This window comes from Bos mutus, chromosome 15 (genome assembly GCF_027580195.1).
Source record: "Bos mutus isolate GX-2022 chromosome 15, NWIPB_WYAK_1.1, whole genome shotgun sequence".
In the NCBI taxonomy this organism is placed as follows: domain Eukaryota; kingdom Metazoa; phylum Chordata; class Mammalia; order Artiodactyla; family Bovidae; genus Bos; species Bos mutus.
Genome location: NC_091631.1, coordinates 45,003,082 through 45,574,324, shown reverse-complemented (window position 1 = coordinate 45,574,324; position 571,243 = coordinate 45,003,082). Strand labels below are relative to the sequence as shown.

The window sequence follows — 571,243 nt, the reverse complement described above, 5'->3', positions numbered from 1 at the left end:
TTTATATTCTATTGAATTCTGTACACTCTTCCTTCCTCCCCAAACTCCATTAAGTGGTCCACAAACTGTTTTCTTAAATAGAGAGTTAAGCTTCCCCACACTCCACCCCAGACTCTTTTGTTTGGGGTTAAGCTTTATACGGTTCTTTCAGTGTATTTTCTGGTTGGTTTCCAGCCCTTAATTACCTTGTCGCTGTCTCAGGAGGATTTTTAGTTTGTTGGTATGATTCTCAAAGTGACATTCAGAAGAGGAACTGTTGTTTTCTGTGAGGTCTGGGCAGTGTAAATCCAGGAGAATGATGGCCACATTTGCTTTAGATGGTGTGTCTGTCCAATTATATTTACAGCTATATCTCACTTATAAAGAGCTATGGTCAATTAAATTCTCATAAGTGTTTTTCAGGAAAGCTGTTGCAGAGTTATCTTGGAGTTATACAGGGTATCTTAGGGGAAAAAAAATTTCTGTATTTATTGCTATTAAAATTTATTAGTTTATTATCCCATGCTATTAATACTTGTATTGAATCCAGATCTAATTATCCAACATCTCTTTTCTTTAGCTTTGTCTCATCTTTAGGCTTGACAATCACTTGATCCAAATATAGACTTTTTTAATGGATAGGGAAAAAACAAAAAAGAGTTCTTTGGCATGATTTGAGAGACCTTATTCTAGTTTGACTAATTAGGCTTCTTTGGTATTATATTGGTATTGTGATTATATTTGGTATTGTGATTATAGCTCAATCGCAAATAAATACTCAAACATATTTCCAAATTTTCCATATTTGTATCATAACACGTTCTGAAATTTTAAAACAAAGGTATATGGGACTTCCCTGGAGGTCTGGTGAAGACTCTGTGCTTCCACTGCAGGGGGCATGGGTTCCATCTCAGTGATAGTCAGGGAACTAAGATCCCACGTGCCTTGAGGTTCAGGCAAAAAATTAATCAATCAATCAATAAAACAAAGGGTATATGTGAGAGGAATTAGACTTATAATGATCCAGATAAGAGAGGTTTACATTTACATAAAAACAGATTTTCAACAATATATTTCAAACCATTCCAGAGTGAAATGAATTACCTTTTGTTATGTTCAGGCAGTTGTTATGCAAAGCGTTACTGGGATGTTGTAGAAAAAAAATCTTCTATAAGTTAGAACTTTGGTATGGATTGTTGATGAAGTGCCAATCAGAGACTTCCCTGGTGGTCCAGTGGTTAAGACTCCATCCTCCCAATACAGGGCGCCTGGGTTTGAGCCCTCATCAGGGAACTAAGATCCCACATGCCACAACTAAGACCCAGTGGAGCCAAATAAACAAATATTAAAAAACTTTTTTCCAACCATCTTTGAGATTCAATGATTTTATTGAAAGTCTCACCCAAATACATAGAGTGATTGAAATGTTTTCAGTCTGATAATCCTATCAACCACTACACTACAACCATCACCACCACTGTAGCACGAACTGGCTTAATTTTACATAATTTTGTCTCATGTTTGTGCTGATTCCTAATTATCACAATGTTCTTTTTAAAATATTTTCCAACCTCATTTTAAATAGTCACCTTGAAAATTTTACATGAGATTTTAAGAAGAATGTGCTTGCCTCTAGTTTGCACAAGCCACTTCCCCTGTGTCCCCTCTAGTGAAAACAGGAGCATTTGGTTTTTTCAGTCTTCCGACATTTCCTTTGATTTTTGGCAGTAGACCTCAGTCACTTTCACCAGTACCTTTAGTTCCCTAAGGTACATCTGGCTTTGTTCTAAGAGTTTTTAATTCATTTAAAATAAGTTATCCCTTCCTCCTTTCTGCCATTTTGGCTTCAATCCCTTTTTGCTGTTTTTATTTTTTGTTGGTGGTGGTATTGTTTATTTATTTCTTTATTTTTACCTTTTTCCAACTTGATGATTATCTTCCCTTATAGTTGAAGGTGAAGCCAGAGCAGACAGAAGCCAGAGCACTCTTTGTATCCTGTGAGACCATGCACATTTCGTGCTTGAAGCCCTTTAGTTGCATTTCACTGGATAATAAAATAATTAAAACCCAGACTCCTCTCCATGGTCTAGCAAGCCCTGCCCTGAACTCTGCCTGTCTCTTCACACTCAGGTCTACCATTCCCTGTCTTGTCCACAGTGTTCCAGTTACACTTGACTTTTTAAATATGTACCTCAAACTTATCAAGCTCTTTCCCATAATAGAGCCTTTGCATGAGCTGTCCCCTCTACCCAGAATGCTCTTCATCCTGTAGCTGGTTTCTTATCATGCCACGCTTGCCTCAGATGACTTCTTGAGTAACACTCCCTGGACACACTGTCTAAATTGGCTTCCTACCCATCACCTCCACCTGAAGCTACTCTACTCTCATGACCCTGTTCCTTATTCCTCCCATCTTCTCTCACTCTCCAAATTTATCTTATTTTAAATTTATGTACTTGCTTATTTTCTGTTTTCAACTCAAAATTCTATGAAACCAACCTTGTTTGTCCTTTTTGCTGTGGGATCCCTATGCCTAGATTGGTACCAGGAGGATATTCTGGGAATCCTGAATGAATGAATGAATAAGTGGATGGAGGAATGAGAGGATAGTGCAAAAAGAGTGAAGAGCAGAAGCCATACTCAATAGAGGGAACAGATAAATAGTCAAAGGAATGGGAGAAGGTGCAGAAAGATACAGTGTCACACTAGGCAAGGGAAGAGAGAATCTCTATTAATAGACTTGGGAGACACTCCTCCATAGAGGGGTCTTCAGCTAACTGTGCTCAGAGATTGGGGAGGTGGAGTGGGGTGGATCGAGCCTGAGGTTCTCAGAGATTTTGAGATGGAGGGAAGGAATAATTCTGATAGGGGAAAGAAAAATGACATCTGAGATATGCATGGAGAAGTTAGTCCTCCTGAGGAAAGAAACCCATTTCACTAAGATTATGGGGGAAGAGTTAATAACAGTAGTGGTGGTGATCCTGTGAGTAAAGATAAATTATGAGATTTTTTAAATTAAAAAAATTATTATTTTTTAATATTTATTATATTTTAGTTGCAGCACACAGGATCTTTGTTGCCGCATGTGGGATCTTTATTTGTAGCATGTGGGATCTAGTTTCCTGACCAGGAATCGAACCTGGGTCCCCTGCCCTGGAAAGGTGAAGTGTTAATCGCTGGACCACCAGGGAAGTCCTGAGATCTTAAGAGATATGCACACACACACACACACACACACACACATATATGCACATAAATCTTGATAAAACAGGAGACCCTAATGCTGGGAGGGATTGGGGGCAGGAAGAGAAGGGGATGACAGATGATGAGATGGCTGGATGGCATCGCCAACTTGATGGACATGAGTTTGGGTAAGCTCTGGGAGTTGGTGATGGACAGGGAGGCCTGGTGTGCTGAGATTCATGGGGTCGCAAAGAGTTGGACATGACTGAGCGACTGAACTAAACTGAACTGAGGGGGTGGGGAGGGACTGGGGAACTGGGGACAAAAGAACTGGTGTGGAATCACCGTGGGAGCCTTCTTGACCCAGAGACGCCAAGGGAAGCATTTTGAGATCTACATATACCTGAACTTAGAGTCAAGATGCGGAAATCAGAGCCAAGTGTAGGCAGGTCAAGTGACCTGCTTCTGCTATTCTAAGTGGATTTTGAAAAATAGTGCACACCCCATGGGATGAGAGGGAGAAACCTGTTTATTTTAAACTGTGGCCACAGAGCACATGTGGGACTGAGAGATATCAAGCTTCCTCAAATCTTTCCCTTATCCAGCCTGCCAGCTGCGTGGGTACTGTCACCAGCCAAGGGATGTTTGGGATTAGAACAGGAAACAGTGACATGGTGACCAGACTGTGCAATCTCTTTCTGGAACTGCACATGGCAGAGAATCTGGCAGGTAAGGTGGGGCCTGAACTATTTTTTTCTTTTTAAGTAGAATTGAATTTCATCTGAATGATTAGGGAAGCCAGAACTTTCCTGATGCCCAGCAGGACCCCTACCCCTACCACTCATAATACACCCGATGTACAAAAAAAGATCCCCTGGAGGAGGGCATGGCAACCCACTCCAGTATTCTTGCCTGAAGAATCCCATGGACAGAGGAGCCTGGCGGGGCTACACTCCATGGGGTCACAAAGAGTCAGACACTACTGAAGCAATTAGCATGCATGCACACACTGCTTTTACCAATCTCCAGGAAACTCATGGTTGCACATCAGTGAGAAAGCTGTCAATAATTAGTTATGGTAATCCAAACATCTGAATGGGAAAAAAGAAAATATAATTGGTGATTAGGTACTTCACCTCAGAAGAAAAGTTGTATTTTCTTTTCTGTTGGTTTTTTTCTTTTTAAGTACTATGTTCCAACTTAAAAAAAGTATCTTTTTATTTTATTTTTGGTTATGTTGAGGTTTCCTTGCTGTGTGCAGACTTTTTTTTCTCTAGTTGCAGCTGTACAGGGCCACTCTCTAATTGCAGTGCACGGCCTTCGTATTGCAGTGGCTTCTCTTATTGCAGAGCACTGGCTCTGTAGTTGTGGCACACGGGTTTAGTTGGCCAATGGCATGTGGAATCTTCTCAGACCAGGGACTGAATCCATGTCCCCTACAATGGCAGGTGGATTCTCTCTCTCTTTTTAGTTTATTTATTATTAACTGAAAGATAATTGCTTTACAATATTGTGTTGGTTTCTGGCATACACCAACAGGAATCAGCCATAAGTATACATTTCTCACCTCCCTCTTGAACTTCCTTCCCACCTCCCACCCTATCCCACCCCTCAAGGTTGTCACAGAGCACCGATTTGAGCTCCCTGCAAATTCCCACTAGCTATCTATTTTACATATGGTAATATGTATATGTATTATAATATGTATGTATATGTAATGTGTATATATAATATGTATATGTAAATATAATATGTATTTGACATATGGTATATGTTTCCAAGATACTCTCTCCATCTGTCCCACCCTTTCCTTCCCCCACTGTGTCCACAAGTTAGCAGGCAGATTCTTAGCCACTGAACTACCAGGGAAGTCCTTATAAGGTATTTTCAATTATTTCTGTTAGCCTGGCATAATTTTTTATGCATTTCTGGCAGGCATGTGGCTGGAAATCTCAAACTAAGTAGGAAAGAAAAATCTCTTGGGGAAATAAGTATCATCGCCACCTTTGCTGCTTTTCTAAATACTACTGTTGTTCTGATATTTGGGACAGAACTCATCAGAAACACTATTGAAAAACAAGAGAAAGAAACCACAAAATGAGGCCCAGGTCTGGGACACAGGCCTGTTGCTTGCCTAGTTGTACTCTGAATAGTTCTGACATTTTCATTTAACCTCTCTGAACTGATTGTCTCTAATTGTCCGCCTCCCAGATTTACTGTGAGCACACATGAACGCATGTGTGTGGATGTGTTCTGGATCTTGTAAAGTCCTATAAAACCAAGAGGTATTAGGCTCCTATTTAGATGATTTCTTTAATCCTTACAGAGATGTGCTCAGCTGTTAACTTCAGCAGCAGGATGAGAAATAATCTGCTTTTCATGATTATCACCACTCTGGTTATCATTATCATCATCAGCATTAGTATCTCATCATCATGGTATTTGAAGGCATGCTTTGGCCCGGAGCCATGCTATTGTAATTCATATGGATTAATTCATTTAATCCTCACAACAATCTTAAAAAGTAGGTACTGTTATAATTCTCTCTCTTTTTTGGGAGAAATAAAAACAAGAGGAATTGACTTGCTCACTCAACTTGTAGATGGTAGAACTGTGACCCAAACATAAGGTTCTTTGTCTCCAAAACTTTAAGGACTTAACTTGTCCTATGAGAAATTGACCATCAAAAGGCACTTCTATGTACAGATCAGTCAGAAAGGTAATGACTCATCGTGCGATGGAAAGTTCTTAGATAAATGTTGTGTGTGTCTATGTGTGTGAGAAAAAGTAGGAACTCACTCAAATTCTGGGTGAATGAGAAACCTGTGCTGGGAAATGGGAGATGAGAAACATAAATACCAATGTCTTTTTGGTAAAGACATTTTGAATTTCCCAGGGAAATTAGGAAGAAGTTTTATCTTTGAATCTGCAGAAACTAGCAAAGTACTTGGTAAGTACTAAAGATACAATCTAGAGTGAGGATAAGACATCAGTGGTGAGAACAGGTGGGTTCACAAATAATTGTGATACAAAGGATATTAAGAGTAAAGTACAGAGGATCAGGGACTCCCCCCGGAAGTCCTATGGTTAAGACTCCAAGCTTCCACTACAGGGGGCAAGGGTTTGATCCCTGGTCGAGGAAGTTCTGCAAGCCACAGTGTGAGGCCAAAAGAAGAAAAAAGGTAACATATAGAGATGCAAGGTAGTTTACATTTCAAGCAGTAAAAGGAACAAGAAGGGGGTACATTTGAAACCCTCCTAAAGCAAAGATAGGACCTCAACAGGAGGTAATTGGAAAGCAAGACATTCTTGACGGGAAAACAAAATGGAGGAAAAGCTCAGAGGCAGGAGAGTTTGAGATCTGAGATGAGGAAAGTGAACAATTTAGTTTATGTGAACACTGGACACATTTAGAGAAATGATGGTGGGTAATGCTGGAACAGTACGTTAAGTAAATAGTCTTTAATGCCCTTTTAAACAGTCTGATTTGATAGGTAATTGGGAGTCACTGGAGATTTCAAAGTATATGAGTAAGGTGATAGGAAATGAGTTTAGGCAAATTAATCTGGCAGAATAGGAGACACAGAGTGGAGAAAATGGGCAAAATGACTGCAGTAGATGTAGTGAGAGGGAAGGAGGGGCTGAAGTAAGAGGGGGGAAGAGGGAGCGAGGGGGGAGAGGTCTGATCCTGGAGAAAATGTGAAGGTAAAAGGCATTGGATTTGGCAAATGACCAGATGTGAGGTTGGGCTTCCCTGGTGGCTCAGACAGTAAAGAATCTGCCTCCAATGGAGGAGACCAGGGTCCCATCCTGGGTTGGGAAGATCCCCTGGAGAAGGGAACGGCTATTCACTCCAGTATTCTTGCCTGAAGAACCCCATGGACAGAGGAGCCTGGTGAGCTAAAGTGAGCAACTAACACACACAGATATGGGGCAAGGGAGGAAAAGTCATTCTAGTTATGGTCAATGGGGAAATTATATATATATATATATATTTTTTTTTTTTTTTTTTTTAACTGAGCCACATCTTAGTCGTGGCATGTAGGATCTAGTTCCTTGACCAAGGATCAAACCCTGGTCCTTGCATTGGGATCATGAAGTCTTAGCCACTGGACCACCAGAGGAAATGGTGGGGAAATTTTTTATGTCATTAGAAGTTATAGAGAAGATAACAGGAGTGATTTAGGGGAGATTCCTGGCCAGGGAATTTTCAACATGCCTCAGAGCAATTAAGCCCTTGTGTCACAACTACTGAGCCTGGGCTCTAGAGCCCAAGAGCTGCAACGGCTGAAGCCTGTGCGCCTAGAGCCTGTGCTTTGCAACAGAGAAGCCACCACAGTGAGAAGGCCTGGCACTGCAACCAGAGAGTAGCCCCTGCTTGTCACAACTAGAGAAAAGCCTGGGCAAAACAATGAAGACCCAGTGCAGCCATTAATAAATTATATATATATAATGGATTTGTGATGAATGCAGTTCCAGTGACTTCAAGGCTTTCTCCAATAAAAATAAGCAACTATTCCCAAAGGCTGGGAGTGACAAGATGGAACAGAAGTTGAAAGTGTTGAGGCATTCTAGAGTGGTAGTAAGTATGTTTGTGAAATGGCTAATTATATGCCAAGTCAAACAGATGGATAGAAAAGGACGATAAGGAATCATAGAAGGGGACTTCCCCGGTGGTCCAGTCATTAAGAATCCAACTTGCAATGCAGCAGACTCAGATTCGAGCCCTGGTCTGGGAACTAAGATCCCACTTGCCACAGGGCAACTAAGCCTGTGCACCACAGCTACTAAGACCTAACACAGCCAAATAAATAAACATTAAAAGAGAATTATAGAGTGACTTGTGATGACAGTAAGAATAAGAAGCAATTTTAGGGATTGCAAGCAGCTGAGAGAAAAGGAAGAGCAGGAGATAATTGTCAGAGAAGATATACTGGGGGTTGGACTCTTTGGAATGGAGCTACACTGAGGGATAAACAAGTCTGTATGGTGGGCATCCTGTTAAGCGACCAGGGTACATTGTAGATAGAGGACATTGGAGTTAAGGTGATCAGGATAATGGGTTTTTTTAATTTACAAATTTGAATTATTTTTCCAACAAGCAAACATTACTGCAAAGCAAAAAAAAAAAAAAAATCAAAACAAATAGTCATGGCATTCAAAGAAATGAAACAGAGGAAGAGATTTCAAGTTCATATGCAGGTCAGTAAATCAACAATTCTTGACTAAATTCACTAAATGGTCAGCTGGACTGGATTGAAAACTGGTGGATGTTTGCAGATCTCTGGAATTTAAAAGAAAGAAAACGTGTGAGGCCAAAATATAAGAAGAGTTATCAGCATGGATTATTGACATTCGTGAAGGCAACGGTGGTATAAAAAAGAGAACAGCCTTTCTCAGATGGAGAGGAAGATGGATGATTTCTAGGGAAGTCAGCAGAGAACTTTGAAGAAGCTACAAGAATAGTGACCTGTATGAGCCCCATAAAGGAGCAGCTGAGTTGAGTCATTTGTATAAAACTGTGGTCTCATTATGGCAACTGGGAGCCTGGATAGTGAATGCTTCTCTTCCAGGGGAATAGAAGTAAGTGGAGCACACAGCCTCCTTCCAAAGGATTCTGGGAAGATTAGTACTGATAAGAGCTGAGGGAGAAAGTAAGAAAAGATTCAGTGAAGAAATGAAAGACATAACAGTCAAAATTGGGGGGAAGTTTGTTCCTAAAAGTACAAATAAAAACATAGTCTATGAATTCTAATAACAACATAGTCCTCCTGCATACACTGGAACTTATGGTACCCAAATACAACCCCAAAATAAGCATCTGTGCCTTGCCAGCAATCCCTGAGGGCCTTAAAGGCCACGAGGGTGGAGTCAGATCTCAGAGGGAGGAGAAGATGCCTTTTGTTTTTATGAGGGAGGGAAGAGACACACCCTTGGTCCTGTTTTTGTGTATAGGAGAGATGGCTGAAGTGATCAGTGCAAAGCAATAAAAATAAACAATAGAATGGGAAAGACTAGAGACCTCTTCAAGAAAATCAGAGATACCAAGGGAACATTTCAGACAAAGATGAGCTCAATGAAGGACAGAAATGGCTTGGACCTAACAGAAGCAGAGGATACTAAGAAGAGGTGGCAAGAATACACAGAACTATACAAAAACGATCTTCATGACCCAGATAACCATGATGGTGTGATCACTCACCTAGAGCCAGACATCCTGGAATGCAGTCAGGTGGGCCTTAGGAAGCATCACTATGAACAAAGCTAGTAGAGGTGATGAATTCCAGCCGAGCTATTTCAAATCCTAAAAGATGCTGTTAAAGTACTGCACTCAATATGCCAGCAAATTTGGAAAATTCAGCAGTGGCCACAGGACTGGAAAAGGTCAGTTTTAATTCCATTCCCAAAGAAAGATAATGCCAAGGAATGTTCAAACTACCACACAATTGCACTCATCTCACAGGCTAGTGAAGTAGTGCTCAAAATTCTCCAAGCCAGACTTCAACAGTACATGAATCATGAACTTCCAGATGTTCAAGCTGGATTTAGAAAAGGCAGAGGAACCAGAGGTCAAATTGCCAACATCTGTTGGATCATCAAAAAAGCAAGAGAGTTCCAGAAAAACATCTACTTCTGCTTTATTGACTATGCCAAAGCCTTTGACTGTGTGGATCACAACAAACTGTGGAAAATTCTTCAAGAAATGGGCATACCAGACCACCTTACCTGCCTCCTGTACGCAGGTCAAGAAGCAGCAGTTAGAAATGGACGTGGAACAACAGAGTGGTTCCAAATCGGGAAAGGAGTCTGTCAAGAATATTGTCATCCTGGTTATTTAATTTATATGCAGAGTACATCATGTGAAATACCAGGCTGGATAAAGCACAAGCTGGAATCAAGATTGCCAGGAGAAATATCAATCACCTCAGATATGCAGATGACACCACTCTTACGGCAGAAAGTGAAGAGGAACTGAGGAGACTCTTGGTAAAAGTAAAAGAGGAGAATGAAAAAGCTGGCTTAAAGCTCAACATCAGAAAACTAAGATCATGGCATCCAGTCCAATCACTTCATGGCAAATAGATGGGGAAACAGTGACAGACTTTATTTTGGGGGGCTCCAAAATCACTGCAGATGGTGACTGCAGCCATGAAATTAAAAGATGCTTGCTCCTTAGAAGAAAAGCTACGACCAACCTAGAAAATATATTAAAAAGCAGAGACATTACTTTGTCAACAAAGACACATCTAGTCAAAGCTATAGTTTTTCCAGTAGTCATGTATGCATGTGAGAGTGGACTATATAGAAAGTCAGTTCAGTTCAGTCACTCAGTCGTGTCCGACTCTTTGCAACCCCATGAATTGCAGCACGCCAGGTCTCCCTGTCCATCACCAACTCCCGGAGTTCACTCAGACTCACATCCATCGAGTCAGTGATGCCATCCAGCCATCTCATCCTCTGTCATCCCCTTCTCCTCCTGCCCCCAATCCCTCCCAGCATCAGAGTCTTTTCCAATGAGTCAACTCTTCGCATGAGGTGGCCAAAGTACTGGAGTTTCAGCTTTAGCATCATTCCTTCCGAAGAACACCCGGGACTGATCTCCTTCAGAATGGACTGGTTGGAGCTCTTTGCAGTCCAAGGGACTCTCAAGAGTCTTCTCCAACACCACAATTCAAAAGCATCAATTCTTTGGCACTCAGCTTTCTTCACAGTCCAACTCTCACATCCATACACGACCACAGGAAAAACCATAGCCTTGACTAGACGGACCTTTGTTGGCAAAGTAATGTTTCTGCTTTTGAATATGCTATCTAGGTTGGTCATAACTTTCCTTCCAAGGGATAAGCATCTTTTAATTTCATGGCTGCAATCACCATCTGCAGTGATTTTGGAGCCCAGAAAAATAAAGTCTGACACTGTTTCCACTGTTTCCCCATCTATTTCCCATGAAGTGATGGGACCGGATGCCATGATCTTCATTTTCTGAATGTTGAGCTTTAACTTTTTCACTCTCCTCTTTCAATTTCATCAAGAGGGTTTTTAGTTCCTCTTCACTTTCTGCCATAAGGGTGGTGTCATCTGCATATCTGAGGTTATTGATACTTCTCCTGGCAATCTTGATCCCAGCTTGTGCTTCTTCCAGCCCAGCGTTTCTCATGATGTTCTCTGCGTATAAGTTAAATAAGCAGGGTGACAATATACAGCCTTGACGTACTCCTTTTCCTATTTGGAACCAGTCTGTTGTTCCATGTCCAGTTCTAACTGTTGCTTCCTGACCTGCATACAAATTTCTCAAGTGGCGGTCAGGTGGTCTGGTATTCCCATCTCTTGAAGAATTTTCCACAGTTTATTGTGATCCACACAGTCAAAGGCTTTGGCATAGCCAAGAAAGCAGATCTTTCTGGAACTCTCTTGCTTTTTTGATGATCCAGAGGATGTTGGCAATTTGACCTCTGGTTCCTCTGCCTTTTCTAAAACCAGCTTGAACATCAGGAAGTTCATGGTTCACATATTGCTGAAGCCTGGCTTGGAAAATTTTGAGCATTACTTTATTGCCTTTCTTTGGGATTGGAATGAAAACTGACCTTTTCCAGTCCTGTGGCCACCGCTGAGTTTTCCAAATTTGCTGGCATATTGAGTGCAGCACTTTCACAGCATCATCTTTCAGGATTTGAAATAGCTCAACTGGGATTCCATCACCTCCACTAGCTTTGTTCATAGTGATGCTTTCTAAGGCCCACTTAACTTCACATTCCAGGATGTCTGGCTCTAGGTGAGTGATCACACCATCATGATTATCTTGGCCGTGAAGATCTTTTTTGTACAGTTCTTCTGTGTATTCTTGCCACCTCTTCTTAATATCTTCTGCTTCTGTTAGGTGCATACCATTTCTGCCCTTTATCGAGCCCATCTTTGCATGAAATATTCCCTTGGTATCTCTGATTTTCTTGAAGAGATCTCTAGTCTTTCCCATTCTGTTGTTTTCTTCTATTTCTTTGCATTGATCGCTGAGGAAGGCCTTCTTATCTCTTCTTGCTATTCTTTGGAACTCTGCATTCAGATGCTTATACTTTTCCTTTTCTCCTTTGCTTTTCACTTCTCTTCTTTTCACAGCTATTTGTAAGGCCTCCCCAGACAGCCATTTTGCTTTTTTGCATTTCTTTTCCACGGGGATGGTCTTGATCCCTGTCTCCTGTACAATGTCACGAACCTCGGTCCATAGTTCATCAGGCACTCTATCTATCAGATCTAGTCCCTTAAATCTATTTCTCACACCCACTGTATAATCATAAGGGATTTGATTTAGGTCATACCTGAATGGTCTAGTGGTTTTCCCTACTTTCTTCAATTTAAGTCTGAGTTTGGCAATAAGGAGTTCATGATCTGAGCCACAGTCAGCTCCCGATCTTGTTTTTGCTGATTGTATACAGCTTCTCCATCTTTGGCTGCAAAGAACATAATCAATCTGATTTCAGTGTTGACCATCTGGTGATGTCCATGTGTAGAGTCTTCTCTTATGTTGTTGGAAGAGGGTGTTTGCTATGACCAGTGCGTTCCCTTGGCAAAACTCTATTAGCCTTTGCCCTGCTTCATTCTGTATTCCAAGGCCAAATTTGCCTGTTACTCCAGGTGTTTCTTGACTTCCTACTTTTGCATTCCAGTCCCCTATAATGAAAAGGACATCTTTTTTGGGTGTTAGTTCTAAAAGGTCTTGTAGGTCTTCATAGCACCGTTCAACTTCAGCCTCTTCAGCGTTACTGCTTGGGGCATATAGACTTGGATTACTGTGATATGAATGATTTGCCTTGGAAATGAACAGAGATCATTCTGTCATTTTTGAGATTGCATCCAAGTACTGCATTTTGGACTCTTTTGTTGACCATGATGGCTACTCCATTTCTTCTAAGAGATTCCTGCCGCAGTAGTAGATATAATGGTCATCTGAGTTAAATTCACCCATTCCAGTCCATTTTAGTTTGCTGATTCCTAGAATGTCGACATCCAAGGAGTGGTGGCTGTGTGGGCGCAGGAGGGCTGAGAGGAGCCACTCCACGTTCAAGGTCAGGAGGGGCAGCAGTGAGGAGATACCCCTCGTCCAAGGTAAGGAGCAGCGGCTGCGCTTTAGCTGGAGCAGCCGTGAAGAGATACCTCACATCCAAGCTGAGAGAAACCCAACTAAGATGGTAAGTGTTGCGAGAGGGCATCAGAGGGCAGACACACGGAAACCATAGTCACAGAAAACTAGTCAATCTAATCACATGGACCACAGCCTTGTCTAACTCAATGAAACTAAGCCATGCCTGTGGGGCCACCCAAGATGGGCGGGTCATGGTGGAGAGGTCTGACAGAATGTGGTCCACTGGAGAAGGGAATGGCAAACCACTCTGTATTTTTGCCTTGAGAACCCCATGAACAGTATGAAAAGGCAAAATGATAGGATACTGAAAGAGGAACTCCCCAGGTCGGTAGGTGCCCAATATGCTACAGGAGATCAGTGGAGAAATAACTCCAGAAAGAATGAAGGGATGGAGCCAAAGCAAAAACCATACCCGGTTGTGGATGTGACTGATGATAGAAGCAAGGTCCGATGCTGTAAACAGCAATATTGCATAGGAACCTGGAATATTAGGTCCATGAATCAAGGCAAGTTGGAAGTGGTCAAACAGGAGATGGCAAGAGTGAACGTCAACTATATAGAAAGCTGAGTGCCAAAGAATTGATGCTTTTGAACTGTGGTATTGGAGAAGAGTCTTGAGAGTCCCTTGGAGTGTAAGGAGATCAAACCAGTCAATCCTAAAGGAAATCAATCCTGAATATTCATTGGAAAGACTGATACTGAAGCTGAAACTTCAATAGTTTGGTCACCTAATTTGAAGAACTGGCTCATTGGAAAAGACCCTGATTCTGGGAAAGAATGAAGGCAGGAAGAAAAGGGGATGACAGAGGATGAGATGGTTGGATGGCATCACTGACTCAATGGACATGAGTTTGAGCAAGTTCCGGGAGCTCGTGATGGACACGGAGGCCTGGCATGCTGCAGTCCATGGGGTCGCAAAGAGTCGAACACAACTGAGTGACTGAACTGACTGAACTGAAGTGGAAACTAGGAGTAAGGAAACTATTTCTTCTTTAAATCTCATCACTGGGACTTCCCTAGTGAGCCACTAGTGATCCCGTGGCTAAGACTCCAAGCTGCCAATGCAGGGGGCCTGGGTTCAATCCCTGGTCAGGAAGCTAGATCCCACATACCACAACTAAGAGTTCAAATGCCACAACTAAAGATTCCATGTGCTACAACTAAGACCCTGTGCAGCCAAATAAAAAAAATTAAATAAAATCAGTCTCATCACCAACCATCTACTGTTTGGGTCTTAATCTTCAGGACCAGATGGAAAGGTGAGAGGAGGATTTCAATTCTTTCTGATATCCTTTTTTAAAATTTAAATTTATTTATTTTTAATTGGAGGATAATTATAACATTATGTTGGTTTCTGCCCTGTATCACCATTGAATCAGCCATAGGTATACACATGTCACTTTTCTCTTGAACTTCCCTCCCACCTCCCACTCCATTTTCATTTCCTTTTATATCTCATTTTCATTTTCCTTTGTTTTTCTTTCTTTCCCCCCTTTTCTTTCTTTCCTTCCCTTTTCTTTCTTTCCTTCCCTTTTCTTTCTTTCTCTCTGCTGGCTGCAAGGAGGCAGAGCCACAGCTGCGACTCTTTGCCAGCTGACAGGATCTGTTGATGTTGCTTCATTCGTGGAATTGAGAAGCGCCGACTCCCACTCCTCAGCTTCCAGGCTCAGCTGACCCGACAGCCCCCAGTGGAATGAAGGGCAGCACGTCCATGGCTTTCCTAGAAGTTCCTGTCCCAGCAACACAGAGTTCATTCCAACCCAGTGAGGTAAGATGAGCGTTTGTGACAGCTGCCGAATGGGGAGCTTTATTTAGACTCTCATCCAAAGTTACCCCTGCTCTCAATCTGACTCTGCTCCCAGCTAGACGAGGCTGGCGCTAAAGACTCCACTTGGGCTAGAGCTGCCTGTACAGGTAGAGTTCACAACAGCACCAAAGCCTCCACTAATTAGGGGACAGCCTGACAATACCTCGCCTGACACTTGACCCAGGCACCCGCTGGCCATCAGTCTTTGCCCAGCTTCTCCATTCTGCCCCTCGGGGTGGTGTCATTGCTCCTCTTTGAACTAATAGAAAGAGACATATCAAGGAAGCCAAGGTTCAAAAGTAGACCTCTACTCAGAGACAGAGAAGAGTGATTCAGAAATGTTTGTTGTTTTCAGATAGACCAGAACAGGAAGAAAGGGAATACAAATTCCAAGAGTCTGAGATCAGATATAATATAAAAGCATTTGAATCTAAGATCATTTTTTAAAAAAGTAACTTAACCCTTCCTGAGTGAAAACAACCATATCCTAGAATGGCTTCTTTAAATAAACTTATTTTTCTGCCTTTTTTTTTTTTTTTAACACTGAGTTGCTTATAGGTATCTTTAGAGATACCTATAAACCAGGAATATTTGGAAGACAAAATACTCAGTGGCAGATCTTAAATCTTTTTAAAGTTCTTGAGAAAAATAAGTTCTTGGTAGTGAGCTGGAAAGAGTAGAAAGCCCTAATTTATCAATTTCTGTAAATACTCCTACTAGGACTAATTTCTTTTTCAAAATTAGTGTATTTATTTGGCTGCTTCGGGTCTTAGTTGTGGCACCCTGGATCTTCTGCTGGCGCCAGGGCTCAGGAGTTGTAGCACGCAGACTCTCTCATTTGGGGGCTTGGGCTTAGTTGCCCTGCAGCATGTGGCATCTTAGTTCTCTGACCAGGGATCGAAACCATGTGCCCTGCATTGGAAGGTGGATTCTCTACCACTGGACCACTAGCGAAGTCCTCAGGACTAACTTCAAGCTACTGATGTGACATCCCTGAGCATGGAATTGGGAAGAAATAGACACATGGGTCTTGTGAACCAGTTCAAACCAACAGCAGGATAGCAGTGCTCTTAATTCTAATCTGGGCTTCCCAGCCAACCTCTGGCCAGGGGCTAATGAAGATCAGGCTCAGAGAGGGAAAAGGTACTTCCTTTTGTGTGCTTAGACACTCATCTGTTTGGGAAACACTTCACATCGCAGGGCACAGGAAATCTTTGGAGTAGAGGAGATGATTGCCTTCCCACTCCCATAGTTCTTATTCCAGTCTCAGAGCGGCTGGTCTGCGTTAGTCCCTGATTTGCAGTCACAACATTATAAAGGGAGACACTGCTTCCCCTGAAAGAGTTTCTATGGCAACCTCACCCAGCAGGCAAAGAACAGCACTCTAAGCTTCAGCTGGAAGGTTAGGAGATAAAAATAAATTCTGATTAATCTAGGACCTGTGTATGACTAAGGTTCAGGAATTACCTGAAAACATAAAACCACTGGTCGGAGTGAAATCTGCATGTTTTCCTTTCCTTTCTTAAGAAAACTAAAACCCACAAACAAATGAACTGATGCTTTTTCTTTATCATTATGGCTCCTTGAAAAGCAGAGCCCTTTCTCTGAGGCAGGATTTCGCTGATAGCTTTTCTCTCTGAATTTCTTATTCCCTGTACGTCAGGTGGCAAAGGAAGCTATAAACTGAGAGCTGATACGACCCAATAGGAAACTAGTGACCACAATTCCTATTTCAGAGTTGATCACCACAGCCCAGAGACCTAAAATGAAACTCCGTATATCATGAGTCAGTGAAATCTCTAGATTTCTTAAATCTCTTACCTTCAGAAACACCTTCCCTGACAACCTTACAAATGAACAGTGAGGCTCAAATGAGGTCATAGATGTGAAACGATTTTGAGAAAAATGAGAAGGTTCTGTGCAAATGTAGGTTGTGATGATGGCTATTATTATTATGCCTTGGGTTTGGGTGAGGGGGCCGCTGAGGGAGCAGGAAGAGCTCATGCTACGGGGGCAGGAGGGGGCTAAGTCCTCATCAGCCAGGGATCAAATGACTGAGCCAGACAATCAGTGCTCATAAGGCTGAATGTTCATCCCTGCAACACCCGAACCACAGACTCTGTGTTCTCATTTCAAAATGATTTCCTTCTAGTGTCTCTCCACCCACCCTCACAGAGGTGTTCCCTCCTCCCATTCTGACTCCCCAAACCCAGATCTGAGCCAGCCTGTCTGACCCTGTTATTCTCTCCATGTTTGGATGTACGTGAACACACAGCCCCCTTCTACTAAAACTGTAGCCCACATCCTTGCTCAAGGCATATTATTTTTCTCCTGTTAGTTCCTGAAATTTGGCCTACTTACCTCTGTTCTCTTTGGGCTTCCCAGGTGGCTCAGTGGTAAAGAATCTGCCTACCAATGCAAGAGATGCGGGTTCAATCTCTGGGTCAGGAAGATCCCCTGGAGAAGGAAATGGCCACCCATTCCTGTATTCTTGCCTGGGAAATCTCTTGGACAGAGGAGCCTGGCTGGCTACAGTCCTGTGGGGATCAACAAGAGTCGGACACAACTTAGTGACTGAACAACAACCTCTGTTCTCTTTAGCAGCTGCTTTCTTTTGGGGCTTTCTTTCCATACCTGCCTCTATCTTCAGCATTAGGAAGAGACTCTCCGAAGTCAGTTTAGCCTGCTTCAGAAGACTAAGGGGCCTTTGAAAATTTGAGGAGATAAGTCATTTTTTTAAATGTATTTTTATTTTTTAGTTTCCCTATTTTTTAAAACAAAAGGTTTTATTTTGAAGCAATTATAGATTCACAAGGAGTTGTAAAAATAGTACAAATAGGGAACTTCCTGGTTGCCCAATGGTTAGGATTCTGGGCTTTCACTGCCGAGGGCACAGGTTCAATCCCTGGTCAGGGAACTAAGATCCCAAAAGCTGAGTAGTGCAGCTAAAAAGAAAAATAAATAGTATAAATAATCTTGTGCCAGTCTTCAGCCAGCTTCCCACGGTGACATCTTTTATAGCTGTAGTATGATATCGAAACCGGAAAGTTCACATCAGTACATAGTGTTAACTAGACTACAGATCTCATTCACTGTTTACTGTTTAAAAAAATCTACATTCATTTCTGTGGTTGTGTGTGTATATAGTTCTGTGCAATTTTATCCCATGTAAAGATTTGTAGAACCATCCCTACAGTTAAGATCCAGAACTCTTCCATCACCACGAAAGGACACCCTTATGCTGCATCTTCATATGAATGCCCACCCCCTCACCACTTCAGTCCTATCCCTGTCTCCTAGCAACTGTTAATCTGTTCTCCATTTCTATTTCTTTTTTTGGTCATTTTTAGAATGTTCTATTAAGGTAACGTTTTGATGTTGACTTTTTTCAGTAAGTATCAGTTCAGTTCAGTTCAGTTGCTGAGTCGTGTCCGACTCTTTGTGACCCCAAGAACAGCAGCACGCCAGGCCTCCCCGTCCATCAACAACTCCCGGAGTCCACCCAAACCCATGTCCATCGAGTCGGTGATACCATCCAACCATCTCATCCTCTGTTGTCCCCTTCTCCTGCCCTCAATCTTTCCCAGCATCAGGGTCTTTTCAAATGAATCAGCTCTTCGCATCAGGTGGCCAAAGTATTGGAGTTTCAGCTTCAACACCAGTCCTACCAATGAACACCCATAAGGTCCATGAATTCTGTTCAGGCTGTTTTATGTATCAAATTTCTTTTTATTAATAAGTACTTTCCAACGATATGGATACATGAGAGTTTGTTCTATCATTTATTCAAAGAAAACTTTCCGGTTGTTACCAGTATTTTGTTCTCATAAATAAAGTTGTTATTAACATTTGTGCATAGATTTTTGTGTGAACCTAAAAAGCAAGAGAGTTCCAGAAAAACATCTACTTCTGCTTTATTGACTGTGCCAAAGCCTTTGACTGTGTGGATCACAGTAAACTGTGGAAAATTCTGAAAGAGATGGGAATACCAGACCACCTGACCTGCCTCTTGAGAAATCTGTATGCAGGTCAGGAAGCAACAGTTAGAATTGGACATGGAACAATAGACTGGTTCCAAATAGGAAAAGGAGTATGTCAAGGCTGTATATTGTCACCCTGCTTATTGAACTTATATGCAGAGTACATCATGAGAAACGCTGGGCTGGAAGAAGCACAAGCTGGAATCAAGATTGCCAGGAGAAATATCAATCACCTCAGATATGCAAATGACACCACCCTTATGGCAGAAAGTGAAGAGGAACTAAAAACCCTCTTGATGAAAGTGAAAGAGGAGAGTGAAAAAGTTGGCTTAAAGCTCAACATTCAGAAAACGAAGATCATGGTATCTGATCCCATCACTTCATGGGAAATAGATGGGGAAATAGTGGAAAGAGTGTGAGACTTCATTTTTTGGGACTCCAAAATCACTGCAGATGGTGATTGCAGCCATGAAATTAAAAGACGCTTACTCCTTGGAAGGAAAGTTATGTCCAACCTAGATAGCATATTCAAAAACAGAGACATTACTTTGCCAACAAAGGTCCGTCTAGTCAAGGCTATGGTTTTTCCTGTGGTCATGTATGGATGTGAGAGTTGGACTGTGAAGAAGGCTGAGCGCTGAAGAATTGATGCTTTTTTTTTTTTAAAAAAAAACAAAACACTTTGTTCTTGCAGTTGCCTCCACAGGCTGCCATTCTGGACAGGACGAACGACATTTGATCCTGAAGAGCTTAGAATTGGCATGCAGGCGCGCGCTCTCTGTCCCCACTCCCTACTTGTAGGTTGTGTGACCTGGAAAGCCCATGGACGGTGACAGCAGAATTCCCTGTTTCCACATTCAGCTGACCAGGACTCTCGTCAGCGCTGCCATTGCCGGTCACCGAATTGATGCTTTTGATCCGTGGTGTTGGAGAAGACTCTTGAGAGTCCCTTGGACTGGAAGAGATCCAACCAGTCCATTCTGAAGGAAATCAGCCCTGGGATTTCTTTGGAAGGAATGATGCTAAAGCTGAAGCTCCAGTACTTTGGCCACCTCATGCGAAGAGTTGACTCATTAGAAAAGACTCTGATGCTGGGAGGGATTGGGGACAGGAGGAGAAGGGGAGGACAGAGGATGAGATGGCTGGATGGCATCACCGACTCGATGGATGTGAGTTTGACTGAACTCCGGGAGTTGGTGATGGACAGGGAGGCCTGGCGTGCTGCGATTCATGGAGTCGCAAAGAGTCGGACACGAGTGAGCGACTGAACTGAACTGAAGTGAAGTTTTTATTTCTCTGGGATAAATGCCCAAGAGTCATATGACCCAGAAATTGCTGGATCATATGGTAGTTGCATGTTCACTCTTATAAGAAACTGCCAAATGTTTTCCCAGAGTGGCTGTAACAATTTCACTCCCACCAGCAATCTATGAGTGATCGATTTTTCTACATCCCAGCCAACTTTGATGTTGCCACTATTTTTTTTTTTAATTTTGACTGTCCTTAAAAATGTTTTTTAACCTAGAGGGATGGGATGGGGTGGGGAGTGGGAGGGAGGCTCAAGAGGGAGCGAGCGGACGTATGCACACCTACGGCTGATTCACATTTTTGTATGACAGAAACTAAACAATAAAGCAATTATCCTTCAGTTAAAAACAAATGTTCTTTAAATTGTGTTGTGATATCTTATGATTTTGTTCGTTGTTGTGATGTTGAACATCTTTTCATGTGCTTATTTGCCACCTATATCTTCTTCTTGGTAAAATATCTGCTCATATCTTCTGTGAATTTTATAATTGTTCTTTTTAAAAATTGTTTGTTTTTTAGAGTTTCTTCTATGATCTAGATATAAAGCCTTTGTCAGATATGTGATTTATAAATATTTCCTCCTGATTTGTAGTTTTCACTTTCATCCTCTTAAATATTTTTCACCAGGCAGAAGTTTTTAATTCTGATGAAGTCCACTTTATCATTTTTTTCCTTTTATGTATTGTGCTTTTGGTATCATATCTAATTAAGTCTTCATCTAGCTCAAAGATTGTCTCCTGTGGTTTCTTGTAAAAGTATTCTAGTTTCACATTACATTTAATTTATTTTTAAAATTTCATGTATTTAGTTTTATTTCTTTAATATTGTAGTTTTATATTTATTCATTTATTTGGCCATGCTGCACAGCATGTGGGATCTTAGTACTCTGACCAGGGATGAAAACCACGCCTGCTACAGTAGAAGTATGGAGGTGGAGTCTTAACCACTGGACAGCCAGGGGAGTCCCCCACATTACATTTAAATCTGTGATACATTTTGATATATTTCATTGTTTACATAATATTAAAATTAATTTATAATTATATAAAATTTATGTTATATCTTATATATAATATTTAAATTAATTTGTAATTATTTGTATATAATGTAAAATTGATTTATATAATTAACTTACAATTATATAAAATTAAATATGTACATTTAATTTTTGTATATAATATGAGGTTTATGTCAAGGTTCATTTTTTTGCCTGCGTATGTCTAACTGTTCCATCACCATTTGTCTGAAAGACTATCCCTCCTCCACTGAAGTACTTTTGCATTTTGTCAAATATTAGTTGGGCATGTTTGTGTCGGTCTGTTTCTGAATTCTTCATTCTGTTCCACTGATCTATATAATTATTCATTCACCAGTACCACACCATCTTGATTACACTATCTACAAAATAAATTTATTACAGGCACAGTGATTCTTCCTACTTTATTTTTTTCCAAAATTATTTAAGCTGTTCTACTCCTTTGCTTTTTTCATACAAATTGTATATGAAGCTTGTCCATGTCTACAAAATTTCTTGCTTGAATTTTGACAGAAATTGCTTTCTTGCTTGATTGATTTTGAAGAATAGCTTTATTGCTTTGCCAGGCTAAGGGGACCACAGAGGGCTAATGCCCTGAAAACTGTGTGTCCCCAGGAAGTGCTTTAAGTGAAAGTGAAAGTGGCTCAGTCGTGTCCGACTCTTTGCGACCCCATGGGCTATACAGTCCATGGAATTCTCCAGGCCAGAATACTGGAGTGGGTAGCCTTTCCCTTCTCCAGGGCATCTTCCCAAACCAGGGGCTGAACCCAGGTCTCCCGCATTGCAGGCGGATTCTTTACCAGCTGAGCCAAAAGGGAAGCCCAAGAATACTGGAGTGGGTAGCCTATCCCTTCTCCAGTTGATTTTCCTGACCCAGGAATTGAACCAGGCTCTCCTGCATTGGCAGGCAGATTCTTTACCACTGAACCACTTGGGAAGCCCCTTCTCCAATTGGTATACCTCTTATTTCCTTTTGTTGCCTTATTGCTTTGACCAGGACCTCCACTACTATGTTGAATAGGAGAATGAGAGTGGACACCATTCCTGCATTCCTAATCTTAGGAGGAAAGCATTCAGTCTTTCACTGTTAAATAGGATGTTAACTTCTGATTTTTATAGATGAGATTTGCTAAATTGAGGAAGTTTCCTTTGTCCCTAATCTGCTGAGAGTTTTATCATGAATGGATGTTGAATTTTGTCAAATGTCTTTTCTATATTAATTGATTTTTAAATATTGTTCAGCCTAGCTGAATTATTCCAGTCCTTACCCCATTGGTCATGGTATATAATTCTTTTAATATATTGCTGGATTTGGTGCTTTTTTAAAAAATAAATCTTATTTTTAGCAGAGTTTTACATTTTCGTATTCATTTATTTGGTTAATCAGATCTTAGTTGCAGCACGCGGGATCTTCGTTGTGTCATGTAGTGCGTGGACTCTAGCTGTGGCCTGCAGGCTCTGGGTGGGCAGGCTCAGTAAGTGGGTGTGCAGGCTTAGTTGCTCCGCTGCACGTGGGATCTTAGCTCCCTGATGAGGGATCGAACTTGCAGCCCTTGCATTGCAAGACAGATTCTTAACCACTGGACCACCAGGGAAGTCACTGCTAGAAGCTTTAAAAAGTATGTTTGCATCTAAGTTCATGAGAAATATAAGCCTGAAGTTTTATGGTTTTTAGAAAAATTGTATTTATCTGGTTTGGGTATTAGAATAACATTAGCCTCATAAAATGAGCTGGGTAATGCTTTCCCCTCTTGTAGTTTCTGAAAAAGATTTTGTAGAACTTATGCTAATTTTTTTTTCAAATGTTTGGTAGAATTCTCCAGTGAAACTATCTGGGCCTGAAGAGTTCCTTCTTGGAAGTTTTCAATGTTTTTAATAAATACAGATGATGTCACTTCTCTAATAATGTTCAGATGATCTGTTTTATATTAGGTGAGGTCTTTAATGTTTTTTAAGTCTGAAATCTGGATTTCCTAGAAAAAGCAGAACTGGAGACACAAGTTTATGGGCTATTATTTGGTTAGGATGAAATACCAGAAAGTGGGAGAGAGGGAAAGGGGAGTTGAGAAGGGAGGAGGATGAAGCAACACAAGAGCATGTTACTGACTCGATCATTAACTGACATAGAGCAGGACTAGATGTTTGATTTCACTGGATCTCCCAAGCTATACATAACTCTATTTCAGGAAAGTTTCTGTGGGGGCTTCCCTGATAACTCAGTTGGTAAAAAATTCGCCTGCAATGCAGGAGACCTGAGTTTGATCCCTGGGTTGGGAAGATCCCTTGGAAAAGGGAAAGGCTACCCACTCCAGTATTCTGGCCTAGAATTCCATGGGCTGTATAGTCCATGGAGGCACAAAGAGTCAGACACAACTGAGCAACTTTCACTTTCTCTGGGGAAGGAAGAGAGAATTTATCCACTGGTTAAGAGTTTATCAAGGGGTTACTTTCTCCTGTGCACTGAGGAGCTCATGTGTAAGTGCCCAACTGGTCCAGTGGTTTCTCACCTCCATGTCAACAGCGAATCTCCTGGACAAGAGCTAAGTGGTACCAGCTCAGGCCTAAAGCAAAGCACTGTCTCACTGTGCTGCCCAAAGCTGGTCTGTTTAGTAGAGGTGGTTGTTACAGTGAGTAGACCTAGAACAGGTGATCCAAGGCCTCCAAGATGCTGAAGCTGAGAGCCTATTCAAAGGTGCAGAAGAGGTGCATGGGGCCAGTGAAAAGCAAGAGCAAAGGGTTTAAAAATAAGCCAATCATTGGTTAAGTTTCAAGAAATCTCAAAAATAGTCTCTTAAATTTTGTACTTAATCTTCACTTGAAATATAAGTAGAGTTAAGCCTGACTTTCTCATATAATCATTCTCTCTCTGGTGCAATTTACCTTCATCTTTTGTATCCAGGAATGGAGTTTACCAATCTTCCACTTTCCTCAGCAAGAACCCCTTCCTGCCTGAGTGAGTCCATGTTTTCTTTCCGTAGAAAAGGTCCCATGGATGTCACGGAAGCTCTGTCATGAAAGTGCCACACGTGGAGGAAGTAGAGAGGCTTCCAGACCCAGATGGATCATCTAGAGTCTTAAGTTCCTCAAGACAAATGCCTTCATTCCTGTCTTACATATAAAAAGGGAGCTTAAGCCATTCCCTGAGACAAAATATTTCCACAGTCCTCAGCCCAGAAGCCATCGTTTTTTCCCCTCTGGGCTGTCCAACTGGATCTTAGTTCCCCAACCAGGGATTGAACTGATGCTGCCAGCAGCGAAAGTGCAGAGTCCCAACCACTGGACTGCCAGGGAATTCTCAGAAACAAGAGAAAGATTTTCTCACCTCTAAATATCTTAAGAGTCAATGGATTATGCCTCTGTTTTCAGGCAGGACAAATCTCTACAATCCTAAACCAAAAAGAGTTTATTAAATTTTTAATTAAATTGTATTATTTTACCAAAGTAATAAATATACATAATTTTAAAGCCAAATAGTACCACAAAGCTTATAATAATAAGAGTCTTCCCTGCTTTCCCCCCCTCTCCATTCTTAAGTTCCAGTCTCTCAGGGCAACCACTCAAATCTCCTTTAGCAGTTTCTTCTGAAGTTCTCCTCTATATAACAAAACAATATGGCTGTGCTGCTATAACTTTAGGTCTGAATTGTTGACATACATATATTTAAACATATGCGGCTTCCCAGGTGGCGCAGAGGTAAACAATCTGCCTGTCAATGCAAGAGATGCAAGAGACATGGGTTCCATCCCTGGGTCAGGAAGATCCCCTGGAGAAGGAAATGGCAACGCACTCCAGTATTCTTGCCTAGGAAATCCCATGGACAGAGGAACCTGGTGGGCAACAGTCCATGAGTGCAAAGAATCAAACACTACTGATTACAATAACACACATATAAACACACACACACGTATACATACATAAATTTCCTATTACAGTCGATGAGGGTTCAACACATTCCACTAAAGGAGATTTGAGTGGTTGCCCTGAGATTTCCCCTTCTCTGTCCTCTTTCTCTGGTTCCAGGAATAATATTCCAGACATACAGTAATTGCTGGAGAACATGCAGAACAATCATTGATTGCTTGGCCATACCAGTGCATATCAGGTATATATCATGTTGTTTGTTTGTCTAAATTAGGAAGAAGCCTAAGACAGTAGAAGAATGCTCAAATTCTGGACGCAGACTGCCTGGGTTCAAAGTCTACTTCTGCTATTGGTCGCTGTGCAACCTCAGGTAAATTGCTTCACTACTCTGCGCCTTTATTAGGGATCATAATAGTGACTACTTTGTAAAATTTTTGTGGAGGTTAAATGAGTAAATGCAGATAAAGCACTTAGATCAAAGCTCTACTAAGCCATATACCTGTTTGCTATTAGCATTATTTTATGATTATATTGTCACTAATATATTGACCCTCACGCTGAGTCAAGAGAATGTGATGAATTTGTTTACTTCTTTATGACCCTGCACTGAATCTTTCCATTCTTCAAAAGAACTATTGGACTTCCCTGGTGATTCAGTGGTTACGACTGTGCTTCCACTGTAGGGGACATGGGTTCTATCCTTGGTCAGGGAAATTCTGCATGCCTCACAGTGCAGCAAAAAAAAAAACAAACCCCATCTATTCCCCTCAAATACTGTCTCTGTATGGCTTTCCAGGTGATTCAGCAGTAAAGAATCCATCTGCTGATGCAGAGGACTCAGGTTTGAGGAAGATCCCCTGGAGGAGGTAATGGCAACCCACTTGTATTCTTGCCTGGACAACTCCCAAGGACAGAGGAGCCTGGTGGGCCACAGTCTATAGGGTCACAAAAGAGTTAGACGTGACTGAGCACACACATATACACTGTTTCTATATAGTCAAATAATCAAGTATTATTCCAGTTCCATCTTTCTTTTTTTCTCCTCCTGGTGGATTCCTACTGGAATCCTTTCTATCCTGGTTTAATCCTAACTGGGCCCCTTTTCAATTTGGGCTAGCAGTCCTCTAAGCTTGCAGTACAACTGCAGGCCTAGAACTTCCCTTTGCAAATCTACCATGTTGTATATCTTAACCCCTAATAAAATATCTTCTTTCTTGGTTTAATCCAGGATTTCTCAGCCTCTGCACTATTGACACATGGGGCCAGATAATCTTTGTTGTAGAAGACTATCTTGCCATTATAAGATATCTAGCAACTTTCACTTTTCACTTTCATGCATTGGAGAAGGAAATGGCAACCCACTCCAGCGTTCTTGCCTGGAGAATCCCAGGGACGGGGGTAACCCTAGTGGGCTGCCATCTATGGGGTCGCACAGAGTCGGACATGACTGAAGCGACTTAGCAGCAGCAGCAGCAGCAGCAACATCCATGGCCTCTACCCACAAGATGGGTGTAGCTGTGTCCCCTTCCACTTGCAACAACCCAGATTGTCTCCAGATATCACTCAATGTCCCTGGAGGGCAAAAATTTTCTCCGGTTAAGAACTTCATGCAACTGACTCACATCTGATAATAACTTTCTGAGAAGGGTTGCATAGGATATAAATTTTTGAGGCCTTGCATGAAATCCTCTTCAACCCAACCTTATGCTTGATTGCTAATTTTACTAAGTGTAAAAGTGTAGGTTGAAATCACGCACCCACGTCCTCCTCCTTGGCTTTTCAAGCTATCACTCGACTATTTTTTAGCTTTCAGGGTTGTTGTTAAGTGTGATGCTATTCAGAATCATTTTGAAATTTTGGCAATTATTTTATATTTGCTGCATAACACAGCATCTGTAACTTAATGATTTAAAGCAGCAAATATTTTATTACTTTTCACAATTGCATGGATTGACTGGGGCTCATCTGTTTCACTTGGGGCCTCACATGTGGTCTCCCTCTCAGTCAGAGGGCAGATTGGGTTGGAATAGCCAGTCTGGTTTCATCCATACATCTGCCTTGGCCAGATGGCAGGAAGACGACTCAGCTAGGACATGGCGGGGAGTGGGGCTGAGCTCTTGTTCTCCATGTAGTCTCAGGACCTTCCTCTCTGCCAATGACCTATCCACATGGTTTCCCCAGAGGAGTACTGAGAATTTTTATGTGGCAGCTCTGGTCTTCCAAAAGCAGAAGCTGGCAGGTATGCTGTAGGCTTAGGCCAAAAGCTGGCCCAGCATCATGTCTGATCCACCCTATCGGTCAGAGTGAGTCACGGACACAGCAGACCTCCATGTGGGAAAGGGCATGAATACCAAGAAGCATGGTTCCCTGGGGTCTGTCTTTGGAGGCTAACTTACTGGTTAGGATTCAGTGCTCTCACCACTGAGGCCAAGGTTCGATTCTTGGTCAGGAAAATACATTTGAGCTTCCCAGGTGGTGCTAGTGGTAGAGAATTTGCCTGCCAATGCAGGAGACGCAAGAGACATGGGTTCAATCCCCAGGTGGGGAACACCCATTGAAGTAGGAAATGGCAACCAGCCCCAGTATTCTTCTCTGGAAAATCCCATGAACAGATGACCCTGGCGGGCTACAGTCCATGGGGTCACAGGACTGAGCGAGTGAGCACATCCTAGACCTTCTACGATCGAGGGAGGGAGTCACCTGACTTCTCACACAGGCGGAGGGGACCCAAGGGACTAACTGCCTATTATACAGACCTTCAGCCGAATCCTCTAATTTGTACTCCCACCCCTCTTCCTATCTTAATATCTAGTGCCAGCAATTTCTGAGCCTTTTCAAGTATTCTTCAGCACAAATCAGCTTGACTCTCATCCACTCTACCCTGTGCAAACACTTAGGTTTTGGCTTTTCTAGCTCGATGAACTCAGCTTCCGTTCCTCTGTTTGCATTCTGTTTTCCAAAACTTGGCTGGTACCGCTTATCTATTGGTTTCTCCTCTCTGTGTCCTTACAGGTTTCAAACATTTATTTTTATTTTACGGGAACCCAGGAGACAGTGTAGATGAACTCATGTTTAATCCACTATACATTACTCAAAGACTTTTTTCTTTTCTAAAGCTCAGAAGATGATACTTGTAAATTTCCTAAGCAAGATCAAATAACCTCATCAATGATAAATTCTGACATCTAAGCTGATGGAATGCAAGACCCAGTGGTTCTCAACCTGGTTGTATATAAGAATCATCTTTGTGTGTGTGTGCATGTGTGCGTGTGTGTGTGTGTGTTAGTCACTCAGTCATGTCTGACTCTTTGCCCCGGTGGACCGTATGTAACCCGCCAGGCTCCTCTGTCCTTGGTATTTCCCAGGCAAGAATACTAGAGTGGGTTGCCATTTCTTCCTCCAGGGGGCCTTCCCGACCCGGAGATTGAACCCAGGTCTCATGTATTGGCAGGTGGAATCTTTACCACTGAGCAACCAGGGAAGCCCTTCCTAGACCCTACCCTAGATCAGAATATTCAGAATCTCTGAAATGGGCACAAACAGTAAATAATAGATTTTTCCAATGTGGAGCCAGGGCTGAGAATCAGTAATGTGGCAGCTGGGGATGCAGTGGTGCTGGGGCAGCAGTGTTGATTCCAAAGTCTGATGGCACAAAATACATCCCCCAACCCCTTTCTCTCTCACGCGCACACACACTTTCTCATCGGCTTCTTATGCATGGTGGTCCATGCTTAGCTTTAGGAGTGAAGCCTTTGGGAATGCTGGAACCTGCCCTGACTTTCACTTTTCTGTTCTATTCCAACCATTACTGACCTCACAAACACGAGGGTATTTATGCAAACATGCATCCAGAACCCTGATTTCGGTTACCTGTAGGATAAGAAGTCTCAGTTCCACCTGTCCTCCTCTATTTACTTCACTCTGTGCTAAAGGAAGCCTCAGAATGTTGCAATTAGTAGCTAAACAAGCAGGCTGTGGAGGGAAAGAAAAAATTTAAACTAGATATTGCTCCCAGTTTCTGGACTTTAGAAATTTGATCTTCCCCAGTCTTTGCAAAGATGTTTTTAATTTGATAATGCATTTAAGATCCTTTGGAAAGTGTAATGTGCCTGGAACTGTTTTTTAAAAATCTATAGTGTGTAATTTTGCAAGGACTCACAACAAGGTCACAAATTCAGAATCGAGTCAACGAGTCTGGTAAAATCTTTGTAATTAAGTCTAAGAAAGAAAATTTGATAAAACAATCATTTAACTAGACACAGAGACCAGATGATGGGATGTCCACAGTCATATGATTAAATTTCATTGCCTTAATTACTTAATTAATAGTTTATCTTTTAATTATAATATTTATTCTGATTTAATATGATTAATTTTTAAGATTTTAGCATTCTTTGCTCAGTCTAAAGATCACATCAGCTGTTTTTACAGTTCCCTTTTTTTTTTTTTGGCCTCATAGTATAACATGCAGGGTCCTAATTTCTCAACCAGAGACTGAACCCTTTCCCTGCCAATGGAAGCCCGCGTCTTAACCACTGGACCACCAGGAAAGTCCCCTATAGTTCTCATTACTTACATGCTGGTTTTCTCAAATTTTAAGATTCCCTGAACCAAATATAGTCTTAGTGTTGGACAGCTCTTCCCCAATGGCTCAGTTGGTAAAAAATCCACCTGCAATGCAGGAGACACAGGAGATGGCAGTTTGATTCCTGGGTCGGGAAGATCCCCTGGAGGAGGAAATGGCAACCCACTCCAGTATTCTTGCCTGAAACATCCCATGGAGAGAGGAGCCTGGAGGACTTCAGTCCATGGGATCGCAAAGAGTCAAACACGGCCGAGTGACTAAGCACACACACTGTGCTGTGAGGTGGTGTTTGGATAGAGGGCATGAATGTCTTCTCTCCACCTGCACATGTGTTAGACACCATCCTCCTACTGAGACATCAGGTTCCTTCCGCATTGTACATTCGGTCCTGTGTGATGCATGTGCTTTCCCTGCGTGAAAAACTGGTTGTGTTGTTCTGAGTTGTGTAAGTGTGTGTGTGAGTGCATGTTCAGCAAGTATGCATTTGCTCATCTGGAAAATAGTGATTCAACACCCACTCTGTGCTCCCAATGCCTCCAAGTGATGGGAATAAAGCAGTGAAAAAAATAGTAAAATTTCCTTTCATCACTGAGCTTATATTCTAATGAGGTCTTGGGGTTGGTGTGTGTTTGTAACGATATGTTGGCAGGATAGCCCTTTGCCTGTCTACTTTGGGATTCTTGACATAACAAGCAGACTACTAGGGTATGAACTGGAGTGAAAACTGAAGACTTTCTTAGAGAAACAGCAAAAATACTTTTGATTTGGCTTGTCAGACACCCAGACATATGGTCTTAAAGAGAAATGTTCCCTTAAGTTTCATCCATGATGTCAACTTTCTAAAATAACAATCAGGGACTTCCCTGGTAGTCCAGTGGTTAAGACTCTGTACTTCCACTGCACCAGAATTGACCCCTGATCAGGGAACTAAGATCTTGGGGGAAAAAAAGAAACAACATTCAAAAATCAAACCCGAATTTTGAAGACTATTACCTACTGGTAGGGCTTAGCCTATCACTTCTTGCTGCTCCCTTATGAGGTCAAGATCAGTGAGAGTTAAATACATTGTAGATGTGCTGTCCCCTTGTCCCTAACATCTAGGACCCCACCCCAATTCTGATCCTGTCCCTTTTTACAGACCTACAGTGGACAGCAGTCTGGGCTGACCAGGCCCTCTGTGGTTTGATGACCATTCCCTTCTGGGAACAGGCTATGAATGAAGGAACACAGATTGTCTCTTGAAATACTTTTCTAGCCTCTTTTGAAGATGTCCAAAGGGGAAATGGGTTCCAGTTGGGCTGTTCTTTAATAGGAAAATCAATTTAAAAAAAAGGACCTTTTTTGAATTCCCTGATAATCCAGTGGTTAGGACTTTGCCCTTACACCGCAGTTGTCATGGGTTCAATCCCTGGTTGGGGAACTAAGATCCTGCATGACACTCAGCATAGCCAAAAAAAATTTTAATATAATGCAACAGTTTTGTTTTTTTTTTTAAACAAGAGAAAAACCTTGACTTTCCAGTCTGAGTGGGTAGCAGGAAGTGTATGTTCTGTCTCCGTCTTACTCAGAACCCAGGGACCTGGCAGCCAAGCTTCCTGAAGACAGACGGGCAGGCTAGTGTGAATATGTGCTCCTTCCTGATGCCTAGTATTCTTTTTATAAATGAATTCTTCTCATGAGAAAATATCAGTGCAAATGAGCATTAAGTATTTCACAGCCCACAAATGGATTTTACTGGCTTGCTTTTGCTGAATAGCAGCTGGAGAGTGAATCAGACAGAACCAGTCTTCGTGACTGTTCTCTTAAAAACAGAAATCATTAATGAGTCCATATTGCTACTGAAAACTCCTAGCTCAGTGCTTTTAGATCCAGGTCACCTGTTCTGTTTTCTGCTGCCAAGGCACTGTATTGTCAGTCTCAAAACTTCAGTTAAAACTTCTACCAACCTCCCAAACTGGGAATTGAATTGGCAGGCCATTCCTTTGCTACATTGCATAAGGTTCCTTATAGAGGCCAGAATTAAAATACTTGCCAGTAACTAATGCATTTGGAATTGGAACCATGGCAGAGCGATTTCTAGCAGCAATACTAGTGAACTAGTCTTGTACTTGTTGACAATCAAGTACACATTGTATCTTATGCAGGTTGTACTGTAACTCTGAGAGATAGATATTATTACCCCCTTTTTACAGATAAAGCAACTGAAACTTAGTTTAAGTGACTCTTTCATTGCTAGCATCTGCTTGAGTTTGGACTTAAAAGTTTTTTGTGTGTATGTGGTTTGGAAAACCCCACAAAACATAAATTTACCATCTTAACCATTTCTAAGAGCACAGTTCAGTAAATGTTAAGTGTATTCGCACTGCTATGCAGCACATCTCCAGAATATTTTCATCTTGCAAAACTGAAATTCTTTACCCATTAAACAAGAATATCCCTGTTGCTCCTTCCCCAGCCCATGGTAACCCAATATTCGACTTTCCTTTTCTATGGATTTTACTCCTTTAGATTGCTCGTGTAAGTGGAATCATACAGTATCTGATTTCTGTGACTGGCTCATTTCCCTGAACATGATGTTTTCAAGGTTCATCCATGTTGTGTTGTTTTTTTTTTCAGTCACTAAGTTGTGATCAACTCTTGCAACTCCATGGACTATATAGCTTGCCAGGCTCTTCTGTCCATGGGATTTTCCAGGCAAGAATACTGAAGTGGGTCACTATTTCCATGTGATAGCATGTGTTAAAGACTTTCTTCCCTTTTAAGGCATAATGATATTCCATTTTATGTATATAAGTAAATAGTTTGTTTATCTCTTCATCCATTAATGAACACTTGCGTTGCTTCTACTTCTTGCCTATGATGAATAATACTGCGATGAACATGAGTGTATAGAAATATCTCTCCAATACCCTGCTTCCAATTCTTCTGGGTATATACCCAGAAGTGGAATTTCTGAATCATGTAATTTTTTGAGGAGCCACCACACTGCTTTCTATAGTGGTTGCACCATTGAATAATTCCACCAACTCTGCATGAGTGTGTCAATTGTCACACACCCTTGCCAACGCTATTTTCTCTGTTTTTGATAGTAGCCATCCTAATAGGCGTGAGGTGATTGAAGTCTTTTCTTGCAACTGCAAATTCAGTGTGGTGACACCACAACAAAGCAACTATACCACATCACACCAACCACAACTGCCTAGGAAAACAGAGGAGAAGCCATCACAGAAATACGTGGCCCTGCACCTCATGGCCCTTCTGTTCCTGGTGAGGATGGTTCATACAGTAACAGACAGTATCTAGAGTACAACTCTGCTTTGTACTGAATTTTATAGTACAGAACTGTACTGTAACTCCCCCTCTGCTCACAATTCCCATCTTAAAGCCCTAATCCCCCACATGATGGTTTTAGAGGTGAGGTCAGTGGGAGGTAATAGGTTTAGATGAGGTAATGAGGTTGGGGCCCTCAGGATGAGATGAGGGTCCTTATAAGAAAAGACCCCACAGACTTCCCTTGTGGTCCAGAGGTTAAGAATCTGCCTTCTAATGCAAGGGATGAGTGCTTGATCCCTGGTCGGGGAACTAAGTTCCTACATGACCCAGGCCAACTAAACCTGCATGCCACAAACTAAGACCCCATGCAGCCAAAAATAAATATTTTTAAAAGAAGAGACCCCAGAACTCTTCTCACACAGATAAGAGGTCATTGTGCCCTCACAGTGAGGAGGTGACCATCACCAACCCAGGCAGAAAGCTCTCACCAGAAATCAACAATGCTGGAATTTTCATCTTGGACTTCTAGGCTCTAGAACTGTGAGAATATAAATGTCTTGTTTAAGCTGCTCAGCCTATGGTATTTTCTGGTAGCCCAAGCCGACTAAGTCTTGCCCATTGCTTTCCTCCTCAGCTTTACCCAGTGTCCACTTCTGCCAGTGATGGTGAATTCAGCCTGCTCTGTAGTCACAAAGCTGCCAGGTTCCAAAACTTTATTGAACAACAGAGGTTCCGGAAAAATGCTATCATCAGTGATAAATTATCTTAGATGGATAAAAGCCGGATGTTGGGTGGGGGGGACATCCCGAGGTACACAATTTCTTTTTTATTTTTTTGTCATTATTGAATTGTTATGACAGTGTTTCTGTTTTATATTTTGGCTTTTTAGCTGTGAGGCATGTGGTATCTTAGCTTCCTGACCAGGGGTTGAACCCTCACCCCCTGCATTGGAAGGCCAATGTCTTAACCACTGGACACCAGGGAAGACCTGATATGAGTCTTTAGAACAGGGCTTGGAAGTAAAGTTTCCTGAGAATTTGAGAGGTAAACGTGGATGGCTCCCATGTCGTTCTGCTTGGAAATAGAGGGCTTGAACATTTCATGCATCTCCACCCAGTGAATCTCTGATCTCTCCTCTCCATTCTTTCCCAGAATAGATTCTATAACAGCTTCCAAGACGTGAAGGAGAATTTAGACTGGCTTCATCATAAGAATAAAGTCTTTGAATTTAGCCTTGGCCCATATCCTTGGCAGAAAATAATTCCTGTATTTGCCATGCAGGCAGAGAAAAAAGGGTGATGGGCAGCTAGCTGTTCTCAGAGCATCCTTGGAAGCTTTCCCCATTAAGATTCGTGAAAGAGGAAGGAAATATCTTGTTTCTCTGGCTTGTATTGATTTCCTGGTCATGCCTGATATCTGCCTGTGGACAGACTTAATGGCTGCAGATAAATGAAGCTCGTTCAGCTAGCAGAAGGGAGAATGGGAAAAAAAAAAAAAAAATGCCAGCAAATGCTTGGTTTGTATGGCTCGAATTGACTTAGCAGCAGCAAACAAAAGTAATGGCTTCCCAGGTGGCGCAGTGGTAAAGAATCTGCCGGCAACGCAGGAGACACAGGTTCAGTCCCTGGATGGGGAAGATCCCTTTGAGGAGGAAATGGCAACCCACTCCAGTGTTCTTGCCTGGAAAATCTCATGGACAGAGGAGCCTGGTGGGCTACAGTCCATAAAGTCTCAAAGAGTCAGACACGACTGAGCGACTAAGCACGCATGAGCACAAACAAAAGTAAATGTGGCTTTTTAGGCCACAATTTACGTGACCCAGTCAGACTAGGTCCTGGAAGGAATTTAAATCATGGTGCTGGACTCCACATCAGAAATGAGAGGTTCAGGATCCTGTATGGTGAGGCACAGAAGTGGGATTCAGCTTCTGTAGTGACGTGGAGCTGGAGGTGAGGGGACATGCCATAGAGCTGCTTTGCCACCTGGCTCTCTTAGATGAGCTCCCCCTATACTCCATGGGGCTCCCCTTAATACTAGGATGCTGGGCTTGGTGCAGAGGGCCAACAGAAACTGTTTGGACTGTATTCTGACCACGATTCTTCACTGTCTTCCTAATGCTAAGTCTTTACTGCGTAATGAATGTCCGTGCCACTCAATCATTGCATAGTATGCACTAGCTTGCATTGTTTTTTCTGTATTCTGTCTGCCAATGAGATTGCAAGCCCTTTGCATGCAGAGACCAGGTCTCAAACTCTTGCCATCTCTAGGATTCTCCCCATAGCATCACATGCATGAGCAGGGCTAGGCGTGATCTGTTTAAAACAGCAGGAAAGGACAGAGGGGATGGGCATGGATCTGACACTAGCCCTTCCTAGGATGGGGGAGACTTAGCTGAAGCTGAAGGAGCAGGTACTGTCTGGTAAGCAGATCATGGTATAGAATTAACAGGACGGCACATATGATGGGGAGCAATTCTGTACAGCAGTTTCCATCAGGAAGACTCAACAGGAGCAATGGGGGAGTGCTCCTTGGACAGACAGAACACAGTGGTAGAGAATCTGGGAGTGAGGCACACTCAGGGTCTCAGCAGACAGAAGGCAGAAGCAGGGCATTTTCTCATCAGATGGCAGAAGCCTAGCCACCACCTGGGCGTCAAGGACAGGGTCTCAATCATTGAGGATCAAAGGATGGATCTAAAGGAACAAGGAGAGGGTGTGGAGAAAAGGGAACCCTCCAACACTGTTCGCAGGAATGGAAATTGATGCAGCCACAATGGAGGGTAGTTATGGAAGTTTCTTAAAAGACTAAAAGTAGAGTGATCATATGACCCCGTAATCCCACTCTTAGGCATATACTCAGAGAAAACTGTAATTCAAAAAGATACATGTACCTCAATGTTCACAGCAGCACTATTTACAATAGTCAAGACATGGAAGCCACCTGCATGCCCATTGATAGATGAATGAATAAAGAAGACATGGTATATACCTACAGTGGAATTTTACTCAATCATAAAAAAAGAATGAAATCATGGGGCAGCATGGATGGACCCAGATATGACCCTACTAAGTGCAGTAAGCAGATAAATATCATATGGTACCACTTACATGTGGAATCTAAAGTAAGGATACAAATGAACTTATCTATAAAACAGGAACAGACTCACAAACATAGAAAACAAATTTATGGTAACCAAAGGAAGGAGAAAAGTCAACGAGAGGGATAAATTAGGAGTTTGGGATTAACAGATCCATGCTACTATATATTAAATAGACAAACAACAAGATACTTACTTAGTAACTTGTAATACCTTACAATGGAAAACATCTGAAAAATAATATATATGTATATATAAATGTAACTAAATCACTTTATTATACACTGAAACATTGTAAATCAACTATACTTCAGCCAAAAGAGAAAAGAACAAGGTAAAGTCTTGGATGCAACCTACCAGTATAGGGTATTTATGGGTGTGTGAACTCAGAATTTAACACCCTAGGCTTGTGCCCCATTACAAGCTGTGTTACCTTGGAACATTTACTAAAATTCTAGATGCTTTCTCATTTGATGTATGGGAATGACAGCAGGGTGTATACCTCACTGAGTCATAGACATTAAATGATATAATCCACATGAACGTGCCATATAAGGACAGTACCTGGCATATAGAAGCATTAAATAAATGTTGGCCGCTAGTGTTGGTTTCATTACAATCAATGTTACTATTATAAGATTGAGTCACATAAAAGTGCTGATATTTGAATGTTTTTATCTATAAAAGGACAATTTCTTTTTCTTTCTGCCATACCACTTGGCTTGTGCAATCTTCATTCCAGGTCCTCAGCAGTGAGGGCATGGAGTCCTAACTCCTGAACTACCAGGGAAGTGCAAGGACAATTTCTCATAATAAACCTCATACTAGTCAGTTTACACAGACAGATAACCAGGAATAAGAGTGACAGTATTATGTCATTTATTCTATGATGCTATTATGATACTTTAAGCAAGTCACATGGATTAGATCCATCAGAGAGTTAACCTGGTCTGGTTCCTGCCCAGCTGGGATCTGCTGTCTAAATCAGACATTGATCTCTAGTCAAGAGAACCAATAGTGATGAGGATTATATTAGATAATGCATTAAAGTATACTTAGTTATGGACAGAAAGAAGGAGAAATACATCTTGTGGGACAGTTGGAGTACCATGGTAGATTCCTGTTAAAAATGGGAGAGGTCCATCTTCATCATCATCTTCATCATGGTAACAATAGACAATATTTACTGAGGGTTTATTTTTTCCAGATGTGTATATAAGTACTTTGCATTTATCAATTCACAATCTCATACAATAACTGAGAAAGAGAATATGATGGCTCCCATTTTACAGATGAGAAAACTGAGGCACAGAGGGGTCACACTGCCAATGAGGGGCAACCGAGGATTTGAGTCCCACTTCAGAATGATTCCTTCATTTGAAGTGCTCAGCAGAAGAGATGATTTTAAACACACACACACACAAACACATTTGAAGAAGGAGCAGAGAGATGAAAGGGATATACAGGCAATTCCAGGCATGTGGCCTTTGACCTAAGAGATCTCTTGTGGTACGCTAGTTTTCAATTTATGGATACTTTATATGGCATCACTAACGAGCCTAAATAAGGACTCCAGAGGACAGGAAAGGAGTCAGAAGCCCTGCAAAGGTCTCAACTGGAAACCCAAGCACAGGGCTCCTCAGACCCACTTTGCAGTCACCTCCAGGAAGCATGCTTTGCTGCGACAGGTCCATGGGCCACTGGGCTGAGCTGTTCTTTGGGGAGAGGGTGGAGAGCTGGGCGCTTCCCGGTCCCAAGCGTAATGGATACAGGAAGGAAAATTAGAGAACAGGGATGAGGGACGTGATTGAGGTGGGGAACAGGACCCTTTTTAAAGTCTTTATTGAATTTGTCACAATATTGCTTGTTTTGTGTTTTGGTTTTTGGCTGCAAAGCATGTGGAATCCCAGCTCCTCCACCAGGGATGGAACCTACACTCCCTGCATTGAAATGTGAAGGCGTAACTGCTGGACCACCAGGGAAGTTCCCACATCATTTTATCTTTCTGGGCCCATTTCTTCTTTTGTGAAATGTAAGGCTTTTTGTTTGTTTGTTTAGCGCCTCCGAAGCCTTTTGTGACTCTATCATCCTGTGATTCTGTAGCTTTGATAGAGTGGGCTGGTTACACTCCGGTGCCAATCATATCATGGGCTGTCCTGTGTCCCAGCCATGACTGTGGTCCTCTTTACTCCCCATGCCTTCATAAAGGCTGCCTAAGGTTAATCATGCTGAGTACTAGTCACTGCGATCCTATGCTGGGTTAGAGCATGGGCTCACTAAGTCATGTCAGTTGTGTCCGACTCTTTTGTGACCCACCAGGCTCCTCTGTCCATGGAATTCTTCAGGTAAGAATACTGGAGTGGGTTGCCATTTCCTTCTCCAGGGGATCTTCCAGACCCCGGAATTCCAGCCTTAAAACAGCCCTGAGAGACAGATGTTACCTTGACTTTACGGACAGGGAATTCTGAGGCTCAGTAAGTGACTCTGCCAAGACTACATAGCTAGCAATGTACTTTGGAAATCAATCCTGAATATTTATTAGAAGGACTGATGCTGAAGCTGAAGCTCCAATACTTTGGCCACCTGATGCGAAGAGCCGAATGATTAGAAAAGACTCTAATGCTGGGAAAGATTGAAGGCAGGAGGAGAAGGGGATGACAGAGGACGAGAGGGTTGGATGGCATCATCAACTCGATGGACATGAGTTTGAGCAAGCTCCCGGAGTTGGTGATGGACAGGGAAGCCTGGTGTGCTGCAGTCCATGGGGTCTCAGAGAGTCGGACATAACTGAGTGACTGAACAATAACAACCATGTACTTTTGGGAATTCAAATTGAGGCTTGCCTTGAAAATTTTGGTGTTTGTTTTTTTTTTTTTCCCCTGAAATCCAGTGATCTTTATTTCTGTGAGGCCCCACCAGGGTTGTCATGCGAGCACAACTGGGGCACTGCAGCTCAAGGTGGGAGATTTCTTCTCTCCCAGCTCAGAGCTTAGGGCCTCCACCCACCCCTCAGGGAGAGGGGCTTTGGCTACCCCTCACCAGCCTGGGGGAGCTCAGTTGTTTATTAACAGCTTCTGTGTTTTCTGTGGGTTTCTCCTGGCCCCCAGGCCAGCACCGATTTTCTTTGGGAATGGTGGTGATGGCAAAGCAGTGTCTGAAGTGGAAGGAAAGCATAGGTTTGGCCCTGTAAACCACAGAGACCCCTGGAAGCGACTCAGACAGCACTAACCCTGAGGCTGAGCTCTTTCTCAACTGCTGCCTGGAGTGGGCATTAAATAAAGCTTTGTATGCAAAGAAGTTACAAAGAATCACAACAGGTTACTTTTTTTTTTTTAAACAACATAGCATCTGCATGTCACAGCACTTGCTGTAACAGAAGAACGATCGTTATTAGCTCTGCTCTTCCAGTAGCCTTTTCTACTTGGAGGCCCCCTGCCCACTTCCCCGGGAGGCTGGCTGGAAAGCTCAGTCAGGGGGTGCAGGCACTTGCCCCACTGGGCAGAGCTGACATTCAGCCAAGCGGGGGGGAGAGTTCAAGCTGGTACCCTCTGAAATCTTGAAATCACTCACTCATTCATTCATTCATTTAAAAATGGCTCCTTGCTCCTATTCTCTCAGGGTCTGTACTAGGCACTAGAAAAGCTGGTGATGTACAAAGAGAGGCACAGTCCGTGCTTTCAGAAAACCAATATTATAGCGGGGAGATAGAAAGAAGTCAAGTAGACAAATAAATACATGTAACAATTAATACATATTATAAGGACATATATGTCTTGTAATTATAGTACATACTATAACAAAGAAATACATATTAATATTATACATGTAATTTGTTAGAGAAAATAAATTATAAGATGAGGCAAGAGGTGACAGAAATGCGATTAAGTAGGGTGTCAGGAGAGGTCTCCCTGAGGAAATGACAACTGGACAGACTTGGATGTAGTCGAGGAACGGCTGAGGAAACTCTCCCCCATGCCGGGAAGAGTGGTCCAGGAGAGGAACAGGAAGAACACGGCCTGCAGGTGGGGATGGGAACAGCAAGTTCGAAGAACAACAGGAAGCCAAGCTCGGAACAATTAAGGAATGAAGTTGGAGACACATTATGGACTATGGGAAGGATTTGGGATTTTGTTTTAAATATGATGGGAGACTACTGGAACATGTGGAGAAGAGAAAGGAAATACGTGATAAGGTTTGTGTTGAAAATAGTCTCTGTGGTTATTTAGATTGCAAGAGGTCTGGGGAAAAGCTGGGAGACTGATTGTAACAGTCCAGGCAAGAAGTAATGGAGGCTTGGATGAGATGATGGTGGTCAAGGTGGACAGAAGTCACAGGAGTCAGAATTTTAAAAAACGATAGAAACTGTAACATTTGCTGGTAGATTGGCTGTAGGATATGAGAAAAGAGAGGTCAAGGATGACCCTGAGTTTCTTAGACTGAGTGAATGGGTAGTATATTCTACTAGGATTGGGAACATTTGGGGGAACAGCTGGTTTGGGGAGGGGAGCAGAATAGAGGTCAGGTTGGGGTGTGTTAGGACTGAGATCCCTGTTAGACATTCAACTAGCTATTCTATTCTAACGTTGGCTGTTTAGAGGGGAGACTACAATGGAGATTTAAGCTTGGGAATTATCAGTGCATCAGAGGTTTTAAAGCTGGAGGGCTGGATTATATCATTCAGGATATAGATAGATACAAGAATAGATACAGACAGAGAGAGGTCCAAGGACTGAGCCTCAGGCACTCTGATGCTCAGGAGGTGTATGAAGCTGACTATATGGGAGAGAAGACTGAAAAGAAGTAGCCAGTAGAGCAGGAGGAGATGAAGGAGTATCGTTTCCAGGAGGAAGGGCTCCGCTGTGTCAAGTGCTACTGCAATAGCATAAAGAACTGAGACATCATTGCTGGATCTGGCAGCCTACCTAAGGGTATTTTCAGAGGATGGTGAGGGAAAAAGCCAGATTGAACAGAGTTTAAGAGAGGAATTCTTCTTGATGGTGGTGATATTTTTAGTGAGTTGTTAGAGAGGGTTTTTTATTTTTAAATCTATCTTTCTCTAGTTCTAGGGCTTGAAAAGTAGTAGGCTGAGTAATGCCCACCCAAGGAGATCAAACCCGAAGCTCTGAAACTTGTGTTACTTTATTTGGAAAAAGAGTGAATACTATTTTATATGGTAACGTGACTAAATTGGGCTTCTCCAGTAGCTCAGCGGGTTAAGACTCTGCCTGCGATTCAGGAGACACAGGAGATGGAGGTTTGATCTCTGGGTCAGGAAGATCCCCTGGAGAAGGAATGACAACCCGCTCTAGTATTCTTGCCTGGGAAATTCCATGGGAGAGGAGCTTGGTGGGCGACAGTCCATGGAGTCGCAGGGTCAGACACGACTAAACACATGTGACTAAATTAAGTAGCTCATAATAAGGAGATTATCAGGATGATCCGAGTGGGTCTTTGTAAGATGGAAGTTTTAAACTTACAGTGTGGAATTATGGTCTCCATAACTAAGAGGTGATGGATTTCTGTTGTTTTAAGCCATCAAGTTTGTGATAAGTCCCATTTGTCGGTTTACGTAAGGTGGTTTCCCAGTGCTGCTTGCTTTCTGCTCAAAGTCGACTTTGATCAGCGATTCTCAGTCATCTGCCCGATTTGTCTGCATGTGGATCTGGCCTGACTGGAAATGGCAAGCACGCCAGTCTCCCTCTCTACCTCCCCACCGCCAGCTGACAGTGACCACTCTAATCTCTCTGAATGTGCTGACTTTTCAGTGTATTGTGGGGAGGCAGCTGAGGCAGTAGGTGGAGAACAGGGCTAGGAGTCAGAACCCCATATAGCACAGCAGTTAAGAGAACAGGTTCTGCGGTCACCCTGTCAGGATTCAGATACTGGCTCCACCACTCACTTCTGGGGGTCTGTGGACAGTTATTTAATCTCTCTGGTTAAGGTCAGCTATTTACCAATTTGCCTTAACTCTATTCTTTGCTAGCATTAAATGAATGTTCACTGTCACTCAGCTTTATTTCCTTCAGAAAAAAAATAAAGAATTGGACTAGACTAGATGAATGCCTTGGAGAAGGCAATGGCAACCTACTCCAGTACTCTTGCCTGGAAAATCCCACGGATGGAGGAGCCGGTAGGCTGCAGTCCATGGGGTCGATAAGAGTCAGACACGACTGAGCGACTTCACTTTCACTTTTCACTTTTATGCACTGGAGAAGGAAATGGCAACCCACTCCAGTGTTCTTGCCTGGAGAATCCCAGGGACTGAGGAGCCTGGTGGGCTGCCGTCTATGGGGTCTCACAGAGTCGGGCACGACTGAAGCGACTTAGCAGCAGCAGCAGCAGCAGCAGATGAATGCCTAGGTGGCGCTAGTGGTAAAGAACTTGCTTGCCAATGCAGGAGATATAAGAGACTCGGGTTCCATCCCTGGGTCAGGAAGATCCCCTGGAGTAGGTAATAGTAACCCACTCCAGTATTCTTGCCTGGAAACGTCCAGATAGTGGATCCCAGCGGGCTCCAGTCCATGGGGCCTCAAAGAGTCAGAACAAATGAGCGACTAAGCAGATGACGTGAGATGATTGCTACGCCTTTCAAACCCAGGATTCCATAGTTCCAGTAGGAAGCAAGGAAATTTTGCTTCACTTGTTTGGTTCAAACTGTTTCCTCCTTTTCCTTGAAGCTTTTGCTAATCTACATCCCCAAAGACAGACTTCATCCCTCCTCCTGGGCCTTGTACAGTGGTGAACCCATTAAGTAATGGACTAGACCTTGGACTATATAACCAGATCTGTCTAGGTTCTTTCTCTGCCACATGCTTATTACACACACTTGGACAAGTTACTGAGTTCTCTAAGTCTCAGCTTCCTGATCTGTAAACTGGGATTAGTAATTGCACAACCCTCTTCCCAGGTGGCGCTAGTGGTAAAGAACCCACCTGCCAATGCAGGAAACATAAGAGACCTGGGTTCTACATCTGGGTCAGGAAGATCCTCTGGAGGAGGGCATGGCAACCTACTCCAGCATTCTTGCCTGGAGAATCCCACGGACAAAGAAGCCTGACGGACTACAGTCCATAGGGTTGTAGAGAGTCAAGACATGACTGAAGTGACTTAGCATGCTCATATTGTGATGACTTTAATCATCATCAAAACCACAATGAGATCACCTCATACCTATCAGAATGTATATTATTAAAAAGACAAGAAATAACAAGTGCTGGCAAGGATGTGGAGAAAAGGGAACACAATACAACTTTATTTAACCATAAAAAAACCTACCATTTGCAACAACATGGATGAAACTTGAGGACATTACGCTAAGTGAAATAAGTCCAACAAAGACACATGCCACGTGATACCAGTTATGGCGTGGATGTGGCATGCGTGCTCAGTCATGTCCAACTCTTTGCAATCCCATGGACTGTAGCCTGCCAGGTTCCTCAGCCCATGGAATTCTTCAGGCAAGAATACTGGAGCAGGTTGTCATTTCCTCCTACAGGGAATCTTCTTGACCCAGGGATCAAACATGAGTCTTTTGCATCTTCTGCATTCTCAGGCAGATCCTTTACCACTGAGCCACCTGGGAAGCCTATGGTCAAAGAGAAAAAAACTTCCAATTACAAGAGGACTAAGTTCTGGGGGGTCTAATACACAGCATGGTGACTGTAGTTAATAAGACTGTATTGTATACTTGAAAGTTGCTAACAGAATAGATCCTAAAAGTTCTCAACACACACACACACTAGATAACTCTGTTAGATGATGGGTGTGCTAACTAATTTATTGTGGTAATCCTTTTGTAATATATACATATATTGAATCTTTACCTTGTATACCTTAAATTTATGCAATGTTATATGTCAATTATATTTCAATAGGACTGGGGAAAAGAATTACTGTGATGACTGAGATAATACACATATTGACAAAATGCCTTGCATCTAATAAACATTCAGTGATGTTAATTATTGATTTCTTTTTGTTTATTGATGAATAACTTATATTTGATGAAGTACACAAATCTTTTATAGCTTAGTAAAATTTTACACCTATATATACCTGAGTATACAGCCTTGATCAAGATGCAGAATATTTCTAGTACAACAGATGGCTCATTTTCATCCCCTTCCTCTCAATATTACTCTGCTCCCCCAAATAACCAATATTCTGACTTTCACCCTAATGGATTAGTTTTCCTGTTCTTGAACATCACATAAATGTAATCATATAGTATATGCTCTTTGAGGTTTAGCTTCTTTCAGTCAACATTATATTTAGTGAGATTCATCCTTGTTGCTATAGGTAGCAGTTATTTTATTCTTCTTTGCTGTGTAATATTCCAATTATTGCATATGTTGTACACATATTATGCTATATTTATATTTTGTACTCTTGCTGGATGGGGCTTCCCAGGTGGCACTAGTGGTAAAAAAAAAAAAAAGTTGCCTGCCAATACAGAAACATAAGAGATGCAAGTTCGATCCCTGCATTGGGAAGATCCTCTGGAGAAGGGCGTGGCAACCCACTCCAATATTCTTGCCTTAGAATCTCATGGACAGAGGAGGCTGGTGGGCTACAGTCCATAGGGTCGCAAAGAGTCATACATGACTGACTCAACTTAGCACCATGCATTAATGGATATTGAGTTCTGTTTTTTGCTACATAAATAACCTGCTATGAATATGTCTGTGCAACTCTTTGGTGCATGTAAGCACTCACTTCTGTTGGTTTATACCCAGAGGTGGAAGTGCTAGGTCACGGGATGTTTGTCAGTTTAGCTTTAGTGGATGGACCAAGCAGTTCTCTAAGTGGTTGTTGAGTTCACATTCCCCACAGCAGTGTGTAAGGTTTCCGGATGCTCCACAGACTCTTCATCTTGGTTTTCTAAGTCCTTTTCATTTTGGTCATTCTTACTGGGATATAATAGTATCTCACCGACCTTTTAAAAGTTATTTATTTTTGACTGCTCTGGTCTTTGTTGCTGCAAGCAGGCTTTTGTCTAGCTGTGGTGAGTGCGAGCTCCTCTCTAGTTGTGGTTCTCGGGCTTCTCCTGTCTGAAGCGTGGGCTCTAGCGAGTGTGGGCTTCAATGGTTGGGGCATGTGGCTTAGTTGCCCTGCGGTATGTGGGATCTTCCCGGACCAGGGATCAAACTCATGTCTCCTGCACTGGCAGGCAGATTCTTAACCACTGGACCACCAGGGAAGTCCTCATTGACCTTTTAAAGCGCACTTTTGTGATGACTAGTAAGTACTTTTTCATACTTTTTGTATTTGCATCCTTGTTCATCCTTGTTCAGGTCTTATATCCCTCAAAATGTTAGCTATTATTTTTTATCATCATTATTGTGCTTTTTCATTATCTGCATATCTAACTACTCTCCCAATATATTATAAACTTTTTGATATCAAGGTCTATGTGTTATTCACTATGAATTCTTTGGGCCTAGCAAAGTCCTCCCACTGGACATGTGCTGATTAAATTAATAAATGGCCATGACTCAATCTACCATGGGCTTCCCTTGCAGCTCAGCTGTTAAAGAATCCACCTGCATGCCAGAGACCTGGGTTCGATCCCTGGGTTGGAAAGATCCCGTGGAGAAGGGAACGGCTACCCACTCCAGTATTCTGGCCGGTAGAATTCCATGGACTGGAGTCGCAAAGAGTCAGACACTTTTCACTTTCACTTTCAATCTATCATGATAAAATATCGCCATCTGGTGTCACTAGAGTTAATTACAAGTTGAGGATGCAAAGTCTGTGGGCTAGATGGATTCATTAGGCTTCCTATTTGAGCTTTCTGGAGAAGGCAATGGCACCCCACTCCAGTAGTCTTGCCTGGAAAATCCATGGACAGAGGAGCCTGGTAGGCTGCAGTCCATGGGGTCGCTAAGAGTCGGACATGGCTGAACGACTTCACTTTCACTTTTCTCTTTCATGCGTTGGAGAAGGAAATGGCAACCCGCTCCAGTATTCTTGCCTGGAGAATCCCAGGGATGGCGGAGCCTGGTGGGCTGCCGTCTATGGGGTCGCACAGAGTCGGACACGACTGAAGTGACTTAACATTAACATTTGAGCTTTCCCTTGTATGTGTTTGGTCAGTCATGTCCGACTCTTTGTGACCTCCTGGACTATATATCACGCCAGACTCTTCTGTCTATAGAATTTTCCAGGCAAGAACACTGGAGTGGGTTGCTGTTTCCTACTCCAGGGAATCTTCCCCACCTAGGGATTGAACCCGAGTCTCTTACATCTCCTGTATTGGCAGGTGGATTCTTTACCACTGCACCACCTGGAGCTTTCTCTTACATAGAATTTTTTTGGATGACCTTTTACATTGCCTCTGCATATTTGATTTAAAATTTTTTTTCTGGAACTTCCCTGGCAGTCCAGTGGTGTATACTCCACTCTCCCACTGCAAGGGGTATGGGTTTGATCCTTGGTCAGGGAACTAAGATTCCACATGCCATGTGGCTCAGCCAATGAATAAATAAAAAATAATATAATAAAATAATTAATTAATTTTTTCTGCATTTAATTTCTTCAAGGCTATTCAGATCTTGAAGGCCTTTTTCACTTTTTCAGTGATTACATTTTTAAAAGCTGAGTTGCATATCCATAAACAAGTCAATCAGAGAAGGCAATGGCACCCCACTCCAGTACTCTTGCCTGGAAAATCCCATGGGCAGAGGAGCCTGGTAGGCCGAAGTCCATGGGGTCGCTAAGAGTCAGACATGACTGAGCGACTTCCCTTTCACTTTTCACTTTCATGCATTGGAGAAGGAAATGGCAACCCACTCCAGTGTTCTTGCCTGGAGAATCCCAGGGACGGGGGAGCCTGGTAGGCTGCTGTCTATGGGGTCACACAGAGTCAGACATGACTGAAGTGACTTAGCAGCAGCAAACAAGTCAATCAGTTCTTACCATATTCTAGCCCTGTGACAGGTGCTAGCATATACCCAAAGTATATTCAAGAGACGAGGAGTTCATAGGCATAAAATGGAGATATTAAAAATCAGAGTGAAGTATTGTTAATAAATGTTTAAAAAACAGGTATTCATTCATTATTAACAGATACTTACTGAGCACTTACTATGTGCTCGGCACTGTTATAAATACTGAGAACTCAAGGTGTGCGCTCCAAAACCTGACTGCTCTAAGAAAACCTATAGTGAAAAAATATTTTTCAAGGATTTGGGTTTAGATATGTTTTCCCTTGAATGTAAATGCCTGCAGAGAGTGGGCCACGTGAGGCCTCCAGCCTTTATTAGGGTTCCACATAGAACATCTTTTAACCTAAAATGGTCCTAGATAAAAACACTTTTCCAAAAAGCCTACTGAGGTGGAGGGCAGGTGTTCTCAATTCTGGTACTCCTCAATCACCCACTGCCAAGAAGAGTGGTTGCAATGAACTGTCAGGCTTATAAACGTGGTGGTGTCCCTGGGCCCTCAGACACGGCCACACTGTTGGACAGCTTAGGCCTGGGGGTGACCTCCTTCTGAGAAAGGCCAGTGGGGGTGTCTTAGACTAGCTCCATTCTAAGCACATGGGATGCATATTCTCTCATACCTTTCTTATAGTACTTCTTTTTTAAAAATAATTTTATTTATTTTTGGCTGTGCTGGGTCTTCGTTGCTGCTTGGCTTTTCTCTAGTTGCAGCAAGAGTGGGCTACCTGTGGTGTGTGGGCTTCTCGCTGCAGTACTTTCTCTTGCTGTGGAGCATGGGCTCTAGGGTGCACGGGCTTTAGCAGTTGTGGCTTCTGGGCTCTAGAGCACAGATTCAGTAGTTGTGGCGCTGGACTCAGTTGCTCCGTGGCACATGGGATCCTCCCAAACAGGGATTGAACCCATGTCTGTTGCATTGGCAGGTGAATTCTTTACCACTGAGCCACCAGGGAAGCACTCTCCTGGTACTTCTTGTGAGAAGATATTTTCCATAATTTCTTCACTTTGGACTGTCTAGAGGTGAGATTCAGATGTGGGCTTTGGGATGAAGGTACAACATGAGGTTCAGCCACATTAACTTGAGTTTTGTGATGGTGTTTGGAGCCAAGTCCTCAATTAACTGTCTTACTTTCTTCTCTGCTTCTGTCTCTCTTCAGGAACTTGCGGTATGCAGTAACTGGTCAAAGGAAATATTCTTGGTCCTCTTCCCCAAATAAGATCTTCATGAAACTGGTGTGTCCGAGACTATGTTTCCATCTTTTTATCCTCGATTATACTAGTTCCTGTATAGTTGTTGTTTAGTTTCTAAGTCATGTCTGACTCTTTGGGACCCCATGGGCTGTAGCCGACCAGGCTCCTCTATCCATGGGATTTCCCAGGCAAGAATACTGGAGTGGGTTGCCATTTCCTTCTCAGAGGGATCTTACTGAGCCAGGGATAGAACTCAGGTCTCCTGCATTAGCAGGCAGGTTCTTTACCTCTGAGCCACCAGGGAAGCCCTCCCATATAGCGGGTATGACTAAATCAGTCAGCTTTCACACATTCTCCTACACTTTTTCAGATACGACAGTACTAGTCAGTAACCACTTATTGACTTCCTACTATGTATCAGGAATTATGCTGTTGAGCAAATGAAACCAAGAGAAAAGTTACTTAGCAGATGATGATACACAGTTCAATGATGAAAGAGCCGTGTAAGAAGTTTATGAAGGGAATAGAAGTACAAACTTCTGGGAGGGTGTGAACCACGAGTTTTCAAAATAGAAAGGAACCAGCAGGTGAGTGGGCCATGGACAGAATTGGGAATGGACAGAGGAGTTGAATGAGAGTAGGGCTTGCATCCTAGGGCATTCGTATTCCACCCTGAACATGCTGGGGAGCTGCTGAGCAAATTTTATGCTGATTTAATATTTTGAATGTTTTCCAGCAATCATGTAGAAGACGAGTTATGGAGGGGAAACAGTGGAAGCAATTAAGTCTGTTAGAATGCCATAGTAATGCACATGATGAGGCCTGCCTGCACCACTGCAGTGGGGATGGGGGCAAGAGGACAGGAGAGGAAGGCACAGATGTGGGTCACTAAGGATAACTGAGGATCAGCATTACTGATGGGACACAGAGAGGAGGCAAGATGAAAGAACCTGAGACGAATCACAGGTTTCTGAGTTAGGTGGATGGTGGCTGGTCAAGTTCAGGCAGAAGAATAGATTTGGAGGGCTTCCCTGGTGGTCTAGTGGTTAAGAATCTGCCTTGCAATGCAGGGGACACTGGTTCAATTCCTGGTCCAGGAAGATCCCACTGCTGCAGCACCACTAAGCCTGTTGAAGCCCGCAGCACCCTAGAGCCTGTGTTCTGCAACAAGACAATCTGCTGCAATGAGAAGCCCATGCACAGCAATGAAAAGTAGCCTCCGCTCGCCGCAGATTTGGGGATGCTGGCTTTAGTGAGGACACAATGCCCTACATTAGCTTATCATTTCTGAGAGCTCATGGGTTTCTGGTGTAATAAGAAAAAAGGCCCATGGCATCACGTTGAGTGGATCATGGTAGGCACCACGATCACAGTCACTGTGACAGTGCTCAGGCCAGAGTGCCAGAGGAGAAGAGACTGCCTCCCAGCCTGACTTCTTATGAGGGTTCCAGGTGCAAAGAAGTAGTGGCTCAAAAGCAGCCCAGATTTTGCACATCCACCTCTTGAAATCTGGGGGGGGACAGAATTGAAATTTTGAAGGCAGTGGGGAGATTTAAAAAGTCTGGGATCCCAGACATTTCCCTATTTCTTTCCACTTAACCTCTAGCTTTGCACATCTGGAGTCCCTGTGAAGGGAACGAACCTCCAGAAGGAAGAGTCGGCCTCTAGTGGTAATTCCTTAAACTGCAGAGTAACTTGCTCTCGGAGATTTAGATTGATTTGCAAGGCCCTGGGCAGCTCAGAGTTTGGACTTTGGTCCAAACTGATGGTGTCACACATAGCACTCACTACCCTCAGGTTCCTTCTTCTGTTTAGACAGTCTTTTAGACTCTCCCTGTATATTTGTGTGACTTGGTCCACGGGATCTTTTATTAAGTCTTTCTTCAAGTGTTACCTTCTCTGTGGATCCTTCCTCCATGGCTTTCTCCCCTATCCCTGGAACTCTCCCTCTACCTTCCCTGATTAATGTTTCTTCTTGGCATTTGTCATCTGTTAGTACGCTCCATAAATTAGTACTTTATTTTGTTTACTATTAGTCTTTCTTCACCATAACATAAATTCCATGAAGGTAGGGATGTTTGGCTTTTTCTTTAACTGCCATTCCCTAATCTAGAATGGCATCTGCTACATGATAAATATGTACTTTTAAAATACTTTCTGGGGACTCCCCTGGCAGTCCAGTGGTTAAGAAACCGTGATGCCACTACAGGGTGCGCAGTTTCGATCTCTGGTTGGGGAACTAAGATCCTGAGAGCTACATAACATGGACAAAATTAAAAAATAAATAAATAAAACTTTGTATGAAAGAAAGGGTAAGGAAACTCATCATGAAGCTCAGAACTACATGTTCTGAACGTTTAGATTATATTTTCTCTAAACATGTCCAGCTTCAACAGTTTATGGTTCACTGACTGTGTGGCCTTCTAATGAGTGGGCCCCCCTGGTAAACTCTAGGCAGCTTTTCATTGAGAAAATTCATCACAAGAATTTTGTTGGTCAGTTTAGTTACAGAACTTTCTACAAGTAGCAATTATGTACAATTACTTCCCTGTTCATGTAATAGTCTTCTCCATCATGAGAATAACTGAGTGAGCTGGTTTTTGTTTTTTGTTAAATTTAGACAGAATGGAAGAAGACTGCAGATAGCTGTTCTTTTCAACAGTTTTCTCCTGACCCCAGGCAATGGCTACTCTTCCGCTATGTCCTCAGAAGATCAAAGCCTGGTTGAAAAGTCTAAACCCTCAGTCCATTCTTAAAATCAATCAGTCAATCAATAGAGGCACTTCCCTGGTGGTCCAGTGGCTAAGATTACACTCTCCTAATGCAGGTTCAATCCCTGGTCAGGGAACTAGATTCTGCATGCCACAATGAAAATTGAAGATCCCACATACTGCCATTAAGACCAGGTGCAGCCAAAAAAAAAAAAAAAAAAAGACTTTCAGGATATTGAAATAAAAAATTAATAGATATCTAAGGGAAAGTGAGGGTTGCATCAGTTTAATGCAATCCATTCTGACAAAATGAGTTGAGTTTAGGTTTGAAGCTATAGGGGCCTCAAATGATTGGAGAAGGTTTAAGAAAAACTATCAAGCTCTGTCCAATCATCTTAAAGCTTGCAGCTCATGTAAGCTCAACAATCTGAGCTACATTGTCATTCAACTCACTCTGACAATATACTGATAGATCCTCAAATCTCAGAAGTTCTTCTAGCTGTTGTTAACCAACTCACTCTCTCAGTTCCCAAACTCAAACTTTCCTGCCCTTTCTGGGCCTATTTCTCTGCTTTCCCATCCCTCCTGCCAGTTTATAGCAGAACTTGCCACAGGAGAAGATGGAAACCATTTGGCAATGGATTCCCTTCACTTTACTTTCCCATGTCTATAAGCTGATCAGATTTTGTACTCACCTGAACATGTTTTACTCTTTGTCACAGAATACTTTTCCCATCCACTGTCCTTTCGATCCCATGCTCTTAAAGATTTGCTTCTCCAACTATCCTTTTTTTTTAAAAAAAAAAAAATTTGTTTAAACCAGTTTATGGTATTTTAATATTTATCTATTTGGCTGTGCGAGTCTTAGTTGCAACATGTGGGATCTAGTTCAACATGTGTGAAGCCAGGCCCCCTGCTTTGGGAGCAGTCTTAGCCACTGGACCACCAGAGAGGTCCTTATCCCTCTTTTTGTCATTTTAATGTCTCAGTCTCCCTTTGCTCCTTCTCCTCAGTGTCTACAACTTGATAATATGTATAAATACACCTTCAAACACAGAGTCTAGAAATTAGCAGGTGGTTAATAAATGTTACTTTAACTTCTCTAATGCTTCAAGTCTCCCTTATCCTGAGAAATGCTGACATCCTTTCTTGACACTCAATGTCCCCAAACTGCCACACTCTTTTTCTTTCCTTTTCAAGCTTCTTATAGCATCCTGTATTTCCTTTCTTCACTCCTACCTGCTTATCCAATTTTCACCACACATTTCATAATCAATCAAATGCATTTAGTCTTCATCAACTTGACTTCTTGATGGCATTTGTCAACACTGAGCACTTTCTAACATTTTCTCCTCTTTGGGGTGTTTTTTTTTTTTTTTTTCCTGAGCCCACTCTTTAACTCTTCTTCTTCACTTTTCTTTGTTGGATAATCTGCCTCCAATTCTTCCTTAAATGTTGAAAAGCCCAGATTTCTGTCGTTAGCAAATTTTTATTTTTCCATGCAGTGGAGAAGAGGCTGAATATTCCTCGGTTATTCCTAAATTAATGGCCAAATGCTATTATCATTTTAATTTCTTAACTTTGTTAGCAAATCATTTCCAACAATCTAGTAATTTTCTAAGTTGTCAATTGATTTAGACTAGGTAGCTGAGATGGTAAAGAATCTGCCTGCAATGCAGGAGAACCAGGTTTGATCCCTGGGTTGGGAAGATCTCCTGGAGAAAGGAATGGCAACCCATTCCAGCATTCTTGCCTGGAGAATCCCACGGATAGAGGAGCCTGGCGGGCTACAGTTCATGGGGTCGCAAAGAGTCAGACACAGCTGAACAACTAAGCCAGAGCACGAGGGACTTCCTTGGCAGTCCAGTGGTTAGGACTCTGTGCTTCTGCTACAAGGGACATGGGTTTGATCCCTGGTCAGGGACCTAAGATCCTGCATGTCCCATGGCATAGCCATAAATAAATAAATAAGGCTACATAAGGCTACTTTATATTTTCCTGCAAATAATCTTCAAAATCTTGCCTCTTCTTCCTCACAAACTTTTATTTAGTAAGGTGTTCGAGAATGCCAGGATTCAACTGTTTCCAGAATCTTGAAGGACCCCTCAGGAATGGCAGGGCGCCCTGGCCTCCAGCATCCCATTTTCAGCTGTGCTGCCTGCTGCTCCTTCCAGGCTCTGGTACTGGCCCTGCTGCTATCAACTGTGGACCATGGTTCAGCTCATGTTCAGATTTAGGAGACAGTGTGTCCTTCTAGGAACCCTCAGAAAATAGTCATTTAAGGTGACCAGAGATGTAGTGTCAGCGTATGAAACTTTGCAGTGGGATCAGTGATAAAAACGCTCTTTGATTTTCCAATACCCTGGAACATATCTCAATCTTTCCTTTATGTGCAATTCTCTAGACAAGATTTTCACCTACTGCAGTAATGCAGACAAGTCAGCAAATTAAAAATCAACTTGCTTTTACCTCCAGAATTTTATCAACTTCCATAAATGTTATATAATCTAGGAGACATCACTTTTTTGGTGTTATGGCAATTCATCCAGACAAAGTGCAGGTAGATGTTAGATCAATGGCTCAGAAAAGCCTGCATAGCAGGACAGTCTCCTTTGCAAAGTCCAGACTCAGATCTTACCATGATTCCACCTATAGCTGTGCTAACCATGCCAAGGCTTCTCTATCCTCATAGATAACTATCCTATCCTCCCAGATCTCTCTGTGTGAATGATCTTCAGAAGTCTTGGGAACATGAAGTCCTGAAGACTGGTATGGGTGGAAAGCCCTAGAAACCAGGGATCTTGGCTGTCAGTGCTCCTTTTTAGAAATTTCATATGTGCATGCTTCTAGGAGGACAACGGTCAACCGGAGTTAAAGCCAGTCAGCTGGAACACCATCACTGACCAGAACGAGAATCCCCTTTGCTGAGCTCTTGAGCTTGAGGCTCTGTCATCTCACTACCCATGCTCTTCGGGTGAACACTGGCACACAAGAGCTCAAGAAACAGAGCAGAAGAAACCAGGCACAGAAGACAGTCTCCCTTTTCATGCTTTAATCCCATACCCTGTGCTCCATGGACGGAGGGAATGGTTTCCCCAGTCCTGGCCATGCTCAGTCAGAGCAGATGAGGTTCGTAACTATTCAGCCTCAGCTCCACAGAACCTCTACCAGACAACAGAGACCCTTGGGCCATGAGATCCTACGCTTTAGTTCTTACATGAAAATGAAATCATGTAAGAAAAAGCCAACAATGCAGACATGAAAGCCATTTACTCCTGGTAAATTCTTCAGGGTCCCAGGTCTCCCTAATGTCAGAGGGTGAGGGAGGGAGGATGAGGGTGGGGAGTCAGAATAGTCTGGATGGCCTTGGTCAGCAGCAACAGCTCTTTCTTAATTTTCCCGTAATTTGAGCTTAGATCTTCTCCAGTTTCCTTCATGTAAATAAAGTGAGCCCGTCCACCATGATTCTACAATCGTTAAGAGTGCCTCTGTCAGCTGATACCATTTCAAAAATCCCCTCACAAACCCATGTGATGAGGATAGGGTGGGTGGGCTTGTATATATGTGGAAATGTAAATGATTTCACCATGATTTTAATCAGGCTTTACTGAATCCCTCAGCACCCAAATGCTACATCCCACTTGTGGCAGAATAAGTGCCAGGGACAAAACCAGGAAACTGGGAGGCCCAGGCACAAGCCTTCTCACAGGAGAAACCCACGAGGAAAGAGGCTGCTGCCTGGGCCCCCCTTTCAGGCAGTGTCTGGCACCTGGTGTCATTTTAACCTTGGAGAGGAGAGCAGCCTGACGAGGTCTACATGAAGCCACCTTCATGTTTCTGCCCATCAAATGCTACTCACACCTCTCCCCAGAGTCAAAGGAAAGTGCATGGTGAGGAAGTGAACCAGTGAGAGGTTTTTACAGGCAATCTATGGGGTCAGGCGCGGTTCTCCTGCCCTGACTTCAGGGCTGTGTGCTTTAATGTTAGAGCCCAGGGAGGACGGCATCGTAAAGGCTGGTCCCTCACCAACCCTGAGGATTGGTCCTGGGCCACTTCAAAGCTGAGACTGTTGTCTTCAGGATGGGGGCAAGTATAATAAGCCCAACCTCTTGTGTCTTCACTCCCCCTGCTTCACACCTGCCCGGTGGAGGCGGGAGCATTTTAGCCAAGGAGAGGCCTCATTTCAGGCAAACTTTGGGAAGAACATCTCCTCACGGTGTGGAGGAAGGCTGAGAGGTCCTGCCAGGAGCTAATTTAGCTGCGGGAAGGTGTCATCAGACTTGGGCAGGTCAGGCAGATGCCCTAGACAAGGTCGCCTCTAGCCGACAAGAGGGCCTCTCCCAGTCTGTCCCCAGGAGAGGGCTGAAGGCAGGTGTCCCTGCGTGCGGCCCTGGCTAGGAGGCCTTTTGTGAATGGGTCCTCTGGTGCCTGATTAAGTGGTAGCCTCTGCTGAAGCTCTTCCCGCATGTGGGGCACGTGAATGGCTTTTCGCCTGTGTGTGTCCGCTGGTGCCTGATGAGGTGGTCCCTCCGGCTGAAGCTCTTCCCACACTCGCTGCAGCGGCAGGGCCTCACCGAGGCGTGTCCCCGCAGGTGCTTGGCGAAGGCGGCGCTGTGGCTGAAGCAGCGCCCGCACTCGCTGCACAGGTACAGCTCCTCGGCCGCGTGTGTCTTCCGGTGGGCCAGGTACCTCCTGTGGTCGCTGAAGTCCTCGCCGCATTCCCCGCACAGGTAGGGCTTGCCTCCGAGGTGGATTCTTTGGTGGGTGGTGAGCACGGATTTCTGGCTGAAGCTTTTGCCACAGATGGTACAGAAGAAGGGCTTCTCGCCCGTGTGCGTCCTCTGGTGCCTGACGAGGTCGGAAGTCCAGCGGAAGTGCTTCCCGCAGTCCTCACACCCATAGGGCTTCTCCACGGGTGGGGTTCTCTCCGCCTGGACCAGAGGGGCGGCCTCACCCAGACTCCTCCGGTTTAGCGGGTATTTGTGAGGAGCGTTGGTCCTGTGTACCTTTTGGTGCCTGGCGAGATGGGAGCTCCGTGTGTAGCTCTTCCCACACTCCATGCATTTATAGGGCTTCTCTCCCGTGTGAGTTCTCAGGTGTCGAATGAGGTGTCGAGTTACAAGTGAAACTCTTTCCACACACAGGACAGTTATGATGTCTCCCTAACAGCAGGTGGACGGGCATGGTTTCCTGAAGGTTCGTTGAACTACTGACTTGAGACATCTTTGTGCCTAATCTTCTTTCATTAAGTCTACCGGGATCATCCTCAAAGACTATTTCCCAGTCTGGAGTTTGGTGAATTTCTGTATCTCCTGACACAGACCTGTGTGGATCCTCCAAACTCAGATCTTCTTGCCCAGGACACTCTTCTTCGTCGTCACTCCCGTCTCCTGTAGAAACAGAGAGGAGAAAGGAGGCGATTACAGATGTAGAAGGTGTGCCTTCTGCACAGTGGAGAGAGTTTTACATTGTTCTGAGAGGGCAAGACCGTATAGAGAGAATATCATGTTTCTCAACTGCAGAGGCTGGAAAAAAAGAAGTAACTGGTCAACTGAGTGCCTGTTGTATGCTGAGAACTTTCTTACATGTTATCTCATGCTGGCAACAGCCTTCATGTGGACAAACATTATCATCCTCCTTTCACAAATGTGGAGGGACTTCCCTGGTGGTCTAGTGGTTAAGAACCCACCTTTAAATGCAGGGGATGTGGGTTCAGTCCTTGGTTAGGAAACTAAGATCCCACATGAAGTGAGGCGACTAAACCTGTGCATCACAACTAGAGAAGTCTGTGTGCAGAACAAATGTGGAGACTAGGGATCAAGAGTTTGTGTAAAGGCTTAAAAAATGGTATAGCTGCAATTCCAAAAGTTTCCTTTTTTTCCTGTCACCATTTTGTATTACAGAGCCCTGAAACCAATGACAGGTGTGAAGAGGGGAGAAAAGAGAGAATGTTTGGCTTCAGAGGGAGACAGTGGTGTTGGCTGAGCCGTTACAAGAACCAGAGAGGGGCTCTCCAGAGGGCGAGGGAAACACTGACCAGAGGAACTGCCAGCCAGGGGGTGAGGGTGGGGCAGATCCCCTATCACTCCTCACCTGTATAGGTAAAACTCAGAATTTCTGGCTCTTCAGGCTCCTGAGGCTCTGGGACGTCTGGGACCAGAGGCTCTTCTTCTCTGACATGGGAGATCTCGTCTAGTCTGGGGATTGGAAAGGCTGCTCAAGAGAGGGAAACAGGACATCACGATTGGCTCAACAGTCCCCTGTGTCAAGAGCAGATCTTTTCTGTTCGGTAGACTGAAGAAAAATCCCATAGGCAGGCCATTCAAACCTTCCGTCTCTTTGGCTTGAGCCCGATGGGAACTGTATCTCTTGCCTTTCACTGGTAACTCAGTAATCACAAAACTGGCAGTGTTACCCTCTTTTCCTATATTCAAGTAAGTAGAATACTCCAAACTTTTATTGCTTGCTTCAAAACTGATATGCTTACCTATGCGCACTAAACTAAAACTCACACTAAAACTATAATATTACAGCTCTATTTTCTTGTTCGAGTTTCCAACTACTTTCTAGGCATTTTCTCTTCCCTTTAATTTTGAAAGCTATCATCTTCTTCAGCTGTCCTTTCATGTCACCGGTAGGGTCAGTGTAAGAGAAGTGTAGTATGTGCAACGAAAGTCTAAGACACCCTCAGTTTCCAACAAGAGGAAGATCTTTGTGCTCAGGACACTCTAGAAACACTTGAAATTCCTTACACAGGGAGACCACGATTCCACAGTCGTCTTCCAAGACGTATTCCCCATAGAACTCTTTCTGGGTTGGATCCAGATCGCTCCACTGGTCCTGGGAGAAGCATACGGCCACATCCTTGAAAGCGACCAAGCCCTGAAACAACACAAGGATTCCATTACAATGTGATGCTTCATGGAGCCTCATATCTAATTCCTGGAAGGAAGGTCTTTGATACAGGCACAGTCCATCCAAGAGACAGAGAAACTCAGATGGGACACCTGGTTCCTTTCAGGACACCTGTGTTTCATTTTCTGTTGCTGCTTCCCAAGTTTCTGCTCTTGCAACTGACCCTCTTCCTGTTCCCTCCAATCCAACCACTTTCCCTCAGCACCAGACTACACTGTTCTTCCCAAGAATATTATTTACAATATGAGAAAGGTCTTGGAAGTCATCATTCTAATGGAATCTGTATCTCTGCAAAAATTCATCTTTTCTAGGAAGTTCTTCCTAACTGCCCTTACCCAATCATGTACCACTTATACAGTCTACCTAGCATCAACAGGACTTCCCTCTTCAGCTCTACAATCTAAAAACAAGGATGAGCTCTATTCCTTTATTCTCCAGCCACTCAGCTTAGTTTCAGGGCTCCTGACCTGGTGAGCTCTTCTTGAATGCCATGGCCTGACTGAAAGAGAAGAGAACAGCAACCAAAATCAGAAACTGATTTTGCAGGCCAGTCACCCTTACAAATGACTATCAAGTTTATTTCTTTAAATCAAAAACAAATCCTCCTTTGACAACTTCAAAGTTGTACCAGAGTTTTCCCAAAACAACCCCATTTTGTTAGTCCCTCAGGTCAGTGGCAAATCAAGAAGCTCTGGAGCCTGCAGATCCAACTGAGATGTTCTCCGTGAGATGCAGCTCCTCCCCTTCCAGACATGCGCGGAACTCAGAGCTTAACCTGGCAATGGACAGTGGAAGCCTGTGTCCTGTCTGATCTGTTCAGCGTACGGTTAATGCTCAATGGTTCCTCGAGTTCCCTGCGATGCAGACGGAAATGAGGGCGCACCTGTGATAGAGCAGTGAGAAGGGCGACCATCTCGGAGTTTCCAGAGTTCCTCTCTTCAGGAAGGGCTGGGTTCTGGAGCACTGGAACCTCTAAGAAGACAGGAAGGGGAGATCAGTCATGTGCAAGGCAGCCCTATAACCAGCAAAGAGCTGAGCATTCCTCATGGTCTCTGGTGGGAAGGGTGGGGTCGAGACACTGGCCTAAGGGCAGTCTGAGTCACCCCAAAGCTGCTACCTATAACGTTATGGGAGTGCCAGGGGAATAACCAAGAGTTCTGCTGGCCACAGTGGCCCTGCTCTCGCAAGACTATGGCTAGTACTGCCTCCTTTCAACACCCTGCATCCTGTGGCTTCCTCCACTCATGCTCTACCAGCCTCCCCATCTGAGAGCAACACCCCCACCCCTCACTCAGCCATGACCCCCGCTTCCTGTGGGCTTCCCACCGCTCTCCTGCAGGGGCTGGAGCTCCGACTCCTGGCACAGGGTCTGCTCTTCTGACGCCCCCAGATCTGGGCTCTGTGTGGTCTCCTCACGGAGCTCCTCGGGGGTCAAGGTCTGTGCAGGGTCCTGCAGCTCACTAGGTGACCCGGGCTCTGCTCCTGGAGGCACTGTCTCCTCGGACAGGACTTCCTGGCCGTGAACATGGACAGTCACCTGGGAACAATTCCAACTTCCAGTCACCGCTGAGTCAGGATAAAGTCCTGGGTGTCACAGAGCTCACATCAGAAGAAGCTGCCATCAGAAAACTCCCAGGGGGGCCCAGGTAAAGGGGGGAAGTCCAGTCCCCCTGGTGTGTGCGAGGGGAAGCTCAGGTTACTGTCGCCAGAACAACGGGCGGGGGCGGGGAGGGGGGCGCGGGACATTCAGGTACCGCCCTGTTTTCTTTTTTCCCTCAACCCTGCCCATCACTGGGGCTCTGAGGTGCCATCCTTCCCATCACCCTCTGCTGTCTTAGGAGGGGCTTCTCTGACTGAGGGGCTGAGAACCTCTGAGGAAGTCAAAGAATTCTCTACCCCCACCCCCACCCCCACCAGGAAAATGAGGTTCAATACCGAAAGGGAAAAGGAAAGCGGTATCACCCTTGGTGATGAAGCCGCAAAGATGGCCTCCCCAGGCAGGTGTTTCAAGAACCAGGAAGTCACACACACACACACACAAACACACACTCCACTGTCCCATGGGGCATATGGATCTAGGTGCAACCCAAGGGCAGAGTCAGTTAAGTTTACGAGGTGATTTCTGTGAGCCCTAGCCATCCTTCCAGCCGGTAGACCCCCTCCGCATCACACAGATCAGGACTCCCCCTCCTCACCCACCGCCTTGGTCTCCTGGGCTGTTTCTGCAAACCCTCCACCAGGGTCACGGCCTCCTCGCCGCTCTCGGGCCGCTGGCCCCGCACCCAGCTCTGCAGCTCTCCGGGCAGGACAGTGAGGAACTGCTCGAGCACCAGCAGCTCCAGGATCTGCTCCTTCGTCCTGCGCTCTGGCCTCAGCCACTGACGACACAGTTCTCGGAGTCGGATGAGGGCTTCCCGCGGGCTGGCTGCTTCCTGGTAGCGGAAGCGCCGGAAGTTCTGGTGTGACGTCTCAAGCACAGGGTCATCCCTCTGTGAGACAGACTCCGGCCGACAGGGGAAGTCATCTTCCAGTTTCACCATGAGAATTCCCTCTTCTTCCCAAAGATCCTGGTCCTCCGGCTCCAAGGCAGTAGCCATTGTCTGGCTCTGAGGTGGCCTCAAACCATCGAGAGCTCACAACGTTCCCCCTCTATCAGCCTAGGCGCCTCCAGGAGTTTCCTCCCAAGGAACCTGGGGTAGAGAAGTGAAGACAGACAACAGGCTAAGCATGAAGGTAAGCACAGGAGTCACAGTTCTGAGCTCAGTCTTAATCCTGTACACATAACAGTCCCGAACTCAAGTTCCCTTTCCCCTAATCTCTGTAACATCCTCTGTACCTAGACCTAGTTGGAATAGGGTAATCCATGCCTGAAGGTATGTTCTCCCATTCCTTTTCCTAGGCAAGGATCACACCTCATACAAAAACAGAAAAAATACTGCATTTCTATTTCATAAAATCTGTTAACCTTAAAGGAAAACGGTAGGAGAAAGGACACTTAAAACTGCCTGCTAAAAATATGGTATTGATTACCACCTGTTTTACAAACACACACACATGCTGACATATACATGGGGATATATGTTCCAAGAAGCGACACATCAATAGGCCTGAAGTAGAGAAGACTTAATGGAGGTTCAGTGAACTGAATCACACTCTGTTAGCAATTTCTTCTGTAAAGTGTGGACTCTCAGAGATTTGAGGGGAGGACTGTATGAGGGAACAGTGAGGAAAGCCACAGAAACAGTGGCTGGCACACAGGCACCCCCTGAAGCAACCTTCCTCTTAAGATGTCTTTAACTGGGAGAACTACAGACCCTCAAACCTGAATGCTGAAAACTAAATTCATGATTCTAACTCCCAAATCCACCCCTCTTCCTGGTATCCTCTGTTGGTTGAGATCATCACTTTGTTAAGTAAACACTCAACTTTATAATCTTTGGATTCAATGTTGATTCTTCCCTGTTGCTTATAGCTCATTAAACCAGTTCTGCCTCTTAAGCCTCTAAGTCTGTTTCCTCCTGCTTGGGCCCTCACCTCTTGCCTGGACTATTGCCACGACTTCCTTATTGGGAGTTCTGTAGCTCTCAGCTATGAGCAGAGTGCAACACATTCACCAGTTGAGCTTTTGCAGAACACAGAATCACACATCATTCTTCTGGACACTCTGATTCAAGTCAGTCAAGACAACTGTATCTCTAAGAAATGCTACATATGGTTCTGATGTGCACCCTAGTTGAGAAACACCTAAGGCATCTATGATTAAGATTGAGAGTCCTGGAGTCAGACAGCCAGACTGTCAGGGTTTGAATCCTCACTCTACTGTTTATGAGGTGTGGGGCCCATGGTCAACTTTTATCCTCCTTCTGCCTGTTTTCCCATTTCCAGAATGGAGGTAAGGATGGAATCCATCTAACAGGGTTACTATGAGGAGTATCTGTGAAGTGCTTAGAAGAGCGATGGTGCCCCAATGTTAACTATTATCTTTCTGAATTATAGTTACAACGGCATCACCCAACATTTTAAAATAGTAACTTTGTAAGTAAGATCAGTTCCAAAATCCTTAGCATGGCACATGAAGCCCTTCACAACCAGCCTCTGTTTATGGTTCAGGGCTCGTATCCTCCCCTTTTCTCTGTGGCACCTGCTATAATGAATGCATTGCTCACCTCCCTACAGTAGGCTGTCTTTACAGACCTCCAAGTCCCTAAGAGTCTGTTCCTTATGTATGGAAAACTCCCACCCCTGATGCTGCACGTGTTCTCTTATTTCTTCTTCATTTCCGGGGTTTACAGTTCAGGTCTTAATCAGTTTTCTGGATTACTGCAGCTGCCTCTACACATGAGCTACCTGTCTCCAGGTTCATTAAAGTTACCATTCATCGTTATCACCAGAGTGAGTGCTCTTCACAAATCTGGTCCTGTCCCTTCCTTATTTAAGATACTCAATCACTCCTCTCTTGTCTTGTAACTGAAATACGAACTTCTAAGGATTATGTATTAGGTTGACCTTCATCTTGTTACTCCTTTGCCTTCCTCTCCTTTCAAACACACACACACACACACAGAGTGCATGTGAAGCACACAAAAGCTCTATGCTCTTTGTCCTTTCCACATGCAGTTCCTTCAGAATCTTGGCCCTTCATTAGGTTAAACTTGTCTTTCAAGACATAGATAAGGCTTCATGTTTTCTGAGATGCTTTCTTTGAACCCATTCCCTGGCCCTTAAGCATGGTTAGGAATCACTGCTTCCCTAGCTATCTGAGCACATCTGTATCTCAAATCTGCCATATCACCCAGCCATCGTGTATCTTTCCTGTGAAACTTCTTGAAGTAGGGAGCTATGCTGTAGTCAATCTCCAATACCCATAAGAAATGGCACAATAAATACATCTAGATGAGTAAGTCTCCACTTTGAAGTTTCCTTCCTACATTAACAGGATTAAAGTCTTTCCCACTGTAAGTTTCTATTCTCTTTTATTCACCAAATCTCGTTAAATCTATGTTCTAAATCAAATTCATCCATCTCATCTCCTTTGCCATTCCCTTAGTCAAAGCTTGATGACCCAGTAATCCCTATAACCACAGAGGCATGTGTGTGGGATGAAGTACCAGGTTCAAATCTCACCAGTGTCCTCCTGGTGGCTGCCCCCACCACCACTCTCCATGTGCAACCTGAGGGGTTCTTCATGTCCCCATCTTTTTCTGCTTCACTACAACTGCCCCTGGAGAAGGAAATGGCAACCCACTCCAGTGTTCTTGCCTGGAGGATCCCATGGACAGAGGGAGCCTGGTGGGATACAGTCCATGGGGTCGCAGAGTCAGACACGACTGAGCGACTAAGCATACATGCACAACTGCCCCAGGTTCACCTCAATGTCAGTAATCCATTCTTTTTAAACTTTTTGACCATACCACATGGCATGTGAAGTCTTAGTTCCATGATCAGGGATTGAACCCATATCCCTTGCATTGGAAGGGTAGAGTCCTAACCACTGGACCACCAGGGAAGTCCTAGCAGTTCATTCTTAACAGCTATAACATGCTGTCTAATGTCCAATGCTGCCCATTAATGACCAAATTATTCATTCTTAAAATCTGTATCTCAAAGCAGTTTTCATTCAGGCTCACTTCATTTTTCCATTACCTGAAAACATGTACTATGTAATTTCATGGTCTGTTCTAGAAAGTTCCATAATTAACAGATCTCCCTGGGCTAATTTTCCTACATATTAAATCTGCTCTACCTCATGGTGGTTTTTCTTCATGAGCAGTTTGTAATTTTTTTAATGCTTTTGCCCATTTCCTTTGGGAGACCTGAGAGCCCTAGGTTATAAAAGTGAGCCCTTTGAATGAAATTTCATTTGCTTCTACCCAAGTACTAGTGGTTTCAATGATCTTAATTTCTCAGAGTATTTCCTGAATCATGCTGACAGTGTGTTATTTAGGCCTAAGCCTCTGACCCAAGGCTATAAAGGTCTACACTTCCCTCGCCCTTCCTTCCGTGTGATCAGTAGACACACTTTCACAGTAGCTTTTCCAGGCTCCAGGCTGGCAGATGGTTCAACTCCATATTCCTCCCCTGTCCCTACCAGTCCCCCACTCTCATATCACATTGTTGGGAGTACAGGTATTAGAACCCCAAATACTAGAAGCCTTTATTTTGGTGTGAAATTTCCTTGGGCTGTGGTGGAGTCAAGAGTGACTCCCTCCTCCAGCTTTTATTTCTGGAACCTACACATTTGCCTTTAGCTTTGGGGAAGGGAGGTGGATGAGTGCCAGCATCCCCAAATGGACAGGAGCCATGTCCACATCAGCTCCACCTGCAATACTTCAGTAAGGTCTGTCTTTTTTTTTGATGTGGACTGTTACTTCTGTTTTATGTTTTGTGGGATCTTAGCTACCCGACCATGGTTTGAACCTGCACTCCCTGCACTGGAAGGTGAAGTCTTAACCACTGGACCACCAGGGAAGTCCCTGACTAAACTTCCTAACATATAAAATCAGCCAACAGCTCCACACTGTCCACAGGAAAAAATCTGAACTCCTTGTAATTTGACTCTCGAGGCCCTGCAAGACCTGGCCCCTGCCCCTGATGGGGCATGACTGCTACTCCATTGTACGTTGCTGCCTGCATGTACAGCTCTCTCCCTTTTCTGTGCTCTCACTGGGTTTTTGTTCCTGATGCTGTTGACACTCCTTGAAATACCCTTTCTACCCCCTTTACTTGGTCAATTCTACTCATCCTTCAGACCTGCTTTTCCTGGACACCTTCCCTGGTTCTCCCAGACTGTTTGCACAGGAACCTAGACCCTGTATCACAGCACACACATATATCTACTTTATGCGTAGTAAGAATCGCTCACACTCCTGTTTAATTCACCAGACCACGAAGCTCTGAGGACAGGGCTGGACAGCACCCAGCTCAAGGCTGTCAACAGGTTCCCAGGCAGACACCATGGTAAATCTTTCTCCAGAAGGACAGATCCAGTGTCTTATCAATTTTTATTCATTCATTTGTTCAGCAAACTATGTGCTAGACAGATGGATAAATAAGGAAAAAACACTTGTTATTTGGATTGTGAATAAAACAGAATATTGTCAGTGGTTCCTGAAGTGAGGAAACCACAACTCATCACAAGGAATCTTCAGGTTGCCCTGGGAGAATCCACATATAAGTCATAAGAACTGTGTGTTTGGAAAAGAAAAACAAAGTTATTTTCCTCTGAAGATTTGAATCAATTTTAATAATCACAAAACCAGACATAAAGTAATTTAATGCAACTACAACAATGACTGATGCTTTCAAACTGTGGTGAGGATCCCTTGGATAGCAAAGAGATCAAACTCGTCAATCCTTAAGGAAATCAACTCGAATATTCATTGGAAGGGCTGATGTTGTCGCTTCAATCCTTTGGTCACCTGATGCGAAGAGCCAACTCACTGGAAAAGACCCTGATGCTGGGAAAGAATGAAGGTAAAAGGAGAAGAGAGTGGCAGAGGATGAGATGGTTAGATAGAATCACCAACTCAATGGACATGAGTTTGAGCAAACTCCGGGAGACAGTGAAGGACAGGGAAGCCTGGCATGCTGCAGTCCACAGGGTCACAGAGTTGGACATGACTCACCAACTGAACAATGATGATTTATCAGGACAATGCCCCCCCACATCTGCAAGGCAGGGGAAGAAGATGGTATTGATACACAGGGTCTCCAGATTAATGAAGGGATTTCTATTATTAATATCTTAAAAGTCCAAGAACTTCCCCAGCAAAGCCGGCCAGGAACTCTCATGTTTTCATGTAGCACAGTCCACAAGATTCCCTATTACAGAGTCTATGTGTTACAACAGAGGGTGATGCTCTTACAGGGCTTTGCTTTCCCCAAAAAGAGAATATAGTAGCACCACATAAAATCTGATTTATTTGCTTGTTTTGTATTTATTTTGGCAAGCTAAGATGAGATGGAGGCAAAAGGTCAGCAACAGCAGGGACTTCCCTGGTGGTCCAGCAGCTGAGAGTCTGCTCTCCCAATGCAGAGGGCCTGGGTTCGATCCCTGGTGGGGGAACTAGGTCCCACATGCAGCAGCTAAAGATACTGCGTGTCACAACTAAGACCTGGCACAGCCAAATAAGTGAATAAATATTTTTAAAAAATCAGCCAACAGCAGAATAAGGGAAGCAGAGCTGTCCTTGTTGGGGCAGGAGATGGGAAGGGAGGAGGTGGGCAGTGCTGTGGGAAGAGTACCAGATTCAGTATCCAGAGATGTATGTCTGGGCCCACATCCCTAGGAACCTGGGGTTTCCTGAGACAATGGACACGAGTGCTTGTAAAGGATGAAACTCTCTGCAGACAACCACGCCCCTAATACACAGGATTCACTGAGGTCTGTGAGAGCTTACAAACTAGTGTGCTGTGCAAATGTTACATGTCAGTACTAGAGACAGAAAATGGACATTGTATTTTATCCTGCCCTTTATGGGATGGGCTACCCTGCGAGTCTGCCTAGGAATTCGTTGCCTTTGCTATTCTAATGCCTCCCCTCAGTGTCTGTCCTTGGAATGGCTCTACAGTGATAGCTAAAAACCCCAAACCAGGATGCTACAGAGAGACCTTGAGGCCAGGCCAAAAAAAGTGGAAGACCTGGTTTCAGAAGGCTTGAACATGATGTCTGCAGAGACGCTTCATGCGCCTTTGCCTGGGCAGGCCGCATGACCTAGTCTCTTCAGTGTTTCTAAGATGTCTGGGGCAAGACTGGGGAGGAGAGGTGGAGAGGCAAGACCTTTCTTCCGTCTTTGGCCCAGCTGTCTCTGTCCCTGAGCGAGTCCCATGCTAGTGAGCTTCCCAGGTGGCTCAGCCGGGATAGAATCCACCTGCTAATGCAGGAGACTCGAGACACGGGTTCAATCCCTGAGTCAGGAAGATCCCCTGGAGGAGGAAATGGCAACTCTAGTATTCTTGCCTGGAGAATCCCATAGACAGAGGAGCCAGGCTACAGTCCATGGGGTGGCAAAGAGTCAGACACGACTGAGCACACATGCATGCACACACACACACACACACACACACGCCCTAACTCAATCCTACTGACAAGAACAGAACACTACAGGTGGTGAAAAGATACCTGGGTCTCTAGCTTAAAACGTTACTACCATGTGGGTGGTCTGTAGTCCTACAGCATCTAATCTAAAGAATGATAGGATCTACTGGATCTATTTACTGGCAAATAATCTTCAGAAGAAAACAGTGATCAGAGGTTCAAATGATGACATTCAGCTGATACTTAAATCCCTCCCAGTCTGCCTTCTCTGTATGACACAGGTCCAGAGCCTGGAGATGTGAATGTCTGCTCACTGGGGCTAACCAGACCTTGCCACTGCTCCTCCTGTTGTTCTAGAAATCAGCCAATGAAGATTGTTCACTGCCCTTTACTACTCCTGCACTGTTCTTTAAAACTAAAGATTACCCACTAAGATCCTCCTCCTGGAAAGACTCTTCCGCTTTACTGTTAGTTATTCTTATGCTAATGCCCAACCACAGTCTACATATAATGGTTAGGGGCTCCGGAGCCTTAGTCTGGACCCCTCTCCTCATTTATTAGCCAGGGGATACTCCTTAAACCTCAGTCCAAATTTCAGAATGTTAGCTAACACTTCGCACCTCACATGGTTGTTGGAAGGATAAATCAAGTCACACACTGAATTGCTCAGCACAGAGCTTGGTATATGGCAGATGCTCCATATATTCTGTTCTCTTTCCTTCAAATTACTTTAAATCCTTTTGGGAAGAAAGCAAGATTTAAATGATAAGCAAAAGTCCTTTATTTCATCATAATTCCAAGAAAAAAATGTAAATGCACAGATTTAAAATCTTGGTCTGTTTACTATTACATCTAAAGTACAGTGTCTAGGAGTTTTCTGGGCTTCCCTGGTGTCTCAGACAGTAAAGAATCTGCCTGTGATGCAGGAGACCCAGCTTTGAATCCTGGCTCTGGAAGATCCCTGGAGAAGGAAAATGGCTCTCCAGTGGAAAATACCCACTCCAGTATTCTTACCTAGAGAATTCTATGGACAGAGGAGCCTGGTGGGCTGCAGTCCCTGAGGTTGCAGAGTTGGACATGACTGAGTGACTAATACAAGGGAGTTCCCTGGCAGTCCAGTGGTTAGTCCATTTGGTGCTCTCACTGCCATGGCGCAGGTTCAATCCCTGGTCAGGGGACCAAGATCCTGCAAACCACTCAGTGCAGCCAGAAAAAGAAAAAATAAAGTGTTAAACCAAGACGAGAGTCCTTGTTTTGAAAGCACTTACAAGCGAACATTAAACAAGGTCCTTGGGACACAGACAGGATGAAAACTTAAAGACAGGTTCTCCTGCCTAAGACCACGTTAGCAACGCTTCTACTTAAATCACAGTTCTGTCCCCTCCCTTGAACAGGAAGAGGCAACCTGAGGCAAATCCAGCCGTACAGGCATACCCCATTTTACTGCATTTCATCTTTATTATGCTTCAGAGATGATCTGCTTTTTTGTTTGTTTCAGTTTACAAATTACAGGTTTGTGGCAACCCTGCATGGAGCAAGCCATTTTTCCACCAGCATTAGCTCACTTGATGTAACTACATTTTGATAATCCTTGTAATATTTCAAACTTAATTATTTTTATATTTGTTATGGTGATCTGTGATTAGTGATCCTTGATGTTACTACTGCAATTGTTTTGGAGTGCCACAAACTGCACTCATATAAGATAGCAAACAATCAATAAATGTGTACTTTCTGACTGCTCCACTGACCAACTGTTCCCCCATCTCTCTTGTCCTACTCCCTTAGACACAATAATATTGAAATTAACAAAATTAATAACCCTACAGTGGGCCCTAAGTGTTCAAGTGACAGGAAGAGTCACATGTCTCTTGCTTTAAATAAAAAATGAGAAATGATTAAACTTGATGAGAAGGGCACATTCAAAGATAAGACAGGACAAAAACTATGCCTCCTGCACCAGTTAGCCAAACTGGAAAGCAAAGATAAACTTCTTGAACAAAATTAAAAATGTTACTCCAGGGAATTCATAAATATAAGGAAGTGGTGAAAGTTTTAGTGGTTTAGATAGACTATCAAACCAGCCCATCATTCAAAGGATCGTTGAATCCTTCCAGCCAAAGCTTCATCCAGAGTATGGCCCTAGCCCTCTTCAATTCTGTGAAAGCCAAGAGAGGTAAGGCAGCTGCAAAAGAGAAGTCTGAAGCTAGGAGATATTAGTTCATGAGGTTTAAGGAAAGAAGCCATCTCCATGAACATAAAGTGGAAGGAGAAGCTGCAAGTACTGATGAAGAAGCTGCAACAAGTTATCCAGCTGTAGCTAAGAAAATTCATGAAGGTGGCTGCACTAAACAGCGTATTTTCAATGTAAACAAAACAGCCTTTTACTAGAAGAAGTTGCCATCTGGGACTTTCATAGCTACAGCGTGTATATTCAGTCATGTCTGACTCTTTGCAACCCCATGGATTGTAGCTCATGAGGCTCCCCCGTCCATGGGATTGTCCAGGCAAGAATACCGGAGTGGGCTGCAGTTTCCTACTCCAGGGGATCTTTCCAACTCAGGGATTGAACCCACATCTCTTCCGTTTCCTGCACTGGCGGGCGGATTCTCTACCACTGCACCACTGGGAAGCCCTCATAGCTAAAGATAAGTCAATAATTAGCTTCAAAGGGCAGGCTGACTCTCTTGTTAAGGGTTAATACAGCTGGTGACTTTCAGTTTAAGCCACTGCTCATTTGCTATTCTGAAAATCCTAGGGCCCTTAAGAGTTACGTTAAATCAACTCTGCCTGTGCCCTATAAATGGAACAACAAGGCCTGGGTGACACCACATCTGTCACAACATGGTTTGTTGAATATCTTAAACTCACTGATGAAACCTATTTCTAAGGGAAAAAAGCCTTCTTTCAAAATATTACTTCTCATTGAAAATGCACTGGGTCACCCAAGAGCTTTGATGATGTACAAGATTAATGTTGTTTTCATGCCTGCTCACACAACAACCATCCCATAGCCCATGGATGAAAGACTAATTTTGACCTTCAAGTCTTATTATTTAATAGCAAGAGAACTAGAATCAGAAATGGAGCCTGAAGATGTGACTGAATGCTATAATCTCATGATAAAACCTTCATGAATAAGAAACCTCTTCTTATGGAAGCAAGTGTTTTCCTGGGATGGAACCCACTCCTGGGAAGGTGCTGTGAAAACTGTTGCAATGACAACTAAGGATTTAGAATCAGCAGGGTTTGAGAGAAATGACTTCAATTTTGAAAGAAGTTCTACTGTGGGTAAAATGCTATCAAACAGCACTGCCTGCCACAGAGAAACTGTTTATGAAAGGAAGTCAAATGAAGCAGTAAACTTCACTGTTGTCTTATTTTAAGAAACTGCCACAGACACCTCAACCTTCAGCCAACAGCAGCCTGATCAGTCACCAGCCATCATATCAAGGCAAGACCCTCCATCAGCTAAAAGATTATCATTTGCTGTAGAGTCAGATGATGGTTAGCATCTTTTTTTTTTTTTAAGCAATAAAGCCTTTTAAAATTAAGGTATATACATTTTTTTAGACATAATACTACTGCATACAATTGATTACAATACAGTGGAAACAGAATTTCTTGGGAAACCAAAAAAATTCATGTGTTTTTACTGTGGGATCTCCTTTATTGCAGCCATCTGGAGCTGAACCTGTATACCCAAGACGGCCTCTGCAAACCTAACCCAGAAGGCAAAAGAAATGAAAGGGAAAAACTTCAGACTTCTTGCCTTCTAACACATCATGATCAGTGTGCTTCAAACCATGTTTAAAAACTATTTAAGACAGTCTTGCCATTTAATTTTTTCTTCCTTCATTAGACTCAACATATAAAGACATATCTCCTGCCCCCAAATTTTGTAGCCTTTTGTGGTTAGGATCAAGGTCTAAAAATGTAATTGAGAGTAAATATAAACATGATAACTGTAAATAAAGCTATAATAATTGCAATAATTCACTTTAGTTTTAATTAAAGTGTTTCCTTGGAGAAGGCAATGGCACCCCACTCCAGTACTCTTGCCTGGAAAATCCCATGGGCGGAGGAGCCTGGTAGGCTGCAGTCCATGGGGTTGCAAAGAGTCAGACACAACTGAGTGACTTCACTTTCATTTTTCACTTTCATGCATTGCAGAAGGAAATAGCAACCCACTCCAGTGTTCTTGCCTGGAGAATCCCGGGGACAGGGGAGCCTGGTTGGCTGCTGTCTATGGGGTCGCACAGAGTCGGACACAACTGAAGTGACTTAGCAGCCAGTGTTCTTGCCTGGAGAATCCCAGGGACGGGGGAGCCTGGTGGGCTGCCGTCTATGGGGTCGCACAGAGTTGGACACGACTGCAGTGACTTAGCAACAGCAACAAAGTGTTTCCTTTAGGTAGTCAAAGCTATGGTTTTTCCAGTGGTCATGTATGGATGTGAGAGTTGGACTATAAAGAAAGCTGAGTGCCAAAGAACTGATGCTTTTGAACTGTGGTGTTGGAGAAGACTCTTGAGAGTCCCTTGGACTGCAAGGAGATCCAACCAGTCCATCCTAAAGGAAATCAGTCCTGAATATTCATTGAAAGGACTGATGCTGAAGCTGAAACTCCAATACTTTGGCCACCTGATGCAAAGAACTGACTCACTGGAAAAGACCCTGATGCTGGTAAAGATTGAAGGCGGAAGGAGAAGGGGATGACAGAGGATGAGATGGTTGGATGGCATCACCGACTCGATGGACATGAGTTTAAGCAAGCTGTGGAGTTGATGATGGACAGGGAAGCCTGGGGTGCTGCAGTCCATGGGGTCGCAAAGAGTAGGACACGACTGAGCAACTGAACTGAAATGATAGGTATGTCCACAGGCCTAGGAGGCACTCCTGTCCCACTGCTGACAGTTCTGCCTTCAGAGGTAGACAACCTGTGTTCTTCCTCCTGGAGATATATCATCTGGGACAAGTCACATCAACTCATCCTGAAAATGGGGATGATTTTCTACCTAAAGGTAGAGGAGCTGGATCATTTAGAGAAAGCTATCCAGCTTTTTGATGGTAACAGAGGAGGAGCTTTGAAGGGTACAAGGATATGTGGCCTCAGTACTTGAGCCATAATTTATTAGCTTAGCTTGAAGATAGTGAGAGGAATTTACTCAAGAGTTGAGAAGGGCCAGAGACCAAATACAGGTCGTGAGTCCACAATTAAACATCCTGCCACCATGAGCCTAGTGGTTAACCTCCAACATGAAGCTGGGCTTTTTAATCTTGCAGGTTTTTACTCAGAGGTGGTTAAAAGCCTAAATAAAGCAGGCCAATCTATATGCCTCAGTTTAAAACTGAACATCAAAAACTAATCTGAAGTAGGAAAAAGGTGACCACCCAACCTGACACCCACCCTGATGAGGGCAGCAGCTATTATCCGGCCAAGAGTTAAACTAGCCAAATGCATTTAATTCACTACAATGAATATGGTCAATGTCCATCACATAGAGGAACCATTATTTAATGAGAAAAAAAAAGGATAATATATTTTGTAAACGTAGTCTGACCTGAGGTGTAAATATGGATAATTCAGAATAGTTAATTCAAAAGTCATTCACTATGTTTTTAGTTTTTAATTAATATTCTGTCAAGATACTCCCTGCTCTGTATCTAGGTGACTTCCTCCTGGCTTTGCTTAAGGCTCCCCTCCATATGATGAGATGATGAAGGATGGGACCCACGCCTGCTGGACCAGAAGCATCGGAGTAGTACCAGGTTTCCACTCAGGCTACATCACGGCCCTAAAGTAGAAGTAATCACAGGATGCCATTCTTGTGCTGTTTAGTGTCTGTCTCCCACTGTGAGCCCCATCCCTGAAGGCAAGGGCCTCCTTATATGTTTTGATATTTCCAGTTCTTAACGTTTTGGCAAACTTGATTAAAAAAGATGCTCAATAAAAACTGTGATGAATTTAATTAAGTGGCTCACTTCTCTTCCTCCAACTTGAATATTCAGTTGTAGTTCAGAATCAGTGGGTACCAGGGCTTCTGGGGACAGTTACAGGAATTTGACATCAGCATTTATTTCAATCCCCTGCGGAGAATCAGGTGGCATAGTCATATACTAGTTTGTTACAAAGAATTAGTGGAGAGACGCTTCTTCAAGAGAGGAGAAAAGCAGGGGATGAAGTTCATTCAGCCCAGAAATATCTACTGAACATCAATTGTGTTTCCCACACAATTCAAGATGCTGGGCAAAGAAAGAGGAAAAAAAGCACAGGCCCTGATCCGAAAGAATTTAATGTAGTTAAAAAACAGCAGGGACTTCAGTATACTAGTAACTCACAGCAAAACTTGAGAATATGGGTATAAGCTATGTGATCAAAATTAAAGCTCCTATTAAGAGAATTAAGAAAATCAAGGGGAAAACTCAATATTTCACCATCAATTCAGCTTAAGATAATGTTGCACTTGGCTACAAAGGACATTTTCTTAATTTTACAAATGAAAGAACTCAGACCTAAGTGGTTATATTACCCACACAAGATCGTGTTACTAGTTTCAAGCACAGAGGTGCTCACACACAGCTATTTTGATGCTCAAACCACTGGGACGTGTGAAGAAGTTTGGCCAAAGGCAGTGGTTCTCATTCTGAGAAAGCCAGGTCAGCAGCACCAGCACCAGAGGACTTGTTAGAAATGCAAATGATCAAGCCCCAGCTCTGACTTACAGTAACTCTGGGGGTGGCTCCAGGAACCTGTGGGGCTTCCAGGGGATGACGATGCTTGCTAAGTCCGAGGACCAGTACCAAAAGCAAAGGAAGGAAATCTAGGATACGAGCAGAAGGCGTCCAACTTTTGCAGTGCTGCCCAAACGTAAAGGCAGAAAAGTGTCTAGGACCATTATATGTTTTACGCTTCTGCCAAATAATTGGAAAAATAATGTTGTAAACCTGTAACTTACCTCATCTGTATAGTTTATAATGCTCAAGAGTCCCTCATTTAGTAGAAAACCTTGATATACCCTTGAAATGACTGTCTACTGAAATAGTATATATAGAGTGCAAAAGTGGTACAGCAGGAGAAGAAAGGGGGAAAGACCAGGAATCCCAGGTGTTTGGTCCTAGGAAGAAAAGTTCCCGTCCTCCCTCCACCCCTGCCAACCTTCTTAAACGGGACAGTAAAAGCAGAAAGTTACCCAAGACAAACGCCTGCAAACCCTAACAGCTCCCCTGTCATATATCTCCCACTAACAAGCCTCCCATGGCTGCCCCACACTGTCTAAGTGGCTTTCTGGCTCAAGGCCCATAGAGCAGATTGGAAGAGAAGTTGGAGGGATGAGCGACTCCACTAGCTTTCCTTGTGGCTTCTGAGTGAGGCTGCCCTGGGTGTCACCAGCAGAATGTGGCCAGACAGAAAGCAACAGTAGTAAGTCTAGCCCCTAAGTAGACCCTGGATGTGCTAAGATGTGGGAGCACCCCAGGACCAAGGCAGACAGGGTTATCAAAGTGACCAGGAGAAAAGAACATCCGTGTCCAGAAAAATTAAAACCTGGCTAACTTTCCGAGAAAACGAAGCAAATCCATGGCAGACAAACTAACAAACTTTTAGTGAAACCAGACAAAAAGCCGGGCCCGGATACTCCCACTGAGGGTAGCGCTAGGTGGTGTCAAGAAGTGCCAAAACTGGCTGCTAGGGGTTGGAGGAGGGAAGTTGCAAATGAAGACAGCAGTCACTGGCTTGAGAGGAGGTTCGGGTCGGTCACAGTGAGCTGAAAAGGCACAGACCAGATGGTCTCCAAAGCCTCCGATGATCACGGGTAATAAAATCACGGGTGAGTGTATCTGCGTGTGTTGCAGCGGAGTTAGCGGTTGGCAAAGTGATGGGGCTCGCCAGGACAGGGAGCCTTCGGGAGGATTGCTCTAACCAGGTGAGAGACGGGGTGAGAAAAAGCCGCCGGAACTGAAGGGGCCTCGACCACTCCTCCCTCGGTTTCAGGGGTAAGGGGGCCGTTGGCGCGGAAGCAACGGGAGGTACGAACTAACTGCGTTTCTGCAGGCCTCAGGAGGGGGCGGAGGGCGGTGGCTGCAAAGAAAGAAGCATGGATCGCCATCCACATCCCTGGAGGTTCTTGCTTCAGCCGCCAAGACACACCGGGACCACCACGCCTCGGCCCCCTCCACGCACTGCCGCCACCCCTTCCCCAGGACAGTACGATTCCCCCGGGGTTCCAGGGGGGCGGGGTCTCCGACCCCTCCCTCTCCTCGCCGCTTAGCCCCGCTCAGCCCGCTCCGGCCCGGCCCGGCCCGGCCCAGCCCCCAGCACTCACGGCTCCAACAGCTCGGGCGGCTCCTCCCCTGCCCCGGCTTCTCCCCCACCCACTCCCGGCAGAGGCAGTGCCGCCGGATCCGAGCCGCGCGGGGCCCGGCGGGTCGGAACACGTGGGGCCTTTGCGCCCGGAACCGGAAACTGCCCTTCGCCCCGCCTCCTTGCCGCCCAGGGGCCTTTCTAGGCTCTGGGAGGATTGCTTGTTTCTCTGTGCCCCCTCGTTCTAGGAGGCCTCTTGTTCACCCGGACGCGAACCCGATTCAAGGGCGTCTGCCCAGCTCTCCTGCCCCGCTCTGCAGGGGGACGGGCTATGGGGTTGTAGGGGAGTGCATTTACACTCGTGCCCTTGCAGTAGGGGCCTCTTTTCTTTTTTATGTTTCGGCTGTTGTGTTCGTTTTAATTCTGATACCTGTATCTTTACCTGTTTTTCTTGTTTCCCCCCGCCCCCCCCCTTTCTTTGCATTATCAGGGAAGCATGGTAGAAAAGAGCAGTTTGGGGGTTGAATACTGCCTCTTGTAGCTGCCATCAGTTGTAGGGATTCGGACAAATCCACCTCTGAACCTCAGTGTCCATCTTCTTTAATGGGCCAGATAATACTGTTACTGTAAGGGCTAAATGGTATCTTGTATGTGAACTGATTGGAGCTTAGTAGAAGCTTGCTGGTCTGCTGCTTGGTGGCTTCAGTCGTGTCCAGCTCTTTACTATCCCCGTGAACTGTAGCCCTCAAGTCTCCTCTGTCAGTGGAATTTTCCAGGCAAGAATACTGGAGTGGGTTTCAGTTTCCTACTCCTTTGTGTGTACGCACATGTATGTGTCGGAGAAGGCAGTGGCACCCCACTCCAGTACTCTTGCCTGGAAAATCCCATGGACGGAGGAGCCTGGTGGGCTGCAGTCCATGGGGTCGCTAAGAGTCAGACACGACTGAGCGACTTCACTTTCACTTTTCACTTTTCACTTTCATGCATTGGAGAAGGAAATGGCAACCCACTCCCGTTTTCTTGCCTGGAGAATCCCAGGGACAGAGGAGCCTGGTAGGAGGCCATCTATGGGGTCGCACAGAGTCGGACACGACTGAAGAGACTTAGCAGCAGCAGCAGCAGCAGCACATGTATGTGTGTGTTCGTGTTGGAGTCATCAGTTTGCCATTTTCTCCTAGTGGTGGGGCCAGTGTGAGGAAAGCAGGAGAGACTCCCATCTTGAAGCCTGTCATCCATCTTAAAGCAAGATGTAAACTGGGCTCGAACCCTGCCCAAGAGTGAGGAAACCGTTGCCAATGAAAATCATATCTCCTGGAGACTTACCTTCCTACAGATGGCAAAGGCATATTATAGTTGAGGCCAGGCTGCCCATTTTAGATTAACCATGAAGACATGCCCCCTTGATGCAAAATCATTGTTTCCCTCCCTGCCCCCCCCCACAGTTTAACCTTAATTTTTTGTTCTCCTAGCACCTACTGTAAAACTCAGTCATATACAACAAAGAGGTTGCTAACATGTAACCAGTCATGTGGGGGCTGGGGGGTGTGGTATAAAACTGGGCCTCTCAGAAACATCAGGGTCCTTGTTGGGAACTGATTCCCGTTGGACCTGCTGGAGTAATAAACTGTATTCCACTGTCTTGAGTGTCCTCTGAGGTGTGTTTTGTGACTCCAGATTCTACAACATTAGCAAGGGGTCTTGGACATCTGTTTATTGTACATACATTTCACCCTTATTCCTTCTATCTTTCTGCATGACATTCCACAGTCTGAATAGCCATTCGCCTAGTGATAATATATGTTCTTTATAATTGTTATCATGGACAGTGTTGTGTCAGTCTGAGCATGAGTTGGAAAAGAATTTCCAGACACAGAGTATTTCAGAAAGGGGGTAAGTTTATTAAGAGCAGGGAGCAAAGATAATGAGGTCCCAACATATGCAGTGGGCGGACCTCGTGACCGACCAGAGAGAGCCAATGCTTTTCGTGGGTTAGTAGCCAATATTTATAGTTTCAACACGAAGAAAATCCTGCTGGGAAGGTGGCATTAGGTGATTGGTTAGGGTGGGTATTTTTGCCTAATATAAAATACCAGGGGCCAGGAAGCTGCCTGGTAGGGATCAGGGGTCTTTCGGCAACGGTCGCTATGGGGCTCATTCAATTCCAAAGATAACCTTGGTGCTGGGCCCTCCATCTGTGGCCTCAGTCTGGGACTCCCAGACAATACTGGAATAAACCTACTCTACATGCATTTATGCAACAATGTCACTAGCATTCTCACAAATGCTGAGAAATGTATACGCTTATTAGCTGTGTATGAGAATCTTTCCTTCCATATCCATGTGATTACTTTATGTTGCCAAATTTGTATATTTTGATCCATCTGTTGGATAAAAGTGACATCTCCTTGTTTTACTTTTCTGTAATTAATATTGTTAAAAAGCAAGAAGCCCCAAATAGGGTCATTTGCACCCCAGGATAGCAAACCAAGACTTAATCAAAGTTTCAACCGTTCCCAAAAATGTGACCTTTAAAACAGTCAATCTGAAATTACTTCATCAACACTAGTGAGGTCATCTGCATGATAAAGATCCTGCAGTACCTTCCCTTCAAAGAAGGCACCCTGGTCCGAAAGAACCCTTTTTCTTTTGTTTGCTCATACAGCTCAAACAATCTATATATATCTTCCTATATACTTAAAATCATCTCTGGGTTACCTATAACATGTAATCGGATGTAAGTACTTGGGAAATAGCTGTATGTACAATGTAAACGCTATGAAAATAGATACTTGGGTGCAGCAAATTCAAGTTTTGCTTTTTGGAAGTTTCTGGATTTTTTTTTTTTTTTTTGGCCATGTAGCATGTGGGATCTTAGTTTCTTGACCAGGGCTTGAAACCACACCCCCTGCTTTGGAAGCACAGAGTCTTGGACACTGGACCACCAGGGAAGTCCCATCTGGAATTTTTTTCTGAATATTTTTAATCTCTGTTGGTTAAATTCTTAGATACAAAAAACACAGATATAGAGGGCCAACAGCATGCTCCTCTGTCTATTAAAAAAACAACAAAGGAAACTTTGGGCCAACCCAGTACTTGCCCCAGGCCCCAGTTAGTGATTGCTTTTTTTCAAAGGTTCAAAGGGGCAGTGAGGGGCTTGTTCCTCTGCTGGTTTACCTGGTAACTAATGAATCCACTTGATGTCATTTCCCCCCAACCCCCTCCCTGCCTTGGGAATGAAGACTGCCACCAGGTCCTGCTCACTGGGCCTATACTTGGTGGGGGTGTTGCTCCAGCAACTGGCTTCAGATGTGTAAGATCCCCCATCCATTAAACTGTTAATGTCTCTGTTGTTGACTCCAGGCTCTTTCTTTGTTCTTAAAGCTGGGCAAGTGCAGGCCTTATAGACCTGTGGGGTGCAGCCCAACACTGAGTTAGATCTAGGATAAGGAGAAGTTTTGCACAAATAATGTAGCTAAAGGCAAAGGAGAAAAGGAAAGATATACCCATTTGAATGCAGAGTTCCAAAGAATAGCAAGGAAAGATAAAACCTTCCTCAGTGATCAATGCAAAGAAATAGAGGAAAACAATAGAATGGCAAAGACTAGAGATCACTTCAAGAAAATTCGAGATACCAAGGGAACATTTCATACAAAGATTGACACAATAAAGGACAGAAATGATATGGACCTAACAGAAGCAGAAGATATTAAGAAAAGGTGGCAAGAATACACAGAAGAACTATACAAAAAAGATCTTAATGACCCAGATAACCACGACGGTGTGATCACTCACCTAGAACCAGACATCCTGGAACGAGATGGCAAGTGGGCCTTAGGAAGCATCACTACCAACAAAGCTAGTGGAGGTGATGGAATTCCAGTGAGCTCTTTTAAATACTAAAAGGTGATGCTGTGAAAGTGTTGCACTCAATATGCCAGCAAATTTGGAAAACTCAGCAGTGGCTACAGGACTGGAAAACGTCAGTTTTCATTCCAATCCCAAAGAAAGGCAATGCCAAAGAATGTTCTAACTACCACACAATTGTACTTATCTCACACACTAGTAAAGTAATGCTCAAAATTCTCCAAGCCAGTCTTCAACAGTACATGAACCATGAATTTCCAGATGTTCAAGCTGGATTTAGAAAAGGCAGAGGAACCAGAGATCAAATTGCCAACATCCGTTGGATCATCAAAAAAGCAAGAGAGTTCCAGAAAAATATCTACTTCTGCTTTATTGACTCTGCCAAAGCCTTTGACTGTGTGGATCACAACAAACTGTGGAAAATTCTTGAAGAAATGGAAATATCAGACCACTTTACCTGTCTTCTGTCTCAAGAAGCAACAGTTAGAACTGGACATGGAACAACCAACTGGTTCCAAATTGGGAAAATAGTACATCAAGGCTGTATATTGTCACCCTGCTTATTTAACTTATATACAGAGTATATCATGTGAAATGCTGGGCTGGATGAAGAAAAAGCTGGAATCAAGATTGCCAGGAGAAATATCAATAACTTCAGATACACAGATGACACCACCCTTATGGCAGAAAGTGAAGATGAACTAAAGAGCCTCTTGATGAAACAGGAGAGTGAAAAAGCTGGCTTAAAACTCAACATTCAAAAAACTAACATTATGGCATGTGGTCCCATCACTTCATGGCAAATAGATGGGGAAACAATGGAAACGGTGACAGAGTTTATTTTGGGGGGCTCCAAAATCACTGCAGATGGTGACTGCAGCCATGAAATTAAAAGATGCTTGCTCTTTGAAAGAAAAACTATGACCAACCTAGACAACATATTAAAATGCAGAAACATTGCTTTGCCTACGAGGTCTATCTAGTCAAAGCTATAGTTTTTCCAGTGGTCAAGTATGAATGTGAAAATTGGACTATAAAGAGAGCTGAGCGCCAAAGAATTGATGCTTTTGAGCTGTAGCGTTGGAGAAGACTCTTGAGAGTCCCTTGGACTGCAAGGAGATCCAACCAGTCCATCCTAAAAGAAATCAGTCCTGAATATTCATTGAAAGAACTGATACTGAAGCTGAAACTCCAATACTTTGGCTACCTGATGCAAAGAACTGACTCATTGGAAAAGACCCTGATGCTGGGAAAGATTGAGGGCAGGAGGAGAAGAGGATGACAGAGGATGAGATGGTTGAATGGCATCACCGACTCAATGGACATGAGTTTGAGTAAGCTCCGGGAGTTGGTGAAGTACAGGGAAGCCTGGATTGCTGCAGTCTGTGGGGTCACAAAGAGTTGGACACAACTGAGTGACTGAACTGAACTGAACTGAATGTAGGATCATGAAGCCATCGGGCTTCCCTGGTGGCTCAGGGAAGAATCTGCCTGCAATGCAGGAGATGTAGTTTCAATCCCTGAATTGGGAAAAAACCCTGGAGAAAGTAATGGCTGCCCACTCCAGTATTCTTGCCTGGGAAATCCCATGGAAAGAGGAGCCTGATGAGCTACAGTCAACAGTCAACGGGATCGCAAAGAGTCAGACACCACTGAACGAATAACAACAACAACATGAAAGCTATCGTCTAATTGGTTAAAGGGAGGATTGCAAAGTCTTCTTTGGGAATGGTCATTGCTGTGATTTACATCATAATTATGGATACAGTTCTTTAAAAAACCCAAGATGATATAGCAAGCACTTTCATATGCATAAATCTGGGCGTTGGAAAATATTTTTTTTCAACATCGTATTAAAGATTGTGAGATGTTGAATAGTGAAGGATCCTGCTCAACCTCTAGCTCTGCATCTCCCCCAATTTGAATACTGAGCCCTGCTTTGAATAACTAATATACTGTGGAACACATCATGGAAACACTTGTTCATACTTAAGTGTGTACACTTTCAGTAGTGCTCAGACGCTTCAGTTGTGTTTGACTCTTTGCAACCCCATAAACTATAACCTGCCAGGCTTCTCTGTCCATGGGAATCTATAGGCAAGAATACTGGAATGGGTTGCCATGCCCTTCTCCAGGGGATCTTCCCGACTCAGGGATCGAACCCACGTCTCTTATGTCTCCTGCATCGGCAGACGGGTTCTTTACTGCTAGCACCACCTGGGAAGCCCATGTACATTTTCAGGAACAAATTAACTCAAGAGCTCATTGACAAGGATTTGGCTCGGATAGATCCAAGGAGTTCAACCTCGTCATTAGAGTTAAAGACAGTAGAAAAATAATTAATATTCAGGGATCTGAGTAGGAGGTTGTTTATGATATTGTTTGGGTGGGTCCTTGAGTAATTTCTTTCTCTCTTGGAGAAAGCAGGGATATGTACATTTGGGGATGACATTTAGTTCTTGAGCCCCAAGACACAGTAGGGTGAATGTGAAGCCTCAGGCTCTGGCATGTTGAGTCTGTGGCCAGGGCTCCTTTTCCTCAAGACAGTGCTCCAGCTCCTGCAGGTACTTGCAGGTAGAAAGCACTCTCCTTGGTGGTTGTGGGGGCTGCCATATTGGTGAAAGAATCTCAAGTCTAAGGCAGGGCCGCTTAGTCTTCTTGCAGTTCATTTCTTTAGTTTTTTCTTTTGTCTGCTCCCTGTAGCATGCAGGATTTTAGTTCCCCCACCAAGGATTGAACCTACACTTCCTGCAGTGGAAGTTCAGAGTCTTAACCCCTGGACCACCAGGAAAGTCCCTCATTTCATTCTTGATGCTCAGATGTTGAAGTGTCACCATTGGAAAGGCTTTTCCAACTGACATTTCCAACTCCTAGAATTGATTCTCTGGCAGAATACAAAAAAAATTTTTTTTTCAGCAAAAGCAGTACCAGCACAGTTTGGTACACAATACAAATACATCAATAAAGCATGGAAAATGCAAGAATCACATTGGTGTTTATTTTGAGTTTCGTGAATTGAAGCCTGAATGTACTCTCACATTTGTTTTTCTTTCCTTTATAGGATCTGTCAAGGTAGCTTCCCTGGTGGCTCAGAAGGTAAAGAGTCTGTCTGCAATCCAGGAGACTGGGGTTCAATCCCTGGGTTGGGAAGATCCCCTGGAGAAGGAAATGGCAATTCACTCCAGTATTTTCCATGCAAATCTCATTCATTATTTTCTCATTCCTTACTGAGGAGCCTGGTGGGCTACAGTCAACTGGGTCTCAAAGAGTCGGACACAACTGAGCGACTAACACACGAGGTGTTTTACATTACCTTACCCTCTTGTCTGGGCTTCTCTGGTGACTCAGTGGTAAAGAATCTTCCTGCCAATGCAGGAGACACAGGTTAGATCCCTGGGTCAGAAAGATCCCCTGGTGGAGGAAAAGGCAACTCACTCCTGCATTCTTGTCTGGAAAATCCCATGGACAGAGAAGCCTGATGGGTTATAGTCCACGGGATCACAGGAGTTCGACACAACTTGGTGAATCAACAGCAACAACAAATATGGACATCTTGTTCATATGTGCGTTTGGTAATGTAGGAGACTTTACTGAAGGCTTGAGAAGAAGACAGATGATCATTTTGGAAATGTGACCTCAAGTTGAATGTTACCATCTCCATTTTTTTTTTTTTCACCTCGCCAAGGGGCATGCAGGATCCTAGTACCCTGACCAGGCGTTGAACCCCCATGCCCACTGCAGTGGAAGTTTGGAGTCTCAATGACTGGACTCAGTCATTGGCAGGAAAGTCCCAAGCCATCTCCCTTCTTAAAATATGCTGGAGGCACCCCAACTTAGGAGAATTTTCACTAGTTTCTTCCCACAGAATTTTCTGCTGTATTCCATCTTTTTGGCTCTTTCCCCCTTCTTTCCTTTTTCTTCCTTTCCATCTAATTAATTAATTAATTTTTATTTTGACTGTGCCGAGTTTTCCTTGTGACGTGCGGGCTCTTCGTTGTGGCTCGTGGGGGTTCAATAGCTGTGGCATGCTGGGCTTCATTGCCCTGTAGCCTATGGGATCTTATTTCTCCAACCAGGGATCAAACTTGTGTCCTCTGCATCAAAAGGCGGATTCTTAACTGCTAGATGACCAGGGAAGTCCTTCCGCATCTCTTTTCCTTCTTTACTGTTTTCCTCTCTAGAGAAGCACTACATACTATGCTTATTTTCTCATTCAGGGCAATTTAAACCATTTGATTGGTGATAGGGCTCCTGATAATATTCATGCCCTTTGCCTTCAAATGACTCATTTCCTCTGCCCAGCCCCAAGACAGATCCTCTCTAAGAAAAGCAGGTAATAACATCTTTATCTCAATACACTTTGTTTTGCATTTGCAATTTTCAGTTCAATACTAAAAGAAGTATGCAATAATCCTTTCCCAAAAATCAAAATTTTAATGAACTTTAAATGACAGTCTTTTTTGCTATTGCAAAAGGGACATATATAATGCAGTAAGTTCCCTACATATGAACCTTGAAGTTGTGAACTTTCAAAGATGTGACTGTGTTCGCATGTCTAATCATGTAAGTTCGTCCATATGTCTGGAGTACATTGTCAAGTGTATGCATCTCTTTACATGTGGTTATGCTTTACTGTAAAGTACTGTATAGAGTCCTGGAGAAGGAAATGGTAAGCCACTCCAGTATTCTTGCCTGGAGGAGTCCATGGACAGAGGAGCCTGGCCGGTGACAGTCCGTGGGATTGCAAAGAGTCAGACATGACTGAGTGATTAAGACACACACACACGCAGACACATTGCATAGAGGACAATAGTGCAGTATCTTTATTTTAAGCCTAGGATATCTGGAAGCAAGTGTAAAATCAGCGGTGGTGTAAATAGTGCTACTGTACTTTTCAAGGTACTATATACTATAAGATTAAAAATGTTTATTTTTTCCATGTTGGTTTTTTATGTGTTACTTGTGTGAAAAGTTTTATATACCTATTACTGTACAGTACTGTAAAGCCGATTGTGTTAGTTGGGTAACTTTGTTGGACTTCACGAGCAAACTGGGCTTACTTACAAATGCATTCTTGAAACAGAACTTGTTTGTATATAGGGGACTTACTGTACTTAATATTACAAACTGTGACTCATCTGTGTCATCATTCTCTAGAAAACTTTTTCTGCCAGATGTCTTGCCTCAGAACAGGGTTAAACCAATGTTTGTCACTTGCCTTAGAGGATCTTACAGGCTAACTCTAACGTAAGATCTTAATGTAACCGGGAGGCTGAGCTTTGCAGCAAGAAAGACTCAGCAGTTACATTGGCTCTGAGACTTCTACTCATCTCCTAAACACATGGCTTACCTGGATTGAAGCATAGAAATGGGCATACTTCAACTGGAAATTTTCACCTTGATGCCCTCAGGATTTGGTACTACATGGGAATAAACACCTTTAGGTTTATCTAAAAATTTGTATTATATCAAGATAGAAGTTGCCATACTGAGGCATTATCAAACAAAAACCTGGTTCATTTCAAACAGTTTTGAAAGACCCCTAAATTGATCAAGAGACTTTAGGTGGGGAGACTTTCCTGGTGGTCCACTGGTTAAGATTCTACACTCCTGATGCAGGGGTCCTGGGTTCAATCCCTGGTCAAGGAACTGAGATCCCACGTGCCATAACTAAGAGTTCACATGCCACAACTAAAGATCCTTTGTGCCGCAATTAAGGCCTGGCACAGCTGAATAAATAAATAAATATTTTTAAAAATTGGAGGGACAATGGATACATGTATATGTATGGCCAAGTCCCCTTGCTGTCCACCTGAAACTATCACAACAGTTAATGAGCTATGTGAAAGTGTCAGTCACTCAGTTGTTGTTGAGGTCCTTTAATGGACCGGAACCTGGTGGTCCGCAGTCGTCAATAAGAAAGTAAAGGAGAGAAAGAGGCTGATATTCCTTGGTTTACGCAGAAAGCCAATAAAGCCCCTGCACAGGGCTTGCTCTGTTCACGGAGGCCTCAGGCACCCCCTCGATGGGGTGAAGGCACAGAGCGCCTTCTCTAGAGGGTCTTAGAAGCCCGGGCAGGAAAGTGAACTCAGAGAGCCTCTGCACTCCAGGGGATCAGCCTGAAAAAGAGAGAGAGAGAAAGAAAGAAAGACACGGGATCAGAGCTCTGATGGAGCAAAGGTGTTATAATCAACATGGTGTGGGTATATATACTGTCTTACAAAGTAGTTATTCTCAGCAAAGATAAAGATTAAAATTCCAGACTTACAAAACATAGGCAATCCATATTAAAGAGAGAGATTTGTAAACAATCACTTTTACCGTATGGTTCACAAGAAGGAAGAGGGTACTTATCACCATATAGAAACACTAATGAAGGAAATGCCTGGATTCCTCAGTCCCCGGAGAGGCTTGCCTCTCCTCTTAATTCCTGAATATTCAGGAATTAAAAAGGAGCAGAGAATTCCTGACAGATCCAAAACAGCACATAGGAAGCCTCCTGTTAAATGCTTGCTGACAAGTTGTGTCCAACTCTTTGCAACCCCATGGACTATAGCCCTCAAGACTCCTGTCCATGGGATTCTCCAGGCAAGAATACTGGAGCAGGAACTGTTCCCTTCTCCAGGGGATCTTCCCAACCCAGAGACCAAATCTGGGTCTCTGGCATTGCCAGCAGATTCTTTACTGTTTGAACCACCAGGGAAGCCTTAATGAGCTAGAGTCCCACATAAAATAAAAAGGTAAAAGAAAACAGATAATTCTGATTCTATTTAAGGTCCTTCATGACATACCCTTCCTTTACATGTACATACACACTAAGCACTCCTTCCTTACTCATAATTTGGCTTGTTCCTTTGCCAGATAAACCAAATTTTAATGGACTTAGAAAAGCACTTTTGAGTAGTGGAAAAGTACTTTTTCACCTTTATCAGATCAGATCAGATCAGTCACTCAGTCGTGTCCGACTCTTTGCGACCCCATGAATCGCAGCACACCAGGCCTCCCTGTCCATCACCAACTCCCAGAGTTCACCCAGACTCACGTCCATTGAGTCAGTGATGCCATCCAGCCATCTCATCCTCTGTCGTCCCCTTCTCCTCCTGCCCCCAATCCCTCCCAGCATCAGAGTCTTTCCCAATGAGTCAACTCTTTGCATGAGGTGGCCAAAGTACTGGAGTTTCAGCTTTAGCATCAGTCCTTCCAAAGAAATCCCAGGGCTGATCTCCTTCAGAATGGACTGGTTGGATCTCCTTGCAGTCCATGGGACTCTCAAGAGTCTTCTCCAACACCACACTTCAAAAGCATCAATTCTTTGGCACTCAGCCTTCTTCACAGTCCAACTCTCACATCCATACATGACCACAGGAAAAACCATAGCCTTGACTAGACAAAACTTTGTTGGCCAAGTAATGTCTCTGCTTTTCAATATGCTATCTAGGTTGGTCATAACTTTCCTTCCAAGGAGTAAGCGTCTTTTAATTTCATGGCTGCAGTCACCATTATAATTATCTGTCCATCATCCACACAGTTTTTTTTAATGAACACTATATAGAGTGGTATGGGGCTTCCCAGGTGGCAGAGTGCTATTGGCCAATGCAGTAAATGTGGGTTCCATCCCTCAGCTAGAAAGATCCCCTGGAGGAGGAAATGGTAACCTACTCCAGTATTCTTGCCTAGAATATCCCATAGATAGGGGAGCCTGGTGGGCTGCAGTCCATGGGGTTGCAGAGTCTGAAACCATGGAGCACACTTATCTACAAACACCCAGCTGTAGGCTCGTAAGAAGTAAATCACACTCTCATATTCTGAAAGAAAATTCTTAACTTATAAATATGTTTAAAAAAACTGATTTTATATACACGTGTATGTATTTTTATATGTAAAAATCATTGCTGTTGTATATTAGCAATGAGATACAACTTAAATAACAGAGCAGATGTTTTTCTAAAGAACCTTGTTCCAATCTAATTCAGATTCATTTAAGTAAACTAAAAAATATTCAAAATTAAATGAATAAAATTGCTTAGCAAGTGGGGAAATGTACTAAACTTTAATTCAAAGTTCCAAGACCAACTGAATCAGGGCCTAATACATAGAAAAATATAATAAATGTATTTTGGATAAAGATTTGTAGACACAAACTTATCACAGTGAAAAGGCTAGCAAATGCTAGGGATAACAAACTGGAAACCCTTGGAATACATTCCTATCAAAATTGTCTGTTGTAGCTAAGTATCTTTCTATACCAGGGCTTCCCTAGGGGCTCAGATGGTAAAGAATCTGCCTGAAATGCAGGAGACCTGGGTTCAACCCTTGGGTTGGGAAGATCCCCTGGAGAAGGGAATGGTTACCCACTCCAGTATTCTTGCCTGGAGAACCCCATGGACAGAGGAGCCTGGTGGGCTACAGTCCATGGGGTCACAAAGAGTCAGACATGACTGAGTGACCAACACAACACAACAATCTTTCTATGCCACGGAAAACATTCCTGTTTGTATATGCAAAATTTCATAGATTTTGAGCACTTTCCTTCTGTTCCACTAAAATTCAACAGAAAATAGTAAAATTATTTCTTATCTTATTCATGCTATTCTTTCATATGGTTCTTCTTTAAAATGGGTAAGATAAACTGCTCTGAAATGAATCAGCCAATTTCCAAAGTATGCAGGAAATTTAACATAAAGAGGTAGGTCACAGCTGATTGATAGTTTGCTTAATTCTATCTCTATATGAGAAAGCATGAATTCTCTGAGGGTTCAGGGTAGAAAAATACTTCCTTCACTCCCATCTCTTTTCTAAAGAGTTATTTTTTGTCTGTAATGTCACAAATGCCAGTTCTCTTCCATGAAACTATGAGAGTCAGAGATGTATTTGAATTTCTATTAATGGCTAGTATAGCTGGCCATGAGCCTAGTCCCTCTACACAGAGTAGCTAGAGGTTTATTGTCATTCCCCATACAGAAAACGGTGGCATTCTCTCCTAGCCAAAACAAAATTTCTAAGGGCTAAACATTTCAGAATTTAAGGAATTAGACCTATTTATTTCACAGGCACTTATTGAGAGCTTACTATGTTCCAAGTCCTGCTAGGGGATTAGGGAACCTCTTATTTAAAAAAAAAAAATTCTTTTTAAAATTTTTTGGCCACACTGAGAGGCATGTGGGGTCTTATTTCCCTAACCAAGGGTAGAACCCATGCCCTCTGCATTGGAAGCACCGAGTCTTAATCACTGGATCACCGGGGAAGTCCCCAGGGAGCTTATCATTTCGATAGGGAGAGAGCCCACATTCAATTACAACATAACCCAGTGAGTGAGTGAAAATGTAGAGTTGTGCACAGATTGTTTTGGGAACAATCAGAAGAGAAGATTTGCCCAGCCTGGGTAGGGATTAACGAAGTTTTTCCAGAAAGGAAGGTGCCTAAGCCGAGTCCTAGAGGGGTGCAATAGGAAGAGAGTTGGGTGTGGAGGGGAAATGCATTCCAGACAAGAACTCAATCAATGCTTGCAAAACAGAGCTGGAGCAGAGAATCCAGACTGAATTGAAGCTGGAGTCAGGCTTGTCCAGGCACTTCTGATAAGCTAACACAGGTGGGACAAGCCTCCTGTAAGTCCGTTTAAAAGATGGATTCATGAAGGTTTTTGCAGGGAGGACCTTGAATCAGGGAGTTTGCTAACACGGGACAAATGTGTGTGTGTGTAAAACATGATATCAGCCTTCCTCTCCAGCACACATGCACATTTACACTCTATAGAGAAAGGGGCTGCCAGTGGTGAATGAGCTCTTTCAAGATGCTCCAGTGACAAGGTCAGGACCTTGAGGGTAGCATCCAAATTCCTTAGTATGCCGTTCAAGGCCACTGATGATCTTGTCTTACTAACCTCATCTTCCAGCCTGAACTTCTGCCTTTTTTTTTTTTTTTTTGCTCTATGCTTATTGAATTATCCAGGTTCAGAGTTTGGCAAACCCTGGCCCTGTTTTTGTAAATAAAATTTTATAGGGCCATACTCATTCTTTTTCATATTGCCTTTGGCTGCTTCTGTGCTCCAGTGGCAGAGCTGAGTAATCACAACTGAGAACAGATGGCCCCCAAGCCTAGAATATTCACTGTCAGGCTCTTTACAGAAACAGTTTGTTAACCCTTGCTCTAATTTCCTGAATGTGCCAGCCTCTCTATCTTTTAAAAATATTTATTTGGCTGCACTGGGTCTTAGTTGCAGCATTCAGGATCTTCAGTTGCAGGATGCAAACTCTCAGTTGCGGCATGTGGGATTGAGTTCCCTGACCAAGGATGGAACCCGGGTTCTCTGCATTAGGAGTGCGGAGTCTTAGCCACTGGACCACCAGGGAAGGCCCAGCTTCTCTCTTGTCTCCAAATCACTGTTCATGCCATTCTTTTGCTTAGAATGCCCTTCCCCAATCTCTTCGTTATTTGACTAAATCCTGTCTGATTTAGGATCTCAGCTGAGGAACCACCTTCTGGGAAAACTTCTCTGACTTTCCATCTCTGGTCTAGTAAAGATGTTATTCTAATCTTCTTGTGCTTGCATAACACCCTGGGGCTTATCTATATCTGAACACTTAGAAAATTGTATTAACTGCTTCCTTTGCTTCCTCTGTAAACTCTAAGGCCCTTGAGGGCAGCAATATAGTATCTGTAGGACCTAAGCATAGAACTTGGGATGAAATAAGCCCTCAAAAGATGTTTTCTTAATGCTTATTTAAGTGGAAAGTTTGTTGATACCGTGTCCCCTGGTATCAACAAACTGATATTTGCATATGTTTCCAAAATGCTACCATCTCTATATTTCAAATGCTGGAGATGTGTTTTAACAGGGACTGTTTGCTGAATAATTTGTCAAGTCTGCTGCTGCTTCTAACTTTTCTTTTGTAAGTTTTTCTGCATGTAAAGCTTTCTGCTCCATCTTTCCTGATCAAGGCTATGGATTTCCTAGTATGTTTTGGATATTATCCTAGCTCTCCAGACTTCCCAGAGTACAAATATTTTTCTTAACCCATTTAATGCTCAATGGCTTGAGATGGAATTGAGTCATTTTTCTCCCAAGCTATGTTATTGCAATCAAGCATCTTTCAAATTTCTTAATCTTTTCATAGTCTCAAAAGAAGACTGAAAGTAGAAAAGTATTAATATATTTCTTTTCTGGATTTGAGCTAAGGGCAATATGTCCCAAGCTTTGGGGGGTTTTTGTTTGTTTTGTTTTGTTTGCTTATTCATATTTTTGAACTTTTTATCTTGTATAACTGATTCACAATGTTGTGATAGTTTAAGGTGAATAGCAAAGGGACTCAGCCATACATATATGTGTATCCATTCTTCCCCAAATCCCGTCGCACCCAGGCTGCCACATAACCTTGGGCAGAGTTCCTTGTGCTGTACAAGAGATCCTTGTTTGTTTATTCATTTTGTTTTTTAATTGTTGATAAAGACCAACTTCAATTTTTTTAAAGACTTCGATCATACTATCAAGCTGAGGATGTTCAGTTGTTTACAATCTTAAAGCAGGGGCACTCAGGATATAGACTATAAACTGCACAAGGGGAAGTGCATCAACAAATCACTATTTGGGGAATTCTCCTAAGCTGAGATGAGAACAGAAACTAGTTTGAAATTCATCCTAGGAATTGATGATTTTGGGTAAGATGTAGTGAATTTAGACCTTCATTTTACTTAGGAAGGTCCAAGTCTAACTCTTCATTCTGATTTTCTGCATGAGACTGAAATTCAGTTATTGGAATTTATAGCAAGGCTTCAAGGCATCAAGGCTACTGTATGCATTCATTCTAGAGAAGAGCAGACTTTTACTTCCAAAGAGTACTCTTTTCCTCTCTTTAGCAATACAATACTCACAGCACTAAGGATTCCCAGGGAAACACTTTGGTCCTGAGATGTGTCCTTGTCCACAAGTAGACTGAACGAAAAGGAGAGACTGCTTTAAAGGCAGTCTAATTGGAACAGAAAAGTTTCCTTCTTCTTCTGCACAAGGAAAATGAATCATTCTGGGATTTAAGGCAAGTGCTGTTATGCATCACTGAATTCTATTCATAAAGCTTTTAAGAAATGGCGAGACTTCTGTAGCACTTAGGGAATTGTATTGAAAATGATTAGTAGTAGATCAGTTCACACTGATCTAGATCAAGAGTTCCTGCTGAAAATAATGATTTGTTACTGTGGCATTTTTATTGATTCCTCTGGGACATCAGTCTCCATGGATGTGCTTCACAGACTCCCAGGAGAAAAAGGAAAGTGAAGTCACTCAGTCGTGTCCAACTCTTTGCGACCCCATAGACTGTAGCCTATTAGGCTCCTCCTTCCATGGGATTCTCCAGGCAAGAGTACTAGAGTGGGCTGCCATTTCCTTCTCCAGGGGATCTTCCTGACCCAGGGATTGAACCCAGGTCTCCCTCATTCCAGGCAGACGCTTTAACCTCTGAGCCACCAGGGCTCACTAAAAGTTTATTTGTAAGTCAAGCTGAGGAATTTGCAGTTTTCTAAATCCTAACTGGTACCAGTCATCCTTATACTCCTGAAGTAATTAATCAAAGTCTAGGAAGCAATGATGTTATGTGTTTTAGATCTTGAATTTCTCTATTTCTCCAAGAAGAGAGATCAATGGTCTCTTAGCAACTAAATGAGATCCTGTGATGAACTGAACTAATCAAGGGTATATGATTAATAATATGAAAAAATGGCCAGGTATTAAGAAATGCAAGAGTAAGAGAACTATATTTGATTTTCTTATGAACCATCTTATGGGGATAAGTGAAAAGACAAGACCTTAAATGATGTCTTGTGGACTCTGGGGAGAGGGAGAGGGTCATATTTGGGAGAATGGCAATGAAACATGTAAAATATCATGTAAAACGAGTTGCCAGTCCAGGTTCGATGCATGATGCTGATTGTTGGGGGGACGGCCCAGAGGGATGGTAAAGGGAGGAGGGAGGAGGGTTCGGGAAAATAGGGTTCATTTTGATATTTGGAAAACTAATACAATTATGTAAAGTTTAAAAATAAAATAAAATTGGAAAAAAAAAAAACCTTAAATTGTTGAGGGTCATATGGAGAGTTGATGGAAATAGCATGTATATTGCTGATTGTTGGGGGAGACTGTAAAAAGAGGAAAATAGGGTTGGAATTATAACCTAAAAAAAAAAAAACTTTAGCGAGGTATAATTTACATAGAATAGAGTGCAGTCATTTTAAATATGCCATTTAACGAATTTTGGCAGATGTAGATGCCTATTTGGGTTTCCAGGTGGCTCAGTGGTAAATAATCCTCTGTGATGCAGGAGAGGCGGGTTCAATCCCTGGGTCAGGAAGATCCCTTGGAGGAGGAAATGGCAACCCACTCCAGTATTCTTTCCTGGACAACCCCGTGGACAGAGGAGCCAGGTGGGCTGCAGTCCATGGGGTCACAATTTTGGTTTCTCTGATGGCTCAGATAGTAAAGAATCTGTCTGCAATTCAGGAGACCCAGGTTCAATCCCTGGGTTGGGAAGATCCCCTGGAGAAGGGAAAGGCAACTCACTCCAGTAGTCTTGCCTGGGAAATCCCATGGACAGAGGAAACTGGCGGGCTGCAGTTCTTGGGGTCACAAAGAGTGGGACACGACTGAGTGATTAACACTAGCATGTGCCTATTTAACTACCGCTTCTATTAAGTTTTAGAAACTTCAAAGCACTCCCAAAAGTATCACTGTGCCCATTTGTGGTTAGTCTAATTCAACACTCTGTCATACCACAATCACTTACCTGATTTCTATATCTATAGATTTCTTGACTGTTGTATGGTTTTATATTAATGAAATCATGTAGTATATATACTCTTTGGTGTTTGGATGCTTTCACTTAGCAAACTACCTTTGAGATTCGTCTATATTTTTGAATATAAAAAGTTCATTCCTTCTAATTGCTGAATAGTATTCCACTGCATGACTATATCTCACCTTTTGTGTGTGTGTTTGTGTGTATGTGTGTGTGTGTGTGTGTATGGTGAGGAGGTGGGGTATGGATTTTAGTTGTTTGACCAGGGGTTGAACCTGGGCCCTCAGTTATGAAAGTGCAAAATCCTAACCACTGGACCACCAGGGAATTTCATATATCACACCTTTTAAATTCACTTACTAGTTGATGAACTTTTGAGTTGTTTCAGTTTTGATTATTATAAATAAAGTTGTGGTGAACAGTCATGTTTATTTAATCTAATATGCGGAGTACATCATGTGAAATGCTGGACTGGATGAAGCACAAGCTGGAATCAAGATTGCCAAGAGAAATATCAATAATCTCAGATATGGAAATGACACTACCCTTATGGAAGAAAGCAAAGAGGAGCTAAAGAGCCTCTTGATGAAAGTGATAGAGGAGAGTGAAAAAGTTGGGTTAAAACTTAACATTCAAAAAATGAAGATCATAGCATCCGGTCCCATCATTTCATGGCAAGTAGATGGGGAAACAATGACAGACTTTATTTTCTTGGGCCCCAAAATCACTACAGATGGTGACTGCAGCCATGAAATTAAAAGACACTTGCTCCTTGGAAGAAAAGTTATAATCAACTTAGATAGCATATTAAAAAGCAGAGACATTACTTTGCCAACAAAGGTCCATCTAGTCAAAGCTATGGTTTTTCTAGTAGTCATGTATGTATTTCCAGTGAGACTTGAACCATAAAGAAAGCTGAGCACCGAAAAATTGATGCTTTTGAGCTGTGTTGTTGGAGAAGATTCTTGAGAGTCTCTTGGACTGCAGGGAGATCAAACCACTCAATCCTAAAGAAAATCAGTCCTGAATATTCATTGGCAGGACTGATGCTGAAGCTGAAGCTCCAATACTTTGGCCACCTGATGCGAAGAACTGACTCATTGGAAAAGACCCTGATGCTGGGAAAGATTGAAGGCAGGAGGAGAAGGGGACGACAGAGGATGGGATGGTTGGATGGCATCATTGACTCGATGGACATGAATTTGAGTAAGCTCCTGGAGTTGGTGATAGACAGGGAAGCCTGGCCTGCTGCAGTCCATGGGGTCATAAAGAGTCCTACAGGTCTGAATGACTGAACAGAACTGAACACACATGCAGGAATGTTTTGGTGAGTATATGTTTTTATTTACTTGAGGTTAATGATTAAGACAGAATTTCAAATTATGAGGTAAGTATATGTTTAATTTTTAAAGAAAAAGCCTACTGTTCTGCAATGAGTTTACACCATTTTACAGTTCCATCAACAAACATTTGAGAGTCCCAGTGGCTCCATATTTCACTAATATTTATTATTGTTTTTTTAAAGACATATTGGAGTATGGTTTTTCTTTTTATTAATTTAATTTGCATTTCTGTGATGACTAGTGATGTTGAACACATTTTCATATGCTTATTGACTGTTCATATACAATTTCTTATGGAGAATTAGTTTAAATCTTTTTCCTATTTAAAAATTAGATGAATTTTCCTCTTATTGTTCTCATATGAGCCTTAAATTCTAGATACAAGTCCATTGTCAGATGAAAAATTGAGACTATTTTTTCCAGTCTCTAGCTTACTGTTGATTTTCTTTCTTTTTTTTTCATGTGCTGTGAGGCATATGGGATCTTAGTTACCTTAGTTCAATCCAACTACAGGAATTCAACCTTTGGCCTCTGCAGATGAAGTGCAGAGTCTTAACCACTGGACCACCAGAGAAGTCCACTGTTGATTTTCTTTATATTTTGATATACAGAAGTTTTTAATTTTTGAGATCTAATTTATCATTTTTTTCTTATTATGGCTCATATTATTTTTCTTTGGATTTTTCAAAAACAACTTTGCCTACCCCAAGATTGCAAAGATTTTCTTCTATGTTTTCATTTAGATGTTGAAGTCTGTGGTCTATTTTGAGCTAATTTTAAACATTACTTGTGCTGAAGGTCTAATGGCAAATTTTTTCTCGAGCTTTGGTTTGTTTGAAATCTATTACATGTCCTTCATTTTGAAAAATATTTTTGCTGTGTAAAGAATTAAATAGTTCATTATGCCTCCCAAGTCATTTAAAGATATTTTTTTTTATTTAACCTGAAGAATTCATTTTTATTTGTGAGAAGAGAATTACAGTGTGAACGACACAGAAAATAACAGAGCCCGACTGATTTAAGTTACATGAATAATAAACATAAATCCAGAAAAAAGCATGAAAATAATATTTAAATACTGTTATTTGTAAATTACTCTCATAAAACACAATTATCTTGGCACATAAAAAAGGCAGTGGCCCTGAACAAAGATTTACAAATGTCCCCAAAAGGCTTTCTGTGCTTCATATCATTTTGCACAGGTAAAAATCATGGGCGCAAAAGCTTAGTCCAATAAAAGCATATTAAACCATAATGCTGTGCTTTACTTGGCCTTAATCATTTTGCAGCTAGAATGTTAACTTAATTCATTAATAAGCTAAATAATCCAAGGCACACAGATTGCATTTGGTTACAAGGTAGACAGAGAAGAAATAATAATCGAGTCCAAATGTATTGTGAGATGTGAGTTTTTCCAGCACAGTATCTTAGACATTGGATATATGATTTTATAGAAAAAGAGTACCATAATTAAAAATGCTTTTTTAATATAAAAGGAAAGTTGTCTATATATGGCAGAAACCATTCACAATACTGTAATTATCCTCCAATTAAATATAAGATACAATTTAAAAGGTTTAAAAAAAGGAAAGAAAGAATTATGCGGTATCGAGCCTTTGCACATCCAAAAGAATTAACCTGAAAATATTATCCACATCACTTGGGCTGAACGTCTTTTGAGCAGTATTTTTATCAAATGGGCTGAGAAGCAGGCAGGAAAGAGCTACTCGCCATTCAAGAGAGTTGATTGTCTTTTTATTTGCATGGTTATAGTGAGATATCAGCAATATTATGCATATGTATAATTTAATCTGTTTGCTTTAAATATTTTTATTATTGACTTTTGGCAATATAATTATGATATATATAGGTGAATTTTCTTTTGTTTGTTTTGCTTGGTATTTGCTGAGCTTTGTGAACCAGTGAATTTATATTTTTCATTCAATTTTGAAATTTTCTTGTCACTGTCTTTTTTTTTTTGTCCTCCAATTACATGTACATTAGATTGTTGGATATTGTCCCAAAGGCCACTGAGGGTCTATTCACTTTGTTTCTATCAATGACTTTTATCTGTCCTCTGACATATAGCTTGGATAGTTTCTACACTTAATCTTCAAATTTTATTTTTATTGTAAAGCGTTGTATTAGCAATTATACCAATCCAGTAAAATTTTGCTCCAGCTCTCTGTGCTCTTCAGTTACATTTGCCTCTTTTTTTGTATTTTTCATTTCCTTCTTCATTATGTTCACATTTAAAAAAATCTTAGAACATATTGTTGTTGTTGCTCAGTTGCTAAGTCATGTCAACTCTTTGCGACCCCATGGGCTGCAGCACCCCAGGCTTCCCGGTACTTCGCTCTCTCTTGGAGTTTGCTCAAACTCCTGTCCTTTGAGCCGGTGATGGCATCCAACCATCTCATCCTCTGTTGCCCCCTTCTCTTCCTGCTCTCAATCTTTCCCAGCATCAACGTCTTTTCCAATGAGTCAGCTCTTTGCATCAGGTGGTCAAACTGTTAGAGCTTCAGCTTTAGCATCAGTTCTTTCAATGAATATTCAGGGTTGATTTTCTTTAGGATTGACTGGTTTGATCTCTTTTTGTCCAAGGGACCCTCAAGAGTCTTCCTCAGCACCACAATTCAAAAGCATCAATTCTTCGGCATTTAGCCTTCTTTATGGTCCAACTCTCACATCCATACGTGACTACTGAAAAAAACATAGCTTTGACTTTATGGACCTTTGTTAGCAAAGTGATGTCTCTGCTTTTTAATATGCTGTCTAGGTTTGCCATGGGGGGCTTCCCTGATAGCTTGGTTGGTAAAGAATCCGCCTGCAATGCAGGAGACCCTGGTTTGATTCCTTGGTTGGGAAGATCTGCTGGAGAAGGGATCGGCTACCCACTCCAGTATTCTGGCCTAGAGAATTCGATGGACTGTATAGTTCATGGGGTCACAAAGAGTCGGACATGACTGAGCAGCTTTCAGTAGGTTTGTTGTAAGTTTTCTTCCAAGGAGCAAGCGTCTTTCATTTTGTGGCTGCAGTCACTGTCTGCAGTGATTCTGGAGACCAAGAAAGAAAATCTGTCGCTGTTTCCACATTTTCCCCATCTATTTGCCATGAAGTGATGGGATTGAATGCCATCATCTTAGATTTTTGAATGTTGAGTTTTAAGCCAGCTTTTTCATTCTCCTCTTTCACCCTCATCAAGAGGTTCTTTAGTTCCTCTTCACTTTCTGCCATTAGACTGGTATCATCTGTGTATCTGAGACTGTTGGTATTTCTCCTGACAATCTTGATTCCAGCTTGTGAGTCATCCAGCCTGGCTTTTCGCATGGTGTACTTTGCATGTAAGTTAAATAAACAAGGTGAGAGTATACAGCCTTGAGTATTTCTCTTATAGTTTTTCTTTGCCTGGGCTTGTGGAGCTTCAGCCTAGGCACACACATACAGCTTATTATTTTCAGCTATAAACTACAAAACACTCCTTTGCAGATTTCTGAAGATTTTTCTTTACATAGATACTTCCTTTTTTGTACTCTCTTCCTCAGCTGCTTCAGCCTCCTTCAACCCTGAACTTTGTCTCTTTACTTCAGTGATACTGCTATATCCTGCCTGGGTTTGCCCTCTGTACACTGGTTGCTAATAAACACCTCCAGGTGGAGAACCCTGGCTTTCTTATGGCTCCACTAATCAATTTCCCTTGTCTTATAGATCAAATATCCTTGATTTCTTATTGTCCAGTGTCTGAAAATTGTTGTTTCATATATTTTATCTAACTTTCCTTAAGTGTTTTTGATGGGATCATTAGTAGAGTTACTTTGTATGGTTATTTATTGAATTCTTCCAAAAATTAAAAAAATTTTTTTATTTGGCTACACTGGGTCTTAGTTGTGGCATGGCATGTGGGATCTAGTTCCCTGACCAGGGATGGAACCCAGGCCCCCTACTTTGGGAATACAGAATCTTAGCCACTGGACCACCAGGGAAATCCTGAATTCTTCCAAAATTTATTGAATGGAAACTGAAAGTGCAGTGATCTCCAAGAGATAATTTATTCAGAATTGGAGAGATTTGAGAGAGTTCAAAAGCAAGTAAGACAGCACTAGGAGGGGAGAAGATTGTGACTTTAGAGAAGGATGTTATGTAGCAGGAGTTAAAAAAAGAATCACATAACCTATTTATGTGTGCAGTTACTTTATTGCTGTTATTATTGATATTCTTTACTTGTCATTTCTCAGAGTATCCTTGATCAAATATTCTGCTTTCTTTTTTTTTTTTCTCTCTCTTATGGGAGTTTTATTATAATATCACTTACATTTGGATATCCATCCATTTGGACTTAATTTTCTCTGTGGTATAAGGCTGGAATTCAAATTCATTATTTTGCACGTGGATTTCTTGTTTTCCTAGCACCATTTGCTAAAACAACGTTCTTTCCCTTCAGTTGTCTTGGCACTTTTGTCAAAAATTAATGTAGTACAAATAGGTGGATTTGCTTCTAGACTCTTGATTCTATACCATTGATCTATGTATTTATGCTTAGGCCAGTTCCATGCCATCTTGGTCATTACAACTTTGTTATAATGTTTGAAATTGGAATACGTGAGTCCTCCAAGTTTGGTTTTCTTTTGTGAAGTTAAGGTAGTCTCTGTCACTGATCAGCCTCTCAATGTCTAAAAAGTATACAGTTAGAATATTAATAGGGATTACACTGAATGTCTGGATCAATTTGGGGAAAATTTCAATCATGACAATATTGTCTTCCAATCTATGAACACAGAATATCGTTCCATTTATTTATGTGGATGTGTGCTTGATTGCCTCAGTCATATCCAACTTAGCTTTCTTTGGCAACTGCACCTCACTTCCCTCTGCCTAATTAACTCCTTTTCCTCTTCTTTAAGAAAGCACAATTCTCTACCTTAATAAAACATTGATCTCTTGGCTATCTTGGATTTATTTTATTGTACACTTTCTTAAATAATATGTATTTTAGTTTCCTGAGATTTGGTTTCCACTTCATAATTTTAGTGAATTTATATATTATACCTAAGACTGTTCTTTTTAATAATTTTTATTTGATTTATTTTTGGCTGTGCTGAATCTTCATTGCTGTGCAGGCTTTTCTCTAGTTGTGGCGAGAGGGCGCCACTCTTCATTGTGGTGTGTGGGCTTCTCATTGCAGTTGCTTCTCTTGTTGCAGAGCATGGGCTCTGGAGCACGAGGGCTTCAGTAGTTGTGGCTCCCGGCTCTAGAGATCAGGCCCAGTAGTTGCAGCACATGGGCTTAGCTGCTCTACAGCACGTTGGATCTTCCCACATGAGGGCTTGAACCCATGTCTCCTGCACTGGCGGGTGAATTCTTCACCACTGAGCCACCAGCGAAACCCCCTTAAGGCATTCTTAAATTTTCTTATTACCTTTCAAACCCAAAAGGATTTTCTTAGTGCTCATTTAAAAAAAATCAATCTGTATTAATCAATACCACTGACTACTTCCTTTTTGGAGCTCTTCCCTCCTGTACACATTCTCATTTTCTTGGTTTCTTTCTTCCTCCTTCACCTTATCTTCTTAAGGGGAGAACCTCAGTTTTTCTTAACCTATTCTTTCTTTGGAGCAGTAAGTCCCCATAATGACCAAAACATATTCAGTTAGATAACTTAAGTGAGAATTCTTTTGATCCTTGTGTGGAATAAAGTAATGACACCCTATTGATCTCATATACATGTTTTGATTAGGCCATCCTTTTGGTTTGTAGTATTCAGCAAACTTCTCATCTATCTTTCAAATTTTGGATATTTAAATTAGATTTCTAGATCATATATCTTGATGTAATTTAGGTCCGTGAGCTGCAGTGGGAAGCAACTTAAAGTCCATTCACAATTGAATATTTATAAATATATCTGGGAGCTAAGGTGGTCCTTCAATGAATTATAGAAAAGCAGTCTATAAATTCTCAGAGAGAACTTACCATGTATAAGAAATCTAGTAAGGTAGGAGTACTTTATCAGTGGGAAAGTTTGAGAGGATACAGTGAGGTTCCAGGTACAGGATGGAATGATGCTTGTCCCCTGTCCCCACCCAGTCATTCTTCCTTTGCCCTCATCATGTTCTCTCCTTGAGTGCTTGTGTGCTGGGGAAATAGAGGACCAGGGTTAAATGGAAAACTTTGTTATGAGAGAACCAAATAGCCCTAGGAGTTGTTTCTCAGAATTGTTAGGGTTCTATGTTCTTTCAGTTCAGTTCAGTCCAGTTCAGTTGCTCAGTCGTGTCCGACTCTTTGCGACCCCATGGACTGTAGCACACTAAGCCTCCCTGTCCATCACCAACTCCCGGAGTTTACCTAAACTCATGTCCATTGAGTCAGTGATGCCATCCAACCATCTCATCCTCTGTCATCGCCTTTTCCTCCTGCCTTCCATCTTTCCCAGCATGAAGGTCTTTTCAAATGAGTCAGCTCTTTTCATCAGGTGCCAAAGTATTGGACTTTCAGCTTCAACATCAGTCCTTCTAATGAACACTCAGCACTGATCTCCTTCAGAATGGACTGGTTGGATCTCCTTGCAGTCCAAGGGACTCTCAAGAGTCTTCTCCAACACCACAGTTCAAAAGCATCAATTCTTCGGCACTCAGCTTTCTTTATTGTCCAACTCGCACATCCATACATGACTACTGGAAAAACCATAGCTTTCTAGGTTCTTTGAATGGTCTAGTAATCAAATTGATAGAAGAGAGAAAAATAACCAGAAGTTTAATAACATGTATACCTTCTGTATATATGGGAGAGATCCAGGACACTGAGTAGTGAAAGTCGCTCAGTCTTGTCCAACTCTTTACGACCCCATGGACTATACAGTCCATGGAATTCTCCAGGCTAAAATACTGGAGTGGGTAGTTGTTCCCTTCTCCAGGGGATCTTCCCAACCCAGGGATCAAACCCAGGTCTCCCACATTGCAGGCGGACTCTTGACCAGCTGAGCCACCAGGGAAGCCCAAGAATTCTGGAGTGGGTAGCCTATCCCTTCTCCAGCGGATCTTCCTGACCCAGGAATAGAACTGGGGTCTCCTGCATTGCAGGTGGATTCTTTACCAGCTAAGCTACTAGGGAAGCCTGTTAATTCACCAAAATGGCCAGAGCTACCACCGTAAACACCCTCTTCAGCTAAACACAAAAGATGTTGAGGGGAACCAGTTAAGGGAGGTTACCAGTGGCTCAGTGGTAAAGAATCTGCCAGCAGATCAAGAGACTGCTTGCAATGCAGGAGACTCGGGTTTGATCCCTGGGTAAGGAAGATCCCCTGGAGAATGAAATGGCAACCCACTACAGTATTCTTCCCTGGGAAATCCCAAAGACAAAGGAGCCTGGATGGCTACAGTCCATGGGGTTGTACAGAGTCAGAAAAGACTGTACTCAGTCAGAAAAGACTCAGTGAGTGAGCGTACACGAATGTAAGCCTTCCTGCCAGCTTTTGGACCCAGAACTGTCTTTCTCAAGGATGTGCCAGCCATCTTTTTGAAATGTAAACAGCAAGCAATATAGGGCTCTATCTATCTCACAGTTCCTGTGGGAGGGTAGAAGCCTAGCTTACTTGGGTGCTTAGCTCAAGTTGCAAAACTCTGTCCTGTCATAGAGATATGAGATGTTTGTTTTTCCTCTGGATAAAGCCAAGTAGCAAACACAGATGGTCACTCCAGTTACTGGATGAATCTAGGAAGAACTGTGTCTTACAAAGGGTGCTGGCAAATCCTCCTACTTTGAGACTAGTTACTGTTTATCTTGAAAATATATATGTAATGGATAGTGTTTGCCTAGTTATATGAAAGGTTGAGGTTTCTTTCTGTCTTTGCAAATTCTTAGCGGGTTGCCTGTGATATGCATCACATTCTGGTTTAATGCTTATTTTCTTTAATTGGAGTATACTTGCTTTAATACAATGTTGTGTTAGTTTCTGCTGTATGACAATATGAATCAGCTATATGTATAAATATATCCCCTCCCTCCCGAACCTCCCTGCTACTGCTAAGTCACTTCAATCACTTCGTGTCCGATTCTGTGTGACCCCATAGATGGCCTCCTACCAGGCTCTTCTGTCCCTGGGATTTTCCAGGCAAGAACCTCCCTACCACCCCCTTTAATGCTTATTTAATACTAAAAGTATTTTCTTTCTCTGTTGCCTTTGTGAGAGATTTTGTTTTTAATTGTACTTCCCCAACAATGGATAATGAAGGAGAAGTAAGATTTAAAATGTTCAGGCCAGAAGTAAGAGCAAGATTGAGTCTGTGAAAAAACTTCTTCCCATCATTGGTCATGTGAAAATGCAAGCAGATAGTTAACATTGATGCCCATTCAAGGCAGAAATTCTCCTCTGTCACATGTATTCTCCACAATGCAGCATATACTATTACAAAGGCACTGTAGAAGTTTATCTTAAGTTTGACAGAATCATATACATTTATCCATTACAAATACGTTGTGAAGCTAAAAGTGACTTCTCTAAAACATAAATAAATTAAAAACACATTTCAGTTAACCATATTAGAGAAAATCTAAATTAGTTTTCCATTTTCTTTATAGAAAATGATATTGCATAATCATTGAATGATTAAAGAGTGAAGTGAAGTCGCTCAGTCGTGTCAGACTCTTTGTGACCCCGTGGACGGTAGCCTACTAGGCTCCTCCGTCCATGGGATTTTCCATGCAAGAGTCCTGGAGTGGGTTGCTATTTTCTTCTCCAGGGGAATCTTCCTGACCCAGGAATCGAACCTGGGTCTCCTGCACTGTAGGCAGGTGCTTTACCATCTGAGCCACCAGAGAAGTCACCAAAATTTTCCATTTTCTTTATAGAAAATGATATTGCAAAATCATTGAATGATTAAAGAGTATGCAGCTAAAAATACAGCAACATCAGCTAAAGAGAGAAGCATCAGCTCATAAAATATTGTATTTTTCTGAATTATGTGATATTTATAATATTTTTGGTTTTTAAAATAGTAATTGGTTGTGAGTTTTACCCCCTCATTTAAAACGCATATTGGGAATTCCCTGGTGGTCCAGTAGTTAGGACTCCGTGCTTTCACTGCAGGGGGCAAGGGTTCGATCCCTGGTTGGGGAACTAAGATCTCGCAAGCAGCCTGGCAGGGCCAAAATAAAATAAAATATGTATTAATTTTTCTACCTAGTCTGTATTTGTAAGGTAGTATTCTTTTTCTTAAAGATAGACTCCCTCTATGTGCATTAGCTACCACAAGTTTAGTCCAATGGTTAAAAGATTAAACCATTGTCTTCCAGGAAGATGACTCATGTTAGAATTTCCTCTGAATGGGCAACCATCATTAAAAAAAAAGCTTGGTTTTTCCTAGCTCTCAAAATATGAAATGCCATCTTTTGTTTCAGAACTCAGGTGCTTCAGAACTGCTGTTAAATTTCTGGGTTTTGAAAATAACTACTAAATACAAAAATGAGAAGCAGTGTATAAAATCAGAAAGGAGTTCAAAATGTTCTCAGTGTCCTTTTAAAAGTCAGACTAAGCCTTCACTACATTTACAGATTCAGAGTGTTATTCTGATATGTCATTTTTTGCTCTGCAATGATTTCAGTGAGATTAAAAATTCTAGTACAAAATTTGTAGATGACCCAACTCTGATGGTATACATTTCTCAAAGTAAGAAAATAAAGATAAGGAAATTTTTTCATTATAAACATTGGTTAAAATAAAATAAGAAGTAATGATAATCAAAGTCAAGCAGTCTAAATGTCCATTGACAGATAAAGCGGTAAAGAAGTGCTACATATAAACAATGGAATAATACTCAGCCATAGAAAAGAATGAAAGTATACCATTGGCAGCAACATGGACGGACCTAGAGATTATAGGACTGAGCAAAGTAAGCCAGAAAAAGAAAGACAAATATCCTGTGATATTATTTATATGTAGAGTCTAAAAAAATGATACAAATGAACTTATTTATAAAAGCAGAAGCAGACTCACAGATATAATAAACAAATTTATGGTTTGCAATAGAATTGGAGGTAGGAATAAATTAGGAGTTTGGGATTAAAATATACACACTACTATGTATAAAATAGATAATCAACAAAGACCTATAGCACAAGGAACTATACTCAGTATCTTGTAATGGTCTGTAATCGAAAAAAATCTGAAAAAGAATAGATATATATCAGTGTGTATAGTTGAATCACTTTGATGTGTGCCTGAAACTAACACAACACAACATTACAAGTCAACTATATTTCAATAAAAATTTAAAAAGTGATAATCAAAGCACATTTGCACAGTGCTTACTGCATTCCAGGTACTATTCTAAGTGCTCTTTACAATCATTAAGTCTTTGTAATCTTTACAACAACCCCATGAGTTAATGTTACTATTATTATTGCATTTGTAAATGAAGACATTTTTGAAGAACGCTTCTTGGCTACATACTTTTGATGCTATATTGCTATTAGATAAATAAGTAAATTGGGCTTCAGTCCTGTGGCTCAGTGGTAAAGAATCCACCTGCCAATGCAGGAAACTCAGGGGACATAGGTTTGATCCCTGGGTCAGGAAGATACCCTGGAGAAGGAAATGGCAACCTTTTGCAGTATTCCTGCCTGGGAAATCCCATGGACAGAGGAGTGTGGTGGGCTACAGTCCATGGGGTAGCAAAGAGTCAGACACGACTGAACACATCACGGTCACAGACAGTCCTAATTTCCCAGAAAACCAAAGTCCAAGTAGGTAAATTTCTTTCCTTTTATTCACCTCGGAGGCAATGTTTAATCATTGTAATACCATGAACTGAATTATTGCCTGCCATACCAGTAAACAAAGGATGTTGCTGCCATCATATTATGGCTGCTCCAGATGGTGAGCCCTGAGGGAACTCAGGATAGAAAAAGGATTCTGCCACCTAGCAGTCAAATCCTGCAGCCACATCCCCACCCTCCGCAGTGACTGTGCACCCTGAGGAGACTCGGGATGAGAAAGCACAGGATGTTGGCCCCAGATAGCTTATTCAGATGAGCTTCTCACTAATGTGCCACTGTGGCAAACAGGTTATTCTAAGTTTAAGGCAATCCAGAGCCAGCAGACGCAAAAAAAAAAGTGTTTCAGTTCAGTTCAGTTGCTCAGTTGTGTCCGACTCTTTGTGACCCCATGAATCGCAGCATGCCAGGCCTCCCTGTTCACTCAAACTCCCGGAGTTCACTCAGACTCATGTCCATCGAGTCAGTGATGCCATCCAGCCATCTCATCCTCTGTCGTCCCCTTCTCCTCCTGCCCCCAATCCCTCCCAGCATCAGAGTCTTTTCCAATGAGTCAACTCTTTGCATGAGGTGGCCAAAGTACTGGAGTTTCAGCTTTAGCATCAGTCCTTCCAAAGAACACCCAGGGCTGATCTCCTTCAGAATGGACTGGTTGGATCTCCTTGCAGTCCAAGGGACTCTCAAGAGTCTTCTCCAACACCACACTTCAAAAGCATCAATTCTTCGGTGCTCAGCCTTCTTCACAGTCCAACTCTCACATCCATACATGACCACAGGAAAAACCATAGCCTTAACTAGACGGACCTTTGTTGGCAAAGTAATGTCTCTGCTTTTGAATATGCTATCTAGGTTGGTCATAACTTTCCTTCCAAGGAGTAAGCGTCTTTTAATTTCATGGCTGCAGTCACCATCTGCAGTGATTTTGGAGCCCAGAAAAATAAAGTCTGACACTGTTTCCACTGTTTCCCCATCTATTTCCCATGAAGTGATGGAACCAGATGCCATGATCTTCATTTTCTGAATGTTGAGCTTTAAGCCAAATTTTTCACTCTCCTCTTTCACTTTCATCAAGAGGCTTTTTAGTTCCTCTTCACTTTCTGCCATAAGGGTGGTGTCATCTGCATATCTGAGGTTATTGATATTTCTCCCGGCAATCTTGATTCCAGCTTGTGCTTCTTCCAGTCCAGCATTTCTCATGATGTACTCTGCATATAAGTTCAATAAGCAGGGTGACAATATACAGCCTTGACGTACTCCTTTTCCTATTGGGAACCAGTCTGTTGTTCCATGTCCAGTTCTAACTGTTGCTTCCTGACCTGCATACAGATTTCTCAAGAGGCAGGACAGGTGGTTTGGTATTCCCCCTTCCCTTAATTACCTAAATTAATTGAGATAGGGGCCTGGCCCAGAAAGAAGTAATTTTTTTTCTCTGAATGACCTATCTGTATGTCAGAAAAACATCTAATTATAAGCAACTGCTCTTATCATCCTGTGAATTACTCTCTTCCTCTTTGGAGTCCCAGGTCCCTATCCTAGTCCTTAGCCCAGGATAGGTTATAAGACTCAATTGTTCAACTCGTCGTTGGGTCTCATTGTCCTTGTGAGGTCCTTTACATAAGTAATTAAATTCTTTTTTCCTATTAATCTGTCTTATGTCAATTTAATTATTAGGCCAGTTGAAGAATCTAAAAGGGAAGAGGAAATATTTACCCTCCCCAACACTTGGTAATTCTGGTAAATTTTTTCCTGCTTTATTTCTTATTTGGTGAGCCAATTCTTCAAAGGTGTAGATTCTTGTGTAATTTGCAAGAAAATCCATTTTTCTTTTCCAAAAACTCTTGTTTGAGTATTTCTTTGACAGAGGAAAAACTGTTTTCATATTCCTAAGCATCTTCTTTTTTCCATCCTTCCTTTCTATATTGAGAACCTATTAGATGCTAGACACTTGAGCATTTGAACAGACACAAAATATAAGAAGACTGAAAAAAAATCACAAAGCACAAACATACAAGAAAGTCAAATACAATTTGGCATGGGACAAAAAGACAGTAAGTAAGAATGCTAGTTGGAAATAAACCTGAAATTTTGCAAGTCTAGCCTCTTTAATTATACATATAAGGAAACTGACTGCAGTGAGATAAAGCAAGTTCAGTCAATGTTGTAAGTGCTATAGTGGATGAACCTGGATAGGAACATGGTTTCTTGAGGCTTTTCAGAACTCTCTCTAAAATATGTCCCTCATACCTTTATTTATAGCACCTCCCTACAGGGTTCTACATGCAAGACACAAAGTCATTGTTGGCTGTCTAATTCACTAAGATACTTATTGGGATTATAGAAGTTAAGTGCTCTTATATGTCTTCAACTTTTTTTTATGTCTTCTTTTTTATGTGTCAAGTTTTTTATGTTAACTTTTTTATATGTCTTCAACTAATTTTTATGATGACCATGCATTAATTTAGGGTTCCCTGGTGTCTCAGATAGTAAGGAAGCTGCCTGCAATGCAGAAGACCCGGGTTTGATTCCTGGGTAGGGGAGATCCCCTGGAGAAGGGCATGACAACCCAGTATTCTTGCCTGGAGAATTCCATGGACAGAGAAGCCTGTTGGGCTACAGTCCATGGGTTCACAAAGAGTTGGACATGACTGAGTGGCTAACACACACACATGCATTAATTTATACTTAGCAAAAAGTTGTTAAAAGGAAAAAAACAGTAAGTCTTACTATGAAAATTGGCAAAGCATTAATAGAAATGAATCATGAAATTTCAGGGAAGGAAAGAGTGGCTGATTTGGGGAAACTGGAGAGGAATGAAAACTGGGGAGAGGAGATGTTTTGAGTGGATTTTTGTTCTGGCAGGAGAGGAATCACAAAGTGAGAACTTGGCAAGAAGAATTTTCAACTCTAGAAACTGCTGGGAATAGCTCCCCAGCAGCTGCAGACAGGCCCGCCTTAACCAAGCTTGTCCTAACTTATCCTGCAGCTATAGACATTTACAGTTCTTGAAACTCATTTTTTTTTTCAAATCTTCATCTTCAGGTCTTGCTTTAAGAGATCATACAAGATGTGATTGGGTTGGATTTCCTAGGAAATAAAGTTGAACAGGCAAATAGCTTTAGAAGAGCATTTTAAAACTTATGACATAAACATTTCTCCTAAAATACATGGTAGGCAATTAGTGGAGAAGGCAATGGCACCCCACTCCAGTACTCTTGTCTGGAAAATCCCATGGATGAGGAGCCTGGTAGGCTGCAGTCCATGGGGTTGTGAAGAGTTGGACACGACTGAGCAACTTCATTTTCACTTTTCACTTTCATGCATTGGAGAAGGAAATGAAAACCCACTCCTGTGTTCTTGCCTGGAGAATCCCAGGGATGGGGGAGCCTGGTGGGCTACCCGTCGGACATGACTGAAGTGACTTAGCAGCAGCAGGCAATTAGTAGGAGAGAAGAAGAGAGTACTAGGGCTGTTATGAAGAAGGTGATGGAATCAAGAAGATTATGGAAGGTAAAATGTGAGACTGCAGGCAGAAAAAAAACATTTTAATGGCTACACAGTCATAGTTGTTCAGTCGTTCAGTCATGTCCAACTCTATGTGACCCCATGGTCTACAGCTTTCCAGGCTTCCCTGTCCTTCACCATCTCCCAGAGTTTGCTCAAACTCATGTTCATTGAGTCAGTGATGCAGTCCAACCATCTCATCCTTTGTAGCCCTCTTCTCCTCCTGTCCTCAATCTTTCCTGGCATCAGAGTGTTTTCCAATGAGTCAGCTCTTTGCATCAAGTAGTCAAAGACCATGGTTTTAAACTTAAAATCAGGTGCAGCCCCTGTAAGCAAGATACCTTCAACATACTTAGATAACTGGGATCCCATTTCCTAGAGGTTTTTCCTCTAGAGAATGATTTTCAAATGACATAAGCAGTTTATATATGCAGTGGCTCAATTTAAAGAGCTTACAAGCCAATCCCAGCCAGTTCAAAGAAGACGGCTTGGTTCTAGAGGAGCCAGGGTAAAGTCTTTTTAAAGCTAGTCACTAGAGGACAGCCCTTCCAAAGGAAGAGACCAAAGGCTGAAAAACTGGCACAGTTTTATTTGAAGCAACCCTTCCGGAAGGAATTGAACTAGATTACTTTTTCATACCCTAAACAAACAAACAAAAAAACTCAATGGATTAAAGAGATAAATGTAAGACCGGAACCCATAAAACTCCTAGAAGAAAACATAGGCAATACACTCTTTGACATTTTTCATATTAATATTGTTCGGATCTATCTTCTTAGGCAAGGGAAACAAAAGCAAAAATAAACAAATGATACTGCATCAAACTAAAAATCTTTATACTGCTAAGGGAACTATTAACAAAAATGAAATGTCTGCTTACTGAATGGGAGAGGATGTTTGCAAACAATATAGCCAATACAAGGGTTAATATCTAAAATACACAAAGAACTCCTACAACTTAATAGAAAAAAATAATCTGATTAAAAAATGGGCATAAAGTGCTAGAGTTCAAAGGAGCTAGCACTTTAAGCCCAGTTCACAAAACCAGCAGCCATATCTACAAGCAGAGTTTGAAAGAAATGGATTTTTCAGGCAACCTCAGGAAGACACAACCACAGAGGCGCCTTTTAAAATCTCTAAACAGAGGGCATTATTACTCTCTCTGTTAGTCCCCTAATAGGACTACGCCCATTCACCTTATCCTTTACTCATTAGCATTTACATTAAAATAGGCTGGCTGATTGGCTTATCTGTTGTTTTTAAGAGGAAACAGGAGACTTTTACTCTCTCACCAAGCCTGGGTTTTTCCCTCTTTCTTAGCTCTATAGTTCTTCCAGGCTTTTTTGGAAGTTTAAGCCTACAGCATCACCTTCCCCTGGCACCCAAAGATCTAGGAGGAGCTTCAAGCTGTGACTAGACTTTGGATTCATCAGAAGATAACCCAACCTGGACCCTAGAGTCTCTGAAAACATCCATCGATGATGCTTCCCAGGCAATGCAGGTTGCCACTCAACTCTCTGAAATGTTAGCAACAAACCTCAGTAACACTCTCAACCCTAATCAAGTTGCCAATCTACAAATACCCATCTCAACTGACTGGGCAGTTACCTAGTGAGAAAACACCCCCATAGGCGGAGAGGGGTAAGAACGGTGTTGAAAAGGTACAGGATGCAAAAGCTGATTGAATCTCTCAGACTTCGCTATGCCAAAGGAATTCTCGTTCTGACTCTCAAAGAGAACTACAGCAGCAGGAAGACACTAAGATTCGATCAAGAGTAAACCTGTAATTATTGCAGTTTAAGAGAAATCCTTCTGATGATAATTATGAGAATTATTACAACACAACATACAGTAATTATGCCATGGAATCTTGAGTCATAAACCTTATTCTTGTACTGTTCTCTTGCTGGTAAATCATTATGAAAGCCTGGGAAAGATTGTACCAATATTTTGATAATATTTATTGTAAGTTTGTCTTTTTCACTTGCATCTCTTTCTAAATACAGTTTTAACTTATGAGGAATCTATATGTAGCTTGGAATTGAAATGACTTGAATACACACTAATTCCACTTTGATCTGACACCATGAAGTACTAATTAAGTCTCAGGTATTGCCTGTTTCTTAACCCTGATTGAAACTCAATATCAAGAATTTGAAACAAATTAACTTGGGAAGGAATGTAAAGATAACATTGGCTGGTTTGACCAGAGCATTATTAGTGTGTTAAATAGTAATAAAATTTTTTGATGTGCTGTTTCAGTTTTCAGTAGCAAATAGATGTGTTTATAGAAGATCTTAATAAAACTTGAGACTTATTTGAGTAACTTTAAGATAAATCCTTGTTCTTATCTTAGACTTGTTTTTGCTAGCTATGTATTAAATGAATAATACTTACCCCCATCACGTTCTCAGGATGTAAATATATCTGGTGTTCTAATTTTTTTTTTCTTTTTTTGGCATTCTAATATTTTGTGATACTGTCCTGTTGGGAATAAAGTTTACACATTTGAGGTAAGGTTAAAAAAAAAAAAAAAAAAAATGGCAGAGTACCTGAGCTGACATTTTTCAAAAAAGACATATCGATGGCCAACAGACATGTGAAAAAGTGAACAACATCCCTAATCCTTAATGTAAATAAAAACCACGATGAGATATCACTTAACTTCTGTCAGAGTGACTATATCAAAAACAACAAATATCAAGTGTTGGTGAGGGTGTGGAGGAAAGAGAACCCTCATGCATTGTTGGTGAGAATGTAAATTGCTACAGCTGCTATACAAAACAGTAGGGATGTTCCTCAAAAAATTAAAACTAGAACCACTATATGAACCAGCAAAAAACAGAACCAGCAATTCTACTTACGGGTGTTTTTTCAAAGGAAGCAAAAACACTAATTTGAAACAATACATGCACTCCTATAGAGCTTCCCAGGTGGTGCTAGTGTTAAAGAACCTACCGGCCAATGCAGGAGATGTAAGAAATGTGGCTTTGATCCCTGGCTTGGGAAGATTCCCAGGAGGAGGGCATGGCAACCCACTCCAGTATTCTTGCCGGGAAAATCCCATAGACAGAGGAGCCTGGTGGGCTACCGTCCATAGGTTTGCAAAGAGACAGATACAACTGAAGCAACTTAGCAGCGGCATGCACTCCTATGGTCATTGCAGCTTATTTACAATAGCCAAGATATAGAAGTAACTTAGGTGCCCATGAACAGATGAATGGATAAAAAAGATGTGGTATATATATGTACAATATGGAGTAGGAAATGGCAACCCACTCCAGTATTCTAGCTTGGAAAATCCCATGGACAGAGGAACCTGGAGGGCTGCAGACCATGGGGTCACAAAGAGTTGGACATGACTGAGCACACACACACACACACACACACATGCATATATTTATATACATACATAATATTACTCAGTCATAAAAAATGATAAAACCTTGCCATCTGTGACATATGGATGATCCTAGAGGGTTTTATGCTAAGTGAAACGTCAAACATAGTAAGACAGCTAGCATACGATTTCAGTTACAGGTGGAACCTCAAAAGAATACAAATTAGCAAACACAGCAAAACAGAAAAAGACTCATGGATAGAGGTATGGTTGTCAGAGAAAGAAGGTTGTGGAGGAAGAGTGAAATAGGTGAGAGAGATTAAGAGACACAAGTTCGAGGGAGGAGCTAAGATGGCGGAGGAATAGGATGGGGAGAACACTTTCTCCCCCACAAATTCATCAAAAGAACATTTAAACGCCGAGTAAATTCCACAAAACAACTTCTGAAAGCCGGCAGAGGACATCAGGCACCCAGAAAAGCAACCCAAGTCTTCGAAAGGAGAGAGAAGAAATACAGCTCCACTCACCAGAACACTGACACAAGCTTCCCTAACCAAGAAACCTTGACAAGCCACCTGTACAAACCTACACACAGCAAGGAAATGCCACAATAAAGAGAACTCCACAAACTGCCAGAATACAGAAAGGACACCCCAAACTCAGCAATTTAAACAAGATGAAGAGACAGAGGAATACCCAGCAGATAAAGGAACAGGATAAAAGCCCACCAAACCAAACAAAAGAGGAAGAGATAGGGAATCTACCTGATAAAGAATTCCGATTAATGATAGTGAAATTGATCCAAAATCTTGAAATCAAAATGGAATCACAGATAAATAGCTTGGAGACAAAGATTGAGAAGATGCAAGAAAGGTTTAACAAGGACCTAGAAGAAATAAAAGAGAGTCAATATAAAATGAATAATGCAATAAATGAAATTAAAAACACTCTGGAGGCAACAAATAGTAGAATAACAGAGGCAGAAGATAGGATTAGTGAATTAGAAGATAGAATGGTAGAAATAAATGAATCAGAGAGGATAAAAGAAAAACGAATTAAAAGAAATGAGGACAATCTCAGAGACCTCCAGGACAATATTAAACGCTACAACATTGAATCATAGGGGTCCCAGAAGAAGAAGACAAAAAGAAAGACCATGAGAAAATACTTGAGGAGATAATAGTTGAAAACTTCCTAAAATGGGGAAGGAAATAATCACCCAAGTCCAAGAAACCCAGAGAGTCCCAAACAGGATAAACCCAAGGCAAAAACACCCCAAGACACATATTAATCAAATTAACAAAGATCAAACACAAAGAACAAATATTAAAAGCAGCAAGGAAAAACAACAAATAACACACAAGGGAATTCCCATTAGGATAACAGCTGATCTTTCAATAGAAACTCTTCAAGCCAGGAGGGAATGGCAAGACATACTTAAAATGATGAAAGAAAATAACCTACAGCCCAGATTATTGTACCCAGCAAGGATCTCATTCAAGTATGAAGGAGAAATCAAAAGCTTCTCAGACAAGCAAAAGCTGAGAGAATTCTGCACCACCAAACCAGCTCTCCAACAAATACTAAAGGATATTCTCTAGACAGGAAACACAAAAACGGTGTACAAATTCAAATCCAAAACAATAAAGTAAATGGCAACAGGATCATACTTATCAGTAATTACCTTAAATGTAAATGGGTTGAATGCCCCAACCAAAAGACAAAGACTGGCTGAATGGATACAAAAACAAGACCCCTACATATGTTGTCTACAAGAGACCCACCTCAAAACAGGGGACACATACAGACTGAAAGTAAAGGGCTGGAAAAAGATTTTCCATGCAAATAGGGACCAAAAGAAAGCAGGAGTAGCAATACTTATATCAGATAAAATAGACTTTAAAACAAAGGCTGTGAAAAGAGACAAAAATGGTCACTACCTAATGATCAAAGGATCAATCCAAGAAGAAGATATAACAATTATAAATATATATGCACCCAACATGGGAGCCAAAATATGTAAGACAAATGCTAACAAGTATGAAAGGAGAAATTAACAATAACACAATAATAGTGGGAGACTTTAATACCCCACTCACACCTATGGATAGATCAACTAAACAGAAAATTAACAAGGAAACACAAACGTTAAATGATACAATAGACCAGTTAGACCTAATTGATATCTATAGGACATTTCATCCCAAAACAATGAATTTCACCTTTTTCTCAAGCGCACATGGAACCTTCTCCAGGATAGATCACATCCTGGGCCATAAATCTAGCCTTGGTAAATTCAAAAAAATAGAAATCATTCCAAGCATCTTTTCTGACCACAGTGCAGTAAGATTAGATCTCAATTACACGAGAAAAACTATTAAAAATTCCAACATATGGAGGATGAACAACACCCTGCTGAATAACCAACAAATCACAGAAGAAATCAAAAAAGAAATCAAAATTTGCATAGAAACTAATGAAAATGAAAACACAACAACTCAAAACCTGTGGGACACTTTAAAAGCAGTCCTAAGGGGAAAGTTCATAGCAATACAGGCATACCTAAAGAAACAAGAAAAAAGTGAAATAAATAACCTAAACCCTACACCTAAAGCAACTAGAAAAGGAAGAAATGAAGAACCCCAGGGTTAGTAGAAGGAAAGAAATCTTAAAAATTAGGGCAGAAATAAATGCAAAAGAAACAAAAGAGACAATAGCAAAAATCAACAAAGCCAAAAGCTGGTTCTTTGAAAGGATAAATAAAATTGACAAACCATTAGCCAGACTCATCAAGAAACAAAGGGAGAAAAATCAAATCAATAAAATTAGAAACGAAAATGGAGAGATCACAACAGACAACACAGAAATACAAAGGATCATAAGAGACTACTATCAACAATTATATGCCAATAAAATGGACAACGTGGAAGAAATGGACAAATTCTTAGAAAACTACAACTTTCCAAAACTGGACCAGGAAGAAACAGAAAATCTTAACAGACCCATCACAAGCACGGAAATTGAAACTGTAATCAAAAATCTTCCAGCAAACAAAAGCCCAGGTCCAGACAGCTTCACAGCTGAATTCTACCAAAAATTTAGAGAAGAGCTAACACCTATCCTGCTAAAACTCTTCCAGAAAATTGCAGAGGAAGGTAAACTTCCAAACTCATTCTATGAGGCCACCATCACCCTAAACCGAAAACCTGACAAAGATGCCACAAAAAAAGAAAACTACAGGCCAATATCACTGATGAACATAGATGCAAAAATCCTTAACAAAATTCTAACAATCAGAATCCAACAACACATTAAAAAGATCATACACCATGACCAAGTGGGCTTTATCCCAGGGATGCAAGGATTCTTCAATATCTGCAAATCAATCAATGTTATACACCACATTAACAAATTGAAAAACAAAAACCATATGATTATCTCAATAGATTCAGAGAAAGCCTTTGACAAAATTCAACATCCATTTATGATAAGAACTCTCCAGAAAGCAGGAATAGAAGGAACATACCTCAACATAATAAAAGCTATATATGACAAACCCACAGCAAACATTATCCTCAATGGTGAAAAATTGAAAGCATTTCCTCTAAAGTCAGGAACAAGACAAGGGTGCCCACTTTCACCATTACTATTCAACATAGTTTTGGAAGTTTTGGCCACAGCAATCAGAGCAGACAAAGAAATAAAAGGAATCCAAATTGGAAAAGAAGAAGTTAAACTCTCACTGTTTGCAGATGACATGATCCTTTACATAGAAAACCCTAAAGACTCCACCAGAAAATTACTAGAACTAATCAATGATTATAGTAGAGTTGCAGGATATAAAATCAACACACAGAAATCCCTTGCATTCCTATACACTAATAATGAGAAAACTGAAAGAGAAATTAAGGAAACAATTCCATTCACCATTGCAACAGACAGAATAAAATACTTAGGAATATATCTACCTAAAGAAACTAAAGACCTATATATAGAAAACTATAAAACACTGGTGAAAGAAATCAAAGAGGACACTAATAGATGGAGAAATATACCATGTTCATGGATTGGAAGAATCAATATAGTGAAAATGAGTATACTACCCAAAGCAATTTATAGATTCAATGCAATCCCTATCAAGCTACCAACGGTATTCTTCACAGAGCTAGAACAAATAATTTCACAATTTGTATGGAAATACAAAAACCTCGAATAGCCAAAGCGATCTTGAGAAAGAAGAATGGAACTGGAGGAATCAACCTACCTGACTTCAGGCTCTATTACAAAGCCACAGTTATCAAGACAGTATGGTACTGGCACAAAGACAGAAATATAGATCAATGGAACAAAATAGAAAGCCCAGAGATAAATCCACGCACATATGGACACCTTATCTTTGACAAAGGAGGCAAGAATATACAATGGATTAAAGACAATCTCTTTAACAAGTGGTGCTGGGAAAACTGGTCAACCACTTGTAAAAGAATGAAACTAGACCACTTTTTAACACCATACACAAAAATAAACTCAAAATGGATTAAAGATCTAAACGTAAGACCAGAAACTATAAAACTCCTAGAGGAGAACATAGGCAAAACACTCTCTGACATACATCACAGCAGGATCCTCTATGACCCACCTCCCAGAATATTGGAAATAAAAGCAAAAATAAACAAATGGGACTTAATTAAACTTAAAAGCTTCTGCACAACAAAGGAAACTATTAGCAAGGTGAAAAAGCAGCCTTCAGAATGGGAGAAAATAATAGCAAATGAAGCAACAGACAAACAACTAATCTCAAAAATATACAAGTAACTCCTACAGCTCAAGTCCAGAAAAATAAGTGACCCAATCAAAAAATGGGCCAAAGAACTAAATAGACATTTCTCCAAAGAAGACATACAGATGGCTAACAAACACATGAAAAGATGCTCAACATCACTCATTATCAGAGAAATGCAAATCAAAACCACTATGAGGTACCATTTCACGCCAGTCAGAATGGCTGCAATCCAAATGTCTACAAGCAATAAATGCTGGACAGGGTGTGGAGAAAAGGAAACTCTCTTACACTGTTGGTGGGAATGCAAACTAGTACAGCCACTATGGAGAACAGTGTGGAGATTCCTTAAAAAACTGGAAATAGAACTGCCTTATGATCCAGCAATCCCACTGCTGGGCATACACACTGAAGAAACCAGAAGGGAAAGAGACACGTGTACCCCAATGTTCATCGCAGCACTGTTTATAATAGCCAGGACATGGAAGCAACCTAGATGCCCATCAGCAGATGAATGGATAAGAAAGCTGTGGTACATATACACAATGGAGTATTACTCAGCCATTAAAAAGAATACATTTGAATCAGTTCTAATGAGATGGATGAAACTGGAACCTATTATACAGAGTGAAGTAAGCCAGAAAGAAAAACACCAATACAGTATACTAACGCATATATATGGAATTTAGAAAGATGGTAACAATAACCCTGTGTACGAGACAGCAAAAGAGACACCGATGTATAGATCAGTCTTATGGACTCTGTGGGAGAGGTAGAGGGTGGGGAGATTTGGGAGAATAGCATTGAAACATGTATAATATCATGTATGAAACGAGTCGCCAGTCCAGGTTCGATGCACGGTACTGGATGCTTGGGGCTGGTGCACTGGGACGACCCAGAGGGAGGGTAGGGGAGGGAGGAGGGAGGAGGGTTCAGGATGGGGAACGCGGGTATACCTGTGGCAGATTCATTTCGATATTTGGCAAAACTAATACAATATTGTAAAGTTTAAAAATAAAATAAAAATTAAAAAGAAAAGAGACACAAGTTCCCAGTTACAAAATAAATGAGTCATGGAGATAAAATGGGCTTCTTATTTGGCACTAGTGATAAGAACCCACCTGCTGGTGCAGGAGATATGAGAGACACGGGTTCGATCCCTGGGTTGGGAAGATCCCCTGGAGGAGAGCATGGCAACCCACTCCAGTATTCTTGCCTTGAGAATTCCATGGACAGAAGAGCCTGGGAGGCTACAGCCCATTGGATCACAAAGAGTCAGACACAACTGAAGTGACTTAGCATGCATAGCGTGCACGGAGGTAAAATATATAGTATGGAGAGTATAGTCAATAATATTTTATATCTTTGTATGGTGACAGATGGTGACTAGACTTATTATGGTGATCATAATATATGACTATATATCTTTTCAAGCAATCATAGTATATTTACACAGAAGATAGTCATAAACAATATCTTACAAATCAGGATCATACCTGAACACAAGTTCTCATACTGCAATGAAGTAAAATTAGAAGGAAATACTAGATAATAAAAAACAGATAACTGTAAATGTCCCCTGATTTTGGAAATTTTAAAATCACACTTTTAATAAAATCTGAGTGAAAAAAGAATTCATAAAGTATACCATTAGAAAATGCTTAGGGAATTCCCTGGTGGGGTCTGGTGGTTAGGACTTGGCACTTTCACTGTCAGGGCTAGAGTTCAGTCCCTGGTTGGGAAACCAAGATCCCGCAAGCTGTGTGTGCAGGGTGGCAAACGAAAAAAAGAGAGAGAGCGAAAGAGAAGAAAATGCTTGGAACTGAATGATAATGAAAATATTATGTATCTCTGGAAGAGGAGGAAAAAAAAACATCTCCTCTACTCTTCTAGTTACTTCTGGCTGATCTAAGAATTAAATTTGACATGAAACAGATTAATAGGAGAAAAACAAAGGTTGGAGCCTGGGATAGGACACCACAAACTTTTAATTAAAGTTACTTAAGAAATAGCTAGTGCAAGGGGGGCCCTTTTATCCTCCTCTCTGTCTTCCTGAAAGCAGGAAATAAGTCTCCCGTGTGAAAGGTACCCTCCTTGAGCACAGAGGTAGAGACATCATTATCACCAGAAACAGGCAATTCAGGGTTGAGAAGCTTATATAAACAAACCTTGTAATTTCTTTACTAATTTACTACCTGGTCTTAGACGTAAGTTTCTTTGTCCTGTCAATTTCTCTCAAATTTATTTTTTGTCTAATAATTATAAAACTGCCTGCTTTAGTCACTTTTGAGGTCAGCTGTGTCCAACATTTTTGTGATGCCATGGACTGTAGCCTGCCAGGCTCCTCTGTCCATGGGATTTCCCAGGCAAGAATACTGGAGTGTGCCATTTCCTTCTCCAGGGGATCTTCCCAGCCCAGGGACTGAACCTGCATCTCCTGAGTCTCCTGCATTGCAGGTGGATTCTTTACCACTGAGCCACCTGGAAACCCAGAGCCTGTATTCACAACAAGAGAAGCCACTGCAGTGAGAAGCCCATGTGCCACAATTAGAGATAGCTCTGGGTTGCCCCAACTAGAGAAAGCCTGAACCCAGGAATGAAGACACAATGCAGCCAAAAAATTTAAAAAAATAAATAAAAAGTTTGGTAAATAAGTGTGCTGGACCATGAAGTGACGATGGGACCCAGAGCAAACTCTGATTTCTAGGTCCCGCCAGGTTTCCCCACCACACTGAGTCCATATTTGCAAGTATCTTTGGTGATCACTCTGTCCGAGAACAGGCCCTTTATCTAAAGTCTTTTAGGTAGTTTAGGGGGAGGTAACATGGAGGACTTTCTGAATCTTCTATTTCTTAAAAACAATAGGCCTAAATTAATCTTCATGCCAAAGAGTCACATTTTGGGGTAGCAAATTTTGTTCCCCATACATATGAAAATATATGCAACATAGCTAAAGAAGTAGAATTAAAGGATTTTTTTTTTAAGCTTTAAATGTTTAGAATTGCTTCTTAGAAAAGCATATTGAAAACCAATGTGGCAAGCATCCAGTTTAATAAGTTATGGGGGGGAAAACAAAGAGTTCCTGGAGGCATGTTATCTTGTAAAGAGACTATCACCCAAATTCAGCAGAAGCAGTAGGACTGACTTATCTGATTGGCACTTTGGGGAGAAAAGACTGAACATGTTTGACCAGCCTTTCTGGAGTTTTCTTTTTCAGAATCTGCCGCCTCCTGAGAGGGTGCATAGGATCTCAGGCTAAATTATCACCATGTGTAAGCTTAGTTGAGCAAGTTCTACATCTGATGAGGTGTTCATCTCGTTGGCAGAACTGCTCATAACCAGAGTGTGTGACCTCTAATTCCTGGATGACATATATAGCAAAGTCAAAGCCATGTTCTCTTATTGACTCTATCAGCAGTAAAGGAGACAGCTCCATTTTCATCTGTCTCTTGTTTCTTACGCCATAGTTAGTTTAATTTATTTCTTCATTTGACAAGTACTGCTGAAACTATAATCCAGACTGGGACTTGAACCACAGTCTTTTAACTGAGATCACACTTAGTCTCAGGACTTGATGAAGCTCAGGTTCCTGATATCTAATAGCAGGAAGAATTCAGTGAGTGACAAAGTGGTAGGTAAGAAGTGGATTTATTTAGAGAGAACACACTCCACAGACAGAGTGTGAGCCGTCTCAGAAGGTGAGAGCGGCCCCAGGGTATGGGGTTGTCAGTTTTTATCGGGGTGGGTAATTTCATAGGCTAATGGGTGGGAGGAGTATTCCAGGTATTTGGGGGAAGGGGTGGAGATTTCTAGGAATTGGGCCCACTTTTTGACCTTTGTGGTTGCCCTTGGAACTGTCATGGCACCTGTAGGTGAGTCATTTAACGTGCTGATGAACATATCCTGAGGCTCAAGGTCTAGTGGAAGTCAACTGGCCCATCATCTTGGATCTGTTTGGTTCTAGTCAGTTTAGGCTGTGTCCTCGGGCCATGCTATTCTTTCAAAGGGTGTGTCCTACCCTCTTCCCTCCAGTTTGACTGTGATCCAGAATTATGGGCAGGGAATTTTTTATTTATTTTGGGGGGGGGATATATTTAGGCAAGGGACACACCTTTCCTTGGCATTTGCTTTGCTCTGCAGGTGGAGGTAGCCATTCAGCAGCCCACTTTCCCTGTCAGAGGAGAATTTCTGAGTTCAATAGTCATGTAAACTGCAATCTCTAAGGAAAATGGGTGTAGGATGGTGTGATATAGGCAATTTGTATGCTGACTTTTATTTTTCAGGTAATGAAATTTCACCTGGCTTGATTTCTAGCTTTTTCTCTCATGTTGCAATCAAGTCATATATCTAGGGTATGTGTGTGTGCTCAGTCAGTCATGTCTGATTCTTTGCGACCCCATGGACTGTATGTAGCCTGCCAGGCTCCTCTGTTCATGGGATTTCCCAGGCAAGAATACTGGCGTGGGTTGACATTTTCTTCTCCAGGGAATCTTCCTGCCCTGGGGATCGAACCCTTGTCTCTTGCTTCTCTTACATCGGCAGGTGGACTCTTTACCACTAGCAACACCTGGGAAGCCTCATATATTTAGGGTCCTTATATTAATTAATATTCTCTTCATTTGAAGGACCTGAGAAGATTCAAGATGACTCATGGATTCTTTTAATAAAGATCCAAAGGATAATGGACTCATTATCCTTTTAATGCAAAATGTTGAGGGGGCTGGACAGAAGATACCCACATGTAAATGGTTATGTAAGCCTCTCTCTTCACTGTATTCTATATCTTTTTCTTCTTTCCAAGTTTTTTAATGTTTTGTCTTTCTTTATTTGTGAGTAGCACATAACAGATCCCTCGAATGTCTCAGAAGTTCTTATGGTACTCCCAGATTGTGCTTTAACGGTGAATAATTCTTTTTCCATTAACTTGTCTTCTTTATTTCTATTTAAGACATTCCTTATCTGGCAAGGTGAGGTCATGCTATATATGGGGGTAAGCATTTAACATCCATTTTTTTACCAGAGAAGTTTTATTTGTTTTGCCTAGAGAATATTTCTGGAGAAGGCAATGGCACGCCACTACAGTACTCTTGCCTGGAAAACCCCATGGACGGAGGAGCCTGGTAGGCTGCAGTCCATGGGGTGGCTAAGTCGGACACGACTGAGCAACTTCACTTTCACTTTTCACTTTTCACTTTCATGCATTGGAGAAGGAAATGGCAACCCATTCCAGTGTTCTTGCCTGGAGAATCCCAGGGAAGAGGGAGCCTGGTGGGCTTCGGTCCATAGGGTCGCACAGAGTCGGACACGACTGAAGTGACTTAGCAGTAGCAGCAGAGAATATTTCTATGGTGTCCATTTGGGATCATGGTTAGATAGTTACAATTACAGTAGGAGTTCTTTTCCTTCTCTGCATTTTTTTTTTTTTTGGCTTCATGGTGCAGTTTGCAGAATCTTATTTTCCCAACCAGGAACTGAACTTGGGCCTTGGCAGTGAAAGTGCTGAGTCCTAACCACTAGACTGCCAGGAAATTCTTTTCTTCTCTTCATTTGTGATGTAGGCTGTATGAAATTTGGTATGATAGGTGTATGCTAGATATTTCAAAGACATGTTTTAAAAGAAGCAGCCTTGCCATCAGGATATTATAAGCTCCCAGACTCTTCTGGGCACTTTTTAATTCTTATTGGCAGGTATATTAGTCTGCTCAGGCTGCCATAACAGAAGACCACAAAATAGGTGGCTTAAATAACAGAAGTTTATTTTCTCATAGTTCTGGAGGCTTGAAGTCAAAGGTCAAAGTGCTGGCAGAGTTGGTCTCTGGTGATGCCTTCTTTCCTGGCTTGTGGATGGCCACTTTTTCCCGATCCCCCACTCTTTTTTTTTTTTTTTTTGGCCATGCTGCATGGTGTGTGGGATCTTAGTTCCCTGACCAGGGATCGAAACCAAGCACTCCTGCACTGGGAGTGTAGAGTCTTAACTACTGGACCACCAGGAAAGGCTCTCTTGGCCATTCTTATAAGACCTTTCCTCTCTGTTCATGCTTTGGAAATGTCTTCCTTTTCTGCCGACATGGTCATATTGGATTTGATCTCTTCCTGATGACCTCATTTAACCTTAATTACTTCCTTCAAGGCTTTATCTTCAAACAGTCACATTGAGGACCTCATCTTATAAATTTTTTGGGGGGGACACAAGTCAGTCCATAAAAGCAGGTGACATGTTTCACAAGCTGTCTGGGGCCCACGAGAAGGAAGGAGCACCAGATAAAACTCTTAAAGGAAATCAGTGAAAGTTTTAGTTTTCCTTATCTCTTGGCTCCACTCTTTTTTCTTTTTTATCGGCTGTGCTGTACAGCCTGCAGGATCTTAGTTCCCCAATCAGGGATGGAACCCCAGCCTCAGCAGTGAGAATGCGGAGTCCTAACCACTAGCCCCACCAGGGAATTCCTCCCCTTCTTTTCCTAGATTGGTGGTTTTTAAATGGTGGGAGGGACTAGGAATAAGTGGAGAAGAATTTAGAAAAGATGTTGCCGTAGAGATCGGCTTATTCTGTGTAAACTTTGGAGACTTCTGGTTTCTGTTAAGAGGGTGAAGCAACATGTGTTGTTGGCTTCCTCAAGGAACAACAATCTGGGAGGAACCAGGAAGCCAGAGGGAAGCATGGTTTCCAGAATCTAACAATTACCAGGGGACAACAAACTTCATGCACCAAAAACTCCAGGGAGACAAAAGGTTGTCTTTTTTTTCTTGTAAGAGTGGAATAGTTGCAACTTAGTTTCCAGGCAGGAAGAGGAGGCTTCATGAGGCTAGATTAGTGAGCACTGGGGTTGAGCTCCCTGCATCATACAGCAAATCACCACTGGTTGTCTATTTTACCTACAATAATGTATATATTTCAATGCTACTCTCTTAATTCGTCCCACCCTCTCCTACTCTCACTGTGTCCACAAGTCTGTTTTGTGTCTGCATCCCCTCTTCATCCTACGCTTTAAAAGGGCCAATCAGATAACTAACTCACTGTCTCCTTTTTGGTTGATTCCACCAGGAAAACTGAACCAACAAATTCCAGTGCCTTAGTAGCTAAAGTGTGATACGTGAATAACGTCAGATGTGATGGAAACTTACTGGAAATACAAAACACTGGACCCCATTCAAAACCAGTGAATTAGAACCTGCATTTTAAATGGGTTCTTTAGACAATTTGTATGCATGTTTTATTTTGACATCGGGGCCTAGGGCAGGTCATCCTAAAATATGACTCAATGGCATACTCATTTTTTTGAAATTAAGTTGCTTAAGAAGTGGCCCATACAAGAGGAACAATTTGACTCTCTCTGGAGAAGGCAATGGCACCCCACTCCAGTACTCTTGCCTGGAAAACCCCATGGATGGAGGGGCCTGGTAGGTCGCAGTCCGTGGGGTCGCTAAGAGTCGGACACGACTGAGCGACTTCACTTTCACTTTTCACTTTCGTGCATTGGAGAAGGAAATGGCAACCCACTCCAGTGTTCTTGCTTGGAGAATCCCAGGGATGGGGGAGCCTGGTGGGCTGCCGTCTATGGGATCGCACAGAGTCGGACACGACTGAAGTGACTTAGCAGCAGCAGCAGAATCAGGAAATAAATGTCCCATAGAATGGTACCCTCCCTGCACTGGGAGGTAATAAAGATTTTTATCACCAGAAATAGAAAATACAGGGCCATGAAGCCTGTATAAGTAAATCTTGTTACTTTTCTATTAATTTATTATCCAAGCCCAAATTTAGCTTACATTTCTTACTAAGTAAGCACCCAAACCTAAGTATCTTTGTCCTGGAAATTTCTTTCAAATTTATTTCTCTTTGTCTAAAAAAGTGTAAACGCTGCCTCCTTTGGCCACTTCTTAGATCCTATGTTTATGAGACCTCTGTGTGCGTGGATTAAATTTGTTTCTCTTTCTCTTGTTTTGTGCCAATTTTATTATCAGTGCAGCCATAAGAACTAACAGGGGTGGAGGGGGAAACTTCCCCTTCCCTGACATTGAGAAGCACTTTTATACATCTGGACCAAGACTCATGGTATAGAAAACACAACCGCCTTAATTTAGAATTGAAGAAACTGAAAAAAATAGGAATGTAGTGACTTGCATGAAGCTACTGATCTAGCTTATGGCTGGACCATGACTGGAACCCAGGGTAACTGATGGTTATTCAAGGGTTATTTCTAAACCACAACATAGTTTGTCATTTTCAGGCTTCCCGGAGTGAACGTCTGACCGGGTTTTCATTTCTGCATCAGTTTGTCATCAGCCTCAGCTGTTCCTGTCAGCTGCTCTTCTTTCAGTCAATCCCGGTTTGGGTTCACATGGAGAAGACAGCTGTGTGCTCCTCCTGCCAGTGCCTTTTTGGCATTGTTTGGTTGCCGTTCTCATGCATGAAGAGCAGAGAGCACAGACAGACTTTCTATCAAATATGCCTTATGAGCCATGTCCAAAGTACAGGTTTATATCACCTACGCCTTAATGATCTTCAAGGAAATGAGAATACTTGTATAGAACTGGCTCACTCATGATTTCCTTGTCACATCTGATATAGAAGACTTCTATTTTTCAATGTCTTAAACATCATTCCTTGTTAAACGGAATTCCAGTCTTCCATTCTGTGAATCTGATTCTGTTCCAAAACCGAATGCTTCTAGGTTGGAAGTTGGAAATATATTGCTATGTGAATTATTAAGCTTTTCAAATGCCAACTGTTTTAAAGTCTAAAGTCTTCATCACTAAATTCCTTTTACCCAGGACACAATCTGTAAACAATAAAACGTTCATTATTCACATTTGCGCAATACACTTCTGCCAACATTTTAATATTTGTGTCTAAGTTCGAAATCAATAGAAAGGGACATGGCTGGGACCCATGATTCCAAATTCTCAATTTTGTGACCAGCTGTCTTCAGCAGCTGCAGTCCCTCCCATGAGTCCCTAGAGGATATGGGCAAGAGAAGGAATGCTCTCTGTTACTGGCCTTGGAGCCCAATCTCAACGTATTTCTTTGATGGGCTGAGTTGGATGATGTGAGATATGCCAAGGCTTCTCTCATCCATTAGAGGAGGGACATTCATGACTAAAAGTAGCCTCAGTTCACACCTTAAGTTCACACTCTAATATTGATCCTTATATCTTACCACTTGCATGGCCTAAAGAAGCATAGAAGGGAATCAACAAACAAAAATCAGTTGCATATCTATTCATTAACAATGAACTATCCAAAAAGATAGTTGTTTTAAATTTTTATTTTCTTGGGCTCCAAAATCACTGTGGATGGTGACTGCAGCTAAGAAGTTAAAAGATGCTTGCTCCTTGGAAGAAATACTATGACAAACCTAGACATCATATTAAAAAGCAGAGACATCACTTTGCCGACAAAGATCTATATAGTCAAAGTTATGATTTTTCCAGTAGTCATGTATAGGTGTGAGAGATGGACCATAAAGAAGGCTGAGCACCAAGGAATTGATCCTTTCTAACTGTGCTATTGGAGAAGACTCTTGAGAGTCCCTTGGACAGCAAGGAGATCAAACCAGTCAGTCCTAAAGGAAATCAACCCTGAATATTCATTTCGAGGACTGATGCTGAAGCTAAAGCTCCAATATTTTCACTACCTGATGTGAAGAATTGACTCACTGGAAAAGACCCTGATGCTGGGAAAGATTGAGGCAAGAGGAGAAGGGGACGATAGAGGATGAGGCGAAGTTCCAATCACTCGGCCACCAGGGAGTTCCCTATATCAGCAATATCTTATGTGGGAATTATAGTAGAGGAAGGGCGATGCCTTTAGTGGTAGGAGACCCCAGGCTTTTCTTATTGCACCAACCACACACAGTGTGTGTGTGTGTGTGTGTGTGTGTGTGTAAATTTTAACTGGTTCACTTATGTCATCCAAAGCACCAAAACACCTAGGCCCTAATAGGTCTTGAATTTGAAATATGTCACAGACTACAATGTGAGCTGCTGCTGCTGCTAAGTCGCTTCAGTCGTGTCTGACTCTGTGCGACCCCACAGACGGCAGCTCACCAGGCTCCCCCGTCCCTGGGATTCTCCAGGCAGGAACACTAGCATGGGTTGCCATTTCCTTCTCCAATGCATGAAAGTGAAAAGTGAAAGTGAAGTCATGCAGTCAAGTCAGACTCTTAGCAACCCCATGGACTGCAGCCCACCAGGCTCCTCCGTCCACGGGATTTTCCAGGCAAGAGTATTGGAGTGGGTTGCCATTGCCTTCTCCAACAATGTGAGCAGTGACCCCTATATTGTGCAATACAGTAAACTTGTTAATTACTCCTGTGTCTGATTGCAGCTGTTTGTTGTTGTTCAGTCACTCAGTTGTGTCTGACTCTTTGTGACCTTATGCCCTGCAGCACACCTGGGTTCCCTGTCCTTCACTATCTCCCAGAGTTTGCTCAAACTCCTGTCCATTGAGCCGGTGATGTTATCCAACCATCTCATCATCTGTCACCCTCTTCTGCTCCTACCCTCAATCTTTCCCAATGACAGGGTCTTATCTGATAAATCAGCTCTTTGCATTAGGTGGCCAAAGTATTGGAGCTTCAGCTTCATCATCAATCCTTCCAATGAATATTCAGGGTTGATTTCCTTTAGGATTGACTGGTTTGCTCTCCTTGCTGTCCAAGAGACTCTCAAGAGTCTTCTTCAGCACCACAACTAGAAAGCATCAGTTGTTTGGTGCTCAGCCTTCTTTATGGTCCAACTCTTACATCCATACATGACTATTGGAAAAACCATAGCTTTGACTTAAATGGACCTTTGTTGGCAAATGATGTCTCTGCTCTTAACATGCTCTTTGGGTTTGTCATAGATTTTCTTCCAAGGAGCAAGCATCTTTTCATTTCGTGGCTGCAGTCACCATCTGCAGATTCTGGAGGCCAAGAAAAGATCTGTCACTGTTTCCATTTTTTCCCCTTCTATTTGCCATGAAGTGATGGGACCAGATGCCATGATCTTCGTTTTTTTGAATATCAAATTTTAAGCCAGCTTTTTCATTCTCCTCTTTCACCTTCATCAAGAGATTCTTTAGTTCCTCTTCACTTTCTGCCACTAGAGTGGTATTTCTGCATATCTGAGGTTATTGATACTTCTCCTGGCAATCTTGATTCCAGCTTGTGCTTCATCCAGCCCAGTGTTTCTCATGATGTACTCTGCATATAAGTTAAATAAACAGGGTGACAATATACAGCCTTGACATACTCCTTTCCCAATTTTGAACCAGTCCGTTTTTCCATGTCTGGTTCTAACTTGCTTCTTGACTTGCATACACGTTTCTCAGGAGACAGGTAAGGTGGTCTGGTATGGAGGTTGCTGCTGCTGCTGCTAAGTCACTTCAGTCGTGTCCGACTCTGTGCGACCCCCTGGACTGCAGCCTACCAGGCTCCTCCATCCATGGGATTTTCAAGGCAAGAGTACTGGAGTGGGGTGCCATTGCCTTCTCCGGTATGGAGGTTAGGTAGAAGTGGAAGGGAGGGCGGCATGTGTGTGTCTTGCACTCGCTCTTGTGGTTGGAATGTATGACTAACAAAACCTAGTTTTCAAATTTAACCCCAAGAGGATCAGGGACTCCTTTATAGTATTTAACTATGAGAAAAACAAGCACCCACACACAAAAAAAGTGATTAGGTATTTTAAAGGCGGAGCAAAAATTTCTAGCAGTAATGCTCAGCCTGGACAATTACTAGATTGAGAGAATGGTTTTCAGTTTGCCACTAAGGTGAATTTATAACAGAATCCTTTTGACTTTCATATATTTGATTATGTAGGGAACAAAATTTGCCACCTCAAAATGTGTCTGTTTGGCATGAGGATTATTTTAGGCTGATGATGATTTTTAAAAAACTGAAGACTCAAGGAGTCTTTCTTTTTACCTCCCCCTTAGCTGCCCAAAGAGTTTAGACAAAGAGCTTGTTCCCAGAATAGAGCTATCCCCAGAGACGTCTGTAAAGAACGTGGACCAGGTGTGGTGGGGGAACCGGGCAGGATCTGGAGACCAAAGTCCACTCTGGGTCCCATTATCTCTGCCTGGCTCAGCAAACATTTGTTTTTCCATGTCTTTGTGAATTACCTTCTCTCCTTTGAAGTCCCAAACCACTACCCTCAGCATCCTCTTTTGTCTTTAGCTGAAGATGGTATTTAAAATGAGGGCTTTGGTCTTTTTGCTAAGTTACTCAGTTTTCCTGGGTCTCTCCCAAGTACACGTGCATGTGTACTAAGTCACTTCAGTTGTGTTCCACTCTTTGTGACCCTATAGACTATAGCCTACCAGGCTCCTCTGTCCATGGGATTCTCCAGGCAAGAATTCTCCAAGCCAAGAGTTGCCATGCCCTCCTCCAGGGGATCTTCCCAACCCAGGGATAGAACCTAAGTCTCTTGCGTCTCTGCATTGGTAGGTGGGTTCTTTATGACTTGTGCCACCTGGGAAACCCCTCCCAAATATATGTTATTAAACTTTTGTTTGATTTTATACCCTTAGACCAACCGGAAGAACCTAGAAAGGCAGGAGAAAATCTCTTCCTCCCTGACAATTGACTATATTGAAATATTAGGGGTTACATTGATAAAGATAACAGTATCCAGGAAATATTTCTAGGGAATTTCCTAGAGGTCCAGTGGTTAGGACTCCACACTTCCGCTGCCAGAGGCCTGGGTTTGATCTCTGGTAAGAGAACTAAGATCCCACAAACTGTGCAGTATGTCCCAACAAAAAACAAACAAACAAAGCCAGAAAATATTTCTAATATATGTTAACTACTCTCAAACTCTGAAGGCATTCTTGAGATCCCATTTCCAAAAATTGTAATCTTTCTGACTCCTCTTTCTCTCACCCATATCTGGTAGGACAAGCATGCTCACACTGCCCTGAATGTTTCCTTTCCTGAATTTCCCTGGGATTATGTATAACAATATACATTGTTATATAATTATTATGTATAACAATATACATTGTTACATTGTTATATATAACAATATCCCCCTTCTTTGAATGCCTTGACAATTTTGTTTGGAAGCTGAATGTTGCCTTAAATTGTCATGGATTAGGTTTGTAGTTTTTTAGGCTGGGTTAGATTTTGTTCTGCCAGGCAGTTATGTTACTTGTGGACTGGGTTGATCCTTTTGGGTATTGTTTTAAAAATTGTCTTAAGAAAAAGCTTGGTTTGTTTTTGCAATAGGGATCATTTATCCCCCTTACTCTTAATAATACCCCGTTTATTAAAAGGTCTTTCCTGTCTGGCTGGTGGGAACAAAAACTGTTTCCATCCCTATGAGAGCACTGGGAATTATTTGCTTACTGATTTCTTGTGTATTTGTTCACACTTTCAGGTAAAAAATTTTTCTTGTGTGCTGAGATCTATCAGTTCAGTTAAGTTCAGTCACTTAGTCGTGTCCAACTCTTTGTGACCCCATGAATCGCAGCACGCCAGGCCTCCCTGTCCATCACAAACTCCCGGAGTTTACTCAGACTCACATCCATCGAGTCAGTGACGCCATCCAGCCACCTCATCCTCTGTCGTCCCCTTCTCCTCCTGCCCCAATCCCTCCCAGCATCAGAGTCTTTTCCAATGAGTCAACTCTTCGCATGAGGTGGCCAAAGTACTGGAGTTTCAGCTTTAGCATCAGTCCTTCCAAAGAACACCCAGGGCTGATCTCCTTTAGAATGGACTGGTTAGATCTCCTTGCAGTCCAAGATCTATAATTCAGCCCAAATCCCAAGGGGCTCCCTTTGCCTGTTTGCAGAGTTCTCTTTCTATGCAACTCTCCCATTTCTGGTCCTCTTCCCTGGAAATGTCAGTCAAGTCATCTGGCCTCCTGAACTCTGATCTCTGCTCACTTCAGAGGCACTGCTGGTCCCCGGCCCCATCTCTGTGCTGCAGCTTGCAACCAGCATTCAGCCTGCAAGTTGGGGCAATTGTAGGGCTCACTTTGTTTCCCTTCTCTCACTGATTACAATTCTGCACTGCTTGTTGTTTGATGGCTGAAAACTTACTGTATGTACTTTTGACATTATTTAGTTGCTTAAATCAACAGGTTAAATAAAATCTCCATTATGGTCAAAATCAAAAGTATTAATTCCATTAGTTTTAGAATGTATCATTCACAATATTTTCTTATGTATCATTTTAAAAAATAAAATATGAATTACTTAGGGGTTGAATTCATGTTTTGTTTATATCTTCAGTACCCCCCATAGAATTTTACACAGGGTCCTTAAAAGGGCAGCTAATATTTACTCAGTGATGCACTGATATAAGTGCTTTTAAGTTATCATACAATAACCCTACATCATAGAAACTGCTATGAAAATTCATTTTATTAATAAGGAAACTGAGGTGTGAAGAGATTAAATAACTTTCCCATGATCATACTGGCAGTAGATGTCAGAATGAATAAATTCAGAGACTGTGCTATACCAATTTAATAAGAATAAATACCTGACTGAATATGAGTTATGAGGAAAAATGATCTTCATGTACACAATGGTAATTAAACCTCATAAACTAAAGCTTTTTGTCCCACTCCCAGAGCCAGAAAAAGCCAGAGAGAAGATTTAGATCACAAGTGATTTAGGTGACTGAGAAAGGGAGCAACAAATCTGGTTTTTGATGCAATCGCTGGGAGCTCTTTGTCTTGTGTCTTCCTTGTTTCATTACCAGGGGCCCATGGCTCATACAAAGCAGAGCAGTTAAGTAGCTATCTAGAACTGCAGCAGAGTACTTCTCCATAGACACAATTAAACTCAGTTTTTGTAACTAATTTAATCATTTAATACCCATATGTTAATAGGTCTAGTTGAGAACCTATGATGTTCATCATAGGTTAAGAATAATGTTCATCATTATAATGGTAATCATATTAATAATACTGTTATATAATTAAAAAATCAGATAGCAACTACATTGTAAGGCAAGTTTCCTGGTGATATATATTTAAGGAAAATATTTATTTATCTGGCTGTGCTGGTCTTAGTTGGGGCACATGAGATGTTCAATCTTTGTTGCAGTATGCAGTATCTTTTTTTTTTTTTTTCCAGTTGCGGCATGCAATCTCTTAGCTGCAGCATGTGAGATCTAGTTCCCTCACCAGGCATTGAACCTGAGGCCCCTGGACTATAAGGGCAGCGTCTCAGCCACTGGGCCACCAGGGGAAGTCCATCCTGATGACATGTATCTCTTCTCAAAGTTCACTTTGGGCCATCCGTCAAAAGGCATTGTGACAATTTTCACCTTGTCCAATTTTCACCTTGGTTCCACTTCTGGGTTCATTCATTCCTATTTATCAGTATTTTTATAAACTTCTGCAAACAACTGTCCACTAGTATCAGATACACCTGAGCAACTAAACAACAGGGAAACTCTGTCTCTGTGGACTGGTTCTAACCAGCTCAAAATAATGTTGCTGAAGACACATTTTGCTGAGAAACGCTATAATCATTGAATGGTAGGATAGTTATTGGGTTTGGTTGTGTTGTGTTGTAGTTGTTGTTGATTGTGGATTCTGCCAGAAGAATGCAGTGTTGTCTTACCTATGCACCACCAGCAGCTGGCTGAGAGGAGAAACGCGGTAGATCTGGTTTCTTAACTGGTTGTTTCTAGGTTTGTGAGTGACTGGAGTCAGACTTTGTGATTCTGGGAAGTTGGTCATTCTTTCTGACACTTGCAGTCCAGTGGACGATGTTTTCTCAGGCTCCTGGAGTGTGGGCACAGTGAGGAGCCCTCCAGAGCAGAAACTGCTGCTGCTGCTAAGTCACTTCAGTCGTGTTCGACTCTGTGCGACCCCATAGACGGCAGCCCACCAGGCTTCCCCGTCCCTGGGATTCTCCAGGCAAGAACACTGGAGTGGGTTGCCATTTCCTTCTCCAATACATGAAAGTGAAAAGTGAAAGTGAAGTCGCTCAGTCGTGTCTGACCCTCAGCGAAACTACCCACCTCAAGGGGCTGCCTCACCTCAGTATCAGGGAGCTGCTGCCTTCTACCGGATAAACCTATAGGTGCAGGTTCTGGTTTCAGGAAGATACAGCAGCTGTGTAAAATGTTTTCTTTTTTGACGTATCCATTGCCCTCCCCCCACCCACGACCCGCCGCGCCCCACCACAGTCTCCCGGCCCCTCGCTCCCCGCCCCACACCAAGTTTGTTTCCTTGGAGAGAAACGCAGCCACATAATCAAGAGTGTACACAGAATTTAATATTTCTTAAATTGTTTGAATGGAATATTCTCTTTTAATCTCCCTGAGTGAACTGAAGTACAAGGAATGGGGAATCCAGCCTTTCTGGTACTAGCTTTAGCACCTGCAGAAGCTAGCACCTTGTCTTAGGGATTGGTTTATCAGTTTCTAGTAGGACAAAGAAAAGGATTTGTGGAACCTGGAATCAGTAGCAGTCCCATGCATGTGGTTGGGATTAAGAGGTGGCTCTCTGGAAGAAAAAAAAAAACCCGACTTAAGTGTGTCAATTTCCATTCCCTGGTGGTTCAGCAGTAAAAGAATCCACCTGCAATGCAGGAGATGCAGGAGACATGGGTTTGATCCCTGGGTGGGGAAGATCCCCTGGAGGAGGAAATGGCAACCCACTCCAGTATTCTTGCCTGGGAAAATCCCATGGACAGAGAAGCCTGGCAAGCCACAGTCCTTGGGATTGCAAAGAGTCAGACAGGACTGAGCGACTGAGCATGCACGCATGCACAAATACTCCTACCGTCGTTAATTTCAAATGACCAAGACTTAACAGTTGGCTCATCCCCGAAAATTTAATAGTCAGCTCTCCTGAGCTAATATGAGCTAATTCTAGCACACCACAGGGTAATCCACTTCTAAAGGGTAGAGACTACCAGCTAAACCTTTGAATCTAAGTTGAAAGTTTCAAAGATTTCCCAGGAGAAAATAGCAAGCAAAACAAACTCTTTTAAAAGGCAGTGGCTTTTAAAGAAAACTCTGTAACTTGATCTGAATGTGGGTTCAATCCCTGGGTCAGGGAGATCCCCTGGAGAAGGAAAAGGCAACCCACTCCAGCATTCTTGTCTGGAAAATCTCATGAACCCGAGGAGCTTGGTGGGCTACATAGTGTCCCAAAGAGTTGGACATGACTGAGCGACTGAACATGCACTGTAACTTGAGAGAAAAATGAAAGTTTACCTCTAAAGGCGCTTGCAAAGATAGCTATGTCGTAGGTTATATATATTCTGTACCTTGAGCAAATACATTAATAACTTATAACAGTTGGTTGTCAGAGGAATGAATAAGATAATTTTTCACTTTAAAAGATGGTTCCTAATTGAAAAAATGCTACAACAAGGGTAAGCATCAGTATTCATCAAAAGATACCAGAAGGAAAATTTTTAAAAAGCAAAATTCATTAGACAACTTTGCAGTTCCTAGGATTAAAATTTATTACTCTAAAAATTGATACATAAAGAGAAATAAAAAGTATTTTAAAAGAATTAGTGGATGGCTGTACATGATCATTTTGTTGAATCATGTTTGTTAAATATAAAACCAAATACATTACTCCATAAAAATGATTGAAAACAGATCAAAATAAAGGCCACAAACTGGGGGAAGATACTTGCAACATACATAATCAAAAGTATGAAGTATATAAGGAACTCTTCAGTTCAGTTCAGTCGCTCAGTTGTGTCTGACTCTGTGACCCCATGGGCTGCAGCACGTCAGGCCTCCCTGTCCATCACCAACTCCCAGAGTTAACTCAAACTCATGTCCATTGAGTCGGTGATGCCTCTTACTCATCAATAAAAAAGGAAAAAGAAATGAATATAAACTTCACAGGAAAGGAAGCACAAATGACTCATCAATGTATAAAAATAACGAATCCCATTGACAATCAGAAAAACACAAATTTAAACTACAATGTGATACTATTTATCCACCAACTTGACATAAAAAACAAACATGGCCTAGAATGTGGAGCAAAAGGGCCATGGATCCACTGCTTGTGGGGATATAAATATGTAAGTGTATATATAACCATTTTGGAAAGACAATTTGGTATTATCAACTAAACTTCAACATAATCATATTTTGTTTCACTTCGAGGTCTGTACCCTTTGAACTCTCTTACCAGGATATGTGCACAAGATTGCCAGAAGCAACATTGTAATACCAAGACAGGAAAAAAAAAACACACAAATGTCAAAATAAACTGTGATAAATTCATGTTTTGCAATAATCTTTATCACTTCATGGGAAATAGATGGGGAAATAGTGGAAACAGAGTCAGGCTTTATTTTTTTGGGCTCCAAAATCACTGCAGATGGTGATTGCAGCCATGAAATTAAAAGACGCTTACTCCTTGGAAGGAAAGTTATGACCAACCTAGACAGCATATTCAAAAGCAGAGACATTACTTTGCCCACTAAAGTCCGTCTAGTCAAGGCTATGGTTTTTCCAGTGGTCATGTATGGATGTGAGAGTTGGACTGTGAAGAAAGCTGAGCACCGAAGAATTGACGTTTTGAACTGTGGTGTTGGAGAAGACTCTTGAGAGTCCCTTGGACTGCAAGGAGATCCAACCAGTCCATTCTGAAGGAGATCAGCTCTGGGTGTTCTTTGGAAGGAATGATGCTAAAGCTGAAACTCCAGTACTTTGGCCACCTCATGCGAAGAGTTGACTCATTGGAAAAGACTCCGATGCTGGGAGGGGTTGGGGCAGGAGGAGAAGGGGACGACAGAGGATGAGATGGCTGGATGGCATCACTGACTTGATGGACGTGAGTCTGAGTGACCTCCGGGAGTTGGTGATGGACAGGGAGGCCTGGCATGCTGCAATTCATGGGGTCGCAAAGAGCTGGACATGACTGAGCAACTGAACTGAACTGAACTGAACTTAGTGCTGAAAATGAAAGAACTACTGTATTTCATCAACATGCCTCTATTTAAAGAACATATTGTTGACCAAAATAAGTAAATGACCAGTGAACTATACAATATAAATCTAGTTACAGAAGTTCAAAAACTGGCAAAAATCTTTAAAAATATATTGTTTATGGATACACATATGTGATAAAAAAATAATTTTAAAACAGCAAGGGAATGATAACCCTAAGTTTAGGATGGAAATTACCCTTGGAGAGAAATGTGTGGAAGAGAGAGGGACATGACAGGCTTCTGCGATGTTTGTAATATGCTGTTTTCTGGATTGGGGGCTTCTTGGAGAGGAATACTTTAAAAGCTTTAGCTGGTAAAGTAATATAAATGAATATATTAATTTTAATTATCCTGCCATGGACCTTCATAAGAACAAAATTACATAAATTCTAAAACTGCTCAGCAAAAGATATGGGTATTGAACAAGAGGCTACTGCATAGCACGGGGAACACCGCACAGTTTTGTGTGGCAGGCTGGATGGCGGGGGCGGGGTTTGAGGGGGAATGGATACATGCATGTCTGTGGCTGAGCCCCTTCTCTGTCCACTTGAAACTGTCACAACAGTGTTCATCAGTTATACCCCAGCACAAAATGAAAAGGTTTTTTTAAAAAAAGGTTTTGGGTATAGCACACATTGTTGCTTTTTAAAAATTTTTATAGGATTATAGTAGATTTATAATATTGTGTTAGTTGCAGGTGTGCAACAAAGTGATTCCGTTACACATACATTATTTCTTAAATCAGTCCTTTGTGTGTCTGATTCTTTTGTGACCCCATGGACTGTAGCCCCCAGGCTCCTCTGTCCATGGGATTTTCCAGACAAGAATACTGAAGTGGGTTGCCATGACCTCCTCCATGGGATCTTCTCCACCCATGAATCAAACCCAGGTCTGCTGCATTGCAGGCGGATTCTGCACCGCCTGAGCCACCAGGGAAGTCTTTGAATCACTCTCAGTTCAGTTCAGTTCCGTTCAGTTGTTCAGTCATGTCCAGCTCTTTGTGACCCCATGAATCACAGCATGCCAGGCCTCCCTGTCCATCACCAACTCCTGGAGTTCACTCAAACTCAGGTCCATCGAGTTGGTGATGCCATCCAGCCATCTCATCCTCTGTCATCCCCTTCTCCTCCTGCCCCCAATCCCTCCCAGCATCAGAGTCTTTTCCAATGAGTCAACTCTTCACATGAGGTGGCCAAAGTATTGGAGTTTCAGCTTTAGCATCAGTCCTTCCAATGAACACCCAGGACTGATCTCCTTTAGAATGGACTGGTTGGATCTCTTTGCAGTCCAAGGGATTCTCAAGAGTCTTTTCAAACACCACAGTTCAAAAGCATCAATTCTTCGGCACTCAGCCTTCTTCACAGTCCAACTCTCACATCCATACATGACCACTGGAAAAAACACAGCCTTGACTAAGACGGACCTTTGTTGGCAAAGTAATGTCTCTGCTTTTCAATATGCTATCTAGGTTGGTCATAACTTTCCTTCCAAGGAGTGTGTCTTTTAATTTCATGGCTGCAGTCACCATCTGCAGTTGATTTTGGAGCCCAAAATAATAAAGTCTGATACTGTTTCCACTGTTTCCCCATCTATTTCCCAGGAAGTGATGGGACCAGATGCCATGGTCTTAGTTTTCTGAATGTTGAGCTTTAAACCAGCTTTTCCACTCTCCTCTTTCACTTTCATCAAGAGGCTTTTGAGTTCCTCTTCATCAGTCTAGTAATTTCCAAATAATTTGTTGATTTTTTGGTTGGTGTGTGTGTTATCTGATACAGCTGAGACTAATCAAGTGGTGGCCTTCTTGCTGTGATTTGACATGGAGGATCAGTGTGCTCATCAATACTTACCCATCAAAGTGATGTTAATAGTTGTTGGATGATATGTAGTATTGAGAGAATCATTTCCTAGGCAGGTTGATAAGTCCAGGGGTCCCTAAGGAGAGAGGGGTCTGGAATTCTCAAGGAGAAAGAAAGGACAAACTTTTTTTCCCCTCTACATTCCTTAGGATTATATAACAATAATGTATCCTGCTTGAGGACAGTCTCTGGAAAAAACCTTCTGGTTAAGCCTGTTATCTTAAAATGTAAATTATGGGAGTAGGTCTAGTGAGGTCTTTACAATCTGCAGACATTCTTTTGATTCATCGTAATAACTCTCCATCGTAATTGGAGAGTATATAACTCCATTGCTAACACTAGCACAAGGGGGTTCTCGGAGAAGGCCCTGTCACCCCACTCCACTACTCTTGCCTGGAAAATCCCATGGATGGAGGAGCCTGGTAGGCTACAGTCCATGGGGTCGCTAAGAGTTGGGCACAACTGAGTGACTTCACTTTCACTTTTCACTTTCATGCATTGGGGAAGGAAATGGCAACCCACTCCAGTGTCCTTGCCTGGAGAATCCCAGGGACGGGGGAGCCTGGTGGGCTGCTGTCTACGGGGTCACACAGAGTCGGACACGACTGAAGCGACTTAGCAGCAGCAGCAGCAGAATATCTTTCCAATGCAGGGATCAAACCCGAGTCTCCTGCATTGGCAGTAGCAGCAGCAGCAGCAGCAGCAGCAAGGGGGTACTCTTTCTACCCGCTTCTGATGTCTATGTCAGAAGCTTTCTCTATCCGTTTTATACTTTAATAAAACTCTATTGCACAAAAGCTCTGAGTGATCAAGCCTTGTCTCTGGCCCCGGATTGAATTCTTCTCCTTTGGAGGCCAAGAATCCCGGTGTCTTTTCATGGTTCAGCAACAGCCTTTCAGTATCAATAGCTGGAGAAAGAAAGGGTCCATGGTGCTGAATTCTTTCTGTAAGGTAACGTATTCAATTAATTAATGCTGGGATATAATTGATGTAGAAAATTACATTAGTTTCATGTGTGCAACACAATGCACTTCCCATCCACAAGTTCCATATCTGAGGACTCAACTAAACTTGGACCTAAAATATTTGAAAAACAAAATTTCCAGAAAGCAAAACTTGAATTTGTTTTGCTTTGGCAACTATTTACATAACATTTATAATGTATTGGACTTCCCTGGTGGCTCAGACGGTAAGGCATCTGTCTACAATGCGGGAGACCCGGCTTTGATCCCTGGGTCGGGAAGATCCCTTGGAGAGGGAAATGGCAATCCACTCCAGTACTATTGTCTGGAAAATCCCATGGACAGAGGAGCTTGGTAGGCTACAGTCTATGGGGTCGCAAAGAGTCGGACATGACTGAGCGACTTCACTTTTACTTTATAATGTATTAGGTATTATAAGCAAAATAGAGATAATTTAAAGCATATGGGAGGAAGGTCTGAGGTTATATGCAACTACTACACTATTTTATATAAGGGACATGAGCATCTGAGGATTCTGGTATCCACAGGAGTCCTGGCACCAATCCTCCACAGATATTACAGGATGACTGTATTGTGAAATGACTACCACAAAAAGTATAGGTAGCATCCACCACCAAAGCACATAGCTACAATTCTTTTTTCTTGTGATAAGAATTTTAAGATTTATTCTCTTAGCAACTTTCAAATATATAATATTATTAACTATGGTCACCATGCTGCATATTATATCCCCAGGGTTTGATTATTTTATAACTGGAAGTTTGTACCTTTTGATCCCCTTCATTCCACTCACTCATTTCCCACTCCCTGCCTCTAGCAACGATTAATCTGTTCTCTGTACTTATGAATTCAGCTTTTGACTTTTATTTTAGATTCAGCATATGAGTGAGGTCATGTGGTATTTGCCTTTTTCTGTCTGACTTATTTAAATGCTTTAGAATGCCCTTAAGGTCCATCCATGTCGTAGTAAATGGCAAGCTTTCCTCCTTTTTCATGGCTGTCAGGGATAATAATGTCCCTATGTATGAATATATGTATGTGTGTACATATACACACGCACATATATATGTATGTTCTATTCATATATAAATAACCTTTTCTTTATGCATTCATTCGTCAACAGGCTCTTAGGTTGATTCCATGTCTTGACTAGTGTAAATAATGCTGCAACGAACATGGAGCTGTATATATCTTTTCCAGTTAATGCTTTCCTTTCCTTCAGATAAATAGTCAGAAGTGGAATTGTTAGATCATTTAGTTATACTTTTAGAACTAATATTTTAGGTAGTTCTATTTTTAATTTTTAAAGGATCCTGCCTACTGTTTTCCTTGCAATTTACATTCCCACTGACAGTGCTCAATTATTCCTTTCCCCCCACATCTTTGCCAACACTTGCTGTTTCTTTTTTATAAGAGCCATTCGAATGGGTGTGAGATGATATCTCATTGTGGTTTTTACTTGTAGTTCTCTAATGATTAGTGATGTGGAGCACCTTCACATGTGTCTGTTGACACAGGTCTTCTTTGGAAAAAATGTCTAGTGAGATCCTCTGCCCATTTTTAATCAGATTGTTTTATTTTGCCATTGAATTGAATGAGTTCTTCATACATTTTGGAAATTAACCCATTACCAGATATATGATTTGCAAATATTTCCTCTCATTTGGTAGTTACTTTTTCATTCTGTTGATGGTTTCCTTTGCCGTGCAGAAGCTTTTTAGTTTAAGATAGTCCTACTTGTTTATTTTTGCTTTTGTTGCCTCTGCCATTGGTGTTAAACCCCCCAAAAAATCTTTACAAGACTGATGTCAAGGAGCTCACTGTGCTATGCATGTGTGCTCAGTCATTTTAGTCATGTCCAACTCTTTGTGACCCTCTGGACTGTAGCCAGCAGGCTCTCTGTCCATGGGAATCTCCAGGCAAGAATACTAGAGTGGTTTGCCATGCTCTTTTCCAGGGGATCTTCCTGACCCAAGGCTCGAACCCGTATCTCCTCCTTCTTCTGCATTGCACTTCTTTCACAGCTGAGCTGCCTGGAAAGCCCCAAGGAGCTTACTACCTATGTTTCTTCTAGGATTTTAATGGCTTCAGGTCTTACATCCATGTCTTTAATCTATTTGAGTCAAGTTAAGTTAATGGTATGAGATAGTGTTTCAGTTTCATTCTCTTAGAAGACTGTCTGCCCAGTTTTCAAACACCAGCTGTCCTTTGCCCATTGTATATTCTTGGCTCCTTTGTCATAAATTAATTAACCAAACATGCATAAGGCTGTCCATTCTGGTCCATTGATCTATGTTCCGGTTTTTAATGTAAACATTATACTGTTTTGACTACTATAGCTCATTTTGAAATGAGGAATTATGATGCCTTCAACTTTGTTCTTTATTCTTAAAATTACTTTGGCTATTTGGGGTCTTTTGTGGTTTCATGTGAATTTTAGGATTGTTCTATTTTTGTGAAAAATGGCATGGGAATTTTAATAGAAATTGCATTGATTCAGTAGATTACTTCGGGTAGTATGGATATTTTAACACTACTAATTCTTCCAGTCCATGAAGACTTAAATGTTTTAGAAAAGGTATTTTAATGGTGCTGAATATAATACTTATTTTTCAAACCAGTAATATTTTAAATACTACATGAGTTTTAACCGTTAAAGGATGCTCACAAATGTTCTCATCTGGATACTAAACAGGCATTTTATATTAGACAGACAAACCTGAAAAGTAAGAGAAAAAGGAACCCATGTAAACAGAAATTCAGATAAAATATTAACTATGACAAAATGGGGCTTCCCGGGTGGTGCAGTGGTAAAGAATCTGCCTGCCAACGCAAGAGACGAAAGAGACACAGGTTTGATCCCTGGGTTGGGAAGACCCCCTGGGGAGGGGAATGGCAACCCCTTCTAGTATTCTTGCCTGGAACATTCCATGGATAGAGTAATCTGGTGGGCTACAGTCCCTGATGTTGCAGAGTCGGACATAACTGAGTAACTGAGCACAGACACACACATAACAAAATGGGTGACTTTAGACACAAATGATTACATGCTCAGCATTCCATGCTCACTATCCTACTTTGGCCTTTTATCCTTTCGGTAAATTCTGAATTTCTCAAGCCAATCTCTTTTTCTTTCAGTGCTATGTAGTGGAATTCCAGGGTTTAATCTTAGAAAAACTATATGTCCACCCAACTGCTGGTGAAAGAAGTCATGCCAGCATAAGGGAGACTATCTCCTCTTCTCTAGCAACTTCAAGAAGTACAGATGGTTTTCTACACCAAAAACTATCCTTGCAACAGTTATTTCTAACAAAGGAAACTTGAAAGACACCCAGGCTTCAAAAAATGTTGCTATACCCTGTAAAATTAAACCTTGATCTTTAAAACTTTTATTCTGTTTGATAGTCTTACTTGTTAATATATTAATACTGCATGGCTTTCACAATAATATATTAGTTTATCTTTCTGTCTTCTGCAAAATATAAATTATTATGAATTTTATTGGTTAATCTAGAAGAGTTAAAATGTATTAAATATTTTACATGTGCCCAGAACTGATCCAAGCCCCTAGAACATTAAACATTTAATCCTGAAAATAATTCTATAAGGTAGATATTATTATTTTCTTCACTTTACATTGATGGAACTGCTCATGAGTCTTTCCTTTTGTCCCTCTGAGTCTGGTACTTAGACCTCAGATGCTATTCTGTGGGGCTTTTTTTGTTTGTTATTCTGTTTTCTGATTCTTCATAGCCTTGGTATTCTCTGCTGCTGCTGCTGCTAAGTCGCTTCAGTTGTGTCTGACTCTGTGCGACCCCATAGACGGCAGCCTACCAGGTTCCCCATCCCTGGGATTCTCTAGGCAAGAATACTGGAGTGGGTTGCCATTTCCTTCTCCAATGCATGTCAAAGTGAAGTCGCTCAGTCATGTCCAACTCTTAGTGACCCCATGGACTGCAGCCTACCAGGCTCCTCCGTCCATGGGATTTTCCAGGCAAGAGTACTGGAGTGGGTGCCATTGGTATTCTCTACAACTTATATTAACTGTGAGAGAAAAATGGCAATCCCTTAGGTGTCTCTTGTCACACACGGCTTTTAGAGTAGGGGGTACCATCTAATTTCTTATGTAACCCAGGTCAAAAGTAGAACTGTTTACTAACTGTCACTATTAACACCCTGGGACCATAGGCGCTAACAGAGACCATCTATGCAAACCAGGACACAGCGACTCATGGGAGACTCTTGGGAGATCCCTCTAAAGCCTGAAGATTCTGATATGGCCGAGACAGGGTGACTTTCTTTTGCAGGAAAAACAAATGAAAAGAACTGACCACCACTGTTGTCTATTATTCTAAGCATGTCCCTGCCAGGAAGACAGAGGGCATGAAGAAACAAGGTAAAGAACTTGCAACTCTTGACTTGGTTTCTAGAGGTTGTACTTGCTTTCTCTCTAATGATTCTATCAAAGAAGAAATGACTGGAGTGACGTGAGGAAGTGGGGAGTGGATTTTCAGTAATAAATGGCTCCAAACTAAGTGAAAGAGTTGCAACAGAATGTGATCACTGGCTCATAATTTCTGCCCTGAGGAAAGTAGGAGGACAGCGGGAGAAGGGGTGGACATCACAGCCCCCTCTATGGAGTAGCCCCCAGTGCATGCTCAGCGCCAATGACTGTGGATAACTGACAGCGTCCCTTATCCCCTCCATGCATACTCATATTCAGCTGAGCCAGCCCTGGGACCTGGAATACCTGGATCACAGGGAACCCCATCTTTCCCAAGGAGTATAAGTTCTGTTGGGAATATTTGAATGTTAGTTTTCCCTGGATAAGAACCAGAGGGACAGAGAAATCCTTTAGACAGATATCTGCCTTACTTGTTCATCTCATTACACCTACAAGAAATAAAATATGATCCAGACCCAGGAGGAGGCATCATCATTATTTTGAGAGGCTCTATTCTAAGACAATGATTCCCAGACGCCAGAGTCACCCTCACTTGGCTTGCTTCCTCCGGGGCCAGTGTTCTTCTGTCTAATGTCCTCCTCCTATTTCCCCAAGTCTGCTATTAATAACAGATTGCAAGTTCTTCACCCTTCTTCCCTTTCTGAGGGTTACCACTTGAGCACAAGTCCCACGTCCTTCTTAGACTCTTATTTACCATCTGCTAGCATCTCAGTTCCCAAGTCTCTGTGATTTGCTTGTATCTGTCTTGGAAATCGCTTTTCTTTGTCTCCAATGCATGGCTCACATTCCTTCTCTCCTATAAACACTCCAGGCAAGAATCCTGAGGTGGTGCTCCCTAAGCTGGGCCTTACTTGCCCTCCTGAGGCTTCCAATTCATGGGCCCACTATCAGGAAGAGCAGTTCTGAAGTCCTCTGAATCACCGACCATCTCTGACATATTACACATGCACCATCCCTTCTCCTCTAGGGAAATCCAGTGACCTTTGAAATTTCCCTTTTGGATGAAGAGGTAGAGACGGGGCAAGGAGTTCATCAGAGACTCCATCCTTGTGATAGCACCTGCATGAAGTTTCCTCTCAGGATTGTCTCACTAAACTCACAGAATAAAGCCCAGTCCTGTTTTCTGATTGAAACAACTGTTCTCTGATATCATACCCTCCCAGCATTCTTGTACTAAGTTCCAGCTTTCTTTGCATCCTTCTCAAATCTTCTATTCTGGCCATTTAACAGCCAGTGGGTCCACTTCTGATCATTTTTATGATGTGTCATTGCTACACAACATTATGGCAAATTTCTACACTATAGTTCAACATTCCTGGGGTTACAGTGGTCTCTCCACATAGCCTGTCATCATGATCTTCAACATAGATGTTCATAGATACACTGGAGTGGAGAATTCCCTTTCCCAGGCTAAGTCCACCCTATGTGGGTGTTGGAAGGGTTTCTATTTCCTTCTTTCCTACTGCTGTACCCTGGGGTCCCAGATTCATCCTGAGCTGTCCTTTGCAATGGACCTATTCTGCTGTTCCATTCACCCTGTATCCTCACATTCTTTAGGCAATCAACTCTCTTTTTCTAATATTGATTACCCTTTCACAGAAAATGTCAATACATTATTGTGTGGGGGAAAAACACCTTGTCCCCACCAGGAGTGAGACTGGAAACAGACAGAAAAAGCCTAAGTTTCTACTCTCTTGAAACCTGCAGGATTGCACAATTTAGGGAAATTAGATGTGAGTGAAGGATAATACTGCTGTTTTGAATGCTGTGTTCTGGACAAAAGGGATTTCCCAAAATTTCTCTTCTTTTTTCTTTTTTTGCTTCAAACCCATCTTCTGATTTGTTCCTCTAGCTGAGTTTGAGTATATAAAGCGCCAGTGCCATCTCCAGGCAGCCACACAGGCAGCTCAGCTTCACCAGGAACCTCAGCAGGAAGACACATCAAAGGTGAGGTGCTAGAACTTTCCAACACTTTTCCTCCTTGAAGACTCTCTCTCTTCACCAGCATTCTTGTGCTGCAGCCCCATCTCTCTGCTGCCTTCCTGAATCTACTATTCTGACAGTTAGAATTCACCAGGTGTGAGTATTTCAGGAAGGGGTAGGGCTTCCCTCATATGCTTCTCCTATGTGAAGGCAGTGATGGGGTGAGCAGGTGGTCCACAAACACCAGAGTGTTGTTCACCTTGTCTCACCACCGCAGAGGCGTGGTGCCCAGACTCCTCATGCCTTTCGGTAACTTGCAGTGTAGTTGGGTTTCAGGGCTGACAGAGGATGACTGGACTGGAAAGTGGTTTATGCTAAAAGCCCATTGCAATCCTTCATACAGGAAATCATTGGGATTCCAAGGATTCACATGAAAATGAGAACTGGGATCCTCTGTAATACAATTTATCATCTATCTATCTATTGAGATAAAATTCAGTGGCATTTATTTTTGGAATGTAAGGATGTGTCAACATTACAACTCCCTCCCCAATATCTCTCATCCTTGGTTGAGTCCGATTATCTCTCTGCAGCAGGATGAAGCTCTCCACGGGCATTATTTTCTGCTTCCTGATCCTGGGCATCAGCAGTCAGAGATGGGGAACATTCCTCAAGGAAGCTGGTCAAAGTGAGGACCAAAGGATGGGCCAGGGGAGGCTGTGTCTGCTTCCCCTAGGATTTACCTGAGCAGAGGCCACATCCCCACAGGGTAAAGACCACAAACAGGCAGAAAAGGAGCTTGCTCTTTGTGGTAGCACTTTGTCAGGCTTTTCTGACCAGCTTTGCACTTTTCTTTGGGGATTCCCAAACCTAAGTCACATGAAATTTGGGCCCCAACTTTCAACAGGGGTGAGGAAGAGATCTGGGTTCAGGGGTGAAAATGAAAGTGAAAGTCACTCAGTTGTGTCCGACTCTTATATCCCTTCTCCAGCGGATATTTCTACTCAGGAATCAAACCAGGGTCTCCTGCATTGCAGGAGGATTCTTTACCAACTGAGCTATCAGGGAAGCCTTTTAAAGTCACTCAGTTGTGTCTGACTCTTTAGGACCCCATGGACTATACAGTCCATGGAATTCTCTAGGCCAGAATACTGGAGTGGGTAGCCTTTCCCTTCTCCAAGGGATCTTCCCAACCCAGGGATCAAACCAGGTCTCCCACATTGCAGGCGGATTCTTAACCAGCTGAGCCACGAGGGAAGCACAAGAATACCTGGAATGGGTATCCTATCCCTTCTCCAGGATATCTTCCCAACCCAGGAATATAACCGGGGTCTCCTGCATTGCAGGCGGGTTCTTTACCAACTAGGCTATCAGGGAAGCCCCATCAGATGTTCCTTAAATACAAGTATGGTTCTGCTGCCCTCTCGTGGGCAACCAGGGGAGAGCTCATTTCCAAGTCTGGTAGCCATGAGGTACACGCATCCAGTGGTTGGGGAGTGTTCACACTCTCCACCCACTTAATACTTGCAACTAAAATAACTGAGCCTCCTCTTGGCACTGTTCTAAAAGCTTTGTATGTATAAATGAACTCGTTTTCATCCTCAGGTTTTTAATCCTTTAGCCCTGAAATGTAGGTACCGTTATCCCTTAACAGAGAACCTGAGGCAACAAGAGATTAAGACAGGTAACAAAGTCCTTCAAAAGAGCAGATTTAACCCTGAATGGTGAGCTCCCAGACCTTGCTATTAATGCCGGCACTTCCACTGCCTCCTAGACAAAAGTTCATGTGGGAGAGTGAGGGGTTTGTGAACACACGTCCTGCTCTTTATCTGAGCAGGTGACAGGTGGTGGGGATGTGGTGCCTTTGGAAGGAAACTCTATACAGTTCTCCTCCCCACAAAAAATGGCACCATGAATTACCTTGACAATGGTTCTACTGAGGCTGAGACCTGGCGAGAATCCTATAGCAAGAGATGTAGACCTCACTAGCCAGAGTGAAGTGGCCAAAATTTGTTTATTTCACAAAATTATTTTTTGTGTTTTTCTTCTGTGATAGTTTTTGACTTAACTGTTTTAAAAGTTTGCTGTTAACTTTATCGAAATCCTCACAGACCCAGCTAAAAATTTCTTTTCATCTCTGAGGTCGATGTTCTTCCAAGGGTTGTTCTAGGATCACTTGCATGAGAATCACCTGTGGTCTGCAGTGCTTTGTGGAAATGCCTGGGTCCACACACAACTCCTCCCCTGAACACAACCCCTGGGGCTGAGACTGGAGATTTGGCCTTTATTAAGCACCCCAGTTAATTTTTATACACACCGAAGTGTGCACAGTTACCTCTGGTTTTACTGTTCTTAGGTGACAAGATACGTACGTCAAGCATTTTGGAAATATTTTTATGAGAATTCTGGATTCTAAGGAGCTATTTAAATCAGTGTGAATAATAGAGATGTCATAACTCTCAACAATACTATCTTTCCAAATGCCAAACATAATATATAAAAAGGAGATAAGTTATCTCATAGAGTCACTATATAAACCATGATTATAATCCTATATTAGATTTTTCTTATTTTCCTGATAAGCAGTTTTTTCTTGTTTTAGAAAAAAGATGTTGCCATTTAATTTTAGTTGACCAGATCCCTTCTGTCCATAATTCTCTGCTCCTCATCTTAGTTCATCCTTTTTCTTTTTTTATCAAACTCTTCCTAAGGACCAGAGAGTGATAGTGTACTGAGCACCTACAATGTTCTATAAACCGAACCTGTATTTCCCTCAGTTCTTCTGCATAAACCTCCCCAGAGAGGCAACACTCCTCCATTTCACTGGCGAGGACACAGAACTGTAGAACTGGTGGACCAGTTGCCCTTTTACTGCATCTGATTACCCTGTTTCTTCAAACCTCTTAGGGAACTCACCTTTATCACCTGCTAATTGAATTTTCCCAGGTGCCAAATATGCCCAGACCACTCAGACTTAAATTGAAGAAAGTAGGGAAAACCACTAGACCATTCAGGTATGACCTAAATCAAAACCCTTACGATTATACAGTGGAAGTGACAAATAGATTCAAGGGATTAGATCTGATAGACAGAGTGCCTGAAGAACTGTGGATAGAGGTTCATTTCACTGTACAGGAGGTGGTGATCAAGATCATCCCCAAGAAAAAGAAATGCAAAAAGGCAAAATAATTGTCTCAGGAGGGGTTACAAATAACTGTGAAAAGAAGAGAAGCAAAAGGCAAAGGAGGAAAGGAAAGATATACCCATTTGAATGCAGAGTTCCAAAGAAAAACAAGGAGAGACAAGAAAGCCTTCCTCAGCGATCAATGCAAAGAAATAGAGGGAAACAATAGAATGGGAAAGACTAGGGATCTCTTCAAGAAAATTAGGTACCAAGGGCACATTTCATGCAAAGATGGGCACAATAAAGGACAGAAAGGGTATGGACCTAACAGAAGCACAGGATACTAAGAAAAGATGGCAAGGATACACAGAAGAACTATACAAAAAAGATCTTCATGACCCAGATAGCCATGATGGTGTGATCACTCACCTAGAGCCAGACATCCTGGAATGCGAAGTCAAGTGGGTGTTAGGAAGCATCACTATGAACAAAGCTAGTGGAGGTGATGGAATTCCAGTTGAGCTCTTTCAAATCCTAAAAGATGAGTCTGTCAAAGTGCTGCACTCAATATGCCAGCAAATCTGGAAAACTCAGCAGTGGCCACAGGACTGGAAAAGATCAGTTTTCACTTTAATCCGAAAGAAAGGCAATGCCAAAGAATGTTCAAACTACTGCACAATTGCACTCATCTCACACACTAGCAAAGTAATGCTCAAAATTCTCCAAGCCAGGCTTCAACAGTACGTGAACCATGAACTTCCAGATGTTCAAGCTGGTTTTAGAAAAAGTAGAGGAACCAGAGATCAAATTGCCAACATCTGTTGGATCATCGAAAAAACAAGAGAGTTCCAGACAAACATCTACTTCTGCTTTATTGACTATGCCAAAGCCTTTGACTGTGTGGCTCACAACAAACTGGAAAATTCTTCAAGAGATGGGAATACCAGACCACCTGACCTGCCTCTTGAGAAATCTGTATGTAAGTCAAGAAGCCACAGTTAGAACTGGACAGGGAACAACAGACTGGTTCCAAATCGGGAAAGGAGTACATTAAGGCTGTATATTGTCACCCTGGTAATTTAACTTATATGCAGAGTATATCATGTGAAATGCTGGGCTGAATGAAGCAAAAGCTGGAATCAAGATTGCTGGTAGAAATATCAATAACCTCAGAAATGCAGCGATACCACCCTTATGGCAGAAATCGAAAAAGAACTAAAGAGCCTCTTGATGAAAGTGAAAGAGGGGAATGAAAAAGTTGGCTTAAAACTCAATATTCAGGAAACTAAGATCATGGTCCCATCACTTCATGGCAAATAGATGGGGAAACAATGGAAACAGTGAGAGACTTTATTTTGGGGGGCTCCAAAATAACTGCAGATGGTGACTGCAGCCATAAAATTAAAAGATGCTTGCTCCTTGGAAGAAAAGCTATGACCAACCTAGATAGCATATTCAAAAGCAGAGACATTACTTTACCAACAAAGGTCTGTCTAATCAAAGCTATGGTTTTTCCAATAGTCATGTATGGATGTGAGAGTTGGACTATAAAGAAAGCTGAGCACCAAAGAATTGATGCTTTTGAACTGTGGTGTTGGAGAAGACTCTTGAGAGTCCCTTGGACTGCAAGGAGATCCAACCAGTCCATCCTAAAGGAAATCAGTCCTGAATATTCATTGGAAGGACTGATGCTGAAGCTGAAACTCCAGTACTTTGGCCACCTGATGTGAAGAACTGACTCACTGGAAAAGACCCCAGTGCTGGGAAAGATTGAAGACAGGAGGAGAAGGGGATGACAGAGGATGAGATGGTTGGATGGCATCACTGACTCTATGGACATGAGTTTGAGTGAACTCCGAGAGTTGGTGATGGACAGGGAGGCCTGGTATGCTTCACTCCATGGGGTCGCAAAGAGTTGGACACAATTGAGTGACTGAACTGTACTCAGATGTATGCAGAACCAAGTTGTCCTCACTGAGAGTACAGGGATGAATATTTTCCCCCTTTATTCTGTTGGGACTATCCTGTATCTGCAAGCTTCCCTCAGTGTTGCCTTTGGTCTCAAGTTCTGGTCAGAGCCTTTCCTGCATTTTTTCAGGTAGAGGTTCATTATACAAGCAAATGTAAAGAGCATCTGACCTCTTCTTGCACATATCACACCCCACCAGAAACAAAGTACCAACAGGCTTAGAATGGAATCAAACAGAATAAAACTTGCACCAAGTGTGATTCTCACAAGTTTAAATCAGGGAAGTGAAAAGTAAAGGAATATTTATTTCAAACCAATATAATAATCTCCGAGGGCTTACTCAAAGGCTGAAATTTGGAAGCAGTGGGAAGAAAATGTATCATTTCTCTATTTTGCCAAGATATGATCACGTTCATCTCATCCTTTTCTTTTCCTTTGCAGGGGCTAAAGACGTATGGAGGGCCTACTCTGACGTGAGAGAGGAGTAGCAGTGTTAGTCGCTCAGTCGTGTCTGACTCTTTGTGGCCCCATGGACTCTAGCCTGCCAGGCTTCCCTGTCCATGGAATTCTCCAGGCAAGAATACTGGAGTGGGTTGCCATTTCTTACTGACATGAGAGAAGCCAACCTCAAAGATTCAGACAAGTACTTCCACTCCCAGGGAACTATGATGCTACCCAAAGGGGACCAGGGAGCACCTGGGCTGCTAAAGTGACCAGGTACCAGGGACGCTGGTAATGCAGGGATGGGTGAGCATAGCTCGGCTGCCTTGGAGAATATGAAGGGGCCAGGCCCTGGAGAACTTCCCTTAGGGCTGTGGGCCCTCTTCCTCTTACCCACCCTCCTGCTCTGTGTCCAGTGTGAGGTCTGAGTGGCTGAAGAGCAGAATGAGGCTGGTGGAACCAGCGATTCTCAACCCTCTCCCTATGAGAGCTATTCACCCAGCACGGGCTAAGCTGGGCTGAGGTGTGTTGTCTCAGAGTTTTAGCCCCTCTTTCCTTGGCTCCTCTCAGAGTCATTGATTCCTTGGAAAGAGGAGAGATGGGGAGGGTGCAGCTGTGTCTCATCAGCCCTGGATTAATCTCCTCCCCACGCTTCTTCATTCCAGCGATGCCAGAGGGAATACTCAGATTGTCACAGACTTGTCTAAGAATGGAGACAGTGGCTACGGGTGGGAGGACTCGAGGGCCGACCAGTTTGCCAATGAATGGGACCGGAGCGGCGAAGACCCCAATCACTGCAGACTTGCTGGCCAGCCTCTGGCCAGTACTAAGCTGTACTGAGCTTCCTCTCACTCTGTGCAGGGCAGGGCTGTGAGCCCCAAGGGAGCAGGGATGATGCAGAGCTAAGTTACTGCATTCTGTATCTGCAGTACTTGATAGTGTATAAGGGGCACATAAAAATAATTAATAAATGCTTGTAAAGTCAATTTGTCTTTGGTATTTAATACTCTAGGGTTTCCCAGGTGGCTCAGTGGTAAAGAGTCTGCCTGCCACTGCAGGAGACTCAGGTTCGATGCCCTGGAGAAGGAAATGGCACCCCACCCCAGTATTCTTGCCTGGGAAATCCCATGGACAGAGCCTGATGGGCTACAGTCCATGGAGTCGCAGAAGGGTTGGACATAATTTAATACTATGGGGATGATCAATAAACATCATTGTTTTTAAAAAGGAGATAATGTACTAATAAACAACAGTAATAATTCAGAGTAAAACTACAGTTATCCATTGATAACTGCTGGGGATGGGTTTCAGGACCCCTGCAGAAACCAAAATCCACAAATACTAAGTGCTTCATATAAAATGGCACCATGTAGTCGGCCCTCCACATGGAGAGCATGCCAGCTTTATGTCCAGAACATGGACCATGCTATATAAGCCATATATGTACCATTATATGCAACAATTATCTGTCCACAACTCTGTGCTCCAAATCGTGGAAAGGATATTAGGAACACCATGAAAAACTTTGGCAGTAAAGCTTAAAACTTGATAAAAATCATCAAATTCTTAGAAAAACACAATTTACAAAAACTGACTCAGGAAGAAATGAAAACTTTGATTATTCTACAATTATTGTAAAAGATCAAATCTTCCTCCAAAGAATACAATAGTCCCAAAGGGTTCTATAGACAAATCTAACCCTTCAAAAAAGTGAATAATTTTTTTTTTGTACAAACGATTCTGCTGAGTAGAAAATACTCCCCCAGCATAGGGAAGTTTGACACCTTGAAAATGAAAGAAAAGTACAAGCGGTCAGAACTTTACAGATTATCAATAACAAGCTGTGAAGCTGAAAGGAACTTTCAACTACCAATAATAATTTCCTAAACTACCAATAATAATTTTTAAATATTTAAACAACTATGCTAAAGACAAAATTACCAATTTTTTTGTCATAGAAAATGACGTTACAAGGCCATTGTCATACAAAAGGTGATCAAAGAAACCATAGCAAAAACTATATTGAAAAAGGATTGCAAATATTCAGAGCACAGAGGATTTTTAGCACAGTGAAACTAACTACTCTTTATGATACTATAATGGTAAATACTTGCCATTATAAATTTGCCAGAGGCATAAAATGTACAACCCCAAGAGTGAGCCCTAATGTAAACTATGGATTCTGGATGATAAAGATGCCCCAGTGGGCTTGCATGCATGCTAAGTCGCTTCAGTCATGTCCAACTCTTTGCAACCCTATGGACTGCAGCCCCCCAGGCTCCTCTGTCCATGGGATTCTCCAGGCAAGAATCCTGGAGTGGGTTACCATGCCCTCCTCCAGGGGATCTTTTCAATCCAGGGATCGAACTCCTGTCTCTTACCATCTCCTGCATTGGCAGGTGGATTCTTTACCACCAGTACCACCAAATTTGCCGGATTCATAGGATGTACAACACCAAGAGTAAGCCCTAATGTAAACCATCAATTCTGGGTGATAATGATACCCCAGTGTAGGTTCAACAATTGTTGTATCAAATGTTTATTGTTTTTGGTGGAGAATGTTGATAATGGTGGAGGGTATCTATGAGTTGGGGTAAGGATTCTATGGGAAATCTCTGTACCTTCTGCTTAATACTGCTGTGAACCTAAAACTGCTTGAAAAATAAAGTCTATTAAAACAAGAAAAAAGGATTGTAGAAGTGTGTCAGGCTGCTTGTTAATAAAAACAGGTATTTTTCTGGATTTCACTTTAAGGTAGATATTCGTTGGCTACTTTAAATTGGTGATTTGCTGTGATTTCTTTTTTCCCATTCTAAATAAATATTTCATATTGTAACTAATTTAATGTTCATAATTTTGTAGTGTTTTCCCTCGGAGAAGGCAACGGCAACCCACTCCAGTACTCTTGCCTGGCAAATCCCATGGATGGAGGAGCCTGGTAGGCTGCAGTCCATGGGGTCGCTAGGAGTCGGACATGACTGAGTGACTTCACTTTCACTTTTCACTTTCATGCATTGGAGAAGGAAATGGCAACCCACTCCAGTGTTCTTGCCTGGAGAATCCCAGGGACGGGGGAGCCTGGTGGACTGTCGTCTCTGGGGTTGCACAGAGTCAGACACGACTGAAGTGACTTAGCAGCTGCAGCAGCAGCAGCAGCAGTGTTTTCCCTAAAATGGGCTTCCAAAACTGAATAATTCAAATACCACTAAGTCTTCCCCTGAACAAAAGGTGAAAAAAATGTGTATAATTATTTGAGCCTAAGACCCACTTGTATTTTATATATTAGTGCAGAGTATTTTTTGCTCACATTTAATATACTTTAAAATATTCCATAAATGCAATTGCTATGTAAATTGGAACTTTATTTTATTAGAAATTTTACCATTATCTGTTCATGATTTTGAGAAGCAGGGTCCCTCAGGAACCACACCTATGTCATTCTCCATTTGTAAATATGAGGCTCACAGTAATCTGATATGTATGTGCCAAAATTGGAGATCTTTAGTATATTGATATCTTCTAGGACTGTTGTGCCTGAGCAGTTAAAACATTAAAATACATATTATTTTATTTTAAATTAATTTTATTTTTCCTTTCTGTAAGGGAATCATATTGTGTGTGTGTGTTAGTCACTTAGCCATGTGTCTGACTCTCTGTGACCCTATGGACTGCAGCCCGCCAGGCTTCTCCGTCCATGGAATTCTCCAGGCGAGAATACTGGAGTGGGTTGCCATTTCCTTCTCCAATGCGAATTTTAGTAGTAGTAGTTCAGTCGCTAAGTTGTGTCCACTCTTATGACCCCACAGACTGCCAGGTTCCTCTGTCTATGGGACTCTCCAGGCAAGAATACTGGAGTGGGTTGCCATTTCCTTCTCCAGGGAATCATATTGGTATTATTGAAATTACATGTTGAGGTAGGTTATATCATCTGTAAATTTAATTTCCTTAAAGGGGTGTTCTAAAATATTTGCTGTGGGGTGTGGGGGAGCATGGGGTCTGAGGTTTAGTACCAACAGACTAAATAGCAGCAGGAGCTGAAAATACATCACCGACTCAATGGTATCACCGATTCAATGGACATGACTTTGGGTAAACTCCGGGAGTTGGTGATGGACAAGGAAGCCTGGTGTGCTGCTGTCCATGGAGTCGCAAACGGTCGGACACGACTGACCGACTGAACTGAACTGAGTTGTAATACTGACATTCTTACTGGTGACTTTCGTCTTTCCCAGGATTCCGAACACACCTGGGAGAATGGCGATGTTTTTAAGAATGGCAACTATGCCCAAGGGTCAGAGGTCCGATAGTTTCACGTCTGTAGCGGATACATCGTCCTGTTCCCTGCCCCCACACCCTGGCCATTCCAATCAGGCTAAGAGCTCCTGGAGAGATGGAATATGTGGTCCAGGGAGGGTGACAAATAACAATTATGAATATAACAGCGCTGGGGTCCTGGGTAGAGCGCTGGGGTAAGACCAAGACATTTGGGCTCCCCATCCCAGTGGGCATATGCATTGGGCGGGTAGTCAGGCCGGCAGGGCTCCGGGCAGCAGGGGGCGCTGTGGCGGGAGCTGCGCTGGGCCTTCTGGCGCCTGGTAGTCTCTCGCCTCCTCCCGCGGCTTCCGGAGGAGCTCTCGCGCGCCAGAGGCGGCCGAATCATGGACCGCAACCCGTCGCCACCGCCGCCGAGTCGGGACGAGGACGAGGAGGCCGCGGCCGGGGGGGACTGCATAGGTAGCACGGTCTACAGCAAGCACTGGCTCTTCGGCGTCCTCAGCGGGCTCATCCAGGTGCGGAAACGCGCGCCTCGCGTGGGCTCCCCCTACTCTCCCCAGGCGGCCGCCCCGCCTCGGGCAGCCCCCTCCTGCCCCGGGAGCCGCCGTCCCTTCGACGACCCCTCCGGCCTCACCCCTGGCCTCCAGGCTGTCTACCCGCGGACCCCAAAACTGCCGGGCGCCACTCTTTGTGCCCCTCAATACAAAGGGGAAGTGTAATGGCAGGGATGCTGGAATGCTTTTGGTTAGAATGTTTTATTTTTACAAAATTTCCAAATATATGTGACCATGAAAATGCATTGCTTACATGCAATGCATGTGATGCAGTGGGTTTTTGCTCCCATTGCCGCTGTCGTTTCTGAAGCCCAGGTCGTAATTTATGTTTCGAGGACTTTAGCTGTAGTAGAATAAATGGTTATTTGGGCTTCGTGCAGCTCTGATGTCAAAAGCGCGGTTTGCCCTCCGTGACTTTGGGCAAGTCACGTAACCGACTTCTTTCCTAGTTTCTATAAAGTGGGGTAGTATTTGTATTATTGTTTATAGAGTTACTGTGTAGATTGAATAAGATTATGATAGCCAGAGAATGCTTACCGTAGTTTGCCTTATAGGAACCTCAATAAATGAGAACGTTCTTCTCACGTTTCCCTAACTTTTCCCTCTACTTTCAATCACTGTCCTCCCTAGTCCATCTTCTGCACAGCTGCCCGAATAATCTAAAAAAAAAAAAAATGTCCATGGGAGTTCCTCATAGTTAGCGTTGCCTACAGTGGAAAACTCGTATTTCTTAGACTGAAAGCCAGGGCTCTTTGCAGCTTTTCCAGATTTATCTGCCCATGGCACGCTAAACTGCTCATCATTCCCCACACATGCTAGGCCTTTTCTTAACTCTGAACTCTTGTACTTTTCTCTGTCTCCTCTTCTTCTTCAGGATGACAAACTCCGGTTTCCCCGCAGATTTTGCTTCAGTATCCCTTCCTAAGAGAAGTTTGGGAAAACTTCTTCCAGACATAGGTCACTGATCCATCGTTTTGTTTTCATGACTCTGTCCACAATTCAGTTGAATCACTTACCTTTTCTGTTGTGATTATCAGTTTATGTCTTTTCCCCACTGGATCCTAAACTACTTGGAAGTAAGTGGTTAAGTCTTACTTACCTTTATATTTCTACCCCAGTGCCTAGCAGCAGTATTTCCCCAAGGTGCTCCAGGTACTAGTTTTTTTAAATAAGCTTCTTGCAAAAGAAGATACTTTGAGGATACTAATCTTTGTGACTTCTAAATGATTATGGGATAATATTACTGGAGGAGTGCTATGGACAGCCTTTATTCATCTCCTTCCTTTCTGTTTCTGAAGATGGTTAGCCCTGAAAATGCCAAATCCAGCTCGGATGACGAGGAGCAGCAGATGGAGCTTGATGAAGAAATGGAGAATGAAATTTGCAGAGTATGGGATATGTCCATGGATGAGGTATGGGATTGGAAATGAAACTGAAAAGACTGTTGAGTAAGGAGATGGTGAATGGTTCAGTCCTTAAGTCTCTGGATTTTGTCATGCTTTCACTAAATCTGTTGAGTTGGTCATGTGGTTTTTATTTTTGGTTTGTGAATATGAACTACATTGATTGATTTTCAAGTTACCAAAATGTAGTTTAGAAATTTCATGTATATTTATGAGAGAGATTCGTTTCTTTTCATTGTCTGATTTGGTACCAAGGTAATGCTGTCCTCACAGAATGAGATGGGAAGTTTTTCCTCTTCGAATTTCAGGAAGAGTTTGTGTACAATTACTGTTGATGCTTCCTTAAATATTTGGTGAAATTCACCAGTGAAGCCATCTGATATTGGAGTTTTCTTTGTGGGAAAATTTTGTTTTTTGTTTGGTGTATATATATATGTTACTTTTTTTTTAAAAAATGAGTTTTATTGAGATACAAATCATTACCATAAAACTCACCATTTAGTGGTTGTTAGTATGTTGTGGGAAGACTGAAAATTCAGTTTCTTTCATAGATACAGGGCTGTTCTGGTTGCTTTGGTAGTTTGTGTTCTTCAGGAAGTTAATCCACTTCATCCAAGTTATTGAATTTATTGGTGTAGTTGTATGTTATTATTCTTTTAGTATCTGTGGTGATGGTTCCTTAATCCTCACAGATTATTCTTTGTTGCTTTACTATTTTCTGCTTCATTGATTTCCACTTTGATCTTTTATTATTTCCTTTCTTCTGCTTACTCTGGTTTAATATGCTGTTCTTTGTATAATTTCTTAAGGACGAAGCTGAGGTTGTTGATTTGAGATCATTCTTTTTAATATAGGCATTTAACACTATAACTATTCCTCTAAATATTGCTTCAGAACTGTTGGACAGCTTCTGATATGTTGCGTTTCACTGCATTTAGTTCAATTAATACTTTCTAATTTTCCTTAATTTTTTTTGGTTAATGAGTTAGCAGTACATTGTTTAGGTTTCAAATATTTGGGGATTTTTCAGATATCTTTCTATTACTGTGGTTAGTGAACACTCTGACTTTTGTTAAATGTATTGAGACTCATTTTATGGCCCAGTATTTGATCTGTCTTGGTAAATGTTCCATGTTCTCTTAAAAAGAATGTGTATACTCCTGTTGCTGGGTGGAGTGTCCTGTAAATGTCAGTTTGATCAGGTTGGTTGAAAGTGTTGTTCAGGTCTTCTCTGTTTGTCCTCCAATTGTTAAGAAGCTTTGGTTTGAAAACATTTTTTTAAAGAAAAAAAACTCATTTTCAAGTGAAATATTAGTGTGAAAACCTCAGATGTAAAAAGGTGAAATAGAGCTACTGTTTGAGATCATGGGTGGAGGGAGGGTCATGCTCTTGGTCTTCCCTTTGTCCTCTTGTGGTGGTTCTTGAAGCGCCTCTGGAGAACAGAGCTGCTTACTGATTCTCTGGCATAGAGTCCTTCCAGTGAAGCTCATCCCAGCCTTATCCCCTGCGACTCGGTGTTTGAGCAGGGCCAGAGGCTTCCAGGCGCTTCCTGCATTCTCATGCGCTCATGCTCTGCTCATGCAGCTTCCGGCACGGAATGTCCTCCACCCCACAAAATCTTCCCCATCTTTCATGGCCCAGCTCAGATGTCACCTCTCCTATGATGTCTCCCCAGACACTCCAGGCAGGATTCCTCTCCTCTGCTCTCGTGGAACCTGTTCATTCTTGTTATTCAGTGATTGTTTTGAGCCTGTTTCTTCTGATGGATTTAAGTTCCTTGTCTTAAAAGCTTAACATCACTTCTTCAGAGATACTGTCTCTGATATATCTAGAGTAGGCCCCCTTACCTTGGTTTCTAGCACATACCATCTTGTTATCTTCTTTATAGTACTTAGAATTTATGTATTAATAGATTAGTCGTTTGTATGTTTATTATTTGTTTATCCCTCTAGAAGGAAAACTAGATGGGACTGAGACCTTATCCCTAGTATGTCTCCAGAGTTCAAAACAGTGCCTATTATTTGAATTTTTCAGTAAATATTTTATGAGGACCGAATGAGTGGATGAATACCTAAGAGTTAGAGTTAGGATGGCATGCTGGCTAAGAGCATGGGCTTGATCAGATTTCAAATTCTGACTCTCTTCTCCTACTTTTTGTATAACCTTGGGCAGGTTACTTAACCTTTTAAAACCTGAGTTTGCTTATTAGTGTAATGATTGTGACTACTTCTTAAGATTGTTTTCAGAATTACATGAGATAGTGTGCAAACCACTTCAGTGGAATTTACTGCTTGTTCAATAAATGTTCATTGCTATTACTATTATTGGCATTGATATTGGGCTACCTTGTGCTACTCTAGGAGTCATTAACTGTCATTAAATAAGTAAATCCCTGCATGCTGCAGAGAGATGCCCACTTGACAGACAGCTTGATCACTTAGGGTGGAGAGCATCTGGTGCTATGACTTTCAGCTTGTAGTATATCCTTGAAAATATTGTTCTGTCTGACCATGATCTCTGAATAAGTATAGTATTTCTCTCCTAGCCAGCAGTCATGCAGGTTACCACAGTTTCAGCTGCTTTGAAGGATTACTGCCTTTCTCTTTGAGGGTGCTTTCAAGGGCATTTTTCATTTGAGCCACTTAGCATGTGTTCTAAGTTAAACTATTGCGAATACACGCCATAGGTTTGGTGAATATCCAAGGCAATAGGCAGCCAGAAGCTTAATTTTATTTCAGTATTTTACAATGAAAATCTCCACAGCTAATTGATTTAGTTTTGGGGTTCACATTTCTAGTGAGGTTGGGCCACATGTCCACCCCCAGTTCATTCACCTGTGTGATGTGTCCCTTTAGGCCCTGGGAGACTCGGCTGAACATGTGAAGCTGTTGAAATTACGCTGTGATAAGAATTTTTTCTGTTGAGGATTTTGAAAACAAAAGTTCTCATTTTGGGCATGACCCAATAGGAGCTTTTATCTCTTTTCTCTGTAAGGTGTTAAGTTCTTAGAAGAAAAAAATCATGACTTACTTTTTTCCCCCTTCTCCCATGTTCTAGCATGATACCTGGAATCAGCAATGTGTTTGAATGAATTAATGAGAATTCCTGGTGGGTAGAAAGATCACTAAAATAACTGCATCCAAGGCAGAGAAAGGAGGACGGTCCTCTGGAATATCACAGTCACTTCAGATTTGCCTGTGGAATTGTTCCATTGCCTTGAGACCGTATACCACAGTGCTCTAATGTTACTTTTGTCTATGGACACAATTCCTAGCCTTATGCATTTTTTACCTTGTGCCTGAAAAGAAGTGTATATGAAATTCACTTTTTTAAAGGTTGCCTAAGCTATTGGATTTAAGGAGGAATATTCAGCATCCAAGTTAATTATCACTTTTATTTTCAGGATGTGGCTTTGTTTCTCCAAGAATTTAATGCTCCTGACATATTTATGGGAGTACTGGCCAAATCCAAATGTCCTCGATTAAGAGTAAGTATGTACCTTTCTAAAGCTGCCTCTTTGGAGCAGTGGCCTAAGAGTGCTGGCTAGTCTTTCATTTTTCTCACTTTACTGTTCTGAAGTGGCTACAGATCAGTCTGCAGATGTTTATCACTCTGCATATGTTTATTGAACATTATCAGGTACCAAGTAATGTGCTGTTTACAATTATTACAGTCATAGAATTTTAGATTTGGGCTGGACCAGGGAGATCAATACTTAGATTTAACAGCTGTAGACACTATAGATAGTCATAGCTATCATTATGCTGCTTATATGTGGCAGAACAGGGACCAATGCCTGGACTACCTGCTTCTCAGTTTATTGCCTTTTTTTTTAAGTCATAAAATCCTCCGTTGCTTAAAAAAACCTTAATTCTAAACACAGCCATAGCTCAGTACTTTCCATAATTTGAATCTGATTTTCTTTCTTGCATAAAATCTGCCCTCCAGGTCATCTTCTGATTTAGCATGGCCTGTCTGCTCCTCACCTCAGGAGCTACTGTGATCATCACCTTCTCCGGGCCTCCCTCTGTGTGCCTTCCATCTCCTCTCAATATTCACATCTGTTTTCCAAGGTGGTACTTTTCTTCCAAGACTTCCCCAATAAGTAATCTCTCAGTGACCAGTGATGATAGTAAACGCACCAAAACAGTTCTGTACTTCTCACTGTCTTCTGTGCTTTAGTGCCATTTAGGTTGCCCTGTGCTGTGTATGTTATGGCTGATTCGTAAATATTAAGTAATTATAATTATGAATGACTGCTATTTACTGAGTATTTTCATTTTACTATCTGTGAGGCAAGCATTTATCTCTTCTTTGTAAATAAAAGAACCAAGTCTCAGGTTAAGAAGTTGGTCTGGGGTTATACAACTAAGAAAGAATGGAGCTGGGATTTGAGCCTAACCTGCCTGACTTCCAAGTAACTGCTGTACTGTATCGTCTCTCTTTCTTTGAAATTATGAAGGAAGTGGAGAATTCTATAGTATATTTTTACAAATTGAATGTTGGCTTAAAATTTTATTTCATATAATGCACCACCTGAGTTAGGACCTCTTGAAGCAATGAACCACTTTTTCCTTAGGTTGTTATATTAATATAAAGATTTGACAGTTGCATAACTTTCTCCTAGCTTTTTCAAATTTAGGTACTTAGTACTTAAAGAAAATAAGCTTATTTTATTTTAAGAAAATAAGAATTGCTTCTTTTAGGAGTTAGTCCTGTTATTAATTATATATGTCTCTGAACCATAGCATGTTCATGGCAGTGATTCTCAGCCTTTGACACATGTTAGAATCACCTAAAATGTTTGCTTCCCAACTGCAGCGTGTCCCAGAATCAGTGATTATTGGGTCCACCCCCAGGGTCTGATCCAGTAGTTTTGGGTAGGATTAAAGAGTTCTGACAAGTTTCCAAGTAATGTTAGGCAGGTTGTGACCAGGACGAGGGCCCAAATTTTGAGAAGCTTTGTCCTAGGAAGCTTCTTACAAATTGCAGGTCAGGCCATTCCCAGATCAAACAGTCTCACCAAATGTGAGGCTCCAGACAGCTTTTAAAGTCCCCCCTGGTTATTCCAGTGAGTAGCTGAGGCTGGAAAACTGGGTGTTTGGTTGGAAGTTCAGTTATTCCCTCTAGTTTTTAAGGGCAAGGTGTGTGCTGCTCTTCTGCCCCTGTTTTGTTTACCGCTTTCCCTACATTTGACCACCCACATTTTATTGAAGCTCTTTACTCATTTAACTTTGGTGCCACCCCACTCTCCTGGTCTCTGACCTCTCCAGTCACTTCTCTGTTACTTGTTTTGCCTTTTTAATTTCTTCCTACATGCTTCTTTTAAGGTGTACATCAGATCCTTTGTCCTCTTTTTATTCACTTACTTGGTGAGTTCATCTACTCGACACCTTTCTTTAAGTGGCAAATCTGTGTTTGTGGGATGCCTCCCTTCTGATTTCTGGTGTTCTGTCTCTGACCTTTTATCAAGCACTGTCTGCTTGCATGCTGCATTTTCCAATCCAGAATTGTGTATGTTCAAACTCAGTGCTTGTTGCACTTATCCAGTTTTCAAAATCACATGATGTGCTTGATAAACAACTTCCCACACCCTACTCTGGGGATTCTGATTCAATAGATCTGAGATGGGACATGGAAATTGGTATTTTCAGTACATTCCCTGAGTGATTTTTATTTTCTAGCAAGTTTGGAAGCACTATCCTAACTGAATTCATTGTGTTCTTTCCTGTGCTTTCTTTTCTAATTGTTTTTGTCAATGGAACCAATCTGTCCTACTAGAGAAATAAAACAACTTGAAACCTACGAGTTATGTTCAGTTGCTTCTCTTTCCTCCCATCATATTATTCTGGTTTCACTTGAGTCTTTCTCCACTTGATCCATTTCTATACCTGCCATTGCCACCCTCATCTTCCTTCACCTTGATTTCAGAGATGCAGTGTGAGATAGTGGTTAAATGCTTAGCCTCCAGAATTTTGTTGTTTTCTAGTAGGAGATCTTGGGCAAGTTGTTTAACTTCTCTGTGTTTTGATTTCCTCATCTGAAAAATGGGGATAATGATGGTACATACCTCATAAATTATTATATGAAATGGTACATGAAAAGTGCTTAGGGTAGTGCCTGGGAATAGTAAGTGCTAAATAAGTATTAGCTGTTACTAGTCAAGTTAGCTTCTTTAAAAAATTTTTCACTATCATGTGTTACACATTTTGCTGCCAAAATAATTTTCCTAAAATATTACAGTATGTTGACCACCTTCTTGAGGACCTTCATGACTTCAGATAACTCAGATTAAGTCTAAACTCTTCAACATGACATTTAGGGCCCTTAATCCTGATCCTTTCTATCTGCTGGATTTATCTCACACTCTCCTCCCACCATGTGCTACTAATACTGGGTTGGCCAAAAAGTTTGTTTGTGTACGATGTCGTGGAAAAACCTGAACGGACTTTTTGTCTGACCCAGTAGCTGTGTGCTAATACAGGCAGCTTTCTGTTAGCCTTTGTTCACTCTCTTGCATTGTTCCTTCCTGCCTTGGCTGACGCTTTCCCTCTCATTTGAATGTCTGTCTTGTTTGTACATTCAAATCCTATCAATCAATTATGACTCAGTTCATCCGTAAGATTTCTTCTTCCACGAACTCCTGCCTGCCTTTGATCTTTCTTTTTCATGTGTTTTTCATCTTCTCTCAAATACTACTGGACAGTTGTCAAATTAGGTACAGGCAGTATGCTCCCCTGTGCTGCTTCCCTTTTTCTCTCCCCAAACTTGGCTCAGTGAAAGTTTTTTTTTTTTCAAGTTGTTATTTTTGTATATATGTCTTTCACCTTAGAGCCATTGTGACATGTGAAATTTGATTTGGCAGGAAATCTGTGTGGGAATATTAGGTAATATGGCCTGTTTCCAGGAGATATGTGTGTCCATCAGCAGTGATAAAAATCTTGGGTAAGTTTTACTACATAATAAGTATGTTTTTAAAAGATAGATTCATATTTCATATCCCTAAGGAAATCCTTATACATAAGAGAGAGGGAAACGTGGAATGTAGTACTTCCTTTCTCCTGGTGAGCATGCTCTAGGACTTCACTCTGTGTTGATGATGGTATCTGAGGGCTTCCATACTACTTGTGGACACGATTCAGAATTTAAGTCTGTTTTCAGCATTGGTTGCAAAGCGGCCCGAATAGTCACCCACATGGGATAAGAACCAGTGGGGCAGAGCTTGGCGATGGAGCACCTGACCAGAATACAAAACAGTTCAGGCTCAGGGAATCCAGAGGTGCAGAGCTGGAGTCTAAAACAACAAGACTTGTTGACCATAGTCACCCTGAGAATTTTGACTTAGATGGTGGGTGAAATGGCTTGCCAACAGACTAGAGGATACAGGGTTGCCCCTGTGATTCAAAGGCTCTCATACTTCTGCTTAGAGGATAGGTCTCTTCTAATTCTGTTAATCAGAATCTTAAAGAAATATGTGCCTACAGTAGGTTAAGAAAACTGTTCTAGGTTATTTTCAGGAAAAGCTGTAGGGCTTATCACAGGATTCAAGTACCGGGGGTACTTGAGGTTATTACCTCTTCTAGGTGTGGAAGGACTTTAAGATCCTAGTTTAAGGTATTTATTCTTCCATAACTTGTAATCATTCATGGAATAAACGATTCAGGATTATGTTTGGTGTCTAGTGATACCTATTATTTTGCCAACAAAGGTCTGTCTAGTCAAGGCTATGGTTTTTCCAGTGGTCATGTATGGATGTGAGAGTTGGACTGTGAAGAAAGCTGAGCGCTGAAGAATTGATGCTTTTGAACTACAAGGTCCTGAAAGTCAAGGACAGACTGAGGAATTATTCCAAATTGAAGGATTCTAAGGTGACTGCAGCCATGAAATTAAAAGACACTTACTCCTTGGAAGGAAGGTTATGACCAACCTAGATAGCATACTGAAAAGCAGAGACATTATTTTGCCAACAAAGGTCCGTCTAGTCAAGGCTATGGTTTTTCCAGTGGTCATGTATGGATGTGAGAGTTGGACTGTGAAGAAAGCTGAGCGCCGAAGAATTGATGCTTTTGAAGTGTGGTGTTGGAGAAGACTCTTGAGAGTCCCTTGGACTGCAAGGAGATCCAACCAGTCCATTCTGAAGGAGATCAGCCCTGGGTGTTCTTTGGAAGGAATGATGCTGAGGCTGAAACTCCAGTACTTTGGCCACCTCATGAGAAGAGTTGACTCATTGGAAAAGACCCTGATGCTGGGAGGGATTGGGGGCAGGAGGAGAAGGGGATGACAGAGGATGAGATGGCTGGATGAGTTTGGGTGAACTCCAGGAGTTCGTGATGGACAGGGAGGCCTGGTGTGCTGCGATTCATGGGGTCACAAAGAGTAGGACGTGACTGACCAACTGAACTGAACTGAACTGATACCTAGTAAAAATCTGAATGAGTAATATTGACAAGTTTTATAAATTTAATTAAATATTTATCTTAATATGGAACAGTGTACATTGCTGATGAGATATACATTTCTTCAGCCACTTTGGGACACTTGGGCATTACTTAGTCAAATTAGAAGATGCACTGTGACCCAGTGATGCCGCTTATAGGTATATGGTAAGAGAAATTGCACACACAAATCAGGATAGTCATACAAGAAGTATTATGACTATTGCTTGAAATAGCCCCAAATTGGAATCAACCCAAATGTTCATCAGTAGTAGGCTGGAAAAACAAATTGTTTTATATTCATTCAATGAAATGCTCCACAGCAGTGAATCTGCAGCTACAGGAACAAGATGGGTAGATTGTAAAGAGATGGTGTTGGGCAGAAGAGCTCAGATGCAAAAGAGTACATACAATATCATTTCTTTCATATAAAGTTCAAAACCAAAATATATAAATGAACTATAGGGTAAACCAGGAAAATGATTGCTGGAAAAGTCAGGATAGTAGTCATTTCTAGGTGGGAAGGAGAACTGTGATTCGTAAGAGACACAGAGTGGCTACAGAGATGCAGCTCTGTTCTATGTCTTGCTTTATAATTGTTGCCCAAGTGTAGATTTGTGTCTTCCTGGTTTTTATGTTTGTAAGCCATATTTTCACATTTAAAACGTTTAAAAAGTTAAACATTCTGTTGTGATATTTGAAATGAGAGAAGTGAGGCATTTTGGGTTACCATTTTTTGTTTTTGTAGCCAGGTATTGCTGCACTGTTTGTATGATTCAGACCCTCCTACTCTGCTGGAAACAAGCAGGTATGCTTTCTTGTTTTTATAGATTCTCTATACTTACCCATAAGGGGACCCAGGAGAATAGAGTTGCCCTTTCCCTCTTGAATTTTCTTTACTGTTTTGAAAGATAGCTATTAAGCTTACATTTTTCACGTAGGTTGTTGCTTACTTGCCTTTCCCAGACAGAAGTGGCCAGTGTCTGGGTTGAAAGAATTCGAGAAAATCCAGCTATTTATGATAGTATTTGCTTTATCATGTCAAGTTCAACAAATGGTAAGTCACCATGTAATCTAGAAAAAAAATCTTTAAAATTATATTTAATTTTTAGGAAACCACATAACTATTTCTAGAGGTCACTTAAAAACTAAGTGTTAGGTGAGAAACTATTTCAGTTCAAGATATAAACTTTCTTCTTAAGCTCTCAAGATACTGATAAATCTCCCACTTGAAAATGAAGGAACACAAGCAAATTTAAACGAAGGTAGTAAACAGATTGCGCTTGGAATAAGTAATGCTTTGATAGGATTTAGCTTTCTTGACATAGTTTTAGGAATTTTGATTAGACTTACTGCTTTAAAAATTTTGTTTCTTATTTCAATGTTGCTTTTATTCTCTGCAGTTGACTTGCTGGTAAAGGTTGGGGAGGTTGTGGACAAGCTGTTTGATTTGGATGAGAAGCTAATGTTGGAATGGATTAAAAGTGGGGCTGTTCAGGCTCTGGACCAACCCCAGGAAGATTCTGAACAGCAGCCAGTGTTTCGAATTGTGCCATGTGTTCTTGAAGCTGCCAAACAAGTGCGGTAGGTGACCTCTTCTGTGCAAAATGTTCTGGGAAAACCCCGTTGCTAGAAGCATCCTTACATATGTCTTCTTAGTTTCCTTTCGGCGGGATGAGTAGCACATAGCTGATCTTTGACAGGTTTGATTCACTACTAATATTGGTGACAGTGTATTTGCTCTTTGCAAGAATCATAATGGTTGCAAAATACCTGTTCTGATACTAATATTACTTGCTGCTAAGTCGCTTCAGTCGTGTCCGACTCTGTGCGACCCCATAGACAGCAGCCCACCAGGCTCCCCTGTCCCTGGGATTCTCCAGGCAAGAACACTGGAGTGGGTTACCATTACCTTCTCCAATGCATGAAAGTGAAAAGTGAAAGTGAAGTCGCTCAGTCCTGTCTGACTCTTAGCGACCCCATGGACTGCAGCCTTCCAGGCTCCTCCGTCCATGGGATTTTCCAGGCAAGAGTACTGGAGTGGGTTGCCATTGCCTTCTCCGTAATATTACTTAGAAGTAGGGTAAAATCTTCTGCAGTTTTGTATAATTTTATATCAAATGGAAAAGATTTTCTTTGTGCTTTATTTTTTACTGGCCATGTGACACCTTCTTCATTTAGTGTCAGGTATCATTTGTTTTCTTGCTCCTTCCATATATGTGCCAGTCTCGGATAAGTGACTGCCTTTTGGGCTCTGGTATCTTCCTAAGAGTGATTACTAGATCTTGTAGATCACTGAAACTGTTTTTTGCTAGTCACTAGAAAATTAATTTATAAATTGATCTGCCTGCTGGTCAACTCACTGTTAATGCTTTATGCCCTACTTTTTTTTGGCTACTCCCTGTGGCTTGTAGGATCTTAGTTCCCTGACCAGGAATTGAACCTGGGCCTTCAGCAGTGACAGTGCAGAGTTTTAACAACTGGACTGCCAGGGAATTCCAAATAATCGACAATAAAACCTTTAAATTTTATGTCCTTTATCCAGGTGAGCATAAAACTCATCATTTCCCCCCAGACCTGCTTCTTCAGTATTCTCAATCTCAATAAATGAGGTAATCATTATTCCATTTGGATAATGTGGGAGAAATGTGGAAGCCATTACTGACATTTCCCTCTCCCACCCCTTTCCCATGGCCAGTCAACCTCCAAGCCTTGTTCCTAACTTTTTAAAAACACTTATTTATTTGGCTTCAGCAGGCCTTAGTTGTGGCATGCAGGATCTTTGTTTGCGCCACACAGACTCACTCGTTGCGGTGCACCAGGCTTAGTTGCCCCTTGGCATGTGGGCATTGAACCGCCTGGGGATTGAACCTGCATCTTCCACATTGCAAGGCAAATTCTTAACTACTGGACCACCAGGGAAGTGTCTTTTCCTGACTTTTCTGGAACTTTGTGCCCCTGCCAGGCTACAATGGACAGTTGCACAGCTGGACAGCTGCACCATTCTCTTAACCTGAGTTCCCAGCCTCAAGGCTCGCTTTTCCAGGCCGAGACTATAGAGCTGTCTTTTTAGAACATACACTAATCATCTCACTTTGATGCTTCAGACTCTTCAGTTGCCTTCCTTTGAATGAGGTCCAGATTTTTCTGGCTTAAAAGGCCCTATACAGTGCTTCTCCATCCTTATTCCTGTCCTCTGTTTCAGCTATAGGAAATTTCCTTCAACTGAACCAAGCCATTGTGACTCCAAGCCATTGCACACCATGTTGTCTCTGCCTCCAACATTTCTTTGCCCCTTTCAGGGCAAACTGTTTCTCTTAGGATACATTCCCTGACTCTCCAAACTAAATTAAGTCTGCTACTTGGATATCTTCTAGTGTTACATTCATATCACTTTACTGTTATTTATTATCCCTGTAATTATCGTCTTTGCTTTTAGACAGTAAATTTCATGAAGGTAAGGGTGTCGTGTATGTATCTGTTTTCCCAGCCTCTAACATAGTGCCTGCAAGCTGTAGGTACTTATGAACCATCTTTTAGTTGTTCACTATCTTTTCACTTAATTGTGTGGTTGAAGAACTAAGCCTGTGAGTTTAGGAATCCAGACTGTTTATCACAAAAATTATACTTACCAGGTTTTAGTGTTCTCAGCTCGGCTGGTAAGATGATCCTATGAAGTTTTAAGAACATCGTTATTGTCAGTGCTGGGTGCAGTGGGCCTTACAGTTCATTCTGTAGAAGTCTCAGTCACTTTTTGTCTGATGATTCAAGTAAACCAGCATGGTGAAGTATCTGTCACCTGGTAGGTTTCTGCATTGTTACTTTCATGGGCCAAGGTCAAATCGAATTTTTACTTCTTGCCCAGTGTGTGTTGATTGTACTACATAATATTTGTTTTTTGACTGTTTCCTCCATTAGAATGTAAGGACTTTGTCCTGTTCCCTTTTTTATCCTTAGCATGTAGGGCAGTGCCTAGTACCATGATAAATATTTACTGAATAAATGAATGGTCACAATTCCACAGACTGAGAGTTGATTTAATGCTTTTGCTTTTTGTATTTAGCTCTGAAAATCCAGAAGGGCTTGATGTTTACATGCATATCTTACAGCTGCTCACCACAGTAGACGATGGAATTCAAGCAATTGGTAAGATGTTGAATGGGGGAGCACAATAGGTATTCGTTTAATTGTTTTCTGTTTTTTAATTGTTACTTTCTTCATCATCTTTATCAAGTACAGTGTCCAGATACTGGGAAAGACACTTGGAATTTACTTTTTGACCTGGTGTGCCACGAATTCTGCCAGTCTGATGATCCGCCCATCATACTGCAGGAACAGAAAACAGTGCTGGCCTCTGTTTTCTCAGTGTTGTCTGCCATCTACGCTTCACAGACTGAACAAGAGTACCTAAAGATAGGAAAAGGCAAGTATAATTTTAGCTCACTAAGTTAAATTCTGGTTCATCAGATGTGTTTGTTGTTCCTTTTATTCCTTTCTTCCATTTTTTTGGTGCTTTTATTCCCTTGAATAAAAAAATACCACATGCTCAGTACAAAAAAATTTTAAATTTATAAAAGGAAATCTAGTGCTTGTAATCTGACCATTCAGAGATAACTACTATACACTCACATCCATACTTTTTTTTTTCTTGTTTTTTAGGCAGCTTTTTTCATTGAGAAGTAAAAATGAATATTTTCCTCTGCAAACACATGGTCTTTCACAGAATAATTTTTTATGACTAATACAATTAAATCCATGACCCATCTAGAATTATTCTGCTGTTACATGTGAGATGTGGTTTCACGTTTTTTCCAGATGGCTGCCCAGCTGCCTCAGCATTGCTGAGTGAATAGACCAGTTTACCCACACGGATTTGAAAGTTCACTGTTCCTGCGTTTTATATTGCCATATGTACTTGATTCATTTCTGTTGCTCTATTCATGTATCCATAGCAATACTGTTTTAATTATTAAGACTTTATGTTTTGATACCTAGTAGGGCTAGTCCTCCTTCATTCTAATATTTCAGTATGTTTTTGACTATTATTCTTTTTTTTAAACACTGAATTAGATTGACAAGTTCCAAACAAAACAGAACCAAACGTCTTCTTGACTTTTTTGATTGAGATGTTAAATTTATAGACTATCTGAGAACATGTGCTTTTCCATTTGTTTAAGTCTTATGTCTCTCAGTAATGTTTTATGATTTTTTTCATACAGATCTTCATATTTCTTATTAGGTTTATTTGTGAATATTTTGTGTGTTGCTATTGTCTGTGGTATCTTCCACTGATTACTGTTGGAAAATATGAGGACTGTTGGGTTTCTTGGAGAAGGAAACAGCAACCCACTCCAGTATTCATGCCTGGAAAATCCCACAGACCGAGGAGCCTGGTGGGCTACAATCCGTGGGGTCGCAAAGAGTTGGACACGACTGAGCAACTTCTGTGTGTATGTGTGTGTTGGGTTTCTATGTATTAATTTTGCGTCTGTTGCTTAGTCACTAAGTCATGTCAGCTGTTTGTGAACTCATGGACTGTAGCCCGCCAGGCTTCTCTGTTCTTGGGATATCTCAGGCAAGAATACTGGAGTGCGTTGCCATTTCCTTCTCTTGCTGAATTCTCTTACTGTTTTTAGTGGTTGTTCCAGTGGTAATTTTGGACTTTACCTGACACTCCTTTTAGTTTAACCTAGATATGTTTTTTCACTTTTCTGCCTCTTTATTATTTAATGGATTGCCTTGTACCTCTGGGGTTATGTAATAATGGTGATCTTTACCTTTTTCCTCACTTTAATCCGCCATGATTCTAGAGCTTCATTAATCATGATGCTGTTTTAGGCTTAAGCTATTTATGTTGTACCATTTGAGGAGATACTAATCTATTTCTATTTTATTCAGTTCGGTTCAGTTCAGTTCAGTCACTCAGTTGTGTCCGACTCTTTGTGACCCCATGAATTGCAGCCCCAGCCCTCCCTGTCCATCACCAACTCCCGGAGTCTACCCAAACCCATGTCCATCGAGTCGGTGATGCCATCCAGCCATCTCATCCTCTGTCGTCCCCTTCTCCTCCTGCCCCCAATCCTTCCCATCATTAGGGTCTTTTCCAATGAGTCAACTCTTCACATGAGGTGGCCAAAGTATTGGAGTTTCAGCTTCAACATCAGTCCTTCCGATGAACACCCAGGACTGATCTCCTTTAGGATGGACTGGTTGGATCTCCTTGCAGTCCAAGGGACTCTCAAGAGTCTTCTCCAACACCACAGTTCAAAAGCATTAATTCTTTGGCGCTCAGCTTTCTTCACTGTCCAACTCTCACATCCATACATGACCACAGGAAAAACCATAGCCTTAACTAGACGGACCTTTGTTGGCAAAGTAATGTCTCTGCTTTTGAATATGCTATCTAGGTTGGTCATAACCTTCCTTCCAAGGAGTAAGCGTCTTTTAATTTCATGGCTGCATTCACCATCTGCAGTGATTTTGGAGCCCAGAAAAATAAAGTCTGACACTGTTTCCACTGTTTCCCCATCTATTTCCCATGAAATGATGGGACCAGATGCCATGATCTTCGTTTTCTGAATGTTGAGCTTTAAGCCAACTTTTTCACTCTCCACTTTCACTTTCATCAAGAGGGTTTTTAGTTCCTCTTCACTTTCTGCCATAAGGGTGGTGTCATCTGCATATCTGAGGTGATTGATATTTCTCCCGGCAATCTTGATTCCAGCTTGTGCTTCTTCCAGTCCAGCGTTTCTCATGATGTACTCTGCATATAAGTTCAATAAGCAGGGTGACAATATACAGCCTTGACGTACTCCTTTTCCTATTTGGAACCAGTCTGTTGTTCCATGTCCAGTTCTAACTGTTGCTTCCTGACCTGCATACAGATTTCTCAAGAGGCAGGTCAGGCGGTCTGATATTCCCATCTCTTTCAGAATTTTCCACAGTTGATTGTGATCCACACAGTCAAAGGCTTTGGCATAGTCAATAAAGCAGAAATAGATGTTTTTCTGGAACTCTCTTCCTTTTTCCATGATCCAGCGGATGTTGGCAATTTGATTTCTGGTTCCTCTGCCTTTTCTAAAACCAGCTTGAACATCTGGAAGTTCATGGTTCACATGTTGCTGAAGCCTAGCTTGGAGAATTTTGAGCATTACTTTATTAGTGTGTGAGATGAGTGCAATTGTGTGGTAGTTCGAGCATTCTTTGGCATTGCCTTTCTTTGGGATTGGAATGAAAACTGACCTTTTCCAGTCCTGTGGCCACTGGTGAGTTTTCCAGATTTGCTGGCATATTGAGTGCAGCACTTTAACAGCATCATCTTTCAGGATTTGAAAGAGCTCAACTGGAATTCCATCACCTCCAGTAGCTTTGTTCTTTTTCAAGTGTCTTTTTTGCATTTATGGATAAGTTATGTGACTGAGGAGATGACATCAAGTACAAATGTGAGAGAGGTAATGAAGTGAGTCATGTGAATACTTGGGCAGAAAGCATTCCAGACAACAGCAAGTGTAAAAGCCCCAAATTAGAAGTATGCCTGGTATATTTGAAGAAGAGCAGTGAAGCTGTATACGCTTGGGGTGATGACCACATGAGAAAGAGAAATAGCACCTGGGGCCAGAGAGATAATGGGGGTTGGGTGGGGAGGGCCTGATTTTGCCTTTTGCTCTGAATGAGTTAGGGAACTGTGGGAGTTTTAAGCAGAGAATGGACAGACGTGAGCAGACTTTAACAGGCTTTCTGTGGGGGCAAAAGGGAGACTAGTTAGGAGGCTGCTGTGAACTTGAGGCAAGAGATGGTATAACTTGATTGAGGTGGTAATGGGGAGGTGGTGGGGAAAAATAGTCAGATTCTGATCATTTTTAAATAGTGCCAACAAGATTTGCCAACTCGTAGAATGAGAAGCATGAGAAAAGTCAAGCTCTGTCTGGCATTTTTGTGTAAAAAAATTGCCATTTACTAAGGTAGACATGGCACCCCACTCCAGTACTCTTGCCTGGAAAATCCCATGGACGGAGGAGCCTGGAAGGCTGCAGTCCATAGGGTCGCTGAGGGTCGGACACGACTGAGCGACTTCACTTTCACTTTTCACTTTCATGCATTGGAGAAGGAAATGGCAGCCCACTCCAGTGTTCTTGCCTGGAGAATCCCAGGGTCGGGGGAGCCTGGTGGGCTGCCGTCTATGGGGTCTCACAGCGTCAGGCACGACTGAAGTGACTGACTTAGCAGCAGCAGCAGCAAGGTAGAAAAGACTGGTTTTTAAACCTGGTAAGGTTGAGATGTCGACTCCATGTCCAGCTGGAGCAGTTGAGCTGACAGTCTTGAGTCTGGAGTGGAGAAGAAAGGCCTGAGCTGGACTGTAAATGTTGGAGTTGTCAGCTGTTATGCTTATTAGGTCTTCCATAAACCTTAGTTACTTCTTTTGACTTGATTTGCTATGAAAAGAGGGAAAATTAATATCTTTTACTGCCAATATGTTTGTCCTTTTCTTTTCATTATTTGTAGTTTAATGAATGTTGATGGCATATTGTTCAGTATATAGACATTCATTATAAATTGCCCATCTTTGTTTCCCATAATACTTATTTTTTTTGCTTAAATCCTTTTAAATCAGATATAAAGTTCATATCCCCTGTTTTCCTTTTGTTTGTTTGCATTTGCCTCTAATACCTTTGTCTATATTATTTTTTTCAACCTTTCTGAATACTTTGCTTTAGATGTGTTGATTTCTTCTCAGTAAATGAGTTAAACCATTTAAATGTGTTGATAGTTATGTTTGATCTGCATATTGTCATATTTTTCATTATGTACATTTATATTGAAATACTTCAGTATATGATTTATTAACTTTGTTTTGTGAGTATATCTGAGATTTAGTAAGGTTAATAACTTTATAACTCTCAAAATACAGTTATAATGCCCCTCATTTTTAAAAAAATCCTTAAAATCTAATAAAGCATGTATCTCCACGTTGACTATTTTTTATCCATTTCCTTTATAACTGTCTCAAAATACAATTATAATGCCCCCCATTTTTAAAAAAATCCTTAAAAATCTAATAACTTAAAGCATATATCTCCATGTTGACTATTTTTTATCCATTTCCCTGGTATTTTCAAACTACAAACTTAAATGTGGGGGGGTAGGCAGTTCCTGAATTATATTTTTGATATCTGTTCTTTTTCATCATTTTGGGTTTCTTTCTCAATCTGTTTTATTCATTTGCTTATTTGAGAGTATAAAAACGTAAACCTCTTGATGTCTGAGGCCTTGACAATCTTGTTTACCGCCATATCTACAGTACCTAAAATACCATGGTGTCTCGTATTCGTAGGTGTTCAGTACATGTGCAGGAATGAATGAATGGTAACCAAATTTAACTGGCTGATTCCTTGCCCCTTGATTTGTTTGTACAGTGGATCTTCCTCTAATAGACAGCCTGATTCGTGTCTTACAAAATATGGAACATTGTCAGAAGAAACCAGAGAACTCAGTGGAGTCTAACACAGAAGAAACTAAAAAGTCTGATTTAACCCAAGAGGATTTCCACTTGAAAATCTTGAAGGATATTTCATGTGAATTTCTTTCTAATATTTTCCAAGTGTTAACAAAGGTAAGAGAAAAGTATAAAATGTTTTCTTCAGGAAAAGAAAGTATGGATTGCTTTCTGCTCTCAAATTTTATTGTTAGTGTTTTTATTTTTTAATTTTACATAAATTTGGGGAAATAGAGAAAGAAAAAACATAAGTTTATACTCAAACTAACAGCTGATGTAAATTGGTGTATTTATTTATGTGCTTTTCATATACTTCTCACCAGTTATACAATTTTTGGAGGCCGTTCTTTTCACTTAACATTATAAGCACTTTTCCTGACTCTACATCAATACACTGAAAAACTTTTCACTGAGAACCAGTTTGTTTAATACTCAATTTGCCAAAAACTCGGTTTTCAAAATTTACTGTGAACTTGTCTTAAGAAGTATTCTTCCTGAATATGTGCAGGATTGTTAGCATATTCTTTCTTTGAGCATATTCTTTCTCAGTTCAGTTCAGTCGCTCAGTCGTGTCTGACTCTTTTGCCACCCCATGAATAGCAGCACGCCAGGCCTCCCTGTCCATCACCATCTCCCGGAGTTCACTCAAACTCACGTCCGTCGAGTCAGTAATGTCATCCAGCCATCTCATCCTCTGTCATCCCCTCTTCCTCCTGGCCCCAATCCCTCCCAGCATCAGGGTCTTTTCCAATGAGTCAACCCTTCGCATGAGGTGGCCAAAGTACTGGAGTTTCAGCTTCAGCATCATTCCTTCCAAAGAAATCCCAGGGCTGATCTCCTTCAGAATGGACTGGTTGGATCTCCTTGCAGTCCAAGGGACTCTCAAGAGTCTTCTCCAACACCACAGTTCAAAAGCATCAATTCTTCAGTGCTCAGCCTTCTTCACAGTCCAACTCTCACATCCATACATGACCACTGGAAAAACCAAAGCCTTAATAATTTTTTATTATTAGATTGAATATCTTTCCATATATTTGTATATTATTTGTGTTTCCTGCTTTATAAACTTATCCATCTTGATTTTTGTATGAACTCCTTGGGTAATTCTATATCTTTTGCATATTTGTTACAAGTATTTTTCCCATTGTTTGTTGTTGATTTTGTTTTTTTGGAGGGAGGGATGTAGGTGTTACTTAATTTTTATGTGATAAGAATATAGGAAGAAAGTGGGCTGAGAATAAACCAGGGATATGTCTTGAAAATTCTGATATGCCATACTTAATGAAATTTGGACTTAATCTTGAGGAAACTGGGGAACTACTAGAGTTTTTTTTTTAAGCATCAAGTGATATGACCTGTTTAGAAAGGTTACTCCAGAAGTAGTAGAGGATTAGAATGAGTTGAAGCTGCAAGACAGGAGACCAACCAACAGGCTCTTGTGGCTGGTAATCTTCAAGGAGAAAGAGTGAGAGCTTAGGCAGTGGAAGAGTGGATGGAGAGCAGGGGTGAGATGGAGAGATTTAGTAGAGTAGAACTAAACCCTTAGCTGGAGGGACTGGCCGCAGAGGAGGACGTCTTGGCGCTCCCCTACATTTTTGGTTTGTGCAGCAGGCCTGGTGGGTGGTGGTGCCTTCAGTGGAGCACATGTTTGGGTTAGACCAGGAGGGATGATGGCGGGTTCAGTTTGGAACATTTGAAGTGCCTATAGGATCAGTGGGGAACTGGATAAACTGACTTGTGTTTATTCGCCAGATGTGGCTGTAGAAATTTTTGGTTTTTTGATAACAGATCTTTTTGTTTATTTGTTTTAGGAGACTATAACTCAGGGACTAAAGGAGGGCCAGTTAAGCAAACAGAAGTGTTCCTGTGCATTTGAAAATCTTCTTCCTTTCTATAGCCCTGTGGTGAGTATAAGTAAATGTATAGGTGGCCGAGTTTCAGGGGATTACTCTGTAAAATGTTTTAAGTAATAAGCACTTGATCTCTGAGGCCTTTGTGAAAAAAGGTAGTGCATATACTACACATGACTCAGTGCCTTTGTCGGATAGATGACTGCTGGATAATTCATGGCACTAGCCTGAGTAACAAAGGAATCAACACTGAATTTATAGTATCCTTTTCTGTTGTAGCATATATACTAATTAAAAATAAGATTCTTAGGTATAGTCAATAGGTTTTTATCAGATCAGATCAGTCGCTCAGTCGTGTCTGACTCTTTGCGACCCCATGAATCACAGCACACCAGGCCTCCCTGTGCATCACCAACTCCTGGAGTTCACTCAGACTCACGTCCATCGAGTCGGTGATGCCATCCAGCCATCTCATCCTCTGTCGTCCCCTTCTCCTCTTGCCCCCAATCCCTCCCAGCATCAGAGTCTTTTCCAATGAGTCAACCCTTCGCATGAGGTGGCCAAAGTACTGGAGTTTCAGCTTCAGCATCATTCCTTCCAAAGAAATCCCAGGGCTGATCTCCTTCAGAATGGACTGGTTGGATCTCCTTGCAGTCCAAGGGACTGTCAAGAGTCTTCTCCAACACCACAGTTCAAAAGCATCAATTCTTCGGCCCTCAGCCTTCTTCACAGTCCAACTCTCACATCCATACATGACCACAGGAAAAACCATAGCCTTGACTAGACGGACCTTTGTTGGCAAAGTAATGTCTCTGCTTTTCAGTATGCTATCTAGGTTGGTCATAACTTTCCTTCCAAGGAGTAAGCGTCTTCTAATTTCATGGCTACAGTCACCATCTGCAATGATTTTGGAGCCCAGAAAAATAAAGTCTGACACTGTTTCCACTGTTTCCCCATCTATTTCCCATGAAGTGATGGGACCAGATGCCATGATCTTCGTTTTCTGAATGTTGAGCTTTAAGCCAAGTTTTTCACTCTCCACTTTGACTTTCATCAAGAGGCTTTTTAGTTCCTCTTCACTTTCTGCCATAAGGGTGGTGTCATCTGCATATTCAAATTACATCGGATTTGCTACCATTAGAGGCAATTTCAAAATAATTTTTTTTTAGAAAAATGGAATGTGGAATGTGGGAGTGAGGGAGTGGGTCAGAAAGGAGGATGATAATATAACTCTGGTAATGGACCCTCAAGGGCAATCAGTAGGAGGAGAAATATTAGTTTAAAAATAAACGAGGGGACTTCCCTTGTGGACCAGTTGGATAAGAATCCACCTGACAATGCAGGGGACATGGGTTCGAACCCTAGTCTGGGAGATTCCATATGCCTCAGAGCAACTGAGCCATGTGCTGCAGCTACGGAGCCTGTCCTCTAGAGCCCGTGAGCCATAACTGCTGAGCCTGAACGCCCTAGAACCACATGCCGCAGCTGCCGAGCTTGTGCGCAAAGAGCCAACATGCTCCACAACAAGAGAAGCCACTGCAGTGAGAGACCCCTGCTCGCCGCAGCTGGAGAAAGCCCTCACACAGCAACGAAGTCCCAGCACAACCAAAGATGAATAAAAGTAAACAAAATGATAAGGGCTAGGCATTGCCTTGGTGTTTCAGAGGACTATCCAGGAAGTACTGTTCTTGTCATCTGATCTGTTAACATTTCTTTTCCACTGGACTGTTTCGAAAACATAGGTAGAGCGTTTTTATAGACAATAGTCAGTATGTTTTTAAGGTATCTTTTCCTGTACTTATTTTTATTTGATTTCTTTTGTTTAACTCACAGGTGGAAGACTTTCTCAAAATCCTCCGTGAAGTTGATAAGACTCTTGCTGGTAACCTGGAGGAAGGCTTCCCAAGTTTGAAGATTCAGACTTAAAAACTATTAGAATCCTCTGCCCAAGAAATGGACTCGCTGACTGTTGAAATTGACAAATAGGAAATATTACACCATAATTGTTTGGTATTATACTCATGCCCTTCTCCTCCAGCCTTATCTCATTTTTGTTTGGCACTGAAATATTTTCACTACCATCAAACATCATCTCCCTCCCCTCCTTTTTTTTGGTGTGTGTGTGTTGGTTGTATAGTATTTGTCTTCAGGTAAAGAAAACAAAATTATCATAGAGGTCCTTTTTAGAATATTTGAGGGGTCACTGAGGATTTTCTTCATAACTCAATTTGATTTTTACTCAGAATTTTGTATTCATATCTACTGCAAGTGCATTCAGCTGCACTAGTAGAAAACCCTACTACAGTAGCTTAATCTGTTAACTTGTATGTATTTTATGCAATAAGAAGTCCAGAGGTGTGCAGTCCAGCCCTGATAAGGTGGCTCAGGGACCCTGACTCCCTTTATCTCTACGTGATCTGCCGGGTAGACCTTTGTGTTCATTATTGTTGTCTTTTGGTTAAAGGGACTATAATATCTCTGGTCCTTTCTTCCACATTCATGGAAGAAAAAAGAGAAAGAGGCCAAGGGGCTTTCTCTTAACAAAACTTTACTTTTTATTTGGAAAAGATAGCCCTCCCTGGCCAGAACCATGTCTTATGTCTGTCCCTAATTGCAGGTATTTGAAATCAAGTACTTTTTTTCTTTCTGGCCTCTCCAGGAGAGAAAGGCAAGAGAGAAGGGAGATAGGAATGGCTTTTGAGTATACCCAGTTCATGGTGTTTGCCACAATATGCAAACCTTTCTGTCCATTTTAATTGTATTGATTCCATGCTAGGTTGTTAGTAACAATCAAAAGCAACTACTAGTTTAGCTTTGTTACAGTTCAGTTTTTTTCCAGTGTTTTACGTATGAAGATGAAAATGCTAACATTCTGATGAAAGCACATTAGCAGAATTCTCTGGTTTAATTTCAGAAAATGATTTTCTTGAGTGACCTCAGATTTTTAAAGTTAAGACTGAGGAAGTTTCATAACTTCTGGTTGTTTACAGACTGTTGTACGTGATTTTCCTCTCACACTGTATCATTCAGTATAGTGCTTCCTAATGAGACGTATTCTGGGAATCAACCAGGTACACTTATAGGAAGTACCCAGTTTGTATTGTTTCAGTTACTGAAAGTGGACTTTTAGTAGATTTTCAGAAAATAGCAGTTATGAATGAAAAAGCCAGCTGTTTAAGCCTCTCTTCTGGTATACCTTCTTCTCAGTCTATTGTAGAATCTTTTAAATTTTTAATCTTTAAAGCATTAGTCTTGCCTTTTGTATTCTTTCCTTGAATGATTTTTGCTGATAAAACACAGGGTTTTCCTGTGCTGTTTGTAAGAGATACATAATTTCCAGTTTGGGGGTAATTTTAGTGTTGAAAGTACCCTGCCAAAAAGAATTGAACTATGAAATTAAAATCTTATCGATTAAACTCTAGTTGGTAGGTTTGCTTTATGTATATTTGTATGTCTTTGGTGGTGACCTGTCCGCCAAGTGGAATATGACTTTAACGTGAGATTTCAAAGGCACCTATGTAATCACTCCTACCTGCTAGCCAGTGCTAAAAATTCTACTTCTGTTATCTCTTAAAGTTTAAGGTTAAAGATGCAAATAAGCCTATTAGAGTAATACTCCAAGTTACTGTCATGTTTAACGTCAGTGTGTAAATTCACATTCTCTTTTCCTGAGGGCACATTTTAAAAGGGGGAGCACAGGAACCTTGGGTGTCTGAACAGAAGAGTGCCATTCAGAGTGGCCAGGTTACAGAGGGAGAAAAAGGATACATCAGGGGGAGGCTCGGGATGTCCAGGTTATTTTCTACTTCCATTTCTGCCTTGAACCTGCCTTATTGATGCTTCTTGCTATTGTAACATTATGAAGTGGTGCATATTTTCATAGTACTTCGATATGTTTGAAAACTTCCTAAATCTGTAAATTATAACAAATAGTTTTTTTTTAAGTGAGCAATGTTAAAACTTCTTTTTTTTTAATGGTACACAGTTTGAAGAATTTACTAAAAATTAACGCTTGTATCAATTACAGTGATATTTTAAAATGGTGCTTTCTGCAGAAGCAGGTTCAGGAGTGCTGGACTCTGAAAATCATGTAACTTGCAAGGCTGAAGACCCTATTTGGGGCAGCCAGTCATATTTATTGTCTACTATGTATCAGGTGTTGTTCTAAGTATTAGGAAGACAGCAGCCAACTAAACAGACAGGATATGCATACTGGAAATTTTATAGTGGACAAAGAGACATGAATCTGGCCAAGTGGAGCTCACATTCTAGAGTCTTCTGTAGAGTAACGGGAAGAAATTGGCCTGCAATAGAGGAACAGAAGAGGTCACTCAGCCTGGAGGAGAACAGATCATTGTTCTCAGTTCTTCACCTCTCTTGCCATGGCTTCTTGGTGACTGGAGTGTATTTCCCTGCCATTTGATTTTGAGCTTGGCCAAGTCATTTTGCTTCAGCCAATTGAACATTAATTAATATAAGCAGTCTAAATACACTAGTCTTTTTAAAGGCTGAATAGTATTCCCCTGTGTGTATATGCCATGTCCTCTTCCCCTGTCAGTGGGCATTTAGGTCGCTTCTGGGTCTTGGCTTTGTGAAGAGTGCTGCAGTGAACACAAGAGTGAAGGTCTCTCTTCAAGACCCTGCTTTCAGTTCCTTTGGTTAGATACCCAGAAGTGAGATTGCGGAAGTGTAAGTAACTTAGCTAAGAGAACGGTTAATTCATCCCCTCCCCCAACTCTTTTTTCCTAAAATAATGATTTTTTTCCATCTTTGTCAGGATAAGGCTGATCTGGAGCATACTAACCCTGATCACCTTGCTGCGATATTATTGAGATGTCACTCTCAGTTTACATTGCTACCAACAGTGTACAAGCGTTCCTTTTTCTCCACATGCTCAGTAACACTTCTCTTTCGTTACCAACACTTGTCTATGTAGATAATAGCCACCTAACTGGTGTGAAGTGATAATCTCATTTTGGTTTTGATTTGTGTTTCCCTGGTGATCAGTGGTGTTGAGCACTTTTTCATATACGTGTCAGCCATTCACATCTTCATTGGTCTATTCATATGTCTATTCAGTTCCTTGGCCAAATTTTTAATCAGGTTGTTTGTGAAGCTTTTTTGTTAGTGAGTTACAGATTTTCCATTATATTTGAATATTAACTCTTTATCAGATATATGGCTTGGAAATATTTTTTCCCATTCCATAGGCTGCCTTTTCATTTTGTTGATTGCTTCCTTTGCTATGCAGAATAGTTTCCTTTGCTATGCAGAATAGTTTGATGTAGGCCCATTTGTCTGTTTTTGGCTGTGCTCTTGGTATCATATCCAAGAAATGATTGCAAAGACTATTATCAAGAAACTTCTCTCCATGTTTTCTTCTCAAGAGTTTTTACAGTCCAAGTTTTACATTTATGTTTTTATCCATTTTGAGTTAATTTTTATGTATGATGTAAGAGAGGTACATTTTCATTCTTACACGCATGAACATCCAGTTTTCCCCAGCATTACTTATTGAAGAGACTGTCCTTCCCCCACTGTATATTCTTGCCACCTTTGTCAAAGATTGGTTGTGTGTGTATGGGTTTCTTTCTGGGCTCTGTTCTATTTCTTTGGTCTATATGTCTGTTCTTAAAACAGTCCCACTTATGGTAGCATCAAAAAGGTGGTGAAAGACTTACACACTAAAAAATTATAAAACACAGACAGAAGAAATTAAGGCAGACACAAATGAAAAGATGTCCATGATCATGAATTGTAAGAATTAATATTGTTAAATTGGCCATACTATCCAACATAATCTTCAGGCTCATTGTAGCACCTATCAAAATCCTAATTTTTTTACAGAAATAGAAAAAAAACCCTAAAGTTTGTGTGGAAGCATAAAAGATACCTAATAGCCAAAGCAGTTTTGGGCCAAAAAAACAAAAAAACAAACCCAAAGCTGGAGATGTCATGCTTCATGATTTCAAAATATATTGCAAAGCCCTTTATGTTTTATTGAATGAGATTTGAAAAGTCTTAAATATCTGAAAATTCTGCAACCACATTTATTTTTCACTAGGACTATATTAAGTGAAATATACCATATTTGAAACTTCACTGCAAATATGATTTGTACTAGAACATCAAGAGCTCTTTAGCGGCAGTCTTAACTATGTGCCTCTTGCTGCCTCTAAATAGGTTTCCTTGTGAAATGATTTTAAATTAACTTTTAAACACCAGGTTCCGTGTTCCACTGCTAAGGCTACAGCATGTATTTATAAAAACATTTCTGCTCACTAGGACACCTAGTTAATTACATACTGAGCTTGTATCAATATTGGGCTTGGTGACCTGCAGGCTGTTTAGAAGTGGGAGGCTTAGGAGACCATCTGCCAATCTCTGCCATTGGAAATGCTTTTCTCTATTACTGTAATGAAATCACTAAAATCATTTCCTGTTTCCAGTCCTTGTTCAGTTCTTCTATCTATTGTCAATAAGAGGATATTAAAATACTCAGGAAAGTCCACATGTCCTTTTCATCCTGGTCCATAATGTGGCAAGTGTCTTTGTGTTTTAGTATTGGAAATAATAAATAATGACGTCAAGTCTATTGTAATAAAAGAAGCCTGCTTATTAAACTCTTTCTTTTCCTTTGACATCATGGGATCTGTTTATAATTTTATGGGTTTTCCCGCTTACCATTCAGGGTTTATATGATTACATGAAAATTGAAACGTTTTGGGGAACAGTCCCTTCACAGAACTGACAATTTCCTGCTTGGTCAGGCCCGTTGTGCATGCAGACTCCAATGAGATAGTGGAAGAAAGGACAAGGAGGCTTTCTGTATTCTGGAGGAGCTTGACTTCCTGAAGTTTGGGCTTGCTTCCACAAAGGAGTGTATGTTTTAAAAGCAAGGTGTGTGGGTTAGTGGGGAATGTATATTTATCATAGTCCACAGTTCAAGAATATATATAGAGAGACATATGGCTTTATTATAAGTCACTCAGTCAATGTAGGATCATGTAATTTTGTTTTGAATGGCTCTTTCTGACCCTATACCATTTGAAGACATTGGCATCTTTGGAAGTTAACTCTCCTAGGACCTGCGTCTGGGAAGGCTGGTGGCATTTGTAAACCTATGAGTGTGCTTTCTTCAAAATGCAGCTGGTGTTAACCAGGAACAGACATGGTGGTCAGTCAGCTAGCAGTCACCTGGACAAACTTACGTCCTTTAACTTCGCTTTAACCACAGAGAAGTCTTCATTCTGTCACCAGTGGTAGGAAAAAAATCTGTCCATGTTGTGGACCCTGAACAAAGTCCTCAAACTGAATTCTTTAAATTTTTTTTTTTTTTGATGTTTGGGCAGACCAGGTAACTGTCTTTTGTGTCCTGACTAAAAGTTACTTTAATTTTTGTGATTGTAGTATTCAATATTTAAAGCAATTTGGAGATTTCTTGCTCCAAATGTACCCCTTTGCTTGTTGCCCCCATAAAGTGATACCCAAATGATCTCTAAAGATCCAAATTTCACATTTTCAGATCAGTCTTGAGTAATGTGAAATCTTAGTAGATTTTTATCTTTCATTTCTATTTGAACATGTTTTAATGTGGGTTGGCTATTTAGGACTGTTGCTGAAAAGACACACAGATTTCCAGAACAACTCACATTTTTCCAGAACAACTCACAAGGCAACTCAAAGATTATTTTATCTTTTAGGAAGTCGCCACAGCACTTACAGCCCAAAGGAAACCAGGAGGATCATGCTGCAGAAGCCCTTTGGAGGAACGTGCCAGCTGCTCCGTAACCATGACTTGGCTCTCCTTTGATGGAGAGATTAGTAGTTTCTATAATCATATCATCCTGGTTGCTCTGTGCTCAGAGTTTACTCAGACTTGAAAGAAATGGAAATTAATTGAAAAGGAAAAAAAAAATTCTTCCTCTCTTGCCTCTCCTCGAAACCTGGAAAAGTGATGAGACAGATTCAAGGGTTTGTTGTCAGCTGGAGCTGGTATTTATTTTTTTGCAATTTTGGATATAGAGAACCAGAACAAAGCAATTGGACAGTGAGGAAGAGGTAGGTACAGGAAGAGAGTCTAATGCCCAAAAGCCTAAATAATTCCAAACAGAACAGAATCACTGGGCATTGGACCCAAGATACACGTGGAAGGTTATCTGTGAAGCCATATGCATCTGCTCCTGGAAATAAATGCAAAGGGAGCAGAAAGCGGGTTTTGTAGCTTATGTGATTGTCATCAAATGAATTGGGTTGGTCTGGTGATTTTTATCTGTGTCTACTTCTACCGCAGAGGTGCTGCCATGAATTTATTTGCCACATCCTGAGTTTGGGAAATACTTTGGTTAAAATCTATCCTTTTCTGCTCTGAAATTTGAGCTCAGTTCTTTTAGGCTGTACCATTGCTTTGTCCCTGGTAGCTCAGATGGCAAAGAATCCGCCTGCAATGAAGGAGACCTGGGTTCAGTCCCTGGGTTGGGACGATCTCCTGGAGAAGAAAATGGTAACCCACTCCAGTATTCTTACCTGGGAAATCCATGGACAGAGGAGCCTGGCGGGCTACAATCCATGGAGTCTCAAAGAATTGGATACGACTGAGTGACTCACACTTTTACTTTCATCACTTTGGACCAGTTCTCTCACCCTATATGCTAGTATTGATTTCTGTTAACGTTGCTGTTGAGCCTTGAAGTGTTTCAGTAGCAGAGGATTTAGCCTTCTGTGGGAGAACATGGATGTTCATAGAACACAGGTCTCTCTGTCACATCTCAAACCAGGGATAAACTTCCAATATATGATCAGTAAGTGCTTTGTTGGAGTTCACTGAACCAGGAAGAGAGAAACTGAGTTGTGAATAAACACTTCTCATTGGTGCATGCCGTTTTATGAAAGTTGTCATGTGTTGAACTTGCCAGGTGTTTAGCACAATGCTCAGTGGGGTTAAGAAGTTGACCATTCAGTACAGGAAGAAAACAAAGTTAACAGGCATTTATTCTGTCTCCAAAAATCAGAGTCCATCTGAAACGACTTACTTCTCAAAGTTACATGCTAGTCAGAGATTGGGGCTCTCTTGAGGCTTACATAACTCTAAGAGATATATAGGTCTCTTTGTGGGTAGAGAGCTCCCTGCAGTTAAATGCAGGCCTAACAGCAAGCTCCCTTCCACTGTTGCCCATCCGCCATCACAGTTAAGGACATCAGATACATACTTGCCCCCGTTCTCATGGGACCACATAAGGAAAGCATCTCCAGCCCGGGGCTTGACTCCATCCCTCCTGCAGAGGGAGGCTCTGAGAGCTAGCAAATATGCCAGCAGCCCTGCTGTAGCAGGACATGGTGATGCCACAGCAGAGGCTGGAGAGGACGAGGCCTTGATCCAGGAGGTTGAAGCAATGATGTGTATGTAGGAGACTCACGGGTTTGTTGCCAGTGGGAGCTGAGATGAGGCTAGTCACTCAGGGAGCACTGTGGAGCCTGACGCAAACCCAACAAGATAAAATGCTGAATTTACAGAAACTAGGACACTACCTCAAGTGAGGGTGAAGCAACAAGCACCCTGGAAGCCAAGAGGTCCGAGTAGAAAAGGACGATCTTCACATCTACCGTGACATCTTGGCTACACTCCTCCTCTATGTGCCTGGACAGCATCTTAGGAGGCAGCTGCGTGAGACGCCAGCCTTTTTTATTTCTTTCTAATTAAAGATTGCAGTCTTAAAGGACCTCTTTAAATTATTGGACCAGAGTGAATTTCATTGGAATTGGATCTTTGGTTTTTAAATTTTCCTGCTACTAACAGATGGAGATTCAGAGAAATATCAGCTTTATTATGGTAACAAAATGAAGCTGTTACTTTTTCTTTCCCTATCAGAGTACCAGTGTGAATTGAATTTTGAGACCCTGTAACGGAGAAGGCAATGGCAACCCACTCCAGTACTCTTGCCTGGAAAATCCCATGGACAGAGGAGCCTGGTAGGCTGCGGTCCATGGGGTCGCTAGGAGTTGGTCAGGACTGAGCAGCTTCACTTTCACTTTTCCCTTTCATGCAAAGGAAATGGCAACCTACTCCAGTGTTCTTGCCTGGAGAATCCCAGGGACCGGGGAGCCTGGTGGGCTGCCGTCTATGGGGTTGCACAGAGTCAGACACGACTGAAGCAACTTAGCAGCAACATGAAGAAAGAGAGGAGAAGGAGTTGCCAAAGTTTTAGCAGATAAGTGAGAATCCTTACAGATTCCTTTTGGAATTTCTGCAGTCAGATATACTCAGTGTTTCTCTGCGTAGATTCATTTCCAAGAAAACAGAGGAAGACAATAGATGAAAAAGATATTTCATTACATTTCAGGAGGCTTGCTGACTGACATCTTTTGTATCTAGAATCTGTAGGGACCACCTAATATGTATGGCGGAGCCATGAAGGATCTTTATCATGGGGTGAAACCCTGTGTTCCTTTAAAAGCTGGCCTATCTAAAGGAAAAGAGAAACTGGAGAATTCCAGATCTAATACACAACCAGTCTCCTATGTGAAACAAGAGAGACTGCTTAAGTAGAGTTCATTTATTCATTCAACAAGCATTTAGCAGTTACCAGCTACATGAAGTCACAATGCTAAGTGCTGGGGATACAGTGCTTGGGATGTGACATTTGCTCCACAAATGTTAAATAAGTAAATAAAAACTATGCTCCATTTCTAGAGGGAGGCTTACCTGAAGCTGCTGCTGCTGTTGCTGCTAAGTTGCTTCAGTCGTGTCCGACTCTGTGCGACCCCATAGACGGCAGCCCACCAGGCTCCCCTGTCCCTAGGACTCTCCAGGCAAGAACACTGGAGTGGGTTGCCATTTCCTTCTCCAATGCATGAAAGTGAAAAGTGAAAGTGAAGTCGCTCAGTTGTGTCCAATTCTTTGCGACTCCATGGACTGCAGCCCATCAGGCTCCTCCATCCATGGGATTTTCCAGGCAAGAGTACTGGAGTGGGGTGCCATTGTCTTTTCCTAATGAACTTAAATCAGTGGTTCCCAAACTGATGCACCTAGAAATCACCTAGGGGAATCTTTAAATCTTTAAAAAGATTACTGATGCCCAACTCTCACCTCTAGACATTCTGATTTGTATGGGGTACAAACTGGGCATCAGGATTTTTAAAGCCCCCCCAAGTGGTTCTCACGTACAATGAAGTTCGGGGACCACTGGTTTAAGGACCCTTCACTTGCTTGGGCCTCTTCCAGGACCATTGTATTGATTGGATTTCACGACCAGCACAAAGTTTATGACGTCATAGCATTTCCAGTGCAAGGGCCTTTTCAAGAGACACACTTGTCTTTTTACTGTGTGCCTGGAGGTCTGTACCTCACCATCCCCGGCTGCTTTTCCTGGAGGAGTTGCCTGGTGATGCTTATGAAGCTGATTTAAAGCTCTACAGAATTCACTCAATGACTTCATTACAGAGACAAACAATAACTATGTCTGCTGCACATGGGGACCAGTTGGCAGAGAGCAGGGCCATGTGCGGCACTTCCTCTTCCTTGCCTTTGGCCAGGTACCCACCTGGGAGGCCACCTCCATGACCTCAGTAGGGTGAGCACGACCACAGCCTGTAGAGGAAGCAGTAGAGCACTTTGCTGTGCAGCCGCTGATGAGAGGCTCTCAGTGGTGTTTTGAAGTGGCTCTGAACTTGCCACGTGGCTATGTGGTCTGTATTTACCCATATCATCCACAGGGTGTACAGGCTGCTCGGGGTTCTCTGAGGCTTCCTTTTCCTGGTCATGCTTTGGTGTGAGTCCTCTTGGCCCCTTCTGTTATTAAACACCTACTTAGCAGGTCACATTCAAGTTATTGATGCATCTGATTATCAGTGTCTTTGTTGCACTCTGAGGAAAATATTATGTAACACATAAGCCAGAGCCCCCAGTGATGACTAAAGGCAGATTAAGGGCATGGCTGCTTCTGTCTCTGTAGGGAAAGACTGGGGCTTTTTGGATTAAATTCTGCTGTAATAGCATCTATAGTCTTCTAATATCTGGCACTTAAGAAAATGTGCCCGCAACTAACCTCTTCTGGGGTGAGATCCAGGGTATAATTGCCAGCTAGGTAGATTTTCCCATCTCTCCTTTCTGACCCTGTGGAACTCCAAGAGGGGCATTCCTTGTCTGTCCGAATGGTATACCTTCCTCTCTTGACTCTTCCAAGTGGTCGCTTTTAGAGTCTTTCAGAATCTTCCTGATAATGGGAAAGCTTGGTCACACTATCTTGAGCTCAGTTGGAGCAAAGGAGAAGGGACATTAATCATCAAGTTTGCTCGGTTTTTCCTGATGTAGGCTCAGTGATACCCTTTCATAGAAGCTTCAGAGATCATTAATTAGAAAAATGGTACTGGTTTTTCTTTCTGCAGCCCCAGCTAATGCTGTTTGACTTGTAGGAGGAATGACTAGTTGTGTTGAATGAGAGGAGCGATGATGCCTCTTTAAACAGTACAAAGCAAATGTTAGGACAGCAGCGGTGGGGGGGGGACCAAGTATGCCCAGGCAGGGGGCCCGTGTCTCCAGTTGTTTCTCAAGCTGTAAGATAGTCTCTTTCGTCCTATAAGTCTGAATAACCAGCACGACCTTGTAGTTAGTGGCATTTTTTCACACTTTGATTTATTAACTTGAGCAGGCATGCTGCTTTGCACAACTCAAGGGAGCACCATTTGCATTGCCTTTTATGTAAATCTTGCTTCCTGGATTTGGACTGTCTTGGGTCTTTCAGATGGTATTCGTAATTACCTCTCAGCAATGGACTAGGAGGTTTCCATATGACTCAGAGCCCAAAGCCAAAGAAGTGTAGAAATCTGAAGAAACTAAAAAAAGAAGTCCTTTGGATTCCTTAGTCAAAATTTTTTTTTTTTTTTAATTTGGTGGTACATCGAGGTGAGAAATTCTCTGGGTTAAGTGAGGTCTTGGATTCTGGCCCTCTTCTGTCGTTCCCTGTGTGACTTCAGGCAAGCTGTAATGCACAACAAGTAAAAGGTTTTGTCATGACCAATACTGTTTGGACTGCTTTGTTCACTGTGTTAGAAATGACCCCAAGCCAGCATCTCTTGGAGTAATGTGTTGAAGCCAGAATGTTCAAATGATAACCAGGGTTTCCAGTTGTAATTTTTATAAGTGGAATTGAGAATTGAAACAGATCTGGAATAAAACTTGCGTTAAAGCTGTGTCTCAACAGACTAGTACACAACTCTGCCCCATAAAGCCATGTGAGTGTTACCAGAGATGCGTGATCCCTGAAGACACCATGGTGTGAAGATTACTGTTTTTGGAGGGAGATTTAGTAGATTTAGATCTTGAGGACTCAAAAGATTATGTGTGGCCTGATCTCTCTCATCCCTTGGCATCATCAAATGAATTCCATTTGAAAATGGATAGAACCCCATATGGCTTCTAACATCTGAGGTCTTACTACACAAAAAAGAGAAAGCCCTCCATACATTCCATACAATATACACTCAGATGTGATATATTATTTAATATATCAAAACTCAAAACTGAAAATTCAGCATGACTTTGGCTATCTTAGAAGTATGTTATCTTGGGACTGCAACTTTTAAAAAATAATTGTGCAGACTGTGAATGCTATTTTTCAACTCAATAAAGTATTTGTATTAAGACATGTATTTAAATGTTCCTGTCTCTGGTGATATTCTACTTTATATTGAAGAGATTTAAAGAAAGGGAAAAAGAAGGAAACTTGCAGTTATTGAGTGCTTAGTGTATGCTGGGACCTGATCCCTGAACTGGGGAATTTACATACATAGTCTTATTAATACAGTAGTTTCACAAGGGAGATTATATCATCTTTGTTTTCTGGATGAAGAAAAGTTCAGAGAAGTTAAGAACATTTTTGATGATCACAGAGATAGTAAGTTGGAATTTGAATCAAAATTTGTCTGACTATAAAGCCTATTTCTTTACCTAAAAATTCTCCTTTTCCTATATCTATCATACTAAACATGGGACTGCCATAGTATGAAATGCTCTGTGAGCTTTACTTATTCTTTTCCCGAAGAGACACATGAAATGACAAAGACAGTAAGTAAGTCTCCAGAATTGGAATACTTTTCCTTGTGTGAGTATTCTGGAAATATAATTAATACCAGACTGCAAGGAGATCCAACCAGTCCATTCTAAAAGAGATCAGCCCTGGGTGTTCTTTGGAAGGAATGATGCTAAAGCTGAAACTCCAGTACTTTGGCCACCTCATGTGAAGAGTTGACTCATTGGAAAAGACTCTGATGCTGGGAAGGATTGGGGGCAGGAGGAGAAGGGGATGACAGAGGATGAGATGGCTGGATGGCATCACCGACTCCATGAACATGAGTTTGAGTGAACTCTGGGAGTTGGTGATGGATAGGGAGGCCTGGTGTGCTGTGATTCATGGGGTTGCAAAGAGTTGGACACGACTGAGGGACTGAACTGAACTGAACTGAACTGAGGTCTTTCTAGGAAAAAAAAAGTCAAGGATTTACTTCAAGAAAATAAAATATGAATTCATGGTAAATTTAGTCCTTGGTTTAATAAAAAATGGGAGGCAAGCTTTGGGTATGGTTGGTTCCAGACATTCAAACAAAGTCATTAGTCCTAATTTCTCTTCATCTTTCAGTTGTCTCTTCTTCATGTTGGTGTCCTTCTCCACTGGCTAACTTTCATTAACTCCAGGCTTTTATCCTCCAAGGTTAAAAAGATAAGAAAGAGGATCTTTTTCTGAATTATGAATAAGTCATAGGCCTGATTTGCATGGGCCCATATCAGATCACGTTACCATCACTGAACTGATTAATCTGGCTAAAGGCTTACAATTCTCTGATCAGCAGTTTAGAGTCATGTGATTACCCTAGAACTGGCTGGAAGGTAGGTAGAATAAAATCTACCCAAAGCAAATGGACTGGGACTAGGAGAGGTATGGATCTCCAGAGGAAAGCTGGGGTTCTGCTAGTGGAAGAGGAGAAAACAGATGCAAAGCGTAAAAACAGTGGTGTCCTCTAAGGCAATGAACCAAGAAATCAGGAAGTTTGTTAGTTAATATCAAATAATCACTGGTAAAAGCTGATGGGGTGTTTGTTACAATTGTTAAGTGTTAATGTATGAATATTAGCATTTAAGTATGTTAAGCATTCAAAGATAATTACTACTGAAATAAGAAAAAAATGTGGAACCACTACTTAAAAAAGAAAGAGACCAAAGAAAATTTGATCTATCCAGCCATTTAAAGCATTTAAAAACTGGCATACTACTGGGAAACTCTCCCTTTGGGTGACAGCCATGGCTTGAGATGGCAGAGCAACAGGATGAAGTTGTTTGAATCCCTGAGTAACCACACAGAACCACATGGAGGGGAGCTTCCCCAGAGAGTCACCCAATACATGTTGGACTTAGAGCGAGAGAGAAATAAACCTTTACTATGTTATGATAATAAAAGGATAATTCATTACTATAGGATTGCTTACTCTGCCTTGATTATTACATACCCCCAAATGAAAAATTCACATTCTTTTCAAATTTAATATAACATCCATAAGAGATAATGTGATGAGCCACAAAAGACATCCTAATAAATTTTTCTAAGTAGAAATCATACAGATACATTCTCTGACTCAGGTGCAATAAAGAAAAAAAAATTTAGAAGGAAAAGCAGAACATAACCACAAGGAAATTAAAAAAAATTGGGGGGAAAAGATTCAGTACTAAACCCAGGAAGAGGCAGAAAACTGTAAAAGACTAATATTGACGTTGAAAAGGTAATAAAAGAACTACCCCATCTCTACTTCAAGGCAACAGAAAATGGTGGAAAATTTCTGAATTATTTCTACAGAGACAACAACTGGATAAGAAAGTCATACACAAAGGAACTATGTGGTGACCGTTTAGTCGCTTCAGTCATGTCTGACTCTTGTGACCCCATGGACTGCCTGCCACGCTCTTCTGTCCATGGGATTTCCCAGGCAACTGGAGTGGGTTGCCATTTTCTTCTCCAGGGATCTTCCTGACCCGGGAATCAAACCCGGGTCTCCTGCATTGCAGGCAGATTCTTTACTGACTGAGCCAGAAACTATAGACCAGTCTTATTTATTCATATGGATGCAAAAATTCTAAACAAAATACCAACAAATACAATTTAACACCGTATTAAAAGATATATGAATCATATATCATTTGAGCTTCCCAGGTGGCACTAGTGGTAAAGAATCGGCGTGCCAATGTAGGAGATGCAAGAGACAGGTTTGATCCCTGGGTCAGGAAGATCTGGAGTAGGAAATGGCAACCCACTCTAGTATTCTTGCCTGGAAAATTCCATGGACAGAGGAGCCCAGCAGACTACAGTCCATGGAGCTACAGAGAGTTGAACATGACTGAGCAAACACACAAAATATATATTAAAAAAAACATAAAACCATCATGATCAAGGTGAGTTTATCCTATGAATGCAAGGATAAGTTAACATTAGGAAATCTCATGTGATTCACTGCATTGCTGCTGCTAAGTCGCTTCAGTCGTGTCCGACTCTGTGCGATCCCATAGACGGCAGCCCACCAGGCTCCCCCATCCCTGGGATTCTCCAGGCAAGAACACTGGAGTGGGTTGCCATTTCCTTCTCCAATGCATGAAAGTGAAAAGTGAAAGTGAAGTCGTTCAGTTGTGTCTGACTCTTGACGACCCCATGGACTGCAGCTTACCACGCTCCTCCGTCCATGGGATTTTCCAGGCAAGAATACTGGAGTGGGGTGAATTCACTGCATTAATGGACTAAAAAAAGAACTCAAATCAGTAAATGCCAACAATTTGATAAAATTTGTAACATCTGTTTCTAAGAAAAATTCCTTTATAATCTGAAATAAAAGAAAATTTCATTAACATAATACCTGTAGCAGATAGGATTCTTTATTGAAACAGAAACATTTGCATTAAAGTCTGGAACAAAACAGGATGTTATTATTGAAAATTACTCTGACAGCCCGACTAATAGAATAGGATGAAAAACAAATAAGTATAAGATTTAAATATTAGAAAGGGTCAAATTGTTATTTTTCATAACTTTTGTTTTTCATCAGTCTTTTTCTTGTCAAAACATAAAGGCAGAAAACTGAATTTCATTGATTATTAAAAGGCAAATACTCCTGTTTCCATTGCCCAATTCAAGAAACAACTTTGTCAGCGAACCAGATATCCTAGCTCTATATGGCCTCCAAACCATTCTACTCACTTAGGATGATCTTTTTTCACTTATCTGAAAAGTACTAAGATGTTTTGCAGATGCCTTTTCAGTGGATATGATTATATACCTAGGAAATCAGGAGGCTCACCTGACTGACCTATTAGAACTAATAAGATCAGTGGGGTGGACTTCAGCTCCTACAGTTATCTTCTCACTTCCTTAAGTCATCCATTTTTTCTGCCCTACTGGATCATTCTTTCTCTATCATCTCCTACTTAAAAAAAAAAAATCCTTTCCTTCACCTCATATTCCCCTCCAGTTTCTACCACATTTTTTATGCTCCTCTCTACAAGAAACCTCCTGAAGGAGCTGACATTATTTCTGAAGCCTAATCTTACCTCTTCACATAGAAACTGGATTCCCTGTGCCATACATCACTGATGTTGCTTTTGTTGAGGATCCCAGTGACTTCCCTGTTGCTGAATCCAGGGGTGACACTTCTGTCCTCAACTTGGAGAGTAGCATTAAAGGCAACTGAAAGTCTCTTAAAATTTTTTTCTTAATTTATTTTGATTGAAGTAGAGTTGATTTACAATGTGTCTTTTTCTGGTGTATAGTAAAGTGATTCGGTTATATTCTTTTTCATATTCCTTTCCACTATGGTTTATTACTGCCGAGGAACACAGGGGACCTCTAGAAGCCAGGAAAGGCAAGAGAACAGATTTTCTTCTGGAGCCTCCAAAAGGAACATAAGCCAGTTGACATCTTGATTTTAGATCAGTGAAACCCATTTTGGATTTCTGACCTTCAGAACTATAAGATAATAAATGTGTGTTGTTTTAAACCACTAAGTTTGTTGCAAATTGTTCCAGCAACCATGGAAAATGAATACATTTACTGAGACAGCTTCTTTTCTTCAAGTCTTGATTAATTTACCTCTTCCATAACTTCCATGGAAATGTAATTTTCTCATTCTATGATATCAGTTTCATATTAATTATAAGCTTTTCTAATTAGGCAAATATATATATATATATAATTTTTCTCCAACTGATAGTTCTTTCTCTGTGCCTTGTCAGAGTGTATGAATTTAATTTAAATTGTATCATTAGCTCCGGTGAAAATTCTTCTTTGGTGGAATTCCAAGCACAATGTTTGAGATGTTCTGGGGAGAGTCAGCATCCCCTTAGAATTCTGTCAGAGAAGTGGGAAAGCCCAAATGCATGCAAGCTCCCAGGATTGTAGGAGCTGAGTACGTTCAGTGAGGTCCAGAGACTATCCCTGCTTCTCGCAGACCTTCAAAGTGACCTTAAATAGATTTATATCAATTACTCAAAATTTTTCACATAGAGCTAGTGCCCAAATTGTTCTCCTGAGTTCTTTGAATGACTTGGCCCCATCCCTCTTCTTTAACAGAGGTGTTTCAAGCTCTCCCATAGACCCAACTTTAGGAAAGCTGTCTTTGACCACAGCTTGATTCTGAAACGTCTGTACCTGGCTAGTGTTTTTCATGAAATTGTAGTAAAAACACCAGATTTAAAGTCAGAATACTTTTGTTTAATTTGTGATTCTATTTACCAGCCTGTGCCAGAAAAGGGTCACAGAACCTCTCTGAGCCTGAGTTTCCTTATCTGTAAAATGAGGATAATATTTATCTCATAGAATTATTAGGCAGATAAAAGGAAGAGTGCACTTGAAAGCAGTAGATGTCCTGCATTTTAAAAATATATCCATATTCAGCAATGAAAAGGAACAAATTACTGATAGGCAACAAAATGGATGATACTCAAAAACACCATGTTAAGTGCCAGGAGCCAAAAAACACATGCCAGTATAATTCCATTTATATGACATTCCAGAAAAGGAAAAACTAGACTGACATAAATTACATCAGTGGTTGTCAGGGGTTGGATGTAAGTGGGGAGAAGTGAAACGGGAGCTTTTTTGAGGTGAGAAAAATGTTCTGTGTTCTTTTCCTTTGGTGGTTACACAACTATATCTGTCAGAACTCAGAAATGTACATCTCAAAAGGGTGAATTTTACTGTGAGTAAAAGATACAACAAACTTCAGTTAAAAAAAAAAAAGCACATATATAGCCTTTTGGGACAGGATCTTATGGACTGAGTGCTCAATCAACAAGTACTTTAGTCCAAAATTTTGACCTTAGTGCCATGTTGTTAACGTACGATTTTCTGCTAATACAGCGTGCTCACCTGTTTGCAGCTTTGAAGTTTTTTAAATTGGAAAGGTACTGAGCACTTCTTAAAAGGTCAATTGCCTTGTTTTAAGGAACAAGGGAAGTCACCAAAACGATAAGGCTGGGCTGGACTATTAACCTAAAAGCACATATTCTGGGAGGTGGGGTGGGGGTGGGGCGGCGGATTCCTGCTTCAGTTGCCAATCAGGAAAAGCAGTGCAAACCTACGATGTGTCAATAACGGATGTTATCTTGATTTGGAGGGAATTTCCAGCTCGATTGCTTAATATTGGTCGGACTTCTGTAGTTAAGGATGGCCTCACATTAGTTTAATTAAAAGGCTAAGGCGTGCGAGTCTCCGCGCAGGCTGGCAGGGACCGTCAGCACCCAGAGGAGGTCAGCTCCTTGGGTGCCCCGCCAACCCCCGCCCGGCAGGCGAACCCTTTCCTCATTGGTCACTGCACGGTCGTCTCGGGCGCCCATTGGCCGGCTCTGACGCCCGCCTCTATAAGAGGCGGGCAGCGCGAGGCTGCGCGCGGACCCAGCTCACAGCTAAGCTGCCCTCGAGGTGAGTGGGTTGGTGCCTTCCCGTCGGGATCAGGGACCACCGTCGAGGATCTGGGGGCTTTGGGCTGGCTCGGGGAGAGGCAGGATCATCCTCCGGGAGGTAAATGCTCGTGGAGAGCTGGGTCTGGGAAGTCGAAGTTGTGCTCCTGTGGTCACTCATTCTTCTCCCTTCCACCTACTCTCTTTGGGGCGAAAAGATACTATTTTTGAGGACCTTCTGAGTGCCAGAAACAGGCTTTTTACATGTCATCTGATTTCACCTCCCCATCAAACCCTGTGAAGCAGACATGTCTTTAATTTTACAGATGAGGAAACTGAGGTTGAATTGAACCCAAGCGTGCATGATTCCTCTATGCTAGCAGAAACACGAGCTCTTCCTTCTCTTCCATGTCAAACGGCAACATCTCTTTTTTTCCTTCTACTCCTACAAAGGGAACCTTCCCTTAGACGCTCCCAAAGAAAAGGGAGGCTCTGATGCAAAGCCTCTCAGCATCACATCTTATCACCTCCACCCCAACACGGGACTAAGAGCTCCAGTACGAGGTTGCAGCTAACAAAGAGGCATTGGACCTAGTAGTTCAGATCCTGTTAATAGTCGAGGTAAGAGTAATCTTGCCTCTGGCCATTTGGTTTACAGAGGTTTAAAATTAACTCCCCACTGATGCTCTACTCTAATTGACTTAGGGCAAAAAGACTAGAGTTGAACTTTCGAACCCAGTGAAAGTTTGCACCTGTCAATTAATTCTCAAAGAAGGATGGAATTCACTTATTTGGTTTAAAAGTAGAAGTGAGCACAGCTTAAAGTAACTATACATGGTTCTGTAAAGCTATAATCTGTGACCTATGAAGTTCACTGGAGTTCATTTGTAGATGTATTGTCAGATTATCTTCAGGCAGGGATGTATCTTCTATTACCATTTTGTTTGCTGGTACCTTTATTTCCTGAAATAATGTTTTCCACATTTTCATATTTTATTTTTTATTCCATCTTTACTTTCATCCTCATCCCCTTCCTCCATTCAGAAAAGAACATCAAGGTTCTCTGGAGGGTTCTCTTCTTTCACACCAGTCTTTCCAGAAGCTTTTAATTCTGTCTTCAAATAGCATCCATGCTTTCAAAATACTTATTTAATAGTGCTCTGTGCTTCCTAGATCATAGAAATTTAAGTTACACTGTTACTGATTAAACTGCTGCTGCTGCTGCTGTTAAGTAGCTTCAGTTGTGTCCAACTCTGTGCGACCCCATAGACGGCAGCCCACCAGGCTCCCCCGTCCCTGGGATTCTCAAGGCAAGAACACTGGAGTGGGCTGCCATTTCCTTCTCCAATGCATGAAAGTGAAAAGTGAAAGTGAAGTCGCTCAGTTGTGTCTGACCCTCAGCGACCCCATGGACTGCAGCCTTCTAGGCTCCTCCGTCCATGGGATTTTCCAGGCAAGAGTACTGGAGTGGGGTGCCATTGCCTTCTCCGACTGGTTAAACTAAATGGAGAAAACAGTCAGTGTAAACACCCTGACCTCTTCTATACCAAGGGCATGTTGGACTTCAGACCACCTTCTTGGTATGTGTCCATTATTTCACATGGCAGGTTCCTATATGCCAGTGTATCTTTAGTCAGGTCAGGAAAGGTGATAGGAGAATGGCTCACTGCCTCTCACAGAAAAGCAGAAAGTACCAGTTGGCACTGGCTTATTAGAGTGTTGCTTTCAAAGTAAAATATACACTTCTTCATGAGACACATGTCCAAACAAGTGTGACTCATTGGACACCTCATAAGCTTTTATCTTACTAGGCTAATATGGTGGGCTTTGCCCCTGAAGGAGTAAGAGGGGGTAGGCAGCCTGAAGGGGGAAAGAAAAAAAGTGACAAGGGGAAAATGTTGAGGTTCTGAAAGGGGTTTGGGAGGAACAATAAAGACAGAATAAAAATGCTTCATAAGTTCTATCAGGCCCAGCTGTGGCCAAATTTTATAAAGGTCAAAGCCCTATGCTTTTAAGTTGATTTTGGGGTGGGAGTTGGGGAGTGGGGAGAACTCTTTTCTTCTAGTTTCTTAGCAGAGGTCCCTTTTGAGAAACTTCATTCTTATATTGACTTAACAAGAGGGATAGGAATATTTCCAAATCTCAGTATACAAAATGCCTTACCTGTCATAAATATTCAATTAATGTAGCCTTCACCTTCCTCTATCCCCACGCATTAGGCAACACTAGATCCATTTCAGAACCAGGGAGAAAAGAAAGAATTATGAAGCCCAAAATGATGGATTAGCTATGACCATTAGTACCTTCTTACAGTGGCTCCTGCCACAGGAGGTTAAGGGTCAGTTTTGAAATGTGAAAGAAAATCTTGATACAGTTTGATATGAAGAGTTGCATTCTAAGCTCTGAGGGATTGTTGAAGGATGAACTATCAGGAGATCTGAAATTCTGTTGGTGTTACCACTGACTGGCAAAAACATCATTTTTCTTTCCTGTTTTCTGTTCCTTGCTTGTTGTTAAAGTTTGCTTATATTATAAAAACAATGGTAGACCAGGAAATAACTTATATTTTCAGAATGCTGTTACTTCAGCATGTTACGGTGATAATATGAGGGAAAATGGGGACTCAGTAAATATAGACTGACCCAGTAAATTGTACTTTGGAGTCTTCATCTGTTTGTTTGCAAAAGAATTGCTAAATTATTCACTTGAGATTTGGAACTTAATACACTTAGGGGTTTCATAGCAAATAAACAAATAAAACCGAAAAACACCTTAAGACAAAAGAATACTTAAATTTTATGCCAATTTTTCCATGTGCTTTCTATGATAAGAAGTAGCTTTATAACTATCTTGTGAAATGCTTAATTCCCAAGGAAAGAAAAGTTTGTAGCCAGGGAAGTTTAGAATATCAATTTTGTTATGTTTAACATTTTTTTTGAAAGACTGGAAAATGTGGGATGCACTTCCCATTGTTAGAGCTAATATTTACTAAGTACAGAGATCACATTGCCAACATCCGCTGGATCATGGAAAAAGCAAGAGAGTTCCAGAAAAACATCTATTTCTGCTTTATTGACTATGCCAAAGCCTTTGACTGTGTGGATCACAATCACCTGTGGAAAATTCTGAAAGAGATGGGAATACCAGACCACCTGATCTGCCTCCTGAGAAATTTGTATGCAGGTCAGGAAGCAACAGTTAGAACTGGACATGGAACAACAGACTGGTTCCAAATAGGAAAAGGAGTTCGTTAAGGCTGTATATTGTCACCATGCTTATTTAACTTATATGCAGAGTACATCATGAGAAACGCTGGACTGGAAGAAGCACAAGCTGGAATCAAGATTGCCGGGAGAAACGTCAGTAACCTCAGATATGCAGATGACACCACCCTTATGGCAGAAAGTGAAGAGGAACTAAAAAGCCTCTTGATGAAAGTGAGAGTGGAGAGTGAAAAATTTGGCTTAAAGTTCAACATTCAGAAAACGAAGATCATGGCATCTGGTCCCATCACTTCATGGGAAATTGATGGGGAAACAGTGGAAACAGTGTCAGACTTTATTATTTTGGGCTCCAAAATCAACTGCAGATGGTGACTGCAGCCATGAAATTAAAAGACGCTTACTCCTTGGAAGGAAAGTTATGACCAACCTAGACAGCATATTCAAAAGCAGAGACATTACTTTGCCCACTAAGGTCCGTCTAGTCAAGGCTATGGTTTTTCCTGTGGTCATGTATGGATGTGAGAGTTGGACTGTGAAGAAGGCTGAGCACCAAAGAATTAATGCTTTTGAACTGTGGTGTTGGAGAAGACTCTTGAGAGTCCTTTGGACTGCAAGGAGATCCAACCAGTCCATTCTGAAGGAGATCAGCCCTGGGATTTCTTTAGAAGGAATGATGCTAAAGCTGAAACTCCAGTACTTTGGCCACCTCATGCGAAGAGTTGACTCATTGGAAAAGACCCTGATGCTGGGAGGGATTGGGGGCAGGAGGAGAAGGGGACGACAGAGGATGAGATGGCTGGATGGCATCACTGACTCAATGGACGTGAGTCTGAGTGAACTCCGGGAGTTGGTGATGGACAGGGAGGCCTGGCTCGCTGCGATTCATGGGGTCGCAAAGAGTCGGACACGACTGAGCAATTGCACTGAACTGAACTAGTTTAGGTCAGCATCTGTTCTAAGAGTTTCATATATTATACTGCTTCTTCTTATAGCCACAAACTTGGGGCTAATTAGCCTCCATCCAACTTTGCATGTAAGGAAATTAATGCACATAGAAATTATAACTTGTCTACATGGATTTGTAGTTGGATTTATTACAGAAATCTGCTTTATCATTTTATATCTCTCTTATTGTTGGCAGTTGTATACTATAGGACAAAGTCACCAATACTCTGTGAGAAAAAAAAAAAGTGCATGGTCTTTGAGTGATGGTTAGACACATAAGAACTGTTTCCAAAGGTTTTCACATCTCTAAGAATGCAAATCTGAGACCATCCCTGAATTTTTAGCTCTAGAGCCACCAATTCAGAATTTCCTGTGTATAATTAAGCTTACCTTAAGAAATGGTCAGTTCCTTTGAAGCTGAAAATCCCTTTTTGGATGTCTTGCTTCCCATCCATAAATCTTTTCTGCTCAGAGACTTAGGGATGGGCCACAAACCATCTCCAACACCTTCAGAATCTCATGGGATATTGGTCACAGGGTTGGTAAGTAGGTGAGGTTTGGTGTGCTTCTCAGATATCATAGCTCGGATCTCAGTATACTGTTCTCTTCTGCCTATTTGTCCTTGCTGGAAAGTCTGTCTCTCCTCCTCCCCCTCATAATAAATCTGTGAATTCCTTTGAGGCAAATAGTCTTCTTTGTCTTTTTCATCTTTACTGCCCTAACACTGACTATAGTAATTCATTCATGTAAATGTGCTTGGGTTGAAATTTTATTTGTTTTACCACTAGTAATCATTTGAATCATAGAAAAAATCCATATTATCATTAAGTTTAACTGGCCATTTGGTTTTAAAGCATTTGACACAGAGATTGTCTGAGTTGCAGAGAATAAATTGACACAATTAGAAATATCTAAGCAGTTTTGATTTTAATCTCAATGATTTGATAAGTATTTGTTAAATTTTGAATTTTATATTTTTGGGTAACTGAAGTAGCTTAGTTTCTTCTCTGGGGAAAACACCAGAATACCAAGTCACATTATGTGTTTAAAATGTGTAAGGGAGTTTTGAATGCTGTGAGTTCTGATTAACTGTTTGGTTACTTTGCTGTATTAGAAAAGTTATGTAGTGTGCCCAAGGTCATACACTGACAAATGTTAGGCCAGTGATTAGATATTTCCTTCACTGTTTTGCAGTGTAAATAGTGGTTGAGAAGATGCCAAGGTAGATATCTAGTTCATCTGAGACATCAACTTTCAACTAGATCCTAGGAATTTTGCTCTACTTTTTGTGTTTCTGCACACTTTTAGGGTAATTCTTGTGAAAGCAGATACATACGTTAGCATTCACATTTTCATAGGCAGTTTTCAATATGTGTTCTTACATTTCTAGCTGTGTTACCATGGACAGGTTAGTTTCTCTAAGCTTCAGTTTTCTCATTTATAAAATGAATATAATTCCTATGTCTCTCCACCAAGATTTTTGAGAATTATATGGGACAATATTAGTGCATGATATATATAGGCATTTGACAAGTATCAGTTTCCTTACCCATCTCTTGGGTTGTTAAAAATGGATGGAATCTTGTCATCATGGCATGGGAAATTCTTTATCTTCATACTCTCTGAACTTATATGTAGAAGTCCTTCAACTTAGTATCTGCCTGATAAATATTTTTTAAAACTAAATTTCAAAGGTATCAAAGACTGGATTCTGAAACAGAAAAGTGTACTCCATTGGCAAATTTAGTAGCAGACTATTGTTTATGACCATACAGTTGGAAATTCCTGAGCTTTATTTGGTACTTTATAACCTCTATCAAGCCAGATAGGGCTCTTAGGGTTACTTCTTATAAGGTGCCCCCAAATGTTACACAGTATGGGTTTTAAAAAGGGCATTATGGCCAAAAGAGAAAACTTACAAAGTTCTCTGGTCAGAAGGACAGAAATTCATGAAGCCCCTTATTTTGCATCAGCCTATAGAAAGCATTTCAAAGCCAAGAATTTAGCTTAATGGAAAATTACCTTGTCCTAACTTTTCTCATTTAGCCTTTCATCAGGCTGGTCATTGTATGGGTACCTGAGATGGGTATCTGGATGGGCATAGAAGATCAAGTCCAAACTCCTCTGCATTAACTGCACAGAGCCTTTTGAAGGATCTGAACCGCTTACCGTGCCTGCATGATCCCTCAGTGCTCTGAAATACTGGGTCACTTCCTGTTGTCTTTCACCTGTCACCTGTCATCTTTCACCTCCTCATGGGCTCTTTCCTCTCTTTTTCTTTAGGAGAGGAATTCAAACACATCTTCAGTGAAGCACCTCTAAATACATAGCGGAAAAATTAATCTAGCCACTGCCATCACTACCATCTGTGTTCTCTGCTACAGTGCTTATCCTTCACATTGTTCTTCTATTTAAGACTCATAGTTTCCTGAAGGTGGGGACCATGTCTGTCACCAGTCTTTCATTTATTTATTCATTCTGTGACATCTATTCGGTCCCTGTTATGTGCAGAGACTGTGCTGCTACTGCTACTGCTAAGTCGCTTCAGTCGTGTCCGACTCTGTGTGACCCCATAGACGGCAGCCCATCAGGCTCCCCCATCCCTGGGATTCTCCAGGCAAGAACACTGGAGTGGGTTGCCATTTCCTTCTCCAATGCATGAAAGTGAAAAGTGAAAGTGAAGTCGCTCAGTCGTGTTCGACTCTTAGCGACCCCATGGACTGCAGCCCACCAGGCTCCTTTGTCCATGGGATTTTCCAGGCAAGAGTACTGGAGTGGAGTGCCATTGCCTTCTCCGTGAGACTGTGCTAGGTACTAACAATGGTGAATAAAAGCATATATGATCCCTGCCCCCCAAGGAACTCATAGGCTAGTTGTAAATACAGAACAACCATATATACAGGTGAGCTACAGCTGCGCATGTGACTGTTGTTATGAATAGGAAGTGTCTGGTGCAATGAGAATCAACACTAGGGGTTGACTTGCGGAGGTAAGGGAAGGCTTCCACGAGTTCGTGAAGTTTGAACTGCGGGGGACTGGAACATAGTCTCTCTGGCTTTAAGCCCATGCTATCCTGTGATACCTGCTCCACAGGCTTGGAACAATGCATGCAAAGTGGCGAAAGGCAGTGAGATTGGTTATGTCAATGTTAAATGCCAGTTCCACTAGAATAATGATGTGAAACTGGGCACTTAGGAAGAATTAATAACCCAAAGAAAACCAATAACCATAAATCTTCAATATGCTCTTTTCATTTACTAATCTAAATCTTATTTCTCAATTGTGTATTTCTCAATTGAGAGTCACTAGTACAAAGTTACTGTACCCTACATCTATCTACTACACTATTCTCACCTTCCCCAACACACATACACACACATACACACACACAAATATATATGTGTTTGTATAATCATATGGCACTTGTAGGCCAATACTAAAATGGCTTCAGGGCTCATGGCCTAGGGGATTCCACAGTCAGAGAGAAAGCAGATACTTACCTGGAACCAAAATTCTCTGGGCTAGCAGTTATCCATCTAGTCCACCTGTGTCCAGAGCTGTCCAGGCTCTTGAATTTACAAAAGAAATAAAAGGCCCTATCCCTGTTCTGAAGGAGTTTACTGTCTTTTTAGAAGCCATGTATGAGTGACACTTTTGAGGAAAGCCATTCAAGACCCAGTATGACTACAGTTAACAAATGGTGAGATGTGGAGAAAAGGTAACCCTTCTGCACTGTTGGTGGGAATGTAAATTGGTGCAGCCACTATGGAAAACAGTATGGAAGTGCCGCAAAAAACTAAAAACAGAACTACTGTGTGATCCAGAAATCCCTCCTGGGCTTACACTCAAAAGAAATGAGAACACTACTTTGAAAAGATACACACACCCCAATATTAACAGTAGCACTATTTATAATAGCCAAGATACAGAGGCATATATATATGTTTGAATGCAAAAGAAGGGGGCAGCAGAGGACGAGATGGTTGGATGGCATCATGCATTCAATGGACGTGAATTTGAGTAAACTCTGGGAGATAGTGAAGGACAGAGGAGCCTTGTGAGAGTTGGACATGATTTAGCAGCTGAACAACAATATATAAATATATATACACACGCAATGGAATATTAGCCATAAAAAGAATGAAATTCTGCCATTTGCAGCAATATGGATGGACCCTGAGGGTATGATGCTTACTGAAATAAGTCAGAGAAAGACAAGTCTTGTATATTATCATTTACATGTGGAATCTAAAATATGAAACAAGTTAATGAAAATAACAGAAACAGGCTTACAGATATAGAGAACAACTGGCGGTTACCAGTGGGAGAGTAGAGGAGAAAGGGGCAAAATAGCATAGGAGATTAACAGTAAAAATTACTATCTATAAAATAAATAGGCTATAAGGATATATATACTATACAGCACAGAAAATATAGTCAGTATTTTTTGATAACTTTAGATGGAATATAATCTATGAAAACATTGAATCACGTAAGTTGTACATCTGAAACTAAAAAAACAAGAAGGATCCAGTATAATAAAGTGCTAAAATTGTAGGGGGAGAGGAGGTAGGCTCTCATGGAGGAAGAGTGCTCAGTTCAGACCACAATAGTCAGGACGACTGCAAGAAGCCCACGGGCTTGAGTCACACCCCGAAAGCGCTGGATTAGGAGAAAAAAAGAGAAGGAAACTGCCAACATGTATTGTATGCCTATTATATTCTGAGTACTATGCTAGGCTATCTTTTAGCTTATTTTGGTCTCATTATGGCCTTGCAAAGTGTATCTGTACATTCATGTTTTACAGATGAGGAAAACAAAACTTGGTTATTGTTATCAAATATTGTCTGAGTTTCAAATATCTGTGTTATCAAACATTGCCTACATCACACAACTTTCTTTTTTAGATCTTTCTATTTTCATACTTTGTTTTTAGAGAAGTACACCAAACTGATCATGATTGAAGACAATAAGGAAAACAAAGACCATTCCTTCGAAAGGGGAAGAGCAACCCTTATTTTTTCCTTAAAAAATGAAGTAGGAGGACTTATAAAAGCACTGAAAATCTTCCAGGTAAATACTCTCCATATTTTTGCATAAAACTTTTATGAAATGGGTCTATAAGATTATTTGTAAATTCATCATTGGTGGACTACAGAAATGTTTTAAGTATTTAAATTTCTAAAATATTGTTCAGTTCTATCAAGTGGGCAATCAGATCAGATCAGATCAGATCAGTTGCTCAGTTATGTCCGACTCTTTGTGACCCCATGAATCGCAGCATGCCAGGCCTCCCTGTCCATCACCAACTCCCGGAGTTCACTCAGACTCACGTCCATCGAGTCAGTGATGCCATCCAGCCATCTCATCCTCTGTTGTCCCCTTCTCCTCCTGCCCCCAATCCCTCCCAGCATCAGAGTATTTTCCAATCAGTCAACTCTTCGCATGAGGAGGCCAAAGTACTGGAGTTTCAGCCTCAGCATCATTCCTTCCAAAGAAATCCCAGGGCTGATCTCCTTCAGAATGGACTGGTTGGATCTCCTTGCAGTCCAAGGGACTCTCAAGAGTCTTCTCCAACACCACAGTTCAAAAGCATCAATTCTTTGGCACTCAGCCTTCTTCACAGTCCAACTCTCACACCCATACATGACCACAGGAAAAACCATAGCCTTGACTAGATGGACCTTTGTTGGCAAAGTAAATGGATACAAACAATTTATAGAAACAATTTGTTATTTAAGTAATAAAGAAGTGGGGAAAGAAAGATTTACTTCATAGATTCTGAAGAAACAAATTTTAATTTTAGCTAAATGAATATTCAGATTTTAATGATATCCTTGACATTAATATGTTAAATTATATTTTTATACAGCAAAATAGCAAGGATTCTACAATTAAACTACTCCCTACTGTCAGAGCTTCAGTGCATTTGGCACTTAACTACACCTTTGGTGTGAAGGAAAATTGATGTGATGTGTAATCTGGCAATAAGTATTGTGAGTCTTAAAGTGTTCACACATTTTGGCCCAGTAGTTTTACTTTCATAAATCTGTCTTAAGGAAATTGGGTCAACCAGTTGGGACACGAATATTTACTGAGTGCTAAGTGCACAGTGCCCTGCTGGATACAGAGATGTGGGCTGGAGCCGAGCAGACCCAGTGCCCGTCTCACAGTGCGCACAAACCTGTGCAGAAGACAAACACTGGACAGTTATGTTAGAGAAACGATTGTCATTGTTGTCTAGTCACTAAGTTGTGTTTGACTCCTCTGTGACCCCATGGACTGTAGCCTGCCAGGCTCCTCTCCCAGGCAAGAATACTGGCGTGGGTTGCCTTTCCCTTCTCCAGGGGATCTTACTGACCCAGGGATTGAACTCGCGATCTCTGCATTAGCCAACGGATTCCTATCCACTGAGCTTCGCTGGTGGCTCAGATGGTAAAGAATCTGTCTGCAGGGCAGGAGACCCAGGTTTGACTTTCACTTTTTTCACTTTTTCAACCTATAGGGGCAACCATTTTCAACTCTTTTAACTATATTGTATAGTATTAACTTCCATATTTACAAACAATATGTGTATTCGGCTGCTATTTCTTGATTTTTCCCTTTGTAGATATTACCTATTGGTTTCCTCCAGTGGAAGTAAACATTTAGCTTCCTTGGCACAACTCCCTTTTGTAGAGGCCTCCTCGACTTCCCTTTCCCGCACCTTCCCAGTGTAGTTATGCCCCAATTTTTGGCTATATCAGTCTTTAGTGTTTTCATTATTAAGATTATGTAAATCTTGCTCAGAGAAGAGCCATATTATCCATTATTCTGACTTTTTATTTCTTTATGTACCTGGTTCAATATTACAACATAGTGTTTAAGGGCATAGACTGTGGATTTGGACAGCCTGACTTTGAATTCCAGCTTGAACACTTACTAACTGTGTGCCTTTGGGTAAACTGCTTAACCTCTCTGTGCCTCTGTTTCTGTAATTGAAATATCTGATAGGGAATGTCTCACTTATTGCTTTAACTTTACTGGAATTTTCTTGGATCTTCTTGACTAAATTTTTCTCCTGGATGGACTTTTAAATTGTTTGATTATATTTCCTTGCCATATTCCATCAATGTTTTGATTTTAATAGCATTCAATTTTAGATTGATTTAGGAAGTATTGAAATTTTGTGTCTTTTTCTCCAAAAACATAATGTATAGCTTTACATTTGTTCAAGTAATTATTCAAAAAAATTTATGAATGCATTCTTATTATAAAATTTGTAAGAAATAGATTCAGTGAAACTCTCCTTTGCTCCTGATCAGCTCCAGTATTTGTAGCTCACTGTCTTCTATTGGTTCCATGATAGATTGTACATTGCAGGATGAACCCTGCCTATTCCAGTTCCCAACATCCCTGACACTCACTCTCTATTGTTATTTATCAAGTTCATGTTCCCTGATAATTATCTCATCCCTACTTTTACTCATACAAGTCCCTCTTGTTTGGAATCCCACTTCTCCCCTTCTGTTTATTAAGACTCGCCTCAGTTCCTATCTACTTCATAGAAGCTTCTACTTTGTCTAGCTCATGATGCTTTTTCCCTTTGTTGAACATCTTCTGCACCTGAAGCCAAACTATGTGTATTTTCTTAGTCTTTCAGGCTCCATAGGTGGCGCTAGTGGTAAAGAATCCACCTGCCAATGCAGGAGACATAAGAAATGAAGGTTTGATCCCTGGGTCGGGAAGATCCTCTGGAGTAGGAAATGGCAACCCGCTCCAGTATTCTTGCCTGGAAAATTCCATGGACAGAGGAGGATCCTGGCGGGCTACAGTCCACGGAGCCACAAAAAGTTGGACATGACTGAGCGCGTGCGTGCGTGCACACACACACACACACACACACACACACACACACACTTAGTCTTTCATGTGTTAGCCAACTAGATTGTCAACTTCTTGTATGTCTTGTCTTTCTTCATATACTTCACTGCCCTTACCTGGCTACCCAGGTGTTCGTGCAGTTAATTTAGATTCGACATGTTAGTATTGGAAGGCATCTATTCTTTCTCATTTTTTAGATGTTGGGCGATTGGTTCTTATGTTTCATGGTTATGTCACCAGGGTTTTCCCTCAGCACCCAAAGTGGTAACAGAAGATACCCTCCCCTAGCAGGTTTACACATATGGCACCCACAGCTCAGGATGGCATGGGAAGACATCAGAAGAAGCAATCTGATTCAGCTGGTTACTTGAGTTTGTAGTCTAGGAGACTGGAGGTATTAAACATTTTGTGTTCAAACTGTTCATCTAGTTTTAGTAAATGGATTTTTTCAAAGGAAACTTTTCTTTCTGAAGGACTAGACACCAAGATAACTTTTTTAAAAAGCTAGCCTTTATTTGTGAGAATTTTCAAAGAGTTCTTTTCATCTAGAAGACTAGGTCTTTTGATTTGAATGCTAATCAGTTGTGGAAATCTGGGGGACTCCCTGGTGGGTGTTCATTTCATTTATTAGTTTCTGGAGGGTGAGATGAATTTTTCAAACTGAAAAAAAGTACCTAAAATTTAGGAGGAATTTTTTTACTGTTGGCAGCACTAAAAATGGACTTTCCGCCCGTTGGCTACTATGACAAATGATGAGATTGATTTTTAGCGGTAATGAAAGTAATTCACTCAGAGACTATAACCATTTGAGGCAGTCATGGATGCTCTTCATCTTCTTCTTTCCACAGGAGAAGCATGTGAACCTGTTACACATCGAGTCCCGAAAATCAAAGAGAAGAAGCTCAGAATTTGAGATTTTTGTTGACTGTGATATCAGTAGAGAACAACTGAATGATATTTTTCATCTGTTGAAGTCTCATTCTAATATACTCTCTGTGAATCTACCAGATAATTTTACTGTGAAGGAAGACGGTAAGTTGAAAGGTGAAAATGCTACTCAGATGATTAAATGCATCATATATGTGTCTGATCTTATGTTTATCTTAAAGGCATGAAAGTAAAAATCAAACACTGTCTCTTCAAATTGCTTACAATCTGATAATAAAGAAGATACAAAATGTAACTGCTCAAGGTGCTAAAGAAAAATTATAAAGCAACATTTTATCAAAGGTGAGAGAAGTGAAAAGGAAACCTTGAGTATGGTAAAGAATTCAGAATAGTTAGAAATCCATTTAGTTATCTCAATTTTTAAATTGTCAGGCATTTCTTGGTTTTACAAGTCTTAAATTCACAATCTCTGAGCACTTAATAACTCTTACAGGGCAGATTCTTAGCAGATATTAAATGGATATTTAAATTTGCTGAAACTGTTGACAATTACTGATGACTATGATATGAAATATTTTATATGTGAAATACAACATTCTTCCTTGCTCTCACTTCCACCAAAACCAAATGGAAAAGCAGTAAAGCCCTGTATGTTTTCAGATGCTCAGTAGCGAGGATAAAGTCTAAAATCTCTATTGTGAAAAAATCCTTGTAGTTTACTTAGGGCAAAACACAAGCAAATAAACCAGTCACATTTTGTATATGGTACTCAATTTTAAATAATCCCTTCAGATTATGTCACAAGATTGGGGGTGTAATAAACGCTGATATTCATCTGTTATGTATTTGTATGGCTATGTGTGCTAAGTCGCTTCAGTCGTGTCCAACTATTTGTGACCCCACGGACTATAGCCCGACAGGCTCCTCTGTTCATGGAGTTCTCCAGGCAAGAATACTGGAGCGGGTTGCCATTCTCTTCTCCAGGGGATCTTCCTGACCCAGGGATCGAACCTGTGTCCCCTGTATTGGCAGGCAGATTCTTTACTTGGGAAGCCCTGGACTTTGGTTACCTCATCTATAAAATGATAAGTTTTATAGAGGCTAAATTGTTCAGTTGGTATTTAGGGAACAGTAGCTTGTGTCAGATATTTCTACTAAGAAATGGGGATATAAAAAAATAATCTTACCCTAGAGTCATTCCAATTCTTTTCTGTAAGACAGCCATATACGGTTTCATTACAGTAAAACATGGTAAAAGCTTTTGGAGAATTAGAATCATAGTCCCGAGAACCCAGAAGATAGAGAATTAGCGCCACCTACAGGGTCAGGGAGGAGAAGGCAATGGCAACCCACTCCAGTACTCTTACCTGGAAAATCCCATGGGTGAAGGAGCCGGGTGGGCTGCCGTCTATGGGGTCGCACGGAGTCGGACACGACTGAAGCAACTTAGCAGCAGCAGGAGCAGCACAGGGTCAGGGAAGGCTTATTTGATTTGGGTCTTGAAGGAGAAGGATATTCTCAGGAAAATTGAAAATGAGGTGGAGCAGGACTGGGAGTGGAATAGGTATTCCAGGGAGAAGAGCTTTAGGAAGACTTACATATATGAGGGATGGCAAGAAGATCAAAGTGGCAAAGACATATATGATCTCTGCTGCTGCTGCTGCTGCTGCTAAGTCGCTTCAGTCGTGTCCAACTCTGTGCGACCCCATAGACGGCAGCCCACCAGGCTCCCCCGACCCTGGGATTCTCCAGTCAAGAACACTGGAGTGGGTTGCCATTTCCTTCTCCAATGCATGAAAGTGAAAAATGAAAGTGAAGTCGCTCAGTCATGTCCGACCCTTACCGACCCCATGGACTGCAGCCTACCAGGCTCCTCTGCCCATGGGATTTTCCAGGCAAGAGTACTGGAGTGGGGTGCCATATTATCTCTAGGATACTTTCAATCAACAAAAATAAACATTCAGTGAAAGTGAAAGTTGCTTAGTCCTGTCAGACTCTTGGCAACCCCATGGACTATACAGTCCATGGAATTCTCCAGGTCAGAATACTGGAGTGAACAGGCTTTTCCTTCTCCAGGGGATCTTCCCAACCCAAGTATCAAACCCAGGTCTCCAGCACTGGAGGCAGATTCTTTACCAGCTGAGCTACACATTCAGAGTTTTTAATAATTTAAAAGCATTTACATTTAAAGACATTCAGAGTTTTAAACATTTAAATTTAAAAACGAGTTTTTAATAAATTTGCACCTTGATCTGTAAAATTCATCCTTATCTACTTTTTAAGGATAGCTAAAGTTGTAGCTTAAACTGTTTTGAACTTTTTGTCTGTGACTAAAATACATAATTTCTCCAAGACTTAGGAAGTTAAGGCTCAAAACATTTTTAAATTCAAAAATTTTGAATAAGATGTATTTATTAGAACTAGAACAACTTACTTGTTTACATTTTGCCTCAAAGTACAAGCTAAAATAAAAAATCTCATCCAAATGCATTTGTGACTTCCTTAATTTCTTCTTTCTTATTGCCTAATTTAAGAGGATCTCTTCAACTGTTAGTGGTTTTTGTATTTTGCAGGTATGGAAACTGTTCCTTGGTTTCCAAAGAAGATTTCTGACCTGGACCATTGTGCCAACAGAGTTCTGATGTATGGATCTGAACTGGATGCTGACCATCCTGTAAGTTTTTAAATATAAAATATAAAAATATAATATTTTCATGAAAATAATTTAAAACAAACTAAAAAGTTAAGGATATTATTTTTCTTTTTTAGAGAAAGTGCTTATTCTAGACTAAATAAGGATCTTGATTAATCTGAGTTTCAGGAAGTGTTATTAGACCTTCATGTTGGTGGACTTGATACCAAGTGACTGAAGAGCGTCCAATTTCGTTGGCTCCAAAACATCTGTCCCATGTCTGGAATTCTTAAATTTGAGAGCTCTTCCAAGAATTACGCTACAGTTAAGACTGTGTCTGCAGTTTCTATTAAAATGTGATACAGTACAGGCGTGAGTTGGAGCATTACTAAGTCTGGAGCAGTAGGACTTCTTATGGACATCTAGGATCCTAGGAGGGGAGGAGAAGAGCACGTCTGCATTAGAGTTGTACAGGCCAGGGATTTAATCTAGCTTCTATCACTCATTAGCTGTGTAAATGTGACCGTGTACTGCTTTAGACAGCCCCCAGCTGATCAGTGAATTTATAATAATATCTTATCAAGTATTGGAATTAATAAATTCCTGTAACTGCCCTTGGGGAGCTACAGTCTAGCTGCAAAAGTAAATCATGTATATATAAACACACATATAAGATTTAAATATGAAAAGTGTGCTAAGTGGCATGCAAAGGCTGTTTTGATATGTACACAAGGGAGGGAACACTTCTAGCTGAAGAGATCAGAGAAAGGCAACCTGTTAACTTTGCCTTAGAGAATTTGGGCAGGAAAGAGATGGAGAGAAAGGAAAATTCATTGCAAAATGAGCGAAGATTCAAAGGTAAGAAAATCTGGGGCATGTTTACAGAAAGGGGAAAAGGGTGTAAATCAGTTTTACTGACCTACTACCAAGGCCTGCTGACTTTCACCTCCTAAATACTTCTTAAATTTGTTCCTTGTTTATTCTCACCGTATCCCTTAACTGATCCCTTAACTGGTTTCCCTGTCTTCATCCTTTCCACCTCCATCCCGTCCTCCTTATAGTCACAAGAATGATCTAAAGCCTGAGTGTCACAATTACCCCTCTTGTGCGTAAATACAGATCTAAGAGAATTGAAAACATAAATCCATGCGAAAACTTGTAAATGGATATTCATGAAAGCATTATTCATAGTAGCAAAAAGGTAGAAACAACCCAAATATCCATCATGATGAATGGATAACTTAAGCATGGTATGTCCCCAAAATGAAATAATAATGGCCATGAGGCTTCCCTGGTGGCTCAGATGGTAAAGCCTGCAATGTGGGTGACCCAGGTTTGATCCCTGGGTTGGGAAGATCTTCTGGAGAAGGAAATGGCAACCCACTCCAGTACCCTTGCCTGAAAAATCCCATGGACAGAGGAGCCTGGTATGCTACAGTCCACAGGGTTGCAAAGAGTGGGACACAACTGAGCGACTTCACTTTCCTTTTAATGGCCATAAAAAAGCGTGAAACACTCAACATGCTACAGCATGGGTGAAGAACTTTGAAATCTCTGTCATAGTGAAAGAAAAGCCATTCACAAAAGGCCATATATTGTGTGGTTTCTTTCATATACAATGTCCAGAACAGGCACATTCCTAGCAATAGGAAGTAGATTAGTGACTTTCAGGGCTGGGGATGAGGGAAAATGAGAATAGTCTGCAAATGAGTAGGGTGTTTCTTTTTGGGGTGATAAAGTGTTCTGGAATCATGGTGGAGGTGGTTGCACAATATCCTAAAACCCACTAAATTATACACTTTAAAATGTCAATTTTAAAGTATGTGATTTTACATCTTGATAAAGTTGTTATTAAAAAAAAAACAAAACCCAATGGCTTCCAATTACCCCAAGACTAAAATCCAGGCGGTCAAACAGACCTTTGTTAGCAGGCCTGTAACTAGTCTTCACCGCGCTCCACGCTGTCCAGACTTCAGCAGTGTTGGATTGTGTATGTTTCCCAGGCACAACATGCTATTATTTCTGCGTTGCCCTTGGTGCTGTGCTTCCTGTCCTACACCTAGCTCTCTCAGCTCCTCTTTTGAGACTTAGCTTAGGAGTCAGTGCCGGGGACCCTTTCCTTACCCCACTGTCCTCTTCACATACTTTGGATTCGAGTTTCTCTTGTGAGTTCGAGTGGTATTTGTGCCTGTCTCTAACAAGCCATTTATCATATGCTTCAAAATCATTGGTTAACATAAACTCCTTGAAGACCTGGATTGTGCTGTGTTTTTCTGAATCTTAGCACAAGGCCAGGGGCATAGTAGGGACTTGTAAATCTATGTTAAACATACAAGTCTCATTCTTTCCTTTCAAGTGTCCTCCCCTTCTTTCCTATTTTGTATTGTTGATTATTTCCTCCTGAGACTTGCTGTTTGATGCCTTATTTTGCCTATTGTTTTTATTAAATATCTTTTATAGGTATAAATTCTAATGTTACTATTTTGTCTGTTTTTATTATCATTATTTGCTTCTGCAAATGATTAATATGTCAGCATTTTGCAATAAACTCCGAGGCTAGATTCAGCTGCCATAATATCAAGTATTAGTAATTACTACTTTGTTATTAATTACTGTATAGGAAAATATAATTGAAGATGTAGTCAGACAATTAAGAAAAAAATCTCGCCCTTGGAAAACAATGTACTTTAACTAGGGTGATACTTTTCTTTTTCCTCAAACTATTTTATTTTTGTAGCAACTGTAGTATTTTTATATCCATAGTATCTTTTATCTTTGTAGTCACTATCATATAAAGCTGTCATATAACATTGACTTTAAAATGATCATAAACTTCTAAACAGTGCTTGCTCAAAATAAGTTATACAGCCCTTCTTTATAGTCACTCGCATAATAATGAAATGTTTTCTAAATTATTTGTCAAGTATATTTTAGAATGGATATTTAAAACCTTTTCTTTAATTATTAGGGCTTCAAAGACAACGTCTACCGTAAAAGACGAAAGTATTTTGCAGATTTGGCTATGAACTATAAACAGTAAGTGTACTATAAAAATAACTTAAAACTTTGAAATAATGAAATAAATGGCATAAATTATGCTCATATAGTAAATAGAAAATAAAATATATGCTGTTTATTGGATGCTAATTCAAAATGACTTCTTCTCTTTATCTCATTAGTGGAGACCCCATTCCTAGGGTTGAATTCACTGAAGAAGAGATTAGGACCTGGGGAACTGTGTTCCGAGAGCTCAACAAACTTTACCCAACCCATGCCTGCAGAGAGTATCTCAAAAACTTACCTTTGCTTTCTAAATACTGTGGATACCGGGAAGATAATATTCCACAATTGGAAGATGTCTCAAACTTTTTAAAAGGTAATGAGCTAATTAATTTTTTTTTAGCTTTTATTTATTTTTATTTACTTTTTAAAATTAATTTTTATTGTAGTATAGTTGCTTTATGATGTTACTAGTTTCTGCTGTACAGAAAAGTGAATCAGCTGTACCATATCCATATATCGCCTCTGTTACGGGTCTCCTTCCTGTTTTAGCTTTTATTTATTATTTTTTTTTGTTGAGTATGTTTTTCTTTTTTAAAATTTTATTTTATTTTTAAACTTTACAAATTGTATTAGTTTTGCCAAATATCAAAATGAATCCGCCACAGGTATACATGTGTTCCCCATCCTGAACCCTCCTCCCTCCTCCCTCCCCATACCATCCCTCTGGGTCATTCCAGTGCACTAGCCCCAAGCATCCAGTATCGTGCATCGAACCTGGACTGGCAACTCATTTCATACATGATATTATACATGTTTCAATGCCATTCTCCCAAATCTTCCCACCCTCTCCCTCTGCAACAGAGTCCATAAGACTGTTCTATACATCAGTGTCTCTTTTGCTGTCTCGTACACAGGGTTATTGTTAGCATCTTTCTAAATTCCATATATATGCGTTAGTATACTGTATTGGTGTTTTCTTTCTGGCTTACTTCACTCTGTATAATTTTTATAAAAGGAGTATTGAACTCTTTTTCAACCACAACAGAATTTTTAATAGAGGACTAACATCTGGTTATATGGGAAGTCAGAATTTTTCTGTATTCTGTCCTGGAGAATTGGGCACCACATTTGAAGAGGAACATTCATAACCTGGAGCAAATGTGGAGGAAAGTGAGCAGAATTGTAAGGGGATAGGAAAATATATCAGATAAATAAAATCTGAAGGATCCTTAGGGAACCTGGGAATTTAGGGGAGTTTATAACTTTATTTAAATATTTGAAGGTCATCTTATATATTAGAGGGATTATTCTACAGCTCTAAAGTAAAGGACAGTTGGATAGAAAGAGCAAACTTTTAGTTCGAAATGGAGAAGATCTTGCTAAAATAGCCATTTGAAATGCAGCAGGCTAATGAGATGATCAGTTCTACATCCATGGAAATGTTCATGCAAAAGTTCCATACCCATCTGTGACAGAGAAGATTCAGGCACCTTTGGAAAGATTGGAGTAAATGATCTCTGAAGCCCCTTTCTACACTAAGATTCTACTGTTTTCCCAAAGAAGATGTTTTAGGGGAAGCATAAATGAAGAGTAAGGACAACTTTCCTCCTTTTAGTCCATCATGCTTACTTGGGCCAGGTTTCCTTATTTTTTCCTAGCTAAAATAAGAAATAAAATGACCAATGATCTCCAGAGTCTACAATATGTAAGAGAAATAAACATCCCCTTTGATCTCAGCAGATTAGAACTTTAGGGGAAAAAATAGAAGTTATGTTTTTGACTGAAAGGGAGTTTAGTGAAAGTGAAAGTTGCTCAGTCGTGTCCGACTCTTTGCAACCCCATGGACTATACAGTCCATGGAATTTTCCAGGCCAGAATACTGGAGTGGGTAGCCTTTCCTTTCTCCAGGGGATCTTCCCAGCCCAGGGATTGAAACCAGGTCTCCTGCACTGCAGACGGATTCTGTACCAGCTGAGCCACAAGGGAAGCCCAAGAATACTGGAGTGAGTAGTTTATCCCTTCTCCAGCAGATCTTCCTGACCCAGGAATCGAACCAGGGTCTCCTGCATTGCAGGAGGATTCTTTACCAACTGAACTATCAGGAAAGCCCGAAAGCGAGTTTATCTTACTGAGTTGAGTAGATATGTAGGTATTTATAACAGTCTATGTGATAAATTCAAAAACAGTATTTTCCAATCACAATAGAATTTATTACATAGACTGTTATAAACATCTACATATTTTTTCAACTCCATAATTCTCATTCCTCAACCACTGTATACAAAACTAAGAACTAAACAGAAGATGGCAATATAGTTTTTTCAAGGGAAGAACCCATGGTAGTAGTTCCTATGAAAACTAGATTTAAAAATAGTAGTGATTAAGAATGGCAGAGAACCAAAGCACATGAACTTGTGGGGCTTAACAAAGATAGACTAGCATATGCTGCAGAAGTTATTATCAAATCACATTTGCATGAGATTTAGAGGAAATATTTTGTTATGGATATGAAACTGAAAGCTGATCACTTGGGGTCTGGAGCTTGAGCAGGCTGCAGAACTTATAGCTAAAGATGTTTCAAGGGAAAGTATCAAAGACAGAAACCAAAATTAAGAGTCAGCTCCAACAAAATGTGAGTTGGAAAGGGCTACCTACCCTGGCAAATATGGTGGCCACTAGACAACTGTGGTTGTTTAAATAATTAAAATAAATGTAAATCAAGATGTTAGTTCCCCAACCACATTAGCCACATTTCAGTGCTCAGTAGCCACACATGGCTAGTGGATACCCTACTGGGTAGTCCACATAATGAACATCTCCATCTTTGTGGAAAATTCTTTTGCCCATCAGAGTGGGAGAATCCAAGTACAAAGGAATGGGGTGGAACTGGAATTACCAGAATGTGTGAACTGAAGTTGAAAGGTTCTAGGATGACCCATTAGGGCTGCTAGAACTAACATCAAAACAAGATGTCCTTTTCATCATAGGGGACTGGAATGCAAAAGTAGGAAGTCAAGAGATACCTGGAGTAATAGGCAAGTTTGGCCTTGAAGAACAAAATGAAGTAGGGCAAAGGCTAACAGAGTTTTGCCAAGAGAATGCACTGGTTGTAGCAAATACCCTCTTTGACAACACAAGAGACAACTCTACACATGGACATCACCAGATGGTCAATACTGAAATCAGATTGATTATATTCTTCGCAGCTGAAGATGGAGAAGCTTTATACAGTTAGCAAAAACAAGACCGGGAGCTGACTGTGGCTCAGATCATGAACTCATTGCAAAATTCAGACTTAAATTGAAGAAAGTAGGGAAAACCACTAGACGATTCAAGTATAACCTAAATCGAATCCCTTACAATTATACAGTGGAAGTGACAAATAGATTCAAGGGAATAGATCTGATAGACAGAATGCCTGAAGAACTATGGACGGAGGTTTGTGACATTGTACAGGAGGCAGTGATCAAGACTATCTCCAAGAAAAAGAAATGCAAAAAGGCAAAATGGTTGTCTGAGGTTGTCTTAGAAATACCTGAGAAAAGAAGAGAAGCTAAAGGCAAAGGAGAAAAGGAAAGCTATACCCATCTGAATGCAGAGTTCCAAAGAATAGCAAAGAGAGATAAGAAAGCCTTGCTCAGTGATCAATGCAAAGAAATAGAGGAAAACAATAGAATGGGAAAGACTAGAGATCTCTTCAGGAAAATTAGAGATACCAAGCAAACATTTCATGCAAAGATGGGCACAATAAAGGACAGATATGGTATGGACCTAATAGAAGCAGAAGACATTAAGAAGAGGTGGCAAGAATGCACAGAACTATGCAAAAAAGATCTTCAGGAACCAGATAACCATGATGGTGTGATCACTCACCTAGAGCCAGACATCCTGGAATTTGAAGTCAAATGGGTGTTAGGAAGCATCACTACGAACAAAGCTAGTGGAGGTGATGGAATACCAGCTGAACTGTTTCAAATCCTAAAAACGATGCTGTTAAAGTGCTGCACTCAATATGACAGCAAATTTGGAAAACTCAACAGTGGTCATAGGACTGGAAAAGGTCAGTTTTCATTCCAATCCCAAGGAAAGACAATGCCAAAAAATGTTCAAACTACTGCACAATTGCACTCATCTCACGTGCTAGCAAAGTAATGCTCAAAATTCTCCAAGCAAGGCTTCAACAGTACGTGAACTGAGAACTTCCAGATGTTCAAACTGGATTCAGAAAAAGTAGAGGAACCTGAGATCAAATTGCCAACATCTGTTGGATCAGAAAAAGCAAGAGAGTTCCAGAAAAAGATCTACTTCTGCTTTATTGACTATGCCAAAACCTTTGACTGTGTGGATCCCAACAAACTGTGGAAAATTCTTCAAGAAATAGGAATACCAGACCACCTGACCTGCCTTCTGAGAAATCTGTATGCAGGTCAAAAGCAACAGTTATAACTGAACATGGAACAATAGACTGGTTCCAAATTGGGAAAGGAGCATATTGTCAAGGCTGTATATTGTCACCCTGCTTACTTAACTTACATGCAGAGTACATCATGCGAAATGCCAGGCTGGATGAAGCACAAGGTGGAATCAAGATTGCCGGAAGAAATATCAATAACCTCAGATACGCAGATGACACCACCCTTATGGCAGAAAGCAAAGAGGAACTGAGGAGACTCTTGGTAAAAGTAAAAGAGGAGAGCGAAAAAGCTGGCTTAAAATACAACATTAAAAAAACTAAGATCATAGCATCCTGTCCCATCACTTCATGGCAAATAGATGGGGAAACAATGGAAACAATGAGAGACTTTATTTTCTTGGGTTCCAAAATCACTGCAGATGGTGGTTGCAGCCATGAAATTAAAAGATGCTTGCTCCTTGGAAGAAAAGCTATGACCAACCTAGACAGCATATTAAAAAGCAGATACATTACTTTGCCGACAAAAAGGTCCATCTAGTCAAAGCTATGGTTTTTCCAGTAGTCATGTATAGATGTGAGAGTTGGATCATAAAGAAAGCTGAACACTGAAGAATTGATGCTTTTGAATGGCAGTGTAGGAGAAGAGTCTTGAGAGTCCCTTGGACTGCAAGGAGATCCAACTGGTTCATCCTAAAGGAAATTGGTCCTGAATATTCATTGGAAGGACTGATGCTGTAGCTGAAACTCCAATACTTTGGCCACCTGATGCGAAGAATTGACTTACTGGAAAAGACCCTGATGCTGGGAAAGATTGAAGGCAGGAAGAGAAGGGGACAACAGAGGATGAGATGGTTGGATGGTATCACTGATTCGATGAGCACGAGTTTGAGCAAACTCCTGGAGTTGGTGATGGACAGGGAAGCCTGGTGTGCTGCAGTCCATAGGGTCGCAAATAATCAGACGTGACTGAGCGACTGAACTGAACTGAGACTTTGAAATGAAGGACAGTATTAGAGCTTATAGAGGTCCCCAGAGCCACTGCAGCAAGTAACTTTCACAGTGGGCATGCAGTCTCAACTGTTGGGGAATGAAAGAGCACCAGTCAGTTCAGATAATAAAGAAACTACAAGAGGGAGTACTGGCTAAGAATGTCATAGTTTCAAAAAATGGTTCTGGTGTAAATTAACAGATTTTTAAAGTTTTTTTTTTTTTTTTTTTTTTAAAGAAAGATTGTCTAAGGAACAGTTTAACCTCTTCATGGAGACAGCAAGGTGCAGTGTAGGGCCTGGGTTCATCCTACATTTATCATCTGCTGTGTGGCCTTGGGCACATTATTGAGTCTTTGAGCCATAGTTTTATGGTTGGCACAATCATAAACATGAAAGGAGATGTCATGTGTAAAAGTTCTTAAGTCATCGTCTGGCCATTGTAATTATGACTTGTGTGACACGTTTTAGCTTCATGTTCTCCCTCCAAGTGGTAACTTGGTGCCACTGGCAGAATTAAAATGTTGCAGCAACTAGTCTATTCTGGGGAACATTTTTCTCCTTTGCTTTGCAGAACGCACAGGTTTTTCTATCCGTCCTGTGGCTGGTTACTTATCACCAAGGGATTTCTTATCAGGCTTAGCCTTTCGAGTTTTCCACTGCACACAGTATGTGAGACACAGTTCAGATCCTCTCTACACTCCAGAACCGTAAGTACCTCTATCGCAGCTCCATCCATCAGTATGGTACTTACCTCACGAGTTTTGTTTTCATGAAGATCAAGTGAATTAGCACATGTAAAGCATTTTGAATGGTGCTTGGCCTGTAATACATGTTCTCTGCGCTATACAGGCTAGCCATTACTATTACCAGTAGTAACTGACAACCTGTTAGGTACCAAGTACTGTTCTAAGCATAGGGGATGTAAGACTGAAAAAAATTCAAAGTTTCCTGCCCTCCTAGGGCTTATATTCCAATGGGAGATACAGAAAATAAACAAACAAGTAAATATGAATAAAATAGAATATCAGGTGGTTATAAGTTCCATGGAGAAAAATAAAGCAGGGAAAGGGGACAGAGGTGTGTGTGTGTGTGTGTGTGTGCGTGTGTGTGTTTCTATTTTGAAAAGGGTGATCAGAGAAGGACTCTCTGAAAAGGTGACATTTGAACAGAGACCTGATTTGGGGGTGGAGGTGGGGCGACATGTGGATGTCTGTGGGTATGTGCGTGAATTTATGTATATGTGTTTGTGAATGCTCAAGGTTTTGAACCAAAATAATTTCTTTACTATAAAAATGTCCTTTGTGGTCCATTTCCAAAGTAATACCACCTGATCAGTTTGAATAAAAGTAAGATCAGGTTTTTATTTGATTGAATGGTTGATCATGCATTTATGTTAAACGTCATAGTGTGACAACTTGTACCTCTTTTTCAGAGATACCTGCCATGAACTCTTAGGTCATGTTCCTCTTTTGGCTGAACCTAGTTTTGCTCAGTTCTCCCAAGAAATTGGCCTGGCTTCTCTTGGAGCTTCAGAAGAGGCTGTTCAAAAACTGGCAACGGTATAAATCTGGAAATCGCTATACAGATCATTAATTCTTAACTGGGGTGGGATGTGGGTTTTTGTGTAGTTTAAAAGTACATATTCCAGATGAGCATTAGAAAATTTGTCTCTGCTCATATTTAATTTAATTTAAATAGTTTAAATAACACTAAAGGAAGACATTTAAGGTTTATCCAAAGAAGACGTGGTAGGCTACAGTCCACGGGGTTGCAAAGAGGCAGGCAAGACTGAGAGACTTCACTTCACTTCACTTAAAGAAGACATGAGCTTAAAAAAAAAAGGCAGAGAAATAAAGAACACTAGAATACAACAATGTTAATAGTTTATATACCCTTTTTTTCAGTAAAAAATGATAGGTTCTCTAAAAATGATGCTAAAACATTTTTTAGCATTTTATAAGACATCATGCTGGAAATACAAATATGAGTAAAGTTTAATTCCCACCTTCAAGGAACTTAATGTGTTAGTCACTCACTCATGTCCTACTCTTTGTCACCTTATGAATTGTAGCCGGTTAGGCTCCTCTGTCCATGAAATTCTCCAGGCAAGAATACTGGAGTGGGTAGCCATTCCCTTCTCCAGGGGATCTTCCTGACCCAGGGATTGAACCTGGGTCTCCTGCATTGCTGGCAGATTCCTTACCACAGAGCCACCTGGGAAGCCCATAAAATGGTTTATTATATTTTAAAATTAATGTCAATATTTAAATTTTGTCTCAGTTTACATTTGAATATGGTAAATATAGTTAGCTATATCCCACATACACGGAAGGTCCTTAGGGTCCTTAGTTATACTTAAAAGTATGTAAGAGTTCCAGGAACAAAAGTTTGGGAAGTCTGACTTGGTCAAGGCCAGACTGTAGAAATACTTGTGAGCCAATCTGGGGTCTTGGATTTTATTCCAGGGTAAATTGGGTCAGTGCCTAAACATCGTAATTTGTTTTAAACTGAGCCATCCACGATGTGAAGGTAATGCTGATGTCCTTTTGCAGTGCTACTTCTTCACTGTGGAGTTTGGTCTGTGCAAACAAGAGGGGCAGCTAAGAGTCTTTGGTGCCGGCTTACTTTCTTCCATCAGTGAACTCAAAGTAAGAGTTGTAAATATTTGCATGTAACCATATTCACTTAATGTAATTGATGCGACCTGAAATAGTTTCTGGATTTGAACAAGAGCTTATTGTGGAAAATACTTGGGGTGGCAGTAAGCATTACCTAAGAGGTATTTTTCTCTCTTTCCTAAGTTTTCTGAATATAGATGCCTATTCAGAATATAGATATATCTTCTAAATAAATAAGTATTTTAAAGCTTTGGCTTAACAAAGTCTTGCTGTTTCCTCACTGTTTTTGGTGTGCTAACAATAACTTCAGTACTTTCTAGGGAATTCTTCAATGAGATTTATTATGTATCCAATAAAGGAATGAACCTCTGTTTGTTAGGTGGTGAATGGAAGGTACAGTCCTGCTCTCAAAGAGCCCACCACCTGCTGGAGGGTACAAGTCATGTATAGGAATAACTACTGCTGGGTAGAAGGCAGATGCCATATTAACAGTAAATAAATAAAGATCCTTGGGTATATCCTACATGGAGAAGAGTGTTATACAGAGTGGGGCATTTTATAGGGAATAGCAATTCATTTGTTTTACTTTAGTATATTGTGGATTAAATAGAGATGTAGGAAATAAGTTTGGAATTGTAGATTGGGACCACTCTGTAATGCATTCAGAGGTGTGCTGATTCTGGCAGTTGTGTGAAGAAGGTGATCTATGAAAATGGGTAGTATTTTTTGATTCATGGACCCTTTGTCCTCTAGCATGCTCTTTCTGGACATGCCAAAGTAAAGCCCTTTGACCCCAAGATTACATGCAAACAGGAGTGTCTCATCACAACTTTTCAGGATGTCTACTTTGTATCTGAAAGCTTTGAAGATGCAAAGGAGAAGATGAGGTAAAGTATATCTTCCTCATACCTTAATTTTCCTCTGCCTTATATAGGTCCAGTAATGTAACAAGTCACAGAAGTAAACAGCTAATAATTAGAAGCCCTCTACGCTTACTCCTCGGAAGGAAAGTTATGACCAACCTAGATAGCATATTGAAAAGCAGAGACATTACTTTGCCAACAAAGGTCCATCTAGTAAAGGCTATGGTTTATCCAGTGGTCATGTATGGATGTGAGAGTTGGACGGTGAAGAAAGCTAAACACTGAAGAATTGATGCTTTTGAACGGTGGTGTTGGAGAAGACTCTTGAGAGTCCCTTGGACTGCAAGGAGATCCAACCAGTCCATTCTGAAGGAGATCAGCCCTGGGATTTCTTTGGAAGGAATGATGTTAAAGCTGAAACTCCAGTACTTTGGCCACCTCATGAGAAGAGTTGACTCATTAGAAAAGACTCTGATGCTGGGAGGGGTTGGGGGCAGGAGGAGAGGGGGACGACAGAGGATGAGATGACTGGATGGCATCACTGACTCGATAGACGTGAGTCTGGGTGAACTCCGGGAGTTGGTGATGGACAGGAGGCCTGGTGTGCTGCGATTCATGGGGTCCCAAAGAGTCGGACACGACTGAGCAACTGAACTGAACTGAACTGAGCTGAGGCACCTTCTGTCTGGAACATATCTCCCTTCCACAGTAAATATTTAGGATGTGTTGTTTACAGTTATGTTCAGGGTTGCAAATATGAATCAGATACACTGAGAAACTGGTTACTTCCCATTCCTTCCTATCAGAGAGTTTAGAATCTAATAGGGAAAACAAAATGTATGCAAATTACTATATACCAAATTGGAAGCCTTAAAGAGATACAGATGAAACATCATTTTGCATTTTATCCAGGAGCAATTCATTCCAGCTAGGGGAGAGGGAAAGTTTAATGGCATTTCAAAAAGGACGTGAAGTATACAAAGTGTTTCAGTTCAGTTTAGTTCAGTCGATCAGTCGTGTCCGACTCTTTGCGACCCTATGATTCGCAGCACACCAGGCCTCCCTGTCTATCACCAACTCCCGGAGTTCACTCAGATTCATGTCCATAGAGTCGGTGATGCCATCCAGCCATCTCATCCTCTATCATCCCCTTCTCCTCCAGCCCCCAATCCCTCCCAGCATCAGAGTCTTTTCCAATGAGTCAACTCTTCTCATGAGGTGGCCAAAGTATTAGAGTTTCAGCTTCAGCATCAGTCCTTCCAATGAACACCCAGGACTGATCTCCTTTAGGATGGACTGGCTGGATCTCCTTGCAGTCCAAGGGACTCTCAAGAGTCTTCTCCAATACCACACTTCAAAAGCATCAATTCTTCGGCGCTCAGCTTTCTTCACAGTCCAACTTTCACATCCATACATGACCACTGGAAAAGCCATAGCCTTTACTAGATGGACCTTTGTTGGCAAAGTAATGTCTCTGCTTTTGAACATGCTATCTAGGTTGGTCATAACTTTCCTTCCAAGGAGTAAGTGTCTTTTAATTTCATGGCTGCAATCACCATCTGCAGTGATTTTGGAGCCCAAAAAAATAAAGTCTGACACTTTTTCCACTGTTTCCCCATCTATTTCCCATTAAGTGATGGGGCCAGATGCCATGATCTTCGTTTTCTGAATGTTTAGATATGTTCAATGTTAGACTAATGGACAGTATTCTGTTTTCATCATTTTCCCCCTAGAAACTGATTGCCTCTTATTTGTTTTCTTATATAGAGAATTTACCAAGACAATCAAGCGTCCATTTGGAGTGAAGTATAATCCGTATACACGGAGTATTCAGATCTTGAAAGATACCAGAAGTATAACCAGCGCCATGAACGAGCTTCAGCATGAGCTGGATGTTGTCAGTGATGCCCTTGCTAAGGTCAGCAGGCAGCTGAGCATCTGACAGTTACCAGTCCTCATCCTCAAAGCATCTGAGCACCAATTCAGATGCCTGTGGGCCAACTGTGGCTTTGCTTAAAGAGCTGATTGTGGAGGGACAGCAGCCAAACAATATTCTCTACTCACATTCTTTAAGGGACCATTACTCTTTGAAAATGAGTACCCAGATACCCCGAGCACACATCTAGATATTTTAGCCACTACTTATTTTTTTCTTTTGGTAACAGCTTTTGTGAAGTATAATTCACATACGATACAATTCACTTACCATCCCAGTTTTTATAGAGAATTTGCTTGACCCAATGGATAAATCTATTCTTAGCCTGATTTTATTTTCCCCAGTTCTTCTTGAGTAAAATGATGATCACTTAAAATACCTTGATGGTTATTATGGAGCTAATCCATATTGTTATCTAAGATCCTCTTATTTCTACAGTATCTTACTTATCATCAAATTTGGGCCAAGCTTGGTCACATTCACATGCCTCAATTTAATAGGAAACCAACTCTCTCCACTGCTAGCCTGAGCAAAAGCAGAGAGAGCTTTGCATATGAAACATGCCTAGTAAAGAGCAGATAGTCTAATTTTAAGTGTAATGTCTTATAGGGAAATAGGAGTATCTAAATCTAGAAAGGCTGATTGGGACATAATCGTTAAGAATTTGTGACTTTATTTTGTAGGCACTAGGGAGCCCCTGCCGAGTGACCATCCTCCTTGGGGATGGTCTTTTCTTTCTATGGCACTCTGTATGTTTTACACGATCTGCCTTACTCAGGAGGCCAAAGGGAACTTGGTGGGTGTGCCACTTGCAAGGCCCTGAACTCAGACATGCAGCCCCAGAGAATGTCCTCAGGTTAGCAGGAGACAGTGTTGTTAAGAGGGAGAGTTCAAACTGAGACAGAGGAGAGACGTACCAAGTTAAAGTTGGAAAGCAGTGCCAAGCACTTTATTTCCAAGGTATAAGCAGAGACCATAAATAGGAAGGCCAGGCGTGAGGGTATAGGGTGGGGAAATGGGGAAGAAAATGGTGTAAGAAATGTCAGGAAGAGCGTTTTCAGACTGACACTGAAACAGTGAAGGTAGCTAGCACTGGCTTTTATGTGGTGTCAGCGGTGTAGTACAAGGAGCAGGTCTGGTATTAACGGGTAACTCTGGAGGCCACAGGACAGGCTTTATTTTTTCAGTTTGCTCCTATTCTCCCCCCACCCACGAAAAGAAGACTTTCCTCAAGTTTCTGCTTTTGGCCCTCTTTTCTCTCTGCTTTCTGTTCATGGAGATGTCATCCGTGTCTATAACTTCAATTCTTATTCCGTATGTGTCCCATATTTGCAATTCTAACTCTTAACACCTGTCTTGAGTTTTTGCCTTTTAAATCCAACTGCCTACTAGATATTTCCATCTAATGCCCCATAAATTAGGCCAATGTTGTGTAACTTCTTGTCACACTATTTACATAGAATGAAATGGGGTTGTGCATAATGGCAGCCCTGCCAAGAATTTTAAACTCTATAGGTCCAAAAAGGAACTCAGAATCACCTGAATATTGTGCTCCATCAGTTTCCTCTCCCAGTGATCTCATTTCTATTAATGGTGAATGAAACTGAAACTGTTAGTCACTCAGTCGTGTTTGATTCTTTGTGATACCATGGACTGCAGACCACCAGACTTCTCTGTCCATGGGATTCTCCAGGCAAAAATACTGGAGTGGGTAGCCATTCCCTTCTCCAGGGGATCTTCCCGACCCCAGGATGGAACCTGAATCTCCTGCATTGCAGGAAGATTCTTTACTGTCTGAGCCACCAGGGAAGCCAGGGTCATATTTTCAGCCAATTTTCTGTTCATAATCAGCTACTTTAAAAACTGTGTCCTTAATTTTTTTCACATTAATAGTCAAATTGTATATCATTTAACATTTTTTTCCAACAGATCACTAGATATTTTAATCCTTTTTAGGCCTCAAAGGAAAATTTAAAAACTCTTAAAATTTATTTCATTTTATGTTATACAAGGAAATAGAATTAGGAAGAGTAATTTATGGTACTTCAGATTTTTACATTACTTGTAAATTTTAATAGCTGATCAACTGTTAAATATACCTTTGATAGTACTAGATCTAAGTCAGTTAATCTGAAACCATTTGAAATACTGGTTAAGTAGTTTATAGTATTTGGTTGCAAGGAAATCTATGAAGCAAACCATGATAGATAGCAAATAAAAAATTATGCATACTGTGTCTGGTTATTTTCATACAACCTTGATTATGGTAAAGAATCATAGTTATTGAATTTTTAAATGATGGTATTTCAAATCACTATGATTAAAGCACACTAAAGTAAATGTTAAAGACACAACAATTATAATTCACATCTTCAGAATAATGGAAACATTTTATGATTGATGTCAGATTTTTGCAACTCTGAATTTGTGATGTTTGGTAAATGAGGAATCCTGAGAGTCTTAGAGTTTTCATGCATTTTAAATATATTTCTTCAAAGCCTCAAGGAATATGTTAATACTTACTCAAATATCAGAACAGACTTGAACCAAAAGTGCGGTTCATAATGGTTAATCAGTGAGTTATTACTCAGAGACACAGATGGTATTTTCCTGACTTTTTGAAGAACGAACGCTTCAAAATCTGGTTGTCAGAATGCCTACATTTCTTAATCTGCCTATTTTGTCATTTGGAGTTATACAGTGGTAATGACACACCAAAGTGTGTCCAAACTGAAAGAAAAAATCCTGGAATTACTAGAGCAACACATAATAGAGTTTGTATATTACTCTCTAGGAAATGTATAAAGACACTGTTGTCTTATTTCAGTCTTGTCTTTATTTTACAATGTGATACACATTTATGATTTGAAAGTTTGTTAGTCATTTGGATAATAAAAGGACACAAAATTTATGTTTTCAATAAGCATATATTTTTTGTCAAATGTATGTTGAAAATGGATTTAAATGTATATTAGAATTTTATTAGTTTCAAAAATCTGTAACATCCTTATTCCTTTTAAAAAGCCTATGAATATGTGATATAAGTGAAATCAAATACACCTGGAAAACCTAGTAACCAGTTTTTGGAATTCTTGATAAAGTTTCAGTCCTGTGTTTCTCATCTGTTAAGTGGGCTAGATGTACTTTCCTGGGTTATTGTAAGAATTACATTGTGAGAGGACTCTGTAAAAATAAACTTATTAGCCATATGTAAAGAATCATTGGGGCTTCCCAGGTGGCTCGGTGGTAAAGAATCAGCCTACCAATGCAGGGGACATGGGTTTGATCCCTGGTCCAGGAAGATCCCCGAAGAAGGAAATGGCAACTCACTCCAGTGAGAACCCCATGGACAGAGGAGCCGGGCATGCTGTACTCCTCGGGGTCACAAAAGAGTCAGACCTGACTTAGCCACTGAACAACAGCAAAGAATCATTAACCTCCTTATCAGAAATCCTTCATAGCTTCTGGATGATTTTATCTTCCTCCAGAAGAAATTAACTTTTGCTTGAGCAGGCAGTGCTTAGTCCAAGTAGGAGCTAAGTCAACTTGATGATACACTTCAGTCTTTGAGGGCTGGTCTATTTCCAGGTCACCTCTACTCTTAGGGTGCAGCTCTTTGGGAATCTCAGAGGAGAGCTTTGAGTATGTACCAGAGCTTTTCCTTGGGGATCCTGGACTTCTGCTCTCCTTTCCTTTACTCTTACTCCTCCTGATCGCATAAAATTGCTAAAAGTACTGTTCAGTTTCTCAGCTTCTCAGCTGCTGCTTTCAGCCCAGCTCCTTTTTTTCTTTGAGCCCAGCTTCTTAGCCTCCAAGTCACTGCTTGCTAATTAACAAATGCTTCAAGTAGAAAAGTAGTGCCAAATGAAATCTCTCAGCTTTTAGATCCTGGCCCTCCAAGTTCTGGCTGCTTTCATAGCTCTCCAATGACTTAAAACAAATTTTAAAAATATTTTCCCATCTTTCCTAATTGTTTTTGGTGAGAGAACTGGTCTGTAGCTAGCTAATCTGCATATATTCTGCATATATTCTAAATTCTGCATATATTAGCTATTTCTGCATATATTCTGTGGAAATCTGACCTTGGAGTAAATCATTTAATTTCTTTGAGCCTCAGCTTTCTCATCTATAAAATAATGATCCCAACAATACTTATTATACCAGTAATATTGACAGGATCAAATAAGATAATCTAAAAGAAAAAACTTCCTAACCTGTATCGTATACAGATATATTCCGTATACTCAAAAAACTTCATATTTTCCTCTTATGGGGAGACAAGGCACCTGACAGTGTTACCATCAAATAATTCAAATCTAGCTTCATTCAATAATTCATCAAATAATTTGTATCTAGCTTCATTGCTCAAACTCATGTCTGACTCGATGGACGTGAGTTTGAGCAAGCTTGGGGAGTTGGTGACAGACAGGGAAGCCTGGCGTGCTGCAGTCAATGGGGTTGCAAAGAGTTGGACATGACTGAGCGACTGAACTGAACTGAGCTTCATTCAAGAACTGAAACTCAACCAAGCTGCTAATGGGAAGAGCTAGTCAGTGGTATGTACATAGTTCAAATATTGATAGTAGCTTCACTGCAACACTTTCAAGAAATTGTATTAAGGGATATAACTTGATAATATAAGTTAGTTAAAGTACTGATGCGTGTATATTCAAGGGATGAAACTGAGTAACAACTGTATTCTTCCAGATCCTCTCACTATGAAAACTGACTCTAGGTTGTTCCTTCATATGCCCCTTTGGATGAAATCTCAGGTTCCTGTATTGAATTTTCTGCTCACTTTAAGTCCTTAGCTTCTAAGCTGTTTCTCTCATTTCAGTATTTAAAAATTCCAGTGTTATAAATTTTAAGATTAAAGTTTTTCTTCTCCTCTAGAACTGAGAAAGGAAGAGATGTGCTTTGTGTTTTTATTTTCTTGTGGCTCATTCTCTACTCACAAGAATGCCTCTGGCTCCACCAGGGTTTGGGGATGGTGATGAGGAGGAGAGGTAAGGAGTAAGAAGTTCTTTTTGGTTTGATGCTATTGACTTGGTATATATGCTTTCTGTACTTGGTAAGTATTTAGTGTTGACTCATTGTCTGTGGGTGTTTTGAAAGAGCTTCCTACTTCTTATTTCTTGGAATCTCTTAATTCGGGTATATTAATGTCTCTGAATGGGATGCTGAATTCATCTCGCTCAGCCTTTATGGATCTAGTAGTCAACTCTCCTGTGGGGGTCCCTTCAGCCCTCCAGAAATTCCCATGGGCTGAGTCTAACACTATACCCTGGGCAATTTGCTCACGCATGGGAAACACTCACATAGGAGATATTCAGACATTCTTTGTCTTAAAATCTCTGGACATGAAAGACCCCTCCAAAGTAACAATATCTCTGCTCACTATCAGAGCAGTTATCTGGCCAGAAGCCATTGGATATTTCTCAGCATGAACTGGACAGCAACCTGAAGTGAAAATCGCTTAGTTGTGTCTGACTCTTTGCAACCATATGGACTGTACAGTCCATGGAATTCTCCAGGCCAAAATACTGGAGTGGGTAGCCTTTCCCTTCTCCAGGGGATCTTCCCAACCCAGGGATTGAACCCAGGTCTCCCGCATTGCAGGGGGATTCTTTACCAGCTGAGCCACCAGGGAAGCCCAGATAGCAACCTGCCTGGTCCCAACATGGAGGGATACATGCCAAGCTCTCAGTGGCCCTGCTGACACCTGCCTTTCCTTAGACACAAAATGGGCAGGATTCGTAGTACACTGACAATATTGCACGTATCCTCTCAGACTTCTCTTTCAACCTCTTCAACCTCTTTCATAGACTTCCAGGGTATGTGAAGGTTTCTAGACACCTTCACAAGCTCTGCTTTGGTGGTTTTGTACCTCATTTTATAATGTGGGAGTAATTGGCACTTACTACTTTAGTGAAAGTGAAAGTGAAGTTGCTCAGTCGTGTCCAACTCTTTGCTACCCCATGGACTGTAGCCTACCAGGTTCCTCTGTCCATGGGATTCTCCAGGCAAGAATACTGGAGTGGGTTACCATTTCCTTCTCCAGGGGATCTTCCCGACCCAGGGATCGAACCCAGGTCTCCCGCACTGGAGGCAGATGCTTTAACCTCTGAGCCACCAGGGAAGCCCAAGAGTCCTAGCCAAATGGAGATGAGGAGGGTCTCATTTTATACTATTACATATGCTTAAAAGGAATGGTCAGGGACTTCCCTAGTGGTCCAGTGGTTAAGAGTCTACCTGCCAATGCAGGAGACAAGGGTTTGATCCTTGCTTGGGGAAGATACCACCTGCAGCAGGGCAGCTGAGCCCCGTGTGCTGCAACTACTGAAGTCCTATGCCTAGAGCCCATACTCTACAATAAGAAAAGCCACTGCGATGAGAAGCTTGCACACTGCAATGAAGAGTAGCCCTTGCTCACCACAACTAGAGAAAGCCTGTGTGCAGCAATGAAGATCCACCACAGCCAAAAATATCAATTAATTAATTTTAAAAAAAGGAACGATAGTCTGATCATATAAAAGGCCACTCTTATAAAACAGGCTTCCCTGGTGGCTCAGCTGGTAGAGAATCTGCCTGCAATGCTGGAGACCTGGGTTCGATCCCTGGGTTGGGAAGATCCCCTGGAGAAGGGAACAGCTATCCACTCCAGTATTCTGGCCTGGAGAATTCCATGGGCTGTATGTGGTCACAAAGAACGGGACACGACTGAGTGACTTTCACTAAATCATTTAACTTAAAAACAATTAGCAAACAGTATAGTTTTTGCACATCAAGTTCTCTTGAGAACAAAGAGCTGCTTTGCCTCTAAGGTTTTCATTTTTATTAGCATGGTCCTCCATGTTTTCAAGATGCCACAGATTGGACAGGTAAACATGAGGTGCTGCCCTTAAGTGGTCTTTAGGCAGAAACACCAAGGAGTGGGTGGAGTGAAAGAATGGGAAATACTATAAGAGCTCAGGGAGACACTAGCAAGGGCCTCTCAGGTATAAAGGGTGATGAGTACTGGAGGCTTGTGTCAGCAGAGGGGTCAAGAACCACTGAATATGGACTATCTTTTTAATGTGACCCCATTTGTACCCACAAGATAAGTTGTGGCTTGGAGTCTGGGTTGTGTACAAAAAGTACAAAAAAGAAAATAAAAATCACCTGTAATCCGACACCCAGCGTGTGTGTGCATGAAATTGATATAATATTTGCTTTAATTATACATCATGAATATTTCTGTTACTATTTTACAAAACGTTTTTTTTTTTTAATGGCAGCCTAGTATTCAAGTGCATGGCTATACAATTTAATCAATTTGTTTTTGAACTTTAAGGACTTTAGATTCTAAGTTCTTTACTATTATATGTAACGCCATAATGAATAACTTGGAGTACAAGGGTTTGTGCATAGTTCCAATTTTTTTTCTTGTGATAAATGAACAGAAGTGGAATTGCTATCTTCATATTCGTAGTATTCTTTGCTACATTTTCCTTCAGAAAAATTGTCCGATAGTGTATGAAGGTGTGTCTGATAAAAGCTGTTTTATATGAAAATTTTTGCTGGATGAAAATCATTGTTATTATCCAAGTTATTACCTGATGATCAGAATCCGGGCAGGGACTATGCTGGAAGCGCTGAGGGTTAGAAGGCCGCTCTGGCAGGCAGGAATCAGTTGAAAACCAGCCTCCTTAGTTCAGTATCCGGGGGTGAGTTCCCGCTCCGTGCCAGGAGCTGAGGGCGTTGAGCAACGCTGTAAGACACTACATTCGCCCACTAGGAAGCACCCTTCGATCTTGCAAACTGCACACCAAAGCAGGCCCGAAGCCAGTTTGGCCTAAGACACAGAGTCAGGACCCTTTCCACCTCCCTTCCCAGGCTCAATTTCTTCCCCATCAAAATGGTGATGCAATCCCCGTTCTGTCGCCACTCCGCGCCGTCATGGGGCTCTAACCTGAGCGAGCTTTCTGAACGGTTTAGCGTAGCGCAAGCGTACAGAATTATTACTAAAAATAGAGTGCGAGGGGAGGGAAGGAGACGCCAAGCTGCCGGGCGAGACCGGAGACAGGGGGCGGAGACGCTCGTAGCGCGCCGGGGCGGGGTGATGGGGGAGCTGCAAACCCGCTCCCGCCGGCGCCAGGTTAGCAGCTGCAAGAGGGGGCGGCCCACAGCCAGCCGCAGACCCTTCCCCGGCGTGGGCGCCGCACACCCTTCACCAATCCCTTCCCAGGCCTGCCCCGCTTCGGCAAGCCTCTCCCCTGGCGGGCCCCGCCCCACCCCCTGCCCGGCCGGTCCCGCCCCGCTCCCTCCCTGGCGGGTCCCACCCTACTGCCCAGGAGGGCTCCGCCCCCGCCCCGCCCCGCCCCCCGCCCGAGACGGCCCCGCCCCCGCCCCGCCCTCTCTCCGGGAGGGCCAGTCCTCGCGCCGGCCCCCCCGGAAGCGCGGGCTGAGAGTGCCCGCATGGAGCCAGAACCGCACTCCTCGGAGGCCGTCCCTACAGCTGCCGCGCTCTTCGCTTGGGTACGTGACTCCGCCCCCGGGCCGAGGCAGCTGGGACTGAGGGTCGCACAGACCCTGGGAAGCCCCCGGCCTGGGCGTGGGCGGCCCTGGGGCCCAGTGGTCGAGGTCCGAGAGGCGCTCCGGGTTGGAGGATCCTGGGTTGGGGTCTGGGTAGAAGAGGATCGGGAGGGAAGGGTCTTCGTGGGGTGACTTAGGGGCTTCGGATCGGAGGAGCTGCGGCGCAGAGGAAAGAACCTGCTACCCGGACACAGTGTGTGAGTCCGCGACAGACTTCAGGCCTCGATAGCGCTGGGAAAGACCGCGCGGCGGGCTCTGTGCAGAGACTACCGCCCTGTGGGGCCACCTGTGCTTCTTACCCTCCCGTTGCCAGGAGGATGGAGGCCTTTCCCCAGCTCCACCCCCGCCTGGTTGGAGCATCCTTTTGGTGTGGGGCCTGCCGTGTTGAACCGTGCACGCGGCGAGACCCTGCATAGTTGCAGATATTCGGCTGTGATTGGAACCTGCCTGCACTGGGAGTGTGGGAGACTGCGCTGGTGTTGGTTTGACCAGAGCATTGAGAGACGGGGTCATCTTTATGTATCGTGGTTGGGCAAGAGGAGAGCCTGTGCACAGGAGAGCGTGGCAGGCATCCGGCCAGATGCACGGGAACAAGCAGACACAGTGTCTTGTAGTTCTTCACAGGGCATAATTGTATTGAAATGTATGAGTTGTTAATAATATCAGTCTCCTTCGCTAGAATGTAGGCATCAGGAGGGTGGGTACTGTGCGGGGCTCATGCCTGGCACATTGTAAGGTGCTCAGTACACATTTGTTGACTAATGGATGAATGAGTACCTGTTGTGTGCAGAACTATGTGCAGGTCTTTTGGGAAAAGCACAGGAATTAAAGACTTGCAGCTCTTGCGTTGGGGATGGTGGAGAAGGAGGTGGGAGAGGATAAGACCTTTATTGCTGTTAAAACCAGTATGTATTGACTAATTTTTTTTAAAGCTTATTATCAGCACTGGGTAGTATTTATTGAATGCGGGATTGCTTCTGACGGGCAGAATGGAGAGCCTGGCGTGGCTTGAGGTAGTCTGAATCTCTATGTGCCTTTGAGATGGCCCTTGAGCTGGGTGTGGAATTAGGGATTGGCTGTGTGCCTGGGATGGCTGTTTGTCCCAGGCCAGGGACTGGGGTCTGTGTAGACAGTACTGACAAGGCCTTTCAGATATGGCCTTGTCAGTACTGAAGCAAAAATACTGTTGAACCTAACCTCCTTGCTGTGCTTGGAGTCTTGATGGTGTATTCTTCCTGCTGCATTAGCTGTGTGGAGGGATGTATTAGTTTGCTAAGGCTGCCATAACAAAATAACACAGATGGGGAGGCTTAAACAATGGAAATTTATTTTCTCACAGTCTGGAGGGTAGAAATCCAAGATCAAGATATCAGCACGTTTGGTTTCGTCTGGGTCCTGTCTCTTTGGCTTAGAGATGGCCTCCTGTTTGCTGTGTCCTCATGCGGCTTTTTCTGTGGGTGGGGAGTGTTCACGTGTTTCCTCTTATAAGGATACCGGTCATATTGGATTTGGGACACATCCTTATGATCTCATGGAACCTTAGTTGCCTTTTAAAAGGCCCTGAATCCAAATACAAATCACATTCTGAGGCACTGAGATTAGGGTTTCAACAGATGACTTTCAGTGAACACAGATCAGTTCATAACAAGGGAATTTACCTTTATAGAGATGTGTGTGTGTGTGTGTGTGTGTGATGTATGGACTGTTTATAAGGATGGGAGGCAAATACAGCTGTAATAGGTTGTTTTAAAATTTCCCTTTGTTTTGCTCTATCATGGGTGTAGGGCCTCTTGCTGCATCACAAAAATTTGGTGCCAAATTTGAATCCCATAATGTTGGTGTATTACTTTCTGTTCAGCAACCTGTAGCCCTGGTCGTGGGGCCTTGGAGCTCTTACAGCTAACAGAGAAATCCTGTACACTTGTTCTCCACCTCACATTGTGCAAGTCTTTCCTAGGTAGAGACTCATAGGGTCTTACGTTCATTCCCTGTAAAATACATGCCCACCTTCTTTGGACCAGCACCATTTCAGATGCAAGGGAAACAGCAGTGAAAAGAACAAGGTTCCTGCCCTCATGGAGTTTACTTTTTAGTGGGAGAGGTAGGCAGTAAACAAGTAAACATACAATGTAATGCCAGGGAGCGCCATGAAGAAAAATAGCGCAGAAAAAGGACGTAAAGGGATTGGGGTGCTGTTTTAGAAAGGGTCATACAGTTAGCTTCCTGCTAGGTAAGCTCTGGGCTGGTTCACCATATATGCCTTTTTTCTTTATTCTTAGAGGCAAAATAGGCTATAATGAAAGGAGCAGGGCATTTGACTTGTCTACTCAGCTGTGTGACCATGGAAAGTTATTTAACCTCTCTGAGCCTTAGTTTCTTCATCTGTGAACTGAGAACGATAATGCCCTCTCCTCTGTTGTGAGAATTAATGCCCAACATACAGAGAAGCAAGCACTCAGTAGTTGGTAGCTAATATTGCCCTAGGGAATTCTGGGACTTCTGGGACCTGTGTCCCTGCATGGCTTGCTCGTCCAGCAGGGAGTCCTTGCAGCCCAGGATGACTCTGGAATAGAGCACACGGGACAGGAGTTTGTATGCATGCATGCATTTTTGAGTTTAAATCACTTTTCTTCATTCAGGTGTCTTACAAAATGAACACGTTTTAAAAGTTTTACTACTTAAGAACCAACCAGCAGTAGGTAGTTGGAGAAATTATAAGGATTCTCAAAATCTTAATAAGATTTTCCCTGCAGGCCCACCCATTATCCCTTATCTTCAATTTTGAATACAGGAAACTCTGAAAAGCCAATACTGACTTGACATGAGGCTGTTTACAGTCTTTGACCACTGTGAGTATTCGTACCATTCACCGCAGAAATAATACTGTTTTACTTATGGAGTGCTGCTCCCAGTCCTTGCAGCCGCGTGTATGATTTATATACCACATTGCTTTTCTGAAGTCTGTAAACTTCCAAAACTGAAATACATCTGGCTGCAAAGGTTTCAGGTTAGGGATTCTGGACCTTTATCATATAATAATGATGACACACATATTGCCCACCAAGGGGAAATATGTTTCCTTAGAGGAATCTCATGGCGTGAGTCTTACAGTCCCAAAACAGTGTACTTGGAAAGGTCCTTAGAGATCGTTGCCAGCCTCTTTCACTGTGCGTATGAAATAACAGTGATGCGCTCTGTTTGCGGGCACAAAATCTGCAGCTGACTTTGATTCCAGAAGCTCATTGCTAGTTTCCCCAGTGAGGCTGTGGGGAGAAGGGTTAAGAACTAGTACTACTACATTCTTCCCCGCCCACTTTGTTCCTATTTTTCCTGATTATATCTTACTTTAGCTATCCTAGATTTTTATCAGAAGGAACTCCTACGCTGTCTGCCCGAAGCAACACATATTGGCTGGGATGTTGGAAGGGGAAGCTGAGGAGTATCCCAGGATGAGCTGTGGATGCTGATGGCTCCTCCCACATGGAAACTGAGGTGTTCTGGGGCCTCTGTCCAAGTGTAGGTGTTGTATAACATCTTCGTAAGAAGGAGCCTATGGCGTCTTATCTGTCCTAGGCTCAGAGAGGAGTGTCAGGGTGAGAAAGGTGGGGACTGGTAGATTCACATCGACCAGCTGAGGTTATTGAAGTTCCCATACTTTTTCGTGATTGGCTTGTTTTATCCCTAGGGTGCAAATAGCTATGGGCAACTTGGCCTTGGCCACAAGGAAGATGTGCTTTCTGCCCAGCAACTGAGTGACTTCTGTAAATCTGGTTGTATCAAGAGGATCACAGGAGGAGGGGGCCACTCTGCTGTTGTCACAGGTAACTTCCTTCCAGAACAGCCTCTCACTTTCTTATTTGGACATTTCCCCCTAGGGTGTTATGTTACCGTCTTTCAGCCTTTTGTATTTTGCAGAGGACAGCATTTTTGTGATGAAATCAGGCTACCATCAGAGAATCCTAGGTTGTCAGAGCCAAAAGGATTTCAGAGATCAAGACCCCTTTCTTCCCCTCCCTCCCCTCCCCACATGAGGCTCAGAGAGGAAAACTGCTTCAAGTTACAAGACAAATAGTGGCCAAGTTGCAATGTATATTATACTTTATGCTGTATATTGATATTTAACTTTCACCTATGAATTAGAAGTCCTTGCAGTTAAGTTGAATATTCCCTGAGAGCAAGAACTTTGTATTTTCCTTAATCTTCCCTCACAGTAGCTGGAGTAGTACTTAGTAAGGATTACAAGTGCTATAATATTGCCAAAGAGGGCATGTTCCATCCTGACTAAGAACTTGAGCTCTGGAATCAAACCTCCTGGGTTTAAATCCCAGTTCTTTTAATTACTGGCTGTGTGGCCTTGGGCAAATTACTTAATTTCTCTGTGCCACAGTTGCTTCTCTGTTACATGAGGATAATGGTGGTGGATAAGGAGAATCCGTAAGTTAACAGGACTGCATTATGACTTTCATGGGTACTTGAAACTTTGGCCTCCCTCTATAAAAAAATATTTAAAATTATACTTACAGTGGCACAGATATAAAGATTAATATAATCCAGGCTAGATTTAGTATTATATATTTTTATTACATATATTTTTTATTTAAAAATTTTAATTAAAACATTTTTGTGGGCCTCTACGAGTATTGTGCACCCTGGCCCTATGCATAAAAGATAAGTTGGCTTCACACACGAGGCCCTTAGAAGAGTACTTGGCACATTTTATATTCCAAATAGATATTGGCTTTTATTGTTATAGTAGATGCTCAATTTGGTGATTGATTGGCCACTGCTGTGGAACTTGGAGTTTCCATTTAGATATTAGGTTGTAACCCCTTGGCCCTGTGCCATTAGGTCCAGAGCATCTTAACATGCATGGCTTATTAACTTGGGTGGGAAAAAAGTTAGTGGGTCCATGACTCCAGATAATTTATGAAATCCTTTTGCTCACTTTGGCGGTTGTAATTTCCCCTGCACATACTACCACCAAAACCTTTGTATTTTGCAGATGAAGGAAGCCTTTTTGTGTGTGGCCTGAACAAAGATGGGCAGCTGGGGCTGGGTCACACAGAGGAGGTCCTGTATTTTACCCCCTGCAAATCGCTCCTTGGCTGTGCCATCCAGCAGGTAGCCTGTGGCTGGGACTTTACTATTATACTTACAGGTGAGTGCTACTGCTGCTAAGTCACAGGTGAGTGCACTTCTAGGTAAATCTGTGTAACTGCCAAGGCTTTTGGGGAGAAGAGCATGATGCTGTGGGCCCTGATTCAATGAAACGCACTTTGTATTTAAAAATACACACCAGGGACTTCCCTAGTAGTGCAGTAGCCAAGACTCCATGCTCCCAATGCAGGGCGTCTGGGTTTAATCCCTGGTCAGGGAACCAGATCCCATGTGTTGCAAGTAAGAGTTCACATGACACAGCTAAAGATCCCACGTGCCACAGCTAAGATCCGGTACAGCCAAATAAATATTAACACACACACACACACAAATATTCTTTCTAGTTGTCAAGGCAAGTTGTGGGGTGCATTTTGCAAGGAGAATTTTAACAGTAAAGGAGGTTGGGCTGGAAAATCTGGAGGGTAATTATTAGAATCTAAACAGTTGCTAGTGGTAAAGAACCTGCCTGCCAGTGCAGAGTTGCAAGAGAGCTGAGTTCGATCCCTGGGTTGGGAAGATCCCCTGGAGGAGGAAATGGCAACCTACTCCAGTATTCTTGCCTGGAGAATTACATGGGCAGAGGAGCCTGGCATGTTGCAGTCCATGGGGCCACAAAGAGTCAGACAGGACTGAGCGACTGAGCACACACAAACGATAGCTATCGTTTATGAAATACTTAGAGTGTGGGCCTGGGTCACCTGTAGGGAGTCAGTAGATACCACTGTTTTTTGCTATTCGGGACCACTTGTGAGACAGACTCAGAACATTCAGGCAGGTGGAGAGCAAACGATTAGCTTTTTACTGATACAAGCTAAGTTGGAGGATGGGGCTGACTGTCACACCAAGAGGTTCTGCTGACATTCCTCTAATCCAAGCCTGCCCCCTAAACTTTAACAGGGGAGACCCTACTGTGTGTCAGCCCAGGGTGCTGAGAGGAAGGTGCTAAGCCATACATGTCCTGTTTCTTCTCTCAGATTCACCAAGTGGCTAGGTTATCCCTCCTTCTTCAGAAAGCAGTGCAAATGGAGAAGGGCAGGGAAAAGACTTGAAGTGTATTAAAGTAGGGGCTTCCCTGGTAGCTCAGCTGGTAAAGAATCCGCCTGCAATGCAGGAGACCCCGGTTCGATTCCTGGGTCGGGAAGATCCTGGAGAAGCGATAGGCTATCCACTCCAGTATTCTTGGGTTTCCCTGGTGGCTCAGGTAGTAAAGAATCCACCTGCAATGCGGGAGACTTGGGTTCGATCCCTGGGTTGGGAAGATCCTCTGGAGGAGGGCATGGCAACCCACTCCAGTATTCTAGCCTGGAGAATCCTCACAGACAGAGGAGCCTGGTGGGCTATAGTCCATGGGGTTGCAAAGAGTTGGACACAACTGAGCGACTAAGCATAGCACATATTAAAATAATGGAAATTCTGTTCCACGGAAATGTGAAAAGTGGGAGATAAGTATCCTGCATCTCAACACGAGGCACACGGCTAAGCGTTCTTCATGGTTAACCTGTCATTAATCAGGTGTGGAGTGGGCAGTCTGTGTGAAATGCTCAGCCCAGTGCCCAGTCTTCTTATTCCTAGGGAAACAGAGCAGGAACTATGGATTGAATGGGCTGAAGCACGGGTGCCTCTCATTCCTTTTGCTGTTATCATCCTGCAGAATTTACCCATTAGACTTAGATATCTTACTTCTTAGATCTGCAATTCAAGTATTTGTATTTTGCAGAAAATGGTCAAGTTCTGTCATGTGGATCCAACTCCTTTGGCCAGCTGGGAGTTCCTCATGGGCCTCGAAGATGTGTGATCCCCCAGGCCATCGAGGTAAGGATGGCACTTGATACTGAGCTTGCCTGTGTCCTGTTAAAGGGTCTCCAGGTATCACATTTATCCCCCTCACCAGACTGAAGGGCTGGCTGCGTCCCTGAAAACTCATGGGGTAGTTAGAATGTATATTGAAAAACTTAGGTTCTCCTGGGAAAATTAGGTTGGAGGGATGGATGCTGTGAGTGAAAAGCCTCTGCTAGCTCTCATACATGTTATAATTTTTTGTGAAGTAAAAGAATGAAACTGATATATCCCATAATGACATCAATGACATCTTAAAATTCTAAAAGTTATAATAGTGGAAACTGTGTTAGAAACAGGTCTGATTGGAAGTGACTTCCCTAAGGACACTATATGAGGCAGATGGCATAGGTCAGTTCTGCCCAGTGGAAATGTAACGTGAGCCACATATGTAGCTTAAAATTTTCTAGTAGCACCATTTAAAAAATGTGTTTCAGGACTTCCCAGTCCAGTGGTTAATACCACTGGTGTGGTCCAGCGGTTAATACTCCATGCTTCCAATGCAGAGGGGTGGAGGAGGGGGCAGGTTCGATCCCTGGTTGAGGAATTAAGCTCTCACATGCTGTGTGGTGTGGCCAAAAAGTAAAAATAAAAATGTAAATAAATAATGTATGTTTCAGTGGTTTTTAGTATATTCACAGAGATGTGCAGCCATCACCGTCATCTACTTTTAGACCATTTTTATTATCACAAAAGAAACCGCACGCCCAATAGCCGCCAACTCCCATTTTCACCTCTTAACAGGCCCTTGTCGCTCTTGTTCAGTCGCTCAGTCGCGTCTGACTCTTTGCGACCCCATGAACTGCAGCATGCCAGGCTTCTCTCCCTCTTTCACTATCTCCCTGAGTTTGCTCAAACTCATGTCCATTGAGACAGTGATGCCATCCAACCATCTTATCCTCTGTCGCCCCCCTTTTCCTCTTGCCCTCAATGTTTTCCAGCATCAAAATCTTTTCCAATGAGTTGGCTCTTCAGATCAGGTGGCCAAAGTCTTGGAGCTTCAGCCTCAGTCCTTCCAGCAAATATTCAGGGTTGATTTCCTTTAGGATTGACTGGTTTGATCTCCTTGCTGCCCAAGGGACTCTCAGGAGTCTTCGCCAGCACAGTTTGAAAGCACCAATTCTTATGGGCATTTCATATAAATGGAATCATATAATATGTAGCCTTTTGTGTGTGGTTTCTTTCATTGCATATGATTTTTTTAAGTTTCATCCATGTCATGGTATGACATGGCAAAATTAATTTTAATAACTTTTAAACTAGTCTCATGTATCCAAACTATGATTATTTCATTTTATGTATCATCAATGTAAAACTTTATTAATGGACATTTTATATTCTTTAACTTATATGAAGACTTTTTTTGTGGTATAGATTTTCTTTAGAGTATATCTCGGTTCAGTATAGTCACCTTTTAAGTGTTCAACAGCCACATGTAGTTAGAGGCTACCGTATTGGATGGCACAGGTATTAGGACTCCTGGTTTTAGTTCAGAGCTCTTGTCACTGCATTGTACTTAAAATGTACACATTTTTCTGAAGATATGGAAGCAAATTTTTAGAGAAATTATATTGGAATCTAAAATGAGTTTCACCTAAGCTGCCCCATTCATACCTAATTTTCTTAAACTGTGACTAAGAATGGGATCTGTTTTCATTGGATGGAGAGCTTGGGTCTGCGCCTATCACATGAATTCTAATTGGCTGGTATTGGGGGAATATTATTTGGGGTCATGGTTTCCATGGTGTTTTAATCCCTTTGGGCTATTCTAACAAAAATATCATACAGTGGGTGGCTTAAACAGCAAACATTTATTTTTCACAGCTCTGGAGGCTGAGAAGTCCAAAATCAAGGCGCCAGCAGATTTGGTATTTGGTGAGGGCTCACTTTCTGGTCCATAGACAGCTGTGTTTTTGCTGTGTCCTTAAATGTGAGAAGGGGAAAAGCACTGTCTTTTATAAGGGCATTACTTTCCTCCATAAGGGCTCTGCTCTCATGACCTAATCACCTTCCAAAGGCCTTCCAAAGTACCTCCCAGTACTATCATGTTGGGGATTAGGTCTCAACATATGACTTTTCAACGAACACAGACACTCAGTCTGTATAGCATATGGTATACATGGAATTCTAGACCGTGTAGTCCCTGTTGTAAGGAGTGTTACAGCTTCGAGTAATAGTTGCAAATAGATGAGTTTTTAAGAACCTATGTAAAAGTTGTAATTAATTTAGCTTGAGTCACATGATGAAAGAAGACAGAGGAACAAAGGTTAAAATATGTTGGATGATAAAATAAGAAGGTAAAAACATTTTGACATGTGTATCTTATAGAACAATGGGAGAAATGTGCTAAAGTGAAGTGGAAGAGAAATTCATTCATTTATTTAATAGCAATATCGCTGGATCATGGAAAAAGCAAGAGAGTTCCAGAAAAACATCTACTTCTGCTTATTGACTATGCCAAAGCCTTTGACTGTGTGGATCACAGTAAACTGTGGAAAATTCTGAAAGAGATGGGAATACCAGACCACCTGATCTGCCTCTTGAGAAATCTGTATGCAGGTCGGGAAGCAACAGTTAGAACTGGACATGGAACAACAGACTGGTTCCAAATAGGAAAAGGAGTACGTCAAGGCTGTATATTGTCACCCTGTTTATTTAACTTATATGCAGAGTACATCATGAGAAATGCTGGACTGGAAGAAACACAAGCTGGAATCAAGATTGCCGGGAGAAATATCAATAACCTTAGATATACAGATGACACCACCCTTATGGCAGAAAGTGAAGAGGAACTAAAAACCCTCTTGATGAAAGTGAAAGTGGAGAGTGAAAAAGTGGGCTTAAAGCTCAACATTCAGAAAACGAAGATCATGGCATCTGGTCCCATCACTTCCTGGGAAATAGATGGGGAAACAGTGGAAACAGTGTCAGACTTTATTTTTCTGGGCTCCAAAATCACTGCAGATGGTGACTGCAGCCATGAAATTAAAAGACGCTTACTCCTTGGAAGGAAAGTTAGAACCAACCTAGATGGCATATTCAAAAGTAGAGACATTACTTTGCCAACAAAGGTTCGTCTAGTCAAGGCTATGGTTTTTCCTGTGGTCATGTATGGATGTGAGAGTTGGACCGTGAAGAAGGCTGAGCGCCGAAGAATTGATGCTTTTGAAGTGTGGTGTTGGAGAAGACTCTTGAGAGTCCCTTGGACTGCAAGGAGATCCAACCAGTCCATTCTGAAGGAGATCAGCCCTGGGATTTCTTTGGAAGGAATGATGCTAAAGCTGAAAGTCCAGTACTTTGGCCACCTCATGCGAAGAGTTGACTCATTGGAAAAGACTCTGATGCTGGGAGGGATTGAGGGCAAGAGGAGAAGGGGACGACAGAGGATGAGATGGCTGGATGGCATCACTGATTCGATGGATGTGAGTCTGAGTGAACTCCGGGAGTTGGTGATGGACAGGGAGGCCTGGCGTGCTGTGATTCATGGGGTCGCAAAGAGTTGGACACGACTGAGTGACTGATCTGATCTGATTGTGTGAAGGTGCTGTATTTAGGCAGGAGAGACAAAGGTGAGTAAGACCAAATCCTAACATTTGAGGACCTTGTAGTTTAGTAGTACATGTTGATATAGAAACACCTAGATGAATTACCATGTTAGAACTATGATAGATGCTTGTGGAGCCCCTAAAAGGGAGGGTTGAACTCTTTCTAGGGGAAGGTAGGGTGAGAACAGACCTATGCTGAATCTTGAAAGTTGAGTATAAGTTGACCTGGCTTGGGATAGGAGGATGTGCAGAGTAGGTACAAAAGAAGCAATTGCAAACAGAAGGATGCTGCTGCTGCTAAGTCGCTTCAGTCATGTCCAACTCTGTGCAACCCCATAGACAGCAGCCCACCAGGCTCCCCCCTCGCTGGAGTTATCCAGGCAATAACACTGGAGTGGCTTGCCATTGCCTTCTCCAATGCATGAAAGTGAAAAGTGAAAGTGAAGTTGCTCAGTCGTGTCCGACTCTTCTCGACCCCATGGACTGCAGCCTACCAGGCTCCTCCGTCCATGGGATTTTCCAGGCAAGAGTACTGGAGTGGGGTGCCATCGCCTTCTCCAAAACAGAAGGATAAAACAGGCTTAAAACAGGAGTTTTAGAGATGCTGCAAGCAACTTAGTATGATTGTAATATAAGAAAGTGGTAGAAGTGACAGTGGGGAGCGGGCCGGTAGTATCTGACAAATGGTAAGAACAGTGAGTTAGAGAGGAGCCACATGGGGAAGTGTGGGGGCATGGAGTGAAGGAAGATTCCTCAGCAAGAAAGCTCTTGCTAATAACCCACATGAGAGATGATCCTGCCCCAAGCTAAAGCAGCAGCAGTGAGGTGGAGAGGAAGGATTGGAGATAAGTTGTTTTGAAGAGATTGAATCCATAAGTAAAGCCCTTTATTTACCTTTGAAAAGAAAAAAAAGTAAAATAAAAAAATTTAAAGGTAGTGTTTTCAAATTGTGTGAACAGTAAGATTGGATCTTCCCTGAAGCTAATGTGATTGTGGGCTGAATTAATAGAAGTATAGTCTACAGAAGAAGAGAGGCCAGAGCTCTGTCCTTTGTGCTGGTCACACTACGTCAGCGATGTTGTGTCGTGGTGTGGGTTTGTTTCTTCAGCTCTGGGCACTGAGGTGAATAAGACTCAGACCCTGCCTTTGAGGACTCTAAAGTTTAGAAAGACACTGTTGTTGTTCAGTCACCAAGTCGTGTCTGACTCTTTGTGATTCCATGGACCGTGGCATGCCAGGCCTCCTTTAGAAAGACACTGTGGACCTCAATAAGCAAATATGGTAAAGCCCCACAGGGGCTGTGATTGTGCATATACAGTCCCTTAAAAGAGAGAGACTGAGTAACCAGAGCATAGAGGAGAGAAAACAAGAGAGGGAGGGAATTTGAAACTCGATGATAGCTGATGGAATTGGGGATGTTTGGCCTAAAGAAAAGATATGTATCTGTTATGTATAGCTGTGTAATAAACATTGCCTGAAATTTTATTAGCTTACAACAGCAAGCATTTATTGTCTCTCAGTTTGGAGGGTGAGGAATCTAGGAACAGCTTAGCTGGTCTCATGAGGCTGCAGTCAAGATGTCAGGCATGCTGGAGGTCTGCTAGAGGCTTGACTGGGCTGGTGGTTCCTCCTTCCACTTTCTCATGGGCAGGAGACTAGTTCCTTGCCATATGGCCCTTTTTGTAGGACTGTTCAGATGTGATATGGCTTCCCCCAAAAGTGATGAAACAGTGGCTGACTTTATTTTTCTGGGCTCCAAAATCACTGCAGATGGTGGTTGCAGCCATGAAATTAAAAGATGCTTACTCCTTGCAAGGAAAGTTATGACCAACCTAGATAGCATATTGAAAAGCAGAGACATTACTTTGCCAACAAAGGTCCGTCTAGTCAAGGCTATGGTTTTTCCAGTGGTCATGTATGGATGTGAGAGTTGGACTGTGAAGAAAGCCGAGCGCTGAAGAATTGATGCTTTTGAACTGTGGTGTTGGAGAAGACTCTTGAGAGTCCCTTGGACTACAAGGAGATCCAGCCAGTCCATCCTAAAGATCAGTCCTGGGTATTCATTGGAAGGACTGATGTTGAAGCTGAAACTCTAATACTTTGGCCACCTGATGTGAAGAGCTGACTCATTTGAAAAGACCCTGATGCTGGGAAAGATTGAGAGCAGGAGGAGAAGGGGATGACAGAGGATGAGATGGTTGGATGGTATCACCGACTCAATGGACATGGGTTTGGGTGGACTCCAGATGTTGATGATGGACAGGGAGGCCTGGTGTGCTGCAGTTCATGGGGTTGCAAAGAGTCGGACACGACTGAGCGACTGAACTGAACTGAAAAGTGATGAGAGAGAAAGAAAACTTCACCACCTTTGGTCAAGCAAGAGGCTTCAATGCCTTTTATTGTCTAGTCTCTGAGTCACTCAACACTTCCTTATCCCATTCACTAGAAGCAAGTCACTAAGACCAGCCTACAGTGAAAGTGAGGGAAATTAAGCTGCCTATCTTGAAGGGAGGAGTCTAAAATTTGAGGACCTGTTTTTAAATTTTATTTTTTGAAGTATAATGGCTTTGCAATGTTGTGTTAGTTTTCCTTTGTACAACAAAATGAATCAGCTCTATGTATACATATATCCCCTCTGTCTTGAGCCTCCCACACCCACCCCCGGAGGACCTATTTTTAAAGCCACTGCAAGATGTCTTAGAGAGGACGTGACAACTGACTTCAAATGTTTGGAAAGCCTTGTGAGAAGCAATAGCCAGTTAGCTTTGGTTCCACCTAGGGAGACAGATGGAACCGTGCAAACGTGGGCAGGCACCTGGTGAGCCCATGTTACTGGAAGAAAGTATTTGGGCAGGGGTTAGATGACCCTTGGTGGGGTGTTGTCAAAGGGTTTCAAGCATTGAGTGCGGATTGGACTAGATCAGAGATCAGCAAACTAGAGCCCTTGGTAAATAAAGATTTATTGGAACATAAGCACACCTATTCATATATTTATGGATGTTTTTATGTTACAATGGCAGAGTATAGTGATGTGACAGAGTCTAAAATTTTCACTATCTAGCCCTTTATGGAAAACTTTTGCCAACCCCAGACTGGATGACCTTGCAGATGCCTCCTAGCCCTGAGTGGCATTGTGATATGGTATTTGAAAAATATTTTGCCTTTTAGGGATACATATAGAGGCATTTGTGAATGGAAGTGTTGGGAATTGGGAGCGCCGCACTAATGAGACACATAATGAGGACCATGCTGCGTTGTATTTGGGCATAAATTACATAACACTTTGTAGATGGATAGTTCTGAGATCACCATCCTTTTCTTTGTTTTGACAGCTCCTGAGAGAGAAGGTTGTTAGTATTGCTGCTGGACTGAGGCATGCTTTAGCTGCAACAGGTGATCATTTTGCTATTATTTTCTTAATGGGCATGTAATAAGGAGACATGGAGCTTTGGAAGAAATAAACTTTAAGGAGTAATTCAGAGTGTCTGTTGTGCTCCAGTCTGATTAAAAGGAGGGGATGTAAGCAGAAGTCATGTGGGAAAGCCTTCAGCAGGTAGGGAGGAAGGAAATGAGGTGGTCCAGGTTTTCATTGTGTTCTAGGCTTGGTGCTAGGTTCTCTTGGTTTAGTTGTTTGGTGGTGTTCAGTCGCTAAGTTGTATCTGACTTTTTTGAGACCCCATGGACCGAAGCCCTGCCAGGCTCCTCTGTCCATGGGTTTACCCAGGCAAGAATTCTGGAGTGGGAGCCATTTCTGGAGCCATTTCCTTCTCCAGGGGATCTTCCCGACCTCGGGATGGAACCTATATCTCTTGCGTCTCCTGCATTGGCAGGTGGATTCTTTACTGCTAAGCCACCAGGGAAGCTCCCTTGGTTTAATTAGTAGCTCATTAATCTTCATGGCCATGCAGTAATGTGAGTTAAGAGTTTTTAAAATTGAGGTATAGTTGATTTATAATATTATATAAGTGTTAGGTATGCAACATAGTGATTCACAGTTTTTAAAGATTACATTCCATTTATGGTCGTTAGAAAATATTGACCATGTTCCTTGTACAATATATCCTTATTGCTTATTTTATTTTATACATAATTGTGTGTTTGTCTTACATATGAAGAAACTGAGGTCCAGAGAGCTGTGACACAGGGAGTTGGGGAATAAAAGGTGAGCTGGGATCAGAGTCTAGGCTGGATTCCAAGACCCATATTCTTTGTCATGAGCTGCATTGCTTTTCTAGTGGATTTTAATGTTGATTAATTTAAAAGCTTCAAGTGAGCTTGTCTCCTGTGCTGTAAGAGGGTGATGGGTGTAGGGCTGACAGAGTGTGTGAGGTCAGAGGTGGAAAGTGGAGGAGGCATGACCCTTTTTTCTCTCTCTTGCTCATTTTTCTGCTTTCTGCTCCACTCCTCTGGGCTGCAGGACAGCCTGAACGGGCTCTGGCAGCCGAGGCCCAAGCACTGGTGAGTCCAGTCTTGGAACCAGGAGAGGAGTAGAGGTGATTAAGAGTCTGGTGCTACATGGTGGTCACCTGGGGCTTAGGGTCGATTATAGTTTTTTGAAAAATTAAGGTTTTTATTTTGATAGGCATACTGATTCACATGCAGTTGTAAGAAGTGAGATAGATCACATGCACTCTTTGCCAGTTTCTCCCAGTGATAACATCTTGTGAAACTATAGTGTAATAGCTCAACTGGGGTGTCTTGACACAGTCAAGATACAGAACAGTACCTTCTCAAGGATCCCCCTTATTGCTCTTTTATAGCTTTACCCACTTTCTACCTACCCTCACCCCCTTCTTAGCTCTTCTGTTCCCCCATAATAATGTCATTGTAAGAATGTTATAGAATGGTATCATACAGTATACAGCCATTTGGGGTTGGCATTTTTGCTCAGCTTATGATTCCATGGAGATTCATCCAAGCTGGGAGTATCAATAATTTGTTCCTTGTTATTGCTAAGTAGTATTCCATGAAAAAGTGAAAGTGAAGTTGCTCAGTCGTGTCCGACTCTTTGTGACCCCATGGACTGTACTGTACCTGCCAGGCTCCTCCATCCATGGGATTTTCCAGGCAAGATTACTAGAGTGGTTTGCCATTTCCTTCTCCAGGGGATCTTCCCAATCCATGGATCAAACCCGGGTCTCCTGCATTGCAGGCAGACTCTACTGTCTGAGCCACAGGGGGGCTTCAGTATTCCATAGTATAGCTGTATTAGTTATACTCTGTTAGTTAAACTCTATTAGCTTGCTAGGGTGGCCATAACAAAATATCACAGAGTGGGTGGCTTAAACAACAGGAGTTTATTACTGTTTTCTCACAGTTAAGGAGGCTGAAGTCCAAGATGAAGACGAGGCTTGGTCTCTAGTGACATTTCTCTCCCTGGCTTGCGGACGCTACCTCCTTGTTCTCTCCTCACGTGGTTTTTCCTCTGTACACGTGTGTGGAGAGACACAGAGACCTCTGGTGAATCTTTCTCTTTTTAAAAGGACACCGTTTCTTTCAGAAGCCTCACTCTTACGGCCCATTTAACTTTCATCACGTCCTATAGGCCCTATCTCCAAATACAGTTACGTTGGAGTTTAGGACTGCCGCTGCTGCTGCTGCTAAGTCGCTTCAGTTGTGTCCGACTCTGTGCGACCCCATAGATGGCAGCCCACCAGGCTCCCCCGTCCCTGGGATTCTCCAGGCAAGAACACTGGAGTGGGTTGCCATTTCCTTCTCCAATGCATGAAAGTGAAAAGTGAAAGTGAAGTTGCTCAGTCGTGTCCGACTCTTAGCGACCCCATGGACTGCAGCCTACCAGGCCCCTCTGTCCATGGGATTTTCCAGGCAAGAGTACTGGAGTGGGGTGCCATTGCCTTCTCCGGAGTTTAGAACTTCAATATATGAATTTACGGGGGATACAATTCAGTCTATAACAACCACAGTTTGTTTAACCAGTCACCCATTGAAGCACATTTGGCTATTTCCGGTTTTTAGCTATTAAGAATAAAGCTATAAACATTTGTGGACAAGTCTTTATGTGAACATAAATTTTCATTTCTCTGGGATAAATGCCCAGGAGTGTGATGACTGAGTTGTATGGTAGTGATTATACTTTTATAAGCCGATTCCCTTAGAAATTAGCAGGGCCAGCCAGAGAATTGCCTGTCATCGGTTTCCTTGCCCCTTGCCTACCAAGATTCTGTGACCGCTAGTCTCATGAGTACATTTTTGTCAAGTTACATAGAAACACAGTTACGTGTTTAATTTTAAGTCCTCTTCTTCCCCCACTTTTTTCAGTAAATATTTCTACCTGCATCTCAAAAAATAAGGACTTTTTCTGAAAACATTACCCCCCCCCAAAAAAATACCACCATCGTATCTGCAAAAAATTATCAGTAATTCTGTAATTTCATTAAGCATCCAATCAGTATTTAAATTTCCCTGATTGTTTCAAAAATGCTTTTTATGGTTTTGTTTGAATCAGGATCCAAATTAGATCTATCATTGCATTTAGTTAATATGTATTTCATGTCTCTCTCTTTCTCTTTTAAAATTTATTTATTCCTTTTTGAAAATCTTTGTTTATTTATTTTGGTTGTGCCAGGCCTCAGCTGTGGCATGCAGGATCTTCAATGAGGATCTTTAGTTGTAGCATGTGGGATCTAGTTCCCTGACCGGGGATCAAACCCGGGCCCCCTGCATTGGGAGCATGGTGTCTTAGCCATTGAACTACCAGGGAAGTCCCTATTCCTTTTAGTTTTTTATTGTGATAAAATACACATAACATAGTTTTATCATCATAATCATTTTTAAGTGTACAATTGAGTGGGATTAAGTACATTCACATTATTGTGCAACTATTACCGCAGTCCATTGTGGAACTTTTTGTCATCTTGCAAAACTGAAACCCTATATCCATTAAACAGTAGATCCTCATTTCCCCTTCTCCCAGTCCCTGGCACCCACCATTCTTTCTGTCTCCGTGATTTTGACCACTCATTCAGGTACCTCATGTAAGTGGAATCATAGAGTCTCTGTCTTTTTGTGGCTTATTTCACTCAATATAATATCCTCAGAGTCTGTCCATGTTATAGCAAATGTCAGGATTTCCTTTTGTTTTAAGACCTAATGGTATTCTCCTATATGTATATACCACCTTCTGCTTGTCCACTCATCTATTGATGGACTCTTGGGTTGTGTCCGTACTTTAGCTATTGTGAATAATACGGCCATGAACGTGTGTGTACAGATATCACTTTGAGATCTTGCTTTCAATTCTTTTGGATATGTACCCAGAAGTATTATTGCTTCATACAGGAATTCTATTTTTAGTTTTGGGGGGAATTGCCATACTGTTTTCCACAGCGGCTGTACCAACTTACATGACCACCAGTAGTGCAGAAGGTTTCCAAATTTCTTCACATCCTTGCCAACCCTTGTTGTAGTAGCAATCCCAATGCCATCCCAATGAGTGTAAAGTGACAATTTCAGGGTAGTTTTGATTTCCTTTTGCTAATGGTTAGTAATGTTGATCATCTTTTCATGTGCTTATGGCCATTTGTGTATTTTCTTTGGAGAAAAGTCTATTGAAGTCCTTTGCTCATTTTTGAATCAGGTTTTATTTTTGTTGTTGTTGAGTTTTAGGAGTTCACTGTATATTTTAAGTATTAGTCCTTTATTGGACATCTCCAGCTTCTTTATGTACCTTTTCCTTTCTGTTTTTTCTCTCATAATTTGTTGAAGAGTTGGTAAGTTTCATTTTATTTTAACACTGTGTTTTGTTCACTTTGTGCTCAGTCATGACCAGTTACATTTCACACAGCAAGCTTGCCTGTTTTCAGCCTAGAGGACCACTGGGTATAAGACACTTCTGGAGGAGCAGTATCTTAATGTTGCTGTTGGGTGATGGAGCCTAGTTACACACATCTGACTGTAGGCCAAATATATGATACTTCATCTACACATTGGTATGAGTTTCAGAACATTGGTATATGAATTAGATCCAGTGAATATGGAAACAAAAGACCATTCCACGTGTGGAAATGGTGGCTGTTAAGAAGCTATCTTGCAGTCATAAATATGTATTTATTTGACAATTAGGAATCTCAGAATTCATCTTGGTGTAGTAGAAAAGGCGCTATGTTAGGTGCAGGAGAGAGTTGAGTCCTGGTGTTTTCTCTGCTCCCTGCTCCCTGTATGACCTTGGACAAATCACATGCCCTCTTCAGGCTTCAGTTTCTCATCCAGTGAATGTGAGGCATGGACGTGGTAGGGTTCAAGGTTGTTTCCTGCTTGGTCTGGAGTCTGGGTTGTCTTTTCGGGTTAATCATGAAAAAGATATCATTCCAGTAATTTGACTCTGGAGGAGTCAAATTTGACTCCAGGGGAATCAAAGGAGAACTTTCTGGAAGGAGTTTTACTATGTTGGGATTTCCACTGATGGTCTTAGATTGCCCTGAAGATTGGATTTGTGATTGGCTTGGTGGTAGTCCCTAGGACCAGCCATAGGATTGCTTGAGGCAGTAAGCTTTTTCATAATATGTATGCTAACTAAGCATGAATGGGGAATCTCTTATGGCATGAGGTTGAAAGCGCCATCTAGTCTTCATCCAGGTAAACGTTTTCTCTTTTTCTCTCCTACGCCGCTGGGAAGCTAGCGGCACTGTGTTCCAGTGGGGAACTGGTTTGGCATCATCTGGACGGCGACTGTGTCCTGGGCAGACTCTCCCACTGTTTCTGACAGCAAAGGAACCCAGCACAGTGACAGGTAAGGCCCTTATTTCTTCTGAGTCCTGTATTCATTCTTTGTCTGGAAACGGAGATACAGGCATGCACAAAATGGGTAAATGGCATTTTTCTTTTTGCTGTTTCTTGGTCTCTCTGTCTTAACTCTCTATTGGTAGGTCTCTTAATTTTTGGGGATTTTTGTAGGCCCAGTAAAAGTACCCCTCTTTGGTGCCAGAGTTCAGAACCCATTGAAAGACAGATGCAAGTCAGGTAGGTAGAAATCAAAATGGTTAGATTGAAAGACATGAGTTAGGTGTTTGGAAATAACGGGTAGCAGTAGTGAGCCTCCAAGTTCTGAATACCAGCTTGGATTTACCCACCAGGCACAGGCGCAGCTGCAGGCAGTCCTGCTAAATTCCTGGTGCCACTGAGCACCTGGAGGAGGGGCCCTCTGCAGGCAGGCACAGCCCAGAGAGAGAAGCCACGAAGACCATGCCTGCCTGCCCAGCCACTCCCCAAAGGAAAGCAGGAGCGGCTGAGGACGTAGAGAGAGGGGCCGGAAGTGTTCCCTTAGGGAAGTCTCTCCATGAGCACATGAAGAGTAGATAGGAAGGGTGCTGCCTACTGGTCTGCTGGTCAGCCTTTTGTTGGGAAGTTAGCCTCTAGGACCTCCTGTCTCTCTCCCTCTACACTCTCTTCGTGGGCCTTTCTCTCTCCATATGTAGTACCACGTCTCCACCTCCTCCTTCTCTTCCTCTCTGGCTATCTGACTTTGTGATCCAGTTAACTGAGGGTTGGCTCTAGGAGAAAGCTGTTAGGAAACCTCTACTCTCCTCTAGCTCAGAACAAAGGAGGGATTTTTGAGGGTGGTAGGAAGCAGGGAAAGAAGACTGAGGAGTGAGCCACAGTGGGAGTGTGCTACAAGTTGTTGGGATGCTCTGATTGCCACTTTCTCTCTCTCTTTTTAAAAAAATATTTATTTGTTTATTTGGCTGTACCTGGTCTTAGTTATAGCATGTGGAATCTTTGGTTGCAGCATGTGGGATCTAGTTCCCTGACCAGGGATCGAACCCAGGCCCCCTGCATTGGGGTGTGGAGTCTTAGGCACTGGACCACCAGGGAAGTCCCTGATCTGATTTAGTCCTCACGGCTTCCCCCTGCTGCGGGCGTAAGGTTAGCCCCCTGAAGCCCAGGGGTTGAGCTGGGGAGAGTTCTCTCAGAGAAGGAGAAGGGACCATTGGACACAGGCCAGAGAGTCTGCTTCACATTGAAAGCATTTGTAATATAAGCTCATACTTCCCAAACATTTTTCCTGCCTCACCAGGGTATTCGCTGCTCCCTGGGCATGCACTGTGTTCTCATCCCTCTGTGCTTGTGGGCAGACTATTACCTCTGTGCAGAATGCCTTTTCCTTTCTGTTCTCCGTGGAAAAATCCTGATAATTTTTCAGGTCCTAGCTCAGCTGCAACTGAAAGACTCTGCCCTCTTCTCACCTCCGTTTGCATTTTCTTTCTCTGCAGGGACAGCACAGTGTGTTGTATTGTTATGAGCTGTTTACATGTTTTCCCAAATGCCAAAGATGATGAGCATTTTAAGGCTAGGGACTGTGTCTACTTTCTGTTTTTGTACAGATTTTGTATCTAAAAGGAATCAGTAATGTTTTTATTTGATTTGACTTAACCTGGTTGGGAATCTTCTCAGGGCACAGCTTAGATTCAGAGGTGATTTGGGGGAGTTTTCTGATGAGACAGTAGCAGAGATCTCAGCTTCCTGCCCTCAAAGTCTTTCACTTTACCTTCCCCCCATCTTTACATCATCTCCATCAGTTCTGGAGCTGGGACCCTGGGCGTCCTCTCCCAACCTGGCCACTAGGGGACCAGTGCGTCCTCTCTGATGAAAGTGGCAAGAACATCTGTTTGTCCCTTTCTCATTCTATAGGATACTTGACGGCATGAGGGGTATTTTAAGACACTGGAGAAGCTCTATACAGTCCGCAAAAACAAGAGCCGGAGTTGACTGTGGCTCAGATCATGAACTCCTTACTGCAAAATTCAGACTTAAATTGAAGAAAGTAGGGAAAACCACTAGACCATTCAAGTATAACCTAAATCAAATCCCTTACAGTTATATAGTGGAAGTGACAAATAGATTCAAGGGATTAGATCTGATAAGAGTGCCTGAAGAACCATGGACAGAGGTTCGTGACATTGTATAGGAGGCAGTGATCAAGACCACTCCCAAGAAAAAGAAATGTAAAAAGACAAAATGGTTGTCAGAGGAGGCCTTACAAATATCTGAGAAAAGAAGAGAAGCTAAAGGCAAAGGAGAAAAGGAAAACTATACCCGTCTGAATGCAGAGTTCCAAAGAATAGCAAGGAGCGATAAGAAAGCCTTCCTCAGCGATCAATGCAAAGAAATAGAGGAAAGCAATAGAATGGGAAAGACTAGTGATCTCTTCAGGAAAATTAGAGATACCAAGGGAACATGTCATACAAAGATGGGTACAATTAAGGACAGAAATGGTATGGACCTAACAGAAGCAGAAGATATTAAGAAGAGGTGGCAAGAATACACAGAAGAAATATATAAAAAAGATCTTCATGACCCAGATAACCATGATGGTGTGATCACTCACCTAGAGCCAGACATCCTGGAATGTGAAGTCAAGTGGGCCTTAAGAAGCATCACTACAAACAAAGCTAGTGGAGGTGATGGAATTCCAGTTGAGCTCTTTCATATCCTAAAAGGTGATGCTATGAAAGTGCTGCACTCAATATGCCAGCAAATCTAGGAAACTCAGCAGTAGCCATAGGACTGAAAATGGTCAGTTTCATTTCAATCCCTAAGAAAGGCAATGCCAAAGAATGTTCAAACTACTTCACAATTGCACTCATCTTACACGCTAGCAAAGTAATGCTCAAAATTCTCCAAGCCAGGCTTCAACAGTACATGAACCATGAACTTCCAGATGTTCAAGCTGGATTTAGAAAAGGTAGAGGAACCAGGGATCAAATTGCCAATATCCATTGGATCATAGAAAAAGTAAGAGAGTTCCAGAAAAACATCTACTTCTGCTTTATTGACTACTCCAAAACCTTTGACTGTGTGGATCACAATGAACTGTGGAAAATTCAAGAGATGGGAATACCAGACCACCTTACCTGCCTTCTGAGAAATCTGTATGCAGGTCAAGAAGCAACAGTTAGAACCAGACATGGAACAACAGACTGGTTCCAATTTGGGAAAGGGGTACGTACAGGCTGTATATTGTCACCCTGCTTATTTAACTTATATGCAGAGTACATCATGTCAAATGCCAGACTGGATGAAGTACAAGCTGGAATCAAGATTGCTGGAAGAAATATCAGTAACCTCAGATATGCATATGACACCACTCTTATGGCAGAAAGCAAAGAGGAACTAGAGAGACTCTCAGTGAAAGTGAAAGAGGAGAGTGAAAAAGTTGGCTTAAAACTCAACATTCAGAAAACTAAGATCATGGCATCCGGTCCCATCACTTCATGGCAAATAGATGGGGAAACAGTGGAAACAGTTGGGCTCCAAAATCACTGCAGATGGTGACTGCAGCCATAAAATTAAAAGGCGCTTGCTCCATGGAAGAAAAGCTGTGACCAACCTAGATAGCATATTAAAAAACAGAGACATTACTTTGTCAACAAAGGTCCATCTAGTCAAGCTACAATTTTTCCAGTAGTCACGTATGGATGTGAGAGTTGGACTAGGAAGAAAGTTGAGTGCCGAAGAATTGATGCTTTTGAACTGTGGTGTTGGAGAAGACTCTTGAGAGTCCCTTGGACTGCAGGAAGATCCAACCAGTCAATCCTAAAGGTAAACAGTCCTGAATATTCATTGGAAGGACTGATGCTATAGCTGAAACTCTAATACTTTGGCCACCTGATGTGAAGAACTGACTCATTTGAAAAGACCCTGATGCTGGGAAAGACTGAAGGCAGGAGGAGAAGGGGATGACAGAGGATGAGATGGTTGGATAGCATCACTGATGTGACGGACATGAGTTTGAGCAAACTCCAGGAATTAGTGATGGACAGGGAAGCCTGCAGTCCATGGGGTCACAAATAGTTGGACATGACTGAGTGACTGAACTGAACTGAGTAAATTAAACAGAAATGTCAGAAGAAAGTTACAGAATAAGACTGCATATCTGCATGCCAGACCAGGTGATCACAGCTTTGAGCAGAGTTGATTGGGATTATACCTCATCACTGAAAGCAGTGTATTTAGGGAGGAAGAGCCTGGATTTGAGATGGGAGGCAAGTTCAAATTCTAGTTCTGTCTGTGTCTTGTTAGAAGGCCTGGACTTGTGTCTCAGTGTCTGCACTTGATAGCAGCTGAATATAAGAGATGTCACTGCTTCTGGGCCCACTCCGTGGACAGAGCAAGGAAATATACAGGGACACACACTTGTGTTTATACCTACGTATACCTACGTTTGTTTATCTTTTGTAGAAACCATGAGTTTACACTGAATTCAGTTACAATCCAGTGTCAAATGGTCGATTCTAGCCTTCCACCTTTTCATATCTGTTCCTTCCTTCTCTTTTCTAATAGTGGGAAATCTGACTCCTTTATCCTCAAAATATTTACTTATTTGTTCAGCCTCCTGGATATCACCAGTCTGTCTACCACGCCGCTCATCTTCTTGGCCAGTGCTGCTGACTCAGACCTTCATGCTTTGGCTGAGTTTCTCCCCAGGTGCTGGTGGGTCACTGCTTGTGGCCCTTCTCTACCCAATTTGTTCTGTTATAAATGTGATTTCAAAAGAATTTTTTTTTTTTTTTTTGTAGGCCTAGAGAATTCTCAAGCAGTATGTGTTCTTGCTGGCTCTGATCACTCAGCGTCACTGACAGGTAGGTAACATGCCGTTCAGAGTGCTGGGCGTTTCTGCCTCAAGTGTTGCTGTTGGGGTACAGATGGGAGAGCATAGACGATGGAGTCGGGATAATGATGCCACTGCTGATGTGATCTTAGCAAGTCACTCTACCTTCCTGAGACCATTGACTTGTCTATAAAATATTTTGGGGGTAGTTTTCAGAATTTCATATGATAATACACGTCAAAACACTCATGTGAAATAGAGGCTCACTTCCCTTCCTCTGAGTTTGTTTTCTCAGCTGTACAACAGGGATAAAAATATCTTTCGGAGTAGTTGTGATTGTCAAATCATGTAACCAACAGTAAGTTTATGTATAACATATTCTTATTCATCTAATCTGTTTTGATGTCTAATGTAACTGTTTTAAACTTCCCTGGTGGCTCATTCAGTGAATAGTCAATGCAGGAGGCCTGAGTTTGGTCCCTGGGTCAGGAAGATCCCCTGGAGAAGGGAATGGCTGCCCACGCCAGTATTTTTGCCGGAGAATCTCATGGACAGAGAAGCCTGGCGGGCTACAGTCCATGGGGTTGCAAAGAGTCAGACATGACTGAGCGACTAAACACATATACACATATAACTATCAAAGCTTTCTAGGTTCTCTAGCTTTCTCTTCTCTAGCTGTTTAATCTCAAACTAGCATATTTTTGCTTTGCTTTGTCACTCAATCGTGTCAGACTCTTTGCAATCTTGTTTAGTCCATGGAATTCTCCAGGCCAGAATACTGGAATGGATAGCTGTTCCCTTTTGTAGGGCGTCTTCCCCACCCAGGGATTGAACCCAGGTCTCCTGCATTACAGGCAGGTTCTTTACCAGCTGAGTCACCAGGGAAGCCCTGTATCTTTCTACTCCTTTATCTGTTGCCCTGTCTGTTCTCTCTGTTTATCTTCTCTATTTTATTTAACTACATGTTTCTATTTTTATCTTCCATCTTTGTATATAACCAAGGTCTCCATATACTGCTAAATCTAGTTGTGTGTATATTTTTCTAATTTATTTTATGTTTTTATATATTTCTCTAGTTGATCTCTCTATTTCCATCTCTTTAATCTGCCCTCACTCCAGTATTCTGGCCTGGAGAATTCCATGGACTGTATAGTTGCAAAGAGTTGGACACGACTGAGTGACTTTCACTTTCACTCTCTATCTAGTCTTTTTTCTCTCACACACTATGTATATCTCTCTGCCTTGGCTATGTATCCATCCATCCATCTATTTGACACACTCAGTCAATACAGTATAAACTGCTGACAGTGCAGCATTTTTTTGGGTTGCGTTGGCTCTTTGTAGCTGCACAGGCTTTTCTCTAGTGGCAGCAAGTGGGAGCGCCTCTCTAGTTGTGGTCCGGGGGCTTCTCACTGTGATGGCTTCTCTTGTTGCAGAGCACACGCTCCAGGGTGTGTGGGCTTCACCCTAGTCGTTTACCACCCCTGGTAGTGGTGGCACGTGAGCTCAGTAGTTGCGACTCCCGGGCTCTAGAGCACAGGCTCAGTAGTTGTGGGCTTAGTTGCTCTGTGACGTGGATCTTCCCAGATCAGGGACTGAACCCATGTCTCCTGGATTGGCAGGTGGATTCTTTACCACTGAGCCACCAGGGAAGCCCCAGCATTTTCTTGAAAGTGAAAGTTCTCTCTCTCAAAGTTTATCTTTTTCAAAGCCTAGATTGCCCTGACTCCTGCAGGTAGACTGGAGACTATAGCTATGAGAAATTTATGTTGGTAAGCTCTCTTGCCCAGAGTTGAATGCATTTCATTTTTTAAGCAAAGGGAAATGACTTTCATACACTGTATTTTCAATGTTTTATGTGGAAATTAAAGATGTGTACACTGTATCTGTAAATTAATGGGGGCTTGCATTCTTCAACATCAGATTTGAGGAGAACACAAGAGCTGTAATGTGAGAGTTTAAACACTTTATAAATTCTGAATTATAGATAATTTGATATTTAATGAATTAAAAGCAACTAACTAATGAAGGAAATACCTGCTTTTAGCCTCTGGTTCATATTAGGTAGATTTGTACATATGCTAAAAAGAGTGAGCTGAAATGAATGCCAGCTCTAAGGACTCTCCTGGGCATGTGGTCCCTCACCTCCCCTTTTATAGAGGGAACGAGAAGTGATTAGTTCATCCCTTGTAGTCCTCACTAGCTCTGGGAGAAGGCATTCTTTTCCAAGAATAAGAATAGAGTAATAGGTTTCAACTTTTAGTCTAACTTGAAATGGCTAGTATTATGTAAACCTAGAGGTTCTTCTGATTGCTCATTAATATCAATTTCTTCAAAAATTTTATATTACTAAAACTATTATTTCATATGCGGGTACTTTTGTTATGGTGTTTTAAAAACACAGATGTTGAATTTTTTCTTGAGATGTGCTTCATATATGAAATTTACTCCTTTAAAGTGTGCAATTTAGTGATTTTTAGAGTATATGCACAAGGTAAATTGGTTCTGGATATTTTGAAAGTGACTTAAAAGGGTCAAGATTAATATCCCTCTTTCCCAGTCCAGTTCAAGCTGTGGCACACCGCGTTTTGTTCGGTGCTCTCTAGACCGCTTTGGAGTTGTAGCTTATGTAACTGTTTGGCATTGCAGCAGAATTTAATTTTGCCTGCTGATGCACAGCGTAATGATCTGCATGTGGAAGACAGTTTGTCTTTGCAAAAGATGGTTTAGACTTACTAAGATAAATGAAGGCTTATAACAGACACAGGCTCATTGTCAGTGGCACCTTGGTAGCTCAGCAGTCCCTTTCATGGGTGGAGACTTTGCCGAGGGGCTCCACTTCCCTCTTGTAAGGAATCCTCATACTTAACACACCCTGGTGAGGTCCAGGGAGGTTGCCTTCTCTCTAGGCATGAAATAAACCAAATTTGCCGTATAGAACTGCGGTATGTCAGTGCTGCAAGGTCACCTGGGTGACACAAAGACTCCACTGATTTATGGTCCCTTATTTTAGACTTGGGCTTCCCCGGGGGCCCCAGTGGTAAAGAACCCCCCTGCCAGTGCAGGAGATGTAAGAGACACAGGTTCGATCCCTGGGTTGGGAAAATGCCCTGGAGAAGGAAATGGCAACCCACCCCAGTGTTCTTGCCTGGAAAATTCTGTAGGCAGAGGAGCCTGGTGGGCTACCCTCCATGGGGTTGCAAAGAGTCAGACACGACTGAGGGACTGAGCACACATTTTAGACCATGAAACAGAGACCCAGAATGTGACGTGATGTGCCCAGTGTCAAAGAGTCATCCAGTAGCAGATCTGGGACTTAAACCCCAAGTCTTGGCCTCATATCCTTTAATGATACTGTTTGGCTTCTGATTGGTTTTTGAGAATAGACCAAGCTGCTCCAGGGCAAGCGATGCTATAAACCTTTATTGGGAGGTCACAGGATGCAGTGGAAGTGGAAAATCCGGTTTCTGGTCCTGCTTGATCCCTAATAAGCCTTGCAATCTTGAAAGTCACTTAATGTCTCCGAGCCTTGGTTAATTTATCTTCCAGAAGAGTGCTGTCTAGGAGAAATATAATGTGAGCTGCATTGCAAAAAGTAAAAAGAAACAGGCGAATTAATTTTAATAATTTATTTTGCTTTACCCAGTATATCCAAAATATTATTGCAACATGTAATCAATATGAAAATTCTTAAGGAGCCATACTCTTTGTTTTTGCACTAAGTTTTCACAATACATTGTGCTTTTTTTTTTTAATCTTCAAAACGTCTCATTTGAACCTCACAATAATCCTGTGATATAAGCAGGAATAAGACTGACTGACATTGTGATTTAGTAGAAAGAGCAATTTCAGAGTCAAGTGACTGGTGCCTTAGCCGCCTGTGGGCACCGTGTGCTGTCCTGTGCTGTGTTACATGTGAGGGTTGGGGAAGCACTGAGAGATCATCCAAGGAGTCACAGACGGTAGATTCATAAGTCAGACTGTAGCCCATGCCCCCTTTTGTTTGACTTCCAGTTAAAGATTTGTTGAACTTGAATGCCTTCTCGACAGCCATGTGCCCTCTGGTTTGCCACAGTCGCCCGCCAGTCTCTCCTTACATCAGTTACAGTGTCCTTCTCCACCATCAGCTTTCCCCTCCAGTCTTCAGCTGGTGAAACTAAGGTTTGGAGAGGAAGTGGTTTGTCCAAGGTCAATAACTAGTTAGCAGATCCAAGAATAGAAGCCAGAATCACTTGACTCTGAATTTGCTCTCTTTCTGTTAAATCGCAATGTCAGTCAGTCTCATTCCTGCTTATATCTCAGGATTATTGTGAGGTTCAAATGAGCTTAAGTGCTATGTGAATGTGATACGATAACATTATATTTTCCGCTGAACAGGGCATGTGGTGAAATCATCAGATATTTATAAAGTTTAAACTTTAAATAATTTGCCTTTTAATCTGTTATTTTGAAAAGCTAATATATATTTTTTCTAACAAAAGGTAAGCATTTATTTAAAAAATGTAGAAAACGGAGAACCATATGTCTTGCACAAGGTGGATGTTGAATAAATATTTGTTGAATGAATTAATGAAAAAATAAACGCACTTTTCCTGTTCTTGACAAACTGTTAAAAACATTTGGCCTTTTTTCCTATTTATAGAATTAAAAAAAAACTTATGTATTATGCTATACCTGAATTTGGTATCTTGCTTTGCTCTATTCAATATTGTAGGGTAAGAATAATACAACTTCTTTGAACCACTTTTTTCCCCCAGACTCGGGTTATTTTCCATCATTTTGGGCTAATGTTTCTTCACCTCTTTTGTTTCCCTTCTGTTTGTTTAAAGATGCAGGAGAGCTGTATGTTTGGGGAAGCAACAAACACGGGCAACTGGCTTCCCAGGCTGCTTTCCTCCTTCTGCCCCAGAGAATAGAAGCACGTTGTTTCCAGAATGAAAAGATCGCTGCTGTCTGGAGTGGGTGGACACACCTGGTTGCTCAGACAGGTGAGAGAGTGGCAGGGAATTTGTGGTTGGAAAGAGCAGCTGGGGGACAGCTGTCTAAATAGCTATGAATGCTTGGGATTAGGTAGGTTGGTTTTCACTGATGAAAAGCTTGAAGGACTGGGAAGGGGAGGACCTGAGATCTATTAATAGTTCTGCAGTCAGTCAGATGTGTGGCTTTACTTCTCTGGATCATAGATTTGTACCCAAAAATGTGAGGCTGGTTTAGGTTAACTCCTTGTGGTTCTAAGGGTCCATGAGGTTTCGAGAGGCAACAGGCACCACCCAGAAATTTGTCCAGGTTGTTGGGAGGGTCTTTGCCTTGTCATAGCTAAAGGAGTGACTCTATTTGCATTTCCACCTGAGTCTAAATTCAAGGCATCAGAAACTTAAGTTAAATGTTCAAGATTGAGGCAGAGCATTATTTTGAGTCATAGCTGGCATGGTATTTTGGTTTGAATTTTTATTAACCCTAACAAACTGTGTACATTGATTTGAATATCTCACGTGTTCCCTCAGACCTCACTTTACCAGGCCAGGCCATCCAGCTTTTGGCATCTTTATCTTTTCTTGATTCATCTTAATTGTTTCTCATCTCTCTCTTAGGGCATTTCTTCTTTCTTAGTCTTCATATTCCTGACAGTGTTCTCAGGGTTTGTTTTTTCATGGCTGTCCTTCTTCCCAACCTTCCTACAGCTCTTGCTGACTGACACAGAGTTTCCCAGGCCGGCAGGTTGTGATTCTTAAGATCCATTATCGTGTCAAGGCCTTCTGAACTTCAGGGGTTCTCAGGAGTCCCCTTGCCTGCTCTTGGCCTGCTTGTTAGCAACACGCCGATCTGTAGACCCCCAAATACCTCATGACTTATTCCAATGCCTTCTGACTTCTGTAGGTTTTCAAGTCCGCTTCAGTTATCCTTGGTTAACACACACTACATGTTTGAACACACAAACATAGGCTTAGGAGTATTTACATCCATGATGCTTTTAATTGGTTCTTAAATTTTTTTTAAAGATTGCTTTGAAACAGAGGCCTGTATAACCAAGGTGTATTTAAACTTTCTGCATTTACTTTTTCAGAGGGTGCTCTAATGGTGTCATTCATTTGGAGGCAAATCATGACTTTCCTCACAGTAGTTCAGACTGCTTAAAGATTGGGACCATCTACAGAAATTTATCTTAAAGAGACTCTCTGAGCATAGTAGCTACTTATTTATATAATTGTTAACTGTTTCTCTTCTCCTCCTGATAGTGAGTTCTGTGAGAGGAAGCCCCATATTAGTCTTGCTCACATCTGTATCTCCACCACCTCCCAAAGAAAGTATTCATTGGCTGCATTAAACCTGCTAGTTAAAAGAGACTAAACATACTCAAATGAGGCAGGGTAGACTGCGAGGATTTCTGACCTCTTAAGAGGTCCATGATCAGAAGGCTTCAGTTTGTCTCTTTGAATTTGGTTATTGTTTATTGGGAACCTTTTGAGCAGTGGGCTAAGCTTGAAGAAACGGAGGAGACGGGCCATGCTCTGTCGGGGCTTCCCAGGTGGCGCTAGTGGTAAAGAACCCGCCTGCCAATGCAGGAGACATAAGACACAAAAGTTCAATCCCTGGGTCGGGAGATCCCTTGGAGAAGGCAATGGCTACTCGCTGCAGTATTCTTGCCTGGAGAACCCCATGGACAAAGGAGCCCAGTGGGCTATAGTTTATGGGGTTGAAAAAGAGTTGTTCATGACTGGTCACTTGGCACGCATGTATGCCCTGTCCCTGCCATGTGTGGACAGGCTTAAGAGTACAGAGACAGAAGGTTTTACCCATCCGCCCACCATACAGATGGTGAGGATCCGTTTATGTACCATTCCTTGTGCTTGGTCCTAGTCCTGCCCTCAAGGGGCCCACTGTCAGTGGGGGAGACAGGCTGGCGTCCGATTTCAGTGCATCAGTGGAGCCAAGTCACCATGCAGAGGGGCACAGACACTAGCAGTCGTGTGAGTCACTGGGTGTTAACAGGTAGGCGTTTCATGCTTAGTCAGTCTCCAAAGGATTGCAGTGCAGCAGGATACACTTACTACCAAGCGGTAGTGGGTTTAGTTGAGTCTGTCAGTAAGCCTGTTAGCTGGTTAGGCAGCTGACTAAAGAAAGGCATAGAGATGTTGCTGCTTTGATTCTGGCTTTGCACCGTTGGAACTCATTCTGATCTCCACGTCTGGGCCAACAGCACGGCCCTCGGGGTGGGAGGTTGGAACCCATGTCCCTGACACTGCCTGAGTCATCCCAGCTTCTCTGTGGGGCTCAGCTTCAGGTTTCTACCTCCCCTTGAAAGCATGGTCTTTGGGTAAAGTTTCAGCTGTTTAATTAACTTGTTGATTCGGATCTCTTGTTTGTGCGCTTTGTCCCTTTCCCCTTTCTCCCGAGTGCAGAGTGGTTGGAAGCTGGGCTGTTGGAGTGGCCTGGTTGCCGCACTGAGTTTTGGGTGGATGAGAGTCCCCTGCTGTTTGATTCACCAGTTTTATCCTCCTCCCCAGCAGCCGTGGACCCCTTTGCCCTGGCACGGTGTCATTGAAAAGAAACAGCCAGGGCCTCCAGTTTAATCAGACCCAGCTGCTCATGTTAACGGGAACAAGATTTGCTTACAGGATCAGAAGCAACTCATTATTGGAACAAGGAGTTATTTGATTCGAGTTGTTTTCACAAGCTCCAGAGGAGAATGGTTCCTGGGACCTACCTGCAGCCACAGCAGCACAGAAAGCTGCCTCCTGTCTCATTCTGTGAGGCATTAGGGTGTGATATTGATTAAAAACAGCTTATGGGCCGTGACCATGGATCTGCCCAGTAAGGTGGGCTGGATTGGGTTAGGATGAGAGCGGGGAAGTACACAGTGCTCTCTCCTTACTGGTGTGAGTACTTACTGGTGTGATAGTCCCTACACCAGTGACTCCCAGCCACAGGCCACTTTGTACCTTGGGGGATGTTTGCAAGGTTTCAGAATGTGTCTGGTTATCACATCTGGGATTGGGGTGCTACTGGCCTCTACTTGGTACAGGCCAGGGATGCTGCTAAATGTCCTACAACGCAGAGGCAGCCCCACAACACAGACACCCAGCCCCAGGTGTTGGTGGTGCCACCGTCAAGGAACGCTGCCCAAGACGGCCACCCCCAGCGGAAGGTGCTGAGCGAGGGCAGGTCACACGGTACCAGGACAACTTTTAGTTCATGCATATGGGACTCTGGGATGCAGTCTCTGCCCTTCCCCATCAGGAGTCTGGTGTCTGCCTGCAGTGCTTGCGATGGAAAAATACTTTTCTCCGTTAGTCAGAAGCACTTGGAAAGAGTCCAGGAGAACCTGTTCTAATCTGGGAAAGTTGGCAAGGTACCTGTGTCTCAGGCTGGTGGAGCTGCATTCTAGAAACCTTTCCCAAGCTGCTTAATGTCCCTGATCATTGTTCTCGGGAACTTCATGGGACTCCTGGGTGACTTTATCCGGGCTCGGTGACCTGCAGCTGTCTCCTCTGAGATTCATGATTTCCTGGCCTGAAGTGCTTCCTGTGAGGACTGGATGGCAGCTCTGGGTGCCTTCTTAGTTGGTGACCTTAATGAAGTCACTTCACCTGTCTAGGCTCAGTTTCCTCATTTCTCAAGTCAGGATGTTAAAACCTACCTCCCTTCTGTAAGCAGCTGTGTAGGGTTCAAATGGGTGTATCTGTTGAATGGTGCTGCTCTGTGTGCTGTGCTTAGCGGCTCAGTTGTGTCCAACTCTTTGCAACCCCATGGGCAGTAGCCTGCCAGGCTCCTCTGTCCAAGTAATTCTCCAGGCAAGAATACTAGAGTAGGTTGCCATGCTCTCCTCCAGGGGATCTTTACAAACCAGGGATCGAACCCAGGTCTCCCACGTTGCAGGCAGATTCTTTAGTCTGAGTCACCAGGGAAGCCCAAGAATGCTGGAGTGGGTAGCCTAATCCTTCTTCAGGGGATCTTCCCGACCCAGGAATCAAAGCAGGGTCTCCTGCATTGCAGATGGATTCTTTACCAGCTGAGCTACCAGAGCAGCCCATGAATGATCCTAACTAATTGTAAAATGCTGCATATACCTAAGTGGGGGTGGCTGTGGTTAGGGTGTGTGAGTATAATATTAAGGAATTAGCAGGTGCTTTTAGAAAGGCTTCTATTTCAGCAGAGTCTGTGCAACGCTGGAGACAGGGCTCATGAACTGGCTACGGATGCCTTGCTTGAGCTCCAGCTCTGACAGGCAGTTTTCTGAGGGTTTTCACTTACATGCAGCAGGCATGTAGCTCTCTGATATAATCAATATAGGATTGTCATGGCCTTACAGGTAGGTTTCCCTGTTAAAAATCTCTGATCACACTCTTCTTCCTTCCCCAATTTGTAACTGTATACATCCATTTGCATTCTTTTTAAAAAAGTATTATCATTTGGCTGTGCTGGGTCTTCACTGCTGGGTGTGGGTTTTCTCTAGTTGTGGTGAGCGGGGGCTACTCTCTAGTTTCGGTGCGTGGAGTCTCGTAGTAGCTTCTCTTGTGGCTCCCAGGCTCTAGAGCGCAGGCTCAGTAGTCATGGCGCATGGGCTTAGTTGCCCTGTGGCATATGGGATCTCCCTGGACCAAGGATTGAACCCGTGTCCCCTGCATTGGCAGGCAGATTCTTAACCATTGGACCAGCAGGGGAGTCTCATTTGCATTCTTACTTGTTTAACATCTAGGCTATAAATTCCATGAGAGCAGTGTTTGTTCACAGCTGCATCCCCAGCACCTGGCGCAGGCCTGGGCACATGGGAAAAGATAAGTAACTAACTGCTGAATGAATGAACAAATGGTGAGGTAGAGAGAAGCCTGGCTTTGGAGTCAGACAGGCCGAGCTGTGACTCTCAGCTCTGCCAGCTTCTGACTGTGTGGTGGCAGCTCCACCTCTCCCCGTCACCAACCCCCCACCCCCGTAGTTCAGGCCTTGTCACCTCTTGCGGGGTCCCACAGCGGCCCCTGCTGGTGACCTCATCTTCCCACATTCATGCAGTCCCTCTCACCCACTCTGTTCCCCATCTCTCAGTTGGAAGATCTTTTCAAGCCCATGTGTCAAGTTCCAGTGTCTTCCCATTGCTCTTAGGATAAAGACAAGTCCTTAGTGGCTACCAGGCCCTGCACGGTCTGCGCTCTGCCTGCCTTTCCAGCCCTGTTTCTGACCATGCAAACCCTTGATCTCTAGCTGACCTCTCCTCTGGCCTGGGTACCTGGAATGCATCCTGTATTTCCCATCATAGTGCTTTTGCTACTGATGTTCCTTCTATTTGTCACACTTATCCCTGCTCTCCTTCTTCATTTTGACTTAGTTAAATCCATTTCCCCCACCCCCTGGACGTCAACTTAATCATCACGTCCTCAGGGAGGCCTTCCCTTGACATCCCTGACTCATCACTTTTCCCTTTTATCTCTTCTCAAGCACTACAACCTCTCTTTTGTGCTATTTTCTATAGGATTCTTTAACTCATTTCCATCCCACTAGATTTTAAACTCCATCTGGACAGGAGCCACATTTGTTTTGCTCAGCATTGTGTCCGCTGTGCTTAGCAAAGTACTTGGCACATCTGGGGTAGGTACTCAGTCCATGCTGGACAAATGAATAAGCCTAATTTCTCTGAGCTTATTTCCTCATTAGGAAAGCAGGGAAATTTTGCTGACCTTGGATGAGGATTAAATAAGATGGTGTATCAAAGCTTCCAGCATCCAGCAAAGGACTGGGCTTATGTCGGTTCAGTATACCTTAGCTTCCTCTGTCCTTTGAAACTGGAGCGATCAGGAGGTCAAATGCCCCGTATCTTCTCTTTCCGGCAGAGGTCTCTGTGGGGCTGGATCTGAATGTCTCTGGATCGGTAACAGGTTGACTCAGGACTCTCCTGGTGAGTGCAGAAAGATCAGTGCTTAAAGATGCTAAGTGCTGGTTGCTGGTGATTTATTAGAATTTCATGGAGAATGATTTACATGAGATCCAAACCTTAATATAGGGTTGGTCAGAATGTTTAGAGCCCAGTTGCCTTGGGGATGCTGGAAGTGTTCCCTGGGCCATGCAGTATCCCAAAACAGCCTTGTGGTCTCACGCAGGCTATGGACTGAAAAAGTGAGCCCCAACACAGAGTTCTTGACATTCTTCACTCTCTTCAATGTCACCTTAAAAGGTCCTGAAGTCTTATCTTTTCAAGAATCAGAAATGGAAAGAGAAACTTCCTCACTTGGGAAATGAGAAAACTGAAACAGAGAGGCAAGAAAGTGCATTTATGGCAGCATCGAGGCTGGAAATTCAATTCTACTTTTCAGTAATTTTTTCCCCTCCTCCCTTCATTATCTTCCTGGTTCTTGGTTATATCCTTTTAGTTGAGATATTTTTTATTCTTTCATTTCTTCAAAGTGGGGAACTGCATGGCACGTGTGGAAGGGACCAGATCTTAGCCATTCTCCTTTCTTCAAGAGTCACAGATAGAGAAATGTTTTATTGCATTTGATGTCTAAGCATTAGTGAAATCCAAGCGCAGTCATTGATTCACACTAAACTGAGTTTATAAGTATACTTAAAGCTGATTTTTCTGTTTGGGGGCCAGGATCCCTCCAGAATAGGGTGATAGTGTATATTACTCTGTCTTCTTTGGGACCTGATATCATGAAACCCCAACCGAGCTCAGGAGGTTCTGACCTTATGGGCTCTGTATAAAGCAGGGGTGTTGGAATTCTTGATGTTTGTGCTTTAGAACTTTGAAAACCCAAACGTTGAAAGTCAAACTGACAAAGGACTCTTTGAAGTGGATAGTTTTTGCTTCTTGTTTAAACCACAATTTTTTATCCTAGAATCCTTAGCATGTCAGGAATGGATGAGAACTTAGCTCTCATCTGCTCTGACTCTCTCAGCTTGCCTGCTGCCAAGTCGCTTCAGTCGTGTCGGACTCTGCGACCCCATGGACTGCAGCCTACCAGGCTTCTCCGTCCATGGGATTCTCCAGGCAAGAACGCTGGAGTGAGTTGCCATTTCCTTCTCCAGACTCTAGATGGCAAAACTGAAGCCTGAAGAGTTGGAAGCACAGGGAGTGAGGGTAGGAGGGAAAGCGGAACTGGGGCCTCATGGCCTGGGTCTAGTGCTCTTTACACCTTGTCACTTTCTCTGCAGAGATGAGGAGGAAATGTGCGTGATTTAACTACACACACCCAGCGACCTAAACCAGGAATAATAGTTCCTTCTGTAGATGAAGTTCAGCCTCAAGAAAACACCAGTTCTTACCTGAAATGTGTAGCCAGAGGTTCCTTTAATGGATTTGCACGTGGAGTAGAAACTGGGAACTGGTGCTCCGGGAGCACAGGTCTGGAGGCCATCCCAGGACTCAGAGAAGCAACTCCTTTCCCATAACTCCTATAGCATATTATTACCTTATAATAAGATAACGGTGGTCCTAGCTCTCGCCGACCACTTTTATCACTGTCAAATGCTTTCACCTCCATTTTCTCATAGGAAGGTGTGAAGATGGGTGTTATTATCCGTGCTTTCCAGACAGGTCCTTACTCAGTTAACTGTACTGCCCTGGTCACGTAGTTGGACATAGTTAAAACTTGAACCTGGTCTTTTGTCCCCAAACCTGCTACTCTGACTCCAGGAAGCACATATCTCAGAATGCTCTAACCCATGAACCAAATTTCTTTTACTCTTCAAAGAAGCATCTTTTCCCAATGTTTGCCCGTGACTCTGGCAAGCAACAAGGAAGAAAATTCCTAGTTATCCTTAATCCTTCAGCAGGTGTTAGTGGAATGCTTGTATGTTAGTCACTCAGTCGTGTCCGACCCTTTGCAACCTCATGAACTGTAGCCCACCAGGCTCCTCTGTCCATTGAATTCTCCAGGCAAGAACATTGGAGTGGGTTGCCATTCCCCTCTCCAAATGGAATGCTTACCTAGATGAAATTAGACTATGCTATAGACTACAAGGAAACATAAAATTTGGAACTACCTTCAGGAATTTTATAGTTGAAATATTTAGTAGAAAAATTATAAAATATGGCAAAGAGCCAGAGGAGTGGCCCAGACACTGAAGGTTCTAGGGTTTCAGGGGAAAGGGAGGTCAGTGTGGTCACAGAAGGGTGTGAAATCCTTTGGGAAGGTCTCATTTTAATGTGTAGAGGGTTTGGGACTTGGTTCTGTTGCTTTCTCTTTGTCCTCTGGTAAGACACAGAACTATCTGGTCCCCTTCTTCCCATCTGAGCAATAGCAGGTTATGGACAGGATATCCAAAGGCCATCCCAGCTCTGAAATTCCATAATATTAAAAAAAATAAAACTGACCTAAGGAAATTATCATGGATACATTGGAAGATTAAGTGTAATGCCATTCATTGCAGCCTGATTTATAATGACAAAAACAAATGCCTGGAAACAAATGAAATTGTAGGGGGTTTGGTTAAATAAATTATGGTACAAACATATGTTGGAATATATACCCACTATATAGAATGTTTTAGAAGGATATTTGGAGAAGGCAATGGCACCCCACTCCAGTACTCTTGCCTGGAAAATCCCATGGACAGAGGAGCCTGGGAGGCTGCAGTCCATGGGGTCGCTAAGAGTCGGACACGACTGAGCGACTTCACTTTCACTTTTCACTTTCATGCATTGGAGAAGGAAATGGCAACCCACTCCAGTATTCTTGCCTGGAGAATCCCAGGGACGGGGGAGCCTGGTGGTCTGCCGTCTATGGGGTCGCACAGAGTCAGACATGACTGAAGCGACTTAGCAGCAGTAGCAGCAGAAGGATATTTAATAACAGAAGAATATGCTCATGATATGGTAAGTAAAAAGGGTAGATTGCAAGGTTACTGTACTACAACTTCTATTTTTTTTTTTTTTTCAAAAAGAATGTTTGGGTGAATTTTCTTTTGTATTTTCTATGCTGAATATGTAATTTTCAGCCTGATTATATCCCCCATAAATGTCAGTGAATAAACTTTCTTGTCCCTCAGTGCAGGGAACTGGCCCCTTTGCTGGTGTATTCTTGTGTGTATATGCCCTTGACATCACTTCCATGGGCCTCGTTTGGGAGGTCGCATGGAAAAGAGGCAAGAGACTGTAGAAGGAGGCAGGAAAGCACAGGTCTATTTTTGGCTCAGTCATGAGTCAGCTTTGTGGCCTGAGGAAACTTTGTGACCTTTCTGCACATCCCTGAGCCTTGGTTTCCTCATCTGAAGAAGGGAATTGGAGGTCACAAACAGTCCTTTGAGCTCCAGATACACTCATTCCTAAAAGTGGAGAATTTCTTCACTGTCATGGAACCAGCTGAGAGCTGATTCAGCTGAGAGCTTAACCAGCTGATTCCTTGAGCCTGGGTCCTTTCTTTCTCTTTCATTCCTCTGTACCTGGATTTAGCTGGCTAGCTGTAAGATCTCTCCCATTCAGACTTGGGGATGAGACTGAATGGGGTTGAGCGATAGGGCCGAGACCAGAGGGTGTAGTGACAGTGTTACACCACTAGAGGGGAGCATTGTTTGACTACTTGCCCTATCTGCTCTGCAGGTGAAGAGTGGCCTTGATTTGCCTCAATTTGATTTCAGATTCTAGAATTTTAGATTGAAGAGGACTTTGAAGACCATCCAGCAGAACTCAGTTATGCATATGTGAGATAATAGAGGCCAGAAAAGGCAAGGGACCTACTTTAATTCAGATAGGTTTTTTTTTTTTTTTTGGGTCTTTATTATAGAGTTTAGAAGAAGGCTATAGACAGAGCTAAGAATGTGATCAGTTGCACGTGCAGAAGGTGGACCGTTTCTTCTAATTGTGCAGGAATCCGAGGGATCTGCTTGTGTACACATTCACCCAGCTCTTCTGGCCAGGTGCCAAGATGCCTGGAGGTACAGAAGAAAAGATAGAACAAGACCCCAAGGGGCAGCATCTGGTGGGCAAACCCATGCAAACACGTGATGCTACCCATGTGTCTTCCTCGGTCTCTGTCACCCTCCCGTGGTCTGCCTAGCCTAGGATCCGGGCTGTGGTAGTGCTCAGGGGCTGGTTTCCTGAAGACCTGCAGACATCCTCGTGAATGATGTCCTCCAAGGGCAGGAGGCACCTGACCGTCTCCAGTTTGTTATTTCCAGTGGACTTCTGCAAGCAGTACTCACATGTTCACATGTCCTCTCTTGCCATTTCTTGAGGTTTGCAAGGAATCCTGACACTTTATTTGCCACCTTCCAAAGGTTTTATTTCCTTGACCCTGGGTTGACTTTACTTTTGGTTTCCAGGGTGCCCACTAGCCCTAAGCATTGTGGTAAAGTAGAATTGTGCTCTGGTAGGACTCCCCTGGTGGTCCAGTGATTAAAACTCCATGCTTCCGATTGGGGGGCTTGAGCTCGATCCCTGGCTTGGAAACTAAGATCCCACATGCTGAGCAGCATGGCCAAAAAAAACCCAAAAAAAACAAAAAAAACCACCCAAACAAAAAAGAACACCCCACCCCCCACATAAAAAAGGAAATAGAACAAAATACCAGTGCAGAAATGGGCATGGGTCTGGGAGCCGGCAGCTGTGTGACCTTGGGCAGGTTACTTCCTTTCTTTGGGCAAGGAAGTCAAGCTCTCAGCTGCAGCTGTGTCATCTCTGCTAGAGAGCTGAAGTTTTGGCATTACTTTTGGCTTTTGTGTTTGGCAGTGAATACCCATTGATCCGTGGTCTAGAGGAGTGCAGTGTCTGTCCAGCTGCAGCAGAAGCAAAATTTACCCTTTGAAGTATGTGCCTTTCTATAAGGGCCTTGCAGAGGGCCTGGCCAAAGCCAAGTTCAGCTGGTCCCACGAGGCCACCAGATGGCAGCAGTGGGCAGGCAGATAGCCGTCGGGTGAGCTGATAAAGCCAGCATCCAGAGTTAGAACTAGCAAGGTCAGAGCTGAAAGCACCCCAGAGGTCACTCCCAGGCCCAGAGAAAGAAGTAGGGTACGTAAGATCTCTGGCTTCCCTGGTGGCTCATTGGTAAAGAATCCACTGGCAATGCAGGAGACTTGGGTTTGATCCCTGGGTTAGGAAGATCCCCTGGAGAAGGAAATGGCAACCCACTCCAGTATTCTTGCCTGGGAATCTCATGCACAGAGGAGCCTGGTGGGCTATAGTCCATGGATTCACAAAAGAGTCAGACATGACTTAGCGACTAAACAACAGCAACAACGCCTAAGGTCTCACTGTGCATTAACACGTGATATCTCCTCACTTGTTAGAACTGAGATTGGTTTGTTTTCTAGCTGGCCGCCGCACAGGAAGAACCAGGGGACAAAGACCTAGGCCATGGACCAGGGACCCGGAGGTGGGAAGGGAAGGGGGCAGGAGTTAACTGTCCGCCTTGGTCTTGATCTCTTCGAGCGTCTGGTCTTAACGGTCTCTACCCTGCCACCCTCAGTAAGGACGGCGTCCATTGTCTTTCTGCTCCCCTCCTGCCTGCACAGTTGTCCTCTGGTTCACAGTTCTCCTATCAGGTTGTACCAGGAATCTTTGTCAAGGGTCATCTCAGAGTCCTCACACCCAACAGATCTGCAGTCCCAGGGCCTTGCACATTGCAGTAAGTTAGCACAATTGGTTGAACAAAAAAAATTCTCTTAAAAGAATTTCTCAGGGGGCCAGAGTAGGGCAGGGAACCAATCTTGCCAAGCATGTATCATGTTCTGGGTACATGCTAAGTACCCATGCTCTGCTGGGTACACATCCATACTTCCCAGAACCCTCTGAGGTGGGGTTTATTTCCTCTGCAGTCCAGGTGAGGAACTTGAGGCTCAGAAAGGCTGAGTGACTTGTCTAAAGTAACACAGCTAATTAACCAAGCAGACACTGGAAGTGTGCTCTGTTTGATATCAAAGGTCAGACTCATTTCTTTTGCCTTTGCCTCCTCCCTTCAAACTGACTGCCCTTGAAAAGTACCAAGTGACTCCCCAGGCTGGAGGGCAGAGAGGAACAAATAGGTTTTTCTCTTCTGTAGAGAAAGCTGGTGGTGGGCTGCTGGGGAGAGGGGGCCTGAGAAGCAGTGAAGGGCAGGTGTTTGTGGAGCAGGTTCGGGGGTGGCACCTGGCGGTGGAAGGCCATCTGAGAAGAGCCCAAGTGCCTTTCGTGTCCAGGGCAGGACTCCAGCAGTTCCCTCTGCCGGGCGTGCTCGTCTCCCTGAGCCCTGCCTGTGTAGCAGCTGCCACACGCCCGTCGCCCTCTGCCACTGTCACCTCTCACAGGGGCCCTCCCTGCCCACCACGCCGCAGGTGGCCCCCTCGCCTGTCTCAGACGCAGTCTACTCTCTGCCTGCCTTTATCTTCCACCCAAGCAGTTTTCAATGCCTGAAACCACAGTATGGTTTGTTTACTCATTTGTCCTCACTCTCCCCTCACCAGGTCTGAGCAGGTTAGGTGAAATAAACCTGTCTGGTTTATTCTCCTCAGCTCTCCCCTGGCATAGAAAAGGGCTCCGTGAGAGTTAGCTGCATGGGCGCCTGGAGCTTTGGATGTGGGAGAGATGCTGTTTTTGGAGGCTTGCACCCAGAACTGGATGACTTGGCCCGAGGCCCTGCCCTCTTCCCACCTTCTTGGAGAGGCCCAGGGCCAGAGAGCTTCAGCTCCTTGAGGCTGACAGTGAGGCCTAGTGCCCCAGGCTTGTGGGGCCAGCTCTGCCACTGCACGTCTGCCAGACCCTGCCTTGGGCCCGTGGCTGCCCAGTCTGTCCAGGGGAGGCAGGGGTGGGGGCCCACCCTGCCGCGAGCTCACAGGATGCTTCTGGGAAGGGCTCCTTGGCCCCTGGCAAGAGGGCTGAGTTTCCATTCAGAGAACCCTCCTCCTCTTTCCTGGTGGGGATTGATCTGTTCCAGGAGCTCTCTAAAAGTGAGCATTAAGTGACCGGGCTGTAATTGCACCATCATTTTTAGGTTCTTGACAGATGGCACTGTGCTTGCCCTTCCTCTGGGGACCTTGCCTGTCTCACGGGAATGCTCAATAATCATAGTGACAGCCAGTGCCTTAAAGTGCTCTCGGATATGGGCCAGGATGGAATTGGCCCACTTTGAGGAATCTTGGATCAGCTTTTTCCTAATCTAAGAGTGACTTTCTACTTCAGGAGGAAGCCTGATGCAGCCAAAAGAGCCCGGAAGAGCCAGGTTCAAGTCCTAATTTGGCTGCTCATTGGCCGGGTGATCTGGGCTAGTCGTTTAGCCTCTCTGGGCCTGAATTTCCTCATCTGTTAAATGAGAAGCATGATCCCTAATTTGGCTGCCTCGAGGGAGAAATATCATGTCATTCATTCATTCGCACACTCCTTCCTTCACATCCTCACTCTACCATTCAACAAATACTTGTTGAACAGGCTGAGGGGAGAGGAGGGCGTTCCAGGCAGGAGGAATCCTGGAAACAAAGGCGTGGCAGCAGGAAGTGCTCGCTGGTGCAGTTTGCTTACCATGGGGCCAGACGGGGTCAGAAGGGACTGGAATCCCTCGAGAACATAGGTATGGCTTTATTCTGGCTTTGCTGTGAGCAGTGGGAGGAGTGGCTGAAGGTTTCGGGGAGGGGGTGAGAGACGTGAGCAAGGGAGGGAGGCCCTGCCTTGGAGTGGCTCTTAGAGGCAGCTTTCTGCTCCGGCCTCTTCTCTGTGGCTGATTTTGAGGTACTCCGGATTCTCAGGGGGTCCTCTCCCCTGTGATCTGACTAATAGAAAGTGCAAAGCAGGCGGGCGCTGGAGTCACCTGGCTCGCTGGCTCGCCCTCTGGGGAGCTGTCTCAGGCCCCGGGGACCGCGTCACATTTCCTTCCATCTTGAATCATCGGATGAGCAGCTTTGGGGTTTCTCCCACACCTCCCTGAGGAGATGAAGGGTGTAGGGGATGGTTATTCGTGTTTACCAAGGATGCACTGTGTGCCAGGCGTTTTGCCAGGGCTTTGCAAAATCGTCTATTTAATCCTTACACAAAGTTTGCCGAGCAAGGCTCCCTCTCCATTATGTGTGAGGAAGAGAGGTTAAGAGACGTGGCCTCACCCCACCTAGTTACTTGGCCTTACTTTGCTCAGTGTGAAATGGGGTCGGCAGTGTCACCCTGTCAACTGGAGGGCCTTACGAGGAGGATCAGGTAAGATCCTGGATGTGAAGGCATTCTGTACAATACACGCAGATGCTGCGTGACAGGACTGCTTCCCAGAGAACTGCGTGTGACTCCCTTGGGCCTTTCCTGCCTGGTGATAGAAGGTTCCAAGCTCTGGTCTCTCTTCTGCGCACCTTCCCCTAGCCAGCCCCTGGGCCAGGGGCTCTGCTCAGCACTGTTCTCATTTAGTCTGCAAATATGAAGGCATCGCTCTTCTTCAGAAAACTCTACAGTGCAAAATTCATATCAATGTATGCTTACTTTTTGGCCATTTTGGTGAAAACAGTAGGAAGTCATGGAATTTTAATGCTGGAAGAGACATTCTCATCCTTACTTGAAATATGAGGAAACAGAAGCCTGGGGAGATGGTCCCACAGCTCATGGACACAGGGCCAGGATTAGAACCCAGGGGTCTTGAGCCCACGGCCCTTTCACTGCCCTGCAGCACCTCTCATGAGAGAGACTTTAATTGCTTCATCTCCTTTGTGGAGGAAGGAAGAATCCAGTTTAATAAATTTCATTACACCAGCCCCTTTATGTAACAGGGCTGTTTCCGGGTCCTGGCAGATGGTCCATAGTAACAGTGCTTTGCTGATTTGCTTGGAGCTGATCCTCTGCAATGAAAAACCCCGTGCAGCAGATGCCTTTCCCAGTCCCTGGCCTGGGAAAAGCCAGCCGCTTGGGGAAGGCACTGTAGCTTCACCATCTCTCATGGGACCTAGTGGCAGTCCCCGGAGGTCATCTTAAACCAGCTTGGGTTTTTACAGAAGGGTCACATTGGTGCAGTTTGTTGGTGGGTGGGGTACTGGTAAAAAGGATGTTTCTTCTGGGGCCTGAGGGACAGATGGGCTCAGGGAGCAGAGTGGGAGAGATCAGATGTGGACGGGGAAGACAGGCTGTCCCTCTGTGGATCTGGCCTGGTGGCCCTTCACACCATGAGGCCTTGGACGCCCAGGTGAGCAGTTGGAGTGTAACTTGCAGCCCCTTTTGTTGAAATTACTGGGACTCCATGTTTGATTATTTTCCCTTTCCTGATGAGTGCTTGATCATGATGGTCCTCCTTATGGCCTCTTCTGGTGGCGCTCCTTACTGCCATTGCTTGAGGCAAGTGGGACATTCTCGGGCACCAACAGTGAGTGGGTGTCACTTCTACAGACTCTTCCTGACCTTGTCCTGCTTCTCAGGTCTCCCTCTTGCAGGGTCCTCCAAGGTGGGGGTGGGAGAATGCCCCCCCCCCCACCGATCTGTGAGTGCAGCTCTTTTAGGGCTCCAATAGGTCTTTAACAAAAAAATTTTTTAATGCCATGTAGCATGTGGGATCTTAGTTTCCCCACCAGGGACTGAACCCCTGTCCCCTGCATTGGAAGTGTGGAGTCTTAACCACTGGACTGCCAGGGAAGTCTCCCCAGTAGGTCTTTTACACTCACCTCCCCAGTGTTCTACCCTGGAGAATCCCATGGATGGATAAACCTGGTGGGCTGCAATCCATGGGGTTGCAAAGAGTCAGATGCAACTGAGCAACTGGGCACACACACATGCCGCTGAAGAACCTGGGATAGTCCCCGGGTTTAGAAGAAATTCAAGGCACCATCCAGAGTCAGGTCCCAAGGTGTTCTCGCCGGTTGATCACAGGCTGGCATCCCAGGACAGGATGCTTTCTCTCCGTGCTCCTACCCCTGGGTGAATTTTTTGCCCTCCCAAAGTTCAGGGGCAACATCTGCCTCTCTGCTTGAAGATCTTAATCTGGGCCTCCTATTAACTAACAGTTCAGTTTCTCTTTGAAAACCAAGGATGCAAATAGTATTGTGGGATCTCTTGGGGTTTCGGAGGTGGAATCCTGGTTTCCTAACATAACAGCTTGGACGCCACGGTGAGTTCTGCAGGATGCCCTGGCCCCAGGTAATGGTTTGTTCCTGCTCCTGGTCCCGTTGGCCTCAGGTTGGCCTGCAGGGGGCGCTGTGTTCACACAGCCGAGCGCCGGGAATTCACCCAAGGGACCCAGGCAGCGCCTCTCTGCAGGCCCAGGCATGCTGGAGAACTGCGGCTTTTCCTTGGCCCTGCCGGATCTCCCAAGTCTCATTCCCAGCTCAGCCTCCAGCTTGGGCACCGTGAGTCATCGTCATCAGTGGAAAACTCGGCCTCACCAACAGCTGGGCGCAGTGCTTGGCCTTTTTTCTTCTTCTTTTTTTGTAACTTCACAGAGATGGAAACTGCTGATGATCATTTGCAAGAGACAGCAATTGAAGGCGAAGTTCAGGGCCAGAATGGCAGTTCTAGGTGGGGAGAGGAGAACTCTGAGATAAGGGTGGGGATGTGTGTCTTTCCATTACCTTGCCCTTGGGCCTTCCAAGAAGCCATGCTAGGGAGGCAGGCAGTGAGGGGCTGTGTGGGCCTCACTGGTCTCTGTTCTTTTCTGCCAAGGAGCCCAGGAGGCCTTGGGTAGTTAACTGATGCAGGCGACAATGAAAGCTTTGATAGGTTGACTGAGGTTTTTCTAAGAATCTGTGAGGAGAATGTGCTAGAAGTCAGAATGACCTGAGTTCTAGTCCTGTTTTGCTTCTAAGCCACTACGTGACCTTGGGTCAGTCAGTCACTTTGCTCACTGGACTGCACTTCTCCGGCTGAAGCACATGGTGGGGGTGGGGTTGGAGTCCCTTGAGGACCCTTGCTGCTCTGGTGCTCTGTGAGTCTGAACTGAATGTAAGGATTTTGAGCCCACAGTCACCTTCAATAGTTGAAGCCTGTAGCTGTCCTGACGCAGTGAGCGTCGCTCATGGACAATCACACAGGTACAGGTTCCTTGTTAGTGTTCAGTTGCTAAATTGTGTCCAGCTCTTTGTGACCCCATGGACTGCAGCACACCAGCCTTCCCTGTCCATCACCAACTCCCGGAGCCTGCTCAAACTCATGTCCATCAAGGCCGTGATGCCATCCAGCCATCTCATCCTCTGTCGTCCCCTTCTCCTCCCACCCTCAGTCTTTCCCAGCATCAGAGTCTATTCCAGTGAGTCAGCTCTTTGCATCAGGTGGCCAAAGTATTGGAGCTTCAGCTTCAGCACCAGTCCTTCCAATGAATATTCAGGGTTGATTTCCTTTAGGATTGACTGGTTTGATCTCCTTGCTGTCCAAGGGACTCTCAAGAGTCTTCTCCAGCACCACAATTCGAAAGCATTAGTTCTTCAGTGCTCAGTCTTCTTTATGGTCCAGCTCTCACATCCATACATGACTACTGGAAAAACCATAACTTTCACTGTACGGACCTTTGTTGACAAAGTGAGGTCTTTGCTTTTTAATGCACTGTCTAGGTTCAGGAATGTCCCGGTGGCCTGCTTCCTCTCTCTCCCCACGAGGCAGTGGGCAGAGGCTCTTGGAAAGCAGGAAGCTGGGATTCTGGTTCTGGCTCCGCCAAAATACATTGTATGTCCTCGGGCAAATCCCTCACCTCCTTCAGTCCCGTTTTCCATTTTCTTGAAAATCAAGGATTAGATTCCCTTCTTGGCTTCAACTCCCCTCAACTCCCACCTGCCACCCCCCACCCCCAGCCAGGCTCCTGCTAGCTTTTCTGCAGGGTGTGATTCTTAGCTGCAGAAGCCCTGGGGTATAGTTCCCTTTCTTGCCGGGAGGGAGAGAAGCAAGATTATTTTTTTAATTACACAGCTAAGATTAGGCAGCAATCTACATTTTAAAATGTTATTAATAAGACTCTGAAAGTGTGCAGAGAAGCTTTGGAGTTGGAATGTGGAATAAGATGGAAAACATCTGCAGAGCCAGCGGCCTCTATTGGGACTTTTTTTTTTTCCTCTGGGTGCCAAGTGACTGCTAGGTGTGACTGGTGGTCCGGTGTGCCACCGGGCCCCTGGAGGAGCAGGAAGCCCTAGCACTCGTCCAGAGAAGCGTCCTCAGGGCTGGGGATCGCGGTCCACCCTCTCAGGATGGTTCTTGCAAACTGGCTTTAGAGAAAGAGTTATAGTCACATTGCCAGTTCCCCTATTTAGTTTATAAAGTGCTTTCGTATTTATTGTCTCCTTTTTCATCACAGACCTGAGAGGTAGTTAGAGCTGGTCTCACTGCCCCTTCAGGAGCTGGGTGAGGTCTCTTCAATGCAAGATTCTTCCTTTAAGAAAGGGATGTGCTACAGAGGAGAAGCCCTACACCCGGAGTGTGGAGCTGGGCACCTGTCCTAGGCTCCCCCGCCCACGCCAGCTTTGCCTGTCTCCTTTCCCTACTTTGTATTTCTCTGTAGCACTTAAAATCCTTTGCCAGGGGATATGTTTCATGTGATTTTTGTCCGTTGTTCTGTCTCCCCCCCTCCCACCCCAAATGCTAGAATGTAAACCTCATCAAGGAAGGGAGTTTTGTCTATTTCCTTCCCGGCTGTGGCCCCTAGCACTGGGAAGCCCCTGGTGTGTAGAAAGTGCTCAGGAACTATTTGTTGAATATTGAGAGTGCTTGGCTCTGCTTCCAAGTAGTCTATGTGACTTGGAAGAGTTATTTATTTTCCTCAGTTTTGTTTTCTCTTGCGGGGAGTTGGATGGGATGGTTTGTGGCATCCTTGTGGCAAGCAAAAGCCTGTGGCAAGCAGTGCCCGCAACGCTTCTTCCTTCCAAACACCGAGCACCCACTCTGGGCAGGCCCTGTGCCAGGTGCTGTGAGGAACACAGCGAGCCCAGGAAGGGTCCTGTTTGCACCCTTTGGTTTATGTGATTGTTCGTTTTTTATGTGTCACCTTAACTGGGCCACAGGTGCCCAGGTATTTGCGTGACTGTTATTCCGGTGTTTCTATAAGAGTGTTTTTGGAGATTAACATTCATAGAAGTAGACTGAGTAAAGCAGACTGCCCTCCCTAAAGTGGGTGGGCCTCATCCAATCAGTTGAAGACCTGAATAGAACAAAAGGCTGACCCTTCTCTGAGTAAAACTCTCCTGCCTGACACCAACCAACAGCCTCTGAACTTGGACTCTGGCTCTGCAGATTTTGGAGTTGCCAGCCTCCATAACTGTGTGAGCCAGTTCCTTCTACTTCACCTTGCTCTGTAGGACCTCCTGGTTCTTTTTCACTGGAGAACCTTGACCGAGACAGTGGGCGATGTAAGACATGTCATCAAATGGTCTCCTATTTGGCAGCATAGGATAGTAGTTGGAACAGGGTACAAGCACCATGCCAGTGGCTCCTAAGAAAGGGGTGGCCTGTTTTGACTTAGGGGATAATGGAATGTTTTAGGGAGGCAGTGGCATTGGATCCAGGCCCTGAAGGGTGGGAAGGGATCTTGTGGGTGGAACAAGTAGGCTGATCGGCAATACAGGCTGGGGCACAGCACAGCCCTGAGGCCTGGGAGCGAGGAGGTGGAATGTGCCCTTGACAGAGGGGCTGTCATCGGTGCTGAGAGAACAGAGGTGCTTGGAGGGCTAGAGAGCTAAACACATTACACAGTCTAGGACCAGGGCTTCCTAGAGGCCCTCACCAGGACTGGAGAAGAAATCAGCCCTCCCTGCGTTTGTCTGGGAAGCCCCCATCCTGCATGGTATAGATAGTCCTGCGGCTGGTCTGGGGCTCCTCAGGTACAGTCTGTCTGGTCTTCTCTCACCAGTGCCCCCAGTTGAACAGCTAATAAAGTCAGTGGTGAAAATGGAGCAGCTGTGTGGAGTGTCTGGCATGTCTTTGCTGTATGGGCCAAGGATGATGCTCCCTTAGTAAACTGACCAGGCCAGCTTTGTTCCTCTAGCCCACACAGGTGTCCCTGTGACTCTGAGCAACCTCTGGAAGTCCATGCACTGTTCACTTTTGGAGAGGCAGTGTGAGCCAGACACGGACTGGTGGGTCCCCTGCAGGGCAGTGACCAGGGGCACTGACTAGGGGCAGCTCTAAGCTCTGAACCGAGACTTCACCCCTCCCTATGCTTTAACTTACCTATAACTTGAGGATTGTAATACTGCCTTCTCACAGGGGGGTTTTGTGGACCAAACAGGATAATCCATGTCAAGAATTTGGCATGAAGTTAGTGCTCTCAAATATTAGTTATTATCATTGGGGCTTCCCAGGTGGCTCAGTGGTAAAGAATCCACCTGCCATGCAGGAGACGTAGATGTGGGTTTGATCCCTGGGTTGGGAAGATCCCTTGGAGGAGGGCATGGTAACCCACTCCAGTACTCTTGCCTGGCAGGCTTACAGTTCATGGGGTTGCAGAGAGTCGGACATGACCGAAACCACTTATGACACAGGTTACTGTCATTATCATCATTCCTGCAGGCTTGTCACTCACAAGCCGTGTGATCCTGAGCAAGTCATTTAACCTCTGTGACCTGTTTCTTTTTCTGTAAAATGGGGTTCACACCCATTGTTTAGTGTTGATCAAACTATATCACTTCATGGCAATGCCTAAAATAGAGTTTTGCACAGAGTCAGCTCCCAATAAATAATTCTCCCCAGGCCCTTATGTTTTTATTCAATCTCTTTGTAGATTACTTCTCTTCTTTTTAGCTGGACAGCTCATGTTTGGAATTTTTATTTCTATATGAATTAAAAAAAAATTCCAAACCTTTGTTATGTGATATTCTTCATGGTACAACTTTGGAGACTTGGGGAATTTTACAAGAAAAAGAAAAAATAAGATATACAGCCAGGTTTTCGATTTTTAAAACTGGTTACCACAACATTGTAAATCAACTGTACTTCAGAAAAAAAAAGAATGTATGTATGTGTACAACTGAGTCACCTTGCTATATAGCAGAGATTGGCACAGCATTATAAATCAACTGTACTGAAGTAAAAAAGATTGTTAACTACATTAGTGGTCTTTGATATTAAAGTGGATGTTTTAGTTGAGGACACTGGTCAGACTAGATATTCAAAAGGTGCCAATAAAATTAGATTGTACACCATTCATTTTTTACATTAATTTAATTATTTTAGTGGAGGCTAATTGCTTTACAGTATTGTGGTGGTTTTTGCCATACTTTGACATGAATCACCCATGAGTATACGTGTGTCCCCCCATCCTGAACCCCCCTCCCACCTCCCTCCCACTGTATCCCTCTGGGTTGTCCCCGAGCGCAGGCTTTGAGTGCCCTGCTTCATGCATCAAACTTGCACTGATCATCTATTTTACATATGGTAATATAGATGTTTAAATACTATTCTCTCAAGTCATCCCACTGTTGCCTTCTCCCATATAGTCCAAAAGTCTGTTCTTTACATCTGTGTCTCTTTTGCTGTCTTGCGTATAGGGTCTTCATTACCATCTTTCTAAATTCCATATGTATGCATTAGTATACTGCATTAGTGTTTCTCTTTCTGACTTCACTCTGTATAATGGGCTCCAGTTTCATCCACCTCATTAGAACTGACTCAAATGTGTTCTTTTTTATAGCTGAGTAACATTCCGTTGTGTATATGTACCACAACTTCCTTATTCATTTGTCTGCCGATGGACATCTAGGCTGCTTCCATGTCCTAGCTATTGTAAACAGTGCTGAAATGAATGTTGGGGTACACGTGTCTCTCAATTCTGGTTTCCTTGTACACCACTCATTTTGACCCTGAAAATTTTTATACATAATTATTAAAGTTTAGACCAGGAGAATGTCTCAGAGGTCATCTATCCCAGTCCTCTTACTGTATGGATGGGAAAAGTGAAAGTGAAGTCGCTCAGTCGTGTCTGACTCTTAGCGACCCCACGGACTGCAGCCTATCAGGCTCTTGCGTCCATGGGATTCTTCAGGCAAGAGTACTGGAGTGGGTTGCCATTGCCTTCTCCAATGTATGGATGGGAAAGTAGGTCCCAAAAGGAAGGGACATGTTCAAGGTAATGTAGTCTTGGAGAGAAGCCTGGTTTAGGATCAGGTCTCCGAGTCTCTGGTTAAAGCGTCTTATCTTCTCCAGCTCACTTGCTTCATCTCTTTTCCATTGCTCTCTTCCACCCTCTTCCTTTTCACCCTTGAGTTTAAATTTATTTGTGCTATGTGAGGCAATGTGCCAGATACTATGCTTGCATCTAATAAATATCCCAAAATCCAATGGTGAAACTTCAGTACTCTTCTCTTATTGTCAGTAGAGGCAATGGCCCTAAGATATTGGTAGTTGGCGGCTGGCAGAGAAGATTTGGCAAATCGGTAGAAACTGGGAGTGGAGCGATGGGAATCCTGGGTAAGGCTGTGGTGTTGAGTTGAGGAGGACAATAGTAATAGGGCTAACATTTGCTGTTATATGTCATGCACTTTATGAAAAAGTATCCTTGCAACAGCCCTACAAAGAAGGTGTTCTTATTCCCATTTTTCCTATGTTGAGTCATTTGTTCAAGATTATAGAGCCAGCAAGTGACAAAGGTTAGTAGTGGGGAGCAAGAAGTAGGTGAGTGGAGATGGTTAGATTGTTCATTTGTTCATTCAGGCAACAAATGTTTTATTGAGCATCTACTCTGTGCTGGGCATTTTTCTAAGATACAGGAATGGGCAGACACAGCGCCTGCTATCATGAGCCAACTCTCTGGAGGGGAGACAGACTTTAATCAACAGTCCTTCTAATGAGTGTACATTTATAAACCAAGACAAGTGCTCCCCAGATGAAGAAAGTGCTGCTCTGAGATCATTGCACAGAAGAGTCTGATCTGGGTTGAGGACTGAGCAGAGCTGCAGACTGAGTAGGAGTTGACTAGGTGAATGAGGTGGGAGGTAGAGGAGACAGTGAGGATGGAGGGAAGCAGTGTAGCGGCCTTGAGAAACAGCAGGATGACACGTCTACCCAAGGGCAGTAGCCTGGTGTGCTGGCATCCAGCCCCTGTGCTCTGAGCTCCCCTCTCTGTTCTCCTCTCTCCTGCTCGGTGCCTCTCGGGCAGTTAATTCTGTGTTGAAAACTTCTTGGTTTTTATCACCAAGTGCCTTTTTATAAAGTCTCTGTCCACATGGCAGAATGGAGGATGGGTTACAGAAATGAGGTGCTTATACTCTAAGGACTTAGAATTAATAACCCTGAGAGTAATAGGTGTTTGTAAACAGGTGAATTATAAATATAACTCCTAAGTGCACAGAGGTTTCCTCCTCGTGTGTGTGTGTGTGTGTGTGTACCCCAGAAGGTGTCATAGCATCCTGGAACATTCTAGGTGGGAGGGACTGAAGAGGTTGTGTGGACTTTCCTTTGCCTGCCCTGTGGGATTCTTTTTGTAACATCCATCTCTATTTGCTATAACTCCATTTTGATATCTTCAGTGGCATTGTTTCCTCCTGGGACAGATTCTGTTAAATAAATATGGATATTCCTTATATTACAGTGTAATCTATCTTGTCGCCTTCAGGACCCCTTTTCCTGAACAGGGTGAAGATTCCCCTTCCCCCGAGGACTGATGATACTCTTGGAGCTGTTTCTCGCTGTGCCTGTTGCTGTGGCTGCAGCCCCTGCCTTTACCAACATCTCGGGCAGCCCCCTGAATGGTAAAGGAAGCTGGCTCTGTGGCCATTTCCCATCCACCCCCCTTCCTGAGTCTGCTGTGACCCCACAGCATCCAGGGCTTGGCACCTCGTCTTCTTTCTCCTCATTCACTCCCCCTTTATTTGTATTTGACTGTTTGTTAAGATGCTTATCAAAAGGGGCTTATAAAAGGCCCCAGAGGATTTAAATCACTTAGTAATGAAGTAACATTGCCTGAGTCCCAACAGTGGAACCCCCAGTCTAGCGTCTCTGCCTCTTTGTTCCTTTTCATGGCACCACCACCTTCCTTCCCACTAACCCTGAAGTCCTGAAATCAGAGTGCTGTTTATCTCCTCCCATCCCCTTTCTCTCACATCAGATGGGTGTCAAGCCTTGCAAATTCTTACCTACCCAGCCCCTCGTGACTTCAGCCTTGGCTGTGGCTGATACATCTCTGGCTTGCGTCACTATAGCGGCTTCTTTTCCTTCCTTCCTTTCCTTTTAACTTACTCCTACTGTGACTTTGCTTATCCCCTCTCCTCACCCCTAGAACCTTCTCCCTGTCAGTAAGAAGGGGATGGTAAGAGTACCTGTCTCATGGTGTTGTTAGGATACTGCATAGAGGTGGTTTAGAACAGTATATAGAGAATTCCTAGAACAGAATCCTAGGCACACAGTGGATGCTGTGGAAGGAAATGTTAGCTGAGTATTATTACTGCCCCCCTAATTCTTTGCAGATGTAGCACCCCCAAAACACTCGTTTCATCAGACCCTACCTCTGTCCCAAAGTCTGCAGTCTGAGACTGAGAGTCCGGGTAGCAGTCATCCCTAAAATGAGCATGCCAGATGAATTGCCAGGGCGTGGGAACAGGAAATTATGATGTCTTTTGTGTTTTTATTTCATTCTTTTAATTTTACACTTTTGGAGTGTGTTTTATACCCAGTTCAGTTCAGTTGCTCAGTCGTGTCCGACTCTCTGTGACCCCCTGGACTGTAGCACACCAGGCTTCCCTATCCTTCACCAACTCCTGGAGCTTGCTCAAACTCATGTGCATCGAGTTGGTAATGCCATCCAAGCATCTCATCCTCTGTCGTCCCCTTCTCCTCCTGCCTTGAATCTTTCCCAGCATCAGTCTTTTATATTGGATAGATTTGAATAAAGGTGTTTTTCTTATTGTTCAGTCACTAAGTCATGTCTGACTCTTTGCAACCCCATGGACTGCAGCCCACCAGGCTTCCCTGTCCTTCACTATCTCCCAGAGTTTGCTCAAACTCATGTCCATTAAGTTGATGGTGCCATCCAACCATCTCATCTTCTGTTGCTCCCTTCTCCTTCTGTCCTAAACCTTTCTCAGCATTAGGGTCTTTTCCAATGAGTTGGTTCTTGGCATCAGGTGGCCAAAGTATTGGAACTTGAGCTTCAGCATCAGTCCTTTCAATGAATATTCAGGGCTGATTTCCTTAAGGATTGATTGGTTTGATCTCTGTGCTGTCCAAGGGACTCTCAAGAGTCTTCTCCACCTTTCAGTTCAGTTCAGTTCAGTCACTCAGTTGTGTCTGACTCTTTGCGACTCCATGAACCGCAACACGCCAGGCCTCCCTGTCCATCACTAACGCCCGGAGTCCACCTAAACCCGTGTCCATTGAGTCAGTGATGTCATTCAACCATCTCATCCTCTGTTGTCCCCTTCTCCTCCTGCCCTCAGTTTTTCGAAGCATTAGGGTCTTTTCCAATGAGTCAGCTCTTCGCATCAGGTGGCCAAAGTATTGGAGTTTCAGCTTCAACATCAGTCCTTCCAAAGAAATCCCAGGGCTGATCTCCTTTAGAATGGACTGGTTGGATCTCCTTGCAGTCCAAGGGACTCTCAAGAGTCTTCTCCAACACCACAGTTCAAAAGAATCAGTTCTTCTGCGCTCAGTTTTCTTTATAGTTTCTCATGTCCATACATGACTGCTGGAAAAACCATAGCCTTGACTAGATGGACCTTTGTTGACAAAGTAATGTCTCTGCTTTTTAATATGCTGTCTAAGTTGGTCATAACTTTCCTTCCAAGGAGTAAATGTCTTTTAATTTCATGGCTGCAATTACCACCTGCAGTGATTTTGGAGCCCCCCCGCCAAATAAAGTCAGCCACTGTTTCCGCTGTTTCCCCATCTATTTGCCATGAAGTGATGGGACCAGATGCCATGATCTTAGTTTTCTGAATGTTGAGCTTTAAGCCCACTTTTTCACTCTCCACTTTCACTTTCATCAAGAGGCTTTTTAGTTCCTCTTCACTTTCTGCCATAAGGGTGGTGTAATCTGCATATCTGAGGTTATTGAGATTTCTCCCGGCAATCTTGATTCCAGCTTGTGCTTCATCCAGCCCAGCGTTTCTCATGATGTACTCTGCATATAAGTTCAATAAGCAGGGTGACAATATACAGCCTTGACATACTCCTTTTCCTATTTGGAACCAGTCTGTTGTTCCATGTTCAGTTCTAACTGTTGCTTCCTGACCTGCATACAGATTTCTCAGGAGGCAGGTCAGGTGGTCTGATATTCCCATCTCTTTCAGAATTTTCCACAGTTGATTGTGATCCACACAGTCAAAGGCTTTGGCATAGTCAATAAAGCAGAAATAGATGTTTTTCTGGAACTCTCTTGCTTTTTCCATGATCCAGCAGATGTTGGCAATTTGATCTCTGGTTCTTCTGCCTTTTCTAAAACCAGCTTGAACATCTGGAAGTTCACGGTTCATGTATTGCTGAAGCCTGGCTTGGAGAATTTTGAGCGTTACTTTATTAGAGTGTGAGATGAGTGCAATTGTGCAGTAGTTTGAGCATTCTTTGGCATTGCCACCTTTACTTTTATCTTTATCTTTGCTTAAAAGTATCTAATTCTAAATATGTATAATGCAAGTGCATACTTTAATAAATAAATGAATATATATGTATATCAGTCAGTTCAGTTCAGTCGCTCAGTCGTGTCTGACTCTTTGTGACCCCATGAATCACAGCACACCATGCCTCCCTGTCCATCACCAACTCCCGGAGTTCACTCAGACTCACGTCCATCGAGTCAGTGATGCCATCCAGCCATCTCATCCTCTGTTGTCCCCTTCTCCTCCTGCCCCCAATCCCTCCCAGCATCAGAGTCTTTTCCAGTGAGTCAACTCTTCGCATGAGGTGGCCAAAGTACTGGAGTTTCAGCTTTAACATCATTCCTTCCAAAGAAATCCTAGGGCTGATCTCCTTCAGAATGGATTGGTTGGATCTCCTTGCAGTCCAAGGGACTCTCAAGAGTCTTCTCAACACCACAGTTCAAAAGCATCAATTCTTTGGTGCTCAGCTTTCTTCACAGTCCAACTCTCACATCCATACATGACCCCTGGAAAAACCATAGCCTTGACTAGACAGACCTTTGTTGGCAAAGTAATGTCTCTGCTTTTCAATATGCTATCTAGGTTGGTCATAACTTTACTTCCAAGGAGTAAGCATCTTTCCATTTCATGGCTGCAGTCACCATCTGCAGTGATTTTGGAGCCCAAAAAATAAAGTCTGACACTGTTTCCACTGTTTCTTCATCTATTTCCCACGAAGTGATGGCACCAGATGCCATGATCTTCGTTTTCTGAATGTTGAGTTTTAAGCCAACTTTTTCACTCTCTCCTTCACTTTCATCAAGAGGCTCTTTAGTTCCTCTTCACTTTCTGCCATAAGGGTGGTATCATCTGTATATCTGACATTATTGATATTTTTCCTGGCAATCTTGATTCCAGCTTGTGCTTCTTCCAGCCCAGTGTTTCTCATGATGTACTCTGCATATAAGTTAAATCAGCAGGGTGACAATATACAGCCTTGACGTACTCCTTTTCCTATTTGGAACCAGTCTGTTGTTCCGTGTCCAGTTCTAACTTTTGCTTCCTGACCTGCATACAAATTTCTCAAGAGAAATATATATATGTATATATATATATATGGATATATAATCAGTGGTATGTTGAAAGTATTTTGATGATAGAAGTGCAAGCAAGCAAGTCTTGAATGTCAGGTCCAGACCCTGAGCCTGGTGTTGCCCTGTGGTGGCCCCAGCCTGGCAACCCTGACTTGCCTCCACCTCCTAGCCTCGTGACCCTCACACTCTCCACCTGCCCACCTTATGCTTTTGGATTTCTGTCATTGCTTCTCCCCTCTCCCTGCTCCTAGAATGTTCTCATTTTCTTTTCCTATCCAAAGTTCACCTTAATGCCACCTGTTCCATCAAGCCTGCTGGGACAATTCCAACTTGGAACGCTCCCTCTAAGTTCCCTAGACCTTCCTTGTCAATACCGCTCATCTGGTCCTGTTGCTTTCTCCACTGTGCTGGGACCCTTGGCCATGTATGTTTCTTGGTCATCCTATGTTATCTCACATGGATGTGCCTTTAAATTATAATTTACTTGCTGACTTTATTTTGAGGTGTATATAGTTTCTCCCATTTATCTGGAGACACACACCTATACTTGTTGGATGATATTAATGTATCTATTTTATATAAGTAATATATAATTATTTATGCTGATGTGCTGTGTGCTCAGTTATGTATGACTCATTGCAACCCCATGGACTGTAGCCTGCAAGACACCCCTGTCCGTGGGATTTTCCAGGCAAGAATACTGGAGTGGGTTGTCATTTCCTCCTTCAGAGGATCTCCCCAACTCAGGGATCGAACCTGCGTCTCTTGCGTCTCCTGCATTGCAGGTAGATTCTTAACTGCTTGAGCCACTGGGGAAGCCCTGTACAATTATTTACTATAATGTAAAGATTCATTTGTTATACATTTGGGATCCGAATGTCCTTGGATTTGCCAGTGTGCTTCAGCTCGAGGCAGGCAGACATTTATCTACAGTGCATTAATGAACGTCTTTTGTATGTGGATTCATTGTTTTCTTTTACTTCAGGTGACCTAAAAATCGTAATCCTTTTGTTTAATGCCTTTATTTCAGTGCTTGTAGTTCCAAGTTCTGAATGGTCTCCTGGGAAGGAGGCCATTCTAGTGAAGAAAGCTGGATGGTACACAGAACATATCCGTTTAATCTGAGTTTTCCCCCTCTTCAAACATTGTGAGAACGGCTGTTTCATCAGCCAGGTTTCATCAGTTTGTGACAGCAGCTGTGCAATCATTGAATCTGCCATTGGTCTTAGAATCAGAAGACAGAGGTTTAAATCTTGCTTTTTATCACGTGCTGGTTTCATGGACTTGATCAAGTCATCTAACCTCTCAAGTCATCTAATCTTATCTGTAAAATAAGCCTAATAATCTGTAATTCCCAGGATTCTTATGAGGATTGATTGAGATATGATCTGTGAATATGCTAGACCCCTGAGAGGTGGTCAGCTTAAAGGAAAAGAAAAAAGGGATCACTCCCTCTGTCCCCTGTGAGCCTTCCGATGCAAAATGTATTTTGGGGAGAAACAGACAGCTTCAGGGAGTGGACCTACCTGACTGAGTAATCTTAGGTTGGTGCTCGAAGGCTGGCCATCCAGGCAGCCTGACTGTCTCTAATAAAATGTCTGTGGCATCCCCAGGGAGCATGGAGATTAATTAGTTCATCTTTGTAAAGTGCTTTGAAGGTGAAAAGTGCTGTATAAGTGGATTGGTTGAATTGCTATTGGAAATGTAATCATGGTAGCGCCATATTCTGGCAGTCTTGCCTGTCTTGGACATCAGTAATCAATAGCAGAGAAGGTTCTAAGATGTCTTACTTGATAGGAAAGGATTCACTGTGGGGTCTGTGATAACACAGTTCTTTCTGTAGTCTTGCAGTTAGCAACTTGCCAGTTCTTCTCAGCAGAGGAATGCAAGTGTCCTTTAAGAAATAGCAGTCTCATCCTCTGGCTTTTTGGGGCTCTTCTTGCTAAGGCAGCCTGGTGGTAAATCCTAGCCAGCTCAAGCAGAGGGACAGTTTGCCAGTTGGGAATGCCTTGTGGGTCCTGGGCCCTTGAGCTTCCCCCTCCCCCCCCACCCCACCGCTAATCCTGCAGAAGTTAAGGAAGAGTTAAGAGACAATATGGGCCAGTGTGAATAATCAATGCAGAGTGGTGTCATGGACTAGTAGAAGGAGATGTGGCTTAACTGTGTGACCCAGGGCTGGTCACTTCTCTGAACCTTAATTTTCTCACCTGTTTCATGGGATCATAGTGGTTGATGAGTACAGTAATAAAGGTGCTCGCAGGAAGGAGGTTTCTTCCATTCTGAGGAGAGCTTAAAAGTCAGGAAAAGTTTTGCAGAACTGGGACCCTTGAGCTGGACTCGGAAGGTTGAGTCACCGTTTGTCAGGTGAATGATGTAAGGATAGGGCATCCGTGGCAACAGCACATCTGAATGGACCCGCTCCCTGTTCTTGTAATATATCTGCTACCCCATGTGTTGCACAGACTTGGGTCCCTCTTTGAGGAAGCCAGGAAGAACTTCTTGGTATCGACGCTGGTGTCTGTGAGCAGACTGGTCCTGAGAACTGTATTCCTGCAGAGCCCTGTACCCCTTCACAACTCTGACATTTCCCCTGTGAGTTCTCTGGTTGTTTTTTCACTGACACCATAAACCATATGTTGAATGCGGGGCCAGATGAAGCTCTGAGACTAAAACACAGAGTATGTAGTAGATTTGTCTAGAATTTAATATGCATTACTTGGTGTTTTGTCTCTTAAGCAAAGTTTTTCTTTGTTAAAACAAACATGTATAAAGAATTTATACAGCGCACATGGTTATGCATATTTATTGCAGAGAATCTGTTAATAATCTATGCCTCATCAGATTTTGCATTTCTGTTGAAATAACAAATGTGGCACTTGGTACAACTGAGTAAGTTCGGTGAATTCTCTCTCATCTGGGAGAAGAAAGGCCAGTTCCTTTTTCCCAAATTTCATTTTCTTCAGTCGTCTCTAGCACTGGCCAGCCCCCAGGTGGTGCATCTGGGGGACTGACTGCTTTTCTGGCTCCAAATGATTTTGTCTTTTTTTTTTTTTCCCTCTCACTCCCTTCCCTCTAGCACACATAGGCACTCACCTTGGGACTGTTAGCATCGCTCCTGTGGGTAAGAGCACAGACTCGGGCAGGTCCTCTGTGTTACATGGAGGGGAAAACGCGTGCCAGGGGCCACTGAGAGGTTGTGGCCTGGGGCAGATCAGGAGCCTGGGGAACCGCGGAGTGGCTGATGGGGGGCTCTGGATGGGATGAGAGGGAGGGGAGCCCAAGAACAGATATCATATGCCCCTGCAAAGTGCAAGGCGGGTGTGGGGAAGGAGAGGGGGTTAGAAGTGTTACATACAGAGCGGTCAGAGTATCCTCGGTGGCCATGTCTGCATCTCAAAGGCAGGAGCCCAGGCTGTAGAAGCAGCCTCTTTGGAACCCAGCTTTGGCACTCACCCCTTGTTGGATCTTGGTCAAGTCAGACATCTCACCTCTCTGAGCCTCACTTCCCTCATCTGTAAACATGCTCATGCGTGCGCTTTCTTTACAGGAAGATAGGAAGGCCCCTGCTGCGTGGTAGCTGGTACTGAAATGAGTGATCACACATTCCCTTGTAGTTCTTTGGTTACCCGTGGGAGCACAGCCGTGGAATATAGCCTTAATTCAAGTTTTGTTTTTGTTTTAGTAACTGGCAAGGTGTTTACCTGGGGCCGAGCGGACTACGGGCAGCTGGGGAGGACAGTGGAGACTCGTGAAGGCTGGGAGTCAGAGAAGCAGGATCCATCCCTCCCTGGCTCCGGGCCACAGAAGGGCACACCTTCGTGTCTGCCTTGCTTAACGGGAGTGACCGAGGTAGGAAGTGACCTCTTTCCTCAGAGGTGATGTGTCTCTCTTCCTTGTCGTTTGGGGGAGTGATCACTGAAGGCCTACTGTGTGCTTATAGTCCAGGCCATACAGTGAGTTCCACACAGGAGCCTAAAGGGGTCTTCGCTTTGAGTTGTTCACGTTGAATATGATAGAAAAGGCAGTTACCCAGATACCTGTACTGTAGGGCAGACTGTCTGTGCCTCCTTTAGAGATTCCAGGGGCTCCGGGTCTGCTTTGGAGGGTGAGAGATGCATTCAGGGTACAGGGCTGGGTTGGGCTTTGTGGAGGGCCTGGCTTGAGCTGTGTCTTGGAGGATGGGTGAGACTTGAGCAGGAATGAGAGAGAAAGGAGGACTTTCTGGTGGGCACTGCAGCTGGAGCAGGGTCGGGGTGGGGAAGTGAGGAAGCTGTTTGCGGAGCATTGGTGGTTCTGTTTGGCTGGAGCCTGGGGTGTCTGTGGTGGGGAATATGAGGTAATATCAGAAGGATGAGTTGGAACTTTATCAGAGGGGCCTCTACTACTAAGCTGAGTAGTTTGCTCTTCTGTTTATATTTCCCAGTGTAGAAAGCACAGTAGTTCAGTTGCTTATTCAAGCCCCTTTAGTTCCCTGAAATGTCTTGAATTCCTCCATTTAAGGCAGGAGTCTTAATTTCTCCAGGGTATGTGTTTCTCTTACTAAACTTTATTTTACTGCTGTCCTTAAAAAAAAAAAAGAAAGAAAAGAAAAGGCTAGGTTTTTGAGAAGAAGGAGGATGGCCACTCAGGAAACGTGCCTCTGAACCCAAGTTGGCTTCATGTAGGAGTTCAGTCTTCATTGAGTCTGTCAAAAAAATTAATAAGCTAGTGAGACTTCTGTAATTAGCATCAGACTAATTATAACCCTCTCCATACCTAGAGGGCTTCCCCTCCCCCGGGGCCTGCCTGGCCTCCTCCTTTTGGGTATGTAGGACGGTTCTCAATTTCTGCCTCACATCCCAGCCCTGGTCCTCCTGGGTCTTTCCTTGGTGCTGGGTTGAGTCTGTCTGTCTGTCTTTTTCTTTCATGTAAAGGAACTGAACAATACCAATTTAGATATGATAACGCTAGTAATAAAACCACCTGTTGTCTTGCCACCCTAACACAACTACATTCTTTTTTTGTATATACACATGTAGACACTTTACAAAGTTGTAGTGATGGCATTTATGATGTTTTATACTCAGACTTCATTTATTTTATCACAAATGCCTTGCTTTGTTTCTTCTTGGTCTTTGAAGATTACTCAAAATGACTGTCTAATATTATATGGTTTGAAGGTTCTGGGGTTTTCCAAACCATTCTGTGAATATTGGACATTGAGGTCATTTCTTTTTTTTTTTTTTTGGTCACTGTAGTGAGTTCTGCAGCAAATACCCTGTTGAACTGTTTCTTGAAGGGAAAATCTTGGGGATGACATTGCAGGGGCAAAGGCCACGGGCATCTTCATGGCTTTTGCTGTATTTCTGTAGATTGTGTTTGAGAGACGTTGACTTCAGTGAGGGAGGGAATGCAGTACTTGAGCTAGTGCTGTCTGTTGAACAAGGAAGGTGCTGAGAGCTTGGTACCTGTTGCTTCAGACTCTTTTGCTTTCCTTTTCTTTCTCAGAATGCTCAAGATGTAGTGGTCAGGTAGCATAGCAGAGGTACACCAGCTTCATGGATTTTTCTGAGTCTCTAGTTTTATTGGCAAGACGAGGACAAGAATACCTACCCCAGAAGGTCATCAATGAAGATCACCACGAAGTTTTTGGCATCTGCCCAGCATGCAGTACCTGTGGGTCCTTTCTCTTCTTCCCCTTTGGAGCCTTGGAATGCCCTGCCGTGGTCATGCTATGCAACCCTGTAGCAGTGCAAGCAGATAGCTGGAGAGCCTCACCTTGATGTGATTTTTGACTGAGCTTCTTGGCAGGGCGGTGTGAAGAGTCAGCTTGAGCTCTGAGCCCTGTAGCAGCTTCATTTCTGTGCTCCCCTCCATTTCCTCTCCAGACTCTGGGAAACTGGTACTGGTGTGTGTACTCACTGGTCTCACTGCAGGCGCAGACCCCAGGTCATTTCCTGTTGGTAAATTGGGTCTGGGAATTCTCTCTGCTGTTGATGTCCAGGTCTGGCTGCTCAGGCAGCTAATTGCCGGAGGCCCAGAGCTGTAAGCTGCTAGGAGTGGGTTCACCTTAGGGAAGACCAGAGCTGTAATAAACTGGGGGATACCCTGGTAGAGGCTTGGCCAGGGAGGTGCACAGATACCTGGGGAGACAGGAACAGCCTTGGACTAAGCTGATGATTCCTGACCTTCAAGGACTGGAGTGGCCCGTAGCTGACCTGTTACCTTCTGCTACGTCCAGGGATGAACAGAGGGAGGAGGGAGCTATCTGGGCTGAGGCCTCAGGTAGGATGTCTGCCCAGGAGGATCCAGAGAGACAACCAAGTGGGAGAGGAAAGCACAGGTAGACACAGCTGGACTCCGGTCTGACTGACCCCTCCCACGAACAAAGGAAGGCAAATAAATCCTGTGTAACTTGGTGGTTATTACGGCCCAGGAAGCGTGCTAAATGCCTTACATTTATTCTTTCATTTTTACAATAAACTTGGGCACAGATGTTATAATCACTGTGGTAAAAATAAGGAGACTGATGGGTTAGTCACTGGCCTTGGATCACACAGTAGGTAAACTGTGGGGCTGGGACTTGGACTTGAAGTTCTCATACTTTCTGTAGACATGAAACAACGTTGCCTGTGTATGCTCACCTGCAGGGAAGTTCTGGGAATCAGGATCTCTGATTCTTTGAGAGTCCCGGTTCTTTTCTTCTGAGCCCTGTCTTATCTTTAGCCTGAGAAAGACTGAGATTTCAGACCAGACAGGCCGTGGCTCAGTGTTCTTACATACTGAAGACTATGTTTCATGCACTTTCAGCTTTGCCTTAGGTACTGGCCCTCTCTAACCACTCTTGGAAAATTCCAGGGTGAGCACAATGGTTGGGATCACTCCCATGCACATGTCAGGGTAGGGTGTGTGTGAACTGGTTTATCTGCTCCCTGCCAGCAGCCTCTTGCTTTCTAAGTTCCTGGTGGGGCTACTCTCTGTTCATTTCCTGTGGAACACTGGTTCCAAACTCCACCCAAAGGTAGAAACCCACACTTCCCAGTAGGACAGAAGTATCTGCACTCACTTAGTGGGTTCAGTGGGGCTCCCCCAAGATTCTGAAGCAGCTAGAGTAGGGTACCTGTTATGTTAGTAGAACCATCAGGAGACTTTCTTGACTGAAGGTCAACAGCCTCTGGGGGGACAAGGTCCAGCTTGGGGTTCAGAAGACCTGGGTCTAGCCATGATTCTTCCCTGACTGGGTAAACTTGGGAAAACCCCTTTCCTCCTGTACCCACCCCCCCCCTTTTTTGGAGAGTCGTTCAGTCGTGTCCAACTGTTTGTGACCCCATGGACTATTGTCTGCCAGGCTTTTCTGTCCATGGAATTCTCTAGGCCAGGATACTGTAGTGAGTAGCTGATCCCTTCTCCAGGTGATCTTTCTAACCCACGGATTGAACCCAGGTCTCCGACATTGCAGGTGAATTCTTTACCGTCTGAGCTACCAGGGAAGCCCAAGATATTGGGCTATCCCTTCTCCAGAGGATCTTTCTCATCCAGGAATCGAACCAGGGTCTCCTGCATTGCAGGTGGATTCTTTACCAGCTGAGCTACCAGGGAAGCCCCACGATTCTGCCCTGACTGGCTGAACTTGGACAAACCCCATTCCTCGTGTACCCTTAGTTCTCCAATATATAGGTTAGGGTTGTTAGACCAGGTGATTCCTAAAGTTTCTTATACCTCTTACAGTCTCTTCCATCTCTGATTCTTATTTTAAGGAGATGATCATTACTTAAATTTGTAATGATCCGTGCCTCCAGAGTCCCTAGGTGTCATAGCCAAGGTCACTCAAGCCCGAGCTGCTGGCCCAACTTTGGCAGATCTGGAAATGTTGGCTCTGTTCTCTGCCCTTGTTCCTCATCCCCAGGGCCTCCTGTTCCAGTTTAGGTCACTGGGACTTGGATGCTCCCACCTGGCCCTCCCAGGACTTGCAGTTCGGCTCTGACCCCTGTCCCTGTGGCTGTGACCTTATTGCTGGTAACAGCAGACCTGGGTGCCTCCACCTTCCTCCATCCCCCTCCTGTCACGCCCTCCACTGGATCTGTGTGTGCTGTCCCACCTTTGTGCATGTCTCTTGGGTTTATCCCCTTCTTGGGCTCTTGCCCATTCTGTAGGCAACCTAGGGAACATTGGTTGGCACCTACCATATGCTTGCTTTGGATCATACAGTGGTGGTGGCTGGAGAGGTGGGCACAAAGATAAAAAATAGTCTTTGCCATCAAAGAATTTCCAAGCGTGTAAATAAATTCCTTACCATGTGGAGTGAAAAGTGCTGTGGGAGGTATGTACCAAAGGCCAAGGGAGCAGTGAAGATGGAATGATTTACTCTGAAGTCACTAACCAAGAAAAGTGTTTGGACTGGGTTCTTAAAGATGGGTAGGAGTTTAGCAAAGGGAGAAGGATGTTCCGGGCAGAGGGGACAACATGAACTAAAGCCTTGAATCTGGATCTGCTTTTAGCTCCTGGTACAGGCGGGATGGCTGCCCCGTCCAGTGGTCCAGCTGAATTTTATAGTCTGGCTGCCTCTTTCACTTGTTCCATCACTGCCATCCATCCTTCTGGTAGGAGTCCTGTCTAAAAGAAAGTAACTCTCATGTGCGTTATCTCTCTTGATCCCAGTGTGATGCTGTGAAGTAGGCCAGAATAGGAATGTTTATCCTTGTTTTATAAGTAAGGAAACTGAGACCCGAAGAGGCTTGCTGGGAATTAGGAGAAGACCTGAGACAAAGAGCCTGCTTCCCACTGTTTCTGAGAGCCTTACTCTGGGCTCAGTCTGCAGCCATGGTCCTGAGTCATGTTCCTGGTTTAAATTCTGCCCACGTCTGGTTGAAGAGCACCAGATCCCAGCCAGGGAGCTCAGTGCACACGTGCACGTGTGCACATATGCAGCCACTGGAGCAAGAAACACGGAAATAAACAAAAGTTGAAGCAGGGATTGGGTAATTGTCAAGCCCAAATGCCACCAACCCTCATTTTGCTACAGGACTGAAACTGTTTGTTGGAGAATCAACCTGTGCACAGGGTCTAAGTGAAATCTGTCAGAATGAGTGGGAAAGAAGCTATTTTTAGTTTGCAGAGTCACTCACTCAGCTGTGTTAGCTGAGGTTTGAGCCAGTCCCCTACGCTTTCCACAGTGTTATTTCTGAAGGAGAAATACCACTTGAATGCTGTGTAAAACCCATTAATGAACCTGGAAGTTTCCAGGGCGTCTTTGTCCTGCATCTCCCTCAGAAGGCTGCCTTTCCTGAATGACCTTCCTCCTTTCCTATATTTAATACATTTCTAATTTTAAGTTTGTGTCAAGACTGTGGGACTTTGGTGCCCTAAATAACACAGAAATCTACCACCAGCAATCAGCTGAGTCCGGAGGGCTCTGACAGAATGGAACACAACCTGAAAAAGCATCCCCAAGTAGCTGTCTGGGAAGTAATCCGCAGCATCACGGCTCTTCTCAAGGGGCGGGAGGTCTCTGAGACCACGGCGTCTGGCTGCCCAAGCTGTCTGGGGGGAGTGGTTTCAGAGGCCTCCCCAGAAGCAGGGGGCAGTGTTCATCCAAACAGGGTTTCATTGGAGATTAGAAAAGCTAGCACATCTATGCTGTAGCTGCTGACCTAACTGGGGGAGAAGAACACAAAACAAACCTCAAAGCAGGGAACTGGATTTGTTTGTGTGAACACTCAGGAGAGAGAAGGAGGCACCAGTCAGGGCTGTCTTGTTTGAAATTATGGTCAAGGATCTGATGCAGAAGCGCTTATTTACTGCCCGCTGTTTTCTTATTTATTTGTATTTATTCACCTCTTCTCACTGAACTATATAAGATCCAGGAGGACAAGGACCTTATCATCTCGTTCAAAGCCGTGTTCCCAGTGTCTGACACAGATCCCGGCACCTCCGAGGTGCTTAGTGGACATTCAGTGATTGAACACATCGAGAAAGAGATGGTTTCCGAGGCTGCGGCCCTCTCAGCTCCTCTTCAGCTTCTCCCTTTCTGTCACTACAGTCTGTGCTTCTCAATCCCAGGCCAGTTCTGGAGTAAGCACTTCCATGTTCTCAGGCATTTGGGCATCAAATGTCCAACAAAGCCAGAAAATGTGCAGATCTGTAAAACACCCGAGCAGCCTGAGAAGTTTCCTATGAAGTCTGTTGATGGCGAGCCTTAGTGTCTTTTAGTGTTTCACAGTTGACCAGTTTATGCCTTCACGCGTGTTCATCTTTCGTTTTTCTTCTTTTATCCAGCAGATGCTTATGTCTGTCTGTCTGTCTGAGCACTCCATGAGCCGAATGGGGGCAGCAGAGCAGAGTGGGACAGACAGGTCCTGTCTTAGGAGCTTGTGAGCTGGTGGCAGGGCTAGGTAAAAAGTTCATTGCAGGACAAGCAGAATATGTCAGAGGTGGTGAGAGAGTCTGACATTGAAACTCTGTTGATCCCATCCCTTCCCCTGCCCTCGGGGACCTTTTGCTTTCTTGCATTTTCAGTCCCTGTGGTTCTTTTGGGTTCTACAGGGTTGGGGTGGGGTGGAGTGGGGTGGTGGGGGTGGGAGGTGGTGACTGGAAAGGCTTCCTGAATTGGAAGCTTTGACATTAAATTAGTTCTCAAGGGAGTTAATGTGAAGTAACAGGGGAGTCTTGGCAAGAACTTGCATTAAGAGGAAAGCAGAGGAAGAGCAGCCAGATAGAGATGATTATTGACAGGAGAGGGAGAAAGCGAGCCAGGGAGAAAGCGAGCCAGGGACTGCAGCGTCGCAGAAGCCCGGGGATTTCAGCAGGAGGTCAGGGAACTGGGAACCGGAGACGAGACCACTGGATTTGGAGATGGGGAGTGGGGATGACACATCAGAGACAAGCTTAGGTGGAAGCTAATGCAAGGACTTGGTACAAATGGAAGGCTGAGGAGAAACCCAGGCTGCAGGCGTGAACAACAGAATCAGGAGATTCGGTGGTCAAAAGAGGTTGAGGACAAGCGTAGACACTTGAAAGGAGAGCTTGGTTGGAGTTAGTTTTATAAGCTCGGGGAACCTGGGGTGGGACAGAAACCTGAACGCAAGGATCAGAGAGCAGGGAAGAGAGAAATCTTCTGAGGACAGAGGCAAGGGCGGCGGGTGGGGGATGTGGCTGGAACAGGGCTGCCAATGCAATGACGGTGAAGAGGGACATCGCTGTGAAGGGCTTAGTTCCAACAGGAAAGAAGGATGCTTTTTCTTTCAGCACAGGAATAAAGAGAAAAGGGGCTGCGGGAAGATGGAAGTTTCAAGGTGGAGAAGAGCAATGCTTTCACTGAAGTGTGTGCACCATTTGTTGTCATGTTTTATCTTAGTTTCATTTATTTATCCAGTCAGTGTTTACTGCATCCTGCTGAGGGCCACGCACAGCGCTGTGAGCCAAGTTTTCACAAAGAAAAGGCAAAGTTGCTAACCCGATGCTGTAATAACCATATTTATTAGTAATACAGTCCTTACTAATCTGTCCATCTCTAAATCAACCTGGAGCTCTTTGAGGGCCTACAGTGTCTTATTTATTTTTATATAATTAGGGCCAGGCTTGGTACAAAGTAAATCATCAGGAGAAGTGCACTGACACAGTGCAAGAACTCCTGTTGGGGGGCGTAAATCTTCTTGCTTAGATCAAAAGACAAATTGTCTGCTGCTGTGATGAGGTTAGTGTGAGGAGGCTTCCAGGGAGGGATAGTTTGCTTTACTCTGCAGTGGGTGCATCCTGGTAGCACTCTGCAGACTCCAGACTGGGTCCTTGTCTTATGAGGAAAAGCAGCAAAGAGAGGACCAGCCTCAATGAGGACTGGCACAGAGATGTTAACTCATGACCACGGTCAACCCTACTGCTTTCTGGAGTTGGATCTCTGGTGGACAGAGGCTTGAATATGGAGTGAGACCTGGGTTGGAATTTCTGCTCTGTCACCTACAGTCCATATGACTTTGGGCCAGTCAAAATCTCTCCAAGTGTTAGTTTTCTCATCTACAAAATGGGAGTAATAATATCTAGTTTACCTTGCCCACAGGATTATTGAAAGATGCAAATAAACTATATTAGGGCTCTTGTGAACTGTAAAGTGCTGTACAAAAGAGTTACTATTGGGTTCATAACATGCGAGCTACTCTGTACTTCAGACGCATGTTTTATTATAAGTTTGAATCAGAGCTGCTCTTCTGTCTTAATCACTTGAGATCTTAGGAGCTACAAAGAACCATCCTAGATCTTGTGGCAAAACTTCTTAGAAAATGAAAGTGAAAGTTGCTCAGTCCTGTTCAAGTCTTTGCGACCCCAGGGAGACTATACAGTCCATGGAGTTCTCCAGGCCAGAATTCTGGAGTGGGTAGCCTTTCCCTTCTCCAGGTGATCTTACCAACCCAGGGATTGAACCCAGGTCTCCCACATTGCAGGCAGATTCTTTACCAGCTGAGCTACAAGAGAAGCCCAAGAATATTGGAGTGGGTAGCCTATCCCTTCTCCAGCGGATCTTCCCAACCCAGAAACAAACCGGGGTCACCTGCATTGCAGGCGGATTCTTTACCAACTGAGCTATGAAGGAAGCCCTTAGAATCATAACCAGTAGAAATACTGGAGGCCAGGTACTTGGGAATCCATGGCCAATCTCCATGCAGTTCCTGGGAGCGTGAATTCCTGTCTTTTGAAGTAGCCATCAGCATCTGCAGCAAGGATGTTTCCAGTGCTTCCTCTCAGCAGCAGAGGAAATTCATCAGGGCTGATTTAAAGTCCCAGTGACCTCATGTGTCACCACCACACTCTGCAGCATTACGACTGCCCCAGGCTGTGCCCAGGGTCACCCTGGAGCTGACCAAGCTCTCTACTGTTGCCTTTGACCTTGAAAACTGGGCTGTCCCAGGGTAAAAGTAAATCATGCTGAGGTTTAGAGTGAAAACAGGAGCCAATGAGGGTTCAAAGAAGGCTGCAGTGGTTTGATGAGAGACTATACAGTCTGTGAAGGCTGAGTGAGCTGTAAGTGAATCAGTCATCCAGGGGACTAAAACTACCTCCATCTCCACCACTGTTCCTGTAGCTTGGACCCCTGCTATCTGTTGATGACAATGACCACCCCTTAGTTGAGAACCCCTTATTTCTAGCTGGGCTTATTCTGGCTGCCTGCACCCAGCTGCCAAAATAATGAACTAAAATATAAATCTGACCATGTTAAGATCTTATTTTTTAAAAACATTTTAAAAAAATACAGAAAGCATCCATTACCACAATAAACACTTATTGGAAACCCAATTGGAAAACTTTATATGGGAGAAACTTAGCTAAGCCTTCAGGATATAGTGGAGAATGAAACCCAACCTCTGCCCTCAAGAGGTACAAGAAACAGAGTCTCTAATCCCCACAGCCAGTGTGCCAAGAATGCGGTTATTAGAGCGTGAGTTTCAGAATTGTTGTTGGCCTTGTTCACCACTGTGTCTCCATCACCTTAACTGGTGCCTAGCACACCTAGTAGGTCATCAGCAAATAATTGTCATGGGGATGAATGTACTTTTTAATGGCTTCCCATACAGGATGAAGTCCAGAATCTCTGACTTGTCCTAAGAGATTGATCCCGCCCCTGTCAATATCCAACTTCACCTTCTATCGCTCTCTCCCTCACACTTTGCAACTCATCGTGGCCAAACCAGAGAAATCATCATGTTGTTTGATTCTTCTGGGTCTTTGCATGGATTGATTCTTCTGCCTTCCTTTGCCCTTGGCTGCTTGGACAACTACTGCCCGCTCCCCCCACCCCCAGTGAGTAACAAGGGTGATGTCTTGTATTCATCTCAGTTTTCCTGCCATCCAGCTTGACAGACTTTTCTTTTCTTTCAAAGTTTTTCTTCATCTGGTGTCATTACCCACCTGCCTTGACTCTGTTGAGCTGCTTTCCCCTTTCTCTCCACCTCCCTTGTCCCTGAGACTTCTTGAGATTCCAGCTCTGAATTTTGGTAGGCTGCTGGAGGCCTGGCTTCTTGGCTGTGATGAACTCTGGCCTTCCTTTTGCCTTTTGTAAATGCCTTCTCCCTCCCACACTGATCCAGTCCAGACAGCTGCATCTCTCTGCCAGTTCTAGCAGAGAACTGGGACAGGAAGCTTACCCAGAGCAGCACCTGGATTTTGCCAGTCTCATTCCCCGGGGAATAGATTCTGTGTCCTGGACCCCTGGTCATTGTTTGGGACCTTGTTTGGAATGGCTGGTTCCCCAGTAGAGTGTCAAGTGTTTAATTCCAAGGGTTATCACTGCTTTGAGCTTCCTGCTGGAGGCCTTCTTTGGTATTGGCAATGGCCTGAATCAAGCCTCTCTCTGCCAGTTCCTTTGGATATGTTATACTGAATGGTTGCCTTAGGAACCAACCCTGTAGTTACCCCTCTTCCCCAAGGTTAATCCCATCCAGTTCCAGACTCTTCTTTGCCTCCAGTGTCCTGAGCTGCTGCAGCCTTGGCTGGTAGGATCCCCATGAGGTAGGTAAACAGAAAACATTCTCATCACTTCCAAGGAAGCAAAACCAGGCCTTTCTTTTGGCATGTAGCCTTAAGAACCCCAAGACGCCAGGTCATTTGGTAGTGGGACCACCCAATTATGACTAGAAGGAAGAAGTTAGTCTTTGTGTGATTCTGTAATTCCCTTCTGTGATGCAGTGGTTCTGTCTGTGGGAGCTCTGCAGGTGGTGGCCGCCACCTCCTGCATCTGCAGCTTGCTATTTGTATGGGAGCTTTTTTTTACTGGATGCCTGGTGTCATCCAAGATGGGGAGACTGACTGTGGTAGCAGAAATGGAAGGAGTCAGAGATGTCTCTGTGAAAAGAGCAGCTGCTGTGACAATCAGCCGTGAATCTTCTGGCTTTTCAGAGGGGCCAAAAGTGCAAGGAGAAAGGAGAGCAGGAGGCAGAGTCGAAGCCACTCGGAGGTGCTGGGGGCTGCTTGTCACTGCCATTAGGACCTTCCAGGTACCACTTCAGGAGATCCAGCTGGCTGGGGACAGTTGTTCATGGCTGCTGATCAAAATATATGTGTCGCTGTAGCCAGCACTGCTGGGATTGCTTGAGGAAAGTTCCTCACTCTAGAAAGATAATTTAGTCATTGTTGAGTGTCTTCTCTGGTTTTATTTCCATGGGAGCCCTTTTGGGTAAGGTGTTTTTTTTTTTTTTTTTTTATTTCATTACTAACCTAGAGCATGCACATCATTTGAGGATAAGAGTCTGTGTGAAGGAGCAACTAGTAGGAGAAGGAATTGGGAGAATCAAGTGACTTTACATTGTCATTTGATTTTTGGACAAACTGCTCTGAGTCTCTGATTTTGCATCTGTCAGATATAATACTGCTTATTAGGCCTGTTTCTCCGAGTGGTTGTCAAAATGATGTTATGAATGTGAAAGTATTTTATAACCATGAAGCAACAAACAAATGTTAGTTAAGCTGGTTGATTTCATTGTCATATCCAGTCTTCTGTGGGTTTTCAGGCAACTTCCATTTCTTACATCTCTTTGGAAATTGTTGTCAGTTATCATAGAGCTGGAGTTTGATATGAATCATTTCCATGATTCTTGGGTTCCTCTTTATCCATTATTACCTGTCAGTGCATTTGAGCTGTGGACTTAGAATGTGACAACAGGGAGGACACAGAGTTCTACAGTTTTCAAAATGGGATGTGACTGACAGCCTGAATCTCCTACAGGTGAGAGCTGAGACCCTGAGAGCAGAAAGATCTAGGGGCAGTGTCACAGAAGAGCTGTTGGCCAGGCATCTTGAGTCTTTGGGAGAGCTTCTTATAGGAGATGCAATTTGCAGTCTGGGGGAGACTGAGTTTGGTAGGTGAGAAGATCAAGCCTTTTAGGCTCCTGAAAGATCTATGGGAAGCGGCTGGTTGCTTCTGAAACAATAAACCTGGGGATGGTGTTGGCAGGCTTGGGTTTGAACAGAGATCGGCAATTAAGAAAGATATGATGGGGAACATTAGGGTCTTTTTTTTTTTTAGGATTTTTAAGAAATAATAATGGCTTCTATTTGTTGAACATTGACTATGTGCCATCCATCATACACTCTATAAACAACCCTTTCAATTCTTACCGTATTCCCATGAAGCGTATACTATGTTATTCCCATTCGTAGATGGGGAAATCAAAGCTTGGGGAAGTAACTTACCTGAGGACACAGCTGGGAAGCGGCAGAGCTACACAGTGGCTCTGTGGCAGTATCATGGAAGAATGGACATCCAGGTGACTGGATAGTGGTTGTTCAGGCTACAGGGCAAAGAGGTGACTGAGAATTGTGCTCACCACCACCACCTCCTAAGCGGCCAGATGATGCCAGAGGAGACAGAACCTGTGAAGTTCATTCTCCCCTCTTTGGTGTCTGGGCACAGACTAGTGCCCGTTCTTCCCCCAAAACTGCCACTTTAAAGCTGGGACAGTGAAATGTACCTTTGAAGAGTTGGGAGGAGTTATTTTAATTGCTCAGCGTCCTTTCTTGAGCTTCCATTTCCATTCATAGTGGCAATGAGCCATGCTGTGTAGGGCCATCTAAGACAGATGGGTCGTGGTGGAGAGGTCTGACAAAACGTGGTCCACTGGAGAAGGGAATGGCAAACCACTTCAGTATTCTTGCCTTGAGAACCCCATCAACAGTATGAAAAGGCAAAAAGATATCACATGGATGAGTTTTGGAGTATTTCAACCCCAGCCCCCTTACCTCCAAATCCAAGTTGTATGACTTTACAAGATTCAGATTAGAGCTTACCCAGTTGATTACCTTAGACAACTCCAGTTACCGTTTCAAATGTAAGCTACCTGAGGACAAATACCATGTCTTGGTTGTGGCTGTATCTTTCGTGCATGACACAGTGCCTAGAAAGCAGTGGTTGCTTCAATTCCAGTTATGGAATTGAGTGGAAACCTCTCCTCAGAAGTCTGAGTCACCTGTTACTATTTGGTTTTACTCTAGCATCTAATCACCTCATGTGTGGTGGTCTTCCAGAGGAAAGCATATGGTGCTGCAGAGTAGACACTGTATTTTAGGATTTGGGGGCAATCTCATACCCTGATGGGCAGGGGGCAAGAGGCTAGGTCACACAGCAGGTGCTTGGAGAATCCTTAGGGGTTTGAGCTCCACCTACTTAGAAGCAGGCTTGGACAGGTCTGCAGGTGGGTAGTTGCTGATTGCTAACAGAGTTGTGATATATTCATTCTAGAGGAAGAGGGATGGAAACAGAACACTGACTCCTCTGGTTGTCTCAGCTTGAGGGTCATTGAAAGAGAAAGATCTTTCTTGGTCTGCAGTGTTCCATTCCTCAGATGCTGATGTAAAGGCAAGAGCACAGAGGCAAGAAAATTATGCATTTCCCTTTGCAGCCCTCAAGGTGAAAATTCCGCTACTGCATGGCGACTTGTGGGAGCAGTTCCATAGTTACTACTATTCAGGCATTTATCATTCTGCTCCCTGGGCACATTTTGCCAAGCTGCATTAATTTCCCCATTCTTTCTGACACTCACCAGCTCTGTGGTGATGATGCATCTGGTGGCCGAAACCTTCCCCATCAGAGTTTGCAGTGTAGTGAAAAGAGCAGTGTCTTAGCTATAATGCCAGCAGGTAGCATCCTCTAAGTCTCAGTGAGGTGCCAGGTTCTTTGCTAAGCCCTTTAATCCTCATGACAACCCAGAATCGCTGGGGTTATTATTCCTCAGTTTTTAGATAAGGAGAGTGAGGCTTGGGAGTGGTCACTTGTCCAAGGCCACTGGTTAGTAAGTGACAGTTGTGATTAAAATCCAGATCCTACTGCAAAGCCTAGGCTGTGAAATAACCAGGATTGCATTTCAAGCTTGAATTTTAATTTTCTGTGGGGCCTGGAGTCAGAGAATCTGCTTCCTGGGCTTCAGCTTTTAGATCTGTGTAATGACAAGCAATTCCAAGGTTTTTTCCCCAAGCTCTAAGGCCACTACCAGAGAAGGAAATGGCAACTCACTCCAATATTCTTACCTGGAGAACTCCATGGACAGGAGCCTAGCAAGCTACAGTCTATGGGGTGGCAGAGTTGGACACGACTGAGTGCCTAACACACACACAAGGCCACTACCATTCTGGTTTGGTTAGAACTCTTCCCTATCTGGATTTCTTTTTAGCTTTAAAACTTTTTTTGTTGTTGTTTCATAGGCTAGTTGCTATGTATTAATTCCATAGAAACAACATTAATATCAATAATTAACAACATTAATATGAGGCAGTTAAGAATATATATTATGTAAAATAATATGGATCAGTACTCTCCTTTAGAACTTTGTATGGTAATGGAAATGGTTTGCATTGGTTCAATGCAGTAGTTGATAGTATAATAATATAAAACCAAGCAGAATATGGATTCTTCCGTCATTCTTCCGACATCTCATCTTTGTCTCCTGTGTTCCAACTAAGTCTTCTGATTTCCATGTTGATTTTTCCAGAGGTCTAATACTTGATATATTATTACATTTGTATTATGCTTTTAACTTTCAGCACACCCAAACGTACAATATTACATCATTATTTTCCTGCCTGTGAGGCATATGGAAAAGATGGATAGTGTTATGTGCACTTCACAATAAGGAAACTGAGATGCAGAGAGTTATATATGCTACCAAGAGCAAAGTAAATACTTTTTGCATGAATAAGTGACTTACCTAAAGCCATTTTTGGAGCAGTAGCACCAGGATTGGAAACTCAGATCTTCTGATTCTCAGCCAGAGTTTCTTTATCACTGGTGTGTCAAGCATAGAGAGACTCTGCTCATGAGGGAGAATTCTTTTAATGTTAGATATGGGAGGTTTTCTTTTTACTTTATATTTTTATGTATTATATGATCTTTAACTCCATATAGGTGTTATCTTAATTATAATAATAAAATAGATATTTGGAAAAATTATATGAAATGCTGTGAAAGAAAAAGTGAAAGTGAAAGTGAAAGTCACTAACTCATGTCTGACTCTGTGACCCCATGGACTATACAGTCCATGGAATTCTCTAGGCCAGAATACTGGAGTGGGTAGCCTTTCCCTTCTTTAGGGGGTCTTCCCAACCCAGGGATCAAACCCAGGTCTCCTGCATCGCAGGCAGGTTCTTTACCAACTGAGCTATCAGGGAAGCCCGAGGCTGCTTATCAGAGCTATTCCTATTTTGTAGAGGTGAGAATGCTCATGCTAGTCAGATAGGCAGGTTTTCTATGTGGTATCTGTGGTGAGAAGAGGTTTGAACCCCATCTTGGTTCCATTTCTGGTAATGGTGAAGTAGTTCTTTCGGATCAGGCCCCACAGAAAGCAACTGTAAACTCAGATAAAATGTAAAAATATAACTCCATGAAGGAAGTGGAGAGTGACCAAAAACAGGCCTATTTTTCACAAGGTCCTGAAAGTCGAGGACAGACTGAGGAACTGTTCCAAACTGAAGGATTCTAAGGTGATTGCAGCCATGAAATTAAAAGATGCTTACTCCTTGGAAGAAAAGTTATGATCAACCTAGCTGCTGCTGCTAAGTCGCTTCAGTCGTGTCCAACTCTGTGTGACCCCATAGAAGGCAGCCCACCAGGCTCCCCCATCCCTGGGATTCTCCAGGCAAGAATACTGGAGTGGGTTGCCATTTCCTTCTCCAATGCATGAAAGTGAAAAGTGAAAGTGAAGTCACTCAGTCATGTCAGACTCTTAGTGACCCCGTGGACTGCAGCCTACCAGGCTTCTCCATCCATGGGATTTTCCAGGCAAGAGTACTGGAGTGAGGTGCCATTGCCTTCTCCATGACCAACCTAGATAGCATATTAAAAAGCAGAGACATTACTTTGCCAACAAAGGTCCATCTAGTCAAGGCTATAGTTTTTCCCGTGGTCATGTATGGATGTGAGAGTTGGACTATAAAGAAAGCTGAGTGCTGAAGAATTGATGCTTTTGAACTGTGGTGTTGGAGAAGATTCTTGAGAGTCCCATGGACTGCGAGGAGATCCAACCAGTCCATTCTAAAGGAGATCAGTCCTGGGTGTTCTTTGGAAGGACTGAGGCTAAAGCTGAAACTCCAGTACTTTGGCCTCATGCGAAGAGTTGACTCATTGGAAAAGACTCTGATGCTGGGAGGGATTGGGGGCAGGAGGAGAAGGGGATGACAGAGGATGAGATGGCTGGATGGCATCACCGACTCGATGGGCGTGAGTCTGAGTGAACTCCGAGAGTTGGTGATGGACAGGGAGGCCTGGCGTGCTGCGATTCATGGGGTCGCAAAGAGTCGGACACGACTGAGCGACTGAACTGAACTGAAAGGGGCATGGCTTCCACATGAAATGTACCATTGTGAACTGCAGCCTTTGTTGTACAGGACTTCAGTGGAATGATGGGAGAAATCTAAATGGAGTCCGAAGTTGTGTGGGTACTCACGTATCAGTGTTAATTTTTTAGTTTTGATAGTTGAATTGTTGTTACGCAGAGAGTATTGATGGTTTTGGTGACAAATACACTCACATGTTTTGGATTGATAGGGCATCAGTTTGAACTGGCTCAGAGATAGTTCAGGAAAAAAAAATGGAGAAAGAGAGGAAAGGGAGCAAAGATGGTAAAATGTTAATATTTGGAGTATAAGAGTGTTCTTTATATAGTATTGCAACTTTGCTAGAATTTATTTCAAAATATATAGTATTGCAACTTTGCTAGATAATACATCAAAATATTTTGATTATTTAAATCAAAATAAGATTTAAAAACTTCATGCTGAAGTTCCTTAAAAGTTTTTTTCTGCATCTATTAAGAGATGATCATATGATTGTTATTCTTCAACTTGTTAATACGATCTATCACATTGATTTGCAGATATTGAACCGTACTTGCGACTCTGGGATAAACCCCATTTGATCATGGTGTGTGATTCTTTTAATGTCTTGTTGAATTTAGGTTGTTAATATTTTTGTTGAGGACTTGGCATCTATGTTCATCAGTGATGTATGTGTGTTAGTTGTTTAGTCGTGTCTGACTCTTTGCAGCCCCATGGACTGTAGCCTGCCAGGTCTCCTCTCTCCGTGGAATTCTCCAGGCAAGAATACTGGAGTGGGTTGCCATTCCCTTTTCCATCGGGTCTTCCCAACCCAGGGATCGAACATTGGTCTCCTGCATTACAGGCAGATTGTTTACCGTCTGAGCCACCCGGGAAGACCTGGCCTGTAAATTTTTGTGTATGTGTGTGGTATCTTTGTCTGATTTTGGAATTAGGGTGGTGCTGGCCTTATAGAATGAGTCTCGAAATGTTCCTTCTGTGGTTTTGGGGAACAGGGTTATAATTTGACTCTTCTTTAAGTGTTTGGTAATGTTTAAATTCACCTGTGAAGCTGTCTGGTCCTGGACTTTGTGTTGTTGGTAAGTTATTTATTTATTTTTCTAATTTGATTTTATACTGGTAATTGCCCTGCTCATATTTTCTATTCCTTCCTGATTCAGTCTTGGGAGAATTGTATATTTCTAAGAATTTGTCCATTTCTTCTAGACTGTCCATTTTATTGGCCAAATAATAATGGAAATTTGTGGGATGCAGCCAAAGCAATGCTTTTGGGGAAATTGATATCTTTAAGTGCACATATTAGAAAGTGTTTAATTCAGTGACTAAAGGTTTCGCCTTTAGAAGCTGAAAAAAGAAAAGTAAGCCCAAAGTAAGTAGAAAGAAGGAAACAATAAAGATAAGAGTAGGAATTAATGAAATAGGAAACTGACAAAGATAGAGAAAAATAACAAAGCCAAAATAATTCTTTGAAAATATCAACAAATATCTAGCTGGACTGATCAAGAAAAAAGAGAAATATATGTTTCAAAAACAATCAAACTCATAGAAGGAGAGTAGAATGGTAGTTGCCAGGTGGAGAAAATGGGGGGATGTTGGTCAAAGGATTCAGTTATGTGGGATGAATAAATTCTAGAGATTAATGTGTAGTGGGGTGTGTGTGTGCTAAGTCACTTTCAGTCATGTCCAACTCTTTGTGACCCTGTGAATTGTAGCCTGCCAGCCTCCTCTGTCTGTGGGATTCTCCAGGCAAGAATAGTGGAGTGGGTTGCCACAACCTCCTCCAGAGGATCTTCCCAACCCAGGGATTGAACCCATGTCTCTTATGTCTCCTGCATTGGCAGGTGGGTTCTTGCCAATAGCACCACTTGGGAAGCCTGTGTAGTGTGGTAGCTATAGATAATAATACTGTATTATATACTTATGATTTGCTAAGTGAGTTGTAGATCTTAAGTGTTCTTAACACACACATAGTAACTATGTGAAGTGATAGGTGTGCTAATTAGCTTGATTGTAGTAATCATTTTACAGTGTATATGTATATCAAATTCCATTGCACTTAGATACATTCAATTTTTATTTGTCAATTATACCTCAATAAAGTTGGAAAAAATTTTAACATCCATTTGTGATAATGACTCTAATTTTGGCAAATTAGAAGTAGAAGGGAACTTCTACAGTCTAATAAAGGGCATTTATAAAAAGCAAATTTCATAATTAATGGTAAAAATTTGGAAGTGTTCCTTTTAAGATTAAACTAAGGCAAGTGTGCCCTCTCTCAGCATTTTTATTAAACCTCATGCTGGAAGGAGATTCTAGTGAGTTCCATAAAGTAAGAAAAAGCAAAAGTAGGCTTAAAAATGAGAAAGGAATAAATCTGTTTTTATTTGCAGATGACATGATTGTTGACACAGAAAGTGTTAAGGAATCTAGAAGATAACTTTAGATAGAAGAAAGAAGTGAATTTAACAGAGTAAAGGCTCAACACTCAGAAATTGATTTTTTTATACAGCAGCAACAAAAAATTGAAAGATCTTAAAAATATTCTTTTATGATTATATTGCAAAGCATAATAAAATATTCAGGTATAAACTTAACAACAACAAAAAAATCTGAAAGACCTGTACATAAGAACTGTGAAACAATGCTGTGAGAAGTTAAAGACCTAAATAAATGGAAAGATAAATAACATTTATGGATTGAAAGAATCAGTATTGTCAGTCCTCCCCAAGTTGATATATAGATTTAAAGCAGCCCCAGTCAAACAGGCTTTTCTTGGGGTAGAAATTGACAAACCGATTCCAACATTTATATGGAAACATAAAGAACCTTGATTATCCAAAGCAATCTTGAAAAACAAGAAAAGTTAAAGGATTCACATTACCTAACTTGAAGGTTTGCTATAAAGGTACAGTATGTTAACAATAAAAATGAAAATAATTTGATTTACAGATATACAATGGAATATTACTCAGCCATAAAAAGGAATGAATGCAAGTCAGTTCTAATGAGGTTGATGAACCTAGAGCCTGTTATACAGAGTGAAGTAAATCAGAAAGGGAAAAACGATTATTGTATATTATCACATATATGGAATCTAGGAAAATGGTACTGATAAACTATTTGCAGGGCAGGAATAGAGACACAGACAGAGAGAGTGGACTTGCGGACATAGTCGGGGATGAAGAATGGGACGAGCTGAGAGAGTTGCACTGAAACATGTACACTACCATGTCTAAAACAGACAGCTAGTGGGAAGTTGCTGTGCAACACAGGGAGCTCCACCTGGGGCTCTGTGACAACCTAGAGGGGTGGGATGAGGTGAGAGGTGGGAGGGAGGCCCAAGAGGGAGGGGACGTGTATACATACGGCTGATTCATGTTGATGTATGGCAGAAACCGGCACAATATTGTAAAGCAATTATCCTCCAATTAAAAATAAATTTAAATTAAAAAATTAATTCATTAAAAAAAAAGAATCTGCCTGCCAATTCAGGAGATGCAAGAGGCACAGACTTGATCCCTGGGTCAGGAAGATCCCCTGGGTTAGGAAATGGCAACCCTCTCCAGTATTCTTGCCTGGAAAATTCCATGGACAGAGGAGTCTGGTGAGGAGTCCATGGGGTTGCAGAGAGCTGGACATGACTGAGCACACATGCACGCACACTCGAACTCAGAGAAGACAAGCGCCTGGCCCAGGGCTGCACAGCAGGCCAGGGACAGTGCTGGGCCTGCTGCCCAGCCTCCCAGAGCACCGTCTTTTCCGCTCTCCCGGGTGATCTTGTCAGCATTCTCAGACACTAGTACCCTGAGAAGAGTACTGAGGTTTCAGGGTGGCTCAGGTTTCCTCTGACTCCTCTTTTTGGTCTGAAAAGTGGTTTTCCAGCTTCTCTGTGATGCCTGTGAGAGTGAATTCAGTTGATTCACTAGATCCTGTTCAGCTTTCTTTTTCTTTGCTAGGCTGGAAGAGGGAAGGAGCAGCCCGCTGGAGGGTGTACTGTCTGTGTTATTAGAAAGGTTTTTCCGGGTCTCTTTCCTCTGCAGTTAGCACCTTTAATTAAAAATAAAATAAACAAGTAACTGTGTTCCTTCTCCTTTCCAAATATTGCTGAGAATCTTTGCGTCGTTGCTCTTGGTTGTGTGTTCTGATGATGTCTGAGCACTAAGAGCAAATTGAGAAAGGGACTGAGAACACCATTACGGAAGAGGTTTTCTCAAGGGGAATGGCCAAGTCTAGAATAGAACAGCCATCTGCTGCCAGGTGGACAGGGTGCCCCTGAGCTATGAATCTGACCCAGGAGCTGGCCTTTACTGTGTGTGTGCTCTTTGGGGATACCCCCTGTGTCTTTGTTCCCTGCTGGCTCGTGGATTCCCCCTCCCTCACCCAGGCTGCTCTGGCCCCCAGGATCCTGCTGCCTGTAATGTCTGGACATACCCAGATGATCCAGCAGAAGCCAGCAGCACACTGCATTCATGCAGCGAGGTGGCACCTCTGCTCCTCTGCAGTGAAACGCCCAAATTAATTCACCGTTGTTAGCAGTCCTCCCAGCCGAGAAGACTCATGGCAGTTCAGAGTGTTCTGGTGCAAGAGGTGGGGTTGAGGTGGATTTTTCTGTCCACACTCAAAATGCTCTTGCCTGATTTACCCTGATACTTCATTATCCTGGAAGCTGACAGACTAGGGGAGGGAGGCAGAGACAGGTCTGTGGGTGGATAAAATTCAGAGTAATGAAGTCCACCGTCCTTTTTTCATGTTAGAAAGAAAAAACTCTTTGTTTCCTGTGTTGCCATCTAACTTGTTTACTATGAATATGCTTTTCTGCTCTCACTTCTTTCCTCTACCCTAATCCTCCTTTCTCTTTCTCCTTGTCCTGCCCCTCTTTTCCTCCCAGCCCTGCCCCACCTTCTACTCCTGTATCATTTGTTCTTCTGAGAATATGAAAATATGGAATGGTAGGGGAAATACCATCGCCAAACCCCTACCCCTTCCCCAGGTATTAGAGTCATCATTTAAAGAGGGAGTCAGGAATGTGACTTTCCCGCATTCGAGGTTTATTACGTTTGCTATACTCTGTCCCACACAGGGAACTGTCTGATGAGGGTGAGGCGGCAGCCAAGCTAAGGAGGAACAAGAAACCAAGGTGAAAATGGATCATCTTTCCCTCACCATCATCTGTTCCATCAACTCAGCCTTCTCTGAGAGCCACAAGTATTCCTGCCTGTCTGCTCTTGGGAGCTGTATGAATATGTAGCTTTGTTTATGCATCTCTTTAGCATTAAGACACTGTTTGTTCACTTGCTTTAATTTGGTTCTGTATCAGCCATCCTGGGGAAGCAGGGCTTCTCTCATTTCCTCATGCCGTCCTTCCTAGCATGTGCTGTCATTTCCTGTTTGCTTACAGTCAGTTACTCGTGAGTCCCAAGTATGAACTTCATGTTTCCCCATATTGTCAGTCAGTCAGTCAGTTCAGTCTCTCAGTAGTGTCTGACTCTTTGCGACCCCATGAATCACAGCACACCAGGCCTCCCTGTCCATCACCAACTCCCGGAGTTCACTCAAACTCACGTCCATCGAGTCGGTGATGCCATCCAGCCATCTCATCCTCTGTCATCCCCTTCTCCTCCTGCCCCCAATCCCTCCCAGCATCAGGGTCTTTTCCAATAAGTCAGCTCTTCGCAGGAGGTGGCCAAAGTACTGGAGTTTCAGCTTTAGCATCAGTCCTTCCAAAGAACACCCAGGGCTGATCTCCTTTAGGATGGACTGGTTGGATCTCCTTGCAGTCCAAGGGACTCTCAAGAGTCTTCTCCAACACCACAGTTCAAAAGCATCAATTCTTCGGCGCTCAGCTTTGTTCACAGTCCAACTCTCACATCCATACATGACCACTGGAAAAACCATAGCCTTGACTAGACGGACCTTTGTTGGCAAAGTAATGTCTCTGCTTTTGAATATGCTATCTAGGTTGGTCATAACTTTTCTTCCAAGGAGTAAGCGTCTTTTAATTTCATGGCTGCAGTCACCATCTGCAGTGATTTTGGAGCCCAAAAAATAAAGTCTGACACTGTTTCCACTGTTTCCCCATCTATTTCCCATAAAGTGATGGGAACAGATGCCATGATCTTCGTTTTCTGAATGTTGAGCTTTAAGCCAGCTTTTTCACTCTCCTCTTTCACTTTCATCAAGAGGCTCTTTAGTTCCTCTTCACTTTCTGCCATAAGGGTGGTATCATCTGCATATCTGAGGTTATTGAGATTTCTCCCGGCAATCTTGATTCCAGCTTGTGCTTCTTCCAGCCCAGCGTTTCTCATTATGTACTCTGCATATAAGTTAAATCAGGAGGGTGACAATATACAGCCTTGACGTACTCCTTTTTCTATTTGGAACCAGTCTGTTGTTCCGTGTCCAGTTCTAACTGTTGCTTCCTGACCTGCATATAGGTTTCTCAAGAGCCAGGTCAGATGGTCTGGTATTCCCATCTCTTCAGAATTTTCCACAGTTGATTGTGATCCACACAGTCAAAGGCTTTGGCATAGTCAATAAAGCAGAAGTAGATGTTTTTCTGGAACTCTCTTGCTTTTTCCATGATCCAGCGGATATTAGCAATTTGATCTCTGGTTCCTCTGCCTTTTGTAAAACCAGCTTGAACATCTGGAAGTTCACGGTTCACATATTGCTGAAGCCTGGCTTGGAGAATTTTGAGCATTACTTTACTAGCGCGTGAGATGAGTGCAATTGTGTGGTAGTTTGAGCATTCTTTGGCATTGCCTTTCTTTGGGATTGGAATGAAGACTTTTTCCAGTCCTGTGGCCACTGACAACTTGAAATAATGACTGAAGTCTCCTGTGATACTGAGCGAAGAGACCCATAGAAGGTTGGAGAGTCTGGGGGCACCTCCTGATATCAGGGGTTCTAGAGTCCCTGTTGAGTCAGGGTTTCTGTAATGTCACACATCAAACCAGGTTTAGACCCTATAACCTGGTATTCTAACTAATAACTTGCTGCATGGACAGATCCCCTTCCTTCTCTTAGTTTTTTTCATTTATTACAAGCTTCAGTACCTGCCGGGCATCAGTTTAAGTTAAGCTGCTTATTCTATATTGTCGACCAAGCTATTCAACTATTGAAGTATATTGGTTTTTGAAACTTGTTGGCTCAAACAAATAGTGGGACAAAGGAAAAACATCTCAGGGTTATATTTGACACTCTCACTTGTCCTTTCCTCCATGCCATGAGTGGATCACAGCTGCAAAACAAAGCCTTTAGGACCAGTTTAGGTCCTCAGGAAGGTTATCATGAGGACGGTTATCCGAGGGCCAGTAGCAGGGGTCCCAGCAACAAGTGTGCTGGGCAGAAGGACCTTTACCACTTGGGGCTATAAGGGCACAGTGGCTATTGTCTGCTAGGATTGGTTCCCTAGAGGGTTTCTCTTTCTTGGCCACTGACTGCTTGCTTTACTCCTCACAGCACATACTGCTAAGCAGCAGGAAGGATAGGACCAACCCAACTCAGTCTGCCCTGCCAATAATGCAAGACACGTGCTGAGGGTGGAGGGATTTCACAGAAGGCTCTAGAATTCCAAGTTCCAAATGTTTGATCTAATCAAGGGCTGTGTGGTCACATAGCAATGCTTGTACCCTTTCCCTGGGGATTCCATTTTAGGGTAATTCTTACTGTTAGAAAGCTCAGCCTTCATATTTGCTTTCATCACTACTTTGGGAGGTAGGTAGGACAATGATTTTTTTTTTAAATAATTTTTAATTTCTGGTTGTAAAAATAGTGCATGCTCTTTGCAGAATTATAGAACACCAAGATCATTTATAATTTCACTATTTAGTGAAGACAACTTGTAACATTCTAATGCATTTTTCCAGTTTTTCCTACATGTATTAAAAAAAAAAAAAAGCACCACAAGATGTGCATATTGTGTGTTTGCTTTGCAGCCAGATTTTCCACCTACAACTATATTGGGAACATTTCCCCTATATTGCTAAATATTTAAAAAAAATAATTATTTAACATTAAAAATAGCATTCTATTATTTGGATATGCCACAATTTATGTGGTTATTTATAGAAGTGTAGGTTGTTTCCAAATTTTTTGCTACTAAAACTTAGGCTGTGATCAACATCTTTGTACTTAAAAATTTGGTCAAATCTCTGATTGTTTTCTCAAGAAGGATTTCTAGAAATAGGATTCTTGGATGAAAGGATATAGAATTTTTAAGGATCTTGATATACATACATACACACATTTTGCATTTCTCAAATTTATTGCCAATAAAACTGTTATTTTTGAAAAATACAAAACAGACACAAAAGGAACCATTGAGTGTTTGCTTTGACAGATATTTTAAGGACATTTTATTTTTAAAAACTTAATTTTTTATTGACGTATAGCAGATTTACAATGTTTTATTCATTTCTGGTGTACAGCAGAATGAATTCAGTTATATATAAATATATATTCTTTTTCAGGTTCATTTCTATTATAGGTTATTACAAGGTACTGAATATAGTGCTGTAAATAGGAAATTGCTATTTATTTTATATATAGTAGTGTGTATCTGTTAATCCCAGACTCCTAATTTATCCCTTCTGTGGTAATCATAAATTTGTTTTCTATGTCTGTGAGTCTGTTTCTGTTTTGTAAGTAAGTTCATTTGTATCATTTTTGTTGATTCCACACATAAGTGATATCATATGATATTTGTCTTTGTCTGACTTACTTCACTTCGTATAATCTCTAGATCAATTTATATTGTTGCAAATGGCATTATTTCATTCTTTTTATGGCCAAGTAATATTCCATTGTGTATATACAAAGTCTGCTTTATTCATTCATCTGTTGATGGACATTTAGGTTGCTTCCATGTCTTGGTTACTGTAAACAGTGCTGTTATTAACATTGGGGTGCGTGTATCTTTTTGAATTAGAGTTTTCATCTTTTCTGGGTATACAATATACCCAGGAGTAGGATTGGTGGATCATATGGTAGCTCTATTTTTAGTTTTTTTAACTGTTCTCCATAGTGGCTGCACCAATTTACATTCCCACCAACAATCTTGACACATATTTAGTATGGCAAGAATTACTGCCGTACTGCCATCAAGAATTTCATTCCTTGATCCCTGTGCTGATTACTTCTCACTAGAAAAGATGCCAGAGTAGCTGAAGCATCTCATTGGAAAGTTTCCTGTTCCCCTCAAATGAGGAAGGGATTTTAAAGGGACTTTAAAATGCTCTTGCCATCTTCAACTCTGTTGAATGGCACCCCTCACTGTTAGTTTCTGTGTGAGGGGTTTGTTTATTTTCTTGGTCAAAGCCACATGCAGAAAAGAGAATAGGCCCTGGAGAGCAGGAAACCTCATTTTATCTTGGATTGATGGAGGACCAGCCTTCCCTATTAGAACATGAAAAAAAAATGCTGTTATTTGTCAGATGAGAATAATGCATGTGAAAACACATTGAAACCTGTGAAGAACTCTATAAATGTAATGTGTTATTATTAGCGTTATTTTGGATTCAGATAATAATGCTGATATGATTACTGAGATATTATGTAATGCTTTTGGCAGAATAAAGGATGTTGAGCTTTGAATGATAGCATGGAACTTCAGAGAGAATATTTACTCTGACCTCCTCATAAGGGAACGCAGATAAGGCAACTGAGTCTCAGAGAACTTAGCCATCCAAAGTCACATAGCAGAATAAGCTGGCAGCCAGGTCTCCTTCTTTCTCTCTCTCTCTCTTTTTTTTGGGGGGGGGGGGTCATATTCTTGACTTTTAGAGCCAAATGCAGCCAAGTGCAACCAAGTGCAAGCCAAGTGCAGTCTTGCTCATGTGTGCTTCTAAAGTACCATTTTACATTTTAATTGTATTACTTTTAATTGAGGTATAATTGACATACATTATATTAGTTTCAGGTGTTACAGTGTAATGGTTTGGTATTTGTATATATTGCAAAGTGATCACTATAATTAGTCTCGTTAACATCTGTCACCATACGTTTACAGAATATTTTTTCTTGTGATTAAAACTTTTAATGTATACTCTCTCAGCCGCTTTCAAATATGCAATGCAGTGTTATTAACTGTACTTGCCATGTTAGACACTACATCCCTATGACTTGCTTATTTTATAACTGGAAGTTTGTATACCTTCACCCATTCTGCTCATCCCTCTTCCCACCTCCTCTGTGAGTATGTGCTCAGTTGCTCAGTCATGTCTGACCCTTTGCAACCCTATGGACTATAGTCCACCAGGCTCTTCAGTTCATGGGATTTCTCAGGCAAGAATATTGGAGTGGGTTGCCATTTCCTTCTCCAGGGTATCTTCCCAATCCAGGGATCAAACTTGTGTCTCTTGCATTTCCTTCATTGGCAGACAGATTCTTTACCTCTGAGCCACCTGGGAAGCCCTTACCCCCATTCTCTGGCAACCATCAATTTGTTCTCTGTATATATAAGCTTGTTATTTTTTATTATTTAAAACTTTTAAAATTTTAAGATTCCACATATAAATGAGATCATATGGTATTTGTCTTTCTCTATCTGGCTTATTTCACTTAGCCTAATGCCCTCAAGGTTTATCCGTGTATCCGTGTTGTCACAAATGGCAAAATTTCTTTATTTTATAGGACTGAATAATATTCTAGTGTGTGTGTGTATATCACATCTTCTTTATGCATCTGTTCTTTATCTGTCTTGTATATACCCATCTTCTTTATCTGTTGACATAGGATACGTAGTATGTTTCCACACTTTGGCGATTATGAATAATGCTGCAGTAAGCATAGGAATGCATATACCTTTTTGAGTTAGTGTTCTCTTTTTCTTCAGGTAGATACCCAGAAATGGAATTGCTGGATCATATGGTAAGCTGGATCATATGGTAGTTCTATTTTTAATTTTTCAAGGAACCACCTCCATACTGTTTTCCATAGTGGCTGCACCAAATTACATCCCCACCAACAATGCACAAAGGTTCCCTTTTCTGTGCATCCTTGTCAACCCTTGTTATTTCTTTTTATAATAGTTGTTCTAACAGGCATGGTTTTCATTGTAGCTCTGATTTGCATTTCCCTTATTTTTTTTAAAATAAGATGAACAACAGGGATTTACTGTATAGCACAGGGAACTATATTTAATATCTTGTAATAAACTATAATGAAAATGAATCAGAAAAAAGAATATATACATATATGAAATGAAAGTGAAAGTTGCTCAGTCGTGTCTGACTCTCTGTGACCCCATGGAGACTATACAGTCCATGGAATTCTCCAGCCAAAATTCTGGAGTGGGTAGCTTTTTCCTTCTCCAGGGGATCTTCCTAACCCAGGGATTGAACCCAGGTCTTCCACATTGCAGACAGATTCTTTACCAGCTGAGCCACAAAGGAAGCCCAAGAATACTGGAGTGGGTAGCCTATCCCTTCTCCGGTGGATCTTCCTGACCCAGGAATCCAACTGGGGTCCTCTGCATTGCAGGCGGATTCTTTACCAACTGAACTATCAGGGAATACATATAAAATGAAATCACTGTGCTGTACACCTGAAACTAACACGCATTGTAAATAAAATGTGCTTCAATTGAAAAAAGAGAGAGAACTAGATGCTAATATGGAGAACGAGACAGATTTAGGGTATTATTAATATGAATTCTTAGGATTATATAGCCCTTTTTTCCTTTTGATAATTTGTAGACAGTGAAGTTTAAATACTTGATTGTAATTTTTAAATTGACACCTTAGTATTAATAGAAATAGTTACATATTATATCAATAAACTTTAGGAATATCATATCTAATAGTATATCTAATATTAACTGTGGTTTTTGTTTAGTCTCTAAGTTGTGTCTGACTCTTTTGTGACCCCATGGACCATAGCCTACCAGGCTCCCCTGTCCATGGGATTTCCTAGGCACAAATACTGGAGTGGGTTGTCATTTCCTGCTCCTTGCATTTCCCTTATGATTAGTGATGTTAAACATCTTTTTATATACCTATTGGCCATTTGTCTTCTTTAGAAAGAATTCTATTCAGATCTTCTGACCATTTTTTAATTGATTTTTAAAAAGTTTTAATATAAATTTATTTATTTTAATTGGAGACTAATTACAATATTGTATTGGTTTTGCCATACATTGACATGACTCTACCACAGGTGTACACGTGTTCCCCATTCTGAACCCCCTCCCACCTCCCTACCCATACCATCCCTCTGAGTCATCCCAGTGCACTAGCCCCGAGCATCTTGTATCATGCCTCGAACCTGGACTGGCGATTCATTTCACATATGATAATATACATGTTTCAATGCCATTCTCCCATATCATCCCACCCTTGCCCTCTCCCACAGAGTCCAAAAGACTGTTCTATACATCTGTGTCTCTTTTGCTGTCTTGCATACAGGGTTATCATTACCATCTTTCTAAATTCCATATATATGTGTTAGTATACTGTATTGGTGTTTTTCTTTCTGGCTTACTTACTCTGTATAATAGGCTCCAGTTTCATCCACCTCATTAGAACTGATTAAAATGTATTCTTTTTAATGGCTGAGTAATAATTGTGTATATATACCACAGCTTTCTTATCCATTCATCTGCTGATGGACATCTAGGTTGCTTCCATGTCCTGGCTATTATAAACAGTGCTGCGATGAACACTGGGGTACACGTGTCTCTTTCAGTTCTGGTTTCCTCGGTGTGTATGCCCAGCACTGGGATTGCTGGGTCATAAGGCAGTTCTATTTCCATTTTTTAAGGAATCTCCACACTGTTCTCCATAGTGGCTGTACTAGTTTGCATTCCCACCAACAATGTAAGAGGGTTCCCTTTTCTCCACACCCTCTCCAGCATTTATTCCTTGTAGACTTTTGGATCGCAGCCATTCTGACTGGTGTGAAATGGTACCTCATTGTGGTTTTGATTTGCATTTCTCTGATGAAGAGTGATGTTGAGCATCTTTTCATGTGTTTGTTAGCCATCTGTATGTCTTCTTTGGAGAAATGTCTATTTAGTTCTTTGGCTCATTTTTTGATTGGGTCGTTTATTTTTCTGGAATTGAGCTGCAGGAGTTGCTTGTATATTTTTGAGAATAGTTGTTTGTCAGTTGCTTCATTTGCTATTATTTTCTCCCATTCTGAAGCCTGTCTTTTCACCTTGCTTATAGTTTCCTTTGTTGTGCAGAAGCTTTTAATTTTAACTAGGTCCCATTTGTTTATTTTTGCTTTTATTTCTAATATTCTGGGAGGTGGGTCATAGAGGATCCTGCTGTGATTTATGTTGGAGAGTGTTTTGCCTATATTCTCCTCCAGCAGTTTTATAGTTTCTGGTCTTATGTTTAGATCTTTAATCCATTTTGAGTTTATTTTGGTGTATGGTGTTAGAAAGTGTTCTAGTTTTGTTCTTTTACAAGTGGTTGACCAGTTTTCTCAGCACCACTTGTTAAAGAGATTGTCTTTAATCCATTGTATATTCTTGCCTCCTTTGTCAAAGATAAGGTGTCCATGGGTGTGTGGATTTATCTCTGGGCTTTCTATTTTGTTCCATTGATCTATATTTCTGTCTTTGTGCCAGTACCATACTGTCTTGATGACTGTGGCTTTGTAGTAGAGCCTGAAGTCAGGCAGGTTGATTCCTCCAGTTCCATTCTTCTTTCTCAAGATTGCTTTGGCTATTTGAGGTTTTTTTGTATTTCCATACAAATTGTGAAATTATTTGTTCTAGCTCTGTGAAGAATACCATTGGTAGCTTGATAGGGATTGCATTGAATCTATAAATTGCTTTGGGTAGTATACTCATTTTCACTATATTGATTCTTCCAATCCATGAGCATGGTATATTTCTCCATTTATTAGTGTCCTCTTTGATTTCTTTCACCAGTGTTTTATAGTTTTCTATATATAGGTCTTTAGTTTCTTTAGGTAGATATATTCCTAAGTATTTTCTTCTTTCTGTTGCAATGGTGAATGGAATTGTTTCCTTAATTTCTCTTTCTGTTTTCTCATTATTAGTGTATAGGAATGCAAGGGATTTCTATGTGTTGATTTTATATCCTGCAACTTTACTATATTCATTGATTAGCTCTAGTAATTTTCTGGTGGAGTCTTTAGGGTTTTCTATGTATAGGATCATGTCATCTGCAAACAGGGAGAGTTTTACTTCTTCTTTTCCAATTTGGACTCCTTTTATTTCTTTTTCTGCTCTGATTGCTGTGGCCAAAACTTCTGAAACTATGTTGAATAGTAATGGTGAAAGTGGGCACCCTTGTCTTGTTCCTGACTTTAGGGGAAATGCTTTCAATTTTTCACCATTGAGGATAATGTTTGCTGTGGGTTTGTCATATATAGCTTATATTATGTTGAGGTATGTTCCTTCTATTCCTGCTTTCTGGAGAGTTTTTATCATAAATGGATGTTGAATTTTGTCAAAGGCTTTTTCTGCATCTATTGAGATAATCATATGCCTTTTATTTTTTAATTTGTTAATATGGTGTATTACATTGATTGATTTGAGGATATTTAAGAATCCTTGCATCCCTGGGATAAAGCCCACTTGGTCATGGTGTATGATCTTTTTAATGTGTTGTTGGATTCTGATTGCTAGAATTTTGTTAAGGATTTTTGCATCTATGTTCATCAGTGATATTGGCCTGTAGTTTTCTTTTTTGGTGGCATCTTTGTCAGGTTTTGGTATTAGGGTGATGGTGGCCTCATAGAATGAGTTTGGAAGTTTACCTTCCTCTGCACTTTCCTGGAAGAGTTTGAGTAGGATAGGTGTTAGCTCTTCTCTAAATTTTTGGTAGAATTCAGCTGTGAAGCTGTCTGGACCTGGGCTTTTGTTTGCTATAAGATTTCTGATTACAGTTTCAATTTCCATGCTTGTGATGGGTCTGTTAAGATTTTCTATTTCTTCCTGGTTCAGTTTTGGAAAATTGTACTTTTCTAAGAATTTGTCCATTTCTTCCACGTTGTCCATTTTACTGGCATATAATTGCTGATAGTAGTCTCTTATGATCCTTTGTATTTCTGTGTTGTCTGTTGTGATCTCTCCATTTTCATTTCTAATTTTATTGATTTGATTTTTTTCCCTTTGTTTCTTGATGAGTCTGGCTAATGGTTTGTCAATTTTATTTATCTTTTCAAAGAACCAACTTTTGGCTTTGTTGATTTTTGCTATTGTCTCTTTTGTTTCTTTTGCATTTATTTCTGCCCTAATTTTTACGATTTCTTTCCTTCTACTAACCCTGGGGTTCTTCATTTCTTCCTTTTCTAGTTGCTTTAGGTGTAGGGTTAGGTTATTTATTTGACTTTTTTCTTGTTTCTTGAGGTGTGCCTGTATTGCTATGAACTTTCCCCTTAGCACTGCTTTTACAGTATCCCACAGGTTTTGGGTTGTTGTGTTTTCATTTTCATTTGTTTCTATGCATATTTTTATTTCTTTTTTGATTTCTTCTGTGATTTGTTGGTTATTCAACAGAGTGTTGTTCATCCTCCATATGTTGGAATTTTTAATAGTTTTTCTCCTGTAATTGAGATCTAATCTTACTGTGCTGTGGCCAGAAAAGATGCTTGGAATGATTTCAATTTTTTTGAATTTACCAAGGCTAGATTTATGGCCGAGGTTGTGATCTATCCTGGAGAAGGTTTCATGTGCACTTGAGAAAAAGGTGAAATTCATTGTTTTGGGGTGAAATGTCCTATAGATATCAATTAGGTCTAACTGGTCTATTGTGTCGTTTAAAGTTTGTGTTTCCTTGTTAATTTTCTGTTCAGTTGGTCTATCCATAGATATGAGTGGGGTATTAAAGTCTCCCACTATTATTGTGTTATTGTTAATTTACCCTTTCATACTTGTTAGCATTTGTCTTACATACTGTGGTGCTCCTATGTTGGGTGCATATATATTTATACTTGTTATATCTTCTTCTTGGATTGATCCTTTGATCATTATGTAGTGTCCTTCTTTGTCTCTTTTCACAGCCTTTGTTTTAAAGTCTATTTTATCTGATATGAGTATTGCTACTCCTGCTTTCTTTTGGTCTCTATTTGCGTGGAATAACTTTTTCCACCCCTTCACTTTAAGTCTGTATGTGTTCCTTGTTTCAAGTTGGGTCTCTTGTAGACAACATATATAGGGGTCTTGTTTTTATATTTATTCAGCCAGTCTTTGTCTTTTGGTTGGGGCATTCAACCCATTTATGTTTAAGGTAACTATTGATAAGTCTGATTTCATTGCCATTTACTTTATTGTTTTGGGTTCGAGTTTATATATCCTTTCTGTGTTTCCTGTCTAGAGAAGATTCTTTAGCATTTGTTGGAGAGCTGGTTTGGTGGTGCTGAATTCTCTCAGCTTTTGCTTGTCTGTAAAGCTTTTGATTTCTCCTTCATATTTGAATGAGATCCTTGCTGGGTACCATAATCTGGGCTGTATGTTATTTTCTTTCATCACTTTAAGTATGTCCTTGCCATTCCTCCTGGCCTGAAGAGTTTCTATGGAAAGATCAGCTGTTATCCTGATGGGAATCCCCTTGTGTGTTATTTGTTGTTTTTCCCTTGCTGCTTTTAATATTTGTTCTTTGTGTTTGATCTTTATTAATTTGATTAATATGTGTCTTGGGGTGTTTTGCCTTGGGTTTATCCTGTTTGGGACTCTCTGGGTTTCTTGGACTTGGGTGGCTATTTCCTTCCCCATTTTAGGGAAGTTTTCAACTGTTATCTCCTCAAGTATTTTCTCATGGTCTTTCTTTTTGTTGTCTTCTTCTGGGACTCCTATGATTTGAATGCTGGGGCGTTTAACATTGTCCCAGAGGTCTCTGAGATTGTCCTCATTTCTTTTAATTCGTTTTTCTTTTTTCCTCTCTGTTTCATTTATTTCTACCATTCTATCTTCTACCTCACTTATCCTATCTTCTGCCTCCGTTATTCTACTGTTGGTTCCCTTCAGAGTGTTTTTGATCTCATTTATTGCATTATTCATTATATATTGACTCTTTTTTTATTTCTTCTAGGTCCTTATTAAACCTTTCTTGCATCTTCTCAATCCTTGTCTCCAGGCTATTTATCTGTAACTCCATTTTGTTTTCAAGATTTTGGATCATTTTCACTATCATTATTTGAAATTCTTTATCAGGTAAATTCCCCATCTCTTCCTCTTTTGTTTGGTTTGGTGGGCATTTATCCTGTTCCTTTACCTGCTGGGTACTTCTCTGCCTCTTAATCTTGTTTATATTGCTGTGTTTGGGGTGGCCTTTCCATATTCTGGCAGTTTGTGGAGTTCTCTTTATTGTGGAGTTTCCTCGCTGTGGATGGGGTTGGACAGATAGCTTGTCAAGGTTTCCTGGTTAGGGAAGCTTGTGTTGGTGTTCTGGTGGGTGGGGCTGGATTTCTTCTCTCTGGAGTGCAATGAAGTGTCCAGTAATGAGTTATGAGATGTCAGTGGGTTTGGAGTGACTTTGGGCAGCCTGTATATTGAAGCTCAGGGCTATGTTCCTGTGTTGCTGGAGAATTTGCATGGTATGTCTTACTCTGGAACTTGTTGGCCCTTGGGTGGTGCTTGGTTTCAGTGTAGGTATGGAGGCATTTGATGAGCTCCTATTAATTAATGTTCCCTGGAGTCAGGAGTTCTCTGGTGTTCTCAGGATTTGGACTTAAGCTTCCTGCCTGTGGTTTTCAGTCTTATTCTTATGGTAGCCTCAAGACTTCTCCATCTTTAAAGGTTCTCTATTTCTTTGCATCTCCATCACGACCACGCTAGTCCAACTTTCCACTCTCTCCTGTTTGAACTTTATTTATTATCTCACTCATTTATCCCCAAAATACACTTTCTATTCTCTTATCATCAGTAAGCAGAGAAGTGAAGAAGTCACCATCAGATGGAGTCTCTTCTCCAGTTCCCCCCTAATTGAATTTTTAATATTATATAAGTTCTTTATACAGCTGACCCTTAAATAACTTATATATGGATTTTTTCAATAGTTAATACTACAGTACTCACAGTTGGTTGAATCTATGGATGCAGAACCACAGATGAGGAGGAACCACATATATAGAGGGCCAACTACAAGTTACATGTAGATTTTTGACTGTACAAAGAGTTCGTGCCCCTAATCCCCTGGATATTAACTTCTTATAAGATATATAATTTATAAATATTTTTCCCATTTGATAGGTTACCTCTTCATTTTGTTGATGGTTTCCTTTGCTGTGCGGAGCTTTTTAGTTTGACATAGTCCCAGTGGTTTACTTTTGCTTTTGTTGCCTTTGCTTTTGGGGTCACATCCAAAAAGTCATCACCAAGATCAATATAGGAGCTTACTGCCTATTTTTTCCTCTAGGAGTTATATGATTTTCAGGTCTTACATTCAAGTCTTTAATCTATTTGATGTCATTTTTGTGTATGGTATAAGATAGTGGTTCAGTGTCATTCTTTTTCATGTAACTGTCTGGTTTTCGCAACACTATTTATTGAAGAGATTGTTCTTTCCCGTTGTGTATTCTTGGCTCCTTGGTCATAAATTAATTGACATTTATGTTTGGGTTTATTTCTGGGTTCTCTATTCTGTTCCATTGATTTAGGTCTTTATGCCAGTACTATATTCTTTTAATTACGATAGTTTTGTAATATGCCTCCAGCTTTGTTCTTCTTTCTCAAGATTGCTTTGGCTATTTGGGGTCTTTTGTGGTTCCAAAAAAATTTTAGAATTGTTTATTCTATTTATGTGAAAATGCCTTTGGAATTTTCATAGGGATTGTATTGATTCTGCAGATTGCTTTGGGTAATATAGACATTTTAAGAATATTTATTCTTCCAATTCATGAGCAGGGAATATCTTTCCATTTATTTGTGTTTTCTTTGGTCAATGTCTTACAGTTTGCAGTGTATGCCTTTCACCTCCTTGTTTAATATTATTCCTAGATATTTTATTCTTTTGATACATTCATAAATGGGATTGTTTTCTTAATTTCACTTTCTGATAATTTGTTACTAGTGTATAGACATGCAGTGAATTTTTGTCTATTGATTTTATATCCTGCAACTTTACTGAATTCATTTATTCTAACAGGGTTTTTTTTTAAATGAATTTTTTAGGGTTTTCTTATATCAAGTCATCAACAAATAGTGAATTTTGCTTCTTCCTTTCTAATTTGGATTCCTTTTATTTCTTTGCTTTGCCTATTGCTCTGGCTAGGGCTTCCAGTAGTATATTGAATAAAGTGGTGAAAGTAGACCTGTTTTGTTCCTGACATTAAAGGAAGGTTGAGTATGATTTACCTGTGGGCTTGTCATATACAACCTTTATTATGTTGAGGTATGACCACTCTTTACCCACTTTGTTTTTATCACAGTTCAGTTCAGTTCAGTTCAGTCGCTCAGTCGTGTCTGACTCTTTGCGACCCCATGAATTGCAGCATGCCAGGCCTCCCCGTCTATCACCAACTCCCGGAGTTCACTCAAACTCATGTCCATTGAGTCGGTGATGCCATCCAGCCATCTCATCCTCTGTCGTCCCCTTCTCCTCCTGCCCCCAATCCCTCCCAGCATCAGAGTCTTTTCCAATGAGTCCACTCTTCACATGAGGTGGCCAAAGTATTGGAGTTTCAGCTTTAGCATCAGTCCTTCCATTGAACACTCAGGACTGATCTCCTTTAGAGTGGACTGGTTGGATCTCCTTGCAGTCCAAGGAATTCTCAAGAGTCTTCTCCAACACCACAGTTCAAAAGCATCAATTCTTCGGCACTCAGCTTTCTTCACAGTCCAACTCTCACATCCATACATGACCAACTGGAAAAACCATAGCCTTGACTAGACAGACCTTTGTTGGCAAAGTAATGTCTCTGCTTTTTAATATCACAAATGGATGTTAAATTTTGTCAAATGCTTTTTTGTATTTATTGAGATGATCATTTATTTTTTATTCTTTATTTTGTTAGCATAGTATATTATAGTGTTGATTCTTGCCTCCCTGGAATAAATCCCATTGATCATGGTGTATGATCCTTTTAATGTATTATTGAATCCAGTTTGCTAATATTTTGTTGTATATTTTTGCATCTATGTTCATCAAGGATATTGGCCTGTAATTTCCTCTTCTTATAGTGTCCTTGTATGATTTTGATATCAGGGTAATACTGGCCTTATAAAATGAGTTTGGAAAGTGTCCCCTCTTCTTCTGTTTTTGGAAGACTTTGAGAAGGACTGGGAGTAATTCTTCTTTGAATATTTGGTTGAATTCACTAGGAAAGGTGTCTGGTCCTGCACTTTTGTTTGTAGAGGGTTTTTAATTACTGATTCAATCTCCTTACTAGCAGTTAGTCTGCTCAGATTTTCTATTTCTTCATGATTCAGTCCTTGAAGGTTATATGTAGGAATTTATCCATTTTTTCTAGGCTGTCTAATCTGTTGGTATATATAATTATTTGTGATAGTCTCTTATGATCCTTCGTATTTTTGTGATATCAGTTGATATCAGTTGTAATGTCTCCTCTTTCATTTCTGACTTATTTATTTGAGCCCTCTCTTTTTCTTGGTGAGCTTAGCTACAGGTTTGTCAATTTTGTTTATCTTTTCAAAGAACCAGTTCTTGGGTTTCATTCATTTTTTGTTTTGTCGTTTTAGTCTTTATTTCATTCATTTCTGCTCTGATCTTTGTTATTCCCTTCCTTCTGCTAACTTTGGGCTTTGTTTATTCTTCTTTTTCTAGTTTCTTGAGGTGTAAGGTTAGGTTGTTTATTTTAGATATTTCTTCTTTCATGAGGTAGGCATTATTTTCTATGAGCTTTTCTCTTAGATCTCCTTTTGCTGCATTCCACAAATGTTCATGTGTTATATTTTCATTTTGTTTGTTTCAAGGTAGATTTTTATTTCGCATTTGATTTCTTCATTGACCCTTTGGTCGTTCAGTAGCATCTTGCTTAGGCTCCATGTATTTATGACTTTTCCAGTTTTCTTCTTGTTTTTGATTTCTAGTGTCACATCATTGTGATCCAAAAAGATATTTGATATGATTTCAGTTTCTTAAATTTGTTAAGGCCTATTTTGTGGCCTATCATTTAATCTGTCTTGAAAAATGTTCCACATACAATTGAGAAGAATGTATATTCTTTTGGTTTTGGATGAACTATTCTGTATGTATCTGTTTAGTTCATCTGGTCTATCATGTCATTTAAAGCTTATTGGTTTTTTTTATGGATGATCTACCTCTTAATTGTAAATGAGATATTAAAGTCTCCTATGATTATTGTGTTGCTATGTATTTCTCCCTTTAGTTCTGTTAATATTTACTTTATATATTTAGGTGTTCTTTTGTTGGATGCATAAATATTTACAAGTTATATCATCTTGTTCAATTGACCTCTTTATCAGTGTGTAATGTCCTTGACTTTTATTACAGTCTTTGTTTTAAAGCCTATTTTGTCTGATATAAGTATAGCTACCCCAGCTTTCTTTTGGTTTCCATTTACATGGAATATCTTTTTCTGTCCCTTCATGTTAAGTCTGTACAAAGGAATATGTTTCAAACAAAAGAACAAGGTAAAACCTCAGGGGGGAAGAAAGCTCAATAAAATTGAAATAAGTAACTTACCTGATAAAGAGTTCAAAGTAGTGGTCATAAACATGCTCACTGGACTTCAGATAAGAATGATGAACAAAATGAAAACTTCAACAAAGAGACGGAAAATATGAGAAAATCTCAAACAGAAATTATGGAACTGAAAAATACAATAAGTGAAATGAAAAAATACACTTGAGTAGTTCAGCAGCAAACTAGATAAAGCAGAAGAAAGATTCAGTGAGCTCAGAGATGGGACGAAGGAACTCACCCAATAAAAGCAGCAAAAAAAAAAAAAAAAAAAAAAAAAGAAGAAAGAAAGTAAGAAAGAAGGAAAAAAGGAAGATAGTTCAGGGGATTTATAGGACAACATCAAGCAGACTAATATTCACATTATAGGAGTCCCAGAAGGAAAAGAGAAGTGAAGATACAATGTGCTTGAAACATAGTCCTCTATTTCTGCATTTTGCTTGACTTTGTTTTTTATGCGTTGTATGAAACAAGCTACTTCTCCCAGTCTTGAAGGATTACCTTCTGTAGGACATGAACCTTAGCATTCAGGTCTACCCTAATTCTTGGTTGCCTATCCAACCTTTGTGATTTTTTTCCAAGCAGCCTATTTTATTTTTAACAGTTGCCAGTAGTTGAGGATGTGCCAGGACCAGCCTGTGTCCCAGACAGGAGGCTATCGGTCAGCAGCTAGATTTAGGCTGATTGAAAGCTAGACCCTCAGGCAACAGCTTTTAAAGGATATAAATATACACAGTTTTGTGGGACCACAAGCATAAGCCCCACTGGCCTCTAGAGCCAGTTAATTTGGAGGTGTCTCCTAGGAAGCAATTGCAAAAACTGGGGCTCCAGATGTGTGCACAAACTCCTTTCTGGGAGATGACCAGTGAGCTTTAGTGAGGCAGGAGAAGAGTGCAAAGATGGCATCCTGTGGCCTGCATCGCCCAGGAGCACCTCTGTAGGCTCCGGATGTTTGCTGAGGCTGACGCTCCGGGACCAGCAAGCAGAAATGTTGAGAGTGTGTTTCAGTCTGCTGCCAGTGCATGCCCTGGCTGTGGTGGCCTGCCTAGAACTGCCTCTCTGACTGTTACAGTCCTATGGGATCCAGGAACACACGCTTACCTGGTCTTCAGAGGCAGGTGATTAAAGGGTATCCTTTGGGCGCCAGCTGCAAAACCCAGGGCACCAGATGTAAAAACTGGTGTGGCAGATAGTTTAAGAGCTCCCCTCTGAGAGACACTGACACTCTGGAGTACGGCAGAGGGGGAGCACAAAGATAGTGCCCATCCTCTGAGCTCTCAGGAAAGGTTTGCAGTCAACCTTGGACGTGTGTTTACTTAGAAGCCTGCCCCTCAGGCTGCAGCTAATAGGCCTCTTTCTAGAAGGATTGAGCTCCTGGGTCTATTGCCTCTTTCAGTGCCCTGAGGGTGGTAGCTGTTTCAGAACCCTTTCTCCCTTGTTTATAGTTTTGTGAGACCCATGAGCATAAGTTCCACTGGTCATCAGAGCTAGGTGAGGGAGAGGGGTCCCCTGGAAGCAGCTGCAAAAACTGGGGCGCCAGAGAAGGATGTAAGCTCCTTTCTGTAAGATGAGCTGGGATAAGGCAGAGAGAGAGAGAGGGTAAAAATTGCATTCTCCAACAAACTAGTGGTTACCAGTGGGGAGAAGGAAGGTGGGGAGGGGAATATAGAGCAGTGGATTAAGGGGTACAAGCTGTTAGGTATAAGATAAGCTGCAAGGATATATTGTACAACACAGGGAATATAGCCAATATTCTATAGTAACTATAAATGGAGTGTGACCTTTAAAAATTGTGAATCATTTTATTGTCCACCTGTAGCTTATATACTATTGTACAGCAACTATACTTCAGTTAAAAAAGATAAAAAGAAAAAAAAATGCATTCTTCAGCCTTCATTCCCAGAGACCCCCTCTGTTAGTTCCTCTAAGTGTACCAAACCAGATACTTGCCCCTCAGACCACAGTTCCTGGACAAGCCTGTAGGCCTCTTTCTCAGAAAGGCAGGGGGTGTGTTTCAGTCTGCGGTCTGCACAGTGCCCTAGGAGTGGCAGTCTGCCAAGAACTGTCTCTCTGATTGTTAGGCCCATGGCACCCAGAAACTCAAGACCCCCAGCCTCCAGAGCCAAGTGATCAAGGGGCTTCCCCTGGGTGGCAGCCACAAAAACCAGGTCCCCAGACACAGAAACCGGACCACTAGAGGGTGTGTGGGGACTCCCCTCTCTGAGATACGGGCACTCTAGAATAAGGCAGAGGGAAAGTAACTCTCACTGCAAAAAGAAAAAAAAAAAAAAAAAACAGAAAAGGAAAGGAAAAGAGAAAAATGAAAAGAAAAGTAAGAAAAAAAAAAAAAAAGAAAGGAAGTATTGGATTGACCAAAAGACCAAAAAATTCATTTGGGTTTTTCTGTAACATCCTACAGAAACTGGAAAGAAATTTTTGGCCAACCCAATACAAAGAAAAAAAGAAAAGATGATGCCTACTGGCTTTAGCGAGGCTGATTTGGACTTTTCTCCCGGTATACCTTTTAGGGCTTCCCTGGTAGCTCAGTCAGTAAAGAATCTGCCTGCAATGCAGGAGACCCAGGTTCGATTCCTAGTTCAGGAAGATCCCCTGGAGAAGGAAATGGCAACCTACTCCAGTGTTCCTGCCTGGAGAATCCCATGGACAGAGGAGCCTGGTAGGCTACAGTCCGTGGGGTCACAAGAATCGGACACGACTTAGCACCTAAACGACCACCAGGAGAGCATAGAAGATCCTTGGAGTGTCCCAGCAGGCCCCTGTCCCTCAGACTAACATTTAAAGTTAGGGAATAAGTCTCATTCATATAAAGTGGGCATTTTTCAGATCACTGCTTCTGTATGGGACTCTGGCACAGGTGAGTTCAAGGCCCTTTCAAAGACCTTCTTCAGTTTACCACAGCCCCATGCAAGTGGGTTAGACTTCAAAGCTCCATGTTCTGGGGACTTCTCTCTCAGGTGCTGGTCTTAAAATCTGGGATGCTTGATGTGGGGTACAAACTCTTTGCTCCTCTGGAAGAAGCTCTGGGTTTTTACTCCCCACCATCCGCCAATTATGGGTTGCTGTGCTGGGCATGGGTATCACAGCAAGATTGTGTCTCAGCCTTTCCTACCTGCTATGATGTGTCTTCCCTCTCATTTGCTCAAGGTGAAGGGGTTGTTCTGCCAGTATTTAGGTTTTCTTCAGAGAAAATCATTCCATGATAGCTGTGGATTCAGTGTATCAGTGAAGGGAGTTGAGTTTGGGATTGTCCTACGTCGCCATCTTCCTGTCTAACATTTTTACCAGAGTTTTTAACACTCTGCTTATTGTACTTATTGTATAATAAGTATATTGTTTAATATAATATATTTGTATGCCATTAAAAGAAGTGTTGGGTTTTTATTTCCAATAGATTAGAGTCCTGGGAAATTTCAGACAGACTCACCATTAGATTATTTCTTTTTCTGAGTTAGTGAGTCTGAATTAGAGAGAATTACAGCGCATACATACATATTCTTACTGTATGATAAGGGACATAAAGACCTAATGACAGTAGTCTTTGAGGAAATTCATTAGTTGCAACCTCTAATCTCCCATCCTGGTGCCTCTATCCCCCTTCCTTACTTTATTCTAATATACTGTATACTGTATTCATCTGTTGTTTTTATCATCTGTGTTCCTCTACTAAATTCTAAGTGCCATGAGGTTAGGATTGGTGTTTTTTTTTGAGGGGGGTGGTCTCTTTTAACTTCTCAATGTTTAAATCAGTGTACACAGTAGCATTTGTTAACTATTTATTGTAGGAGCGAATGAATAGTTCCCAAATTAGTTGGGGATGGAGACCTGGGATCTAATTCTAGTTCTGAATCACCTGTATAAGCTTAGGCAAGTCTTTATTTTTTTGAGGTCTCCTTTTAGCACCTGTAAAATAAAAGCACTGGATCTCTAACCTAAGTTAGCATTCTTTCTAGCTCTAACATTTCATGACTGTGCACCCTTAGTTTTTAAATGCTTAGTAGATATAGAACAATATTTTGTTTTATTTTCAAATAAAATTTTATACAGAATCTTAATATCTAAGACAGATAAGAATGGAGCTGCTCTGAATGAATTGGGCTTAGGGATAGGAACAGGAGAATGAGGCCTTTCAACTTGGCTGCCTGCTGGCAGGCTGGTTCTTCCTGTGAGCTCCACGGGTTTGTCTAAGAAACACAAGGTCTCTCTCAGACACAGTTTGAAAATTCTTTCTCTAGATTAAGTCAGAAATGGGAAGTGGCCATGTATCTGCATAAAATTCTGTTCGTGTGGAGATATGGATTTGATGGAGATGTTGAATAATGAAAGAAAGATGTGGTTTAGATGATGGAATTGTAGATTGAGTTTTCTTTCTGCAAATAATTTTATCTATTGTTATACAAAAATAAAATTAGGATAAATTATTTTTGGTTCTGTGATCTTATTAGAAACTTATTTGATTGAGGTTGCTTAATACAGCTTGGTCTCTAGTTCCTTCTTCTTCCATGGCTACAAATCTCATGTAGCCTGAGGCCTAGAGCTCTGTTTGTTTTGGAATCTCCAGAGAAGTAAGGGTCTTTATGAAGTTTTTACATTAAGATTCCCCGAGTCATGGCCCACCGCTAGTCCCATCATACTGAAGTAGACCACTGTTGTTAATAATAGAGCTAATGTCTAAGCCATGGGTCTTACCTGGAGGAAAGCTGTCAGATATATGGGTTCAACAAGATAGTGAATTAAAGATAAATGACACAGGAAGTTTCTTTTCTTGTGTAACTGGATTGAACTCTGTCTGGGCACCAGCTGGGAAGCAAGCTAAGCTAATATTTGTCTAACTGTGATCTGAATTGTTTGAAGGATGGTTTGGCTTATTTGAATTTGAGTATCCACTAATAATCAAGAAAGGTTGAAAGCTTTTGTTTTGTTGAGTACATATTTACCATGTATTATATTACCTTTTATTAATATGGCAGCTTAAGAAACATTCAGAGTAAATTGTTTGTGGACTCATTTGGTTGGTATTCCTTCCTGGATAATAGCAGTGATAAAAAATACCCAGGTAATAGCTTTCATTCAAGTATCTCAACATTTAAAAAAAAATCCTAGTGTTTTTTGTTATTCAGTTTATTCTAAAGCATTATTGTTAATTCTGTGAGCATTTTAAAACTGTATGTATAAGTGTAGAGGTATCACTTTTAGTAGAAACTTTCTTGTAGCTGTCATCATAATACAAGCAGAGCCTCTTACGGATTACCTCAACTGAATGGTCCTATCTGTTGCTATGGTAACTCTAACATCATGTTTGAGATTATTCAAACTCAATTTTTCCAAAGACAGTTATTTTGACAATCCAAAATCAGGATATCTAACAACTCTGAGAGCTCTTTTTCAGTTTTCCTACCTGACTGTCCTGATATCTGCGATCCTTAAAGCAGCATAGTTTTCTTTGCCTAATTTTAAAAGTTTTTCAAAGTAGTTAATTCTTCAGCAAGGGTATGTTTGCTTGCTTGGTTCGAATTTAGTGGAATCTAGGTACTATCTCATAGTAACAACTTTTTGTTTTCTTGATTGCTCATCACAAAAATTTGGTGAATATTTTACCAAGATTATTTTATTGTGTAATAATATATTGAGGAACTTGAAGCCCAGAGAGATGAAGTGACTTTCCCTGGGGTGAAAGCCCAGTAGATGCAATGCCAGATGCAAACACCAGAACCCTGATCTCTTTGAGTCCCAGGTTAGCATTCTTTCTAAGAGGGGCCCAACTCAATGCATATCATTTTTCTTCCTCAATCTGCCATTTGGATATCACAAAATGACATTAATCAATCAATATAGATTAAAATGAGAGAAAATCAATGGGACCCAGTAGGGAATTGGAACAACATCATTAAATTTACAACCTTCCAAGTCCAGAGAGTTGTTTAAGCTTCCATTTAAAATGAAAGATATTAGAAATAAACTGTCTTTAGATGGATTTATGATTAACAATGTATGTCTTTTCCTTTGTGACCTGTAGAACCTCAGACCATTTCTACAGGAAATTTGCTGTTACAATACAGCTGACTTTTCATTATTATTGTCTTCCTCAGTATTTAACATTTTGTGGTGTGCTGGAGGAAAATTGCATTTGGATCATAAAATTAGACCCAACTTGACATTGAGTTTCATCCAGGAAAATAGATATTTTAAAATAAAATGTACTATCTTAAAATTTAGTTGTGGTAAAATATTAATGTATAATACTCAGTATATAGCCTTTATCATCATGGGCACTTTTTATTACATTGTTGCTCCCACATTTTAAATATTATGATACTCCTTAATTAAGGTCACTGATTGAATTAACATGCATAACAGCCATCCATTGCTTAAAATTCTCTCCCTTCCCCCAATTACCCCACTGCAAGTTGCTCTGCATCACCATTCTTACCACAGAGCAATAAAAACAAGAAAAGACAAATCACAATGAAAGCTTTGGACAGCAACTAAGCTGTGCTGGGTTTATTTTGTCACCTCGTGGCAGAGACCAACAATATTTTTCCAAAGAAGACATAGATGGCCAAAAGATGACATGACATGAAAAGAGGCTTAACGTTGCTAAGTATTAGAGAAATGCAAATCAAAACTACAATGAGGTATCACCTTACACCAGTCAGAATGGCCATCATCAAAAAGTCTACAAATAGTAAATGCTGGAGAGAGTGTGGAGAAAAAGGAACCATCCTACAATGTTGGTGGGAATATAAATTGGTACAACCACTAAGGAGAAGTTATGAAGGTTCCTTAAAAACACTAAAAATAGGGCTTACCATATGATCCTACAAGCTCACTTCTGGGCATATATCTGGAGAAAGCCATAATTTGAAAAGACACATGCACCCCAGTGTTCATGGCTTCACTATGTACAATAGTGAAGACACTGAAGCAACCTAAGTGGCCATTGACAGATGAATGGATGAAGAATGTGGTATACTTATACAATGGAATATCACTCATCCATAAAAAAGAATGAAATAATGCCATTTGGAACAGCATGGATGAACCTAAAGATTATTATACTAAGTGAAATAAGACAAGTATCATATGCTATTACTTATATGTGGAATTTAAAGATACAAATGAACTTACATATAAACAGAAATAGATCCACAAAGGTAAGAAAACAAGCTTACGGTTATCAAAGGAAAGGGAGGGGAATGGGTACATTATGAGTTTGGGGTTAATACATAACACACTACTATATAAAATAGGTAACCCACATGGACCTAGTGTATAGCACAGGACGTTCTACACAGTATTTTTAATAAGCTATAAAGGAAAAGAATCTGAAAAAAATACATATGTCTGTGTAATTGAATCACTTTGTTATACACCAGAAACTAACAGAACATTGTAAATCAACTGTACTCCAATTAAAGAAAAAAGAAATATCTCAACATTTTTTTTTACCTCTTTTCTCCTTGGACTGGTCCTATCCCTCCTCTTCTTTAGTTTGTTATTCAGAGCTCAGCAAATCCTACCTTAATTTCCTTCTCATATGTACTCACATATTTCTTTCTCCCTCTTACTTTTAATTCTTCCTTCATTTTTCAATTTAGTGACTTCACAATATTCATCGCTCCTTTTTTACTTTTCATTGTCCTATTTATGGGTCCTAAAAAAAAAAAGTGACCTTATTTGTAGTTACTGAGAGCCCTGCTAGTGAATGTGTGGGAACACCCTCTAAAGTGATGAGTTCTCAGCTAAGGGCCAGAAAAGGCCTATATTTGGAAATGAAGTACCTCATAGGAAAAGGCCTGAGGCCTTACACCTCAGAGGCCCCTGAATACGTGGAGACATTCCCTTCTGCATCAGAACCAGCAGTTCTGATGTCTCTGTCTCTCCCTTCCTCTTCTGATAAACCTGCTTTTTCTAAAAATGCCAACCCTCAAGATAATTTTAAAAACCTATTTCTTACCTGGTTTCCTTGTTTTTCTCTAAGGTTTAATTTTTTTTTTTTTTTTTACTGCAAATATTCGGCATTTGGGATGCTCTAAGGCAGTGATTCTCACACTTAAGCATGCATTCTCTGGAGGACTTGTTGTAACAGACTGCTGAACCCAACCCAACAGTTTTAATTGAGTAGTTCTGGGATGGAGCAGGAGAATTTGATTTCTAACTAGTCCCCAGGTGGTATTGATGCTGATGCCCTAGGACTACACTTTGAAAACCCACTGCCCCAGTGTTATGTGGCCTCTCTGGTGTGGGTATTGGGCAGTGTTTTGCAACCCATTCTCTGGCCTGTGTGCCTACAGAGACCATTTTCTAGCATACGGACTGGGTTCCTGTCTGCCACTTTTTTTCCCATAGCTGAGACCTCTTAACCTGTAGCCTCAACTTTAAGGACAGAATGTGTGTTTTAACAGTTTCTCTATCTCTAAGAAGAATGGCTACATTAAGAGCTATTAGTTGGGTATATGTTTGGGGGTGAGGGTGGATACTGTTGCAAGGCAGCAGGCCTGGGATATTGAGTATCACTTATAGTATTGTTTCCATAAAAGAGAGGCTCTGGGTTATGAATGGGATATATTGAGGCTACACTGTGTAGCATCACTTGTTTGGAAGTAGGCATTAAATATTTGCCCCCATGTCTCTTCTGATGGTAGTCTGATTTCTACCATCAGTAGAAATGACGGGTCAACAACTCATTAAAGGTATTGCTTTTGTGATGGAAACAAAGTAAGGAGAAGATTGTTTTCTGGGCCAACTTTATTTAGCAATTTTATTGATGAATCTTTATAATACTCTAGTCTTAAAAAAAGAAAAAGACCTGAAATACTCAAGCAAGTGACAAATGGTAGCTGTTCTGGGAGTGCCTGTGATGATATTGTCTAGTAAATTGCCAGCCTGGAAGGGACAGGTGCAAGGCTGAATCAGGAGACAAAATAGGCTCAGGAAATACTGTGTTAGCTTTTCCTTCTGACCATTTCATCTGCTGTGTAACTGAGGGTGCAGGAGAACATTAGGTCAGCGATGTGCATGATTGGCAAGCTTCCATCTGCCCGCTGGTCACAGCTGATAGACATGCATCTGGAATCTCAGCTCTTCCATGCTGTCAGGGCCCTGGGACATCATCCTAGTCTAGGCCATTCCATTTACAGATGGTGATATAAGGCCTAGGATAAGGAAAAGACTTGCCCCAAAGCACAGGTGAAGAAGAACTAAAGAACCTCTTGATGAAAGTGAAAGAGGAGAGTGAAAAAGTTGACTTAAAGCTCAACATTCAGAAAACTAAGATCATAGCATCGGGTTCCATCACTTCATGGGAAATAGATGGGGAAACAGTGGCTGACTTTATTTTTCTGGGCTCCAAAATCATTGCAGATGGTGATTGCTGCCATGAAATTAAAAGACGCTTACTCCTTGGAAGGAAAGTTATGACCAACCTAGATAGCATATTCAAAAGCAGAGACATTACTTTGCCAACAAAGGTCTGTCTAGTCAAGGCTATGGTTTTTCCAGTGGTAATGTATGGATGTGAGAGTTGGACTATAAAGAAAGCTGAGCACTGAAAAATTGATGCTTTTGAACTGTGGTGCTGAAGAAGACTCTTGAGAGTCCCTTGGACTGCAAGAAGATCCAACCAGTCCCTCCTAAAGGAGATCAGTCCTGGGTGTTCATTGGAAGGACTGATGTTGAAGCTGAAACTCCAGTACTTTGGCCACCTGATGCGAAGAGCTGACTTATTGGAAAAGACCCTGATGCTGGGAGAGATTGGGGGCAGGAAGAGAAAGGGATGACAGAGGATGAGATGGCTGGATGGCATCACCGACTTGATGGACATGGGTTTGTGTGAACTCCGGGAGTTGGTGATGGACAGGGAGGCCTGGCGTGCTGCAGTTCGTGGGATCGCAAAGAGTCAGACACGACTGAGCGACTGAACTGAACTGAACTGAAAGCACAGGTGAGAGGCGGCAGAGTCTGGACTTGAGTCCTGCCCCGAGTCTAGGCCCAGATCTCCTCCCATTGCACTGCACTACTTTCTCCTTGCCAGTCTTACAAGGTAACTGTAATCTGTTTTAGACCTTTGGTTTCCCTTCAGTTAGCTACAGACAGCAGGATTATGGAGGAGAGTTGTGTGTGCTTTTTTCTCAATGCCTCAAAGGCCATTTTCTGCTACCTTCTCCCAAAGCCACAGCTATTTGATCTCCAGCTTCAGGCTCGGTCCAGGCCCAGGATTGTACCTTGATCAGGTAGATTGAAGAGGCTCAAGTTCACAGCCTGGGAGTCAGTAAGATGTCATCTGGGTGGTTACTACCCCCGTCCTGACCTGCCCAGTTCCAATGTTGTTACTCTGTGCCTCATTCCTGTCTTGATAAGTTGATAAGTTCTTAGAGGGTTGGTGCCCTGTCTTACTGTTATCAATTTGTTTTTCACTGTAGAAGAGTTGGGGTGCGGGTGGAGGGTTAGGAAGTGTTAATTGTTGATGTCTATTTTGTGCCAATCACTTTATTCACATCATACTATTTTATCTTTGCCACAGTTTAATGAGGGGCCTCACAGTTAGCTCAGTGATAAAGAATCTGCCTCCCAATGCGGGAGATGCAGGAGACTCAGGTTCAATCCCTGGATCAGGAAGCTCCCCTGGAGGAGGAAATGGCAACCACTCCAGTATTCTTGCCTGGGAAATCCCATGGACAGAGAAGCCAGGCAGGCCATAGTCCATGGAGTCACAAAGAGTTGGACATGACTCAGTGACTGAGCATGCATGCACATTTTCATCGAGTTTAATTTCATTTTACAGATAAGGAAGCTGAAGTGCTGAGAGATCATGGGACTTGCTTAGGGTGACACAGCTAATGAGTGCTGGAGCTGGGGTTCAAGTTTGAATCTGTTGAGCTCCAGATCCCATACTTTCCATACTGTACCTGTCAGGGCCTGTAGTTCACCCATAAATCCCAGTCCATTTATTTGTTCAGTGAGTATTTATTGAGTTCTGTTGTTTTTCAGCCCCTATGCTAGCCACTGAAGAGGCAGTCCCTTCCCACATGGAGCTTAGTACCATCTATCAGGGAAGACAGAGTAATGATGAGTAGATAAGAGTGTTAGAAGGAGATGCTTATCTAGCAATGAATGGGGTTGGGGTATAAATCAAACAAGACCTTTTGGAGGAGAAATGTTTACATTGAGCCCTGTGCTGAAGGGTGGAAGGACCTTGCATAGCGACTGGAAGGAAAGCTAGTTAGGCAGGAACATAGTTAGCAGTTGTGGACTGATGTCCTGCTATTTACTAGAAATCCGCCTTCTGCTGCTGCCTTCCTAGCACAGTGCCTGGCACATGATGGGTGCCCAGTGAATGTTGGCTGAATGAATGAATGGATGGATGAAACAACAAATGAATGGCAATTCTGGAAGTTCATTTTGTTTCTTATGTAATAACATAAGTTACCTTGGAATGAGTCATAGTTTCAAACAGCCTTTTCCTCCATCTCTTCTTAGCTTTCTGTTGTTTTGGGTTTCCTCGCTATATTTTGAATGTCCTCACACGGGTCCTGCTTTTCACAGCCATGGGGTGTCTTCCTGCCTCAAAGAGAGCAAAAGCTGAACTGCCCCATTATCCTCTTACTGGCTGCCTTGAGCATGAAGTTTGAAATAGCGTCAGTGATTTGATTTTTTCCTCTGGGGATCCAGCAATTGAAAATAAATGTAGAAAGAGCCCCAAAGGAGGTTTTTCTTGGGGGCATGAGAGATGACAGCACCAGTTATTGGTGCACTTTGACAATGCAGAGTTATGTAAGTGGATGAAAAATAGAGGCTATTCCACCAAAGTCAGCTTGCCTTACTTAAGTGCTTTTATATTCACAAAAGTGGGTGGCCCAGAGTGCTTCTGTAACTCTGACTATTTGCAAATTCCTAGTTCATGACAGAGAAATAGAATTCTACAGACGGAGGTTCAACAAATGTTACTTTAAACAACAAATATGTGCTGGGTACTTTCACGTTGCATTTAATATCTAAAATATCAACAATATTCTGTTTCTAAAGAAGAAATTTTCAACCAAACAGTTCTGGTGGGAGTAGCACAACATTGCAGAACCTGAAATAGGTGAGAATAGCCTATCATTAGTATACCTTGGTCCAGAAAAAGTTCCCAGCCACTTTGTATCCCAGTTTTTTCCTAATTTAAGCTCCTGCGTCTTCTCTTTCTCTTCTAACTTCTGGGCTGAGGAGTAGGCCTAACTAAATGAGTTTGAAGGTCAGACAATGACAAAACTGAGGAAATGGTCTTTGGTTCTTGTTTGTTTTTCCTTGCTTGGTCCATTCATTTACTCACTCATAAGGCAGTGTTGAATGACTCCCATGTGTAGACCACCACAGATGCAGACAACTCTTACATCCTGTCCTTGCAAAGCTTGCAGTGCCTGGGTAAGACAGATACAAGATGGGGGGTTGGAGGATTGTGGTTTGGGGTGGCATCTAATGCAACACTGATGGCCAGAGAGGGCATCCTAGGAGAAGGTGAATCCTAGGGGTCTGGCAGGGGTCAGCTCTCAGTGAAGACTCACAAAGGCAAGCCCCTCACCCCTCCCTAAGTGAGGCCGGAGCTGGCCAGAGTCCATTCAAGAAGTACTCAGAGTAATCTTGTCCATGTCCCCCACCACAGTAAGAGTAGGGGTATTTAACAGGATGCTGCTGCTGAGTTGTTTCAGTCGTGTCCGACTCTGTGCAACCCCATAGATGGCAGCCCACCAGGCTCCTCCGTCCCTGGGATTCTCCAGAGAGGTAATCAGGAGTCCTGTTACCTTGCTCTTTTAGGAGTTCTTGGAGGTTGATTTTTGGAAGCAGAGTATAGCTGTAGCTAATGGCTTATGGAGAATTCTGTAGTCAGATTTCCACTTGAGATTTCTATCAGAGTCAGGGAAATCAGGTGATCAGTTATGTATGTAGTTATTGTGTCATCCTAAAACCATCTTGTAGAAGAGGGTCCTTTGGCAGGTGCAGGGAGAGGTTTTGGAGCTGGGCTCTGAGGGCTGTAAATTATTTTTCATAGTGTATTCAGAATGAAAAATGTGCACTGTGACACCCAGAGTGCCTCAAGAAAGGAGTCCATTTCTAACTTGCTGATGACCTGCACAGTCATCAAGTCGGAGCACCCTCTCCCCTCTTTTCTCCTCCTGTCCCCACCAGGCAGCTGAGATACAGCCCTTGCATAGTGGCTGATATTGGTTTTCCTGGTGGCTCAGTGGTAAAGAATCCACCTGCAGTGCAGGAGACAGAGGTTCAATCCCTGGTTCTGGAAGATACCCTGGAGGAGGAAATGACAACCCACTCAATTATTCTTGCCTGGAAAATCCCATGAACAGAGGAGTCTGGTGGATTGCAGTCCGCAAAGAGTCGGACACGACTTAGCGACTGAACAACAACAACAAGTGAGTGATGTAGCCATGCAAAGAAAGATGAATAATTCTAAAATGTGGAGTAGAGAGATGGGGAGCAGGAGATGGGGATGGACAGGGAGGCTCGCTCCCAGGGACACACAAAACCCAAGGCTTAGAATTTTTTCTCTGCTTGTCTCAAAGCCTCATTGGCCAAATGAGACTTTCTCAGCTGGATGATCACCAAATTCAAAACTGGTCTTCCTGGATTTGGAAGCAAGGACAAGGTTTGTTTAATCTGTACTGCTTCCAATCTCTGCTTCTCCCCTTCTTTTTCTGTTGCATGGGACTGACTCCGTATGGGTCTATCACCCCAGAGGTTATGACCCTCTCCCACTTCTGTCCTGCTAGTAGGCTTAGGCAGTGTTCCTTTGATTATGGTTTTATCCCTGAGATTCCAATAAAGACTGAAGTCTGCCAGTAAGCGAGGACCAGTCAGGGGACAGTGGGGCTGGGAAGAGTGCTGTAGTTTCAGAGGTGACCTCTTTGCTGATTTTAGAGCTCTGTTCGGTGCTTGCTGGCCACCTGCCAGTACAGAAGGAGCTCTGGATTCACTAATGCTTGGTTCATGGTTAGACTTCCGTGCTTAATTAGTATTTTTAAGTCATTTTGTCTAAAGGCTTCAAATTTAGAGACGCTAAGTACTCCAGAGATATTTTATGGATCACAGCTGAGTTTAAAAGGATCTTGCAGCATCCCTCCCCAGCCCTTACTACTGGCCAGCTGCTTCTAATCACATCCAGCAAAGTCCTGTGACAGACTCATTCTTCTTCCAGCTTCTTGCAGAAGATGTCATGCTCTAGGTCGGCCTGGGTCTTTCTGAGAGCTGTAGAACAGTGTCTCCCAAACTGCAGTGTTTGTGCAGATCACTTAGGCATCTTGTTAAAATGCACATTTGATTCTGTAGGTCTGCTCTGCAGCTCTAACAAGCTCCCAGGTGATGCTGATGCTGGGGTCTGAGAACTCCCCTTTTGAGTAGCTAGGAAATTGCTGAATGTCAGGCATATAAGGGGCCTTAGAAATGGATTACCAGATCTGAGCCTGACTGCACAACAGAGGATATAGAGGCCCAGATAAGAAGAGTGGCTTGCCTGAGGTCACACAGCAAATTAGTGGAAGAGACCAGGACTAAATCTCAGTTCATCACTTTCCCTTGATGTTGTATATGCTTTTCATCTGCTGATCTGAAAACTAGAAATAAGGAATGAAGGAAATGAAAATAAGGTTTCCTGTTGGCATTATCAAGTTTTATAGAGCCAAAATGTAATATGTTGTAGTTTAGATCCGCCTGGATTTCTTCTTTCTTAGGTTTTAGTGAGACATCTTCTGTGTTAGGGGCTTCCCTGGTGGCCCAGATGGTAAAGAATCTGCCTGCGATGTAGGAGACCCAGGCTCAATCCCTGGGTCAAGAAGATCCCCTGGAGAAGGGAACGCAACCCACTCCAGTATTCTTGCCTGGAGAATTCCATGGACAGAGGAGCCTGTTGAGCTAGAGTCCATGGGGTCACAAAGAGTTGGACACGACTAAGCGACTGAGCACATAGGCAAGTGGGCACACTTTTCATTCTGTAAATATTTATTGTGTGCCTGTAACATACCAGATGCTGAGCTGTGCGCTTGTGGATGTGGAAGATGAATTCCTAAGAGCTCTGGCTGCAGGAGGCTCCCAACTAGATTCTGCATCACAGTCATCTCTTGGAGTAATATCAAAGTGGGACTCTGGTCTTGGTTGAACGATTTGATAGGTGGGGATTCAGATAGAGGACAGAATTTAGGGTCATACTTGCTGGGTGTCTAGCACAGAGCAGGATGGCATGGTTTCTGGAGTAATGCCCAGTGAGGAAAGCCAAGGAAAAGGTCAAAGCAGGAATGGCAGCACCCTGAGTTTGCTTCTGAGCTGCTAACCTCAGATACTTGAAACCTATCCTAACTGAGGACAGGGCTAATTGCTCAGGACTGGGCTGGGAAGGTCACTTGGTGAGAACATAGGGCCAGGCACTCTGATACCAGAAAAATGTAATCACGCAGGCTTACCCTCTGTTTACCTGCTCACCCTTCCTGCCTTTGGCTACTTTCGTGTAAGAATCATCTTATTCTGTGGTTATAGAGATTAAGGTGCAGGAAGCTTCTCAGGATCAGGCCCTTTGGGAAATCAGAGGTGCCAAGAGGCTCCCGTCATCACTTATACTAACATCTCCAAGGGTTGAGATATCATTAGGTGTCTGCTGATGAGGCAAGTGACTAAATGCTTCAATGGGAGAAGACTGGATGAATGGGTACTTGACTTGAGACCCCTCAGCCAGGCTGTGTTTGAAATTGACATCCAGGGACCAAGCTGGAAGGGGTGCAGTGTTGGTAGTGCTCGTGACAGTCAAACGGGGAGCAATGCCTGGTGCCTGCTAGGCCCATAGTAAATACGTGTTGACTGAGTAGGTATTGACAAAGTGCTTTATATAGTGTGCAAAACACTTTCCAAGGCATTCCTCTCCCAGACTGTGAGATAGGCAGAGCATTATACCCATTTGATACCGAGGAAGTGGAGGCTCAGGGTGTTACATATTTTGCCCAAGATCACATAGCTGGTAAATGGCCAAGCTGATACTAGAGCTCAGCTGAGTCTCTTTCTAATGTTCTGTCTTTGAAGACGGGTTTGAAAATGCACACAGGTACTGCTGGGGACCTGGCTGTTGCACATTCAATTTTAGGTAGTTATTAAAAAGATATCACTTTTTTAATGCAAAACATTTTTTTTTCCAAAGGAAATGTGCCTCTCTGTGTGCATTTCCCCCAAATTGAGCCCTTGGGTGTCTTTATTTTTAATAAGGAAGGAACACTTGGGTCTGGAACAGCTGAACCAAGCACCATTGCTGCCTACTCATTAGCTCCGTCTAATTAGATTGAAACCAAGGAAGGAAGTGGCAGAAGCAACCATTTTGTTGTAGCAGGAATGGTCACCTATGGCCCTGAACCGGCCTTCCTTCTCCAGAAGGCCATTAGGATGCAGCTTGTTTCACAGGACAATAGTATATTTCCATCACAGAGAGAGAGAGAGAGAGAAATTGAGAGAGACAGACAGAGTGACAGATTGACTTCTGGGACCCTAGAGACTTGGTGACTCATTGTATCTTTTCATTGGCACTCAGACATGTAGGGCAGAGAGGCTAGTGTTTTTTCTTTAAGAACAAACTAGATACAAGCCATTTCTCTGAAGTACTTGGAGGACCTTGGGTTCCTGTAAATAGCTTAAAAAAAAAAAAGTACACCTGAAAGGTTTTGTCCCTGAAACTTGGGTCCCAAGTTTGCATGTGAGTAGAACAGTCCTGGCCCTGATCCCAGGCCTGCGGTAGGTGGTTTTGTCTAGTCCTCAGTGGCAACTCTGACCTCTGGGTCTGCTTACTTGAATCAAAGCTTTCAGCCGGAATTTTCCATATTCATGCCTCTCTGCTGCTGTTGCTGCTAAGTCGCTTCAGTCATGTCCAACTCTATGCGACCTCATAGACGGCAGCCCACCAGGCTCCCCCATCCCTGGGATTCTCCAGGCAAGAACACTGGAGTAGATTGCCATTTCCTTCTCCAATTCATGCCTCTCTGTTGTTGCACAAATCGTAAGGTAGCAAATGAGGAGAGAAGGAGATTGATCGAACTCCTAGGCCTGTACTTTATGTGAAGGAGCCTTGGGGAGTGCCAAGGGCCAGTTGTGCTTTTTCTGAGACTACTTTCTACCAGCTCCTTGGGCTGGCTTGCTTCCTTTCCCCCTGCCTTTACTCCCATCTCTGTTCCCTTCCCACATCAACCCCTCTTACTACCCTGTGGTCTCCCCGTTCATCCCTAGTTTTGCCCCCTTTCCTCACCTTCCACACAGGAAATGCCCGTGCACTTCCTTCCTTGCTCAGGGTCTCCCAGGAGCAGTCTGTTCTCCTTGGCAGAGCTTGCGGGGAATTGCTGGCTCTTTCTGGTCTCTTCAACCCATGAATTACCACTGCTCCTTTGCTCAGACCCTGTTTGTAGCCAGACTTAGAGCAATTCCTGATTGCTCAAATTCTCTCCCTGCCCCTGTGCCTTTGCACCTGCCAGTCCTTTGAGAAGATTTTAGTTATTTAGTTTCTAATTCAAGTATATGCCCAGGCAAACTTAGGTGTTTTCTTTCTCTTTTCTACTTTTAGTAATTCAGATGTATTCTTGCTCTTTTTTTAATTGTATAATTTTGTAATCATTTGTTTGAATGTTTATCCCTCTTTCTTACCACAAATACATCAAGCATTTGCTTGTATGTATTGATTGATTGATCAAAAAATCAATTGCTTGTATGTATTTAAGATTGATCAAAAATCAATCTTTTTGATTTTTGGTACTTTTTAAACAGAGAGCATATTTATGTATATATTTATTTATTTATTTTGGCCACACAGCTTGCAGGATGTCAGTTCCTCCACCAGGGAGCAAACCCAGGCCCCACACAGTGGAAGTGTACAGTCATACCCTGGACTACCAGGAAATTCCCATCAGGTAGCATTTTTCAAATGCAAAACTTAAAAAAAAAAAAAAAAAAAAGCTAAATGTGCCTCTCTGTGTGCATTTTTACCAAATTGGGTTGAATCCTTGGGTCTCTTTATAAAATAAATATATGAATATAAATGTCTGCTTTGTGCTATTACTATCTAGCCATTGTTGAGTTCTGACTCTGAGTCAGACATTAGGCTACAGTTAGGGCTTTCCATTCACTCATTTCCTCCTCCATGGGCATAGAGCTTATTATTTTCTCCACTCTGCTGCTGCTGCTGCTAAGTCACTTCAGTTGTGTCTGACTCTGTGCAAACCCATAGACGGAAGCCCACCAGGCTCCACTGTCCCTGGGATTCTCCAGGCAAGAACACTGGAATGGGTTGCCATTTCCTTCTCCAGTGCATGAAAATGAAAAGTGAAGGTGAAGTCGCTCAGTCATGTCCGACCCTCAGCGACCCCGTGGACTGCAGCCTTCCAGGCTCTTCCATCCATGGGATTTTCCAGGCAAGAGTACTGGAGTTGGGTGCCATTGCCTTCTCCGTTTCTCCACTCCATAGACTAGGAAATTGTGACTTAGAGTTTTTCAGTGACTTGGAAAGATCCCAGAACTAGTAATTAGTAGATCCGGGGCTCATGCCAAGCATGCTAGATACTGTAGATATAACATGCAATATGTCATCAGCTTTTCCCTCAAGGAGCTTGTGGTCTAGTTGGTGAGACAGGTAAGTCAGTATCAGGCCAGGATGCTGAGTCCAGTGCTGAAGGGGTGCAGGGTGCCTCAGGGGGTGGGGAGGGCGATGTGGGGCTGTGCACACCCACCCCGCTTTGTGTCCCGGCACCCAGCCCTGCGTTGTTTCCCTCTGTGACCCACACTCCGCATCTCACTCCTCTTTTGTTCCACTTTGTGTTTCTCATCAGTCCTTCTGCAGCGCCTCCTCCATCAAGTTTGGAACGTGTGCTGTCTCCGTCCTGCCCCATTCACACCAACCGCCCCAAGCGGGTGAGGGCGTGGGTGAGAGTGGGATGGTTTCTGGAGTACCAGGAGTCTCTGGAGATTGCCTGTGCTTAGCTCATTTGTCATTGCCTCGGCTTCCTGGAGCGTTTCCATCCTAGGAAAATTTTTCTTGGCCTCAGGACAGAACTTCTAAGAACATGTCCCAGGATTGGGCCCTCTGGCACCCTGTCTCTCTCACCCCACAGGCTCTGGCTAGGCCTCTGCCACGCACTGGATTCTTGCAGGTCAGAGAGCTCTGAGACGTGACCGCTGTTCTGCAGGGGCTTGGGATACAGTAGCCCAGACCAGGTGAGGGGCTGAGGCCTACGTAGGTCTGGAGGGTGATCCCTGGGCCTGTGGCAGCACTGAACCAACACAGGAATCAGGTGTGAGGAGAGAAGGTTGCACCTGCGGGGACCTCATAGATGAGTCCCCTGGGGTTGGAGGTGCGGTGGACTGTCTGAGGTCAGAGTAAGGAGAGATGTGAGCTAGCCCCAGGATCTTACCCACATTTCTCCCTGTTAGAGTAACCCCCCATGTGGATGTTAGTGTCAAACCAGGCAGAGGCTCTAAAGGATAACTGTTTTGATCCAACATCAAAAGAGGCGAATCCAGTGCCTACAGAAAAAAATATTCTAATTCTTCAGGGGCACAAAGAAAGGGAATAAAAGAGTGGGGAGCAAAATATAAGGAGCCCCTCCTGTGTGTGTTGTGCCAGGTTATTATGTAATAATATGTGTGTTAGTTAAGTTCATAGCAACCACCTGAATCTTTATTTATTGATGGGGAACTGAGACTGAAGTCATGTCGCTGGTAAACAGAGAGTAGCCTTTGAAGCCTGGTCAGTCCTAAGCATTTCCTCAGCTTGCTGCTGTTCCCCAGGCACTGAAAAATACCCGCAGAGGAGACGATTGAGGAAGCTTAACATACCACACAGGAAGCCTCAGACTAGCCCCTATGAAAGTGCCAACCAAGGAGCAAAAAGTTGTTAATAAGATCTTTGTCAGCAGGGGCTAGGAAAGAAGCCCTATGTTTTCTACCAAGAGTGGTGGAAGGTTCTTTTGACCTTCTCTTCCCTGCCCTGCGCATGGCGGTCTCTTCCTGGGGTCCTCCACAAGCTCTGGGTATGACCCCACAATCTCTGAGGGAGCCCTCTGTCTCAACCCGTCTGTTGGCGTCTTGATGAATAACCTCAAGACGATTTAGGCTGGCCTTCCGGAGCCCTCTCCATGAGTATGTGTGATCTGTCTTACTGCCAGAGCTCATTTGGGCTCCTTTAATAATTGAAGGCCAACGTTAAACGTTTCAGTTTGTCCTTCGCAGACAGGAGCAGTTTTCTGGGTGTAAGTGATATGCCCCGTCCCCCAAGGACGCTGTGTTTCCTAAAGTGCAGCTGATTCAGCACGCTCGGTTGTGGCCGCCAGGTCACTGAGGTTTCTTCAAGTCCTCCTTTCAAGAGCCATCTCTCCTGTTTCACCTTTGTGAACAATCCTGGGAGGCTCCCTGGCTAGGGCCGGAGATCACTTGACTGGGAATTTGGACTAAGAGGGGTGATCTATGGCAGCCGTTTCCCACTGTTCAGAGGAGTCAGTGCCTTTTGTCACTTCAGCACAGAACGAGGGGCCGCTGCAGGTGTAGGTACCATCTGTTTACCCTGTACTGGTCATTCGAGGACAGTTCTAATTGCAGTCTCCCCAAGTCATGTACTTGTTCTTGCCTCCAGGCCCCTCTGCCTTCCTCACCTTCCCCGCACCCTGCCGACCTCTGTTCCTCCTTCTGGCTCGGTCAGGTTGGCTCTCCCAGGGGCTCTGTGGTAAAGGGTCTTTCTCTGCATGTCACGGCCCTCTGTGTCTCCTCTTCCCTGGCACTCAGCCCCATGTGTGGAGTTGTCTATTTACTTGTCTTTCCCTGGTGGACTGAGAGCTCTTGGGAGATGATGGGATAATGAACCAATGAACAAATGGAAGTAGTTTGTAAATTCTGCTGCTGGAAAAATCACAGTAACAATTAAGGAGGAAAGTTGACGTTTATGGAGGACCTATTCTGGCCCGGGTGCTGGGCTGGCTCTGCCATCTCATTTAATCTTCACAATGGCCTTGGATGGTGGATGCTAGAGGTTACACAAAGAAGTCAAGCTTTCTGCAGTGTTTCATTGTGATCCTTCCGGTTTGGGACTGACTCACCACAAATGACCTGCCTTATAATTTAATAATGAGTACGTTAGAAACTTAAAAAAAAAATGCTTTCTTTTAATTTTGCAGTTTCACAGCTTCAAGTTTTAGCATCGAGTACAATAATATATCAGATGACTGTCAAAATGCAGCACCAACTCTTTTGCTGGAAATAATTACAGTTTGCCAACCCTGTTTATTTTAAGCGGCTCCAGTGCCTTAATGTACTGTGCTGTAAATTGAGCCTGTGATGTATGGATTATGCAGGGGGATTGGAAAGGCAAGGAAGCCAAGGGCAGATCCACTGGATGGGTGGTAAAAAAGGAACTAGAACATGTCCCTTTGTTAAATACATTCTCCTGAAGATGTGTTTATAATTTGACAAGTTAGACAGCTGGGAAAATTAGGAGCTGCTTTGCTGGAGAACTTGGCCTGATTCTTCAGACTTGCACTTGGAAAATGAAGCCATTGGTTCTCTTGGTGATTCTCTGGTCAAAGTGCTTGTTTCTCAGGCCATAGGCAGTTCAGGCCCCAGCCAGGCCGAGTCTGCTGTCTTTTAGGTCTGGTTGCTGTTGGTTCTAATTTCACATTTCTTACTGCCTTCTTATTGCCTCCTAGGTAGACCACTGCCCCCTCTAAGTTGTCTAAAGCAAGACTCAGCCTGGCAGAGTGGAAGCTGGAGTTAGATTTGTGTTTGAATATAGGCTGCCACTTTTATTTAGGGAAAGTTGTGTGACCTCTCTGAGCCTCATTTTCCTCATCTATAAAAGGAGGTTATTCACTGAAAAATTATTTATTGAGTGTCTGTTATGTGCCAGCCACTATTCAAGGCATTTGGGAAATAGAAATTCCTGGTAGAATTTACATTTTATTGAGGGGAGACAGACATTAAATTGTAAACATAGTGATTAAGAAAAGTGTATCATGTGTTAGAAGATAATGAGTACAAGAAAAAGAAGAAAAGATAAAGAGAGTGGGGTAAGGACTTTGGGAATTCCAGAGGGAAGCTGGGACAAGTGTGGGTTGCAGTCTTCAGTAGGCCTCATTGAAGTGGGGGCATTTAAGAAAAGATGTGGGGTTGGTGAGGGCTTCCCTGGTGGCTCAGAGGTTAAAGCATCTGCCTCCAATGTGGGAGACCTGGGTTTGATCCCTGGGTTGGGAAGATCCCCTGGAGAAGGAAATGGTAACCCACTCCAGTATTCTTGCCTGGAGAACCCCATGGACAGAGAAACCTGGTAAGCTACAGTCCATGGGGTCACAAAGAGTCAGACACGAGGGGATGGCCATGCAGGTATCTGGTGAAGAATGTCCCAATATGAAGGCCCTAAAGTGGGGGTGGGCTTAGCATGTTCGAGAAACAGCAAGGAAGCCAACATGGCTCAAGCAGAAGAGTGAGCATGGGCAAGAATAAGGGAAACTGAGGACAGAGGTCATGGCGATCATTGCCCTGGGGTTATGAGGACTCAGTGAAAAGGTATCTGTAAGGCACCTTGCTCTTGCATTGGATTTCCAGGTTTCCCAATGGCATTTTCATTCTCCAGTCACCCAGGCTCCAAACCAGGGCTCGAACCCACACACCCTGCATTGGAAGGTGAAGCCTTGACCACTGGACTGCTGGGGAAGTCCCTCACACCCTCCGTGTCTTTGTTCACACTCTTCCACCTGCTGGAAGTTCCGGTTTTGCCTAATCTGTGATCTGCCTGCTTTCCTGGACTCGGCTTTAGATGGCACGTCCTTGTGAAGTCTCCCCTGATTCTTGTATCCTAAGTGATCTCCCCCTTCTCTAAACTGCCACAGCATTTCTCTTGTCATTCACAGCTTTCCACCTTGGATTTTAGGTTGGGATGTAGGTGTGTGTACTTTATTTCCCTTCTAGGACTGTGAAGTCATTGAGGCATGGGTCATTTTCGTCTTTTACCACCCATAGCACGTGGCACAGCACCTTTTCCAGAGGAGGCACTCAGTGAATCTTTGAGTGAGAGACTGAGTGGATGTTTCCCAAGCCAGAACATCTGGAGAGGGACTTGCCTTGGCAATTCTTCCCCTTATGCTGATAGGAATGCGGTACTAACAAGTTTCTGGAGTCCAGGTGTATTGAGTCTGCGTGGAGCTGCTATCGTCTGGTGCTATAACTCAGAAGGCATTTTCTCGTAGAAATCATGATGTAAATAGTTGTTAGGAGTAATTCCATTAGGAGTTCCAAATATCTGACTTAGAATCACACACTTTTGGTGGCTTGTTCATTCATAAGTTGGGGACTGCTTCTTTTTTTTGTGAAGATGGCAGGCAGGCAGTGTCTGCTTAGCCAGACTGCCAGCCACTATCCAAAGGCACTCTGAGGTGAAGAAAGGTCACAGAGAGATAACCAGTTCTACCACTTATTAGCTGTGTGATTTTCAGCAAGGTACTTTACTGACCCGAGCCTCAATTTTCTAATCTGTAAAGCAGGAATAAAAATTTCTACCACTAGGCTTAATGAGGATCAGCAAGGTAATCTGAATAAAGGACAGTTAGTCCTAATAAGCACTTATAAATGTCATTTAACAACATTAAAAACAACAGAACATTTATTTTCCTTTTATTTTGTGCATTTTGGAAGTTTCTGTGGTCTAGGACAGTGCTGCTCAGATATTATGGTGGGTGCGAATCACCTGGGAGCTTCATTAAAATGCAGAATTTGGTTTTGTAGGTCTGGGATGGGGCCTGAGATTCTGTTTCTAATATGCCATACTGCTGATCCCGGGACCATATTTGGAGTAGCAAGAGGTTAGGGTGACGGCTCTCACGCTAAGGCCTGCCTCCAGGTCACCTGGTAAGCTTGTTAAAATTGGATTTCTGGGCCCCTCTGCTAATGATGTATTCATTCAGTACATCTGGGCTGGGGTCTGAGAATTTTCATTTCTAATAACCTCCAAGATGATGCCAATACTTTCTGGTCAGGGACCACACTTTGAGAACCATGGTGGTTGTGAGGTAATGGGGATGAAGTTAATAAGAAAAAAAAGGGAAGTAATGGTAATTCTTGAATGCCAGGGTACTTGTGCTCTCTGCTCTTTTAGTTGTAGAAGTCCATATGATAGTTATTGACTGACAAGGCTCTGGAATGTCTTATTAATAATTAAATAACGACAACAAGCAACACTTGCTGAGCACTTATTATGTGCCAGGCACTGTGCCAAAAGCTTTATATAGTCCCACTTAATTCTGATAAAAATTCTATTGAAGTGGATACTGTGATTTTTCTGTCTTGGTGTTTCCCATGTTAACCGATTTGTAAGAGTCAACGGGTGTGGTTGCTAAAAATACACATTTCTAGGTCTCTACCCTGGTGATTTAACTTGGTGAGGCCTAGTGTCTCTGGTGGTTCTTACAGTCAGGTAGACCTGGAACTCTCTCCTCTAGATAATCCTCTCTCTACTTCTCTTTCATCTATGTCCAATATTAAAACTGCCAGTTTCAAAGAAATACTGTAATAGAGGGGCGTCCCTAACTTCCCAGGTGGCTCAGTGGTAAAGAAACTGCCTGCCTCTGCAGGAGATGCAGGAGACCTTGGGTTTGATCCCTGGGTTGGGAAGAGCCCCTGGAGTAGGAAATGGTAAACCCACTCTAGTATTCTTTCCTGGAAAATTCCATGGACAGAGGAGGCTGGCCGGCTACAGTCTATGGGGTCACAAAGAGTCAGGCACGACTGAGCACACGCACACACACGCAGCAATAGAACACAGTATATTTGACATTAAAAGTTACATTAAGTCCAGTTTTTCTTTGCTGTTTCAGAAAACCCTTTGGGAGCCCTAGATGCCTTGGCAGTCCACATTTTGACCATCTCTTGACTGTAAAGGTGCAGAAAGACTAGGTGATGGAGCATTCTATTTATTAGAAGGCCAAGGAAATCCAGGCCAGGCAAGGAAGCCCAGGCCAGCCAAGGAAGCCCCGGCTGACTGTATAATATTTGGCTGTCTTGAGGAAAAGCATTTTGTTTGGAATATTTTTCTAGGAAATTGGTCTCCATCACATCCAGATGGATCCTATGATTCTACAAGATTTTAAGAAAGATGAAAAGAAAATGTTGTACTTGCTTCTCTATGGTCAGGGCTTGTTTTCCCACAACAAAGCCAGCCTCTTGCTTGGAGCACACATACCCCATCACTTCATCAACAGCCCCAGTTGATGGTCTCCCTTACCTTGCCAGGGCCTTAAGCTCTTCTCTGGTTTTCCAGCCACTGGCTTCTTCGCATAGGATTTTGCGCTTGGCCTGGGGTTGTGTATTCCGTATTTCATTGAAACTATGGCTAAGGATAGAAAATGGGAAATGTTTCGAGTTATATTTACAGTTGGAAATAACTAACTGCTCGCCTACTCTGGGGAGGGAGGAGGTCCTGTCTGCCTGTCTTGATGGGGGTGGTGGAATGGGGCAGTGAGGTGTAGCAAGGATGAAGTTGTCTGTTAAATGTACCATGTTTTAGCCATCAGGAAAGATTGTTGTGAAACCAAAGAAAATTGAGACTTTCTTTAGTTCTTTTGATGCTAATCTGAATTACTTTTTGAGCCATTTGATGTAACAGCTCTCAGAGTAACTTTGTGATGCTAATAGGAGCAGTATTTCAGTTTGATGGAATGAGCACTGGACCCAGAGTCAAAAGAGGTAGGGACTCAGGTCAGCTCTCCCTCTGATTTCTTCTGTGTTCTTAGGTTAGTTAGATAATCACCTCTCTGGATATCACCTTTATCTTTAAAATGAGGAGATTGAGCTCAGTGATCTCAGGATCAGCTTGATATTCTGTGCTCTTTTGATGACCTATTCCCAGAAACATGTGCCATCATAATAACTTGTCCCAAAATGCAGTCAAATTCACCCACCCAACCACTATCTATTGAGCATCTAGTCTCCAATATTTCAAGTACTGCCCTGTATACTATGGGTGATGTAGCTGTAGATAAGCCACACAAATCCATTCACTCATTCATTCTTTCATTCATTCATATACAATCATTTATTTATTGAGCATCTATTATGTGCCAAGCACTATGCAAAAAGCTATGAATGATACAACAGTAAATTAGACACAGGTTTCATTGTCACATAACATGCTGTCTTAGGGGTGGATAAGTTGTGTACATACTGTAACCACTGTCTCTAAAAGAGGCCCTCTCCTTTTTCTCTCTGTCTCCTTACCCTACTTTTAATAGCATTTATCACCTGACCTTGTATTATTTGTTTTGTATCTGTCTATCAGAATGTAAGCCCCATGAGAGCAGGGGTTTTGTTTTGATCACTGCTATACTCTAGCACCTAGGTTAGTGCATGGATAAAATAAACACTCAGTAAAATCTTTTAAAAGTAAAAATACACAAGAAGCTAGAAATTATGTCTATTTATATAAAACTTCCCTTCAGCTCAGTGAAGAGAAAGGTTACTTCTAACTAGGACAATGATCTTTAAATCCTGCACATTAGAAACACCTTGTGAACTTAAAAAATCAGTTGCCAGGTCCCACTGCATATGAAGTCAGCGTCTCTGAGTGATGGTTGGACATCGGTATTTTATAGGAGTTTCCCAAGTAAAGATAATGGGTAGCTAAAATAATGTAAACTAGAAAAATCAGGGAAAGCTTCATAGAAGAGGTAGGGTTTGAGATGGCTTGAAAATCTGGTAGGATTTGGATAAGAAGGAAGCATTCCAGATGGAGTACACAGCATAGACAAAGTGCAAATACAAGAATTACAGGCTGAGTGCAGGTATCAGAAGGAGTTCATTTGGGGCTGGAGCCTAAAGAGCATGAAAAGGAATAATTAAAGCAACATTTATAATTGTTGGCTGTGGCCAGCTAGAGAAGGTCTTTGAATTCTAGGCTTAGAGATTTCAACTTCATTCAGTTTTGCAGTCAGAGAGAACTATGAATGGTTTTTAAACAGAAGTGATATCATCAGACTTTTCCCTGACTGCTCTTGGAGGATGAATGGGTTGTAAGCTGACAGGGAGGCCAGTTAAGAGGTAGTACCATGGTCCATGTAATTTGGGCTCAGCGTAGGGTTGCATCACTGGTATTAGAGACAAGGGTTGAGGTACAGCTAGGCTGCAAAGCCTGCCCACCCTCCAACTGTGGTCTTCTTTGAGGGATCTTGGTGGAATCACTGGCATTGCAATGATCAGTACCTTTTGATCATGCCAGGGGAGCCAAGTGCCATTGCATCCCTAGGCCAGTTTTGTCCTAGGCGTAACTGATGAATTGATAGTGCTGTTAAGGCCTCCTTCCTGAAACGATAGGCCATTTTATCTAGGGAAGAATTTTTACACATGAAACTCAGAACCTTTGAGACAGAGGTTTCTGTTATTTTAATGTGGCAGTGTGTGCGTTTACTTCATCTCTGGTTAATTCCAGCACCATGGATACCATCGGGTATGATGACCAGTATCTGGAGCTGCTAATTTCTTAAGCTTTGTCTGGGTGTACTGAGGACAGCCTGCCTCCAGAGACAGCTTTGAGCAAGGGCCGGGAGCCATGGGCCGGGGGTATATTTCCAGGAGCCACTCATTATCTGAATATGTTCATCTACAAAGAGCTGAAGTTTCTGAGTGCACAGGACATCTGCATAGGCTAGGACACCATATGTGTGTGGGGCTGGAGGAAAGCAGGGTTGATGGGGGGAGGTCGTGATTGGGTCTAGTTTGATGATACAGGCTTGTGCAGAGAGGACTGCCTGCCCTTGGCCAGATGCTGCCTGTAGCTGGTGCATCCCCAGGGTCATATGCTACTCAAAAGGACAGGCAAAGCCAGAGTTGCTAGTACAGATTATTTTTTTCCTCCCTGGATCTGTTTTGCCAGGGTTGACCTTATTCACAGTCAGTTTCAGAATGTCAGTCCCTCAGATAGGCACTGACTTTACAGCTTGCAAGGAGCGTTCACACCCTTTTTATCTCATTGGAATCTCACAACAGTCCTGTGACTTAATTAGGACAGGAGTTGTTCATCCATTTTATTGATGAGAAAACTGGGGTTGGGATGGGCTTAGGTAGCTTATTCTAAAGTCATGTAGATACAATGCATAAAGACTGGGGCATTTCCATGCAAGAGCCAAGAGGCCAATGGTTGGGGCTGCTTTAATGGCATTTATGCACACTGCAATAGGAAAAGTTAAGGTTTTGGGACCTGCACGTCTGTCTCTCCATTCCTTTCAGAGGTAGTTCTGGCTTGTCCTCTATGAGTCTCATAGTATAATGATGCTTAGTCATATCATCAATAAGACATCCATACTGTGATAGTTACTCACACAAAATGACACATGACTCTGTGCCTGCTGGGCTCTGATCTAGCTTGCAGGTTCATCCTTGTTAGCACCATTCTTTGCAGCAGCATCTCCCGCTGGAAATGATAATATATTGGGCCCCTCATATCTCGGAGCACGTTCATTTATCAATGGGTTCCTTCCCTTCACAATGAATATGGAACAACTTAGAAGCACCAGATGCCTTGGGACAGGAGAAGCATGGCTCTGGTCAACATTCATAATAATAGATGGCCAATTACATTGTTCCTTTCACTTACCAAGTGTAACATATCTCATATGTTCCTTTAAAGAATTCTAGGAAATGGGTATTATATTCCCATTTTACCAATGAAGAATCTAAGCTCCCTAGAGAAAAACAAAAGGCTTGGCTTGCCCAAGGTCCCAGAGCCATCTCACTCCAAACTCTGTTCTCTCTCCATTGTTCTCCTGGCTTCTCCTACCAGTACTCTTTGATCTCTTAGACTTGTTCTGGCATAAGCTCCAGCTTTTTCTGTGATTCCAAGCTAAACTATTTATTACCTTTTCTGCAGCTTCCCTATCTTTTTAGTCTTGGAAGTGTTCCATAGAATTCAGCAGGAAGGAGCTTGTTTCTCTCAGACCCTGAGATTTTTCTGTGACTTCCCATGCTGACCATGGAACCCCATTCATCTCTCTTAGCTAGAGCTCCTGCTGGTCTCTGCCTTTATTTTTCCCACGGTCAAGTTTACCCTTGATCTGAACCATAAACCCTTGTCCTTTTTCTCCTAATCTGTTTAATATTTCTCAAGGTTCTTCCTGTCAGTCTTGCCTCTGTGATAGACTAAGGCTCCCCCTCCTATCAGGAAGGCTCCGTTTCCTGCATATATTTATTCATTCATTCACTTACTCATCAAGCATTTCCTGTATGCCCATGTCAACCACTGTGTTTAAGGACTGGGGGCTCTGAGTTGTTAAAACATGGTTGAGAAAACCATAAAGAATCAGGAGCCTTTATGGTTCAATTTGCTAATGATTGTTAAGGCATAAACAAATGTTTTTGTGGGAGCATAGGAGGAGGGACATGTGATCCAGATTTGACAGAGGGCAGGAGGTGGTCGGAGAAGGCAATGGCACCCCACTCTAGTACTCTTGCCTGGAAAATCCCATGGACAGAGGAGCCTGGTAGGCTGCAGTCCATGGGGTCGCTAAGAGGCGGACATGACTGAGCGACTTCACTTTCACTCTTTCATGCGTTGGAGAAGGCAATGGCAACCCATTCCAGTGTTCTTGCCTGGAGAATCCCAGGGACGGTGGAGCCTGATGGGCTGCCGTCTGTGGGTTGCACAGAGTCGGACATGACTGAAGTGACTTAGCAGCAGCAGCAGCAGCAGGGGGTGGTCAGAGAAGTTTTCTTGGAGGAGAGCCTGATATCTGAACTGAGTCCTAAGGGATGGGTTGAAGTTGGCTTAGAGAGAGTGGTGGTGGTGGTGGTTTGGGGGAATTGTGGGGAGAGCAGAGTGCCAGTTAGAAAGATCTGCTTATATAAAGGCCCAGAGCATCAAGTTTAGGGAATTGCAAGCACTTTGACCTGATTGGAGTAGAGATTGTAGGGATGGTGAGGATTAGGCAAGAGAAGTAGTCTGGAACCAGATTGTACAGGACTTTTATTTCATTCTAAAGGTGATGAAGGGTCATAGAAAGATCTTAAGTAGAAGAGCGACTTGTTAAGCATAGCATTTTAGAAAGATAGATACGGTGACAGGGGAAGAATGGATCGGAGAGAGACAGAAGAGGTGAGTCAGAAGTCTGTGGCAGTAACTGAGGCCTGAGCCGATGAGAACTTGAACTAAGGTTAGGGCAGCAATAACGGACAGACTGAGTGAATGGATTCAGAATATGCGGAAGGTGGAATTTCTGGAGCTACTAACTGGTTAGCTGTCCACGCGACTGAGAGGACACGTGCTCTTTTGTCTCTCCCTTACGTGTGCTACCTTGCCTTCTCCTTTATGCGATCCCTGTTTGCAGTCAGAAGAGAAATCTGATGTTTGTTTTCCAGTTGGCTGTCTTCCCTTAGCCCATTCTCCCTGCAAGGTCCTTCTTCTTCTGGCTAACCCTACCTTTATTATCTGTCTGGTCAGTGTCCAGGGCATATTTTTTCTGTTTGTACTTGGAAACAGTGACACTGCAGATCAACCAAGAGGTATCACTCAGGTTTCCTCTGGTAGCCATCATTCCCTCTCTGTCCGGATAGTGCCAGCCTCTTCTAAGAGGCTACCTGGTGGGGAGGGAGATACAAGGTGACTTTATTTGCTAAGTTGCCACTAAAGGAGGAGAGGACGAGTGTTTTGCATTTTTGGAACAGAAAAATATTTAAACACAGAAAAGAGCATGTAACTACTCCCCATCAAGAGAAGAGGAAGCGTGGTGTGGGCAGATTGAGATGCTCCAGGTTGGTGACACTTGGAACTGTCCTCTCCATGGCTGTGCTGATGGGTTTGATCTTTTACGGAATAGAATAGAGCATCAGCACCAGAAGGGGCCTTAGAGATCATCCAGCTCATCTTCCTTGTTTTGCAGAAGACTCTGAGATCTCTTGGAGAAGGCAATGGCAACCCACTCCAGTACTTTTGCCTGGAAAATCCCATGCACGGAGGAGCCTGGTAGGCTGCAGTCCATGGGGTTGCTAGGAGTCAGACACGACTAAGTGAATTCACTTTCACTTTTCACTTTCATGCACTGGAGAAGGAAATGGCAACCCACCCCAGTGTTCTTGCCTGGAGAATCCCAGGGACGGGGAGCCTGGTGGGCTGCCGTCTATGGGGTTGCACAGAGTCGGACACGACTGAAGCGACTTAGCAGAAGAAGTAGCAGGAGATCTCTAGGGGATGGTGTGGTTTGCCCAAGGTCACGATTAGCTAGTAGCAAAGCTAGGACCAGAACCAAGGCCCTCTACTTCAGTTTTTGTTTCGGTCGCTCTATAAAAGTACATGATTCTTTTTTTCCATAAAAAAAAACTTTTTTTTTTTTTTTTTTTTTTGACAGTTTGACAGTCTGGAGAATTGGACTTACAGGCTGCTTTAGCAATAAGTGTATATTATTAGATGGTTTCCCACACCCCCCACTTCCAAAGGGACTGGAAATAGCCTGTCCAAGATTGCAGGGTGAGCGAGGGGTAGAGGGGTCTCCAGACTTGGACTCTAGTGTTCTTTCCAGCACAGCCCAAGGTCTCACCCAGGGCCCAAGACTTGGACAGCTTGGCTCTAAAGACAACGGACAGACTCATTCTTCAAATGCATCACAACCACAGTCGATTTCATAAGATCCAAAAGACACGATTTCCTTCTTTTCTCTTTTTTCCTTGAGTGTTCTACTTCTTCTTTTTTTTCTTATTTGACAAAAGTGTATAGTGGTGGAAATGACGTCAGTTTAATCAGGCTGCTTGACACAGTACTTTTCCACTGAATTTACTAGGAACCGTGAATTTGTTGTAGCAAACGGCCCTGAAGGCTGCAGTGTCTGATTGGCATGCCAGAAGCATCACTAGCGAACAGCTAAATAGAGACTGGGGAGAAAACTGGGTCAGGAAACAGGCCTCCTGTACCTGCAGCGGCTGCGGAAGGCGGCGCACAGGCGGCAGGTGGCCACAGCATGGCACTGTCTCCCAGAGCCTGCGCCGGCGAGCACCCCGCCCCCCAAGCTCTGCGCTGCAGCACCCCCCACCCACTTTCCTTTGCAGGTGATCCTTCCTGTGGCCATTTTGCCTTCTGTTTCTCTACAACTGCAAAGCTCTTATATCTGGCAGCTCAGGAATGGCTTTTTCTTAATTAAAAAAAAAAAGCCAATGATTGGTTCACATGGAACCTTCATTAGCCACTGGTGTTCCAAACCGTGGAGCATGTCTTTTGGTTTTCCAGAGCTGGATTTGTCAAGGGGTTTGAGAGTCCTGCACAGTGTTGAGGAAAGGCTTGGTCCTGTTGCAGGAAGGGGGACCCCTTCCAGGGCCCGAAACGGGGCTCTTGTCTAACACTTGGAATGAATTGTCCAAGGAGACACATGTGCTGACAAAGCAAGAGATTTTATTGGGAAAGGGCACCCGGGTGGAGAGCAGGAGGGTAAGGGAATCCAGGAGAACTGCTCTGCCACGTGGCTTGCAGTCTCGGGTTTTATCCTGATGGGATTAGTTTCCGGGTTGTCTTTGGCCAATCATTCTGACTCAGAGTCCTTCCTGTGGTGCACGCCTTGTTCAGCCAAGATGGATGCCAGAGAGAAGGATTCTGGGAGGTGGTCGGACAGGTGGTGTCTCCTTTTGACCTTTCCCGAACTCTTCTGGTTGGTGGAGGCTTATTAGTTCCCTGTTCCTCACCAGGACCTTCTGTTGTAAAACAACTCATGCAAATGGTTACTATGGTGCCTGGCCAGGGTGGGCGTTTTCAATAAGTGTGCTTCCCCTAACAGTCCCATTTCCATTTGCCTTTCTCCTGATTTCCCTTCCTTACTCTCTCACCCTGCACCCCCCAAAGATTATTGAATTCATCTCTGAAAGTCTCAGTGCTGAGCACCAAGATAAATCAGGGTCTCCTAAAAGGAGATGGGGGTGATTATGCCAGAAGGTTCAGGGGCAACTTCTTGAAGGCAGTGGCATTCAAGCTAGGCTTTGAGCAATGAATTGGGTCAACATGGCAGGCACTGAGGGGAGGATGCTGGTGGTCTGCCAATGCTGCCTCTGGACTGCCTTGTGGTGACTGGAGACCTCCCCACTGTTCTGGGGCTAGAATCTATCTCAGTGTGTAGGAGCTGATAGATCCTCAAGAATCTGTTCTTCTAGCCTCCTTATTTTATAGATGGACAAATGAAGGCACGAGAGGAAGGGGCTGGAAGATAGGCAGCTCAGTGTTGTTGTAACCATACTCTGCACAGTCATGCACTTGGCCTCATTTCTGACAGAGTCCTGAGAACATCTACTCCTCCTTCTGGGTTTCACTCCTGTCATTGTTTTTTGATCCCATCATGTGAACTCAGAGATGCTCAGTGGTCTCTACTTATAAATTACCAATTAGGGAACAGACCTGGGTCCTGCTGGCTCTGGACTCCTAGATCACTTGGATCCTTGATGGTTAGTTACATTCCATTCCTTCCTCAAGCCAAGCCAGATCAGGCCAGGACTGCTTTTTCAGAAGGGCTGGTGCCTCCCCAGGAATGCTTGGTAGAAATGGGTCTTGTCTCAGAGCAAGGGCTCAAATTCTCACAGTCAGAAAAGTTGAGCATGGCAGGAATCCAGGTCATTGAATTTTTATGTTATTCTGTGAGAGAATTTGGCTCATTTTGGCTGAAAGTTGTTTTTAATAAAATATGCTTAAATTTACTGAAATTTGCTTTAAATACAACTTTTGCCTGACCATTTTAATTCTATACAGCATCTCTTTTTCCCTTTTAAGGCAAAATCAGAGAGTGAGAATAAAACAACCTCCCTAGTACTTTTCCCTGAATCTTTTGGATAGTCTCAATTCAATATGAGGAGTTCTGTCTTTGGATCAAGTATTGATGTTACAGTTGAAATGCAGAAATGTATACCAATTTTGGATAGATGCACCAAAGTTTGCTGAGCAAATGAACAATCTGCACAGGATCTTTCAAAGCCAACCTCAAGGCCAGCTTGTTTTGGAATACAGTTGATATTGATAACTCACATGTCAGGTAGCCTCTGGCGTGAGATAAGTGGAATGAACAGAAGAATAAGCCCCATTAGAATAGTCATCAGACATTCCAGTTCTGAAGATCAGCCTTTGATGGTCCTGGTAGTTGGATGGCCAGAACAGATCCTGTCCTTTTCAAATCAGAGGTTCTTTTATTTTATTTTAGGTCAGAGCAGGTGGTTTTAAATGCCTCTAAATAATTTTCCTGGCTTTAGAAGGCTATATTCACTTGCAAATTAGTAGGCCTAGCATCTAATTGGTATTTGCTGAAAGAAAGGGAAAGAAGGGAGGGAAGGAAAGAAGAAATGCTTCTTGATACTTGGCAGGTTTCCACCCAGAGGCTGACACATTCATAGAAATTTCCATATATTCTCATTTTAGGGTCATACTAGGACTTGTCACTAGAGTGAACATCATCTGAACATTCGTAGAAGTGGTTGGAAGAGACAGAAAAGCTGGAGAGAGATTGTAATTTGAAGTTTGTCAAGAGCCACTTATCTTCCTTAACACAGTTACATAAAGGAAGTGAAAGGTAGGAGTCACAGTAGAATGCCCATACAGGCTCAGTGTGGCTTGGCCAGGGTCCTCTATAGTCTTTCCTGAGCTTATCCACCCCTGGCCTTGGCCTCATTAGTCAGGGACACTTAAAAGTGGTCCTTAGTTCTCAGCTGTTCATGCTGGCTGTTACCAAGGGCAGCTTGGAGGACCCAGGCTCTTCTCCTGGAGAACCCCCTCTGCTCCACTGGTTCTGGCTGTGACCCATGCTTCCACTTCCAGCCTTGACGATGCTTTTCTGTTTCTTGGAGCCCTCATTCGCCCTCTCTAAGGAACACAGGGTACGAGACGCACAACCAGGATAAGGTCTAATGCAGTGGGCTTCTCATATTTTCTCCTCTTCCCTCTGAAACTTCCCCGGATGTACCCACCCTCCTCTAATGCAGTGGGCTTCTCATATTTTCTCCTCTTCCCTCTGAAACTTCCCCGGATGTACCCACCCTCCGCCCCAGATGCCCACTGCTCTGTTCTGTGCATGGAACAGATATGGGCTGGCTGCTCTGGTGCCTTCTGCTCATGCCTTCAAAGCCTGTAAAGATGAGGTGGAGGAGGGATTGTTCACTGCTGATGGCTGTTGTCTTCTTAAAGATCATCAGCGTAGAGGGCATAGAGGTTCCCCTTTTTTCTCTCTCCATGGCTGACCTTTTGCCTACTTTGGTGACTCCCTAATTCTGGGGCCAGTTAGAAAGGTCAGGCAGCTTCAGTGTGCCCCGTCCTCTCTTTCATATCTATTCATTCAGTGATCAAATACTGGGACCTTCCTGGTGGTCTAGTGGTTGAGACTTTGACTTTCAACACAAGGTATGGGTTCCATCCCTGGACTAGGAGCTAAGATCCCATATACCTCATGGCCAAAAGACCAAAACAGAAGCAACATTGTAGCAAATTCAATAAAGACGTTTAAAAAATTATAAAATCCTGGGATTTCACCTCTGCAGTGTCCCTCAAGTCTACCCCTATCTTCTCATTTCTCTTGTCACACGTTGTCGTTCAGTTGCTCAGTCATGTCTGACTCTGCGACCCCATGTACTGCAGCATGCCAGGTTTCCCTGTCCTTCACGATCTCCTGGAGCTTGCTCAAACTCATGTCCATTGAGTCGGTGATGCCATCCAACCATCTCATCTTCTGTTGCCCCCTTCTCCTCCTGCCCTCAATCTTTCCCAGCATCAGGGTCTTTTCCAAGGAGTCAGCTCTTGTCACATGAACAGTTGCAAATAAGCTTCTCTTCTCAAACGTCTTCTCTGGAAACCTCTGCCCTGGTTGCAGTTTTTACAACGTCAGCTTCCGCAGCTTGCTTCCAAGGCCCCTCATCATTTACTTGTTTGCATCTCAGGCTCTTGTATTAAATGTTTGTTAAACATTCTATGATCCATCCAGAGCAACCTTGTCAGAACAGAGTGGGGAGAAAAGCAAATATCTATCTTCTCTCTTGTCATTTCTCTCAGATGAATGAACTAAATATTTTTATTGCCTTGAAGATTAATTATCTTTTGTCCCTGGGCCAGCTTTAATATTCTTGCTGTACCTTCTTGTGACTGGGGCCTGACGGCTGGAACTTCTACCCCCACTCTGAACTGTGTTTTTGCCAGGTTTCTCAGCATCTCTGTACCATGTGGCTTCTGCAGTGAGTCACAGCCCAGGGGTTCGGAGAGATTGGAGTCTGACCTTCGGGGTTTAGATTAAGTACTGGATCATAGATCTCTGAACTGAGAGACCTCCTGAAATCTTCTGGTCCTTTCTGGCACATGAGATACTGCTATTGCATTTTAACAAATAAAACACCTGAGAGCCAAAGAATTTAAGTGACTAAGCCATGGTCACCCAGCTCATAAATTTTAAACTCTAATGCCAGACTGGACTTTAGGCTCTAAATGTACTTTATCCTCTCTGGGTAATCCAGCTTTCTATTTAGAGAAGGCATTAAATCTCTGAATTTCTCTCTGCATGTGAAACAATATGGGAGCCCCTTTTTGCAGTCCTGTGTCTTGTCAATGTAAGGAAGGAAAGCAGCCTAGCCGTGACCTCCTCCCAGACAGGTGATGGCTGGTGGACAGGCAGACATGCGCTGCATCCCCTGTCCCTTGTTCCCCAGAGAGCTCAGGGGGTTGGCCTGTGGGGCCGTTTGCCCTACCTGATTCTTCTTCAGGGAATCTGTGTCGGCCCTCATGCACCAAAGGAGGGTTTTGTTTCTACAGTGGTTTCTCAGTCCCTCAGGACCACTAAGCACTACTTGCTCACTTCCGCCTGTGTTGCACCTCAAACCAAAAGAGCAAATTTGTATTCTTCCTGCGTGTGCCCTATGCTCGTCCCACCTCCCAGCTATCTCTCGGTTCCCTGGTTGTTCTTCTCTTCTCCTAATTACTGGAGCCCGGAGCCCTCTGTGACTGGGCTTGGTAGGCATCCTCCAGTCACTTGATCTGTCAGCACTCACCAATCCTGCCATTTTCCCCCACTATTCCTGTCTGCTCCCTCGTGGCCAGAATCCCCTCATGGCCAGATAGCTGTGCCCTTCTTTCCTGCATCACTACAGCAGCCTCTTCGTGATCTCCTGGTCCTTTGTCCTTCATCACATCATGTAGACTGGTAGACTCTAAACACTGCCCCACTTCAGAATCTAAAACTCCCTGAAGCTATCAGGTTAAGCATCCCAGCTCTTTCATAGTCTAACCTGCGTCTCTAGTGTGGGTTGTTCATACCCGTCAGACAGGGCTACTCATATCTCCTACCTATTTAGTGACTCTGTGTTCATGTATTTCCTCCATCTCTCTTTCCCTCCTTCACTGAAAAAAAAATATAATAACATCTTTTTGCAAACTATGAAGCATGTAGGGTTTTATTGGTTCAACAAATCCTGCTGTGTGAAAGAGAGGAATGGGTTTTAGATTTGATGATTTACCTACTGTGTGCTGGGAATTTGAATGTATTACCTGATATAATTCTCTCGATATTCCCGTGAGCTGGGTTGGATTATGTTCATATTACAGACGTGGAAACTGAGGCCATGAGGGGAAAAGCATGTTCTCTTCTGCTATGCCATGGACTGGGTGCTAGAGGTGGGTAAGAACTAAAAAGTCTCTAGGCTGGTGTTGAATAAAATTTCTGTTGTCCAAGGACTACAGAAGTGGTGCTGCAGAGGTTCTGAGAACGTTGAATTTCTCCTAGCAGGAGGATTAGGGAAGGCTTCATGGAGGAGGTAGATTTCTACTGGGCAGGAAGGATGGGCAGTATTTGACAGAAAGATGTGGGAAACTCGGCCAAGAAAAGAGGGACTAGCATAGACAGAGGCCCAGAGTCGGAAATGCCTGTGGTGTCAGCAGAGATCATCAATGAATGGTCCACTTTGGTTGAAACAGAGTTCTTATAGGGGACCACGTAGTGGGAAGTGAGGCTACAAAGATAAGCTGTAGCCTGTTCACAGCTTCAGTGTCTGGTTAAAAGATTCACGGTCTGGGGAACTCCCCGCTGGTCTAGTGGTTAAGACTCGGTGCTTTCACTGCCATGACCAGGGTTCAATCTCTGGTTGGAGAACTAAGATCCCACAAGCTACACAGCCAAAAAAAAAAAAAAAAAAAGATTTATGGCCTGGTCTATAGGTGCAGGGGAGCCATTAGCACATTTTGAGCAGGTGAGTTGCTAGTCAGAGCTGAGATTTAGAAAGCTTACCTTGGGCACCCAATAAGTTAGAAGAGGAAACAGGAAATAATTAGCAGCTATTGCAACTGTCCAGTGCAACTGTTCTGAGGCCTGAAATATCACAGTGCAATGGGATGGAGAAAAGGGGCAATAGAGAGCAGAGCCTGGGAGACAGAATTACAGAACTTGGTGACTGGCTGGGCTTGGGGCTTGAGAGGAGAACTCAGAGATGATTCCAAGGTGACTGCAGAGATGATGATGGCAATGCCTAACAGCCAGAGGAGAGTCAGAAGGGGAAACAGATTTGGGGTGCGCAGGGCTCGTTTGGTGGTAGGTGATTTGTTTTGTTTGTGCAGGTGGAATTTCAGGTGCTGGTGAGTAGCCTAAATCACGCCTGTGTTCAGTGCTCTTCACCACTGCTATCCCCCTTCCTTCTGTCCTTCCTCTGTTAAGCAAACGTTTGGTTGTCTTTTACAGTCCAGCTGAACGTCGCCCTCTGGTGACCTTTGTTTGTCTCTGAACCTCTGATGTACTGTCCATGCCACTGGATATTACCTGAGTCCAGTCTCCCCAGCACATGCCCTCAGACGCAAATATATACCTGATATATGTGAGATGAATGTCTGGTGATTATAACTGACATTATCACAACTGAAGTTCATGTTTGTATGAAAGTTTATAGAAGCACTTAGAATGGTCAGAAATGTGTTGTCATTTTCTCCCAGTCCCTCCAGGTAAAATCAATGAGCCACTGACCCTCCATACACTGAAAAGGTTATTAGGGAATAAATGGCAACTTTTAGTTTGATAATAAGCACAGTTGAGGACATTCAGTTCATTTCAGTCGCTCAGTCGTGTCCGACTCTTTGCGACCCCATGAATCACAGCACGCCAGGCCTCCTTGTCCATCACCAACTCCCGGAGTTCACTCAAACTCATGTCCATCGAGTCGGTGATGCCATCCAGTCATCTCATCCTCTGTCGTCCCCTTCTCCTCCTGCCTGCAATCCATCCCAGCATTAGGGTCTTTTCCAGTGAGTCAACTCTTTGCATGAGGTGGCCAAAATATTGGAGTTTCAGCTTCAACATCAATCCTTCCAATGAACACCCAGGACTGATCTCCTTTAGAATGGACTGGTTGGATCTCCTTGCAGTCCAAGGGACTCTCAAGAGTCTTCTCCAACACCACAGTTCAAAAGCATCAATTCTTCGGCACTCAGCTTTCTTCACAGTCCAACTCTCACATCCATACATGACCACTGAAAAAGCCATAGCCTTGACTAGACAGACCTTTGTTGATAAAGTAATGTCTTTGCTTTTGAATATGCTATCTAGGGTGGTCATAACTTTCCTTCCAAGGAGTAAGCATCTTTTAATTGCATGGTTGCAATCGCCATCTGCAGTGATTTTGGAGCCCAAAAAGTCAAATGAAAGAGTTGGAATGATTTTTAGTTGCTTTAAGTAGATAGACTGTTAGAAAGAATGGTTAAAGTAAAAAGTATATTTCAGGTGACATCGATGCTGAGATTGATGTTTTGTGTGTATTAAAAAAAAAAAGACTTAGCATTGTACTTGGCACATAGCGCTCAATAAAGCTGGACTGTGTTATTACTGATAGAAAATTTGAAACTATAAATAGAAAAAAAGCCATTTTTAAGGATAAGATCAATATGGAAATATATACAATGCTTTTTAAATTAATTTATTTATCTTAATTGGAGGATAATTTCTTTATAATATTGACACAAATCACCCATGGGTGCACATGTATACCCCCAACCTGAACTCCCCTTCCACGTTCCTCCTCACCCTATCCCTCTGGGTTGTCCCAGAGCACTAGCTTTGAGTACCCTGCTTCATGCATCGAACTTGCACTGGTCATCTATTTTACGTATGGTAATATAGATGTTACGATGCTATTCTCTCAAATCATCCCACCCTCGCCTTCTCCCACAGAGTCCAAAAGTCTGTTCTTTACATCTGTGTCTCTTTTGCTGTCTTGCATATAGGATCGTCGTTACCATCTTTCTAAATTCTATCAATTCAGTTCAGTTCAGTCGCTCAGTCGTGTCCAACCCTTTGCGACCCCATGAATCGCAGCACGCCAGGCCTCCCTGTCCATCACCAACTCCCAGAGTTCACTCAGACTCACGTCCATCGAGTCGGTGATGCCATCCAGCTGTCTCATCCTCTGTCGTCCCCTTCTCCTCCTGCCCCCAATCCCTCCCAGCATCAGAGTCTTTTCCAATGAGTCAACTCTTCGCATGAGGTGGCCAAAGCATACATGACCACTGGGAAAACCATAGCCTTGATGAGACGAACCTTTGTTGGCAAAGTAATGTCTCTGCTTTTCAATATGCTATCTAGGCTGGTCATAACTTTTCTTCCAAGGAGTAAGCGTCTTTTAATTTCATGGCTGTAGTCACCATCTGCAGTGATTTTGGAGCCCCCCAAAATAAAGTCTGACACTATTTCCACTGTTTCCCCATAGGTATGTGTTAATATACTGTACTGGTGTTTCTCTTTCTAATTTATTTCACTCTGTATAATAGGCTCCAGTTTCATCCATCTCATTAGAACTGACTCAAATCCATTGTTTTTTATAGCTGAGTAATACTCCATTGTGTATGTGTACCTCAACTTCCTTATCCATTGTCGCCGATGGACATCTAGGTTGCTTCCACGTCCTGGCTATTGTAAACGGTGCTGCGATGAACACTGGGGTACATGTGTCTCTTTCACTTCTGGCTTCCTTGGTTTTTATGCCCAGCAGTGGGATTGCTGGGTCATATGGCAGTTTTATTTCCGTTTTTTTGAGGAATCTCTGCACTGTTCTCGATAGTGGCTGTACCAGTTTGCATTCCCACCAACAGTGTAAGAGGGTTCCCTTTTCTCTACACCCTCTCCAGCATTTATTGTTTGTGAACTTTTTGATGGCAGCCATTCTGACCAGTGTGAGATGATACCTCATTGTGGTTTTGATTTGCATTTCTCTAGTAATGAGTGATGTTGAGCATCTTTTCATGTGTTTATTAGCCATCTGTATGTCTTCTTTGGAGAAATGTCTGTTTAGTTCTTTGGCCCATTTTTTGATTGGATTGTTCGTTTTTCTGGTATTGAGCTGCATGAGCTGCTTGTATACTTTGGAGATTAATTCTTTGTCAGTTGTTACGTTTGCTATTATTTTCTCCCGTTCTGAAGCCTGCCTTTTCACCTTGCTTATAGCTTTCTTCATTGTGCAAAAGCTTTTAAGTTTAATAGGTCCCCTTTGTTTATTTTTGTTTTTATTTCCATTACTCTGGGAGGTGGGTCATAGAGGATCTTGTGATTTATGTCAGAGAGTGTTCTGCCTATGTTTTCCTCTAAAAGTTTTATAGTTTCTGGTCTTACATTTAGGTCTGTAATACATTTTGAATTTATTTTTGTGTATATACAGTGTTGTTAAAGTGCCATTTAGAGGTCTAAAGTCATTATTGATGAATATAAAGATGTTTGGTTTGCTCATAAAATTATCATGACTGACGTATTTGGAGAGAATCAAATTCAGAAAACTAGGAAGAGTTGTTTTTCTCTTCTAAATATTTAGTGAAAGATAAAAGGGGTCTGGGGAAAAAAACATTACTTCCCGACCTTTCAACAACTTTCCATTTCCCTTTTTGTTTCTCTGGACCATCAAATTTCCAGTGACCAAAGTGGAAAAGGAACTAATGTAAGTATCTACTTTGTCTGAGGTACTAAATACAGGTAACTGAATTCAATCCTGGTGATAGTCCTGTGAGATTATTGCTGTAATTCCAGCTATGCACATGAGGAAATCGAGGCTTAGAAAGTCTTAGTAACTTGGCCAAGTTCACAGGACTACCAGGTGCTAGAACCAGAAGTGAGAGCTCTTTCACGTCGTCTCTTGCAGTAGCTTCCTGACGGTCTGTGATGGAAGAGCACACGCTCCTCCCCGCTGCCATGCAGCCTTCTTGCTTGTGAGGTGCAGGGCGGGGGGCAGGGGGGCAGGGTTGGGGGCATTTTATGGTTACAACTTCACATGACAGTTGCTAGAACAAGTAATTCATTCAACAATATTTGACCTCTGTTTTGTTTGAAGGCAGGACCAGAGTCTTGAGTTCCTCAGTCACCACTGCTGCCTGCTACTCATTTAAAATACGTTTAAAAATAGTGTTAAATTGTGAATACTCAGCCCTCCTTGATACATGGGGCATATTGTAAGAGGAACTTGACAAGAGAAGTCTGTCTCCAGATTCTTATCTGGAGACTCTAGGGAAGAGCCTGCTTCTAAGCTCATTCAGCTTGTTGGCGGGTTTCAGTTCCCTGTGGCAGCAGGGCTGAGATCCCGTCTCCGTGCTGGTTGTTGGTCTGGGCTTGCTCTGCAGTCAGATGGCACCCTCCAGTCCTTGTCTCTCCATCTTTAAAGCCAGCAATGGTGCTGCAGGTCCTTCTGGTGCTTTGAATCTTTCTGACTTCTCCTCCTGTCGTCAGCCACAGAAAACGGGCTCTGCTTCTAAAGGGTGTGATTCGATTAGGCCAGCTGGAGACAGCCCTTCCATTTCTGATAGACTTTCATTTTTAGAACGGCCTTTTGGATATTAAGCTGTACTTTGACATTTTAACCATTTCTATCCATTGATCCTCATTCTGCCATCTCATTCTGCAGTCTGATTCCCTTTCTCCCTGCCCCATGGCCCTTGCACCATTCAAGTTTTCTCTTCTCTAGATTGAAAACACTCACAATCTTCCCTTTATTTTTCACAGGACATGTAGCATAGCAGTCAGTGTACACGCGAGTCACACATGCTGTGTTGTGCTTAGTCGCTCAGTCGTGTCTGACTCTTTGCGACCCCATAGACTGTAGCCTGCCAGGCTCCTCTGCCCATGGGATTCTCCAGGCAAGATTACTGGAGTGGGTTGCCATGCCCTCCTCCAGGGGAACTTCCTGACCCAGGAATCAAACCTGGGTCTCCTGCATTGTAGGCAGATTCTTTACCAGCTGAGCTACCAGGGAAGCCAGGAATCACACATAATTGGATTTAAATTCAGCTATACCACTTACTAACTGAGATATTGGACAAGTTAACTTCTCTGAACTTTGGTTTCTTTATCTATGCATACTTTATAAGATTAATTCAGAGATTAAATGAGCTAGTGTATGCAAAGCTCTTAATCACTTTCTCTTGTCACATTACATATAACTAATATATGTTAGCCGCTATTATTCTTTCTGCATTGTTACTCTTTTCCCATTTTGTTCTTTTTTTTTTTCTGGATGTGATCTGTTTTGGCAATGACATTAATAAAACATGCTGCCTGTATTACACAAGTGTCTTAAAAAATATTCTAAGTTCTTTATCCAATAATTCTTTTTATAAAATTTATCCCAAGGAAATAATCAGATCTAGGCAAAGATTTTTGTTCAAGAATATTTGTCATAACACAACTTATAATGGTGAAATATTGAAAACAATCTAGGTAACTAAGAATAGGGAAATAATGAAATTAGGATACATTCGTTTGATGCTATAAAGCTGTAAAAATAACATTTTTAATGAAAGTAATAACATGGGAAATATAACATTGTTTATTGCAAACATCATAATATAAAACAGAATATATAGCATGACCCTAACTGTGTTTCTGAAATTATGTCTATTTTATTCACACACAGACAAATATTGTTAGGGAAAAGAAAGCCTGAAAGGAAATCTGCTATGTGTTAATAATGAGTGGTGGGATTATAGGTGTTCTTTATTTTTCTTACTATATTTTTTTGTAATAACTGTGTGTTACTTTTATAATCTGAAAAAAATTGATAAATTTTATTTTAAAATTACTTTAGGTAGGGAGCCTAGAATAATACCTGGTAGTCCACAACTTTGGAACCAGAAAAGTTGCAGAGTCATATCAGTAGATCGAGAGCACCTCTGATGATCACTCAGCTGGGAACTGGCCTGAAGGCAGTGGGATTCTCGAAGGCCGCCCCTGGGGTCAGGATGGCAGCTCTCATTAGTCTGTTGACCAGTGGGGCTGCCACCTCATAAGGACACATGTCGGGCCGGGTCACGTGGCACCGTCAGCTGCTGCTGACAAGGCGTCACTCTCGGCGCTGCATTCAGTGTTATACCGCGCCCGCTTGTTATGATAAGTTTTGACATCTCTGTCACATCTTATCTGCATTCTTGGCTTTGTAATCCCAGAAAGAATAAAGTTTTGGGATCTGAACCTCTAGACTTTGTTTTGTTCTAATCAGAAAAGCAAATTGATCCTTAGTGTGAGGAGCTCAGGGCACCAGAGGGGCCTCTTGGTCAAGAGCCATATTCAGGCGGTCCTGCCCCATGCCTGGCAATGGCCCAGCCAAGCTCTGCTGTATAGTTGCAGCAAAGACAAAAAAAGATTCTCAGGTCTTGCACACACACGGCTCAGAGTCAGCCTGTAGGCTTGTTTTTGTTCTGTTGCAGAGAACAGAACTGAGAGAGGGTAGGGTTGTGCTGTCTCCATCCACACACTTGGAATTCACTTTCTAAAATTGTTCCCATCCAGGGGCTTTTCCTCAGACCTCATGGGATCTAGCTGTCATTGTCCTGAGAGGCCATTCTGTTTATCCAGTGACTTAAAATCTGAACATCTGAAGGATCATCTAGTCTCTGAATTCAACCATTACTTACAGAGTTCAAAGCATTTATGAGACCGTGGTAAGAGCTGAGGAAATTCAGATAAATCCAGTGTCATTCATCTAGCATTTCCTAGTATCTACCCTGTATATCAGATTCTGAGCCAAAAGCTGGGGGAGGTACACAGATAAGTGACTTCAATTTGGAAAACATCTGATTAGGACCTACTATGTTCAGGGCACTGTGCAAGGCACTGAGGTAATAGATTAATGAGACACAACCCTTATGCTTAAAGAAGTTACAACTTAAAAAGTCTGGGAAGAGAGACATGGGAACCACTTAATAATAAGTGGAATGAGTGCTATTTCTATAGCAGAGCCCAGAGGAGGGAGTAATTACTTCTGAACTGGCCTGGCTACTTACTAGCTATGTGCTTTTAGTCAAGGTATTTAACCATTCCATTCCTCAGGTAATGTATCAAATGAAGATATAATGAGTTAATTCCAATGAAATGTCTACATGGGATTTAGCAGTCATAGATGTTAGCAGTCCTTTCCCTTCTCCTCTTCTGCTGTCTCCCTCCTTCCCAAGAATGAATGGTGAGGGTTACCCCGAACCAAGGGGACAGCATGAGCTGGGTGTGATGAGGAGTAGGGCAATACAGTGTCTGGGGTCTGATGAGGCTGGCATGCAAGTATTTGTGGATAATTCAACTGGAAGAGAGGCCAGAGAACCACTCTAGGTCTAGACCATGGAGGATTTTCAATGCCAGACAAGGAGTGTGGGTTTGGGTGACACGGAGACAGCTGATCCATGTGGACTTTCAGAAGAGCATCTTGGCAGAGTAGGGAGAGGCTGAGGAGGAGAGGGACACTACAGAAGCTGCTGCAGAATTCCAGGCAAGAGTTAAGGCCAGAACTAAGACCACTTCTCTGACTCCCTGAGTGTGGTGGGGCCTGTGGTTTTCTTGTTGTGGAAACATTGGTTTGAGTGGCAGTTTATCCCATGTAGCCCATCAATTTTAATATTCTGAGATTATGTTCAGTCTCTTGACCTCAAGGCTGATCCGCCCATGCATCCCTGCCCATGTAACTGTGCTCACTGCATTGCGTATAAGATGGGCATATACTTGAGACTTCCTGTGTGTGGACACCAATGGCATACACAGAGCATCTGTAGAACCTGCTGAAATATGAAATAGTCTTATTGCAGGGGAACCTTTATGAAGAAAAGCCTAATGTTTAAAATCACAACAATGAAAATTAATATAAAGACATATTTTCCAAAGGCTTTATAATATAAAAAGATTTGGAATATCACAGGAGATGGAGGTTAACATTTATTGAACTATGTCTAAGTATTGAGTTGGCAAAAAAAAAAATTCATGCAGGTTTTTCCATAACATCTTATAGGAAACCTGCACAAACTTCTTGGCCAACCCAGTATCAGGAGTGGGGTTGGATGCTTTGGTATACTTGATCTTATGGATCCTGTGATGCAAGTATTAGGATAGACACTGAAGAAATGAAGGATTAAAGGTGAAATCCCTAGGCCCAAGGTCAGGTAATTTAACAAGTATCAGATTTAGGACCAGGTTCTTTATCTCCATGAGCCTCAACTTTCTCATCTGTTTTCACTGCTTTTACTTCTTTGATCAGTTCCCCTGTACAAAACCAGTGCACTGCCCCCAGTCCTGCTGCGATCTTCCTTGCCTGGGGTCCTGCGGTCCACCAGGCCACTGCTGTCGAGCCAGGCTCTGAGCTCCCCGGGCTGCTGCCAACCCTGCTGAGCCACTTGCCTCACATGGGCTGCCATCATCCACTCCCCTGCTTAGCCACCTTCCTTCCTTCAGCTTTTGGACTGAATGATTCAGGAAGGAAGGCTATGCTTCTTTGCTTTGGGTATGTGTGTGCTCAGTTGCTCAGTCATGTCTGACACTTTGCAACCCCATGGACTATAGCCCAACCAGGCTCCTCTGTCCATGGGATTTCCCAGGCAAGAATACTGGAGTGAGTTGCCATTTCCTACTCCAGAGGATCTTCTCAACCCAGGAATTGAACCCGTGTCTCCTGCATTGGCAGGTGGATTCATTACCATCGAGCCACCTGGGAAGCCTACTTTTACTTTCCTTTTCTCTTTTTCTTGTTTGTTTGTTTTGATTGAAGTATAACTTAAACACAGTAAAATATGCAGACCTTAAATGTTCAACTCAATGAAACTTTACATTTGTAAATACCTATGTAATCACCCAAATTAGGCACCTCAGCACCTCAGCAAAGCATCCCTCTTGACCTTTCTCAGATACACCTACCCCAAGATTACCACTGCTCTACACTTCCACTATAGATTAGTTTTGCTTATTTACATTTTTAACTTTTTAATTTGAAATAATATCAAATTTATAGAAAAGTTACAAGAATAAAGAACTCTCCAAATCCTTCACCCAGACACAGCATGTTTTAACATTTTACCACATTTGTGTGCATTTATGTGTGTGTGTCTCTTTCTAAAAATTTAACATTGATAGAACACTGTTGTCTCATCTACAGAGCATCTTCATCTTTCTCCAGTTGTCTCAATGACATCTTTTATGACAATTTTTCACTTTGATGTAGGATCCAATCCAGGATCGTATATTGCATTTAGCTGTCATGTCTTTTTGCTTGCTTTAATCTGGAATAGCTTTTCTTATCTTTTATGACATTGATTTTTTTTTTAAGAGCACAGGACAGTTGTTTGGTATAATGACCCTCAATTTGGTTCTATCTGATTTTTCCTCATGATTTGATTTCATTAGGCACTTTCAGCAGGAATATTAAATAAGTGATATTTCTTTAATGTATCACAGGAAGAGGCAACTGATATTAATTTATGCCATTGTCAGTGATGCTAACTTAGATCACTTGGGTGAGGTGACATCTGCCTCCTTTACTACAAAGCTACCATTTCTCGTTTCTTTGTAATTAAGAAGTAATCTGTGAAGAGATACTATGTGAGTCTGTGAAGTGAGACTGTAAATATCCTGTTCCTCTTCATACTTGGCCCAATAGTTTTAACATCTATTAATGTTTCTTGCCTGAATTCACCATTATATTGCAAAATTATTTTCTTGATAAAAAAATAATTATTACTTTTGCATTTATAATTTTCTACATTTTACTATAAGGGAGAGCTTTCCTTGCTCCCTTATTTATTTATTATTCATAAGTATAGTATATACTTAGGATTTTTTCTTGTATTTAATGAGCTGTAATATATTATCATTACTCATTTTGATGCCCCAATTTTCCCTGACTTAGCCAGTGGGAGATCCTTCAAGCTTCTATATCCTTTTGACATATCCCTGTCATTCTTTGATCACTTCCTTTCTTCTTGGCACAAATAGATGTTCCTGGCTCAAATTGTTCTTTCCCAGTCTCAACCCTGGAATCAGCCATTCCTTCAGGGAGCTCTGATTGTTCTTAAACAGTATTAAAAAACCAAAATCAGTACATCAAGTGACCTCATTGCTGCTGGGGTGTCCTTGCTTCTAGACAATTTCATATTGGTTTAACTCAACCTCTGTGTGTGTACATATAGAAAACTGTGAGTTCATACTGATATGTCTAATTCTAACCTTATATCCACAGAGTTCCTCTTGGCCCTCTCTCATTACATATTTGTGTTTTCTTTATCTACAGTGAATACTCTAGCTCCCAAGAACATTCATATATTTCATCTGCACAGTCCTAAAATATATACAAAATACTTTCAGAACTAATACATGCATACTGCTATGGGACAAAATCAATCCACTAAGTAGAGTAGGGTATTTTTAACAGTTCTTTTTGTTTTTAAACACAATTTATTTAGTCAAAGTACTGGGCTTAAAAGTTACTAGGACTGGTTCTTTTTCCCCTCTTCAGAACAATTATATTATTTATTTGAAATAAATTTGCCTGTTTTTGAGCTTCATGTAGATAGTGTCTTACAATATTTACTCTTCTGTGACTGGAGTCTTTTGTTCACCATTATTCTTGAAGATTTATCCATGTTTTGAATAGCAGTAGGGTTTTTATCCCCCCAAAGTTACAAAGTATTCTGATTATACTATACTTTATTCATTCTATTGATGATGAATATTTGGGTAATTTTATGTTTTTATTTATTATGAATAAAGCAGCTGTGAACATTCTTATACATGTTTTTTGATGGAAGTAAGTAATCATTTATTTCGGGTACTTGAGTCTCCTGGTGTGTGTGTCTGTGTGTATTTACCTTTAGCAGATACTGCCAATTTTTCAGTGCAGTTGAGTTTATATTCCTGCCAGTCATGTAAGAGATTTCCAGTTGTTCCACATCCTCATCAGCATTTGGTATTGGCAGTCTTTATAAATTTCAGCCCGTCTTGGCTATTAGGGAAAGGGTTCAGTTTTTTGGAGAAGCATGCTGGCCTAAATCTGTTAATTACCTGTCTCTGAGGTTAGCTGCTCAGCTCACGTGGTTGTCTCCTGTTCTCATGGGCACAAGTAACTTCCTGGTGTTGCCTTTACTGAAATTCAGATGCTTTGTTAAGTTTGGCACTTTTAGTCTGTAAGGATCAGAGATACTCTCAGGTTACTTTAGGATGGGCATAAGTACTGGAAACAGGTGAAGCAAATGCCTTATAAAAGAACAACTGGAAAGTCACTTAAAACACAAGGTAGCTGAAAAAGCTCGACTTTCTTGCACTGTCAGCAGTAGGATCTAGAAATCTCACATTCCAGTGACTTAGCTACTCTTCTTTAGTTTGCTCCTATTGCTTCCGACTCTTCTGACTGTAGCTCCTCTTTATATTAACCTTTCTTGTGTCTATTTTTTCCAGCTACTGTGCCAGCTACCAACAAGATGACTTATACCGTACAACATTTTTCAGGCAGGATTTTCACATTAAGCCACTTCACAGACTGTGGCCAATCTATGCATTAACCTTCTTTGTGCAGGTATCCCTCGATAGCCCATTCACACCAATTATGCCACGAGTGCACATAGTATCAACATAGCAATTTAGGAGAAAGGAATTTTCTTTGAGTGCACTATGGAAAAAGCAAGCATTCTGAGGGGCTGGCTGGCTAGTTTAATTGTGTATATTATATTCTAATTAACTAGACATTTCTCAAGTCCTCTCCTTATCTGGCAGTAAATAATTGTTGAAAAAAGGAAATGAACTGTTCATAGTGAACATATGCCAGTTCCGAGTACTTATAGTTTCCTTTTATATGTCCTCCAAATTATATTTTATATATTTTGGAGAGATGTCTGCAGAACAGGGTCAAACTCAAAGTGAATTCTATTCTGTAGAAGCTGGGATGGGTGTGAAAGGGTTTTAGGATGTATGAGATTCACTTGTTTGTTACCATCTCATCCTAAAGTTGAGGGAACTGAAATCCAGAGAGGTGAAGAGATTTGCCCAAGGTCCTATGACAAGGAGGTGGCAGGGCAAGGACTCAAAATCCAGATCTTCTGGTTCCAAACTCTTCCTACTACCCTACACTGCCTGGGGAGATATGCCCTAACCCCACACCCAAATTATTAACAGTAGAAAGGAGGTTTGACAAAAGCCAACTTTAGCCAAGACAAGTGGTAGGATTTGAGAGAAGACAGATCTTTTAAGGGCTGAGATGATCTGGGAGACTTCCTCCAGGCAGTGAGTTTTGAACTGGGCCTTGTAAAGTTGGTAGGTTCAGAATGGTATGGAGAAGGGAGAATGGTGCAAATAATGGTGCAGAAGAGGGAAAACACAGAGATTTTCCAGGGACAGAGAAGAGACTTGTGTTGCTGGGTTAGTGGGTTTACGTAGGGAAGGAGTGAGAGATCAAGTGTGGTAGGAAGTTGGAGACTTTGAGACCATGACAACTTAAAAAATTTCTTTTTAAACCAGATCACGACAGGATGGCAAGAAGAAAGCTTGAGAGGCAGCTCTCAAAAGCTTCCAAGTTGGAGTGGAAAGGACTGAACTAAGATGGTAGCAGCTAAAAAAATCAAGACATGGAGAAGGCAGAATTAACAGGCTCTTGAGACAGAGTAGAAGAGAGATAAAGGAGTCAGAGAGCTGTTAGTCACTTGAGAGTTTGAGCCTTAATGCCTGGGGCAGTCGGGTACCAGAAGAGGGGCAGGATATGTAGCGGGTAAAGCTCACGGGCTTTGGATCAAGGCTCACCTGGGTAAATAGCCCAGTGTGACATATTTAACTTTTCAGAGTGTGTTTGCCGACCTGTTAGAAGATTGATCCCCACTTCTAAGAGTAGCTGGGAGGATGCAGCTTTGCGAGTAAAGTGAAATTCCATAATATCACACGTTTGGCATCCAGGCACTTAACAAATTTTAGCTCTCTTCCTCCCCACGGCAACCTCTCCATTTGAGAATGAAGTAGGGCCTAGTTTAAGGTTCATTTTCTTAGGTATCAGTCAGTTCAGTCGTTCAGTTGTGTCCAACTCTTTGCGACCCCATGGACTGCAGCACCGCAGGCTTCCCTGTCCATCACCAACTCCCAGAGCTTGCTCAAACTCATGTCCATCAAGACGGTGATGCCATCTAACCATCTCATCCTTTGTAGTCCCCTTCTCCTCCTGCCTTCAATATTTCCCAGCACCAGGGTCTTGTCCAATGAGTCAGTTCTTTGCATTAGGTGGCCTATACTTAGGTATGCTGCTGCTAAGTCGCTTCAGTCATGTCCGACTCTGTGCGACCCCGTAGACGGCAGCCCACCAGGCTCCCCCGTCCCTGGGATTCTCCAGGCAAGAACACTGGAGCGGGTTGCCATTTCCTTCTCCATAGGTTGTGCAAAAGGAGAGAGAATGGATACATATATATGTACGGCTGAGTCCCGCAGCTGTTCACCTGAAACTATCACAACGTTGTTGGTCGGCTGTATCCTGATACAAAACAAAAAGTTCAAAAGAAAAACAATAGTAAATCTATTTTAAAAACGAAAGAAAAATAGGCTTTTCAGGGTGAATGCGTTCTTCCTTCCCTGGATTTTGAGGTGGACGACAAGCTGAAACCTCTGGGACCAGAGGTCTCATTTTTTTTTTGGCTTCTTTGACATCTAGGCTTCAGTCAAAAGTTGACGCCCCCACAAAAGGAGTCAGAGGTGTCTTTGTAAGAGTAGGTGCTTCCAGAAACAAGGAACCGCGCCGCTCTGCTGTCACCAAGGACCTCCTTTGAAGCTTTTTCTGAGCCTACTGGTAAAACGCCTTTGACTGACAGGACTGCAGTTTGTCGTAAAATATGCCCAGCCTCCCAGCCTGCTTTTCTAACAGGTTTGGAAATTCTGGTTTGTCTCCCTTGAGTTCTATGCAGGTGGCAGCTGGGTTAGGGCAGAATTTAGCAAAGGCTGCGCTGAGGCGCCCATTCCCTTCCCTGTTAACCCGTTCGTTAATCCCAGCCAGGGCGAGGCTGCCGTTCTGGAGCTGCATGCCAGTCTGTTCTTTCTCAGGACCCGGCGGCGCTGGCCAAGGACGTGCCGTGAGGGTGGGAGCCGGGGCTGTACCGCCGAAGCTCTCCTTCCGCAGAATACCCTACGGAGTGGACGCCCCGCCCGCCCGCCGTCACGTGCGTCCACACGTGCGCCTTGTTGCCATGGCATCGGCCGGCGCCCAGGCCCATTGGCGTGAGGCAGAACCAATCAGTAGGCCCGTCACGCAGCTGCGCACCAGGGTGGTCCCTGAGGTGCCACCTCGCCGTTGGGAGGTCCCCGCGCTGAGGATGGCCCCTGGATGGTGACGGGGACCAGCCTCGGGGTTGGTCTGGCCTCGGCCTGGTTTCCCTCATTGGAATCTCAGTGCTTCTTTTCCTGCGTCCTGGTCGCACCCCGCCCTACTCTGATTTCCCTGATTAAAGTGTGCGGAGTGGGTCAACCTGGTGGCCTTCCCCGCGAGGTGATAGCTTCCACAAATCTTTGTTGCCATTTTACAGCCGCGTCCCCTGAGAAAAAGCCCTGGAACAGCCGGTAAATCTAGATCTACCAGAGGTAGACACTCGTAACCACAGGCAGATGGTTGAGCCTTGTAAATCTGGGGCTCTCCCAGCATAAGATCCCTTGATAATTGACACAGGGTTGCCAGATGTGAGAACATGCTATGTGGCACCGGGAAGGGTTTGGACAGTTAACAGGACAGAAAGGTTGAAGAAGATACGAGCACAGAATCCAGCACCTCCATCAGCGGTAAGACTCTGATCAGTTACCTCACCTCTCTGAACCCCAATTGTCTCATTTGTAAAGTGGTTGTAACAAAAAAAATTTAGATTTGGTTTCAGTTTAAATGAAATAATATAGGCAAAGCAGTTAGCCAGGTTCCTGGCCATTAAGACTCAATAAGGGCCAGTCAGCAGTTTATAGAAATGGTACAAGTGTGACGGTGGAAACTAAAGCACTCATATTCAACATCTGGCCAATATTTTCAGTCATCTAATTTTTATTTATGCTTTTAGTTATTCCTTTACTTAGCCCATTAATGTTTCAGCAGCTACTGGTAGTGGATGTCCACTACCAGTCAGTTCTTGCCCCAGGTCATCCCTGTCCAACTGTATTTAGTGGGATCCCGCCCAGGGGGAGTTGTGGCCTCCTTCATGAGAACTGATGGAGTCCAGCTCCGCAGGAGGGCTCCTAGGAGATCTTGTCCCCGTGGCAGTTGAGACTTTGGAAGTTGTTTTCTGCAGCTCTGCCTCCTCAGGCTGAGTTGCCTGAGCAGAGCAGATCCCTCTAGTGTTTGGACCGAGTGACAGGACAACTTTCCATAAACTCCTCTGTCCCCCACTCCTCACTGTTGGGGGGGGTGTGTCCCCTGAATCCTGAAGGCCCCAACCAGCAAGCTGAAACCCACCCTGGAACAGTTCTGTGCTCTTGACACCCTCCCCATCTCTCCTGTCTACTAATACCTTTCCCTTCCTGCCTTCATGGTGCATCGCAGTGCCTTTCTGCATTTGGACTGGCATCTCCGCACCACTACTCACACTGTTTTGGGATCATCTCACATCTCTGGGCCCATTATCTTTGTCTGGGCCCCTTCATGCCTTTAGCTTGGGCTATATGGCAGACGCATTACTGGGCAGGCACCCTGCTGGATCTGTGAGAGACAGAGGTGCTTAACACATGCACGGTTCATAAGTAAACATCATGTGGTAAGGGCCATGGTGCATGGTGCTGTGGGAGTAGCCAGGGTGGAGCAGCTGGCTCTACTTTGAGAAGTCAGAGAAGGCTTTACCAGGAGGTAGTGTGGCACTAATGGTAAGGAACCCGCCTGCCGATGCAGAAGACGTAAGAGACACAGGTTCAATCCCTGGATTGGGAAGATCCCCTGGAGAAGGAAATGGCAACCCACTCCAGTATTCTTGTCTGGGCAATCCCATGGACAAAGGAGCCTGGTGGACTATAGTCCGTGGGGTTGCAAAGAGTCGGACAGGACTGAGCATACAGGCACAATGTAAGCAATCATAAACGATTTTGCTAGATGGAGAGTAGGAGAAAGGGAAGTCGAGTCAAGGAGAATAGCATGTATTAAAGTCTGAAATCATGTGATATTCTTACAGAAAATGTAGCTAGTGTGAATGGGAAAAGGGATATGTTACTTGGGGTTGAGAGTTCATGAGTAGCAAGGGGGAAAAGGGAGGCCAGAGAGGTAAACAGGGGCCTACTTGTGAGGACCTTGTAAGCCATACCACGTGCTTTAGACTTTGCCCTTCCAATGCTGAAGTCCTGTGGAGGGTTTTCTATAGGGGCGTGACATGTGCAGGGTTATATGTAAGGAAGATGAGACTCATGGCTGTTGGGGGATGGACTGTGTCATTTGTCCTCTAGCAATTCTGTCAGGCAGATGGGAGGATACTCTTTTCTACCTTATACTCCTGAGAACGCTGAGGCTCCAGGGGCTAAATACCTTGCCGGAGGTCTGAGAGCCAGAAAGCGGAGGACTTAGCATTCACCTGGTTCTGACCCTGACTCTCTTTCTCCTGGGCATACTGCCATTGTTAACAGAGTCTTCTAGAAAGCTGGGCAGTGGGTAGATGCTGACAGAGGCAATGTGAAACAAATGGTCATTGACACAATCTTGTTGAAGGAGTGTAGCACTGGGATTTTGTGGCCTGTGGTGTTCAGTCTCCTGACCTCTGTGCCAATGCACAGACAGCAAGAAACAGCAGGGAACTTTGAGCTTCAAGCACTGCATTGCCTTGACAAAATCCATTCATCACTGTCTCGCTCATTAATTCACAGCAGCATCTGCTGCCTGATGCTGGCGTTTGTCAGTGACTTGTTTCTGGAAGCCCCTAGTCTTCAAGGCTGGTCAGGTCTGCTCCCGCAGCCCCAGGGTGAGCCCTGGCAGTCAGAGGCAGGCCCTTTCTGCCTGCATTTATAAAATGAAATAACTTCATTAAAAAAAAAAAATAAAGGTAGTGTAACCTGGCAGTATAGAACATGAGCTCTGGAGATAGACAAACCTGGCTTTTAGTTCTATGGCTGCCACTTAGCAAGCTAGGAAGTTATGAATATATATGAACCTCAGTTCTCTTCTCTCTGAAATGAGCAAAGTCAAACCTACCTAAAATATTACTGTTATGAGTAAGGTGAGATAGTGTTTATAAAGTGTCTTGGCATGATACCTGGCACATATGAGTCCTCAGTGTATGGTGGCTTTAATTTTGAACATTTAAAGAATGTTTGAAAAATAGAGAATTTGAAGGAAAAAAATCTTATAATCTTACCATAATACAACTACCTTTATAATTTAATTATTTCCTTCAAATTTTTTATCCCTACTACTTCAGAACATGTCAGATTTTATAGCATATTTATTTTATAGCCAAGAGCCTTTTTAAAATTTTTTTTTACTCCTCTGTGGTGGGAACTGCGTTATATTTATTTTCCTTATTTGTACTAGATAATTTTTCTGATTATTAAAATTGTGTATAAAATTTAAAAAACATAGAAAAAGGCAAAGGGAAAACCATACTCATCAGTTCAGTTCAGTTCAGCCGCTCAGTTGTGTCCGACTCTCTATGACCCCATGGACCACAGCATGCCAGGCCTCCCTGTCCATCACCAACTCCTGGAGTTTACCCAAACTCATGTCCATTGAGTCGGTGATACCATCCAACCATCTCATCCTCTGTCGTCCCCTTCTCCCACCTTCAATCTTTCCCAGCATCAGGGTCTTTTCAAATAAGTCAGCTCTTTGCATCAGGTGGCCAAAGTCCTGGAGTTTCAGCTTCAACATCAGTCCTTCCAATGAACACTCAGGACTGATCTCCTTTAGGATGGACTGGTTGGATCTCTTTGCAGTCCAAGGGACTCTCAAGAGTCTTCTCCAACACCACAGTTCAAAAGCATCAGTTCCTCAGTGCTCAGCTTTCTTTATAGTCCAACTCTCACATCCATACATAACCACGGGAAAAACCATAGCCTTGACTAGATGGACCTTTGTTGGCAAAGTAATGTCTCTGCTTTTTAATATGCTATCTAGGTTGGTCATAGGTTTCCTTCCAAGGGTCAAGCATCTTTTAATTTCATGGCTGCAGTCACCATCTGCAGTGATTTTGGAGCCCCCCCGCCAAATAAAGTCAGCCACTGTTTCCGCTGTTTCCCCAACTATTTCCCGTGAAGTGATGGGACTGGATTCCACGATTTTAGTTTTCTGAATGTTGAGCTTTAAGCCAACTTTTTCACTCTCCTCTTTCACTTTCATCAAGAGGCTCTTTAGTTCTTCTTCACTTTCTGTCATAAGGGTGGTGTCATCTGCATATCTGAGGTTATTGATACTTCTCCTGGCAGTCTTGATTCCAGCTTGTGGCTTCATCCAGCCCAGGGTTTCTCATGATGTACTCTGCATATATGTTAAATAAGCAGGATGACAATATACTGCCTTGACGTACTCCTTTTCCTGTTTGGAACCAGTCTGTTGTTCCATGTCCAGTTCTAACTGTTGCTTCCTGAGCTGCATACAGATTTCTCAAGAAGGTCAGATGGTCTGGTATTCCCATCTCTTTCAGAATTTTCCACAGTTTATTGTGATCCACACAGTCAAAGGCTTTGGCATAGTGATACTCATATTCATAATGACTCCCTTATCCTTATTCTTATCTTTACCCTTACCTTATCCTTACCCTTATCCTTAACCCAGAGGCTATCACTATTAAATTTTTGGAATAACTCCTTCCAGTCTTTTATTCATGTTTTATTATAGAGTTGAGATCATATTACATATATAATTTTTATGTAGTTTTTTCAGTTCATAGGATATCACACGTATTTTCCTTTATTGTAAGCATCATTTTCCAAGGCTGCATAATAATTTCCAAGTCATCAGATGGCTCTACTGTAACTTACGTAGAATTCTCCTATTGTTAGACACCTAAGTTTGTTTCTAATTCTTCCATCTAAGTAGCTTCCTGTGACAAAACCAAGGGAACCAGCCTCAGTATAACCAGGAAGCATATGATGAACTTGTGCTGTGTGTATGGCCTGGGTGAGGCCTAGGGGGACCGCCTCAGATAAATCAGAGACAGAGCCTGCCGCACAGGAGCTCAGAGACTAGTCAGCCTGGAAATATTTAATATCCAGGTACTTCTTTGCCAGACAGTGTTAGGGAATCCACCTAAACATGGGTAGCCCTCTTCCCTGAGGAAACTAAGATCCTGGACCCAAAAGTTTTACAAAGGAAAAAGCCTGAGAAGCCTGGCTGCCCCTTCTCACTTGAAGTGAAGTGAAAGTCGCTCAGTCATGACCAACTCTTTGCAATCCATGGTCTTGGTCCATGGACTTCTCCAGGCTAGAATACTGGAGTGAGTAGCCTCTCCCTTCTTCAGGGGATCTTCCCAACCCAGGGATCGCACCCAGGTCTCCTGCACTGCAGGCAGATTCTTTACCAGCTGAGCCACCAGGCCTGCTGTACTCAAATGTCTTTTGAGCCTGTTACCTTGACTGTCAGGGGCCTGTGCTAGTTACCCTTGAATATCACTGCCAAGTGGTTTTTCACTGGGAAAGTGTAAGAAGTTACAGCACCAGGAGAGTGTGAGAATGAGGGAATCAGAGAGGCTCTAGTCTTAATTTAGACACACATGCACTTCCACTGGCACCTGATGCAAGTTGTATTTCCTCTTCCTAAGCCCGTTTTCTCCACATCGTGTGAAAGATCAGACTAGGTGATCTCCAGGGCTCTTCCAGTTGACATTCCATAAGTACCTGAAGCCCTTTTTCTTGCCAGGAGCTAAAGTAAGCATCACAGTAAAGGTCACAGGATCTTCTCCAGAACCTAGAGTTCCTTTTAATTAATACCTGGGGGACAATTTACACTCTTATTTTCCCAGTCACTTCCTTCTGGTAGCATTTGGGACATGCGGAGACTGAGAGGCAAGAAATAGCTCTCACTGGGTACAGCACTGAATTCAGAACCCCGGATGATTGTCTCTTAGGTGTTTGTTCTTTAGGTACTTTGTTCTTTCATTCATTTTCTCTGAGCCCCAGACCTTGTACAGTCCATCTGTGTAGTAGTGCAGAAGGGAATGAGACATAGCGCTGTCTTCAAGACACACACAGTCTAGTGAGGAAATGGGGGAAAATGTAAAAGACGACAAGATGATTGCTGCAGTGGGGATGCATATAAATTGCCTAATGGAAGGAGTGCTTCCGTCAGCTAGAAGCAGTAGCAAGGGAGTGTCTGGATGCTTTGAAATTTTAAAGGATGAAAAGAATTTTTGGAGGTAGGCAGTTCAGGGGAGGCCATGCAGAGCAGAGGAGCAGCATGTGTAAAGGCCCGGAGGTGTGAGAGGACATGTGTTCAGAGAACTGCAGGTGGTTTGTGTGGCTGGAAGGTAGAAGGGAGAGTGAGCAGATGGGCAGAAGTCAAGCGTTTTCCCTTGGGCAAGTCTGTTTCCACTGAGTTCTTTGCTCATTTTATCATTCCAGGCCAGAGTGATGGACTTTTCAGCTCAGTTTTCCCAAACTGTCATTTATATTGCCTTATATTTTCATTTTTTTTTACAGTAACACATGCTCATTATAGAAAGTTGAAAAATACAAAAAAAAAAAGTATAAAGAATAAAGGATTTTTTAAAAAATCACTTATGGTCTCTGCCTACAAGCCCTTTCTACTTCCTAAAATTGCTCCAAAACTGGATGTTAATATCCTTAAAAATAACTCTGATCATAAAATATAATGGCTTAAATAAGTTTTCTATTTATATCTATAATATAACTTATTTTATTTCTTTTTACAGATCTCCTGTGGCTCAGAGCATAATCTGGCGGTGATTGGTAAGTAATTTGTGTCCTGATAACTGCGTTTATTCTGAAACTCATGGGCAGAACTGGAGGACTCCTGATTAAGCAAAGGCCAACGTGTGTGTGTGTGTATGCTGGGGGAGATTCTGGGAAATGGAAGTATTTAGTTGACCAAGGCTTTGCTAGGGGCCCTTTTTCTAAAATTTCTCTTCATATTATTGAGCATCTAAAAAGGTACCTGAGCTAGCCTCCCTGCTTCAGGAAGAGGCATTTTGGGGAGAATTAAAGATCTTACAGGTTGAGGGTATCGTGTGCAGAGAGCTGAACATTGGAGAGGAAGAGAATTGGGCTGCTCCTGGCTCTTGAGTCAGTCCTTTGCACCGAATTCTTTCCTCTTGCTCGGCTCTTTTTTTGGAGACGGGGTGGGGTTGGGGGGTGATGGCTTGGCCCACTGCTTTCCTGCCTTGTGTTTCTTGGCACTCAGGAACTCCCAAGCCTGTGATTAATTGATGTTTCTTCTTATTGGCTGTTTATAACCAAGGTTCACTGGTTTTTATAATCAGGCCTGTGAGTAATTCCTTCAAAAAGCTTTCTCGATACTTCCGCAGGTAGACTCAGTCGGTAGGTTTATAATAGCCAGGACATGGAAGCAACCTAGATGTCCATCAGCAGATGAATGGATAAGAAAGCTGTGGTACATATACACAATGGAGTATTACTCAGCCATTAAAAAGAATTCATTTGAATCAGTTCTAATGAGGTGGATGAAACTGGAGCCTATTATACAGAGTGAAGTAAGCCAGAAGGAAAAACACCAATACAGTATACTAACGCATATATATGGAATTTAGAAAGATGATAACAATAACCCTGTGTACGAGACAGCAAAAGAGACACTGATGTATGGAACAGTCTTATGGACTCTGTGGGAGAGGGAGAGGGTGGGAAGATTTGGGAGAATGGCATTGAAACATGTAAAATATCATGTATGAAACGAGATGCCAGTCCAGGTTCAATGCACAATACTGGATGCTTGGGGCTAGTGCACTGGGACGACCCAGAGGGATGGTATGGGGAGGGAGGAGGGAGGAGGGTTCAGGATGGGGAACACATGTATACCTGTGATGGATTCATTTTGATATTTGGCAAAACTAATACAATTATGTAAAGTTTAAAAATAAAATAAAAAAAAAAAAAAAAAAAAAAAAGAGACAGTGTAGAGTCTGGCTATCTGAGTTCAATGCAGGCTTCTACTTATTCGCTGTGTGACCCCAGAAAAGGTACTTAGCTCTCCATGCCTCATCTTTCTCATTTTTAAAATGAGAAGGGCAATGGTATCTTGGGGTTGTTGGGGCTGTTGTGAGGGTTAAAGGAGTTGATATGTGTATAGCACTTAGAAGAGCACTTAGCTCCTAGTAGGGGTTTTAGAAGTGTTAGTTGATATTATCTAATATCATTAGATCAAATAATTGCCCCCATCTTTAGGTCCCCCATCTGTGAAATGGAGCAGTTAAAACAGAAAACCAAGTTCCCTCCAGCCCCAGTATTTTATTTTTAAGGGTATTTTTTAATTGGAGTATAATTACTTTACAGTGCTGTTAGTTTCTGCTATACAGCAGTATCAATCGGCTATAAATTTACATATATCCCTTCTCTCTTGAGCCTCCCTCCCACCCCCTCCATCTCACCCTTTTAGGTCATCACAGCCCAATATCTTAGGGCTCTATTACAACCCCGTTGCTGTCTGCTTTGAGTAGGTGATGTCTGTTCTGTGAACATCCCTCTCCCAGCCTCTGAATCTCAGCTTCTGAAGGTCAAGGCCCCTGCCTTTTCCTTTTGTTTCCTGGTTATTTGCAGCACCCAGAGCAGTGCCTGGCACTCAGCAGAAACTCAAGCACTGTTTTCTGGATTAAGCTAGACTGGCTGGCTCAGCTGCCTGGGGTGGCAGTTTGAAGCACTGCTTTGCAGGCCCGAATGTGATGTGCAAGAAGGCAGAACCAAGGACAGCAGAGGAGGCAGGCTGCCAGCCAGCAGAGTGGGTGGGGGGAGGAAAGGGGCTGGAGTCAGAGAGGGAGTGAGAAAATGTAACAGCAGACCTGTGTGCTTTGCAACACCAGATACTTTATACTGGAATTGCTCCAGCCTGGGTGTAATTAAGACAAGCTAATCAAAGAATCAGAGGCAGTCCCTAGGATGTTGCTACTGCTGCTGTCACTGGACTGGAAGAGAGGTTGGCTTCTTCTGGGACCAGCACAAACAATAAGATTGCAGGGAATCTAAATACAAGAAAGAACAAAATACAGCTGACGGTGGGGGTGCTGGAGTCAGCAGGGTGGCAGGCAGAGCCGACAGGCAGCCTAGGGCTGTAGACAGAGCACAGACTCTGCAGGCAGACAGCCTTGGTTTAAACTGGCTCCATCTCTGTGTGAGCTTCCATTTTTTCCTCATCTGTGTAATGGGGATAATTCCACCTGGCAGGATTGTTGTTGTGAGGATTAGAGAAGATAATATATCTGAAGTACCTGGTACTATATAGGAGATGTGTAAGAAATAAAGTAACTATTCCATTTCTTTTTCGGTTCTCTTGGTCAGGGTAGGAAGAGGGGAAAGTCACTTGTTAGTGTAACTGTTCTAGTGAAGTAATTCTTGGTTGGGAGAGAGAAATGATGACATTCTGGAAAGGTGTGTCCAGCGTTCCTACCCAAGTGAGGAAAACAGCAGAGCCAGTGGGAGAGCAGGGCATGGCATACTGGTGAACTCCTCGAGGGCAAACCTCTTATTTTCCATTTTGTTCCCAAAGCCTGGGGCTTGGCTCAGTCTGCTGAATGAATGGTTCCAGAGTCAGGAAAGGTGGGCCCAGTCCCAGGACTCTGGACACGTATACCTGCCTGTGTGTGAGCTGGGATCAGAGGCTGAGCACCCCTGGGGGCATGGTGCCCTCAGTGGGTGCCCGGCAGGATGCAAGCTGTGCAGCAGGAAGCGTCAAGAAGCCTCCTGTGAGCCCTGGCAGGAGGCCAGCAAGAGGGAGACAAGCTGGAGGAGCAGAGTTCCTACCAGCTGGATGTCTGGCTCTCACGGCTGGCTCCCGCCTCCACCTCCTGCCCCTGCTGCCTTCAAGTGGACTTCCCTGCCTTCAGTCTCACACCCGAGATCCAGGCCCTCCATGCCTGGTGCTGGGTCACACACGTGATGGGCACAAAACAGTGCCCAAATAGACTGGAGCAGAATGTAGAGAAGCCACAGTTTGCTCCAGGGGAGAAGAAACACATCAAACTGGAAGGGAGGGGGAAGTGAGATGATTGAAACAATGTAACTCGGGCTCTGCTGCTGCTGCTGCTGCTTCTAAGTCGCTTCAGTCCTGTCCGACTCTGTGCGACCCCATAGATGGCAGCCCACCAGGCTCCTCTGTCCCTGGGATTCTCCAGGCAAGAACACTGGAGTGGGTTGCCATTTCCTTCTCCAAAATGAAAAGTGAGAGTGAAGTCACTCAGTCATGTCCAACTTGTAGCGACCCCATGAACTGCAGCCTACCACGCCTCTCCATCCATGGGATTTTCCAGGCAAGAGTACTGGAGTGGGGTGCCATTGCCTTCTCTGTCTTAAAATGCACAGGACTCCACAAAGCCTATTTGTTGTACCCACTTTATGGAGAAGAAAACTGAGACTCAGAGGTGAAACAAGGTGCTCAGGGATAAGTAGCAGTAGATGACAGCACTCTGTGCCTGACTTTTCCACGAATGCTTCTTTGACTCACTCACCTCCTCAGGGCCAAGGAGGGTGGGGAGTGACTAAGAGCACAGACGCTGGGGTCCTATCTCCTGGATGCAAATCCTGGCTCCTCTGCTTATGAGCCATGTAGCCTTGTATATGAATGACTTAGCCTCTCTGTGTCTTTAAAAAAAAATTATTTTAATTGAAAGATAATTACTTCACAATATTGTGCTGGTTTTTGCCATACATCGTTGTGAATCGGCCACAGGTGCGGTGTATCCCCTCCAGCCTGGACGCCCCTCCCACCTCCCTCCCCGCCCCATCCCTCCAGGTTGTCACAGTGCACTGACTTTGGGTGCCCTGTGCCACATGTCAAACTCATCCTGGTTGTCTCTTTTACATGTTATAATGTGTATGTTTCAATGCTATTCTCTCAAACCATCCTACCCTCCCCTTCTCCCTCTGAGTCTAAAAATCTGTTCTTTATGTCTTTGTCTCCTTTGCTGTCCTGCATGTAGGATTGTTGGTACCATCTTTCTAGATCCCATATATGTGTGTTAATATATGGTATTTATCTTCTTCTTTCTGACTTACTTCACTCTGTATAGTGGGCTCTACGTTCACCCACATTTTTAGAACTGACTCAAATGCATTCATTTTTATAGCTGAGTAATATTCCATTGTGTATATGTACCACAGCTTCCTTATCCATTTATCTGCCGGGTGGGCTGCCGTCTATGGGGTCGCACAGAGTCGGACATGACTGAAGCGACTTAGCAGCAGCAGCAGCAGACATCTAGGTTGCTTCCATGTCCTGGCTATTGTAAACAGTGCTGCAGTGAACACTGGGGTACATGTGTGTCTTTTTCAATTCTGGTTTCCTCAGGATACTCTCTGTGTCTTGACTGCCTCACCTGGAAGATCATATTATTGACCTCATAGTGTTGTTGTATAAAGGGCTGACAGTGCCTGACAAAAATAAAGGCTCAGTGAATGTTAGCTGGTGTTGGTGTTGCTTTTATTATATGTTGAGAATATAATTTAAGGAAATAATATTAACAAGACTGAAGCTCATGGTAGGAATTCCAGAAAGTGGAGAGAGAAGTGTCTCCCTCACCTAGCGTGTCAGGGTCAAGGATCTCGGCAGAGCGGCAGAATGGATTTGTAAGCTGCAGCCTGGGTACACTGATCTGGGGATCTCAAAACCCCAACGGCCCTGGAAAGAGTGCCAGCCCAGCTTTGCTCCGTGTCAGGGTTTTGCTGTTCACCGTCCCAGACAGGGACTGGGCCCTGTGTGTTCCAGCCCTAGAGAAGCCCCACAGCAGCCACGTTAGCTTCTTAAAGTGAATGTGTTAGTTGCTTAGTCGTGTTCTATTCTTTGTGACCCTACAGAACTGTAGCCTGTCAGGCTCCTCTGTCCATGAAATTCTCCAGTCAAGAACACTGGAATGGGTAGCCATTCCCTTCTCCAGGGGATCTTCCTGACCCAGGGATCAAACCAAAGTCTCCTGCATTTCAGGCAGATTCTTTACCGTCTGAGCCACTGGGGAAGCCCATAAAGTCAAAGCATCAATGATTAAACTTTGCTACTTTATTTGCTTCCGGGTTTCTTTGTTTCTCCTTTTGCAATTTGGTTTGGTTCTTTCCTTAGTTGTCCAATGAAGCTTCTCTTGACCTGGGCTGTGTTTGCCACAAGGTTGCCCCCATGGCTAGAGAGGATGGTGAGGCAGGGCAGGCTCCTGTATTAGACAAAGGAAGAGCCTCTGGAGCTGAGCGTAGACAAACTCAGTGACAGGAAGGAAAAGCAGAAGCCACTGGCTGTGGCCGGCCTGGCCCCTTTCTAGCTGTGTGCCTTGTACAGTTGTTCCCCACTGAGCCTGATTCCACATCTGTAAAAGCAGTATCACAATCCCCAACTCTAAAAGTTATTTTTCCAAATGGCACAGGTGTGTCAGGCACCTGCCCAGTGCCTGTCACAGCATAGGTGCTCAGCTGGTGAACTTGACAGGTTCACGAGTTCAGCTGCTTGCTTGCTTCCTTCCTTTTCACCCAGGATTCCCCTCCACATTCTGACAAAGCTGGCCAGCTCCCCTTCATGGGCATAGGTGAGGTCAGCAGGAGTGAGATGAGGGCGTGTGGCCGCCACTTGCTCAGAGGATCCCTGGTTGCCAGGGGCAGGTGTCCCAGGCCCAGCTCTGTCTTCAGGGCCCTCACCTCTGTGTCTGGCTGAATTGGCTCCAGCTGTTTCCCTTCCCCTTGGGAGCGGCTTATTTTGGCTTGAATGGGCAATTTGTTTGCCTTTTCTCCTGATGTGGGGTTGTTCAGCCTCCCCTTCCTGCAGAGAAAAAAGAGCTGACTGCATTTCCTCTCTCCCACTCCATGCAGGCCCTTAGAAGGGATTTTATTGGGGGCCCTTTCCTGGAGCACTCACGCATGCCAGACAGGCATTGTTAAAGTGTTAGATATTTGGCAGCAAAGTATAGTGCCTCCTCCTCCAAGCAGAAGCAGCTCTTTTACCAAACTGGAACTATAATCTGTGCAAGGATCTTTTATTTTTTATTATTTTCCTTTCACTGATTTTTTCTAACTGTTGAACTTTTGTGCTTTTCTAATATGTGTGGCAGAATAGCTGACCGGCGTGGCCTGAGACCCGTCAAGTGGGGTCGCATAGGAATTGAATCGAGAGAGCTAACTTACTTTGACACTGGCTGTAGATCTGAGAGGCAGTACCTCCAAAGCCCAGGGCCTCGTAGAGCTCTTTGAGGCAGGGACAGACTTGTGTGGTCCTGTGCACAATGGGATGGACGGAGCGGAAATGCTTTACTTATTTTGTCCCATTAATCCTCATACCCAATTGATGCACGGTTGTTAACCCTGCTTTCTAGATGAGAGAATCTGAAGCTTAGGTTGAGCTGTTTGCACCGCCAGGTCATCCGGTCAGGAGGAATCTGTGTGTCGAGTCTTTAACCCAGGCCTCTAACTCCAGAGTCTGTGGTCTCCTGCCTGCTGCTGCCTTCCTGCAGACCCTGACAGTCTAGCCTGTTTTTAAGGCCACCAGATAAGATTATTTCATCTCTTCATTTCAATATTTGGTTCCCCTTCATGTTGGCAAGTTCTGTATATTTAGATTATAGCAGTCTGGCTCAGATTAAGCAGTTCTCTGCATAATAACTAGGTAAAATTGTGACATTGATGACATTGTGTTGTTATCACACTTCCCTCTTTACCTTCTGACAGTCCCAACCCTTTTAAGATTCTTCTTCTGGTGTACCTTCTCTTTAAAATTTTCTTTTACTTATTTAATTTGTGAATAATTAATACATGTACATTATTTAAAACTTAAAAAGCACAAAAAGATTTAAAATGAAAAATTTCCCTCCTGCTTTATCTCCCATCTATCCAGTGCCCCAAAACCCTTCTACTACATGTGCAACTAATTCTATTATTAGTTTCTTCATATCCTTCTAGTTGCTTTTTTGCATACATAAGTGAATGCTAAGATTTATTTTTATCTTCTCTTTTACATAAACTGTAGTATACTTTACATGCTTTTTAGTGTCTGATTTTTTTCTTTCAGTAATTTATCTGGGAGATCTTTTCATATCAGTATAAAAGCCTTTCTAGGGACTTCCCTGGTGGTCCAGTGGTTAAGAATTTGCCTTGCAATGCAGGAGATGTGGGCACAATCCCTGGTCAGGGAACTAAGATCCCACAGGATATGGGACAGCTAAGCCCTTGTGCCACAACTGCTGAGCCCATGTGCCACAACTAGAGAGTTTGTGCACCACAATGAAGATGCAAAACAGCCAAATTAAATTAATTTTTAAAAAGCCTTTCTAGTTCATTATTACCACTCCATAATATTCCAGTATACCTATGTTCAGTTCAGTTCAGTCACTCACTCATTTCTGACTGCGACCCCATGAACCATAGCACACCAGGCCTCCCTGTCCATCACCAACTCCTGGAGTCCACCCAAACCCATGTCCATTGTGTCAGTGATGCCATCCAACCATCTCATCCTCTGTCGTCCCCTTCTCCTCCTGCCCTCAATCTTTCCCAGCATCAGGGTCTTTTCAAATGAGTCAGCTCTTCGCATCAGGCGGCCAAAGTATTGGAGTTTCAACTTCAACATCAGTCCTTCCAATGAACACCCAGGACTGATCTCCTTTAGAATGGACTGGTTGGATCTCCTTGCAGTCCAAGGGACTCTCAAGAGTCTTCTCCAACATCACAGTTCAAAAGCATCAATTCTTTGGTGCTCAACTTTATTTATAGTCCAACTCTCACATCCATACATAACCAACTGGAAAAACCATAGCCTTGACTGGACGGACCTTTGTTGACAAAATAATGTCTCTGCTTTTTAATATGCTGTCTAGGTTGGTCATAACTTTCCTTCCAAGGAGTAAACGTCTTTTAATTTCATGGCTGCAATCGCCATCTGCAGTGATTTTGGAGCCCAGAAAAATAAAGTCAGCCACTGACTTCCACTGTTTCCCCATCTATTTGCCATGAAGTGATGGGATCGGATGCCATGATCTTAGTACCTATGTACCTATGTACCATGATTTATTTAACCAGTGCCCTGTTGCTGGAGATTTAGGTGATTTCCTGTCTTTTGCTTATTACAAGTTGTGACATAGTGAATTACCTCGTATATATGTGTTATTTCATGTTTAGGTGAGTATAGCAGTAGGATAAATTCCTAGAAGTAAAATTATTATGTTAAAGAGTATTTATTATTTTGCAAGATACTGCAGAAACTGGCTTCCATAGGAATTGTACCGTTTTCCACTCCCAACAGCAGTGTAGGAGAGTGCCTGCTTCTGCAGCCTCCCTAATCATGTGTTAGGAAACTTTGGGATTTTTGCCAATTTAATAGGTGAAAAACTACTCAGGGTGGTTTTGGCTTATCTTACTTTTTCAATTGAAGTACCATATGTAAATAGTAAAGTGCACAAATCTTAATGGTTCAGATTGATGAGTGTTTACATATGTATCTACTTAAGAAACCACCACCCAGCACAAGATACAAACCATCTCCAGCACCCCAGAAGGCTGCCTCCTGCTTGTTCTGTCAGTAACCCACCCCGCAGAGGGAACCACTGTTCTGACTTCTGTTTCCGGAGATCAGGTCTTCCCTGTTCTTAAACTTCATATAAATGGCATCATGCAGCATGAACTCTTGTGTGGCTTCTTTAGTTCAACACACTGTGTCCATTAAAACCATCCACTCTCTGTGTAGCAATCGTTCTTTTTTATTGATGAGTAATATCAATACTACAAGTTGTTAATCCATGTAACTGCTGAAGAGTATTTGAACTGTTTCCAGTTTGAAAATTATGAATAAAGCTGCTATGAACATTCTTCTACATGCTTTTTGGTGAACATACACATTTATTTCTCTTGAGAATGTAACTAAGAGTAGGATTTCTGTGTTACCAGGTCATATATATAGCATTAATAGATTCTGCTCAACAGTTTTACAAAGTAGTTGTACCAATTTATACTCCTACCAGCAATGTATGAGAGTTCTAATTGTGCCATATCTTTGCCAGGTATTTTCAGTCTTATTGATTTAGGCCATTCTGCTGGGTGTGTAGTGTGGAGTCTCACTGTGATTTAATTTGCATTTCTCTGGTAACCAATGATGTGGAGCACTTTTGTGTATGCTTATAGGCCACGTGCATAGCTTCTTTTGGTCTAGCATGAAGACTCTGCTCATTGTTTTAAAGTGGGTTTTATCTCTGCTTTTCTTAACAATTTGTAGAGATCCTTTATCTTATGAATTCAGTTTCTTTGTGCTGCTAAGTCGCTTCAGTCATGTCCGACTCTCTGCGACCCCATAGACGGCAGCCAACCAGACTCCCCCGTCCCTGGGATTCTCCAGGCAAGAATACTGGAGTGGGTTGCCATTTCCTTCTCCAATGCATGAAAGTGAAAAGTGAAAGTCAAGTCGCTCAGTTGTGTCCGACTCTTCGAGACCCCACGGACTGCAGCCTACCAGGCTCCTCCATCCATGGGATTTTCCAAGCAAGAGTACTGGAGTGGGGTGCCATTGCCTTCTCTTTGTAGGATATATATATTGTGAACATCTCCTGGGCAGTGACTTTCTCTTTTGTTCTTTTAGTGTAAACAGTGATGATATTTATCTTTTGATAAATATCAGTCAGTTCAGTTCAGTTCAGTCGCTCAGTTGTGTCTGACTCTTTTCGACCCCATGAATCGCAGCACGCCAGGCCTCCCTGTCCATCACCATCTCCCGGAGTGAGTCCATCGAGTCGGTGATGCCATCCAGCCATCTCATCCTCTGTCGTCCCCTTTTCCTCCTGCCCCTAATCCCTCCCAGGATCAGAGTCTTTTCCAATGAGTCAACTCTTCGCATGAGGTGGCCAAAGTACTGGAGTTTCAGCTTTAGCATTGTTCCTTCCAAAGAACACCCAGGACTGATCTCCTTTAGAATGGACTGGTTGGATCTCCTTGCAGTCCAAGGGACTCTCAAGAGTCTTCTCCAACACCATAGTTCAAAAGCATCAATTCTTCGGTGCTCAGCTTTCTTCACAGTCCAACTCTCACATCCATACATGACCACAGGAAAAACCATAGCCTTGATTAGACGGACCTTTGGATATTCTTAATTTTAATGAAGTCTAGTTAATCAGTCTTTTCTTTAATGATTTGAGGTATTTGGGTCCTACTTAAGACACTTTGCCTATTTCAAGGTCCTCAGAATGAAAATATCCCTCCATGTTCTCTCCTTTTTTTTTTCTTTTTGGCTGTGCTGCATGACAGGCAGGATCTTAATTCCCTGACCAGGGATCGAACACCTACTGCATGCAAAGTAGTGTTGTACGTGAACCGTGTTGTACGTCTTCATAGACCTGCACTGTCTATGCTTGCTTTGCATGCAGTAGGTGCATGTTCCACGCAGTAGGAGGAAACACATGCCCCCTGCAGGGGGAGTGCTGAGTCTTAACCCCTGGAGCACCAGGGAAGTTCTCCTTTGTCTTTTTCAGCAATTGAGTTGTTGGTCTTCTGCTAATCAGTTTCTAGGAGCTCTTTATATATTAGGAAGATTAGGCCTTTGTCTGTGATTTGAATTGCTCATGTATTTTCCTAGATTTTTGCCTTTTGTTTTTGCTTTTGATGTTTTTATTTTGTCCTATTTTTATCATGCAACTTTTCTTTCACTGTAAATGAAATTTACCAGTCTTTTCCTAGAATTCTGGATGCCTTTAGAGTATGGCTTCCGGATTTTGAGAATCCCTCCCCACCCCAGGGTATAAAGGACTTTCCTCTTATTTTATTCTGGCACTTTATGGTTTTATAGTCTACATGTGAATCTTTGATCTATTTGGAATTTATCCTGATATACGTCAGGTGCAGATTCAACTTCATTATTTTTCCAGATGGCTACTCAATTGTCTCAACACTGTTTATTGAATTCACTTTTTTTGGCTGCCTTCCTGGGTCCTGTCACTACCAGTATAGCCCTCAGGCATAATGAGAAGCAGTGACTTAACCCAAGACTGCCCAACTAATCAGTGGCACAGTTGGGGCCAGTACTTGGGTCCAGCTCCTATTGCTTAGACAGGGCTTGTGGCTGGCTCTCAAGGAACCTTCTAAGTGATCATGATCTCCCAGGCTGTTTGCTAAGTGGAGGGGGCCTGCTAAAGGCAGAGCAGCCTCTTCTACTTTGTTTGTTAGGTCCTGAGTACTCTGCCCCAGGTCCCCTTTTCTTAGCCTTGGAGGTGATAGGCTGTTGCCTTTATCACACCACTTGAGGCACCTTATTTTCTTCACTGCCAGACCAGAATGTGGCCAGATCTGCATTCAAGAGAAATGTTTCACAATTAATCAGAGATATTTTTGCAGACCATTGGTTATCATTTGAGTCACATTTCTGTTGAGTCATTTGTTTTCAAAGCATAGCCTCACATCACAAAAAATGCCTCCTTAGCTCTCCATAAAAATGGAATTATTTTTCCCCCACTATTACTCCTAAAGAAGCAGTGTTTGTGTCACTCCACAGGAGTCATCCCGCATGAGACCACAGGTGAAGGTGGCAGGCTGCCAAGGAGGCTCACAGAATTGCTAAATGACTGATGTCTATGCAGCCTTTTTGGGCACAAGATTGGCCACCACGTTTTGGCTTAATATTCTGATCCTTATAGAGTTGCTTACAGTAGCAAAACCTGTAATTGTGTCCCACTGCAGTTGTTTGCAAATACTCAAGAGGCCTGTGGCCTTGCAAAAGTAAGTCTTACTAAGGTGAATTCAAAGTAAAAAAAAACAACAGAGTTAGCATGAGATAGAGACAGCCTTCTGCAATAGAAGGGCTGAGCTTTGGTCCCAGCTCTGTCTGCCACCAAGCTCTGTCTGGGCAAGCACCCTCCCTCTCTGGACCTTAGAATCCCCTCTGGGAAATATTTCTGAAGTCTGCTTCATTGCTCAAGTCTGTCCTCATGTGCACGAACTGTGTTGTACATCTTAATAGACCTGCACTGTCTATACTCGCTTTGCATGCAGTAGATGTTTGTATGTTTGTTAAATGCTGAATGAATATTACATACAGTATTTCCCTTATCCCTTCCCATCAGCTTGCTAGTGACTAATAATGTGCCCTATAGCATTCTGGGTGCTGAGGTGGAATACAGCAAATGGTCTTAGCTTATGGAGCTCATATTTAATGGGAAAGGGAGCTACGTTAGGCCTGGCACATGATATGTACTTAATAAATACTGAATGAACACATGAATGAGTGCAAAGCAGAGAGTGATAACACTTAAAAGAAAGAGTGAAGAGGGAGGAATGATTAATTTTGGAAATCCTCATGGCAGAGGGGCTTTCTGAGTGGAGGAAGGGTAAAGGGCGTTCTGAGGGATCAACATGAGCAGAGGGAAGGAAGGCTTTAAAGTGTGAATTATGGTTGAGAGACAAGTGATCCACCAGCAAGACGGCAGAGGGTCAGCTGAGGCCATGTCTCTGGGGGCATTAACTTTACTATATAGACAGTGTGGTTCCATTAAGCATTATTTAGGAAGACACTCAGAAGTTGATGGTTGCAGCAGCAGACTTTTTTTCTTTTAATAATGCTTTCTTACAGAGCAAAAGAGAACTGACAGTAACGGGTACCTACTATATGCAGGTGCCACTCTGAGCATTTTGCTTCCATCATTTTATTAGGCCATCACCATGCTAGGTAGAAAGAAGACATGTAAGAATTAGCCCCATTTTCCAGATGGGAAAATAGAGACTCAAAGAGGTGAAGCCCTGGATTCAGGCTGACATCCACTGACTCTGAGGTCTGCATGTTCCCCCCTCACCACATGCTCCCTGCAGCGGTCAGGCTTTGGCTTAGTTAACACATCAAGCAGCATCTACCAAGCCTATAGCATGCACATGACTTCTGAAGACAGGAAAAGGCAGCAGAAACTGATAGTACTTGTCTAGAGGTGCAGAGACCAGCCTGTATCCCAGTCTGTCCTCAGAGCACTGCATCTAGGAGACCATGTGCAGCGTGGGGCAGCTTTAACAATGGCCAAGCAGTCAGGTCCAGAAGCCTGCTCCGTCCTTCCTTAGATGGGAGCAAGCTTCCTGAGTCTGGGTGACACCCTGATATCTCCCTGTGAACGCCCAGTCTCACAATGCTGCCCCTTAGCAGCCACAGGCCTCAGCATGCACCAGGGCCCCTAAACAGCACCTACCCTACAGCCACTGTCTCTGTTACCTCTCATCTCTGTGGAATTCCCCATTCCGCCTGGGTGCACCTAAGCCCTTAAATATAGAACAGCTGTGACTCTTCCTTCCGAAGTGCTCTCTTCAGCATTCTGTTTGCCCATTTGCTCATTCATAGATTTAGTCATTCATTAAGAAGCTGCACCAAGTACTAGAAAGAGTCCTGGACCAAGGGACCTGAATGCAAGATTGGTTGCTTTCATCTTGGGCAGGTACTTTCCTTTTCTGGGTGTGTTTTTCTTTATGAATAAAATAAAAGAAATCCGTAAGGTAATCTTCAAGGTCTCTTCCACCTCTGACACTTTGGGTCTTGTTCATAAAATTCATAAATTCACACCTTTACCCTAGCATGGGGTTAGAGAATACTTCTAAGAAGACATGATGTTTGAGGTGGGTCTTTAAGGATAAGCAGGAGGAAGAGAAAGGCTTTCCAAGGAGTGGGATCAACTTGAACAATGGCTTGCAGAAGGCATGCAAACTGGGGGCAAAGAAGGGATCAGGAGGGGAACAAAGCAGTGGGAGACAAGGCTGCGGGGATGTCCGAAGGTTGAGGAGCTGGGACTTCATCTTGTATGGCAACAGGGAGCAGGAAAGGTCTTAAAGCAGAGTTGGGACTTGATCTGATCTGTTTCCAGGAGCAAATAGCTGTTCAACAAAGGAGTCTTGGAGAAATGGCAGTGGGTTTGATTTTGTGGCTTTGTAAGATATGAATTCAGTAAGTTTGTGGTTTTCAGCTTGAGGCGAGGAAGTTGCTGCAGCCCTTTGGGTTCAGCACACTGGATGTCTGATTGTTACACCCAGCATCGTGGCACCAGAGTCCCCATAAGACTCCTTGGCCCAGACTCAGCCCCATCCTAAACACAACTCCAGGTCCAGCCAAGGCCAGTCCCTGCCTTTTCCTGTGGCCGCCAAGAGGCTGACTTGGTCAGGAAGCTGCCCAGTGTGGCCCTAGTGCAGCACACATGCTTACACCAGTAGCCTCTTTCGCGGCCTTTGTGTTTTGTGAGTTTTTGTGAGTCTGCTCACTTTATTCAGGCAGCACCTCTTAGATAAATTCTGCATATGAAGGGAATTTACTATCATCAGTTGGGAACTGACTTGCAAAAGTGTTCGGCAAATGGCATTTTATATATCAAGAAGGAAAAAAACACACAAGTAAAATGATAGGGACTCTTGGATAGACACTTTTTGAAATTTAATTTTTTCAAATGTAAGCCTTTTTTCAAAAGGCTTACAGGTTTCTACTCTGGGAGGAGACTGCTTCTCTGAGTAAGGCGAGGAGAATTTTAGCTGCTCTAATGTAAGAAGAGATATAGGATCCTAGAATCACAGTCTGAAGGTGGAGGAGACTTCAGAAATCCCTACCGAAGAGGAAATGAAGGCCTAAGTGAAGAAATCATTTGCCCAAAGTCACACAGTAATTCAGACGCTGAGCCCAGGATGCCAGCCCCCAAGTCCTGACTGCATGGCACCACCACGTCTTTGGAGACAGAGCATCGGCAACTTTTGAGGTGAGTTCCGAGGCCCCCGCCCATGTCACGCTGACCTGGCAAGCCCTGGCGTCAGGAGTCCTTGGCCCGGCTCACTGCTGGGTAGTCTCTGTGTGCATCCACACCCGAAGTCCCACATCCGCCCTCACCCTCTGCGGCAGCACATCGCAGGTTTTCAGCAAATGCAGCCCAGGAATAGAAATCGGACCTGTTTCCTTTGATTTCTTTTTTTTTTTTTTTAATTTTATTTTTTAACTTTACAATATTGTATTGGTTTTGCCATATATCAAAATGAATCCGCCACAGGTATATATGTGTTCCCCATCCTGAACCCTCCTCCCACCTCCCTCCCCATACCATCCCTTAATGTTTGAGTCTCTCCTAGGGGTTGCTACATGAACTCAGCTGTGCTTAAAAAAAAAAAGTAAAGGTTTCAGTAATTCAGTTTTAAGGGGAAGGGAAGGGGAAATAAGGGCCTAGGAAGCCAAAACAGGAGATTATCAACTCTCAAATATTTATGGACCATATGCAGTTTTTTTTCCTTTAAAAATTTTTTTACTTTATTGAAGTATAGTTGATTTACAATGTTATGTTCGTTTCTGCCTTACAGCAGAGTGATTTAGTTATACATATACATACATTCTTTTTTATATTCTTTTTCATATATGCAGTTTTATACAGCATCACCAACTCGATGGACATAGGTTTGGGTGAACTCCGGGAGTTGGTGATGGACAAGGAGGCCTGGTGTGCTGCAATTCATGGGGTCGCAGAGTCAGACACGACTGAGCGGCTGAACTAACTGAAGTGATACAATATGAATTTATTCTTTGCATCAACCATTAAGTGGGTACTGTTATTATACCTGTTTCAAGATAGAGAAACTAAGGCATAAAGAGGTTAAATCATTCACTCAAGGAGAAGAGCATTGTCCTGGGCGCTCTACAGTATAAGGGTCTGGGTATCCAAAGTGGTGGATTCATAATTAGTGAGTGATATTCTCCCAAATTATTCAGCAATAAATCGATAAGAGCTGCAAAGGGAATCTCTTGTGACTGCCAGAAGGCTCCAGCCTCAGCCTGTCCCCATGAAAGCATAGCAGAGTGCTCTACTTTCTGTTATATCAGAAAACTGGGAGGGTTTATATATACAAAGGATGATAAGATCAGAATCTAACAAGGGCAGATATGTGAGCTGAAGTCAACAAAGTAACACGTAATTGGGCATAAATGTAAGAGGAGGGCTAATGGTAGACATCGGGTATTGACTGCTTCGATGATTCCTGGTCAGCACTAGTGAAACAGAGCAGGGGGCAGACAGTCAGAGCAGCAGAAGTGTTGGCAGAGGGGTGAGGATGAGCTCATGGGTTGTACTGCCTTTACACTTTCCATTGTCAGTGGAGCATCCCGAAGACAGAAAGTGAAAGGGGTCCAGTCTGTGGGTAGGGGCAAGGGTGTAGTTTTGTGTCTGAGGTCGCAGCATCACCTCTGTATGCCCACACTGCACGTTAACCTCGATCCACTCCAGGGAGAGCCCCCACAGTGCAGGTACACTTGGAAATGTTCACTCTGTAGAAGTAAAGTGGGTGGGAGCCAAAGGACCCCAGAGGCCATTTATTCCCACTTCTCATCTATGAATGAGATACCCAAGTCTTGGAGGGGGCAGTGATAGGGTCCAGTTGTGAGCTGTCAGCAAGGAGGCCCAGGCTGACTGAGAAAGTGGATCTTCCACCACTTAGCCCAGAACCCTTTGCTTCAAACCATGTGTTCTCAGAAACCAATACCATCCAAATCTAAGACTTCCCATCCCCTGGGGAAGATTTCTCTTTAATCTGGACCTTTATAGGCTATTTAGATGCTTTTATTAATCTTCTGTTTCTTTGTGACTTTAAGTAATTCGCTTGCCCTTCAAGAGCTATAATTGCACAACTATAAAAATAAAGATAGGGACTTCCCTGGTGGTCCAGTGGCTAAGACTCTGTGCTCCCAATACAGGAGGTACAGGTTTGATTCCTGGTTGGGGAACTAGATCCCATAAGCCACAACTAAGTGTTTTTATGCTGCAGTGAAGGTTGTGTGAGCCACAGCTAAGACCCAACACAGCTAAAATAATAAATAAATATTAAAAAAAATAAAGATAACAATCTGGTTCCCCCTTCTTGCTCATAAAGCCTTCCTGGTGTTGTAAAAGCATAAGTCTGATTAGAAAGAAAAAGTAATCATTTTGAATAAAAATCAAGATAGAATATCATAGTTTGAATAAATATTGTTTTATACGTCTCAAATTAATTTGATGTGATTTAGGGGGGACACTAAGTCCACGAAAGTCACCTGACTAGGCTTCAGATCAGCCCTGCCGTTTTCTAGCTCTGTTCCTTTGAATACATTACAGCCTCCCTGAGCCTCCATTTTCCTTTGTGGATAAAGAGAATGAGAATACTTAAAATGTTATAATGCCGATTAAACAGGACGATATATGTAAAGGACCTGGTACATGACACCAACAGCACGTGAAGATTTCCACAGCTCCACATCCTGCCCAAACCAGGACTGATCCAGCTGGCAATTTTCACTAGTCTAGGAGGTTCTATCCAAGTAAGGATTTTGTTTCAGAGACAGGAACCCTCTGCTGGATCAACCAGAGAAACAGACCCAGTAAGAGACATACGTTAAGAGATTTAATGCACAGAATCTGCTTACACAATGGTGGAGGATGGAGAGGCAAGTCTGAAACCCAGAGGGAAAATCTTCAGGAAGGGCAAGCTGTTGCTCCAGCAACAGGCAGAACTTCTGCCTCAGGGAAACCCCAGTGTTCTTCTTAGGATTTTCAACTGACTGACTCAGACCCACCCAGATTATCTAGAATAATCTCTGTTACATAAAATCAGCTAATTATAGAGGTTAATCACAACTACAAAATACCTTCACATCAAATACTTAGATTAGTATTTAATTAACTGGGTACAGATTGACACATAGAACCAACCATCACAGGGTCCAACTTGTATTTTAAGAAAATCATTCTGGGCACTGGAGGAAGGCTGAGCTGAAGGTGAGAGGACCTGGAAACAGCTGAACAGAGAAACTAGCCCATTACATCAGGGGAAGGCATTTAAGTAGTGGTAGCTGAGGTAGAAAGTCAGAAGCAATTTGAAAGGCCAGGCTCAGCTTGATGGGACTAAGTGACCTGTTATGAACAGGGTTACAAAAAGAAGGAAAAGAATGGGCAGGATCAGGGATGGTACTGAGGTTTCTACTGGCTAGACTGGGTGGATGTGTGTCATTGACCAGTGAGGGATATACATAGAAAAGAGTAGGCTAGTACTCTTGCCTGGAAAATCCCATGGATGGAGGAGCCTGGTAGGCTGTAGTCCATGGGGTTGCTAAGAGTCAGACACGACTGAGCGACTTCCTTTTCACTTTTCACTTTCATGCTTTGGAGAAGAAAATGGCAACCCACTCCAGTGTTCTTGCCTGGAGAATCCTAGGGGCGGGGGAGCCTGATGGGCTTCCATCTATGGGGTCACACAGAGTCGGACACGACTGAAGCGACTTAGCAAAGCAAGGTGATGACTTTATTTTTTTTTTTATATAAACAAGTGTGAGATGGGCTTCTCAGGTGGCTCATGATCAAGAATCTGCCTGCCAATGCCAGAGATGCAGGTTTGATCCCTGGGTCAGAAAGATTCCCTGAAGGAGGAAATGGCAACTGACTCCAGTATTCTTGCTGGGATAATTCCATGTACAGAGGAGCCCGGTGGGCCATAGTCCATGGGGTTGCAAAGAGTCAGACACAACTGAATGTGCACGCATATCATACACAACTGTGAGATGCCTGTGAAACACCCAAATAGACATACCTGGTAGGAGATTGGCATGAAGACGTTTAGCTCTTTAGAGAGGTCAGAGTGTTTCTGTAAAGAGAGCTTGGTGAAGCAGATTATCATAAGTAGTTTTTCCTTCATGTACAATGGATAATGTTTCTGCTAAGTGGCTATAGGGTGTGCTGTCATGGTGCCTTTGATAATGTTACATCAGTGTGACCATTCTGTGATTATCCCTGCTGCTGCAGTGATTTAGCCCAGGGCAGAAACTGCTTTCTTGGCCAACTGTTGCAGGGGCCTACCTGGATGCCATTGCAAGAGTTAGATCCTCGGTAGGAGCCATACCTGCGGAAGCTGTCTTCTGAGGAAAATCCAGGATGGAGTCACTAATTTCTGGGGTGTGACCTGAAAGCATATAGAAAAAGCATGATTAATGACCATGTGACAGCCCAGTGCCCCCCCAAAGCAAGGCTAGCCCAGGCAGGCTGCCTGGGAAGAAGCAAGCCCCCTTGGCTCTCTCAATTTCCAACCCTAGACCTCCTCTGACAGGTCTGCAGATAATGGATGGAGGGTTGTGCACTGGGAGGTATGGGAACAAGGGAAAGAAGAAGGAATGAACACTCACCAAGCACCTCCTATGTGCCATGAAGTGTGCCGGGCGCCTTCAGAATGATGATGGTGAAAATGGTGACAGCTTACACCAAGATTTGCCTTGGTGTAGATGGCATGTATGGTTTATTTTCTCGTATTTAATTGTCACAGCAATCATATAAGATGGGTACTATCATGAAGCACATTTTACAGGAGAGATGAAGTGACTTGCCCAAGTTCATACAAAGGTGGGATTTGAAAAAAAAGTTCTGACTCTCAAGGCCAGAGTTTCAGATTCTGTGCTGCCTCTGCCCGATACTGACACAGCCACTCTCCCCTCCCTGGTCCTGTCATTCAGGGGGACAAGACTACAGGGTTCTTCCTCCTTCAGTTCTTGCAGATTTCTGTCTTCACAACTTTAAGGAGCTAGATGGGTTGGAGGAAGCACTAGGTGGGGATTAGGACACTTAGGTTGCTATCCCACCCTCTGTCTGACTTTGAACATTAGACCTTAACTTTTCGTTAGGGTTCATCATCTGTAAAATGGAGATGCTTACATCTGAGGGTCCGATGCAGGACTTGCTAGGGAAGTGTTTTTGCAAACTCTGACAGGTATTCCTTTGCATCTGTACCTACTGCCCTGCTTTTCAGAAGGTCCTCTTGCCTGTTACCTTCCCCAACCCTGACTCTGCTCATCCTTTATTATGATTTATGACAGTTTTATCACTTAAAGCTCTCTGATAATCATGCCTTGAGGCAGGAGGCCACTAAAATTCTTATTTAAATAATCTCAACTCCCGGAGCCAGCTGGAGGGGGCAGGGAGGTGTAGCAGATTTAGCAGTTGCTGAAGCTATAACCAAGAGGAGTCTTCTTGTCAGTCATAGGAGTGAATCATTCAAATGGCTGCATTGCTGAGTCCTTTCCTAAGGCAAGTTGGATGGCAGTGTTGCTTTCCTCACTCACTAAGCCTAAAATGAAGCTCAGCTTCTTACTTTGAAATGTACCAGGCATAGGTATTTGAAAGAGCATGGGCTCTGGAGCCAGCACTGTCACCTACTAGCTAAGTGACCTTGAGCAACTCCTATTGCCCAGCTGGGCCTCAATTTCCTCATCTGTAAAATGGGAGTGAAAATACCTGCTTCACAGGGTTGTTGTACAGTTCAGATGAGATCGTGGGAGTAAGGGGCGCTGCAACTATACCACTTGGTCATTAGACTCTCAGTGATTCTTCCTGCCCTGAGTCTCTGAGCTGTGGGAACCAGCACCTTGGGGAGGTTGATTTGATGAGGGGTGAAACAATCTGGTTTCCAGAGTGCAAAGGCAGAGGACTCAGTACTAGACATTTGAATCACAGTTCTATTTTTAGTTACAGCCTGCCTAAGGTTTGAGAATGTGTCTTCCTCATGTGTCCCTTCCTCCTTCAGTGTAAGCAGCGGAGGATCAGGGTGAGGAGGCCGCTGCCCAGCTTCCCTGTCTTCACAATCCATCTTTCTCCTCGCTGGAATCTACTGTCAGCTTCAAGGAAATCAGTGCTGATCCTTGGACATGAGTGTTTTACTTTAGTCTTCAGTCTTCTAGTTTTTACTCTAGGTTCTCTCACCACCAAACCAGCCTTCAACTTAAAAGTATGGAGGAATTTCATCCATCACCCCTGCCCGTGTCCACAGTGTGGCTGATCTCATGAACTTGGGGAGCACAGCAGTACATGTTTTTCCAGCAGGGCTTGTTCTCACAATGCACAATGCCCCACAGGGCCCCCTCCAAGCTCCGAGCTCTAGAGAGCCTCCTAGGTCTCATGTGACATAGAAGAGGAGTGCAGACCACGGGCCACCCGTGACTTAAGAGTAATAGTAACAGCGAATTTTGTTTCACGTTTTCCTTGTAGCACCTCTCTGGTGGGCAGGAATATGTTTTGGTGGCTGAGAGCACAGGGTTTCAAATCAAAGAGACCAGGGTTTGAGTCCTAGCTCTGCAGCTTAACACTGTGACCTAAGACAAATTAGTGAACTCCTCTGAGTGCAGGTCACGATTTCTGTCAACTGGAGATAGTAGTCCCCATTCCACAGAGCTGGGAAGACAAGTGAAGGAATACCTGCAGAGCCGCAGCACAGGCCAGGGACACAGTAAGCATGTCACTCGAAGTGACTGTGGCAGCGGTTTTATAGCAGAGGAAACAGCAGCCCAGGGAGGTTAACTCATTTATCTAAGATAGGCATTATCCCTATTTTATGTAAAAGGAAATGAGGCTGAGAGGTCAAGAATCTGGCCCAAGATTATACAACTGCTAAGCAGCAGAGTCTGAACCTTAAACCAGGTCTCCTGATATTTTACCAGAAGCCTCTGGAAAGCTGGAATAAATACCCCAAACTCATTTATAACTGGCCCCGTGGTGGTGGAGTCCCAGCCCAACCTTCCTTCTCCTGAATCCCTCTTCCTAGACATGGACCGCTGGTGATAGATGTGTGTGGGTGCACACACACGTTTGCATACAAATATGTACATCTAAAAGGACAGAGTAGGAAAATGTCCTGGGAGACCACGATTCCCCAGAGTGCTCTGGGGTGCAGTGTTCTGGTTAATGAATTTTCTACGAGCATTAACCCCTTGGCTTCAGTCATTGTTGAAGATGATTTTGAAATGCATTGTAGCCATCCACTTTCTGATGCTATTGATAGAAGAGGCTGTCTAGTGAGCGTAATTACATCCTCCTTAAATGACAGAGAATCTTGGCAGGGTCTCCAGGCATCATCACAATGGCCAGTCATGATGTTCAGGACTCTAATAGCAATCTGTGCATCTGTGTAGGTCTGCTACACTCATTGTATTATTTAATCATGGCAGCAGCCCTGCGTGTGTTGGGTGGGAGAGAGGGGTAGGATGGGGACATAATTATCCCCATCTCACACGTGAGCAAACTAGGGCTCAGTGGGAAGGCTTCATCAGGGACTGTCTAGCTTGAGATTAGCAGAGCTAGAACTGAAGTGACATTTGCCAAGACCGTGCAGTAAAGCAGGAAAAAAAAAAAAAAAACACCAAACAAACCAACAAACAGATTTTTGAGTCAGACATACCTGGGTTTAAATCTCAGTTTTGACACTCACTAATGGTATTGACCTTGAGCAAGTTACTCAATCTCTCTGGTCCCAACATTTCTCATCTGTAAAAACAGGGAGAATAATAGTGCCCTTGCTGGAATTATTTTAAGGTTATTCCAAGTGTATAATGCATATTAAGTAGCTGGTATTGTGCCTGGTCAGAGTAGGTCCTTAGCACATTTTGTTGTTGTTTAGTCGCTAAGTCGCGTCCAACTCTTTTGCAGCCCTATGAACTATAGCCTGCCAGGCTCCTCTCCCCATGGGATTCTCCAGGCAGGAATACTGGAGTGGGTTACCACTTCCATCTCCAACCTTAGCACATGGAAACATTCTGTCTCCTAGTCACAGCACTCTTTCTCTTCTACCAAGATATCCGTTGGTGTGATGTGGAAGGTCAGAGGGAACGGATTGACCTGTCTTTGAGCCCATCAAACTCGAAAAGTGCCTTTTTGAAGTAAATATATTCTCATTAGCTTTAGGAGGGTGGGGTTTTTTGTTTTATCTCTTTCTAATAACAGAGGCCTTTGAGATTTTTATTCATAGGTAAACTTAAATAATTTTAATACAAGAGGTCCGACGTGACAGAGGTCACCATCAATACAAGAGGTGCTGCAAAGCAATATAGTATCATCAGTTCAGTTCAGTCGCTCAGTCGTGTCAACTCTGCGACCCCATGAATATATGGATGTTATTGATAGTAAATGCTCATAGTCTGGAAATTCTTTTTGGATCATGTAGGTCTTTTAAAATATGCATAGAATTTGACTAGGAGAACAGGACACATTTCATGTAGGGTCAAAGGTAAGAAGGTAAGACAGTGTAAGATATACTTGACTTGAATGGAGCGGAACCTATACTATACGGGGAGCATACATATACGGGGAGCATAACATGTAAACACACACATGTTACTCTCATCTTCTACCTATATACATTGCTAGTCTAAAGCCACTTCCTTAGCTGGAAGTGATCAGAGACTCTGGCTGAATAAATCTGACTGTCCTCCTTGATCTGTAGGAAGACAATGTATATAAAGAAAGAACCCTGGGCCTGGGTTTAGGAGATTCCAGAATTGCTCTAGGTTCCATCTCTTTTCAACAGTGTGACTTGGAAGAGACATGTAACCTCCCTGGGCTTTACCTCCTCATTTATAGAAAATGGGCCACTTTTGGAAAATCCTTTGAAACTATTTATCAAGAGCCTCGAAGATGTCTGTTCACTTTCATTGATTCATCATGTCCTGAAACTGTCTCCTAAGGACAGATCTTAAATGTGGAAAAAGTCATTATGATTAAAGATGTTGATCCCAGTGTTTCATAATCTAGTAAAATTAGAAGTTGCCTAAACATCCAGCAATTGGGATTAGATAAATTTATGGCCCATCTACTCGACTAATTTGCTGTGTTTACTAAGAATAACAACCTTGGACACATAAACAGGAAAACCAAAAGGCATATATGAAGTACTAGGAAAATCATACTCCCCGACGTAGGCAACGTTCTTGATGTCCGGGATTCCTCATGGTCTGGCCCCAGGCATTCACACCAGCATCCCTGTGCCATCACTATTCACCATAAAGGGAGACCTCACTTTGGTGACCCTAGGGCGTTTTCCTAACAAAGGCCTTTCTCCTTTGTGTTTGCATGTCCTGACATCCCTCCTGAGATGCCCCTCCCTCCCTTGTCCAGCAGATGAACGCCTGTTCTTGTTCCAGTCCAGCTTTAGCTTTCCCTGACTTCCTAGGAAGAATCAATTGTTCCCTCATCTCTGTTCTGGTACACTGCATAAGGGGCCTCTCACCCCTGGCTATCGTGTTAGTCTTCTGTGTGTGTTTCCGTCGTTGCCTCCACGCATAGCCTGGACGTCTCTTGAGAGTCAAAACTGCCTCTGTACTTAGAAGAGGGCCTGGCGTTTAATGGACATGCAATAGGTATTGATTATTTTTAACTTCTTACTTTTACTTTTTGTTTTTCCATGTCTTCTGCATATTTTGTAATGACCTTGCGTTATGCTTATAATGGAAGGGGAAAAAACCCCCGATAATCCATTCATCCATTTCTTTTTAAGGAGGTGACTGGCCTAATTCGGAAAAGTTATTAAAATGCAAATCCCCACACCCCTCGACAAGCTTTCGGAACCCAGCCTTCAGGGCAAAGGCTTGGAATCAGTATTGTTAAGAGGCCACTTGGTTATTGTGATGCTTAGCCATGGGTGGGACCCCTTGACCTAAGTACCTCTCAGGTGTTTTCAGCCTAGATTCTTCCTCCTTCTTGGAGGGCCTCCTGTTCCTTGCTGCGCCTGCCACGAGTGGTGTCAGCATGAAGGCATTGTGGAGCAGCAGGCCAGACAACAGGAATAACTGTGATAACTGTGTTATGAGCACCAGTTCTGGGCCAATGACTGCTTTTTTTTTTTTTTTTTTATCTGTACAACAATACTTTAAGATCAGTTTCATTATCTCCATTTTTATAGATGTGGAAACTGAGGGAAAGGGGAGTTAAGTGTCTGAAAGTGTTAGTCACTCTGTCTATGGCATTCTCCAGGCAAGAATACTGGAGTGGGTTGCTAGTCCCTTCTTCAGGGATGGAACCTGGGTCTCCTGCATTGCAGGCAGATTCTTTACCATTTGAGCCACCAGAGAAGCCCAGTGGGTTGCCATGCCCTCCTCCAGGGGATCTTCCCAACCCAGGGATTGAACCCAGATCTCCTGCATTGCAGATGGATTCTTTATCTTCTGAGCCCCCAGGGAAGCCCAAAAATACGAGAGTGGGTAGCACATCCCTTCTCCAGGGGAACTTCCTGACCCAGGAATTGAACTGGGGTAGCACATCCCTTCTCCAGGGGAACTTCCTGACCCAGGAATTGAACTGGGGTCTCCTCCATTGCAGGCGGGTTCTTTATCAGCTGAGCTACCTGGGAAGCAGTGTCTGGCCCAAGGTTAAATAACAAGAAGGCAGTGGAGCTCCTATTTGAATTCAGTTCATTCAGACATCAAAGCCCAGGAACCAGAACCTCCCTTCCGGCCCCTGCTCTGCCTCCCCGAAGGCGTCCTGGCAGGGCCAGGTGTAGCCTGCTGTGTGTGGAGAGGCCGGGTGCAGTGTGGTGGGCCCTGGAGCCCCTGTCCTCTGCGCAGACGTGTGGGATTAGCAGACTTGGGCAGCCATGCGCCACAGAAGCGGGGGCTCCTGCTCACCAAATGTGCTCTGACACCCACCCACCTGCCTATCGGGCGCAGTGAAGCAGCGGAATTCAATTTGCGGCAGTGACCTAAGAGGGGCTATTTTTAGTAAGAAAGTAGGTCAGGGGCTGCAGCGGTGCTGCCTGAGAAACGAGCAGCCTCCCCTCTCACCGGGAGGCTTGTTCCTCTCTTACACAGCCGGTGTGGAGGTGAGGAAGGCCGACCCGGCATCCTCACATGACCGCAGTCGTCACTGTGGAGCCACTCCAGGGAAAACGCATACACACATCTAAGACAGAGGTTCTTGTCTGGCTTTGCCTAGGGTCCTGGCCCCAGGATTCCTCAGGAGGTTAGAATCCCTTCAGGGAACATGATGCGGGGCTCTTATACTGTGTTCCCACTACATAGCAGCTACTGTTCTGGGTTTGATATGTATTATCATTTAATCCTTGCAAATACCACTGCAAAGTAGGTATTATTATCCCCATTTTACAGATGTGGAAACTGAGTCACAAAGAAATTGAGGATTAGTGAAGATCACAGAGCTCATGTGTAGTGGACCCAGATTTTGAATCCCACGTCAGACTTCAAAGCTGATGACCAATTGACCAGTCCATCAAACCATGGTTGAGGGATGTTTTTTAATTACCACTCTACTTCTGCCCCATTTTATTTGGCACTTCAGAGAAAACAGCACAGAGATGGCTTTCTCTAGCTGGATTTACCTGAGTCAGACAACCTACTCCTTCCAGGACAGGAAAGGGTACACCAACCTCTTCCCTAGAGAGGAGAAAGCGCATTTCTCCATCCTGCTGCCCAATCATCAAAGCCAGCAGCTGCCAAAAACAAACCAGCCACCTGATTTCCCTGGACCTGGGGTGTCTCAAAATGCTCTGTCCCACTTGCTCTGCCACATATTAACTGCAGATCTGTGGCAAATTGCAGGGTGCTCATTGGCGATGCACAGGCAGACTCGAGCTTGTTAACAGAATGCAGTAATTGACACATCGTGATTCATTATGCACAGCACGGAGGACTCGAGCACAAGCCCACTTTGTGGCCAGCCGCCGCTGGCACCGCCAGCCTTGAGAATCTGTTCCTGGCTCTGTTCTGGCTCTCCAGCTGGAGAGCACGGTACCTTCAGGGCCAGAAGCAGTCGGAGGCTCCCACCTTATCCTGCTCCCTCCCTCCAAGCAAGCCGTGAGGATGTTTCCTCTGTCCCAGGCTGCATCATCTCAGAGTGGGGGGGTGGGGGGGTCATTTGTTCATTCATTTATTCAACATGTATTTTTGAAAATGCGCCAGGCATGTCACAGAGAATAAGACCGACAGTTCCTGTCCTCACCCAACTTGCAGTCCCTCTCTGGGCTTTGTTTTACTTGTCATCAAGTCAGTAGGAAAGAGAGAAATGGATTGCTCAATCTCTTCTAGCTCTAAGATTTCAGAATTTGTGATCCTGGATTATAAACATTTATTATTGAATCCTAGTGTCAATCTTACTCATTCGTATCCAATGCCAAAGGGGAAAAAAAATGAAAATCTAGAATTTCAGAATCAGAAGTTGGATCAGAATCAGAAATCAGAAATGAGAACCATGGGCACAAGCTCATTCAATTTCTTCATTTACAGATGAGAAAAATGTGAGAAAAAAGAAGAGTGGGACTTGGCCCAGTGGCAGAGCAGGCTGGGGAGGCCAGTGCCAGGTGAAGCCAAACCTCACCTCCAGCCTCTCTGAGGCCGCCTCCTCTCTCAGCACTGCTGATGAGCCCCTCCTCAGAACCCTTTCTACATCGGGCTCCTTGAATGCTGAGCCCTCCTGGGTCTCTCCTTCCTACTTCTCTGACCCCTGCTTCTGGGCTCTCTTACCAGCCTTGGAGCCTTCAGCCTGCAAGTGGAAGAGGAAAGATCAGCTTTGCCTCGGAGGTGGCTAATCTGGTAGGCGAGCCTTAGAAGGTGAATAGGATTGGAATTCCTTTCACCAAGACCAGCAGGAAGATGGCCAAGAAGGAGAGGAAGAAGAGCAGGTAGAGTTTGCTGCGAGTTCTCAAACAGGCAGATTCAGGCAAACGACAGTGAACCTGAACGGAGAGAGGAGCTGATGGAGGTGGCTGGTGAGCAGCTCACTGGAGCCCCACAGAGGGGCCAGCCTTAGCTCATGCTGCAGAGCCCCTCTGTATCTCTGCCCTTTGCCTGAGTCCTCCATTTAGCCCCGTGGAAAGAACCTCAAGCTGGGACGAAGAGAAGATCTTTCTGATGATCTAGTAGGGCAGGGGCATTGAGTTCAGTGCAGAGAGGTCAGCACCAGGAAGCTCAACACTTTTTCAGTGACCAGGGACATCACTGTGGGTGGAGGAAGATGCTGTGAGTAGACAAGGCTTTGCTGCTGCTGCTGAGTCGCTTCAGTCGTGTCCGACTCTGCGACCCCATAGACGGCAGCCCACCAGGCTCCCCCTGTCCCTGGGATTCTCCAGGCAAGAACACTGGAGTGGGTTGCCATTTCCTTCTCCAAGGCACGAAAGTGAAAAGTGAAAGTGAAGTCACTCAGTCGTGTCCGACTCTTAGCGACCCCATGGATTGCAGCCCACCAGGCTCCTCCATCCATGGGATTTTCCAGGCAAGTGTACTGGAGTGGGGTGCCTTAGGCAGCTCCTAAAGTACCTGTTTGTGGCTTTTCTCTTCTCTCCCTCACAGTCTGGGAACCAGTATATTGAAGTACTTGATCAATTAATAAAGTTTTCTGTCCTACCATGCTCCCCTAGGATGGAGGTGGTCAGAGGTAGGAGGTAGGTCAGACGTAGGTCAGAGGCAGTCGGAGGGTGAGAATATTGTTGATTATGAAAATGTACATCCATTTTGTGTGTATCTTTGTACAACTTTAGTCTCCTAAATTGATCTGTTATTTTCCATACTGTACTTTTGTAGAATATAGTTTTCCAGTAGGCACGTAAATCATCCTTAAAGCAGTACTTACTCCATGTCCATAAAATATGTCATATGTGCACTTAAAAAATGCATCTGTCACACTCAAAAATAAATCATTCTGAAGTTTTGAAAAATGATTTTCAAGTCATCTGACTGTGAGCTGGAAACGTGAGTCAGAAGCATTGACTCTTGTGTGTCCTTGGGCTGGTCACTTTCCCTTTCTGTCCCTCAGCTCTCAAACCTGCAGAATGAAGGGGATGGATTAGTGTAGTTTTACACATCTGGCCTGTGAACTGGTGCTATTGACTCACTTAGGATAATTGTTACATATTCCGATTACTGGGCCCAATTGCCCATGTATAGAACTGGGAATTGAGTGCTTGGAAATTTTACTTCTAGCAATCCTCCAGGTGATGCCAGGTCGTGCAGCCAGGTTTGAAATAGTTATCTTCCAAGAACCTCACTGGTTCTGTTTTAGAATCCTCTGCTTTCTCTTTCTTGCTCAGTTTTCCTGATTTTCTCCTATCTTTTTTTTTTTTTTCCCCCTAGAGAGCTCCCCTCACTAGATCGTAAACCTCTCAGGAGCAGGGGCCACATCTTGCCCACCTCTGTATCCCTGGAGTTCAGCACAGTTCCTGGCACACGGGATGTGCTTAGTGAGCAGAAGAAGGAAATGAACGAGTTTTCATGGCTTCGCTACCATTTGTGCACATCCAAGTAGTTTCCATAATTTTTCCTATAGGACTCAATCGTTATACATCTTCTGATTTGATAAGGACAGAGATTTCAGAAACTCACAAAAATGGGTGTGAATCTTAGTTCCACCACTTACTGTATAGTAATTTATTCCAAGTCATTTAATCTCTCTAAACTGCAGATTCCTTGATCGTACAATAAGGATAATGGCACCTGTTGCTACAGATCATTGTAAGGATTAACTTACTATTAATACATGAGAATATACATGTGAAAGTGCTTGACATTCAGTAGGAACTCAAATACTTTAGTTGCTTTCTTCCTTTACATGGTAAGTGATAGGAAAAGGAGGGAAGGAGACTCAGAAGAATGGATCATTCCCAAGCCAGCCACTGAGGATGAAATAAGGCCCTTCGTCATCCCCTTGCTTCCCAGGACTCTGAGACTCTGAATGAAGCCCAGGCAGCTTGGTTGCCCCCTACTTGCTCTGTCCTGAGCACACCAGTATTCAGACTTAGAATCTCCTGACTACAAATGCAGTGTATTCTCTCTATTACTCTGCTACAGGGAGGTAGGAAAAGAGGTAGCAAAAGAAATTCAAGGAACTGTTATAGGTTTGGGCCCCTCATGCAGGCCCAATGTCTGGGGCTTGCAGTGGGAAGCCCAAGTTTATTTAGAGAGGAGAGTTTCCAGGGTCAAAGATCTTTGGGTTGGTTTTGTTAGCACATCAGCTCCCCTCTCTGCAGACTCTGTGTGGAACTGTCACAGCATGCTGCTTCCCATTAAAATCTTTTTCAAACTAGGTCTAGCTGTTTCAGCCCTGGAAGGAAAGCCGGATTATTCTCTGAGAAAAATGGTCAGTGGTTATTCCTCCCCGCAATACTTCCAACATCACAATAGCAGCAACAGCCATCCTTTACCAAGTGCCTCCTGTGCTGAGTCTTCCTGACATCACTGTGAGTAGGTGTTATTAGCTCCATTTTATAGGGGAGCAGGTTGTCATTAAGAGTGTAGACTTCAGAGTTAGACCAAGTTTCAAATTCTGGCCCCACCATGTTTTAGCCAACCCTCTCTGAGTCTCAGTTTTTTCATCAGCAAATAGGGTTAGTAATGTATACATTATAGTTGTTGTTCAGTCACTCAGTATTGAATCTTATAGTGTCAATACTATTAATATGAGGACTGTGTGAATATCACCTTCCTGATACTTGACATAGTGCCTAACACATGGTAAGGAAATCCTCCAGCAGCATTGTCGTTGTTCAGTCATTCAGTTGTGTCTGACTCTGCTAACCCCATGGACTGTAGCACGCCTGCAGACTTCCCTGTCCTTCACCATCTCATGGAACTTGCTCAAACTCATGTCCATCAAGTCGGTGATGCCATCCAACAATCTCATCCTGTGTCGCCCCCTTCTCCTCCTGCCCTCAGTCTTTCCCAGCATCAGGGTCTTTTCCAGTGACCCTGAAAAAGGGTCTCTTCACATCAGGTGGCCAAAGGATTGGCGCTTCAGCTTCAGCATCAATCCTTCCAATGAACATTCAGGGTTGAATTCCTTTAGGATTGACTGGTTTGATCTCCTTGAAGTCCAAGGGACTCTCAAGAGTCTTCTCTAGTACCACAGTTTGAAAGCATCAATTCTTTGGCGCTCAGCCTTCTTTATGGTCTAACTCTTACATCTGTACATGACTACTGGAAAAACCATATTTTTGACTATGTGGACTTTTGTCAGCAAAGTGGTATCTCTGCTTTTGAATATGCTGTCTAGGTTTGTCATAGCTTTCCTTCCAAGGAGCAAGCGTCTTTTAATTTCATGGCTGCAGTCACCATCTGCAGTGATTTTGGAGCCCATCAGTGTATGGTGATGGCCCATTACAATGATGGTGACAGTGGTGTGATCTCTTGATCTATGGAAGGTTGGCCATCATAGTAGGTACTAGAGGGATGAGGAGAGACGGCAAAACCCCCAGAAGTTCCTAAGATAAACTCAGGAGAACCTCAGAAATGGTGTTGGAAGGAACCTGGTATGATTGGTTGGAATCAAATCAGAGAAGAGCTGTATTTTATTCACTCAGTGTGCTTTTATCGGCTACCTACTCTGTGTCGGGCCTTGTGCTAAAACCTAGAGATGCAATGGTGATAAAACAGGTATGATTTCTGCCTTCAAGGAGCTTGCAGTCTCATGGGGGAATCAAACACTATTAAAATACTTATACTAGGATAGTTATTAAAATAATTATAAAATTGCAAACTAGGATAAATGCTATGAGATAAAGGGACAGGTTGCCATAAGAACATATGACAGGGGTCCTGACCTACTTCAGGTGATCAGGGATAGTTTCACTGGGAAAGTAACATCTGAGCTGAGAGTTGAAGGATCATTTGTTTATTAGGTGAGGGAGTGAGTAAAGTGAGGGAAGGCTTCCTAAGCATATGGACCAATATGGCCCCTAAGGTGACGGGAAGCTTAGTGCTTTCAGAGAACTGAGGAAATCAGTGGGCCCTGAGTATAGAGAATGGGGAAGAGTGTGAGGCTAGAGAGACAGCTCAGGGCCTCGCTGATCTGTCTTTTTTTTTTTTTTTCTCTCTAAGAGCTTGGAGGCCATTGAAGGATTTGAAGCAGAAGCTGATGTATGTGTGTGTTGCACACATGGGGAGCAATATGAACAATTGGGATTTATAAGAGATATTTCGGCAGTGGTCTTGAGAATGGGTGGCAGGTTACAAGAGTGCCTGTGGGGAAACCAGGATGCTTTGCATTAGTCCCAGAAAGAAAGAATGCTGGACTGGGCTGAGTGGTGACATCAGAGGAGAAGGGCTTTGAGATATTTAGGAAGTAAAGTTGGCAGGACTTCCTGATGGACCGATGAGGAAAGAGAAAGTGTGTAGGACAGCTCCCAGGTTTCTGTATAGACAATGGATTATGGCCCTGCCATTCTAATCTGAAACAAACAAACAAAAACAGACAGAAAAAAAAAAAAATGAGATTTGGGTAGAAAGATCTTGATCTGATTTTGAACGCACTACATTTGAGATGCCTTTTAGATATCCAGGTGTGGAGGATCCATGCCGAGGGCTAGGCTGCCCGTGGTAGGACACGCTGACCTTGGAACGCCTTTGGGTGCTCTGGCCGAGATCCAGCCTCTTTAGGGCCCAGGCTTGTTTAGTCCAGTTGGTCTGAGGACTCGTGAATTTGCTTCTCACCCTTCATAGTTCTGGTTCCTTAATTGAATAACCTTAAAAGGGGTGTCATGAGAGAATTCAGCCTAAGGGAGGGGTATGAACAATCTAGGGAGAGAGTCAGCATCCTGAGGGGAAAGAATTTAGGCATTGATGCATGTTATCGTAGGTGTTTTTCCTCCAAATCTGTGGTTGAGATGTGTTTATTTCCTTATTCGTTTATTAATTAAAGTATTTCCTATTAAATATATATCTTTAATATGGCAGGCATGATGCCAAGTCAGAAAGGACCCCTGGTTCTTTGGGAAATGTCATCTCCAGAAACTTCCTGGCATTTCTGTTCTTGTGATCAGAAACAAACCACGCAGGATACTGTCTTTTCTCTGAACACTGAATCTCCAGGATGCTGCCTGCTGACTTTTATCAAGGGGACACGTCCTTGACTTCAGAGAGTTGGTTTGTCAGAGGGGCTCTATCTGCAGCTGAGACCCCCCTCCCAGTCTGTCTCTGGGCCTTTCCTCTCTTGCAGAGGCTTCCTAGACAGGATCTGCATCAATGCCAGTTCTTCACTTTAAAAGGGGCACAGCTGGACAGACTGAGCTCCACCTCCCATGCCTCAGCCTGGGCCATGTGTTCTGGTTTGTTGTCCAAGAGCATCTCTTTGTGTCCAGGTGAGGGTGAGAGAAGTGGCAGCACCGGCTCTGTGTCCTCATCTGAAATGGCCGAGGAAGTGGGGCTGGCGGGCAGTGGGGGGAGAGCGGAGGAGTGACTCATCCAGCCCTGGCACCATGTGATAGGATCTGTGAATACCCATGTGCTCTAAGAACATTTGCCTTGTGAAAATCTAAACTCACGAGCCACATGAATTCAGGACAGTGATTACCATCCTGAAAAGGAGCGTAGTGTCCTTGCAGAAATCCTCTAGTGTATTTAACATGCAGTACAGTGAGGGAGCCCAGGTAGCGCTAGTGGTAAGGAATCCGCCTGCCAGTGCAGGAGACACAAGAAACACGGGTTCGATCCAGAAGATCCCCTGGAGAAGGGAATGACAAGCCACTCCAGTGTTCTTGCCTGGAAAATACCATGGACAGAGGAGCCCGGCGGGCTACAGTCCATGGGACCTCAGAGAGTTGGATGCGACTGAACTCACATTCAGAGTGAGGAAAGGGAAAAACTATGCCGTTTAGGCACTCAGGGGAAGTTGACACAAGTGGAGTGGATGGTGAGCCCGTGTTTGGGGAGATCTTGCTGCAGAGAATGACCATGTGTCAGAGGGGGCTGAGCCACTCCTTCCCAGGCTGGGATGGTAGACTGAGAATTGCATCTCTAAGATTCTCTGAGTCTTGGCTTTGTCCTTCATCTTTAAAAGTATGTCTGAAAAAAAATAAATAAATAAAAATAAAAGTATGTCTGCCTTGGGCAAGTCTGCCGAGTGGAAGTGTCCTTGAAGTCAGAAGTTGTTCAGTTGCTAAGTTACGTCTGACTCTTTGCGATCCCATGAACTGTAGCACGCCAGGCTTCCCTGTCCTTCACTATCTCCCAGAGTTTGCTCAAACTCATGTTCATTGAGTCGGTGATGCCATCCAACCATCTCATCCTCTCTCGCCCCCTTCTCCTCCTGTCCTCAATCTCTCCCAGCATCAGAGTCTTTTCCAATGAGTTGGCTCTTCGCATCAGGTGGCCAAAGGTTTGGCGCTTCAGCTTTAGCATCAATCCTTCCAATGAATATTCAGGGTTGAATTCCTTTAGGATTGACTGGTTGGATCTCCTTGCAGTCCAAGGGACATTCAAAAGTCTTCTCCAGCGCAACAATTCGAAAGCATCAATTCTTCAGCGCTCAGCCTTCTTTATGGTCCAACTCTCACATCTGTACATGACTACTGGAAAAACCATAGCTGTAACTGTATGGACCTTTGTCAGCAAATTGATGTCTCTGCTTTTTAATATGGTGTCTAGATTTGTCATAGCTTTCCTTTCAAGGAGCAAGCATCTTTTAATTTCATGGCTTCAGTCACTGTTTGCAGTGATTTGGGAGCCCAAGAAAATAAGGTCTGTCACTGTTTCCACTTTTTCCCCATCTATTTGCCATAAAGTGATGGGACCGGATGCCATGATCTTTGTTTTTTGAATGTTGAGTTTTAAGCCAGTTTTTTTTTTTTTCACGCTCCTCTTTCACCTTCATCAAAAGCCTCTGTAGTTCTTCTTCTTTACTTTCTGTCATTAGAGTGGTATCATCTGCATATCTGAGGTCATAGCTGTTTCTCCAAGCAATCTTGATTTCAGCTTGTGATTCATCCAGCCCAGCATTTTCGCACAATGTACTCTGCATATGTTAAATAAGCAGAGTGACAATATACAGCCTTGATGTATTCCTTTCCCAATTTTGAACAAGTCTGTTGTTCCATGTCCCATTCTAACTGTTGCTTCTTGACCTGCATACAGGTTTCCCAGGAGGCAAGTAAGGTGGTCTGGTATTCCCATCTCTTTCAGAATTTTCCAGTTTGTTGTTATCCACACAAAGGCTTTAGCATAGTCAGTGAAGCAGAAGTATATGTTGTTTTGGAATATCCTTGTTTTTTCTATAATCAATTAATGTTGGCAGTTTGATCTCTGGTTCCTCTGCCTTTTCTAAATCCAGCTTGTACATCTGGAAGTTCTCAGTGCACTGTTAAAGGCTAGCTTGAAGGATTTTGAGCATTACCTTACTAGCATGTGAAATGAGTGCAATTAGAGGGTAGTTTGAACATTCTTTGGCATTGCCTTTCTTTGGGATTGGAATAAAAACTGACCTTTTCCAATCCGGAGGACCACAGCTCAATCCCAGCTCTACGTCTCCTAACTGTGTGACTTGGGCGAGCCACTGTCTGAACCTCCTCCTAGTCTGTAAAACCAGGTCCATAATACTTTGCAGAGTTCTGTGTGTCTGAGGGTCAATTGAGTTAAGCCTAGCAGCCAGCACCCCAGGATATAAACGGGGAAGCTTTGAGGAGCTCCCGATCAGCTGCTTTGCATCGGCCGTTGACTGTGGTGTGTGCGCGTGGCCTGAGTCTGCACGCTCTGCTCAGACAGACATTCGTTGCTCCCCAGAACACAAATGCAGGGCATGTGTCAGCTCACTGGCAGCCTGCGGTGGCCGGGACACACTGTCCTGTTTCTGCCTGAGGAGACATGGGTTCAACAAGCAGTTAGCCCACCTGGCTTAAGTTTCCCCGGAAAGCTTGGTCCTCATTACAGAGAAATCCTTTTGGGTTCTGAGGGTGGTGTGTTGCTGCAATCTGACCCCTGTAAGAATTCTGGCTATGTCCCCTTCTCATGCCAGCTCTCTCCTAAAGCCGTTTTTATGAGGAGTTATTTTCTAACATGTTGGATAAAATCCCAATGCGTGTTTCTGATGGCGTCTTAGGAGGATCACACTGTTTTTATTTTCCAGGGGAGCATTAGCAAAAGATGGACTAGCCTTTGGATAGAGCCAGCACAGTCACTGTCAGCTCAAGGCCATTTGCTGCCTGCAAGATCCTTGGTGCCCTCTGCATGACTCTGGCTTCATCTGTCAGCATCTAACACATGTGAATCATACCAGCCCAAGATACTTGTCCTGGTTCAGGGTGCCCATCCCAGTCATCACAGTTTCCATCTGCACACACACAATGCAGATTTGTATTAACCGGTTATTTTCTCCTCTAGCATCCCTGCAGACTCTGTAGGGTCGAGTTCTTGGCTCCTTTATTCAGATTACGAGAACATGGATCTTACAAGGTGCACTGATTTGTCTGATGCATGCAGCTAACGACCGTGTGCTAAGTCGCTTCAGTCATGTCTGACTCGTTGTGACCCCATGGACTGTAGCACGCCAGGCTCCTTTGTCTATGGGATTCTTCAGGCAAGAATACTGGAGTGGGTTGCCATGCCCTGCTCCAGGGGATCTTCCCAACCCAGGGATCAAACCCCCATCTCTTATGTCTCCTGTGTTGGCAGGCAGGTTCTTTACCACTAGTGCCACCTGGGAAGAGTTCTTGGCCTCTTTATACAGATTAAGAGAACATAGATCTTACCGGGTGCACTGATTTGTCTGATGTCATGCAACTAATGATTGGCAGAGCTGTTTTTCAAACCATGGGCTTGTAAGCGGCAGCCTGACAGAGTGAAAACACTGTCCAGCATCTGCACCTCTCACCTGTGACATTCCTGAGCTGTGTGACCTCATCCATACTAGTCATTAGTATTAAAGATGGTTCTTGATATTGGTGATAACAGTAAAGTTTCCAAAGCATCTGGTATGGTAGTAGGTTCTCTAAACCATATCTCACTGCATTCTCACACTAGACATGAGAGATGGGTTTTGTTACTATCTGTTTTACAGATAAGCATCCTGAAATCCAGAGACCTAGAGTATCTTTTCTGAGCCTCAGTTTCTGTATAAAATAAGGATATGAATACCTCCCTGGAAGGGTGATTACAGGGACTGAATGAATGTGCATAAACTACATGTGTGTGTGTTAGTCGCTCAGTCGTGTCCGACTCTTTGTGACCCCATGGACACTAGTTGCCAGGCTCCTCTGTTCATGGGATTCTTCAGGCAAAAATACTGGAGTGGGTTGCCATTCCCTTCTCCAGAGGATCTTCCTGACTCAGGGATTGAACCCAGGTCTCCTGCATTGCAGGCAGATTCTTTACCAACTGAGCCACCAGGGACTCAGAGCACAGGGCTATGATGGCTGAGGCGCTCAGTTAATGCTTCCTTCCTTTCTCTAGCTCCTCCTCTGACTCCTAATCCAAGTCTTTCCGTTGCATCCCCTTTAACCCGTTTGGAAGCTGAGGTCATGCTGGAGCCCTTTCATAACTTTCTTTCTCACTATCCCCACACCCCTCAGAGGGCCACTTCAAGTCTCTGATCTGAGCTCTCTGGCAGGTACCGCCTCTTTAGTCTTCTGCCAGTTCAGGAAACACCATCCTCTCCTGGCATGATGCTACACACCCCTGACATTTGCTCCACGGCTCTGTTCTGGAACGCTAAAGCCTGCCTTGGCCTCTCCAGCTGGGGCTCTCCCCTTTCCCAACTTTCTCTAAGGCAAATAGAGGTTGTTTTTCTTATTTTGGCATCTTGCCCGAGTCCCTCATGTTGTTATGTTGTGTTTCATGAGGGCCCACATATGGAAGTGACTTGAAACCAGGTCTCCTGACTTCTAGCGTCATGTTCTACAGCTTATTATTTAAAGTTTCAGAGGCATACACAATAGGTCATGGGGAAAATATTTTGGAGATCCTGAGAAATGTATTTATTGGGCTCTCAGTAAATGTTTATTCATTTAGCACCTGCTCTCAGCCAAGCCCTAGGTGTGGCCGTAAAGGAGGCAGGCAGGTCTGTCCTTCAAGAAGCTTTCATGGAACTCACGTTCTAGGGTGAGAGGTGGAGAATAAAAACATAAAGTCCAGGTTCGATGCATGAGACAGGGTGCTCAGGGCTGGTGCACCGGGATGACCCTGAGGGATGGGATGGGGAGGGAGCGGGAAGTGGGGTTCAGGATGGGGGAACACATGTACACCCATGGCTGGTTCATGTCAATGTGTGGCAAAAACAACTACAATATTGTAAAGTAATTAGCCTCCAATTAAAATAAATAGATTAATTAGAAAAAAAACATAAAGTCAACTGGCAAGAGAATTTTAGATTTTAAGTGTCATGAAATAAATTAACTGGACTGCGGGGCAGAGAGTATCTGGGAGGTGTGTTGTGCATTTTGGATGGACAGAGTGGTCAGGGGAGGACTCCTTGAGAAGGTGCCATTTTGAGCTGTGATCTTCAAGGAAAAGCTGGAGCATCCCAGGCTGAGGGAGCAGCGAGAACAAAGGCCTGGAGGTGGAAGGGGCTTGGCCATTCGAGGAGTGAAATGCAGATCTGGACAACTAGGGGCACAGGGCAGCAGAGGGAGAAGGCTGAAGCTCAGAGAGCAGGAGCTGGAGGGTATTGGGTTTCAGAGGCCATGGAGACATTGCGTGTCTAGGATCAGCACGGAGCCACCGAAGGGCTTTTCAGCAGAGGAGTGATGTGATCTGAAGGAAAACTGAGGCGGCCAAATGGAGAATGGATTGTAAAACATGAACAATGAAGCAATACCAGTTAGCTGCTATTAGAATAGCCCAGGAGAGCTGACCGTGGACTGGCCTGGGTTATGACAGTGGAGACAAATGACCTGAATTTGTGATTATGTTGAGGTTAGGACAGCAGGGCTCAGTAAAAGAATTAGATGAAATAATCCATTCTGCTCCATCTATTCAGTACCCCATTAGTATAAATCCAGATGATACCTAGCTTCAGTTTTAAACTGGGAGTTGTGGGGATGACACATGCCTGGCAGTAGGTAGACTGGAAGGGCTACAGACCTGACTGCCAGGATGTGCCTCTGCAAGTCTGAGAGACCGCAGATAGAGAGAGGCTAGTCCTTGCATCTCGGAAAGACAGCTTGGAGGAGTGACACGGGGAGATTTTCAAAGAATTGGTTCATTCAGCAGTCCTATAGCAAGTGCCTTATCTGTGGCTGGTGTTCTGTCCCTGGTGAGTGAGATAGGCTCTGCTCTTTAGCACCTCCCTTCTCTCGGGGGAGGTAGAAATGTAAATAGATAAATCTCAGTGGGTAAGGATAATGACAAAGGGATAAACAAGGGGATGTGGAAATATGAAGGACAGGACTTTTCATAGAGGAAATAAAGGAAGGCCTCACAGAGAAATCAGGCATCAAAAGGAGCTAGGAGTACATTCCAGAAAAGGGAACTGTATGTGCAAAGGCCAGACTCCTGAAAGAGAGGGCTACATTCAAGAAACAGAAAACAGCTGAGTGTGGCTGGGGTTTAGGGTGCATGGGAGGTTTATGGACTGCTAGGTAAGGTTGTTGCCTGCACTGCAAAGTGCCTTGTGTGCCATAGTGAGTATATTGGACTTAATCCTTTATGCATCCAGGAACCATTGGAGGCCTTAAAACCGGATGCAAAGCAAATAGCTGCCCCACAGACTGCCAATCAATCAAATCCTCATTTCCTACTGCGTCTGGATGCAGCCTCAGAAACGTTCTTAACACAGCACTCCAGGCAGTCACTTCCAGTCAGCCAGAATTGGCAGGGGATAAGGCCTATTTGCCATTCTCGAAAGACGATGAATCTGTCGATGAGTTTAAAGAGAGAAGTGTTCTAGGACCAAAAACTATCTTTTACAGTTACTTCATCGGCCACAAGTACAAATTGCCTTCATTGTGCAAGACCTGAAGGACAGTCAGAGAGAACCCAGCGTCCCTGCTGTTCGTAGGAGAATGGCTGTTGGACTGATGGAAGAAATAACCATCTAGCCCGTAGGAACATATTTCTGAGTGTGGCCATGGTTGTATGAGCGCCAAGGAGGCAGTGCTGAGGCAGAAAGTACCAGATTTCCAAGGAATTCTGCTTCACTAGTCCCTAAATGGATGCTTTTGATCTATAGGGAAGTACAGTGTTTTAGTATATGTAAGGCTTCCTTGTCCAGTTGACATTGATCTTTTTTGCCAGGAAGTTCTTTTGAAAACGGCATGTAGCTCCTTTGAAGAAGGCAGAATATCCTGGGCTGAGAAACCAGGAAGTAACCATTCATCTGAGAGTTGAGTGGTGGCTGGGATTGTCTCTGCCAGTTCCATATCCCTGACACCCAGCGTGGGACCTGGCACACGGTGGTGCTCAGTGATATTTGTTGAGTAAATTAACTAGGAAAAGAAAACAACCAGTCAACCAAACATCCAACCTAGGTTCTAATCCCAGCTCTTGAATTTTGTTTCTCTTAGTTATACAATGACCTGGTTGGTTTCCGTGGCCCTTCAAGACATTCTGCTGTCCTCAGATTCTAGGATGATGAATAGAATGGTTCAGAGCAAGCCAAGTCATCACTCATATTTCTGATATGCCTCAAATTTAATCAGAATAAAATACCAAAATCAAGCAGTACTTTACAACATCTCAGATATGCCTTCTAAAAACAGAACCTGCGTCTGTCTCTGAGTTGTGAAGAAAATGTATTAGGTTATATTAAACAGCAAGATTGTCCTTTTTTGTAGGAAGGAAAATGAATTAAATCTTGTCTTCCTGACTGGGGATTTTAATTGGGATTTGAGTCAATTTGATCTAAATTTGAGCATCCATCCAGAAAACATTTATTGACATCTGCTATGAGAAGGGCTTTGTGCTAGGCATGTGGGAGAGAGGGAGATGAACAAGACACACGATGTACAAGAGCCTTCTAGGCAGAAACTGACAGTCTAGTCAGCAAGATAAAACATACACTTGACTGTGGCCCCAGGTAGACTGAGAATTAACCAGGACAGGACTAGGGGAGGTCGGAGGAGGAAACCCCTTCAAGTACATCATACAGGCAGGAAGTCAGCCTCTTAACACACCGTGTAGGGCTTAGAATTCGCTGAGCCATTGTGGCCATGAGGATATACTCTCATGGGATGGAGCTGCCCAGAACTCCTGCTTAGCCTGCAGCCACTGAGTCAAGCCCCTTGGCCTGAGCTCTGGTTGGCAGGGAAAACCACCCCAGGCATTCAGCCATTGGTCTTTATGAGCAATGGGTATACCACAACACCAAGCTCAGGGGCCCCTTTCATGGCTCTTATCCTTGGGGCCAATTCAAAGAAAAAGATGTTTACTGCAATAGCCTATTTTTCCTTTTGCCCATGTTACCCTTTCTGCCTCAGCTCCCACTGAAATTCAAGATCTAACTAAAATGGGGGCACATGCTTTCTGACATTTATCCAACAATTACTTGTTAAACCCTTCTCTGTGCAGGGCCCTGTGCCAAGTGGGTAGCAGATCATAGAGGCCCTGCCCTCAAGGGGCTGACAGAAGGCTGCATGAGCCAGGCCGAGGGAAGACTGTAATCCCAGCTGTGAGAGGGGCCAAATGAAGTGCTCGCAGTCAGAGGAGAAGGAGCTTATTTTAAGGCTATCGAACACAGGTATACCTGTGGTGGATTCATTTCGATATTTGGCAAAACTAATACAATATTGTAAAGTTAAAAAAAAAAATTTAATAAAAAAAAAAAAAAAAAATCAGGCAAAAAAGAAAAAAAAAAAAAAGGGGGAACCTAAAAGAGATCCATGGGATTTGGGCCTCAAAAAATGTAAGGACCATACACATTGAAATAGATGTAGTAGGTTTTCTAAGATAAAATGATGACCAAAGCGTTGAGAAAGCAAAAAAAAAAAAAAATTCCAAGCGTGTTTAGGGAACAGGGAATACCTCAGTCTGATTATATATAATAAAAGGAACATAAAGGAGAACAATGCTTTGGAAAAAAAAAAGTTGAGGCCCATCTGAGTCAGTTTAAAATACTGTATAACAGGGTTCCCTAGACTGAGTGACTTAAACAGCACACATTTATTTCTCATAGTTTTGGAGGGTGGAAGTTCAAGATCAGGCTGACAGCATGGTTGGGTTCTTGGTGAAAACTCTCATTTTAATTCACAAATGGCTTTCTTGTTGTGTCCTTATGTGGTAGAGAGAAAGAGAGAAAACTCTCTTTTTATCGGGGCACTAATCCCATCATGAGGACTCCACCCTCATCATCTAATCACCTCCTAAACACCCTATCTCCAAACACCATCACATCAGGGATTAGAGTTTTGACATGAAGAATTTTAGAGGAACACAAGCATTTAGTCCTTAGTAGAGCCAGACTGGGCTTCCCTGGTGGCTCAGACGGTAAAGTGTCTGCCTACAATGCGGGAGACCCGGGTTCAATCCCTGGCTCGGGAAGCTCCTCTAGAGAAGGCAATGGCAACCCACTCCAGTACTCTTGCCTGGAAAATCCCATGGACAGAGGAGCATAGTAGGCTCCTACAGTTCATGGGGTCACAAAGAGTCAGACACGACTGAGCGACTTCACTCTCTCTCTCTCTCAGGGCCAGACTATAGTGGGCCTCCTTAGGTGTTCCAGGGTAAAGCAATTATATATTTAATTCTATAAGCAATAAGATGTCACTGATAGTTTTTAAGCAGCAGTGTGCATAAAATCCAAGGGTTGGAAAGGACTTTGGAGATGACCCAGTCCAGCCCTCCATCTCACACATAAAGACTGAATCCCAAAAAGGGTAAGTTACTAACCCTAAGTCAGACAACTAGTTCTGGAGCCAGGGCCACCACCAGATCCAGATGTTCCGCTTCAAATAGAGTGGTCTTTTGCCCACCAGGATGAGATCTGCACTAGGGAGAGATTCGTGAGTCTTTCTGCTGCTGCTGCTGCTAAGTCGCTTCAGTCATGTCCGACTCTGTGCGACCCCATAGACGGCAGCCCACCAGGCTTTCCCGTCCCTGGGATTCTCCAGGCAAGAACACTGGAGTGGGTTGCCATTTCCTTCTCCAATGCATGAAAGTGAAAAGTGAAAGTGAAGTCACTCAGTCATGTCCGACTCTTAGCGACCCCATGGACTGTAGCCCACCAGGCTTCTCCATCCATGGGATTTTCCAGGCAAGAGTACTGGAGTGGGGTGCCATTGCCTTCTCTGCGTGAGTCTTTCTAGTGGAGGTCAATTGGGAAAGGAGAGGCGAGAGTCAGAGAGGCAGAGCTTTGGGAGACTTTTGTATAAAGTTTGGATGAAAGGCAACACCTGAGGCTTTTAGGGCCTTGACAGTGGACTGACAAGGAAGGAGCTGATCAGGGAGAAACACAGAGGTCCAGCTGACGGGGCCTGGGTGTGGAAGATGGAAGGGAGGAGTCTACTGGTACTTGCTGTGGCTTCTCTTCTTTACCGAGTTGTTCCATTTTGGTAACAATTTCATAAACTACCTTCAAGTTTTCCCTTCCCAGAGGCAGGATGGGAAACAAATTGAACATAAATGCATCAAACACCCTCAGTGTTTGCTATATTAAACCCTTTTTTGTAATTTCATTTTTGTTTGGTTTTTTTTTTGGTCCTTGCCTAGAGGACCTGATCCTTTTCCAGAGCCTGACCTTCCAGGTTGTAAGTCCTCAGCAATGCTTCCATTTACCAGCCAGCACTCTGACTCCGTGGCTTTACACATGGGATACTGGAGCTACCATCATCGTCTTGAGTGTCCCCGATTTTAGGTTTCCTGCCAGACCCTGTGAAGGTCTGTGCGTGTGACTTACCTCCCATCACATGACTCTAAGTTTGAAACCAAAGCCCTGAGACAACCCCAGCAAATACCAAGCTCCTGACTCCTGGCCCTAGGATGGTCTGGGCCGAGACCACCTGCCTCAGAACCTGGAAGCATGAAAACGCATATTCCTGGGTTCTCCCTTACCCCTTCTGAATCAGAACTGCAGAGTGGGGGCCAGGAATCTGTATTTTGGATAAGTGCCCCCAGATGATTTTTATGTACCTGAAGTTTGAGACTCTGCCTTAGATCACTTAATACTTTTTCTGGGCCTCAATTTCCTTGTTTGAAAATTGAGAAACTATGTACTCAATTTACTGTGAAAAAAGAAATGCACTTGGAAAAAAAGTGTTAAAAGTTAAGTACTTATATTTATAGAACTAATGGGCTTCCTGGTGGCTCAGATGGTAAAGAATCCATCTGCAGTGTGGGAGACCTGGGTTCAATCCCTGGATTGGGAGGATCCTCTGGAGGAGGGCATGGCAACCCACTCCAGTATTGTTGCCTGGAGAATTCCCATGGACAGAAGAGCCTGGTGGGCTACAGTCCATGGGGTTGCAAAGAGTTGGACATGACTGAGTGACTAAGCACAACACAGCATGCTGCTGCTGCTGCTGCTAAGTCGCTTCAGTCGTGTCCCACTCTGTGTGACCCCATAGACGGCAGCCCACCAGGCTCCCCTGTCCCTGGGATTCTCCAGGCAAGAACACTGGAGTGGGTTGCCACTTCCTTCTCCAATGCATGAAAGTGAAAAGTGAAAGTGAAGACCCTCAGTCGTGTCCGACTTCCAGGGACCCCATGGACTGCAGCCCACCAGGCTCCTCCGTCCATGGGATTTGCCAGGCAAGAGTACTGGAGTGGGGTGCCATTGCCTTCTCCACATACATGTATATAAAATTATTATGTGTATTGCTCAGTTTACAATCTTGGGATCAAGAAAGTTTAAAATATTTCTCAGACTGAGATACACTGGTTACTGGTAAAAGATCTGAGTGCTCACATCTGGAGCATGTCTGCTTACCAAGTAAGAGACAATATGAATGAATAACTCCAGGAAAGATAAAGCCGAAGCAAAATCGTTAAGCTTTCTCTTCAATATCCTCTACCTCCTGCATTCAGTCAGCATCATTCACTGAGTGCCTAATATGTGTCAGGGCACCGTGCCAGGCTAACAATATAGAGATAAATAAGACATGGTCCCTGACCTCGAGGGGTTGAAGATCAATATGGAAATGAATGTTCAATACGGTGTGATAAGCACTGGCTCCAGGGTGGGTAGAGGCTGGGTATTACTACTTTGGCAACAAGAGCAGGTATCAGGTGTCAGGAAAGGTGTCACCAAGGAGACGACCCTAGGGCTCTATCTTGAACACAAGTATCATTGTTCCAAGAAGGAAAGCCCCTTATATAGTCCTTGTCACTCACTGGCTGCCTCCTTCCATCCCATCCAGTTCTCTCATCAGTTTCCTCCCCCATCAAACCAGTTTCAGGAATTGAGTTTTTTCCTTCTTCCACCAAAATCTGCTTTCACTCTAAGTCAATTTTTAGGTTTAGTCATAAACACTGGGGTTTAAGACAATGCTTTTTTGGGGAAGGGGTGCAATGTACATTGTTACCCCCAAACTAAGCTCAACTGGAGATGTGTTTGTTTGCCTTTTATATCAGCCAGCTGATGGGAGAGGTGTTATGCCTGATTGGTTAGTTTTTTTTTTTTTTGGGGGAAGAGTATTGGTGACAAGTGGTTTTCCCCAGTCCTTGTTGTTTTACTAGTTAAATGATTACTACTTTGCTTATCTGTAAAGAATTAAGGGTTAATACATAGTCAAAGTTGACTTGTAGAATTGCTTTCTTAGTGTTTTAAGGTAGAAGAACAATGGATAATGAATCAGATCCTAAATTAAACTAGCCCTTCAGAATGCACAAAGTGTCATGACCAGGTATATCCTTCCTACTCTAAAGGTGATCACCAAGTCCTCAACCTCAACCTTGGCTAGCTCTGAGTTGAAATGCAGAATCTCAAACTAGCTTATGGTTACTAGGGGGTGAGGGGAAGAGGGATAAATTAGGAGATTGGGATTTGCATATACAAACTACTATAAAATATAAAATAAATAATTAGTAAGGACCTACTATATAGCACAGGGAACTCTATTCAATATTCTGAAATGGCCTATATGGGAAAAGAATCTAAAAAGAGTGGATATGTGTATATGTTTAACTGATTCACTTTGCTGTACACTTGAAACTAATATAACATTGTAAATCAACTATACTCCAATAAAAATAAAAAGAAATAAAATGTAGAACTTGAGTCCCTACCTGAGATCTGCTGAATCAAAATATGTATTTTAACAAAATTCCCTGGCAATTCATATGCACATTAAAGTTTGAAAAGGACTACAAAGTTAGTGATTTATCCCCAGTTATTGATTAGGACACTCATGTCCAGACAGATTAAGGAACTTTCTCAAAATCATGTAACAAGCAGCGGAGCCAGGATTCATGCCCTGATTACTTGAATTCCAAGTTCAACACTTGGTCCACTGTATAGCTTTGCTTCTTTGTACGGTATTAACAACGCTTCTTCAGTAGTTCATGATAAATTAAGAGGGAGAAAAATAATATTTTTTCAAGGTATAAATGTGTCTTCTTGAGAGCTTCAGGAGACAAGGAGAGTCAAAGAGCTCATCAAGTGAGCTTTGAGTTTATGCCAGGCATGTAGCCTTGTCTCCTTTTTACAGATGGTGAGAATCCTTAGCCTTTTACTGAGCGTAAACGACCCATAGGGACTGGGGAAGGTAAGGGTTGAAGATGGTATTTAAAGGTATGATACTGGGACTTCCTAGATCAGAGGTCAAGGGATCAGAGAGATTGTGAACATTTCTTCATCCTTGAAGTAAGATCCTCTTCCTGTATGAGGTCAGCTTCTTCCTCAACTAATCAGATTTGTTGGCTGCTCCCTGCCTCCAAAGTCAGAAATTCAGGAATTCAATCTTCGGCTTGGAGCTCCTCTTGATTTATGAACAACTGTCTCGTAGAGTAAAAGTGGTTTTCCCAAAGAGGGAAAAAATAGCTTAAAAGAAGGCCTTGAAGAATCAAGATGACAGAATGTATTATTTATAAGGGCCTAAAATAAGTGCTGGATCCTCCACTCAAAGTGAGCAGGCGACAGCCAAGCCCTGTGTGGAGTGGAGCCCAGCCGACTCCAGCTAGATCCATGTGGCAGGGTGGTCAGCCACGCTCTGCTCAGGATGCCAGGGGTCCTTCTCAGAAGGTGACTCTCACTGCCAGTATAGGGCAGCCCGTGTAGCTCATGCCTCCCAGCTTACAAGTGCTCATGATAGCATCAGTGAAACAAAGTAATTCATTTTTAAGAAAACTTTTTATTTTATATTGGAATATAGCCAATTAACAGTGTTGTGATAGTTTCAGGTGGACAGCAAAGGAACTCAGCCATATATATACACATACCCATTCTCCCCCAAACTCCCCTCCCATCCAGGCTGCCACTTAACATTGAGCAGAGTTCCCTGTGCTGTAGCAAGAAGGTAATTCTTGAAGGAGAATGAAGGAAATGCAGCAAGAGCATGTGGATTGGTGGGAACACACAGGCATACACATAGGTGCACACACATACACATGCACGCACACACCATTTGTAAGATTATTTTGAGTTCCTGACTTAATGACTCAAGGATACAGGTATGTGTTGGGTATGAGGACAGGAGTAGATACAGGGTCTCTGGACCTTGTCTTTGATAATGGCTCCTGGTTCTGTAACAAAGCATGCATCTGCTGGTGACTCTGGCCATGCAGAATAGGTCCTGCCACATCCGGGTAACAGCCACTTCTTGCTACGTTACAGGTGTTTTTTTTTTTTTTACTCAAGGCTTGGCTCATTATTCTTGAAGAACTTAAAACAATTTCTCTGTTTTCCTTTAGGAGAATGTTTACAAACATGTCTCCTACAAAAGGCTCTCCTGCTTTCTGAAAGAACCTCAGACTTAGCAAGTCTGCATTTTGCCCAGTGGGGAAGAGGCAGTCAGTGTCCAGGGTTCTCACATCAACAGCCAGCATTACAGAAAACCCATTTCCCTGGCACTCGTCCCTTGACTCTGCCATAATACCTTTGTTATCTGGGGGCTTGTGGCACTGACTTAGACCTGAGGACTATTTCCTAAGTCCATTTGTCTATAGCAGCCATGACTCAGTGACAGGAGGGAGGTCACTGAGAAATAGAAGGGGTGCCAAGAGACTTCGGAAGACACCCCAGGCAGTCATGAGATTGTGCTCCAGCTTCAGAGTGATTATAAGTCTGCTTTTACCAGCAGAACAGTAGGCTGGGATTTGAACAGAGGCTTCAGAACCCTCTCATCTGTCTCTGATCCTTCCCCTGCTTCACCCTCTTCCATCCTCTTACTCTTCAAAATTTCTCTTCTGGGCTGTGGTGACTACACTGTGGGGGAGTAACGCTTTCAGTAGCTCTCGCTGTATTTGGAACTTGCTTTGTATTCTCTGTTGGCTGACGGCCTCCTCCCCAGCCATGGGAGCTCACTGTGATCCATGGTGCTGCTGCAGCCATGGCAGCATCAACTTGTATTGTCTCCAGTTCTAATCTCAAAGGTCTTCCAGGTTCCTGTCATCAGAATGGTTATCCCTGGAGTGTAGGGTACTGGTCAATAGGATCAGGTTTACCCACATGCCCTGGCAATCCAGGGAGCCTTCAAGAAGATGGACGTCTGACCTTCCTACCACCCTCCCCACCCCAATTCAGAATAATAAACTCTGAAGACTAAAAGAAATCTCAGCCTTTTAAGATCCAGGTAGCGATTTCATATTTGAATGAGGCAGTGTGGTATAGGAGGATGTGGTGTATTGAACTGGTTCAGTTCAAATCTCATCATTACCACTTTCCACAAAATGTGTGATCCTGGGCTCATCACCTGATCCCTCTAAACAAGAAATGCCTGGTAGAGCCATAATGGAGGATAAAGGATGGTACAGATAAAGTGCCTGTGTATATGATGTGCTTGATAAGTAGTGACTAATATTATCATTATCCTGAAAACCAGGGGTTTTCAAAAACTTTTGCCTGTAGAATACGTGCTTTCCATCATATATGCTTTTTAGACCCCTTACCACTCTGGTTATTTTAGTAGTAGTGTTATTACTATTACTGTTTTTATTGTGGTAAAGTATACATAATACAATTCACCATTTTATGTGTACAAGTCAGTGGCATTAAGTAGATTCACCTTGTTGTGCAGCCATCACCCACATCCATCTCCAGAATGTTTCCATCCACCCACTTTGAGACTCTGTACCCATTAAACAGTAACTCCCCATTCCCGCCAGCCTCCCAGCCTGGTCACTGTCTTGGAATAGCACACTCCAAGTTCTTCAGTGTCTTTCTTCCTACTGTAAATGGGGCTTGGAAAGAGCTTCCTGCTAGGGTTTTCTTTGTGTTCTACAAACTCCCACCAGCAAGCCCAAGAGTTAAAGCTCTATGTCAATTGCAGCAAACTTTGGGGATTACTAATAGTTACAAAATGGATGTAAAGCAAAGCTGCTTTGCATGGAATGGATCCGCAAAGAGCCTTCCAAGGACTGGTACATTCCTTCCAAAGATATCCAAGGATGTGGCTTGGCATAGCTTTGGGGAGAAACCAACAGCTTTTGAATTCTTCAATAGCATGTATCTCATGGTGAAGATTAAATGAGCTAATTCGTGTTAAGTGTGTAATACAGTGCCTGGCATGGATAGTGTCTTTATATGTACACTGTTGTTGCTGTGATTGCACTGTGACAAAGTTGTTATGTATGTTCTGTTATTTAATCCCCACAGTAGGTAGATATCAGCTTCATTTAACATGAGGAAACCAGGGCTCTGGGCTGTTAACACACCTGAAATTACAGAGCTAGTAACAGAGTAACAGAGCTGCCCTTCAAACCCATACTCAGTAAGATGCCACCTGATGTGATATATACCAAGAAGGGAACTCTATGGGTGAGTGAATCATATTGACTTCATTCTCAGTATTACATCTTTCCATCTACCCTGCCCTTTTTCTGAGGCCCTGTCTTTTTGCTGTTTCTTCTTCTTAAATCATTCACCTAATGTCCAAGCCTCAGAGCTTTGCGAATTTACTAGCCCCCATTCTCTGCACCATCTGAGAGGGATCACTCATGGTCTTCAGTAAGCCCTCTGCTCCAGAATAGGAAACTGAAGCCATGCATGTAAACCATGGAGCTCTCTGGCTTTATTCAATGAGCACTTAAGAGCTAATGCATTGTTCATGGAATTTAGAGCAATCATTGGGGTTTGGGTCAGGAAATAGTACTTTGCAGGACATTCAAGTCACTTGGCTGGAATTTGTTCAGAAAAGAAAACACTTACACCTGGTTTCCGTGAGTGACCAAGATTCATTCTCCTTTCAGAAAGCAGGACCAAATCACTCTGTACTTTGTCACGACTCCTAGGAAGCTCAAAGCCAGCTTGAATGCTTGAGTCACACATGGCATGTACATCAATTCCCAGGGCAAACATGTTTGATCCCCCTCCTTTTCCTGGTTTTGCATCTCCATTTCTGTTTTACTCACTGGGTTATGGAAATTCCCTTTGGAAAGAGAGGAGTTTAGGTAAGTCAATCAGTAAAGACTATAAATGTGTTGAAGTCAAGGACCGTATTTGGTTATGGTAGTGTCCTCAGTCCATAGCCCAGGATCTGGCATGCGGTAGGTGCTGAATACATGTCTGTCAGTTGAATGAATCAAATATGTTAATGAACCAGTGTTCAAAGTGACTTGAAGGGTGACATCTTTGGTACTTTCCTTTGGACTCTCAGCTCATAGGGTTACCAAACTGGAAGCTTTAGAAAGCGTTCCTTAGACTTTGATGGTCTTTCATTAAGGATTTGTGTGTATATGCTCACAACAGACACCATAAATAATAATGACTAAAAAAAGGATAAGTCAGTTTTTTGTGACTATTATGCGCTAAATTGTGTCTGCCCAAGATTTGTAGGTCAAAGCCCTTGCCCCCAGTCTGACTGTACTTAGAGTGAGGGCCTCGAAGGAGATAACAGAGATTGAGTCATAAAGCTAGATTGAATCATAAAGCTTGAGTCTTAATCTGACAGGGCTGGTGTCCTTATAGAAGAGGAAGAGACACTAGAGATCACTCTCCCTTCTTGTAAGCCAGAGGAAAGGCCATCTGCAAGCCAGGAAGACAGGCCTCACCAGAAACCAACCCTGGTATTTTTTTTTTTTTTTTGACTCTGCCATCTAGCTTGTGGGATCTCAGTTCCCTGACCAGGGAATGAAACTGGGCCATGGGAGTGAAAGCCCAGAATCCTAACCACTTGGCTACCAGGGAACTTTTGATCTTGGACTTCTGTCCTCCACACCTGTGAGAAAATCTTCTGTCCTTTAAGCCACCCAGTCTGTGGTATTTTGTATGGCAGCCATGGAGTCTAATACACTCATGTATGAGAGGTCTAGTGATACTCAGCTCAGGGCTGGTGTAGTAGCCCTGTGGATAGCAAAAAACGTTTCCAGTAATCTCCATCTTTCTATTTTACTATCCTTAGCATAGGTTTTCATGGTTTTACTATCCTTAGCAAGGTTTTCATGGTTTCCTCATGGCCTAAGATGGCCGCTAGAGTTCTAGCTGCCACATCCACATTCAGGCAGGAAGCACACAGAAGGGAAAAAAGGCAAAAAAGAGGACCTACAAAGACCCTTTGGCTCAGTGGTAAAGAATCCACCTGCCAGTGCAGGAGATGCACTTCGATCCCTGGGTCGGAAAGATCCCCTGGAGAAGGAAATGGCAACCTACTCTAGTATTCTTGCTTGGGAAATCCCATGGACAGAGGAGCCTGGTGGGCTATAGTCCGTGGGGTTGCAAAGAGTCAGGCACAACTTAGCAACCAAGCACACAGCACAAAGACACTTTTCCTGAAGTGGTACCCTGCCGTGTCCACTTGCATCTTTTTGTCCAGAACCTAGTTACATAGCCACACCTAACCATAAAGAAGGCTGGGAAATTAGTCTTTTAGCTGGGCACTTGACTGCTCTGAATAAAATTTGGAGAGAATGAGAGTTGAATAGATCACCAGTAGTCTATGCCTAAGAAACATGAGCATTTTGGAAACGAGGAAGCTGGAAGTGAGCCTCTCACTCACAAGAACAGTTCCACTTCTCAGAGCCTGTGAGCTACTACCAGTCTTTAAATCCCTGCTCTCCCACACAGAAGAATTCCAAATAATTTATGTAGAGGCTCCCTACTTTAGGAGCTGGAACTTAACTTCCCATTCCTCGAGTATGGGCTCTGCTTGTTAATATGCTTCTGAAGAGCAGACCATGGAAGGGGGAGTGGTGGAAGGGAGGGCAACTCTGCGCGAAGAAACCTGGTAAATATTACCTTGGCCAGGTGATCGAAGTTATAATAACATCATTAATAATAAATCGTTTTGAACCTTTGATATGACCTGATGAGAAGGGTACTTCTCTGTGGTCTTTCTCTCCCAAACCCATAATCTCAGTCTAACCATGAGTAAAACATCAGAAAAACCCTATTTGAAGGCATCCTACAAAATAGCTGACTAGTACTTTTTGAAACTGTCAAGATCATCAAAAAACAAAGAAAGTGAGAGGAACTCTAACAGACCAGAAGATCTTAAGGAAACATGACAACCAAATATAATGTGGTATCCATACCCTGGAGCAGAAAAGGACATTAGAGAAAAAAAGTAAAAATCTAAACCAAGTACAGCATTTAGTCAATAGTAATGTACCGGTGCTGATCCCTTAGGCATGACAGATACACCATAGTGACCTGAGATGTTAACAGTAGGGGCAACTTGGGGAGCGGTATTTGGAAACTACTGTGTCTCTTCAACTTTTCTGTAAAATAGCACTCTTCTAAAATTAGCAGTTTATTGAAATAAATCCCTGCTCTCCTGCTTACTCACTGAATGACTTGGGCAAGTCACTTTGCCCCATTAGGCTCAGTACCTCGGCTGTGTGACGGGGTGATAGAACCTTCACTGCAGGATTGAGAAACGGCTTCAGTGAGACGGTGTGACACCGCCTTGAGACAGTGTCCCCTCAGTGTGGCTTTGCATGCAGCATTCCCTCCTGCCTCTGCAGTTCCACACAAGGGCCTTCCAGAAATTTCCTCAGAGGCCACTGCCACTGTGGCACCCAGCAGGGCCCAACCCCACCCCACTGGAGTTCCTTTATAGCCAGAATTCCCTGCAGGAACTTCTCTTGACAGGTTGCTCTAAGAGACTAAGATTGCATTTTTATTTTCATATTTCACTTCATTTCTCCCCTCCTTGAATTTAGTTTTTCTCTTCAGGAATCAGCATATGACTCAAACTGCCAGTTCTAAATTTAGTATTGCCTGTGATAGGGAGAATGCATTTAGTGCTGCCTAGGATATGTATTTGGAAATAATGGTTTTATTTACCACATCCAGTAATTCTGACTGCCTGCTGGGTTCTTTCAGGAAAGAATTTGTCATCTCCTTTCCTCCTAATGATGAAATGTTGCCGGCTCAGGTCCCAGAGGCCCAGCCCGGGCCAGACGCTGGTGACTTGAGTCTCGGTTTAATTAAACATCATCCCCAGGATTCTGCAGTCCTGGGTTCTCTCCAAGCCTTCTGTTTAGAGGTAGTTTGGAAACAGGTCTACTCTTTGGAGCCTGGAAGCTTATCTCTGGGCTCCAGGCCGAGAAGATTTGCCCCTTTTTTCATTGTTGCCCCTTTAGTGCTGGAATATAGGGGAGACGAGGAAGTTCCGCATATATGGAGCATGTGTCCTCGACATGCTGGGGATATAGAAGTAAACCATAGACAGCTCCTGCTCTCTGAGAACTATAATTCATTCATTTATTTTAAAAAATGCCTCAGGCATCTACCATGGACCCAACACCATGCTAATCGTTAGGGTTACAGCAGTGACCAAATCAAACGAAGTTTCATTCCCCGAATCATGCTTTCTTGTGTGCGTGGTTTGTATGGTTTCTATGGCTCTTGTACACATGTTTTGTATGGTTTCTATGGCTGTGGTGCACATGGTTTGCATGGCTCTTGTGCACGTGGTTTGCATGGTGTGTATGGCTCTTGTGCACATGGCTTGTATGGCTCTGACATAATGCAGGAGATGAGGGATGGTATGTGGTATTAGGGAGATAGGCAATGTGTGTTCGTTTCCCAGGTCTGCAGTAATTAAGTACCATAGTCTGAGTGGCTCACAACAGCAGAAATATATTCACCACAGGTCTGGAGGCCAGAAGTCTGAAAACAAGGCTTTGACAGGGTCAGACTCCTTTTGGAGACTCTAGGAGCAAATCCTCCGTTACCTCCTCTGTCTTCTGCTGGCTCTAGGCATCCCTTGTCTTGTGAATGCAAACGCCAGTCTCTGCCTTCTTCTCCACACAGCCTTCTCTCTGTGTCTTTCTCCTCATCTGTCCCTTCAAGGATATGTGTCTTTGGTTTAGGGTCCACTTGGATAATCCAGGATGATCTCACTTTGGGGTCCTTAATTTAGGTACATCTGCAGAGGCTCTAGGGAAGAACCTATTCCTGGCTTCCCCCAGCTTCTGGTGTTTCTTGGCATTCCCTGACCTCACTCTAGTCTCTGTTTCGTGGTCACCTTGCCTCCTCCTCTTCTCTCTGTGTGTCGAACTTCCCTTTGCCTTTCTCTTCAAGGACACTTGTGGTGGCACTTAGGATCCACGCCCATGATTTAGAACAATCATTTCATCGCAAAATCCTTAACTTAAAATCTTATCTGTAAAGACTCTTTTTTCCAAATAAGGCCCCATTCAGAGGTTCTGGGGGTTAAGATGTGGAGGTGTCTTTTGGAGGGCCACTGTTCATCCTACCATGCGACATGAGAGTGTAAGACCTATGCATATTCACCCTAGGAGGTTGATTTTATTCTCATTTTCCATGGGAGGACACTACGGCTCAGAGAAATTATGTGATTAACCCAGGGTCACTCAGAAAGGAAGTAGCAGAGCCTGGGATGGACACCTGGAGGTATCTGACACTGAAGCCCCTTCCTGTCCTCCCCTGGCCTCCTGACCAACCAGAATTTCTGAGAAATCTCTCCTTTGGTTTCAAACACAAGTGACTGTTAGGCAGACCACACCTAACTTTACCAGGCATTGGGATCAAATATGAACTAGCCTGAATGAACTGTTAGCTGAGAGCAACTGCTCTGCAGCCAGACAGGAAGTCTGTGGGAAGGAAGGGAGTGGGAGCAGAGGGCTGGTTGTGAAGAGGGGGCTCAGAGCCCAGAGTTGGGGCAGGAATACCTACTAAATAAGGGAAACAGCAGCTAAACGAGATGCAGCCATGCTGTGCTTAGAGCTTTGCCCAGCGCCTTCTCTGGTTCCTTGATGTCAGAAGGACTTCTTTGCTTGCCCGCAGCTGGGGGTGGTCTCTGACCAAAGACTCTCTGCTACAAGCTGGAGGGCCTGAGAATGCGTAGGGAAGGGCTCTCGGTTTGAGTCATTTGTGCCCTGACATTTCCAAGCAAAGCCAGAAGTGAGGCGCAGAACACTCAGAGATGAACACCTGTGGTCCTTGCCCCGAGGCAGAGTGACGAGAGTAGAGAAAGATCCAGAACCAGATTCTGCTCTGCCCCTCTCGCTGTATGACCTCCCACAAGGTATTATACCTTTCCAAGCTCTGTTTTCTTACTTGGAAAATGTGGACATTTTTGAGATTTAATGGAGATAAAGATGAAAAGTAACTGTCACAGCCTTAGAATATAATAGGGTTGATGGACGTTACTTCCTTTTCATCAGAAAACCGCCTCTCCAGGCCAGAGCAGTGGTTCCCAAACTGTAGGCTCTGGTGCCTTAGACTCCAGAGTCTACCACAAGGCCCCCAGATTCCTCGTACACCTGTAGGAAGCATTGTTTCCAACTATATATAGATGGTATTGTGGTGACTCTAATTTAAAAACTTTACTGAATTCATGGTGACTTTGTCATTAAATGTTGCTTTGATCGGTGTGTATGGAAAAACCCTGAAATTCTCTGATGTTGAAAAGGAGTCTTCATGCTCAAATATGTTGGCAACCACAGGTATAGTGCGGGAGACAGATTTGTAAATTGACAAATCAGATTATGTGCAATCAGTGGTTTTACAGAGCTACATTCAGGTTCTAGAGAAGGAGAGAGGAAAAGCTAGACACACTTCCTGGAGAAGTCTGGGAAGGCAGAGGTGACATTCAGGCTAGGCCTTCAAAGATGAATAGGAGTTTGCCTCATTTGGTGTGTGGGCATTACAGTTATGGAGAGTAGTAAGGTGAAAGGCACAGAGTCCAGCTGGTGAAGACTTGGGTTTTAGTGGGTGCTAGGAGAGGGGAAAGGCCAGAAAAAGCAGATAGGAGTCGGGTCGGGGCCAGGCCTGAATGCCATGCCAGAGTTTAAGATGACTGTAAGCAGAGGGAAGCAAGCAAAGGTGTGAAGTAGAGGAGCGACAGTATGAAATTGACCTTTAGAAAGATCATGGCTTGAAGGATGGAACTTGGGAGTCCTGTGAGTGGGGGAGCAGGTGTGGGACTCATAGCAGAGTGGGAAAGCATAAGGTTTCAGGAGTGACACAGCCTGGGCCCAAACCCCAGCTCTGCTTCCTACCGGATGAATGACCCATTTAATTAGACTTTCTGTTCTTCAGTTTCTTTTCTGTAAAATGGACATAATAATGTATCTACCTCATAGGAACTATTAGGAGGATTAAATAAGAAAATGTATTTCATGGAATATTAACTCAGCCTTAAAAAAGGAAGGGGATTCTGATATACACTGTAGCCTGGGCGAACCTTGAAAACATTATGTTGAGTGAAAGCAGCCGGCTATAGAAGGACAAGTGCTGAACGATTCCACCTTTATGAGGTTCTGAGGGTCGTCAGACTCATGGGAGACAGAAGGTACAATGGTGGTGGGCAGGGACTTAGAAGGAAAAGGAATGGGAAGTTATTGTTTAATGGGTACAGGGTTTCATTATGAAAAGGTAGGAAGCACTCTGAAGATGGATGGTGGTGATGGTTACCCAATAGTGTGAATATACTTAATATCCCTGAATAGAACACTTAAAAATGGTTAAGTGAGTAAACTTCATGTCATGTATGTTTTATGACAGTTTTTAAAAAAGAATAAGAATTTTAAAAATGTATTTCAAGTATCTGCACACAGGAAGAAATTAAGGAGTATTGTTAGTTAATATTATTGTGCCAGGTAAATGAGGATGCAGGCCTAAACTAGGACAGGAAGAATGAAGGTGGAGAGGAGGAGGCATTACCTGGCTCTTTTTAGGCAGAGCCCCTAGGGCTGGGTGACAGTGAGCCAAGGATACAAGGCAGAACCACAGCAGTTTTACTGGGACGCCGCAGAGCCCGGCCCCTGTCACAGACCTCCATCAGAGTCACTCTGAAGACCCAGCTTTGACTTCTCAGACCCATGAATTTCTGAAGGATGTCCTGCCATGGCAGAGGGCCAGGGCCAGCTGGTGCTGAATCACCCACTGGGCCTGGAGCTGCCCAGGCCAGGCTCTGTACCCATCTTGCAGATGAGAGCACCTGCTGCATCCCAGATCCTGGTGGCTCAAGGCTCTGCAAGGGAACGCCTCCATGTCCCCAGAATCAAGCTGTCGGACCTTACCATCACAGCCTCTCCTTCTTCCCCTGAGATCTGAGAGCTAGAGAGGAGTCCCACCGGAAACCTGAGAGAAGACACAGGAGGGTCTTTGACCTTCTGTTCAATCACTTAAGTCCAAGCGTGAAATTCCCGTTCACGTATTTTATTGAAACCTCACAGAAACAAATTCTGGGGAGGTTTGTGCAGCCTTGGCCCTGCAGAAGAGGGCCAAGTTGGCAGGCAAACGCCTGAGGCCCCCCACCCCAGTGGAGTTGGAGAGCCTATTGTGCCTTTTTCAGGAGGAGTTTGGTGAGGTGGTAAAGTTTCCAGGTACATTCCAGACAATCTGGGTTCACTGCTCGGCTATGGCACTTACTAGTGATGTGGCTTTGAACAGCCTTCACCTCCCTGAGTTCCGGTTTTGTCTATGAAGTGGAGATATCTCTCTTGTGTGATTTTTATGAAACATAAATGAGATGCATACACAGAGAGCCTAGCACATTATAGGTGCTTAGTAAACATGTTTTCTTTCTCTGCTATAAAATTTCATACTTTTTTTTTCTTAACCACCCCAAAAGAAGAATTTTGTTTCCTTTTTTTTTGCTTCAGAGAAGGAAATTGGAACTCTTAGAGATTAAGAAACTTGCCTAAATCCCCACCAGAAGGGAACAGTAGCTCTCAGACTCTCTAAGCCTATGCCCTTCCGCTGGGAGACACTGCTTCCTGTATCTCACTCAGTACTGGGAACAAGAATGTTCATATATGACTAGACTACTTCTAGAAGAGCACTTGGGCAGAAACCTGCAACCACACAGAGTCCATGCGGCGTAATAGAAAAGTGTGCCCACTGTCCCGGGAGGCTGGCTCATCTCGGTCTTCTCTTTCTCTAAGGGGAAATGGGCTGTGTACATAATCATCTATAAAAAGTACTGTGGAGACCCATTCAAAATGACCTGCTGGAAGAACAGTGGGCATCCATTGCTGGTTCTCATCCCAGAGGACAGATGAGGTCAGCTGGCCTCCCTGAATTCAGCCTGGAGTGTTTGTAACACAATCCTTACAAGGAAGAACTTGAGAAAGGATGCAGCCCTTGGGTTGAGTACTCGATTGGCTTCTTTTTAGCTATGTGGTCTTAGCTGACAATGCTCATGCCTCAGTTTCCTTAACCTCTAAAGCAGAATTAATAAAACCAACTTGGCAAAGTTGTTGTTTGGGATTAAATGATATGGAGCTAGAATGCCTCGGTTTGAATCCCTGCTCTGCCAGTTATTGGATGTGTAATATGGGCAAATGATTTAATCTCTCTGTGCCTTGGTTTTCTTGACTATAAAATGAGTGTGATGATGGTACCTAACTTTAAGGGTTTTGATGAAGATAAATGAGTAAACATTAAAGTGTGTAAAGTCATATATATGGAATTTAGAAAGATGGTAACAATAACCCTGTGTACGAGACAGCAAAAGAGACACTAATGTATAGATCAGTCTTATGGACTCTGTGGGAGAGGGAGAGGGTGGGGAGATTTGGGAGAATAGCATTGAAACATGTATAATATCATGTATGAAACGAGTCGCCAGTCCAGGTTCGATGCACGGTACTGGATGCTTGGGGCTGGTGCACTGGGACGACCCAGAGGGAGGGGGGGGGGAGGAGGGAGGAGGGTTCAGGATGGGGAACACGGGTATACCTGTGATGGATTCATTTCGATATTTGGCAAAACTAATACAATATTGTAAAGTTTAAAAATAAAATAAAATTAAATTTAAAAAAAGTAAAAATTAAAAAAAAAAAAAAAAAAAGTAGTGCTCAGAGTAGTGCTTGGTACCTTGTATGAGGTAAAAGCAAAAAAGTTCAAGTGTTAGTCACTCAGTCATGTCTGACTCTTTGTGACCCCATGGACTGTAGCCTGCCAGGCTCCTCTGTCCATGGGATTCTCCAGGCAAGAATACTGGAATGGGTTGCCATGCTCTTCTCCAAGGGATCTTCCCAACCCAGGGATTGAACCTGGGTCTCCTGTATTGCAGTTGGATCCTTTACTGTCTGAGCCACCAGGGAAGCACAATACCTTGTATACTGTCAGTACATTTTAGTTATTATTGTTGTTATTATCACTAGCTCCTGTGTCCGTCTCATGGGAGTGCTGGTTGTTGGTGATCCCAAGCTCTAGCAGCTGTGTGAACACGCAGACAACTCTTTGTTTGTGTTGACACAGCAGCAGAGGAGAGGATGGATTCTTGGTGTCTCAGTCGACACAGAAGAGAGTGTGTCTGCAGGCAGGCTTCCTGGGGGGAGTAGCGCTTTTCCTGGTCCTCTGAGGACTCCTTGGTCTATAATGTGCAAGGTTACTCATCTGTTGAGGGGGAGATAAGATTTCATCTGAAAGATGATGTCTTTTACCTATCACCACGTCCCAGCCCATTACCTGTGGAGCAAGCATGACCCTCTGACCAGTCCCAGGAATGAAGGGGTTGGCCCAGGCAGGAGGCCAAGTTGGTTCCGGATCTCTTGACTTGGGCCCGAGTGGGACAAGACTCCACACGACAGATTTCCCAGCCAGCGTGTCAAGACAGCGATGGCCTCAGCACTTAAGGGTGGTGGCCAGGCCTGGGCTAGCAGAAACCAGTCCTCGGACTGCACATCCACCTCCACATTTACCCAAACAGTATAATTTCTTTCTTTTTTGGCCACACCATGTGGCATGCAGGATCTTAGTTCCCTGACCAGGGGTGGAGCTGTGCCCCCTGCAATGGAAGCGCAGATTCTTAACCGCTGGACCACCAGGGACGTCCCAAACATTTTTGATGTGGGCCTGAAAACATGTTGGGAGGTTCTACCCGGGAGGCCATGCCTTTGAGGCAGGAAGCCAAATAGCAATCAAGAGAAACTGCTGCCGGTTCAAATGACTGGAAGCTGAGCGGAGGCTGCTGCAGATGTATGTCCCGGCCCTTTGGAGAGAGGAGAGAGCTATTAAAGAGTCAGAGGCCCATCTTGGCAGCCCTGCCTGCCAATGGATGTGTTTGAATTGCTGTAATGGTTTCCTTTTCAGGGCCCCCCCTAGCATTTAATAAACTTCCTCCTGCAAATCCCACCCCGTCTCAGCTGCTTTAATGGGAATGGAAGCAAGAGGGCTCTTCGATCCTCCGGTAAAAGTTGTTCAGGAGAAGAATGCTTGCGCTCCCCCAGGGGACACTGTGGTGGTGAGAAACCTCTGGGGATGGGAGAAAGGACAGCTGAGAGGTGGAGGAAGGATGCGGCCCAGATAGAGGAAGCACCCAGTGAGGGCTCATGGCTTGAGCACGGTCTTCCTGCTTCCCGGCAGGAGCTGACTGAGACAAGCACAGCCCACTCCCTCAAATGCTAATGGTGAGGGCTCAGGTGGAGAAGTGATGCGACCCCACAGTGTTCATACAGACCCAAGTCTTGGGTCCAGATACAGGTCCCAGAAAGGATGGAGATCCTATAGACAGCGTTCTGCAAATCAAGTCTTCCTGCTTGAGTGAGCAGGACTCAGGCCTATTCATAGCCCTAATTTCTATTGGCATTAATTGCCCCTCCACCAAGAAGGGCTTCCCTGGTGGCTCAGTGGTAAAGAATCCGCCTGCAATGCAGGAGACCTGGGTTCAATCCCTTGGTTGGGAAGATCCCCTGGGAAAGGGAAAAGCTACCCCACTCCAAGGAGAACTCAGAGGAATCAGCAGCACTATTTGGCCAGGCATTCTTGTCCCGGTATTCTTTAGAGAAATTCTGCTTCTTCATGGCCCTTTGGTAAAACTGATAAAGTAAGGGCTTTGAAGTCTTCTTTACCAAATGGCTCGGTTTCCTCATCTGTGAACAAACATCAGAATAGCAAAACCTACCTCTCCGTTCATTTGGAGGATTCGGTAAGGTAAATTAGATGAAAACACTCAGCCCTACCTGTGTTAGGGTTCTCTAAAGGAACAGAACCAATAAGATATACTATACCTATTTATCTAGGTTTATTTTAAACACTTGTCTCCCATTGTGGTAGAGGTTGGCAAGTCTGAAATCCTTGGGGCAAGCCAGCAGATAGGAGATTCAGGTAAGAGTTGATGTTTCAGTCTTGAGTCCAAAGGCTGGAAACACAGGCAGGATTTCCTATGTTGCAGCCTTGGGGCAGAATTCTTTCTTCTTCAGAGAATTTCTGTCTTTGTTTTTAAGGCCTTCAACTGATTGGACAAGGCCCACTGTAATCGATCATAAATGTTAATCACATCTTAAAAAATACCTTTACCAAGGAGTTCCCTGGTGGTCCAGTGGTTAAGAATCCGATACCTTGCAATGTAGGGAACCCAGTTTTGATCCCTGGTGAGGGAACTAAGATCCCACATGCCACAGAGCAACTAAACCCATGCGCCACAACTACTGAGCCTCCACCACAGTTAGAGAGTCTGTGCACTGCAACAAAAGATCCTACATGATGTAATGAAGATCCCACATGCTGCAACTGAGACCCAGTGCAGCCAAACTAATTTTTTTTAAAATACCTTTACTGCAACATCTAGACTAGGGTTTAACCAAACAACTGGTCGCCATGGGCTAGCCAAGGTAAATTAACCATCACACCATGAATGGATTAGGGTTCTAGACAAGGACATATCCTTCCCTCTCTTCCACCCTTTCTCCTTTTCAAAATCATTACAGAGGTCTGAAGAAGCTTCATTCAGTGACATCTTTGACATGAGGGCCTGGAAGCTGTCCGATTGAGGGCCTGTGTGTTCCTCTTATGACCCTCAGATCTGTTTCTGCTGACCTCACGCTCCAGGGAATCAGTGTCCCTACTTCCCGAGTCAAGCCTAGAGTAGCCTTGGTGGTTTTCCATTGAAGTCTATGCTCCAAGCCATATCTGGTTTCCTCTATATCCGGTCCAGGTTGTTCTGATCTGCTTCTCTGATATGTGCAGTGTTGCCATTTCTAGGATCAAATCAGAAGACCTGCGCTCTGCAGCAGCGAAACTGTGTTACTGCCAGAATGACCTTTCTGGCATGGGTAAGTTAACAGGACTGAGAAATTGGAAGGGAAGCCTTGATGGGGGCTCAAGAGCTAACTTCCTGCTTACAATGTTTCAAGTGTCATTCAGCCTGGAAGTATAGCGAGCTGTTCCTGGTCAGAAACTTATCCTCCCCAGGTGATCTAGAATGCTTCTTGTTTTAATGGAATGTGGAGTTGGTTTTGCCAAAGTTGAAGAAGGCCTGGATGGAACCTCTAAGGCAGCATGAGGTTGGGAAAGAGCTCTGGACCAAGAATTAGAAGACCTGGACTCTGCTCCATCACAGTCTCCTTGTGTGGTCATGAGCAAGTCACTTGCCCAATGCAGGCCTCAGATGCCTCCCTCAAAAGAGGCTGGAAGCCACACTCCTCCTTACCTTTGCCCAGAGACCACTTTATGGCTTCCAGAGCATCTTCACGATTCATCATCCTTATACCAGACTCAGGAGGTAGGTAGGATATAGGTAAGGAGATGAATTGTTCCCATTTTGCAGAGAAGGTCCAGTGAGATTAAATGACTTGCCTTCGTTCACACAGATGGAAGGTGATACAGCTAGCACTAAACCCAGGATCCGTAGTCCAGCTCGTTCTTGGGTCCCCTTTTGAATACGGTGATGTCTATGAAACTATAAGGGAAGGAACACATTGGAGTTGGCAGAAAGCTAGTGGGGGGACCCAGCAGGGAAGACAGCAGCATAGAAGAGGGGATGACACTGCCTTCATGCCCCCAGAACACCAAGGCTTTGGAGGGAAACGAGTGAACGCCCTTACACTGACAGAGGGCTGGTTTAGCAACTCAAATGAAAATGTTTTTTCATGCTGTAGATTCCATTCAGAAAACATTTATTGAGGCTTTATCACAGACCAGGTTCTCTACTGGGGGTCAGAATAAGTGAGTAGAAGTGTAATGCAAAGCGGATTGTCTGTCTGCTTCTGTAAGCAGACATATATAACGAAAAGTTTTATATTTGAAATGTAAACAGAAGGCTTTGGATTTACAGTGGAAGGTCTGTATGATTAAGCCATCCCAGGGAGATGAAGGCAAACACAGCTGAGCCCTGAAGGCTGAAGCAGGATGTGACCATCGGGAGACAGAGGAGGAGAGGGGTCTCTGCCCTGCTCGTCCTCCCTGCCAACCCCCTACCCCGCTGCAGCTACCGCTGCCCTGGTGCGCCAGGATGCCGGCTGCCACAGCCTGCTTGCTGCAGGTCCTGGCCAGTCCTGACCCTGACAGAGCCCCCTACCCTCGCTTGTCCGAGTTGGTGCGGTGCCCTGAAGCGTGGACTGTAGAGCGAGAGCGATTCTGCCTGACAGCTCTGGGAAGGTTCACAGCAGGAGCAGAGGCACCCGGGGCCCTGGGCAGGGGATGGCAGGTCGGAAGGAGCTACCTTTCCTAGGGGTTATGCCCACCCTTCCTAAGGGGCTGGGAGGCGGGAGCTATTGCTCTGCATGTGTGATTTTAGACTGAGAGTGTCTTTATTTTAAAATAAAATGGCCTTCCCAGTCTCCTATGCAGTTTTCTGTCAGCTCGTTGCCATGGAGAAGTTGGTTGCAGCTGAAAGCTCTGTCCCTCTCTGTGTCAGCATTTCTGGACCTGCCAGCTGCCTCCTTCTACAGATGGAGAGAGCACTCCCCACCTCGGGGTAGGGGGGCAGACCCTTCCTCTGCGAGGCCTGGAGCTGCGTCTCGACTCCCTGCCGGGGAGGAACCTCCCTCACCCACGCGCCAGCCCAGCAGCTCTGCCCCGCGTGCCTTCCTGTGGTGTCCCCGTGCGGGTCTCACCCCGTGCTGGGCTCTGCGAGGAGGGTGACGACCGTGGCCAGGGGACATGCATCCCCAGGCAGGACCCGCCAGCATGCCGTCACACCATCCCTGTGCGTCAGCCTTATTCTTGCTTCAGAATTTAAAGGACAGGGTTTGTTTCTCTTTCAATCACGATGGCTGCTCATTTAGAATCTTCCTGGAAGTCACCTCCTAGTCTCTGCACTCCTGGGTCTCGTTTCTTCTGTGTCCCCCGCGCCCAGCACGGGCTCACCTGGAAGCGTGTGTCTAACGGAACGCTTCGTCGGACCTCTCAGATGTCCGTCTATCCTGTCTCTCTCCCTCACTTCTGAGCACAGAGACAGTATCTGTGGCAGTGTGAGCCAGTGGAAAAAGGAAGGACTTCAGGACCAGGGTGTCTTTCACTTTGTTTCCACATTTCCTAGCTCTGTAATCTCAAGCAGGAGGCTTCTTCAGTTGGAGGCTTAGTCAAACCCAGTACTTTTCTTTACATCCGCATCACCTGTCAGTGATTCAGTAACTGAGTTTTGACATTTAAAAAAACAATGTAGAACTTACCAGTGGCCATTAATTCCATCAGGTGCCCTCCTTCTACATCCATGTGGGGCCCCACTGAAAAAAGGTGCTTTGCAGAGAGCCCTGGGTTGGGCTTCAGAGCCCTGGACCGTGTCCTCGCTGTGACCCTTGATGAGTTGTATGACCTGATCAAATCCCTTTCCTTACCAAGACCTCAGTTACCCTGTTCAAAAAATTCAGGAATTGGAGTGGGTCATCTTGAAGGGTTCTTTTTCTCTAAAAATCTGAAGACTCAGCTTTAAAAGAGAAGTCTTACCTCAGCTGTTGCTACCAACATCCCCAGTGCCCCAGGCTGGAAGCTGACCTCAGCATGAACCCTTCTGCCAGCCTCTGGAAGCTGCTTTCCCGGGAAGCTCTGGGCTAGAACCCTGGCACTGGATGCAGAAATCTCTTTCGGATATAAAAGTCCCTTTGAATGCATCATCTCTGTTCCCTCCCCCAATCCAGTGGCTGAGCTTGGCTTGTATCCCAGAAGCAGTGGAGAGTTGCTGGAAGGAGGGTTTTTTCCTTCTTCACCCGTGTCTTGCTTTCCCACAGACCTGTTGCCTTTGAGAGCCTTCAGCTACTGAGAATTCTATTTCCCAAGCTCCCTGCAATCGAGGACTCTGTGCTCAGCACTGAGAAGGTTGCAAAGATGTGCAAGTCATCGTCTCCACAGACAGTCTCACAATCTGTGGCGGGTATGGGAGACACAAAGCAGAAGTGTGAAGGTCACAGGAAGCTGCCCAGAGGATCTGTTAATAGCTCTTCTTCTGTCTTGGGCAAGTTCTTCCCTTCTCCAGACCCAGGTTTCCTCTTCTGTGTAGTTGAGACGTCTGGGCCTATGATCACTTCATTCCCTTCCTGCTTTGAAACTTCCATTCTAAGTGCTCGGTGAAGGAATGGTTGTTGTAGACTTTCTTGAGGAAGGAGACTTGAGCTGAGCCTTGAAGGCTAGGCTAGCATTTGGCCTGGCCTAGGAGAGAGAGAGGGAAGGAGGGTGCAGGAACACAGGCAGAGACCAGAAAGCGCAGGCTGAGGGTGGAGCGAGGTGGGAGGCCTACTCACCAGAGCAGTCTCTGAAGAGATGGCTCTTGCCTTCCACCCGAGGACACTTGTCCCCAAGAGCTTGGGGCACTGGTGGTACCTGCAGGAAAGTGTTAGTTACTCAGTCATGTCTGACTTTTTGTAACCCCATGGATGGTAGCCCGCCAGGCTCCTCTGTCCATGGAATTCTCCAGGCAAAAATACTGGAGTGGGTTGCTGTTCCCTTCTCCAGAGGATCTTTCCGACCCAGGAATTGAATCTGTCTCTCCTGCACTGCAGGTGGATTCTTTGCCATCTGAGCCACCAGACAGAGAAGAAAATGAGACCGGTGGAAACCAGGGTTTCCTCCCTACCTAGGGGCCCCAGTCTGATGTACACTGTGGCAGAAGGACCTCCACCAGGAAGACACGGGATCAGAGCCAGTAGAGGCCAACCCTCTCCAGGTCTTTACCTTCTCATCCAGTCAGCAGGTTCTGATTCTGCTGCTCTCTTGCCTGAAAGCTCCTGAATAAAGTCCACATCTTCTTTCTTCTTTTGACTATGTAGCATGTGGGATCTTCCTACCAGGGAGTGAATCCATGCCCCCTGCATTTGGAGCAGGGGGTCTTAACCACTGGACCACCAGGGAAGCTCCTGAGGTCCATATCTTTAGTCAAGCATTTTGAGGATTGTATTTCCCCCCTACCTGTTACCCCAAATTTACTTCCTTCCACTTCTTTTTACACTTCTTCCAAGCTTAACTACCACCATTAGATCTACAGGCTCCATCTGCCTTCTCAGCTTGGCCTTTGTTTGCCCTGTGCTTCCTCCTTGGAATGCCCTTCCTCTCCTCTAACGTTCTTTTTCTGCTTGGAAGTCTCTGCTGATCCCCTAGATTTGATGGCAGATGCCACAAACAGTTCATTCTATATTCCTGGTGGCATCTACCAAATAAAACTCAATAAGTGTTTTATGAATGACTAGAAAGACCTGGTTAAGTCCCTGTTTTCAAGCAGCTAGAGTTTGCATTGGAAGTTCAGTGGCCAAGGCCTTGATGCTTGTATATTGTCTTGAAGATTTTGGAAGTTCCCCAGGGTCTGTGGGCGTGTGTTCAGTTAGCTAGTTCCATGTGGTTATGACCCCTTTATTCAGTGTATGAGCAAACTGGCAGAAGAGGGTAGAAACCCAGGGGACTCATATTAGCTGTGGAGTTAGCTCCTGCTAGGTGGGGATCGGGCTCAGTCTAGGTGTAGGGGCCTGTGTGAGCCTGGGAATGTCAGTATGCTGGAGGGCCCATTGAGAGGTCCTCCAGTAGGAGTGTAATGGGTCCGACAGGGGCATCTTAAGGTAATCACCACCAGGCATTCAAATTCTAAGAGGCTCCAGTCAGAGAGCAACCTGGGGATACATAAAAGGTTCAGATAAAAGGCTCAGGCGGTGGGATGGCAGGAGAGTCTAGGCAGGGTGTCAGGGTCCTGCCCAGATGGCTAGAGTTAGGCCTCTAGCTTCAGGAGCCCCTAGTTTAGGGCTCACTGGTCCTATGGCTGGGCGTTCCCAGCAGGAGTCAGCAGGGATGCTATTCAAGGGAAATGGATTCCCTTTCCAGACAAGATTGGCTTGGAAATAGGCATGACCTCAGTTTGGAAATAGCTTCTGGGCTTCAGTTCCTTTTCAGTGGGTAGGTCTAGGGTTGGCAATGGCTGATACATTCTTGGGCTCAAAGGTGAATCCTGCCTTCCTCCTGGGTCACCGACTGGCCCACCAGGCCCTTGCTTCCATTTCAAACCCAAGCCATGATCATGCCTCCCTCTGGGCTACCATTTGGAAAAGCCAATCTCAGGCTGACACTGGCTGCCTGTAAATGGCATGGAATTAGGCTAATCAGTGGCTCTTAATTCCCCAACAAATGTGGATGCTGTGCTAATTGCCAGGGTCCACGCCGGCAGAACTTTGGCTGATGGCATCAAACAAGAGAAGTGGTAATTTGGAGGCTGGAATGGGGAAGGGCCTGCTTTGTTGGCTGAGCCAGTTGAAAACCATATTACCCTTTGAGCAAGCCACAGTGCAGACAGCCAGGGCCTGGCCTCTTTTTACAGTTGAGGGACGGGGGAAGTAGCCCACAAGTGTGTTTGCAGGAGCTGAAACTCGGCACCAGCAAAGCAGTTTTTGGTCCATGAATGGGATTTTGTTGTTATTGTCGTCCCTCAAGGAAGATTCCACCAGCAGCCTGGAGTAGCACTGCCAGGGCAGCTCACTGGGGATAAAGCATCCCAAAGCTTGGTCTACTGTTACCATGGCAACATGGCATTTCCAGACTCTCCAGGCAACCTTACCGGCATCTGCTGCTGTGAACGATTCAGATGGAGAAGGGCCACTGCTCTTTCTCCGTTAGAGATCGAGCAAATTGGGAAGACAGGGAGCCTTGCACCGAGGACCAGGGTCTTAAAGGAAAAGGCTGTTCCATTGATGTGATGTCTTCTTGATGCAATAGAATTTGAATGTCTGTTATAGTCTCCTGGGGAAAGCTGCAGGATCAGAAGAGAAATCCTGGAGGAGAAAAGTAAGGGGAGCTAGGGGAACGTAGGGGGACTATGTGACAGAGGCCTCCCTGGGCAGGTGGCTGGAGTAGGGGATGCGGTAGGCAGTTCAGTGTGATGGGAAAATTGAGGTTGGTGGAGGTGCCTCTCTGAAACCTGCTGGTTTGAGCCCTATTTGACAAAAGCCCAGCCTTTGGCCTCATTTCACCCAGATTATGTCGTACCCCTTCCTCTCCTGAGGTTGGAGAACTAATCTCCACACCTCATGTCAGGTGGATATATCTTGCATTCTGTCCTGGTTTGTAGTCATTTGCAGTATGGTGTGTGCCCACTGGAATCACTGATCCTCTACGTTCATAGAGGGAATTGAGACCCACAGAGGAAGGTAGGTTGTTTAAGGTCCCCAGCAACACAGAGGCCATGGACCATAGTGGTTAGAACTGAGGATCTGGAGATGGACTAACTTTGGTTCGAGTCCTGGCTGCATCACTTAGTTTTCCAGCGAGCCTAAGCCTCAGCTTCTTTAGAGGTAAAATAGGAATCCCGAACATTCCCACCCTGTTGGGGTATTATGGGTGTGAAATGAGATCATGGAAGTTGTACAGCGGGGTTCCTGGTATATAGTAAGAGCTCAGGAAATGTTATTAATTAAGAGACTGGAAATTCCTTAAAAATGGGAACTATCTTATTCATCTTTGCTCATTCCCTCCTCTTCCTTCCTTGCGCACCCAAGGCACACAAGTAATACTGTCTCTGAAGTTGATATAAGAGGGATGTTAACTGGGTGAACACATGAATGCTGGGAATAGAGAACTGTCCACATTGATGGGCTCTGTGCTCCTATTGACTGTTTTCAGTTTCAGTACTGCCTGGTCTCCATCGGACTGGAACCAGGCCAGGCCAAGAGTCTTTCCTGTGTAGCTCAGCTCACACAGTGAAATAATTTGCCATTCGGGTCCCATACCCACCTGTCCTGAGGCCCAGGACTTATACTCCCCAGGGCTGTGGGTTTCTTAAAGGACCAGTAGAGTCGTTCCCTCTCAATCTTTGGGCACAATATATGGTGTTGCTGGTAACTAATGTATAGCTTTACAATATACAAGAAGTTTCCATTCACTCTCACGCGAGCCTCATCATAGCACTGGGTTTGTCCTCTGTAATAGCCCAGGTTGTGGTGGAGATCCTGAAGCTTGGTAGCAGGGAGTGGCTGGTCCCAAAGCACACACCAGGGAGCGCTGGAGGACGGGCGCAGTCCTATCCTCTGATGCCAGCTCTGGTGGTCTTCCCACCAGATGAAGCCTCTCTGGGTCTGTAGTTCTTCCTGGGACCCCATCACCTCCAAAGGTGCAGCTCTTAGGTGAGCCACCTCTCTCCTCTACACGCTCCCTCCCTCATCTTCCTTCTTTGGGTTTGTAGGAGGGCTGAGGGTGCTTTGGAAAGTCTGAGATTCCGATTTAGTGACTGGGGAGAGAGACATTGTTTTCAGCAGGGGCAGTCTCCCTGAGCCATGTCGAGCTCTGCAAAACTGCAGGTGCTGCTGTGCTGTGGAGGACTGCCTGGGGATGCTGGAAGCTCCACACCATTGTCCTAAAACGCTAACCATCAGAGCTGGCAGGGCCCTTGGAGATCAGTAAAGCTGCTGCCTTCGGTTAATAGGTGGGGAAACAGAGGCCCTTTGAGAGGTGGTGACTCATCCAAGATCGTGAGCTGAGTTGGTGGCAGAGCCACCCGGTGCTCCTCCTATAGGGCCATGCTGCAGCCCTGCCCGGACTGGCATTTGCCCTTGCTCTGAGGTGCCTCATTTGAAATCATTTTAAAGAATCAGATTTTTAAAAAGAGTTTTTTGGAAAGAACTGTGTATTTCAGACAATAGTTTCAACAATGTTAGTTTTTCAAATTGTTTATATGATCATTGAAGAAAATTTGGGTAATATAGAAATGTTCTATTTAGAAGGTAACAAACTGAGCCATATTTGTTGCTGGTTTTTTTTTTTAATGGAAGCTTTTAGATCAATAGTCCCCTATACCCTGTAACATTTTCTGCAAGTTTAGCTGCAAAGAGTAGGAAAGTAACAGTCCATAGGGGCCTGGAAGGACTTAATTTAGTTCTGCAGATTTCAGGTAGGCTATTAACACTAGTTGTTGGCATCTATAGAGTCTCTTCCAAGTAACAAACCACTCTTTCATAGGTGTTCTCATTTGATTATTTGATCATTATAAGAGTCCTGTGAGGTAGGGAAAACAAGTATTATTTTCCCAATGCAAATGAGAAATTTGAGCCCTGGGGAGAGAAAGTAATTTGCTGAAGATCACACATCTAGTAAGTAGCAGAGCTATGACTTCAAACTAAGACTTGGGATAAAGAAAGCAAAAGACATCTAATAAATATTGGTAAATGAATGAATGAATATTTGACTCCCCGTCTAGGGAAGGCACTGGAAATCATCTGGTCCAGTGATTTTCAAACTGTGCTCTGGGAAAACCTAGGATTCCTTGGAGCCAGTTGAGGGTACCGGGAGGCTGTGTTGGCTCTGAGCCACTCACCCCTGCTCCAACCAGAGTAGCTTCAGTGTTATCTTTTACCCACTGGAAGGCTGAAAACATCTTAACTAATCTGACTTCTCCACCAGTGGCTCTCAAACTCTGGTGTGTGTCACAGCCTCCACGGGAGACTCTGACAGTTGGTCTGAGGTGGGTGCCAGGACTCTGACTGTTTACAAGTGCAGATGGTTATCAGGCCATGCTTTGAGAAACAGTGGCCTGCTTCTTGGAATTGAGGAAAGTCAGATCCAAGGAGAAGCGGGGTGTTCCTTTGGGCCGTACAGCCCTGTGGGAGCAGAGGCCCCTGTGGGGACTGTAACCCCCGGTGCGGCATCCACTGCCCTTCCCCCCGCACCACCACTGCAGCTCAGCCAGAAAACAAATGACACAGCAGAGAGTAACAGAATGGTTTCTGTGGCAACGCTTCACGGTTTGTGCTTGTCAGGACACCTCAAACACTCATCTGAACCCTCGGCGAGAACTTGTGTGAGATCTAATCTACTTGTTCCACGCAGGGAGTCTGGCAGAAAGGAGGAAGGAGGAAGAATGGATGGCGTGCTTCTGTCGTGTGCCCCCGTCCTGGGGGATTCTCCCAAGCTTACCCATGGCTGGCAGCAAGATAGAGCAGACCAGGGAGGGGTAGGAATGGATTCTGGGCAAGAGGCATGGGGCTGTCCCATCAGTGGATGGAGACATGTGGATGGGAGCGAGCGCCATCTAGGCACATATCGTGTGATGGACTCTCTGCTGGGCATGTTACCTGTTCATTCAAAAAAAAAGTAAAAGAAAGATGATTGTCCTTATTTACAGACAAAGAAACTGAAGCTCAGACACACACAGTAGGTGACAGAGGCAAGACCAAGTCCAAGTCTGGCAGGCTCCATAGCCAGTGAGCAACAATTGCTTTCAGAGTCTCTGGTCAGTGAGGGAGGACTTGGATGTTTACTCTGCAGCTGGCCTCTCCTTGTCTCAGGAAGGGGAGGGTCGGCCTGCGGGCAGCTGGGTGAGTCCTGGTGCTCCTGCAAAGAGCTGAGTTGGACTGTGCCAGGCCATAGTGCTCCTAGAGCTGGAGATGGAGTCTGCCCAGTCTTTAGCTGTAGTGTTTCCCTGCCCCTACAGTGGGGGCCCCAGTGCCCTTCAAACTGCAGGTGCCTTCGACATGGGCTTCCCCGACTGCCCCTCTATACATACCCACTGCAGATCCTTTGGACTGATGGCCCCTGTGGATGGCCTGCCCAGCTCTCAGAGTTGGCTTCTCCTCAAGGAAATGAGTTCCTCCTGGGGCAGGTGACACCCATTCATTCCTAGAATGAATTCCTAGATGTTCACTGAGCACCTTTTATGTACCTGTCACTGTTCTAAGTGCTGGGGATGCTGCAGTTGAACAAAATGAAATTTTTGCTCTCTTGAAGTTGTCCATTCCAGTGGGAAGATAGGTATATGGTGGGGGTGGGGGTGGGGGTGGCGGGGACATACTAGGGGGCTCATTTAGTTTTTCCTCCTCATAATGCTGTAGGCCTGCCAGTGCAGAAGGTGTAAGAGATGTGGGTTCAATTCCTGGGTCAGAAAGATCCCCTGGAGGAGGAAATGGCAACTCACTCCAGTATTCTTGCCTGAAGAATCCCATGGACAGAGGAGCCTGGCAGGCTATGGTTGGTCCATAGGGTCGCAAAGAGTTGGACATAACTGAAGCGACTTAGCACACACGCACACACGATGTGCGTGCAATTGTGAGGGGTGGAAGGGTGGTTGAGTGGTCAGAGAATGCCCTCCAAGAAGGTGACATTTGAACTAAGAGCCAAATGAAAGGAGGGAGAGGAAGAACCTTGTGGATATCTAAGAAGGAATGTTCCAGACACAAGGAACCGCCAGTGTGAACGCTAATGCAGGAAGCACGCCTGTGCAGTGGGAGGAACAGCAGGGAGGCCAGTGTGGCTGGAGAGGAGTGAGTGAGGACCAGAGTAGCAGCAGTGGGCGTGAGGGAGGGACCTGGGGGCCAGACGGTGTGCAACCTCAGAGGCCAAGAGCCAGACTCCTGGTTTTCTTCTGAGCCAGGAGGACTAGCACCCTGTACCTGGCTTCAGCCTTAGAGCCTCCACTCCTGTTATCTGAGAGGGGAGTCTGTCACCTGGGACTGAGACCACAAGAGGCTGAGTAGCCCCTTCTGGGGACGTGAACACAGCCTTGGACTCGCCGGTCTTCCTTGGATGCAGTTTTGTTTCTTCTCAGGGCCACGGAGCTGCCTGCCCCGAGGCCCTCACTTCTGGGTGGCCCCACACTCCCTGGGAGTTAGAAGGCATCCCAAGGAGAGTTTGGCAGCAGGGCTGCAGCATTCCCGTGCCAGCCCTGCATCCTCTGGGAATGCTGCTTCTGCTGACTCCTGGCCCCGGGAGAACCCCAGGCCTGTGCATCCCAGCCCAGCAGCCTGGCTGCTCACAGACTTGAGCGAAGAATGCCGCTTCCCATGGGACCAGTGGGAGAACTTGGGCTGGTGGGTTATAATTATCCGAAGTGGTAGTTTTGTTTCCAATGTAATGTGTTTTTTATCAAGTAGGGATGTCCACGGAAAAAATCTATATATTAGCCCATGTAGCATGCATACTGGAAAAGGCAATGGCACCCCACTTCAGTACTCTTGCCTGGAAAATCCCATGGATGGAGGAGCCTGGTGGGCTGCAGTCCATTGGGTCGCTAACAGTCGGGCATGACTGAGCGACTTCACTTTCACTTTTCACTTTCATGCATTGGAGAAAGAAATGGCAACCCATTCCAGTGTTCTTGCCTAGAGAATCCCAGGGATGGGGGAACCTGGTGGGCTGCCGTCTATGGGGTCGCACAGAGTTGGACATGACTGAAGTGACTTAGCAGCAGCATGCATACATCCCAGTCGTGCGCATCATTCAGAAAGCTAGAATTCAGAGTGATAAAGGCACCATCTGGGTCCCATCGCGTCATAAACTTACCTGGTAGCTCCTGACTTTAGTTATTCCCACATCTCATAGCCCCTGCCTTTTGTTATTCCCATGGTTTCCCACTTCTCACTCAGGTCACTCACTCATTTCTTAAAAGTCCTTCCATCTTAAAATGTCTAAAACAGAACTCCGGACATGGTCCTCAGGCTGACCACTCCCCGAAGGCTGCCTCACCTTAATAAGCACGCTCTTTGCCCGTTGTTCAGGAAGTCCCTCTTGATCCCTTCTTTCACTCTTTCCCTATGAAGTTCCATCAGCAGGTCCTACACACCCTGCTTCTGAAATAGATTGTGAATCCGTCTGCTCCTCCGTCCCCACTGCTGCCGGCCCTCTCCGAGCACCACCCGGTCCTGCCCAGCTTGATCCCCAGCACTGCAGCGCCTCCTGACCTGTCCCCCTCCTTGTTTGCCCGTCACCAAGCGGCCCTTTCAGATGTGAGTCAGAGCTGATCACCCCCTTCTTAAACCCTCCAGTGGCTTCTCAGCCCACCTGCTGCACACTCCGGCCCTCTCCCCCGCCTCCACATGGCCCTGCCTCCCCATCACTCAGAGGCCTGCCTCTCCCCTGGCTCTCCTCCCCGGACCCCACCGGCCTCCTGCCTGTTCCTGGAACCAGCAAAACTCCCTCTGGCTTTGGGCCTTTCCTGGAAACCCCTTCCTCCAGGTGACTGTATGGCTGGCTCCTCATCTTTCAGGTCATAGCTCAGAGGCCACCTTATTGGAAAGACTTCTTACAACCTGTCCTTCTAATTCTATCACTCTATTTTGGTTTCCACATAGCTCATGTCACCTGCCACGTGCTGAAGAGTGGCCTGTCTGCTTGCCTGTTGGTCCCCTGTTGGAACGTAAGCCCTTTGAGTACCGGAACCTTGGGCCTTGTTCTCTGCTATGCCCCTCCCGCTAGAACTGAGCTTGAACCTTATGGACACTCTATAACTCTTCATCCACTCACTCATTCATTCATCTCTGGTAGATAAAACCAGAGGGAAATAAGTGGAGCTCAGAATTTTAGGACAATTAAATAATAATGGTGGATAGCTGTCTATACATTTGTTCAAATCCATAGAATATAAATGGCAACCCACTCCAGTATCCCTGCCTGGAGAATCCCATAGATAAAAGAGCCTGGTGGGCTACAGTCCATAGGCTCACAAAGAGTTGGACATGACTGAAGCAACTTTAGCACACATAGAATGTACAGCAGCAAGAGTGACCCCTAAATGTGCACGGTGGGCTTTGGGTCATAATGATGCGTCAGTGTAGGTTTGTTGACTGTGACAAATGTATTGCTCAAGTAGGGAATGTTGACAGTGGGGAGGCTGTGAGTGTTGGGGCAGGGAACCGTATACTTTCTTCCAGTTTTTCTGTGAACCTAAAACTGCTCTAAAAAATAACATTTTTTTTTTAAATAACATTTTTTAAAAAAGGAAAAAAAGTGTACTAATGTAAATTGAAAGTATTAATCCCTTAGTTGCTTCCTATATTGTACTATAATTTTTTTTTAATGTCATGAAATTCAAGAAAATTTTACCATCTGGAATAAAAAGAGATCAATAAGAGACAGACCCTATTCCCAAGGGACTGTGGTCCCTTTGAAGAACTGACCGCTGCCTTTCTGGGTGTACCCTCTCCAAGGCACCCAGCTCCCGGCACTGTCACCGTGGGAGGAGCACCCCACCCGTGTGGGAGCCTGGTTGTTGTGGACCAAACGGATCAGGCTGACCTGGGCACAGCTCCCCACCCAGAGTGGACACTCAGTAGGTATTTATGAAGTGACTGGAAAGCATAAGGAGAACTCCTGGTCAGGTTTGTGTCATCCAGTGGCTTCTCAATGGACTCTAGTGCCCGAACCTCCGAACCTGCGTGTGGTTCCTTCTGGACCTGCTGCTGGATTCAAGAACAGACCTTCTTCCTCCCACCCCCGCTAATGCACTAGTGCCCTGGCTCCTCTTCTGAACCCTGGGGTTCCCAAACAGGCGTGGGGAGCACAGTGTCAGGAGGCTCTGCTGTGACCAGGCTCCGGGCCTCAGTGCTGCACTGTGCCCCTCTGCTGGTGCCCCTCAGAAGTGGCTGTGTTCACTTAGGAAAGTGCTTTTGGTGGAGACATCTTGAAATTCCCAGTCAGGTCCGAACACCAGCACCGAGGCCAGTGTTTGTACAGAAGCTTCTGCGGAAACAGTATTGGGGTGGAAGTGGGCTGTGGGGAGAGTCAGCTGACTTAGACTCCAACACAGCTATTGTGGCCTCAGGCTGCACTGATGCAGGCAGCCCCTGGGAACCAAGTGTGCGTCTAGATAGAGCCCTCCGCCAGCTCTGGGGACCAAACTTCTAGGAGGGATGATGACAACTTGGGACCTACCAAGAGGAGGGGCTGTGGGACAGGCTGCTAGGTTATCTGAATTCAGTTCAGTTCAGTTGCTCAGTTGTGTCCGACTCTTTGCAACCCCATGGACTACAGCATACCAGGCCTCCCTGTCCATCACCAACTCCCAGAGTTGACTCAAACTCATGTCCATTGAGTCGGTGATGCCATTCAACCATCTCATCCTCTGTCGTCCCCTTCTCCTCCCGCATTCAGTCTTTCCCTATTACCTGCAGTGGAGAAGTCTGGAGGACAGGATATGCAAACACTGAAAGGGATTAAACCCCACAGGCACCATGCTGTGGCCTTACCACTCCATCTCCAGGGCAGACCCCTGCTGGCAGCACCAGACTCCACCCTGGGCCTCCTCACTCACAGCCTTGCCCTCCCAGGGCATGCTGATCTGGGACCTCTCCCAGCCTCTGTTTCTTCTTCCATAGAGTGTGATCAAAATACCTCCTTCCTAGGGCGGCTCTATTCAGTGAGTGGGTTGCGCACAGCCCTTGGCTGCACTCGGGGTCCTGGCAGACCCTTGAGAAGGCGAGCTGTCTTTTCTGTTCCTTCTCCAAGTGCAGCCAAGAAGCCCAGAAAGCTCGCAGTTCTGACGGAGAACACAGAATTCAGAAAGGCAGTCTATGGGGAGGAGTTTGGTTGTTTATAAAACAGGCCAACACGTTTCCACCTCGTAAGTTCTAAATCCATCGCTCCTAGCTCCCTAGATCTAAGAATAGTCACCCAGTGGGGCCAACGTGCCGCAGCACGCTCTCTCCGCAGGTGACCCAGGCTGCCACGAGCCGCAGCACCTCCTTACCCCTGGATGTGTGTTGGGAGGTAGGATTCATACAGCTGGCCTCCGTCTCTCTCAGCCTGGCTGTTTCTGAACCTTCTCAGACTTGGCTTTCCCTCTCTTCTCACCCCTTCCTCACTGGGCTGTTTTCACCATCAAATGTGATGCCTGCAGAGATGCAGAGGGGGACATAGCAGTAGAAGGCATGCAGGTGGGGACCTTTGGTGTGACACTGCCCCACTCTCGGCCTGCTTCCTCTTATGTAAAGGGAGAGAGATCAACAGGGAGAACTGAACAACATTTTAAGCGATCAGATTCTAACAGAGGTGCAAGAACAGCCCCAGCCTTGCAGCCTCAGATTGAAACCTCTGAGGGCAAACCCCATCCATTCCACCCATTTTTATTTATCATCTGAACCAAGGCCATTCCTCTGTCAGGTCCGAGGAAGCCAGCCTCAGGCCCAGGGCATGTGTCCCCCTCCTTGGCTCTTCTACTTCCACCTTCCTCCTCTCTCTCTCTTTCTCTCATTCACATCCAAATCCACCCACACCACCACGCAAGTTCTCCAGACTTAGAAGGACTTCTGCGCTGTGTCATCTCAGACTCTGCCCACCATAGGAATGCCATCACCAGCTGGAGGCTCAGAACCTCTGGCACAGGCGACCTGCCCCTCTCCAGGGCAGTCCTTACAGTGTTCTTCCTGATGGTAAGCGGAAATCGACCTGCGTGCATCTCCTCCCCACGTCTGTGGGCTCTTTTAGCCTCTGGGAAAGATCCGACAGCTCCTTGCTCTTGCCAGCCATTCATCCATTCGAGTGTCCGTTCATTCAAACAACAGGTATGAGTGCTAGTGTCCTGTGAGTATTGTTTCAGGTGCGGAAATAGCAGCAGAGTCCTGCTCTCAGAGGGCTTGTGTTCTGGTCAGGAGAGAGACTGTAAATAACAAGTTAAAAATACAAAGAAAAATAAAGCAAGTGAGGAGACAAGAGATGGGGAGGGGTGTAGATGGCTATTTCATACAGAGTTGTCAGGGAAGGCAACTGGAGTTGCCATGCCCCACTCCAGGGAATCTTCCCGACCCTGGGATCAAACCCACATCTCTTATATCTCCTGCGTTGGTCGGCAGGTTCTTTATCACTAGCACCACCTGGGAAGCCCAGATAAGGTGGCATTTGAACAAATACTTGACAACATGAGGGAGTGAACCTGTGGACATCAGGGCAAGAGCATTCCAGACAGTGAGGACAGCAAAGGCCCAGAGGCCAGCGCCGTTTGAGGAACAGGAAGAGAGTCAGTCATTGTAGCTATGGTGATGTCAGCAAGGTGGAACTTGATAGAAGCTGAGGTCCAGGAAGAAGCTGGACACCAGCTGTTATTTATCTGAGTCAATGAAGAGGCAATGGAGGATCTGCAGTGCCGTGCTGACTTCCTGCCAGGTTTGAACAGCCTCTCTCAGTTTTTGTGTAGAGAATACAATAGGGGCAGCAGAGAGAGCAGTTAGAACACCCTTGCAGGAGCACCCGTACAGAGTGATTGGCTGGTGAGATCCTCGATGTCCTTTAAACATTACCTTCCTAAATCCTTCATTGTTCCTACCTGGTGGACAGCCACAACCTCCTCTCTGGCCTGCTCGCCTTCAGTCCCAAACCCTACCTCTTCCTCTCACCCCGTTCTCAGTGCTATCATGGATCCTTGTCTGGAAAGGACCCCAGGCCAGTCAGCTTCTACTTAGCAACTTAGGCTGCAGTCACAAAAGCATCTCCAGAGTAACACTGTGGGCCAGCAGGCCCTCCCCGCTCCTGATTTTGGGAGCTTGCTTCCTCCTGCTGCCCCAGATCCTGCCTTGAGGGCATCAGTGGCCCCAGAGAGGGACAAATGGACTCATTATTAGACATGTCCTGCACTGAGAGTGCCTCTTCCCTCAGACTGGCCCAGTGGGACCGTTGTCCTCGCAGCCACTCTCTAGGCTGTTCTGGTGGAGGAGCAGCCCCTCTCTGGGCACTGTGGCCATGGCTCTCTGTTCTTGAGGCCAGTGGCCAGGAGGTGGCTCTGGCCACAGATAGAGAGATAAAGATAAGGATCCAGGCACAGGACTGGTGTTGATGGCACTAGATCTCAGTGTTAGGTGTGTGCTCCAGCTCTGCTGCTCTCCAGACAGAGCAGGGGGTTCAGAAAGACTGTGGCAGGGGAACGGCCCAGATGTATCCACTTTCACTCAGTAGCTCCATCCTGAGTTGCCCATACCACATACCTGAGGCTGATTAACAAGTGTGACCCGCTCCCCAGGCCTGGCTCTCATCCCAGCTCACAGATCAGTGAGGCAGTTACAAATAGAAACACCTCTAGATCCAGAAAGAGTGTGGTGTGTGTGCTTAGAGAGCTCTGGGCACCTTAAGAACTCAGCGGAAGTGAGATTAACAGCCTTCCAACAGCGCAGGAGGACCCAGCCCTACACTGGGTCAAAATGTACTCCTGCAGCCAAAAAGATGCCAGCAAAATCAGTGAAGGTCACTCCAAGTAGGCAAATCTTAGTGAGTACCTTCTACTTAAGACGGGTGAACTCTTATTCATCCTTCAAAACCCAGCTCAAAAATAATTCCTGAAACTTTCAGTGACACCTGCCTGGTGTCCACAACAGAGCATATAATTCTCCCCTCTGCTACTTCTGTCCCTTAGAAATACTGTTGCTTTTTTTATCATCATCCTATATTATTGGTTTTTATTCTTTATTTTTTTTTTCTGAATCATGACTTCTATGACTATTTCAAGGTTGTTCCTCACAGCTAGAAGAAGGCAAATCCTACAAGAGGCCTCAAAGGTTTTTAAAATATATGAACACACAAAGGAGAAAATATCAGTCATCCTTCCCCGTGTCTCCCTCTCTTCCTCAGAGACTGTGTGTTCTCAGTTTGGGATGCATTCTTCAGAATCTATACATACAAAAATATATAGTGGCTTTGCATAAATTAAGTCATAATTCCTCTATATTGTTCTGTATCCTATCTTCTCTTAAAAATGTCCAAGGTATTGTCCCATGTCAGGCCACAGAGTGCTACCTCATTATTTTAAATAGCTGTGTATTATTCAAGACATAATATTATTCAATATTATTCATAATATTATTCATAATATTATTCAATATTATTTGATATTATTCATAATATTATTCGATTATAAATAATTCATAATATTATTCAATATTACTTTATATTATTATTCATATTATTCAATTATAAATAATTCATAATATTATTCAATATTACTTGATATTATTCATAATATTATTCAATTATTAAAATAATTCATAATATTATTCAATATACTTGACCCATATGTGGTTCAAATGGTAGGGTCACATCATAGTTTCTTTGCATATTCCTTTGTGATGGGTATTTTGGGGTTCCCCTTAAAGTCTTTCACAATTACAAACAACACCACAGTAGACACTGTCGTGCCAGCCCCCTTGTACATGCCACTGGTCCCCATAATTGTCTTTCCCCATGGCGGCACCAGAGAAGGAAATGGCATCCCACTCCAGGATTCTCGCCTAGAGAATCCTGTGGCCAGAGGAGCCTGCTGGGCGGCTATCCATGGGGTCGCACAGAGTCGGACACGACTGACGTGACTTAGCAGCAGCAGCAGCGTGGTGGCTCTAGTGGTAAAGAACCTGCCTGTCAATGCAGGAGACGTAGGAGACTCAGGTTCAGTCCCTGAGCCAGAAAGATTCCCTGGAGAAGGAAATGGCAACCCTCTGCAGTATTCTTGCCTGGAGAATTCCATGGACAGGGGAGCCTCAAAGGCTATAGTCCATGGAGTCACACAGAGTCAGACGCGACGGAAGCGGCTGAGCACGCACGCACATGGTTGTGTACCCTAATGGCCTGGCAGCTCCAGGGCAGAAACTGAATTTTCCTCTTCGGGGTCTTGTGTCCAGTACAGGTGTCCACACAATGAAATAAATGGACTCATCTGAGCAGAATCATGACTGTGTGAAAGATCTGGATGAACTCAGGGAGCAGTGGCAAGCCTGTGGGGCTGGAACAGAGGAAAGAGCGCTGATGCAGCCAGGAGGGACAGGCTGCCGTCAGAGTCAGTTAAGAGGTCCCTTGTAGATGGTGGGGAGACAGGAAATTGTCCGCAAGAGGACCTAGTCCACACTGTGTTTCAGCCTAACTTCCCCCACCCAGAAACCAGCTGTTGTAATTGTCCAGGCAAGATAGACTCTGGCCCTGAATCTCATCTTTCTGTCCTGAGGTTGCCACCTAGACCCCAAACACATCAGGAAGCCTGAATTCCTTGCTCACAGCAGGACCTAGGGACCACCAGTTACGGCCCAAATGGTGAGATACCCATAAACTTGGGCGACTGGACACTCAGACATTTCTCTGAAACTTGCCCGGCCCTGAGGCCAGCTCCATGCACACTGACATCTACCGCCTTCCTGAATCCAGAGCCTTCCTCTCCGTGAGGTGCTCAGACCTCGCCCCTCCTGTCTCTCTCTATCTGTCTCTGTCTCTGCCTGGTGTTGCAGAAGAGCAGCTCTGCCTGAGGCCCAAGGTCCATGTGTGGCCTCTGAGAGGCAGCAGACAAGGTGAACCATTGGCGGCCTGACTTTTTGCACCGTCTCTACCTCCTCTTTCCCCATCCCCAAGATGTGCTGGGGTGGGCAGTGGCAGAAGGAAGCAGGGTCTTCTGCAGCTGCCGCAGCCTCATCCCCAGTGCTTGTGAGGGCTCGGGAGGATCCTGCTCTTCTGTAGCGTGCTCCTCCTCTCACCTGCTACAGCTCTTGCCTCCCATCAGTGACCTTGTCCCTGTCCAGTTGGGCCATGACTTTGAACCTTTCTTCATTACCTGAGGAGCAGGGCTTTTGCTAGAGAGGATGACATATTGACAAAAGAGATTCTGGAGTCCTTTTGGCTGGGTTGGAATTTAGGTCCACTTCTCACCAGGTGTGCTAGGTTTGCTGTGGGGATTCAGTGAATTAATACATATAAAGTGGTTATCACGGGCCTGGCGTACACTAAGTATTCAGTGACTTTATTACCATTTTGGAAATACTGAAGGACCCTGAGACTCAGGAGTCCTGGATTCTAGTCCTGGCTAGAATGGCCACGTGACCATGGGCAAGTTCTTTTACCTCTCTGAGCTTAGTTACCTCATCTATAAAATGGAGGCAAGAACACTTCAGAGGGTTGCTGTGAGAATTAAGGTAACATTTATATGAAACTGAGAAACACCATCCCTAGGTTGTAGCCCGCATCTTCATGGTCAGAGGAGGCAGCTAGAGCTCCAGCCATCACATCCACATTTCCAGTGACAGGATGGAGGAAGGGACAAAGAAGAAAGGGGCAAGGGGCACATGCCACCTGTCTTTGAAGAAGAGTTCTTTAATACAGAACATTTCAGCTTGCTTCAAAAAACTAAGATCATGGCATCCAGTCCCATCACTTCATGGCAAATAGATGGGAAGAAGTGGAAACAGTGGCAAATTTTATTCTCTTGGGCTCCCAAATCACTTTGAACAGTAACTGCAGAATTAAACAGTGACTGCAAATAAAATTAAAAAATACTTGCTCCTTGAGAGGAAAGCTATGACCAACCTAGACAGCATTTTAGAAAGCAGAGGCATCACTTTGCCGACAAAGGTCTATATCAACAATGCTATGGTTTTTCCAGTAGTCATGTACGAATGTGAGAGTTGGACCATCAAGAAGGCTGAGCACCAACAAATTGATGCTTTTGAACTGTGGCACTGGAGAAGACTCTTGAGAGTCCCTTGGATGGTAAGGAGATCAAGCCAATCAATCCTAAAGGAAATCAACCCTGAATATTCATTGGAAGCTGAAGCTCCAATACTGATCCTGAAGCCAGAGCTCCAATACTTTGGTCACCTGAAGTGAAGAACTGACTCCTTAGAAGAGACCCTGATGCTGGGAAAGATTGAGGGCAGGAGGAGAAGGGGACAACAGAGGGTGAGATGGTTGGATGGCATCACTGACTCAATGGACATGAGTTGAGCAAACTCCAGGAGACAGTGAAGGACAGGGAAGCCATGGGGTCGCAAAGAGTCAGACACGGCTTAGCAACTGAACAATGAACAACTCATTGGCCACGCTCCACTGTACAAGAAGTTGGGAAATGTAGCCTCCATTCTGTGGTTCAGGGAAACCAAGGGTTTCTGCCGCACATGCTCAGGTGCTTGCCTCTTGTAGGCAAGTATGCTCCCACAGAAAAGCTGCCCCCTTCCTAGCGCTGGGCTGCAGTCCCAGCACCATAAGGCCCTGTGAGGACCCAGGTTGCCAAGGAGCTCAGGCAGGTGCCACAGACCTGAACAGATTGAGGTGCTGTGTCCAACCTGTGCCAGGGACCGTCCCACCCCAAGATTCTGTTGCCTGCAGGGCTCTTAGGCTAATGCAAGTGTGGTGGGCCCTAAGCTTTGTCACTTGTTACAGCCTGAATCAGCATCACTGAGCTCCACAGGCAGGGCACTGAACTCTAGAGGTTGAGGAATCCTTCTGTATCTATGAGCTCTCTACCCAAGGCTCGGAGCTTCCCCGGTGACTCAGTGGTAAAGAATCCACCTGGAATGCAGGAGCTGCAGGGTTCGATCCCTGGGTTGGGAAGATCCCTAGGAGGAGGGCATGGCAACCCACTCCAGTATTCTTGCCTGGAGAATCCCATGGACAGAGGAGCCTGGCAGGCTATGGTTGGTCCATAGGGTCGCAAAGAGTTGGACATGACTGAAGTGATTGATACCCAAAGGCTCAGACAGGTGTCCCAGGTCTAGTGGAGCAACTCTGGATCAATCAGGTGGGATCTCAGTGTCCTCGAGAGCTTGGCGAGTGCCAGACACACTGCAGAGATCCCTGTGTAACTCCAGGAATCATCGTGAATGCACTTGTTTTGAAAACTGGGTGTCCCGTATGCCAGTTAGCTTAGGAGGAGACTTGTCATGGGCTCCTATGAGAACAGTAGGAGAACAGTAGCACCTTGCTGAGTCCAGAGGGCCCTCCCATCTTCACTGTGCCCCTGAATAGGTGGCCGTCAGTGAGGGTGGGAGGCGGATGTGTGTGTGAAACATCTAAAATGCTGGAGGAGCTCAGAACCTAAACATGTCTTGGGTGAGCCCTTCTATTACAGGGCAGCCCATCTTTCACTCTCCAAGTTCAGCAGCCTGGTCTTTTTCTACAGGAGGTTTCTTTGCAGTGTTGGGGAACCCCTGACTTGTCATTCCACCCTCAGCCTCCCCATCTGCAGGGAGGGTTTCCCACCTGCATGGCCTTCCTTGCCTTTTCCTCCTTCTCACGTGGGTGTGAGCTGTCACCATGTGTCAGGCAGGGTACCAGGGCATTACTGTATATCAGCACATGTGGGCCTGCTCCTAGGAGCCCCGTGAGGGAGGTGGGGACAGACTTGCCATTGTCACACAGCTGTGTGGTGATGTGAGAACCAGGGCAAGCATAGCATAGTCCACAGTCATCCATAGTATGTGTTATATATGTACCAGGGGCTGGTGGGTTACAAGCCATGGGCCAGATCTAATTCATGGTCTGTTTTGTATGGCCTCGCAAGCTAAGAATGATTTTTAAAGTCTTGTAATAAAGAATAAGAATATGCAACAGAGACCGTATGAGACCATCAACCTGAAGTATTTCCTATCTGCCTTTACGGAATAAATTCGGCAAGCCCTGATACAGAATGTGCAGAGTTTAGCATAGATTCTGGAGCCACACCTCCTGGGTTCTAGAGCCTCAGTTTCATAATCTCTAAAATGAGAATAATCTATGAAGCATGACTGCCCTACAGGATTGCTGGAATAAAGTGAGATAAAGAATATAAAGCACCTACCCTCACGCCAGCCTCTTTGGGAGGGCTGGAAGAAGCTGTATCTGAGCCTGTGCCAGGCTTTTCAACCCAGTGGGCTACCCCAGCCCTGCACGTGGCTTCCTCAGAGCGTTTCCTTTGGCAGGAGGAGAGGGGCCTGCCAGCTGCCCATTGTGCCATGTCCTGCTGCTAGGTCAGCGCTGCCTTCCTCCCACCCCCATTCCTGCTGACCGTCAGCTGGTGCCGCTCACCAGGGCCGGGCATGAAGCCCGCAGCAGGTGCCGAATGAAGCCCGCAGGTCCCAAGCCTGTCCCACTGTCCACCTTGTGCCTGAGATCGGCCTGGCTGAAGTGCCTGCTGAACTGCAGGACTTGTGGCCTGGGGCTCATCCTCTCTGTGTGCATTTCCTCACTCACGGGCCAAACAGGCAGACATCTGTGTTTCCCCAAGCCCAAGCTTTTGGCTAATGCCTGCCTCCCTCCCAGGGAAAAGGAAGGAGAAGGGCAATCCCAGGCCAGCCAGGCTCCCTCTGTGAAAGAGTGGTCCACAAAACAGATTTTTCAGTGGCTAATGAGTGAAATGTAAAGATAATTACAAACTCAGATGATTGAAAAAAAAAAAAACAATCAAAAGTATTTACTGATCTGGACGGGGATGGGCTTCCAATTCTTACAGCAATGGGAGAAATGATTAGATAAAAGAGCAAGAAATGGTACTATGTAGAACCACAAAATTTATGTTTTACATCAAAACACCCAAAGCAAAATTTTAAATAAAACTGAGGAAAAATATTTCTGCCACATATGCACAGAATTAATACTCTTAAAATAATCTTAGTAAGGCTCTTGAGAACAATAATGGCAAGCATTTATTTAGTGCAGTAGTGCCCCCTCAGCCACAATTTTGCTTTCTGTGGTTTCAGTTGCCCACTGTCAACCATGGTCAGTCAATATTAAATGGAAAATTCCAGCAGTAAACAACTCACAAGTTTTGAATTGCATGCCATTCGAGTAGTGTAATGAAAACTTGCTCTGTCCTGCTCCATCCTGCCCAGGATGTAAATCAACCCTTTGTCCAGCCCATCTATGCAGTACATGCTACATGCCCATTATTATAGGAAGAACCAGTACAGGATTTGGTACCATCCATGGTTTCAGGCATTCACTGAGGGTCTTGAAAAGTGTCCCCTGCACATAAGCTAGGACTGCGGTACTATGTATTTTATATATATACTTATTTGTTTAATCCTTGTAAATGAATCAGTTCAGTTCAGTTGCTCAGTCGTGTCCGACTCTTTGCGACCCCATGAACCGCAGCACACCAGGCCTCCCTGTCCATCACCAACTCCCGGAGTTCACTCAGACTCACGTCCATTGAGTCAGTGATGTCATCCAGCCATCTCATCCTCTGTCGTCCCCTTCTCCTCCTGCCCCCAATCCCTCCTAGCATCAGGGTATTTTCCAATGAGTCAACTCTTCGCATGAGTTGGCCAAAGTACTGGAGTTTCAGCTTCAGCATCATTCCTTCCAAAGAAATCCCAGGGCTGATCTCCTTCAGAATGGACTGGTTGGATCTCCTTGCAGTCCAAGGGACTCTCAAGAGTCTTCTCCAACACCACAGTTCAGAAGCATCAATTCTTCGGCCCTCAGCTTTCTTCACAGTCCAACTCTCACATCCATACATGACCACTGGAAAAACCATAGCCTTGACTAGACAGACCTTTGTTGGCAAAGTAATGTCGCTGCTTTTTAATATGCTATCTAGGGTGGTCATAACTTTCTTCCAAGGAGTAAGTGTCTTTTAATTTCATGAGTGCAGTTACCAGTTGCAGTGATTTTGGAGCCCCCCCAAAAAAAGTCTGACAAGAGTTCCAGAAAAACATCTATTTCTGCTTTATTGACTATTGCCGAAGCCTTTGACTATGTGGATCACTATAAACTGTGGAAAATTCTGAAAGAGATGGGAATAACAGACCATCTGACCTGTCTCTTGAGAAACCTGTATGCAGGTCAGGAAGCAACAGTTAGAACTGGACATGGAACAACAGACTGGTTCCAAATAGGAAAAGGAGTACGTCAAGGCTGTATATTGTCACCCTGCTTATTTAACTTAAGTACATCATGAGAAACACTGGGCTGGAAGAAGCAGAAGCTGGAATCAAGATTGCCGGGAGAAATATCAATAACCTCAGATATGCATATGACACCACCCTTATGGCAGAAAGTGAAGTGAAGTCGCTCAGTCGTGTCCGACTCTTTGCGACCCCATGGACTGTAGCCTATCAGGCTCCTCCGTCCATGGGATTTTCCAGGCAAGAGTGCTGGAGTGGATTGCCATTTCCTTCTCCAGGGGATCTTCCTGACCCAGGAATCGAACCCGGGTCTCCTGCATTGCAGGCAGATGCTTTACCATCTGAGCCACCAGGGAAGCCCTGGCAGAAAGTGAAGAGGAACTAAAAAGTCTCTTGATGAAAGTGAAAGAAGAGAGCAAAAAGGTTGGCTTAAAGCTCAATATTCAGAAAAATAAGATCATGGCATCTGGTCTCACCACTTCATGGCAAATAGATGGGGAAACAGTGGAAACAGTGTAAATGAATAAGTATGTATAAACTTTATGAAAAAGATACTATTATTATCCCCATTTAACAGATGAGGAGACTGAGGCTCAGAGAAGCTAAGTAACTCACCCAGGATCACAGGTAATACATGGAGGAGTTAGGATTTGAACCTAGGCCATCTGGCTTTTGGGTCTCAACACTTAAACTTTTCTGTGCAAAACAGGGAAAACCTGTAAAGCAGACAATAAACTAAAGAGGAAATACAGATATCTGAGAAAAATAAGAATTCTCTTTCAGTTTCAGTGGGAATGAGAAAAGTACAATAAAAATAATGAAAATAAAAAAATAATAATCTTTGCCTTCAAATTAGAAAGGATTTTTAAATATTATAATAATGAATACCCACTGACAATACTGGAGTGCTATAGAGATTCACACAGATTGCTGTAGTTATATTTGAGTGGCCTTTGTGAAAAGTATTCTGGCAGTACTCAAAGCAATACTCAGGAATCTCAAAAATGTCCACGCCATTTGACCAGAAATTCCCATTCTAAGAATCTTAATTTGAGAAAATAATTAGAAATGTAGGCAAAGATTCATGTACAAAAGATGTTCATAGAAATGTTATACAAAATAATGAAAAATTAGAAACAAACCTCATAATAAAATGCAGGTTAAGGAAACTGTTTAATCTCCATAATGGGCATAACTAGGCAGTCATTTTAAATAATCTTTATAACAAAAGACACCATAAACAAAGTGAAGAGACACCACAGACTTCTGGGAGAAGACATGATGCTTATAACAAAGGATTATGTAAACAAAAGAATACACAAAGAACACTTACAAATTAGGAAGAAAGAAAAGGCAAGCAACCAAAAACAGGCAAAGAATGAAAGAATGTAAACACACAATACGTAGGAGAAGCAATTTAGGGGTAGTATACAGAGATGCTTCATCTCACTAGTAGTCAAAATTGCAAAATAATTACATGTATTTAATAAGAATCGAAAGAATGTAACGGCAAAGATAGAAGGAAACAAGTTCATACCCACTGCCGATGGGACTATAAACGATGAGGCTGCAGCCGTGGTGAAGAGCGGTTTGGCGGTACCTGCGTGTGTGTTCAGTCGTGTCTGACTCTTTGCCACCCCCACGGAAGTGTAGGCCACCAGGCTCCTCTGTCTATGGGATTATCCTGACAAGAATACTGAAGTGGGTTGCCATTTCCTCCTCCAGGGGATCTTCCCGACCCAAGGATCAAGCCCATGTCTCCAGTGGCTCCTGCATTGGCAGGTGGATACTTTACCACTGAGCCGCCTGGGAAGCCCTTGGCCATGCCTGGTAAATGCAAACGTGTGATTCCACCACACTCACACTTCTAGGGATCAGTGTGCACAAACACCAATTTGTATAAGGACACGTGTTCCAGGATGTTCACTGCAATGCTATTTATAGTAGCAACAATAGTAATAGGATTGTTGTAAATTGTATCTTGTGTAATAAAATAGCAGCAATAATCATCAGTCATTAAAGAACTGTCCATCAGAAGGGAAATGGGTGAGTAAAATATGATTTATGCATAATAAAATACTATGCACAGTTGAAATAAATGAACTAAATCTGTAACTATCAGCTCAGATAGATTTCAAAAACAATGGTATAAAGAGCAAGTTACAACAAAAGATATATTTGAGTGACACTACTTGTGTAAATCTTTAAAACAAACTAAAAATATTACATAGTATTTAAGGACACATATATGTAGAAAAATATAAAACAAGCATGCAGGCAATGTACACCAACTTCAAATAGTGGTTACTTCCTGGAAGGAGGGCCAAGGATGAGAGGTGGGTCTTAAATGGTATCTTTATAATTGATTTATTTTTTTAAAGGTTGAAACAAATATGGTAAAATGTTAACTTATGTTCTAAATCTGATTGGGGAACATGTCTTTCTGTTAAATTATTTGTACTTTTCTGCATAGAGTGTTTTCAAAATTTCAAACAATTTATTTTTAATTTACTTTTTGAATAATCTGTAATTCTATGGAGAAATGTTTATGTTATTAAGGCAGGAAAGCAAGATGATATGTACACAAATATTTACAGGTTTCACAAATTGAAGATTTGAAAGAGAGATTGAAAATATTCGTAGTGGGAATATTCACTGGCGGTCCAGTGGTTAAGATGCAGGAGGCATGGGTCAGTTCCTGGTTGGGGAGTTAAGATCCCACATGCTGTATTGTAGAGCCAAAAAAAGTAAAATAAAATAGTTAAAATATTCATTGTAGTGGACAAGATTCTAGGAGTCTGCTTTTCTTTACACCTATCCATATTTTTCTCTACACACCCCCCTCGCTTTTACCACAAAGATATATTACTTTTATATCCAGAAAAAAAAAAATTTTTTTTAACAACCACAGAAAAATGTGAGCGAGTTTAGTTAGATTCCAGGAAAGGGTCCAAAACCTAGGAAGAGGTGCTGTGATGGGGTGGGAGCCTCATGGGCTGTCGGAGAGACATGCGCTCAAATGCTGGCTCAGAGATTGGCTGTAGGAGTCTGAGTTCTTTAATTGTTGATCAATTCAGTGAACCTTGTTGAGCCACAACTGAGATAGGGCAGTGAACAGAACATTCATGTTCCTCCCTTACTGTAGGGCAGACAGTCTTGAGAGGAGTGGAGAATAAACCCATCAGCACCCAGACCATCTATCCACCCCCACAGGGAAAAGTATAAGGGCGATGACAGGAATCCAGGGTGACTGGGTGCTGGGGAATCCGGCCTCTGAGCATGATCTAAACAGAATCTGAAGGATGAGGGGGATGTAAAGCCCAGCAAAGCCGGAACTTGGAGAGAAAGGTCAGCCCCACAGGGCATGTTTTAGAAGCTGAAGGAAGCAGGGGTTCTGGCATGCAATGGGGTGGGGGAGAGTGTGAAAGGGGAGCCCCGCAGGCTGGTCCAGAGCCAGACCACTCTGCCTCACTGGCCAGAAGGGCTTTAAGGGCAGTGGGAAGTCAGTGAAGGGTTGAAGCAGGGGAGTGACCTGGTTAGATCTGCCGTTGTCAGAGATTATCCTGATGCTCCTTGAAGATCAGAGTGGATGGTGAGCAGCCTGGTTAGTTGGCTGTTGGTGTGACCCAGATGAGAGAAAATGGGGTTGGGATCAGCAGACGGAGTGGTGGGGAAGGATTGGAGAGACTTTCAGAGGCAGAATTGGCAGGTCTAGGAGTGTGTGTGTGTGTGTGTGTGTGTGAGTGAGAGAGAGAGAGAGAGAGAGAGAGGTGCCTGTAGGGGGAGGGAAAGGGAGGGGCCGCGGAGGAGAGCCAGGTTTGAGGCAGGAAGGTGGCGGGTGGGTGGGAGTGAAGTAAAGCAGCCTTGGGGAACAGGGGAGGAAGCCAGGAGGGCAGGCAGGCCCTGAGGTGTGGCTGAGCTTTGGTTTCCTCAGGTGTAACGTGGGGTCCTCGGGGATACCGCACCCCCAGGGGGAGTGTTTTGGGCCCGTTCCCCAGAACCACAGCTACAACAGTCTGTTTCTCTCTCTCTCCCTGTCTCAGGTGGTGTGTGTCACTCCTGGGGCTGGAACGAGCATGGCATGTGCGGGGACGGCACCGAAGCTGACGTCTGGGCCCCAAAGCCCGTGCCAGGCCTACGTTTCTTCTTGGGACTCCATGTGGGCTGCGGGGCTGGCCACTCCCTGGCCCTTTGCCAGCTGCCAGCCCTCCCTGCCCTGGGCCAGCACCCCAGTGTCACCAGTCCTTCCCCAGATGCCACCAAGGAAGCCAGATCTCAAGAAGCTATGGAGCAAGAAAGAAACCAGAAGGAAAGGCATGCAGAAACTTCTCCCCAAGCCCAATCTGACAGGTTCAGAAATGGGGGGCTTGTGGCAGAGACCCTTGAATAAAGTGACCTTACCCACCTAACGTGTCCCTGGAGAATTGCTTTGTCAGGTTGCAGCAATCCTGAGAGGGGTTCAGGAGGCGCTGTGGGTGGACCGACAAGACCAGAATGATGGGTGGCTGCCTGCCTGGTGTCTGGGCTCTAGAAACAGACATCATTTCTACCCAGTGCATGAGAAGTCTTTACCCAAGGACATAGGAAGCAGCAGGAAGTCTCCAGCCTGTCCCTGACTGGTGGGGACAGAAAGTACAGCTCTGGGGTTTCATTCTCAGCATCCAGAGCATGCAGTCTGCTGGTTCAAGGTACCCTGGTTCCATGTACTCTGATCCGGTGACTGAATACTTGGACAGGATGGAGTTCTTCCCTTGGTGACTGGGACCAAGGGAGAGGGCTCTAGAGTGGGAGTGGAGGAAGTGTAGATGAGTAAGTGGAGGAAGAGACAAGACTTCTGGAAAGACCAGGCCAAAGAGACCCCTGGGACAGACAAGGGAATCTTTAGAACCAATGAAACTCCCAAGGTCAGTCTTCCTCTGAACCAGGCAGGACTCTGCAGCCAGTCTGTGTGACTGTAGTTGCCAAGCTGTATTTCTGGGTGAGGGACCAGCACCCGGTGGGAGGCGGGGTGGGGGGGAACTTAAGGGAAAGCAGCATCAAGAACCCTAACCCCTGAGCTCTGCCCGCCAGGCCCTTGGCTTCTGCAGGAAGGGGTCCTTCAGGTGAAACAGGGACCAGGCCAGGCCACAGGCCTCAGGCTTCTCTGGTGGCAGCTATGGCTCTGGGGGCCATGGCACCTTTTCCTCTGCTGTGACTGCCAGCAGGCCTTTGGCCAGAGGCCTCAGAAAGTGGCTTTCCCTGGTGGGCAGTATCACCACCCAGCCAGCCAGGGCTGTGGCGCATTGCACAGCGCCTCCTTCTGACTCAGGAGAGCATTTGAATCTGTGAATGCTAGGCTCCAAAGGCTTGAGAATATTACAAAAGCCCAGAACATCATGACTGGAGGATCTGTAACCACCTTCTAGCCTAGTGGCCTCTAAACTTGTATTCCAGACCCTAGCAGTCTCCTGAGACTGAGAGCAACCTCCTGACAGTGGCCACCGGGTGGGCTGTGGGTAAAGGAAAGCCAACTACACAGAGGTCTGCCCCCGCCCCCCGCCAACCTTATTCACAGCAGCATCATTTTAACCTGGCTTCCCATAAGATTCACTTGACAAGGCGTCCTTGAGAAAGTTTTAAAACCACTGATCTTATGCAGCATTTTTGTTGTTCATGTGGGAAAAGAGAGGCCCAAGAAGGGGAAGGGACCATCTTAAGGTCACACAGCTCACTCCTGGCCCAGGGTCCTAATTGGGAGGTGACCCATCCAGTACTTTGAGCCAGACAAGGGGTACAGACAAGGAGTGGCCCTGAGATCATCAGGGAGTTCGACTCAGGAGAGTGGGGATGAGGGCCATCCTGAGCTCCTCAGGCCTGCACCTAGAGACCATCCATGGCCAGTGGCTGACCTTGAACACCAGTGCATGGAGTCCACATCACTGCACTGGCCAGCAAAGCCTTTGGTCCTCCCACATCCCAGGACCAGTAGAGGCCAGTACAACCTCTAAGCACTTCCAGAGTGGAAGGAAGGACTTGTCTGGACACTCTGAGCTGGTCTTGCCAAGGTGACCAAGCCTTCTGAGATGGAGAGATCAGATGGCCCAGAGATGACCCAAACTGGAGCAAGTCCGCCATTACTGGCCACCACCTGCTATCCTACATGCTGAATGGTCTGCATCAGAGGGCAGCCCCACACGGGTGAGTCCTCAGGCCCGTACCTTCTAGACAGGGTTTCCATGCCTGAGGAGCCCACATGCAGTCTGTCTTGCAGCACAGCCCCCTACCTCTTCTGGCACCTGCTGGAAGAAATCTGAACCCCCGAAGCCTCTGCTGCTGAGCCCTCATGCTCCTGCCAAGGCTTCCTTGTGGGCACAAGATCGTGGGGCTCCTTCCCAGCTTGAGTCAGGGTAAGGTGGTGGATTGGCCTTAAGCCTCAGAACCTGAGCCAGACTCTTCTTAGAAGCCTGTGGAGCCCAGCTAATCCACTCACGCCGGAATGAATGGCTCTCGGCAGTAGACGACACCTCGGACCCTTCAGTCCCCTCTAGTGACAGCAGTGGGCAGGCTTCTCCACGTCAGCTCACTGGCCGGATCAGAGCAGCACCGGAAAGCCCCAGGGCTTTCAGTGGGGTGAGGGGCTGTTGGCAGTGTCTCCCAGACTTTTTTTCTGCATCCTCTGAACCCTATTGGTTATTCACAGACTTGTAGATGCCCAAGCCCTTCATTCCTACTAGATCTCGAGCTCTTCATGAGCAAGGGACCAGGTCTTGGTTGATTCCGGAACCCTTCACCAAGGACAGGTCCTGGGACAGAGGACGTGCCCAATGGGTAATAATGAACGAGCTGGTCGGTACACACTTAGGGTTACCATAGGGTGGAGAGGCTGAACGCGTGAGCTCTAAGATCCCCTCACCCCCACCCACCCTCTGCTTTTATCTCTAACAAATGTTTGTTAACTATGCTGTGGATAGCCAATCATTTGACGGTGATTAGCTAATGAGCCATAGGAGCCAGCTTGAGAAAATGCCCACTTATCTCTAAGAATGATTTTTTTTTCTGCTAGACTAAGCTGATTGGCCTTCCCCCTCCCCCCACCATGCTGCCCTATGGGAATGAAGGAAGGAAGAAAGAGAGGGGACTGAGATCCCCTGTGTGCTCATAGGTCTTAGGTCTGAGGCTCCTGGAGTGACTGTTGAAGGGCAGCCACACACCAGGTTTTCGGGGGATGTTTACAACCTAACCTGCCACACAGGCTCCCCTCGCAGGCACTCCAGCTCCCCTTGACACCCCACCACCTTCAGTCCCAGTGGGTTATCAGGTCAAAATTTGATGAGGCTGTGCTTGAGAATGGTGAACCCAGGCCAGGGGCTCAGAGTAAAGCCCTCCACCTGCATCCACCACTTCTGAGTGAAGTGACTTAGTGATAAATTGAAATTGGAGGGTAGTGAGTCAGAAAGTGGAATGGGGGTTCCAGGTCCTAAGGGGCAGTGTCCGAATTCCCCAGCAACCAGAGCACAGAGAGGTGAGAGTTGGGAGAGGAGATCCGGAGGGTCTTGCCAGCCAATTTAAGGAACTCTGGCTTCATTCTCAGGACAACAGGTGTTTAAGCAGGAAATCAAGGTAGTCAAATATTTTTATGTGCATGGAAAGCTCAGGGCAGCAGGTAAATGGCCCCTCTGTCACACCCATGGCCTGAGGACCCTGGTATTCAGGACCAATAACTCCGGTGTTCCAATCAATTCCACCTCCAGCCCCAGGAAGTCCTCAATGAGGACTTGAGATGGCTTCACCTAAGCTCTGGAGTCAGACCACCTGGGTTAAAAACTTAGCTTCATCATTCATCAGCTGTGTGGCTTTGAACCAGTGACTTTATCTCTCTGTGCCTCTTCTCTTGCCTCTATAATGGGCATGTTGAATTATTGTGGGTCATCATCAGACAGCTTGTCTCAGGTGTCCTGCACATGACAGATGTTCAGTGTATGTTAATCCCTGTTCCCCATCAGCTCCCATGTCCCTGAAAACCCCTATTCCAATGGCCTCGTGTCAAGTCCCACCTGAGTCCACCAGAGGCACTTCTCCCAGGATGGACCCCAGGTCGAGGGAACTCTGGTCTCCCTGCAGTCGCTGACACTGCTTGGCTTCTCTGTCCTGATGCTTATGAATGGCCATTACTCAGGTGGTGTGGATCAGGCAGCTCTGTGGCCGCGTGACCCCTGGGCAGAGGTCTTGCCACTCACTGCTGCACGCATCACCCCCTATTCATTGGTTCCTGGACTGCACAGGGAGCTCAGAAGTTGAGGTAAGTGCTCAGAGGGGATGAGAAACTGTTGGGTGAGAATTCGACACCCACCTTCAGACTTCTACCCACCCATATGATCGTTGACTTGGCCATACTGGCAGGGATGGAGGGAATGGAAATCCGGGAGGAACTGACCTCCACTTGTGTGTGGCCCTGGTCAGAGCACTCCCCTCTGGGCCTCAGTTCCTCATCTGTAAAGTGTTCAGAGGTGGCCTGCCATGTCCATTAGCGACTTTACCACCTGAGATTCTCTAATGGATAGGAAAAGAATTGGAACGCCAATCCCCACTCCACCCCCCGACCAAAACCAAATGAAATACCCAAGCAAATCAAGACCAAGTGAGCAACTCAAGCAAATCAAGATCCTAGGAGAGGCCTGCACCCCTTCCAAGATGCCACCAGGCTGAGTGAGGGGTATGCAATGGGGTGGCTGCTGGACAGTGCCCAGCAAGGGTACAGCTAGGTGGAGCACCCAGATCCATCAGACCCCTGCCTCTGGCTCCATCAAATTCAAGAATGGCCCTAGGAGGGAGGTGACCACGGTCTGCATGAAGGGCAGTGGCGGGGGCAGGGGTTAGGACCTCCACATAACCAGATTCAAGGGTCATGAATACAGCAGGATCCAGAGAGACGTTTCCATGTAGGTGAACCCCCAGAGGATGGGCCCGTCTTAGGTCAAGGCCTTTTTTGTTGATTCCTCCTGAGCTCTCCCCCCACCCCCAACCAACAGGATCTGGGGAGGGGCAGGGTGAGGTGGGCAGAGCGGTCCTGGCTTTCTCCCAGTGATAGGACAGCCTGCACCTTGGATGGGTCCCTGAGACCAGAAGAGCCAGGGCTCAGGCTTACCCCACCCCAGCCGAGCCGCAGAAGGCCTGACCAGGCGCCCAGAACCAAATTGCGACACTGCTGGAGGAATAAAAACCCAAATTCATGCTTTATGTCCAAAGTCAGCTTTTTATTATCGAGAGCCAGGGCCCAGGGAGGGGAGGGTGCTGAACTAAAGCAGCATTGCTCTCTTTCCAGGAATGTTGCGAGCTGCAGTGAGAGCTTGAGATGTTGCATTTTTTTTTTTTCAACTCAAGCATGTGTTTTTCAAAAATATCATCCTTCCCCACCCCCCACCCCACCACTAATTTTAGAATCAGACCAAAGCCAAGCTACTGTCCTCTGTTTCTGTTGGGAAAATACTATATTTATTCGAGATGCAGAAGTGCGTCTCTGCAAACCTCCGATTGCTTCAGGAAAACAAATCTGCTTTAGACTATACAGAAACCATGATACAAAATTTATTTCATGCTAGAATCGCTTTGCATAACATTGGGCATGCAGTTTTTTTTTTGTTTTTGTTAAACTCTGAAGTACTAAATTGCATACAATGCCGGGTTGTGCCTTGATCAAGGTGGAGGAGGACTGGCCCTCCCACAGTCCTGATCTTTTTTGGTGCTCTGAAAGAACACTTGAAAAATCCATACGGTGTTGATTATCTACTATGAACAATTTGTTATGAAAGTTGGTCACACTGAATCTACACACTGCTAAGATGATCGAATCAACCTAGACTAGCCGCTGTCAGGGATCTTGGGGAGACGTCCGCTGGGTCGCAAGCATGCCAAACAGAGGGAAGAAGGCGGCAGTGCGTTTCCACAATTCTATTTGGAGCAAAGTTTTCCGTTTCCACGTGAGAGATGAACTATGAAGGTGAGGTCAATATGACCAATGACTGACCGACTGCCCTTTTGGGAACCTTTACTCTAGAATCTCCGTGTACAAAAGGGAAGCAATCCATTACTCATCCCCACTCCTTCCCCCAACCCGCTCATTCCCCTCCCCACCCCAAAAAAACGTACAGGTTTCTACCGAACGCCTTTACAGTTTGGCTCCAACAACATGTATAAAAGGAAAGAGCTTTGAAAGAAAATAGAGGACTCTTGCTTGTTTTTCTTCATTGTTGTCATGGTTTAGGGTAATCATACAGTTGCAGGGGAGGTGGGGTTCGTGGGTTTGGATTGCTGGGTTTTCTGTTGAACTTCATGCAAGTCATGCTAAGGAACCCCTCCATCCCACCCCCTCCCCGAATAAATTAAAAGCTTTTTCTCAAAAAAAAAAAAAAAAAAGAAAAGAAGGAAAAGAAATCCTCTACGGTCAGTTACCATTTGGCCGTAGAAAAGCTACGTCCGTCCTAGTACAAGGCCTGGGCCACTCGGACTCGTCCGGCAAACCTGCATGGCGTGAATTTACTCTGTCCGAGGGCGAGGAGGGGCTGCAGGTCCACCCAGATGCTTAATAGCCACCAGTGTCCTGGGCCAAGTCGCCTGGTCAAGTCACTCTCACAGCCTCTGTCGGCATATACTTAGCAATGACAGGGCTTTCTTTGCAAAGATCTGTATGTAAAGAATACAATTAACACTTGAGCTTCTCTTCTTGGCTTTCCCATCCCGCTTGGTACTTAGTTTTTAAGGAAGGAGGAGGAAAGACCGAACAGCCGCATGCAGAGGCAGGCAGGATCTTCTCCAGCTGGCTTGGTTCTCCCATGCAGTGAGCCAGCCCAGCACGCCTCTTTCTCTCCCTCCTGGGGGAACGGGTTGAGCCCCTAACTCTTCTCTACCCCGCACACAGCTCATGGCCTGGCATTATCCTGAGAAAAGCAAGTCCTCAGTGGCTGTCATGACTCCATGAGAGCAGGACCATGTGGATGTGGGTGGGGGCTCCCCACCCTCAGTGCCTCTGGGGAACTGCAGAGTGGGTACCACCTTCAAACAGTGGTTGCCATCGGACTCCTTGCTCCCTACAGGCTGCTTCTGTCCCACACACCCTGGGCTTCCGGAAGCCCAGTCAAGAAACTCTTCTGTCTGCTCTTTCAGGCCACACAGATTGATCCAACATTCAAGATGAGGGAGACAGGCAGCCCCATAAGACCTTACCAGCAGAGCACAGCCATGGGGAAAGGTCTACATGCCTTCCTCTCCCATCCCCTGGGCTTGCCCCTGATCCTGGTTTTCTAGAGCCTCCACTTGGGAGAAAGCCAGTTGTGAAGGGGAGCTTTAGGCCTATCCATGGAAGGTTCCGAGGATGGGGCAGGCAGCCCCCAGGCCGGCAGCCCCCCTTCCATGCAGCACCATGCGGGGTGTGGTATGCCGCGCTGGGGTCCACGGGACCTCCAGGCAGGGCAAGGAAGCAGAGGCCAGCCTGGATCAGGAGAGCACGCCAAGCACCAGAAGGACTTCCCCCGTCTCCGTGTGGGCTGCCTCTCCTCTTCTGGGTTTGCCCTTTATTTTGAATTCTCTATTTTCTCCTCGCATATTATTGAACCATTTCAAATACTGGAGCAGTTGTGAATGGCTACCAGCTACACCAACTGTTGCTCTAAAAAGCCAACTATCTAGCCCAACCTGCTCACCCCAGTCAGCATGCAACCATACTGTGTGAGCCTGTGAGCCGCTCCCCAACATGCATGAGCTGCCCAGCCAGCCTGCTGTGCCGAGGATGGCTTCCTCCGCCTTCCAGGCCCTGCCTGGTGTCCGGAGCCTGGATCTAGGGTGCGCTGGGCCCCCGCCCCAAACTTCTCCCCAGTCCATGCTCAAGCTCTAGTGGAAGCCTTGTCCCCAGGAGGTCGGTTTACAAGACAAGGGTTTGATTCAACCTTGACCACCACAGGGCTCTGCCTTCACCAACCACAAGGGGGCACTGACCACACCTGGGGCCGCGGCTACTGGGTGCTGGGGTTGGAAGGGGCTGCACAGAGTCATACATAACCACCTCCTCTTGGCTAGTTTCCTATCTGCCACTCGCAGTGTTCTGACTGGCACATACCTTACCTCTGCAAGGACGCTGACCTCACTGCCAAGCCTTTAAGCTATCTCTCTCGTCATGACCGCCCCCCCACCCCAACTGGTCTATATGGATTCTCTTTAAAGGATGCCTCTTCCAGAACATGGATCTTGGGTGGCTAGGCCCACAGGGTCCTGGCCAGCCCAGGCCTACCCTGTTGCTCTCCCCAGCCAAGGGACAGGGGAGATCACTTTGCCTTTGGGGTCCGACCTGCCATCTGCCAGAGTAGCCTGGGGGAAGTTGAGGATCTTCCCACATCTCTGGGTACCCCTCTGCCTTGGGGGAATGTAGTCGGCCAGCCTGTCCCCAAGTCCCTTCTTACCCCTGAGCTCAATTGCAACCCACAGCTGCCTGGACCTCAGGTTCTCTCTGCCAGCCTACCATCCCAACTGGGAAGGGTGGGACTCAGACCTCTGGGGGCCGACCCTGGGGCTCCTCCTGCTCCTTTCCCCCCTCATTGTGCCTGCCTGCCCCTCAGCGCCCCTCGCCCGCCGCCCCGCCCACCCCTGTGCAGGAGCGCGAGGCAGGCCCGCTGATGCAGAGCACCCCGGCCTCCTCTACATACCCTTTCTCACTCCTCCACCAGGTGGGCACGCGTACTCCCCAGTTGATAAGAGGAAGCAGGGTCCGTATCTCTCGCGGGTGCCCGAGCGCGTAAAAGGCAGGCCCTCATCGGGAGTGAGGGCCTGGTCTATGTGGGGGCAGTCTTCGTTCGCCAGCGCGGCCTTCGCCACCTCCCCATTCAGTTTGGAATCTTCAAACATATAAGCAGAAGCTATTGAGACACTGAAAACTGTTTAGTGCGGGGGGGGACAGGCCAGAGTGGGACATCAGCAAAGGGTAGTGCGTGACTGAGGACAGAAAAGTGAGCGGGAGAGGCACGAGGCTGGGGGTCCCCAGCTCGTTCGGGCAGCCTTTGGGCTGCCCACAGTGCTGGGGAGGAGGGTTCCTGGGTTTGCTCAAAGTTTGCAAAAAGATGAGTTTGGTGATGGGCCCAGCAAGCGCGGTGCTGGGGGGCCGGGCCCAACGTCCAAGGTGGGGCCGATGAGACAGGATGGTGTGGATGCGGTCATGGGTAGAGGGCCAGACACAGAGCTCAGGGAGAAGACAGACAGACACGCAGAAACACTCCTGTCCAGAGCGGCAGCATTTTCTGATCCCTCTGCTGCTGACCAGAGCCCGGCTGCCCCCTCCACATCCAGCTGTCTGCTCAGGCATCCCTGGGCCCCACCCAAACCCCAAGGGTCAACTCCACTCCAGGCCCCCTGTGGATCCTCTCTGGTCATTTGCTTTATGCTGTTCCCCCATCACACCCTATCTGATCACTCTATCCCACCCCCATATGGACCTAATCCAGTCACTCTCTATGCTCCATCACCCATACAGACTAGGCCTGGTCACGCAGTCTCCTGGTCCCCCATCCAGTTGACCACTCAATCTGCTCCCTCTCTGTACAGACTTAAGCTGGTCACTCAGTCCACTCCGTTCACCACCCAGACCAAGCCAGGGTCTTCCACCTCGCTCTGCCTCAAGCAGAGCCAGCTTGCACAGGCGCAACAAGAATGCAGGCATGAGGCAGTGACAGCAGCCAGGGTTTGGGAGGGACTCCCATTCCTCCGTCTCCTTTCGGCAGCGTCCCCCGCAAAGCAGAGCAAATGGATGTGTAAAGACAACAGCGGCTGATGGACTCGGGTGGGAAAGACGAGTCTTGGCCTCTGCGGTAGCCTGAGAAGGAACCTGGGAAGAAGTTTGGGGGCACATTTGGTGAGGGCGCAGCTCTAGCCAGAGCAGGGCGCTCCCCCAAATCCAAGAGCAGCATCGTGGACGCCTCTGGAGCTGGCAGAGAGGGCTCTGTTGGCCTCTGAGTCCACCCATCACTCTTGGGGACCCCTCCCCTGCTTTCTGCCCTCCAAGCAGACTCTTCCTGGTTAGGGTGGCACCGACTCAGTCCCCAGGGTGGGCCCTGGTGGTGGTAGTGGTGGTTTAGTAGCTAAGTCGTGTCCGACTCTTGCGACCTCATGGACTGTGTAGCCCACCAGGCTCCTCTGTCCATGGGATTTTCCAGGCAAGAATACTGGAGTGGGTTGCCATTTCCTTCTCCAGGGGATCTTCTCAACCCAAGAATCAAACCTGTATCTCCTGCATTGCAGGCGGATTCTTCACCAACTGAGTTACGAGGGAAGCCTGAGGTTTCCTCAAAGACTTCCTCCAGGGTGAGAGCCTCAAGGGAAGACAGACCCAACGTGGGTGTGACCACAGCGGGAGGCCCTCTGAAAGGCTAAAGAGGGGCAAAAAGCTGGAGAGAGTCTCCACCCAATTTGACCCTCTTCCGTGACCCTGTTCACATCATGTAACTACACGCAGAAGTGATCCTTCTCCGTGTGCACACACTCGGCGTGCCCGCGGGTGGGACCACCACCCGTGTACACATCATGTCACTACAAAGAGGCAGTCAGTCAAAAGAGAAATGGACCAATCAGGTTTATTCATAAAGCAAATCCAAAAAAAAAAAAAAAAATCCCATCATAATTTTGGAACTTAAAAAAAAGTCTGTCGTACAAGATGGCAAAGCATTTCATGTACAGTGTGTTTCTTGACAGATCCCAGGGGCTTCACTCCCCAATTCACTCTGAACCAGAAAGGTTAGTTACCAGGGTAACTCTGATACCACGTGACTGGGGTTGGGGCCTCTCTGGGGAACTGGGCACTGCCTAACACTGGGGGTGTGTCTGAGGGCACACAGGTGTGCACACAGACCAGCCCGGCCCTTCCTCCCAGTCTGGCTGGACCTCCCAAGGGTCTCTGGGGAGAGAGGAATGGAGTTCAAGGGAGGAGGCAGTGGATAGGGGATGGAAGTTGGAGCCCACAGTACCCTGTACACATTTTCTTCTAGGGGAAAACAGTGAGTCCTACCAGGCAGCATCTCCATCTGGGGGGAGAGCCAGAACTTGTGATCTCTCCACTGGCCATTGCCTGCCAGCGGAGGTATCTACAGCCTGCAGGGCTCACCCAGGGTTGGGTAGCCGAGCCTGAGACCCTCTGTGTGACTCTGCCCCCCAGTGCCGTGCCCCTGGGGCAGCCAGCTCCCACAGCCTTTAGAGGACCTGAAGTTGAGGCTGGTTTCCCTGCAGGGGTCGGGCCAGGGGGCAGCTGAGTGGGCTGCCTGGGTGGGTGTGAACCAGACCCCCTTCCCTTCTCAGAGCCTGCTTCTTCTCTCAAACATGTCCTCTGAGAAAAGGCCGAGCCTTGGTGGGAGTGTTTGGGTCCTGCTCTTTGAAGGAGCCAGCCTCCCTGGGCTGTGGGCTTATCTGTGATGTGGGGTGCTCTCAGAAACTGGGAACCATACTGTCCCTCCCCAGTTCCAGAGGAGGGCTGGAAAAGAGACTAGCCAAAAAGTGGCCAGCTCACCAAACCTGGGGAACTCATGAAAAAAGCCAGAGGCGCCAGGTCACCCAAGACTGCCCCCTCATACCCCGACCTTGTCCTTTAGATGAGATGGTCACCAGGTCCCTCAGTTCCCACCTGCTCCCCAGAAGGCTGGGAGCCCTGCCCTCCCTGGCCAGGGCCCCTTGGCCCCGACTAGACCCGAGGGCCTGCGATGATGAAATGGCAGCATGGGCAGCGTCTCACAAAGATGGTTTCCAGGCTTTGAAATGGGCTGAGAGAGATGAGCGTCCGCGAGAGGGTCATTTTTTTTTAAACTTTGGAGCAAGGAGAACCCGATATCCGGCCCTGAGCCAGCAGGCTGGCTTGTGTGCCCTGGTCTCTGGGCACCACCAAGGTACTTACTGTTCACACCAGCAGCGGGCGCCGGGGGCGCACGCAGGGCTAGGGTGGGGCAGGTGGGGTGGCTGGGAATTTCCTTGGGTTTAGCCCCCCAGGTGGGGCTGCCCAGCCTGGGGCTCAGGGAAAAAGCCCCAGGTTAACTGGGGACGGTCTGTGAGAGATACGAGCTGAGTACAATCACAAGAACCGGCACAAGTCATGCAACAGAACGAGGAGAGAGAGAGAGAAACATGATTAGTGGAGAGAGAGAAAGAGAGAGCATGTGAACAACACAGAAAAGAACACCCAGTCCTGGCCCTCAGAGCCCCTTATTTCTCCGCTCCTTCCCCCTGTGCCACCAGGGGGCCTCGCTGACCCCACTCAGGGCCCCCCCGCTGCCCACCCTGGCCCTGCATCTGAGCAGAAACTTGGTTAGCCCCTGCAGAGGGGCCCTGCCCACACCTTGCCTGGTCACCCCTGTCCCAATCCCGATACCTCCCCTGCCCCGGGGGGTACACCACTTGCCGCACCCACTGCAGCTGGCAGGGGAGACGTGGAGGGCCGGGGCGGGGGCCGCTTTGGACTCAGCTGCTCAGGGCAGACCCTGGAGGCTGCAGGGGCAGCTCTGTCCCAGCTCGGGGCAGACCCAGACGGGGGTGCTTTTCAGGACCTCACTGCTGCCCTAGGTGCTGATGGACAGGAAGGGGGAGGTCTGGCCACCACCCATCCCCTGTACTAGCCCCCTGCTCACCTATGGTGGGACCCCACAGCCCCAGACGCAGCACCACAGAGGAGCAACCCACATCACAGGAGCAGAGATGGACGAGACACACGTGAAGGCACATGGCAGGACAGAGGGAGCACTCTGAACTGCCCAGAGCAGGTGGTCTGGGCCCCCGGCTGCAGGTCAGGGAGGGACCCCCTTTCTGCAAGAGAAGCAGCTTCTCCTGAACTATCAACCCCAGCCCCTGACCATGGGGGTGCCATCCTGGCATCCTCCCATGAGACCCTACAACCCCTGCCGGGACGAATCCCCCAGACACTGGAGCCACGTCAGCCGTGATACCGAGGAGACCAGACACTTGACCTGAGGCTGCAGGAGAGACCAAGACGGGGAGGGGAGGGGAGGGGAGGGTGCTGCTGACATGACTGGGACGGCTTGCCTGAGTCCTGGAGTCTGGCCCTGGGCAGGGGGTGCCCTCAGAGCCCAGCATGTTGCACTTTGCCCCAACCCAGGTTCTAAAGGTAGAACTGGAGTCTCACTGGGCCAACTGACTGCCCTTGGGGTGGAGGGCGGTTGTCAAGGTCTTGGGGACTGCATCTCAGCTCTCAGTTCCTGTGGGGTCCAGCCTCCCATCACATTTGCCTTCCTCGCTTCTGGCCTCCCCCACACTCACTCACCAACACACCCCAAACCCATGCCCACCAAGGAGCATAGCTGCAAGCAGAAGAGGAGGCCAACGGGAAGAGACTTGGGGATGCAGAGATAGGGAGACATCCCCTAAGGATCACACACTTATGCTTATCACTTGGGTGATAATTTGGGTCTCACACACCAGCTTTCAGAGGGAGGAGGGTTCTGGTGAAGGACCAGGCTCAGAGCAGGTTTGGGATGTCAAGACAGCACCCCTAGGAGCAATAAGAACTTGGGAAAGGGGAGGAGGCAGTGTGTGGGGGATGGAAGGGAGTGAGGCAGCTGGGCCCCAGAGAGAAGGGCTCTAAGTACCTGGCTTAAGCCAGGACAATCTGGATCCCTGAGACCTGGGGCCAGGGCAAAGAGGGTCCCAGGGCCAGGGCTGTCGTGGTGGTGGGGTGCAGGGGCTCTAGGAGGAGTGCACAGGCTTTCCGGGAAAAGGGCCTGTGTCCTGGGGCTAGCTGGTGTACATATCAGAACACACATCTGCACTCTGTGTGTGCACATGCATGCATGTGTACACATGTGTGCATGTGTGTGTATATGTGTGCATGCACACATGCCCTCAGCACATGGAGAATACTAGCATTGTCTGGGACTGAAGGATTTGTGCCTGGCGGGAGTGAATCACGGGAGGATGGGACAGGGGGCCAAGGAGTGCTATGGTGATGCCACTCAGGCTCAACTCTTCCTGCTGAGGCCTGGCGTGAAGCTAGGGGCGAGGCCCACCCAGACCCTTTCCCAGAGCCCCAGGAATTTTCCTCGCCGTGACGGTGCTCCTGAGGTCGAACAGAAGGGCGAGATGATCCAAAGCAGAGAGGCGGGGCAGGGGCTTTCCACGGCCCATGCCTGGCTGGCTAAGCAGAAGCCACGCATTGGCTGAGGAGTCCAGCCCCACCCCAGGCCCTCCCATTCCAGCCTCTGAGACCCCTGCCCTGCTCCTGGCCCAGCCCAGAACACTAGCCACACTCCTCTCAGGTGTCTACAGGGATCCCAGGGAGTGGGGAGGGGTATGGGACCGGGTGAAGGGGCTAGAAAGACCTCAGACAGAGAGGTGGACTTTCAGGGTACCACTCTGGTCAGTATAGCTATGTGATGAAGCCGGATGCGGAGTAGGATGGGGTGGTGGGCCAGAGAGTGGGGCATCAGGGAAGAAAGAATCAGTCAGCCACTGGGGAGGCCATTCAAACCAGGGGACAACTTGCTCCTCTGGGGCTGAGGGAGCCTGCAGCCCCACCTCCTGCCCTGGGCACAGGGTGTCTTCTGCAGACTAAACACTACCTGTCACTCACTCAGCCTCCCTCGCCCCGGCACCTCTTCTGAGTTCAGTGTTGTCATGCTTTTCTGGGTCATTCATTCCCTTCAAATCCCTGTGTCCACAGAATAAGTCGATGGTATTCCATGGGTAGAGGTAGACTATGGGCTTTTTATCTTCGGACCAGAGCCCCATGATCAACTTTATGTGCTATGTGCAGGTTCTCATAAAACTGAGATAGTCCCATAACGAACCACTAGCCATGGAATATGAGAATATATCCCACGGTGACTAGTATTGTTTCATGGCCCCCCTCCCCCCTCCCTGACCCCCACTGAATTCACGGGAAAGTGGGCGTACACTGGTTGGGATGTCGTGTATTGCTGCTGCAGTCCCTACTGCCAGAAACAGGGAACACTCTCAGTGGGAGGTTGTTGCTGGTCTGAAGCGCTTTCATCTAAGCTGCCCGGGTGGTGGCCCCCTCTAGTCCTTCGCTCACCAGCCGCTTCCATCAGAAAGAAGGCCACCGAAACTCCCACTGGACCATCAACCCAAACAGACAACGTGAAAGCTAGAGTCACTCCAACAGGTTCCTAAAGATAAACGCTAAACTCTAGAGTGGTGGTAGAAGATGAGCTGGTTCCGCATGCTGTGGGGTGAGTAAGCTTGTTACGGAGGGCAAGAGGCGTCTCCGAGGACGCGCCTGGAGCTAGGCAGCCGGCATCGGAGCAGGAATGCTACTCAGCTATGGAGACAGGCTCTGCTGGGGGGGTGAGAATCCTTGCTGCTGTCTCTGCAGGGACCTCCTGCCAGAGCCCAGGCACCATCCGTGCCACGTGCACTGCCCGAAGGGAGCCGTGTAAAGACCAAATGGGCAGCTGTCTGGCATTTCCCAATCACACCCACCCCGCCCCGCCGTGACTCCGGGTCAGTGGCCTGAGTCAGCGACTCATGCCCAACTCCTGCCCATTGAGCAGCGGAGCCCCCGGGCTCCTGCTAAGAGAGTCCTCAGCAACCTCACGGGCCGTGGCATCTCTTCAGAACCCCACGAGACCGGTGTGTCAACCTCCTTACCGGGGGCCACCAGTGAGGTTCTAGCAGGCTCTCGCCTCATGAATTTGGCTGCCCAGCATCTTCCTGGGCCCCCAGACGCCACACCTCTAGACTGAGCGTGGGGTCCAGAGTCACCCACGGAACTAAGGAAGCAGTCTGACTGAATCTGGAATCATCGCTACAGGGGGCAGAGGTGAAAGGTCAGATCGACATGCCTCTAAGAGGTTTCCTACCTGCTCTGTTAATTTCTAAAATTTCTTCCTGGGCCAGCGGGCATGTGTCACTCTGAGTACTGTGATGTGGAGAGTTTACGACAGATTTACAATAATTGGGAGATCCCAGCTGCGGTGGCCGCGGAATATGCTTCTTTTTTTTCTTTGGTAGTTTCTGCTTAGCCATGGCTAAGGAGTAATACATCCCAAAATTGTTCACGATGACGGGCACAGGCATGGCGATGGTCAGCACGCCCGCCAGCGCACACAGCGCTCCCACCAACATGCCGGACCATGTCTGCGGGTACATGTCTCCGTACCCCAGCGTCGTCATGGTGACCACAGCCCACCAGAAGCCGATGGGGATGTTCTTAAAGTGGGTGTGCTCACTGGCGCTGGGGTCATTGGGCTGAGCCCCTATCCTCTCGGCATAGTAGATCATGGTAGCGAAGATCAGGACGCCCAGAGCCAGGAAGATGATGAGCAGTAAGAACTCATTGGTGCTGGCTCGCAGAGTGTGGCCCAAGACCCGTAGGCCCACGAAGTGGCGGGTCAGCTTGAAGATGCGCAGGATACGCACGAAGCGGACGACGCGCAGGAAGCCCAGCACATCCTTGGCGGCCTTAGAGGACAGGCCGCTCAGGCCCACCTCCAGGTAGAACGGGAGGATGGCCACAAAGTCGATGATGTTGAGCGAGTTCTTGATGAACTCCACCTTGTTGGGGCAGAAGACCACACGCATGAGGAACTCGAAGGTGAACCAGACCACGCAGACGCCCTCGATGTAGGTGAGGAAGGCCTCCGTCTCCGCCTCCCGGTAGTAGCGCACTTGCGTGCCGTTGCGCACGTTCTCGATCTCCGTCTTGTTCACGATGGGATTGAAGCGCTCGTGGGTCTCCAGGCAGAAGGTAGTGATGGAGACGAGGATGAAGAACAGGGAGGCAAAGGCCACATACTGTGGAGGAGAAACACACAGTGTCAGAGGGGAGGTCCTTCCCCCAAAGCAGAGAGACTGGGTGCCTCTGGGCCAGGTCCAGTCTGGGGCCAGGCTGGGCAAGATGCCTGCAGGACACCCCTTCTGACATGGGCCAGGCAGGCAGGCCACCATTCCCTCTTCAGAGCGTGGAGTATGGGGGTAAGAGACCTGCAGGGTTAAGAGGCTGTGGCGGAGATTTCTCTGTCTTCACAAATGCCTTTCCTTTCTTCCTGGATGAGTGGCTAGACCATAATTTCCCAGCCTGCCCTCCAGGCTGGGTGGGGTCATATGACTGGTCTCAGGCCATCCGACAGTGCACAAAAAGGTGTGCATGAAGGCCCGGCCTGGCTCACAAAACCTTCCTGCTCAACCTTTCATGCCCTCTCTCTTTCTCTGAATGTTGAAGCCCAAGGAAGCCAGCAGGGCCACCATAAGAAAGTAGCTGGGTCCCTGGAAAGAAAGACACCTACTAAATACACAGGTGGGAAATAAACTTCTACTTTGTTGAGATGTTGCACTCTAGATGTGATTTATTAAAGCATTTAGCACCCCACCCCACCACTGATGAAAGTGACCTAGGTGGCTGAGGCTGAGGTTGGCAAAGAAAGGAGGATAGGGAAGCTATGGTGGAGCCAGGCCCCTCAAAGGCCACATCTCCCATCTTTCTTCCGTCCCTCCGCTAGGCTGTTCACTCTCTTTTTCAGGGCTCTGTACCTCATGCAGGCAGTCTCTTCATATTCTATCCTATGTTGAATTGCAAAAGACGTATCTTCCCCAAGGCCTTACACAACTCCTTTACCCACTTCTCTCTATTGTCCCAGGAACTCACATCATGTATTGGAAGTGTATCTCCAATGGGTGATACACTTGGGTGTATCAGATGGGTGTATCTCCACCCATCCTGGAGATACGGAAATAAAGACTAAATGGTCATTTGTCAGAGATACTGGGTTGTAGATTCAGGCATAAGGAGGAGAATTGGACCAGGGGTCCTCAAACGCACCATAAACCATAGAGATGGCTTTGCTCCTGTTCCGGCCGGCTGGCCCCAGGGGAAGGGGGTGGGTGGGAGGAAGGAATAAGCTGCTGGGGAACTAGGGTTTTCCAAACATATGTGGGTGTCTGGTCCTTTCAGATCCCCTACCCGGGTGAGAAAGAAATGGCCAGGATAACCCAGTCTGTCCAGAATGGCCTGCTCTGGCCCCACCCCCTGAGAGAGGTTCAGGAGACTTTGTGGTCTGATTTGGTCACCCTCACCCCATCTGATGACCCACTGGGCTTCTCTAACCACAAGCAAACACGGGTACCCTAGGAAAGAAAATCAAGCAGCTGTCAGAGTTTCAAACCTTCCCACTCAGACTGAATTCCAGACAAGGGCTCTTCTTACAGCCTCCAGTCTGGGATCATGGAACTTTAACACTGCCCTTGGTAGAGGAACCCTGGCCAGGGGGTTCTCCTCCAGGAACCCAGCTTTCATGTTCCTGCTGCTTCCCTCCCCTCTGGACTCCCCTTCTCCCAGCCTATCAAGACAGACCATGAACCGTGCAAGGCCATCTCCCTGGAGGCAGTTCTGGGCTACAAACTAGAATGGGTGGCAAGTTCATTCTCCAGAGCTGCCTTCACAGAAAACTTCAAGGAGTGCCAAGGTGCCACTCTTTATCTGCCACAAGAGGCAGCCGTGCTGCTTCTAGTAATTTCTTTGGTTTGTATTGATGTACCTCCCCACTTGGTGGTGACCCTGTCTGGGTTGACCATAGCCACGAGACCTGACACTCAACCTAGCACAGATCTAGATATGAAGAACCGTGTGGACCTGCAAAGACACATTCCAGGTTGAGAGAAAGGGAGAGGAGAAGGAAAGGGGCAAAGTCAGCATTTTAGAATATCAGAGTAAGAGCAACCTTTAGAGATTATCTGGTCCAAGGCACTGCATGCTATAAATGGGAAGTCTGGGGCAAAGAAACAGGAAATGATCTACCCAAGCCACTCATCATGGCATGCTGGCTCCTGCTGGCTTTAGAGAGTCATGCAATTTTCAAAAACTTGATCCTAGATTACTATCGAGTGTGACCCCTCTGCCTTCCTCCTTCCATCCAGCCTTCCTTCTTCCCTTTGTTTCTTCCTTTCTTTCTCCCTTTCACCCACTCATCCTTCCTCCCTCCTACCCTCTCTCCCTCCTTTTTAGCCACATATCCATTCATCCTTCTTTTCTCCCTTCTTCTATTCCTTCCTTTGTTCCTCCTCCCTTCTCTCCCTCTTTTCCATCCGAAATGCATTTATTCATTCGTCTCTTCCTTCTCTCTTTTTCCTTTCTCCCTCCCTTCCTTCCTTCCACCTACCCATCTATCTACCTGTCCATCCATCCACCCATCCATACTTTTTTCCTTCCATTCCTCACCAAGCGCCAGGCTGTGCCCAGCATGGAGTGCAATAAGACCTCAGCCCTGCCCCCAGGGAGCCCCCCACACAGCTGAAGATAAAGGACACACACAGAGACAAGTAAAAAGCAGTGGACTGAAAAGGTGAGCCCCCATCAGCCCTGTGAAGTACATGGGGTTTGGACAAGATGAGGGCAGTGCAGGGACTTAAGCCAGGTTTTCTGATTCCAGAAATAGCACGTTAAGGGTCCAGAGAGTGCTGACCTGGGACACCACAGGGGCAGGCCAGGAAAGCAAACTGGAAGCAACTGGAAGGGGTCACCAACTCCAATCCAGGTTCATCCAGCTCCAGCACTTTTTCCTGTAGCAGTTATCAAAGTTCTTGGAGCCAAGAACATATCCCCAGATGCTGAGTATTTGGCCTCAGATTCCCTCTGAAGGGCCCTGTCTTAGAGCTTGGAATTCACAGCCCAGACTCCCAGGGCCAGGTCACGTTCCTGCCCTGGTCTTTTTGAGAGAGGAGAGGAACATGGACACTGTGAGTATCTAAAGGATGCCGAGAGGCTGGGCCTGCTGCATCTCCGGGCTCCTGATCCCGGCCAGGTGGTGGAAGGCAGCAGGTGCTGCCTCTCCTCTGCTCCATCAGCCGTGGCATCCCCTTCTTAAATCATCCCACAGCTGTCCTCCTCTGTCCCCTCCATGCACATGAGACTCTCTCTCAATGGGGTCACTGTCATAAAAGCCAGCATATTGTAGGCTTCAATCTCAGCCATGAGTACAGCATCCACCCAGTTATCAGAAGGGGCAACAACTGGAATCCCAGCTCTCTGCTTGGCCATCTGGCCACAGAGAAAAGCCCTGACTTCTCAGCCTAGCCTGTGAGGCTCCCTGTGCCCTGATCGCACTGACTTCCCAGGGACCTCTCCCTGCAAGCACCCAACATTCTTGCCACATGCAGATCAGATCAGATCAGATCAGTCGCTTACCCTCTGCCATTTCTGACCTTCCATCTCTGTGTCTCTGCACCTGCTGCCCTTTCCTCCAGGGTGTTCCTGCTGATCTCCACGTGGAAAAACCCATCCACCCATCAGTGCCCCACTAAGTAGCCCTTCTCCTGGGACACCTCTCCCAGGGAGACTTCTTCTTGGCCCTGAGGCCCTTAGGAGGCAGCAAATGAAGTCCCCCCCACCCTACCACCCAAGGAGCCTCTAAATTTCCCCCAGGGAGGCAGCGAGACTGTCTCCAACTTGTGCTCATTAGTGCTTGGGGAGCCTCACAGGTACAGCCCAGAGAGGGCACTGATGTCCCCGGGGTCTTCTCACTTCCTCCCAGGTGCCCTCAAAGGCCCTCAGAGCTCTACACCCATTGGCTCTTCTTGAACAACAGGTCCTGACAGGAAAATTGAGGCCCAGGAAGTGGTAAGGTCTTCTAAAATTAGGATAGACAAATCCTGGGTTCTCAGGGATCAATGGCCATCCCTTTCAGATTCTTTCCTCTTTGGGCCCCAGAGACCAAGGAGTGGGGGTGCCGGGGTGGGCAGCAGCGATCAGCCTTAGAGTCAGATACTAGGACTTCTTCCCCAGAGGAGCTGGGGAGGTGTAAGTCAGGCTTCCTAGACTCTGCTGCAGGCACCTAGTCCCTTGTCACAGGCAGGGCCCCAGCAACATCTGGGTCCAAGTGGGCCCTTTGGATCACTGTGGAGGAAAGCGCCCCAGCTTGCTCAGACTGCCACAATCTCCTAAGCCTAGCGACTAGCAAGTCAGCCCCAGCGCATCAAAGCCAAAGCAAGAGCCCATGGTCAAGCGAGTTTCTAGTGCCCTCCCACCCATCCTCAGGGAAGCTGAGCCAGAAAGGAGAGAGGAGAAGCCGCCAAAGCTAAAGGCCTAGAGCTCCCTGGTGGTCTAGCCATTAAGAATCTGCCTGCCAATGCAGGGACACGGGTTTGATCCCTGGTTTGGGAAGGCCCCACATGCCGTGGACAACTAAGACTGTTCACCACAGCTATTGAGCCTGTGGCCTAGAGCCCACGAGCTGCAACTACCGAGGCCCGCATGCCCCACAGCCTGTGCTCTGCAACAAGAAAAGCCGCCATAACGAGAAGCCCGAGCACCCAATGAAGAGCAGCCCTGACTCGCCACAACTAGAGAAAGCCTGTGCACAGTAACAAAGACCCAGTACATGCATTAAAAAAAAAAAATGCTAAAAGGCCTGCTGTGCACCTTTAACCTTCCCACAGACCTGGTGAGACAGGTGGTTGTACCTTATTGTGCCAAAAAGGAAACAGGTTCAGGGACTAAACCAAGGTTTAAGGCTAGTGATGAAGCTGAGGCTTGGACCCAAGTTGATCTGGCTCCATTGTCTAAGCTCTGTCCACCACCAGAGATGCCAAAGCTTTGGGGGCTAAAAACACAGCTCTGTGCTCTAGGGAGCTGGCCTTGATTGTGTCTGGATGGCTCAATCTTGGAGCTTGACATCCATAGCTTGGACGCCCTGAGGTCAGGTTATGTCCGTCCCCAGTGAGAGAGAGAGAACCAGGATACCTGAATGCACAGGCTGGAGCCCAGAATGCCTGAAATGGTCCTGGGCCTCAGTGCCCAGCACTTGCGAGTGCCTGGGGTGGGGAGGCTGCCCCATCTTGCTCGGGGAATCAATGCCAACAGCAGCCTCAGATGGCCCAGCCTGCATCTCTATCTGGCTGACCGTGTCCTGGCAGACCCAGAGAGGGCAGGCTGAGAGATGACCACAACTTGTTCAGGGAGCTCAGCCAGAGGGACAGGGTGGATGCCCAAGGATGGGGAGTTCCCAGAATCAGCTGACCCCTGGCAGGGAGGGAACCTCTGCCCGGCAGGCCCAGGCAGTGAGCCTTAGGAGCGGTCTCCGCAGCACCCTGGGCTGGCACATGGAGTCCAAGCTATGGGTGTCAAGCTCCAAGATCGAGTCATCCAGACACAGTTAAGGCCAGCTCCCTAGTGCACAGAGCTGTGTTTTTAGCCCCAAAGCTGGCTGGAATATAGGAGCTGCCGTCAAGGGCTGGGCACCTGAGGACGGTCACCCCCAGACACACACTGCTGCCCAGAGTAGGCACCTGACCCATTACCTAAGCACACACCTGTGACGAGTGACCACACAAACTACAGCCCAGGGTCCTGACCACACACACAGAAAACACAGGGCAGACGGATGGTACTGGAACACATCACTGCCCATCAGGCACGAACACCCAGGCGCCGTACCATGAGGCACACACCCACACAGCCCCCACCCTCCCTGCGCGTATACACTCAGAGCACACGGATGGTCACCACACAGCATACCTCCTACAAACACCCTGAATGCCAGGCGTAGCTGCACAGCTGGCCCTCCTCTGCCCGCCTCACCCCCGCTGGGTGTGACTGACTCAATGTCTGACTCTCCCACAGGATGGCAGTCCCAGCCCGCCTCAGCTTCCCCAGCCTTCTCTGATGCCCTCAGCCTGCCTCCCTGCCCAGACTCCTGGATTTCCCATCCCTAGATCTGCCTGTCACCCACCAGTTCCTGATGTCCTGCCATTTTCCAGACCCTGTCCTTTCTCCCCAGCCCACTCCAGCAGCAGTAGCTATATGCCCCCACACCCAGGACCCAAACCAGCTGGAGGGCCGATCCTCCTGAGCTTCTAGTCTAACAGGCGGCCAAAAAGGGAGCTTTGTCTGGCAGCCCAGGGCCAGCCATCACCCAGTCTAGCCACACCTCAGAGGCCACTCTGTGAAATTTCAAGACAGTGCAGGCAATATTGCCTGATAAAGCAGCATAAACCCAAACTGGTAGTTCTGGCTTTTCTTCTTTCTTTTTTTCAGAATCACAAACTGTGAGAGACCCACCAATTGTGTTCTAGAAAGAGGTAGCCATGGCAACAGAGAGAGGCATCCTGTTGCTATGGTAACCAGGGTGGTGAGACTGTTGGCTGTAAAGTCAGACAAACCTACTAACGATCTGTTGACTTAAGAAGATGTTTTATAAATCACCAAGTTATTTTTATCGTAACCCCACCCCTAAAACTATAAATCAGAAAGGCAATTTACTATCTATTAAAATGACCAAGATGTGCTGTGACTTTCATTATAAATTATTTATATCACAGTCATCTTTAGAAAATTGTGCTTGTCTTTCAGAACTGTTCAGGGGTTCACCGTGGGGAATCTGTGTTCTTGCAGTTTGGCATTCCAGAAGCAAGGCCCTGGTTGTGATGTGGTGCGTGGGCCAACATGCTGACCTGGCCATTCCCTCGCTGTGTGACCGTGGCAGATCACCCCCCCCTCGGAGCCTCAGTTCCATCTTGGTACAGTAGGGCTGGACTTGGTCACTTCTGAGGATTCTGACACTGGGCAAGGCTGCGACCAGTGGGACTAACCAGGGGAGCCTTGGCTGGTGTCCAGGCCCCAAGCCCCTAGAGGCGTCAGGTCAGTTTTTCTGCCTAATTAAATCTGCCCAGCAGGGGTGTACAGCGTTTGAGTTAATCCATGCGGAGTCAGTGATGCAGAGCAGGCGGGATGGCCAATTGGCCTAAATAAATTGTCAGTCGAGTTGAGTTTGGAAACTGAATTAGGCTTGTCTGGACTTCCTTGGGCTGGACATGCCCACACTGTGCTGGCCTAGCTGAGGGCTCTGAGGGGGACAGGAGGCTCTTTGGGGTCCATCTCCTTTTTGGTCCATTAATAAATGCCTCCACTATGACCGCCCAGTCAGAGGCCTGGCTGTATCCTGAGTGCTCTGTCCAGCATCCGCATTCCAGCCCTGGTCCTTCTCACCAATCCTGCCCTCTTGGCACCCAGTTCAGGGAGCAGCAGGCAGGAGATGCTTCCCATTGTACTACCTGGAGGGTGTGGACAGGAGTGTGTAAAAGTGTGTGCAGAGAACATGCTGCGTGGAAGGTCTGTGTGCTGGGGGAGGCGTGCAGGGGAGGGGGAGAGGTGGTGTGTAAATGTGGAGTGGGTGTGTGCGTGGTAAAGGTGTGTCACCTGCTTATGTGACCTGACTCTAGGCGCGTGTCAGAGGCTCGTGTAAATGGTCACTGTGTGTGGTTCATATAGGTGGTAGAAAAGCATTTGTGTGTGTATAAGGACATGCATGGGTGTGATGTGTGTGTGTGTGTAGGGACATGTATGGGGTGGTATGTGTGTGTATGTGCGTGTATGTGTGTGCACATCTCCTAGGAGAATCAGGGTCTGCTGGGCACTCTGGACACGTGTTCTGAGTTGAGACCATGATCCTTGTCCATGCCGGAGACAGTCCCTCACACTAGTCAAGGGCAGTGATGTCTCCTCTCTGGGACGGTCTCTGACTGAGGAAAAAGCGAGTAGACAGGGTGGAGGTAGCCAGAGGCCACTGCACCAGCCCAGAGAAGACCACGGGGGAGGGCTGTGCCCAGATGGGAATCCCCTCAGCCCCCTTCACTGCGCCACTCAGTCTTGGGCCCCAGGCTGGGCCGCTGGGAGAACCAAGGCCAGAAAAGGTCTTGTGCAGCCTTTGGGGAACCCAGACTTTCCCAGTGGGACAGCAACCCACTTCACGGAATTCATCCTCCAGACCCCAGGCCCAGGGCTGAAAGGGCTGTCTCAACAGCAAGGCGGGTGACTTCTGGGGCAGCAGAGGTTCTGTGTTGTTTTCACTCCAAGATGCACATTTTGGAAATGAAACTATGTCACAAAATACAGACACCCTTAAAAGAGTATTTCTTCCCAACATGCTGTTATTTAGCTCATGGCATGTTGAATATGGTACCCTGACTTGGGAAAACACTAGAAACCAGAAGAACAAGACAGAGGGGACCCTCACAGGTTTTTGGCCCTAAAGCAGCTCGTATGGCAGGAACCTGGAGATGGAGGCAGTGCGAGGGAAGGGACCTGCCCGAAGTCACGGAGCTCTCAGGGTGGAGCAGGGGTAGGAGCTGGGTTCTCCTGAAGCGTCAGTTCTGGACTTCCGTCATCGCAGCCTCTGAGCCTTTGCTTATTTAACGCCCCCTCTCAGGCCTCTGCTCTCAGGGTCCCACCTGCCTTCTAACTCCCAGGTCAAAAGCAGCACACATCTGTTTTGTCAAAGGAGGCAGCCGCTGGAGCAGAAACGGCTGGACCTCGAGGTGAAACCAGCCTGAGTTTGGGGCCTGGCCCGGCTGGTGACCTTGGACAGCATCCCTTTCTGAGCCTTCATTCCTGGACAGGGAAGGGGTAGATAATATCCCCTGCCTCTGGGTGGCTGTGATTAAGATGAAACAGCACACAGAAAGAAAGAAGGAGGTGTCTGGGCGCGCTGCTTCAGTCCGCATGAACCAGAGGTGGACCTCTTCCAGCTCTGGCCCTCTCCCATCACAACAGCACCCGCAGCATCAGAGCACGTCAGATGTAGAAGCTGAGAATCTTCTGGTCAGGGAATTGCTAAGCTGGAGGCACCTGGGAGACTCAAGCGGACCCACCCCTCACCCCCAATGCCATCACAAAAGAGCACCCTGGTCCTTTAGAGAGTCGCCCCATGCCCACCACACTCAGCCATACGACACAAGTGAGGCCGAGTCCACACTTCTGCCTGAGCCTGCCCATCAGAGGCCAGCCCTGGCCCCTGAGGACAAGGGAGCCATGTTTCCTGAGAGACCGGTGGGACAGGGTCAGGTAGAAGTTTCTGGATTTAGCAACAAGGAGAACTAGGTGGGAGGGCTAACCCAGAGCCCCCAGAAGCATGGAAGGGAAGGCAGGGAGTAAAAGGCCCTCTCTGGGGCGTTTGGTATGGCACAAAGGAGGCAGGGGTGGGTAGAGGCCGCTGTGCTTGGGAAGCAGGACTGAGCAGAGACTCAAATGCAGAGTCCTGGGCTGCACACACAGCAGTGGGCGGGGCCAGACATTTATCTTTAGTCTATGTCCTCCGTGGCTCTGATGCTGCCAGCCCCGCCTTGGCTTTTGGGATCCACGAGGCCAGTGAGTCCTAAGTGCCCAGCAGCTCTGATGCACAAGGGGCCTCTTCAGCCTGAGACCACACTGGGGGCTGAGAAGCAGGCGGCGTGGCAGAAGGGAGAGAGTCCCAGGCTTGACTTCCGAGACCCGAGTTCAAATCCCAGCTCTGCCACTGGCTGTGTGAGGGCAGGCAAGTCACTTTGCAGAGGCTCAATCCCATCCTTCTTCAAATGGGGACAATCATAAGAACAATAACATGCCCAGAAGCAAGGCACAAGGAGGCACCTGGGGGAAAGGCTGAGTGTCTAGGGCTTTCCCAGATCCAGGGTGGAATTCCAGGGCAGGGAGAAACCCCAAGACTGCCAGTTCCCTTGCACACTGGTATTCCAGGAGCTGGGCCAAGGCTTCCCTCCACAAAAATCCAAACACAGCATTTTGGGTTTTTTCCACCCAAATTGTTGGGGGTGGGGGAGTGATTGCAAGGAACAGCAGCAACAGCTAAAGGGAGAAATGTGTCTAACTTTAGGTTTTTTCCCTCTAATTTTTTTTTGCTCCTGTTGCAACTACTTGCCTGCAAACAACAAACCAGAAGAAAATGACAGTCTTGTGGAGAGCCAACGCCTGGCCCCTCAGAGCCTGTTTCCAGGGGTCGCAGCCCAAGATAGGGCCATGTCCCAGACCCAGCACTGCGGGCTCACGCTGCTCACAGTGAGGGTGATTAACAGGCCTACTTCCGTGGGGTCTTCCATGTGAGCCCCAGCCTGAGGGCTGTGAGGAAATGAGGCTTGACGGGAAAGGACACCCAAGGTCACACAGTGAGCTCCGGGCTTCCCGGCCCTAACTTGGGTGACAAAATGATGATGGAGCCTCCTGCTGTCGAGCAGGCTTCCTGGGGCTCTCCTAGCATCGTGTCTCATGTAAACCTCACGCCAGCCCAGGGAGGTAAGTTCTGCTGTTACTACTGCTTTTTAGACGATGAGTCTGGGGTTTAGGGAAGAGAAGACTCTTGCTCCAGATCTCAGAGGTTCTCAGCGGCAGGATTGGTTTTGCTTCAAAGCCCTGCATTTCAGACCCTCCAAAGGCTCCTTAGACAGCCATGGGAAACGTCCACAGTGCAGGCTGGCCTGGCTGCGCCCTATGAGATGAATGAGGCTGCTCCAGCTTGGTTTCGACCTCAGTCAGCCACAAGCCCCAGAGCCTCAGAGGAGCGGGGCTGTGGGGTCGCAGAGCTCCCCTGCCATGCCTCAGGCCAAGAAGACCAGGTGTCAGGGCCCCAGAGAAGGTGCCCTTCCCACCTGCTCCTGTGACCTGAGGGTTCCTGCTGGAAAATGGGCAGTAAACATCTTCCATTAGCATCTTTTAAATTTTTTTGTTTTTTTATTTTTGGCTGCGTGGGGTCTTCGTTGCTGCACGTGGGCTTTCTCTAGTTGCGGTACATGGGCTTCTCGTTGAGGTGGCCCCTCTTGCTGTGGAGCACGGGCTCTAGGCAGAGTGGGCTTCAGGAGCCGCAGCACACAGGCTCGGTAGTTGCGGCTCTCGGACTCCAGAGCTCAGTAGTTGTGGCGTTTGGGCTTAGTCCCCTTGGCATGTGGGGATCTTCCTGGACCAGGGATCAAAGCTGCATCCCCTGCACTGCAAGGTGGAAGCCCTCCCATTAGTATCTTAAACCTGGAGGAATACCAGCCTTCCACACAGGAAATTCCTCTTCTAGTTTAGGATATAGAACTATATCTGTTTCCGGATGAGCTTGTCTACTTTCCTATTAGCAAATGATGACTTATGGAACCCTTCATATTTCCTCTTTTGCTCTGACTGCCAGGGAGCTCAGTTAAATTTGATGCTCAATGCTGAACCCATCATTTACCTGGGTATTAAAATGAAAGTAAAGTCACTCAGTCTTTTCCGACGCTTTGCGACCCCATGGACTGTAGGCTACCAGGCTCCTCTGTCCATGGGATTTTTCCAGGCAAGGATACTGGAGTGGGTTGCCATTTCCTTCCCTAGGAGATCTTCCCGGCCCAGGGATTGAACCCAGGTCTCCCACATCATAGGCAGATGCTTTACCATCTGAGCCATCAGGGAAGTATGGAGAGTTGCTATTTCTTGTTTTCATTATACAACTCATATTTTCTTTTCTTTCCTTCCTTATTTCTAAGGATTCTGTTGTACGTGTGTCTCATGGGCCTCAAACCTTCTTGTGCCACAGACCGGAATAAGAAACACCTGATGAGACTCCCAGATGAGGAAGTGAGCTGGAAGGCACTCCCTCTGGGGCTGGGTCAATAACCCAGAGCAGATGTCTCTGCTGGTGACCACCAGTGACAGGCACTCCTGAGACTACATTCTGTCTTTGGACAGCTATCCAGACAGGCATTTCTTATTTAAGCTAGCCTCCCTGCCTTTTTCTGCCAGGGATCCCAGTTTTGCCCTCTGGGGTCACCAGGACACTTCCTCCCTCTGACAGCCCTGCCCACACCTGCAGATAGGCCACAGGGCCCACCCTGAGCTGTCCTTCCCGTGTGCCAGGCTTCCTCTGGTTCCATCCATGCTTCCTGTCTTGGGCCAGCTCTCGGCCTGTTTCAGAGCCTGGTTGTGTTAGGCACCCGCTTGCAGGTGGCCACATGGATGGCACGCTTTTTCAGTGCTCACAGCCACCTCAGTGGTGAGAGTACTGAGCTCTGTTGAGCCTCACTGACCTCTGCTGTAAAGGAATAATGACTACTCTTGCAAACATGATCTCATTTATCTTTAAAAACCTCCCAAGGGGAGGTATCATTAACTCCACTTAGCAGATGAGAAAATTGAGGTTCAGAGTGGTTAAGATGTGTGCAAAAAAATTAATAAATAAAACCCCACACAGCTGGGAAGCAATAGGCAGAATTTGAAACCAAGTCTCTCTGATGCTAAAACCACCATACTCCAGGGCTTCCATTTATACATCTCTTTCATATCCATCCAGGCAACCCTTGGACGAAGACATTTGTCTACACATTATAATGTCATAGGAACAGCTGGCTAAAGTTCACAATATCTTCACATTTTGAATCCCATATAAACACCGTGCATGCGTGTGCGTGTGTGTGTGTGCACGCGCTCTCTCTCTCTCTCTCTCTCACACACACACACACACACACTAGCTGGGCCATCAGCAGGACAGCCTTTATTGCCGCCATTTGACAGATGAGAAAACTGAGGCTCCAAGTTCTATGAAGTGTCCACTAGGAATCCACAGTGAAATTTTCCCCCAGGGCCCACTTATGTTTTTGCACTGAGTCAAGGGTCCTGACTCCCTATAAGGTATGCATATGTGTGTACATGTGTGTGCATGTGTGTGTGTTGAGAGACACAAAACGATGACCCCAAGAGGGACAGGTCAGGGAGGGCAGTGGACACAATCCAGGTGGGACCACAGCTGTGTTTCCTCCAAAAAATATTTAAGCTTTACCCCAGGCCTGTGCCAGGCACTGGGTACAAGGTGCGCAAAAACAAGCCATAGGTCTTGCTGGGGAAGACTGACATTTATCAAATAACCAGGCAGGCAAATACATATTTGTATGAGGAGATGAGGACTTTGGGGGAATGCACACAGCAGTCGATGGGCTTTTAACAACAAGCCTGGGGGTTGGAGGGGCCCCAGGAGGAAGTGACAAGGGTACAGGGGTTGGAAAGGTAGGTAAAAATCACTAGGGAAATGCAAGGTGTGAGGACGAGCATTCTAAGCAGAAAGAACAGGAACAATTCCCCATCCTTGCCTTCCTTGACCATCAGCAACCTCTAAGACAGCTCACCACTCTCTCTTTTCTGTCACACTTTCCAGGTCCCCACAGTCTCTTGATTTTCCTCCCACCTCACTGGCTGCTCCTTCTTGATATCCTTGGCAATCTTGTCCCCAGCTTCTAACTTGTGGGGTGCTCCAGAGTGCAGTCCTTGGTCCTCTTCTCCATTGACACTCATTCCCTTAGTGACCCATCCAGTTTGAAAGCTTAAATACCATCACCTATTCAAATACCACTAACTGCACACTCCCAAATGCTTATCTGCATCAGGACTCCAGCATCCAGCTCCCTCGCGGCTCTGTGGTGGAGGTCTACTAGTTGTCTCTGCAGCTCAGCACGTCAAATGAGCTCTTATATACCACCCCCACTGCCGGCAGCCTTCTGCATTGCAAGAGATGGCAACTCTATTCTCCCAGGACATTCTTGCCAAAAAACCCTGGAGTCATCCTTGACACCTCTCTTTCTGTCACACCTCACATTTAATTGTAAGGAAATCCTGTTGGCTCAGATCTAAATAAATCCAGAATCTGACCACTTCCCACCACCACAATTACCACCCCATCCGTAGATTTACAGTAAGAGCCTCTTAACTGGTCCCTCGGCTTCCAATATTCCTGGAGCTCTAGGAGTGTTTTCAACACAGCAGCCACATGATCCTTTTAAAATGTAAATCTGATTGTGTCATTTCTCTGCTCAAAACCCTGCTTCAGCTCCCCGTTTCTCTTGGAGGAAGAGCCTCACAACACCCCGAGGTCCCCACGGGATTGGGTCCTCCATTTGCCTCCAAGCTCATCTCCTATCGCTGTCCTCCCTGGCTTGTTCCAGCCACACCGCCTCCTCAAACACAATCCTTAAACATGCCAGACACACGCCTGTCTTAGGGCCCTAAGGTGCCCTTCCCCAGCGTCCTTGTGGCTCATTCTCCTGTCATTGCAGGCAGCCCACTGACCACTCTAAAATGTCAGCCAGCACCCCGCGCAGATCTGATTCTCCTTCTTCTGCTCGCCCCATGGAGCACGTCCCCCTTTGTCAAACACTAACTTTCCCCCAGCTTTACTGAGGTACGAGGTATGTACAGTAACACTCACCCATTCTAAGCATCCAACTGGACAACGCTGGCACTTCACACCATCCAACTCACTCATTTTCATGTCTATTGTTTGCCTCTCTCCCCCTTAGCATGTAAGGCCCATGCGGCGGCCAGATCAGAGCATCAGGACTGGCCCTGCCGTTAGACTCAAGTCACATGCTCCACACTAGTAGGGGAAGAGGGGCCCCTTCCTTGGGAACCCGGGGCACAGCTAAGCAAGAGCACAGCTTCCCATCCTATGCATCTGCTTGTCTCAACCCATCTGTCTATATGGTGGGCACAACAACTCCCTTAGCCTCCTCAGGAGGTGACCGCCTCCTCTGATGCCCACTTTCCCTTGCCTGCACGGAGAGTGCACACAGTCACAGACTCACTAACACAGCATCTGCCTCTACCCTGCAACACGCACAGTCGTTGGCTTTGAACTTGTGTTTACACCAGCACTGGCCACACTCACAGCAGATTGATATCCACGCTGGTAAAAGTATAATCTCTCTCCATGAATCCGTGACGAACCTGGCCTTGGATGCAGTCACTAATCATTTCACTGTGTTGTCATCAGCTTCATTCCCACAGAGGTGGTGTGTTACACTGGCAAGGGGCACTGTGACCAAGAGCAGATCCAGGTCTACACTGGCAATGGGTATACTCGTTGACAGCAGACTCCTGTCTACACAGGTGGCAGGCCCAATCACACTCATCTCTTGTCCAGGGGCACAAAGACCGTTACCGGCTGAGAACATGAATGAGGGGAATGGGCACAAGGGCACCAAAGTTCCTTTTCAGAGGCCAGACAGAGTCTCCCCTCCCAGCAGGCTGCCAGCTGAAGGCGCTTGCTATGGAAGTCAACAGCCTGAGTCCTGCCTAGGGGGCAGAACTGTCGTGGGAACATGAAATTCAAAACCCAAGTGCAGGCCCTGGGGTGAAGATGCTGGAACCTGGGACACACGGCGAGGAGATGAGACCACATCTATTCCCAGCACCTCGAGATCACTCAAGGTGAGGAGAGACTCGGGCTGTGTGACTCCCAGTGCCGCCCGCCCCCTCCCCACCCCACACCCGGGCCTGGCCCAGCCAGCCTGGGCTTAAAAAAGCACCAGGAAATGTCACTTTCTTTTTGAGGAGGTGCAATGGGAGGAGAAAGGCCAGGCAGTTCAGCTGCTGGCCTATTCAAAGGTAGGGAACGGTGACACTGCTCTCAAATCCTGAATCTTGTTTCCTACCCAAGCTGGATGAAATGCCAGCCCCTGCTCCAGGGGATGGAGCGCTGTCTAGGGCCAGCCCAGAGGCCCCAGCCTGCCTGGCAGCCCCAGCCAAGGCTCTGCTGCGGCTGTATGACTCCTGTGTTTGCCCAAGCCAGGGCCGGGCCTGTGGCCTGAGCAGGCTCAGAGACTCAGAGGCTGCGGCTGAACCAGATACCATCGTTGTGCTGGGCTGCTGTGCTAGGCTGGCTCACGGCGGTAGCTCTAGACTCAGGGCCGAATGTTTGGCCTGGACGATGCCCTCTGCCTGGTACCATTGTGCTGCCATTTCCCCATCTGCGAAATGAGAGGGGGCTCAGACCCACTCCAGTTCTTTTTGTAGGATCCCCACGTTACCCGTAAGAACATCCCAGTCCTGCCAGAGACACAGCCTGGACGAGAGACAAGTGAGCGTGGAGTCTTCCATCCAGCGAGCCATGGATGCAGCTTTCACTCACATGGTCATTCATTCAAGCTTCATACATTCACTGAGTGCCTATTTTACTTTGCACAGGAACCTCCAGAAATCCCAGCTTTAAATAAAGCTTCCGGCACTGGGGAAGGCACATAGTAGGAATTCAACAGTGGGTAAAAACATCCGCTGTGTGCTACCTCCTGAGCTGGATTCATCACCAGCACTCCCACTGCCCCATCTCATTGACCCCCTGCACCATCTCAGAGGTCCACACTGCAGTTACCATCCCAATTTCACAAAGAAGGAAACTGAGGCTCAGAGAGGTTGAAGAAGTTGCCCGTGATCAGACACCTGGAAGGTGATGGAGTTAGGTTTTGAAACCCAGCTTTCCATGACTCCAGAACACATGCTCTTAACCACACGCCTCACCCCTGGATAAACACTGACTGAATGACTGCCTGGGTGAATGAATAAAACTTTGTACTGGGGCAAGTATGGGTTCATGAGTGTCCGAGCCCATGAGCGTGGGGAGCATGCGTGTGCGGATGTTTATGTGTTTGCATGTCGAGCTGTTTTATGGAAAGACTCTCCCTGTTGTCTTGGTCTTGTGTGTGCTAGAGCTATACTTAGCTGTAGCCGTGACTGTAATAAGCAGTTAGCAGCACACCAGGCACTCTCACTGGGACCTGGTTTCCCAGGGAGATCGCCGGGACCAGTGTGTGTGTGTATGCGTGTGTGTGCAGCGGGTGCAGCCTGGTGCTGGGGAACGTTGAAGCAGGGCTTGGGGAGGGGGCCTGGTAGGCTCAGCACTATGCCTTATGCAAAGGGAGCGCCTCAGCTCCAGACTAGTTGCATCTAAGCTATCAAGCCCTCAACTCTTGATCCCCCATGTCCATGGTCCCTTGACTGGCCCTTGCTAGGCAATTAAAAGCCTTGGAGCTTGTGTCTAGAGCTTGGGGATTGATGGAGAAAAGCAGTTGGGTGTGGATGGACCTCAGCATACCTGAGCCAGGCTCATCCAGGGTCTCAGGAGAGCACCTCCTCAGCCAGCACATCAGGGGTATTAAGGAAGCCTGCTTGCCAAGGCTGGGGACCTAAGGAGAAAGAGTGGCCTCCCCACCCCAGAACAGATTGAAACCACAGGTATGCTCAGTGCAGTCTGGGGTCAATCCTCAGGAACTGAAGGCCAATCCTCCTCTCATGGCCTGCCCTCCAGTGGCTGCAGGGAGCCTGGAAAACCCCCAGGCCCTGAGGACCTCCCTGTCACATGGCTCTTCCTGCAACTTCTTTCTAGCCCGTCCTGGGTCTGCTCCATCGGAGCCTTTCACCTTTGAGATTGAGCCAGTTCCCCAGGCCAGTCCCTGCCCCTAGCTTCCAGCTCCTTCACTCCACAAACCATCCATTCCTTGTATCAGCAAACCCACAGATGGGCTGGGTGGCTCCACCCTGCCTTCTACCCTGAAGTCCTCAGCATCCAAATCCCATCCTCTAGAATGTTTTCATTTCGTGAGAGATAGGACTTCCTCTGCTGCCTTGAAGTCAAGGGACTAGAAATTTATCCAATTACCTTCACATCCATCCATGTATTCACCCATCCACCAAGCTACCCACCCAGCTGGTTCTCCCTCTGTACACCCTTCCTCCCATCCACTTATCCACATCCATCCACATACCCATCTTTTTATCCATTCTTTCATCTATTTGTCCATCACCCATCTGTCCACTCAACTACCTCACTCTTGACCATGGAACCAAAACGTAATAGTATAAGAAGGAACACTACCACTGCTCTAGTTTACCTTCTTAATTTCCCCAAGGGGACCTGGCCATGTTTTCCTTTATCAGTAAAACAGGGATAAGATCTAAACCTTCTACTTCATAGGGCTGTTGCGAGTTACATTGTTTTAGCCAAGACTTACTGACTCTATATTATATAACAGGTGTTATCATTTCTTAAGCTGGTCCTTGTCCTCTAGAAGCTGCAGCTGAATTGGGGAGACCTGTCACTCCAATAGGGCAGCTGCGTTGAGGGTGGGAAAAGTTCCCTGGGAGAGCAGGCTCTTAGGAGGGGGATCAGGAAAGACTCCAGGCAGGATGCCTTCTCCAAGCTGACTCTGAAGGCTGGATCTGTCTCAGACATGCAAAGGTGGAAGGAAGGGCATTCTTGGTGGAGGGAACAGAATAAGCAAAGGCAGGAGGCAGGGGAACAGGGGATCCTGGAGGAATGGTTGGTGTGCCAGGAGGCTGAGGGTGGGCAGTCTGGAAAGACAGGATGGGTGACATTTCCTGGGGTAGCACAACAAAGTCTGGGAAGAGCCCTGGACGTGGAAAGCCTCAGCAAGTCAGTATAAACCATGGTGACTTATTACACTGAGGCCTTTACTCAGATCCCCAGACTGCCAGTCAAGGAAAAAATATCTTCTTGGTGACAGCCAGGCCTCAGGAGACATGATTCCTGACGCCCAGAAGGGAAGCCAGCGTCTGGCATTTCTGACCTTTGTATCACTAAATATATCATTGGTGACAGTGGTTCGTGACCCTGAGGTTATGGGGCTACCGGACGAGGCTTCTACGGCTGCCTCCCTGGCTGTGGCTCAGCCAGCCCTCCTTCTACCAGCATCCCCGGGGAATCTGAACCCAGGACTAGGTTCAATGTGCCCTAGACAGCCAGCTCCAACCCCTGGTGAGCACCTCCTGTGTGCCGGGCTCCGTGCCGAGGGCTCCACCCCTCTGGGACTCTTCCCCATCTCACACAGGAGGAAATGGGCTCAAGCCACATGCCCAAGCCCACGCTGAGGCGGGGGGCACCAAAAGCCAGGCCCAGTCAGGTCCAAGTCTTGTCCTGTCGTCTCTACCCTGTCTGCTCCTCACATTCCCTCTGCCTTTAGGATCTGGTCTCCCCTCACTGCCGCCCCCCGACCCCACACCCAACCACAGCCCTGTTCTGAACTATATTTTCTCCCTGAGAAACTACTTTTCTGCCTCTGGTCTGAGTGGATTCTCCCGGCATCCCTGAGAAGCAGGTGACACCATTGTGTATAGGTGAGGCAACTAAGGCTCAGAAGGACAAGGGCCATGTTCCAGGGTGCGGGCCGCTCAGGCGCATGTGACCAGCCCCCACAGCACCACGAGGAGAAGCACGCTGTCCGGGGCTGACCCTTAGCAGATGACAGCCCTGTGGGCTTCCAAGAGGGCAGCCCTCAGCCCAGGGCTCAGGCTGTCTCCAGGTGACCCAGTGGGTGGCCATGTTCTTCCCAGCTGCTCAGAGAGCCCCTGAGGTTGAGCATAAAACATTCATCTCTAAGTGCTAAGATGGTGGCCCCGGCAGGAGGCTGTGCTCCAAAGTATGTTCAGTCCTGTCCTGCTGACAAGGTCCAGGGGAGTCCCACTCTCCCATTCTACCACCTGCACAGGCAGAGAAGGGCCCTGGGGAACCACTGAAGCCCCCCGTTACAGCACCCCTCTTCACAGACATCAGGTTCATGTTCTCAGAACCCCCCACAGCAGGTGAGGCCAGTGTCTGCAGAACACCCTTTACAGCTGAGGCAGCCAAGGCTGACAAGGTCATACGGCTCACAGCCAACAGAGCTACATTTGGACCCCGGCAGCCTGGCTCCAGTCTGGCCCATCACCACCATGCTAACCATCTCTCTCAGCACACTCGGACTGAGGGTTCTGCCACAGGAAACTGCAGACGGGACCTTTGCCTGAACGGGCCCCTCACCTCTGACTCCCTCACCAACATCCAGCCCAACAACCCCTCAGAGAGCAGCTCACCCTCCACCCCTACCCTGGTGGCAGCCCCATGTGGCCCCCGTGTCTCCTCCTGGGCGCAGCTGCCTTTGAGAAGAGGACAGAGGTCCCCCAGGATGGTGAAGCAAGAGCCCTTCCCTGAGGCCCAGCTTCCTGAAGGTCCGACTGGGCAGCGCCTTCGGCCAGGAGAGGGGAGGAGATGGCAGTGCAGATGTGAGCACAGCCAAGTGCTGGGAGGACACGCACTGTGGGTAAGATCCCACTGTCAGGGACCCCAGGGGGCTGTGCGCAGCTCTGCTCTCCTTCCACTGTCCCCCGGTTCAGCCCTGGACCCTGGTCTCTCTCTGCGCCTTGAACCCCAGGCACACAGCTGCTTGGGGATTTTGCCTGTCCTATTCACTGTGCTCTGCAGATGCCACATGTCTTCCTCCCTCTCCTCCTGCAAGTCTTTGCTGAAACATCACCTGCCCAGGGAGGCCTTCCCTGCCACAGGAGCTAAGTCATCACCTCCAGCCTTCCCCGGGTCTTCCCTCCATTGTATATCCCCCTAGTACTTCTTACCATCTGACACACGAAATAGTACATGTATTTCTTTCTTTTTATTCTCCCTGCTCGAGAATGTAAGCTTCTTGAGAGCAGGGATTCGTGACTGCTTTATTCTTTGCTCTACTCTCAGCTTCTAGAACGGTGTCTGCAGCCTAGTAAGTAGGTGCTCAATAAATATTTGTGGAATGAATGACCAGGTGCTAAGAGCAGCCCCCTGGCAGGGGAACCACACAGACTGTCCTCATGTGGACAGTCGGGGCACAGGGACAGCAGTCCCTTCCTGCACTGTGGATGGGGGAGGTAGAAGGTGAGATGGGGTGCACCATGGGTGGAGGGTCAGGGGCAAAGTAAAGCAGGATTAGGGGTGCCAGGCTGGCAGGGGAAGGGCCAAGTTAAGCCAGGGTAGAAGGGGCATGCATCTGAGGCCCTGAGGCTTGAGTGAGCTTCCTCTGGCTGCCGTGGGCCCGGCTGATAGAGTATTAGACCCTGGGCCCAGCAAGGCTGGCTCTGGCCCCCTGAGCTCAGTTTCTGGGGCTACTCCAGCTAAAATTAGCCTGTCCCCACTCAGCCTGGTGGGGCAGTCCAGCCTGAGGACAGGTACTGCCCACTGGCACCAACAGGAGCCCCAGTCCTTAGCCCCAGGCCCCAACAGCTCCTGGGGTCGGCCTGGGCCCTGCTGCCACTGCTCTCTGTGCCTGTGCATCCCCTGTAAAGATGTCTCAACACCCTGTGCTGTGATGCCTGGCCCTGACCCACCACCCCCACCACGCTGGCACACTTGTCAGCATCTTAGGTCCCTGGGCTTGGCTCCCGACCACAGCCTGATGTCAGTGGCCTCCCTCCCTCTCTGCCCACGGGCGGGAGTTCCATCATCCAGCTCTCTCACCCCCCTACACCTGGGGAGGGAGGCAGAGCAGGGGTGAGCTGCCCATGACAACAGAGGGGGTGACCGAGCCCTCTGAAGAGGGCTATGACCTGCCCATGACACACGGCAGGTTTACGGCAGGACCAAGACGAATCCAGGCCTGCCTCCATGGATGACACCACTGAGATCTGGTTCCTGGGAGAGAGGTGATTCTGGAAGAAGGGGCCCCTGGGGCCAAGTAGGTGAGGTGACCCTCAGAGAGGTATTGAAGGGAGGGTCAGTTGCTGAAAAAGGAAGTGGGTAGTGAACAGGCCAGGATCTGGTTCTTCTAGAGCCAAGCACCGTTAAAAAGACAATAATGGAACCCACGATAATTAAGCACTTATTATGTTTCGGGTTCTGGGCTAAGTGCTTAACACATTCAATCCTCCCGACTTCCCTATGAGTCAGGTGCTATTAATAACCCTCTCTTGAGGCACAGACAGGTTAGGGAACTTGTCCAAGGTCACACAGCTGAAAAGAGGAAGTGGGGCTGGGATTCGAATGCAGGGCTCCTGGCTCAAGAGGCCACACTCTTAAGGAGAGAACGGGGCTCCAGGGCATATCGCTAAGATCGGTCACTAGGAAGTGGGGGCCACCCCGAAGCCCATGCACTTTCTACTGAACACAGGACTGTGGCTTTAAGCAGGGGAATTTGGGACAAAAGGCATCCGAGGACTTCCAGGGGATGAGTCTGTATTGAAAGCCAGTAACTAATGCCTAGAACTTCACGCAAACACAGCTGACAGAGGAAAGGGGACGATGGGAGGGGTAAAGCGAGGGAAGGAGGTGAACGGGGAAGGACGTGGGGAGGGAGAGGGAGAAAAAGAACCTGGCTAGTCTTTAGGAGAAACAGAGTCCCAAAGGAAGTCAGATGTGGGCATTCGGCTGGACCAGGTGGACGTGGGAACTCAGAGTCCTTGCAATGCACAATGTCATCATCCCAAGAGCTTGCACATCCTGGTTTTCAAAAATACTTTTTCAGTCTCTGAGCTCTGGTTGTGGGCAGTGAGTTGGGATAGAGGGCTTGTGTTCCCAGGTGAGGCAAAGAAAGACGGGGTCAGCCAGTAATAGGCTCTGAGGCGTGGTGCCGATATCTGGCCTAGGTCTTGAACTCTGGTCTCCTTATTTATTCTCCCAATGACTATGTATTTAGAACCCGCTATGTGCCAGGCCCTATTCCAGATACCAAGCACAGAACAATGGGTAAAAGACAAAAATCCCTGTCTTCCTGGAGCTTAAATTCTAGTGAAGCTTTTATTTTTATATAAGAATATAGAGTTTATATTCCAGTAGAACGTTCTTTACTATTTCATTGGAAAAGACCTCGATGCTGGGAAAGATTGAAGGCAGGAGGAGAAGGGGACGACAGAGGATGAGATGGTTGGATGGCATCACCGACGTGATAGACATGAATTTGAGAAAACTCCGGGAGATAGTGAAGGACAGGGAAGCCTGGTGTGCTGCAATTCATGGGGTTGCAAAGAGTCGGACACGGCTGGGCAACTGAAAAACAACATATTCTAGTGGGGGAAGCAGACAATAAACAAGGTCAATAATAAAATACAGTTGGATGCTGTTAAATGCCAAGAAGAAAACGGGAAAGCATAAAATGGGGGAAGGGAACGCAAGGGTGCAACCCGAGGGGATGACCTCTGAGTACAGGCCTAAAGGAGGTGAGGATGAGGGAGTAAACAGCGAGGGGAAAGCACTCCAGGTAGAAGGTAGGGCGAGAGGACAGGTCCTGAGGCAGAAGCACAAGCGCTGTGCTGGTGGAAAACCAAGGAGCCAGAATGAGCGGGGAGGAAAGAGAGCGGAGGGGGAGGCTGGGTGCGGGCAGCTCCTGAGGAGCCTTATAACCCTTGCAGGGGCCCGGGCTGCTCCCTGACTGAGCAGAGTACAGGGGTGGCTCAACCTGGCAAGCGTTTGACCAGGAGGGCCCTGGCTGCTGTGCGCAGAAGGTGCTGCAAAGGGCAGAAGCAAGTGGACAGTTCACAGGAATCCGGGGGAGAGACGATGGTGGCTTCAGCCAGGGAGGTAGCAGTGGAGGCAATATGACAAGGTCAGGTTCTGGCTGTATTTTCAGTACAGAGACCAACAGGATTTGCTGATGTGTGAGAAAAAGCGAGGAATAACGGATGGGTGCCAAGGTTTTTGGTCTCAGCACCTAGATGGAAGCGGCTGTCATTTATCCAGCTGGGGCCTCAGCCTCCAGGCACACCACCCCGATGTCAGCGTCTTGGGCACAAGGAAAGATCAGAATCACCCACGAAGCTCTGCCAACCAGCACATACCCGTCCAGGCCTCTTTGTGTCCTGATACTTCCCCTCCACTGGGAACGGTTTCCTGCCTCAGCACTTCTCAGAATCTGGTGTGCGTATGATTCATCTGAGGATCTTGTTAAAATGCAGATTCTGAATCAGTAGGGCTGGGGGCAGGGCTGGGACCTGAAATGCTTTCTTTCTGCCAAGTGCCCAGGTGATGTTGATTCTCTTGGTCAGAGGACCACACTGAGGAGCAAGAACCCCTGTGTCCCAGACCCCATGGCAAATCCTCCTTCTCTGAGTATCAGCATCGCCGGAGAACAGACTCTGGAGCATAGGCATCCTGACCATTTCCTTCCAGACCCAGGAGTCAAGTTCTCCAGGGACAGAGCCCAGGAGTTTGACCTGTCTTCTGCTTTTGGCTGCTCAGCATGTGGGATCTTCCCTGACCAAGGACTGAACCTGTGCTCTGTGTTGGGAGTGTGGAATCGTAACCAGTGGATTGCCAGGGATGTTCAAGCCTGACGTTTTTGAAGGATCCTAAGTAAACTGAAAGTTACCCATGGATGGGGGTCCCCAGAAACACCCCTCTAGCCCCATTACAATGATTGCAAACACCCCTGCCCCATCCAGCACAGCAGCAGCCCACTGCCTCCCTTCTCTGCAGTGCCTCGGCACCATCGAAGATAGCCCCAGCCTGCCCTGCTCCAGCCCCTACAGTCTGGCATAGCATCTCGTCTCTCAGTACACCTTTCTGCAACTCGCGAAGGGCAGACAGCTAAGAGAAGGGCCTGGAGAAGAGAGCTGGAGGTGCCACCCACTGGGCCAGAGCAAGCACACCATAGAGAGGTGGTACTCCCCAATTTGTGCCATGAGAGGACTGGGGGAGTCTACACACCCGGTGACTCCCAGGGGCCTAGCACCTGTGGCGATGCCAGGAAGGAAGGGATTACTATGGGAGCCTGAATGAATGTAGGGGAAAGCTTCTCAGACCCCCTCCCCTGGGCTCCTGCCTGCTTGATACCAGGAGAGCTCACATGTGCCCTAGAGAGGAGCTGGGCGCAGAATGTGGAAGGAGAAGTAGGAAAGGACTAACCCGGCTCCCGGGGCTTCTCAGGTGGCACCAGTGGTAAAGAACCTGCCTGTCAGTGCTAGATACACAAGAGATGCAGTTTCAATCCCTGGGTTGGGAAGATCCCCTGGAGGAGGGCATGGCAACCCACTCCAGGATTCATGCCTGGAGAATCCCATGGATGGAGGAGCCTGGCGAGCTACGGTCCACAGGGTCACAAAGAGTCAGAGACAACCGAAATAACTCAGCATGCACGTACACCCTGGCTCCCACGGTGCCTCCGGGAAGCTGAAGCTTGGAACTCTAGCCTCCTGGAGTGTCAGAGTGGTGAAGGGACTTGGTGGTCATTTAGAACAGGGGTCCACAGTCTCTGAGATCTAATGCCCTGTGACCTGAAGTGGAGCTGATATAATAATAATAGAAATAAAGTGTATAATAAATGTATTGTGCTTGAATCATCCTGAAGCCATCCTCCAACCTGGTTCATGGAAAACCTGCCTTCCACGAAACTGGTCCCTGTGGTCAAAAAGGTTGGGGACTGCTGATTTAGAAGGTCCTCTACCAGTCCATTCTAAAGGAGATCAGTCCTGGGTGTTCATTGGAAGGACTGATGCTAAAGCTGAAACTCCAGTACTTTGGCCACCTCATGCAAAGAGTTGACTCACTGGAAAAGACCCTGATGCTGGGAGGGATTTGGGGCAGGAGGAGAAGGGGACGACAGAGGATGAGATGGCTGGATGGCATCACCCACTTGATGGACATGAGTTTGAGTAAACTCCGGGAGTTGGTGATGGACAGGGAGTCCTGGCGTGCTGCGATTCATGGGGTCGCAAAGAGTCAGACATGACTGAGCGACTGAACTGAACTGAACTATTTTCCAAAGGGGAACTATAGCCTGAAGGGACAATGGGACCTGCCTATGGGAGCCTGGTTGGCTTAGTGGCCTGGCTACAGATCTTGTTCTGGGGTAGCTGCCTCATGCCCACAATGGGGGTCCTGTCTGCGGCCTCTTCTCTTCTTGTCCCTGGGCTGGTGCTAAGCCCCAGGCCCCCAGGAGTGACCCACTGACTGTCAGCTCAAATCAGGCAAGCCTGTGACTTCTTGCCCAACCCAGACCCTGTACTCCCAAAGGAGTCAGTGAGGGCAGGAGCAGTCAGGCTAAGCATTAGGGACCTGGGGGAATGGATTTTCGGTTCAGCAAAAACTAGAAAGGCTACTGGGAGAGGGAATAGATGAGCAAAAACCTGGAGGCTGGACTGAGGTTCAGATGATGAGGTCAGGGAGGAGCCTGGCGGAAGGGAGGAGCCTGGCAAAAGGGAGGAGCCTAGCAGAAGGGAGGAGCCTGGCAGAAGGGAGCAGCAGGACCCGTGGCCGGCTTCCAGAGCAGAAGGCCTTGAATGCGGAGCTGAGGAGGATCCAGCATGCTCACCAGGTGTCATCTCTCGCAGGATAGCTTCTGATCCTCCCAAGCCCCCCAGTCATTTCCCGGGGCCTGCATGGCTGGCAGGGGCAGGAGAGGCACCTTCTGAAAAGTCTCTTTCTGGGGGCTGCCAGTGCATCATCTTACCCCACCAGGCTGGGCCTTCACCTGCCATGGTTCAGGGGCCAGAACTGCAGAGCAGGATTCCCAAACAGGTTTCTGGGAAAGAGAGTTTGCTGAAGGAGGAAAGAAAACAGAAGGAAACCCAAGCCTGGGCCACGGCCAGCCACAGCCCCCAGTACCCTGGAATAACAACAAGAGGCGGTACTGAATAGTGGTTATGGACGGAGCTCTGGGGTCAGGTGGTCCCACAGCTAAATGCTGGTCCACTACTCAGGGTCTACAATGACCTTGGAAAGGCTACTTAGCCTCTCTGAGCTGCAACAGCCTCATCTGGGACATTGGTGTGATAATAATGGTACAGCTCCATGGGCGTTCGTATGACAATTGAATGAGAATACGTAAATCAAATCCTTAAGGCTGTCTGATACATAGTAAGTGCTTTAGTAAATAAAGTGCATGTGTGCTAAGTCGCTTCAGTTGTGTCTGACTCTGTGTGACGCTATGGACTGTAGCCTGCCAGGCTCCTCTGTGTGTGGCATTCTCCAGGCAAGAATACAGGAGTGGGTTGCCCTTTCCTGCTTCAGGAGATCTTCCCAACCCAGGGATTGAACTTGAGTCTCTTAAATTTCCTGCATTGGCAGGAGAGTTCTTTACCACTAACACCACCTGGGTAGTAAACAGTAGCCATTAGTACGTTGACTCAAGGAAGGGGCTTCTGGAAAATTTGGCCTAGGGGATGAATACAGGATCTGGGCAAAGTCTGGGTTGACTGTCTAAGAGAGGTCTCTACCAGCTGTACTGGGCCCTGGGAGGGGAGTGGGGAAGGGAGGAAGGAGGGCACCTAACTGCTTCCCAGGTGGAATTTAATATTCTCTTAAAACTGAGAGAGCAAATAAATACAAATGGCCTGCCCTTAGGCCAAGAGGCTTGGGGTGGAGTTTGAGCCTCGTTGATGGGCTGTGTGGTCTTAGGCAAGTGTCTTCCCTGCTCTGAGCCTGATTTTCCTCTGCCAGATGAGGGCAGTAGCTAGAGGTGGCCTGGCAGCACCCAACAGTCCTGTGCATATGAAAGGCAGTCCCTCCCCTCAAGTGGTTCTCCGGCACTAGGGTTGGGCATCTAACCGTCCCTGGAGCCTCCTAGGTTCCCCTTTCCCTGGAGCCTGCACCCATGGTGTGGCCAGGCTGGCCCAGGGCCCATGGGAGGCCGCAGCTTGAGGCCCTGACCTTTCGGTCCAGAGTGAATACACTGGTCATGGGACTGCTCAGAATAGTCATAGCACTGTATTCAGCTGTCTTGGGAGGCCCCGAGATCCTTGGTCCCGGTGGTGGGCCTTGGAACGAGCCCCCACCAGCTCCCTTCACCGCCTCTGAAACAACATACTTCTCTCTCTTGGAGGTTCAGGCCAGTCTCCTCTAAAGCTCTGGCACATTCTAGACTGCCCAGAGTTAGGGAGCACAGATTCCTGCCCCTGGAGTGCCAGACCCCGGCACTCGCTGAAGTGTTGTAAGGTGGACGGGGCTCCCAGCTACGGAACCAGGAGTTGAAGACCTGAGTTCCTAAACCAGCCCCCTAACTTGTTCACTGGGACCTTGGACAAAGCACACCTCTCTGGGCCTTGCCTTCCTCATCTGTTTCAATAATGGCTCCTATTAAACTGAGTATATAAGAAGCTTGGATTCTGGAGTAGGAGACAGACTGGAATCAAGCAAGACTGCTAATGAGCATTTTATTACACACTAGATTGCTACTTTAAAGGGAAGGACTCTGGTCCTAGACCCAGCCTGTGGGGTCCAGAAAGGCATTTCCAGGGAACTGAGGTTTGAGGAGGGGTGTCAGGGAGAAAGAGGGGCAACTCAGGAGGAAAGAGTGCTCCAGAGGGAACAGCATATGCAAAGGCCGTGAGGCAGGGGGACCTGTCACGTGCAAGAAAATGAATTGCGGCCGGGATGACTGAAGCTCATCTGATGTAATGGAGAGAGCCAGGCCGGAGGAGCCTAGAGAGACAGGCCGGGCCCAAGGGACCACAGAACGGGCTGGGGAAGCACCGAAGGGTTTTAAGCAGGCAAGGCTGTAAGCTGACAGATTTGTGAGTTGAAGAGATCTCTGTGGCTTACAAGTGGAGGGTGACATGGAAGGGCCAGGGACTGCAGGCAGGACAGGAGTCAGGAAGCTGCAGGAAGGTGGGCCGGGGGGACACAAAGATGGCTGGAAACCAGGATAGTGGGCTTAGGACAGAGGGCAAAGGGTGGAGTCTAGAGAAAGTCATGGAGTGAAATGCTAATCCAGCCAAGAGGAGTTTAATAACAGAAGCCAACATTTATTGAGCACTGACTACATGCCAGGCCCTGTGACTTGGGGCTTTCCACCAACATGTAGATAACTCAGTTCATCTTTCCATCAACCCTCTGGGACAGGTTCTATCATTATGCCCATTTTAGAGGTGAAGAGGCTGAGAAGCTGACCAGAAGACACTCGCTTGGTGACTTTCATTACTGGTTGGGGAACTGGCGCAGGGGAGGCTGTCTACCATTCAAAGACACGCGGACACCTGTCAAAGCATTGTGAGAAAGTGAGGAACACCGGATGGGGGACACAGTATGGTGAGGAGTGCTTAGGGTGGCCAGAGGGGAAGGCACCAAGCCCTTCTGCCCTGCTCATGGGTCTCCTTCACATGTTTCCATGACTCAAAGCGGGGCCCTGACCTGGGGCAGTGTGCTCTGAAGTGGGGGCGAGCTGCCCAGGAAGTCCCTATTAGCACCCCTGTCCCCAGTCCCTCCACATGCCAAGCCAAGATCCCAGTGTCAGCTGGGACCCAAGGGAGGGCCGAAGTCTCCGGCTGGGCAATTCATCCCAGCTGCCAGGTGAGGATCCGCCCCAGAGAGTTGGGGGAGAGGAGGACTACATCAGATTCCAAACAGGTGGGGACAAAAAGAGAGATGGAGACCTGGCATCAGAGGAGAGCTGGGCAGTGGGGTGGGTGGAGGTGGGGCTTCCCAAGCTTGGGGTCACTGGCACTTCTTTGTCACTGCAAAGTCAAGTGACTTTGGGGGAGAGATGTCCACACAGACACACACACGCACAGGACACTCTGGTCTGCAGCACAGGGCACACCACTGGTGATGTGTGACCTGACACCGAGCAATGTTCCTGATGACAACATGAACATCAAAGATAAAAGCCAAGAGCCTCCGACCTGTGCTGGTCCCCAGGGGAGAGAGGAGGGCAGTTTTCAAGGCTGGGCTGCCCCAGGCTGCTCCCACGTGACCCTGCCTGCTCCCACACCTCCACAGTTTTGCATGCTAGCACTGCTGTTCCCTGCCATCTGCCTGGGTAATTCCTACTTGCTCCTCAAAGTCCGTCCCTGAGTTACCTCCTCCGGGATAGTTCTTACTCTCACAGTCCCAGGAAGCCCCTTCACGGCACTTACCACAAAGTGTCGTCGTCATCTTTTGCTTGTGTGTATCTGGGGCATGACCCCTCGTGCCAAAGGACAAATTGGGCTCATCCTGCCCCAGCTCACCTCCCTACCCCTCACTCCCTCAGCCTGGGAACCCAGGAACCAGTAGGAGAGAGGGGCCAGCAAACCAGCAGCTCTGGCTAGCACTGTCACCTCCAAAGAGCTCAGATGGAACCTCCCACCGCCTAGTTAGCCCGTATCTCCCAGGGCCACCACTAAGGCCTGCAGTGGGGTGGCCTCACTGTGCACCAACAACCAACTGGCCTGGGCTAGAGCAGTGTTTCCACTAAGGATGGAAAATAGGGGGCAAAACCACTCACTAAGGCGGCCCAGAAGTCCCAGGAGATGAAGGCAGCAGGCAGGAAGTGGGTCTGAGTTTCACCTCCCTCAAGGCACACACACACAGGTAACTCAAAGCCCCTCTCACATACAAGTCCACACAGCCACACTGACACCAGGTTCCCGCACACAGTTCCTGCCTCACACACGCCTCACATACACACAGGGTCTCTGTCACACACATAGAGCTCCCACCCCACACAGCCTCTCACACAGATGGTCTCGTGCACACAATGTTACATGCAGAGCTTCCCAGTGTCCCACCCGCCACACACAGAAATACACTCACCTCAAGTCTCTCACACCCTCCCCAAGAATCCTTCTCTCTCACACATGCACAGAGCATCTTTCGGACACATACAGTCCCCCCTCTCTCTTATATACGCACTCTTTCCCACACAGTCTCATTCTCACACACAAAGTCCATCTCTCAGAACCCACAGAATCTGTCTTTTTCACACTCACATGGGATTACTCTGATACAGAAACACACAGAATCTCTCTCACGTAGTCAATCTCAACACACACACCCGCCCCCAGAGTCTCACTCACACATGCTTTTATTCTCATGTGGCCTTACACACACACACACACACACACATACATGAAGAACCTCTCACACCCACACAGAATCTCTCTTACACAGATTCTCACACATACAGCTTGTCTTTCACACACATCTACAATGTCACACACAGGATTGTGGTCTGGAATCCTGAATAAACATTTGAATCCCGACACAGCAATCTGAGGCAGCCTGGGGCCCGCGAGGGGGAGGGGTAAACAAAGGTGAGGGCGGCGGAGGAGCCGAGATGGAGGAGGGAGAGCAGGCGGGCAGCCGGCTGGGCTCTGCGCAGATGAGCCGCAGAGAGGCAGCGCAATGCAGCTAGGCCGGCCGGGCGTGCAGCGGGAAGCCTGGGTTCTAATCCAGGCTCTGCCCTCACTTCCTGTGTGCCCTTGGGCAGGCCCCAGTGTCCTCAGCTGTCACCCGAGGGAGCTGGAACAACTCTATGTGGCCACTGGGGAAAGAATGTCGCACAGATAGGCTGAGGGGGGCACCTTCTAAGCACCCCACCCCACCCCCAACCACTGCTCAACTTTTCCCTCAGTCTGCTCTTCAGTGGACGCTGGAGAGAATCAGGACTTTTCTGTAAGATTCTGTACACCAACATGACCCCCTTTAGCCAACTCTTGTATCTGCATGGGGGAATGGCCAGTGGGAGGAGATGGACAGGGCAAGGGGCTAAGTATGTCCCACATGACCCCTGCCTATCCTGAAACTCAGGAGCTAGGGTCAGAGCCTGAAGCTGACCCCAGGAGTCAGGTGGGGGGACTCAGCCTCTTGGTAGAGCGCCAGGAGGTGGAGAGGACCATATGGAAGTTGGGCCTACTCTTTGCTTCTGGGGCCAAGGGGGTGGTGGTGGTGGTAGCAAGATGCTTCCCAAGGTGAAATGCAGGCTAATGGGCAGCTGCTCTAACCTAGGCCTCTGCTCCCCTTGCCCCCTGCCCCCACATGCCCCAGTTCAACCTCCCAGTCCCCTTTCTCCTGCCCCTCCTCACAGCTCAGCTACAGCTTCCAGTTACATAATCCCCTGGCTATGGTGGCCTCTGTCAGGAGAGGGGAGGAGGGAGACCTCTGAGGATCCCAGTCTCCTCTGGAGATGGCAGGGAGCTGGTGGCCAGCTGAGTGGAGGACGGGGTCCCAGGGGACTTGGGTCCCAGTACACCATGGCCTCTAACTCCCTGGGTGACCTTGGGCAGGCTTTTCAAAACAGAGGGGTTTAACTATCTCCCTATTACTGCACGTCCACACACCCCCTCCCCGCCCCAAACACACACACATATCTGATCTAGGATTTAATATATAAGACCTGTTGCCCTCTCCCTCAGATGCTAAAACACTGAGTGTTTGATCTCAGTAACACGTCCATCAGGCCTGTGCCTAAACACAGCCTTTTCCTGCCGTGGAAGCTTCCGTGCCCCCTGGTCCCTTCTCCCCACTGAAGTCAGCCGGGGAGGCACTCCTGCTCCCTCCCCTGCCAGAACCTCCATCCCCAGTTTGAGGGCAGGAGGGAAGGGGTGTGGAGCAGTAAAGGAGATAGGGCATTGAAGGTAATGTCTTGTCTGGGAGGGGATTAGGGGGTGGCTCACACACTGGGGAGGGACTCTGCTTTAAATTCCCAACTCTGACCCTTCCCCTCTGTTCAGATCTCTGAGGGCAGAGCCTAGCAAAGGCAAGAGGGGTTTCTTCCAGGGTAGGTGGCTGCTACCCCTGTCTCCCTTTTGGGCTCAGTGAAGCAGCAAAGACCCTTAGAATTCACCAGGCCCCCTCTCTCTCTTTACATTTGAGGGAACTGATCGGAGAAGCCATTTGATGGGCCTGGGTGGGCAGCAGGGTACCCTTTCTCCCTGGCAACAAGCTGCTGTCACTAAAGGGGAGTGGTTGATGAAGACATACCTCCCTCTCACACCCCTGTAGATGCCCTCCCTGTCCGGACAGGTCCTAGAGGAAGCACAGGCAGAAGCCCAGAGGCCCCCTCCAGCCATCTCTTCTTTTGACAAGAAAGAAGGGCAGGCTCTGTTTCTAGGAGCAGGTCTCAGAGGGATCACACCCTCCCCCAGCTCCACCATCTATCAGTTAATTAGCCATAAAGACTGCCCCTTGATCATCTCCCTGGGATGCTCTGAGGCTGCTCCGCGGGGTGGGGTGGTCTATCTCACACAGCAGATCAGGTCTCAAGCCCTCTTCTGTGGGCCCTGGCTGGTCCCACATGCCCCTTACCTGGGACAGAGGAAGGACTCCTACTTCCCTTCCCACACCAAAATCTAAAGGACAGTTCAGAGCTTCACCCTGTACACCTGCAGAGATGGTGATGTGCATGCACAGGCACGCCTGCACACTCAAACATACACACATGCTTGCTCATTCTCACCACATACATTACCCACCCAAATATACACCACCACACTTACATAAATATGCGCACACTATCAACTCATGCACACAAACACACCCATTCATACTCACTTATACATACGAAATTCAGAAATACACAGACCTTTACATATGTACAAAGCTAGCCACCCTTGAGGAGAGTCACTGTCTCTGTCACACGCGCACAAACATCCTCCTTTCTGCTTTGACTCCCGGGCACCAGTTCTCGGATCCAACCCTGCCCGCGGGAGGCAGAGAACACTGCCTTCCCCGCCCCACTCTTCTCATGGCTAAGTTGTCACTTACCCTCGCGTAGCGGGATGAGTAGGGGTCCTCGAAGAGGGCCCAGATGCGCGGCTGCCAGCGGCGCCAGAAGCCGCCAGGCCGTCCGTCTGGGGAGTCGCTGAGCGCCAGGCGCTTGGTCATCTCCAACTCGTCCTCGCCGTCGCCTGAGTCGCCGGGGCCGTCGGCGTCCGCGTCGTCCGCGCTGTTGTCCAGGGGCGCGCCGCCGAAGCTGTCCAGCGCCTCCTCGGCGTCGCGGTGCTGGCGGTAAGTCATCCAGCAGCAGGGCTCCACGTCGGTCTCGTCGATGCCCCAGAAGGCCAGCTCCTCCTCGTAGAGTGGCCCGCACACGTCGGCCGGGCAGTGCAGCTTGCCCGTGCGGTAGTAGTTCAGGATGTGCGCGAAGACGCCGGGGTGGCGGTCGAAAAAGAACTCGTCTGCGCGCGGGTCATAGTCGAAGTGGCTGTGGGCGTCGGGCTCCGCCAGCCAGGCGAGCCGCGTGCCGGGCAGCGTGCGCAGCGTCGAGCGGTACGTCTGGTGGCGCGTGCCGCCCACGTTGATCACGATGCGCTCGCTTTCGTCCCCTTGGCCCATCGCGGCGCCTCCTTAGGCATGGCGCGGCCCAGCGACACCCATGGGAGCGGCCGCCAGGGGGAGTTGGCGCCGGGGAGGGGGGCGCGCGGCCTCCTCCCCCCTCCCCCCAGCCGTCGGGGGGACAGAGGACCGGGCTCCGGCTACTCCGAGAGCAACCCAAGCCCTTCAGGGCGCTTCCTGTCGGGTGCTGGTTCAAGGGAGTGTGCGCGGGATCCCCAGGGTCTCCGGGCGCCAGATGTGGGAGGGAGCTAGTCCGGCTGCGGAGGAGGCAGAGGAGGAAAGAAGGGAGGGAGGGAGAGAGGGAAAGGGTTGCGGGGGGTTGGGGGGGGGGAGGTGGCGCTCAGCGGCGAGCCCGGGGAGGAGGAAAAAGAGGGTGGGGGGGCCGGGCTCCCGTCCCCATCTCAGCGGAAAGATAGAGAAATCGACACAAAGCTATCGGGGGGAAGGTCAGCTGCTTCCAGGGCCGGACATGGATCAGCTCCTGGAAGGGGGAGGGGAAAGGAGGAGAGGGAGCCGGGAAACTCGCGCTCCGCTGTGAGGTGGTCGTCGCAGCGCGCTCTCGGCGCAGGGGAGATGGATGCCCGCTGCCTTCCTCCCTGCGTGGCCCGGCTGCAGCTCGGGGCGCAGGGCGGACTCCGGCCCCCTCCCTCTCCTTGCCTGGCTGCCTGCTCCCCCCGGTGGCAGGCGCGCCTGTCCGCTCGCCCGCCCTCCTCTCTCCTTCTCCCCGCCTCTCGGAAGAGATGGCGGGCCCCCGGGCAGGGGCACCAGGGGTGCTGTTTTGTGCTGCTGCCGCGGAGCGCTGCGCTCCGTGCGCTCCGGCTGGATCTGGGGCTCTCCGCTGGATTGCGCTCCGACTCGGGCTCCGGCTCCGGCGGCGGTGCTGAAGGGACAGCTCCCGGACTGTTGAGGAGCTGCGCGGGGCCGGGCTAGGGTTCTCCCGACTGGGCTCCGTCTGCGGGGCCGGTGGGCACTGACTCCGGTGCCTCTGCGCCCTGCGCTCTGCGCCCTGCTTCGGACAGGCGGTTGGCGCTGTCGACCGAGGCGAGGGGGCTGCGGCGATCGGGCCGGGGAGGCGAGGGTGGCGGGTATGGGCGCGGCGAGGCAAGGCTGGTGAGGCCGGGGAGGCGAGGCGCGGAGCGGCCGCCGCCGCCGCCCGCGACGCTGCTGCTGCCGGGGCTGCTGCTGGGCTTAGCTGGCTCGCTTGCTGGCTCGCGCGGTCCGCGTCCAGCCCGCCGCTCTCCGGACACGGGCACACGGCGCGCGCAGCCGCACTCGCCCCCGGAGGGAGGCGCCGCGCTGGGTCCTAAAAAGCCCTGATTCCGCGCCCCTCTCCCAGCCCCGCGCGGAGCCCGGCCTCCTTCAACCCCAGCGCTGGGGGCGCCAGCCTGGCACCCATCCTGCGGCTCCCGGGGAGGGGTCGGGGAGAGGAACCCGCCAACGCTCCGCCCTGGGGAGCGCCACTCAGTGGGTGGGGGCTCTGGAAGACGTCTCGATCCGCGCCCCTGGGTCAGATTGAGGTGAGAAGGCGGTTTGGTACCCACCCCTACCTTTCCCTACTAGGGACTGTCTGATTCCCTAGTGAAATGAGACACCCTTGACCGCTATCAGAGACACCTCGATCCGGATCGCTCCAAGCAGTTCTTTAATATCGACCTTTCCAGGGAACCTGGAGTCCCCATGTCGCTTTCATAGGTACCTTATTGCATAGATTCCAAAATAGCACTCTCCGCGCTCCCCTATACACTACACACACCTCCACTGGGTTGTGTTGTCCTCTAAGCCATCTACGAACAACCTAATAATCCTGGACCCCTGTTAACCCCTTTCGACCCTTTTCTGACCCTGGGCCCTTCTTAACTGCAGGCTGACCCTAGTCTCCCGGTGAGTGCCTCATGCTGTGCATACTGATCCCAGCTCACTGATCCTCCCACACTAGTCCAGGATCCTTAGTGAGGATTCTGTCCTTAGAGGTGAGAAGAAGCAACTCCTTCTAATGGTCCTGAACATTAACAGGCCGCCTTTCTCCTAGGGTTTCAGCTACACTGGAGGGGCCGCTGATGCGATATCTGGGGGCTATATAGGAGCAGCCCCCCCCCCAACCCCGCGGTGATTCTGGGCTTCACCGTTGATGATGGGGTGGGAGCTGTAGTTTAGGCCCCCAAGCCTTCTCAGCCCATGTTTGCTGGCAGTCCCTCAGTTTTCTCAATGAAGCCATCACCCCTTCACTCCTTACTTGTTCCAGGCTTGGTCCCAGGTAGAGAGGCACAAGCCCTTGTAGGGGCCCCAGGCAGTCAGGGAAGTGGGCAGGTGGGCCAGGACAGGGCTGGGGAGGTCAGGCCCAGCTCCGGGGGTGGCTGTGCTGGGAAAAGAAACTTATTGATCTAGCCCAGCCCAATCGAACACAAGGCTGCCTGGGCAAAGGGCGATTTAATTAAGAAGACACGAGGCTCTTATTTATCTGTGGGCACCCGCTCACTGTGCAGACAGCTGTCCCTCAACACTGACCCACAGACCTGCTTGTGGGCCTGGAGACGAAGCTGTGCTGCAGGCATCTCTGTCCTCACTTGCCAGGGGAATCCCAGCCCAGTGCCAGTGAAAGCTGTGTGTGCTGGGGCAAAGGTCTGGAGGAGTGGAGAGGTTTGGAGAGGGGCAAGGGGCAGAGCAAGAGATGAAGGGTCATGGAAGGACAACTAAGAGACAGAGAGAGGCCGAGTTATGGCAGAAACAAGGGCAGAGATGGGCAGAGGCACAGAGAGAGCTGGAGTCCGGGGCCAGGATGGCACTTCCTCCCTCCAGAGATTGATCTGTATTCTTCTTCTAAAGGGGAGATGTTTCGCCTTCAATACGATGCCTTCAGAGTAATACAAAGGTAAGAGTGCGTTTCAGTGTCCTCCTCTCACCCTGGTCAGTGTGAATCCCACCCCCTACCCAATAGGAGGCCTGGCCTGGTGTAGCCCAGGTTGGCCCAAATTCAGATTCCCAGGACATAGTTCTTTCAGGAAGTTCAGCCTCAATCCAAGGAGGTGATAAAATGTAGAAACAGAGTCCCCAGAAAGAACAGAAAAAGATGGACACAGAGAGATGGTCTCTCTCTCTCACACACACACAGAGCTGGGAGAAATTAAGATGGGGAGACACAAGACCGAAGCCTTTCCAAACCTTCCCTTCCTTCCAGACAGATATCCAGTTCCTCTTCTCCCTGTGGAAGCTTCTTGTGATTCTGCCAACCAGAGGGGCACAGGGCTCCACCACTTCCCTCTCTTGCAGGACCACATGAATCAGAGTATGGCTCTTTAACCTTCACTGTAGCTTACTTCATTTCCTCAGAAAAAGAACTCTCAACTCCACCAGGGCTCCTTCTTGCTTGCTTCTCCCTACACTGCACAGAGCCACAGTAGCTCCTCATTAAGGGCTGGATGATTTGAGAAAGGCCAGGAGAGGGGCTGGGATCCTAGAATCCTCATGTGAGAGACCATAGGAGTCTGGAGCCCTAAACCAGGGCTGAGTCAAGGGGAAACCCACCCAGGTTTTCTTGGGGAGTCAGTGCAGACCCCACTCAGGCTCCTACCCCATGGTGAACCATAATGGGGAACTGAAGCATGCCCCAGGGGGTGGGAAGAAGCAGAGGGAGAGGCAGAGAGAGGCAAAGGGTGCTTAGAAGAGGGAAGCTGGAAGAAGCCCTGGTCAGCCCTGGCCATGTAGGGCTAGAGAAAGAGGCAGGACAGGGCTAGAAGGAGGGGGAGTGTGAAAGTGTATCCATCACACCTAAAATACAAGGTAAGCAGAGCGGGCTCAGAGAGAGGAGCCTCCCAGGTGGGAGAGGGTAGCTGCCCAGGAGATGCCCCATGCTGTCCCACCTTCATCCTTGATGACATTCTGAGGCCCCAAAGGATGCCCCCCTTCTCTATCCTAAGCAGGGACATAAAAGTTCTTTCTCTCACTTCCTCTTCACACTGTGAGAAGGCTGGCATTTGCATAAAGCCCAGAGAAATCAAGAGGGCATCATAGCGGGGGTGGGGGTGGGGGGGGTGGGATGGGGAAGGGAAATAACCCCAGAGAAATGGGGGTTGGGAGGAGGAACCACTGAACAGAGCCTTAGCCTTTTACCCACAAGGCTAACCACAGACCCTCAGCCCAGATGAGAACCTCACCACTTTTGAGCTGTTCCTCTTATTCATAGACATTTGCTCCCTTCCTTGCAGAGGAAAGCAATGGTACTATGCAGAGTGTCTTTTTGGTATCAGTGGCTGATACTAAAGAGTATACAGGCAGAGCTCAGGGTACAGTGAATTAACAGTGGGGTGATGTTATTCAGTGGTCAAGAGCATAAACTTTGGAGCCAAATTACTTGTGTTCAAATCCTAGCTCCACCATTGACTAGCTATGACCTTGGGCAAATCACTCAACTTCTCTGTGTCAGTTTCTTTATTGATGAATGATAATAAGCCCTATATCCTAACACCTCAGCTCTGTCATTTCTCTTGTTGAGGCTGGAGGAGGGGGTTGATGGGAGTGATGAAGAATGAGCTAAGGTAGGATATGGGCTAGAAAGAGGTGAAGAGAGTCCTGAAGCCAAGTTTGGCCTGTGTTCTCACACCTGGCACTTGCAGGCCTTAGATCTGGTCCTGCTAGGCTCTGGAACTGGCCCAAGTCCACCCCTTGCAGGCCCTGATACAGGTTGGCCCATCCCATATGCTCTCTCCCAGGCCAGGAGCCTTCATATTCCTGGTGGGTTGGGGTGCCATCTTGTGGCCAAATCTGAGAACTAACCTAACCAGGGCGCAGAGCAGGCTTTGGGGAGATAATAAGCAGTGTACCACACAGGCCTCTCTCTTCTGCAGATCAGAACTCCTCCCTCCAATGGACAGGGGAGGGTGAAACTAGAGGTGCCGTAGTTGGAAACTGGTGATGGTAGCTGTCAGATCTGTAGCGTGAGCACTGAGCCTGGTGCCTAAGCTGGGAATGGGGTGGGGTGTACAGTTGTTTTTTTCTTGTGATCCCTGGGCGAGTGGATCTCAGATCTCTTAGTCCAGCGAAAGTCTCTAAAAGGGCCAAGGTAAAGAATCTTCCAGGGAAGTGCAAGAGCAGGGCTTGTCAGTCTCTGCACTATTGACATTTTGGACCAGATTATCCTCTGTCGTGGGGCTCTCCTAGGAGGTTTAGTAGCATTCCTGGCCTCTACCCACTAGATGTCAGTAGAAAGTGAAAGTCCCTCGGACGTGTCCTACTCTTTGCGACCCCATGGACTATACAGCCCATCGAATTCTCCAGGCCAGAATACTGGAGTGGGTAGCCTTTCCCTTCTCCAGGGGATCTTCCCAACCCAGGGATTGAACACAGGCCTCCTGCATTGCAGGCGGATTCTTTACCACCAAGCCACTAGGGAAGCCCAGATGTCAGTAGAACCCCTTCCCCATTCAGAACAAATCAGAAAGGTCTGTGGATACTGTCAAAATTCCTTGGAGGAGGGTGAAACTTCCTCTGGTTGCAGGGACCACTGATGGAGAGGGATTTGGTTCCAAAGCTCATTTTGCTACTTACTAGCTGCGTAAAACAGCCACATTCTCTCTCCACACTTCTGTTTCCTCAGCTGTGTAAAGGGAGGATTTTGTGAGGATTCAGTGAGCTAGCCTCTCTCATTAACTTCCTCTCCTTCCCTCATCCCCCTTCCCTCGGATTGCCCATCTCCTCCAAACCCTCTGTGACCAGCCTTATCCCGTGTCTCTCTCCTGGGCTCCTGCCATTCACAGCCAAGCCCGTCGCTCAGTGGCAGTATGGCCTCAGGGGCAGAGCGTCAGCCCTCCCTGGGCTTGACTTTGAGGAAGAAGGGCCTCAATACCTGGCCTCCTGTTCTTGAATGTAGGAGGAAGGTGAGGAGTGGGAAATGATGATGGCTGTGGTGAAGGATGCATAGGATGGTCAGGTGTGCACATGTGTGGGAAAAATGGGTAGATGCGGGCACTACAGCAAGAGTGTCCCCACAGGACCAGTCAGCAGCCACCGAGTTCTCCCAGAAGTAGCTGGAGATGCATGGCTGCGACTCCCTATAGGAACCTTGTGTGTTCTCTGGGCCCTCATGTCTGAGTCAGGCTGCAGTGTGCAGGGCTGGGTCCAGGTTCTGTGAGACGTGAAAGTGAATGTGAAAGTAGCTCGGTTGTGTCCGACTCTTTGCAACCCCATGGACTGTAGCCCACCAGGCTCCTCCATCAGTGGGATTCTCCAGGCCAGAATACTGGAGTGGGTGGCCTTCCCCTTCTCCAGCGGATCTTCCCAACCCAGAAATTGAAGCAGGGTCTCCTGCATTGCAGGTGGATTCTTTACAAGCTGACTTACCAGGGAGGCCTGAAGTTTAGACATTTGGTGGGGGTTGGAGGTCAGGGTGGGGAGTGGGGGTGGGGTCACATTAAAAAAAAAAAAGAATAGAAAGTTGTGTACAAAAGTGAATATTTATTGAGACTTAGAGAAGAAATCAAGACCAAATGTAAAATTTAGAAAACCAACAAATACTAAAAATGTTTTAAAAAATCCAGAAAAACAATTGCTTAATATTGTTATTAACTTTCTAACACACCTACATAATACTTTTAAATATGCTGTATTTACTTGGAAGCATTCATAATGCCAATGAAAACAGTTGCAACTTTTTTTGCAATTACCAAATGATGTTCAGTTAACAAAACCACATTTGTTGTATTAAAGCTTCATCAAATATGGCTGAAAATGAAAAAAAAATCATCATCCTCCCTTATAACTATTTCTTTCTGTGCATCAACATGAATCTGCTTTAAATTTACATGCCACTTTATAGCCTCCCATAGTGTATTGGGCAAGGTTTGTGGCTACTGAAAATACTACCAGGACTGGGTTATTCAGACACGTTCATGAAATGGATGGGACCCAGAGTAGCCAAAATGGAGGATTCACACTTCCTCATTTCAAAACTTACTATGAAGCTACAGTAATCAGACTGTGTGGTATTGGCATAAGGGTAGATATACAGATCAATGGAATAGAACTGAGAGTCCAGAAATAAGCCCATACATTTTATAGTCACTTAATTTTTGCCAATGGTGCCAAGACAATTCGATGGAAGAAAGAAGAGTCTTTTCAATGAAAAGCACTGGAACAATTGGCTACCCACATGCAAAAGAGTGAAGTTGGATCCCCTCTTCAGATTATCTAGAAAAATCAACTAAAACTAAACGAATACCTAAAATGTGAGAGCTAAAACTATAAAATGCTTCCCTGGATTAGGTCATGGTTTCTTAGATATGATGCCTCAAATACAAGCAGCAAAAGGAAAATATAGATAAATTGGACTCCAAAACCAAAAAGACTTTAGTGCTTCAGAGAACAATATCAACAAAGTGAAAAGACAATCCATAAAGTGAGAGAAAATATTTTCAGACTATATATCTGATAAGGGTCTAGTATCTAGAATATATAAAAACCCTCATAACTCAATAATAAAAAAACAAATGACCTCATTTTAAAATGGACATAAGATTTGAATAGACATTTCTCCAAAGAAGATATACAAATAGCCAAGAAGAACATAAAAAATGCTAACATCGTTAGTCATTAAGGAAATGCAAATCAAACTACAATGAAATACAGTTCACACCCACTAGGACAACTGGAATAAAAAGACCATAACAGCGCTTGTTGAGGAAGCAGACAAATTGGAACACTCATACCTTGCTGATGGGAATGTGAAATGGTGCAGCTGATGTGGGGAAGACTTTGATAGTTTCTCAAAAACTTAAACATAGAATTATGATATATCCAACAATTTCACTTTTAAGTATATACCCAAGAGAATTAAAATCATATGTTTACACAATAAGTTGTACATAACTGTTTATAACAGCATTATTCATAAGAGCTAAAAAAATGGAGACAAGCCAAATATCTATCACTTGAGGAATGGATAAACAAAATAGGATGTATTCACACAGTAGAATATTATTCAGATATAAAAAGGAATGAAGTACTTTTAAGCTGCTACACTATGGATGAACCTTGAAAACATGCTAAGTGAAGGAAGCCATGCACAAAAGGCCACCTAGTGTGTGGGTCCATTCACATCAAATGTCCAGAATAGGCAGATTCGTAGGGACAGGCTGGGGCGAGGAGAGACAGTGACAGCTAAGGGGTATGGGTTTCTTTGGGGAGTAATGTTTTGGAATTTGATAATGATGATGGTTGCACAAAGCTGTGGCTATAGTACAAACCATCGAATTCAGCACTTTACCAGTTTGAATTTTGTGATATGTAAATTGTATCCCCCCTTTTTTTTATTGTGAAAAGTAAAAGAAGGATTAGTAAACCAGGAGGCTATAAATAATTTGCTTATGCTAAGAAGAATCTGTCATGCTGCCAGCTCCCTTATCTGTAGAGGACCTGTTTAGTTATCTTTTTCTTTCTCCGAAATGCTTTAAGTTAGTTTCAGAACTGGAACATACCTTTTAAATTCACTAATTCATTACACGGAGAGAGAGCCCAAGTCCAAAAAGGTGAAGCCACATTCCCAAGGTTTCAGAGCTGGTCAGAGGCACAGCCAGGCCCACATCCTGGAAAACATGTGGCCATTGATATCAGCTGGGACTTGCACCTCACTTCTACCAGGAAAGTTCTTTGTAAATTAATATCCACAGTTAAATGTTATCTGGGGGAAAAGAGTTAACTATACAAAAGTGACTCTGTATGGTATAAAAACAAATACTACACAGCCTCACACTGTCCCTCTTAATACTAGTGAGCTGTGTGCCAAGGATTTAAGTGTTTTATAGGAGAGAAAAGACTTGAGTTAGAACCAATTTATTTTTTTCCATCATTATCACCATCACCATTTTGGTCTTTATCTTCCTTCTCATCTCCTTTGCCTTTCTCTTCTGGATCTTTTTTTCTTTTTTTTTTTTGCCTTTTTCAGTCTTGCCCACCCCTTTCCACCCATATCAGGCTGTATATTCTTTAAATGCCTCTTCATGTGGTTCTATAATATCATTTTCTATACAGAGAATTGAGAGCTAATTCAGTCTCTCCCTCAACACAGTTGATCAAAACTTATTTTGATATCATTGATAATTTAGGAAAGTTTCTTTCAGGTTTACCACTCTATTGGAAACATCTATTGGAAAGTGTAACTAAAATGTACACTTTTAAAATTGTCAAATTTGGCAGAAGTGCCATCAAATTTCTCTCATCTGTGGACTATAGCAGTTCAAGGTATTTTCAGTTTTCCTGTGTGGTGATTACTTAAATGCTTTTAAATTGGTAATGTTCATTTAAAAATTTGTTGATGCTAAGGTCTTGTTATAGTGGCATATTATGAATTTTATTCTATCTTTGTTAATGTAACTATTTTGTGTTAGACCAGCAAAAACTTAAATCGTTTTCCAATATGCTCAGGTAATTCACTCTTCTTTGTTGAATAGATTACCAAACAATGCAAGAGACTTATCAATAATTCTGTTCAAAAGTTCTCTCTTTTAATAAATTGCTTTTTGTTGTTGTTGTTTATTTTCTAAGTTGTGTTCAACTCTTTTTGCAACCCTGTGGACTATCACCTGCCAGGTTCCTCTGTCCTTGGGATTTCCTGGGCAAGAGCACTGGAGTGGGTTGCCATTTCCTTCTCCAGGGGATCCTCCTGACTCAGAGATGGAACCTGCATCTTCTGCATTGGCAGGTGAGTTCTTTACCACTGAGCCGCCAGGGAAACCTGCCAGTACATTTTTTATACTGGTATTATTTTACATAATTACAAATTAAATAAATGCTAGTCAGAGACAATTCCATTTATAATTTGTCCTAGGATACTACATCAAAAATATTTAAAACTATATATATATACGGCGAGTCATGGCTCTGCATAACTCTTTAGAGAATAATGTTTACAGCACTGCCTGTATCACTCTAGCTCCACAGGAAAATAATCATTTTCTCTTTATGCTAAATAAAGATAATGGAATTTAATGCTACAGGAGTAGCATCCTTTTTAAAAATAATTTTTAACAATGGAATTTCAATTTATCATCATTCCTCTAATGAAGATAGAATAAAATTATACCTTTAAGCATACTAACAAAGAACCTGAAAACAAAAATTTGTATTTAATCATTATTCAATAGATTATAGATATATTTCAAATTTTAAGGAATTAAATTGCACTAACAAAATATACAGTATTTTCGCATGTAAAAGGGCTTATTCATTCTAAAAGAGTTCTCAGATGGACTTTGATAAGAAAGGTTTAAATATGAAGAATGCAGCCTGTTCAAAATTAAGAAAAATGCCTTGAACTTATAAGGGTAACAGCTCCATTTGGTATGATCTAAATAGATGTTGGGGGTACAGTTGTTTTCTCAATGTCAGAATCATTGTAATTTATTTCATTGTTCATTGTTATTGCTTCTGTTTTATATTTCATTTATTTAAAATATATTCCACTACACCCAAATAAGATGTACACCTCTCGAGAGGACCTCAACATGCCCATAGATGCCACCCGACATGAGGGAGGAAGTCAGAATAGAAACAATGGTCATAACCAGTTTCCTAAAATATTTTACTTTGAAATATGTGAGAAAAAAGAAAAAACTAAACCATGTGAACCTATTTCTAGGGCTTTTCATGCCAGGGACAGGACCTAAAGCTTAAACGTCCTTAGCCTCCAGGTACACCAGCTTTGACGGTATGTTCTGAGTTCTTTTGTGCTGTTGTGTGAGCACACGTGTGTAGAGATACGCACATGTCTCTATGGAGAGCATGGCCCAGTATCTCCTCAGATCCAGCCCAGGTGAAAATGGCCCCAAGAACAGGGATGTTTCATCTACACTGCAAATGGGATTCAGCTAGATGTCCCCCACCTCTGGCCCTGCCCAGGGAACTGAGATGAAAAACAGGTCAGGAGGGGACCTCAAACCCCATCATTCATGGGGTGATTTGATCTCTAGCTGAAAGTGTTAGTCACTCAGTCGTGTCTGACTTTACAACCCCATGAAATGTAGCCTACCAGGCTCCTCTGTGCATGGGATTTTCCAAGCAAGAATACTGGAGTGGATTTCCATGGGCTCCTGCAGTGGATCTTCCCGGTCTGGGGGTCAAACTCAGGTCTTCTGCATTGGCAGGTGGATTCTTTACCATCTGAGCCACTCTGGTGGCTGCTCTCTAGCTACTCCCCTGCATCCTGACATGCTCTCTTCCTCTCTCCTTACTTCCTCTGCAGAGGCTCTAGGGCTGGGCCACTCAGCATGCAGTCTCTGGAACCTCTTTGCCTGGGTTCAAATCTTGCCTCATGATTTAAGCTGATCTAGTTGAAGTTTTTTTCTGGGAATTTTCAGACTGGAGTTAAATGATGAGGTAAACCCCTGAGTTGCTGTAGAAAACCAATGTGGACCAGGAGAAAGAGAAGGCAAGAAGGAGGTGTGTCGAAGAGCAAGAGGGGCTCCAGTCCCAGCTCTCAGGCCCACAGGTGCTGTGGTGTTGCAGCCCTGCTCCCTTATGTGAACGGCCCTTCGTCCTTCCAACACATTCCCTGTAGGGTTTAACCTTGTTTGAATTGGGTTTCTGTCACTTGTAACCAAAGTGTCCTTGACTAGATCTGCCCCCATCCCTGCTTCTTCTTCTCCAGAGGTCTCTATCTCTATAATAGCACCACATTCCACCCTGAAGCAAACCAGAGCCCAGGGTCACCCTTGGCTCCTCCTTCTCCCGCCTTCCTTGGGGCCTCCAGACACAAGGCTCTGTGAAGACCTGGCCACGGAGGTGAGAGAGGGCTGAAGGCCAGCCTGCTCTTCGTCCCTAGCCATGGGCCCTGGTGCAGGACAGCGTCCTTAGGAAAGAAGAGACCCCCTTTTCAAATTGCACACTAGCTCTCTATAGGCTATAGTAACCCTATAAGCTACTGGAGCCTTCTTCTTATATACAGGAGCCCATAACCCTCTAGGCTACTGGTTCCTTAGTGCAGAAGCTCTGTCTCCTCCTCCCTTTGCCTGATTACTCTTTCGTACTCCATCATCATCTCCCACTGCACCCTCCCTTTATTTCTCCTTGTGGTATTACCCACCATTTCTAACATCACTTGAGTCTCTGTCTAGTGGCTGTTTCCCTCTTTAAGCTGTGTGAAGGTAGGAACTCTGCCCTCAAGGTTCTCCGTTGTCCTGTCAACCCCTACACTTTATCTGGCACCACTGTCTCTATTCCGCTTTCTCTCCCATCCCCAATCACTACCCCAGTTCAGGCCATACCATATCTCCTCTGAGCAACCCTGGTGGCCTCCTGACAAGTCTCAAGTCTCGTGTCTAGTTCCCTCTTATCGTTCTGCCAGCTCAGACTGGTCTTTCTAAAATACAGATTTCTTTGTATTCTTCCCCTGGTTAGATTCCTCTATGGCTCCCTATGGCCTTCAGGATAAAGCCTAATTGAGGTCCATTGTGGCCTCACCTCTGCCTTTTCCCCATCTCACCTCTGGCCCCTTGTGTGAAGGCATAGTTTACTTTCTGTCACCTCTGGGTCTTTGGCCTTTGCTATATCCTCAGCTTGGAGCATCCTTCTTTGGCAGCTCTTTTCTGGTCAACTCCTTTAAGATTCTTATTAGGGTCTGCTTGCTGTCTATACCTTCTGTTCCTACTGCACTCTTCTCCATGTACGTCCCCATTCGAGCACTTAATTCATCGCCATGTAACCAGTTGCTAAAAGATCCAGCCTCCCAAAATGTCTGGGTGCATCCCAATGTCAGAACTGTGTCCGTTAAGTCTCTGTCTTCACCCAGCCTGGGACCTGGCATCTTCTGAATGAATGAATTCATGAATGAGCCCTAAGGGATCCCAAGGGAGTGTAAAGAACCCCAAGGCACATCTGGGGTGGCAGCCAGATGAAAAGTGGAGAATCATTAGTAGCAGCAAAGAGCCCTGGGTGGCTCCCCCGGGGCCCTACACTGGGGAGAGCTGAGGCTCTCCTAGAGCAGAGAGCAGAACCCCAGCTCTTCCTTCTGCCATTATGTCTTGCCTGCATTCCCCAGGCACTCTCCACACCTGCCCCTCCTGGGTGAGAAGAGCCCTTGAAAGGGGGCCTGTAAGGTTTTCAGGGAAAAAAACATTTGTAGGAGTGGGATTATAGGAGCCATTGAGGTCCTGGTGACAAGAGTATGTGAATTAGGGGTTGGAATTGGCTTTTGCCAAGCCATCCATCCGGGGTGCCCTCCCAGAGGTTCCTCTACGTGTGTGTGTCCCCTGTGTGTGTGTTCCCTGAGTAGGGGTGCGTGTCCCCCATGTGTATGTGTGTGTGAGGGGAGGTCTGTGGCATTGTGCATGTGTTGTCTTCTTTCGTTTCCCAAGACACAGTTCAAGTGGCGCCTCTTCCAGGAAGCCCTCCGCAGCACCCTGACTAAATCAGTAGCCCCTTCTCAGCTCTCAGGGTGTTTATAGCTTGAAACCAGCACTGATGCCACCTGTGACGATGCAGCTGTGCACGCTCCCCTCTCCCTGCAGGCTCTGGACCCGTGTCTTCTTACGAGATCCGACAGTGCCAAGATGCTCTAAGTGCTGGGCTACTTACAGTAGATGTGTCTGTGCCTGCCTGGCCGTCCATGCTGGCCCTTTGCGGTCACACCTATCACCGAGAGCCTGGAAGTACCCTTCACACTCATTTAGTTTTTCCTCATAATGCTCTAAGCCCCTTATGATACCTATGAGGATTTCGAGTGGCATCTGGGGGACATAATTTTCCACGGATCCTTCGGGACACCATACCTGGCTTCACTCTGTGTCTGGAGGGGCGTGATTCTCAACCGTATGCACTTCAGCATCAAGTGAGTAGTTTGAAAAATACCAGTACCTGGCTGTGGGTATCTAGGTGGCAGATACTTTAAATCAGAATCGCATGGACCTTTTATTAACGACTCAGATCGCTCTAATATCCATCCTGACATGAAAACTACTGATCTGTGTGCTGTGACGTGCTGTTATGGTCAGAAGAACCTCCTCACGTAATGGAAACATACACACCCCTCCCTCCCAAAGGCCCCAGGCTTCCTCCTTGCAGTCCGCCTGCCGCCTACAGGGGTCGCTGCGGTACAGCTGGCCCAGTTTGCGGATTTCCCTCGCTGTTAAAATCCAGTCCCCAACCCTAGCGAAAGCCGGAGCCACCGCGGTATAAATTAGCGTCTTTATTTCGAACACCTGAGCGAGCGCCCGCGGCTCGCCTGCCTGCCGTATAAACATACAAAGTCCCTGTCGCACCGCACACCATGCCTCAGAGATAAATACAGCCCGAGGGGCTCCTGCTCTGGCAAAGCAACTCTTATTTACAGGAATAGATTACAAAAGTATTACAAAAAGTGGTCCTGAACCGGGGGTGGGGGTTGGGGGGTGGGAGTGGTTACCATTACACCTGTTACACTTGGGAAGGGAGCGGCGGGAAACAGCTGAAGTCCCCAGGGGGCTCCGGAAAGGAGGGGCACGCCCCTTTAAGCGGTCGGGGGTCTTGGGGGCGGGGCTTAGGCCTGCGTGGGTCACACACCCCCATGGGGGAGGGGGCGAGGAAGAGGAAGGGCCTGGCTCCTCAAGGGTCAGCTCTGGCCCACGGAGTAACATCAAACGGCCGCCACAGCGGGTCTCAGGGAAGAGCGCTGAGTAGGCGGGAAAAAAAGGACCATGTCCTTGCCCTGGGGTGCGGGAGGCGGAAACACAACAGTTCCTTCGCCTCTCCTACCTCGGGAGGGTCGCTTTTAAAGCGCTGTTGGGAGGAGAGTGGTTGGCACTTAAGCGCAATCTTTGGGCGCCAGGGACCCTGAGGGCGCCATCCCTCGGGCCCGTGGGCAGCGGCGCCCCCCGATGAGGCCGCACAACCCCTCAGAGCACCTGGTAAATCGGGTTGGGGTTCGCGCCCGCGAGGCCCTGAGGGGCAGTGTCGGGGGAAGGAGCGGGGGTGCCGCGCTCCACCTCGCTCCCGGCGGCCTCCTGCGGGCCAGGAGACGACTCCGGCGGCGCGTCGGCTAGCAGAAGCGCGGGCGCGGCGGGGCTCTCGGTGGAGATGCGCTCCACGATGCTGGACAGGCAGTCGAGGCTCGACACCGCAGCGCTCTTCCCAGGCCGGGGTTCTGCGCGGGGAGGGGTAGGTTAGTATGCAGGGGTGCACAAGTCTCCCACCTCCGAGTTCAGTGCTTTGGGGCAGACGGGGAACTGAGGGCCAGCCAGAATTCGTGAGGATCCCACGAAATTTCAGGATGAAAAAGGAGGGAACTACATGCTTAGTATTTCATTCCCGGTACCATCTTCCAGGATGGGGGCAAGGAGGTCCTAGATAAAGAGAAGCCAGGGAAACTCAAAAGGGCATGTGGGAAGGAGGCGCGAATACGCACCGTTGGGCGCCTCGCTGTAGTAAGTGCGGTCGTAGCAGTTCCGCCGCCGGGCACCACTCGGGGGGCCGCTGTAGTCCATCTGCAAATGGAAAGGACGACCGAGTCAGGCCTGGGAACTGCGCAGGGCAGGAGCTCTGTTCCCTGCAGCCGCCCCCTCCCCGACTCCCCAACTCCCCAAATCTCAGCCACGAGAGTTCCGGGCCCGGATCTGTCTGGTTTGGGGAGCAAGGGTGGGCAGGAGCTGTCTGCAGCATGCCGAGCCAAAGAGAGGGCAGACAGTCACCCAGGAGCACAAATCTGCATTTCGGCAACAGGCATAAGAGGAGAAAAAGCAGATCTTCGTGTCGGCGCAGCAGTGTTCTAACAGTGCCCCCAGTCGGATGGATCGTATCCTTCCTGTGCATCCCCAAAGCCCTAGGCCGCCCCAGTGACAGCTGCCTGGGGGTGGCAGTGGACTCCACCGGGGGTCCACTCCTTGGAAGGTTCCCCGCCCAACCCTCCCAACCAGAGGGCCAGCTCCTTGCCCTCTCGTAAACACATGCCTGATATACCAAGAGCTGCCCGCACTTCTCTAGCCCAGGGTCCTGGCCTTACCATGCCGTCGGAACAGTTGGAGCGCGGACTGGAAGCGTCCGAGTCGCCGCTGTAGTGTTCGCCGCTGCGGCCGGGGGGCAACGGGCCAGGCGCGTAAAAGGCAGCGGCAGCGCCGGGAGGCGCGGCGTCCTGGTCGCGAAGCAGCGCCTGCAGGCCTTCGATATAGCGGATGGCGTTGCGCAGGATCTCCACCTTGGGCAGCCGCTGGTTTGGGTTGCTAGACGTGCAGCGTTTGAGCGTCTCGAAGGCCTCGTTGACTTTGCTCAGGCGGCGCCGCTCGCGCATGGTAGCAGCCTTGCGGCGGTCGGCGTTAGTCGTCTTGCGTTTGCACGCCTTGCAGGCCCACAGTAAACAGCGGCCCGCCTGGTGGTGCCCGCTGGGCGCGCGCACATGCTCGTCCTCGCGCGCGCCCGGGGCCGGGTGCGCGGCTGCAGGGAAGTGCGAGTGTTCCTCGGGCTTCAGGAGCGCGCCCACGTGCACGAGGCGCGGATCCAGGTCCTCGAAGAAGCGCAGGTCCGGGGAGTCGAAACACGGGTCATCATAGAAGTCGTCCGCTGTTGCAAAGTTGCAGAGAGAGCCGTCGGGGCCCGTCAAGTCTACGTCGCGGAGCGGCGGCGACAGCAGCTCCATATCCCGGCGGGGGGCGGCGCGATCCTGGCTTTGCCCAGCCTCAGCGGCAGCGGCAAGGGTTGCCAGAAACTTGCTGCTGTTCTGGAGCCCCAGCAGTGAGATAGCAAAGCACTGAGGGTCTGAATGTATAACCAGCTGTTCCCCACCCTCCCCGGTCCTGTCCCGCCTGAGGGACGGACGGCGAGGAGAGCCGCGGCAGCGCCCTGGGGCCTCCCCACCCCTACCTTCACACCAGGCTCCCAGGGCTATTTATCCCGTAGTAGCCTAAGGGCCCCCGAGCCCGAGCTAGCGGCTAGAGGCGGGGGCGCCCGAGGCCAATAGGAACAGAGCAGGGAGGAGCTTGGTATCCCCAGGGTGGCAGCAGGGGCCCGAGACTGGCCAGCCCCCTACCCCTTGACACCCGCGCGCGAGCGCTCGGGCCCCTCCCCAGGCGGGGAGGAAGGCAGAGGCTGGCAGCCCAACGCAACTGCACTTGGCTCCCGGGCACACTCTCCAAATTTCTCCAGCACTGGACTCCTCGTGTTTCCGCGGAAACGCTGGCAACGCGCGCTTACCTTTGGGCTGACTTTGGGGTCCCCTCAGTCCACTGATTTGTGGGGACCCAGGAGCAGGATAGGGGTAGAAATCAGATCTACCGAATCAGGGAGAGATGTGGAAAGAGACACAGGGCAATAAGGCAGAGGTACACTCAAAGCTGAGTTAGTGAGACGGTGAGCGGTAAACCCAAGAGGCTGAGACACTGAGAGAGCAGAAAGCTAGAGTCAGAGGCAGGAAAATGAGCAACGAGAGATGAGACTCAGTCCAAGTGGGGGAACCTGAGACTGAACGTTGCGGTTGTGCCACTTGGCCAGCTTCTGCCAAGGGAATCACTCAGAGGGTCGCGGGCCCATTTTCTCTGCTCGCTTGGAAATCCAGCCGCATCTACACAGAAGTTGATGATCGCTGCTAAAGCTTCGTGCCAATCTCTCCAAACTCAGGGCCTGTCCCAGTCTGGAGGGAAGGAAACAAACTTCTGCCCAATTCAACCTGCGCGTTTCCACAGGGAGATGTCCAGTGTGGGTATCAGCTGCAATGTCTCTTCTGCTGGGGAAAAAAGGAAAAGTTCGTTGTGCAAAGGCTTAGAACGCGGAGACCACCTGAGAACCTGACTTCAGGGTGGAGTCTTTGAGAGCGGAGTTTGCAGACCAATAAGCGGAACTCCACAGTTCCCTGTGTGATTTTGTGAAAGTCACATCTCCTTCTGAACCTCAGTTTCCCCACTTTGTAAATCTGAGGACATTAATAGCGATCTCTCAGAGTGATTGTGGTGGTGGTGAGAATCTAAAGAGAGCAAAGATGTGGAAGCCCTCAGTCCGAGGTACAAGGATATACTAACAAGAGGGCTTGCTTCTGTCGTTGACACCAGCTGGACAGCTGGAAGGTGTGCTTCTTATAGCCTTCTCTGCTGTCAGCTGGGGCACTGAGCTCCGACGGAGGCCAAGGTAGTCTTAGGGCTAGGCTCCTGTGAAGGCCTCAGGGCATTTCTCCCCAGCCAGGACCACGGGAGAGACTAGTAATAGAAGGAGGAGGCAGCCACTCGTGGAACTCTGGCACTCTCACAAGCTCTCTCACAAGCTCTCCACTCCTGTAGGGTGGCTCAGCCTCTTCCTGAAACTTCAGTCCACACCTTCCTCTCCGCATTTTTGGGCTAGAGATCTCTTGGACCAGACACCCCAACTGGGTCTCTCCTCCTGGATCCCAAAGATATAAGCAAGAATGATCCTTGTTCCTTTCCCACTAACTTCTGGAAGCTGTCCAAACTGGCCCTCTGTGCTCTGAGAAGTCAGTCCTTCTCTTCTGGAGCCCTATCTTCTTTAATTCTCTGCCACTTCTACACCTCTGGCTCTAGTAGTGCCGAAGGTCCCCCTTTAGGAAGTGCTCACCTCCTCTCACTCCATAGCACCATCTTCATTTATTCATTCAGCACACCTCATGGAGTGTCCACTATGTACCAAATACTGGTCTAGGTGTTGAGGATACAGCAATGAACAAAACCAAGGCTCTGCTCTCATGGTGCTCACACTGTAGGGTTGGTTGGCAGACAATAAACAAATAAGCAAGGAAATGTATGATGTCAGGAGGTTATAAGTTCTATGAAGGAAAATAAAGCAAGACTGGGAAAAAAGTGATGGAAATTATTTCATTATGTGGAGTGGTCAGGGAAGACCTCTCTAGCTTGATTCCATTTGAGCAAAGACCAGAATGAAGGGAGGGCAGAAGCGGCTATCTGGAATCAGATAGAAGGAAGAGCACGTGCAAAAGTCCTGGGAAAGGACTGTTTATCAGCTTTAAAGTACATGAAGGAGGCTGGTGTATCTGAAGCAGAATGAGCAAATGTGAGAGTGGTAAGATATGGGGTCAGAGAGGGAGCAAAGGATTTGTATTCTGAGATAGAAAGTCAACGGAAAGGTTGAGCAGCAAAGAATGTTACCGTCTGACTTATTAACAGGAGCAAGCTGGCTATGGAGAGCAAAGGCACAGCAGGGAGACCAACTAGGAGCCCACTGAAAAATCCAAGTGAGTGGTGATTGTGGCTCAGATCTGGGTGGTCATGTTGCTGATCACTGGAATGGAATCTTCACAATTTATTTGCAATTGGATGTAGGCAAGAGAAATTTGGATGGCTCCTGGAAGAATGGAATTGGAGAAGAGCAGGACTGTGAGTGGCAGACCCAGAGTCCAGGATGGCACAAAATTTGAAATGCATTTTCAACATCCAGCTAGAAAGGTTGAGTGGGGAGGGGGTTTATGAGGTTGGAGTGTCAAAGGGGAGGTCTAGGCCCATGGGTAGCCTGACCACTCTACCTCTAAGACATCGCTCAAGTCTCTGCATCTCCACCGTAACCATCCTGGACTACACTGCCACACTGCTGGCCTGGATGCCCACCATAGCCTCCTGGTTCCTCCTCTCACTTCCACTCTTGTCTCAGTAGGCTCCATTCACTACACAGCAGCTTGAATAATCTTTTAAACATGAACATGGGATTATATTTCTGTCCTGCTTCAAACTCTGTAAAGCTTCCCATTGCATTTTAAATAAACTCTCATCTCCTCACCTGGGCTATCAGGCCCCATGTGAACTGGCCTTAGCCCATCTCTGCAGTTGCGCCTGGACCCATCATCCCCTTCGATCATTCAGTGCTAGCCTGGCCTTCTTTCCTGTCTGCCAACACTCTGAGCATGGTTCTACCTTGATGCTACATACTTGCTGCTTCTCTGCCAAGCCCTTCCCAAGACTGGCTGCTTTTTATACACCAGGTCTCAGCTCAAACTCGCCTCCTTGGGATGTCTCTGACCATCCTCTCTATGGTAGCTGAGTCACATCACCCTGCTCATTTTCTTCCTAACACAGCCACTCTTAACTTCTTAGTTGGTTCATTCATTGATTGATGTGGCCCCAAGAAGTCAAGGATGCTTTGTTCACCATGGTATTCTCTGAAACCATCAGAGTGGCTGTCACATAGCAGGAACTTGATAAATGTCAAATGACTGAATGGGTGGCCTCATAGCCTTGACTCTCTATGGATATATTTGAACATCTTGAAAAGTGTCATTAATGAGGCTGCTTGTATTTCTTCTGAACAGGATAGTCGCATACATGATTAGATGTTCATGCTGGGTCACTCTTCCCAGGAAAGACTCGGGTCCATCTGCCTGAAGCATGATCTTTTAGTTCATCAAATATGCATGGCCTGCTGCAATATTGTCATAGCATCCTATAGGAAGATTTGGTGCTTATAATAAACTTGAGTCTTTTCCTTTGACTTACATTTATAATGAGGAATGAGAATAGTTATATTAGTAATTTAGTTTGAAATAAATATTTCTTCCCATTGGTTCAAGCCTCCACAGAATGCCTGGCACATTGTGTGTGTGTGTGTGTGTGTACACATGTGTGTGTGCTCAGTTGTGTCTGACTCTTTGCAACCCCATAGACTGTAGCCCACCAGGCCCCTTTGTCCACGGAATTTTCCAGGCAAGAATACTGGGGTGGGTTGCCATTGCCTCCTCCAGGGGATCTTTCCAACCCAAGGATTGAACCCAGGTCTCCTGCGTTGGCAGGCAGATTCTTTACCACTACACCACCTGGGAAGGCAGGCACACAGTAGGCACTCAATAAATGTTTCTTGGATAAATGAATCAAACTCTTTAATTGAAGGGTGCCCTGAAATTTCCAGGTAAAGCTCTTCAAGCCGTTTATTCATGCAGATCTGGATTCTTCTCAAGCAAGCAAAGAAAACACAGAAATATATTGGATTCTGAAACTTAAATGATCACAACTTTGCTTTTTGTGTTTTGCATTCATAAGAACCACCTCAGGGCTGTCATCAAGGTGCCTTTACAATAAGTAAATGTTGTATGTTCAAACTTACCAAACACATTTAATATTTTATCTCTTTTGGCTTAGAAATCTAAACTCCATTGACAGTTTTTAACTTGATTTGTAGCTTCGTCTTCTCTGGAAATTAGAAAGCATGGTTTTAAAATGCATACACAGTTTGGGGGTATGATGCCATTTTTCTATTAGACTTCCAAGTGGGATTTTGTTTGCAGCAAGTCTTCTGCTGCTTGAAGAGCTTGGGATATACTGAACTTGGTGACCTTTACAGGGCTGACTCCCATACCTGCCTGGAGTCACTCTCTTGGACATGCCACCACATCTTTTGGCAAAGGTTTGCCAACACCACCATCCCATCCCTGTTGCCAAAAGATCAGGGAGAAGTGTGTCTGTCCAGGGACCTGGGACCCTTTAGTTGTAGTGCTGGCTTGGGGGCAGAGAGGGGAAAAGATGTCAAGTCTGGAAGCAGAAAGAGTCCAAGCTCTTACATTGTAGAGTCTAGTCAAGGACTTCTCCTGGGAGAGGCCAACAGCAATGGACTGGGGGACCTATGGAGGGGGCTTCCCCCAGCACCTCTTCTTCCATCTCAAGGCTAAGCAGGGTGGTGGGCTGTGTGATCTGGAGCAAAGGCACACCTCACCCTGCCCGAGTTTGCTTCTGGCCTTTACAATGAGGGGCTCCTTTGGCAGCAGGGAGGGAGGGAGGGCTCTCTTCTCTCTCCACTCTTTCCAGCCCTCCATCCTCAATTCCCTTGGCCTGCCTGCCTGGGACTATAAATGGAGAGCCAGCCTCTGGGCAGGAATGCATGCCTGGCTGGGCCCCACAGAGTTGCACCCTCAGGGAGCGGCCAGCTCCAGGGCACCCGGCAGCCTTTATATATATATATATAGCCTCTGGAAACCCAATCCAGCCTGCACCTGCCCCGGTCTTCAAGCACCCTGCCCTTGCCCAGGCTGGACCTGTGGCCTCTTCCCCCGGGGTTGGCACAGGCCATGTATCTGCTGGGGGAGGGGACATGCCACAGGGCCAGAGGGTGAACACAGAATGGGCCAGGTGGGGGCCGGCCAGCCTCAGATCCCCTCTTTGTCTCCCGGCTTCCCTTCCTGCCCCTGGATCCACCTCGATAACCCTGTTCTATCTCTGCCAATGAGACCCCTAGTCCTGCACTGAGGCCAGTCTGGGTTGATGAGGACAGTAATAGATGTGGTCCTAGATTCAGGGTCAGGGGCCCAGAGATCCTCCACAGGTGGCCATATTTCCCACTTTACAGTACTCCCCAGCCTCCCACATACAAACAGGGCTTGGGAGTCTAGTAGTTGAACTGGGAGTTGGAGAAAAGGGGTCCAACTGGGAGTTGGACAGGGAAGGGGGCAGGGAGACCACAAATTATAGGTGTAACCCACACCCCCTCGTGTGCAGGGCGGGGCTTCATGGAGTGGTGTGTGCACTGTGGGGGCGTATGCCCAGTGCCGGCCATCCGCTCTGTGATTCGTTCACTCATTCAGCAAATATTTATGCAGCACCTTCTGTGCCAGGAAGTATAAGCAGAGAACAAAACAGTCAATGTTCCCTGCCCTTATGGAGCTGACAATCTAACAGGTAGACTAAACAATAAACATGCTAATAAGTAAATCATGGAGTAGGTTAGGAGGCACAGAGATATTAAAAGCAGAGCAGGGTGAGTGGACTTGGGGCGCCAGGGCAGAATTAAATAGAGGGGTCAGGTTGACACAGTGACATTTGAGCGAAGAGGTAAAAGAGGCTTGGGAGCCAGCCTCATGCCCATCTGGGGAAGAAAGTTCTGGGTGGGGAGAACAGATCACCGTTGAGTATCTTCTCTAGGATAACTGCCTCCGCCAGGAGAAGATGATTCATTGGGGAAGAGACGGGTGTAGCTTCACTGCTCTAGGAGCCCTTGGCCTGGATGTCTGAGGCTGTGTAGGCAGGCTAAGGTGAGAGGGTGGCGTGAGATGGGGCTTGGGGATGGCTTGGATGGGTGACTTATAATGACAGGGTGAGGTGAGGATGTGATGCTTTGTTCACACAGAAACACGTGTACCAGGCGTTGCATGTTGACAGAGTGGGTGGAAGGCTTGGGAGAGAGCTTGGCACTGAGGGAAGGGAAGGGCATGTCCCCACAGGCTGCACAGCTTTTCATCCTGCCTGCCCCAACTCACACAGGTGCCAAGCGCACCTCGCTGCATGCACATCTCAGTCTCTAGGTACACCTCCCAGGAAGGGAAAGCTGAGGCCCAGATTATGAACTGCTGATGCTTGGCTTCTGGAAAGACCTAAGGATCTCACTCATACAGTCTCTTGCCCTTCAAGCTTATCCTTTATGTAATTAAAGCCTTTCTCAGTCACAGAGGTGAGCACAGAGGCCTTCGTGGACTCAGGTTCCTGAAGTCTGAAGTACAACTTGCTCTGGTTTACTAAACTGCACAAATAAGGTGACAAGAGCTTAATGACCAGAGGTGCTAATGCAGGCAGGATTCTGGAAGGTGCTAATTAGCTTTCCAGCCTGAGTGCTTTAGGCTCCTGGGGTGAGAACTTCATGAAAGGAGAGTTCACCATCCTCACTGAATATACTCTCAAAAATAGTTTTTAAAATGCAAGTTTAACTTAAAGCATCACAGATTTAAGTCAGGCACAAAAAATAATATAATCAAAGTATGCATATTGTCCTTGAGCTAAGATGGTGTGGATGCTGCAGAAGGTGAGGAAGAGTCCTCTCCAAGTCACCCTCCACTCTGTGCACATAGGATCTGTGAAAACCCAGATGTCTGTCTGTCTCCTCTGCCTATGACAACCCACAGGAGGCTGTGCCAATGGTCCGGCATGTGGGCCCAGGACAGAGCTGCCAGGAGCATTTCCTTGGAAGGGGCGTTGGCCTCACTGCCGTCCCTCCGTGCGTCTATGGACACACACCAAGGACGTCCGTCACACTGCGCATACCTCACACTCCATGGACATCTCAGTCACACTCTGGGCACATCTCACACAGCATGTACAACTCATTCTGTCTGTATCTTCCACCCCATGCCCACTTCATACATCTGTGTATCCTATATAGAGGACGTATCGTCTACACTGTGCATACGTCTTACACCATGTCCATCTCACACTCATTACACATCACATTCAATGTGTATACCTCGCAAACACGTATACCTTACACACTGTGCACACCAACCTTACGGAACACTCCTGTGTCCCACAGGCTTATATTCTAGGCCAGGTACAACTATACCTTAGATACATCACAGACTTAAGGTTGCATAGCATCACTGACTCAATGGACATGAACTTGAACAAACTCCAGAAGACTTCGAAGAAGCCTGGCATGCCATAGTCCACAGGGTCACAAAGAGTTGCCTTTGTCTAAGGCAATGGCACCCCACTCCAGTACTCTTGCCTGGAAAATCCCATAGACGGAGGAGCCTGGTAGGCTGCAGTCCATGGAGTCGCGAAGAGTCAGACACAACTGAGCGATTTCCCTTTCACTTTTCACTTTCATGCCTTGGAGAAGTAAATGGCAACCCACTCCAGTGTTCTTGCCTGGAGAATCCCAGGGACTGGGGAGCCTGGTGGGCTGCCGTCTCTGGGGTCGCACAGAGTCGGACACAACTGAAGCAACTTAGCAGCAGCAGCCACCTACCTATGTGCCTGGAAGTCCCCTGCTCCACCCAGAAAAAAAGATACTAAGTGGGTGTATTGGAGGTGGCATCCATCTTTTTCTTGCAGTTTCTACTTTGAACTTTTTAAACTGAGTCTTCCTGCTGAGAGAAGGTCAGGCCTCCATGTCAGGGTTGAAGGAGGAGCAGCTCAGGGCCGAAGGGAGAGCTAGTGATGGGGGGCCCTGCCATAGGGCCGGCACACGTGGCAGGATCCAGTGGGCAGCTGTGGGGTCTGGGGAGGGGCCTCAGCTCCCCACCCCCTTCCCGTTGCCTCCTCTTTGCCTAATCAGCCCACCTGCCAGCCTGGGGGCTCCAAGGAACCAGGATTAAGGCACACACAGCCGCTGGGCTCCGGGGACAGACACCAGCTGCTGCCCCCAGCAGCTGCCCCAGCCACACGCCTCTGAGGGGAGGTCGGGCGCCTGGGGGAGGCCTGATTCTCTCCCCCAAACCTGCCCACCCTTGGCCAGTGGCGCCCAGGACAGGGGTTTCCTGGCAGAGAGACAGACGGCAGAGAGCCTCCTGACTGGTACCCAGGCTGCCCTGGACATCTGTCATCTGCCCTACATCCTGCCCTGCTCCATGAAGCCTCCTCGATTCCTGTCTCCTTTTGGTTTGGGCAAGAGATTTATGGCCCAGGTGCCCCAACCAGCCTACCCCTCCCTCCATTCCTCAAGTGTTCCGTAAGCAGCCACTCTGGTTGCAGGCTCCAAATTGGGCAATGCAGCAAGATCTGAAGCTCATTCAGACAGGGTCTCTGGGAGTTCCATCTCGTGGGAGGAGGAAGACTCATGAATGAGTCCTCAAAACATCCCTCAAAGGGGCGAGGAACTCTCCTGTGGATAGCTGTGAAGACTGCCCCAAGGAGGATGTGTGGGACTCCTTCTTCCTGAGGTGTTGAAGGGTGAGCAGAGTTGCCCAGTAGGATTACTGAAGGGAAAGACATTCTAGGCTTAGAGACCAGCCCAAGCCAGGCCAGAGGATGTTCCCATGTGGCTGACACTATCTGGGGTTCCTCTGGTCATTTGACACTTGTGGTCTCAGACCCTCCCAGAAGGATAAATGGGCCCCCTTCTGAGGTGAAGCCCACTAGTTTCCCAGGTAGGACAATGGGTTCAGTCACGGGCAGAGAGTGGTGTAAGGAGGGCTTGCAGGAGGAGGACAGTGACTTTGTACAGAAAAGAGAGGCTGGACTGGAGCCCAAACCAGAGTGTTTGCTGTGCCTGGGGTTGCCCGGCCCTGAATCCTTCCACACCCCTACTTGGGGCTCACTCTCTGGACAAGGAGAGAGACATTGGACTCCTGTCTCTACTCCCATTCAGGGAGGGGTCTGGCCAGGGGTCCCTGCCTGCTTGGCCTCCCTGCCTCCCTATTGGGCCTCCCTTCTTGGCACGCAGAGCAGAGGCCTGTCCTTTGATCTGTCCCCTGGCCCAGCGGGGTGGGGGTGAGTGAAAGGGAACCCTGAGTGAGGGGGATGCTCAGCATAGCTGTGGAAGTCTGTTCCTCAGACTGGAAAGGCAGTTAACATGAGGGTCCCCACTCCAAGGAGCACTGGGGGGCCATGAATGTCAATCCTCGGCTTTGCTCGAAGGTGTGGCACACCCTCTCTCAGGCCCTGTCTGAACGTGGCCTTGGAGAATGTGGTGCTGCTCTTCCTTGACACAGAGACTGGGTCTCTGGTGCCTGGGGCTGTGCTCCCAGCACCTCCACTGGACTTAAGGGTCCAACGGACAGAGTCAAATGCTGGCCCTGCCCCTCACTTCCCTTGGGGGAAGTCACTTCCCTTCTCCGAGTCTCACCTTTCTTAGCTGTAAAACGTGACTACTCCCAGTGCCCATCTCTCAGGATTGTAAGGGATCAATATGCCAAGGCTTGTGGTATCCTTGAGTGAGGCCCATCTCACAGTGCTCAGTAGGGGCTTGGGAATTATTTTTGCCAGGCGACCTCTCCCTTTGGATGGAAACTCTGACTAAGCAGTGGGTGGGGTAAGGATGGGGCAGTGTGAGGCCTGGCCTGGTTATTCTGGGCTCTGAATCTTTTGGAGCCAGGGGCCATGGCGGGCACAAGGCTGCTGGAAACGTGGGGAACCTTATAGCCGTGAAGCCTTGTCTGCCGTTGTGGGTGTTGCCGCCTCCACCGTGCACATGGGCAGCCTGCCAGTCGCCCCCAAACAAAGCCAGGCCCGGGGAGAGGAGCAGAGCAGGCTGATGACAGATGCAGCGAGGCTGGTGTGGGCAGGGCAGGGGCCAGAGGCTGGGAGAGGCCAGAGGAGGCAGCTCTGTGGAAGGCAGCCCCGGAAAAGGCTGGGGTCCAGCAGAGTGTCCAGCTCAGTGGCCATGGCCCTGCCCCACCCAACACCAGTAACAACATTCATCCCTGCTGTAATGTGTGGAAATCTGAGGCCCAGGGTTCTAGGCAACTTGTCCAGGGCTCACGAAGGCTTAGCTATGGAGGCCCTAGGATGGGAACCCTGGTCTCTTGACTCTACACATCTGGCCAGCTCTTGGAAGCCCAGATCTTGGAGACAGGGGAAAGGATTTGATGGCTTCTTGAGGGCCTTTTATGCCCAGGATTCTCTGAATAGATAAGGATGAATTTGCCCCCACTTCATGCCCTCCAAGCAGGGACACTCCCATATGCTGGGCATGGGCAATTGTAAGGTCACCAGGGGCTGGCATTGATTCGATTTCTCTGTGGTAAAGAGGTGGCCACCTTTGCCCTGACATCTGACCTCTGATCCGCCAGGCTCAGAAGTCTCTAGTCTCACTGTCCCTCCTTAGCTGTTTGGGCTTGGGGGCCCAGTGGCTTGTCCCAGAGGCCAGGGAGGTGGGAAGAACATAGAAAGAGACGTCTGGGCTTGGGGTCTTGCTGGACCCATCAAATATGCTCCCTGTCCATTCAGCCCCTCCTCTGCCTCTTATGCCTCCCTAACCAAAACTTCTTTTTTTTTTTTTTTTTTACAGTTTTTTTGAAATTATGAATAACTTCAAAGGTCGAAAGAGACATAGCAGCATAAAGAGCCTGGCTACCAGCTCTGACAACCATTAGCTCATATCCAAAGCTGACCTGTTTATGCATTGTCCCCTTTTAACCCTCCTGTTGTCTTGAAACACATTTCAGACATTATACCATTTCACATGTGCATATTTGATTATGTATTTCTAAAAGATCAGAACTTTCATTGTCATAAGCACAATACCATTAAGCTACTTAAAAAATTGATAATAATTCCTTTTACCACCAAATATCCAAACAATAATCAGGTTTCCAATTATCTCAGATATGTTTTTATTTGTTCATTTGTTTGTTTGACTCATGATCCAAATTGGGCTTACACATTGTGATTGGCTCATCTTTTTAAGCCCCTGTAAATCTAACTTCAATATCTTTCTTCCTTTGTAATTTATTAATTGAAAAACAAAAACTCGGTTGTTTAGGGAATTCTCTGGCTGCCCAGTGGTTAGGACTGGACACTTTCACTGTCATGGCCCAGTTCAATCCCTGATTGGGAAGTAAGATCCCACAACCCTTGCGGCGTGGCCAAACAAAAAAATGCTGGGTTGTTTCTCCTGCAGAGTTTCCTAGAGTCTGGAGTTTCCTGATTGCACTTTTATGGCATATGTTTGTTTTGTTGCTATTTTGTTTACTAATATAATTTTTAGACTGAAACATGACCAGAAGACTACATTTTCCAGATTCTCTTGCAGTTATCTGTGGCCATGTGAGTAAGTTCTGACCAATAGGGTATGAATGGAAGGAATCTGTAAGCAATTTCTTGGCTATAACTTCTCCTTTCCTCCTCCCATTGGTTGGAGTAAGGGTGAATGGCAGGAGCTGGAGTGGCCATCTGTGTTAGATTAACGGGCCACCAAAGACATCCGTTTTCTAATCTCCAGAACCTGTGGATTACATGGCATAGAGGACCTTGCAGGTGTGATTAACTTAGAGATCTTGATAGGGAGATAATCCTGCATTACCTAGGTAAGCCCAAAGTAATCACAAGAGTACATAAAGGAAAAGGCAGATGCAGGAAAGTCAGAGAATAAAACTGATTACAGAAGCACCAGAGTGATGTGGCCATGAGCCAAAGAATACAGATAGCTTCTAGAAGCTGGAACAGGGAAGGAAAGAATTACCCTCTAAAGCCTTGGAAAGGAATGCTGCTCTGCCAACACCTTAATCTTAGCTCTGTAAGGCCACTTGTAAGATAATGGTGGTGTTGTTCGTTCTTTACTGTCTTCCGAAGTTTGTGTAAACTCATGTTCATTGAGTTGGTAACGCTATCCAACCACCTCATCCTCTGTTGCACCCCCTTCTCCTCCTACCCTCAATCTTTCCCAGCATCAGGGTCTTTTCCAATGAGTCAGTTCTTCACATCAGGCAGACAAAGTATTGGAGCTTCAGCTTCAGCATCAGTCCCTCCAATGAATATTCAGGGTTGATTTCCTTTAGGATTGACTGGCTTGATCTCCTTGCAGCCCAAGGGAGTCTCAAGAGTCTTCTCCAACATCGCAGATCAAAAGCATCAGTCCTTCGGTGCTCAGCCTTCTTTATGGTCCAACTCTCACATTCATACATGACCACTGGAAAAACCATAGCTTTGACTAGACAGACCTTTGTTGGCAAAGTATGCTGTCTAGGTTGGTCATAACTTTTCTTCCAAGGAGCAAGCGTCTTTTAATTTCATGGTTGTAGTCACCATTCGCAGTGATTTTGGAGCCCAAGAAAATAAAATCTGCACTGTTTCCACTTTTTTCCCATGAAGTGATGGGACTGGATGCCATGATCTTAGTTTTTTGAAATGTTGAGTTTTAAGCCAGCTTTTTCACTCTTCTCTTTTACTTTCATCAAGAGCCTTTTTAGTTCCTTGTCACTTTCTGTCATTAGAGTAGTGTCATCTGCATATCTGAGGTTGTTGATATTTCTGCCAGCAATCCTGATTCCAGCTTGTGCTTCATCCAGCCCGGCATTTCGCATGGCGTACTCTGCATATAAGTTAAGTAAGCAGGGTGACACTATACAGCCTTGACATACTCCTTTCCTAACTTTGAACCAGTCCATTGTTCCATGTCCAGTTCTAACTTACTTTCCAACCTGCAAACTGGCTTCTCAGGAGACAGGTAAGGTGGTCTGGTATTCCCATCTCTTTAAGAATTTTCCATGGTTTGTTGTGATCTACACAATCAAAGGCTTTAGCATAGTCAATGAAGCAGAAGTAGATGTCTTTCTGGAATTCTCTTGCTTATTCTATGATCCAACGAATGTTAGCAATTTGATCTCTGGTTCCTCTGCCTTTTCTAAATCCAGTTTGTACACTGGGAAGTTCTCAGTTCATGTTCTGCGGAAGCCTAGCTTGAAAAATTTTGAGCATTACTTTGCTAGCATGTGAAATGAGCACAACTGTGTGGTAGTTTGAGCATTCTTTGGCATTGCCCTTCTTTAGGATTGAAATGAAAACTGACCTTTTCCAATCCTGTGGCCACTGCTGAGTTTTTCAAATTTGCTGACGTACTGAGTGCAACACTTTAACAGCATCATCTTTTAGGATTTGAAATAGCTCAGCTGGAATTTTATCACCTCTACTAGCTTTGTTCATAGTAATGCTTTATAAGGCCCCCTTGACTTCACACTCCAAGATGTCTGGCTCTAGGTGTGCGTGTTTTTGTTTTTTGTTTTTTTTAATTGGAGGATAATTGCTTTACAATGTTGTGTTGGTTTCACTGTATGACAAAGTGAATCAGCCATAAGTATACATATATCCCCTTCCTCTTGAGCCACCTTCTCACCCCACCATCCTCTGCCATCCCACCCCTCTAGTTATTTTAAACCACTAAGTTTGTGGCACTTTGTTTCAGCAGTGATAGGAAACTAATATAACCATTTTAGATCATGTGATGGAAGTTAATTACTAAAGATCACAAAGCAACAAGATAGAAAGAACCTGGATCCCCAGTATTGTTAAGCTTCCCTACAAGTCTTTGGCCCCTCCCTGGAATTTTATATAAGAAAGAAACAAACTGTATTTTAGTCGTCTTTGTTGTTACAGCAGCTTAACCTATATCCTAATTATATGCATCTCTACTACCTGTCTGGAAATGACATGGGTCCTGACGAAATAAAATCTATAATGCACATGGTAAGTGTGGTGGCTGAGACATATCCAGGAAACTACACAGGCATAAACAGAGGAGACAAGAAATCTTTGCTGGACTAAATTTCTGCTTTTTCTCCAAGAAAAAGAAATGCAGAAAGGCAAAGTAGTTGTCTCAGGAGGCCTTACAAATAGCTGAGAAAAGAAGAGAAGTGAAAGGCAAAGGAGAAAAGGAAAGATATGCCCATCTGAATGCAGAGTTCCAAAGAACAGCAAGGTGAGAAAAGAAAGCCTTTCTAAGTGTTCAATGCAAAGAAATAGAAGAAAACAATAGAATGGGAAAGACTGGAGATCTCTTCAAGTAAATTAGAGATACCAAGGGAATGTTTCAAGAAAAGATGGGCTCGATAAAGGACAGAAACGGTATGGACCTAACAGAAGCAGAAGACACTAAGAAGACGTGGCAAGAATACACAGAAGAACTATATTTATATATCTTTTTAAAAAGATCTTAATGACCTAGATAACCACAATGATGTGATCACTCACCTAGAGCCAAACATCTTGGAATGCGAAGTCAAGTGGGCCTTAGGAAGCATCACTATGAACAGAGCTAGTGGAGGTGATGGAATTCCAGCTGAGTTATTTGAATTCCTAAAAGAGGATGCTGTGAAAGTGCTGCACTCAATATATCAGCAAATTTGGAAAACTCAGCTGCTGCTGCTGCTAGGTCGCTTCAGTCATGTCCGACTCTGTGTGACCCCATAGACGGCAGCCCATCAGGCTCCCCTGACCCTGGGATTCTCCAGGCAAGAACACTGGAGTGGGTTGCCATTTCCTTCTCCAAGGCATGAAAGTGAAAAGTGAAAGTGAAGTCGCTCAGTCATGTCTGACTTTTCGAGACCCCATGGACTGCAGCCCACCAGGCTCCTCCATCCATGGGATTTTCCAGGCAAGAGTACTGGAGTGGGGTGCCATTGCCTTCTCTGGGAAAACTCAGCAGAGTTATTTAAAATCCTAAAAGATGATGCTGTGAAAGTGCTGCACTCAATATATCAGCAAATTTGGAAAACTCACAGGACTGGAAGAAGTCAGTTTTCATTCCAGTCCCAAAGAAAGGCAATGCCAAAGAATGTTCAAACTACTGCACAATTGCACTCATCTCACACACTAGCAAAGTAAAGCTCAAAATTCTCCAAGATAGGCTTCAACAGTATGTGAACAGAGGAATTCCAGATGTCCAAGCTGGATTGAGAAAAGGCAGAGGAACAAGAAATCAAATTGCCAACATCCGTTGGATCATAGAAGCAAAAGAATTCCAGAAAAATATGTACTTCTGCTTCATTGACTATGCTAAAGCCTTTGACTGTGTAGATCACAACAAACCATGGAAAATTCTTAAAGAGATGGGAATACCAGACCATTTTATCTGCCTCCCGAGAAACCTGTATGCTGGTCAAGAAGCAACAATTAGAACCAGACATGGAACAATGGACTAGTTCAAAATTGGGAAAGGAGTACGTCAAAGCTGTATATTGTCACCCTGATTATTTAACTTATATGCAGAGTACGCCATGCGAAATGCTGGGCTGGATGAAGCACAAGCTGGAATCAGGATTGCCAGAAGAAATATCAATAACCTCAGATATGCAGATGACACCACCCTTATGGCAGAAAGCGAAGAGGAATTAAAGAATCTCTTGATGAAGGTGAAAGAGGACAGTGAAAAAGTGGGCTTAAAACTCAACATTCAAAAAACTAAGATCATGGCATCTGGTCCCATCACTTCATGGCAAATAGATGGGGAAACAATGGAAACAGTGACAGACTTTATTTTGGGGGGCTCCAAAATCACTGCAGATGGTGACTGCAGCCATGAAATTAAAAGATGCCTGCTCCTTGGAAGAAATCTATGACAAACCTAGACAGCATACTAAAAAGCAGAGACATCACTTTGCCAACAAAGGCCCATAAAGTCAAATCTATGGTTTTTCTAGTAGTCATGTACGGATGTGAGAGTTGGATATAAAGAAAGCCCAGTGCCGAAGAATTGATGCTTTTGAAATACTGTGGTATTAAAGAAGGCTCTTGAGAGTCCCTTGGACTGCAAGGAGATCACACTGATCAATCCTAAAGGAAATCAATCCTGAATATTCATTGGAGGGACTGATGCTGAAGCTGAAGCTCCAATACTTTGTCCACCTGATGGGAAGAGTCAACTCATTAGAAAAGACCCTGATGCTGAGAAAGACTGAAGGCAGGAGGAGAAGGGGACAACAGAGGATGAGATGGTTGGATGGCATCACTGACTCAATGGACACGAGTTTGAGCAAGCTCCAGGAGATGGTGAAGGACAGGGAAGGCTGGTGTGCTGCAGTCTATGGGGTTGCAAAGAGTTGGACACGACTGAGGGACTGAACAGCAACAGCAAACTCCTGCTAGGTAAGCAAGGATAGTTTTCTTCATTTTGAAGAGATGGCCAAGAGGTTGGTGACTGTTCCCCAGGCTAACAGATGGTGTGCCCCTGAGATGGAAGCAGAGATTCTGGAGTAACCTTTAAGGAAGATAAAAAATAAGAGCCACAGGAAGGGAAGTAATGTCAATAGTGTGGTTAAGACTGTGGGCTCTGGGAGTCAAGCTGCCTACGATGATTCTGCTACTGACTATGTGACTTTGGCAAGCTCTTTAATCTCTCTGAGCCTCACTCTCCACATATGAAAGGTGGAGATGTAAATTTACATTTGTCAAAGTGCTGTTGTGGATATTAAATAAAAGCTGGTATGAAAAGTGGATCCAAAGCACAGAGCTGGGAACGTAGTAAGGACTCAATAAACTGCTATGTTTAAGGTTGCACCTGTCCACAACTCAGTGGTGGGGTCCACCTGTTGAATGTTAGAGAGATCCTACCCACCTCAGTTTATGATTTCTGGAATGAAACCTAAACTTGAATCCCAGACCTGCCACTTATGGCTATGTGCTACTTAACCACTTTGTGCTTCTGTTTACTCACCTAAAAATGGCATATCAAAACTAGAAAGCAACCAAGACGTCCTTCAGCAGGCCAATGGATAAATAAACTATGGTACATCCAACAGTGAATTATTATTCAGTACTAGAAAGGAATGAGCTATCTAGCCATGAAAAGACATGAAGAAAACTTAAGTGCATATTGTTAAGTGGAATAAAACATTACATACTGTATGATTCCAACTATATGATATCCTAAAAAAGGTAAAAAAAACAATGATTGCCAAGGGTCAGGCGGGAGGGATACATGAATAGGCAGAGCACAGGGGTTTCAAGGCAGTAGGACTATTCTCTTTGAAACTATAATGGTAGTACATGTCACAATACATTTGTCTAAACTTATAGGGTGTAAGGGGCTTCCCTGATGGCTCAGATGGTAAAGAATCCACTGCAAATGCGAGAGCCCTATGTTCAATCCCTGGGTTGGGAAGATCTCCTGGAGAAGGGCATGGCAACCTACTCCAGTATTCTTGCCTGGAGAATTCCCATGGACAGAGAAGCCTGGTGGGCTACAGTCCATGGGGGTTGCAAAGAGTCGACTGAGAGACCAAGCACAGCACAGCATGGGATGTAAGACACCAAGAGTGAACCCTGATATAAACTATGGCCTTTGGGTGGTTATGATGTGTCAATGAAGGTTGATTGATGGTGACAAATGTACCAGGTGACAAATGTATCAGGATGCTGATAGCTGGGGAAATTGTGTGTGTTAGGGGGATGGGGGATAGACGGGAACCCTCTCTACTTTCCACTCAATTCTTCTGTGAATCTGGAAAAGGTCAGTTTTCATTCCAATCCCAAAGAAAGGCAATGCCAAAGAATGCTCAAACTACCGCACAATTGCACCCATCTCACACGCTAGTAAAGTCATGCTCAAAATTCTCCAAGCCAGGCTTCAGCAATACGTGAACCGTGAACTTCCAGATGTTCAAGCTGGTTTTAGAAAAGGCAGAGGAACCAGAGATCAAATTGCCAACATCTGCTGGATCATGGAAAAAGCAAAAGAGTTCCAGAAAAACATCTATTTCTGCTTTATTGACTATGCCAAAGCCTTTGACTGTGTGGATCACAATAAACTGAAAAATTCTGAAAGAGATGGGAATACCAGAACACCTGACCTGCCTCTTGAGAAACCTCTATGTAGGTCAGGAAGCAACAGTTAGAACTGGACATGGGACAACAGACTGGTTCCAAATAGGAAAAGGAGTACGTCAAGGCCATATATTGTCACCCTGCTTGTTTAACTTATATGCAGAGTACATCATGAGAAACGCTGGGCTGGAAGAAGCACAAGCTGGAATCAAGATTGCCGGGAGAAATCTCAATAACCTCAGATATGCAGATGACACAACCCTTAGAGCAGAAAGTGAAGAGGAACTAAAAAGCATCTTGATGAAAGTGAAAGAGGAGAGTGAAAAAGTTGGCTTAAAGCTCAACATTCAGAAAACAAAGATCATGGCATCTGATCCCATCACTTCATGGGAAATAGATGGGGAAACAGTGGAAACAGTGTCAGACTTTATTTTGGGGAGCTCCAAAATCACTGCAGATGGTGATTATAGCCATGAAATTAAAAGACGCTTACTCTTGGAAGGAAAGTTATGACTAACCTAGATAGCGTATTCAAAAGCAGTGACATTACTTTGCCAACAAAGGTCCGTCTAGTCAAGGCTATGGTTTTTCCAGTGGTCATGTATGGGTGGGAGAGTTGGACTGTGAAGAAAGCTGAGCGCCAAAGAGTTGATGCTTTTGAACTGTAGTGTTGGAGAAGACTCTTGAGAGTCCCTTGGACTGCAAGGAGATCCAACCAGTCCATTCTGAAGGAGATCAGCCCTGGGATTTCTTTGGAAGGAATGATGCTAAAGCTGAAAGTCCAGTACTTTGGCCACCTCATGCGAAGAGTTGACTCATTGGAAAAGACTCTGATGCTGGGAGGGATTGGGGGCAGAAGGAGAAGGGGATGACAGAGGATGAGATGGCTGGATGGCATCACCGACTCTATGGCCATTAGTCTGAGTGAACTCCGGGAGTTGGTGATGGACAGGGAGGCCTGGCGTGCTGCGATTCATGGGGTCACAAAGAGTTGGACATGACTGAGCGACTGAACTGAACTGAACTGAAAACTACTCTAAAAAATAAAGTCTATTTTTTGAAAAAGGTTTGTGTCTATTATCTATTCCTATGATAATACTTATATGTCTGTTCCACTCCACAACTCAGTGGCTTTAAACAATAAGCATTTAGTTTATGAATCTGCAGGTGGGCTATGCGGATAGGGCTGTTGTGGGCTCAGCTGGGCTCACTCACCTGTTGTGGCTGGTCCATGCTGGACTTGACTAGGGTGACTCAGTTCTTCTCTGCAGGTCTCTCATCATCCAGCAGGCTGGCTGGGCATGTTTTCATGGTGAGAGAAGTGGTGCAAAAGTTCAAGCCAAAGCACACAGCATTTTTTCAAACCTCTGCTCAAGGCCCTTGGGAGCCCCTTGGGAGTTACCTGATTGAACTGAGAACCAAGGGATGAAGAAATAGGCCTCTTGATGTGAAGAGCTGCAGAGTCACATGACAATGGGGACAATGAGCGTTAGGCGTGAGGAACTAGGTCCACTAATGTGATCAGTTTACCTGTGGGGACAACAGCGTGCCCTCCCCATGAACATCAGATGTGGTCAGATATATGAATCTAACAGAGGCCTGCCTGGCCCATGAAAGGAACCTGTAAAGTGGTTAGTTCCTCCTCACACAGGAATCTTAGGCTGCTTCCAGGACTAGTGGAATAGAGTAGAAGAACTGAGAATTGCTAGAGACACAGCAGCAAAGGGTGACACAAGATGTATGCTTTACTTGGTAGAGCCCTTCCCTCAGGTACCCGTCATGGCTCTTTCTCGAGTTTGGTCTTCAGCCTTGATGAGCACAATGTCACTTGTTGACAGACATTCACTCATCATTTGCAGTGTCCTGTTCGTCTACATAGATTCCTGTCAAATGAGAGGAGTCACTGAAAGACTTTCAAACCATTAGCTTCCTTACTACTACACAGACACAAGTCCCTGACAAATAAAAATGTGCCTTTTGCCTTCTGAGCAATAATGATGATGATGATGATATCAGTAATAATATTCATAGCTCCCACCTACTAAGTAGGCAAAACTGAGTCCTATCTGATTCTCACATTAACTCACTGAAGTTAGTACTATTACTCAGCCCATTTTACAGATGAAGAAACTGAGGCTCAGAGAAGTCATTCAGCTAACAAGTGGCAGAGTTGGGACTCTACAACTCCAAGGCCAATACTGTTAACTACTTCACTTTTCTCCCTTAAAGCTCTTGTATTTATTCTGCCCAAGTCAGGCTACTTGACATTTGTGTTACTTTTTGCAAGCCTGCTTCAGCCATTACCCATGGGCTTCAAGTCGCACACTGACAAGCAACAGCAGCTCTGAAGTGAGGGGGTCATAGTTGAAGGGAATTTTTCCAGGTCTGTACAGGTAAGGGTCCCCCAACTGTAGGGCTTCCTCTGCTCACTCCCAGAGTTACACTTGAAACCCTACCCTTCACTTGAAGGCCACTGCCTGCTGGTCATTCCTGGGGACAGCCTGAGGTCTTGGCCAAAGCCAAGGCATGGAGCTGGCCCTCCTCCCAGGGCCCCAACATCTCATGGCTCGAATCTAGGGGTCAGTGAGGAGCAGGACTCTGGGAGGGGAGGCAAGGCCCCGAATATCAGACCTGAGTTGGAGAAACTTGAGAAGGCCCCCAGAACAGCTGACTCTGGGCGCCACGTTTTGGCGGCGGCTGCCCCCTCCCCCACACTGGCTGTGCTGTGAGTCACGGGTTTTAGGCTGAGCACTCTGGGAGATTAACCAGCTTTGTGACCAGCTGCTGGAGGAGAATACTTGGCCGAAAGAAGCAGGATAAAGTTACCCTCTCAGAAGTTTATAGGAAGGCCCATAAATGCCCCCAACTGCTGTGGGGCCATGATGTGGGGCGCTTCTGGATCCCCCCCTTGCTGAGGCCCTCGGTGGCTGTACCCATCTCCCCACTCCTCACCCACCCTAACCTGGAACCCACTGGGAATGCCTGCCACTTAGGGTTCCAAGAAGGGTCTTGGGCCATGAGCCTTCCTTCGCCGGATGACACACATTAGGAACAGAGCCCGGACTGGAGTCAGTTGGGAAGGGCCTGGCTCCCTCCTGGCTCCGGCCTGGGTCAGAGGCTGATGGGAAATGTCTGGAACAGGATGGTGGGCCGCTGGCACCCAGGGCGAAATGAACAAGAAGGACTACATTGCATCATGGCTCCAGAATGCATCATGGTGAGGGTTTGAGAGGATGAAAGGGAGCCCTGGGACAGGGAGCAGGAGGCCTGGGTTCAGCCCAGCTTTGCTGCTGACCCTCTGACCTCATTCACTAAAAGGAGAGCTGGACAAGTTGTTTTCAAACTATGCTCGGTGGAGTCCTGGGCCACTCAGAAGTGCCTCGGGGCTACCACAAAGGCTGGATGAGCATTTTAGCCCAGTAGGATTCTTCAATTATCTTCGTGACCCGCTTCCCCCATCTCGCATATTCATATTTATCAAAATAATCTCATTTTCCCCCCACCAATTGACTATCCATTCAGTCAACAATTATTTATTGAGGGCCTAGCCTGTGCCAGGCTCTGTTGTAGCTGATAGAGAAAAACGGTGTTCTCAGTGAACTCCGGGAGTTGGTGATGGACAGGGAGGCCTGGCGTGCTGCGATTCATAGGGTCACAAAGAGTCGGAC

At 44.7% G+C, this 571,243-nt stretch overlaps 6 protein-coding genes, 1 non-coding gene and 1 pseudogene across 8 annotated transcripts; 4 read left to right on the top strand and 4 right to left on the bottom strand.

Moving 5' to 3' along the window:
• Positions 1-53,142: 53,142 nt before the first annotated feature.
• On the bottom strand, positions 53,143-75,293 carry ZNF202 (zinc finger protein 202). Its single transcript, XM_005896783.3, is given in 8 exon segments — positions 53,143-56,200; positions 56,202-56,479; positions 57,183-57,302; positions 57,842-57,971; positions 58,888-58,976; positions 59,331-59,541; positions 60,200-60,694; positions 68,056-75,293. Coding segments are annotated over 7 exon segments (1,947 nt in total). The 5' UTR covers positions 60,602-60,694; positions 68,056-75,293; the 3' UTR covers positions 53,143-55,483.
• Positions 75,294-103,066: 27,773 nt separating this feature from the next.
• TRNAC-ACA (transfer RNA cysteine (anticodon ACA)) lies at positions 103,067-103,140 on the bottom strand. Its single transcript has one exon. It is a non-coding gene; the product is annotated as a tRNA-Cys (tRNA).
• A 42,310-nt stretch (positions 103,141-145,450) lies between these two features.
• LOC102274006 (serum amyloid A-3 protein-like) lies at positions 145,451-151,227 on the top strand (annotated as a pseudogene).
• Positions 151,228-155,016: 3,789 nt separating this feature from the next.
• Positions 155,017-179,818, top strand: SAAL1 (serum amyloid A like 1). The gene is made up of 12 exons (XM_005896768.3): positions 155,017-155,177; positions 156,515-156,628; positions 160,023-160,106; positions 163,485-163,564; positions 165,803-165,862; positions 165,996-166,111; positions 166,458-166,638; positions 169,118-169,200; positions 169,289-169,477; positions 174,468-174,664; positions 176,359-176,451; positions 178,231-179,818. Exons 1-12 carry the CDS (start codon positions 155,046-155,048, stop codon positions 178,321-178,323), a joined length of 1,422 nt encoding a protein of 473 aa, XP_005896830.1. The 5' UTR covers positions 155,017-155,045; the 3' UTR covers positions 178,324-179,818.
• Positions 179,819-205,449: 25,631 nt separating this feature from the next.
• Positions 205,450-225,892, top strand: TPH1 (tryptophan hydroxylase 1). Its single transcript, XM_005896769.3, has 10 exons — positions 205,450-205,566; positions 209,205-209,388; positions 211,818-211,918; positions 214,845-214,912; positions 215,056-215,252; positions 220,854-220,989; positions 221,715-221,841; positions 222,835-222,930; positions 223,654-223,787; positions 225,531-225,892. Exons 1-10 carry the CDS (start codon positions 205,450-205,452, stop codon positions 225,703-225,705), a joined length of 1,335 nt encoding a protein of 444 aa, XP_005896831.1. The 3' UTR covers positions 225,706-225,892.
• An 8,175-nt stretch (positions 225,893-234,067) lies between these two features.
• SERGEF (secretion regulating guanine nucleotide exchange factor) lies at positions 234,068-482,847 on the top strand. 2 transcript variants are annotated; one of them, XM_070384045.1, is made up of 12 exons: positions 234,068-234,216; positions 237,959-238,094; positions 239,276-239,431; positions 241,148-241,242; positions 248,144-248,204; positions 253,447-253,560; positions 258,347-258,409; positions 263,208-263,366; positions 294,493-294,659; positions 391,752-391,788; positions 480,164-480,268; positions 482,482-482,847. In XM_070384045.1, the coding sequence occupies exons 1-12, from the start codon at positions 234,157-234,159 to the stop codon at positions 482,826-482,828; spliced, it is 1,500 nt and encodes a 499-aa protein (XP_070240146.1). In that variant the 5' UTR covers positions 234,068-234,156; the 3' UTR covers positions 482,829-482,847. The 2 variants fall into 2 exon arrangements, with proteins under 2 accessions (XP_070240146.1, XP_005896832.2); XM_005896770.3 differs by lacking the exon at positions 480,164-480,268.
• Positions 482,848-488,587: 5,740 nt separating this feature from the next.
• KCNC1 (potassium voltage-gated channel subfamily C member 1) lies at positions 488,588-532,728 on the bottom strand. The gene is made up of 4 exons (XM_005896771.2): positions 532,156-532,728; positions 498,265-499,198; positions 491,110-491,298; positions 488,588-489,097 (listed from the first exon to the last, which is right to left on the bottom strand). Exons 1-4 carry the CDS (start codon positions 532,723-532,725, stop codon positions 489,033-489,035), a joined length of 1,758 nt encoding a protein of 585 aa, XP_005896833.1. The 5' UTR covers positions 532,726-532,728; the 3' UTR covers positions 488,588-489,032.
• A 14,144-nt stretch (positions 532,729-546,872) lies between these two features.
• On the bottom strand, positions 546,873-549,552 carry MYOD1 (myogenic differentiation 1). Its single transcript, XM_005896772.2, has 3 exons — positions 548,681-549,552; positions 548,087-548,165; positions 546,873-547,825 (listed from the first exon to the last, which is right to left on the bottom strand). Exons 1-3 carry the CDS (start codon positions 549,308-549,310, stop codon positions 547,578-547,580), a joined length of 957 nt encoding a protein of 318 aa, XP_005896834.1. The 5' UTR covers positions 549,311-549,552; the 3' UTR covers positions 546,873-547,577.
• Positions 549,553-571,243: the final 21,691 nt, after the last annotated feature.

What these genes read in the sequence shown, in the direction of transcription:
- SAAL1 (XM_005896768.3), top strand. Translation starts at nt 155,046, where the DNA reads ATGGACCGCAACCCGTCGCCACCGCCGCCGAGTCGGGACGAGGACGAG. An exon ending in GGGATATGTCCATGGATGAG is followed by an intron (nt 156,629 to 160,022) that starts GTATGGGATTGG and finishes TTTTATTTTCAG; the next exon opens with GATGTGGCTTTGTTTCTCCA. An exon ending in CGATGGAATTCAAGCAATTG is followed by an intron (nt 169,201 to 169,288) that starts GTAAGATGTTGA and finishes ATCTTTATCAAG; the next exon opens with TACAGTGTCCAGATACTGGG.
- TPH1 (XM_005896769.3), top strand. Translation starts at nt 205,450, where the DNA reads ATGATTGAAGACAATAAGGAAAACAAAGACCATTCCTTCGAAAGGGGA. An exon ending in TTGGCTATGAACTATAAACA is followed by an intron (nt 214,913 to 215,055) that starts GTAAGTGTACTA and finishes TTATCTCATTAG; the next exon opens with TGGAGACCCCATTCCTAGGG. An exon ending in TGTCTCAAACTTTTTAAAAG is followed by an intron (nt 215,253 to 220,853) that starts GTAATGAGCTAA and finishes TTTGCTTTGCAG; the next exon opens with AACGCACAGGTTTTTCTATC.
- SERGEF (XM_070384045.1), top strand. Translation starts at nt 234,157, where the DNA reads ATGGAGCCAGAACCGCACTCCTCGGAGGCCGTCCCTACAGCTGCCGCG. An exon ending in CTGCCGCGCTCTTCGCTTGG is followed by an intron (nt 234,217 to 237,958) that starts GTACGTGACTCC and finishes TTTTATCCCTAG; the next exon opens with GGTGCAAATAGCTATGGGCA. An exon ending in GGAACCCAGCACAGTGACAG is followed by an intron (nt 253,561 to 258,346) that starts GTAAGGCCCTTA and finishes TTTTTTTTGTAG; the next exon opens with GCCTAGAGAATTCTCAAGCA.
- KCNC1 (XM_005896771.2), bottom strand. Translation starts at nt 532,725, where the DNA reads ATGGGCCAAGGGGACGAAAGCGAGCGCATCGTGATCAACGTGGGCGGC. An exon ending in TTTAGAAATTAACAGAGCAG is followed by an intron (nt 491,299 to 498,264) that starts GTAGGAAACCTC and finishes ATATGTTTGAAG; the next exon opens with ATTCCAAACTGAATGGGGAG. An exon ending in TGGTGGAGGAGTGAGAAAGG is followed by an intron (nt 489,098 to 491,109) that starts GTATGTAGAGGA and finishes CTTTACATACAG; the next exon opens with ATCTTTGCAAAGAAAGCCCT.
- MYOD1 (XM_005896772.2), bottom strand. Translation starts at nt 549,310, where the DNA reads ATGGAGCTGCTGTCGCCGCCGCTCCGCGACGTAGACTTGACGGGCCCC. An exon ending in CCAACTGTTCCGACGGCATG is followed by an intron (nt 548,166 to 548,680) that starts GTAAGGCCAGGA and finishes TTCCATTTGCAG; the next exon opens with ATGGACTACAGCGGCCCCCC. An exon ending in CTACAGCGAGGCGCCCAACG is followed by an intron (nt 547,826 to 548,086) that starts GTGCGTATTCGC and finishes CTCCCCGCGCAG; the next exon opens with AACCCCGGCCTGGGAAGAGC.